The 573,846-nt window shown below is 46.9% G+C and overlaps 6 protein-coding genes and 1 long non-coding RNA gene across 15 annotated transcripts; 4 read left to right on the forward strand and 3 right to left on the reverse strand.

The window, feature by feature from the left end:
* Nucleotides 1–10,113: 10,113 nt before the first annotated feature.
* On the reverse strand, nucleotides 10,114–45,631 carry OLFML2B (olfactomedin like 2B). The gene is made up of 8 exons (XM_028104738.2): nucleotides 45,349–45,631; nucleotides 42,468–42,731; nucleotides 40,539–40,646; nucleotides 29,143–29,319; nucleotides 23,408–23,633; nucleotides 21,250–21,768; nucleotides 11,670–11,846; nucleotides 10,114–11,170 (listed from the first exon to the last, which is right to left on the reverse strand). Exons 1-8 carry the CDS (start codon nucleotides 45,523–45,525, stop codon nucleotides 10,569–10,571), a joined length of 2,250 nt encoding a protein of 749 aa, XP_027960539.1. The 5' UTR covers nucleotides 45,526–45,631; the 3' UTR covers nucleotides 10,114–10,568.
* Nucleotides 45,632–95,907: 50,276 nt separating this feature from the next.
* Nucleotides 95,908–370,166, forward strand: LOC114210452 (carboxyl-terminal PDZ ligand of neuronal nitric oxide synthase protein). 2 transcript variants are annotated; one of them, XM_088016860.1, is made up of 12 exons: nucleotides 95,908–96,012; nucleotides 167,855–167,926; nucleotides 285,157–285,249; nucleotides 299,310–299,383; nucleotides 327,849–327,957; nucleotides 337,014–337,155; nucleotides 345,229–345,395; nucleotides 346,741–346,926; nucleotides 353,877–354,042; nucleotides 355,436–355,588; nucleotides 368,514–368,823; nucleotides 369,594–370,166. In XM_088016860.1, the coding sequence occupies exons 1-12, from the start codon at nucleotides 95,908–95,910 to the stop codon at nucleotides 370,060–370,062; spliced, it is 2,046 nt and encodes a 681-aa protein (XP_087872986.1). In that variant the 3' UTR covers nucleotides 370,063–370,166. The 2 variants fall into 2 exon arrangements, with proteins under 2 accessions (XP_087872986.1, XP_027960525.2); XM_028104724.2 differs by lacking the exons at nucleotides 368,514–368,823; nucleotides 369,594–370,166 and having other exon boundaries at nucleotides 299,325–299,383; nucleotides 355,436–355,830.
* On the reverse strand, nucleotides 361,882–364,528 carry SPATA46 (spermatogenesis associated 46). 2 transcript variants are annotated; one of them, XM_028104713.2, is made up of 3 exons: nucleotides 364,332–364,528; nucleotides 362,979–363,092; nucleotides 361,882–362,408 (listed from the first exon to the last, which is right to left on the reverse strand). In XM_028104713.2, the coding sequence occupies exons 1-3, from the start codon at nucleotides 364,432–364,434 to the stop codon at nucleotides 361,882–361,884; spliced, it is 744 nt and encodes a 247-aa protein (XP_027960514.1). In that variant the 5' UTR covers nucleotides 364,435–364,528. The 2 variants fall into 2 exon arrangements, with proteins under 2 accessions (XP_027960514.1, XP_087873224.1); XM_088017098.1 differs by lacking the exon at nucleotides 364,332–364,528 and adding an exon at nucleotides 364,179–364,257.
* A 12,329-nt stretch (nucleotides 370,167–382,495) lies between the features above and the next one.
* Nucleotides 382,496–403,402, reverse strand: SH2D1B (SH2 domain containing 1B). The gene is made up of 4 exons (XM_028104686.2): nucleotides 403,117–403,402; nucleotides 389,826–389,889; nucleotides 388,119–388,284; nucleotides 382,496–385,994 (listed from the first exon to the last, which is right to left on the reverse strand). The coding sequence occupies exons 1-4, from the start codon at nucleotides 403,278–403,280 to the stop codon at nucleotides 385,957–385,959; spliced, it is 432 nt and encodes a 143-aa protein (XP_027960487.1). The 5' UTR covers nucleotides 403,281–403,402; the 3' UTR covers nucleotides 382,496–385,956.
* Nucleotides 403,403–408,625: 5,223 nt separating this feature from the next.
* Nucleotides 408,626–423,855, forward strand: LOC148162767 (uncharacterized). 5 transcript variants are annotated; one of them, XR_015766470.1, is made up of 6 exons: nucleotides 408,626–410,271; nucleotides 416,514–416,684; nucleotides 417,497–417,683; nucleotides 417,813–418,023; nucleotides 421,185–421,775; nucleotides 423,577–423,855. It is a non-coding gene; the product is annotated as an uncharacterized LOC148162767 (long non-coding RNA). The 5 variants fall into 5 exon arrangements; XR_015766469.1 differs by lacking the exon at nucleotides 423,577–423,855 and having other exon boundaries at nucleotides 421,185–421,319; nucleotides 421,421–422,057; XR_015766468.1 differs by lacking the exon at nucleotides 423,577–423,855 and having other exon boundaries at nucleotides 421,185–422,057.
* A 2,302-nt stretch (nucleotides 423,856–426,157) lies between these two features.
* Nucleotides 426,158–451,932, forward strand: UHMK1 (U2AF homology motif kinase 1). Of its 2 annotated transcripts, none has more exons than XM_028104675.2 (8): nucleotides 426,158–426,593; nucleotides 427,910–428,202; nucleotides 428,692–428,883; nucleotides 430,934–431,028; nucleotides 436,954–437,030; nucleotides 437,161–437,259; nucleotides 441,048–441,136; nucleotides 445,021–451,932. In XM_028104675.2, the coding sequence occupies exons 1-8, from the start codon at nucleotides 426,326–426,328 to the stop codon at nucleotides 445,165–445,167; spliced, it is 1,260 nt and encodes a 419-aa protein (XP_027960476.1). In that variant the 5' UTR covers nucleotides 426,158–426,325; the 3' UTR covers nucleotides 445,168–451,932. The 2 variants fall into 2 exon arrangements, with proteins under 2 accessions (XP_027960476.1, XP_027960477.1); XM_028104676.2 differs by having other exon boundaries at nucleotides 442,165–445,114.
* Nucleotides 451,933–478,370: 26,438 nt separating this feature from the next.
* On the forward strand, nucleotides 478,371–513,919 carry UAP1 (UDP-N-acetylglucosamine pyrophosphorylase 1). Of its 2 annotated transcripts, XM_028104761.2 has the most exons (10): nucleotides 478,499–478,581; nucleotides 486,025–486,361; nucleotides 494,838–495,042; nucleotides 497,319–497,494; nucleotides 499,115–499,287; nucleotides 504,841–505,034; nucleotides 506,106–506,246; nucleotides 507,037–507,225; nucleotides 512,188–512,254; nucleotides 513,335–513,919. In XM_028104761.2, exons 2-10 carry the CDS (start codon nucleotides 486,082–486,084, stop codon nucleotides 513,425–513,427), a joined length of 1,518 nt encoding a protein of 505 aa, XP_027960562.1. In that variant the 5' UTR covers nucleotides 478,499–478,581; nucleotides 486,025–486,081; the 3' UTR covers nucleotides 513,428–513,919. The 2 variants fall into 2 exon arrangements, with proteins under 2 accessions (XP_087873063.1, XP_027960562.1); XM_088016937.1 differs by lacking the exon at nucleotides 486,025–486,361 and having other exon boundaries at nucleotides 478,371–478,581.
* The last annotated feature ends 59,927 nt before the right edge of the window (nucleotides 513,920–573,846 follow it).

Raw genomic sequence — 573,846 nt, forward strand, 5'->3', positions numbered from 1 at the left:
CCGGGGTCCCAGGATCAAGCCCCACATTGGGCTCCCTACTCAGTGGGGAGTCTGCTTCTCCCTCTGCCCTTCACCCAGCTTGTGCTCTCGCTCGCTCGCTCTCTCAAATAAATATTAAAAAAGAAAGATGCCCACTGGTCCCCACTAGCCAGTTCTCCTCCTCCCTGGGTGCCAGCCCTGCTTGCCGGCTCTCTTGGAGGTGCCCTGGGATCCCACAGTCACCTCTGAGCCCCTCAGAGCTTCCAGTTGGCGGTTTCCTGTGGGAGCGCGGCCAGGGCCTCTGCTCTCCACTTTCTGGAAGACTTCCCTCTCCCCGCTCTGCCTCCCATCCACCCTGACCACCAGCCTGGCCACAGAGGAGCAAGAAGCGGACTGGCTTCGGGCGGGGGGTGTGGGGGGGGCAGGAAGCCGGGGAGGAGCCCACCCCTGGCCCTGTGTTTCAGGGGAGAGGAGAGAAGGGGAGCCTCCTGGGGCCCCGGGGTCAGGAGCCCAGCCCCTGCAGAGCCGCCGTGGGTAGGACAGTCTTGCAGGAATGTCATGACCCCAACGGTGCCCCTGTGAAGGCTGTCTTTTCTAGAAATGCAACACGGAGGGCAATGGCCCCTCCATAACAGAAGACCTGTTGTGAGACAAAGAAGTCAGAATGGGGCGAAGGTCTTTAGGGAGGGGAAAATTCCAGTGCTGACAGAGCAGAGCGGGCTGGAAGGGTCAGGGTGACCGAAGGGCAACTGCAGCCTGAGCTCAGGTCAAAGGTCCTTCTGTGTGACCAGAAGGGGGCTCTCTGGTGGGAGCCTACGCGTCAGCACGTCCGTCCACCCCTGTGAGCCAGGCCCCGGCCCAGCCCCGACAGGGACAAAGAGCCGTCCTCCAGCAGCAGCCAGGCTTGGGGGGGGGGAACCACACATAGGCCTGAGCCATGTGGGGTGCGCTAGGACACAGGGGAAGAGGGAGGGGAGGATGGGCGTTGCCCCGGGTGCGCCAGGGAGGCCTTCCTGAGGGAGGTGGCTTTGGGGTAAGGCCTTCATGGGGGGGGGGAATTCCCACAGGTAGTGACTGGGGAGGGTCACCCATCAGGGCCTTGCAGGGGGAGGGAACAGCCTGAGCGGAAGCAGGGAAGGTGAGCTCCAGCCTGTGTAGCCTCTTGTGTGGGAGGCCTTCTGTGCCCAGGGGGAGAAAACCCGGCTGGTAGATAACTTTCTGCATCTTGGAGCACCACGTGATGCTGAGAGTGGTTTTGAATAACTCCAAATTGTTCCTTGAACTTGGATGGCCCTATCTCAGGAAAGTCATACTCTGAGGAGTTTCCTAGAAAGAAAGACAGACGGGTCAACCTGCCAAAAGTGAGTGCATGTTTCACCGGAAGAGTGTTGCCGTTCTCCAACAACTGGACACGCCACATGGTCCTCGGAGTCACTGGGCCCAGTGGCCCACGGATTCCTTCCACAGCACTTTCGAAAAGAGCCCTTCTGGACTCTGAAGGTCTTGAGCAGCCTCTCAGGGGCTCTTTGGCAAAGTTAACCTTGACTGAGCCCTACCCCGAGACCTTCTTCCCAGCCATGGCTAGCGGACAAGGGGTGAACGTGCTCAACCCCATGCTCAGGATGAACAGATGAGCTGAGAGCTTGAACAAGACGGTGCTGACAGGGAACAATGAGTCCTCAAGCTCAGGGGCCTCACTGAGGCTGCTGCCATGTGGGGCCACGGGCAAGATGAGTGAGCAGAGGGAAGCAGGAGTTCGGGCCCCTCAGGGAGGAGAGGATGGACGCTTCCCAAATTCTCTGTCACAGTCCTGAGAAGATTGTGGTACCTCCCCGAATATCTGCGGGACACCTGCCGTGTCCTTACCACCAGCTGCCCTCCATCTGAGCCAGCCTGGGGGGTGCCCAGAGAGCGCCTAAAACCCAGAGATCCCTGGTGAGAACACCTTCCCCCCCGGGTCTCCGGGCTCAGGCAGGACAAGCCAGCTTCTCGTGGCGGGTGGAGCCGGGGTTCTTCTGAGGGCAGCAGGCGGACTTCCCGACTTTCTCTCCAGCCCTGGCTTTGCCTCTCCAACCCCGAAGTGAGGCTGCTATGTGACTCTGGGGAGTTCACCGGAGTTTTCCAGCCCATTCCTGGCACCTGCTGCTGTTGGCTGCACTTTAACGCCCCCAGGCAATGCCAAATTTTCCTTGGTGCTCAGAGAGAGCTCAGCTGAGGTCACATGGAAAATAACCCCAGAGCAGAGCCCCGCTCCGAGCTGTTTCAGCTGACTTCCCTTTGTTCTCTGTCTCTGTCTCTGTCTCTCTCTCTCTCTCTCTCTCTCACACACACACACACACACACACAGAGGAAACTGGCCTGCGCCCCCACAGGTCACACTGCACACCCCTAAACATGGAGTGCCGTGCAGTAAACGTCTGAGACAACTTGTTTGCATCTAAGGACCCTGGGAACGCTTTAAAAGTAGAGAACTCCGGGGACACCGTGCCACGAGGTCTCTGTAACCACTGGCTTCCAGACTACAAGCCCTTCCAGGGGGAAAGCTCTCAGGACAGATGAACCTTGCTTTACACCATAACACATTCCTGAAGAGTCACAGATAATCTACTCGTTTCTACTCTGCCTTATTCCAGGAAAACGAAACACAAAAGCACGGCAAACGTGAAGATGGCAAATTAGAAAAAGGAACTTTAAAAATATAAAATACAAAAAGATGCTCAACATCACTTGGCAGCAGGGAAATGCAAACCAAAACACCGATGAGATACCACCTCACACCTGCCAGAACGGCTAAAATCAACAACACAAGAATCAACAGATGTGGGTGGGGATGCGGAGAAAGGGGAGCCCTCCTACACTGTTGGTGGGAATGCAAGCTGGTGCAACCACTCTGGAAAACAGCATGGAGGTTCCTCAAACAGTTGAAAACAGAGCTGCCCTACGACCCAGCAATGGCACTAGTGGGTGTTTACCCAAAGAATACAAAATTACTAATTCAGAGGGATACAGGCACCCTGATGTTTATAGCAGCATTATCTACAGTAGCCAAATTATGGAAACAGCCCGTGTCCATCGACTGACAAATGGATAAAGTTGTGGTGTATATATACAATGGAATATTACTCAGACATCAAAAAGAATGAAATCTTGTCATTTGCAACGACATGGATGGAGCTAAAGAGGATAATGCTAAGTGAAATAGATCAGTCAGAGAAACGCCATATGATTTCATATGTGGAATTCAAGGAACAAAACAAAGGAACAGATCTCGCCTAGAGAGAACAAGCTGATGGTGGGGGAAAGGGACAAAGGGCATTAAGGGCATACTTATCACGATGAGCACTGGGCGATGTATGGAAGTGTTGAGTCACCATGTTGTGCACCTGAAACTAACATAACGCTGTATGCTAACTCTACTGGAATTACAATTAAAAATTTAATGAAAAAAATATAAAACAGAACCAGGAAAGAAGCAAAGTCAGCATGGACACCGTAAAACTCAAGCTCGCAATGGGTAAGACACAATGTTCCATAAACTCCCTAGCAGCTGCACGAACAGAGAAATTTGACTGGTTACCCAAAGCATCATGTATACACTGAGCTTTGGGAAATTGAATCACATTTCAAATACATTAGTGGCATTGCTATTAAAGAAAACCTTTGTAGCAGACTTCTAGTTTGGTTTTTTTGTTTTTGTTTTTTGTCTGCTCAGCAGCCCTTTTTCTCAGGAAGTGGTCCTTCCTCGCTTGGTGTGATCAGGATGGGCTATCACTCACAGAACCCCAGGCTCGTTAGGGAGGCAGGCTTTGGAGCCAAGCTTACACATTCGACCCTCTCCTGGAAATCTGCATCCTGAGTGGAAACACCTGGGGGCTGCAGGTGGTTAAAGCGGAGTCTGCTCTGAAGGTACCCTCAGAAGACAACTCACGATGACGTCCGGCTGTCTGGAGCCCCAGGCCTGACCTAGTTCTGTCCTTGCCATGTCTTGATTTTCCAGGTTCTCCTCGAGTCTACGAACTTCCCAGAGTCTTTCCAACAAAATCTTTTTAGCCTAAGCTAACAAAAGTCTATTTCTGTTGCTAACAACCAAGAACTCCTAAAATATGGAGGCTAATAAATTCATGTGGCATAGGAGAACGCTCTGAAAAAGCAAATACTGGAGTTGTCTTCTTGGAAAGTCACAATCCAAGATGTTTTATTTGCCACGGATGGCGCTCAGGGCTATGGCTGCTCTGGCTGGGGAACTGGACAAGACTGCCCTTGGGCTGGACCTTGAAGACAGTCTGAGTGTGGAGAAGAGGGTGAGGGTGGGGAAGGCTTTCTAGGAGGACAGAACCTCCAGGTGTTACAGGAAGTGGGAGGGAGTGGGAGTTTTCAGCCACAGCCCCAGGAGAGACTACACCTCACATTCCCAAGGAGGGGCCAGACCTCGTGCTGTATTCACCAGGGAGATGTCCGGAACTGGGTAGAGAACTTTAAACTCTTCACCCACATTAAAAGTGCAAGTAAAAATTGAGTTGGATTTTGTTTAAAGAGGATGTTTGAATAGGATTCCTTTGGAGAGAGATTTTCAGAGCGAGCCCTCCTCTTCCCCTGGGGTCGGGGCATGCCTGCTGGTCACCTCAAGGCTAAATGGGGAGAGCTTTAAATGGACCCAGTGGGACACTTACCCCATGCTCCCTGTAGTTTGGGGCTCACAGGAGATGAGTGACTGACTCCCACTGGGAGACCAAAGAAGAGAAGGTAGGCTGGGTTCTACTTTTCAGCAAAGATTACATACTGGGGACCAACCACTTCCAGGCTAGGTCGGGATAAACATGTGGGCATTGTCTATGGGCCAGACATGGGGTCTTTTAGGTCCGATCCAAGTGGACAGTTCAGAGGAACAGAGAATTCAGCAGGATGCTGCTGGAGGTCTCACTAAATTCCTAGAGGCAGGGGAAGGGGTGGGCCACCAGGCAGCATGGAGAGCTTTAGTTCGTGTAAGAGCAAAAAACGTTGCTAATGAGGACAGCTCTGGAGGTCCTCCTGGTCAACCCGACAGTTTCAGGGACATCATCAAAGCTAGGTCCATCTGTCAGCAGTGGGCTCTACAGCTTGGTGGAGGGGACCCAGGAGGCAGGTGGAACCAGGTACAGGTGTTTGCGAAATGCTGTCCTAGGCTGGAGAAGGTCGAAAGCAATAGCTGGGCGAGTATGGAAAATCCCGAGCACCAACCGCACAGCATCACCACGAAGCCTTTTTGCCAAAAACACTGAACCTGGATCTCATCAAACCTTTACCTCTAACTTCCAGTTTCAAGGAAAAACAGGGGAGAGAGGAGCAAAAGAAATGGTAGTTGAAGGAAGCAATCAGATAAAGCCTCTTGCGTGTGATATTCTGCCAAAAAACCAACGTAGCTTCTTCAGCAAATCAACGACATGAAAGAAGAGGGGCAGAGCAGGATGGAACTATTATAGACTAAGAGACATGGGGTAGTCAATAGTCATGTACCAATGTTGGTTTCTTAGTTTAGACAAATACGTGATTATATAAGATGTTAATGTTAGTGCGTAAAAGTGTGCAGGAATTCTCTGTACTAAATTTGCAACTTTTCTGTAAATCTAAAAGTATCCCAAAATGAAAGCTTGTGGCTTAAGGACCCAAATGGACAAGACACCTTTGAGACAACTGGGGAACTCGAGGGTGGGTGTCACTGATCTTAAGGAATCGCTAATCCTGTTACGTTGAAGTTATGTAGAAATAGGTCCTTCTCTTAAGAGATGCTTACTTAACTGGGTTAAATGTCAAGATGTCCTTAATCTAAAATATCTCAGCAAATTTCTTGAAAAGGCAATGAAACAAATATAATTCAATATTGAGGATTATTATATCTTGGTGATAGGGGTTTAGTATAATTTCCTAATTTCTTATGATTCCAAGTTTGCACAATAAAAACTGAGTGCCTATGATTTAACTTACGCTTTAGATGTTATTTCATTCAGCCTCCAAACGTCCGTATAAGACAGATCCATTACTGAGGGCTCGAAGTTCAGTGTTTTGTGCAAGATCGCACAGCCAAAACAGGGCAGACCTGGGGTGTGTGCACGAGCACCCACCGCCTCCCATTATGCCTTGTGCAGAAGGATAGTATCTCAGCGGGGAGTAAAAAAGAAAGGGGTGCTCCAGCTATATCCCAGGGGACCAGGCGACCATCAAGGGAAGTCCAAAAGAGGAGCTGGCCAGAGGAGTCAAGATAAGGACTTCGGCTTTGGATGGCAATAACAGCCGGTATTGCTCACGTTTCCTTGCATTGCCTTACTTGAATCTCCCATGAATCTACTCCTCTTGTAGGCAGAGTGTGCTCCTTTTTTAAGATTTATTTTATTTTTCAGAGAGAGAGACACAGAGCACGGTGGGGAGGGGCAGAGGGAGAGAGAGAGAATCTCAAGCAGACTCCACACCGCACAGAGCCCGCTGCGGGGCTCGATCTCACGACCCTGAAATCACGACCTGGGCTGAAACCAAGAGTCGGACGCTTAACCTACTGAGCCACCCAGGTGCCCCAGAGCGTGCTCCTTTTTACAGATGACAGCCAGGTGCAGAGAGGCTGATCCAAGGTCCCACGAATGCCAAGTGGGGAAGCCAGGACTCGTTCCAGGCCCTGGAGATAGTTTCCTCCAGCAGACACCTGGCCTCCCTGGGTGGTAGTGGGTGGGAAGAAGGCGCACACGCATCACCCAGTTGTGCTAAGGTGCTCGTTGGTGTAAGAGGTGGTGGCAGCGTAGAGCGCCCCGCCCGCAGTGCTGGGCAGATTACAGGTGCTTCTGCCAGCCTCCCTGAGTGCCCGGGGGGCCTGGGCTGGCTCAGGCAGGCAGGGCCACCTCAGTTCCTGCCCCCTGCGGTCAGCCTCTGGAGGTCTGCAGGCTGAGCCCCTCGCTGTCTTCTACTTCGGCCCAAATGTGCCCTCATCACATAGACTTTCTCCGAGCTGCCTACACAAAAGGCCACTCCCTCTCTTTCTCCCATTTTTCTCTACACCCTTTCCGTGCTTGATATTATTGCCGCCCATCACATTATACATAAATGCATTTCTTTCCCTCTCCTGCTCTAGAATCTAAGCCCCATGAGGTCAGGACTTATCCCTGGTCACTCAGTATCCCCAGGGGAGACTCCACGAATATTTGTTCAATGAATAAATATATACATGAATAAATTAATGTAAAAAGAAGAATGGTAGTCGTTTTTTCTCTACTTCTGAAAATTATGCTGCTGGGAAATACTATAGTAGGGGAAAAAGTACACTTGACCCTTGAACAATGCGGGTTTGAACTGAGCAGGTCCACTTGGCGTGTACTGTTTTTCGGATAGATACAGTGCAGTTAATGTATTTTCCTTACTATTTTCTTACTTTTCTCTAGCATACTTCATAAGAAAATAGTATATAACACATATAACATACCAAATATGTGTGAAGTGTTTATGTGATCAGTAAGGTTTCCGGTCAACGGAAGGCTATTAATAGCTAAGTTTTGGGGGGAGTCAAAAGTTATACGTGGATTCTCAGGCGCCTGGGTGGCTCAGTCCGTTAGGCGTCTGCCTTTGGTTCAGGTCGTGATCTCAGGGCCCTGCGACTGAGCCCCACATGGAGTCGGGCTCCCTGCTCCGCGGGAAGTCAGGTTCCCCTCTCACTCTGCCACACACACCCCCCACCCCCCCCAGCCCCGCTTGTGCTCTCTCGCTTGCTTTCTCGGTCTTTCAAATGAACAACAAAAAAAAGTGATACGTGGATTCTCAACTGCACAGGGGGTGGCGCCCCTGAGCCCCGCGTTGTTCAAGGGCCAACTGTAGGTCAGACAAGCCTGAAAGTGGGAAGATCCCCGCTGTTTACAGGTAAGGGGAAGCCCCAGGAAGGCCCGAACTTACCTGGCAGTTGCTCTGCCTCTGCAACCATCTGAGAAGCTCCTTCTCGGATTCTTCCGTGTTTTCACAGCTGAATCCCCTGATGGGGAAGCGGCCCGGAGGCGGCCTGCCTGTGCTCAGGGACGCCTCGGCTTGCCACCCGGCTTCAGGCCTCCGGTCACTCTCCTCGCCCGCCCGCCCCCCCTTCCTCCTCTTCCTCCTTCCGGCCCTTGGGAGCCACGTGGGGAGCTGCTCCTCACGTGGCCGTGGCCCGAGGGGGCAGTTCCCTCACACACCAGCTGCAGCTGGCGGCCCCTCACTGGAGGGAGGGCAGGTGAGGGCGCCCTACAGAGGGGCCAGGAGAGGGCTCTGAAAACCAACGGCGGGAGAACGGACACCCAGGTGCGTGGCCAGGTGAGTTTCCAGGTGGGAGCCTGATCCCAGAGTCAGCGAGGGGGTGAGGAGCTGCCCTTCCTACAGCTGAGCGCCTGCGTCCGGGGCCCGCAGCTCCTGACACGGCCCGTCGGGGCGGCTGCTCCCTCGGCTTCGGCGGAAGGACCGCCTGGCCCCTGTCTTGAGGCTTCTCAGGCCGGCTCCCGGCTTTCCAGGGCAGACGGCCTGTGTCCTGGGATCCTTGCAAGCGGGGCCTCTCAGAGTTAGTCATCTTGCATCACAGCTGGGCCCTGACTGCGTGCTCCGGGCCCATCCCCGACGGCCGCCCTGTCCCGGGAGCCTGAAGTCTGAAGCCTTTCTGGACGCTGCAGGGCAGGCAGAGACCCGAGGAGTAAGCAGTTTGGGAGGCCCTGGCACAGGCGGTAGGGGGCAGACAGCTGGCCCTGGCCTCCGGGCCCCCCAGCAGCGAGGTCGCCAGGTGGTGGGACAAGTCCTGGTCCGGGAGGCTGGCAACTGTAAACGTATCACTTTCCACAGACAGAGGGAGATCCGTGAACATCTCCGGAAGACCTAAGTTCCCACCAGCGACTCCCCCGGGGGCTCACCCCGGTCCCTCAGGGCAGCCCTCCCTGGGGGGGCTTGAGTCTCGGCTCTGGTTTCCCACCCAGGGCCTGACAAGAACAGTCGTTCCCTCCTCCGGCCGAGTGCGGCCTCTGGACACGGGCATCGTCCGCCATCTTTCTGAACACTGGACACAACCCCCTCTCTCCCACCAACCCTCCGGCTGCCCCAAAACCTGATGGGCACTTGCACTTACTGGGGAAAATTTGACCCAAACAGCCCCAGGGCGGAGTGAAGTCCTTTGAATATTTGTGATCTGAGACGGTGTAAGTGGGGGACACGGAGAGCTGGGTGGGGCTGGAAGCTCTCAGCACAGGGATGGATGCGTGGTGTGTGCATGTGTGGAGGCGGCTCCTGAGCTCTGTGCAGAAGGACTCGCCCGGCAGCTGCTCCTTAAACAGTGCGGGGGGGGGGGACGGTGGGGGGACAGCGCGGTGACATGATGCGCCGGCCTTCCCACTTCATCCTGGGGGCCGGCCCTCCTCCCAGCAACTCAGGAGTCCCTTGTTGAGCTTTTCCCGATTTTCTGTGTCCTGTTCTGTGTTCTGTGGTCAGGAAAGGGCAGGCCCGTGGGCTCAGCCGGGCTTGGGGAGGGGCGCAGGCCTCCCCCCACGCTGCACACACCTCCCTGGCCCCTCTCCTGGAGGGGAAGGTGGGCAGGGAAGTTCATGACGAGGATGAGGAGGGAAAGACGGACTGACTGACCGCGAGCTGCTTCAGCAATGCAGAGACTGGGTCACCCTCACTCAGCCTCCTTTTCTGCTTTGTTTTTAAAGATTTTATTTGAGAGAGAGAGCACCAGAGAATGAGAGCACGAGTAGGGAAGAGGGGCAGAGGGAGAAGCAGACTCCCCGCTGAGCACGGAGCCTCCAAGGACCCGGGAATCATGACCTGAGCCGAAGGCAGATGTCTAACCGACTGAGCCACCCCGGTGCCCCAAGCCTCCTGCTTTTAATAGTGTCCACCACACCCCATGTAAGGACTAAGGAATGAACAGCTTCCCACCTCTTAGGCAAAATGACCAAAAAAAAGCAGAACAGAGCAAGGAAGCTGGTGTGCGGGGGGAAGAGGAGTGCTTCGTGCCATGGAAGCACACGCAGAGTCGGGGAGGTGTGCAGGGCCCCCCAGACAGCCCCCTCAGCAGGGGAGGGGGCTCCGCGCCGACTGAGGCTCCTGGGGGGACAGGATCGGCCGTGCCCGGCACAACCGTGCTAAACAAAAACACATTCCAGGCTGGGCTGGTTTTACATTTTTTCTTTATTAAAAAAAAAAAAAGCATTTTTCTGGGTTTTTAAAACTTCTCCAATACATAAAAATTTTCCCGCCCCTTAACACTTCTTTCTTGCCTCCTTCACTCCCGCTCCTGGTGCCTCCAAGACCCAGATGGAGAACCCTTTTCGACAGCTAAGATCTGGGAGCTGGAGGGGTTGAGGGTTTGAAGGAAGGTGGTTCCTGGTCAAAAGGAGAAGTCCATTTGCACAAAAATATAAACCGTAGAGGATGAGACCAGCACATACGTGTATGGATTGATCTACAATCCACTTAAAAAAAATAGACCCAAACTGTCATTTTACAGTTGCAATATTATACAAAATAATATATATTTTTTAAACAACACATACACATCCACACACGCACGCACGCACACAAGGTGCCAGGAGCCCCTCTGCACTTCCGCACGTGGGGCCAGGGTGTCAGTAGGCGAAGATGACGTGGTAGGTGACCTGGTGACCATTGTCCCAGGCGTAGAGCAAGCGGTCCTTGGGGTTGTAGTCTATCTGGGTGGTGTAGGAGTACTCGTTCTCGAACAGTAGCCGGGGGACGATCTGCGTGTTGGTGTGGGTGTCGAAGGCGTAGGAGATGTTGGCGTTGCGCTGGTTGTAGCTGTCCACGGCGTACAGCACCCCGCAGATGACGAAGCAGTTGCCGTAGAAGTTGCGCCGCAGCCCCGTGCGCCACGTGGTCTCCTTCTGCGTGCTCAGGTCCACGGCATTGAGCTTGCTCAGCACGATCACCTCCTGGCTGAAGCCCTCGTCGTCCAGGGCCGGGTAGATGAGCCACAGGCCGTTCTCGTCCACAGCGAAGTCCACGTCCGAGTGGCCCTGCCACCGCCAGGGCGTGGCCTCCTCGTAGGCCACGTCGTGGAGCATGGCCCAGGCGGCCACGAAGCGCTGCTTCAGGTCGTACTTGATGATGTTGCGGGTGAAGGCGCGGTTATAGTAGAAGGCGCCGTTGTACACCACGTGGCCCGTGCCGATCCAGCTGTACGGGAGCTTGTAGGAGTTGCTCCAGCGACCTGCGCGCGAGGGCGGGGCTTCAGGACGGGGGGCGGGGCAGCCGCGGGGTCGCGGGGAGGGGGGGGGGTGCCGGATCAGCCGGCGGCCCCGAGTCCGCAGACCTGGGGCTGCGTCTCAGCTCCGCCACTTTCTAGTTTTGTGCAGCAAATGGCTTCACGCTGGTGAGCCTCCGCACGCTCAACCCTCACCCCGAGGAACAGTTCCCATTCCCAGGCGCTCCTCCCCGCCCAGGGGCCCGGCTCTAGGAAGGGGGTTAGCTCACTGCTACCCCTCCCCCACCCCCAACGCGGACCCCAGGAGCGGAGCGCACAGAATGTGGGGCATGCGGAAGAGGGACCTCCGCGACCAGGAAGGTCCTTTCACCACCGGAAGACCGAGTCCCCATTCTGGTCCGCGGGCACCTCCCAGACTGATCTGGCCGTGATGGGAACAGGGGGCGCGGGGACGGGAGGAATACCCCCCACCCCCCCACCCCCCGAGCGGGCCCACGGCGCGTACCTTGTTTGAAGTTCTCCAGGTTCCGGAACTCTACCAGGGTGTTGCCGTAGTAATAGTTGGTGACGTAGATCCGCTCATCCTTGGCCAGGGGGTCCTTCATCCAGGCCCCCTCGTTCCGCCCATAGGTGTTCTGGGTGGTCGGCCCCGTGATGGTGGACAGGGTGTCTTTGCACCTTCCTGACGGAGGAGAGGGGTTGGCGGGGTTGGGATGAAGGAAGACCTGAAGCCCCTGAAATCTGAGCCCCCCCCTCCAGTCTGTGGCCTCTGGGGGGCTTCCGACCTGAGCCTGGACACCTCAGCATCATCCGCTCACATCCCCCCCCATCAGTCCTACATTCCACTCCTACAAAGCCACCTGCTGCCACCGTCCTCTGATTTCTCAATCCTACAAACATCCCCCTCAAGGATTTAATCTCCAGTGTTCTCTTCTGACACCACATCCTCCTCTGAAAGACCATCCTGCTGCGACTGGATTCCATCTGTCCCCACAGTGCTGTGAATGAGCCTCTCACAGGATGTCCCCTTTCCTCTCAAGGATGCCCGTGCCTCCCCCTCTGCCCTCCATGACCGCCCCTACCCAAGCACAGAGGGAGCGGGGCTGGGGCTTTCCTCCTCGTTCTCAGTTCTCAAGATACAGCATCTGGACAAATACACAGCAGCAGGGGACGCATGAGCAGAGCTGAGGACTTTCTGCCACACGTGACCCAGGGACACGGAGCTCCACCAGCGGCTGAGCTGCCCCAAGAGGTTTGGCCCAGGGTATTTGGGGCCACGCCAGTGTAGACTGAACACTGGATGTTCGTGCCCCTGAGGCCCACCGGCTGGGTCCTAGAGAGCTGTCCTCAGCCTCTGCCCCTATGCTACTGTAGGCAAGATGCCAGGGTCCCCTTCTGGGGACCTGGAGGAAAGGGGAACAAGCTCCACGTAAGCAGCTTGTTCTGGCTTGCAGGAGCCCCTTCTAAGCCAAGTCTGCCTCAGGAGCAGGGGGTGACCGAGTGCCCAGGAGCTATACTCCTCAGGGGCTCTTTGGGGTGACCTAGTGCCCAGGAGGAGCCCTCAAAGGCCACCAGCACTCTGCTGAGTTCTAGACCAAGTAGAAAGCCTAGAATGCTTAATATGTAGTGTTTTTATTGAGCACGGCCCTCAGAGATACTGAAATTGTGTGTGACCACTGAGGACATGCGTTCTTTCTATCCCCGTGCTGGTGGGTTACGGAGGAGATGGGAAGGTGCCCCCGCCCTCACCCTGCCCCCAGCAGTGTGCTCTCACCAGCAGATCACCCCTCCACCTGCCATCAAACTGGCAGACAGATGGGTGACAGTGACAAGTGTTCACCTGAACAAAACACACAGGCCTCCAGTTTGGATTGAGGGCTCTCTCAATTCCAGGCCACCCTCATTTCTGAACTGTTCCAGTCCGTTCCCTCCACTCTGCTTCCCCATTCGTGGTCTGAGGAAGAAGCTCAAGCTGGCAGGACAGGGCAGGCACCGTGCCCTTGGCTTTGTGCCTGGGGCAGCAGGCGGCTGGAGGTGGGGTGCACACTATTTCCCAGGCAGGCCCCACAGCGGGATGCAATTGGCAGGGTTCAGGCAGCTCTGTGTGGGGTTCATTAGGTCCTGATCTGACGGAGTGGGGAGGGAGGGATTCAGTCTCCGCAAGACAAACAACAGAACCAAGCCGCCAAATCCTCATTCCCCCACAACTGAGCTCATCTGTTCAAGACAATAAAAGAGAAGGCTCTAGCTGAGCCCAGGCAGCAGTGGTCTGGCGGAAAATCGCTCATTCCCTGGCGCTGAGCAGGGCTTCGTGCTTCCTCTGCACTGAGGTAAGCCCTAGTGGGCCGTCCCCAGGGAGGAGCATTTCTATGTGCTGCCTTCTCCTGGCAAGGCCCAGCGAGAACATGGACTCCCTGTCTCAGAGGCAGGGCAGACCCTCACCCACGCCCCAGAGCCCCACAGATGGGGGGGTGAGGGGTTTCTGTCAGGGGGCTGTCATGGCTACGCCACCTCCCGGACCAGACTCAGAAACTGCCGATGAGCTCCCAGAAGCCAGGACTCATCTGAGTTTTGAAGTACTGGGATGCCCTGGGCAGCCCCTAAATCCCTACACGGTTCTGTCTCAGCCCTGAGGCTCTGCAGCAGCAGGGTCCTGGGGGGGGGGGGGGCTACAGAATCTGTCCCAGGTTTGGAGTCAGAGGCCTCGCCTTGGTCTTGGCCCTGCTACCAACTCCGAAGTCTGTACTGCCTCCAAAATGTCAGAGCTTTAGTTTCTTCTGCGGGAAAACAGGCATGCTATATGCCCCACCTACTTCACGAAAAGGCTTGGAGAATCCACTCTGAGGACGGCATGGCAGGCTGAGTCATGGCCCCAAAGATACCCATGTCCTAACCCCTGGGACCTGTGAGTGTGACCTAAGATGGCAAAAGGGACGGTGCTGATGTGATTTGAGTCTGAGATCTGGAAATGGGGGGATATCCTGGATTATCCGGTGAGTCCTCCATGCACTAGCAAGTATCTTTCTACCAGGGAGGCAGAGGGAGATGTGACAAGAGGAAGCAGGAGGGATGTGGCCGCAAGCCAAGGAATACCAGCAGCCGCCCAAAGCCAGGAAAGGCAGAATGAGGATTCTCCCTTGGAGCCTCGGGAGGAACTGGCCCTCTGACACCTTGATTTTAGCCCCTCTAAGACTCATTTCAGACGTCTCACCTCTAGACCCATCAGAGAATCCGTTTGTTACTTAAGCCACAAAGTTTGTGGTAATTTGTTACAGGAGGCCTAGGATGCTGGGACAGATGGAGTCAGCCCTGGAGTCAGGTGTCCTTGTTTCTCGGGTTGGGGGGCGGGGGGCAGTCCCCACTGGCGGGCACCCAAGACCCCGGGGCACATCTCTACAGGCCCTCAGACAGAGGGACGCAGGCCTGCACGCAGGCAGGAATGGCGGGCAGACACGTGTGGTTTCAGAGCCCTTGAAGACACGTTCAAGGTCAGTTACCATGAGGCCCGGACCCATCACCACAGTCTGATGATCGGGGACGTTCAGACACGCCTGCCCTTGGCAGCAGACGTCAGCCTTGGAGAGAAGACACCGCGTGGTAACGCTCTTCGAGGGGGAGAGGGTGGGGGGCAGTTCACAGAAGCCACAGAGGAGACAGCGCTACCTGTGACTCACCCTCGAAGGGTCCCCACACTCAGTGACGGTGACCGAGTACGAAGCACTTTCTAGGCATCAGCCCCTTTCATCACTGGTATTCCCGGGAGCCAGGGGCTCTCTACACAGGGTGCCAGGGTCTGAAAAGAAGCCCGGGGCCCTCTGCTGTCTCCTCCCGCCCCCACACCCACAGCTCGCTGTCGCCTCGCTCTCCCTGCCCTTCCCCTCCACCTCTGTGTCTCAGTTCAGACCTCACCGCCTCTTTCTGGGGTCACTCCAGCTGGCCCCTCTGGCTCATCTCCGCACCCCTCCGCCTATCCCGCTGCGCAGACAGAGCTGTGCTCTGCGTAAACCCTTCCTCGCCATCGCCAGCCACTGTGGGGCGCCCGGGCGTCCCGGTCCCGTCCACTCGCGCTCTGGCCATCCCCCCATTCAGAGTTCTCAAACTCAGATGGCTCGGGGGCCACGCAGGGACTGAACCGGGCGGAGCGGGGCGTGCGGGACAACAGGCAGCCACAGAGGCTGCGGAGGGAGGGTCGGGAGAGCGGCTGCCCTGAAGGCGAACTCCAGACTCAAACCACCTGGGATGAATGCAGCCCTGGGGCTGCCAGGCCAACCTCCCTGGCCCGCCCCTCACTACCGGTCTTCCCGGGCGTCTGTACCTCGTTCGGAAGGGGGAGCCCTGGGTGTGACGCCCCGCTGTCCCCATCCTGACATTCTTCATCATTCTGCCTGTGACCTTGTGTTCTTAGAAGCGAAGTCTAGACAGTGGAGCGTGTGAGCGTGTGCGCGCGTGTGCACAGGACTGTGCACCCTGTGTGTGTCTGCCTTCCTGTCACCCATTTGCACGCATTTGCTACGCCTGATGAACAGAGCTCCGGGCAGACTCACTGCACGTGGGAGTTCAGCCAGACTCGGGGGGAGTTGCCCCCACAACTGAGTAAGGGGGGGCCTGGCAGCCCCAGTGCCGCACCTGCCATCGGGCCAGAGCCGGCTCTGAGCGTAGAAGACGGTGGTGCTTTAAGAAACACGAAAACCCAAGTAAATATCCCTGTATTATTTCTTACTTGTGTTACTTGCTTGTATTAACCAACAACTTAGGCTAAAAATGACAAAGAAGACAGGAAGACTGGGTGACCCACAGTCTTTCTTTTCAGTCTTTCCTTACTCAGTGGGCTGGAGGGAGGGAGTGTTGCTAACATGTGCACATATCAAGAAGTAAAACAAAACGGCTGAGTTGGCTTCGTGCAGCATTTCCACTGTTCCGCTAAGAACAAAACACTTATGTATGAAGGAGCTGTGACACAGGAATTGTGTCGTTTTGGTGACTTCCACATCGGAATCAAGTGACCTTATATTTGCATTTAAAACTGACATTCACCGTGTAAAGATGAATGGTAAAACTCACGCTAATACTTTGAATTTTTAATATTGCTTCACTAGCAAAGAAAAAAAATGGACGAGAGAGAGAGAGAGAGAGAGAGAGAGCACAGAAGAAAGGGAAAAGCTTTCTATTCATGACCTTTAACATCACGGCCCCAGGTGCTCACTGGGGCCGGGGCTCCACAGGCCCCCAGCCGCCCCGAGCTTGCTGCTCCCACAGCCCTGCTCCTCCTCACTGTGGCACCACTTCCGTTCTCGGCCTGGCTAGCTCTTCCTCATCCTTCAAGACAGCCAGGTCAGCACCTCTTTCCAGAACAGAGTCCCTCAGACCCCAAGTGCCCGATGCAGCCCATCCCCACAGCTGGAAGGATGTTCTCGGGCCTGAAACACAAGCGAGGTCGCTGCCCCGCCTGCCTTCGAGGCGCCAACAGCTCGGGCACGGGCACCGACCTGCCTGAGACCCGCCGGCAGCCCTGACTGAGGACAGCTGCTGCCTCAAACCCTCTCTACCACGTTCAGAGTTAAGGCCGTGCTCCCCTTCGTCATCAGGCCCCTGGCTCCCTAGCCCAGAACCCTGTCCCCCAGCCTGTGCCCCCGCGCGGGGCTCCCTGCACTGCCCCCCCACCCCGTGCTCGGCCTGCGCCGGCGCCCTCTCCCCTGGGGGTGCGCATGCTGGCGACCACGCCGGGAGATGGGGGCCCGCCGTCAGAACCCACGTCGGCCCCAGCTGGACCAAGAGTGTCCCGTCTGCCAGGCTCATCCTCGCACCACGCCCGTCACCTGTCGCCCTCCACAAGTAGTCCCCTGGGAAGTGAGCCTTCTCACTCCCTTTCAAGGCGGCACAGTGGTGCTCAAGGAACCTTTTCCTGGCACAGGGGAAGACTTTATTCCTCACCCACCTATAAGCAAGGTCTCCACTTCCCGTTCTTGTTTCCAGGGCCAGAGCCCCTGGTTAGGACTGAAGTTCCCTGTGGCTGCAGGGGGCTGGTGAGGGGGCTGGGGACCGAGCAGCTGGAGCAGAGTGCCCGTGGAGTGGGGCTCGGGGACCGGTCTTGTCTGCGTCTGGTGTCTGGGCTGGCTGAGGCCTGGCCCCCAGGGCTCCTGCCCTCCTGCCCCTCCAGCACCACCTTTCTCAGGCAGCCCAGGCCAGCCCCCTGACACGTGGCAGGCAGGCCTGGCCACCTCCCCTCCCCTCCCCTCCCCCACCCACAGCTGGAGGGCCAGCGAACCTCAGGGACTGTTAAGGTCTCAGGCTAGTCCGGAAGCCTGGTCTTCCCAGATCAGGTTTCCTATAGGATTCAACAGGAGACAGGCTCTCACTGGTACTGTCATCATCCTGACAGTCCTCTTCCCTGCCCCTCCCCTCTCCCTCCCCACCCCCAAACCAGCCCCGTGGAAAAACTCGCATCAGGAGCTGCAGCCCTTGAAGTCTGGGGCTCTGCGGAGCCGCGGAGCCTGGCCCACGTAGCACAGCCTTTCCTTCCTCTGCGGGAACTGAGCAGCCCTCCCCAGGCCCCGGGATGGCGGCTGACCCCTCCCCAGGCCCCGGGATGGCGGCTGACCCCTCCCCAGGCCCCGGGATGGCGGCTGACCCCTCCCCAGGCCCCGGGATGGTGGCCGACCCCTCCCTTGGGAGAGCCAGCTGCCATCACTGACGGCATTTTTCCTTTCCCGGTCCTACAGTGACTACCCTTCAGCCAAATGCTTGTTTCCATAACCAAAAGTTAATTCTAATTTACTTGTTTTTGGAGTTTTTCTGAAAGGTTTACAGTTCTCCTGAGGATCATGGTTAGGCATTTCAGGACATCACAAAGTCAGATTTGGAAAGTGTGGAATAGGGTGTTCCTCTTAAAAACAGCCCCACTTAAGACCACATCTCAAATAGCCAGGCTCGTTAAACAGCAAACACCCTTCATGGGCAGCAAATGCATGGCCTGTGTCGGTTTCAGCCAATGGCTTTTATTTACCTGCAACTAGGACACCAAGCGCAACCTGGTCTCACTCACCAGGCACAGATAATCAGGGGTCTGCAGAGAAGGATCCAGAAAGGAAATCCCACCCACACGCACAGCAGCCCCAGGGAGGCAGCTGACAGCGATAAGCAATTAAAAATGATTCCCCAAGGGCGCCTGGGTGGTGCAGTTGGTAGAGCATCCGACTCTTGGTTTCAGTTCAGGTCATGATCTCAGGGTCGTGAGATTAAGCCCTGAGCTGGGCTCTGTGCTCAGCAGGGCAGGGGGGCATCTGCTTGAGACCCTATCTCCCTCTCCCTCTGCCCCTCCTGCTCATGCTCACGTGTGTTCTCTCTCAAATAAATAAATCTTAAAAAAAAAAACCAAGAGATTCCCAGAGCACCTGGGTGGCTCAGTTGGCTAAGCATCTCCCTTCGGCTTAGGTCATGATCCTGGAGTCCTGGGATCAAGTCCCACATCCATCGAGGTCCCTGCTCAGTGGGGAGTCTGCCTCTCCCTTTGCCCCTCCCCTCTGCTCATGTGCTCGCATGCGCACATGCCCTCTCTAACTCTCTCTCTTTCTGAAAAATAAATCAATAAATCTTAAAAAAAAAAAAAAAAGATTCCCCAAAACAAGCCAGTCAAGAGTCCACACGGCCCGGTCCCCTCTCTGAGCCACCCTGTCTTTTCACCCCTGTGTGTTTGAAGAAAACCCTGCATCCACATTCACGTCCCTGTGTTCTCTCGGTGGAGGACCCCAGAAGCAAAACCCTACAGGTCAGTCTGGAAGCAGAATCTTACACCCTGCACGCGCTGCTGTCATTCTGGTGAAACAGAATACTGAACAGCAAGAGGAAACGTTCTCCCCCCTCTGGCTCCCACCAGGTGACTGGCCGCCAAGACATGAGGTGTCTCCCTCTGGGATCAGCAACTCAGGCAGGCTCCTGGAGGAGGCGGGCTCCTGAGAGCCCCAGAAAGGTGCCTGTTGGCAGTTACGCTGCTGGCAGGCCCCAGGGGAGGCAGGCACAGCCGAGAACTCCACTCCTGGCAAGGAAGTCACCCCGGGAGGAGGCTCCGAGGCTGATCGACACCATCACCGAGTCACCGAGGGCACACAGGTGTGCAGGCCTACCTGTCTCCACTGTCCATGTCCGAGCCACCCGTGGAGGGGCGTGGCTACGTTTCTGGGGGAGCTGTCCCCCTCACGGGTGAAGCGGTGGCAGAGTGGGGGGGTACGGTGCAGGGCTCAGGGCCTGTGGTCCCAGGAGCACGGTCGAGGCTGCCCAGAGCCAGTGAGGAAGGGGGAACCTCAGGCTCAGGCCCCAGGGCATTCTGCGAAAATTGAGCAGGACCTACAGCTTCAGAATTCACTGTCCCTGCAGAGAAACTGCTTTCTATGCCATGGTCAGCTTGCTTCCACCATGGAAGGGAAAGAAAATGAAAAAAACCATCCTCTCCTGCTCCCACCCAACCTCTGTGGCCCACGCACTGCCTTCTTCTGGAGGTTCATGAGATTTTGCCCTGGGGACTATTTTTACTGGTTACTTCCCTGCTCCCACTGTCATTATTCTGGGATTTTCCCCCAATAAGAATCCCTTGCTGTACCATGGCCTGATAAACCCACTGCAAGAAACCGCAGGATTTCGTGGAAGAAACAGTCTTATAGCAAATATCTAATTTCATCGGAGACCCAAAGAAGGGCAGGGATCCGGCCAAGGTCACACAGCTGTTAGCGGCTGAGCCCAGGCTGTAACTCAGGTGTCTGCTCAGGGCAGGAGCTCCTTCCACCACCTTGTCTGACAGTAGCCAGCATCTTGTTCTGAGGAGGGAATGGGGACAAGGTGGCCAAGGGAGCGGGAAATGGGAAGAAGGAAAAGGTACAGGGCAAACCATGTCCTCTGTCAAAGCACGTACTTTTCTCAACAAGCACTTTGATGGACTATTAGTCAACAGTGTTATTTTTCAACTGGTCTCGGCGGTGCCTCAGTGGAAGTTTGGTTGCATTCTCTTTGGGAGAGACACCTGTAGCCACCTCCCATTTCCTTCTCTAGCTGTCTTTCCCCAGTGCATGTTCCATCCACAGTTCTCAGAGTCATCGTGTGGCTCTGGAGCTCCCAGAACAGGGCACAGAACAGGGCTGCCCTCTTCACGCTTCTGGAACATGCTTTGCTCTTTTAGACCTAAGTCAGAAAGCTTCCCTTCTCTGTTTAGAAAACTCCTGTTCATCCTTCAAAACCCAGCTCAAACGACACCTCCTTAGAACGGCCTCCCCAGCCTTCTTAGCATCCAGGCCACGCTGGGGCTCCCTCTCTTGCTCCACTCCTCTGCTGCTCTGGCATTTATCACGTGAGGCCACGGTGGCTCCCAGGCCCGCCAAGGCTGCTACTCGCAGGATCGGGCCCTGGGGCCCACTGTACCAGTAATTCTCCTCCCTCTTCTCTATTATTCCAGGACCACCTCTCACCCTGACCCCACGAGTAAGAGTCCCTTGGTCTTTCATGGCCTGGTAAACCTACTGCAGGAAACTTAGTCATTGCCAAATACCCAATCCCCATCACAAAGCCTAGGACACAGAAAGCACTCAACCAATGTTTACAAAACTGACCAGTGAGGTAGGGCCCTGTCTCCACTGACTTATATGTACTTAGAAAAGAGCTTCCCATTAGTGTCACTGGCACGCTTCAAATACATAAACCCTAGATGTTGGGGCGCCTGGGTGGCTCAGTCAGTCAAGCATCCGACTCTTGATTTTGGCTCAGGTCATGATCTCAGGGTCATAAGATCGAACGTCGTGTCAGGCTTCGTGCTCAGCAAGGAGTCTGCTTGAGATTCTCTCTCTCCCCCTCTGTCCCTCCCCCTCCCCTCACACATATGTGTGGGGCTGAGAGCACATGCTCTCTCTCTCTCTCTCTCTCTCTCTCTCTCAAAACACCCCTAGATGTTATTAACACTGATCGCTGGCCAAAGGCATAACTCCACTTGCTTTTCCTTCCAGAGAAGTCTGACCACCTGACTCCTCTCTGCTTTCGATCTAAACCCAGGCTGAGCCTGTTACCAGAGCTGAGCAGGACATGGAGTCCAGGCAGAAGGGACTCACCTATGACATTCCGGATGTCGTCCTCCTCTTCTGGGCTCAGGGTGGGGCTGGCAGGGGCTGTGCTCTGCCCCGTGGTAGCATCTCTCCCCAGCAAGTCTGTCCGGACCGTGGTGGGAGGCACCAGGCCCGTGTGCAGAGCCTCCGTAAATGCGTCCCCAGAGGTGCCTGGTGGGGAAGCGGAGGCCGGAGGTTGCTGGGTGGCTGTGTGGGCCACGGTGGTGGCTGGGACCTGAGTGGAAGGTTCCAGGCTCGCCTCCGTCTCCGTCGTGGGACCTGGAAACACCGAGGAGGTCTGGAGTGGTGCTGAGAACTGTTCCACTGAGGCAGACAGGATGGGGTCCGGCGTGCTGGGATCGGAGGGCGCGGCCAGAGCTGAGGTCTGCGTGTCACTCATCCCAGCGGTGCCCTGACGGGTGACCACTGGCCTCCGGGTGGCACTGCTCAGCAGGTCGTTGTGTCTCAGAAGCTGATCTTCAATCAGCAAATCCACTCCATTGTCACCACTGAAAAACTCGTCTTCTAGGAAACAAACACAAGGTTGTCTGTGACTCAAGGACAGCTCGTGGTACTTGGCAGATTAAGAAGAGGGTTCCTGGGGTGCCTAGGGGGCTCAGGCGGTGAAGCGTCCTGCCTCCGGCTCAGGTCATGATCTCAGGGTCCTGGGATCCAGTCCCACGTGAGGCTCCCTGCTCTGTGGAGGAGGCTGCTTCTCCCTCTCCTCCCCACTCGTGCTCTCCCTCACTATCTCTCTCTCAAATAAATAAAATCTTTAGAAAAAAAATACTAAGAGGGTTCCTTTCCTCAACGTGACACGGTGGTTCAGAGATGGGGCGCGGCTGGGATTTCAGAAGAGGAAGGTGAGAAGTCGCAGAGATGGGAGGGCACTGCCTCTCCTGGAGGGTCTCTGAATAGACTGCCTCTGAGCTCCACCCAGGCTCGGGGACACCAGGAAGACACACACCCACGGCCACAGAGCCTGGGGGAAGCCAGTCACCCCGTCCGTTCATCCAGCACATGTTTATGGCGCACGCTCAACAACCGCGGGCAAAACAAACATCTTGCCCTCGTGAAGCTTCTGTCTAGGGGCGCAGACACTAAATGATAAGTAGACAGCACGCTTGATGGTGCCGGGGGGAAAAGTCGAGTAGGGTGAGGCGTGTCCCGAGAGCTGGCAGGCGGAGGGGGAGGGCTTGCAGTGATGGATCAGGTGGTGAGGAGGGAGATGAGAGAGACCTGAAGGAGGGGAGGGAGCTGGCCAAGCAGCCATCCGGGGAAGAGAATTCCGGGGCGAAGAGCAGCAGTGCAAAGGCCCTGAGGCCAGAACGTGCCTGTGAAAGCCGAGGGGCAGCAGGGCAGCCAGTGTGGACGAGGCGGGGCGGGGGGGGGGGTGTGCGGGGAGAGTAACCGGTGATGGCAGGGAGGGCACAGGAGCCAGACCACGTGAGCTTTGGGCGCCGGGTTCGGACTTCAGTTCTTCTAAGTGAAGTGGGGGAGGGGCCAGGGTTTTGAGCAGAGAAGGAATATGAGGAAGCAAACTCTCTTAGGACACAAAGAGGTCTAACCACAAATGAAATACAGACTAAATTGCGTTTCATCTGTTTCTCAAAACCACCATTAAGGAACTGAATCTGCAAGCCACGGGCAGGGCAGAAATGTGTGCAGTACGTACCACTGACAAACGACTAGTTCCAGAATTAAAAAAAAAAAATCCCACAAATCAATAATTTAAAAAGACAACAAACAAGGTTAAAAGTGGGCAAACTGATTATGCCAACAGCTAGGAGAGCACAAACTGGGACGGGGGGGGGAAGCCCAGGTCCCCTGGAGGCAGGGAAACCAGGTGGGGCTCTGAGCACATCAGCCGCCCCCCCCGGCAAGCCTCAGTGTCCCCAAAACAGGACTGGAGGGCACCAAAGTCCCTTACAGCTGTGCTCTGTGATCTTCCGTAAGCCCAGAGACCTCAAGTGACCGGCCCGAGGTGGCTCAGCGAATCATAAGGAAATGCAGCAGGAACTCTGGATCACCTGTCACTGCGGGCGATTCCCCCCATGACCCCGCTGGCTCTGCGGGGCCACAGCAGTCATTAGACTGCAGAGGGGTCCAAATGGTGACCCCCTCCCCACCCTGCCTCCACGGTGGCCTGCTGACCCCAACTCACGCTGCTCTTCGATGTCATTCTCCTCCTCGGGGTCCTTGGCTTTGTAGTAGGTGATGCCCCGGATGACAGTGGGCTTGGAGGCTGGCCGGCCCCGCAAGTGCACCTGCCTCTGCAGGGGCCGCTGGGGCCTCACCACCTCGGGCGCAGCCAGGGGCCGTGTCTGCAGGAGCTCGATGGAGTTGATCTGCTGGGACACGGTTTCTTCCTGCAGAAACCGCTCCTCATACTGCTCCTCAGAGGGGACACAAGGGAAAGCCAGGTCACTGGTCAGACAGGCAGCGGTCAGGAGGAGGCCATGCTGCAAGCCAGGGCACTGTTCTGGGTGATTTACTTATGCCCACTAATGGAATCGCCCCACGAGTCCTCTGAGGCAGGAGCTCTTTATCATTCCCATTTACACCTTAGGAAACCGAGGCACAGAGAGGTTATGCACATTGCCCCAGGTCCCAGAGCAGGTAAGTGGCAGAGGTAGGATATGGACCCTGGCAGCCTGGCTCCAGCACGTGTCTCTAACCTCCACGCTGCGCTTCCCAGAGAGTGCAGTTCTCCTCTCAGCTCTGCCTGAGGGCTGCTGCCTGATTTCCATCTGGTATCAGGTGTTTCCAGTGAGGTCCCTGCGTGGGCGACAGTGCCCGGGCTGGGACATGAGGCCTGAGGCCCAAGATGCGCACCTCAGGAGGAAGATTTACTTCCACGATCAGAAGGAACGGCCCCACACCCGCCCTGATGCATCCAGAAGAAAGTCCAAGGTCCCTGGCCTGGCATTTACACCCCTCTTAAAAACGGACCTTGACCCAGCTCAGCATTCTTCTCTCTGGTTCCGCCCCCAGCCCCAACCCTTGGTATTTCAGTCACTTGGCTGACTCCTCACCCTCTTGGCTCTCCTGAGCTGCGGGGTCTTTGCTGGGACTGTTTTCTCTGTCGGGAAGTCCACGCCCTCCCCGCTCCCAGAGCTACTTACCATAATCTACCCATTTCTCAAGGCCTGGCTACCATCTCAGGTCCTCAAGAAAATACTCCCAGACCTTCTCATCCATAATTAATCTTTCTTTCCCAATCCTCACTTTGCATGTTGTGGCAGAGACTTCTGACTGACTGACGCAAATCCTAGCTCCTGTTCCTTTCTAATGGGAAACTGGCTTTGTGGGAGTGGCTGCAGGACAAAGTTCTGGCCAGTGGGGTAGAAGTAGAAGTTGGTGGAAAGAGCTTTTGGAAAAGTTCCTTAAAAGGGAGGCTGAGTCAGCTGGAAGGCATCTTTTGCACTCTTCCTAACTGGTTTGGCCTGAAATGTGGACCAGGTGGGCTGCAGCTGAGCAGCCATCTTGCGACCACAAGGCGATTCTGAGGACGGACATCGCTAACAGCTCCGTGCAGTTAATCACGCCCGCCGAGGCCGGCCTGCCTTCGGGTTCCTTCCACACGAAAGAACAGCAGCCCCTCTACTGTTTGGGGCTTCTCCTCAACGCTGAACACAACTTCCAATGGACGCAAGTCTATACCTCTGTCACAGCACCTCTCCCGGCCTGCCTTCTACGGGCATTATTTAAGGATTCTGTCTCTGTAGACTGTAAGGAACTGGAAGACTAGCAACCACCTCTTGCTCATCTTTGATTCCTTCACACTTGTTACATTGAATTTTTTTAAAGTAATCTCTACGCCCAAAGTGAGGTTCAAACTCACAATCCTGAAATCGGGAGTCACATGTTCTGCTGACTGAGCCAGCCAGGCGCCCCTGTTACACTGAGTTTGTCAATCATAACAAATCCCAAGGAATGGGCTACATTTATGCCTGGCACTGGGGTTTTGTCAAATGATGCTTTACAGTACGCTGCCGTGACCTGAGCATCTTGATGGCACCAGGACAACACCACTGGGAGTGTTCGGGTCAAACAGAAGGAGCCACCCAGTCCTCCTTGGAGCTGCTGCGCAGCCCAGGTTCGGCCCTCCTGTGTCCACAGTGTGGCAGGGTCTCTGATCCATCAGGTCATGGACCTGCCCCCAATCCAGGATCACAGTCACCCACCATGGAAAACAACAGACTCTGGGCACAGGTCCCGTGAGTTGTGTTCAAAGCAGGGCCGCCACAGAAGGGTCCAGCTCCCGGGGTGGTGGCTCCGTCAGGGAAGTGTGAAGGGACCTAAGAGCAGGCCCAGCCCTGCTCGCAGGAGGACTCCTGGGGCCGAATAATGAAGAGGCAGCTTCCTATTGCCACCTAAGCCGCAGAAGCCCCCTTCTCACCACGAGGAGGTGGATAAGCTCCCCTAAACCCCGTGACTCCCGGTGAAACCCACCCAGAGAGCAGAACCCACTTGGAAACAACACCTCTGTCCCCAGATGATGCCCCATGTCCTGAGAGGCAGAGCCGGACCTTCAGGGTCACAGAATATGAGCCGGCCAAAGCCCAGCCATAATGGCCAACTTTCTCACTCTGCCCCAGAAGAAGTGAATCAGGCTTTCGTTTTGACCTTACAAATCTGGCCTGGAGAAAACCCAGAGTCATTCCCGACCACGTCCCCACGCCCGTACTAGCTTTCCTGTGACAGAAGAGCTGACCCAGGTGACAGAGCAGATGCGGCAGTTCCTCTGTCTGTGGAGACCGGCTCCTGCAAGCCTGAGGCACACTTCTGCCAGTCTCCCCTGGGGGGGGGCGGCGGAGAGGCACCCAAGGAGGTGCAGGCATGCGCCCTGGGAGCCCCCACACCTGCCACCAGCCCCTCCTCGATTCCCATTTCCTGCTGGGGAGGTGATCCCGACGAGAGATGCAGGGATCCATGGCCTGCAGAGATGGAGTTTAGGGAGCACCCACTCTGACCAGACACAACCCTTCCTGGTATTTTTGGCCCTTACAACAACGGGGCAAGGTAGACAGCACAATCCACACTTTACAAGCAAGGAAAGAGGGGCTCAGGGTCATACAGCGAACGGGCTGCAGGTCAGTGGGTGAAGGGCGGAGGGGGGCACTTATGAAACAGGTCCAGGGCCACTGTCTTCAGAGCCTGCCCCCTTCCTGCCATGAAGCCACACTGCCCACAGCAGTGACCACGGGGACTAATTTGTCTGCCATCCCAAAACTCATCTACATCCCCAGGTCCACAGGGCCCTGGTCTGGCCGGTGCCCAGCAGACGTGGGGGATCCCTCATTTCCCACTGGGGAAGGAGGCTGGGAGGCTGACGAGGGCCCCAGCGCTTGACTCAGACGCTGTGGGCCGACTAATTGCTGGACCCTGGTCTCCCCGTGCATTGCAAAAGCAGGTTGTCATTTCTTCATGGTAAACCCCAGGAACCGTCTTTAATTCCAGGCTCTCCGGGACAGGCGGGAACTGCAGTTCCTTCTCCCAGCCAAGGAGATGGAGCAAGACCATGGCAGCCTCTGCCAGAGAACATATAATTTCCTTGGATTCACTGGCGACAGACTGAGCTGGGTGGCAGCTGCCCCCACCACGCCTTGCTTTCCCCTCTCTGCTACTCCGAGAGCCTGCTGAATGACTTCAGCTCCTGGCGTCCCTAAGTCCCAGCTGCCACCCTGCCCTCCCCGCTCCCGACCCAGCCCCCCGAGCCCCTTGCCAACCCTCCAGGCAAGGACCTTCTTGGAGAGCAGCCTCCAACAAATTGCCACTCACCACTCCGAGAAACCCCAGTATCATCTAAGAACCCTGAAAATAACCACCAAACCTAGCCCCCACTTGCCTCCTTTCTAGCAGGGGGTTTGCCAAACACACAGAAAGACGAAGAAGGGGAGGAAGATCCTAGCCTTGGGCCTCCTTCCCAGCTTCCCCTTTCCCGCCCCTCCCTGGCCCTGGCCCTGGCCCTACCCCCCGCCACCCTGGTTTGGGTGGATTGTGCTAACTTCAGCAGTGTGATGAATGGGGATTTCAGGAGGGGAAAGGGCTTTGCTGAGCAAAGAGAAAAGGAGTTTGGTGTGTTTGATTTGGTTTACTGTTTGCCCTCGGGAAATATGAGCTGGGTTGCTGAACACACCACATAATGTATCATCAAGACAACAGCCGCATTCTCCAGCTCAGCCGACCGGGAAGCTGGAAGCCAGAGAGGACAGGCAATGCCGGACTCCGCTGGGCACTGGGCCAGCAGGACATACCAGATGGGCTGAGATAGGAGCCGCTGGGCCCCAGGTGGGGGGAGAGGGTGCCTCCAAGGTCCCTCCCAGCCCGAATGTCCTCGGCTTTTTGGTTTATAAACTCGGATCTGTTCAAGGATGACCCACCAAGCAGACTAAACACAAGCTTAGTAGCTAGCCTGTTGGGAGACAACTAAAAATGAGAATAAAAATAATCGTTGAAGAAATATAACATCCAAAAAAGCATCAAAGTAGTCATCGTGGGCAAAGCCAGAAAATTATTGGCCTTCCTTATCCTTATTTTCTGGTTTGGAACTGGTTTTATTTTGAGTTACACATTGGGCAGGGTGCAAGCCCCATAGTGTCTTTGGGGCTTCTTGCCCCCAAAGTCCTAATCTGCCGGCCGTCCTACTTTGGGAACACATGTGCCCAACCCACAGCTGCGGCCCGCTTGGCACCACGTTGATGAGTTTCCATGAGTTCCAAGCGCAGGCTGACTTCCTCTCTTGCCCCAGTTCCTACTGACCCAGGCAAAAAAGTCCTATGTAGCAATGCTTAGCCCTTCTCCGTGCCCCGGTGCCCGGCAACAGCTCAGCAGCTCTGACTGTCCCAGAGCCTGCTCCCCCGCACCCCGCCTGCTGCCCCAGGCTGGTCCATCTGGAATCTAGGCTCTGCCCACCACCACCGACCCTCGGCCCGGTTAAAGCAAGCAAGGCTTCTCTTAACTGCTCTTGTCCCCTGGTTGCCAAGGACCCTTTTATGACACTTGGTCCAGATCCAGTGAGACTCACTACATCTCACATTCTTCAAGTCCTGCCACCAAATTTACCTGTTTCCTCTTCCACTCTTCGGGGTTAGCTCCCACATGGATACTATTTCTTGGGCATCAGCTTAGGACACAACCACCACATTAGATGGCAGTACTCGGAGCCACAGTAATACACATCAGCTAACTTAGTAACTGGGGCGAAAAGAAGCCGGCTTCGGGTGGGGGCATCTTGGACAAGCAGGTCCTGTGGGATCGCTCCAGACACCGTCAGACAGCGTCCCATTTCTCGCACGGGGGACCTCGTGCCGGGACGCCACCAGGTGGGAGGAAACAGAGGTTTGAGACCCCCTGCCACCGCTTCCTGCTGAGTAAGGCGTCCCACGAGCGTTCCTGGATGTGTCCCATCCGGAAAGTGTGGATCCTGATCCCCGCCCTGCCTGCCTGCCGGAGCCGTGAGGAAAACCACCCGGGACAGTGACGGAAGGCCGAGCGCACCACAAGTCCTGTATAAACAGGAAGGCCCCCCAACTTACTGTTTCTAAACTGGGGCGCTTTTGAGACTGAAAGAAGGTTCTGCCAATAATGATGCCAGGACGGCAGGAGGGAACCACGAGGGCCCAGACAAGGCAGCATGCACACTGCTCCTTACTCATCATTCAGGGGCGCTCACAGAGGCGAGGTGGGGCCTGGGGCTCCGGAGTCCTGGCCTCACCACTTCCTCGCTGAGCCCCTCTGGGCTTCACCATTAGGTACCACAGACTCAGTCCCCTGCCCCAACACATCTGCAGAAGGGCCATCTAGAAGAAATGAGACCATGGCCGTGTGCTTCCCGGGACTGTGCCCAACCCCCGCCCCCCCCCCCCCCCGGCTGCCTCGGAGCCAGGGCCGTACCTCTGGGTGGGCGTAGGCTGCGGCCGCGTCCCTCTGCAGAGCCGAGCGCACGTCGGGCATGCCGTCTAGGATGCTGCCGGAGCAGTTCTCTCTCCCTCGCTTGCTCATCTCCGTTCGAATTTCTTCCACGTCTTCTTTGATTTGCTCGTTTTCCTTGGTGAGGTTTTTAGAAACTTCCTGAGAAGAGAAAAGAGTGTCACACGAAGATCCACGAAAGTGCTCTGACGCTGAGCAGGAGGCAGCTGGTCCCTCTCTTGGGCTCAGAGCTCGACGCATAGAAACGGGCCAAAAATCGGCCAAGGAGTGACTGGGGTCCTAGAGAGCGCCCAGCCCTACGCTGAGGGCCAGGCCCCGGGCAGTCCTTCCAGGACAGCGTGGCTCCAGCATGCCCCGCTGCTGGAGATACCCCCAAACCCCATGGCTTTCCTAAACCTGACACTGCTGTGTCTCTGGGTCACCAGGACACCCGGCTTCTTCTCTCTCATTGGTACACAGTGCATGCACCCTTATCCAGTGATAATGAATATGACAAAAAAGTCCACTCACTTGGACCCCATACTGTGAACCAGGAGCTCGATTAATGAAAGAAGGGTTTTTTTAAAGCAATTTTAGAAGAGGTGGCCAAAGACATCTACTTAGTCTGCTTTTCTACTGAACACAAACTATTCCCCCAGCACATTAAAAGCATCGTTTACATAGAAAACCCATGGGCGGGTTTCACACTTTCCTATTTACTCATAAAAAGCTTCCCGAAATGAGCCCCGCTTGGCAAAGTACCTGTGTTCCAGATCTGGTTCATACTGGAAGGGACCAAAGGTATATTTCAGTCAACCAACACTGGTGAGCACCTCCTGTGTGTCTAAGGTACAGTGTGGTACAAAACAGGCTCATGATACCCCTGGGGTTCTTGCCCTGGGGTGCTGGGGAGATGCCAGCTATAACTGGGAAAAAAGGCCCACATAGCAGGAGGAAGATGACCAAGCACACTGGATTCTCCAAGTGGCAAGTGTGAACTTACGGATTTCAGAGGAGGGAGGGGCCAGGGGAGAGGCAGCGTCCTAGAGGAGTTGACGCTGCGCGGGATCTGAACCGGGGACAGTTATGGGCAGGCTCAGAGGTGCCTTTTCACCTCAGGTTACTTTGAGAGAAGTTTACTGCACTGAGATCCAACACTGTCCAACTCTGGCCAGCATTCTAAGGTTTCCATAAGCGTCTGAGTTTTTGTTGTATTTTTTACTGATTTATTTTTTTAAAAGATCATTTATTTATTCGAGAGAGAAAGGACGTGAGCAGGGGAGGGCAGACGGAGAGGGAGAAGCAGGCTTCCCACTGAGCAGGACCCTGAGATCATGACCAGAGCCAAGGGCAGACGCTTGACCAACTGAGCCACCCAGGCGCCCTGCATCTGAGTTTTTAGATGGGATTTTCTCCTTGAGCCCTGTTTATGGGGTGGGGGGGTGGGCAGAGGAAGCAAACATGTAAAACAGAGGATGCATTTGCTTTCCGTATTTAACAGACAGATACGGGGAGTGTAAACACTCAGACCCCTGCTACCTGGCAAGATAATGCTAAGTCCCAGAGGAAAGCCACGGTGGCTCAGACAGGGGTGTCTAAGCACCCAGGCAGACAGTAACCCCCAGACTGCGGCTCCAGTAGCTCCTAGAGGGGCTATCCCGAAGAATCCACTAGGTGCTTGTTAAAACTAACCAGACCCCAGAGCCACTGGCCGTACGGTTCTTCTGGCATTTCCTTTCATGGCCGATTTTGAGCCCTGGAAGGGCTTGCTGTGTTCTATGGGGCTCAGGCCTAGCTGGCCTCTCTAAATTGCACAGAGTTAACTGTGAGAGATAAAGCCCCCCCAAAAGAAGTCTTCTTTCCGGAATAGCCAGAAAGAGCAGCCTTACTCGGTGAACAGTCACTCCTGACAGGTGTTACCAGGGGCAGTCAAGGGCAAGGGTTAAGAGCACAGATTCTGGACGAAACAGGCTGGCTCACGCGTCAATGTTACTGCTACTTCCTTGATCTTGGGCTAATCAAAGTCTCCGTGCTTCAGTTTCCCCAGGGGTAAAATGGGGTAATACTAGGACTTCCCGATGAATTCCTAGGAGTAAATAAATTAATACATGTGGAAGTGCATGTGACACACAAAGCGGTTGTTATCTTTCATAGGATGTTACAGTTGGGGTTTCTAGGCCCCTGGAGGGTCCCAGAACTCAAGCATGTCTCAGATGGGGAAACCGAGGCCCAGAGGAATGATGTGATTTGCCCAGATGATAAAAACAAAAGTGGCAGAGCTGAGCCCAGCACCCAGACTCCTGGCCCTTATCTCTGAGGTTCACTCGTGGGACCACTAAGACCCTTGGGGGAGGGTCCTGGTCCTCAGCCAGCTCTGGAGCAGCGGGGAGCGCCCATCAGAGGGGCCCGTGAATATTGCAGTGTGGTCTCAGGGTCTCTGAGAGAATATGCACGTGCATATGCAGAGAAATCTGGATAGGGTGGACTCCTGTAAGTCCTTGTTATGCAAAGTGTGGTGACAGATGGGGGGGCACCCTCAGGAACTGTTAGGAATGCAGTCTGCCCCCACAAGACCTGCTGAATCAGAATCTGCATTTTAACAAGACCCCCAGGCAATTTGCAGACACATTCAAGTTTGAGAAGTGCTACCTTAAAGGTAGGAAGCTTGGGGTACACCTGCTGGAAGAGAGGGCCCAAATGCTTGGAAGACGATGACTTACAGGAGCCAGATTTTTCGGGGGCCAACAGGAAAGGTGCCAGGTGCCTTCGTGGGATTCACACACTTCTTTTTTGTTTTTAAAGATTTTATTTTTAAGCCATCTCTACACCCAACGTGGGGCTCTAACTCTCAACCCTGAGATCAAGAGTCGCCCGCTCCAGCCAGGTGGAGCCAGCCAGGTGCCCCAGGATTCACGCATTTCTGTACATCCCCAAGCCCCTACTGAAGGCAGGGTCCAGGCATCTCCCCCGTTAACACTCAACGTCCTGAGACATCCAACACAGCCCAGCAGGCTCAGGGGTTCCCTGTGTTACTTCTTCATTAATGCATTCGTGTGCTCAGTGTTGGGCCCTAAGGGGTCAAGTGTAAGCCACACCGAGGAGGATCCTGCTCTGATTAAGACCACCCTCCATGAGGGGATGAAAGCAATAACCAAGAAAGCACCAACCAACGAAAATCAAAGTCAGGGCAGGTGACAGTTGTCGCTCCTGAGGCGTCACCAAGGTCAATGACACAGTCTCTAAGGTGGGGGCCGCCATGTGGCCCTAGGACTCCCCTCTGGGTGAGCCCAATGGCTAGGCCTGCAGAGCCTTACTACGAAACAAGATCCTGAACACCTTGCTAGAGTCAGCACTGGCCTGTGCACCCGCTGCGAGGCCGACGGCAGCCCCACCGACTCAGCTTCTGCTCCCGAGATCTTGGGGTTTCGAGGTCCCTGGAGGACCCTTCTTCTCCCTGATTTATAAATCCCCAATACCCTTTCTGATTTGAGTGAGGAGCCGTTACTTGGGGTTTCCACAGAGGAGGGTCTGATACAGTCTGGCCTGGAGAACCCAGAGGAGCACTATCGTTTCTTCCCCTCACGGGAAGGGCAAAGCCGGCCAGCCGCCTGAATAAACACCCAGCAGGTGGTGGCATCACCCCACTGGCCTGCCAGGCTGAGCCAGTGGCAACCCCCAGGGCAGCGGCTGCACCCCTCGGCCACCCCCAGACTCAGCCACCTCCACCCCGGGGGTGCTGGCCTTGTGGGGCTCCCCACCGCCCCCTGAGATTCCTGCCTCCCTCACACCAAGACTTCTCAGGAAGCACGGGGGACGCGGGGGACTCTTGAATCTGCCCTGGCCGAACCGTGAACCCCGTGACCTCAGGCGTCAGGCTCTTCCCCTCGGGACAGCTGCAGCCGTGACGGTGATGGTGTGCGCAGCTTGGCCCATGGGCAGTGCTGGCCACGTGGTGAAGGAGGCAGGGACGGGGCCTACCTGGCCCCTGCCAAGGGTGCCGGTGTGATGAAGAGGAGGGCGGGAGGAAGAAGGAAGAGCCGGTAGACAGGGGACTGGCCCAGGAGGCCAGACACAGCCAGCCACGGCATTTAAAGATCCGAGCAGAGCCGGGGCCTGAGCAGTGTTTGCAGCGCACGTGCCACGTTGGGCACGGGGCCCGGGAGGATTCCCACCGGGAGCAAGCCCACACTGCCGAAGGGGACATGCGTCTCGCACTGATATAGCCAGAGGCACACACACCGGAGGGGAGGAAGTGTGCCAACCAGGTGGGGTCCCTGGGCACAGGGGACTGGGTGTTGGTGGAGCGGGGGCCGGCACGCGGGTGCTCAGGGCCATGGAGGGCGTGCAGACCGGTGGAATGGGAGTGGGGGCAGGGGTTGGGGGGAAGCTGTTCCACGGGTACAGAATGTGTCCTGACCTTGTCCAGCTGTTGGACAAGTGCGTGGCTGCCTGGGTGAGGCGGCGACAGCGTAAGCCAAAAGCGTTGGGACTTGAGGGGGAGCGACCATGGTGCAGAGCTCTGGAAGGCTTCTGTGCTCTTGTTCCCCCCAGAACCAGGGACGGGGGGCGTGGTGAGGAAGGGGCTGGCTCCGGGCACCAGTGCACCCCATCAGCACCACCACGAGGCAAGTGAAGGGACCCCTCCAGGCCCCAGCTGGAGGAAGAAGGAATAAGGATGCCCACCTCACCAGGCTCGGCCTGGAGAAGGAACGAGGGGCTGCACGTGCAGAGCCCGGCACAAAGCGGGACTTGATGCCCCCAGGCAGAGCAGGAGCACGGCTGGCCCTTGCCATCTCAGAGCAGATATGCAGGCGGGAAAGAGGAAGTGAGCTAAGGGTTGGCGGGTTGGGCAGGAAAGAAGGTGAGAACCGCCCCCTCCGCTCTCCGCCCCCCCCCCCAGAGGCTGCTGGGTTGTAAAAAGACGCACTGGACCCTGGTAGGAGGTGACAAAGCCAGACTGCAGCTGGGCCACGCGTGGGCCCCAAGTCCTGTAGCAAGCATGTGTCCCCACATCTGAGGAGGCCACCTGACCCCTATCGCTCGCTGGCTGGATGTGCCCAGGGCCCAGTGCAGATGCCAAGCCTGAGGACGGAGGGAAGAGCCTTCCTTGAGGGATGAAGTGAGTGTGGGGGTAACCGGATCCTGGGGTCTCCGAGCTCCCAGCAGCTCGCCTGCCCTTCCCCCTCTGAGCCCTCCAGGACACAGCTAGGACCAGGCGGCCTGAGATGGCCACCCCAGCTGACAGCTGTCTCCAGCCCCTGGTGAGAGTGCTGGAGGGGGAGAGCAGCTAGAAACAGCTGGTGCCCCAGCTGAGCGGACAGGCTGGACTTGGCACAATCCCGGACCACAGCTGACGGAGCTGGGCAGGCAGGCCTGGGTACAGGGGCCACCAGCTGCCCCTTCAATCACTCCCCCAACCAAACAGCTGCTGAACATCTAGTCCGCCTCGGGTGTGGGGCCAAGACGCTGAAACAAAGATGACTCAGGCTCAGGTCGCCCTCAAGAAGTTCGAGCCTGGAAGGACAGTCAGACAGGTAAAAAACAAGAAGTCCCAGGCCTCTGATGGTGAATTTCTGGGTCAGGGGTCACCTCACCCCTCCATACAGCCCTGCACCTCTTCACATCCTGACAGTTACAAGCTGTTCCTTGGGCAGCAGATGGAGGGCTGCCTCTCACACATTCAGTCTGCTTAGCCAAAAAGAAAACCTTTCACTCCACAGTGACAAATTGGATTTGAAGTATATACAACCCCAGGAGAGGGAAGATACTCACTTGAACTCACATTCAGATGTAACTGAATTAAATCACAGTAAAGCTGAAATATCTTAGAAATATTATCTCCAAGCCTTTCCCTTTCCAAGGTGACAGCACCGTGGTCAGACAGGGTGGGCGAGACTTTTCCCCAAGGCTGCGCTTGAGTAGGAGAGGCATGAAATGACTGACCGCAAAAGCAGATTTGCTCAGGAAGGAGAGTGAACACTTGGGGTGTCTTGATGGGCATGGAGGGCGGGCAGAGAGGGGAGGCCTGGAAGGAGATCCTTCCTTCCCCTAACTCACAGCCAGGCCTGCACAGACGCAAATGACATTTTCCTATTAGTTGGTGAAAAGATATATCCCCCCAGAGTCAGGAATGCTCCTTTGATCTTGCCTTTCAGACCAGAAATACAAAGGCCACCAAATCGTTAGGTTTGAAGGAGAAGCCTCAGCGATGTCTGTGCCAGCACATTTTGGGGAGCAGGCCAGTTCTGAGCCTGGTAAACACATCACAGATACGAAATCTTACTTGGACACAACCCTATCAGGGGACACACAAGTTTCCATGCTGACCACCTGTGCTCATGGACAAGTTTTGCAAAGCCCAGCAGATAAGGTTGAGAAAAAGAGAAGAGTCACACACATCAGAAGGGGCTGGGCTTCAGCAACAGAAACCATACTTTGGGGAGCCTGCAGACAGGCACCCATATTAAGAGCGTGGGATATGCACGCACACGTATACAAAGGCACGTGTGTATACAGCCTCTCCCAACGGTCAGCCTTAGTCCACCACATTAGAGGTTCTTGGCCTGGGGGCGCCTGGGTGGCTCCATTGGTTGGGCGTCTGCCTTCAGCTCAGGTCATAATCCAGGGGTCCTGGGATCGAGCCCCACATCGGGCTCCCTGCTCAGCAGGAAGTCTACTTCTCCCTCTTCCTCTGCGTGCCACTGCCCCCTGCTTGTGCTCTCTCTCTGTCAAATAAATAAGTAAATTCTTTAAAAAAAAAAAAAAAGTTTTTGGCCTGCTGACCACTTTGGGATGTCACTTCTACTGGGACCAGTTCTATAGAAATGCCCATGGGGTTTCAGGCCTCGACCAGGCGAATAGAAAAGATGTTTTGGGGGTTAGGTTTCTGGAATACAGTGACATGACCCTATTCTGCTACACTCTCCAAGCTGACAAAACCTAGAAAGTCTGACAATACCAAGTGTTGATGAGGATGTGTGTGGCACTTCCATTCCCCGCTGGAGGGCACGTAAACTCGTACCAGCACTTGGGAAAACAGCTCTGCAAGCTCCCCTACGACGGAAGGCAAGCCTAACTCACGTCCGAGTAGCCCTGCTCCTACTTAAATACCACAGAGAAGTGCCTGCAGGCCTGGGCCTGGGCCTGGGCCAGGGAGCACACACAGGGCTGTGCACGTACAGGGAAGCTCCCAGGGCTGTTATGAATTACAAAACTAAAAACATGCCCCATATCCCTCCTCGGTAGAACAGATGGATAAATTGTGCTATATTCACACAAGAGAATACTGCGCAGCGATAAAAATAAATGAACCACAGGATACAAAACAACATAGGTAACTATTAAAAACAAAATTGAAGAGGGGCACCTGGGTGGCTCGGTGGGGTGAGCATCTGCCTTCGGCTCAGGTCATGATCTCGAGGTCCTGGGATCGAGCCCCACGTTAAGCTCCCTGCTCCGCAGGAAGTCTGCTTCTCCCTCTCCCTCTGCCCTTACCCCCTCTCATGCTCTCTCTCTCTCTCTCAAATAATTAAATCTTTAGAAAGAAAAACAAAATTGAGGGGCACCTGGCTGGCTGAGTCAGTGGAGCATGCAACTCTTCATCTCAGTGTTGTGAGTTCAAGTCCCACAGTGGGTGGCGAGATTACTTAAAAAAAAATAAAAGCTTAAAAAAAAAAAAAAAAAAAACAAAACTGAAAAAAGCCCAACACACATACACAGGTACACACATATTCTGTAGGACTCTATATACTTAGAGTTCAAAAATAGACAAAACTATTATATTCAGGGATACACCCTTAGATAATGAGAATGTTTTTAAAAAACAAACAAGATGATTAACATAAAAGTCAGGGTAGAGGTTCCTTGGGGGGCGGTGAGGAGAGGGCACATGGGGGTCCTGAGGTTTCCTGAGCTGGGTGGTGGTCTGCTTCGTAATAATTAAGCTGTACATTTGTTGCTTATGTACTTTTCTACGCATGTGTTATTTTCCCTAAATTAAAACAAAAGCTTAACCAAAATCACCACACTAAGCAGAGCTCTGAGAGCTGATTTTACCAGAAGGTGAGACTCTAACAGTTTAGATTCTGTTTCTCGCTCCTTCCTTCCTCTTTCATCTACAAATGGAGTTTCCATTTCTACAGGGTGTGGGTGTTCGCACGTGTGCCCGCTTCTGTTGCCAAGCACTGATCCTATTCTGGGCAAAATGCCGCACCAATCTGACCCCTTTGTCTGGTCTGAACTCCAAAGCACTCCCCTTGGGATTCCGGAATATCCAAAGACCAAGAGCAGAATTTCACTTCCAATCCTCCTGCACAGCCCGGCTGGAGGACTGTTTTTTCCATTTACCCAACATTGGGCCTTTTCAGTGCCTGCAGACTGCAGACCGAGTCAGCCAGCCTGAGCCAGCAGACAGAGGCTGAATGTCACACTGGGAGACAATGCTCTGCTCTACGGGCCCGGGTCCCCAACCCATCTGTGCCATCGGCCACACCACTGCGCCCTGTAGCCTTGGACAGCGTGCTTGGGGGAACCTCTCACTCCACTTTAATCTTATTTAACAGGACTTATGGGATACAGCCACGGCTCTGCCTAGAAATTCCCTTGGAAGAGCTGTTGTTTGAAGCTCTGCTTAGGAAAAACTGATGCTTCTGGGGCAGACAGCAATGACTCAAAGCAACTTACAGGGTTGATTAGAAAGAGCCTTGGCCCAGGAACCAGAAGGCCTGAGCTCCTGCCTACACTTCCCTAGAACCTACTGCAGGTCTCATGTCCTGTCCAGCTCACGGGAACAGAAGTGCTCAATGTCTACGGGGTGGTTTAAAACCAAAAACTGCTACGTAAGCAGAGGGCATGGTTATTATTAATATACAGGGCCAGTTTTTGCTACTCAACATACCATAGTTTTGAAAAAGAGATCACTCTCATCAATAGAACTTAGATGGGCTTTGGCAAAAACCCAGTGACTGCGTGCCTACCCAGAGGACACCATCCTGCTGGGACAGCACCACCGCCCCAAATTTGCCCACTAAATGCATGCCTATCCTCTGCCAGCAGGAAGGGCCCGCTGCCTGACAAGGCTGGAAACAGACTACACCCCTTGAGCAGAGCCCTCGGAGGCTGAGCACCTGACCTTGGCCTCATGAGCACTGTGCTCTACCCTCAGAGCTATCTTTCCCGGTCTGTGTTCTTGAGACAGAATGAAAACCAAGTGGCCGCCAAGGTCAGGTGAAAGCAGCAGAGGTGGCTATCAGCCCTGTTCCTATTCAAACGCAAACCCTTTTTTAAAGGGGGCATCGCACATCTGCGCGGCTCTGGGGGCCAAGGGAAAAAGAACTTTCCAATTTCCAAGGTCGACTTGGATACTGGTTTAATTCCTTTTGAACCCACCTGAAAGAATCGGAAAGTAGTTTTAAATGGGAGAACGAATCCCAAGCCTGGATGAAGTCCGTTGGTGGTAGGATGGTGTTGACCATTCCCAACCTCTTCACAGCCGTCCGTGTTGGAGAAAGAGAGTGAAGATTAGGCCTAATCCTCTTGCGAAGCCCCCTCAGGAAGAATGGGCCGACGTGGTTCTGTTGGCCACCTCAAACTAGAGGTCTAGGAAGCTCAGGTTCCAGGGCCTTGACCCTTCTCACCAGCCCTGGTAATTGAAGTGATTGTGACTGTGGACCCACCCCTCCTCCCCCAGGAGCTGAGGGCCGTGTTCAGAAAACACTCATCACACCCCTGGGGGAGCCAGGCCTAGGGACGGACGGACGGACAAGCAAGCGGCGCTCACTTTCTGGGAACATTTTCTGGAGCGTAAGGAGGGTGCTGACACCAATCTCTGCAACGGCAATGTCTCGTCCTCCGTGTCCCAGCTCCCCCAGCAAAGCAACAGGGAGACGCTACCCCCTCCCACTCCTTGGTCACAACAAGAATGCCTTGTTTATTTAACGATTTCAAAGCATTTGTAAAGTGATTAGCCCACTTTTATCTCCTCGGCAATCATACTAAGCAGACAGGGTACCTCGCCCACTTTGCAGATGGAGAAGCTGGGGGGCAGTTGCTCAGCAACAGCAAACAGAGAGCGGGTCACTCTGTCCTGACTCCTCGTCCAGTGAGGGCTCTTTCTGCCACACTAAAGGGCCTTACCTTTGCCCCATCCTACAGCTTCTAACCGCCCACGAGGGAAGCCCTGCTCCTCCAGGAGAGACCCCCGATATTTTCATGAGGGATATTCGTAGAGCTAATCATTCTGCTATTAAACCCACCATTTACAGTCACAGTCTAAGAAGTAAATAGACCTAATTTTTTGAGTCACTGTTTCAAGTATCAGCTCAAGAACTGGGTGCCAGTCAATGACACACACCCGTACGCTCCCTACCAGTGAGGCTGAGTGGTCATCGTTCCCTTCAGGGTGACCAAGTGACTTATCTCTGTTTTAAAGGATGACAGCAACAAAATGGTGTCAACATTATTATCGTGTGCAACGACTCCTATCTCGCACCACCACCCCACACACCGCCCCCTTGAAAATCACGGTGCCAGTCGAGTGGCTCCCAGGAGCCCTGTCAGAACCGTGTGATGTCTGTCTGGGAAAATTACACTCCTGGTCCCTCCTTCCAGGGGGTGAGGAACTGGAATGCTTCCCAGTGGGGAATGTTATTTATTAGTAATCATTTTTATGTCTTCTTTCTCTAAAGTGGATTTAAGATTGATCACCACACAAACACACATACACATACAGAGACGGACGGCAGAACAGTTAAAATAACGAAACAGAACAAAACCAGAAGAAAAAATTAACAACCCTATTCCCCGAAGGGAGATGCCACCACCTTAAAATCAGAAGTAAGATGCTTATTGTACTTTTATATTTCATTTAGCTCTGAGTTCCGTGGAAGTCAAGGTAAAAATAGAAATACGTTGGTTATATGGTTCTCGTCTATGAAAGAAAGAAGGTATATATTTACATTTATATTTCACTGATTCTCTTTGTCATCGAAAATTTGGCATGATTTCGGATGAGTGTTTTACGTATATTTTGTCTTTCCAAAGAACAAAACAGGTTAAGTCTAGTCAGGTTACATGCTTTCTGGAAATATTGTGGGAAGTTTGATACATTTTTGGACGTGATCAAGAGAAAGATACAGAGGGGTGCCTGGGTGGCTCAGTCAGTTAAGCATCCAACTCTTGGTTTCAGCTCAGGTCATGATCTAAGGGTCCTGGGATCGAGCCCTGCATCCGGATCTGGGCTCAGCACGGAGTGTGCTTAAGGATTCTGTCTCTCCCTCTCCCTCTGCCCCTCCCCCCACTCACACGGGCGCTCTCTCTCTGAAATAAATAAATAAAACCTAAAAAAAAAAAAGAAGGATACAGAAACCCAGAATCTTCCTTACCTCCTCCAGTTTATCCAACCGCCCCACCAGTTTGGTAGTGACAGAATGCAGCTTCAGGAGATCCAGGCCATAGAAAGCTCCTTCCAGCATGTCTATGATGGTGGAAAGCTAGGAAACAGGAGTAGGGGGTTAGTCAAGGGCTGGGCTGCGACAGACCCAGGACGAGACGTTTCCTGTCAGACCCCCATGCTGGAGGCTCAACAGGGAGGTGGCCTTAAAAATTGGCATTTGTTGCGGGGGGGGCACATAAGCCAGCACAATGGTGGGAGGTAGTCTGCCCACCAGAATAGTCAGATGAGAAATGGAAGAATCCTGTAAGAACAAGTAAAACTGTTCTTCACCAAAATCATCAAACTGTTCAGAACTTTTATTCATCAGTTGAAAGTAGTGCCTCATCTTTGTTTCCCCAAGATTTCTAGCACAGCACCTGGCCCACAGCAGGTGATCTATACCTACGCAACGACGTGGCTTAGGAACTTCGATGCCTTGAGGATGTGCTTCTGAAACACTCACCTTCATTGTCTACTGAAGGCCTGGAACATACCAACGGCCTTCCCTCAGCACTACAAGTTAAACTGACCCCGGGGTAAAGGAGGCCCAGCGACCCATCTCTGAGGTGACGGAAGCTGTCATGGGGCCCCAGCCTTTCTGCCAGTTGCCTGGGAAGACGGTGGCCCCACCGAGTGCAGCACAGGGGCCGACAAGAGATGCTTGACCTGAGCCTCCCTGCCGAGGACCAGCCCCGAAGAGTCTGCTGGCCACACTAATCCCGCGGCCTTGCTACTGGATGAGGAAGTCCATGTATGAGCTACTCGTGTTTCAGAGACCCCCTGTCTCCCCACCAGAGGAAGGCACTGGACCGTGGGTGAGACCCACAGGACGGCATCTGGTTAGCATGCACTGTGAAGATTTTCTGACTCCCAATAGAAGGTTGTTCCAGAAGCCCCCCAGAACCCAGACAATCCCATTAACGGGGCGGCCCCGAAACTAGTTCCGCGGCAGGGCTGCAGCTCTGTGAGGCGGGCTGAATCCTGGGACAGGATGTTAAAGCGTTTTACTGCGGAACCCCACTCAACGACCACCAGCTACGGGGTGTGGCAGGCGCCAGGCCCCGCGGCAGCACTTTGTGTGGTCACCCATGAGCGAGACCAGTGGCTCCTGACCCCGACTGTCTGTCAGGCGTTGTGCTAAGCGCTCCCTAGCCGCCACCTCAGCTCCCCCACAGGTAGATGCTATACTCCCCACTTTCTATGCAAGGAGCCTGAGGTCAGGCAAGCTAGTTAGGTGCCTTGAGTCGGATCAGACAACAAGCGGCAGCAGATCTGAACCCAAGCTGGTCTGACTGCAAGACCAGGCCCAGGCCACTACCCCACGCTGCTGAGATCAGACGAAGCCCTCGGCCAAGCCAGGCAGTGGCCTCGGGCAGGCCTGAGCTTCCCCACCCTGTGGGACCGGGATCTCAGTTCGATACCGACCTACAACAGGCCCCGGGCCTCTGCTGCCCTGGGTCACCCCAGCCCTTGTGCTGAGGACTGCCAGGCTCGCTCCTGTGTCTCTTGTCTCTGGGGTGTGTGCTGGGCTGGCAGTAAATCGTGGCAATAACTCTTGCAGAGAAGAACACTGAGTTCTTTTGGCCCCTGGGCCCAGCAGCTGCTCCCAGGCCCAGCCTCCCTGGCTCCACAGGGAGAGAGGCAGGCACGCTCTGCTCTCAGCATCCCTTTCAGACAGGGGGACTGCAAATGACCAGCTTGCCACACGATCAGCCACGGACACGTGCTCAACACGCTAGGGGCCGGGGCCTCACCTTTACAGGCTAAGCCGGGTCCCAGTTACCCAAAGGCCTTACAATCCCTGCAACAGCTCTGCTGGGCCCCCAGGGCCCTCAGGCACCCCCCCCAACTTGTGGCATCACCCCACCCCAGGTCCTACCTTCAAGTCCCGGCTGTCCGCCGCCCGCAGCTTCTGGAGCCTGAAGTCTCCCTCACAGGGATTGAGGGCCGACGGGGGCGCCACACATGCACACTTGCAGGACGAGCCGGAGGTGATGGTTTCCACGGTGTAGAAGTCCTCCTTCCTGGAGGTGCCCTCATTGACCCTCTGGCAGGCATCTCGGCCCAGGGGTCTCACCACACACTTGCACTGACAGTCAGAGCCCTCAGACACAGCCTTGACCTTGTCATAGTCTCCCAGCAACTAGACACAGAGACAGAGAGAGACGGGGTTGGGGGTGCAAACACAGGTATCGGCCCGACTCCTAGAAAGGCTCTCCCTTCACCATGTCAGATGTCCTGCACTAGCCAGAGACCTCAGACCACTCTGAACAGCGGGGAGAAGAGGTCATCGGAACACAGTTTGCTGACTCTGAAATTTCCTTGAAGGTGCTCAGGAGTTTGGTTCTCTTCATTTGTCTTGGAAAGCTGTGTGTTTCTCAGGGGGCCTGAGGCTTTCATCATTTCAAGGGAAAAACAAATGAGCCCTTGCCTTCGCAAGGACCCAGGTTGAGATTTGAAAAGCAAAGGACAAGGGCTGAGGAGAGGATGGCAAAACTGAGATGCCAGTTTGAAGGCTGCCTGCTTCTAGCCTCATCCCCTCACGGACCACTCATGGGGTGCCCACTCGGGACGGTGCTAGGGGCTAAGGGAGGGAAGCAGACGGGCCAGAGAGCCCACTCGCAGGAGCGCACGGTACAGTACCCATACAGATCACAGCCATGCCAAGCAGACAGTGCCGAGTACCCCGACGTGATCTAGCGCAGTGGGGCTCAAAGTGGCCAGAGTGGCTCCACCCAAGAAGACTTCCTGGAGGACGCGGTCGTTGATCTGATCCTCGAAGGATGCTTTCTTTACTTTTTAAGATTTTATTTTATTTATCTGTCAGAGACAGAGAGAGACCAAGCACAAGCAGGGGGAGCTGCAGGCAGAGGGAGAAGCAGGCTCCCCGCGGAGCAGGGAGCCCGATGCAGAACTTGATCCCAGGACCCTGGGATCATGACCTGAGCTGAAGGCAGACACTTCACCGACTGAGCCACCCAGGCTCATCCCCAAAGGATGGTTTCGATTTGGAAAAAGGGAACTGGGAGAAAAGAGACAGACCCAGAGCTCAGTCAAGTTTCCTCAGCCTCAGGATTCCTTGGCTCCTAGAACGGCTTCTGAACCCAAACCCTAGGCCAAAGCCAGGAGAGCACACTGGCAGTACTTGGTGCTTCTACAGCGCTAAACATTTCCTTCTGAGCTCTTCCCCGGGCCAGCCTCCCCAGGTGGGAAAGCACGCAGTGACAGGCTTCCGGGAGCCACGGTGCTGGGCACTGGCTGGGGGAAAAGGCTCCTCCCCAGCTCCCCAGCCACACACCCTGCAGCCCCAGGGCCACAGGGCTCTTCCTTTCTAGGCATGGAGAAGGGTTCCCTTCCTTTGACTAATGACCCTGGCAGGCAGGCACAGGACATTCCCCGAGTGGGAATGTTCCTGGGATGCCGTCCGGGGGGAAGAAGGCTAGTAATGTTTTTCTTGCAAAGGTTGGGTTTCTTCTAACACTAATATTTGCTTTAGAGCTGTTGTCAACTACAGAATGGATCAGTGGACGCAGGAGTTACAGCACAAGGTGACCGAAGCGGCTGGTCTTTATGGGCTGACAGACAGTAAATCATGGCTGTCTGCTCGCTGAAACTCTGCCTAGATTCCTGCAAAGCTCGCAATGGGACCCTGGGTGGACTCCTTCCTTTCCGAGACTTGGGTTTCAGGAACACTTTCGTGCATGGCCCTCCAGAAACCCACTGTGAAGGATTTTTATGTCCTTTCGATTTAGGAGAGAGTGCGAGGTTTTAGGGCTATGCGGCATCTATCAGTGTAACTTCCAAAGGAAAAGGGTGAGGAGACTAATGTTTGATAAACGCCACAGTGAAACTGATTGTTCTTCCTCCAGGAGGGAGACAGGACCCAGTCCAAGGACTTAGTGAGATGCGGGCAGCACTGACAGGCACCCTCCCTCAGCCAGCCCTCATCCTTAGGCTGATGGCAACACCCACCACACATCATCAGGCCGGCTCCGGAGCGCATGCATGGAACACTCCAGAGAGCTGTCCCTTGTAGGCACCTGGGCTGCAGCAGTCAGCCGCCCTGGCCCTACCCACTCGGAGCACTCCCACCGTTCCAAGCCTTACTGTTCCACGGATCCTTTGCTAATAGAACGGGAACGAGGGTGTTTGAGGTTGAGTCAAGCAGAGTCCTTTGTAAAGGGACACTTCACAAAGCCCATCACCATCAGCTGTCCCTCATCCCCCCCCCCACCATCCGCCAGAGGTGAGCGGATCTGCATTTGCACCCTGCCTCCCCAGTACACGGGGGTCTTGTCCCGGTCCCCCTGGGCGGGGCCCCCTGGCAGGCATCGCACCTGCTGCTGTTCTGTCTTCACCCCGCTCCTCCCTGGTGTGCGTCTCACTCTGGACCATCAAGTGCCACCCCCGGGGAAGGCATCAGCCTCCTGTCCCACACGCCCGCCTGTTGTCACGTTCCAGTTCCCACGAACAGCCACACAGGCAAGAGACCACCAGGCTTTCACAATCCTGGGACTAGAGGTTTGGGTGATGATTTTTTTTTTTTTTTTAAACCCCTCTTTTCAGGGAGCTGTGTGGAGTCTTGCCTGCCTTCTCTCCTTTCTCCTGATTCGGTAACCTTGAAAGACCCCCTGACGCCGGGAGGAGGATCCGGTCCCTTCGCTGAAGAAACGCCTGGGGCGCAGCGGCCGCCGAGGCTCCAGCGAGGGCCACGTCCCGCTCCCGCCCGGGGCCGGGGGTGGCCGGGGCCCGCAGCCTACCTGCGACAACACGTTCTCCTGGTTGTCCGCCTCGTTCTGCAGCGTCTCGTCCTCCGTGGGCGCCACCGTCGGCGCGTCTGGGGGCTCGCTCGTCCCGGCGGGGGGCACGCTGGGCCCCCACTGGGCCCCGGCCACAACCAGAGCGCCGCAGACGACCAGCAGCAGCGGCTTGGCCATGAGGGACGCGGGCAGAGGGGCTGCGCCCGGGGCAGAGCTGCGGGCTGGGGCTGCGGGCTGGCACTGAGGCGCGAGGGCGGCGCGGCCCGGGAGTGGCCGCTCAGAGCGCCTGCTGACGCTGGGCGCGGCTGAGCGCGGCGGGAGGGTGCGCCCCCGAGCCCCGGTTCATGTCCTCCCCGGCGCGATCCGCCGCGACTGTGCGGCCCCGGCCGAGAGCTGGGCGCAGGGTTGGGGGGGAGGCGGCGGCACCGGGAGCGAGCGCGGCGTCGGCGCGAGGGCTCAGGTGGCAGGCGGGGGGCCCGGCGCGCGGGGCGCTGGGGGGCGGGGGCGGGGCGGTGCTGAGGGAGGGAGGGAGGGAGGGAGGGAGGGAGCGAGGAAGAGGGAGGGGAGGGGAGGGGAGGGGAGGGGAGGGGGCAGGGGCGGGGCCTCCATTGTGCGGGCGGCCGGAGTGCGGCTCAGAGGCGCTCGGCCCGGCCCGCCCCGCCCGGCCCCGCTCACCACCCGCTTCGGCCCCCGCGCGGCCTCCTCGAAGATTGGGGTCCCTGTGCCGTTCTGGCCAGGAGCCGCGCGCCCCCTGAGCTGGAGGCAGGCACCGGGCGCTCGCTCTGGGCCCGAGCCCCTCTCCTCGGCGTGCTTCTTTTATTGCACCCGGGGGAGAAGGAGCTTTGCTCTCGGCGCCTCTGTTCCCGGACTCGGCTCGCGGGCGAGAGCTCTGGCAGCTTTGAACTTAGCGCCACTGGTAGCTTGCCGGCCGGCCGCAGCTGCACAACCTGGCAATACCTCCACCCAGAGGATGGCTGTTGAACTGTGGCTGTGAATCTCCGACGCTCTGCCTGTCCCCGTGGGCGAAGCTACTGCCCGAGAATCCAGTGACTGTCCCAGGAACCAGCTCTTACTATCTTCCTGCTTTGGGACGGGTCTCAGAGTCTCTGTCGCTAGATAATCCCCAAGAGGGCGTCCACTTTGAACGGTGTGCGATTGTGTTACAGGGTCCCTTAATTAGTGTCCTTTTTATGAACCTACTGAAAAGATTAATAGTGTGTGAATCCAAGGAAAGACACTGTGCCTTCCGGGACAACTGTCACCCAGAAAATATTGAGCAGAGCCAGACCCCTTCAAAGATGGGAAAGGTGTTATTATGAATCTGGGGAGATACGAACATCTTGCCTCTCACACTAAGAGATGAGCGTTGTAATAATCAGTGATAAACTAGGCAGACTTCAGCTCATGTAAATGATGATCGTGGACACGCGTATAATGATAGTCTTTATTAATATGCTTTATTTTTTTTTAATCCAGTTCTTGAACAAAAATCCAAGGTTCTGGATGTCTGGGCTTGTGGAAATGTCTCTCACACAAACACACATGTACACACGCAAAGTACTCTATGGGAGTTATCAGATCGTTTCTGAAACTAGATGGGAGTAAACATCTATAAAATACCGTTTTTAAATTCAATTAAAATAAGTGTCGAATGTTGGCTAAGTGCAAGACAACAAGCTAGGTTGCTCGGTATTTAATGGGAAGATTAGCATATCCGAGTTTTCCAGGAGTGGGTGGGAGTGAGGAGCTAAGCAGAACCAGGGCTCAAATTTTAAGTCGGGGTGAGAGCATTTCCCAAGGGCATTAGAGGAGGTAGAGGTCCCTTCTCGTGGGAAGATCAGGACTTCATGGGATGACGGAAAGGCTTCAACAGAGCAGATGGTAGGTCAAGAGGAGGTAGGCAATAACGAGACGTCACTGTGGGCAGAGACAGCAGCCTGAGAGTGGATGTTCACGTCGCAGACCTGTGCACACTTCTCAGGGAAGCCTTTCCTGACTCCGGCACCAGGGCGAGTCCCCTGCAGTACGCTCTCATGGTACCTTGAACCCTTTCCTCACGGAATTACGGGAATTCCATCTTTCTTCTCCTTTCTGGGTGGCTTCAGCAAAGCCTGTCTTCTCCACTGGAATGTAACCTCTGTCCGCAAGGACAGGGCTTTTGTCTGGTTCTGTTAACCGTTACATTTCCAGAGGTTAACCAGTGCCTGGAACCAAGGAGACGCTCCGGCAAACTGCTGGGTGAGTGGGAGCCACAGGTAATCCCGCTGGAGATACCCCAATTACTTCCATAAAGACCGTCTTTGTATCCAGTAGTGTGTGTCTGACTGCAAGGAAGAGAAACTCAACAATGGCTTAATCAAATATGAATTTATTTTTCTCTCACTCTAAGAAGACTGGAAGTTGGCCATTTTAAATTTAGTTCAGCAGCTCAGTGATGTCATCAAGGACCCAAGCTCTTTGCATTTTCCCATCTATTATTCTTAGGGTATTGTCTTTTTTATTTCATCATAAGTGGTTGAAGCCAGTCCTAGCTTACCCCTTTGCCATTCTCTTCTACCAGACCTTCCAAGTCCCCAGTCTCTCTTGCAGCTAGGGGCAGCCACGTGATTCAGTTCTGGCCAAGAGAATAAAATAAATCTGCAGAGTCTGGAAAAGATATTTTGCCTCCTGATAAAGGAAACAAATAAGAGAGAGGAGCTTTCTGGTGCCCCCATTTCCTGTGTTTGATTGTGGTTATGGTGCCTGGAGCAGTGGCAGCCCTCTCGTGACCATGAGGCCTTTCTCCTATTGAACTGACATAGATCTCCGGGGTGCATGGGTGGCTCAGTCAGTTAAGCATCTGCCTTCGGCCCAGGTCATGATCCCAGGATCGAGCCCCAAGTTGGGCTCCCTGCTCAGCCAGTAACCTGCTTCTCCCTCTGCCTCTGCCCCTCCCCTGCTTGTGCTCTCTCTCTCTAATTGAATGAAATCTTTAAAAAAAAAAAAAAAGAAAAGAAAAAATAGAAAGAAATAGGTCTCCTTTTAAAGCTTTGTTTTAAAGTTCAGTCCTATGGTTCTACACAGAACGTGTCTAAGACCTTTCCAGAATGAGAGTTTTTCTTTCACTTGAAGATAGAAATCAAGTACCTTCTAAATCTCCTCTTTCTCGAGCTAACTACACCCACTGTCACCTTCTATCTCCATTTTATTCACCTGTTTCTCAGACCACATGGTCTTTCAGACCGACCATTATTCTGGTTATTTTTTCTCTGGAGAGGCCCTAGTTTTGAGTAGATGTTAGGGCATATTGAAACCATTTTTTCTCTTCTTCCAACCACTGTTATTTTATTAATGTAGCCCAAGACTGACTTTGCTTTTTTGGCAGTTACATTGCACCAATGATTCACATTAATTTATTTTTTTAATGTAGTTTTTTCCTTTTTTTTTTAACATGAATTTTATACTGGTTTCCTCCATCCTGTGCTTTCCAGCTATATTTTTTCTACTTTTTTTTTTTTAAATCCAAGTACAGGCCTTTACATTTTTTCCCCCACTGATTATTATGATGCTTTTGGCCCATCTTTTCATCCTGTTGAAATATTGCTGCTTTTGCCCTCGTCCAAGTTTTCCAAATTAAATAAGCATGGTTTCTGTCTTAATTCAAATCATTAATTTTAATAAGTCATATTCATTCGAATAGGGCCAGATTCTAGAGTGCTAGGCCCAGAATGGGAAAAGTATTTCCTTATTGCTATTAATCCTTGTGGTGTGTGCTTGTTCAAGTAGTCAGAGGTGTTGGCGTCTAGCCTTCATGTCTTCAGCATGTCTATAGGCATTTCTTGAGAGACTTCTATCACCTACCTTTCAGAAACCAAGATACACTGCCGGTGGCATCCTCCCACCTGCTGGTCTGATCGCCTGATTTGAAGATCCTACAGAGAGCTCGGTTTGGCTTTAGAACATCCAAGCTGACGTACTCTAAATTCCTTGCATCCTTTGCTCAGCACCTAGATTCTACTTCACTTGATCCTTAGCGTATTATTGCAAAATAGGTATTGCTCTCCCCATTTAACAGATGAAATCACTGAGGCATTGAGACAATGAGATGTATGATGGCTACTCTGTACAGAGTGTTTACCCTGCACCAGGCACGATTTGATGTTCATAATACCCCTTAGGCAGGTAGTGTCACCCCCTTCTGCAAATGAGAAAGCAGGCTCAAAAATGGGCATGCTTCTCGTGCAAATGTTCAGAGAACAGGGTCTTAGAAAGCCCCGAACATGCCACTTCAGCCACCTGAGACCCAGGGCCTTTACCAGCCAGCAGGTTGCCGGGCGCTGGGGATCCCTCAGCTGCTGCATCCACCAGGCCTCCCCAGCCAAGTTCACTTCTGGCAAGAGCATCTGTTTTCCGGTTTATCTGGGAGGCTCTTGGCTTTGCTCTGAAATGTCTGCCTGTAGAAAACCAAGGCTTCGTTTGCCAGGTGGGGCTGGGATGTGGCTATAAATGACCTACCACCTTAGTGGGTAATTTAGCAAATGCACCTGCCCCACAGCAGCAGCATCAAGGAGCAGGGCAAAATCCCATGAGCAACATCATTCTGCCATCCCCCTTCCCTGGCTCACTGCAGTGTGGGAGCCCTGCCAGGGAACTGCCATAAAATGCTGGAAAGAGATGATGGAAAGCCCGGCTGAAAATGAGGTCTTTTTCCCCTGTTCACCCTGCTTTGCTGCTTTCTTGGCTTCTGATTTGGTCTTTGATCTTCGCCGGTTTCTCTCTTCTTTAATTCCGTTTAACTCATTATGGCACACGTGTTATGAGTCAGGTGCTCTGTGTCCCGCGGACACACGAAGACGAAGAAGACAAGACCTCTGCCTTCGGGGGCTCCTAGTCTAAAGATTCTAAATGTGCAATCCTGAGGAAGCAAACAAAGGAGCTTTTTTCCCCCCTCAAGATATGTTAGTAAAGAAAAATGGTTTTCTTCACGGTGGGAGAGTTGGGAGCATGTCTTGTAGGCAGTGAGGAGTCACGAGAGGTTTCGGGCCGGGAGGAGAGTGCCGTAGTCAGCTGTGGAGATGAGATGTGAAGAGTAAAGGCAGAGAGGACGGCAGTAGGCACTGGTCTCTGTTTGCAGACCACCTGGCCTCCCAGGGCGGCCCGGCCTGACCCCGCGTCCTGTGCTGGATGGGTCACTGCTCTGACTCAGAGGGGAGCACCCCTGCCTTCTGTGACCTGTGGTGACCCAGGGAGAGGGATGGGTGACATGGGCCCTTTGCCTCCCCATGGGATTTCCCAGCGCTGTTCCATGGCCCAACTCCGGGGGGTACCACTCCCACCAGAGTCCCTGTGAATGGAACCCCGCCCCCGAGGATCATGCAGGCACACCCCCAAGCAGGACAAGTCAGGAACACTGCAGACAGCCAGCCCCTGGCTTCCTACCCACCATGATCCCCCTGCCTTCTCTCACTGCCCTGTCCTCCCCCTCTCTCCTCCTCCCTCCCTCTCCTCCCTGGTTCTGAGTCCTCCCGGCTCACAAAGAGAGCGGTTCTGACACAGATTATGTGCCGGGTGCCTTCTCCGAGCATTCACACGCCTCCCCTGCCTCTCACAGATGCCTAATGTCACTGAGATAGTTCTGCTTCGGGGCGCCTGAGGGCTCAGGCGGTTAACTGTCCGACTTCATGATCTCAGCTCAGGTCTGGATCTCAGGGTTGTGAGTTCAAGCCCTGCGTTGGTCTCCACACTGGGTATGGAGCCTACTTAATAATAAGAATAAGAATAAGAATAAGAATAATTCAGCTTCAGTGGGGAGCCTTTACAGGCAAATATTCCCCAGAGAGGTAACTCATTGCTTTAAGTCTATAATAGGAAATAAATAACTGGCAACAGATTTTGCTAGGGAAGTAACAGGGAAGACACTGGGAAGTTAAAAAGACTTGTTATGGGACAACCCTGGAGAGGGGGACATGGAGAAAGGGAAGGCCTGGTCCATGCCTTACCACCTGTTATACTAGAAATGAGGTCTAAGGCAAGATGAAATCAGAGAGGGAGACAAACCATAAGAGGCTCTTAATCATAAGAAACAAATTGAGGGGGGCGCCTGGGTGGCTCAGTCGGTTACGCAGCTGCCTTCAACTCAGGTCATGATCCTGGGGTCCTGGGATCGAGCCCCACGTCCGGCTCCCTGCTCAGCAGGGGAGCCTGCTTCTCCCTCTCCTTCTGCCTGCCACTCTGCCTACTTGTGCTCTCTATCTGTCGAATAAATAAATAAAATCTTTAAAAAAAAAAAGAAACAAGTTGAGGGTTGCTGGAGGGGGGTGGAGGGCTGGGGTAACTGGGGGATGGGCATTAAGGGGAGCACATGATGTAATGAGCACTGGGTGTTCTATAAAACTGTTGAATTACTGAACTCTACCTCTGAAACTAGTAATACACTAGATGTTAATTAATTGAGTTTAAATAAATTAAAAAAAAAAGAAATGAGGTTTAAGGACTCAAATTTGTTCCTGATCATTAGGAATGAATAGAAGCTGGTTCAACAGAGACCCAGAGAGGAGTATGCCAACTTGGGGAATGCAAGCAGAGCGGGGGCACGGGGGTCACGGGGAAGGAAGAGGAGAAGTATGAGACGGGGGACTAGAGGTGAGACCACAAGAGGCCACTATGCTCTGCTGGGAGTCTGGGTCCGAAGTCGAAGGCTGTGGGGAGACAGGGAGACACCAGGGCTGTCGAAAGCAAGGGAGCGGAATACTTGCCCTCGAGTTCCAGTGGGCGGTCAGAGCCGCCGCAGTGTTGAGAATGGACTGGAGGGTCTGACTGAAGTAGGGAAGCCCACTGGGGGGCTGATGTGGAAATACAGTGTGGGGTGGGAAGGCTCTGGTCCAGGTAGCGAAGCAGAGAGAAGGGGCGGGTGCGAGAACAGTGAGGCTTGGAGACTCTCTGGGTATGGGGGTGACCGAAGGAGGGGATATTAGTAAGAATCTTTAGTTGTAAGTAACACAGCAAAGGAAAGGGGTGGGGAAGGAGACTGATTACAAGGATCTAAGGGTATCTCACAGAACCCAAGGCTTCGGTGTCACTAGGGTCCATACAATAGACAGAAGGTGCCGAGGCCCCAGGTACTTGAAGAAAGTAAGGCTTTCTCCTTCTCGGGGCCAACTCCAAATGCCCAGGGAAGGGGATCCCCTCCAACATAGATCAGGTGCCCAATCCTGAACTAGTCACAGAAGGTGAGTGTGGAGGGGGGCAGGTCACTTTGTAGAAACTTACTTAACATAAATCCATCATCTTATAGAAAAGCAAAAATATCTCCTTATAAGAGACAATCCAAATTATCCTGCATAAAAGAAAGAGAGAGAGAGAGAGAGAGAAAATCCAAATTAGTATCTAGGAATATCATAGGCAACTCTTCTGTGTGTCCACATCCCTGGGAGATGGATATCTTTTCCAGCTTGGCATGAAACTAGTCCAGATGTGACTTCCCACCATCCGGGGCAACAGGTTAAATGGTAGCCTGTAGCTCTGAGCTTGTTGTAGATACTTCATGTGGTCGGATAGCCGCTGAAAATGTTCAATCCATACGTGTTCTCTACAGGATGCTCTTTTCCCTTCACTGGGGTGCATGGACAGCATTTAATTCTCATCAGGCAGCCTGGGGCCATAGGGAGCCTGGGCTTTGGGGTCAGACAGATGGGCTATGAAATCTGGCCTTTTCATACTTACTAGTGACCTAGGGCAAGTCACTTCCCATCTGTGAGCCTTGGTCTCCTCATTCTAACATGGGGATCATATAAATACCATCCTTTGCTTATTATGTGCTCAGCAATGTTCCTTTCTCTACCTTTACAGGAATGAACTCACCCCCAATTCCAAAGCTAAAAATAATGAGGAATATAAAGATCACAGTTGGCTTATTAAAGGTCTTCATTTTAGCATCAAGAGGAAACCCAGACACGGATCCAAAGGTGAAGGTTTACTTGGGAGCAGGAAAGGTGATTCTAGCCTGAGCTTTGTAGGGGCTTCAGAAGCACAGGTCTGGGTTAATACTAATTCTGCCACCTATCTGGTGGGTGATCCTGGGCAAGTTTTTCTCTTCGAAACCTTACTTTTCTAATATCACTAGGTTGTTGTGGAGATCAGAGATACATAGAAAGGGGCGCCTGGGTGGCTCTGTCGTTAAGCATCTGCCTTACGCTCAGGTCATGATCCCAGGGTCCTGGGATCGAGCCCCGCATCGGGCTCCCTGCTCGGTGGGAAGCCTGCTTCTCCCTCTCCCGCTCCCCCTGCTTGTGTTCCCTCTTTGGCTGTCTCTGTCTCTGTCAAATAAACAAAATCTTAAAAAAAAAAAAAAAAAAAAGGCCTGACCCATTGCTTGCCATGCTCACAAATAGGAGCAAATTAAATGTTGAATGACTGTTAACATGGTCATCATGTATTAAATGTTGGAATATTATTATTCCCGATTCTGATTCACCATGGGAATTTAGTAGAAACTCTGTGCCTCAATTTCCTTATCTGAGAAAGAAAACTATCATTTTTAAATCTCTGTTCCTTTTACCTGGCGATAGTGATTTAGGTAAGCAATTTTTCCCTTTTGGGGGGGTTTGCTTTGTTCCAGGGACTAACGTTTGAACAGGTAACTTTTCTAAAGCTTGAGCAACTCCTGCGGTGTCCTCAGACGCGGGGCTCTGGAGGCGGCTGCCAGCCCCCTTGCTGTTTTTGGCAGGACAGCCCAGGCTCAGCTGGAGGCTGCAGCTGCCCTCGAATAGGGCCGGGGGTGAGGGTGCAGACGGGTCAGGGAGGGCTTCTCGAGAAGGACTGACAGCGGAGCCCGGAGCTAGGCAGTGAGCAGAGCGAGGCTGCCACAGGCATCCCTGGCCTGATGCGGAGTCCCCGGGAAAACCCAGGAGACCCCTCCCTCCAGACAGGAGGAAACCCAGCTCTGTGCTCTGAGAGCCAACCGTCCCATCCAAGGAGAGAGACTCCTAAAATAGTAGCAACTCGACTGGGACAGAGCAGCATCGCCGCAGAGTTCCAACTCCCGTGACTTTCTCCCACTTCCTCTAAATAATTACTTTTTTCCATTTGAAAACCCAATTTGGGGCGCCTGGGTGGCTTAGTCGGTTACGCATATGACTCAATTTCGGCTCAGGCCATGATCTCAGGGTCATGGGGTCGAGCCCCGCGTTAGGCTCCATGCTGAGTGTGGAGCCTGCTTGAGATTCTCTCTCTCCTTCTCCCTCTGCCCCCACCACCCTCTCCCATCTCTTAAAAGAAGAAGAAGAAGGAGGAGGAGGAGGAGGAGGAGGAGGAGGAGAAAGAAAACCCAATTCAAGCTTGTTCCAACTAAGCCCGGAGCGCCCCACCCCTCCTCCATCCGTCGTCCTTGACCGTCCTTCGTCCATTGATAGCACCCAGCTTTCCTCCCATTCTTCTTCTTCTATGTTTTTTTTAAGATTTGTTTATTTATTTGCCAGAGAGAGAGAGAGAGAGCACAAGCAGGGGGAGTGGGAGAGGGAGAAGTAGACCCCCCGCGGAGCAGGGAGCCCGATGCGGGGCTCGATCCCCAGACCCCGGCATCATGACCTGAGCCGAAGGCCGGCACACAACCGACTGAGCCGCCCAGGCGCCCCACCTCCCATTCCTCTTGCAAAGGAGAAAGCCACTCAGAGCCGTTATCTGGGTGGTAAGTGTGGCTCCTGAACAACCATGCACTGTTCATGTTTTTCATTCCTTCACAGGAGATTTTTTTCAGCGTCTGAGCTTCACTTCCTTCTGACCTAGAGTTGTGTGTCCAGCGACAGGCTGCCTTTGCATAACTCCAGGGGGACCATACTGTGTAAATGTGTGTCCCCCTGGGGTTCAGGATGGTTTGAGCACCGACTATAGCCGGGTGCAAAAATCTCCTGTTGTCCTCACAACCATCCTGCACTGTAGGTGGTGTTAACCCTGGGCTGCAGGTGAGGAATTGGAGACAGGGAGATTGCCTGACCTGCCCAAGGACAAAAGTGCACCACTAGTAAGTAGCAAGGTACCTTTGATCTCATGTCTGTCTGACTCCAAGCTCGCGCTGTTCATCATAACCAACACACATCCTCCAACATTCAGCCTTTAAAACTCAACTTCAGCTTCTCACCCACAGGCAACCTCTCCTTCTGGAATTCCATACATAAGGCTCTCTGACCACGTGCAGGCCAAGTGGCACATCTATGGAAAAGCAATTGGCTGTGGCCGTGAGAAGTCCCATCGGGAGACGTGGCACCCAATCCCAACGCTGCCGCTCCTGAGGTGGGTGTGAACGCCAGAGGTCAATGGCCTCTCTAGGGAATCCTGGGCCTCAGTTTTGCCCATCTGCCAAGAGAAGTGGTTGGACTGAGTGGTTTCCAGGGTGGTCTCTTGCAGCCCAAACATTCTGGATTCCTCGGTCCAAGCAGCTTGATTTATTGATCCTTCTCTAGTGTGTTCTGAAACGCAGCTGGCTTGAATGTCACCGCCCAGAGAAAATTGTCATTTTGTGTGTCTCTGCAAGGCTGTGCGTCACTCTAGAAAGTGTTCAATATTTAGGAGGTGAACACGGTAGACATTTAGTGCATTGCATGGCACATTCCTCAACACCTGTGCATCCAGGGTTTCCTCAAATTATAACCTGGTGGTTGCATAACCATCACATGCACCCTGAAGGTAGGTGGGAGAGGGGGATGAGCCTCAGGGCCACCGCAGGGCTTGCTGGCTGTATCTGGGCAGCAGCGGGTCACTCCCTGTGAGCATGCATCCTGGCCCCGGGCAGCAGGTCCTGGCTCTAGATCTCCCACCATCTCACTCTGGGATGGGGACAAGCCAAGCAGGGAGGGGCAGTGTTCGCAGCAACACCACTTCTCGGGTGATTTAGATGTACTGTCACAAATTCTCAAGGCATCGCTGGGAGGCTGGTGTGGTTCTCTCTATTGTAGAGATGAGAACACAGAAACTCAGACAGTGGAAGTGACTAGAGCAAGGTCACAGAGTCTAGATTGGAACTTGGGGCTTATTGATTCAAAGCCAGGACTCTGAAACACCAAACTGCATTCAGGCTTTCTTAGGAAAGTCAAAAGGAAGGGTCTAAATAAAAAAGTGAATTAATTTAAGATCTATTTAAAGAAAAGGGTTAAGTCAGTCTAGGTGATATGGCAAAAACCATGAAGGTGGGGACCTTCACGAATGTCTGAGGTTTGGGGAGCCCTGAATCAGATAATATGCTCCCATGTTCACCGGTTCCACGTGGACAGAGCAGGACCATGCCTTCCTGGGCATCTGGCACTGTGTCTCCAACTCTTGGGCATTTGAAGCCCTTTGAATGGGGAAAAGAAACAAATTTTTTATACAGAAGCCTTATCTCCCATGCATCCAAGACTTTGCTGTTAGGTATCTGTCAACATACCCCTTGAGAGAAGGGCCTAAGTCATAGGTTGCAAGGTGATTGGCCAAAGATGTGTTTAGTTAGGCCTGCACAGTGATTGCTTGTTAATTTCTGAATTTGAATGTCGTTAGGGAGGGCACATAATCTAGTTTGCACAGACCTCACCTCTCCACCTGATATCATCCTTGGTAACTCCAAGGCATATGAGCCTGTGACCCCAGGTTTAAGGCCTTACCTTCCCCAATATCCAAATCCTCAGTGGTGGGTTTCAGGGTATAGAGCCCCCAGGAGCCACCAGCAGCTCGGTTGTCTGTAGCACCGTGTGAGTCTCTGATGCTTGCTGGGTTCTATACCAGCCCTGCAGGAGACAAAGTCAGTTCATGTTTTTCATTCCTTCACAGGAGATTTTTTCAGTGTCTGAAAAGGAGCCCAGGCCAGGGGGTGGCTACAGAAGGTCACAGCTTTTTATGGTCCTCTAGTAGCTCAGTGGCAGCTTTGTGATGTTCAGCCTGGGAGTAGAGTGACACCTGCTGTCTGGTGTCCCTCTTCAAACCTAGCAATTTCCAGTCTCCATCCCCAAACCAGCTCCTCCTCCCCGGGCTCCCCTGGGACCAGGCTGCAAACATCATGGCCATCGGTCACTGACAAGGTCATGGGTCCTCAACAATGCTTTCTTCTCTCTCTGCTCCCACAACCCATCTGTTGCCAAGGTCTATCAGTTTGACTTGGGCTAATTTTATGTATCTTGCCCCTTCTTCTCACTGCCTCTTTGGGGCTCATAAGTTCATCTGTTTTCTTAGATGGGAGACCCTCTGATGGCATGGATGATGTTATACTTGGTTGTTTTCCCTCAACAGGGACCTAGTACATTCTGTGTATTTTGGTTGCTCATTAAATGCTTGCTAATTTGTTGGTTAACTCTTTCTCTTAAAACGAGGCTATTTCCCCCCTTTATTTTCCCTTCTTTATTATTCTTTCCCCTCTTTCAATCTGTCTGTGACCCAGAATGTTTCTTTTTGCATTTTCTATTTTTTCCTCCCCACTTAAACTCTCAGGTGACTAAGGGTGGCCGTGAGTATTGCGTTTCAGGTCTAGGCTCTCTTGAGGCTAAGAGACTGTGCTATTCTAGAATATATGAAGATCATGTAACAAATGGAGATAGTAGTATCCCCTGAACATTCTCTGGGATATGTCACTGGACTTCTTATAGACATAGGGTAATCTTGACTAGAGTGAGTCCAAAGTGGATGAAAGAAAAATCTTTAATTACTACAGACAGAAAGGGTATTTAATTTAATAATGTTCCACAGGGGCCCATAGCAGCCATATTCCTCCTCAGTTCATTTTTTTCTAGGATTCTCTTTCTTTAGATGTTGTCCCCAAAATGCCACAGCCAGAGGACTAGGCTCACAGAATTCAGCAGTAAAAAAGGAATATACAAAGACATGAACTCCCCAGGTGGTAGACTGAAGATGTCCCTCCCCCTTTACATCTTCATCCCTGGAAACTGTAAGTGTTATCTTATTTGGAAAAGTGCTTTTGAGATGTTTTCAAGGATCTTGGGATAAGGAGATTATCCTGGATTATTCAAGTGGGCCCCGAACGCCATCTCAAATGTCCTTGTGGGAGAGAGGCAGAGGAAGAATTGATACACACAGAGGAGAAAAAGAGGTGAAGAAGAAGCAGAGAGAGATTTAAAGTTGCCGACTTTGAAAATCGGAGCAAGGCAAGGAATACCAGCATCCACTAAAAGTTGAAAGAGACAGGGAACAGATTCTCCCCTCAAGCCTCTGGAGGGAGTGCAGCCTTCTCAACACCTTGATGCGGGTCCAGTGAAACTGATTTCGGACATCTGGTCTCCAGAGCTGTGAGAGACTAAATTCCTGTTGTGCTGAGCCACAAAGTTTGGGGTGATCTGTTACAGAAGCCACAGGAAAGTAATACACCACACCAGTAAGAAGACAGACCATTCCATGATGACAGGTAACCACTGGGGGGCATTTGGCAGAAACCACTGGAAGAAAGAAAAATATCATTACTGTTTTGGTGGTTAACGACCCTGACATTCAAAGTAGAAATGAACAACTTTAGACAGAGGCTAAACGATTAGTTGTGCTTCTGGCAGGAAAGGCGCTAATAAAGAGGTGTCCAGCCCAGACTCACATAGATTAAGAACAGCATGGGACACTCAGAAGAGGATCAGCCAAGCTAGACAGTGCTGCTAAAAAAGGGAAATCAAGGGGCGCCCGGGTGGCTCAGTCGGTTAAGTGTCCGACTCTCGATTTCAGCTCAGGTCGTGATCTCAGGATTCTGAGATCAAGCCCCCTGTTAGGCTCAGCGCTGAGCTTAGACTGCTGAAGATTCTCTCTCTCTCCTTCTCTCTCTGCCCCTCCCACTGCTTGTGCTCGCTCTCTCGATCTCTCTCTCTCTCAAAAATAAACAAACAAACAAACAAACAAACAAATAAAAATAAACAAATAAGGGAAATTGAGATTGTTCCAGAATAGACCCAAGCTTCTTAGGCATGCTTGGCTAACGATTTTTCCACTTTCCTTATAAGGAAAATGTTGAAGTTAATATATAAAAAGGCAAATATTAAGCGATTGTTATTTTCTGCCTAACTAATTATAACAAATTGTTCTTCACTCTCATTTGCTGAGGTGAGTTCAGTTACTTGGAATTAGTCTTCATGCTGGTTTCGTAATCTCCTAAGGTAAAGCCCTCCTCCCAATATTGTTATGGCTAATGCTGGTCCCAGTGGTACCTGAGGATAGCGATTTAGGTCTGTCGCTGAGGTGGTTGTGCTCTGGTTGGACAGCCCAGAGGAACAGTTACCTCTTCCAGAATACTGGCTTCACAACACTCTCGTTTCAGGGTGGGCGGGCAATCCAGTCAGTAAAGCAAGAAGAGTGGGAGGCTGATGGTTTCCATCAAAGCAGAACTAAGGGAAGCTCCTTTTCTCTAAAAGGAAAACATGAAATCCAAAATGTAGGAATCTGCCCCACTTAAGTGGCAACAGGAGGATGGTTACCTCTCCTGGCAGGAACGGGGTAATGGACAGCAGACTTGCACTCCCAATGTAGAGAACCCCCAAAATTGGACGAAGTGTAAGAAGCAACTGCTGAGGTCATGGCGCACCAGGTATCATGGAACTGTGATCCCTGAGAGAAAGGAAGCAAGCAAGGTGAGTCCTACAATTATTAACACAGTTTCCTGCCTGGAGGCACTTTCTAGAACGTGGTGCAGAGGTGGGAAACCCAAGAAGATCCTCGCAGTCTCACTGAGCTGAGGAGACAGAGTTCAGGCAGGTGAAGGCGGTGCGGATATGCAAAGCAGAGTACCAGAGAGAAGGGAGATAAAAAGGGAATGATTCAGAAATCTTCGTAAGGTTTCCTCTTGAAACTGTGGCTGAACACTGAGCTGTACGTGCGTAGAATAAAACTCCACGGAGCCTATGCAAATAAAAATCTGAGAGAAGGAGCAGTGACTGGAAAGATACCATGAGCAATTCTCAGAGCTCCCATAGGATGGGCAGATGTTCAGTTTCTCACCATTCAGAGTGGAGGACCTCTTCCAATACCCATGCATTCAGTAGAGATCCCAAGATTGTTATGCTTTTGTTTTAGGGCTACATGGGACCAGAGTAAAGGCAGTGGCATGTTGGAGCTGGCTCATATCGTTTGTGAGAGCCAGTCATGCACATCTCTTCCCAATTACACCTTCAGGGACATCGTATGGGTGGTTGGACATCCGCCATTATGGAATATTTACATGAAGGAAATCAGCATACATGACATACACTACAAATCAGGCTTTTATTTTCCCCCAGAGCATTGGTAAACAGTTACCAGCATACCTGTGGTATCATAGAAAAATACTTGGTCTTTGTCCCTGGTTCCTAGCCCAGAGCTCCTAAAACCATTGGAATTTCCTGAGTGATAAGGGTAATAGAGCGCCTTTTGTTCTAATGAGGTGCCTATTGACAGGCCCCTAGACAGCTTCAGGATGAGGGCTGGTTGCCAGAAAGATCAAGCCTTGAGTGGAAGCTTAAGACTTTTAGTCCCACTGCCCAACCTCTGAGGAAGGGAGATGGACTGGAGATTAAGTAAGTCACCAATGACCAGTGATTTAATCAGCTGTGCCTACATAATGAATCTTCCACAAAAACCCCTAAACAATGGGGTTTCAAGAGCTTTGGGGTTGGTGAACATATCAATGTGCTGGGAGGGTGGTGTGCCTCCCTCCCCCACTGGGCCCCTGTACCTCTCCCTCTACATATCTACCATCTGGCTGTTCCTGACTTATATCTTTATAATAAACCGGTAATAGTGAGTAGGTTGCTTTCCCGAGTTTTGTGTCTATTCTAGCAAATTATGGAATCTGAAGGGGGGAGGATGTGGGAACCTCTGACTTTGGAGCCAAGTTGAACAGAAGGGTGGGTAACCTCAGGACCCAATACTTAATACTGGCATCAGGAGCAAGGACATTCTGGGGGGACTAAGCCCTGAAACCTGTGGAGTCTGACACCATCTCCAGCTAGTTAGTGACAGAATTGAATTGCACTGTAGGACATCAAGTTGATGTCAGAATTGGTTGGTGTCAGAGGAAAAAAACCTCTCAGTACCACTGAGTAAAACCTATTCAAAGTCTGCCCTAAAAAAGCTTAAAAACAATTCTCAAAAGACTCAAGGTAGTCTGAAAATAACTGCACCTGAACACAAAATTAAGCTTTCTTAAAAAAAAAGCGTGGGTCACCTGGCTGGCTCAGGTGGAAGAGCATGCCACTCTTGATCTCGGGATCATGAGTTTCAAGCCCACATTGGGTGTAGAGATTACTTAAAAATAAATCTTTAAAAAAATATATGTTCAGGGGCACCAGGGGGGCTCAGTTGGTTAAGCGTCTGCCTTTGGCTCAGGTCATGATCCCAGAGTCCTGGGATCAAGCCCCACATTGGGCTCCCTGCTGCTTCTCCTTCTCCCTCTGCAGTTCCCCCTGCTCGTCCTCTCTCTGTCAAATAAATAAATAAAATCTTTTAAAAAATACACATATATATGTTTAAGATTTAATGGAAAAATACATAGATTATCCCAAACAACAAACAAACAAATGAAGCAAGCCTTAAGAAGGTTTAATATGGGGGCGGAGCAAGATGGCGGAGGAGTAGGAGACCTGGATTTCGTCTGGTCTCAGGAATTCAGCTGCATAGGGATCAAACCATTCTGAACACCTACGACCTCAACAGGAGATCGAAGATAAGAAGAGTAACAACTCTCTGAACAGAAAAGCGACCACTTACTGGAAGGTAGGACGTGCGGAGAAGTGAATCTGAGGCGATATTCGGGAGGATAGACAGCGGGAGAAGGGGCCTCCGTCGGCCGCTTCTGACAAGTGCTAGAGCCGCGGAGCACAAAATCGGAACTGTTAGAAGTCGGCTCCGCAGAGGGACGTCGCACCAGTGGCTAAGCGGGGGGTGGAACCCTCGCGGGACAGTGTGGTCTCAGGACCCTCGGGGTCACAGAAAGACCGGGGGTGCCTGAGTGTGGCAGAGCTCCCAGGGATCGGAGTGGGGAAGCCGGCTGCAGAGACGGAGCGGAGGCGCGGACTCTCAGCTCGGGGTGGCCATAAACTGTGATCCGTGGCCCAGTCGGGCCACTGCTCCTCCAGCAGGGACCCAACAAGTGGCAGAGCCGGGGAGACTCCCCTTCCTCCCCCGGGAGGAGCGGCGCGGGAGCGCACCGCAGGGATCTGCTGGGTTTGGAGACTCCACACGGGGTCGGGTGCCAGAGATAGCAACGCTCGGTCACAGGCCGGGTGAGCACGGAGTGCGGCCGGAGACCGGGGACACGGGAGGGACTGACTGCTTTTCTCTGGGGTCGCACTGAGGAGCGGGGCCCCGAGTTCTCAGCTCCTCCGGGCGGAGATTGGGAGGCCACCATTCTCACCCTGGTCCTCCAAAGCTGTACCGAGAGCTTGCAGGGAACAAAAGCTCCTGAGAGCAAACCAGAGCAGCTTGCTTAGCCCGGACTCACAAGGGCGGGGCAATTCCGCCTCCGGCAAAGACATTTGGGAACCACGGCAACAGGCCCCTCCCCCAGAAGATCCGCAGAACAGCCAGCGAGCCAAGACCAAGTTTACCGATCAAGGAGAACGGGAGAACTCCAGCACTACGGGAATACTGCACATAGAATTCATGGCTTTTTTACCATAATTCATTAGTTTTTCAAAGCTAATTTTTTTAACTATTTTTTTTTTGAATTTTTCTTTTTCCCTTTTTCGAACAACATCTTATCAATCCCTTTTTTAAAAAAAACATTTTTTATTTTTCATTTTTAGAGTCATATTTTTATCCCTTCATAGTAGTTACCCTTATTTTTGGCATATATATATAAGTTGTTCTCTCTTTAAAATTTTGAGATACAATTTCTTCTAACAGATCAAAATATACCCTAAATCACTAGTGTATGGCTTTGTTCTAGTCTCCTGCCTGATCACATTCTCTCCCCTTTTTTTTCTTTTTTCTTTTTCTTTTTAAATCTTCTTCTTTCTTTTTAAAAACAATTTCTTATCTTATCAAGTCCTTTTATAAAATCTTTTATAATTTTCATTTTTACAGTCATCTGCCATCCCTTCATTGTATCAACCCTTATTTTGTACATATATAAGTCTTTCTTCCTTTAAAATTTTAGCGGGCACTTTCTTCTGACAGACCAAAATATGCCCAAAAGCTAGTGTGTGGCACTGATCTATGTACTAGCCTGATCATATTTGATCATATTCTGGTTTTTTTTGTTTTGTTCTGTTTTCGTTTGTTTTTATCTTTTACTTTTTCCTTTTTTTCTTCTCTTCTTTCTTTCCCTTTCTTGTCCCCTGGTTTCAGGTCTTTTCTGATTTGTATAGAGTATATTTGCTGGAGACGTTGTTAACCTGTTAGGATTCTGTTCTCTCATTCATCTGTTCTCCTCTGGAAAAAATGACGAGACGAAAAAATTCACCTCAGCAAAAAGAACAAGAGGTAGTACCGTCTGCCAGGGACCTACTCAATACTGACATTAATACAATGTCGGACCTAGAGTTCAGAATCATGACTTTAAAGATACTAGCTGGGCTTGAAAAAAGTGTGGAAGTTATTAGAGAAACGCTTTCTGGAGAAATAAAAGAACTAAAATCTAACCAAGTCGAAATCAAAAAGGCTATTAATGAGGTGCAATAAAAAATGGGAGCACTAACTGATAGGGTAAATGAGGCAGAAGAAAGAATCAGCGATATAGAAGACCAAATGATGGAAAATAAAGAGGCTGAGAAAAAGAGAGATAAACAACTACAGGATCAGGAGGGCAGAATTCGAGAGATAAGCGATACGATAAGACAAAACAACATTAGAATAATTGGGATCCCAGAAGAAGAAGAAAGAGAGAGAGGGCAGAAGGTATATTGGAGCAAATGATAGCAGAGAACTTCCCTAATGTGGGGAAGGAAAGAGGCATCAAAATCCAGGAGGCACAGAGAACCCCTCTCAAAATCAATAAAAATAGGTCAACACCCCGACATCTAATAGTAAAACTTACGAGTCTCAGAGACAAAGAGAAAATCCTGAAAGCAGCTCGGGAGAAGAGATATGTAACCTACAATGGTAGAAACATTAGATTGGCAACAGACCTATCCACAGAGACCTGGCAAGCCAGAAAGGACTGGCATGATATCTTCAGAGCACTAAACGAGAAAAATATGCAGCCAAGAATGCTATATCCAGCTAGGCTATCATTGAAAATAGAAGGAGAGATAAAAAGCTTCCAGGACAAACAAAAACTAAAGGAATTTGCAAACACAAAACCAGCCCTACAAGAAATATTGAAAGAGGTCCTCTAAGCAAAAAGAGAGCCTAAAAGCAGCATAGATCAGAAAGGAACACAGACAATATACAATAACAGTCACCTTACAGGCAATACAATGGCACTAAATTCATACCTTTCAATAGTTACCCTGAATGTAAATGGGCTCAATGCCCCAATCAAAAGACACAGGCTATCAGATTGGATTAAAAAACAAGACCCATCAATATGCTGTCTGCAAGAGACTCATTTTAGACCCAAAGACACCCCCACATTGAAAGTGAGGGGGTGGAAAACAATTTACCATGCTAATGCACACCAAAAGAAAGCTGGGGTGGCAATCCTTATATCAGACAAATTAGATTTTAAAACAAAGACTGTAATAAGAGTTGAGGAAGGACACTCTATCCTACTTAAAGGATCTATCCAACAAGAAGATCTAACAATTGTAAATATCTATGCCCCTAACGTGGGAGCAGCCAATTATATAAGGCAATTAATAACAAAAGCAAAGAAACACATTGACAACAATACAATAATAGTGGGGGACTTTAACACCCCCCTGACTGAAATGGACAGATCATCTAAGCACAAGATCACAAGGAAATAAAGACTTTAAATGAAACACTGGACCAAATGGACTTCACAGACATATTCAGAACATTCCATCCCAAAGCAACGGAATACACATTCTTCTCTAGTGCCCATGGAACATTCTCCAGAATTGATCACATCCTAGGTCACAAATCAGGTCTCAACCGCTACCAAAAGATTGGGATTATTCCCTGCATATTTTCAGACCACAATACTTTGAAACTAGAACTCAATCACAAGAGGAAAGTCAGAAAGAACTCAAATACATGGAGGCTAAAGAGCATCCTACTAAAGAATGAATGGGTCAACCAGGAAATTAAAGAATTAAAAAAAATTCATGGAAACCAATGAAAATGAAAACACAACTGTTCAAAATCTTTGGGATACAGCAAAGGCAGTCCTGAGAGGAAAGTCTATAGCAATACAAGCCTTTCTCAAGAAACAAGAAAGGTCTCAAATACACAACCTAACCCTACACCTAAAGGAGCTGGAGAAAAAACAGCAAATAAAGCCTAAACCCAGCAGGAGAAGAGAAATAATAAAGATCAGAGCAGAAATCAATAAAATAGAAACCAAAAGAACAGTAGAACAGATCAACGAAACTAGGAGCTGGTTCTTTGAAAGAATTAACAAGATTGATAAACCCCTGGCCAGACTTATCCAAAAGAAAAGAGAAATGACCCAAATCAACAAAATCATGAATGAAAGAGGAGAGATCACAACCAACACCAAAGAAATACAAACAATTATAAGAACATATTATGAGCAACTCTATGCCAGCAAATTAGATAACCTGGAAGAAATGGGTGCATTCCTAGAGATGTATCAACTACCAAAATTGAAGCAGGAAGAAATAGAAAGCCTGAACAGACCCATAACCACTAAGGAAATTGAAGCAGTCCTTAAAAATCTCCCAACAAACAAAAGTCCAGGGCCAGATGGCTTCCCAGGGGACTTCTACCAAACATTTAAAGAAGAATTAATACCTATTCTCCTGAAACTGTTCCAAAAAATAGAAATGGAAGGAAAACTTCCAAACTCATTTTATGAGGCCACCATTACCTTGATCCCAAAACCAGACAAAGACCCCATCAAAAAGGAGAATTACAGACCAATATCCTTGATGACCCTGGATGCAAAAATTCTCACCAAAATACTAGCCAATAGGATCCAACAGTACATTAAAGGGATTATTCACCATGACCAAGTGGGATTTATCCCTGGGCTGAAGGCTGGTTCAACATCTGCAAATCAATCAACGTGATACAATACATTAACAAAAGAAAGAACAAGAATCATATGATCCTCTCAATAGATGCAGAAAAAGCATTCGACAAAGTACAGCATCCTTTCTTGATCAAAACTCTTCAGAGTATAGGGATAGAGGGTACATACCTCAATATCATAAAAGCCATCTATGAAAAACCTACAGTGAATATCATTCTCAATGGGGAAAAGCTGAGAGCTTTCCCCCTAAGGTCAGGAACGCAGCAGGGATGTCCATTCTCACCACTGCTATTCAACATAGTATTAGAGGTCCTAGCCACAGCAATCAGACAACAAAAAGAAATCAAAGGCATCCAAATCGCAAAGAGGAAATCAAACTCTCACTCTTTGCGGATGATATGATACTGTATGTGGAAAACCCAAAAGACTCCACCCCAAAACTGCTAGAACTCATACAGGAATTCAGTAAAGTAGCAGGATATAAAATCAATGCACAGAAATCAGTGGCATTCCTATACACCAACAACAAGACAGAAGAGAGACAAATCAAGGAGTCGATCCCATTTACAATTGCACCCAAAACCATAAGATACCTAGGAATAAATCTAACCAAAGAGGCAAGGGATCTGTACTCAGAAAACTATAAAATACTCAGGAAAGAAATTGAAGAAGACACAAAGAAATGGAAAAACGTTCTATGCTCATGGATTGGAAGAACAAACATTGTGAAGATGTCAATGTTACCTAGAGCAATCTACACATTCAATGCAATCCCCATCAAAATAACATCCACTTTTTTCAAAGAAATGGAACAAATAATCCTAAAATTTGTATGGAACCAGAAGAGACCCCGAATAGCCAGAGGAATTTTGAAAAAGAAAAGCAAAGGTGGTGGCATCACAATTCCGGACTTCCAGCTCTATTACAAAGCTGTCATCATCAAGACAGTATGGTACTGGCACAAAAACAGACACATAGATCAATGGAACAGAATCGAGAGCCCAGAAATGGACCCTCAACTCTATGGTCAACTCATCTTTGACAAAGCAGGAAAGAATGTCCAATGGCAAAAAGACAGTCTCTTCAACAAATGGTGTTGGGAAAATTGGACAGCCACATGCAGAAGAATGAAACTGGACCATTTCCTCACACCACACACAAAAATAGACTCCAAATGGTTGAAAGACCTAAACGTGAGACAGGAGTCCATCAAAATCCTAAAGGAGAACACAGGCAGCAACCTCTTCGACCTCAGCCGCAGCAACTTCTTCCTAGAAACATCACCAAAGGCAAGGGAAGCAAGGGCAAAAATGAACTATTGGGATTTCATCAAGATATAAAGCTTTTGCACAGCAAAAGAAACAGTCCACAAAACCAAAAGACAACTGACAGAATGGGAGAAGATATTTGCAAATGACATATCAGATAAAGGACTAGTATCCAAAATCTATAAAGAACTTATCAAACTCAACAGCCAAAGAACAAATAATCCAATCAAGAAATGGGCAGAAGACATGAACAGACGTTTTTCCAAAGAAGACATCCAAATGGTCAACAGACACATGAAAAAGTGCTCAACATCGCTCGGCATCAGGGAAATCCAAATCAAAACCTCAATGAGATACCACCTCACACCAGTCAGAATGGCTAGAATTAGCAAGTCAGGAAACGACAGATGTTGGCGGGAATGTGGAGAAAGGGGAACCGTCCTACACTGTTGGTGGGAATGCAAGCTGGTGCAGCCCCTCTGGAAAACAGTATGGAGGTTCCTCAAACAGTTGAAAATAGAGCTACCATCCGATCCAGCAATTGCACTACTGAGTATTTACCCCAAAGATACAAATGTAAGGATCCGAAGGGGTACGTGCACCCCAATGTTTATAGCAGCAGTGTCCACAATAGCCAAACTGTGGAAAGAGCCAAGATGTCCCTCGACAGATGAATGGATAAAGAAGATGTGGTATATAGACACAATGGAATATTATGCAGCCATCAAAAGGAATGAGATCTTGCCATTTGCAATGACATGGATGGAACTGGAGGGTGTTATGCTGAGTGAAATAAGTCAATCAGAGAAAGACATGTATCATATGACCTCACTGAGATGAGGAATTCTTAATCTCAGGAAATAAACTGAGGGTTGCTGGAGTGGTGGGGGGTGGAAGGGATTGGGTGGCTGGGGGATAGACATTGGGGAGAGTATGTGCTATGGTGAGCACTGTGAATTGTACAAGACTGATGAATCACGGATCTGTACTTCTGAAACAAATAATGCAATATATGTTAAAAAAAAAAAAGAAGAAGAAGATAGCAGGAGGAGAAGAATGAAGGGGAGTAAGTTGGAGGGGGAGATGAACCATTAGAGACGATGGACTCTGAAAAACAAACTGAGGGTTCTAGAGGGGAGGGGGGTGGGGGGATGGGTTAGCCTGGTGATGGGTATTAAAGAGGGCACGTTCTGCATGGAGCACTGGGTGTTATGCACAAACAATGAATCATGGAACACTACATCAAAAACTAATGATGTAACGTATGGTGATTAACATAACAATAAAAAATTATTAAAAAAAAAAGAAGGTTTAATATGGGAGCACCTAGCTGTCTCAGTCTTAAAGCATGTGACTCTTGATTTGGGGGTTGTGAATTAGAGTCCCATGTTGGGTGTAGAGATTATTTAAAAGTAAAATCTTAAAAAAAAAAAGTTTAATGTAAAATACAAATATAAGAAGAAAAATGAAAGACATAAAAGAATCAAGCGGACTGTCTAGAGCTGAAAAATACATTCACTGAATGGACTTAGAATATTAGAAATTATAGAAAAAAAGATTTGTAAACTTGAAGACAGCAACAGGAATGATCTAAATTGAACCTCAGAGGGGGAAAAGCTGGGAAAAAACACAAGTAGCCACAGTGACCTGTGGGACAATTTCAAGTGGCCTAATATATGTGTAATTGGAGTCATCGGGTGGAGAAGAAAAATATTTAAAAATGCAGGAACTGAAAAACTTCCATTTTGATTAAAAACTACAAACCTAATTATCTAAGGAATTAATAAATCCCAAGTAAAATACACACACCCCACACACAAAAACCACACAAAGGAATGTAATCATTAAATTGCTGGAAACCAGTAGAAAGGAGAAAATCTTAGAAGCAACCAGAAGAAAAAAAAAGGCACACTATATATAGCAAGGCAAAAGTAAGAATTTCTTGATTCTTTATCCGAAACAATGCAAGGGAGGAGACAATGGAAAGCACTCTTTCAAGTGCTGAAATTTGTTTACTTATTTTTAAATATTTATTTATTTATTCCAGAGACACACACACACACAGAGAGAGCAGGGAGTGGGGGGAGGGAGAGGGAGAGAGAGAATCTCAAGCGCATCGCAGGGCTTGATCCCAGGACCCATGAGATCATGACTGGGGCAGAAAACAAGAGTCGAATGCTTAACCAGCTGAGCCACCCAGGCATGCCTCAAAGTGCTGAAACTTTAAAAAGAAGAGCCTATCAACCTAGAATTCTATATCTGGCAAAAATACTCTTCAAAGATGAAGGCAAAATCAAGATATCTTTAGAGAATCAGAAGCTGAGAAAAGTTGTCACCAGCAGACTTGCATTAGAATAAATGCTGAAGGAAGCTCTCCAGACTGAAGAAAAATAATACCAGATGGAAAGGCAGATATACAAAAAGGAAATAAGAAATCAGGAAACGATAAGTAAATAAATAAATAAGAGTTTTTCTAATTTAAAAATATGTTTAGGGGCACCTGGGTGGCTCAGTTGGTTAAGCATCTGCCTTTGGCTTGGGTAATGGTCTCAGGGTCCTAGGATTGAACCCCACGTTTGGCTCTCTGCTTGGTGGGGAGCCTGCTTCTCCCTCTCTGCTCAGCGGGGAGCCTGTTTCTCCCTCTCCTTGCCGCTCCCCCTGCTTGTACTCTCTCTGTCAAATAAATAAATAAATTCTTCAAAAAAAATATATGTTTAAATATAACTGTTTAAAGCAAAAACTTCTAAAAAACAGCGTATTCCGAGGCTTATAACATTAAGTAGAATAGCATAAAGGATGCATAAAGGATGGGAGGGGGAAATTTAAATATACTGTTGTTTCTTAAATTATACCTGAGATTGTATAATATTTGGAAGTAAACGGTGATGAATTAAAAATATTATAAACTCTAAGGGGTGCCTGGGTGGCTCAGTTGTTAAGCATCTGCCTTCAGCTCAGGTCCTGATCCCAGGGTCCTGGGATTGAGCCCCGCATTGGGCTCCCTGCTCCCCGGGGGGGCCTGCTTCTCCCTCTCCCACTCCCCCTGCTTGTGTTCCCTCTCTCGCTGTCTCTCTCTCTGTCAAATAAATGAATAAAATCTTAAAAAAATAATAAAATAAAAATATTATAAACTCTAAAGCAACCCCCTCAAAATAAGATTAAGCGGTATACAGCTAATGTTTTAGTTTCCTAGGGCTACCATAACAAACTATTACAAACTAAATGGCTTAAAACAGCCAAAATTATTCTCTCATACTTCTAAAGACTGGAGATCTGAATTCAAGGTGTCGGCCAGGCTAAGGTGACTGAAGGCTTTAGGTGAAAATCCTTTCTTGCCTCTTTCTAGCTTCTGGTGGTTGCGGGCACTTGTTGGCACTGTTGGTTTGTAGACATATCACTTCAATCCCTGCCTGCCTCATCTGGTGTTCTCCTGTGTCTGTGTGTCTTTGCTTTCTCTTCTTATAAGGACACCAGTCAATGGATTAAGACCCATCTTCACCCAGTAACACCTTATTTGAACTATAGCTGCAAAGACCCTATTTCCAAATAAGGTCGAATTCTGATGTTCCAGTGAACATGAATTTTGGGGGACACTATTCAAACCCAGTACAGCTAATAAACCCAAAGTAGAGATTAAATGGAATTATAAAAATAATCAATAAATTACTTGATTATTGGAAAGTAGACAACCTCCCCAGGTGTGAAAAATAATCCAGTTAAATCTCTAGAGAGCTAAACTGGCCAACTATTCTTTTCATGCCCAGTTCAGGCATTTTGGTGAATGGAAGACATGGTTTATTTGTTTATATATTTATGCCCATTTCCTTTCCTTTTTTCCTTCCCTTTTTTCCACAGTGATCCATCTCTTACCCAAGCGACTTGTCAGAAGGTAACCCTATCCTCTGCTCAGGGTTCAGTCTTGATTGGCTTAAGCCACTCAGATTAGTCCCATGTCCATTGCCAGTTACTTATTTGGGGGTGAGCATGTGGCACAGTTCCAGCCAATGAAATGTGGTGGGCACTACTAAGATTTTTCTGGGAAAAGTTATTCTCACTCTTATGGAGGACACACTAGGAGAGACAGTCCCTTTTCTATCTGTGAATGTTGCGTTTAAGTACCATGTTTAGAACTCTTGTGGCCATCTTACTACCAGGAAGTTTCTAGAGAGGAGGAGTTGGAGCTTGGTGAATCATACATGGAACTTCCCAACTTCTGAACACTTTATTATAGGGCAAAGTACAAGTCCTTTTTGCTAAAGCCAAAATGAATGAGGATGTTCTGTTCCTGATGCTAACTCAGAGAATGGGTCTGCACAAGGCTTTGTGAATAAGCCTAGAGCTTTATTAGTCACCACTGTATGAATGGGAGATGCTTCCCATTCTTGGGCTATAATCACGTATTATCTTTTAAGGGCCAAGAATGAATCAGCAAACTCCTACCAAAATAAAGAAGAAGATTGTCTACTTTTAACGGAAACTGTCTTGAAAATCTGATATCTAAATTGTGATTTTCTACACTAATTTTCTTTTTCTTGGTCACATAATTAGCCTACTTCTTCCCTCGGCTGGTGATTTTATCAACCACATATACTCATACATAAATGTCTTACCAAAACATCCTCTATATTGTGTAGATATAAGAGTAAGATAAGGGTAAATCTGGACATTATGATTGTCTGATGTCATAATAAGGAAAAACCTGATATTTATATCTTTCTGTCATAATTTTTTAATCTCACATTTTTATTTTGAAAGTATTTTATAAGTCAGACTTAAGGGTATTCTAGAACTGGGCTCATATCTACACCTGTGTTGATGATTGCATTGTCACCCAGCGATCCCCTCAGTGAGAGCATTGTTGCAATAAAGTCTGATGTGTTCTAACGTCCAAACAATAATTGACCCATGACTGTTGCTGCTACCATATTAAATTCTTCTAATAAATTTTTCTTAATCTGTATGCACCCAATATGGGGTCAAACTCATGACCCTGAGATCAAGAGTCGCTCACTCTACTGGCTGAGCCAGCCAGGCACCCCTGAATTCTTCTAATAGTTTAAGGGCAAAACTTTTCTTCTGCGGTGATAATTCATGCTGCAACATCATCTAGTCTTCCCTTGGTATGAAACATTAGTCATATTTTTAAAGAAGTAAAACTCCCAAAGCAGAGTGTTGATACCTAAAGTGTAGTTATTTTGAGTTCAGCATGCCTGTGCCCTGTGACTCAGTTCTTGCCCCATTTTTCTCTAGTTGAACTACTGTTCAAACAGTTTTAGTCACTGTAATTGCATTGGACTCCACTTGACACAAATGCAAATGCCAACACAGGTCTTGACGGATGTGACAGTATTTGGTTATATGATGATAATAATGATCTCCAAATACACTTTTTTTTTTTTTTGCATGTCTTCCTTTCAAAAATGAAACTGAAGCTCAGATGTTAAGTAACTTTTCGAGGTCAAATAACGGCTCAGGGGCAGAACCATGATTTGAATTTAGGTATTTCGGCTCCAGTTATAGTGCTTTTCCCACTATAAGAGTATTTCCCAAGTTGGTATGCATACCACTGTGTCTGATAATCTTAAGTGACAAATGGGAAGACATTCTTATTTTAACAGTTGTCTTAGTTAAATGTGTATTAGAAAATATAATTAATTATATTTCAAAACTCTGATGTCTCAGGCTTCTGCATAGGACAGGGTTAAAGTAGTTAGCGCCATGAAAATCTATCTTAGTCAGAATTCATAAAACACAGGATACGCTTGGGCAAGTATATGGATGTTTTCAAATTCCAGTAACCGAATCTTCTGTTATATAAAATCACTGATGTTAGAGATGACATAGATCACTTATATGGCTCCTCATATAATGAGTTCTTGTATTCTTTTCAGGAAAATACTGAAGTCTTTGGTCCATAAACTTTCAGTTATTTGCAAAATCAATAAGAAGACTTATTTCTCATATATAATCTATTGTAGCAATAAGAAAATTTACTTACTGATGTAAACATGGAGAAGTCTTTCCCACTGGAGAACTGCATGAAGATTTAACAAACCTGTTAAAAGTGTCAAGCACATTATAATGAATTATTGATTTTTTTCTCAGATAGGTGGTGACCATGAGCAACATTCATCTCATATGAAGTTCAGTAGCTTTCACAAGAAAAACCCTATCTTGTCTATTCAAGTTGCAAGAAGAACTTCAGGACTTCCAGAAGGAACCCATTCCTCTGTAAGGTTGTGGGTATGATTGGGACTAACCTTGCAGACTAGCTTATCTCACAGATATATTTGCTCATTTATTTATTTTTTTTTAAAGATTTTATTTATTTATTCATGAGAGACAGAGGGAGAGAGAGAGAGAGAGAAGCAGAGGGAGAAGCAGGCTCCCAAGGAGCAGGGAGCCCGATGCGGGACTCGATCCCAGGACCCTGGGATCATGACCTGAGCCGAAGGCAGATGCTTAACCATCTGAGCCACCCAGGCGCCCTATATTTGCTCATTTAAAAAACTTAAATTTTTCCTTTCAAGGCAAGCCTATGAAAATAGACCATGTGCAAAACCAAGTGCACACAATTCTCATGAAACTAGGGTATGGGATACATGCCATGACTGTCTAGTCTTAGGTTCTTTTTATCTAAATTGTCTGCTATTGCTTTGATTTCTGAGCTTCGCAGTATCATTTCCTTGTATGTTCTCCCTGTAGATTCACATTGTGTCATGTGGCTTGCCATGCCCATTTATTACTTCTAGTTTACTTTTTATAGATTCTTCAGGACTTTGTACATAAATGATCAAATTGAAAAATAAGGCAGCTTGTGTTTTCCTTTCCAATCCATATGCGTTTTATTTCTTTTTCTTGCCTTATTGCTAGGGCCTCCAGTCGGGCATTGAAGACATGAAAGTGGACTTGTTGCCATTGCTGGGGGTGTGACATTGTGACTTATAATAAACGTATATTTGGTCTTCATCCAGTTTCTGGTACAGAGCTCCTAAAACCCCTGGAATTTTCTAAGTAATGAGAGCAATAAAGGTGTCTTTTTTTGTGAGATGACTTTAGACCTCACCCAATGGCAGGGTCTGGTTGCCAGGAGGACCAACCATGTGATTAGAGGTTTGGAACTCTCAGTCCCACCTCCCTAACCATTGGGGATGAGGAGGGGCTAGAAGTTGAGTCAGTTGCCAAAGGCCAATGAGTTAATCAATCATGCCTATATAACGAAGCCTCCATAAAAACCCAGAGAGGTTTTTGGTTGTTGAACACGTAGAGATTTGGGGAGAGAGATGCACCTGGAAGGGGCATGGAAGCTCTGTGCATTTTCCCATACCTTGTAGTATGCATCTCTTCCACCTGGCTGTTCCAAAGTTATATCCTTAATAAACCCTCTAGGTAAATAAAATGCTTCTACAAGTTCTATGAGCCATTCCAGCAAATTAATCGAACCTAAGGAGGTGGGGGGGGGGGTCTTAGAAACCTCTGATTTATAGCCATTTGTTCTGAAGGGAGAGAAGGTGACAACCTGGACTTGAAATTGGCATGTGAAGTAGAGTGGGGGAAGTCTTATGGACCTGAACCCTTAGCCTGCAGAATCTAATACTATCTCCAGATAATGTCAGAATTGAGTTAAATTATAGGACACTAAGCTGGTGTCTGAGAATTGCTTGGTTTTTGGGATGGGGGTGGGTTGGGGGGGAAGCCCTACACATTGGAATTGGTGATTAGAACCCATTACGGAAGAAAGAAATCAGACTTTCACTGTAAGGATAATGTGAGATGGTTTTTCATAGATTTCCTTTTTTATATTATCTATTTAATTCTCCCATTAGGGGGCGCCTGGGTGGCTCAGTCGGTTAAGCATCTGCCTTGGTTTGGGTCATGATCTCAGGGTCCTGGCATGCAGCCCCAAGTCTGAGTCCGGCTCTCTGTTCAGCTGGGGGTCTGCTTCTTCCTCTCCCTCTGTGCTCTCCCTCTCTGTCTCAAAAATAAATAAATAAATAAAAATCTTTTATTTTTTTTTTAGTGTTTTATTTTTTATTTTTATTTTTTTAAAGATTTATTTATTAATTTATTTGACACAGAGAGAGCCAGAGAGCAAGAACAAGCAGGAGGACCAGCAGGCAGGGGAGAAGCAGGCTCCCAGCTCCAGCTTCTAGCTGGACGTGGGGCTAGATCCCAGGACCCTGGGATCATGACCTGAGCTGAAGGTAGCCGCTCAACCAACTGAGCCACCGAGGCGCCCCAATAAAAATCTTTTAAAAAATTAATTGGGATGCCTGGGTGGCTCAGCTGGTTGAGCGTCTGCCTTCGGCTCAGGTCATGATCCCCAGGTCCTGGGATCGAGTCCCTCATTGGGCTCCCTGCTCATCGGGGAATCTGCTTCTCCCTCTCCCTCTGCCTCTTTCTCTCTCTCAAATAAATAAATTAATTAATTTTTTAAAAATATAAAAATAAAAATAAAATAATTCTCCCATTAGGCTTAGTGTTTGGGTAAAATTATTCCCATTTACAGATGAGAATACTGAGACTCAAAGAAGTTATATAAATCGCTACAATCATGCAGCTAGCAAAAGGCAGTCAAGACTCCAATGCCAGGGCTGTTTCAACTGTCCCGATGATCCAATTTGTTGAGTGCCTGGTGCTTTATTTAATTTAAATTAGTTCATACAGTGTGCTTTAAATGTGCAGGGCACCGAACGAAAGTTATTTATTTGTATCAATCATTCTAAAATTAAGGTGATTACCTTTGTTATCTTTTAAGAAAGGTTTGCAAGGGGGCGCCTGGGTGGCTTCCCCTCTCACACTCCCCTTGCTTGTGTTCCCTCTCTCGCTGTCTCTCTCTCTGTCAAATAAATAAATAAATAAATAAATAAATAAATAAATAAATAAATAATAAAAAGAAAGGTTTGCAAGATGTTCTTACATGGATTACTTAGAAAGATAAAAGAAAGTCACTTTCCAGATGGAAATTCATGTTCAAGCGGGATGGTGCCTCCCATTAGGCATCAAAGAGATGCTGAGTTTTAGTTCTTAAGGCATGAGCCTGTGTGTCCAGAGACCATTTGTGATAACAGCTATGTATTTGATGGCTCTGTTTATCTGTAGTGAGGAACACAGTAATCCCACTTTGAATACAGGTTGTACTTAGGGAAGAGCACATTGGTTGGATGCTTGCCGTTGTCTTCTTGAAGCATTATATCAGAACATGCTCTTCCATTCCGATTTTATCAGGAGTTAATTTGTTTATTCACATTTTAAGCATTTTAGATGAGGAAATTTTCATTTTAGGTACAGGTTTTAAAAAAAATCGCGGTACATATGTATGTTCTAATCCATTCATTCTAAATCGAGGGATAATTTGCGAAGTAAAAATCAGTTCATCTTTCTTCTTCAGATTATGAATAAATATGAAGAGGAAGGTGAAGATAAGAAAAGAATCACAGAATGTCAGGGCTGAAAGAGACCGTGGTGGTCACCCTGTCATTGTACAGATGGGGAAACTGAAGACCAGAAAACATAAGCCACATGTCTAAGGTTATACAGCTACTGTCCAAATGGCAAAGCCAGGGGTTAAACGCAGGCCTTAACCTCCAAGGCCGGCATTATTCCCACAGGCTGCTGAATGCCAGAGTAGCAGCTGGGATAATTTACTTTAAAAAAAAAAAAAAGATTTTATTTATTTATTTGACACAGAGAGAGAACAGGCAGGGGTTGCTGCAGGCAGGGGGAGAAGCAGGCTCCCCGCTGAGCGGGGAGCCCAATGCGGGGCTCGATCCCAGGACCCTGGGACCATGACCTGAGCTGAAGGCAGATGCTTAACCAACGGAGCCACCCGGGCGCCCCCAGAATAGTTTACTTTTAAGGATCCTTTCAACTCAGAGTCCTTTATTATTTTTTCTATTATATGTAGAACTTTATTATTTCTACAAAAACTAACATTTGAAGCATTTCATGCTATTCTCTCTGAAAAAAGAAACATTTCAAATAAAAAACAATAATTGTGGGGCACCTGGCTGCCTCAGTCAGTGGAGCATGTGACTCTTGATCTTGGGGTTGTGAGTTTGAGCCCCACGTTGAGCACAAAGATGACATAAAATAAAATAAAATAAAAACAACAGGTTTTTTTTTTTAATCCATTATAGGGCACCTGGGTGGCTCAGTTGGTTAGGCGTCTACCTTCGGCTCAGGTCATGATCCTGGAGTCTCGGGATCGAGTCCCGCATCAGGCTCCCTGCTTGGCAGGGAGTCTGCTTCTCCCTCTGACTGCTCCCCTCATGCTTTCTCTCTCTCAAACAAAGTCTTTTAAAAAATTAAAAAATAAAAAATCCATTATAGGCCAGTTTAATTGAAATCACCACCACCTTTGAAGAAAAGCACTCAGAATCCGTGTGCATGTTTTAGTTAACAGAACACTTTGGTATAACTGCCTGTGTTTTGTAAGATCCCTGTTGTCCTTCTACCACCTGTTCCATAAAGGACCTATGATTCCCCTGCCACACTGGGGATATTTACCTGCAGTGACTCCACACATCTGTGCCTAAATAAGCAGCTCAACATTCCGATTTCTTGAGACACAAAATCCGCCTCAAAAATATAAAAAGTGTATCACTGCTTCAAAATGTAAAATGTGCACTGCCAAGAAATGAAATATACATATTCAACTTCTGAAAGCTCTATGATAAGATTATATCAAGCGACATGAATATTTTCCTTAAAAAAAAGATTTTAATTTTTCCTGGATGGTGATAGAAATCATTTCTATTTCTGTCAAATCCACCAAACTGTAGCCTCCTAGCCTGTTATCAGCTATGGCCAGCACCTTCTGGAGAATTACCTAGTCACGCTGATGAAAAATGCAGATTCCTGGTCCTATCCCAAAGCACTTTTCTAGCTGGGGCCCTGGGACTTTGCATTTTGGTACACTCTCCTCCCCACTCCCACTAAGTTTAGATCATCAGCCTGGAGAAGAGGTTTTTTTTTTTTTTTTTAAGTAATCTCTACACCCAGTGTGGGCTTGAAATTCATGATCCCGAGATCAAGAGTGGCACGCTCTACCACCTGAGCCAGCCAGGTGCCCCTTCATCAGCCTGAGGACAATTTAATCTTAGTTTAAACACCACTAACCACGCAGGGTACTTCGTACTGCATTCTCTGATGATGATCATGCAATGTCTACCAAGCTCCTGCGAGCAGCCCCTTATAGTCAGAGCTAGCCCAGCCCCTACTTACAGGCCAGTCCCCACCTAGGCTCTTGGAGCAGTCCTGTACACAGTCAGGGAGAATTTTAGAGTGCACAGGTCCATGGCCAGGGATTGGCATTGAGAATGATGATTCTTTAACTGCAGTATCTGTTCTGGCCCTTGTTCTCTGTGTTTGGTACGAAGTTCCAGGGAAGGGAGAGGGTGAATACTCTAGGAGCCCCCTTACTTCTAGGGGGCCCACCCTCACTAGTTAGTCGGTTCATTCCACAAAGCTTACCGTATAGCCCTTGCACTGAGCCTTCCCCTCCTCTTCTCCCCAGGTCCACACAAAGGGACTGGTCGGGCAGGGTCTTAGGCTTGGGCAATATTTATATCTATTCTTTAAACGATTCTATCTATCTATCTATCTATCTATCTATCTATCTATCTATCTATCTATCTATCTATCTAGAGAAGACAAGGAGGGGGAGGGGAAGAGAGAGGGAAAGGGAGTCCCAAGCAGACACCCTGCTGAGCATGGAGCCTGACGCAGGGCTCAATCTCATGAACCCGAGATCATGACCTGAGCCGAAATCAAGAGTCAGATGCTCAACCGACTGAGCCTCCCAGGCGCCCCAATATCTATTTTTTAATTGAAGAATGAAGCATTCATCATTATATTCAAAATAGACTGTTTCAGGTCTTTAAACAGATCTTAGAACCATCTCTCACATCGGGCTCCCTGCTCCGCGGGAAGCCTGCTTCTCCCTCTCCCACACCCCACCCCCGCTTATGTTCCCTCTCTCACTCTCTCTCTCTCTTTCTCTGTCAAATAAATAAATAAAATCTTAAAAAAAACCTGTCTCTACACTTTAATGACACTATTTTCAGTAGCCAAATTGCCACTCAATTTAAAATATATCATCAAGGGGCGCCTGGGTGGCTCAGTCAGTTAAGCATCTGCCTTCAGCTCAGGTCATGATCTCAGGGTCCTGGGGTCGAGCCCCAAGTTGGGCTCCCTCCTCAGCGGGCAGTCTGCTTCTCCCTCTACCCCTCCCCCCTGCTTGTGCGTGTGCTCTCTCTCTCTCTCTCTCAAATAAATAAAAATCTTTAAAAAAATAAATAAAATAAAATAAAATAAAATAAAATAAAATAGATCACCAAGTCATCACCTGTAGGTATGGCAAACCCACACCCTGGGTCAGAAACGCTTTGAGGTTTAGGTCTCATATTTTAAAGGAACAGGTGCAGACACCAGGGGCCTCAAATCCAGTTCTCTCTGAGCTGGTGAAGGCACCTGTGGGAGGCCAGGGCTTCCGTTCACCTGCCTTGATTCCTCAAACCACATCTTCCTTTAGTGCCAAATACAGTGTCTCATGCAGTCCTCTGCCTTTCTCAGCTCAGAATTTTTGGAACAGGGAGCACACTTTTATCTGTGACCTGTCTTTATGCAGAATAAACAATAAGTCAAAATCCTTTTTATTTCTCTGTGTCTCATAGCAGAACTTTAATGCCTGATTATTCCACAGTGCTGTTTGGGTGGGGATGACTAGCCTAAAACATCACACTCCCTTCCAAGATGCAGAGTTACTGCTAGCAAGCAGCTGTCCCGCCAGGGACCCCAGGTCTCAGCTTCCAGCACGTGTGCGAGGGACCATGTGGCTGGTTCTCACTGCAAAATCGGGGGCAGAAGTAATGTGTGAACCGCCTGGCTGAGCTGCGTAAGTTCCTGAAACATAGCCTTTCACCTCTCTGACTGACTGTCATCCAGCTGCGTTCAGAGGATCCCGTGGAGATGACAAGGCAGAGCCACAAGGTAGAAGGAGCCTGGACCCTGAGGCAAAACTGAGCTAACCGTTTTAGCAGACAGCTGTGCAGAAGAGCTGCTTGACCAGAAACATCCACTTCAAATTTGTGTGAGTGGGAAATACTTTTCGTGTGCTAAGTTACTGAGACTTGGGATTGCTTGTTACAGCAGCTGGAGTCAATGTTGGGATTGCTTGTTACAGCAGCTGGAGTCAATGTCTCTGACTCATACAAGTACCTTCCTGAGAGTGAGGTATGAGGATGAGAAAGACAAAGCAGGGGCGGAGGAGGGGCCGACCCCATGGGCCACGTATATAAGAACAACACACCGAATCAGAAACCCTAGGGCCTAGAATTCCACACTTTGCACGCGGAATCAGCATCTCTAATTGTCCTGCCTAAAACCACACTGCTCAAATCTAATACTTACCAAGCTGCACTGCGCTGGCCAAGCAGGTTGTCTAGAGACAAACGCGTTGGAGTCCCTTGAGTCTCTTGTGGCAGTACAGTGCCTGCCAAAGAGAAACACTCGATAAACGTTGAGTTGGCTCGTTTGAGGGTCTGATGTGAAATGAGTGATGACGTAAGTTAAGTGTCCAAACAGGGCAATGGAAACAGATAATAGAATAGCTAATTTTGCTTACATATAGTCTGTATCAGTGGTTAGTAAAGAAAGACCACCGTTTCTGGGTGGGTCTCCCAGAACAAAGACCTGGGGACTCCCAGGTCTCCCCAAATCTTGACTCTTCCTCTCGTGCTCTTTCCCATCCAAGTCACCCTTTGCGGATCCTCCTTCATCCTTCATCCGCAGCCCCCCGTCCCTGAAGCGTCCTCACAGCCTCCCTCCCCGACAGCACCTGGGCTTCTGGCTCCACAAGGATGTTCCCGATTTCCCTGCTTGATTGTCAGCGCCCACTGTCCACCAGTGCTCTAGGCCCTGAACACTCTGGTCTGTGGCTCCTGGGAGCCAGAGGGAGGAAACCAGCACCCCCTCCTCCAGCTGAGGCACCTCACACTTTCCCCTGCTGCACACACATTTCGAGCTCAGGCTCTGGGGAGGCTCTTCTGGGAGCAGGCATTTGGCGAGGCCCCGTGAGTCTACGGTCCTCCCCGGGGTCAGGCCTGGGTCTGGCCTATGCTTTTGAAAGCATTAGGGGCAGTTTATGTTTCAAACGTGTTTTGACACGCTTCAGCATGTTTCATGATCTTCAAAATGAAAAGGTGATTCCTAAGTATTCTGTAAAATTGAGACGGAGATGGGTCAGAGGGTTTACGTCTCAGGCTGCTTCCAGATTCGGTCTCCTGTGAGCAATTCTCCACTACTTGGTTCTGCCCCTTGAGGGCACCAGAGACTGCTTTACCGTACAGAGAACAGCCCCCAGAAGGAAAGCAGACAGGTTCTAGGGAACCAGGCGGCCATCCGCTGAGAACGGTCCGTGCTTGGCCGGCCAGGCAAGCCCTGCCGAGTTCTGCGTGCCGGGGAGATAAGAGCCAGGTTACTGGGATCACGGAAGGACCCAGAAACCCGAGTTCCAGCTCCAGCTATGCTATCAGTGAGCTGTGTGGCCTTTCAAAAGTCACTTAACTTCCTGGGCTTTAGTTTCCTCCTGTGTAAAAGGATGGGGTGGAAGGAGTTAACCCAAAAAGTGTCTTCCTCCAGTGTTTTAAATTGCTCTAAAAAGTAAGGGAAGGGGCGGGCGCCTGGGTGGCTCAGTTGGTTAAGCGACTGCCTTCGGCTCAGGTCATGATCCTGGAGTCCCGGGATCGAGTCCCACATCGGGCTCCCTGCTCAGCAGGGAGTCTGCTTCTCCCTCTGACCCTCTTCCCTCTCATGCTCTCTATCTCTCGTTCTCTCTCTCTCAAATAAATAAATAAAATCTTTAAAAAAAAAAAAGTAAGGGAAGGGGCACCTGGAGGGCTCAGTCGGTTCAGCGTCCGACTCATGATCTCAAGGTGGTGAGATAAAGCCCTGCACCGTTGGTCTCCTCACTCAGTGGGGAGTCTGCTTCTCTCTCTCTCTCTCTCTCTCTCCCTGTCTCTCTCTTCCTCAAATATATAAGTAAATCTTTAATAGTAAGGGGAAATGGGAAGTGATAGAATAGCATAGATTCTTATTTCCTTGAAACTTGGACTGTGTCCCCGCCCTGGGCACAGACCCCAGGGTGACCAGGAGCGAGTATGTCAAGAGGGCCGTGATCGGGGTGACGTGAAAGCTGTGAATGACAGCACAGGGAAATGAGGAGACAAACTGGGGGTGGAAATCTCACAAGGTCTCCCTGCTCCAGGATCGCAGCCAACGGTGGGAGTGGGATCTGGAGAAAGATTAAATAACCTTTGTGGTACCATCTCAAGCTGCCTGGTGGTGTGTGGAATAACAACTGTGAAGCACAGTATAACCCAAACCTGCTCAGGGGCGTTCCATCACTCGCTGGCCCCGTTGCAATGTGGGCGGCTGTCTCAATAGTATTCGGAGGCCCAGATCAGCTTTCCTTGACAATTCAGTTCCACTCCTGAGTTATGCATGATAGTTCGAATCATACCAACTCACTGGGGCGGGGAGACGAAATGCATGTATGTAGCATTGTTCCTGAATAAATGAATGAGTGAGTCAGTGAATGTGAGGGAGAGTGAGCGCTGCATGGGAGTCTTGGCTGTGAGGAGAGTTGAGGCAATTCTGAGTGAGGCATAGCCCTCTGGGGTGTTAGTCTCCAGCTTCTGAGCAGAGAGAGCATGGTGGCCGGTCAGTGGGGTGTAGTTCACTGCCCCCAGTGGTGCTTGTCTGTAGGTTAGACTCAGAGTCTGGGGTGTGGCAGGTGACTCTAAAAAGACTGTCTCTATGGGAAGACCATGTTACCACTCTGCTGGGGCAATATCAGGCATTTCACTCCTTGTTTTGTAAGGCTGTCAGTTGGGACATGGGTCAGGCAAGCAAGACAGAGGTCTGGGGAAGAAGATTGCGTACAAAGAGACATCAAGGCTGTGGGATCCTTTCTGAGAGGGCGTTGCCCTCTCAATGTTCAGAGTTCACCACTTTTCCTGAGGAGCCATGAGGAAGGCAAGGACCCTGTCTTTGGTCCTGACTTTGCAAATACGCCCATTTCCAGAAAGTCCCTCTCATCAACGGAGCCACAGGCAGATAGATTTAAAGCGGAGTGGGGTGTGGGGGTAAAGGACTAAATAGAAGGGATGTGGGACACCTGGGTGGTTCAGTCTGTTGAGCACCCAACTCTTGGTTTTGGCAATCTCTATTCTACTCTCTCTCTCTCTAAATTTGCCTACTCTAGGTATTGTTTGTAAGTAGAGTCATACAATATTTGTCCTTTTGTGACCAACTTATTTCACTTAGCATAATCCCTCAAGGTTCATCCATGTGGTAGCACGTGTCAAAAATTTCCTTCCTTTTTTGGGCGCCTGGGTGGCTCAGTTGGTGGGTGTCTGCCTTCAGCTCGGGTCATGATCCCAGGGTCCTGGGATGGAGTCCCACGTCGGGCTCCCTGCTCGGCAGGGAGTCTGCTTCTCCCTCTCCCACTCCCCCTGCTTGTGTTCCCTCTCTCACTGTCTCTCTCGCTCTCTCTCTGTCAAATAAATAAACAAAATCTTTTAAAAAGTTTTTTCCTTCCTTTTTAAGGCTGAATAATATTTCACGTGTGTATACACCACATTTTTTTTGTTCTTCTTCTTATTTTTTAGATAGCAAGAGAGCATGGGGGAAGGGGCAGAGGGAGAGGGAGAATCTGAAGCAGACTCCCCTCTGAGAGAGGAGCCGATGCAGGGCTTGATCTCACAACCCTGACACTTAATCAACTGAGCCACCCAGGCACCCCTATTTATCCATTCATCTATTACTGTACATTTGGGTTGTTTCTACCTTTTGGCTCTTGTGAATAATACTGCTTAAAACTTTCTTTTAATGGAAAATTCCAAACATATACAAAAGTAGACAAACAAATATGGTGAACTGCCTTGTACGCTTATCAACTCAACAACAATTATCAACTTACGGCCAATCCTGTTTCGTCTGTATCCCCACCTGATTCTCTCATCCCCTGTTATTTTGAGGTACATCATCACGCCATTACTATTCCCATTTCCAAAGATGGGAAAAACTAAGGCACAGAGAGGTTAATTATCTTATCAAGGTTACAGAGCTGAAGAGAGATGGGCCAAGATTTAAACTCAGGCAGTGGCGGGTGGGGGCTGGCTGGCTGAGTAGGTAGAGCATACAACTCTTGATCTTGGTAGTGGTGAGTTCAAGCCCCACACTGGGTGTTGAGCTTACTTAAAAAAAAAAGAAAAGAAATATAAAAAAAAATTAAACTCAGGCAGTGTGACAGCTGGGCTTGTCCTCAGAAGTCTTCGCCAGAATTCTGTGTGTGTACGTGTGTTCATGCATATACATACATGCATCAGGTCAACTTTGGGCAAAATTGTACATTTGGAAAAGTTTGCCTCTGGTGCCCCTTCCTATATCTTTCCCCACACTTGGATGCTGTGTGGAATTTGGAATAGACAGGCGTTGACTTTGAAGTCTTAGTTCTTAGTTCCACGAAGAGTCCCTGGTCTCCAGCCTCCAGAGTTGTGAGAATTTAATGAGATGAGGTCGGTGTCAGTGCTGGGCACCTTCCAGCATGTGACGGGAGATCATTCTGTGTACTTTGCCCTTCCCTTCTGGGTGGTGGTGGGGGGGCAGGCCCACCTTCCTTCCACAGAAGCAGACTTCAAGAAAACACACAGCCAGAGCGTGACTCTCAGAGCTCAACGTGTAATGGCTGCTGGGAGATATGTGTTGTGAAGTAAAGGATTCTATTCTTTTGCTTTGCAGTGCGGGGTATGGGTGAGTACAGAACAGAGGTGGTCCGATTCTTTCTTGCCCCTGAAATCATGGATGTGTGTGTTATGTGTGTGCACAAATGTGTAAGGCAGGCCTATTGACAAGCTCAAGCTTCATTCTCTGCTCCAGAGCATTACATTGTCTTTCTTTTCTGTAATTGTGACCTTTTTTTTTTTTTACATTTATTTATTTATTTGAGAGAGAGAGAGAGAGAGAGAGAGAGCATGGGGGCGGGGGAGTGGAGGAACAAAGGGAGAGGGAGAGAAAGTCTCAAGCAGACGCTGCACTGAGCGTGAAGCCTGATGCGGGGCTCGATCCCACGACCCTGAAGATCATGACCTGAGCTGAAACCAAGAGTCAGACGCTCAACTGACTGTGCTACCCAGGCGCCCCTGTAATTGTGACCTTTAAACAAGCAACCACTTTTTCTCTTTTTCCTCTTGGTGGCTACAACAGGAGGAAAAGCTCTTTGTTGGGATCCTATCATTTTCTGGCCAAATAATGCAAAGGCACAGGATGGAGGTCTGAGCTCAGACTGGTCTTGGCAAATCTTGCTCAGCTCCTTCTGCACCTCTGTGGCCAAGCCTCTTGAGTTAATTTGGGATGGGCAGCAAAGCTCAGTGGACAATTGAGCAGGGCTCACTGGCTGACGGCAGAGAAGTCTCAGGTAACCTCAAAATGCATCTGTGGAGGACGGGGTCGGGAGGGTCTACTGCCTCAAGTATACTGAGTGACAGTGAGAGTCTCACTGGCTGTTTCCTCTGCCTGGAATGCCCTTTTCTGACCTTGCCCATGAAAGTACTTCAGTCCTTTAATGCCAAGCTGAAATATTGCCTCTCCCACAAAGCTTTCCCTATGTCACCTCCCACGTCCCACCACCACGTACCCTTGGCTGCCATAGAAAGTGACTTCTCCCACTCTGAACCCTTCGAAGCACTTTCACAGCAATATTTTGGCACTATCTGAATACCAATCTTAACTCCGTGATAGGTCAAAATGAGTTCCTCGAGAATAGGAATCTTTATTATTATTATTTTTTAAGTAGGCTCCACACCCAACGTGGGGATGGACTCATGACCCTGAGACTATGAGTCACACACTCTACTGACTGAGCCAGCCAGGCGCCCCGAGAATAGGAATTGTTTGATCTATTTCTTTCTGCTGTTCAGAGTTGTTCATGGGACACACAGTCAGTGACTAATGTCTGTTGAATGAATGACATATGTCACAGCAAAGGCACATAGTAGGCACTCAATAAATGCATACGGAATGAAATAACAACCATCTCCAACAGCTGGGAAATGTAAGACTTTTCACCATACCCTTGAGGTTCAGATGGAAATCCGTTTTCTCTAACACCTCAAGCTCCGAAATCTGTCAAAACTCCCATGGAAATAACTGTAAGAACTGCCTTGAAGTAGCCCCTGAGATGGTCTGAAATGGGGTTTCAGGTATTCTTAGATCCCCAAGTGTCTTCTTATTTAACAGCTTTCTTGTTCAACATCCCGACTCGTCTCCAGAGGAACTTGAGATCTCACAGAGTATGTGTCCCGTGAGAACATCTGATTAACCAGAGCTTTTCTGCTCATCAGCAGAGCGATGATTGATACTCATAGTGGTGACCCTGCAGTTGTTCCACAAGAAACCCACATACTTTAAGGAAGTGTTACAATATCTCCAGAAACACGCTTTTTATTTTTTTAAGATTTTATTTATTTGACAGAGAGAGAGAGAGAGAGAGAGAGAGAGCGTGATCGAGTGAGCACGGACAGGGGGAGAAGCAGGCTCCCCACTGAGCAGGGAGGCCAATGCGGGGCTCGATCCCAGGACCCCAGGATCCTGACCTAAGCCTAAGGCAGACGCTTCACCAACTGAGCCACCCAGGTGCCCCCAGAAACATGCTTTTTTTTTTTTAAACCATTTAAGAATGTACAATTTAGGGGCACCTGGGTGGCTCAGTCATTAAGCGTCTGCCTTCGGCTCAGGTCCTGATCCCAGGGTCCTGGGATCTAGCCCCACATCGGGCTCCTGGCTAGGTGGGGAGCCTGCTTCTCCCTCTCCCTCTGCCTCTCCCCCTGCTCATGCTCTCTCTCTCTCTCTCTCTCCGTGTCTCAAATGAATAAATAAAATCTTTAAAAAAAACGTACAATTTAGGAGCACATGGGTGGTTCAGTCGGTGAAGTGTCTGCTGACTTCCGCTCAGGTCATGATCTTGGGGTCCGGGGATTGAGCCCTGCATGGGACTCCCTGCTCAGCAGGAAGCCTGCTTCTCCCTCTCCCTCTGCTCCTCCCCCTGCTTGTGCTCTCTCTCAAAATCTGAAAACAATAAAAATAAAATAAAATATACAATTCAGTGGCATTAAGCACATTCACTGTTGTACAACCACCAGCATTAGCCATCTCCAGAACTTCTTCATTATTCCAAACAGAAACTCCACGTACTCTACTATACCTCCTCCTTCCCTCCTCCCCTCAGCCCCAGATAACCTCTATTTTACTTCCTGTCTCTCCGAATATGTCTATTCTAAGGTACCGCCATGTAAATGGAATCATACATATTTGTCCTTCTGTGACTGGCTTATTTCACTTAGCATATTCCTCATCCACATTATAGCAGGTGTCTGAATTTCATTCCTCTTTTTTAAAAGATTTTATTTATTTATTTGACAGAGAGAGAGCACAAGTAGGCAGAGTGAGCGGCAGGCAGAGGGGGGAGGGAGAAGCAGGCTCCCCGCTGAGCAGAGAGCCCATGCAGGGCTCCACCCCAGGACCCTGGGATCGTGACCTGAGCCAAAGGCAGATGCTTAACCGACTGAGCCACCCAGGCGCCCCTGCATTTCGTACCTCTTAGGGCCGAATAATATCCATTGTATATATATATATACAGCACATTTTGTTTTTCCATTCATCTGTTGATGAACATTGGGGTTGCTTCTGACTTTTGGCTATTATGACTGATGCTATGAACACAGGTGTACAAATATCTGTTCCGATAAGTGCTTTGTATCACAGTCTTATTCTCCTTGGTAAATCCTATATCCATGGTAACGTCCCACTAACCAGAAAACTTGACTAATTAGAATAGTCCATTCCCTCGTTAGGCTCGGTGAGGACTTTTCTCGGAGCGCGTGTTGGGAGCACAGTAGACAGCGATGCGGAAGGATGCCCGGCTCACAAATGGACTCGGGCCACAGCGGGCAGGCCACTGGACCCCAAGAGCATATCAGTAGTGTGCCCAGCACCTAGTATGGACAACCAGACCTGTGTCCAGAAATCCCATCCTCCTGCTACCTTCTCCCGTACCCTGTCAGCGTTGTAGCTGTTAGACTGGCAACTTTTCCAAAAAGGTAAGAACTTGAGGAACATTTGTTCTGCATTAAGCTTGGCTGCAGTTACAGTGTTATCATGTACCTAACAGCTCAAATTACAGAGGCCGCCTACGGCCAGTGAATGGCACGGCGAGGCTGCTCAGAGAGGTGGAAAATTCTGAGGCCCCTCCAGCCCTGTTTCAGGAAAAACGCTCTGAGTGGTGTGGAGAGGAGCCAGCTCGTGATGTCAAGGGATTTATAAAGGAGATTTCAAGACCTTTTAAGGGAGTGAGGCAGTTGCTGATGACGGAAAACTGCCTAAGCTGGGTCTGGATAAGGCCTCCACACTTCATTTGCTAGTTGTCCTGAAATGCCTGTAATTTTCAAAAAACATATTGTGCCACTCCCTTTGCATGTAGTTCAAAAGGCAACATTAGGTTGTGGGGAGAGGAACCTGTTAAGGTGATCAGAGTCTGGGGTCACGGAAACTGAGCTCTCAGACTGTGCGAAGCCCAAAGTGGGTGATCTGGGAGCTGGGAGGGAAAATTAAATGCCCGAACACACCTGGGAGCATTGCACACCTGTATTTTTCTTTCTTTCTTGTTTTTGTTTTTGTTTTAAAGCACACAATTGGGGGGTCTGGAGGAAACTTTTATTTTTTAAGCAGCTACAAAGCTGCTTAGCAGCTTTGCACCTCCAAAGTGAGATCTGAAAATAAAATATTTACATTGCATTTCCAAGTGTTTCCATAGTCTTGTCAAAATGGTCAGCCCTCCCCCCCCCCCCCCCCCCGCCCCCATGGCTTCTTATCTTAAGAATGTGGGTTTTATAAAGAGGAACCAAGATCGATTACAACCACAGAGTAGATTGAGTGGAGCAGATAAGCTCCAACTCTTAACAGCTGGGGTTACTTTGTGTTTTAAATAGATAATGAAGGAAAACAGTCCCAGATTTAGGAACAGAGATCTAAGTTTGGAGGAATAAAAGTGAAGGTCCTAAAACCAACTTTGTGTGGAGCAGCTAAACTAAAGAAAATTCTCCTTGCCATCCCGGAGCACTAACACAAACAAATAAACCCCACAAAACCAAACGGAAGACCACACAAATAATACTCAAATTGTCACCCAATGGGAAGGCCCGAGGCTAAAGCGGAAGAATTAGAAGCAAGAATTAGGAAGCATCTGGAAGCAAGCGATGGGGAGGTACTTTGGGGCCTGCCATCCTGAGGGGAAACTGGTTGCTGCTCTGTTTTCATTATCCCTTATTTGTGGGTACGGGAGAACACGCTCTTGTGATAATGGAAAACCCAATCATCTGCTTTAGCGCCAATTTTTCAGTTGTAGCTGAAATAAAAGGGTCAAGGGACATATGTTATTTTCTTTTCCTTTTCTGAGGGGTGATCTTTCTGAATTAGCACCCCGGGCCACATCCCCGTTCAAACGTTTCCCACGGAGAAGGGCTGTCCTGGCAGCCCGGTGTTGACGGTGCATCTGCACACTGCTCCCAGATTCTGGGGCCAGCCTCACCTCCAAGGGCACTCGCTTGCAGGCCTCTCCCTCCAGGGAGCTGGTCCCCTCACCGTCTCCTGAAGACACTTCGTAGATGAATGTCTCTGCGGACCTGTCTCCACGTCTTCCTCGCTCCTCCTGCTGTGTTATTAAATCCTTTTCCTGTTTCAGATCGGACTCGAGCCTCACCTCCCTCTTGAAGCCTTCCCTTCCCTCCCAGGATTTTTTTTATGCTCAGATCACACATTACCTTCCACCTTTCAAAAAGTGTCTCCTTGCGGTGTATACCTCTCTGACACCCCCTGCTACCCCCCAAACGAAGAAAATATTGTTAGTTTTTGTCAAATATGATTGTATTGCCTTTGATCGAAAGGCTCTTTGGCGAAAAGCTATTGAATTAATAAAAATTTCTCACCTGAAATATTAAACAGGGCCAAAGAAACACAGCGGTTAGCTTGAAAAGGAAATCTGAATTCAAAAAGCAAGGAATAGTCACACCATCCGGGAGAGATTAGAAGAATCTCCATGAGAAAGGGAGCTCAGACCCTGCCTGGCACCCAACCTTCTGCCTTCAATTGAAAATTCTGCAGACCCCATCGCTTCTCGGCCTTTCGGCTAAGATCAAGTGCAAAATTCTGCAGCCAGCGCTCCTTTCTTAAGATCACATTCCACAAGTGTTCCAAGAGAAAACAACTGGGAGGCAGCGTGCAGACCCTCCCAGAATGTCCAAGACCTTCAATACTATTTGTTTTTTTGCCTCTCGGGTCCAGGGATGAGTGGGAAAGCGCTCCAGAAGGCCAGAGGGCGGGAGCTGCAGCCAGGCTCCCCACAGCTCCTGTCTTCCCGCCTTGTTCCCCTGCACTGGCCAGCTGTGCGGTCAAGCCTGGAGTACAAACCTCCGTGTGGAAGTCGATTTGAAGGAGTAATTTATAAAAACGTAACATGCATAATTTTGTCGACAGAGGCTCACATTTAAAACAAATAAATGGGAAATGTGGCCTGCCCTTGGCAGAGGGGCAAACAACACGGGAGTCAGTTTTAAGGGGAAAAAATGATGTAGGCCAGGATCAGAATGTGTGAGATCTTTAGGATCATCTTTCTTATGGGGCAAACATCCCAAATTACTGCTTATGTAATAAAACATCATAATAAACCATTGGATTGGGGCGCCTGGGTGGCTTAGTCGTTAAGCATCTGCCTTCGGTTCAGGTCATGATCCCAGGTTCCTGGGATGGAGTCCCCGCATCGGGCTCCCTGCTCGGCGGGAAGCCTGCTTCTCCCTCTCCCACTCCCCCTGCTTGTGTTCCCTCTCTCGCTGTGTCTCTCTCTGTCAAATAAATAAATAAAATCTTTAAAAAAACAAACAAAACCATTGGATTAGACACCATTAGTGATAGGATTCTTTGTTTTTTTTTTTGCACAGAAATCACTTAATATCTTTATTGCCACCTTTTAAAAAGGGCTAATGAGCAGGTGACAGCACAGTATGATGGAGAGAACACTGGACCGGGTTTTGTTTTGTTTTGTTTTTTTACAGCCAGGATTCTAGTCCTGCCTTTGCCACGAACTGAGATCTTAGGCAATCTAGGCTTTGGTTTCTCTGCTGTCAAATAAGAGACTTCAAGGATCTGTAATGGTTTTTCCAGTTCTAAAATCTTATGCCAATATTATTTTATCATGTATTTGTAGGCCCACCCTAGATATCTTTGCAAGTTCTTTATGGGAAACTTTCATTTATTATTTATCATGAATAAATTCACCGTTCTATAAAGTTAAAAAAAAGTTAAAAAAAACCCCAAAACCAGAGAAACCCAAACCCAAAACAAAAAACCCAACTCTTCAGTTCTTTGTTTCAGCAGAGTTGAGCTCAGATTGAGTTCTGAACCCTGAATTCTGAGTTCTCTCTCCTACTGCAATAGCTTTGAACAGTCTTCCTTGTCTACTGAGGAAAAAAAATGGGGCTAATGATTTCTAGCTCTCTATGCCCCAGGAGACGTCTTCAACTTAAAAACAATGCCATGAAAAAAGAATTTGAACTTTATGGAGCTAAATGTTATCTAGCAGGAGGAAATCATTATGTGTTCTTAATATTTGATATGATTTCTACAAAGATTTTGACTTCTACCCATGTGTGTATCTGAGCAGTACTGGGCAAGCTGACATCATCTTCATTCTTTGTTGGTTAAACTCACGGAAGGATTCCCGGGACCAATTGCTCTATGACCTACACAAATTACTTCCCTCTCTTAGTTTCCTCATCTGTAAAATGGGTATACTGATTGTACTTATCTCATATGGCCAAGTAAGACAGTGCACAGGAAGTACATTGCGAAGCAGGCGTTTTACAACCAAAGGCAAATGAATTTTCTCAGTTCCAAATATGTGTTAAAAATAAAGTTTGTTGTCAATTTACTTATAAGCCATCATTGTGTAAGGAAAAGATCACTGAGATAGGAGCTCTAGTTTATAGTGAGGTCTAGGCAAACTGCTTACTCTCCCCAGGTTTCTGTTTCTTTGAGGTGGATTAGGGGTGCCTGGGTGGCTCAGTTGGTTGGGCGGCTGACTTTGGCTCAGGTCATGATCTTGGGATCCTGGGATTGAGCCCTGTGTTGGGCTCCTAGCACAGCAGGGTGTCTGCTTCTCCTTCTGTTCCTCTCCCTGCTCATGCTCTCTCTCTCTCATAAATGGATAAAATCTTTAAAAAAAAGTCACTTGTTAAAAAAAAAAGGAGGGGAGCTGGATTAGAGAACCTCTGAGTAACTTCCAGTTCTAAAGGGACTTAGGAATTTTTTTCAATTCATTTTTAAACAAAGTTTTAATAAAATTTAACATAGCAAGTATTATATGCTTTAGCAATTTATATTTTAATTAAATGTACTTCAGATTAAAATTTTATTATGCAGTGTTTAAGTACAGAAGGATATGGAAAGTGATAAAACTTGATTCGTTGAAAAAATAGATTTGGAAATGCTGTGGGAAATTCAATTATATTTAAAGGTGCAAAAACAAGATTGAAATCACTGCTAAAAAATAAGGAAATTTACTTTGGATGTCCATTGTTTCTGGAAGAAGGGTGTTTTTATGCCTGTGTGGCTCTGATGTATTAGGTGGAGGCCAAAGCAGAGAACAGCCTCTCCTTTTTGGAACATTTCATCTAAGTGAAGTAGAAAGAATATAGCTTAGCAACAATACACATCTAAATAAAACACGGACCCTGAATTTGATAGGCATCTTGTTTGCAGTAAGAAGACTTTTGTGGCAATCCAGGCCATGATGGAAACACCTCGTGGCATAGAAGTGGATTCAAATTCTGGCTCCTCTCCTTTCTAAGTGTGTGACCTTGGGATAGTTCGTAACCCATCTGTGCCTCAGTTTCTTCAAAAATGTGACCACCCTTAGGAGTATTGTCAATATTAAATGAGATAATACATGTAAGGCTCTAAGAACAATGCCTGACACATAGAAAAAGCTCAGTGAACATTAGCTATTATTATCCGACTCCATAAATTACTACTGGATGTCTACTACGGAGTAGTCACTGAATTAGACCCTGAAATACCTTTGGGGTTTCAGCTTTTTGTGTCTGGTCTACCATGTGTTACAGAGTTAGATAGGAAATTCCAAAAATTCAGCAGTCCAATGGGACCCAAGGAAATCTAGAAAAAAAGGCCCTTTGGAGTCAAAAGACTTTAAATTCAGGAGGGAAAAGGAGATGTCAATGAGTAGTTGCTTGAGGTCTTGCCTTGAGGTTGTGGAGTTCTGCGCCAGGTTTTAGAGAGCACGTTAGGATGCATATATTAAAACTACGGTGACATTCAAATAGTCAGATATGCCTAATTAGACTTTCATGTTCTGTATTTATAAAAATGTTAGTGGTGCGTTTCCTCAGTGCAAATGATTTTTGGCTCTTACTAATATTTATGACTATAATAAACTCTATATAGCATAAAGTATGTGATGAATTTGTTCTAGTCATCAGCTTGCTTTTATTTAAGAGGATATCCCAGAAGATGCTACATCTTGACGAGTAATTTCAGCAGATAGGGAGTAAGCAAAATTTAGGCAAATACAATTGTACTTGAGCACTATGAGACAAAATGAGAAATAGAATTATAGCAGTAAGGCACTCCGTTATATAAATTTATCATGGAAATGGCATAGGAAGATATGCGTTTTGCAAGCAGTACCGGGTTGCTTTGTGGGGATTCCAAGCCTTGCCCCTGTAACAATCAACGACGTTTGGTTTGAGAGTTTCCTTGGGTGTATGTGTCCACAGGGCATCAAAAGCAGGTTGAAGATGATGAATTCAACCTTCGGGAGCTGACCATTTGGTCTCAGTGATCTCAGGTTGGACTGGCGTTGGCACCAGCTTGTTTGGTTGCTTTTTGGTGACTTCGGGGTAATGTGAAGGCACAGAAAATCATAGTTATCCTGTGCCACTACCTATGAGGTTTCAGCAGGTACCTATGGCAGATACTCCTCTGACCCTTTCATTTGTACATTCCACAAGGCAAAAGCTCTTGACGTAAAGGAGAAGAGCAAAAGGGTCTCTTCTTAACAATAGGCAAATTGGCTGAAGCATTTAGGAAGGGAGGAAGAACAGAACAGTCAGAAATAACTTGGAAGTTCATCTTGTCCATACCCAGTTACAGAAGGTTTAATTAAGAAAAATAAAAAGGCTGAGGATTCCCTTGTCCTTAGTATTCCTTTTTTTGGCCTACTCCGTTTCCACAGGCTGATGGCTTTTAAATATTAAAACCTTTCCAAAAGGCATTCCCCAGACCCCATTACACAAGCCACAAATCACCGCTCTGAAGAACAAAAAGCGCCCGCGATGGGCCCCCACTGGGTACAGCCTTGATTCTCCAGGGAAAGGGAACTCTCAGAATTAGTGATTTGGCTGTATTTGGGACAGGACTTGGGCCTTCCTGGAACATAAACACAATAAACACCACCCCTCCCCCCCAACAAAAACAAAATATTCAAGGCGCTGCGGCAGCGGCTGACCCGCGGCAGCTCGGCTCCGAACGTGACCGTAAAAAGAGAAGCGGGGCTGAGCCCGGGCTCAGGGCGCAGCTCGCGGGCCGGGCTGCAGGTTCGCGGGCCGGGCAGGGCGGGCACGGCGCTCCCGGGCACGTTCACCTGCTCGGCGGGCGGGCGGCGCGGGGCGGGCGCGGGGCGGGCGCGGGGCGGGCGCGGGGCGGGGCCTGGGCGCCCGCGGGAGGAGCCGGTCCGGGTCCCGCCCCGCAGGAGGAGCGGCTGGCCGGCGGCCGATCCGGCGTCTCCGTGACAGGCACCCCGCTCCGCCGCCGCCGCCGCCTTTTCTTCCTCGTCCGGGGCAGCCGCCGCGCCGGGTCCCGCTTCGGGCCGCGCGCCCACCGCTCCCCTCCCCCGGCCCGGCGCCGCCCGCTCCCGCAGCCGCCGCCCTCCTCGCCCGCAGGAATCGCGCGGCCACAGCGCCGCCCGCAGCCGCGCAGCCCGCTGCCGTCCGGCCCTCGGCGCCGCTCGGGTCCCGGCTCCCGCGGCCGCCGCGCGCCCCTCCCCTCCCCTCCCCTCCCCTCCTCACCCCTCCCGGGTCTGGCCAGTCCCTTCCCGCCGCCGCCTCTGGAAGAGCCGGTCCCCCGCGGGTCACCACCATGCCCAGCAAAACCAAGTACAACCTTGTGGACGATGGGCACGACCTGCGGATCCCCTTGCACAACGAGGACGCCTTCCAGCACGGCATCTGCTTCGAGGCCAAGGTGGGGGCCCCCCCGGGGGGGGGGCAATGCAGGGGAGGCGGCACGTCCGAGCGGACGCGGGGCTGAAGGGCCAGGCTGATGTGGGGGGCCTTTTTGGTAGGGAGGTGACTCCCCTTGTCGGGACTGAATTCCGCGGGCTCCTGCCCAGAACTGCTACAGAGCAGCTGCGAAGTTTGGGGTGTATTGCTTCGCCCCCTCCTCCCACCTGCAGACGCCCCCATCCTCACCTCTCGGGACTGCCTGACTTCCCGATCCCTCCTTCCGAGCTGGAGAAGCCAGCGGGGGAGCGCTGCCTGGACCCCTGGTTCTTTAGAATCGCTTTAGGGAAGCTCTGGTGTTATTTACCTGCTGGGATCTCATGGGAGAGGTGCTTTCAGGAAGGTTTTTTTTTTTTTTTTTTTAAAGGGGGAATGCCTACTTCCTGATTGAGGAAAATAATACAGGGGTGTTTTTGTTTTTGTTTTAGATTCCAGGTACCCGGGTCCAGGTGTCAGTCACTTCTTAATTGCCTTATTTGCCACGACTCCTTTGCAAGTGCCAGTCATTGAAGGGGGAGGGGTGAAAGCTGCCCATTTGCTCGTTTTGTGGCGTAATGTTAAGTTTCAGCAGCTAGTAGGGGACGGCTGTTGAAGAATTTAGCGGGGATGACTGGAATTTTCAGCGCCGAGGCCAGAGCCCCGGGTCCGTCCTTGGGGAGGGGGCGGGGCGCAAGCCTCGGGACTGGACTAGGAGGTGCGCGATAAGCCTGGTCCTCTGAGATGCACTTCCCGGAGGGAGGCGTTCTGGTTCCCACAATCACAGCTGGGGCTCCCGCTGCCCATCGCTTGCGGAAAGTGCTCTTCCTTCATGCCACCTGACCCCAAAGACCCAGAGTTTCTCAGCACCTGCAGTGTGCCTGTTGCTGATAAGTGACAGAAGGTATTGCCCCTCCGAGTAGGTTTTTTAGGTTCTTGCTGATTTTGAAAAGACAGTACTTTCGATGTGGAGACAGTTTTAAGTTTTACTCTTCGTTCCCTTTTTTCCCCTCATGACTTTGAAGACGCATGGTGTTATCTCAGGCAAGGATGATTCCATCAGGTGGCTATTTCCTTCAATTTGTGAAACATCTTTCAAGTGTTTATGTGACCAGTGCAATCAGTTATCTTTAGATTTTTTTTTTTTCCTTCTCGTGGGGATGTGTGAATTGGTGAATCTTAACTCCTCCCCCATAACCTTCCCCCTACCGAATTTGCTAGAGCTAGGACACCCCCTATCCCCGACCCCACTCAAACCCTGCAGTGGAATGCAGAGCCAAATTACTGGGTATGGCTGGGACCAGAGTGGGGTTGTAGCCAAGATCTTATCTTGCTTCTCTCAGAATAGATCTGGTTGGTCTAAGATGGGATGTTTGGGTTAATTTTTGTCCAGGCCTGTTGCTCTGGTGAGCAAGTTTTTCACTTTACAGCATGGCTTTTCATCATGATCATAATTCAGTTTTCTTGGATATCCATAAAGTGGGGAATTGGCTTTGTCTTGTTTGGTTCACCAGTGCTCTGTTTCACAAGAGTGAGGGCAAGGAGGGGGATCAAGAATTAAAGTGTTTTAAAACCTTTTAAATTCTTTTTCCACAGTTTCTGCCTTTGGTCCCAACTAGGTCTCAAAACCCGGTAGGCATAAGAATCCTATTGAAAAGTCTAATTCTTGCCACCCCCAATTCTAATTTGACACCTTTGGGGGGAGCCTGGGACTGGGTACCCTTAATGGGGATTGCGGGTGATTTAATGCAAGTGGCTGGGACCAGACTTTGAGAAACATTGGGCTTGAGGCTTGCCTCCACCTTGCTGGATCTTACCTTCACCTTCCCCACATGGAATTTCTTTTCTAAGCAAAAATCTGGGGGCTGCATGAGGTAGTTCCTATAGGAACTTCCCTGGGTTCACACACAGTGGTGCTTGATTAGAGGAAGGGGGAGCCACAGCTGGTCCAGGCTGTGTTCCCAGTGCAGATCTGAGACATAGGGGGACGAAGGGGTTCTGCTCTGAGAAAGGACAGGGCTGACCGAGGACTGGATCCTAACTCCCAGCCCTTTGGAATCGACGCTGGACACCAGTATGTTCAAACTCCGTCAGCCAAGACCTGAGTATAGGTGGAAGCAGAAACTTTTCTGTCCCAGGTGCATCCAGCAAGTGCCTCCTCTGCCTGGTTTCCACCTCCCACCAGAGCAGTGTCTGTGGACCTGCACGCTCACTGGGATTTCACCACATTTGTCCCTTGTTTTGGAAAAACACAGGCTGGAAAATGTAAACGTCTTCTTGCTGCCTCGTCAGACCCCCTTGGAAAATGAGCCCAGGTCTTTCTCTCCCAAGGGCTGGCAGTTTTTCAGAATCAACACCTGATGGAGTGACTGTTTGGATGGCTGCCACTCATTTTTAGGCTTCTGCAGAGATTGAAAGGTTACGGCTGGGGTTGAAGGGTGTCTGGGAGTCAGAGGGTCTGTGCACTTAAAAGCATCATGAGGGTGCCTGGGTGGCTCAGTCGGTTGAGTGTCTGACTCTTGATTTTGGCTCAGGTCATGATCTCGGTGGAGAGATCGAGCCCCGCCTTGGGCTTCATGCTGTGTGAGGAGCCTGCTTAAGATTCTCTCTCCCCTCTCCCCCCAGCTCTCTCTCTCTCTCAAAAAAAAAAAAAAAAAAAAATTGAAAAACAGCATCGTGCATTTAGTGATTAAGCAGAATTCTGGATGTTTTTTGCATGCAGTTTCACGTAATTCTCACTGCTTCCCTACAAGTGGGTCTCCTTATGTCTTATAAATGAGGATATAGGCTCAGGGAGGTTGTTGCTTGCTTTAGTGCACACAGCTGTGGATGGCAAAGCCAGTGTTTAAACCTGGGAGCTTTGACTTCAGACTCCCAGATCCAGTGCTTATTTAATCATTTTTATAGAGTGTTCAGTCTGCTGGGTGGTGGTCTGATTCACAGCTCACAGGTGGGGCATCCTCAGGTTGCTGGCCTTTTGGACTCTGATGTAGGAAATTTCTTAAACTTTTAATGCTGAGCTGTTTCCAGATATCCCCCTGGACTAGTAGCTGCTCCTAAGGGGTTACCTGCTCTCCCTCAGCGTGGGTGCCTAGCCCACTGATCATTGTTGGGGGGTGGGTGGTAAAATCTCACTCGGCCTGATGGCTGGTATGGCCCCTCTGTACCTGCCTCTCCCTCTTTCCCCATGTGTCTTCCTGGTAGCCAGTGCCATTGACCAACTGTCTGCCCTTGCTGGGTGAGGAGGAGACTGTGAATGGCTTTGGTACAAAGAATATAATACAAGTATTAGCATAGTTATGCATTTTGTAGGTGATTTTTTTTTTATTTGCTTGGGACTTTCCCATACAAAGCCTTTTCTTCAGGTAGAAACAGAAACATTAGTGTCCTCTCCGTTTCTCAGATGAAAAAAATTGGGGATCAGAGGGATTAACTCGTCTAGCATCACAGAACTGCTAAGATGATATGATTCTAGCTGATATTTAGTGAGGACTTTCTAGGAGCCATGGAGCTGCCATGCCCCAGTGCCGTTGTCTTCTGGTCCATGGCTCCTTCTCGTGATGCTCTGTATCCACAGCTCTCATCGCCTCGCCCGTTCCCGGAGACAGCGTGAATGGCGCAGATTGTCACAACTGGAAAGCACCTCAGCTTACCTGGTACACAAGCCCCTCCTTTTACCGATGAGGAAATTGCAGTGCAGGGGAAGTCGTTGACCCAGGGTCACCTTGCTAGATAAGAACAGAACCAGGACTCGTCCCTGGTTTCCTAACTTCAGGTCAGTTTCAGTAATCTCTTGCTGCTTGGCCAACCACCTGAAAACGAAGCGGCTTTACACAACATTTGTTTATTTCATGGGCCAGGAATTCAGGCGGGGCTTGGCTGGGCTGTTCTTCCGTTGCATGTGGTGTTGACGGGCTCAGTCATTTGGCTTCATTTAGCTGTGGCGGGGCTGGAAGGTCCTCGAAGGCATCACTCACATGGCCGGTCCTCCCTGTGCTGGTTCTCTCCGTGGGGTAGCTTGCATGTCCTCAGAGCATGGTGGCCCTTTTATTTGGCAGCTGGATTTCAAGAGGGAATGTTCCAAGCCGTGCAGGCAGAACCTCGAAGGCCTGGACTCCAAAGTTAACACAGGGTCATTTTTGTATTCTGTTGGTCAAATTAGACCATAGGCCGGCTCGGGTTCAAGGGGAGGAGAAGTGGACTTCATTCCTGAGGGGCGAGCGTTAGGGTCACATTGCACGGGTGCACATGGGGTGGGAGAGATTGCTGACGCTGTCTTTGGGTCACAGTCGGCTATGAAATTTTGTGTTCTTTCCCATCTGCATCCCATCACCTGCAGTGATGTTGAGTGTTCTTTGAGGACCTTGTCTTCTGCTTCTGCGTAGAACCCCTTGCCCCAGCATCAGGTGCATACATAGCCAGCAATAACAAATTATTTGTCAAGTGGAAGAAAAGTACCAATTGTAGAAAGTCTGAAAGCAGTAAGGATATTGTCGTATTGTAGAGTGATTTTGCAGCTGGGGATCTCTTGGTCAAATCTGAACTCAGTTGTCTGGCCATATTTCCCTCCTTGCTAAATGGTTTCACTGGCTGGTGTTTTCCATGAGGTGGATTTTAGAGATTCCAGAAACCCCGGACAGCAGGCTGCCTGTGGATGCCTCTTGAGCACGCTGTGGTGAGGACTTCCAGATTAGGACGTTACATTATTGGCTCACTGTAAATGGGGTGCTCTGACTCATACTTGAGCCTGAAGGATGGTAAAAAGCTCTCACCCCGACTCCACAATATCCTGGGTGTGTGAGCTCTGCCTCCAGGGTCTTGTCTTCTGTCTGGACCAGTGGGGGTTCAGATGGAGGGCCTGCTGTATATACTGATACCACCATTGAAGCAAAGGTTCATTTCACCTTCTTATGTATTTGTCCAGATGCTTTTAAACCCATTGTTATCTTTTTTTTTTTTTTAATTAAGTAAGGTCTGCCCCCAACGTGGGGCTCGAACTCCCGACCCCAAGATCAAGAGTCGTGTGCTGTACTGACGGAGCCAGCCAGGAGTCCCTCCCATTGTTACCTTCTGCCCAGACCACTTTTGGGGGGGCAGTAAGTTTCAAAGATACAGCGTTGATCTGAAATGATGCCTGTTTTTATTCGTCCAGGTGCCCCCATGTGCTCCTCCACAGCTAGAGTTTGGGGATCTGGTGGGCAAGTCTGTTTCTACCTAGCCATACATTTCGTGAATTGATGCCTTTCAGTCTTGTCTCCTTGGCCCAAAACGCCCCAGTCCTTTCAGTGGTGCAGATCATGCAGCCACATGTAATGTTGACCTTTGCCAGTCATTATGTCCAAGACCCTAATCAGACTCACCGTTTATTATCGCTTACTCATAATGCTGCTACTTCCAAGAACTCGAACTGTCAGAATGCTTTCTTTGACTATAATGATCTGCCTCCTCACGCCCTCATTGCCTCGAGGCTGCCTTTAGCTCCCCAGTGACCTCGCCATCCTTGTCTTGCTCCCCGGGGCTGCCTGGGGCCATGCCCGGGACCCTTTCTGCCCTTTCCACTTTCCCTGCCCGACATTGCAAACTTGGTCTCTGCCGCTTCCCTTCCTCCTTCCTCTTTTGGGAATATGAGCTTCCTTTCCCCCGCCTTTCTGAGAGTTTTATTGAGACCTAAGTCACATACCATACAATTCACTAACGTAAAATACACAATTAAGTGGTTTTTAGTATATTCACAGTACGTGCAACCATCACTGCAGTCAGTTTTGGAATATTTTCATCATCTCAAAAAGAAACCTCTATACCCTCTAGCCAGCATTCCCCTACCCTCCCATCCATCTCAGCCCTAAGCAACCATTCAACTACTTTCTGCCTCTAGATTTGCCTCTTCTGGACATTTCATATCCATGAAATCACATCATATTTTTTGTGTGTGTGCACATGTGCGTGTGACTGGCATCTTTTTTTTTTTTTTTTACTAAAGATTTTATTTATTTAACAGAGAGAGAGAGAGAGAGAGAGAACAGGCTTGGGGAGAGGCCAGCAGAGGGAGAGGAAGAAGCAGGCTTCCTGCTGAGCAAGGAGCCCAATGTGGGGCTCGATCCCAGGACCCTGGGATCATGACCTGAGCCAAAGGCAGACACTTAACCGACTGAGCCACCCAGGTGCCCCAGCATCTTTTTTTTTTTTTTTTAAGATTTATTTAATTGAGGGGTGCCTGGGTGGCTCAGTCGGTTAAGTGACTGCCTTTAGCTCAGGTCATGATCCTGGAGTCCCGGGATCGAGTCCCAGGTCTGGCTCCCTGCTCAGTGGGGAGCCTGCTTCTCCCTCTGACCCTAACCCTCTGGTGCTCTCTCTCCCTTGCTCACTTTCTCTCTCAAATAAATAAATAAAATCTTAAAAAAAAAGATTTATATAATTGAGAGAGTGTGCATGCACGTGGGTGTGGGAAGGAGCAGAGGGAGAGAATCTCTAAGCAGACGCCCTGCTGAGCGTGGAGCCTGACAAGGGGCTCAATCTCACCACCCTGAAATCATGACCAGAGCTGAAACCAGGAGTCGGACGCTTAACGGACTGAGCCAGCCAGGTGCCCCGCGGCCGGCATTATTAACTTAGCATGTTTTAAGTCCATACCGTAGCCGGTGTGAATGCTTCATTCCTTTTAATGGCCGAATCATACTCTATTGCATGGATATACCATGTTTTGTTTATCCATTCATCCATTGGTGGACATGGAGGTTTCTTCTTGAGCTCCTGTGAATACTGCTTCTGTAAGCACGGGTGTCCATGTTTCGGTGGGGTTGTCTGTTTTCATTTCTTGTGAAGAGATTGGGAATTGGTGAATTCCCAATTCACAAGATTGGGAATCTTGTGAAGAGATGGAATTGCTGGGTCTCCTAGTAACTAGGTTTATTTAACCCTTTATGGAACCGGCAGGGGCTGTTTCCAGTGTGGTTGCCCCATAGGCACCAGCGGGGTTTTGGTTTCCCACGTCCTCACTGACAGTACAGTCTGGCATTTTGAGTCTAGCCAGCCTAGTGGGTGTGAAGTGCTGTCTCATTGTGGTTTTGATTTGCATTTCCCTGATAAAAAATGATAGAGAACATCTTCTCATGTGTTTATTGGCCATTCATATGTCGTCTTCAGAGAAGCGTCTATTCAGATCCTTGACCCGTGTTTTGGATTGTCTTTTTAGAGAAGTTATGGAGTTCTTCTGTATTCAAGGCCTTTATATAGATGTGTGCATATTTTCACCTATGCTGTGGGTGGCCTTTTTGCGTTCGTGATACTTCCCTTTGAAACGTGGAAGCTTTTCATTGTGATGAAGTCCGGTGATATGTTTTTTTCTTTGTCACTCCTCCTCTTTGAGATTCATCTGCCCTCCTTCCTCTGTAGAGTCCGTGTTTAGCGTTCCCTTCACTGCCCACCCCCACTCTTCCCTGGCCCACCTTCGTCCCCACCGGTTCACTCCTCTCTGCCCAGGCATGCACTGTCGCCGTCCCTGTGTGAAGACTCACTTCTCTGCACCTCTTCCGTTCACAAGTGTCCCTCCCTTCCTTTCCCAGCTCAGTCCCGGGACCGGGAGAGAGCGGTCTACTCTCTGCAGTTTCTCGGTGTCCGTTCAGCTCCTGGCAGTGTGCTGACTTCTGTCCTGGCTGCCGTATAGAAACTGTGGTACGGTCCCCTGCTCTGTCCTCCTTCCTTTCTGATTTTTCTTGCTGTGCAGCCTGTCCTCCTTGGAATGCCTCAGTCTGCTCTCCGAGCAGGCTCTCGGGTGGCTATGCTCTGCCTGTCCCTCCGCCTTGCCCCCCTCCTTGCTGGCGGCCCTTTTCCCTTCCTTGGACCTCTCCTGTGAGGGCTTGTGTGCATCTCCTCCTCGCTGCGAGGCAGGTTGGCTCCTGGACCTCTAACTCCAGTCCGGCCTCCAGATCTGTGTTTGCTACTTCCTGCTGGCTGTCTCTGCCCCAAGGAACGTGTTGCTGACCCCTTCCCTCCACAAGCTGGATAGCAAATCTCTTTGACTTGGGACTCCCCTTAGGGACCCCACCAAGCTGTCGGGCACCCAGGCCTGACACTTTGGAGCACTGCCTGGACCCTTTGGTATAATAGCCGACTCATCGGCTGGTCACTGGATCCCCATTGTGGCCAGGCTCTTCTCTCCCCGAACCCTTACATCAAGTCAGTTGCTGCGTTCTTGAATCTTCTCAGTGACCTCCACCCATGCACCCTGCCCGTTCCATCCTTTCCCACCTCTGGCTGGTTCAGACGCTCACTGCCTCTCCCCAGACTGAAAAACTTTCTGGAGGCCTCCATTTGGTCCTATAAACTTTTGCTCTGGTGATTTTCCTCCAATATAATTATGTTGTCCTCCTACTCAAAAACACGAAGAGTCTCCAAGCCTACTGTATTAGATCCCCAAATTCTTAGCATGATATTCAGGGCTCTCTGTTTTTGAACAATTCCCCTTATCACCCTGCACTTGGACCCGATCAGAGTACACCCCATTCCCTAGGCCCCCTTGTCATGTTCCACTCAGACCTAGCCCAGTGTCACTTGCTGGGGTGGACGTGACCAGTCCCTCCTCTGTGTTGAGGAGACTGACCAGACCCCACCGTGCAGTTGAGCAGCTTGTCTCTGTCTGATTTTTTTCTCCCTGTGTCGTCATCAGGGGCCTTGTCACTCTGTCCCTTCCCCCTCCCCACTCCATGCCTTCTGCAGTGCTGAGTGCAGTGCCTCGCATTGAGAATGTTATTTGCAGTAAATGAACATAATTACTGAGATGCTCCCTACGAGGAGGGCCAGGAGGGCTCTGACGTGAGCCCAAGGACTGGACAGGCGTCAGATGGCTCCAGTCCCCTCCCGACCTGGTCTCTTGCTCTATGCCTATGACGTGCAGTCCCCTGGCCTCCCAGGATGCACCCCACCCCCACCTCACAGAGTGCCTCTTCCTTCCAGAGGAAGTGCCGAGTAAGCATTTTCCCTGAATTGAATGGAATTCCTGTGATGGATGTGCCATGGAATTAGAATCTTTGATTACAGAACATATGGCCAGTTTCAGGAGGAGATAATTGTCATTTATTAAAAAAAAAAACATTTTCAGCCTGTTGTGTTCTCATTAATGAACTGATACCTTTTTCCCCCTAATTCATTGTTTTGTTTCCTTTAACTTCCTAGTTTATAATCTTAGGGACATGGATTTGGTTGACTGTATAGCATAGCATGGATTCAGGAACCAGACTGTGCTTGGGTCCAAATCCCGGCCCTGTCCCTCTCTTGCTGTGTGACCTTCTGCGAGTTACTCAGCATCTGTCCCGCGGTACCCTGGTCTGTAAAAAGAGGGTACACGTATCACCTACCCCCTGGGGTAAATGAGTTACCCATGGAAACGCCTCGTGCAGAGCCTGGCACAGGGCGGGCTGCTATTAGTATTGTTATGATTTTGTCCTACAGATTACACCATAGGTTTCATCTGTGTGTGGTTGTAATCTGCAGCGTTAGTAGATTAATCCTTTGATAAGTCGGAGGCCTGGTAGCGCATTATCTTCACGCTGCACGCCTGCTTAAAGCTCTAGCTCCGGGACTGCTCTGATTCCCTAAGTTGAAACTCAGACAGTGTGACTACTCTGTGGGCTTAAAATAGCTGTCAGCCTCCTCGGGAGGGAATTAAAAAAAGGGTTAACTAGCTTCTGGTTCGTGCCCCCATCACAAGTGTGCCAGCCTTTAATCCTCGTTAGGATTAAAAAAAAAAAAAATCACAGAATCTCGTGGCGTGCGGTGTGCTGTCTGTCTTCACTGTCTTTCCCTGACTGTCTTGGATAAATATTTCCTTAAGCAGAGGTAATCGAAGCAGAAGGAATCTTGCATCATGGGATTAATTAATATCTTGTGATGCTTACATTTCCCTTTTCCATTTTTCGATTCAGCATCTTGTTTCCTTGTAAGCTCCGGAGCACCTGGCTTTAGAAGTTACTTACGGGGGCACTTCCAGCAAGTTTTGTGCCCAGAGCGTCCGAACACTGTGGACCCCCCTGCTCCGCTACCCTCTGCGTGTCAGCCCGTTGGTTTTCGGTGGCACTTGACTGAGGCTTGTGGGTCTTAACACCCTGATGGTTCATCTGTGCGAACGGAGGGCCGTGGCTTCTCCCCATTTATTCTCGAGGCTACGGTGCTTTCCAGGAGGACCGTAGAGCTGACCAGCCTTGAGCGCTGGATGAGACCTGGTGCAGCCTGTCCTCAGAACATTCCGAACCCGCGTCCCCCTGTGTGTGAGCACACGAGAGGGAGACGCATGCTTGCAGAATTGTCCCAGGTCCTGTGTTCTGTGCTGCTGTTCCCTGTGGGTTGCATGTGTGCATCTCTTGCTTCCTGCTCTAGGCCGTAAGCTCTTCTAGGGCCCAGGGGAAGCTCCAGAAGCCTGCCTCATGCCGTCCACATCGCAGAAAGCCAACATAGTAATCACGGCCATTTTAAAAGCACTTACTATGTTCCAGGCTCTGTTCACATTCTGTGAAATGATTCATCTTCCCAACAGCCGCGGGAATGAAGGTACCGTTACTACCCATCTCACAGATGGCGACGCTGAGGCACAGAGAGACAGAGTTTACTAATGGATGGGTCCAGGCGGTGGGGCTCAGGGCATCATCACTGCAGATCTTTCAAAATACCAAGAACTAATGTTTATCAAGTACCATATTCAACACTTGGTTCTCAGTGTTTATGTATGTTAACTAATGTTTACAGTGGCCCCATGAGGGTAGGGGCTATTGTTCCCATTTTGCAGATGAGGAAACCGAGGCACATTTCTTTAGGCTGGATCGAATGGGCAAATGGTCTATTAGAGGTGGTGGTCTTCACAGCTCCCATCCAGGTCCTGCCTGTGACCCAGGGACCGGTCTGCTGCTGTGTGCCGTTGGGCAACAGGCCACTTGCAAAGAGTCCTCTGGTGCGCCATGTTGCTGATCTCTAGGTATGGACATGAGGCATTAGTGGGACAGCGACTGGGCGGAGAGGAGCTTGGGAGGCCCTTCCTTCCTGGGGAGTGTTGTTATTTGCTGGGCTCTTGCTGTGCACTTCCTGTGTAGCCGTGGGCTCCACTCTGCCTCACCACATCTCTTCCTCCCGGCCTCTTGCACGCCCCCTTCCCGGCCTTTCCCCGGCTCCCTTTCTGAGGACCCTCTCTGCCCCGAGGCCCCTCCAGGAGAGCCTAAGTGCCGGCCAGCTTCAGCTGAGTGGCTGTTGTTCTTGGTTGGAAATCTCAGCCCACAGCGCACCGCAGAGAGGCGCCTCGGTTGTGTCCTTTTGTTCTATTTGGTTATAAACTCTTTCGTTTTTGTGTTGGTCTCTTTGGATGGGAAGAGGTGCTCATGTGGAAGCGTTTTCTTTTTCTGCCAAGAGGAAGATTAATGTCTCCCAGGGGCCAAGTGACAGGTAACATAACATCTCACTCCCACGCTCTTTCCACATACACACGCATGACCTGTACCTGGGCTGTAGTGACGTTGTCAGGCTGGCCCTCTGTGTGTGTGTGGATTTTCTTTTCTTAAATTTGGCAGCGCCGCTTAAACACGTTGTATCTGGGCACCCGTATCGGAAGTATGACTGAAACTTGACCTCTGGACTCAAGGTTCCTTAAATGCAACTCTTTCCTCCTTCAGGTCAAGAATTTCGCAGCGTCCTTCAGTGAGGAGAATCTCCTGCAGATGCCTTCGATTAGTGAAAGCAGCTGTTCTCAAACTTTGGGGTTTCTCAGAATCATCTGGAAACCAATAAAAATACAGAGACCCGGGCTTGTTGAAGTAGCATTGGGGCCTGATCTGCCCTGATCACGTCTTCCGGGCGATGCTGATAGACACCGTACTTTGAGAAGCTGGAGCTGGAGCACTGGTTCCCACACCTGGCTACTCTTCGGGGAGTTAACAAAACGGAACACATTCTGATGGCGGGGTGTTCTCGGCGATTCTAATTCAGTTAGTAGGGGGTGCCACCTGGGGGTTGCAGTTTTCATGTCTTCTGTTTCTTGGTGAGGCTGTTCCTCGCCCCCTCCCCCAAGCATATTACTTAAATGAAGCCTGCTTTAAAACTTTTTGTCAGATAATTCTGACATATCCGTCATCTTGGGATTGGCATCTGTTCATTGTCTTCTCATTCATGTTGAGATTTTCTTGGTTCCTGCAATGATGAATGATTTTTTTTAAAAAAGATTTTATTTATTTGACAGAGAGAGACACAGTGAGAGAGGGAACACAAGCAGGGGGAGTGGGAGCGGGAGAAGCAGGCTTCCTGCCGAGCAGGGAGCCCGATGCGGGGCTCGATCCCAGGACCCTGGGATCATGACATGAGCCGAAGGCAGACGCTTAACGACTGAGCCACCCAGGCGCCCGTGATGAATGATTTTTGATTGAAACCTGGACATTTGGGGTGTTAGATTCTGGATCTTAATTAAATCTTCTGTTTCAGCAAGACTACTCTGCCCGTGGCAGGGGGTGGGAGGAGCGCTGTCTCATTACTGTCAGGTGGAGATAGAAGTCTAGCGTCTTCACTGGCCTCGGTTGAGGCCTCGCCGGAGCCGGGCGGGAGTGCCTTACCGGCGTTGTTCGTGCGGCGTCCGCTGCTGCTCTGCCTTTTTAACCGCTGGGTGGTGGTGAAAGTTCTGGACTTTCTGCTAGGCTTCTTTGGCCCCCCAGCAGGGAGGGGTGGAGGCCGTGTTACCCTGGTAGCCCGGCTTCCCTTCACCTTCCCTGATAGCCCCCGGAAGAAGGTTAAGGGTGGAGCATCTCCTTCCAGCCTGATGAAGGCAGATGTCAGGTTTCTTTCTTTTCTTTCTTTTTTTTTTTTTAAGATTTTATTTATTTATTAGAGAGCACAAGCAGGGGGGTGGGAGAGAGATCAGAGGGAGATCCCGCTGAGCAGGGAGCCCGATGCTGGGCTTGATCCCAAGACCCTGGGATCATGACCTGAGCTTAATGCAGACGCTTCACCGACTGAGCCACCCTGGCGCCCCAGAAGTCAGGTTTCTTGACCGAGCTGGTGGGGGCATGGTTTTCTTCTGTGGCATTGGGCTGGAGTAGGGCTGTTAGTGTCTAAAACTTCTCTGTCGTGTGAGGCTGTTCCCGTCCTGGTCCTTTGGGTGGAGAAAGCAGGCTCTTCTTGGGACTTTTTAGAAATTTTTAATTAATTTTAATTTTTTCAGTAATCTCTACACCCAGCGTGAGGCTTGAAGTCATAACATGGAGATTAAGAGTTGCTCTTGATGCTCTTGAGCTCTTGCACCTGAGCCAGCCAGGCGTCCCGGGATTTTTTAAATTGTCCGTCTGTTGGTGTTTCTGGGTCTCTGGCTTCTCTGGTAACCAGTTTGGGATATGTGAGGCAGAAAGAAAACCCAGGGAACCCAACTGCCGCGTTGTGCCTTGGGTGCTGATGTCCCTGGCTGGTTGACCTTCTTTCCATCTTTGAGTCATTTTCTGCATGTTTTATATGTAATAGCTGGGGTTCTCGGTTGTTGTCAGGAGGAATAGAGGGTTGGATGAAATAGGTGATGGGGATTAAGAGGTGCAAACTTGCAGTTACAGAGGAAGTCAGAGATGAACAGTGCAGCTGGGGGAACATGGCCAACGATATTGTAATAACATCGCAGGGTTATGGGATGATGACACGAGTAACAGGTGGACTTTTTGAAGCAGTGGGTACACCTGAAACTAGAATCTTGTCAATTCTATGGCGGCAAGGCTTCCCCAGGTGATTGTAATCAAATCAGGTATCAGACAATCAACTCAGGGTCAGCACACTGTAGCCGGCCAAGGCAGTTTTGGTGGAAAGACCAGGAGGCCCTGGTCTCTTCCCCAAGTGCTGGTCTTCATGAATCCTTGTGTACTCCCTCCTAAGTCCTTAAGGCCCTTATATTCACTTTCCTTCCATAGATTTATTTCTTCCCTCCAGGTAGCCCGTTCTGAGTCTAACTTGTGTTCCTGGGATATACGTTCCGAATTGCAGGTGTAGAAATAGATCCAGTTCTATAGGAGGTATTTATTGTGCTTCTGTATTGGGGGCACAGTGCTTGGTGTTGGGGTCAGAGAGCCAGAAGACCAGACGGTGACCGGAAGGAAATCCTGCTAGCTGGGGAGATACAGGTGTGTGGAAAGACGGGCACAATGGTACCCGTGGTACCATGTGGTATTGAGCACATACTATGTGCTGGGCATTCTTCAAAGTGTCTTATACCCTTTCGCATTCAGTCCTTCTAAGTACACTGCATGATGGATGGTATTTTCTCTTGTGGTGGAGGAGGCTCTGTATTAAGTGACTTGTGCAAGGTCCCTCCATCCCCAAATCCGGGCAACATTGGACCACGAATTTGCTAAAACAAGGCCTTGCTTTTTCCAGTGGATGTTCCACTGAGCTTTCTTCATGAGCTGTGGGTACTGCTGTGCTGCGGGAGAGCTTATCTGTTTATAGTCTTCTGCAGACCCAGGACGGTGTTCAGCGGCTGCTATTAGTGGCTTGGTCTGTGACTTTGAAAAGGGTCTTGCAGGGGCATGAAATGATGATTCTTGAGTGTAAGAATGTTACTGTAGTAGTTGTGCGTTGTGTGTGTGTGTGTGTGTGTGTGTGTGTGTGTGTGTATGTTGGGTTTGTTACCGGTGAGAGCTGGTAGGGGCTGGAACCAGGGCCCACGTTCCCCTCTGGAAGTTGCCAAGAGGTACAAGGCATCCTTCAGTTTGGAAGGACCACATGTATGAATAACGAAGCGAGTGGGCAGCTTTTAGGGAAGTGAAGGAGCAGGGAAAGGTGGTCCTGTGGTAGGAGTGGGGGAGATGAGGGTTTATATGTAGGGTTTTAGTCCCCCCCCTTTTTTTCTTTTAAAGAGGATAAGAAAACCACAGATAATGAAGAAATGCATGAGGTAGGAGGACCCATACCCTGGTAGGCTTTCAATACCAGGCTTGAGAGATGTGACTTAATCTTGTAAACAGTGGGGAATAAAAACTCTTTGTAGGGGATGACCTACGTGCATGTGTGTATGAATGTGCGTGCGCACACACAGTGTCTTGTATTGGGACGAGGAAAGGGATAAGAGCTGTTTGTAAAAATAAAACAAACGGAGGACCAGTGCTAAACACCCAGGTGTAGGACCCGAACCAGGGTGACGAAGGGTGGGGGGCATGGAAATGAAGGGTTAGAGGTCAGAGGAATTACAAAGACTAGGGCCAGGCTGTACTGGGGAAGGAGAGTCAGAAAAGATGCAGAATTAAATAGTCTGTGCTTCCGAGGAACGCGTATTGGATCGTTGGAACTCTGTGACAAAGCTTTAAACAACCTCTATTTGGAGGATCCTCTAAGATCTGAACTGCATGAGCTTGCAAGGTGGTTTCACCTGCCTCCTCTCTCTGTCTGGCCTGAAACTGTTGGCCAGGGGTTGGGCCCTTAGCTGCGCCACGTCCTGATGTCCCATGTGGCATTCTCTACCTTCTTCAAGCAGTCCTGACGTCTCTCACTCCCTCAGAGTTGGGGAAGCACGTTTAGGCTGCTGACACGTGTCAGTTCAAGGTCCGTTCAGCCACACGATGAGCATGAGCCTGTGTCCGTGGGAGCCCCTCGTGAAATGGGGAAAAGGCTGTAAAAACACAGACCCTGGCTAGCTGACCTTCTCCGCGAGCTGGGATTGGGACGGCCCTTTCTCCCTCTCGGTTTCTTCTTGAAGTGGAAGTTGCTGAAACATGAGAACTTCAGGCAAGGGATTCTAGAAGTCCCTGGTGACAAATCCGTAATGGGTTCCTGAGGCTAATGAGGTTGTTAGAGGTATCAGACAGCAACTTCTGGTGTGTCCCTAAGCCTTCTGCTAATACTCCTTGCCTGGATCGCAACCACTTCTGTCTTGTACGGTCCCCACCCCCCGCTACCCACCTCGGTGGTACCGTCTGGCTTGTGAGATCCCAAAACGAGCACCACATCTGATCCATTATGGACGCATAACAGGTGTACTCTTGACCTTGAATGAATAAGCAGATGAGGCCGATGTGCCTGAGCGCGCACCACTTCGCTCTTCCCCGTTTCCCTGGGTGCCTTTGTCTAGAGTGGGATCCTTGGCATGACTTTTGCTGCCACAATTCTGCTTTTGCCCAGCCCACTTGTCCGTTGCGTCCTTTTGGATGTATTTCTCAAAATGGTTTTTGCAGAGAGCGCGTGGTGTTGAACTTCGCCCTCCCAGATGTTCCCTTGGCAAGATGGTGCAGACTTTTATGGTCGGAGGCTCCTTTTCCTTCTGCTGAAGGTGATCCAGCCTGTGGCCTGAAGCTGGCTTTGTTGTTGCCCACCTAGGATGGATACATGAGCTCCATACTCCTCTTATGGGGCTTACCTCCTCAAAGACTGTTTTCTCCACTCGTCTCCCAGCTTTGGGTGGTGGTCTTCCTCAAATTGCTGAGCACCGTTTGGTTGATAGTCTGTTATTTGTGTATGTAGCCTAGGCCCTATACAAGGTGGTTGAACTTTTGGGTTTTTGGCAGTCCTGGCAGAGGGCCTGACTTGTAGCTGCTCAGTAAACACACGGAGGTGTGAGTGGGATTCAGCAAGGATTTGGTGTGTCGGGATGAGGCTGCATCCCTCGGGTCCTTCAGATGTCCGGACAGTGATGCCTTCTCATGATGGTTTCCTTTTTCCAGGAGTAGCTTGTTTTTCATTAAGATGTCTGATGTACCTGGGTGAGGCCGCTGACTCCCCTCTTCTGTGGGAGATGGCTTGATGCCCTGGGTCTGCACGTGGGAGGGATGCACCTCCCTGTTCCCAGTTAGTCTTCTCTTCACCTGTGTTTCCTCTTTACCAGGGAGGCCAGGGTCGGGGAGACCAGGATGTGGCACAGAAGAGCCCTGGATGGCAGGAGAGCCAACCCTACCCTTCCTTGGATCAACAGCCTGGGCCTTGTCACTTTCATCTCTTTTGTACTTCAGGCCCCGCACCTGTCAAATACCAGAGCTGAACTCTCAGAACTGAAATCTCAGGTGATCCCCTGAGCTCCCCTCCAACTCCAACACTCTGATTCTGTTGAGTTCTTCCCATTCCTTCTGCAGACCATCCCCCTTTCCCGATAAAGTCACATACCAGTTACCTAACGTCCACATACTGGTCGACAGATCAATTAGAGCAAACAGCCAGAACACAGACTGCACGCGGTGCTCACCGTGTTCCCAGCCGCGGTGTGCCTGCTCTCGGAGGTGTGGGAGGTGGGATCTGGTCCTCCTGCCCCTAGCTGTTCGTCAGTGTGTTGCTCAAGTAACCACACACAAGAAGAATGTATTCACTACCTTGTCGTACGTTCTCAAATATTTACACCTTTTGCTCCTCTGTGGAAAAAAAACCTTTTAAGTCTCGGTTGTCCATTTTTCCCTATTGCAACCAAAAGAGAAGTTTTGAAAAGCAGTAGAACCCTACAGGGTCACGTTCTGCAGAAAGGCAAAGGAGGGAAACAAAGCCTGAGCTCAGTCTTGGATTTTGTAGAAATTCAGGCAGGGGGAGGCCTCCGTGTGCCTGCCAGCCCTGGGGGCCGGGGCCTTGCCGCCCGCTTCATAGTACCACAGTGCTTTGCAACTCAGCTGTACCTTTGGATCACACAAGAACTTGTAAAGTAGAGCTGCCTACGTCCCCTAGGGATTCTCTCTCCCTCTACCTGGGGTAGGGTCTTTCTATCCCTGTGATTTTTTTTTGTGTGTGTTTTTAAAAGCTCCCGGGTGTGCAGCCAGGAGAAGGGAGGTGTTATGTAGGTAGGCACATCTGTGAGCAGACCTAGGTTATTCAGATTGACAAGCTGATTGATTGGTTTTACACTGAGACCCATAACTGAATGAGAGACTGGGTATGCTTGCGGATGTGAACCCAGCACTTGCCTCCCCGCAGGGAAGAGCGTGGGGTTCCAGGCGCGTAGATCTCCGTCCGAAGGTGGGCTGGTAGGTTCGATAGCAGCTGGTCGGGAGGGTTTGAGGTGTTTGCCCACACGACGATGATGGTTTCCTCAGCAAAGCCAGAAGATCAGAGTCTGTAGGCTGAAGTATCTGGCTGGACACCTCCACCAGTTGCCTTTCTGTGTTGTGTGTGACCCGCCAGGGCTGATCCACGTCTCCTTCCCTGTCCTGTGATACCGTCTTTCTTTACCTTGATGAATACCTACCACCTGGTACTGGCCTCTCTTTTGGGCCTGGGAGATTTTTCTCTCCCCTCCCTACTCTCTTGCTGTTCTCCTTCCCCCTTCTCCGACTCCTGTTTTTTCTGCCTCAGACTGGAATCCGCCATTTCTTGTATCTTTTATTTATTTTTATTTTATTTTTTTTAAAGATTTTATTTGACAGACAGCGGGGGAGGGAACACAAGCAGGGGGAGTGGGAGAGGGAGAGGGAGAGGGAGAAGCAGGCTTCCTGCAGAGCAGGGAGCCCGATGTGGGGCTCGATCCCAGGATCCTGGCTGGGACTATGACCTGAGCCAAGGGCCGCTGCTTAACTGACTGAGCCACCAGGTGCCCCAGTGCTGACTTTTACTTCTAGATCGTTTTCAGTGGGCAAAGCTGGGAAAATACATACAGAGAGAGTACAAGAATGAATGTGACATATAAACATACTTGTGAGTTCATAGTCCTATTTCCAACTACAACTCAAGACTGAGGTTTCTTTTCTTTTTTTTCCTTTTCTTAAGATTTTGAGAGTGAGAGTGTGCGAGCAGGGGTGAGGAGCAGCAGAGGAAGAGGGGCAAGCAGACTCCACACGGAGCCTGACTTGGGGCTCAATCCCAGGACCCTGAGATGATGACTTGAGTCAAAATGGAGAATTGGATGTTTAACTGACTGAGGCCCCCCTCCCCGCCAGGTGCCCTTAGACTATGAGGTTTCTACTTAACCTATATTTCATCTTTTTTTTTAAAGATTTTATTTATTTGACAGAGAGAGAGACAGCGGGAGAGGGAACACAAGCAGGGGGAGTGGGAGAGGGAGAAGCTGGCTTCCTGCCGAGCAGGGAGTCCGATGTGGGGCTCCATCCCAGGACCCTGGGATCAGGACCTGAGCCAAAGGCAGACGCTTAACGACCGAGCCACCCAGGCACCCCAACCTATATTTCATCTGTTCTGTCACACTGAATTCTAGTTTTCAAATGCATAGGGAATGATAGAATTCAATATCCCGTAATTACTCATTTGCTCTATCCCATAATACTCAGGCTGCAGTCTCAGAACAGCAAATACTAATGCCAGCGTCAGTTATAATGCTGAAAACATTCAAAAACCTTGGTTGCATATGCCATCCCTATCCTCTGCCATTCAAAAGAATAGCTGTCCTAGCTCCTTAAGTATGCTGAGTAACATATGGCCCCTCATGGTGGCCACATCCTGATTGCTAGCACCTGTGGATGTTACTTTATATGGCAAAGATTGCATATGTGATGAAGGATCTTAATCGGGGAGGTGATCTGGGTGGGTTCTAAATTCCACCATACGTGTCCTTATAAGAATGAGGCAGATACCGATCACTCACAGAAAAGGAGAAGACAGGGTGATCCTGGAGGCAGAGATGGGGTGATGTGGCCACCAGAAGCTGGACGAAAAAGGAATGGATTATCCCCTAGAACCCTTGGAGAGGGGGCAGCCTGCCAGCCCCTTGATTTTGGTCAGGTGAAACGGATTTAGGACTTCTGGCCTCCAGAACTATAACAATAAAGTTCTGTTATTCTAAGTCACCAAATGTGTGATAATTTGTCATAGCAGCCGAAGGAGACTGATACAGTTGCATAGCCTTTACACATTTTAATCGCTCCCTTTTAATGCCCACTTAGCCTTATTCCTTAATAACTATATACTTCAAATTCTTCTATCCATGTTCTTGTCATTTTGGTTATCTGAAGTTCATTCTATAGGATGCTTAGAAAGGGCTCATGGAACAATATTCCTAGGTCTAGATATGCCTTAAAAGTTTTTTTTTTAAATATTTATTTGAGAGAGAGAATGAGATAGGGCATGAGAGGGGGGAGGGTCAGAGGGAGAAGCCGACTCCCTGCTCAGCAGGGAGCCCGATGCGGGACTCGATCCCGGGACTCCAGGATCATGACCTGAGCCGAAGGCAGTCGCCCAACCAACTGAGCCATCCAGGCGCCCCTTAAAAGTTTTCTTAGAGTATGTCTTTATTCTGAGTCCATGTTCTCAAGTATGTAATATGCTCTCTCTCAGGTTTAAAAAAAAAAAATATATATATATAGGGGTAGTTTGAGTTATTGTTCTTAGAATGCTGTTCCCTTGCTTTGATTTTGTTTTGCAAGAACCCCTCTTAATCCTATGTTGGTTCTTCTTTGTCTTCAATATTTGTCGCTTTCAAATCCCTTTGATCTGTATTTTTCATTTGAAAATGTTCTTGACTTTTCAGGAGTTTTGTTAGGTCTATTTTTTCCCTCTAGTTTAGTTTTTGTTCATAAAATGATTCTTTTTAAAATTTCGGATTCTTTCTTGAATTTAGTCTCTTCTGAATTTTCATAATTCTAATTTGTTTTCATGTCTTGCATAATTTACTTTTTAAAGTAATTTTAGCTCCTTTTGAAATGTTACATTTTTAACATTTTTTGAATGTCTTTCTGGCATGTTTTCATTGTCCCGTATCTCCAGAGATGTTTTGGTCCTTCTTCTTCTTCTAGAACTGCCTACAGAGTTGACCCTGATACTTCCTTTAATTTTTACGTGAACTTGTTTTCCTGAATTTTTAAAAGGATGCTGAGTTCAGGAGGATTTCCGACTTCATCGTTCCTCTTCTGTTTTCAGTTAGATTAGGACAACATTGTGGCGCTGTTCCCCGCTCCCACTTTTGTCTGAACCTTTTCTTTCCTATGTCCCTGTTGCCTGCCCCACTCGATTTTGATTGTGTTCTGGGTGGTCTCTTCTCCCTGTGGGATCCTGTCCCGGTGAGTCTGTCCAGAGGTCATGGGGGCTGGGGCTGCCCCCACCCTTTGGACCTCGTTGTGGGCTCTGCGCAACTAATGTGGTCCTCCACTTCTCCTGCTGTGGTCTTCAGTGAGTACCTGTTGACCCTTTTGGGGTTCTCCTCTCTCTGCATCCTCATGGGCCCATTGCTTCTCTTTGTTTGCCCCTACACAGGCGCTGACACCATGTCGGCCGCTGATCTGTCCCCACCCACGTGTACTGTGGGGATTATGGGGCTACCTTGTCACCGCATTTTTTTTCTTGGATGTTGTCCATGAGTTTTTAGTTTTGTTACTTAGCTGCTCTGTTTTTAGGGATTGCTGAGGATCCCCATTGCCACCATTTTCCCATAATTGGGGTACCATCTTTTCATTTCCCCTACAACTGGGCAAACTGCTGAGATTTTAAAAGTTGTTTTCTTCCCCATGGAACAGCAAAAGGTGTAAGTATTTGAGAACATAGGACAAGTAGTGAATAAATTCTGCTTACGTGTGGTTACACTTGAGCAACACATTGATGAACAGTTAAGGGAAGAAAGAACACCAGTTCCTTCCTCCCATGCCTCCGAGAACAGGCACCCCACAGCCGGGAATGTGATGAGCACCACGTGCGGTCTTGCAGTGTCCTGGCTGTTTGCTCTAATTGATCTGTCGACCAGTATGTGGACATTAGGTAATGGGGATGTGACTTCATCGGGAAAGGGGGATGGTCTGCAGAAGGAATGGGAAGAGTCCAACAGAATCAGAGTGTTGGAGTTGGAGGGGAGCTCGGCATCACCTGAGATTTCAGCTCTGGTATTTGACAGGTGCGGGGCCTGAAGTACGAAAGAGATGAAAGTGACAAGGCCCAGGCTGTTGATCCAAGGAAGGGTAGGGTTGGCTCTCCTGCCACCCAGGGCTCTTCTGTGCCACATCCTGGTCTCCCCCACCCTGGCCTCCCGCTGTGTAAAGGGTAAACAGACTATTGTCAAGTGAAGAGGGCTTTTGTAGAGTAAATTGAAGGGTATTCACTCTCTTGTTTTAAGTTCAGTGTTTCAGTTAGTGGGTTTTCTTAAAATAGAGGCACACATAATTGGGGGTTTGTGTGGAATAATTGAGGGGTGGAACAGAGGATTTCATCCATGGTATCTCTGCTCTCGCATGGCAGGATCAAGAGCAGAACCTGTAGGCCTGACCTCGTCCCACTGAACTTTTCACTCTAGCGGTGACAAATCTGGTGTTTGTTGACATTTCCAAGAAAAGGAAGTGTTTCTCTGAAAGCTCTATGCTATCCATTGCACAATAGTTTATGACTGATGATTTAATGGATTGACATTTATTCATCTCAACGTATTCTCTCCTTAACGGTTGTCTTGTTTCTTTGGCCACGGAGATGGTAATTCATATTTGTGGATCCAGAGCCTGGTACATGATTTGTGTTCCAATGTATTACATGCATTGAAGGAATCTGGAGAAATGAAACCAGTATGGGAAAAAGAATACTCGAATTCCGTGCATTATGGAGCACTGAATAATCCCCAGATCCTCAGAAGGTGCAGGATGCCATGCCTTCCTGGATGAAATGGTCGAGAGGATTTGAATACTAATTCCTCTTCTACACTCCCAGGCACAGGCCCTTACAACCACCTTCCCGTGATAGTGACGGTAAATAAGAGAAGACCACAGCAAAAGTGTATTTTGCCATCAGAGGGAAATGGTTCCTTGGAGAGGCAAGTGTTTGGCAGCTGCTTTTTCTTCTTTTCTCTTTCTTTTTTTTTTTTTAAAAACATTTTTAAATAATCTCTACACTCGGGGTAGGGCTCAAACCTACAACTTCAAGATTAAGAGTCCCATGCTCTGCAGACTGGGCCTGCTTTTCCACCTCCTTCCTCATGGAGCCTGCTTGCTCCTGCGGTTTCTCAGACGCTTGAATTACTGTGTTTGATATGCAGGTCCTTTGAGACTGTTACTTCTACCTACAGGTAGGAAAATTAGGTCCTAGCCTCCAAGTGTCCTTCACCCCTTGGCCAGTGAAAGGCTGTTTCCAGTGGAACAGGGACTCCAGAGCCCCTGCCATATTGAATGCTATCTCTCTGAGCTGGTTCTGAAAAAATGTTCCCCCCACCCCGGTCCCCCAGCAGAGGACAAGTGGGAACGTGCTAAGAGTGAAGGATCATGGAAGATAATTTTGTTGCAGTCGGTAAGTACTTTGAGTGCTATGGCAAGCCAGGTACAGCGGTAGGTTTTAGGGTAATAATATTTAAACATTTTTTAAAGGTTTTATTTTAGAGAGCAAGCGGGAGAGAGCATGCCCAGGGGAGGGGCAGGGGCAGAGGGAGAGAGAATCTGAAGCAGACTCCCCATTGAGCGTGGAGCCGGATGCAGGGCTCGACCCCATGACTCTGAGATCACGACCTGAGCTGAAATCAACAGTTGGATGCTTAACCTACTGAGCCACCCAGGGAAGATGGACTCTTAAGTTCCTTTTGGCATTCCAGTTTTTCTGTGACTAAGCACTCAGTAGATGTAAAGTGCTGGTCTATAGCCTTCCTCAAAGTCTGTTATATCCGTGCACATATCCTAAGAGGGGCTTGTGCTCATGGCAGTCTGTAGCTCAGCAATGAGCTGATGGGTGGGACTGAGTTGTTACCCCTCGGATAACAACGTTATCTTGCCTCGCTCTGAAAGTGGACTTGGCTCTCTGACAGGGTGGCCCTGATCCTTCCTCCCCGTGCACATGATTCCTTTGGCACTGATCTCCCATGGGGACAGTGGCTGGGTTGGTGGGGAGGGTTGTCTCTGCTTGTTTTGTAGACTTTGGGTCTCATTTACATGTTGGCGGTGTGTGCTGGGTTAAGTTTGGTCAACTCCTGCTTGATTGATTCTTCCCCTGGAGCCCACAAAACCCATAAAACAGAGTTCGAGAACCAGTCCCTAATCATGCTTGTTAGGGCTAACCGTAAACACAGTCCTGTTGATGGGTGGATGGTTTAATAAATATCCACCGAGCGTCTGGGTTGAGACTGCAGGCATGCCCTGGCCTGTTCAGAACCTGGCCAGAGGTGGCTATGGACATGTGGCAGATTCTTGGACATTTTGAAACCATCTCTGCCTTTCTTTTGACTTTATACTGGTTGAAGCTCAGGAGTGGCTGCGTTTGGTGATTTATCCAAGATCACACAGCTAACCACTTTACTAAATATTGTAAGATTGCTGGAGGGATGTAAATTGACAAGCTGTGTATACTCGTTGCTTTGCTTCACCCTTGCTCATGCTTGGTTCTCTTAGCCATTTTTTTTTTTTTCCCCGAATATGCTGGATGTGAAATATCGTTCAGAATTTGCATTTCTCTCATTATTAGTGAGCATCAGTTCTTATCTTTTGTCATTCTTTTTTTTCCTCATGTGAATTGTTTGTTCATCTCTCTTGTCCATTTTTCAATGGAGTCTTTCGTGTTTGCCGTGTTGATTTGTCGAAGTTTTCTCTGAATGCTGAGCTTGGTTACGTGTATTGCAACTGTCCTTTTCCAGTCTGGCTTGTCTTTTCACTATCATTGTATCTTTTGAGGTATAAAAGATTTAGATTTTAGTATAAAATGCATTGGTCTTTTCATTTATGCTTTCTTTGCCTTTTAAAAACTTCTCCGTACTCTGAGATCATAACGGTGCTATTCTATATCTTGAGTTTTATAAGATTTGCCTTTCACATTTAGCTCTAGAATTTATTTTTACGCATGGCTAGAAATAGGAGTCTAATTTTATTTTTTCTTCTGTGTCGATAACCAGTTGTCCTGGCACCATTTTAGCCTGTCTATTCACTCCTTTTGCTGTGCCTCTGCTGTCCTATATCAAGTGTCTACAAAATGTGAAGGTTTGTTTCAAGGCTTACTGCTCTGTTCTCTTGGTGTCTTTGTCTCTCATTCCTTTAGAACATCTATTTTAATTATTATTGCTTTATTATAAGTCTTGTCATTCAGTAGGATGATTCCCAACCTTATGGTCGTCATTATCCATGGGACTTTGCTCTTTCATAAAAATTTTAGAATTAGTTTAGTGAGTTCTTCAAAAATCTCAAGCCAGAGAGACAAGCCAGGGGTGCCTGGCTGGCTCATTTAGTAGAGTGTGTGACTCTTGATCCCGGGGTTGTGAGTTCAGCCCCCCACTTTGGGTATAGAGCTTACTTAAAAAGACCAATCAGTACAGGAGAAACTGATATAAAGACCCTTATTTTAATCAGAATTAAATTGAACTTCTAGAATAATTTTGGTGATAACTGACATCCTTAATGATATTCAGTCTTCCAGTTAATGAATATGGCATATCTCTTTATTTAGATTTTCATGAATGTCTTTAAATAAAATTTTATAATTTCTTATCCACTTTTCATTGGATTTATAGTGCCTTATAGTTTTGGTTGCTACAATAACAGGTATCTTTTTAAAACTTTTCTAACTGGGGGCTGGTATTCCTTGCTTGTATTCTGTGGCACTTTTCACAAGTAGGCCATCCTACATGGTCCTCATCTTCCCTGTGGCAGAGGTCTCTGTTCTTAAGCTGGTCAACAATAGACCTTTGAACTTCTTATCAGAAATAGGAAGAATTTTTATCACAGATGGCTCATAACCATATGAAGGTATGCTCAACTTGATTCCTAAAAGTAATCAAGATTACACCGAGATGTCCTTACTTAAAAGATTGGTAAACTACAAAAGTTTGATCGCCTACTCTGTTGGCAAGTCTGCTGGGGACATGGACACTTGCTGGGGGAAATGCAGAATGGTGTCATATCTGTTTTTGTAGGGGAATGAGCAATACCTAGTACAATCACATATGCATATCTTCTTTGATCTAGCAAGCCTAAGCTTCTATTTCAAAGATTTACTGATTTTTTTTTTTTTTTTTTTTGCTAATCTCAGTGAGCACATATGTATGAGCTGGGGGCGGTGCAGGGAGAGGGAGAGAGAATCACCAGGCAGACTCCCCTCTGAGCTCGGAGCCTGAAATGGGGCTCGATCTCACGGCCCTGAGACCATGACCCAAGCTGAAATCAAGAGTCAGATGCTTAACCAACTGAGCCACCCAGGTGCCCCCTGACAGAAATATTTTTTAGAAGTATGCATTGTGCTGTTGAAGCACTATTTGTAATAACAGATGGCTGAACCTGACCCACATGTTCTTCCCTAGAGCATGGGGTGGATAAACTATGGTGTCTGAGGAAGGGAATGGAGGATGTATCTGTAATGCAGTAATCTTTTGGGTATATTAAGCAAAAGGGCAAGATACCGTTTATCTAAGGAGGAGAGAATAGGTATTTGTTTCCATTGAGAAAAATGGTGGGGCGCCTGGCTGCCTCCTTTGGTAGAGCGTGTGACTTTTGATCTCGGGGTTGAGTTCGAGCCCCGTGTTGGGTGTAGAGATTACTTAAAAATCTTAAATTAAAAAAAAAAAAGGTAATTAAAGTAATCTCTAGGAGAAGAAAAGAAATAGCCCGGAGGGAAAAGGAATAAAACTCTGTCTTTGAAGATTCCTTGTTTTGTTAGTGTGGACCTTGAGTCATGTAAATTTTTAACATAATTTTTAAATAAAAAGCAAGCAATCCCTGAGAAAACCAAGTGAATCTAACTGCACTGAGCCGGTTGGCATAACCCACAGAGAGAAACTGAGGAACTCTGCCAACTGGCTATAAACCACAGTGATTTGATTGTACATTCTTAGTGGCATACACCATAAAGATACCAGAAGTGCAGAAAACATTCCAGACTGTTTTTTAATATCACTGGTGATGGTGATGTTGGCACTGATATTCGGAGATCCTTTATTTGTTGTGGGATAGAATAAACTACTAATTACATTGGTAGGAAGGAGACACATGAGAACGAGGTTAAATAAAATCCCTGCTGACCTGAATTTGAATTGGATGTGCAGTATGAACTCGTGAAGCATTTCGTTATTAAAAAAATGTGCTCTAGCTTTGTCCACTGGCAAGGCCAATAAACAATGACAGTGAACATTCTTGGTGTCCAGATCATGATTGCCAAATGCCATTTCCCACTAAAAGGAATCTGGCCTCTTTGGAGAAAAAGGCTGCTTTCAGATCTGGGGCAGGAGATCCCCGGGATGTGTCTGGAGCATCTTATCCCACCAGAAATTAGGGAAGCTATGACGTTCTTCCAGGGTCCTATTGTAAAAAGACCCAGGAACCAACTTAAAGAGGCTCCCACGGGCCAAAGAGGTGACCTTTTGAGCATCATTAAGTATAATACTGCAGTAGATAGAAATACATCACACAGGATTAAATACCTGAGTTTATAATGCTACTGAAGAAAATCTACCCACTTTTGTAGGATGCTTTGAAATTAACCCATTATTTTGAAAACTGGTAAAAGAAACATTTATAAATAGTACTTTAAGATGACCAAAGAACTGGTGTAGGGAAAAGGGAACCTTCTCTCCATAGAAATACAGCTAAGAAATGAAGAGGGAATGATAAAATCATTATCATTTTAAATACTTGCTAAACTCCTGGATCTAGGTAGTGATCAGCAATGCCGGACCGCGTGAAAGGGGCACAACCAGACATGATGTGCCTCCTGATGCAGCCGTGCCGAAAAAATGAACCCTAATCTGATGAAGCCTCCACATTTATTTATTTTTAAAGATTTTACTTATTTGACAGACAGTGAGAGAGGGAACACAAGCAGGGGGAGTGGGAGAGGGAGAAGCAGGCTTCCTGCTGAGCAGGGAGCCCGATGCGGGGCTCCATCCCAGGACCCTGGGATCACGACCCGAGCCAAAGGCAGACGCTTAACGACTGAGCCACCCAGGTGCCCCAAGCCTCCAGATTTAACAGATGTTTTTAAATGCTGTCTAAGGGGCAGAGGAATCTATTAAACAGTGCCGTGGGAATGCCATCAGCGAAATTCAGACTGTAGGAACTCCACAGGAAAATAACCCGAGTTTTTAAAGAATGACCAATAATTTATGAAAAAAGATGGCAGGTAAACCTGTAGCTTAGAATAGATCCATTAACCCATTGAGGTGTTTGGATTTTAATTAGAACAGTTTAAAAAAATTGGAACACTGGCTATTTGAAGGAAATTTTAATGTTAGGTGGGACAATGGTGTTGCAGATGTGTTTTTCTTTTCAGATATGTTTAAAGAAAGGTCTTTTTTTTTTTAAAGATTTAATTTGTTTTATTTTTTTAAAGACTTTTTTATTTGAGAGAGAGCGCAAGCACCAGAGGCAGAAGGAGAAGCAGATTCCTTGCTGAGCAGGGAGCCTGATGTGAGACTCAAGCCCAGGACCCTGAGATCATGACCAGAACCGAAGGCAGCTGCTTAACCGACTGAGCCACCCAGGCGCCCCAGATTTTGAGAGAGAGAGAGAGAGAGCGAGCGAGCGAGCGAGAGCACACACACACACACACACACACACACACACGCGCACGTGCGCATGCACGAGCGGGATGAGGGGCAGAGGGAGAAGCAGACACTCTGATGAGCAGGGAGCCCGATGTGGGGCTCTATCCCAGGGACCCTGGGATCATGACCTGAGCCCAAGGCAGACCCTCAACTGATTGAGCCACCCAGGTGCCCCAAGAAAGGTCCTTTAAAAAATGCATACGGAGTCATTTTCTCTTGAAATAAGATGTCAGCTGGGATTCGTTTTAAAATGAAGGGCTGATGAGGAAGTGAGTGAGTTTGGATGAGACCAGAGTGGCCACAAGCTGGGGGTGACTGAAACTGATGATGAGTTCGTGAGAGTTCATTCATTGGAACTCATGCTCTACTTTTGTGTATGTTTCAGGTTTTCAGTGGTAAAGCCTTAAATGAAAGTAGAATTCTTAGCATAAGTACGGCTCAGGAGAATTTCTGAAAAGTTTTGTCAGATGAGAATTCTGTACAAAACCTCATTTTCATATCTTCTCTGTACGTTAGAGAGAGAGAGTCCTGGAGGGAAACAGAACACATGCTGGGTCTGGAATTAGTTCTGGTTTTGGTTCAGTGATTTAGCCACTCACCAAGACCCTGAGGCTCATGATTGCTGAGGGGGGGTGCCCCAAGTTTCCTCCCTTGGAAGACCATTCATAAGACAGCTTCTTGATGTGGATGACGCTTCTCTTATTATCTGGCTCTGTCTTTTCTCCTCGCCATCTGTAGCCAACTGCAGACTTGTAGTGTCTCTGTGGATGAAAAAGAACCTGTTTCTCTATCCCCAAGTGTTGCGGGGCCTTTGAAAAGCCAGCCACCTCGGGGTTGTCTGTGACCTCCCAAAGTCCCTTGGCCAGTTGGTGGGATGTCTGGGATTTGAACCCCAGTCTCTGGACCTCCACTGCCCTGTACTTGATGCTTTCTTCTTTGAGAAGTTAAGTTCTACCTGGTTGTTAACCCTGTGTGATGAGGGGTGACAGTACTCTTTTTTGAGCCTGCAGTGTGCTGTTTCGAGTGAGTCTTTGCCCCGAATAATTCATACACCACCGTGCCTGTCCGGGTACACGTTCACTAGCCAAATAATTTTTTAGGTGCCCAAGGAAATGAGCACTGCTTCCATTGTCTGAGGAATATTAGACCCGGAACAAGAACATTTTTAATATTGATAATACTCATAAATATAGTGCCTTAGAGTTTAGAAATTGTTTCACATAAATCTACTGTCTCATTTGTTCTTCTTCACACCTGCTGTTACCAGTGATGGACTGGCTTGTCAAGTCGGGGTCTCCTGACTCCAAGCTCCGTGCTAGCTCCCCTTTGTCACACTGCTTTAGCGGAAGTCGAGAATGGTAACGGATGATCTCTTTAAATGCCAACGGCCTGTTGTCATTATGGCCTAGGCTGTCACCGTCACCACCATCTTTATCAAATGAGTAAAGATTACTACTGATGTCAACTTAGGACTTGGTGTCTGCTAGGCATGGTGGGAAGCTGGAGTCCTAAGATCTTAAAAAACCTGATTCTCCTACAAACCCCATGGCACACATACTGAAACCTTATTAGCTGTGTGATCTTGGATAAGATTAGTTTCTCAAGGTCACAGCACTAATGAAGAGCGGAGGCAGCATTTCAACCCAGGTGTGTCTGATGCCAGGGCCTGCCCTGTAACTGTGAAATCCATTCATTCATTCAATTAACAGATTGTTACTGAGCATCTACTCTATGCCGAGTACTTTCCAGGCATTGGGGATGTAGTTGTGAACAAGACAGACCCACTCTCTTGTCCTTAAACAACTGACCACTCATGGGGTGAGACCGAGTAGAGTAAGCAAAATATTTTTAGGCAATGATGAGTGGTTTGAAGGAAATGAAACCGGGTAATGTGACACAGAATGTCTCGCGCATATGACTGGGGTGCTGCTTTTTGCTGGTCAGGGGGCTTCTTGGAGGTCAGGTAGGACTTGAGTGTTTTAGACAAAAGAGCAAGTGACCGCTAAAAGTTGTGCAGCGGGAGCTTGCGTGGTGTGTTTGGGGAGCAGAAAGTGTACAGGAGAGAATGTGGAAGCCGTTGGAGAGGGAGGGTTGCTTGTAGTCATTGCTCATTGTTGTGAGTCTAGATTTGCAGTGAACTGCCCACATTTCCTGTCCTAGGCCCCTGGGGACCCAGGCATGGCTGGGGCGAGGACTATTGCCTTTGACCGTGGAGTAGAGCACATTCGCCTGTGACGGGTCTCCTTTCTGCGAAACAAAATCCATCCCAGAGAAGTGGTGTGTTTCTTCAAGACTCTTGGCTCTCTAGTCTCAACACCGGTAGGACAGGTCTCAGCTGTAGAGACCTAAAATGTGTGAAAACAATTCCAGGGACTTAAATGTCATCAGGAGGAAGTGACGTCAGCAGTGTGACTTGGTTGCCAACAAAGTGGCTGCAGTCGGTGGCTTTCCTGATGGATGATGGAAGGAGAGGTAGATGTCTGCCACATAGAAGGAGGACGTTCCTGGCCCCAAATGGAAGAGGTTTCTTTGGAAGCCAACGCATGCCCCTGGTTGGGGAGAAGCTCCTCTGCCCCTTGTGAGGAGTGGATCTGATGATTCGAGCGTGGCTGCGGGTGGGGGAGGAGCTGAACGTGGGTCATCTCTGCGGGCCTTCCAGCCTGCAGTCCGGATTGCCTCCTTGCCAGGGCGGCAGTCGATGGTGATGGTGGTTAGTAGCAACTTGGGTGAGATAAAGGACCCCCACTTTTGTTCCTGTCTGCCTCACTCTCGAGGCTCGGGCTCCCTCACGTTGCAGCACCGTGTACGGTCCCTGACTTTCTCTGGGGTCCCTATTATTTTTAGTGGTGTCTTATTTAATGCAGTTCTAGATTTTCCAGCTCACTGGCACCATCTGTCTGTAATCACACTTCTCAGAGCTGCCTCCTTGTCACCAGCCTGCCTGCCTTGCTGATGGGCTGGGAGCTGGTTCTGTTCTCTGTACTTGCTGTACTTTGAAATTTTCACTTGGCATGGTCAACCAAGGGCTCTGGGAGCATCTGTGGAAGCCTCGGAACAGAGGGCTTGCGTTGTCCTCTTGCGGTGAGCGCGTCCCAGCCTCTAGCGCAGGGTGCTCGCCAGGCGGCTCTGGGTTCCAGTTCCTTCATCACTGGGTTTTGTCTGTGTAGCCTTGGCCGCCTCTCTCCACACCTTTGGACCCTGATTCTTTGATCTCTACACAAGTTGACAGGATCAGACCCGTGGCTCTCTGGAGGGCCCGTCCAGCTCTTGGATCATTCAGAAGTGTTCTTTGCTTGTGTTCTGTACCCTCAGGAACGTCATTGGACTCTCCAGTGCTGACTTCTCAGGGCTTGCCATGGGAGGCCGTCTGACGTATGTGTACATTTGAGAGACTGATCGGACAGTTTTGTCAGGGGTATGAGGAAGCTGTCACTTCTGAAAAAAGGATGTGTGTGTTTTCCTTGTGTTTTCACTACTTAGGTTAAATCGTTTGCCCCAAGAACTCCCCCGAGTATAAGCCTGCATATGCCACACGCTGACTACATTTGCACGGTGAGCATGTCCAGGACATAATAGCGCCTTCTCACACGTAGCATTTATGTTCTTCATCGCAGCAGTGCTACACTCTCCAGTGAAAAGACGCTCGAGTTCAGAAAGGAAGTGGCCTTCCGAAGATGATGTGGCTCTTCCGTGGTGTCTCGCTTCAGTGCCGGTGCCGCTCCTGTCTGGGCTGCATCTCAGAAGGGGGCTGTCAGCTTGGCAGGTGTCTTGGGTAGAGGGTGGGGGGGGGTAGGTAGGGGTCACTGAAGAAGGCAAATTGAGATAGGATCAAAGGCAAGCATTCCTGGTGCCTAGAAATGGGGCGGGGGGGGAGCTCTTGCCTCCCCTCTCCGTGGCCTTGCAGGGAGAGGTGGGACTGGAGGCTGGCAGCAGCTGGGTTGTGAGCGAGCTTGGTCCTGGGGTAAGCACAGCTGTGCAGTCCAGGTGTGCCTTAGCTGGTGTGATGTCTATGCATCAAGCCTATGAAAGTATGTCAGGTGGCCCAGTGGAGTTCTGCCAGCCCCACGGTGGAATGTGGTGTGGGGCTCAGGCTACCGAGGAGGGTGCCACCTCTCTCCTGTCCATCCCTCACCTCCCAGAGAGGGCAGCCATGGGAGAGCATCTGCCTCTAATTTGCTCTTGAATGCCCTTCCAAGGTGGAAGAGTTAAAAATGTATAATATTCTGAAGGCAGTGTCCTTACAGACAGTTTGACAACCTAGAACTTACACAGGAGAACCATAAGGCAGTGGGAGAAGATCGCAAGTGGGGGGGAATACGGCTTCCTTTCCTCCTCTGTAATTTGAGTGCATGTGCCAAACATGGAGCCACTTTATTTTTTTTTTTTAAAGATTTTATTTGAGAGAGAGAGAAAGAGAGCACAAGCCGGGGCAGAAACAGAGGGAGAAGCAGGCTCCCTGTTGAGCAAGGAGCCCGATGTGGGGCTTGATCCCAGGACCCCGGGGTCATGACCTGAGCTGAAGGCAGACGCTTAACTGACTGAGCCACCCAGGCGCCCAACATGGAGGCACTTTAAACAAATACTTAATGGAAAGAACTATGGTGCCTTCCGTCATGAGCCCCGCCTGCCCCCCCCAAGTGTTGGATGAGGCTGTGTTGCTCTCCTGCAGGGCAAGATCACCCAGCTTTGCAGTAGTATTAGCCAGGGGTCAACCCAAGAAATGGGCCAGTTGGAAAGACAGGCGTGAAGAGCTTTATTGTGAGCTGCTGGTGCAGGCGATCGGGGGTAAATGCGAGGGCCGATTGCCAGGCTGGAAGTCATGGGCACGGACTGAAGCTGCTGTCCTCAGGAGTCCTCAGCTCTACTCTTGAGGCCTTTCGGCTCCTTGAAACAGGCTCGTCCAGATGATCTAGAATCACCTCCTTTACTTAAGGAGGATTGTGGACCTTAATCATGTGCAAAATACCTTCACAACAGCACGTGATTTAGTGTCTGATAGGCTGGCTGGGGACTGTATCTTGGCCAAGAAGACATTAAAAAGCCAATCATTTGGTAAAGTATCCTGTTTGAAAATTAATCTGGAAAATTGGGTGCATCCTCTGCCTTGCTAGCCTGACCTCTCCTCCCAAAGCCCTCCCTGACTGAAGAGGTCTAAAGTGAATCCCGGGGCACCTGGGTGGCTCAGTCGTTAGGCGTCTGCCTTCGGCTCAGGTCATGATCCCAGGGTCCTGGGATCGAGCCCCGCATCGGGCTCTCTGCTCAGCGGGGAGTCTGCTTCTCCCTCTCCCTCTGCCTGCCGCTCTGCCTACCTGTGCTCTCTCTCTCTCTCTGTCAAATAAATAAATAAAATCTTTAAAAAAAAAAATTGAATCCCGCTGGTTTCCCCTGACCGTCTCCACCCAGAACATGATGTTCTCTTTGGTCTTGGTTATATTTGTTTGTACTCTTTCTGAAGTATGCTTAAGTCTTGTGTATCTGTGACCTTTGCCTGTGACTCAGTTGGGAGTTCTTGCTGGGACGGGGTGCTAGCTTCTGTTGCATCCGTCTGTCTGTCTCTGGTCTGCATCCACGCAGCAGTGCCCTCCGAGGCTTCTCTGTGACGGACGCTGTGAGAGATCCGCAGTGCCCTCTGAGGCTTCTCTGTGAGGACTTCTCCCAGGTCCCAGAATGGCCAAGGTCCTTGTTCTGTCTCCTTTGGGAAGAAAAAGCCATTTGTTTTGTTTGCTTTTGTTCATGCAACAGATGTTTTCAGGTGTCCCCCCATGAGCTGGGGATTTATCTCTGTACCAAAGATCTAGCAGTGAGCAAGACAAACAGGATCCCTGCTCCTTCAGAGCCTTACAGACGGGCCTGGGTGTTGGGGAGGTGGGCAGAGGAAAGAGAATAACAAAGAGCCTTATAAATGAAACAGGCTGAGTTCAGATAGTGCTAAGGGTATTGAGGAAATAGAGCAGGATGCTGTGACTAAATCTGGTCCCTTCCTGAGTTCAGATAATGACTTACGAGTTGTGTGATGTTGAGCGAGTTCCTGTACCTTGGTGAGCCTCCGTTCTGTCCAGGGTAAGAATCGCAGATATTTGGAGCGGGGGTGCCACCGCTCCAAAAAATGGTTTTGGGACCATTACAGGTTTTTGGGGAAGAGGCCCAAGGAGGCTGAATTGTCCAGAAATCCTTTGGGATGGTTGGAGTTTTGCTCCTCAGAGTGTGGCTTATGGTCCAGCATCAATGTCGCTGGAGATCTTGTTAGAAATACTCTCAGGCTCTGTCCTAGACCCACTGAGTTAAGTCTGCCTTTTACCAAGATCCCCGGGTGACTTGTCTGTCAACTACAGTTTGAGAGACACAAGGCAGAGGCTGAGGACAGCTCAGAGGCTGATAGAGGAACTCGTGTAAAACCTTGGATTCAGGAGGGAAATGGGGACAAAAGCATTCAGAAGGTCCGTTCTACCAGTTTTATCCTGAGTGAGGTCAGTCTGTGAAGAAGGGACTGCTAAGAAACCAGCTTATTCCCCAGATTACCAGTTTATTATGACATCATCACGGGAGGTCAGTCCCAAGCCTGTGCCCTGGTGTCTCGGTGTCAGATGCACAAAGTAGAAGGCGGTGTGAGGAGGAAAGGATCGAGAAACTGGAATTGGCTTTTACCAAAAGGTTATTCGGGCTGCCGCGGCCGGATGGACCCTCCTCCTCCGCTTCAGGAATGTTCCTCTTGGAGGTCTAGGTGCACGCCAAGCCCTGGCCTCCAGTGTGTGGCCTGCTGACACGGCCACCGTCCCCTTCTCCAGAGGCCGGCAGAGGGCTCCCCTCCGTGTGCCAGCCACGGTGTTCCCATCTCCCTCTGTAGTTGTGACTCTTAGGACTGTGGGGTGCTGCTCCCCTTGTATTCTTGATGCCTTGTGGGAGGTGACTCGATCCTCTGTCTGTGTTTCCGGAACAGGCTGCTGCCTGGTGAATTTTCGGGAACAGCGAACCCGATCCGTGGGAGGCCTGTTCGTGTGCGCTTTGTCCCCAGGAGGGCAAACCTTTCTCCCTTGGGGCATTGCTGAGTCCTGTGTTTACTCCAACTACAGCTTAGAAAATTCTCAGGTGAGCTGGTGGCTTAATAGGCTAGCTTCCTAGTATGGTAGCTTGGAATCCGTTCTCGTTGGGCAGGACTGTGGAAGCTGTGGGGCTTTCTTTCAGAAAAATTTGTGTCCCAGAGATGACGCGTGGGAAAACGACAACTGGGCAGGCAGAGGAGCGGCATAGTTGGTGACTGAACACGTTAGCATCCTGATTTGTTGACTTGGGTGCTGATCCAGGACGGGTGGGGGTCTTAGAAGTTGCCCCGCGTGGTGTGAGGACAGCTTCGCTCCCTCACGCCCTCCCGCCCCGCTAGCGTGCTCTGTGACAAGCACAGTTTCCTCCGACACTTGCCCCCTGTGTGTTTTGAGGTTCCCACATAGACCTGTGGTTTCTTTGGGGGGTAAGCCTGTCTTTCATCGTGTCTGAATCACAATTAAACCCACTTCATTTTCAGAGTTCCTCGAGCTCTCCTGCAGCTTCTTGCAGATCTACACGCTGCCGCGCCAGGGAGGAAGACAGGAGTTAAAAGTGCCTCCGTGGACAGCATTGATCTGTGTCTGGGGCCTTATCTAATCAGAAAATGCTGGCTTCGGTTTCCTGGGGATGGGAGCTCATTTTGTGCATCTTGTTCTGTTTGCGTTGGCGGTCCCTCCAGATGCTGCAGGCTTCCATGTGTCCGGACCGTCTTTATCAGATTTGTGTCGGGCCGTGGCAACTAGATGTGTGCGTGGATTTCCTTGCTGTGCTGAAACGGATCGCAGTCTGGGTCTGACCCTTGAGAGCCGACTTCTTGGGAGCGATTTTGTTTGTTCGTTTAAACTGATAAATTCTTGCCAGGTAATTTATCATGAATTTTTCCTTCTGCAGACAGGGAGGTATGAACTCATGTGCCCTAGTGTTTGTCCTTCCTTGTTTGAGGGGAAGGGAGGGGAGCGTGGGGAAGCCCACGGACCCTGGCAGCTCAGAACCTTGAACTCCTTGGACCCCCAGCCACCCCTCAGATGGGCCTGCTGACCTCCTTCCTCCGGGCCTTTGAGACGGGTCGCGGAGCCCTCTGGTGAACAAATGGGCCATTGTGCTCGGAATAAAAAGAGGGGCTGGTGCCCTGAGTGCACCTTGTCAGGCTGCTGCTAAGAGACCCTTAGGTTCTCCCTTGCACTGAGGGCCTTCCTGGGAGCAGTTGCTGGGGCCGTACCCCTCCTGCCCTTGGGAAGGTTCTGTGCAGATGAAGCTGCCTGGCCTGGCACGTGTGTGTGTGTCACATGGGTATGTGCGCTTGTACGTGTGAACACAGAAGGGGCTCTCACTGCCCCCTGGGAGCCTTCGAGACCCATTGGGGTTCTTGCCATCTGAGGGTGGACAAGTCCATGTACCCTTTGTCGGCCTCTACTTTCTTATCACACAGGAGTCCGTGAACCTTATTCTCTCCTCCAGGTCCTGGCACGTCCTCGGGTCCTTCTTCACAGTGGTGTTAGGAGAAGATAGAATGAATTATTCCATCAACACCGGATGTTTAGCAGGTGCTTTGCCTTGCTGATACTCGAGTTTACTCTTCATTTAAAAACAAAAACAACAACAAAAAGAAACTGCTCTTGGTCTCCTGTTTTTCCTGCAAGATGGATCCGTATTTGTAGAACCCTTATGTCTCCCCACCGGTTTACGAACAGTCACTTGGCAGTTTTGAATTTGCTCCTCATGTACGGAACACCCACTGTGTGTCCAGGGCTATGCACGAGGTTGGGGGTTGAGGTGGGGGTGGTGAGTGTGTGTTCGCTGGCGATGAGTCCGAGCTCTGCTCAGTCCTTTTGAGTCATGGGCCCCGTGGAAATCTAACGAGAGCTCTGGTCTCTCTTCTCCAAAAACTGCTCATAAACCGAACCTAGCATCTCCTTTCAGGGGATCCCTGGGGCTTGTGAGAACGTTCACGGTGATTCCTAGGACCTCAACATAGGAGCCACTTGTCTTGATGATGGCACAAGTCACTTAGCTGCCTGGTAATCTGTTGTCATCTGCATTTTGGGGAAGTAGGGGTACTAATCTGTAGGCCCTCACAGCATGTTGTTCTTAAGAAAAATCTATAAACTAGACCATTTCACTGTCCAAATAACCAGAAGCGGGTCCGCTTGGAGTCCAAGAAGGGGGAGAATCTCTGTCAGTAGCCCGTGAGGGAAGGCAGGGAGAGGTTCGGAGGAGGTCTATCCAGACATTCCAGAGAGGTCTTTGCCTTCCTCCAGTTTGTGCCTGACACGGGCGATGTGCCGTCTGCTTCACAGGGAAGGATTTGCCCTGTGACCACCAGTGTGCAGACAGTGAGCCTGCGTGCCTGCAGGTCCCCGAGGACTGAATGGGGATGTCCCTGCTTTCAGTTTCTGTTTACATGGAGCTGACGTCGCTGGGTTGACTCCACATTCTACAAAAGCCAAAAACCAAAACAAAACACCAAATGGCAAAAAATAAGCAAAGGACTTGGATTGCTGCTGTTCATTTTTTAATTTAAAAGTTGCCAGCATGGGGAAGCCTGGGGGGCTCAGTCGGGGAAGCGTCCGCCTTCGGCTCAGGTCATGATCCCGGGGTCCTGGTCCTGGGATCGAGTGCCGCATCGGGCTCCCTGCTTAGCGGGAAGCTTGCTTCTCCTTCTCCCACTCCCCCTGCTTGTGTTCCTTCTCTCACTGTCTCTCTCTCTCTGTCAAATAAATAAAATCTTAAAAAAAATTATGTGAAAGCAGTGATGGGAATGAAGAGGACACTCGCGACAAGCACGGAGTGACGTATAGTTGTTGAACCACTGTAGTGTAGGCTTGGAACGAATACAGCACGGTATGCTAACTGTCCTGGAATTAAAATTAAAAATTTAATGGTACACCCACACACACAGAATCACGTGAGTCTCCCTGCTCCGTTCTGCAGAGGGAGCTTTTTCTCGTGGGTTCTGGAGCACTTAGCAGCCAGGGCTAAGGAATTTCCATCTTTGCGAGTGTGGGAGGGTGGAGAAGGTATTCTTGTTGGTGAGGGGTTTGCGGAGGCATTTGGGATTGTCTAGAATTGCCCTCCGAAGACGTGGAGAGGGAAACATACCAGGGGTCCTTGGCCTGTTGGGCAGGAAACGGTGTAGGGGAGGCAGTGGGGATGCTAATAGCCGGTGTATGGCCAGAGGGACCAGTGTGAACCTATTCCATGAGTAATAGGATGTCTCCTCTGCTGCTGGTGGGAGCATAAATTAGTACAACCTGAAGAAAGCAATTTGATTTTTGGGGCTCCTGGGTGGCTCAGTCACTTAAGTGTCCAGCTCTTGGTTTCAGCTTGGGTCATGATCTCAGGGTGGTGAGATTGAGCCCTGCATTGGGCTCACTGCGGAGTCTGCTTGGGTTTCTCCCTTCCCTCTACCCCTCCCCCCTGCATGCTCTCTGTCTCTAAAATCTTTAAGAATGAAATTTGATTTTTTATGTGTACACCTATGTGTGTATGTGGACATATATGTAGATACTTGAACATTTTTCTACCCTTTCACCAAATAATTCCTGCTTCTGGGGATCTATCCTAAAGAAATAGAAGGAATTTTGTGCATGATTTTTTCAGCTCAGTTTTCTAATAGTGAAAGGTGGAAGGACAGCTTAAGGACTCATAACTGAGGAATATGTTCTGCAAGTGACAGTTCATTCAGACGATGGACATTTGTGCAGTTGTTAAGCTTGTTGATGAATGGGAAAACAAGGAAAGAATCGGGGATCTGGTGCGGGAGATGAGGAAAGAATCCTTTCAGGTCCTGCCGCTGCATTCTCCCCCCGCCCCCCCCCCGACACCCATACCTTTTAACAGGCGCTTCTCCACATTCTCCATGTAGACCCACGTGCCTTTGTGCCTTGATCTGCCTGCTGCATTCCTCAGCAGTCTGCCTGTCACTCCAGACTCTGGCAGAAATGTTGGTGCCTGTGCTCTCTGATCCCCATGTTCCTCTCTTGGATACGGGTTTCCCACTGACCCGCAGCTCCAGGGCAGAACTCCCCCTGAGGAGCTATGCCAAAGGATCGGTGCAGAGCCCCATCGGGATTGGGGCATAGTGAGAGGCCTTTCTGCTAAAGGACTTGGGACTTCAGGATTTTTTCCATTTGAAAGACTGCCTTTGAAAGGAGTAGACTGATCTGTTCAGAGTTTGGGGGAGTCCTTAGTCCAGCTTCCTCATATTGCCGCTGGGGAAACTGAGGCCAAGTGACTCGCTCCGAATCTCACAGCTGGTAGTGACAAGTGCGCCTCCTCCCTTTGACAGAGGAGGACTCTGGAGGACACTGGCTTAGCCCTTTATGAGCCGTGTGACCCGGTGAAAAATCTGAGCGTCTCAGTGGGTGCGTTTGTAAACTGGAGGTTATGAGGTGTTTAGCACTGTGTCTGCCATATATTAAGTGTATCTACTATAAACAATGAAAATAACAGTGAAAGTAATTTTTATTCTTAAGGAGTCTTCTACCATTGTCTGGACCTTCTGGGGATGTAGAACCCTCTCCTGTTTAGGGATGTGGGGTAGTTGTTCAGATAATGTCCCCACGTGAGAGACATAAAGCAATAATTCAGTGTTTGTAGTTACGGTGGAGTAACCCATTTCTAAACAGGACCGTTTGAAACACTTTATAATGTAGGTGAACCTCTATTTTAAGATAAGCTTGTATTTGAAAGCTGGAATCTTATCAACAGATAAATTAGTGATTACCATAATTACCAATGACTTTGTCACTTTGCAAAGCAATTTCAAAGTATGTTTTTTTTAAAGTATATTTAAGTCTGATTGAATATTATAAAATTATTCACTGTTGGTTTTCCCTTGTATAATAATTAGGAAAACGAAGACGATATAAAGCAGGACATTAATCTGTTAAGTTAAAATTGTTTTCTGATGATGGAATAAATGTCCAGGAAGCATGCTTTCAGTTATCAGTGTTTAGAAATCCTAATGCTAGAAAATATAAACTATCTGGTGGACCTATAAGAAAATGAGAATTAGGGCGCCTGGGTGGCTCAGTTGGTTAAGCGACTGCCTTCAGCTCAGGTCATGATCCCGGAGTCCTGGGATCGAGTCCCGCATCAGGCTCCCTGCTTGGCAGGGAGTCTGCTTCTCCCTCTCACCCTACCCCCTCTTGTGCTCTCTCTCTCCCTCTCTCTCTGTTTCAAATAAAAAAAAAATAAAAAGAGAATTAACTGTTTTAATTTTTATTCCATACAGATTGTCCATAAATCTTGAATTATTGGGGAGAATAGTGAGCCCTCCAGAATCCAAGGTCCTATTGTGCTGTGTATGCAGTAGTAGGTCTTTGGGAAGTCTCTTTTAAGAAATTTTATTACAAAAAAATTATACACAGAACTAGAGTGGGTAATGTAATGAACCTTTGAATACTCATCTCCTAGATTGAATTGTCTTTAAGGTTTTGCCACATTTGCTTTATCTATAACATGTTCCCTTATTTTGTTGAAGTATTTTAATGTAAGTCATGAGATCCTGTTTCCCCACTATATCCTAGAATATGAATCTCCATAAAAAGGGGGACTGTCCTTACACACCTTTGAAAATTAGCAACAAAATCCTTGTACATAGTCCTTTAAATTTCCCTAGTTATCTTCAGATGTCTTTTTATACTTAGTTTGTTGGGATAAGGATCCAAATACAGTACATGCATTGCACAGGGTGGTTAAGACTCTGGGCTATTATCTAGAGTGGACGGCCCCCCCCCCCCCCCCCGCCTCCTTTCTTTAACCTCCTGTGACTTTGAAGAAACTGGTTCAGTTGTCTGGTAGAATGTCCCACACTCTGGAATTTTTGGAGAATCATGAACACCTCGATAATGATCTATTCCATGTGCTTCAGTAGTTTTGCAGTCATTATTCATTTCGATGCTCCTGTTGTCTCCTATTTTGATAGTGATGACTCTTTAGGTTGGCTCTTGGTCCTTTTGACATGACCCCATTCGCTTGAAAAAATATTGTTTCCCATTAGTTTTTATGGCCTCCCTGCTTTGTGATACGCTGAGAACTCCTGGGCTGATCTGTGCATTTCCTGACCCAGTTCTAGAAGCAGCGTCCCCCTCAAGGAGACCGGTTTTCATAGATGCGGGGCCCGATCCCAGGACCCTGGGATCATGACCTGAGCCGAAGGCAGACACTTAACGACTGAGCCACCCAGGTGCCCTCAAGCATGGATTTTTGCTAATCTTGTAGGTGAGAAATAGTATCACTGTATAGCTTTAACTTGAATTTATTTATTTTTTTTAAGATTTATTTATTTGAGAACAAGAGCGGGGGGGAGGGGCAGAGGGAAGAGGGAGAGAGAATCCTCAAGCAGACTCCCTGCTGAGTACAGAGCCTGTGGGGCCCTATCCCAAGACCCTGAGATCATGACTTGAGCTGAAATCAGGAGCCAGATGCTTAACTGATTGAGCCACCCAGGTGCTCCTAACTTGCATTTATTTTGAGTGAGATTGAACATCCTTTAATTTATGTAAGGGCCACTGGCATTTATTTGCAGTAAGCTGTTCATATCTTCTGCCATTTTTTCCATCAGTTTTGGTCTTTTTCCTAAAATTTAGAAGCTCATTGCCTCTTAGGGACACGAGTCCTTTGTGATCTGTTGCAAATATTTCTTCTACTTTGTCATTTGTCTTTTGACTCTGTTGATGGTGTTCCATGCCTCTCACCTCCACCCAATCACATCAAGCTTTGTGTGTTTCAAAAATTAAAAAGTTGAAAGAACAGTACAATGAACTTCTAAACTCTACCTAGGTTCACCAATTTTTAATAATTTTGTCATATTTATTATGTCTTATATACACAGTTCTGTTCCATTTGAAAGTCAGTTGTAGAAATTATAACACTTTCTCACTAAATACTTAGATAAATGTTCTAAGAAGAAGGACAAGCCTCTATGTAACTATAATAATACAGTGAAAAAAATTAATGGTTACCTACAGAACTTTTTTGTTTCTGCCATGCTTTCATGTAGTTCATATGCTTTTATATAGTTAAATTTATCTTTTATTTTAATGCTCCTGGATTTTGAAGCACAGTAAGATTTTTCTCATGTGTCAGATGTAAAGAAATTCACCCATGTTTTCTTGTAGTACTTGGATGGTTTTTTATTTTTTTCTTAAAATTTAATTTAGATCTCTCATTTGTTGTCCTAGTATACAGGATGAAGTATAGATCTGATTTTATGTTTTTCTAAATGCATTTGGTAGTCCCAGAACTATTTTTTTTTAATTAATTATTTATTTATTTGACACAGATAGAGACACAGTGAGAGAGGGAACACAAGCAGGGGGAGTGGGAGAGGGAGAAGCAGGCTTCCCGCTGAGCAGGGAGCCGGATGCAGGGCTTGATTCCAGGACCCTGGGATCATGACCTGAGCCAAAGGCAGATGCTTAATGACTGAGCCACCCAGGTGCCCGCCAGCACTATTAAGTAAATCTCCCCCTACCACGGAATGGTAATATTGTCTCTATACTTCATTTCCATATACACCTGCGGTTTTTAGGTACTTGTATTTTGCATTGTCTTTTGGGCGCATATTCAGTTGAATTGTTTGATTTTAGTTCAGTCAACAATCTATTATCCTGTGGTTCCATTCTGATCACGGAGTATTCATTCCTTGTGCTTAGTTACAAAAAGTTCATCATATTAGAATGAAATATTCAGTGGTATTTTATTTTTTTATTTAAAGATTTTTATTTGAGAGAGAGAGAGAGAGTACAAGCAGGGGGGAAGGGCAGAGGGAGAGGGAGAAGCAGACTACCCCATGAGCAGGGAGCCTGATGTGGGACTCTATCCCAGGCCCCTGGGATCAGGACCTGAGCCAAAGGCAGACGCTTAACTGACTGAGCCACCCAGGCGCCCCTATTCAGTGGTATTTTAAATACTGATCATTTTCTTCAACATGATCCAATATTCCTGAATGAAGAGTCCTCAAAAAAAATTTGTATTCCGAACTGAAGTTTATCTGTAATCTTTCTTTAAAAGTGGTAGATTTTCCTGTTTTATCTTTTTCTTTCATTTCCAAAGAGATAGGAGTATATGCTATTTACAGTGTAACTTCCCTGATACGATGTAGCATACGAATTGTACTAATAGGGAAAAATTTGTTCCACATTCAACCTGTTTCCTTTTATTATTCGAGATTCTTGAGCCACCAGGGATCAGCTGCTGGTTGGTGAGGTCAGCCTGGGACTTCCCGGTCAGCTGATTACTTTGGCGGGATGGCTGTTGAGTCACCTAGGGATGGGTCCTGACGAAGCCATTGATTCTTGCCCCAGAAGAGTCTCCTTTGGCTCCGATAACCCCAACCCCTGGCTCAATTTTTTTAGGCTTTAATCTGCACACAGGGATGCACGAGGACTTGAAGGTGCTAAACGTTCTGGTATTTGTGGATGTTCCCACAGCTCATGGCCAGGTGTTTTGGGTCTCCATCTAAGCTTTTCAACCCTTTGTGTTTGTGGTTGTCTGTGTGTGCATACCAGCTCGCAGCTCCCGTTTAGGGAGGCTCGGCATGGAATCGGACCATTCTAGCCTCTGTGCTTGGTCTCTTAGAATTCCACGCTCCCCTTTGGCCCACAGCACATCTGCCATGGGTCATTCTATAACTTTCTCTGGGTCTCCTCCCTCTAATTGAATAAGCTGGGCTCTTTGTCATCTGACTTCATTTTTGTTCTTTTCAGTCGGCTATTACCACTCACTTGCCCGCTCAGTGTCCTGTCATTGCCACAAACATACCATTATGCTTTCCTACCTCTGTCTCCTGCTTTCCCTGCCTGAAATGTCCTCCTTTACCACTTTTGGTTATCCAGTTGTCCTCCTAGGGCTCAGCTCAAAGGCTCCATCCCCGGAAGCTGCCCCTGATCTCGGCTTCGTGAGCAGCTCGTACAGTCCTTGGAGAACTCTTCCCGATGTGAATGCCCGTCTTCATGAGGCTGTGAGCGCCTTGAGGCGGGTGATCCCATGTCATTAAACTGTTCTATCTCTTGGAAGCCTGTGCTGGGCCCACAGCAGGCACTCCCGGGGTGTTGCAAAATGAATAAATCCAAATCTTCTTTAGCCACCAGAGCCCTGCTGAGTCTTGCTCCGTTTCTCTTGCCCTGACGGAGGTGTTGTGTTCAGCTGCATCACAAACTCTCTAAACCATGTCATGCACGTACAGTCTCTGGTTTGTTTTGTGTGTATTAACTTTTCCCATCTGAATTGAGTCCCTTGAGGTTAGGAACCTCTCCCGCCATCAGGAATACACTTGTCAGCTGAGTTGTGGCATATAAGCCTTTCAGTAGCGGAGATGCTGTGCTAAACTTCCTACATCTTAGCACCGGATTTAGTCTGGCAGTGTAGACCGTTGATTGAGCTGTTCTAGGAGCCTGCAGCTATTTCTGATATTGGCAATAAAAATAACCCTAGAAGGAAGGTGGCATTTTCTCCACTTTGTAGATCAGAAAAACAAAAGTGCAGAGGTTGAGTGACTGGTCCAGGTTCTCTTAGCCTGTAAGAGGCAGAGCTGGGATTTAAACCCAGGTTTTCCTAACTTTTGAGGCCACAATGCTCAGTAACACCGAGGTATTGCACGAGTTTTTATTTCTCCTACGGAATTGACTGTGGTGCTTTACATCTAGTAGATACTTTCTGTTACCATTGGAGAGCTGTTTATCAGCTTTGGGTTACAGGTGGTGAGTGTTCACCTGCTCTCCTCTATTTCTCAGGCAATATCCACATGGCCCTTGCTAAAAGCCCTGTTTTTGTCACCTCCCAAGAATAGGAGGAACAGAATCGAGTGCATTAGGCCATCTCTGCTGTGGTTTACATCAGGGTACAACATCCAAGGCAGGGAACAGACCTTTCCAGAGGCTCGCTCTCTATTGAGCAGAATGGGACCTTGCAGGGATAGTCTAGTCCCAAATCTTAAAACTGGGCTCTGTAAGTTGGCTTCACAGGCAGGTGCCACGTTGGTTTTATTAAAGTAAAACCAGCACCTTGTATAGCGCCTACTATGTGCCTTGATAGCTATTGGTTGAGGCTGAGCATCAGAATCACATGGGGAATTACAAAACAATAGAGATTCTCAGATCTGACCCAAGGCCTAGCAGATTAAAATTTTTTTCACTGGGCTCAAGTAGGTCTGATAGACCAGGTTTTTAGCATCTACAAATGTAGTCCTTCTCCATCTTTCTACAGGAAAGAGAAAACTGAGACTTAGGGGAATGGATTTGGAAAAAGACTTGGTTGTGAGTGAAGCAGAAAGAGGAGTTTCCCTTAGATTTCTATGGGTGTGGGTCAGTGAATGTAGTGGGAAGGGTGTCCCTTCAGGACTTAGGGAACATTTTGTATTTGAACACTTGGATGTCTGTTCATACTAGCTGCTAGGTGTGGGGATTCATGAGGGCTTTGGTCTTGGGATCTCTCGATTCAGTGGGGAGCAGCTATATAAGCAAAGGATTTCATTAGAGCTGATTCCATGACAAGTGACAGGACAGACGGGGGAACACAGAGCTCTAAGTGTCTTCATTATATTAGCGGTTGAGATAGATGGGTCAGGAACAGTTAAGTTTGCGATTACCCGTGGAAAGAGTCTTCTCATTTAGATTGGTAAACAGGCAGACCCAAAGTACAATGTCCTTGCAGGGACATTTCCCTGGGAGGTTGGAAAATGTTCAGAGGTGATTTGATTTAGTTGCTGTCCAAGCTCAGCAGAAACAGCCTTTTTTATAGGCCCCTTGGAGTATTCTCTGGGCTCCAGGGTTATCCGGTGGCATCTTTTTTTTTTTTTTGTCTTGATTGTGATTTAGAGGCAGAAAGAGCACCAGACGGGGGGTCAGCAGCTCTGCCTTTCTGTCCCTGCACCTGCTATGAAACTTTGGGCAGGGGTCTGTGTTTCTCCAGGCTTCTCCCCTGTGGAATAGAGCTAACAACACTGTCTGCTTGTGCTAAGGGATTATTAGCAGGATCCAATAAAATCATGTGTGAAAGTACTTTGAGAACTGTAAGCCACATAATGTAGTCCTTTGTGGTTATCGAGAAATTTAGTTTGGTGGCAGTTGGCATGTGTGTGTCCTAGACCCACTGACCACAGGATGTGCATGAAAAGGTGTGCCAAAACCTTCTCATGGTGGAGGGTGGTGGGAAATGTCAAGACCGAGTCCCTGGGAGGGGAGGAGGTCATGGGCTACCTGACTCAGCCAAGTACTGGGTGTATTACATCAAACAGTACTCCTTCAAGCAGAAAGTGAGGGCGTCCTCAGACTTTGGGAGGTGAAGCATTTGGAGAGGGTGCAAGTCACATATGCCTCCCTCAACAAGGGGGTCCATGGGAACTCATGATAGGAGATTTATATCTGTATCTGGGGAGATTCGGTACATGGATGCAAAGCAGTGCTACCCTGTACGATCATTTTCTCTCCAACTTGGTCAGATCAAAGGAGAAATGGCTTTGGTGTAGAGAGGAGTAGTCAGTCAAGGAAAAACCCTAGATTCCTGCCTGAGCTTCAGATGTGGTGGAACATGGAGCATTACCTTCGGACAGAATTACCTGATGATGTGAGATCATGGGAATAATGGGATGACTGTGATTTAATAATAGCACTTAATAAATGTTCACTGCAATCTCAGCTCATTAAATAATATGGAAAGTGGTGGTAAATGTGTTCTGAAACTGACATTAATGTAAAATATGCTGATGAAGACCTAATTCCCGTGTCTCCGTATTGGTTCCCTCAGCCCTGTGGGCTGTAAGCGGCCTCTCCTGGGCTCCAGGCCCCTTCAGTTTACCCCACTTACCCTCCGTATACCCAGTACTCTGAGTGCCATGATGGGGCAGAGATCTGTCTTCTGAAACCAGAGATCTTTGTGCCCGGGTTTCCTTGTTTGCTCGGTGTTTTGTCTTGTCCTTTGTGATCTCTTGGCACCCAACTGAAACTTTGGTGTCTGCGAGATCCAGCAATAGTACTGATGGAATGTCATGATGTCACACATTGCCTGGGATTTCTGGGTTCATTGCTTTGGTTCTATCTGTGTTCACTTTCTGGCAGCCAGTTGCCTAAAATACTCTCCAGGTGTGGGCTTGTTATGTGAGTCCACTGAATTTGTCTATGTTCTCGGTGTTTAAGCTTAGACATTTTGAATTAAACTCTTTAACAGCAAAGGCAAGTCATCGTTTTATTAGACACTTAGCATTTGGTTATACTTCCCGAACTCGCCACAGGAGACTTTTCAATCCCATCAAATAGTTGATCCCTTACCTGTCTTAATCCATTCTCGATAGAACCAACTCTAGTAGATTTCATACACTTCTTGGTTACCATTGTGTCTGAACCCAGAGACTATTTATAGTTTTCCCTAAAATCTATAAATGAGGTCATGCTATCTTGTTCGATTGTTCTAAAAGTGATATGTGAATGAGATTTTAGAACAATCTCTCCTTTTTATAATCTGACAGCAGTATAAATTATTTATGTTTATTATTCTCTTATGTGATAGATTAATCTGTTCAGTGTTAGCCGTCGGGTGACTCATATGTTGTTAGCATTCTGCTGTGGCATTGGGTGGTCTTTCACATTTTATTGGACTATTATATAGAACTCCACCAAAGAAATATGTTGGAACTGGAATTTATTGCCTTAATCTCATTGTCTGCATTGAGAAGTTGCTAACTAAATGTTTTCTCCAGCCTTTCCTTAATTGCAGTGTGGTTAATTCCTCTTAACTGCGGGAAGCCAAGGTATTTATAGATTGTTGTTATTATTTCTGAGGTTGGTAGAAGTAACCAGCATTCACCGAGTGCCAAGAACCTACTTGGCATGAAGTAGAACATAGAAGCCGATCTAGTTCCTGCCCCCACAAACTGTATGCAAAGTGAGCCGGGCAGGGAGGAAGGAAGAGAAGACATTGTCACAAAACTGAAATGTATTCTGAAAGGGAGAGAAAATGAATTCCGCTCCAAAGGACACCGTAGGAATTAAACGGGATAAAATGCTGCTGACACCGCCATCAATACTACATTTGTGCTCAATTACACAAATCTGAGTGAGTTCGAGCGAGCGCAGGTATAATGGATAATGTATCTCAAAACAAAGCTGTAGTGGCGTGAGGGGAGGGCGTGGGGAGAGGGTCAACGGTGAAGATGCATTCGATTAGAGGGATCCTGAAAATCCTCCTGGATCGGCCGCCCTCCTGCCCTCCCTCCCTAATGGCCACATCTGAGTTTCCCAGACCTGTCCCTGCTGCCTCTCGGGTACCCCCTCATCCTGCCCTGATTCTCTTGCTGGTCTGCTCTCTTGCCCCGCTCCGGTCCATCCTCCACGAAGCTGCTATGTAAATCTGAGCAAAGTTGGTGCCAATCCCTCTGTCTTGGGGTTCAAGGGCATGCAGAGCCCCTGGGCCATGCAGACTGTGTGTGTGCGTGCTGGTGCCCCTGTCAGGAACGGCTTTGCACTGTTTCCATGGGACAAGCACTATTCATCCTTCAAGCTGTGATTCTGCAGTGCAGACGTCTGACCCGACCCGCTTGACTTAGGTTTTGGCCTTTTGCGCTGCTACTGCGTTTCGTACACAGAACCTCATCGCGGCAGTGACCTTAGCACTTTGTCTTGCTGAAGCACATGGCTGTCCTTTATGCATCCTCTTGGTGCTTCGGAGATTGGTGTGGCATCTTCGCGTTTTTCTGTCCTGCGTGGTCACGGCAGCTGGCTAGGGGATGGAGGAAGGACTGGTTGGATCATGTCGGGCTGCAGGCTCCTCAAGGACAGTGTGCATGCTGAGTATCTGCAAAGCCTTTTAACTTTTATAGATTGCAAGGGGGCGGGGGGAGACAGGCTCTTGGAATCGTGGGAAGATGAATTTCTTTCTCATTCTGGAAGATGTCCAGTACTGGAGGACAGGAACAGTTGGTACAAATGTCCTGAATTTGTGGATGTGATCTTGAGAGGGGGACACCTGTTCTAGCTGCAGAACTGGCATTTACTTCGGACTCCGAGAAGCGGAAGCCTTTGATATCTCCCAGGGGGACAGCCAGGTCTGCGCAGGGAGGGGGCAGACCCAAGTTTGCTTTGTAACTTGGCAATTACTGTTACCATCTGGGGATCTGCCTTAAAGCATGAGGATGGCTGGGACACTTCTGACCTTTGTGGAGACTCAGGGAAGGGTAACTGAATTTCAAGAGCAGCAGTGACGAACAGACCTGCTTTCTAGAACACCAAAGGCCTCGTCCTAAATGAACTTGGTGCATGTGGTGGACGGCATGTCCTTTGATTCGTCCGTGTCACTTAAATTGGTCCAGGCAATGGAATATTGTGAATTGACTTTTGGGTGAAGTGGGAACTCCAGACACTTTTTAAATTCAAAACCTTCTATATTCGCCTCCCTGTGTATATGTGATCAAGTGTTGTAGGGGGTATGATTTAGGTACATAATGCAATCTAGGATCCTAAGATTTTGGGGAATCTAGTGAAAACTGTTATATGAGCAAGGGAAAACGTTAAAACAACCCAGGTTAGTCCTATCCAGATCGGTCCCAACAAATGCTCCAGATATTCAGAGGTGGACATTCTGCTGTGGGCTGGAGGGGTTGGAGAATGTTGTGTAGGGAAGAAAATGAGATTGCCCTGCATCTTGAAGATGGTGGAATTTGAAGAGATTTAATGGAGAAGAAGGGATTTCGGGGCTGGAAAATAGCACGTGCAAAGCCAACCAGATGGGGATCCTTCACTTAATATTTTAAAAAATTATGGTTTTGATTCAGCCAAGTATTTAATTATAGAAATCTGGGCTCATGATCCCTCTGTCCTCACCCCCTTACTCCTTTGTCTAACCTCTTCTAATTCTGGGCTGGATACAAAAAGAAACGCAAGATCGTGTCCTTCTCCTTATGGAGCTTCAGTCTTGTAAGTTACTATATCCTATCGCAAAGCAGAATCAACAGCAGATTTTGAAAAGAAAATGTCAAACTAGAACCTCAGATTCTGTTTTCCTGGTATGACACGCTGGGCTTGCGTGCTTATTTTCCCACTGCCTTCTGGATACATTTCCTCCCCCCTCCCATGCTGCAGAGGTGGGTAAATGACTTATCTTTTCCTGGTAGGAAATGTGATGTCAGGTGGCTTGCCAAACTTCAGGAGACCAGTTGGTGGAAGAACCAGAGTAAGAGGGTTGTGTTTCGTGTCTTTATCTTTAACTGCTTCTCAGCTGGCGTGAAGGGAGCCGCCTTTGAGGAGACAGAGAAGTGCCTCTTGGCCTTTCTGGCATGATGACACGCTTTGGGACTTTTGGAAGAGGCGATTGCATCAGGCCAACCAGGGTGCGGGCCACAGGGCAGCAGCTCTGAGCTTCTGTGGGGGAATGGGTGACTCATGGGAAAGTGTACAAGGATTCTGAGATTCTGGTCATCTTGGGAGTTGGCCTCTGAGTCTCTGTCCTATTCTGAGTCCTCAGGGACCTTGGTTCTGGTGATACAGGTGGGAGCTGAAAGTTGGAGCACCGTCTTCCTTCGTTTCTCTGACTTTGTCCTGTATGGATGCTCCCCCCACCTGCCTGCGCCCGATTAGGAGGCACAGCACGGTTTGCACTTGTAAGAGCCTCCTGTGGCGGGGCCACCTCCCCACATTTTCTATCCTTCTCTCTCCTCTTGGTCAATTTCAGCCTCTCAGCCCCGCTGATCTGTACATTCAAATTCTGGGCCACTCCTGCTACCCCCGCAGAGCCATTTGTCTGTCCCTCTGCATTTCTGCAATGCTATTGATTTGCTATTTGCATGCAGTTTAACTGGATTTGGGTTGGCATGTGTTTCTGGATGCTCTTGTAGCTATTGATCTGATTTAATGGTACCCATCACCACCGTCTCTAGGAGTGCTGTCTGGAAGCAACATGGTGTGTTGCTGTTTTTTGCTTTAAAGCTGAGGTGGTCCAGGGACTCGGGGGCACTAGAGGTAAATCTCAGAGCTCTGTTTTCTTGAAGTCGGTGTGTGTGGACCTTTTCCTGCTCTTTCTGTGCTTGATTTCTAAACCCATTCTTCCCCCTACTCCATTGCCTGCCTCCCATTCTGCTGTCCCATTAATCAACAACCTGATGCCTTTTCTCTACCGTGATTGCTCGGCATCTCTCCTGTGCCTTAACATACACACATATGTGTGCATACACACGTAATTCTGTTTTGCTATGGTGTTAGAGACATACACTGGGCATTTCGCTGGGGTTGCTCAGGCTCCTCCCTATCCATGAATCCACAGACAGAATACCCTCCTTAACTGAAAGAAAGTTATAGTAGCTGTGGGTTGGCTTGGAGTGTATATGTAAGCATCTCTATATCCGTGAGAGAGAGAATGTGTAAGAGGGGGTGCCCACTATCCCTCATGTTAAACGTTACCTATAACCCAAAGGAATAGTAGAATGCATCGGACAGCTCCTTTGGATACAAAATGTATTGACTTGGTAAAGAACTTAAGCTAAAACAACAAATATATTGTGTATTAGTTGCCAGTCACCTCAAAATTTAGAGCCCTAAAACAACCGTAATCATTTATTACATCACATAGTTTCTGTGGGTCAAGTTTCCAGGAGCAGCTTAGCTGGGGGGCGGGGGGGGGGGCTCTTGCTCCAAGTCTCTTAGGAGATTGCAGTCCTCTGAAGACTTGACTGGAGAATCCCAAGATGGCGTACTTGCATGGCTAGCAAATTGGAGCTGACTGTTGCCTCACAGACCTGCCCGTAGAGCTGCGTGGGTATCTTCATGATGTGGCAGTTAGTTTCCCCAGAGCGAGTGAATTGAGAGAGAGAGAGAGAGAGAGAGAGAGAGAGGTAATGTCTTAATGTAATATCTTAAAAACCCAGCTCCAGAATTCATACTCTGTCATTTCTGTCACCTCTTACTTGTTACTCAGATCAGCCTATTCACACTCGGAGGGAGCTACACAGGGGTGTGAATACCAGGAGGTGAGTCATTTAGAGCTGTCTTGGAGGCTGGCTACCACCCACCAAAATCTCAGTGGTTTCTATCAGTCAGTATTTCTCACTTCTCACTGCACAGTCCTTAGTTCCATGCGGACCCAGACTCTTTCCACCTTGTTTACCCTTCTTGAATGGGAAAGACAGCAAGGATGTCCTGTGGGAGGCTTTTCTTAATAACCAGGTTTGGTGGGGGTGCACGTCACTTCTATTCACATTTAATTGGCCAGAACTCACAAGATCTTCTTACGGGGGTTGGATAATGCCATCAAGCTGTGTGTTTTCAGTAAGGCAAGAAAACGGGTATTGATTGGTCTTGTGGTTTTTGCCACATTTCACCAAGTCCCATAAACCTGTGGTAAAGGCTCTGTGTCCTTCCAGAAGGAAAATTAACAACTGAATAGACTAGTGGGCCTTCGCAGCCCATTAGCGAATCCTCCTACAGTCCCTGAGGGTGTTCTGCGTGCCCAGCACTTCTGGGCTGCTCATGCTGGGGCAGCAGGGCAGTGAGCCCAAGGAGGGACGGGAATCCATGGTGTCTTGAGCGTTTCCTTTGCCATCAGAGCTCTTCATGGAAGACTTTCCATGTGACGGGGTGCTCTCTGCGCTGTACCTAGGTCATTTAATTTTCATATTCGAGCCTTCAATTAGGTATTCTCTCCATTGTCAGATGAGGAAATCGAGGCTCACTCCGTGAGGGTGAGTAACTCTCCTGAGACCCCACAGTCTGTATATGATGATGTTTAGATGTAGACCCTTTCCACTCTACCACGCTGCCTCTGAGTTCTCCCAAAGTGGAAACCAATAGTGCTAATAGTCTGGAGATGCTTTATGGTTGCAATCCTGGGCCATGGCATCTTAAGAATTGCCTCTGTCTCTCCCTTTCTGGGAGAGAGATGGTGTCTGAAGGCGGTCCCCCAATGAGAGCACATTGCTCTGCATCCTGGGAGCAGGTAGGGCTGTAGAAAGGTAGAGTCTGTGGCCCCCAGCCCAGAAAGTCTGATGCTTTGGTTTGGCTCTACCCTACCTTCTCCCTCTGATTTTACCTCCTGCTCCCCATCCTAGCAGGCGGGGACCTGGTGCCACACTTCCACCGTATTATAACAGTACCACCTCTTGCTCTTGTAGGGCTTTCTGCTTTTCAAAATCTGTTCATATCGATCACTCCATTGAGCCTCACACACACTCTGTTCCTACTGAGAGTGGGAAGAACACGTATTCTTACTCCTGTTTAGGGAGGCTGAAGCCCAGAGAGGTTAGTGGGATAGTGGTGATGATGGAACCGTGGTTTTCCTTTGGTTTGGTTTTGTATATGTGGGAAAAGTGGCCCAACAGGATAAGACTGTGGTAATGGGTGAAGGGTTTACAGTTCTTGGAATTTGTACAGAAATACACACATTGATATTAATGTGGTTATTAACTGCCATGTTCTTTTTGTTTAAATTTTTTTTTAAAGATTTTATTTATTTATTAGAGAGCATATGGTGGGGAGGGGCAGAGGGAGAGGGAGACAAGCAGACTCCATACTGAGCAGGGAGCCTGGTGCGGGGCTCCATCCCAGGACCGTGAGATCATGACCTGAGCCACCCAGGTGCCCCTAATTGCTATGTCCTTGAATAGCATTTTACTTTGTTCATTTGCCCCCCCCCCCCATCGGGGGCAGATGACAGAGGAAGAAGCTGGTGTGGCTGAGTGCCACTTTTCAGGGGGCATCCCGGTAACTGGCAAGATGGTGCCTGCAAGACATCTCAAGGGGCTGGTCTTGCTCGCTCCTATTTCTTCTTTTCTTTACCTTTCCCCAGGAGCTGAGGTATTAAGAAGGCCCTCCTATAGGAGAGGTGGTGTGCTTGGCTGGTAAGGCTGCTGGTACCTACAGTACTCCCATCTTGCTAGGCAGACCAGGGTAGGGGACAGTTGCACCTGGGGTGACCAACCAGGACAGGGACAGGGTTTGCCCAGCACTGGGGATTCCTCTGATGTGGAATTTTCAGTGCTAAAACCAGGACCGCTCTAGGCAAACTGAGATGGCCGGTCATCTGGTTGGCCTTCACCCCCACTGCCCTTGCCCCTGCTGTTCATGCTCCAGGAACCTTGTGGCTCATGACCGGTGAGCCTCTGGTGGAAGACTCCTTTGTGGATGAGGGTCCTGGCTCAGCACCTGTTGCAGCATTTCCCTCTGCCCCAGTGGCTGCCTTCTGGCCCATGCTGGCTGGCTTTTGGCCTCATCTCCTCCCTAGTGTTCTCTTCTCTGAACCTCCCGGAACTCCAAGGGTGAGGTAGACCACTAACAAGGACATCTAAATGGGTTTGTTTAACTCTGTGATATATAAGGCGAATCTTTTCCACCTCTCCACAAAAATCTTTACTTAAAATAACAGTTTATCCCTAAGTCTTTCATCAGACAAATCCAAACACTTGCTGTGCTTTGTTGGCATCTCAGACTGGGAGGCAAACGGTGTTATTTATGAAGTTCAGGTTTTAGGCCAGGTTCGGCAGAGTCTGTCTTTTGTTTTCTAAAGCATTTCTCTGTGTCCCAGAGAGACCTTTGCCTGCAACCGCTTCTGTCCCTGTCCTGGACCATTTCCTTTTCTGTAACCCGATTCCTCTTGTATTTGCTCAAGGTCCTCTGGACAATCCTTAACAAACCTAGTTCTTTGTTAGGACGGAGCTTGGTCATTCCTTATTATTATCCCCCACCATTACAATCTCTTCTTGCCTCCCTGATCTTTGGCAGATAAAAAGTGCTCTTTATCTTATATTTTTTTCAAAAATTTATCTATTTATTTTAGGAGGGGAGGGGCCGAGCAAGAGGGAGAGAGAGTCTAAAGCAGACTCAGGGCTCGATCTTATCACCCTGAGATCACGACCTGAGCTGAAGTCACGAGTCGGACGCTTAATCGACTGAGCCACCCAGGCGCCCTGTGCTCTGTAACTTTTGAATAAAGAACCAGAGCCCAGATGAGCTACAACATGTTCTTCTCACAGTCTCATGTAATCCCCTTGATAACCCCGCAAGGTTCCATTTCCCATGAAGAGGAGGCGGCGCAGGGAGGTTGATCAGTTGGCTCCTCTTGGTAGACTAGTTTAAAAGAGGCAGAGCTGGGGTTTGAGACTGCCCAGTCTTTTCATTTGATTCTGTCCTGTGATTTTTAGAGCATTGGCTTGGAGGCCAGGACACCTGGGTCATAGTCTCACCTTGGGTCTGTAACTAACTGGGTGACCTCGTTCAAAACACTTGATCATTGGACATCAGTGTCTTGCCTTGTTGGAGTAAAACAGGAGGTGGGGGCGAAAGCCTTTGGAGATGCTCTCCTAATGTGTTCCTGCTTCTCTTCCATCATTTCTTCTCTCTGGGAAACTGTCTTCACAGTCCATGTTCCCCCTCATTTCTGCCTGTCTCACTGGCTACCCTTGTGGACTCTTCGATTGGACTTCTTGATTATCTTTGTGGCTTATCATTTTTCTCTTCCTTTTGGTGAGAGGAATTGTTACTGTGACTCTTAATTCCTTAGGCTTCCTGCTTTCTCTAGATTACCTGGATTACCCTATCTGATACATCACTGCAAAAGTATTTGCTGTATGATGGCTGCTGGTGGTGATTAATGCCTCTGCTATGAGGACTGTTGGGTGATCACCATGGGACGTTGGGTCATTAGATGCAAGCTTAACAGACTGGGATTGCCTAAAGGTAGTAAAAGAACAGTATCTTAAAGGTTTTTGCTTAATAGGAAAAACTACCGTGGGCTCATTTGTTTGAGGGGCCAGGCTTTGTGCTGTGTATGGATACAGCAGCCCCTAGTCATGGCAGTCTAGTTAGGGAAGACACAGTTAATCTAAGAAACAAATAAAAACTCACAACTGATGAATGAACCAAGTATAACAGGGAGAACTAACCTACAGGGAGCTGAAAATGTGTAAGAACCAAGCACTTTATGTGCATTATCTCCTTGAATCTTTACGGTGGCTCTGCAAGGAGGGGAGACTTTATCCTATTTTATAGAAGAAGCTGAAGCCCAGATAGTTATCCAGATCGGACTCCAAAGCCCGGGTACTTTCTGCTATCCCTGGCTTACCTCCCTTACGAGTCCATAATCCCAGCCTCTAATTCTCTGTGGAGAGCCACCACCTGCCCTTGGGCAGAAAAGACGGAAGCTTCCATGTTGTGATTTGAAGGCTTTAGTTAAAAGACCTCTCTGTCCCCAAATACCCACTCTGTTGATCTGGATACTCTGGCCGGTGACTAGCACGTGAGAATATTCGGTTTCCATGAGAGGCCGTGAAGGTACACACATCACCGGGCTGGGCTAGTTAATTAGGCCCCTTACTGCCAGTATCGTCCTACCAGGGGTTAGTTTATGTAACTAGTTAGCTGCGTGTAGAGCAGGGGGAGGGACTCGGAACACCAAACAGGGCGTTTTGGTGGGGATGAGGGAAGAGGGGAAAGAAATCTTGGGAGCGGATCACTGCTGCCCCGGGAGGAGGGCTGGATGCAGGGTACCTGGGAGGATGAGGGAAAGGATCAAAAGCGAGAAGGGAAAGATCTCCAGAGACGAACTTTCCCTCCCTTGTTCTTAGTAATAACTGGTCTGTCTCTGCATTATTGCTCCTTTCAGAGAGAAAGTATGCAATACCTCCATTTTCTCAACTCTTGTGTGAGAAAAAGGAACTGCTATCCATGGTCTCCGTTGTACACAGATTAAAGACCAGGGCAGCCTAGTGGCTTAGCCACACTCGGAGGGACTCCGGTGTCTGGAGATCCCGCGCCCCCTGCTGCCCAGGGTTTGGTTGGCATCAGGGTGGAAGCACAGCTTGTTGGGGCAACTGACCCTCTTGGGCGCCTCTGGTTTCCCTCCTTGGCTCCTTCTCATGTACTTTGCTACTCCTCCCTTTATCCTCGTTTCGGCTGCTCCCGGAGGGCACTCATGGTCTAGTGCTCCGGAGAGCTGCTAGCATCCGAGACACCTTTTTGAGGAGAGTAGTGGAGCCTTACCCATGATGCCCTTTGAACTCTAAAGATCAGAAGAGCTATGATGTGCGGAACAGAAGGCCTGTGGCTGCCGGGGTGATGAGAAATATCTTTACATGTTTGAGGACAGAGTAGATTCTGAATCTCTATGGAGACCAATTTTTGCTTACTATAAAAGGGAGAATTTTCTAACAGAGCTGTTGCCTGAGGTAGTGATCTCTTCATCAGGGGTGGTATTTAAGCATGGCAAGCATTTACAGAAGAGATTAAAATTCCAGGTGTAACCAGTCAGAATGGCTAAAATTAACAAGTCAGGAAACGACAGATGTGGGCGGGGATGCGGAGAAAGGGGAACCCTCCTACACTGTTGGTGGGAATGCAAGCTGGTGCAGCCACTCTGGAAAACAGTATGGAGGTTCCTCAAAAAGTTAAAAATAGAGCTGCCCTACGACCCAGCAATTGCACTACTGGGTATTTACCCCAAAGATACAAATGTAGGGATCCAAAGGGGCTTCTGCACCCAACGTTTATAGCAGCAATGTCCACAGTAGCCAAACTGTGGAAAGAGCCCAGATGTCCATTAACAGATGAATGGATAAAGAAGATGTGGTATATATACACAATGGAATATTATGCAGCCACCAAAAGGAATGAGATCTTGCCATTTGCAACGACGTGGATGGAACTACAGTGTATTATGCTAAGCAAAATAAGTCAGAGAAAGACTAATATCATGATTTCACTCACGTGGAATTTAAGAAACAGCATAGGGGAAGGGAATGAGAAATAAAAAGATGAAATCAGAGAGGGAGACAAACCATGAGAGACTCTTAAGCATAGGAAACTGAGGGCTGCTGGAGGGGACGGAGGTGGGGGGAAGGGGTAACTGGGTGATGGACCTTAAGGAGGGCATGCGATGGAATGAGCACTGGGTGTTATATAAGACTGATGAATCACTGACCTCTACCTCTGAAACTAATAATATGCTATGTTAACCAATTGAATTTAAATAAATTAAAAATAATTCCAGGTGTGTGTGTGTTTGGGGCGGGGGGAGTTGTCAGGCAACATGATCTATGTTTACTATCCTTTCCAACCCAGAAATCTACTTCCTTTTCTTAATCTCATCATGGCCTGACGTTCCCCCCCCCCCGCCCCCACTTTCAGTCATGGTCTTGAATATTGGAATTTCTGAGTTGCAACATGTATAATACATTATTTTATCTTTTTTTCTTGCTGTGTCTTTAAAAATCCATTCCTGCCTAGAAGATTAGTGCTGTTTGTGTTTCGCGATCACCCTAGTGAGCCTGGTTCACCCAGGCAGTCCCAGAAATGTCATGGTGGTGGGACTCTTTGCTTGAGAAGGTTCAGCATGAGACAGAAATAATCTGTTTTGTGAGCTGCTTTTTCGTTTTATTGCATTGGAGAGTAGGAATATGAAATGAGATTGCTATACTGTTACAATGTGGGAAAAAAATGCATATTCTTTGGGGGTGGGAAATATATCTTCTCGAATGAGAACTAAAATTCAGGACAGTTATAGCTCATTTCTTTCCCTGGGAATGCTTTCTCTGATGAATTTAAGCATCTAGTTGACAGCCAGCAATGCAGAATGGCCCAGAAGAGCGTTTGAGAGGCCAGAGTGGTTGGGGAGGGTCATAGCCTTGCCTTAAAGAGAGCACTTCGGAGGCTCACTCAGAACCCAGTTTGGTTGTAATTCTCCTTTCCTGTCCGCAGCAAATCAAAAGGAGGACGGTTATTTCTCGTGGGTAGGTTTTTAAGATCACAGCTTTATTGAGATAAATTTACATACCATACAATTCACTGTGTTAAGTGTGTAGGACTCCATGGTTTCTAGTATGTTCATTCTGTTGTGCAACCACCACTGCTGTGGAATTGCAGGCTGTTTCCATCCTCCCCCTAGGAAAACTACCGTTACTGATCTCCCAGTTCCTGGCAGCTGCTGATCTACTTTCTGTCGCTATGGATTTGCTTATGGTGGACATTTCCTATAATGTGGAGTCTTCTGTGACTCACCTCTTTCACTTGGCGTAATGGTGAAGTTTATCCATGCTGTAGCATGTATCAGCATTCCATTTCTTTTTATATATATAATAATAATAATATATGGATATATACCCCATTTTCTTTACACAGTCATCCATTGATGGACATGCGGTTTTTTTCATTTTGGGGGCTGTTTTGCATAATCCAGCTCTAAGCATTCACGGACAAGTTTTTGTGTGGCCTTATGTCTTCACTTTTTGGGGGGTGCATACCTAGCGGTAGAATTGTTGATTCCTGTGTTAACTCTGTTTTGCTTTTTGAGGAACTGCCAAACTGTTTTCCAAAGTGGCTGCACTATAGTTTTTTTTTTACAGCAACGTATGAGGATTCCAATTTCTCCATATCCTCATTAACACTTGTTATTTTGGGGCTTATTTTAGCCATCCTGGTGGGTGTGAAGTGTATCTCATTGTAGTGTTGATTTGCAGTTCCCTAATGACTCATGATTCAGCATTTTTTTCATGTGCTTATTAGCCATTTATCTTTTTGGGGAGAAATGTCTATTCATATCCTTTGTCCATTCTTTATGTGAGTTGTTTCTTTTATTGTTGAATTGTAAGAGTTACATTCTGGATGAAAGTCCCTTCTCAGATATGACTTATAAATATTTTCTCCCATTACATGAGTTGTCCTTTGACTTTCTTGATGGTGTCCTTTGAAGCACAAGTGGTCTTAACTTTGATTAAGTCCAGTTTATTTTTCTTCCTGGTGTGCATTTGGTGTCCTAAGAAACCATTGCCTGATCTAAGGTCCTGAAGATTGACTCATGGTTTCCTCTAAGAATTTTGTAGTTTTAACGCTTAGATGTGTGATAGATCTTGAGTTAATTTTGCATAATAGTGTGTGGTAGGAGTCCAGCATCATTCTTTTGTGTGTGGATATTTAGTTGTCCCAGCACCATTGTTGAAAAGACCGTTTTTTTTCCTCCAGTGAATTGCCTTGACGCTCTTGTCAAAAATCAGTTGGTCATAAATTTAGGGATTTATTTCTGGACTCTCAATTTTATTCCATTGATTGATATGTCCAGCTTTATATTAGTACCACACTGTATTGATTACTGTAGTTATGTAGTGATTTCTGAAATAGCGAAGTCCGAGTCCTACAACTTTGTTCTTTTCCAAGATTGTTTTGGCTTTTCTGGATCCCTTGGATTTCCACATGAATTTTAGGATTGGCTTGTTAATTTCTGCAAGAAAGACCAATTGGATTTTGTGATACTGTAATGCAATCAATATATACTTGGTCTCTGCTTCCTGACCCAGAGCTCCTAAAAGCACTTGGAATTTCCTAAATGCTAAGTGGGAGAAGAACATCTTTCACTGTTCATAAGAAGCCTCTTTCAACCTTACCTTGAGTTGATGTTAATGAAGTGACTCTTAGTGGGCCCCTAGAAGCTTCAGCATGGGGACTGCTTGGGAGAGAGGCACCAACCATGTAATTAATTGGAAGGTTGGAATTTTGAGCCCCACTTCCTGACCTTTGGGGAAGGGAGAGGGGCTGGAGATTGAATTCAGTCTCAGTGGCCAGTGACTTAATCATGCCTATTAGTGGAACCTCCATAAAACTCCTAAACAATGGGTTTGGAGAGCTCCTAAGGTGGCTAACACATTGAGGTGTTGGAAGGGTGGCCTGCCCAGAGTGGCTTCCTAGAGCTCTGTGCCCCTTCCCACATACCTGTGTCCCTCTTTATCTGGCTGTTCACTTGTATCCTTTATAGTAATTTGGTAATAGTAACTAAAGTGTTTCCCTGAGTTCTGTGAGCTGTTAAAACATATTATTGGACCTGTGAAGGGATCATGGGAATCCCTGACTTACAGATGGTTGGTCAGAAGTATGGGAGGCTCAGAACTTCCGACCAGTATCTCGAATGGGGTTTTGTGGGCTGAACTCCTAACCTGTGGGCATGTGCTAACTCTGGGTACTGAGTGTCAGAATTGAAATTGTAGGACACACAGTTGGTGTTCGCAGAGAATTGGAGAATTAGTTGGTGTGGAAAACCCACACGTTTGATGTTAGAAGTGCTAGTTTATAAACAGGTTATAGATTTTAATGGAGTGATTGCATTGAATTTGTAGATCAATTGGGGAGTGTTTCCATCTTAAGTCTTCTAATCCATGAACATGGAAAGTCTTCCTGCTGATTTAGGTCTTGAATTTTGCAGAGGTGTTTTGTAAGCTTCAGTGTATAGGTCGTACACTTGTTAAGTTTATTCCTAAGTATTTTATTTCTTTGGGTGCTATTGTAAATGGAATTGTTTTCTTCATTTCATTTTTTAAAAAGATTTTATTTATTTTTATGCCAGAGAGAGAGAGCACAAGCAGGGGGAGCAGCAGGCTCCATCCCAGGACCCTGGGATCATGACCTGAGCAGAAGGCAGACGCCCAACCGACTGAGCCACCTAGTCGTCCCTCTTAATTTCCTTTTTAACTCCTTCACTGAATCTGATTTTGTGTATGTGTGTGTGTATTCCTTAGGATTTTTTATGTACAAGATCATGTCGTCTATGGATAGTATGGCTACTTCTTTTCCAATCTGGATGCCTTTTATTTCTTTTCTTGCCTGATTGGCTGGCTAGAACTCCCAGATCATGTTGAATAGAAGTGATAAGGGCAGACCTCCTTGACATGGTCCTGATCTTAGGGGAAAAACATTCAGTCTTTCACCATTAAGCATGAGGATAGCTGTGGGTTCATTTGTTGGTTTACTACCCTTTATTAGATGGAGGAAGTTTCCTACCATTCATAGTTTATTGAGTATTTTCATCATGAAAGGGTATTGGAAAAAAAAAAGGGGTATTGGATTTTTATCAAATACTTCTTGTCTGTTGGGTTGATTGAATGGCCTTTGGTCTTTATTTTATTAAGTGGTATATTAACTGTCCTATGTTCGGCCGACCTTACATTCTAGGGATAAATCACACTTGGCCACTGTGTATAATCCTTTTTATAGGTTGGTGGATTTGTCTTGCTAGTACTTTTTTGAGGATTTGGGACAGTTATTGTTAAAGGCAGAAGCATATATAGCCTGTTGTTACCATTCTTGCTGCTAACAGTGTAGGAAGCATTCAATTCTAAAATCAGCCTCAAGGACTCCGAAGGCATAATAGTAACCTGGAGCCTGTTGTCATTGCCATAGGATTTATACAGTAAATGATGTATTTAATTGGTTATTCTGAATCCTGAGGAAATGTGTTCAGTTCTAGCTTATAGAATCTCAGTTTTGGGGGCAGAGTATACTATGTTTTAGGAAGATTCTACTCAAGACTGTTCAAAATAAAGAAAAGTTGGGTATTTCAATGGGGTACCTGCCAGTTATCTGGAAATTTTACTCAATTTTGGGGTTTCATTCTGTGATGCTGATAAATGATGAGCGGATTAGAGATCTTGCATCCCCGCCTCTGGGAAGGTCACGGCTCAGTCAGTCGGGAGGGAAATGCGGCAAAGTGTTTACCTCAAACCACATCCACCACCTGAGGCTCTGTGAGCTGTGTGATGGCCATTCCTGGTGCAGGGGTGGGGGTGTTTGTCAGCTGTCCATGTGGCCTGGTCACACTCTCTGTTCCTAGTGTTCACCCCTCCCGTGCTCACTCCTGTTTGAGCCTGCGGGACCGAATTCTTGGTTCCATGTTCCATTGACTCCATGGCATTTTGGATCACCTTTTGCTTTGTCCAGTCATTAGTCTGTGAGAACCCAAGAGGCGATTTTTGTAAAGCTACAAAATCTGTATCTTCAACGCCTTGTTGGCCCATAAAGCAAGAACGTAATGATACAAAGAATATCCTGTCTTTATGGCTATGTGGTATGTGTTTATAAAGGATTTTGAGAGAAAGCAAAAGCGAGAGAGATCACAGAGGGAGAGGGAGAAGCAGACTTGCCACTGAGCAGAGTCTGACATAGGGCTTGATCCCAGGACCCCAAGATCATGACCTGAGCCAAAGGCAGACGCTTCGCCAACTGAGTCACTCAGGCGCGCTCGTTATGTGGTATTTTAGAAACTATGGAACTTTCATCTATGTTGACTCATTTTGATTCTTAGGACAACCCGGACGTTGAGGCAGTATAAATACTGGCTATGTTCCAAAGAGGAAACCAAGGCTTGGAGAGGTTAAATACTTAAGAGTTCAGCTGGTACAGAATGTTGGTGCTGCCCTGAGGTGAATGCCTTTGCTCTTTATGTGGAGAATTAGAGGATCTCTTTCCAGCATCATCTCCAGGGTCTTCTCCTCTATTTCCACAGTTCCATTCCCAAAGTCCTTGGATGAATGTCCTTCTAGCCTTGCCCTGCGGTGGTTCATTGGTTTGTGTTTTGGCTCCTGACCATTCGGGTGTGTGTGTACAGGCCTCCTCATCCAGCTCCACCTGAGTTCAATGTTGTGGACCAGGCCTTGGTGGGGCACTGACTGTGTCACCCTGCTGCTCTATCTGGGCGGGGGGGGGGGGGGTTGTACGATAGCGAGATGCACATTGGTTCTGATCCTGCCACTCAGAGCTGTGATTCGGTTCCCTCTGAGCCCCAGTTTTGCCTTCTGTAAAATGAAGGTTTGGCTCAAATGGCCCTTGGTGGCCACTTCAGCTCTGTCCCTGGAGGTCTGACTTTTCCTCTGATCTCGTGGTAGTCTTTGCTTATCTTCCCATTCCTGGTTCACCTGGTTGTTTCACAGCTGGTGACTTAATTATCACAGCCTGGGTCAACGTTTTGCTTTGCTGTCACCCTGTCACCCCCTTGTGCTTTTTTATCACCCCAGAGGAGGAGTAACCCACGGGCCAAGTAAGCCCCTCAGATGGGGCAGGGCAGAACGTGCTTCTTGGCTTCTGCTGCTCGAGCCAGATTTTCATGTGGAGCTGAGGCTTTCATTCGGGAGCTGCTGGTTGAAAGACCAGAACACTTTTTTCTGTCTTACTGCTTTTTCTCTCCCCTTTGCCCAGATCCCTCAGATCCTCATAATAAAGAGAAATAATCAGGCCAACCCATCTAAGCTTTTGCTAATGGACTAAAAGAACTCAAAGAGCCTCTCCATGGGCTTGCTGGATGGTTCAGTCCGACCCTCTGTCCCTTGTAGAGAGGCGCATGGCATTAGCATAAAGACAAGTCACCACAATGATTTTGCACCCAGCCCCTTCATGTGAGGAGCAGGAAGGATTCTGCTGTGATCTCCGGCACATTCATCGGCCCCCGCTGAGCCCCTGATCAATAGTGACACAGTCACATCAGATGGCTCTCAAATAGTACTTCCTTTTTTGGATGGGCTGGGAGAGAGAGGAAGAAATATAAATGCCTCTTTCCTTTTAGACTACAAATAAATAAAGACGTGGTGTGCAGCTGCATTTCAAGCATTTTGGAAGCTTTTCTGGTGTGTGTGTGTGTGTGTGTGTGTGTGTGTGTGTGTGTGTGTGTGTGTGTGTGTAAGGAGAGGAGGGGTGGGGGAAACCTGCCCCGAGGCTTCTGCCTTGTTGCCGTCAGGGGTAAGGACACTGGTAAATGTCCATATGGGTACTTCGAAGTCCCTGTGCCCCCTCCTGCACACCTCCACACCTGGAGAACAGAGAGCAGGCCTCAGAAGTGGGGAGGGGGATACCCCGAGGCGACGTTTTTCCTCCCCTCCCCCAGAGCAGTTAGCAGAAGGTCATTGGCTGAGTGTGTGCCCTGGAATCTGGGGCCGCCACAGCCTGCTGTTAATGCTGCTTTGTTCCATGCTAAATGAGGCGAGAACTTTCACCCAGGTCACATTCATAATCCCGCTCAGCAGGATGCTCAGCTGGGCACCAAGAGCCGTTTCTGAGGCGGGGGAGAACTTTCCCGTTGGAGCAGGGGTGCCAGCCTGGAGCGGGGCGAGTGGGCTGCTGGGCCCCAATTCTGTGACTTGGGCAGGTCCCCGAACGGGTGCAGGCCGCGTTTGCCCCCTCCTTCACTCGGCAGATACTTGCGTCTTACTCTGCCAGGCCCTGGTCTGAGTGCTGGGGAGACGGGGATGGAGAGGGCAGGGGCCTGGCTGGCCCACCAGGAGCTCCCATTCTCCTGGGGAAGGCCGATGATGACCGTGTGGATGAGGCACGCCCCGTAACCACAGACCATGTGAAATGCTGGGAAGGAAAGCAAAGGGCAAATGAGAAAAAGAGCAGCTTGTGTGGCTCATAATGGCGGACGTTTAGGAAGGACTGGCAGGATTTGAAGTCCTCTGCTTCTATGATTCTAAGTTTTTATTTAAAAAAAATTTTTTTTAAAGATTTTATTTATTTGAGAGAGAGCACGAGCAAGGGAGGGAGTAGAGGGAGAGGGAGAAGCAGACTCTCCCAGGAGCAGGGAGCCCGATGTGGGGCTCCATCCCAGGACCCTGGGATCATGACCTGAGCCGAAGGCAGACAAGGCAGATGCTTAACCGACTGAGCCACCCAGGTGCCCCCGATTCTAAGTTTTTAGAAGGTATCAGGACAGGATTTGTTAAGCACCTAGTTCAGATGGGTCCTCCACTGGTGGTTTCTAGATTCCAGCAGGGTATCAGACTAGTTGGTCATGTTTTTGAGAAGAGGACACGGTGTGGCCAGGAAACCGGGGGGATATGACAAGGTTGGCAGGGTGACAGAACAGAAGCCAGGCTGGATTTGGACCCGCAAGGAGAGTGTTGGCTCAGATGCAGGCACGGAGGTCAGGAGCTGGGGAGATCTAGCCCTCCCTCTGCGTTCTGCTGTCTGCTTTGGGCCTCTTTGTCTGTCTCTGACAGGAGGGGCATCCTCCTGAATCTCACGTGGTGTCCGCTGTGGGCTGGAGCTGTCTGACAGGGGCTGAGTGGTTTTCAGAAGGTCACAGCTGGGAAGGCAGAATCTGGGAACCTTTACATTGCACCGGGGGCCCTTTTGCCCCCCGGAAAACGTGGCCTGGTGGCCTTGCCCGTGCTGGCCAGTCAGTAGGGCTTTTAATAGCCCTTTGCCTCAAGATTCTGCTATTCTCCTCTGAAGAGTGTTCGTTTTTGTTTTCCTCAATGGTTAATGGGGCTGGTCTTAAATCCCGAATCTGCCACTCCTGGGTGGGCAGCTGCCACCTTCTGGGCTCCTTGGAATCTCCCATGCAAATGTGTAGTTTGGAGGTCACCCATGGAGCCGGCTGGGGTTGACATTTGGGGATCACCCTCTAGGACCCCCTTCTGTTGGGGATTTCTGCCCCCCATTTGCCACTTCCTCTGGCTGTCCCATCCCTGGTGTCCACACCCCCAGGCTGCCTGTCTGGGCTTCTGGGCCCGAGCTCCAGCCAGCTGGTGCCGTGCAAACGACACAAACCGAGCCTCGTGTAGGGTAGTCGCCTCCTTTCAGGGAGGATTCCCTGCCAAGCCCTGCCTGTTCTCGGTCTCTCTCCAGGGCCTTCAAGCTTATTCTTAGGACTTCAAGTAACAGACTTCATGTTTTAGGGTTACAGAAAAATTGGGTGTATACCCCATATACCCCTTACTGCCTCTGCACCCCCACCCCCCCAAACACACGGTTTCCCCTCTTAGCATCTTGTATTAGGGCGGTGCGTTTGTTACAATTGAGTCAATAATGATACGTTATTATTAACTAACATCCGAGCTGGTTTTTCAGTTCACTCCTTGTCCATTCTCTGCAAAGTTATTTTTTTTTAATAATCTTGTCCAGACTTCATATTCATTGCTTGTCGGAGGCCTAGTCCGGTGATACAGTTCCTCCAACATTATCAGAGGCAGGATCATCTGATACATTTATTTTTGACTCCTGTATCAGTTTTGTGTGTGTGATTTTTTTTTTTTTTTTTTTTTTTTTTTTTTTTTTTGGTTTCTGGAAACAGTTGACAAAAACCTTGTAAACTAAAGGGAGTTCCTGAAGAAGGTGATGGCAGAACGTCTAACAAGTCCATGGGTGGCTGTTAAGTCTTGCTGCCTTTTAGTGTTGTGATTCACACACCAGGGGACCCTACATACAGTGCAGTTTATCAGTGTCTCTAGGAGTTAATCTCCAGAAAGTGGAAGCAAGAAAATGAACGTAATTTCAGGAGGTATTAATCTAGCACCAAGGCTGAGGTTGTCCTGAAACTCACAAAAAATATCCGAAGTCCTTTGGCTTAACCTTGTTTGCAGCTACCTCCTGCTTATCTGGAAGATGAAGCCGCTGATAAAATGAACACAGGTGATCTCGTATCTTGATTACCCACTACAAATTGCATCCTCCTAGTTTTTTCCTTTTTTTTTTTTTTCCTTCTTCTTCTTTCTGGATGCTCATGAAAAAGAAGTAGGCCTGGATATTTTAAAACTCCTTTATTCTCCCCTTAAGCTCTGTGGTAGATGTTCTGAATAGCAGCCCTATGAGATGCCCCACAGCAGGGATACCTACAGAATCCTACAGAAGTCTTACGGAAGGCCAGGTGGCTAAGAATCTGCCAGCAGAAAGGTCTGAGGTACTTCATCTCCTGGTCAGCCAGGCACTGGGTGTGCTGCCGTAAGAGCATCTGGCTTGGGTCCAGCTCAGGCGCCGGCACGAATGTCAGGGGGAGTCTGTAGAGTCACAGTGCGGGGCACCACACAGGCTGGGGCGGCTGATGGGAGGAAGCTGGCCGGGGAGGCAGAGTCCGGGGCTCAGGCCTCTCCTGCCCCTCCTCGGAGCACGGCGGGTGGATGGTTCCTTGTCGGAGGATGCCAGACAGGCAGGCGCGGGTCACCGGTGACGAGGAGGTCGTGTACTCGGCCATGTGTTGAGGACCGTGGATGATGGGGGAATGGAGAGAGAGAGAGAGAGCAGAAGAGGAGCGTTCTGCGTGCAGGCAAGGGCCCGGGTGGCGAGGCCCTGCCCAACACCAGAGGGGCCGACGGTGTGCGAGGAAGCTGCGCTGTGCGGGCCACGTGGGCAGGGGGAGCCACGCTGAGGGCTCTGAGGGGCCTCTTCAGAGCAGTTGGTGCGAGTGTGCAGGGGTCTTCGGGGGGTGTTGCGAGCGGGTCTGCATTGGAGAGTGCTCACTCTGAGAGCCTGGTGGGGAGTGGTTTGGAGGGGCCCCGGGAACAGTGGGGAAAGCCACGAGGGGACGCTGTGTGGATGACGTCAGAAGGAAGGGTTTTGTGGGATGAGGTGGGGGTAGAGGGGAAGCTCGTTCAGGCTTGACCGACCAACCGGTGGATGTTCTGGGGGCTGTTGATCACGATGAAGAAGCCTAAGTGAGGAGCATGGCGTGAGGGGCGGGGAGGAGAAAGAACATGAGTTTCCCTCCTGGAAACGATTTCTTTGATTCCCAGGCACGGAGCCGGCCTGCCTCTGTTGTCACGGGAGCCCTCGGCACCCAGTGTGCTGCAGGAGAGGCACATAAAGGGGATGCCGTTTCTGAGCGAGCACCCGTCACTGGGCGTCAGCCTTAGACTGACGGCAGGCTTTTGCCTGGTTGTTAGCTCGGCAGGTAGACGAGGTTCAGGCCTGGGAGCCAACTTTCCAAAGTAGCGTGGGAGGGCCCTGTCCCGCTCACCCTAGAAATGATGGTGAGCTTGGCCACGGGAGCTGAGCGGTTGTAAGGACCAGCCTCGGGCAGGTGGGTCTGGGCTTGGACTCGTCCTGCACTCGCTCTGTCTCAAGATCGAGACTCCGATGGACTGTCGTCTGTTGTGGAGGTGGTCGTGCTTCGTGCTTGCCCCAGGTGCTTGTGAGGTCACGCTTGCACATGCAGCAGCGTTGACTTTCCGGTCTTGTTTTGCACCGAGGAGTGGGCTTTCCGACTTCTCCCCTGCTCCCCTGCTCCCCTGGCACTGTGGTTCTGCATTGTGACTCATGTCATTGGTGTGACTAGCTTTTGATTAGATGTGGACCTGAACCATACCTTGGGTTTCCTTTTAATCTGTTTGACCCTAAGGTGCGTCTAGTGTGGGTTACCTGCTCTGGATGGATTCTCAGAAAGGTGATTGGGAAGGAAGGCAGACCAGTGCGTGCGTGCGTGGTGTGAATGGACGGTAAGCTATTAGTGTGTGTGCTGACCATGTGGGTGTGAGAGGAGTGTGTTTGTGGGCCATGTGTGCATGTGTGGTGTGGGCACATGTGCCTTGCACGCGTGTGAAGGTGTATAGTGTGTGCGTGCACACGACCAGCATGGGGAGTGGCGGATGGCTTGGAGGAGGCACTAGCAGGTAGAGATGATGGGTGTCCTCGTGTAAGCTTCTTTTAAGAAACCTGTCCAAGCCAGAAAGCTACCTCTCCTTTCTTTCGTCCTCCCTGCACCCCATGTTTCCTGACTGCTTCGGGGTTCTCCGCCCAGCAGTCTCCCTTCTGGAGGGGGAGAGATGGGCTGGGTGGAGGTAGCGGTGGGGATGGGTCCCCTCTGGGCACTTGTGTTCCGGCTCAGGTGTGGATCTCACTGGAGCAGGCCCTCCTGGTGTGTGGCAGGGGTCAGTGTTGGGGGGACAGTTTAGGCTCACCTGTAATGAGTGACCTTGCTAGGTCTTGAGGTCCTGGCTCTCACGTGATGGCTGAGGGAACGCGAGCCCCTGAAGATCTGAGTGCTTGGAGTTCAGGGCAGGAGCCTTCAGGCATGCAGGGCCCGGGACCATGAGTATGGAAACCGCTGGAGCTCCTGTGACGTTGAGCAGTCACAAACCCAGGCCTTGTGTCGTTCCGGAATGTGTCGGTCACGGACATGTTGAGTGACGCCATAGGGCCCCAGCAGAGCTCAGAAGGGAGAGACCCCAACCATGTTTAAATCCGATCACACTCTTCGATCCAGGGGGCTTCATGTACCTGAGCGCGTTGCCAGGGGCTTTGTTGACACGTACACTGCTCCTGCACGCTGTGGTGGGGCCGTCCGCCTTGGGCCCAGGCGGCTGCCAGGATCGTGCCTCAGGGTATGAGCGCACACACGCTGGATCAGTCCTGGGGGAAGTCCTTTGCAGTATTCAGCTTTTGGAATCTTCCTTACTGGGGCTAGCCTGAGCTCCAAATTTCAGAAAGAAGCTTCTCTTCCTGTGACCACAGGAAATACGGGATGACTATCCTCTTATTTTCTATTCATGCAGTCTTTGCTTAGGTAGACTTTTATTTTGGGGCTGTTAATTCCTAGGACATCCCCCAGGCTATTTTATATCATTTGAATGTAAAAAGGAAAGGCAGACCCCATAGGTCAGTATGGAGAGGGATGGCGTGTATGAAGAACTGATATCACACGTGCTTAAAAAACGTCCCGCGCTCTTTTCTAGTTTCATCCTACTAAGGAATGATCTCTAGATACTTGTGTGCTTTTGACAGAGCAATCCTACTTGTTTGAAGTCCAACCTCAGAGCTCCTTGGCTGAGCTCTGAGCTCTGTAGGGGAGGGGGTCGTGTCGTTACCGGTGTTGTTTCCGCGCCATTACCGGTGTTTCCGTGTCGTTACCGCTGTTGTTTCCGCGCCATTATTGGTGGTGTTTCCGTGTCATTACCAGTGTTGTTTCCGCGCCATGACTGGTGGTGTTTCCGTGTCGTTACCGGTGTTGTTTCCGCGCCATGACTGGTGTTGTTTCCATGTCGTTACCGGTGTTGTTGCCGTGTCATTCCTAGTGACAGGGTAGGCGTCTGTCAGTAGGGGACCCATTGCAGGTAACGTGCCGACTTGTGTGCATTGGCAGAGAAAAATGCCCAAGTTGTATTTAGAGCAACAAACAAACAAAAACGAAAAAACCCAACATGCAGAACAAATGTGAAGAGTGAACCTTGTTTACATAAAATAAATTCCTCTGTGTCTGTGAATGTATCTGTCCATCAGCACACAAAAGTTGTATGTCAAACTCTCAGTGGTGGTGGTGGGGGACTTTATTCTTTTGCTCTGTGTGTATTTCTGCTTTATTTGAATAGTGTACTGGGAGGAAGTATCCATATATTAAACATTAACCTGGATGTCATTTGGTTTTAAAAATAAGTTGTAGGAGATTACAATTTTTTTAGAAGATTAAATTTTTAAATAAAATATAATTAGGGTGTTCCTTTCCTCCAATTGGGAGCTTAGTCAAGTGTGTGGGGTCTCTATAACATCCAGGGCTAACTCAGTGAAGTGCCATTAATTGAGAAAAAGCATATATTCCCTTTTTTAGGGTGGGGAATGCTTTAATATAAACAAAGCATATTTGTGTAAGAGATTTATACCTTCTCTCAGTTTGATCTTTCCCAAAATCCCATTTTACCGATGAGACAAAGGCAAAGTACCTCGCCCCAAAGACAGTGGTGGGAGATTGATCACAGCCAAGTCTTTCTGGTTCAGGAGGCTGCTCAGTGGAACATTGGACTCTGATGCATTTCTGATCAAGAGCAGGATGGGAGAGGAAGCAGTGGTTTGTGTTTTAGTTGCTTTTTATAAGGTTAGAAGTTGTCCCCGAACAAGACACCCCTTTGGCTCTCTCCTCCTCTGCAAAATAGGGAGCTTAACTGGATGTCCTTCTTCTGCTAACATTCTGTGACCAGGGACCCTTGCTGTTCTCCTCTCACTGAGTGCTTGCTTCTTCCCTGCAGTACGTCGGAAGCCTGGATGTGCCGAGGCCCAACAGCAGAGTGGAGATTGTGGCTGCCATGCGCCGGATCCGGGTGAGTGGCTGGAGAGGGTGCTGTGTGGAGTCAGAACCCAGCATCTTCACTGTCGGCCCTTTAGATGGTGCTGGGGGTTCCAGAGTGGATGGCTGTACCCATGGCAAACCCCAGACCCCTTTCCCTGTACTCTCCAGGGAAGCCGTTCAGAGCTGGGTGGTTGATCTTGATTAAAGGCCAAGGTTAAGATGGATGTGATGGTGGTGGGGGGGAAACTCTTCTTCCCCCTTCTCCTGGCCTGTTGCTTCTGGAATGGAGATGCTGTACCTTGAGGATGTGTGGGGTCTGCCAGGGAGTAAACACGAATGGTGAAGGATCTTTGTTTATTCAGATTTTAGGGAAAATGTTTGATAATTAGTTGTCAGCTGGCTCAAAACATTAAAAAAGTAGAGCAATTTATTGTGGTATATAAGAAGATTGACTTGAATTTTTAAGGACAAATTGTGGGATTTCAGCAAAATTTCCCTGGTCAGTTGCTTTAGGCTCTGAAAGTGTGTACGTTCTTTTCTGGCATTTTGGGGATCTTCTAGCAGAGTCTGGTAAACATTCCAACCTGTTGCTTTCTGACTCTGGTACACAGAGCAGAGATTGAACAAGAATTAAGTTGTCTTCTGATCACAGTGAAGGACTTTGTCCATGTGCTCTGTATTGAAATAGAAGCTACTTTAAAGTTGTACATTTCGGAGGTAGGTTTGGGATTGGTCGAGTGGATTTGCAGGACTTTTTGGAGAAAATGGGTGTTGGAGGTGGCTGGATCGGTCATCCTGGATAAAGCCTGGTTTGGGCTCTTTGTCTCCAGAAGAATCTACTACCTAAATAGAAAACCTATAGCAGATGTTGGGAGCTTCAGTTGGCTTTTTGCCAGTTTTACGTCCAGCCAATTCATCCCATCCACAGAAATCTCAGTTCAATGACAACAGTTTAGGAAGAAAATTAATATTGTTCCTCTTTCTCTGAGCAGCTCGTTAGCTTATGAAGTAACTTATAACATGACTTTTTTGGGGCGCCTGGGTGGCTCAGTTGGTTAGGCGTCTGACTCTTGATCTCAGCTCAGTTCTTGATCTCAGGGTCGTGAGTTCAGGCCCCGTGTTGGGCTCCATGCTGGGAGTGGAGCCCACTTAAGAAGAAAAACAAACAAACAAACAAACAAACAGAAAAAAACAAACAAAAAACGTTTTCACTGCCTTGATCCTTCCAGTCCTTCGGCATTTTTTTTTTTTATTAAGTTGAATTTGTCAAAACTATTAAAAACAACAATGCCGTTTTTCATGGAGGTGGGAGTTGCTTTAAAGCCCTTTCACATGGGTTCATTCAATGGTCACAGCAAGCTGGGGAGTGTGGGTCTTGTTACCCTCATTTTTGAGATTAAACTGAAGCTCGGAGGGGTCGTGAGGAGTCCCAGGGTCTAGGAAGTGGCGGGCATGTGGCCCGAGTGCAGTTCCCCACTTGGTGTCAAGAGACCACATGAGATCCTTTGTCCCTGTGGCTTCGGGCTTGCCATTCAGTATATTCCCAGGTCTCTCCTCTTTTCTTCCCTCCTCTTTCTGCTCAGAGAGCACAGCGGCCTTGGGTAAGGGGTGTCGGGTGGGGCTCCCTCGTGCTCGGACGGCCTGCTCTCACTGAGGTTGGCACCGTTGCAGCTGTTAGGCCTGGACCTGGGGCTGTCCGGTCCTTGGGGTTTCACCAGAAATGTCCCTCTTTTCTTCATATTTGACTAAGACACAGGAAATACGTTGTCATGAATACCCTTATCTTAATTAGAGTCGTAGCTCTGTTAATATTAGCTGTCAGGAGTAATAATGCATGTCGGGTGCTTTAGTTGGCCTTTTAGTGTAGAAATAATTTATTATCTATTATTTGCAACTACTCGAGATGAGGATATTATCACATTTTGTAGGTGAGGGAACAGAGTTTTGGGGAGGCTCAGTAAGTGGTCCTAGGTCAAGTTGCTGTCAGGAGGTGGAGCTGGGACTCACACCCAGCATGGGGCTGCGCCTCTGTGACCAGCTCTTTGGTGCGGGTTTGGGTGATGCGTGCCCCGTTGAACCAAAGGGTTGGGATGTGGGACTTCCCTAGTCAGGGAGTCCACAGCAGAAACACCCCTTTGTAGACGGAATAGAGCAGACCTGTGCAGAAAACATCTCCTCAAAGCTGGGGTGTCCGGTAGGACTGGTCATGCCCTGGGAGCTGGGGGCCTGCAGGGCTGGAGAGGCCCCGTCACCTCTGCCCTCGCCACCTGTTAGCCCGCGTGACCCTGCCCCCAGGAGCTCCTGAGCCTGTGACCTGCTTCCAGTGCTTAATGAGCGAGCCGCTCATTCAGTTAGAGGGAGAAATACATTGGCCAGAAAGCTGCTTGGTCTGGCTGGCCGGGCCCTTGTGTAGACGGGCCGCCCTAACAGCAAGCACTCTGGGTGTGTGTTTTACCCCAATTCACTGCTCAGTCCAGGCTGCTGTTTTCTCTGGTTCTCTCCCTTCAAAAGAGCTGTTTTGGCTGTAATTACAGTTGTCGAGACCCAGGGCCTGGGATTTCTGTGTAAAGGACTGTTCCTGACTTTCTTTTATGTGGAATGGTGCCAGGCCAATGTTGGGCAGGACATTTTGGGGTTTGCGTGGCTGGATGCTCTTGCAGATCCAAAGACGCAGGCCTCCCAGTGTGGCCAGTGCAGAGGGCTGGTCCTCCGAGAAGCCACTGTGATAAGGATCACGGTGTCTTACATCTGGGGGCTTGCCAAGCCCTTTACGTACGTGCCAGTCTCCACGATCTCTCCGGTGCTCTGCGCGGGACGGGGGATGGGGCAGTGTAGACGGAGGGAAGCCCACAGAAGGAGAAGCGACTGGCCTGCGGGGGGCCGCGTTCATCCTCGGGGCTGGGGCCGCAGCAGGTATATGGGCCCCTCTTCCTTCCTCAGTTCCCCACTGTGGGGTCGACTCTGCACTGAATATGTGGACTTCATTGATTTGACCGTGTTCTTCATCTTCTCCCCCCTCTGCCTCCCATTTCTCATTTGTTCTCTGGCTGTATAGATTTTCTTTTAAAATTTATGTTACCTGTTTTGGGCATCTTTTTTTTTTTTTTCTTTTTCCTTTTATAATGTGCTTTCAAGATTTTTAAAATAATGTTTAAAAAACACAACATTGGGGCGCCTGGGTGGCTCAGTTGGTTAAGCGTCTGCCTTCAGCTCATGTCATGGTCCCAGGGTCCTGGGATCGAGCCCCGCATCGGGCTCCCTGCTCAGCGGGAAGTCTCCTTCTCCCTCTTCCTCTGCCTGCCACTCCCCCCTGCTTGTGCTCTCTCTCTGTCAAATAAATAAATAAAATCTTAAAAAAAAACCCACAACATTAAACGTGACCATTTTTAAAAGCAGAGTTCAGTAGTGTCGCTCACATCGTGCCACAGATCTTTCTAAAACTTCTTCCTCTTGCAAAACAAACTCTGTATGAAACACCAGTTCCCTTTCCTTCTTCTCCCGGCCCTTGGCAACCACCTTTATACTCTGGTTTCTATGATTTTTGGCTGCTTAGATACCTCATAAATGGAATCCTACTGTATTTGTCATTTTGTGACTGGCTTAATTCATTTCGCGTAATATCCTGGAGGTTCGTCTGTGCTGTGGCACGTGACAGGATCTCCTTCCTTTATGAGACTGTGTAGTAGTCAATTGTGTGTATGCAGTTAACACACTTTCTTTACTCATTCATCTGTTGACGGACACTTGGGTCCCTTCCTTTTCGCTGTTGTGAATAATGCCGCAATGAACATGGATGTGCAAATATCTCTTTGAGATCCTGCTTTGAATTCTTTTGGATCTATACCCAGATGTGGGATGGCTGAATTATGTGGCAATTCTATTTTTAATGTTTCATATTGTCTTCTATAATGGTTGTATCATTTAAAATTTTCACCCATCGTACACAAGGGTTTCAAGATTTTTTATTTTTTATTTATTGTTTTAGTAACATGTGCCTTCTTGGGGCTTGGATATTTGAATAGATGGGCTTTCATTTTTGGGAAAGGATCTGTTGGGGTGGGAATCACAAAGCGGGGGGGGTGGAGGGGGTGTCAGGAAGCAGAGCATACTGCCTTCACAGAGACTTCCTGGCTGAACTGCCCCATGCCAGGGCATGGAGGTTCCTTGTACTTCTGAGGATGGGGCTTGGGGTTGTGAATGGCTGTAACTTCAGTGTTCTGCCGTCCTTCATACGAGGTGGCACCCACGTGGATGACTCATCAGAACTTCTTAGAAAACCTCTGAATGTAGCCCCCCGAGTAGAGCCCCTTCCGGCCTGCCCTGGTCCTCTTGTGTCCCTCTGCCTGGGCATACAGCCCTAGGTCAGGCTCCTGGGGGCCAGAGTCGGCCTGCTCCTGGGGCTGGGTGTTTAATGAGAGCCTGAGAGCTGGCAGGTGGCGGAGGAAGAAGCGAGGAGCAGAAGAGCCAGCCCCACCTGGGAAAGGGTGTTCAGTGCTTCCTTTTGCTCTATCACTTGTGTGTTATTTAGAACTCCACCATTTACAACTTAAATCTGCTTTTGCATCTGTTTGATCACCCTGTGTGTTCCTGGTTGCTCTCCTGTGTGAGAGGAAGGAGGACGGGGACCCCTGGCTCATGGTGCCCTGGCATGACATACGTGCATTGGCTCCTTCCTCCATTCTGCAGATGTTTCTTGAGCACTGTAGGCTTCGCTGGCATCCGAAGATTCTGTTGGGTGCTGGTATTTGGCCACGGACAAGACAAGCCCACGAATAACTGTTTAAGTTATTAGGCGAGGGGCAAGAAGTTAGGAAGTGTGTAGCTGGAGATCTAGCCCAGTTTGGGGAGACAGGGAGGCCTTGTGGGCTCCTGAGATGGCGCCCATGATTAGCAGATGCTACAGCCGAGTGACCCCCCCCCCCCCCAGCTGAGGATGTCGTGGCTCAGGGGACATGGCCCCTCACAGCTACCTCTGGGCCCCAAGTGCTTCACTTCCTGCCTGGCCATCTCTGCAGACTCTGGGAATTTTTACTGAGTGACTTAAGTGGTTTTCCCAGTTGAATAGGGTGGTTGCACACTTCAGGCGCATGGGATCCTAGCACGCACTTCATTGTTTGCAGGGACCGTGATTGCAGGTCCTCCATTTGCCCGCTGGCTTTTTCTGAGGGGACAGTGATGCCCGAGGCCACACAGGAGGGGGGCCTGGATCTTCGGAGGCCCAGCACCTTCCACTGCTGCAGAGTGAGGCCCCGGGGAGGCCTTTTTGATTTCTTCAGACCGATTCTGGGAATTTCCATGATGGGGAGTGAGGATGAATGCTGAGGTGCTCTGGTGGTCCTTCCAAGTTAGAAGGAACTGCAGTCACGGTAGCCCTGGTTGTGGGGGTCTCTCACTGCCCTCTTTGTTTGCTCATTCAGGATGTGCCCCTTTCCCCAAGGCCAAGGGGACCCTCGTCTGTTCCCTCCTTGGTCTGTCTTACTTAAGCTTCAGTTTCCCTCCTATTCTGTCTTTGCTGTTGCTGCTGTGACAAATCACCAGACTTGTTTAAAACCACACAGAGTCATTAGCTTACGGTCCTGGAGGTCAGAAGTTTGAAATTCGTCTTACGGGGCTACAATGAGCAGTCTCACCGGGTTCTGTTACTTCTGGAGGCTCTAGGAGAGACTCTGTTCCTCGCCTTTTCCGGCTGCCAGAGGCTGCCCACGAGAGGCTGCTCGTCTTGTGTTCTCATCCTTGACCTCTGCTCCATCCTCACACCCCTCCTCTGACTCCGACCCTCAAGCCTCCCTCTTACAAGGGCCCCTGTGATGACACTGGGCCCCCCTGCGCGGTCCAGGATAATCTTCCCATCTCGTGATTCTTACATCTGCAACATCCTTTTTGCCACGTACGGGAACAGTCGCAGGTTCCAGGAGTTAGCCCATGGACACCTTTGGGGGCCTGTTCTACCAACCCCAAGCGGGGGAGCTCATACCAAACCCAGCAGGCCTTCTGATTCTGGCCCTGATCCTTTCCCCACCCTGTCAGCGGCCTGGTGTGGGGATTCCCATGTTATCCTCTGATCCCTGGAGCAGCCCAGGCAAGAGGGAAGTTTATACTCCCCAGAAGCAAGCAAGCCCTGGATGATTGTCCTGCTTGTCGTCTACCAGAGATCCTGCTGTCTGAGCAGGTACCAGCCGGAAGAAGGAGAGAGGAAAGGATACGGGATACGGACCACCCTCCCCCAGCTGTGCAGCTTAAGAGCCCTCGACAAAGTTGAGGGAAGTTCTGTGTGAGCCCAGGGTTGGTTTGGTTCGAACTGGGGCTGCTTGCTTTGGGGTTTCTGGTGGAAGGGGGAGGGGGGCTCCAGCCCGCTGGCTTTGCACTGCCCTGCCGGCTGTGTGCAGAGGGGAACGCAGCCTGCAAATATTTGTTATGATTTGCATGTCTTTTGTTCCCAACGTGATTGCCAGTCCCTGTCCCTGCACTTTTCAGCTTCCCTGGGAAAGCAGCCCTGTGCAGTTAGAGCTCTCAACAAGGACGAATGAGAGTCGGGCTCTGCGTCTTCTTGATGGAAGGTGTAACCGTTAATCTCCACTTCCTTGTTTATAAAAAGGAGAGGATGATGCTTCTTGTGTCTCTCTGGTGCTGTTGTCAGATCTGGCATAATGCATGAAAAGATACTTTGTAAGCCATAAAGGGCTATTTATATTCATCTGTATCATTTTTATACCTTTTTTGGGGTTTCAAAGCATTTTGTAAATGCAGATAAATACCCCAAGAGACAGCACGCTGCTTCATGTAAGTCCTTGTAATGGCCAGTGTCGTCTTATAGATTTCAGTGCAAAGCTCCCTTCCTTGGGGAGGCCTCCCCACCCCCAGCAGGTCATTTTGTCCCTTCCTGCGTTCTTGGGCATCTCACCCCTCTCTTTGCGGCACTTGAGTGACTTTGCAGTCTGTCAGCATGACAGCCTGCACTTTTGTTGGGTGACTGAGGAAATGAATCTTCGATGATAACCACGTGAGCATCAAGCAGTGAAACCCAGGGAGGTTTTGCCGAGGGGCGGCCAGGAAGGAGGAATGCTGGGGGCTCCGGCGTGCGGAGAACCAGGCTGGGCTCGAGCGTGGCACCTGCTGTTCTGTTACTTCCTCACCTGTGGAGCCTCTTGTAGCTTCTAGAAGGGGAGCCTCAGGTGAGGAAGGGGAGAGGCATCTTGCTGGGCCTTTGGTGCTGGAAAGGGGACAGACTGTCCTTGTGGCCAAACACCGGATTTCTGGCTGTGAAAAGACCAGGGGATGGATCCCTGCTGTAGAAACGTGACGCAGCCTCACGGAAGCTAGTGCCGCCTGGACCTGAAGCCGTGTGTGTGCTTGCATCCAGATGCGCTCAAAGATGGTTCGTCTCCCGTTGCTGCTCCTCCAGCTGTGGGCTGGATGAACGCTCGGCCACGCTGCAGACAGCTTTCACAGGGGCCCAGTATGGGATCAGAGATTTCTGTCCAGTGGTGACTTGGTTTCTCAAATGTGGCTGCTCAGGAGTGGGTGTGGTCTGTGGCCTTGAACAGAGTGGACTGGTGACCAGGAAGTGGTCCCTTCTGGTATTGCTTGACTCTTCCAGAACCTTTTCTCAAGGGAAAACAACCCCAACGTGAAATGGCCCTGGGTGCTTCTTGGGAGAACATCCTGGTCCTGGGTGGGCTGGTGGGCTGTATGGGGCAGCGTCAGTGCTTGCGAGGGCCCCCTGGCTCTGCTGGCCTTCCTCCCCCACTGCGGGTAAGCCACGGCATCCCAGCCCCCCGTATGTAACCCTCTCCCTACGCGGTTTCCCGAATCACGTGCTCCTTTGTCGGTACTGCTTCTCCTTCTCAAGTTCAGGCCTGGTGCGTCTGCCTCGGAACAGTGTCGGTGGCGACGCAGACCCCTCTCTCGTTACCTTAGCACAGCCTTGTTATTCCCTGTGGCTCCCGTAACAAATGACTACAAATGTAGGGGCTGAACACAACTCAGGGTTATTGTCTTAAAGATCTAGCGGTCAAAAATTTTGAAATGGGGCTTAAATCAAGGAGTTGGCAGGGCTGCTTTCCTTCTTGAGGCCCTAGGAGAGAATCTGTGCCCTTGCTTTTCCAGCTTCTAGAGGCTGCCTGAATTCCTGGGCCCTGGACCCCCTTCCATCTCCCGAGCCAGCAGTCCCGGCCCTGGGACCTCTGCTCTGATCCTCCTGTCTTCCCCTTTCCGTCATCGGGACCCTTGTCAGTACACAGGCCTCTCCTTGCTGCACTTCCCTGATGATCCAGCTTAGTCTCCCCGTCTCGGAGCCTGTAACTGAATGACAGGGCAGAGCCCCCGTTGCCGTGTAAGGGTGACACATTCAAAGGGTTTGGAGATCAGGTCAGGGACCTCATGGGGAGGGGGTGTCCCCATTCTGCCTCCCACTGTGGGATCAGAGTGTTCGGCTTGTAGCAAGGATTGGGAAGAGTCTACCCTTTCATTAAGGTGCTCTAGTCGGGGGCCAGGACACCGTCTGCTCAAATCCTGTCCCCTGTTTGCTGCCTGAATGATGGGACAAGTTTCTTACCCCATGGGCCTTTGTTAATCATCAATAAGACTGGGATGTTGTCTTGGCAGATGTCTCTTACACCCACACGTGTGCCTGCAAAGCACTGAGCAAAGCCTGTCGCACGGGGATTGTGCTCCGTAAATAATAGATCCTTCCCCTCTTTTTTTTTTTTGAAAAAGATTTTAGAGAGGTGGGGGAGGGGCAGCGGGAGAGGGAGAGAGAGAATCTCAAGCCGACTGCCTGCCTGACGTGGGACTCGATCCCACGACCCCCTGAGGTCACGACCTGAGCCGAGGTCAAAAGTCAGATGCTCAACGGACTGCGCCACCCAGGCGCCCCCTTCCCCTCCTTCCTCACTAGTGTGTATCAGGCAAAGGACAGTGGGGAGTTGACACCCGGTCAAGGTACGCTGCTAAAGACCTCCTCAGCTTTGTGCGCCAGTTAGTTTTTTCCTTCTTCTGTAGATGAGGGCTTCTCAGAAGGGGTTCCGTGGCACTCTTGGAATCTGTAAGTGTGTTCTCCAGGGCCCGAGAATCCTCTGGGAGACTTTTAAAATTCGGTGTTTCCATTTGATCCTAGTCAAGTCTCCCAAGCCTGTTCTGGCCTGTCGGAGGGCCACCGTCTGCCCCTGTGCCGTGAACGGATTCACCGTCCGCAGTAGTGTTTGCTGGAATTGGCACCAAGCACTTCGTCTGTGATTGTCTTGCACCAGAGAGAAAGAAAAGTTCATCCTGCGTCTATAAGGAATTCCCGTGAGAGGAGGGACGGATGACTGGAGGACTGGGCAGCAGTTTGGACAGAGGGAAGTGGCAGAAAGTGCGTTTGGTGGGTGGAGCGTGGGGCCGAGGGCAGGGTTCTGCGCAGCCATGCTCCCCGGGGGCGCAGGTAGAGCTGTTCGTGGCTGCTGGAACCGGGGCCCGTTCTGGTTAATTCCAGCAGCTCTTCTGACGTGTTGGCAGCTGGGCCATCCTGGTTGTCACACTTTGGAGTATCACCCCAAGGCTGCGTGCGCCAGGTTTAAGAGACCTGGGGCAAGGTGGTCAGTGATAGGGTTTCAGTGAAATAACAAAAATCTTCTCTGACGTGAACAGCGTTACTTTGAATTGATTGGGTATATAATTTGTGTTTAATTTAGAAATTTGCATCAGACCTGGATGCATGAGTATGTGCTATCTAGTTTTAGGCCATACGCGTGCAATGATGTGACAAACCTGATTTGTCGGGGCTCGATTCAGTAGCGACTGTATGGACACTTAACTCACAGACCCTACAGTTCACCTGTTTCAGGGACATAATTCATTGGTGTTTAGCCTGTTCCTAGCATTGTGCAGCCATTACCGCAGTCGAGTTTAGAGCATTTTCATCATCCCAAAAAGAAATCACACTCTTTAGCCAGCACTTCTCAGTCTTTCCCCTGAGGCCCCCAACCCTAGGCAACCACTAATCTTTCTGTCTTTATGGATTTGTCTGTTCTGGACATTTCCTAGAAATGGCATCCTACGACACATGGCCCTATATGTCTGGCTTCTTTGATTTCGCATCATTGGATTTTTAAATATCCATATTACTTATCATTTTAACCATTTGTAAGTGTTGACGAGCTTCATTAATGTTGACTCATGACATGTATCAGCATTTCATTTCTTTTTATTCCCAAATAATATTCCATAGTATGGATATAGCACATATCACCCATTCAAACAATGGGTGTTTGCAAAAACATTTTTTGTTTTCTTTGAAAGGGGGCCAGACTTTGTTGAACTTCAGAAAACACTTGATGTGGCTTGAGCAGCGTGTGATGGGGAGGTCACAGCTGTCTTCTCAGCCGAAGGAAAAACAGATCATCGCTTTCTTAGGGGAACTGGGGCGAGGCATTCTCATCAGTATGAAGAGTGGTGTGCCGAGAGCAGAACCTAATTTTTTTCCTGTACTCATTTAAAAAAAAAAAAAAAAAAACGTATTCACTCCTTTTATGAGCCAGTAGCATTTTAGGCTCTGGAGATACAGCAGTCTACAAAACAAAGTCCTTGTCTGCCTGGAGCTTCTATTCTGGTGGTTGGGATTGGAGGTAGGGGAGGAGACCATTAACCTACTGTATCACATGTGAATTCTCTGCAGGAAGAGCAGAAAATAGGATAGATAGTGTCGGGAGGTAGGAGGTGGGTGCTATTTTATATGGATTATTGGAAAAGGCTTCTGCATTATGGTGACCTCTGAATCTCTAGAGATGTGACTATGGAAGGGAGGGAGGACCATGTAAATATCTGGAGGAAGATACCCAGACAGAGAAGACAGTAAGTGCAAAGGCCCTGGGGCAGGAATGGGCTTTGTGGACTCAAGAAACAGCAAGGTCAGTGTGTCTGGAGACTCAAGAGTCCCAGGTAGGGATGGTAGATCACACTTCATGAGAATCTAGTTCACTTAGTACCTACTGAATGCCTGATCACACATGAAAAAATGCATTTATCTTTCCCCCGAACCTATACCGGACTGAAAAGTCACCCTGCACAAGAAGCTTTTGTTCTGCTCCTAGGGTGAGCAATTCGGGAATGAGTTTAAAACTGGGGCAGAACTGCTAAATTCATTATCCATCAGCGGAGGAGTTAGTAAGAATCAGTTATTATCAAAGCCAAACACCCTTTTGCTTTTTAAGAAGCTGTCTTGATTACAGCCATTTATGCTCAAGAGTAAGAAATAATGTAATTGTGTTTCCACGGGAGCATTTGAATATTGCCCAGCCCAGTCCACAGATTCTTGAACAACCTGCTTAATGCCTGAAATGGCAGTGTTTCTCCATCACACCAGGAGGATAGGAAAAACCCTACTTCGTTGCTGCTACACCAGCCAGGCTTTGGGGACCCATTTGTTCATGTTTCTGCCGTTAGTAACTGAGTAGCCACTCCTTGTACTTCTGTGGGTTTTTAAATATCCATATTCCTTATCATTTTAGCCATTTGTAAGTGTACAACTCGGTGGCACTAAATATGTTCACAATTCTCAGGGTGCCTGGGTGGCTCAGTCGGTTAAGCGTCTGCCTTTGGTTCAGGTCATGATCCTGGGGTCCTAGGATCGAGCCCCGCGTCGGGCACCCTGCTCGGTGGGGAGCCTGCTTCTCCCTCTGCCCACTGCTTATGCTCTCTCTCGGACAAATAAATAAAACCTTAAATATGGTTACAATTTTGTGTCCTTCAGCACTCTCTATATTCGAAACCTTCTCACTGTCCCCAACATGAGCTCTGTACCCACTAAACAATAATTGCCTCTTTTCGCTCCGGCCCTGGTAATCTCGATTCTGCTTGCTGTCTCTAGGATTTTGCCTTTTCCAGAATCCTCCTGTAAGTGGAGTCTCCTGCAATATTTGTCTTTCTCTGACGTATTTCACTAAGTACAGTGTTTTCAGGGACCATCCTTATAGTAACATGTCAGATTTCCTTCCTTTTAATTGAGTGGCACGCTATTCTGTGATGTCTTTGCACTCAGCACGTCACACAGGCTTTTAGTGTGTAGCTGTTTCCTCTTTGGATCCCGAGCCGCACACTCAAGGACAGGGACGCTCCGCTCAGCTCATTGAGGACCTGAGCTGCTTGGGGGGAGACCTCTCGGGCCCCTGCTGAATGGCCCAATCCGTTCCTTAGGAGTACTTCGTAGTTAAGTCCATGTGCATTGTCCTGTAATTTTAGTCTCCAGGAACCCCATAAAAAGCGAGTCTTATCCCTGCTTTACAGATAAGGTCCTCGGAACACCATAAAAAGCGAGTCTTATCCCTGCTTTACAGATAAGGTCCTCAGTGGGAAATGACCCACTCAACTAATGATCTTGCTGTTGTCCTTATCGGTAATGACCAAATCTGAATAGAGATTGTGCTGTGTCACGGTGTTGGGCTCTGGCAAAGAGCTTCACAAGTGTCCCGTGACTTGATTCTCTCCGCAACTCTGTGTGGCATAGGCATGGTCTTTGTCCCATTTTACAGATGAGGAAACGGAGGCCCAGGAGAGGCTAACTCACTCGTCCTGGGTCACACAGCTGGGAGGGGGGAATTCTGGGATTCCGTCCAGAGCTTGAACGTGGGATGGTTGTGGTGTCAGAAGCAGCACAAGACTGCAGCCCGCTCACTCCTGGCTCAGACGTCCTCTGCGAACATGCTGCTGGGCCCCGCGTTACCGAACGTCAGTCCGGGCAGCGTCCTCTGTGTCCCTGCCGGTGCCTTTCTCCGGTCTGGGAACCCTGCCAGACTGTACAGCACTGGATATAAATAAGGCCATCATTTGATTTTTATACACTTCTCTTTAGAGTTTGAGACCCATACATCCGGTGTGACACCCCCATTTGGGAAGTCCCAAAGGCGCCTTCACTTCGATATGTCAAAAGCGGAATTCATCACTTCCGCAGTCTCTTCTCTTTGCTGTGAACCCTCTCCCCTGAGTCTTTTTTTCTCCTCATGTTTGCTTATCTCATCGCAGGCACCTTATCCATACAGGAATGGAAGCCAGAAACCTCAGGGTCACCCTACTGCGCCCACAGTTACCCTTACTGATGGGGCCTCTCAAATATGGCTCCAACGTGTGTCTCCTGCGAACCCCTGCCTGGAGAGGAGGACCACGTCCTGTTGTTACTGCACAGACTGTTGCGGTAGCCCTCCACACCGAGGCTGCGCCCCAGGCTTGACCACACCCTCCCTGTCCGCTGCACGGCTGCCCGGCTCCTCTGTCTAAAGGCAAATCTGCAGGAATTGTCCTGCTCAAAACCATTTGGTGATGGTTCATCGCCTACGGGCTAGAGTCTGAAGTCTGTGCAAGACTCACGGGGTTCTGCTGGGAACCTCAGGCCATGATGGTGGTCCTGTTGGGGCTGCCTCTGCTACTGCTCTTCCGCCCTGCTGGAAGGCACCCCCTTCTCAACGGGGCCGGAGTCTGTCTCATCAGGCCTCAGCTGAACTTCTGCTTATCTCCCGCAAGACAGTTGGCGCGTTCATCCCTTCTGTGAGCTCAACTTCTGTAGAGACCTCGGTCTCTGCACTTACCGCCATGTATTTGTCTCCCTGAGGGCACGGACTGTGGTCATCCTCCTGAGAGCCAAGGGGCAAATTCCTCAACAGCTCCTCCTCCTCCTTTCCCAAAAAGCAGGAGCGGAGTCGCCCCTGCAGGAATGGAAGGGAACGGAAGGCAGGGACGGGCGTCTGGCCCGTCACACCGCCTGGCCTGTGACGGATGATACAGTAGTTGTGGGAGTCTCCTTTCCATCCCCGCTGTGGGTGCGACTGGACAGAGGCCCTCCCCACGCGCTGTCATCTGTTGGAATGTTTCCTTCTGAGCTGTTCTGGACTTGGAGGCAGGAGCCTTCAGTGGGCTTTCCACTTCACTGCTGGGACTTTGGGCAAGTGAATTTCTCTGAACCTCGGGCTCCCCCTTGTGAAGCGAGGGGCATCTTTGTGAGGTCGCCTTGTAGCTGTCTCTTGCAGGTTACGGGACACATCACGTGGAAGGCCTTTTTTTTTTTTTTAAGATTTTATTTATTTCACAGAGAGACACAGCGAGAGAGGGAACACAAGCAGGGGGAGTGGGAGAGGGAGAAGCAGGCATCCCATGGAGCAGGGAGCCCGATGCGGGGCTCGATCCCAGGACCCCGGGATCATGACCTGAGCCGAAGGCAGACGCTTAACGACTGAGCCCCCCGGGCGCCCCACGCGGAAGGCTTTGTAAGCTGTCAGGTGCACTCGCAGATCGGCGGCACGGGCCCCTGGCTGGTACAATCTCCCGGCCAGTGTGGCCGCCCTTGGTGCAATCTGAGCTTCCATCGCCAGGTCCGGGTGGAAAACCTGCCGTGTCTGCCTATTCCGTATGGCACCGAGTCCACTGGCTTTTCGGCGGTGCGAAGAATAGCGGGCCCGCTCGCAGCTCTGTCCCTCTGCCCCCCTACCCTGTCCTCCATCCCTGGGGAGAGGCGTCTCACTGCGGGGCGGCCAGCTGTGGCAATGACTAGTCCCTTCCCCACAGTGAGCTCATCCTCTTAACCCGTAGGAATCATCCTTGTTAGTGTGATAACAGCAACTCCTCAAGCGCTGACCCTCTGGAGGAGACCTGGCTTTCTGTTAACTGTCTCCTCACCACGGAGCTTGTTCGGTCGGTGGAGTGCGCGTCCGGGCTTTCTTCAGCAGAGCGGATCTTTGTTGACCCTGGCCCAAGAGGAGCTGGAAGAGAAGGCAGTTTGAGTAGTTCTGGGGGTCTGTTCGTTGTTAATATTTTAAAACTTGATTTGGTGCCGCCTCAATTCTTTTTCCTTTCTTTAAGATTGATTGATTTCAGAGAGAGCGTATGCACACATGAGCGGGGCCGGGGCAGAGGGAGAAGGAGAGAGAGAATCTCAAGCACACACTGCGCTGAGCACGGAGCCTGACGCAGGGTTCGATCTCATGGCCCTGAGACGATGATCTGAGCCGAAATCAAGAGTCGATGCTTAGCCAACGGAGCCACCCAGGCGCTCCCTTAATTCTTTAGAGGTATGAACCGAAAGCCGCTTCGTGGAAAAACCAGGAAAGAACAGGGAGTGAATGGTTTCATTTCTTCTAGGTACATGGGGACCCCCAGCATCAGACACGTAAGCAGCAAGAGTCTAGGTCAAATATACCAATGACAGCAAGTGGATCCTTGCACTCATCAGTTGTTAGGTAGTAGGTGCTGTTCTAAATACTTGGCCTGTGGTGCCTCTCGATGAAGAGGAGCTTCAGTCACTTGGCCAAGGTCACACAGTCAGTCAGTGGCCAGGAATCTGGCTCCGGAACCTGGGCTCCTCACGGCTACCCTGCTGCTCTAAGGCAAACCGACATGCCCCCTCGGTACTCCATTCTGGATCATCTGTAGCTGGACATCATGTGTCAGCACGGAGTGTGGCCTTGACCTCCCCGCCAGGCCTCTCCCCAGGCAGAGCTGGCAGTAGTCTGCCTTCACTCCATCCTGTTGCCACTGGACCCATCCCGTCTCTGCTTCCCTGGAGCTGCTGGTTGAGCCAGTTTGCTCAGGTAGGGCTTCCAAACCAACCTGTTCTTCCCTGGTCCTTGGCCTCGCTCAGGTGGCACAGCTGCGGAAACAGCTGATAAACAGGGTCAGGCCGCTTGGAGGGAGAGTGGGGCAGTAGGGTCCCTGTGGAGGCTGCCTGCTTGCTTGGAAGAGCAAAGGCCTGGAGATGCATGTGCAGTTGATGGGGGAGCTGTTGTCATGCTGAGGCTTGTGGGCACACGGGTTGGTTTGTCTCTCCTTCCCTCCTTCCTTCCCTTCCTTCGTTCACCGAAACACCAAGATGAGGTCCTGGTAAAGAGATTGGAAGAGAGGCTCTGAGCCTCCAAAAGCTTGTCTTCTCTGGATGGTGTAGAAAGCTGCCATTCCTTATTGAACAAGGGGGTGGGGTCGTGAGGGATTGGAATCCAGTTTGGCTCGGTTCGGGCGTGAGTGACGAAACCAGGCCTGCTGTGGGTCAGGCTGTCTGCCTGGTGGGAGGCTCAGACCCCAAGGTTCTGTCCTGCCTGGGGAGCCGGGCTGGGCAGTCTTCTCAGCCTTGGACTTTGAGGTCACAATAAAAAGTGCTTCTCCTGACTGGGATTTCTGAAAGAGCACGGGATGCTGACCAGCAGGATGCCACACGCCGCTAACAGATGAGGCCCTCCGTGGATGGGTGCTTGGCAGGCCTCCGCCTTTCCTCAGCGCCGACCCTACTGATCAGGAGCCCTGGCTGGACTCTTCTCCACGTGCAGTCTTCCACCCCAGCCCACCCCTTCCCGCCCCTTCCCGCCCCTCCCTCTGCACCTTTTTTCAATCCTGATTAGATGTCGTTGTTGGCTTGCTTATGTGGTCTTCATTTAGCAGGGATGACACTTAATTTAAGTAAGAGTTTGGCTGCCTTTAAACTGAACAACTATCCCCCGCCAAGGACCAGTGGGGAGTCAGTAGCCAGACTGTTTTAGTGAAAGACATGGTATTGATTTACGATTTTCATTTTAATCCATTCCCAGACACCCCTGCACGGAATTGCATGGCTGGGCACCCAGGCTGCTCCTTTGAGAATCCGGTGTGCTGTCTCCAGGAAGAAGGGAGTTTCTCCTGAGTGTGCCTGTGGCAGTTGTGCGTCCGGCCTCACGGAGGAGGCTGTGTTGGCAGAGCTGGTGGGCTCTTCCTCCCCCTCCTCCCCCTCCTCCCCCTCCTCCCCCTCCTCCCCCTCCCCTCCCCCTCCTCCTCCCCCTCCTCCCCCTCCTCCTCCCCCTCCTCCTCCCCCTCCTCCCCCTCCTCCTCCCCCTCCTCCCCCTCCTCCTCCCCCTCCCCCTCCCCCTCCTCCCCCTCCTCCTCCCCCTCCCCCTCCCCCTCTTCCCCCTCCTCCCCCTCCTCCCCCTCCTCCTCCAGCACACAGCTCTGGACCTCCTCCCCCTCCTCCTCCAGCACACAGCTCTGGACCAGCATGGGGTCTGTCATGCCTCTGCTCCAGTGCTATCAGTGGCTCCCTATTGCCGTTGAACGGAACGCGGGGCTCTCAGCTGGCGGGCAGGGGCCTCCCAGACCGGCTCCACCGGGCCCGTCGGAATTCTTTTCCATCGTTGTCCAGGTCTGTGGCCACACTAACTCCCTGACTTGTCCTCGAACATGCGGCATCTAGTTTGTCCTGCCCACCCTCCTCTTCCCTTTCCCTGGCGTTTTCTCCCTTTGCCGCCTGCCTGCTGTCGAGGCTTCAAGGCCCACTTCAAGAGGAGATCTTTGCTAGGGAATTCTGATTTCTCTGCCCTGGCGTTCGACTCCGCTGCGGTGTCTTGTCTCTCTTCAGGTGTATTTTAGCCTGCTTTGAATTACGATTGCTGTTCTTAGTAAACCAGGGACTCTGTGAGAGTTGTGACGCTGTCGGTCACGTGTGTCCCCGGCAGCACGGGGCTCCAAGCCTGGGGAGTAACCCTGGGCCCTTGCCTGGGCGTTCCCCCTGTGCCCGTCGGAGGCACCGCATGTATTCAGCCCGGTCGTCCTCATGGGAGCTTTCAGAGATCAGAGCCGTGTTTAGTCCTGTTCTCTCACCTCAGGCCTAGCGCCTGGGTCGTGAGCCGTCGGAGTAACCTTGCTGGGGTGGAGACTGAAGCTGGTGGTCTGATGATGCTCAGGCAGCGAACGGCCTCACCTGCTACTGGGGACCCTTTGTTCTCTAAACATACTGTGAGTTTACCCCTGCTCAGGGGTAGTCTCCTTTTTTTTTAATTTGTTTAAGCTTTTTAGAAAAATGTTACTACGTTTACAGAATTATTGCAAAGAAAGTACAGGGAGTTCCTGTATCCCCTACCCCCACTTCCCCCAGTTTCCCCAATGATTGGTACGTATGGCACATTGGTAACATGAATGAACCAACAGCGATCCATTATTATGAACTGAAGTCCCTACTTCATGGAGATTCCTTAGCTTTTCCTAATGTCCCTTTTCCAGGATCCAGTCTGAGATGTCCCGTTAAGTCATCATGTCTCCTGAGGCTCCTCTTGGCTGTGACAGTTCTCAGCCTTCCCTTGTATTGAATGACCTTCACAGCTTTGAGGATTACTTGCCGGGCATGTTTTTTAGAATGCCCCTCAGTTGGGATTTGTCTGGTGTTTTGTCATGAGTGGAGGAATGTGTTTGGGGAAGAAGAGCAGAGAGGCGAAGTGCCAGTCCCACCGCCTTCTGTCCGTGTGGCTTACCCCTGTTGATGTTAACCCTGATCACAGGACTCGAGGTAGTGTGTGTGAAGTTACTCTTTTTCTTTCTCACTGTATATTTTGTCTTCTCTGGAGGAAAGTCACTGTGTCACCCACAGAGTGGGGACTTACATTCCATGTCCTGAAGGGCAGAATATCTACATGAGTTATATGGGATTCTGCATTGAGATTTGTCTCTTCTCCCCCACTTACTTCCAGCATTTATTTATGTCAATGTGGACTCGCTAATACTCACTTTATACTTCGGCCTATAATTGCTATTTTGTTGCTCACATTGTTCCTGCTTTGGCCATTGAGAGCTCATTCACGGGGCTCCTACATCCCTTTGATATAGCCCCATCAGTATGGAGGCTTTTTTGAGCACTTTTTTTTTTTTTTTTTAATTTTCTGGCACTACAAGATGCTCCAGGCTCATGGTGTAGATTTCCTGACGTGGTTCTGGAATCCGCCATTTCTGTAGGTTGCCCTAGTTGCTTTCATTGGAGAATGGTGTCAGGAATCCAAGATGGGGGCGCTAGGTGTGCACGTGTTTCTGGGGGAGGCTTTGCTCCTTGGCCCCCTCAGCTGTTAGAGCAAGGAAAGGTGGGTATACAAGAGTTCCTGTGCGCACGCGCTCTCTCTCTCTCTCTCTCTCTCTCTCTCTCTCTCTCTCTCTCTCGTCCATCACTGTTTCTGTATGTAACCACCTGTATCTGTGGTAAGCTCAACCTTAATCCCTGCTGTGGTCTCCAGATCTAATCCATTACCACCTGACTCATTCGAGCCTCCTGCCTTGGCTTCTCTGTAGCTTCCTTTGCCAACGGTGAGAAAGCTGGCTCTCACCGTGCATTCATTTCATCGGTCAATTCCAATGCCGTGGTTTAAGAGATGTTAACCCGGATGCCTGTGGGAAAGCACTTAGTCAGCTCTCACACATACACGCATACTTCCTTCTGCCTTGACTTTTATAGACTCCACACTTGGACTCCCACCTCCACAGGTAAGGCTGTTTCTTATGTCTGTAATGTGTTTAGATTCTTCTGTCAGTTTGCCCTTCCATCCTGGGATTTCCCCTCACCTTCCCTGCCCGCCCCCCCCCCCAATGCTATTTGTCTTAATTGCATACATTAAGGGTTACTCTGGTGCTGTAGAGTTTTCTGCGTTTTTGACAAACGCTTAGATGTCTTGTATTTACCATTACAGCATCGTACTGATGGATTTCGCCATCCTAAGTCATCCCCCATGCTTTACCTGTTCAACCTCCCACTTTGCAAATCCTCGGCAACCACTGTGGACGTGCTCCAGCTTCGCCTTTTCCAGAATGTCCTGTGACCAGAATCACAGTGTGTAGCTTTGTCCTACTGGCTTCTTTCTGTCACTTAGCCATGTGTGTTTCAGGGTCATCCGTGTCTTTTTGTGGCTTGACAGCTCATTGCTTTTCACTGCTGAATCGTATTCCACGGTACCCGTGAACCTGCTGCCATTCACAGATTCAGCGCTCTTCACTGAAGGATGCCTTTGCTGCTTCCAGAGTTTGGTGATGACGAATGAAGCTGCTGTAAACATTCCTGTGCAGATTTTTATGTGGACCTAAGTTTTCAAATCAATTGGATAAACATCTGGAGGCATCTGCCTCCCCTTCATTTCACCTGGACAATGTCAGCACACTGAAATGGACTAGTTCTGGTGCTGACCTGCCCATATACTGACCTGCTTTTCTCTCTCTCTCTTTTTTTTTCTTCTGTTTGAGTGTTAAGCATGGCCACCTGTGTTGCTGGGAATTTTTTTTTTTTTAATTCTGGGAAGTAATAATGGGAAAGTAGGGTGATGATGTGATTTGGAGCAGCCCTGGAGAAGTCGGGCCTTAGCTGAGTCTTGAGGATCCCTCCATTGTGTTGAATAGGAGCTAAACATCATCCCTGAAGCTGTTTTCACCTTGGGTGTGGCAGGAGGGCCAGCAGCCCTGGGGAGTTTCCTGCAGCTGAGCCGTTCACCCTGTTGTGACTCAGAGGAGGGCCTGGCTCACCTGTGGCCCTTTCAGGTCTTCGGGTCACATTGGGGTGGCAAGTCTGTTCTATAGGCAGGTGGGCTGTGCGCTCTGGTTACCAAGTCACTGGCATGAAGAGACCCAGCCCCAGGCTCAGTGTGGTCTACCTTCCCTCCTGGTTTACCCATCCCCTATTTACAGGGGCAGGTCGCTGGTCTGTCCAGGTGTTAGGCTTAGACATCCTCAGTTTACCTGCTTTTGTTTTATTTTTAAAACGTGTACTGACTACCTGCCACATAGCCAACAGTATGCTTCTTTTTCATCTATTTAATCCTTGTAGTGATCTTAGGAGGTGGGGTTTTCCATTTTATAGATGAGCCAAGTGAGGCTTAGAAGGTTAAATAGTGACAGACTTAGCGTTAAATTCAACCCAGCGCTCTTGATGTCCGTGCTTCTCAGTCCGCCACACCACACCATCGCTGGAGGGAAGCATGACGTGGACGTGCGCGAGGCTGGAGGGGCTGGAGTGGTGTGTCCTGGGCTCCCCGGGGACAGACGGCCCCATGGGAACCAGGGCAGGTAGGGGGTGCTTCCTTGGCATGTGAGAGGCAGAGCCTTGCCCAGGCACTTTGACCCTTCCTGGATGCTAGGCTGGGGCTGGCTGATTCAGGCTTCAGTTGTTGGCATTACAGAAATTGTCGAACTTGTAAAAGCCGACAAATAGATTTGCTTGTCTGCCCGTCACTCAGGTGCTGGCATCATCAGGATTTTGCAGTTTCTGCTTTCATAGTTTATTTTTTATTTATGCCTTTTCTTTTTTGGCTAGAGTATTTCAGAACAACATCGATGAGGACGGTTTAACTGTTGGCTTATCTCCCCGATCTGTGTGCCGTCTCTCCTTTGTTCGGATGAATTTCTCGCTGCTGCGTGTCACGTGGTTGTGGCATATTGGTTTTCTTCTTCAATATTTGTATTGTCCCAATCCTATCCATACCTCTTCCCAGGTCCTTCACAAATATTAACTTGCTCATTCCTCATAGTGAGCTTATAAATAGGTATTATCTTTTTAATTTTAATTTAAAGAAATTTTGGAATTAAGGTTTCTTTTCTTTTCTTTTTTTGATAGAGATTTTTCACTGGGAAATGATGAAACCAAAGTACAGAGAGGTTGAGTAACCTGCCCTGAGTCATGCTGTTAGTAAGTGGTGTAGCCGGCCTTCAAACCCAGGCTGTGTGATTTCATAACCCAGGCTCTTAATTGCTACGTGCTAGAAATAGGGCAATTCAAATGTCACTACTATGGCCTGTTCCTCAGTACTGCTGAGATACAGGAAGGAAAAAACGAGCTCTTGGCCTCCAGATGCCCCCAGTATGGCTGGGCGAAGAACCTAGAAACCAGTAGCTCTAGCCCAGGGGGCTAAAGGCTACGCAGCAGTTGTGTGAGATGGGAAAGATCATGCAGGACCACCTGGGGGAGTCAGGCTTGGCCTCCCAGGGCCCGGGACCCTGGAGCTCAGGTTAGAAGGATGGACGAAGGGGAGGGAAATCCAGGCCGGGGTGACACCCTGGGTCTCGAGGGGAGAGCACAGGGCGGGCTGGGGAGAGAGGTATGTGGGACTGGACTTCTCCGGCAGTAAGACCACGAAGGCACAGCCGTGCCTGCGAAAAAGCTTTGACTTGATCCTGCTGCTACTGGGGAGCTATGAATGATTGTAAGTAACCGAGAACACGGTCAGGTGTGCGCGTTACGGAGCCCCCTCCAGGGGCGGAGTAGAGGTTGGATAGAGAGGGGAGCAAGACCCAACACCGTATCCTTCGTGCTGGCAGGAAGTGCTGGGCCCCAGCAGAGCCTCGGTGGGTGGGCTGAAGAGAATGGATCTGAGGGTGGGGACCCAGGGGGTCTTTACTGTGCATGGGTTTGTTATCTGCCGTTGTGAATTATGGGGTTGCCTAGGAAAGCAATAGCGACGTCTGAATCTTCACTAATGAGCTGATCACTTAGAAAATGGTCCTGGGGCACCTGGGTGGCACAGTCGGTGGAGCATCCAACTCTTGGTTTCTGCTCGGGTTGTGATCTCAGGGTTGTGAGATCGAGCCCCACGTGGGGCTCTGCACTCAGTGTGGAGTCTCTCTCTCTCTCTCCGCCCCTCCACTGGGTTCTCTTTCTCTAAAATAATTAAATCTTTATAAATAAATAAATGAATAAGAATGGTCCTAACAACCGATGTGCCCTCACCGAAGGTGACCCCCAGTTCATCATGCCCTTGCATCACCCCCCCACCAAGATTATGTCCCGTTATGAAAGACTGTTTGGAGCGAGAGCTTCTGAAGGCTTTGAAGAATTGCCGTGTCTGAGGGGTCATGTGGAAAGGAACTGTGGACAGCGTGGAGGAGCTGAGTGACCCCTAGCTGACAGCCAGAAAGAGAACGGGGGGGGCCTCAGTCCTTTAGCTGCAGGGAACCGAATTTGGTCAACAACAGGGAGCTTGGAAGAGGACCAGAGTCCAGAGTGGAACACAGCCTGGGCCACACTGTGATAGCAGCCTTTGGGACCCTGGGCAGAGGACTCAACTGGGTCCATGGATACAGGGAGAAAATAAGCATGGTTTGTTGTGAACCCCGAAGTTTATGCTAATTTGTCATGAAGCAATAGAAAGCGAAAACTGTCCCCATTCAGTTTCCTCCCCTCCACACTGGCCCCTCTTCTTGTCCATCCTCAAGGTCTGTCAGCCCCCTGCGGGGGGGGCTTCTTTCAGATGCTCTTTCAGATGCGGCAGTGCGATGCAAATTCCATGCAAATGCATTTCAAAGTGAAATTGCAAATCTTGCAAAAGATGTCAGTTGCCAGATAGTCAATAAAAGGGTTGCCTGAGAACTGTTCAAACCACTCTCCAGACAAATGAGGACTGGGCAGGGTTAGATCCGCTCATAATTGGCGAGGAAAACAACCAGCATGCTGACAAGAAACTGGCTTCAAAAGAGGATTTGAATATCTTTGAATATTAAGAAACACGTTTGAGAAAATGTAAGCCCTTAAATAATTTTTGCAACGATTTTCCTCATTCAGTAGTGTGTGTGCAAGTCAGAGGTGAAGGATGTCATCCTACTGTGTAGTCCTGTCAGAACAAAGGAAAAAGTACAATAAATCAATACTCCACTCTTACTCCAGTTTAAGAATTCAGAATTCAGCGTAACCTAAAGGTTTCACGTTTCAGTGTCTTTTTTGAAAGATTTTATTTATTTATTTGAGAGAGAGAATGAGAGAGAGAGCACATGAGAGGAGGGAGGGTCAGAGGGAGAAGCAGTGTCTTATATTTTAAATAAGCTCATCTATATAACTTTTACTTTTTAAAAGACTGTCTTGGTCATCTCTTTTATTTATTTATTTTTTTCACTATTTGCTGTGCAGATTTGGTTCTTGTTTTCGGGGGCCTGGAATAGTACCAGCTGACCTGGATGACCGTCACGGAGGGCCTTCCGTATTGGGGGACTGTGTTATTCTGAGCCCCTCACAATAGCCAGGTTATCCGAGGATGGATTTCTGGGAAGGAACCCGGAACATCCAGTTTACTCCACTCATGGCTTGTGAGCCATCACCAGCTCTGACGCACCACGATTTATGTTTAGTACCTTCCTCAAGTGCACGCAGCGTGTTTTTTGGTGATGGCCTGACACGGGCGGCCCTCATGAAGGACTCTGGAGAATGCCTGGATAGAAACGAAAAAGTCCTGCTTCCCATCGATGTTGGGCTTGTGTTTTTCATGTTGTTTCCATAACCGTTTGGATTTTCAGCCTCAGAGCTGTGGAGCGAGATGGGTTGGGAGCCACCAGCCTTTCTTATTGGCTAGCCGAGGAAGCCAGGGCCCAGGGAGACTAGAAGTCAGTGCCATGTTGGTGACAACCAGGTCCAGAATGAGATCGCTTATTAGCAGTAATCGCCACAGCTAGCTACAGAGCCGTCTGCTCTCGGACTGGATGTTTGGGTGCTGATGCGCACGCGGCATTCGGTCTTTCCAGTTGGACACGGTGCTGTCAGGTCAGAAGAGCCTGAGGGTCGGATGGGTCCCTTGCTTCAGGTGAGTGGAGCTGGGATTCGAACCCCACTTTTCCTGACTCCAACACCTCTTTCCACATTGTGGGGTGTTCCAGCGAGCATCCTTTCTGCTCCCCAGCACCGCGTCCAGTAGGGTAGGTAAGGTCCGCGTAGGACGCCTGCAGAGAGCCTGGCCGCCCTGTTTCCCTGCGGCCCCCCTGAGCCTGCCTGAGGTGAGCAGCGGGGCTGACAGAAAGCTGCAGTCTCGTTCGTCGTGCAGCCGTGGGCCACAAGATCCCGGCTCGTGAACGGTCCAGATAGTCTCTCTCATTTTCTATTGCTGCCCTAACAAATTACCACAGATTTTATGACTCAGTGTGACCTTACGATTCTACACTTGTCTGTCAGGAGTCAGACATGGGTCTCCCTGGGCTAACATCAGGGTGTCTGCGGGGTCGTATCCTTTCTGGAGTGGAATCCATTTCCTTGCCTTTTCCAGCTTCCAGAGGCTCTGCTGGTATTTGTCTGCTCAGGGCCCCTTTCTGTCTGTATGTTCGAACTCCGCCCTGTCACATTTCAGACCATTCTTCCATAGAAACTCCTCTTTTGCCTCCCTCTGTCACCTTTAAGGACCTTTGTGATTATGTTGGGCTGCAAGATAATCCAGGGTAATCTCTCCATAGAAGGAATCTTTTTTTCTTCTTTTTTAAAGATTCATTTATTTTAGAGAGCATGCATGCTCACGTGAGTGGGGTGGTGGGCAGAGGGAGAGGATCTTCAGGCCAACTCCCTGCTGAGCGCAGAGCCACAGGGCACCGACTCCCTGAGATCATAACCCTCAGCCAAACCGAGAGTCAGACGCTCAACTGACTGAGCCACCCAGGCTCCCCTGAAGGGCTCTTGACTTAATCACCTCTCCCAAGAACCTGGGCTGGGTAAAGTAACATATTCAACATGTCCTGGAGATCAGGATGTGGACATCCTTGTGGGGGTGGGGGCATTACCCTGCCTCTCCCAGTCTCTCGGTGACACTAGTTGGCAGCTTGTGTTCATTTTCTGCTAAACTGATTCCATCCTACTTTCCAGAACCTGTTGCTTTCATGAATTGCTCTTGTCTTCTGGTCGATGACTTGGTGACTTGAAGAGCTGTAGAGTCTTGATGGGGGTGATCGTGACAGCCACAGAGGTGAGGGGCTGGCCTGCTTCCTCAGTCTGGGCTCTGATGTACCCTGCTGTGCATACCGGGACATCTTGTCCCAACTGCACAGACTTCTGCCTCTGATTCTCCAGACGGCTGAGCATTCTCCCCTCTCTCCCAGTGCTGCTAGAATCACCAAGAAGATTATAATGTAATTTCTAGTAACAATTTTGCACCTAGACACAGTATAAAACCCAAAATAATAATGAGGTATGTCATAGGACTTGTGACGAAGGACCTATAAAAGCTTACGCACACAGCTTCTAGAAAGAATGCACGTGCACCACCTCCCTTCTCTAGAATCCGATTTCACTTCTGAACCTTTGGCTGACACAGCTTATCTCCTCTTCCAGGAGACAGTGAAGCTCTGAGGTTGTTCCCAAAATTTGCTAGGAGTACGTCCCGAAAGGGGGCTGAGCTTGCTGATAAGCTCTGCCTGGGACCAGAAAAGCAAGTTCTTTCCTTCTCCTTTCATAGTTGCTTTTCTTAACTTTGTGTGTGTGTGTGTATATGTAATATATATATATACACACACACACGTATAATTTGCAAATGTTAAGATAACACTTGTAATTATGGCATCAAGATAGGGCCTTCCTGGTGTGATGGGTCTATATCTGGCACCACTTGTTCCAGACCTTGGGAAACACACAGGGAAATGGCGTTCTGGCTGACACCATGGTATAATGTGTGTCTTTGGGCAGAAATCTTAATGTTGCTGTGCTTGCTTCCAAGATGTTGTGATTGTCACCCACAGATGAGAGTTTAAACCCTGTGAGATGTTTCTACAGTGCATTGAATTATTTTAAAATAATAGCCCCTATTCTCTTTGATGTGAAGCCTGTTTCACATTTATTGTATCAAAGTGTTTTAAAAGATGCGGGGTGGGGAGGGGAGGAAAACAGAACTTGCCAGTGATCCCACTGGCCAGAAATAGCCACTGTAAAGCTTTTTGGCATATATCTTACAGGATATAATTTTAACAAAAAGAATATTTTTAACAAAAAGATCTCATGTAGAAGGTTTTACAACCTTTTTTTCACTTATTATTTCATAAAATTGCTTCATGGCATTAATCCTTTAACAGCATTGTGGGTTTTTTTTTGTTTTTTTTTTTTTAGGATTTTATTTATTTGTCAGAGAGAGAGTGTGCACAAGCAGGGGGAACCACAGAGGGAGAGGGAGAAGCAGGCTCTCTGCTGAGCAGGGAGACCACCGTGGGGCTCGATCCCAGGACCCTGGTGATCATGACCGGAGCTGAAGGCAGACGCTTAACCAACTGAGCCACCCAGGCGCCCCTACAGCATTGTATTTTTTTTTTTTTTAAGATTTTATTTATTTATTTGAGAGAGAGAGAGTACATGAGGGGGGGAGGGTCAGAGGGAGAAGCAGACTCCCTGCTGAGCAGGGAGCCCGATGCGGGACTCCATCCTGGGACTCCAGGATCATGACCTGAGCCGAAGGCAGTCGCCCAACCGAGCCACCCAGGCGCCCAACGGCATTGTTTTTAATGGCGAATATATTTACATTCTAGTAAATGGATATAGCATAATTATTTAACCAGGACCGTGTTGTTTGACATTTAGCTTGTTTCTAGTTTCTCATAGCTCCCTGTCAATATCCTTGCAGTTCTCTCATCGAATACATTCAGAATTATTTTTTTAGAAGAAATTACTAAATGGAATTGTTGCATTCAAGGGTATGTAAAATTTTCGGGCTTTTGATACATATGTTGCCAAATTGTCACTCCCTCCCCAATCATACTCTTTAAACGTGAGAATGTGCTGGGTTCCCTGTCACTCTGTCCAGCTACAGATCTGTGAAGCTAGTTGACGAGAGGACATGGGATGGTTCACGGAAACATGGGTCCCAGATGGTGAGCTGGAATCTGATTCAGAGTGGTCTTGCTGTGGCAGCAGGAGTCCAGAGCCCATGACCACTTGTCTGCTGTCAGATTGAGAATTTCCCACTGACTGAGATGCCACGTGATGTGCTGGACGGAAAACCGGCTGTGTGTGCCCGTGCTTGATTCAGCTGCACTCCTGCAGCTGTGTAGAGATCAGAGCTACGGAGAACATTTGGAGGAGTTTCCAGGGCCACGGAAATATGGTGGTATACCATCTTGTTGTCCTCAACCCCGGCTTGCCATTCTTACTTTGAGGAGGCCTCTTGCAGCAGGGAGAACTCTTAGCAGCCCAGAGTCAACCAGTCTAATTGCCCATGGATGGCTTTCCCACCTGCCTGGCGGAGAAAGCGGCTGGACTCTTGAAAACTGGGACTGATTCTCACTCCTACTTAGGATCTCAACAGGAACAGCCTCTGGTCAAACGGCATCCTGGAGTTTTCAGATACAAGATGCTATTTTGCAGAAGCAAATGATGCCCTTTGCAGTCATTTTGCAAATTATCTGTGGCCCTTTAGGAAGCCTGATCGGTATTCTGTTCCACAAACTTCTGCTCCATGAGAATTCTTCCTTGATTTCTGTTGCTGGAGTTGGGCCCATACACAGTCTCTTTATAGACCATTTTCGTGATGCTTGATTAATGCTCTACTGTTAATGTCCCTTATAAGACCTGGACCACTGGGTTTATTGAAATGGGCTTTTTCGAGTGCAGGCACACCACTCATGTTTGTCACGTGGCCTAAGACTCAACTCTGGCAAACACTGAGAATAGCTGGAGTGTGTCAGCTTCAGCACAAGAGCACGATCTGGCTGGTACTGTCGAATCTTTGGGAGAGATGACAGAGGTGGGTTGGAGATAGACTGCATTGTAGTCATATCCTGTGTCATCCCTGAAGTGTAGTAGGTTTTGTTGAACAATACCAGTGAGATAACTGTTTTCATTTTTTCTTCAAAATTTGAACCACTGGGGCCCCTGGGTGGCTCAGTCGTTAAGCGTCTGTCTTCGGCTCAGGTCATGATCCCAGGGTCCTGGGATCGAGCCCCGCATCGGGCTCCCTGCTCGGCGGGAAGCCTGCTTCTCCCTCTCCCACTCCCCCTGCTTGTGTTCCCTCTCCCGCTGTCTCTGTCAAATAAATAAAATCTTAAAAAAAAAAAAAATTTGAACCATTGGCTAATACTAAGATTATTTCGGTATGTTCCAGAAATACACAAATCTAGATTTGTATCCCAGTCTATGTGTTGTGATATTTATATCCTGTCATTTTGCCTTACGATAGAAGGTCTGAGTGATCTATCACATATTGGATGTGTTAGGTATTAATAACCACCCAGACCCAGAATTATCACTTGAAGCTGCCATTATAAAAAGCAGAAATATCTAGGCAGACTTTATTCAAAACATGGAAAAAGTTTAAGGTGCTCATTTACTTCTGCTAACAAGTTATTATGGAGAAACTGGCGTATTTTTGTCAGTGGACTGCTAATTCTTAAGCAGCTAGTTTACTATAATTCAGATAACAAAGAACACACTTTTGTATACGGAGCCAGACTTCCCCTACTTAGAGAAAAGGACTGTGCCCGTAGTTTCAACAAATACTCATTTCATCAATGAATGTTTGAGTGATCTGGCTCAGATCTGAACGCTATCTGATAGCGTTCTAGGCCCTGGGAAACCGATGGGTGAGGTCTCCAGTCTTCACGGAACTGATGTTAAAGTGGGGAAGACCGGTTACGGTACAGATATGTAACGAACAAGGTAATGTCAGGTAGTGGTTTAAGTCCTGTGGGGAAAATAAAATGATGTGACCAAGGGTGATGTGGGGGAGGGTGGAATGTCCTGCTTTGCAGCTGTCCGGGAAGACCTTTTGAGGAAGCCTGGATGTTGACCATGTTTGTTCATGGCTGAGGGATCAGCGCATACAAGATTGGGAGGCAGGCATGAGCTTGGCCTCTTCCAGCAGCGGGAGGAACATTCATGTTGAGTGTGAGGTTGGAGAGAAGGGCCGGCCCAGATTGTGCAGGAACGTCGAGGCCCCGGCCAGTAAGGAGTCACCCACCATTTTATAAGCTGGGCCTGCATACTGGCACCAGATGAGATTTTGTGGTGCTTTACTTTTTGTAGTTATTACAGAAATAATGTGACTTTTGTAGTACCTGTGCCCCATTTTCAGCCCTTCCCTGGCCAGGTGTGCACCGAACAGGATTCATCTCTCTCCTGTGGTAGCAGCCTCCCTGATCTCCAGGCTGGAAACTGGTTTGATGAGCCAGCCTTTCCGGCTTGGTTGGACATGTCAACCCCAGGGTTTCTCTCCTCTCTGAACACACGTCAGGAATTGGTAAAATTCTGGTGGTTGTGAGCGTGGCAGTGGAAAGAGGGCCGTGATGCTAGGCTGAGCCTAGTTAAGCTTTTTGAAAATAGTGTCTATTTCCAGAAGCAAGGGAGACTCTCTGTTGCGTTGCCTTTCTGGAGTCCTGAACGAGGAGGGGCCCTGGCAGAGGTGTTCCCCCCCCCCCCAAGACCCTCTACCACCCCGTAGCCGAACTTGTCCACATTCACGCCGTTTAATAAAGCAGCTCTTCTCTTGGCCTCAGTTTGATTATTCTTGAGCATTTCAGTATGCGCACACACCGATCCCGTTCACACAACAACATGCAGATTGGAGGGGACCCCTGAGTCTGAGAGACCAGTGCTGCTCCGAGGATCCTTCTGCCCCTTGCCCTGGCCCCTCGGCTTCAGCCTGCTAACCTCCTCCCCTGGGCAATGTTGTGACGAGTCTTTCCTGCTTGAACTGCGTCCCAGCGCCCTGCAGTGCAGAAGTCTGGTAGGACAGCCCCTCAGCCTGCTTCTTTCTGTTTCCACAAACCCTCCATCAGCCACTTCGAGGTTCTGCCCCCAGCTGCCGGCTGCAGGCTCCAGCGTGGAGGTACCGTGGGAGGAGATTCCTGAGGCCTCCCAGGACTCTTAGTTTGTATACTTTGATTTACTGAGTTGCTTAAGGATCTGTGTTTGGGCTGGCAGAGGAAGATAAGAGATTCCAGAAATTCTTGCTTTCTCCCAGATAGCTGGCTAAATTCCCTTGCTTTCCCTCCTCCATGAAAGAGGCCTGGGGCCAGAGAGACTTGAGCTCAGATTGATCCTGTAATTGACCTCTTGGTGTTGGTCACTGACTCTTGGTCCAAGATGATTTATTGGCCCGTTAATTTTAATAATTATTGTGTTATTGTTACTGTGATGCTAGGCTGAGCCTAGTTAAGCTTTTTGAAAATAGTGTCTATTTCCAGAAGCAAGGGAGAATCTCTGTTGCGTTGCCTTTCTGGAGTCCTGAACGAGGAGGGGCCCTGACAGAGGTGTTCCCCCACCAAGACCCTCTACCACCCCTAGCCGAACTTGTCCACATTCACGCCGTTTAATAAAGCAGCTCTTCTCTTGGCCTCAAAAAGCTTAACTAGGCTCAGCCTAGGCATCACAGTAACAATAACACAATAACAATAATTATTAAAATTAACGGGCCAATAAATCATCTTGGTCAGAAGGACCAAGAGTCAGGCCTTTGTAACAACAAAATGTTATGCCACTTCATCCGGCTGAGGCCTTACTCTGTCGATGGAGAATTGGATAATGTAGGCCCACGTGCTCGGCTACATACCGGCATGTGGTTGGTGCTCAACTACTGGGTTCACTTCTGCTCAGGGAGGAAGTGATGGTCCATTGCAGGTAAGGGAATTGTTTGGGGTTTTCAGTCAATGACCATCTCTTTGGCTTCCCAGCTCTGTTTCCTGGATCACTTCAATGGTCTAGGCCGGTGAGTCCCAAAGTGTGGTCCCTGGACTGGCAGCATTGGGCTCACTTGGGAATGCAGTAGAAATGCAGAGTCTCAGGCCCCACCCAAGAACTACCGAACCAGAAACTCTGGGGTTAAGGCCAATAATCGGCTTTCACAAGCCCTCCAGGTGATTCTGAAGCAGTGCTGGTCTGGACCATCAGGCGAACGTTCTCAGGGATTTTTCAGGATATCTCTCTGACTCCAGTGTGAAACTTGGTGCTCTTGCGGTGGTTCTGTTGAACTGGAAAAGGTCTCAGGAGTGGTTTGTGGTTTGGTTATGTGATTAAACCAAGAACGTGTGGTTTGGTTTTGGTGATTCCCTGGTTGGAAGGAAGGCCTTTTGAGCATAGCGCAAGACCTGGTGGGGCAGGCTTGGGATTGAAGTGGAATGATGAGCAAAGGGGCAATTACGGATTGTAAATTCAGAGCAAGAGGTACAAGTAACACTTGTGTTAGGGAACCAGGCTGAGAGCCTTGATGGCTGCCTTCACTCCCATGGAAGGGATGTCCCCCTCATGTGGCTTTGGACCAAGACTTCTCTGGTCTGTGCCTCGATGGGCAATGCACATTTGCATATAGGATTCTGCTTCTCTGTGCTTCCACTGATGGCCAGTCCCCTTCTGATGTGGGTAGGAGCAAATATAGATACAGATTTTACAATAATCTAAGCTGGTTATGGTCTGTTGTACCAGTCTGTATACCTTTCTCTGTATTTGTTAGGTGATTTTGCATCTTTCTGCGTGAATCTGACATGTGTTTGAATTTTAAGTTAAATGTTCAGCCGGAGACCTGACCTGCTTGTTGCCACCTTCTTGTGGGACAGAAGGTATTTGCACCTCCTTTACATACATACCGCCCATGGAAGAGACAAGCCGGTGTTGAGCCCAGTCTCCTGATTGCAGCCAGACCCTGGGACGTCCCTCTCTGACCCCCTGGGTAAATGGCTAGGATGTGCCCATGTGCAAGGAACCCACAGCCTTTGCTGAGAAATCCCTGTGTGAGAGAGAGTACCACTGTTGGAGAACACTCAGTATGTTGAAGGGAAGTTTTGACAGTTAAGGGTTTTTCTTAACTGTTACTGAAAGATAACTCTCAGGCTATCGGGGATACCCAGATGCCTTCAGAAGCAGTGCTCTTGTGGCTGGAAAGTGGCTGAAGTTGGGAGCCTGGGCTGTCCTGTAAGAAGAGGCAGCTATAGACCCCTTATTTTAGATTATTTTTTAAAAGATTTTATTTATTTGAGAAAGAGACAGCACATGTGAGTGGGGTGGGGGAGGGGCAGAAGGAGAGGGAGAAGCAGACTCCCAGCTGAACAGGGAGCCTGACGCCGGGCTAGGGCCCAGGACCCCGGGATCACGACCTGGGCTGAGGGCAGATGGGCTCAACCGACTGAGCCACCCAGGTGCCCCTAGACCCCTTGTTTTTAATTCTGCTTAACAACAACAGGTTGTCCCTTTTGGGAATCTCTTAAGGCCACCTTTAGGGCTCTCCCAGCCTGAAGTGGAGATATGCTGAGGTGAAGGGAGATAAGATTCTGGGCATTCAGGACCAGAGTATGTCCCAGTGCCCTGGCTTATAGGGAGGAACCCAGGGCGCTCGGAGCTGACGGGAACGTGGGTGGCTGAAAAGCCGCTAGGAGGGAGAAAGCGGGAACGGCCCGAGGGCTTAGCAAGGGAACTGAATCAGCAATCAAGCCTGAGCAGAGGAAGGAGAGGTGTTCAAGAATTTGTGTTGTTGGATAATTATGTGTGCTTCCTTTTTCTCTTTGCCGTTTACTACGTGTTCGTCTATTTTGCTGAAGAGCGGCCAAAAGGCTCTGAATTTTCTTGGCTGCTGTTGGAATTTAGTTGGGTTGTCTGTTCCCTTCCCTGACCATTCCCTAAAGACTCTCTCCTGATTTCCGAGGGGGCCAGGGAAAGGGGGCACTTCTGAGAAATCGAGCCAGATCTTTTCTATTTTTTCCCAGACTCTTCTCCTAAAGCCTGGATCCCTCCTTCCTCACTAGTGCGCCCCCCCACCCCAACTGTTAGATTCTGCTGCTCTGTTTTCCATTTCTAGATGGATGTTTCTTTCCTTTCTTTTTAATTAAGAGATTACCTTTCCATCTGAGCCACTGGCAAGTATTTGCCAGAAGATCTAAGGACTCACCGGAGCGTGACACAGCTGCTGGGACTGCCCGTCACCTGGGCTCCGTGGAGATGCGAGGCTGTCACTTCAACAAGCGTCAGAGAGACATACTCTGCGTGCAGAGCTCCCCATGCATGGCCCTAAATAGATATCCCTGACGGATCTGCCCCGTTTCCCCTCTCTGACTCCTTTTTTTGAAACATGATTTCCCAACTTTGCTATCACTCCCTCCCTAGACTCCTGTAGGTTCCCTTTCTTCTGTCCCTCTCTCCAGCAAAATAAAGAACCAGAGCGCCCTAGGGTCGAGCAGGGAGTATATTCCCGTGGCCAAGAGCAGTTTGCAGGCGCACTCTGCCCAGCCTGGCGGACGACGGAGAGCCTGGTTGGTCCGTCCATGTAGGTTGTGCGGTCTGGGTCCGTTTGGGGGCCCATCCCCGGCTAAGGAGAGTCCTCTCCATATTGAACTAATCTTCAGTGCCGGCTGTGCCGGTGTTTTGTTTTGAGATCTTTGCTCAAAGGGCACTGTGGTTTCTGCTTCCCTGTTGGAAGTTCTGTGTCTGTGGAAAGTTCCCTACAACCTTTCAGGGTTTGTACTCTGTTCCAAAGCGGCTCTTGGAAAGGGAAATGGTCTTTTTTTCTGAAAATGATCTCACAGATGATCAAAAGGAGCACATGAAAACCGGGGTGTGGAGCTGGTGAGGTTGCCAGTGTTCTCTTTACCTTGGGTCTGGGCTCCTAGGTTTGAGACAGTGTCTCGCCAATAGTCCTTGGCCGTCCTTGGGGATTGGGGCTGGAGAGATACAGGAGGGGAGGGAGGAGGGGGATATTAATGCTGTGAGGAAGTCTAACTTCTGTTTTATCCTAGGAGAGGCATGAGAAATTGGGTCGAGATACTCAGTCTTGAAAAAGCTTGTGAAACGAGGGCTCGCGGTAGTGCATTCTCTTGTAGGGTTTGGCCAGCACTGTCTTGGGTGCATGGCCTGGCTGATGGAGAGGAAGCCCATCTGCATTGGAATTGCTCCTGCCTAGTAGCAGGGGAAATGCCGGAGAGGGCATTCTCTGAACATTAGGCTGACACTTAGTAGCTCTGTGATCTTTGTAAAATGTGCCTTTTTGGATGAAATGGGGTAGGGGTGGTGACTGGAGGGCTCTCTGAGGGTTACATGAATACTTAGTCTAGGGCCTGGCTTGCAGTAGGTGTTCAGTAAATGGAAGCTGTCATTAAGAATAACAGCATTGGGGCACCCAGCTGGCTCAGTCAGAGGAGCATGTGACTCTTGTTCTCGGGGTTGTGAGTTCGAGCCCCATGGTGGGGGTAGAGTGAACTTACCAAAAAAACCCACAAAAAACCAAAAAATCCCACCCCAAACCACTATTGATGATAGTAAAAAGGGGGTGCCTGGGTGGCTCAGTTGGTTAAGCGTCTGCCTCCGGCTCAGGTCATAATCTCAGGGTCCTGGGTTCGAGTCCTGCATCGGGCTCCCTGCTCAGTGGGGCGTCTGCTTTTCCTTCTCCCTCTGCTGCTCCCCTTGCTTGTGCTCACTCTGTCAAAAAAAAAAAAAAAAAATTATCAGGAAGAGAAAGTGAAGAGCCAGCACTGAGGATGACAATGGGACCCTGCGCCTAAGAGGTGACTAAGGCACCCTCGGCACTGCCGCATCATGATTCCTTGGACAGGACATGGCCACCGCAGGGCCAGATTCCATTTCATTCCAGCTGGCCTAAGTAACCCCAGGGCTCTGGAACTCTCAGAGGCCCAGCCAGGAGAAGAGCTGACCGGGAGATGCAAGACCAGGAACTGGGAAGAGAATGTATAGAAAACCCACATCTCAACAAACATTTTGACTCCAGCACCTGCCCCTAACCCCCCAGGCACATGACCGACCCCAAAACCTATGTTCCGTCAGCAACGACGTTCTTGTCTCATATGCCTCTTTATCCAACAGTCAAATTCATTTAGTTTTTCTGACAATGACTTACTTTTTCTTTTAAAACCAATTACATACCTGGCCCTGGCCCGTGACCAAGGGTGAACGGACATAATACGTGGCATATGGTTGCTCTCAGGACTCTGACAGTCTGGTTGGAAAACTACAACTATCCCGCAAAGATTCGATCCCAGAACAGGGGCCTCCGGGCTATAAAATGCAATAAGCCTGCGTGAACGGGATTCTCATGGCCCGAGGGGCTGGGGAGGAACACAGGAGGGGAGAAAGCGATGCTGAATGGTAACAGAAAAGATGAATGGCATTTTAAAACAAGAGCCAGAGCATGAATAAAGGAAACGATGGGACAAATAACATGGTAACCGGGGAGGCAGGAAGACGGTCCCAACAGGTACCCAGCCTGAATGCAGGACAAGATGCGCGCACCATAGGGTGGAACGGGAAGTCTGAGAACAAATGTTAGAAGTCAGTTAGCAGAGTTTGTTCATTTATTTATTCAGTGCCTAGATACTGAGACTGTCCTACGTGCCAGGCATTGTGCTGGGCGCTGGGATGCAATTTAAAAGGTCAGGGGTTTCAGGGACCTCACAGTACGGCCTCGCGGAGTCCACAAACACACTGGCAATTAGCGGACAGAGTGATACTGAGCACGAAGGCCTGTGGGGCCGTGAAGAAGGGGCACCGACTTCATGCTGTTAAGGAAAACAGGAATATGGGTATCTATTATCAATACTGTGGTTTTTTTATTTTTATTTTAAGCATTTTATTAGAGAGAGAGCCAGAGCATGAGCAGAGGGGGAGAGGGAGAAGCAGACCCCCCGCTGAGAAGGGAGCCTGATGTGGGACTTGATCCCAGGACCCTGAGCCACCCAGGTGCCCCACCTCCTGAGAGTTTTTCCACTGTTCAAAGAGTTCACATTTCTTCAACGTGGTGAAGGAAAATGTGGGAAAATGAAAATCCATCCACTGGCTCTGGGTGGGGGGCAACGTGTTTGGCAGTGGAAAAGGAAACACGTATGGCTCACGGTACCAGGGGGGCTTACCAGTTGTGTTGTGGGTTTTATTCATGCACACTCTGTTTATGTCTAAATCAGGTTGGTTGATTCCAAGCTGTTTCTGTATTCTGTGTGATTGATACAGAGTGATCGATCGATTCACTCAACCTGTTGTTTGGGGCCAGAGGGACAGCAGAGAACTCTGTGCCGCTGGGATCTCAGGGGTGCAGGGGGGAGCCCACAGACGCCGCTTTGCTGATGCTGCACAGGGAGGGAGGGGTACAAATGGGCAGCCGGCCCGGAGGACCTGGCAGCCTGGTCTGGGGCTGGCGAAGCCGGGGATGGAGGGAACCGCTGGGAAACGGCGGGAAGGAGGTGCTGGAGGCGCGTCCCCTGACCGCCTGGGCTATGCACGACACCCTCTGACAGAAATAAAACAGAAAAAATAGTATCCCATCATAATAAACATTGAAATCCTTGTAAAGCGGCTGTCTGGAGGGAGCCGACTGCCAGGCATTTAGTAGATGGTCCGTCCACACTGGTGGAGTGAATGAATCCGGGGCAGAGCGGGCTGGAGGCCCTGGGGGTTTTGTCCCTCTTGTTTTCCACACCCAGCCCTTTGGCTGGTCCACGCAGCACCTTTTCTTTGCCTGCTGTAACTTACGAGAGACTTTGAAGAGCAGCGAAATAGTTTAGGGGTGGTGTTCCTTTTATTTCCCCGTTTCATTGTGAGTTAAGGCCATGGACTACGTGGGCGTTTATTGGCAAGTGCAATAAAACACACCTTTTTGAGGCCAGAGTCCATTTCTTTGAGTAATAATTAACTGACCCGCCATTGACATGGTCTTGGGCGCTGTATGGTAAATAATCAAGAAAAGCTCAGTCTTTCTTCAGGGAGCATTTTCAGGCCAGTGCAAAGACCACCCACAGTCAAACCTGAAGGGTGGTGTTTTGCCCGCATGCGGGCAGAAACAAAGGGAAGAGGTCCTGCTGGCTGTGTGTTGCCATGTTGAATTGCATGATGCTGTGGGCCCCCCCTGGATTTCCTCATGCCGGGGGAGGGGGCTGCCTGGTGAGGAGCCTGGGGTGGGGGCCCCCTCAGCAGCCTGGACGTCCCCGCTGCTGGCTTTTTGGGGTCTTCCCTGCGAGTTTTCAGGTCTGAGTGTTTGGGAAATGGAACAAGTGGATTGAGCCTGGTCTGTCCTTAAAGTAAGTCTCAAGAACTAAGTGAAGTGCTTTTCAGTTGGAAGCCGGTGGGGGAGGAGCCTGGGACGCAGACTTGAAAGTAAGGCAATTTTGGGTCTGGTTTCCCCGCCTCTCTCTTTTTTTTTTTTTTTAAACTTTTTATTTATTTATTCATGAGATACAGAGAGAGAGAGAGAGAGAGGCAGAGGGAGAAGCAGGCTCCCAAGGAGCAGGGAGCCCGATGCGGGACTCGATCCCAGGACCCTGGGATCATGACCTGAGCCGAAGGCAGACGCTTAACCATCTGAGCCACCCAGGCGCCCTCCCCACCTCTCTTTAGGCTTAGGCGAGAGGAAATGACGTGCTCTGGGTGCCTCAGGGCCAGACCTAGAGCCTGGGTTGCCTTCCCCGAGCTTCTTCCCGCCACCAGGCACCAGCTGTCTGATGAGCGTCCAGCCCTCCTGGCCCCTGCCCTGCCTGGGGTCACACTGCGCTCAGGCTAACTTGTGTCCCTGAGGCTGGTCTTCAGGGCTCGGATGGAGAGAGCTTCACAGCAGCGTGCCCTAAGGGACGCCTACTCGGCCTGCTCCCATTCCCCCCTCCCCTAACCCCCAGCCCCAGCTGCAGGCTCTGACCTGGGAGGCTTTCTAAGAAGATGCAGAAGGAGGGATGAGCCAAGGGGTGTAGGAAGAGAGTGGGCTGTCCTGATACTCATTTAGGGGCTGGGGGCGGGGGCAGAGAGAGAATGACATTTTAATTGCCGACTGGGGTGTCAGGCCTGTAATCTTCCCTGATGGTCCTCCGTATTTGCCCGTCTTCGGAGTCATCTGCATGTGAATCCGAGGCGCTGAGGCTTGAAGTTTCTGATCTTGTAATAGCCTGTCAGTCCTGCCTTTTGTGATCTTGCCCTTGGTGAACAGAGGGTAGGACCTGGCTGTTTCCAGATCTGCTTCTAAGAAACTCGAGGCCAAAGTCAACCCGGAAAGAAACCTGAAGACATGCTCGGTTTCTGGGTGGTTCTTGCTGACCTCGCTGAGGGATGGGCCTCGGGAGGACCTGGGAACTGGCTCCCATTTCTCCCCAGGGTTTCAGAAGTGGGCCACACCAGCGTGGGCTTTGTTGGTGTCTGGGTAATGCCCATCAGCAAATCATTGCGTTGTCTCAGAATTCCATTTAATTTACTCCTCCTTCTGCTGATTTATGGATTGACTGATATTTTTTGAGAGCCTTCTCTATGCTAGCACTGGAGGTAAATTGGCAAACCAGATGCACTCAGTGCCTGTCTCGGGACCTTAACGGACAGAGTCCCCCATTTAGATGTGGCCCCTGAGGTCAGAGAGGGGAGGAGTCTAATCAGTCTCAGGGTTAGGGGCCTCAGCTTCCCAGGTAGATAGCAAGCAGCTGGAGGGCGGGAACAGGGTTTGTCCTGTATTTTGTTCTGCAAGCCATAGCCACGTAGCAAACACGGTTGGATTGATTAAATATGGCGGAGATACTCCTTACAGCTTCTCGCCTCCAGAGAGGTTCCAGTCCCCTGCCTCCCAGGCGGTCGGCATGGGGATGTGCCCCTGCAGCTCTAGGTTACATTTGATCGTCAAATCTCCCAGAGTCCGCTTCTAGAATTACGCGGAGCCTGAGGTAGGAGGAGACAGAATGGAGATTTTACTGTCGGAAGGGAGTCTTGCAAAGACGTTCCTTAAAGAGTGGGAGAAGGGAACAGCATCATTTATGGGTTTTCTGCTATGCTGGGTGTGCTGTTTGCTTCCTCAAACTGCATTTGTTTTATTTAATCTTTTAAACCTTTGTAAGGATCAGGGCGCCTGCGTGGCTCTGTTGGTTGCGTGCCTGACTCTTGATTTTGGCGCAGGTCATGATCTCAGGGTTGTGAGATCGAACCCCACATTGGGCTCCCTTCTCAGCATGGAACCTGCTTCTCCCTCTCCCTCTACTACTCTGTCTCTAATAAATAAATGAAATCTTAAAAAAAAAATTGCCCCTGCCCCCTTCTCAAAAGAAAAAAATCCCAAACCTTTGTAAGATGGTATGATCTCCATTTTGCAGAGGATATACAGAAAATCACTCGCAGAACTGGCTGAAGCCTTGTGTCCCTGTGTCTTCTACTATTTTTCCTGGCCCTTCTGGGGAGTATACAGGGGTAGAGGAGCTCCGAGTGATTTTTGTGCTTTCTCTTACCCAGAAGTATCTGGGAGACTGGAACTCCTAGGAATTCCCTTGATGATCCGTGGAGAGCAGAGCGTGGGTTTCCTGTGTTGTGTCTGTACGAATTCTTGTAAATTCTCCCGTCCCCAGAGTGAGTGCCGACAAACCACCAACCTTAGGAGCCAGCCCTCAGGTGCTCCTAGGCTGGGGTACAATAGAACGCGCTGGTTTTAACATGTAAGTAATTTGTGACTAAAACACTTAATTCTGGGTTTGAGGACAATTGTAGAAGACCGGCCTAATTGATTTCCCCGCTCGAAATTAAGAACTGTGAATTCTGTATGCAAATGCAAATTAAGCAGGATACAAAGGACCTCGGTGGTCCCAGAGCCCAGAGGGCCGGTGATGCCGCCGGCTTTGTGGGAGGGGGCGGGAGCTGAGCTGGTGGCGGATGCTGTTTGGTACTGGCGGTGGCTCACTGTGGAGAGATTTTAGTAAACCCGTCTCACTTCCTCAGCTTCAGTTCTCCCATCTGTGAATTGGGAGAAAAAGTGGCCGGCTGTTTTCCTTCGCTTTCTTGGTGCTGCCGTATCCAGAAGTCATGCTTCCCTGGGGGAAGGATCCGCCGGCCGCCCAGACTGGGGAAAAGCCAGAGTGTGAGTGTATGGTCCCTGCGGGTCCATGTTGGGTGGTTTGCACCCTCGTGGCCTTTGAGTCATTGCATCAGGCCCAGAATTTGGCTTTTTAAAGCTTCCCCTGACCTTCCCTCAAGACCTCTTTGTTGACACAGGAAGAATCCTGAAACCTCCCATTTCACCTCCTAAAAGGCTACGTGTTTTCTGAGACGGTGAGCAGGGCTCTCTGACTCCCTGGGGTGTAGGCCACCCAGCCTTGCTGGGCCCATGAAAACTGGTTGGACAGAAACCTGACTCAAGTGCCCCCGTGTATTTTGTGAGACCCTGGGGCCTGGCCTTGGAAGCAGGGGATTACCTCCAGAGAGCTTTGCAGCTCAGGGCTTCTGCTGTGTCTCCCCTGGGACCCCTCCCCTGGGCTTTAGAAAGTTCTGGACTTGGTTCAGAGTGAAGTTGAGTGTGACCTCACCCCTGAGGAATTCTTTGTGGGGAGGGGGTGGGGCTGGTGGGAGGATGACTTTTGGAGAACCAGGAGCTCTCAGTAGACAGAGGAAGCTTATATTTTTGTGGTGAATTCCATCTCTGTCTAAGGAACCAGAGCTGCTCTCTTCACTTCTGCTCTGAGCTGGAAGGAAATGGGAACTTAGGCCGCATTAATAGAGGTGCTATATCTAGAAGAAGGGAGGTGAGAATCCCATTCTCTTGGTGTAAGTTATTAGACCATACCTGGAGCACTGTGATGAATTTAGAACACCTTTTTGAAGAGCTGCAGACGCACTGGAGCATGTTCAGAGAAGAGTGGAAGAAGCCACGCTGGTCTGTGGGGACGGCTGGGAAAATGGATTTGAAGCTGGAGAGGGCAAAACTGAGGTTGTGGCAGGGTCTTAAATATTGAAAGGTTGTCCTGGTGATCCATGTGGAAGGATCCCGCAGGTTCTTATATTGGAATCACAGAATTCTTGTATCAGGCTTTAAGGAAAGAGATTTTAACAGGAGGAAGAATGACTTTCATTTGGCCCAGAGGGGTAGTTTTACTGTGTTTTCCTTGACCATCAAAGTGTTGTATTCATTGTAGAGCATTTGAAGAGGAAGGAATTAAAAAAAAAAAAAACTGTGATATACCCCTATTCAGAAGCAGCTACTCCTAACATTTGGCCCACTCTCTTCTATTTTTGTGTATTTTACTTCTCTTCACAAAGTTAAAATCATAGTGCCTAAAAAATTTCAAATCTTAATTTTTAAGTAAGGGAAAACATTTAACCTTACATTTAATAATTTGGGGTCAAGGTACTCTTTCAATCGTTTCATAATATTCTATCCTTAAAGATAAAATGTGATTTTACCTAACATTTCGTCCAGCGTGGGCCCTTCCATTTCTTTCCTGGTTTGTGCTTCTACAACAAACATCATTATGTATAAATCTCTGTGTATGTTTTGGGTTATTGCTTGGTTTAAGTTCCTGGAAGTGAATTTGCCAGGTCAAAGTGAAGGAACAATTTTGAACTCTTGTTACATATTGCTATATGGTTTACCAGAAGTGTTATCCCAATTTACGTTTGGTATCCGTTTAAGATGCATTTTTCCAAATGATCAGAAAACTTAATCTCAACTGCCTTGAATAAGAACGGAAGGTATTGGCTTATAGAACTGGGGAGAAAGATGTAGGGCAGAGCTCCGCCTCAGGTGTGGCTGGACACAGGGGCTCAACTCAGGTCTCTAGGACTTGGCTCCCCCCTTCCCTATCACAAAGGGTTTGTTGGCTACTAAGGGCCACCGTGGGTGGTTGGTGGCCTTTATGGGTGTGTGCATTTGGGGGTGGTGGCTATGGTTGAGGGGTAGTGTCTTCAAGATTGGTCTCAACACTGAGAGGCTGTCACAGGATCCTGCTTATTTCTTTGGTCCTGTTTGATCTACCTTTGTTGACATGAAGATGTTTTCCTGTGAAATGTTTTATTATTTTTTAAATTTTATTTATTTGCGGTAGCGAGAGAGAGAGAGAGAGAGAGAGAGAGAGAGAGAGAGAGCGCGCGCGAGCGCACGAGTGGGGGAGAGAGGCGGAGGGGGAGGGAGAAGCAGACTCCCCACTGATCAACAGTGGGGTGGGGGCTCCATCCCAGGACCCTGGGATCATGACCTGAGCTGAAGGCAGGTGCTTCAGTGACTGAGCCACCCAGGTGCCCTCCTGTGAAATGTTTCGTTAGATGAAGGAGGTAGATGTAGAGCCCTTAAGGGCTTGTCCATTGGTCCCTCTCGCCCTTAAGGGCTTGTCCATTGGTCCATCTCTCCATTTCTGTGCTCATCTATTTGTCTCTTTGTTCATCCGGGTGATGTAGTGGACTGAGCCTTGAGCTAGGGGTAAAGGATGTGGGTCCCCCTCTGAGTTCCAGCACTGTCCCCCTAAAGCAGTGTGGCCTAAGGGCAATGACCAAAGTGTAGCTGGGGTGGGGAGCAGGGGAACTGTTTCTCCCCCTGGGGCACATCCTCCAAAGCATTTACGTTTTCAGCAAATTTTAAGGGCCACATTATGATGAAAAGGCATCAGAGTGAAGGAGCGTGGAAGCCAGGCTTGGAGCCCCCCGGGGAAGAGCATCAACGAGGACAGTCTTTTTTTCTAACCGATTTTCCCACTCCACCCCAGGGCCGCTCACCGTGACTTCAGGACCTGACTCTGGATCTGCTTTCTGAATACCCCCTCACTACTTCAGGGGGGCTAATTCCAGTTCTGTGCTCCCAGAGGCTTGTGTGGGGCGGGGAGCACTGCATGCGTGTAAGATGATGCTTTAAGTGCTGAGCACCTAGGACATGAAAGCTAGCTCGCCTTGCTTCTGACAGGAGCTCTTCTAGCCTACCCAACAGGCCCCAGGGCAACTGGCCTTTTTCCTCTTAGCTAGAGAAGCCCAGAAAGAAGATTGGTGGGATATTCAAGAACCACTGAGGGTCAGCACATGAAGATCTGTGCGTCCAGAAAAGCACACAGTAAATGCAGATTCTTGTCCACGTCACTGCCGCCACGGGCCCCTGTGGCTTGGTGGACGTTCCCACAGCAGTTTGGCCTTGCTGCCCTTGACCGTGTCCTCCGGAAGCCACGTGCCCTGCCCCGGCCTTGCTCTTGGGATGATGCAAACTCTCTCATTGTAGCTGGAAAGGGCCCATGAGAACGATCGGGCTCCAGCTGGTTTCTCCACCTGCTTTTCCTCTTTCTGCTGCTTTGCAGGATGGTGGGACTTCCTTCAGCTGTACCATGCTCTCCCTTGCTTCCAGACCTTCCACGTGTAGTGTGTGGCTCCTCACCCCCCACGCCCCCCAGAGCTCTTAGTCCTCTTTCAGATTTCAGCTTACATGTTGCTTCCTTCGATTTTTGTCCATCTTGGGATCCGGAGACTGAAGGACTCTCACTGGGGGTGGGGAGACTAAAAATGGCTTATGTGTTTGCTTCCTCTGGGTGGCCGGTGACTGGGCACGAAACCCAAGTGCCACAGGTGGCCGGGGGGCGGGTCTCGGAGCGGGGCAGTCGCTCTGAGCACAGTTCGCAGCGGGAGCTGGGAGGAAGGTAGCCCACAGCCTCCTGTCCCTTTGGCATTGTGCCCGTCTCCTTTGGGCACATTCTAGGTTAGCGCGTCTTGCTCCGTGGCGTGGCGTCCCAGCTGTTGGAGTGGTTTTTGGAAGTGAGTAGGATGGAAGAATTTCTGAGATATGAAGCTCCAGCTTGCCTTAATTCTTAGAAATGATGATGATTCTGAATCACCCGGTTGGTGTTGCTGCAATTTTCTGGGGATTATATGTGCACACGTGTGGCTGTGGGTGCTTGTGTGGGATGTGAATGGGTGGTGATTTATTTACAGGGTAGGAACAGGGAACTTGGAGAAGCAGCTACTAAAATTTACCCTAGATTTTTGCAGAAGGGGCTAGGAAGAAAACTGGGCTCCCTGTACAGCAGAGCCTTCGTGAGACTGAACGGCACAAGGCATCGAAGGGTTTTGTAAAACCTTATGTAGCATAAATGTGTTGCCAGAAATCCTAGTGCTCCTCAGTTGGTCCTGGAGATGAAACCGAACTGATGCCTCGCTTCTTAAGGGGTGAGAACATGAACCGCAGACAGGAAGATGTTTCCTGGTGATTATTTATACGTTTATTGAGCAAACATCTGTTGATGATCGTGTTGGGCTTGCTTGTGCCTGCGTACACATTACCTCATTTCTTCTCACAATTCCAGGATTGGTTCGAGTTTTATTTTGGGAGTTTTTAAGAAGTAGCTTTGAATTTGTTTGAGGAGATGTGGACGTTTATCTAACGGGGAGCGGTGTTGACTTGTGCCATCTGATTGCAGGGCAAAGCATTAAAAGCAAGCTTGGATCGCTCTGTCTCTACCTGCCACGCCCTCTTTTTTTTTTTTTTCCTTTTTCTCCCCCCTCCTTTGGCAGAGTAACCGTGAAGTGAATGGGGACCGGAGAAAGCAAAACTTGTTAAACCAGATGCCTCTTGGAAATGGGACTCCGTGTTACAGGGTTTTCCTTGCGTCTGTCCCAACACGACGTAATATTGCGGGACTGATGCTTCCATCTGTGAGTTCCATCCAGAACAACCTAACAGCTTCTCTGGGGATGTATGCTGGTGTCATCACTGTTAGATCTTTTTATTAGGGAAGACTGTGGAGATGTGCGGAAGGCGTGCTCAGCCCAGAATTGCAGGTTTGGGAGTTGCAGCTGCCTTGCCGTAGGTCGGCTCACACAGTTCTGAACACTGCGACGACCTTGTGTGTGCCACGAGCAAGTGGTGCTTTGGGAGCCTGTCAGTGGCTCTTTATTTCTCGTCTTCAGCCGCCTCCTCAAACTATTTCTGAAGGTTTGTTCCTCCCACACTTTAAGAGGATTGTTTCCGGTGATGGGACCTGTGCTTGCTTCCCTAACATGCTGACCAGGAGTCTGCGTGCACCGGAGATCCTAGTTCTTCATCTGTTGGGCCACTTTATCTCGGTGGGGCCACCTGTTTGTACTGCTCAAGTGAAGATCACTTTTTTTTTTTTTAAGATTTTATTTATTTATTTGACAGAGACAGAGATAGTGCGAGCAGGAGCACAAGCAGGGGGAGTGGGAGACGGAGAGCCGGCTTCCCGCTGAGCGGGGAGCCCGACGCGGGGCTCGATCCCAGGACCCCGGGACCACGACCCGAGCCGAAGGCAGACGCTCAACGACTGAGCCACCCAGGCGCCCCTGTGAAGACCACTTTCGAAGCAAACTGGGCGTCCTCTCTTTACCTTTTGAAAGGGAAAACAGTGACACACAACCTTTCAGGGAATGTTAACATAAGTAACTGGAAAACTCAGAGAAATGGGGGAAAAAGGAAAATGAGGGAAGAAAACCAAGGCAGTGTTGAGCCAAGTCTTTGGATTAGGACAAAGGGACCTTTAATTCGGGGAGCTCTGGAAAGGGAAGTGGACTGAGGCATTTAAACCTATTTCCACTAAAAAGTATTTTTTCTGAGGCCCTGATTTATAGATCTTGACTCTGGTGGGTTGATCAGATTTGTAGGACGATGGTGTTTTCGGCTGCTTAGGCTGCAGACGAATTCACCACAACAGAAAACTCCAAACAACAGAAATTTATTTTCTTACAGTTCTCAAGATCTAGCTCCTGGCAGGGTTAGTTTCTGGCAAGGCCTCTTTTCCTGGCCCGTGGGCAGCCTCCTGCTCCGTGGGCAGCCTCCTGCTCGCTCTGTCCTCACCTGGTTTTTTCTCTGTGTGTACACACTCTGGGTGTCCCTTCCTCTTCTTCTAAGGACACCAGCCCTATTGGATTAAGCTCCACCCTTATGACCTCATTTAAGTTGAAATCACCTCCCTGAAGGTTCTGTCTCCAAATACAGTCACTTTGGAGGTTAGGGCTTCAACCTATGAATTTTGGGGAGACCCAGTTCAGTCCATAACTGAGAGGAAGCTCCTACAATTTAAGGGTCAGCAAACTAGTCCTGTCACCGGCTTTTGTAAAATTGATTGGAACACAGCCGCTCCCATTCACGTGTAAATATTCTGCGGCGGCTTTTGCGCTCTAAGGGCAGAGTCGAGTGGCTGTGATAGTCTGTCCTGCAAAATCCTCAGCTATTTGCTGTCTGGCCTTGTACAGAAAAAGCTTGCCAACCCCTGAATTGGCTGAGCCTCCTTCTAATAAGAGAAGGGATTATCGGGTTTTGTATCCGGGAATTCTCTTTATTGACATACCAGTAGGCATTGTTTGTCATTTACAAATTAAATAGGATGGGAAGGAGGAATGAAGAATTGCCCTGTGACCGGTAGGTCATGCCAAGTGGCTGATCCACATCAGGGTGACTGGAAAAGGTAGCTGTGGTTGGAAGACATTGCTGTGTGACCGTGGGAAATCCACTTTTCATCTCCGAGTGAGCCTTGGTTTCTCCCACTGTAAAATGGAAAATAGGGGGGACCTGTCTCATCCTTGCTTGGATCCCGTGAAATAGAGCCACAAGAACATCTTCTAAATGGTAGGAGGACTGCATAAATAGAAAGGACGAACCAGTACCCATTCCTGCTGTCGTAGCTGCTGTAGATACGTGCCTTGTAAAACTACCCTATCATTTAGAGACTGAGAAATTTTGGATGGTGGTAATGTGCTGCTCTGGGAAAAGCGGTCGCCAGTAGGATTTTATCACATAATTAGAGGCTGTGTTAAATGTGCTGGTGAAAAGAAGCTGCTGTGAGCTGCTGTCTGGGTTAACGTAGAGCAGGGAATCCTGAACCTTTCCCCTGAGGATGACTTGGAACAGCGTTCCTGCTTCGGTCCCTTATGTGGTGCCGGCTCTGGCCAGCAGAAACTCTGGGAGGTCCTAGGCACGGTGCCAGCACCACAACAGCCCTGGGGACCCTTGTAAAATTACCAGCTACCCACTGGATACCCCTCCTTTGCACAGCTAGGTGCTGGTCAGCTGCCTCGACCTCGAGTGGGCGTGCCCTGATGCTGGGGTGGGGGTGGGGTGGCAGGCTGGAAAGCTGGGGAACGGTCAGAATAAGGAAGATCCCAGGTTAGGAGGAAGGACCAACAGAGCTGTTGAAGGTGTTTCTTTGTTGACTTCTTTGTTGATCTGCCTGTTCCTTCCATCACTCGGTTATCCCCCTTTTAAGCGCAGTAATTCTGTGTACTTTACAGGGTTGGGGTGAGGATTGAGTGAGAATCAGCAGACTCTGGCCTGGAGCAAACGCTCATTAAATGGTAGCTCTTATTTTTATGGTCATTTCCTAATTATTTCCTATTCATTAGGTCCATATCCTGTTCTAGGTACTGCGGGATGGGGGGGGGGGGCAGATAAAGACGTGTAGGTTCGTGCCTTCTGTAGCTGGTGATGACGTAGGAGAGCCAGAAGTCAGTGGGCTTCGTGTGTGGTCCCCGGGCACGCATTTCTCAAACAGTGGGGCCAGCGAGGCTACTGTTGCCCCTTGGCTCAGCCCATTCACCTGTCGGAGCCTCGCCGGCCTGCCCGTCCCAGACTCCGCTACCCGCCATGACCAAGCTGGGGACCCGTGATCTTCCTGATGAACGCCGGCCTACAGTTGTCATTTTCTTAGGATCCTGAAGCGCTTACACACCCTATTTAACTTGGGTTTAAGAGTTGTTTTACGTAGCCTTGAGAGAAGAGGCTTGTCTTACTCCTCTCTAATTCCTGAGTGCTTCTTCACCTAGCACACGCACACCCTCAACAGATGTTGAATTGGATGGATCCTGTTGTGCGTCTACTTCAGGGTTTCTTAACCTCATCACCACTGTCATTTTGGACCAGATAGTTCTTTGTTGTGGGGGCTGTCTTGTGCCCAGTGCGGTGTTTAGCAGTACCCTTTACCTTTATCCCCTGTGGACCAGTAGCATTCTCTAGCTGTGACAACCCAGAACATCTCCAGACACCGTAAAATGTCCCCCGAAGGGCAAAATCACTCCTCGTTGAGAACTACTGATCTACCATGTTCTAGACATGGCAGGGATCTCGTCCCTCAGTCGGGTTATAAATGCCTTGGGGGAGAATTTTCATTATCTCTACGATGCCTGTATATGGATGATAGCATAGATGTCTCATAAATCTTTTTACTCAGTCTGCCTAGCTCATCTGCCTGGTTGTACCACCTCCAGCCGAGGCCGGGGAGACTGGAAAATCTGAGGCCATGTTCATCATTGTCAGTTAGCATGTATCAAATAAATACTTACAATTTCCTGGTTTTCATTGTGCTTTCCCTGTTGACTCCCCCGTCTGGAGTGCCTTACCTTCAGAATGTCAGCCCTGCAAGGGAGTGAACACATCCCACATCCCTGGTTCAGATTTACTTTGAAGAAAAAACAAAAAACAGACAAACCAAAAAAACCCACAAACCAAAACTGATCAATAGAATAGGCTTATAGAATCCTCTGGGTTCTTGGTTATGGCCCTTACAACTCCCTGGGGCCTATGTGTTTGCTATTTTTGTACAAGATGGTCCTAAATTTGCTTGGGAATGGTTTGCAGAAGGATTTGCTGCGCCCCTCCAAGTATGGGCACCAATAGGGGGCCCAGGCGTCCCAGGGGCTCAGTTTTACGTGTAAGTTTGTACCAGGATAACCAAAGGCCGAAGGTCTAAGCTTGTAAGCTGGGAGCAGTGCTGAACTGAAGTGTGTGTGTGTGTGTGTGTGTGTGTGCGTGCGCGCGTGCGTGCATGCGTGTGTGTGTGTCTGTGTATGTCAGTCGTGAAGACGGACCACAGTTCTGTTGGGAAAATGAGGAGTGTATTCTAGGAGAACTCAGTATGAGTAGATCCAGAAGGGAGAGGGAGCTCACATCTCACCTGGCTGTGAGGACTAGGCCAGGCAGGTTCTCCTCTCCGGGCCTGGGTTCACCCTTGAAGGGAGAGGTAGTTAAATGATCTTTACCATCCCTTCCACTTCTGACCATCGTGTGACTTAAACTTTATCCTGAAACCCACTTCTTTCATGCTCATGGAAGAGAAACTGATTAGAGGGTTGGGCCAGGGTCTTCCCAACCCTTTGTGAAGACCACGCTCTTGCTAGCCATCTTCAGCTTCTGGAAAGACTGTCACAAAACTGGGAGCAGAACCAGGTATGGTAGGAAGAGCAGATTTGGCTCAGAAGAATTTTCTAGCTGTCAGAGTTGGTGGAATGTGAAATAACCACAAGGGGAAAAGCACTCTCCTCACTGGTGGTATTGTTGCCGAGGCTGATCCTGGCTTGGCAGAGATTGAGTCAGCAGATTCGTGACCAGACTGGGTGACTGGACGTCCTGTCTGACCCTGTGCATTTTTAAAAAATCAGATATTGTTAATTTTCCTTGTATCTTGAAATCCTTGGAAGGGGAAGAGAGATGAGCAGAGCTAGTGGCTGAAGACTGATTTCTTGGTGGGGATGGGTATTCAAATGAGGGTGCTGCTGGGCCGAGAACCTTGCTGTCATTACATTTTTTGGGTGGGGAGTGGGCTGAGAGGTGGGGGCTCAGAGAGGCCTGGGTAAATCTGAGGTTTTACTGGCTGTGGGGTCCTGGCTTGTCCTTCTGGGGCCAGTGACTGCCGCCACGCTGGACCCCCTGCTGTACTCGCCTCTCGCTGTGAGCCGTCCTGCTGTACTGAGCAGCAAGCGAAGGCCATGTGGTCTCCCCTGCAGCCTGCTGTCTGTCCGCACGACTCTGAATCTGCTGTCAAGGAGTTGGCTGTGACTGAGAACCAAAATGAACCCAGCTTCTCTGGAAATTGTTTGTTTCGGGCCCATGACTGTCCCATCACTGGGCTCTCCGAGGCCAGCATCTCTCTGTGAAATCCTCACTTTCCGTGAGAGCGTTTTTGTGGGGCTCTCGGGAGCGCCGTTCCACACTGTCATCCGCTGGACGTGACGTATTTATGCCACGTGTAATGACCTCGAGGTCGTTGGCTGCTGATGCCACAGCAGGGGCTCCTCCCTGGTGCCCTGTCCTGGCAATTCTAACAGTGCTCCCAGCCTGTGCAGTGGGAGACCAGTTTTCTCTGGGATGGCAGGAAGGTGGTGATGTACCCACGTTGTTCCATGACATTGGCCTTCTGCTTTCCACTGACTGCCTTTGCTTCTTCTTCTTTTTTTAAAGGTTTTATTTATTTGAGAGAGCAGAGAGAGAGAGAAAGAGAGAGAGCATGAGCAGGGGTGAGAGGGGAGACAGAGGGAGAGGCAGAAGCAGACTCCTCTCTGAGCCGGGAGCCCGACTCAGGGCTTGATCCCAGGAGCCCGGGATCATGGCCTGATCCAAAGGCAGACACTTCACCGACTGAGCCACCCAGGCGTCCCTAGAACTTCATTCTTGATTCAGGTGGCATGTCGTAACTATTTAGCACTGTGCTGGATGCTGGGATTGAACGGTGAGCAAAGCAGGCTTGCCCTGCCCTCACGGAACAGAGTCTAGTCTCTGCCTTCTTCCTTCCGGGTCCTCACTGACACATACACGCTGGGAACCTCTCAGGGACTGGGGCTTGGGGTGGGGAATGTGTAAGTGCTGACCACCCTGCCACCCCAGCCTGGTAATGGGTGTATATTTGGTGGTTGTGGAGGAGGAGGAGGAAGGGGAGGACTGGTGTTGAGGGATGTAGGGTCAAGCGGGTGTGTAAGAGCTGGAGGACGCTAGTGAAACTGTGCCCTTGCCTGAGGCAGGAACAGGTTAGGGGATCCACCTGTGGATGAAGGCCTAGGAGAGGACGGGTGGGTGGGATGGAGAATAGTTTATGGGATGCATATGGAGACTGTCCTATTGGATGTCCCTTTGCCCTTGGCTGCTCCCTGGAACTTTGCTGCTTCCTTACAAGCTGCTTTTTTTTTTTTTTTTAACCAAATGAAAATTTTAAATAAAAGTTGTATCTATTTAAGGTGTATGAGCTTGGATATATACCGTGAAATGATGACTAGAGTTGAGCCCGTGAATATGTCCTCTCCTCACATCGTTAGCTTTTTTTGGTGTGATGAGAGCACTTGAAATCTACTTTCAGCAAATTTCCAGAATTCTGTACAGAATGATGAACTCTACTTCTCATTCTGTGCATTAGAGCAGTCCTTGGGTGAGAGTATATTACTGCAGCTCCGTGCTTCTCTCCCAGCGTCTCCCCATTGCCTCCACCTCTCCGCCTGCCCCCCAACCCCGCCCCGTAACCATAGCACTCTCTGCTTCCATGTATTAGACTATTTAAGATTCTACACAGACGTGAGATCATGCAGGGTTGTGTTTTTGGTCTGGTTTATTTCACTTAGCATAATGTTCTTTGCGTTCATCCATGTTGTTGCAAATAGCAGAATCCCCTTTCTTAAAGCTGAGTGGTAGTTCATGGTGTATGTATGTGTGTGAATGTATATGTGTATATAATATATATACACACACCACTCTTTCTTTATCCCTTCATTGGTGACACGTCATTTCCATGTATTGTGAATAATGTTGCAGCGAAGATGGAAGCACAGATATCTCTTGGAGGTACTTAATTTCATTTCTTCTGGGTATATAGCCAGAAGTGGAATTGCCGGATCGTACCGTAGCTCTATTTTTAACTTTTTGAGGAACCTCCATACTGTTTCCCAAAGTGGCTGCACCGGCTTGCATTCCCACCAAGTGTAAGCGGGTTCCGCTTTCTCCACATCCTCGCCAACACTAAACTTCTGTTTTTGTTGATAATAATCATCCTAGCAGGTGTGAAATGATATCTTCTTATGGTTTTGAGTTTTATTTTTTATTTTTAATTTTTTAAGAGAGCACACGTGTGGGGTTGAGGGAGAGGCAGAGGGAGAGAGAGAGAGAAGCTTAAGCAGGCTCCGCACCCAGTCAGGAGCCCAGTGTGGGGCTCAGTCTCACTACCCTGAGATCATGACAGCCGAAATCAAGAGTCAGATGATTGACTGAGCCACCCAGTCGCCCCTTGAATTTTATTTGATGACTAGTGATGCTGAGCACCTTTTCCTGTACCTGTTAGCCATTTGTGGTCGTCTTTGGAGAAATGTCTATTCAGGCCCTTTGTCCTTTTTTTTTTTTTTTTTTTTGCTTTTGAGTTATAGGAGTTCCTCAGATATTTTAGACATTAACCCCTTATCATCTATGTAGTTTGCAAATATTTTCTCCCAACCCATAAGTTGCCTTTTCCATTTTATTGATGGTTTCCTTTGCTCTGCAGAAGCTTTTGATTTGTTGTAGTTCCATTCCTTTATTTTTGCGTTTGGTGCCTAAGCTTTTGGTGTCCTATCCAAAAAAAATTGTTGTCAATACCAATGTCAAATATTTTTTCCTCTCATGTTTTCTTCTTAGAGTTTTATGGTTTGGGTCTTATTTTAAGTCTCCCATCCATTTTCTGTTGACTTTTATGGGTTAAGAGATGGGTCCCATTTTATTTTTTTTGGAGGTGCATATTCATTTTTCCTAAAACCATTTATTGAAGAGACCACCGTTTCCCCATTGTATATTCTTGGTACCCTTGTTGAAAATTAGCTGACCATATAGGCATGGTTTATTTCTGGGCTAGAGGCTTCCATTGGTCTGTGTTTCTCTTTATGCCGTACCATACTGTTTTGGTTACTGTAACTTTGTGATACAGTTTTAAATCAGGTAGAGTGATGCCTCCAGCTTTGTTCTTCTTTCTCAAGATTGCTTTGACTACTTGTGGTTTTGTATGAATTTTAGAATTGTTTTTCCTGTATCTGTGAGTGTCTAGTTCCTGAACTCCCCAGGGAGTGCTCGGCAATACAATGGGTAGTGTTGACAAGCCCAGCTATATGGGGCAGTACCAGTTACCAGACGAGCCTGGAGACTGTCCCTTGAAAGTCTGTTCCGTGACTACTTTGATCTGAAGGGACAAGCTGCTGATTCTTGCTCAGCGAAACCATTTCTGACGCTCCTGAATAGTATGGGTGGAGTGGGAAGTTGTATCGAGGCAGGGCAGGTGTAGAGGGTGCATGGGGGGCGGGGATCAGGGCGGGGCTGGCTGCCTATGCCTGCTTCCCCAACTGGGAGGAACCTAGGTGCAGTTAGGGTGTACTGAGTTACCTGAAAACCCTGGTGTGTTTCCTTGGGAAGGACATGGACTTGTGACCACGGCCCCTTGTGCTTTGTTCCGCACACATTTAAGTACCCCGGCAACCCTCCTACTTAGCGCGGGCTCTAATAACCTACTGCATTTCCTGTCTCAGAGCCTTTCCTTATCTAATAATTAGCACCTTTGTCCTGCCCTTTAATCCAGTGGTAGTTACACAGGGAGCTGCCTGCCTAGGAATTTTTGCATTAAGGGAGGAGACTCTCCCACTGATCGGTGCAGGCATTTCTGCTGACAGGTTGATAGGGCGGGAGCCCTCGAATCCAAGAAATGGCGACCTTTCACCTTCACCTGGGTCATGTGCTCTGGGGAAAGAGGGACGGGCCTGTCCCCTCCTTCCTGCCCTGACTGTTGACTTCAGTTGACACACAATTGCCCAATCTGTAGTCAGACTCGAATAATTGGATTGTTTTTAAATTCTCCTTTGGATGAATTATGAGCTTTCTTGACTTAAGTTAGGCTGCCTGGAGTCTATCCCAGCCCTGGGCAGGTGCCGTGCCAACTTCGCTGGCATGTGCCTCTGCCAGGGTACTTTACTATTGACCCTGAGCTCTCCCGTGGAAACACCGAGCCTGGAGCTGTGCGGAAGGCCCTGCCACTCCTGTAGGTCTCAAAGGACGCCTTTGTCCTGCAGAATGCCTGTTGCAATGAAGCCTGAAAAATAGCCAGCTCGTTTCTCCTGTAAATGGAAATGAAAGAACCTTGCCCACTAGAAGTAACTTTCCTTGTCTCTTCTCATCTTCTTTATTCAAGCCTATTTAATGAATAACTCTTTAAGACCCCAAATCCTGCTCTGTGCCAGGCGCTGGGAAGGAGGACGTCAGAGTTTGTCGTCCTTGCTCTCTCTCGGACCTCAGGCTTCTTGGTGGACACAGAGCCTGTGCGTGGGAGACCAGTAAGGAGTAAATAAAATGGAATTCCAGGCAAGGCCACGTGTATGAGTCGCCTTCTCTGGTGACCTTAGGGACCAGAGCTTTTTTCCCCTGTGTCTTCCAGAGATGGGCTTTTATTTCAGTTCCCTTAACACTTCTTCGTTCATTCGGGAAGCACCCATTTGAGGCTTCCTCTCTGCCGGGCGCTGGGAGTCAGGTCTGTAGGACACAGCCCGCGGGTAGCTCAAGGCCCACGTGAAGGAGTGGGTGGAAGAGCTGGCTCGCTTGGAGGTTGGATTCTTACCTTGCTCATTTGTCTTCTGATCAAAAGTAATTCTCGGCGTTTCTCCCATCCTCCCGCCATTCACATGGCTGATTAACCTCTCCTGCCAAGCTGTACATCTTTCCGATGCTTTGAAATATCCTTTTCTTTATTAGCTACTTTGTATTCCTTTGCCTTTAGTCTTGTATATTTATCACTCTTGCAAGCACCTCATAGAGCTATAGAGCTGCTGTTTTGCTTAATTTTCTGTCTGAAATTACCCACTCTTTTGTTAACGCAAACAATGGCTGACACCGTGTGGGAGTTCCATCTGTGTGCTTAAATTTGTTTATTAGTCTATTCCTCTATTTCTCTTGCCCCTTAGAGTTGCTTTCAATTACTAACTCACCAGTGTTATTTTTGAATTTTGGAAAAAAAAACAACAACCCTTTTTTCCCCTCCAGGCCACATCAGTGAGTGGAGCATCAAAAATAGAACAACTTTGGGGCGCCTGGCTGGCTCAGTCAGTGGAGCATGCGACTCTCGATCTCAGGGTCATGAGTTCAAGCCCCACTTTGGGCGTGGAGCCTACTTAAATAATAAGGAAATTTTAAAAAATGGAAGAATAAAACAACTTTAATATAAAAAACATTCCTCTGGCTCTGCCCCAAGCACCACAGTGAGACTCGGGTGCTGCTTTCTCCGGAAGCTTCTCCAAGTGTTTCTGAGCACCCCTGGAAGGTGCCTCATGGGCCCTACGGCCACTTTCCTCCCGTGTCCATTATGTCCCTACTACTGTTCTGAGCCCCGACCCCAGCCCGGGGGCCCAGCAAGTCCCAGGCGGTGTCCTGCTGGGGCCATGGGACCAGGGTCTGGCCACATAGCACCCTGCTGCCGTCATGCCCCTGTGCTGCATGACACTGCCTGGCCAGGCTACACTGGCCACGCTGGGCCATGCTGGCCACACGCCAGCTCCTTCCAGGCGGCAGCACTGCTGTGCCCTCCGCTGAACAGCGGAGACCTTCACTTGCTGCTCGGACAGCCCCGGGGCCATGGTTTTGTTACTCCCTGGCATCCTGCTGTTTGTGGTCTTTTCCTAAGATGCCAACATGAGTCTGGGGATGCCCAGCCACAGGATGGAGCAACGGGCACTGTGTTAGGCTTAGAATTGCCCTACACCCTGGCCTGGACCCCTCTACCAGCTCAGGTATTTCTATGCACTGCTGGGCGGTGCCTCGTGGGTCCCGAAGAGGACTCGCCCTCCTCAAGATACACCACTTCCCGCAAGACCTTCTTCCATCATCCAGATGGTCTTCTGGCAGAATGGCCCCAAGGTCCCTTACTCGGGCCCACATAGGCCTGAATCCCCAAGTGCACTGTAGGCTCAAGCAGCGCCCTTCACGATAATGATAAAATAATATAACCTCCTTACGTAAAATTTGGGAAACAGGAAAAACAGCTCATGAGCTCACCAGCCTTGTGTTGTTAGCCATCAGATCTTTCTCATGCATGCACTCGTCACACGATTGTACTTGGGTGTTCTTTGACCACCCTGGGTCTGTGTCCGGGTCTGTATCTGGCCTCCAAGGGTTTGCCCCTCTGGGGGGTGGTGCACAGAGGCTGCTGCAGAGACCCTTCCACACGCATCCGTGCCCTGCAGTGAGCTCCTGCTGTCACTTGTTTATGTTCCTTTTCCTTCCCTGCCCTCATGCCCTGATGCGCATCCCCTCTCTGCTCACCCCCTGCTTTCTTTGTGCCGGCTCCCTGCCCTGAGCCACCTGGGTTCCGTTCCTGTTCTTGTCTCTGCTGGTGACCTCACTGGGTTGGTGCGTGGTAGGTCATTGCAAGGGAAGCTCGGCGCCTGCCTAACTGCCCTGACCAACGTGGGGAAGTACCGCCGATGGGGGCATGTTAATGACACCTGCGGGCATCCTACTGTTGGTACCTGGGCAACTGCTGGGCTCTTCACTTCTAGACTTTGACTCGTGGTGCCCTGCATTTTAATCTCAGCCCTGGCACGAATTCCTGCCATATACTTGAGGCAGGTTGCGTAACCTCCGTGCTTTGGTTCGTTCGTTCATCTTCTAAATGAGAATATTAAAATTTGACCTGTTAACCTCACAAGTATGTTTGCAGAGAACATGGGAAGCCTGTTGTAATTCTAAGAGTACTGTGAAATGTAAACAAAAATTATATTTAGAAAGAGAAGTAGAAGAATTGTAAGACTATTATAGGAACATTGGCCCTGGAACCAAGCAGCCAGGGTTCAAATCTTGACACTGCTGTTATTAGCCGTGTGACCTTGGGCAAGTTTCTTAGCTTCTCGGTGCCTTGGTTTCCTCTACTGTAAAATGTTAAGGCAGGGTAACGATACTTTATAAGCTTGTGTTTATGGTGGGATTAAATGAGTGAAAATTATGTACCAGGTCTAAAGGAGGGCTTGGCACCTGGTCAGGTATTACTGTGGGTTCTACTATCATTTATACAGACCCTCTGTCATCAAATCTTCCCCCACCGGTTAGGGAAGGGGCCCCAAAGAGGTGACTTGGAGGGAGGGAAGGAAGAGTGTTTATCTGGTGGATATTGTGTGATGGGTGTGTAGCTGATACTACTACATGCCCTCTCCTTTATTTTTTTTTTTTTTAAAGATTTTATTTATTTTAGAGAGAGAGAGCGAGACATGCATGCTTGTGCAACTGGGGGGAGGGGAAGGGACAAGCAGACTCCCACTACGCGCGGAGCCTGACAACGGGGCTCCGTCTCACCCTGAGAACCACCCCCGCCAAGATCATGACCTGAGCCTAAACCAAGAGTTGGAAGCTCAATCGACTGAGCCACCTGGCCGCACCCCAGGTCCTCTTCTTGAGAGGAAACCTAGCTCAGGGAGAAACCTAGCAAGATTCAGACCCTTTGGTCTGACCCCAAATTGGTGTTCTTTTTCGTCGTACCGGACCACTCCCCATTTGGGTCCTGACACATTTGTTGTTGGCTCCTGGGTCCCCTACCACCGGCGTGTTCAAATGACTATAGAGTCCTAATTACTGTCGGTGCCAATGAGGCGGAGTGCGCGTCTGTGGCTGACTCACGGATGCCAGGGCAAAGGGCGTGAACTCTGCATTAACCCTGTGGAGGTAATTAAACCTGCGTGTATACCTTTCTCTTTTCCCCTTTTCTGTACATTTCTCTAATTGGGTCAGCATCCGTTTTTAAATGACCTTTTCGCTGTTCTGCTTGGTTTATGACCGACTGGTGATGGCATTGTGCCCGCCATCGGGCCACGGCCGCTTCCACCCATGGGTGCGGCGGTGGCAGCAATGACCATGCCCTCACTGGTCGGGCATCTGGGAACTCCTGTAGTCTCATTGATGTCTCACAAAGAACCCTGAGGGAGGCAGTATTATCCCTTTTGTTAGGGATGGAGAAACAGTTGTGGTATCACAACCTCATGGTCTGTAAGTGGACGACTTGGTATCAGAACTGGGGTCTCTGGGTTCCTCCGTGCCCATCAGAGCAGTTCTACTTTCTTTCTTTCTTTTTTTTAAAGATTTTATTTATTTGACAGACACAGCGAGAGAGGGAACACAAGCAGGGGGAGTGGGAGAGGGAGAAGCAGGCTTCCCGCAGAGCAGGGAGCCTGATGCGAGGCTCCATCCCGGGACCCTGGGATCATGACCTGAGCCGAAGGCAGACGCTTAACGACTGAGCCACCCAGGCGCCCCAGAGCAGTTCTAAAATGTGAGCTTCCAGAGAAGATTCTACTTGAAGCAGTTCTGAGACTTTAGATTTTGAAAATCACTGGGACCTGAGGTCTCACTCGGGGTTGAACTGAAGTCACTTGAGGTGAAGTCATTTCTCCCGAATCTGTGCAAATGGGCAACGTTATTGACCCCCGGACATCAGGTGAATGAATGAGCTGCGACCATGACAGGGCCCTGAGTTCTCTGACCCGTCTCAAACCAAGCCTCTCTGGGTGTGCCCTGAGCCATCACTGGAAGGTTCCATGATGATGACAGGTGTGGCTGTTACTGCCCCCACTCCCACCACCACCCTGGGCCAGGTCCTACAGGTATCCTTGTCCTGCATCTTGAGCGGGGGTCTTCAAGGATTTGTCTGGACAGATGAGGGGCTTGCTGGTCTCCGGGTGGCGATGATCAGTGTAGTATGCTCATAGAATTAGAACGTATCCAACACCAGTTTGCCTCATTGAATGGCCCCGACTCCATCCTCCCACTGTTCTTGGAGCCCAGCCAGTCGGGCAAGAGGCAGGTTGTCTGGAGTGTCCGGGGCAGCCTGTGCCTTCCAGCAGCCCGCCCATGTGGGGTCACTTTCAGGTGCTTCCTCGGCTGGAGGACAGATACAGCTCTGGGCATGGCGGGCTCCATGCTGCTTCTGCGGCCAGTTTGAAATGTCTCTTCTCTGCCCTGCTAGGCTTGATGTCACCAAAACATTTGCTGATGGCTTGGCCTAAACCAGTCTTTCACTTAGTTTTCAGATCATCTTAGGATATACCCCAAGGGCCCAGGGGAGAGCCTCTGGGGCAACAGCAGCTTCGTGTGCAAGCACAGTGTTATGTGGTGCTTAACTGGGGGTGGAATTCAGTTACACCTGCGGATGGGGTGTGACTGTCACTTCCCAGCTATCTCACTGAGCATGCTCCTGGACCTTCCAGCCCTGCCTCTGCTTGTAGAATGGGAATGAGAACATTAGCCTCCTGGAGTCCCTGTGACAAATGACTAAGTGTGTCCGGAGCCTCCACCAGTGCCTGGCCCATGTAGGTGCTCGGTTAATAGTAGCTTTTAGGTGAGGCTGTCCCCGGGGATGTGGGCAGTCAGACTTAAGCCCCAGAATTATTTGTTTAGGTCTCGGGTGTAGGTTCCTGTTTGCATCTTCCTTCCATCTCATGGGCTCCAGGGATCTGGTCCTTCTGCCTGTCTTTCAAAATAGCCGCTCTCCACAGCCTGGTCTTTACCCCCATGCTGTGGATCAGGGTCCTGGCTCTGCCTTCATCCTTGAGCCTCTTTCCTTCCTCTCCCACCCAAACCAGACGAATTCTTTTCCTTTCTTAAAGGATTACAAATAAGAACTGCCAGAGACTGCATCTACCTTCAGAGTGGCTCGTTGCCCCTGGTGGGCAGCACTGCGTTCCAGGAGAGCGGCCCTGGAAACAGCCAGCCTTCTAGGAAGACGCTTTCTCCCGTATGAATAATGGCATCAGGTTTTCAGCTTTCTTCTAGGATTCACTGGGCTTGCTGTAATGACATCGCTGCTGGAGGGAAAGACAGATGGCCAGGAAAACCTGTTGCCTGTGGCTTTACCTTTTAGGAAGCAGTTTTATCTGCTGTGTGCCTGGGAAGGAGAAAGCGTCGCCCCGCGGACTGATGTCTCAGCTGCTTTTCACACGTGCACGTGAGCGGGGGACGGGGATGCTGTAGGAACTGGGAGGTTTCTTCCTTCTTCGTAACTGCCTCCCTCGCTCATGTCCAGCTGGATTTGGGGGTCTGCTGTGTGGCCTGCGTGGGGCGAGGTGGTGGTTGCCATGGACAGCAGGTATCTTAACGGGGGCGGCAGGTGGATGGACGGCGTACATAGAGCACACAGGGTCCAGAGTGCATGTCGAACCTATGCGCCTGGCCAAACTGACGCAAGTGCATTTGCCACGAGTTAATTTTCTCACTTAGAAAATGGAGACATTGCGATCTGGACTTGGGAGGCTGCTGTGACTTTTCTAGGGCTGGGGTTTGATTCCTGGGTTTCGAAAGGACAGAAGCTTACATGACGACCTCCTGTGTTGCCCTGCTCATTGTTTTCCTTCTGGCTCCAAATTCTCCCACTTTGGTAACCTCATCAGGCAAAACCTATCCTTCCCCTGTGGCCTCGTGCCAAGGGCCCACTGCCATGATACACGTGGATATTTATGTATGTATGTATCGCAGATGCTTGGAATCTTTGGGCCAAATGAGGGGGGAGTTGATATGATTCACCACTTCAATATGTGTATCAGGTAATGAGTCTTATTATCCAGAATATGTTGACTACTGCTCAGTGCTCTATTCCAGGAAAAACCAAACCAAACCCTTTAAATGCTGTGTTTGAGGTGATGGTTGGCTGACTGCATGGTGTTAACCTATTCAGGAATTCGCATTGGAGGTCTGCTGGATTTTCTGTCTGTCTGTCTTTTTCAACTTACAACTAGAATTTCTTGATGGGGCAAATAAATTCTTATTGTTGAGAAGAGAATGAAATCCTATTTTCTATTTTTTTAAATTTATTTATTTGAGAGAGAGAGCATGAGTGGGGGAGAGGGGCAGAGGGAGAAGCAGGCTCCCTGCTGAGCAGGGAGCCTGATGTGGGACTCGATCCCAGGACCCTGGGATCATAAACTGAGCCCAAGGCAGATGCTTAACCGACTGAGGCACCCAGGCGTCCCTAAAAATCATACTTTCCTGCTCCCTCTCTAGAGAGCTTATCACCATTAACACCTCTGGTAATCTTGCATTTCTTTCTTTCTTTCTTTTTTTTTTTTTTAATGCACATAACACACATCAGTGCCTGACCCACAGCTCACTGGATTTTTGACCTCGGGCAAATCTTTACAACAAGAGCCTGACTTTCCTCGGTTTTCAAATGGAGAATATTAAGTAAGTCCTGGGTCTGTTAGTGATGTTAAATTTAAAAACCCATGTCAATATTTAACAAAACCCTGGAGCATGAGCACTCAGATGCCAGCTACTGATTTTTAACAGGAAAATGGGGTCGTATAGTACATACTTCTACAGCTTTCCTTTTTACTCTATGGCAAATTACAGAATCCTTTCATGTCCGTATATACAGATAGTCCATATTCCTGGGTAATAGCCTCACAGTGTTCTCTTGTATTAAATTATAATGATAAATTATAATGATTATATAATCATTCCCCTGTGAATTAAAAAAACTCTTTGCTATGATAAAGAAATGTTGCGACGAATACACTTGTGGGTCTCTCCATCTACTCTTTGCATTTCGGCAGGCCTAATTGCTGTGTGTGGGATAGCCGAGTCAGAGGCTGTGCCCGTGTTTTGGGGACTGTCATGTTGCTTAAGTGCCTGCCATTAATGTTCATCCTCAGCTGGATTACTGAGCAGTATTATTGCGAGATACAAGGAACAACATCTAATAGTGGCCAGTATCCTACATTTCTTCCTTGAGCATGAGTGGACATTTGAGAGCCCTTTTTATCTGTCTGGTGTTAATTAAAGGGCTTATTAAGGACTGGGTGCTCCCTGCATTATGTGGGTTCTCTAAAGTATGAGGATGGCCTAGTGGTATTGATACCACTGAGGGGATCTGTGTTCTATTGATGGGCCAAAGATGCACACTGATGCTTCTTTCATCAAGCTGGATTTTTTTTTTTTAATAATTTTTAGTGAAAATCACTTGATGCTACATCAGCCTCCACTGTGATTTTTATTAATCAAGGTCATAAGCCTGACAGGCACGTGGCCAAACACGGGTGGCCCGTGGCAGTGGCTTTTGCTGGTTGGCAATGAGGTTGTACTGTGTTTGACCTCTCCAGGGACTCCTGATGCTTCCTGGTGATCATGACCGGCACATTATGCATCGTTCTGAAAAGGCATAAAGCCCCTGAGAATAAAACGAGAAAAGAAAAGTAACTTCCATTTGTCCGTGTGGACATTTGCCTTCCTTGTGGGAGCAAGGGTAAGGCCCTGTGTGACGGGTGAGGTCAGGAGAGGATGGAAGACCGCGCGTGTACTGGTGTGAGGGGGCGGTGCACACAGGTCCCACCGTTCCTCATTTTGTCGTTCCAGAGCCACGGGGAGACTCTTAGCACTCCCTACCCCAGCTCATTTATTGGTTGTAAAACCACCTGAGCGGCACCCGGCTGGTTCAGTAGGTGGAGCGTCCGACTCTTGGTTTCGGCTCACGTTGTGGTCTCAGGGTTGTGAGATCGAGCCCCACATTGGGCTCTGAGCTCAGGGCAGTCTGCTTGGGGCTCCCTCTCCCTCTGCCCCTCCTACTTGTGCGTGTGTGCACACGCTCCCTCTCATAAATAAATTAAAAAAATATATACCACCTGAGCACTCCATTCACAGACTCTTTAACACTTTATTCAGGATGTTGAGTATAAGATGTGGAATCTTTAAGAAAATGTTCAGGAATTCTATGCAAGACTATTGCGATTATTCCTGTCACATGTAAGAGTTGAGTGAACACATACCTCGTTTAGAATCTAGTTATGAGGTTTTCTGCTTTTAGCTCAGAGGGGCAGTTTGTAGACCTACCTCCCTAACTTCACACCCTCCCCCAGCTGCCCTTTTTGTTTGTTTGTTTTGGTCTTGTACTGAGAAAGCAGAGAAACTCTGTAAAGGGCAGGAAAACAGCCAAGACCAGTCCTGTGATTATTTGAAAGCAGCCACAGGGTAGGTTCTTCCTTGCCCCAGAGTGGACGGGGGTCGGCGAGGGGCTGAAGCCCTATGAGGGTTGAGGAAAGGCAGGCGGAGAGGCTTCTGGGTTTGAGCGGAGCTTAATGTTTGGAGGGAGGTCCGAAAGGGGTTGGTGTTCCAAAGTCAAAGCATAGAAACAATTTAAATAAAAATCTGAAGTTGAGATGAGGGTTCAATTAAACTATGATTAAGAGATTTCTGAGAAAAATTCCTAATGGTGCCTGTAATTGTTTCCATAAATACTTTCTTTATGAATCATCTAAGTCCAGCTGTTTTAATAGTCCTCATTCAGTGGCGTATAGGAAATTATTAAAATTTCGGAGCTTTGCAATTCCGAGTACCTGCTGCCCCTGTTGGCGCATAAGCCAATTTGCAGGAGGAAACCTGAAGGGAGTCGAGGTAAACATTTCAATACATGGTTTTATAACACATATCAAATTTATTTCTGAACCCCAAAGGTACCTTTCACTTGTGCCTGGGTGCCCTGGAGGGTCCTTTTTTTCCCCCTTAAACCAGAGAGTTACCCTATGAAAGAGAGTCTCCAGTTCACTTTTAGAAAGTTTATGTAAATAATGATTATACTTTGTACTCACTGGCGCTTTGCATTTGCAGGTTTAAAGAATGTATAATCATTACCTTGTAATGAAGAAAGTGTGCATTGCTAACACCTCTCGTTCAAGATCTCGGAGTGTTTCTGGTGGAGAGAGAAGGGTGGGGGGGAAAAGGCAGACCTTTCTCAGTCCACGGTAGGCAGGTTTGAGGCTTGGGATGTGTGCAGCTCAGGAACGCACTCAGGAAGTAAGGTGAGGGTTGATTCTTGAGACTGTTTGTTCATTCATGTATTTATTGTCTCCCTCTATGTTCAAGGCACTGCTGTTTGTTTTAGCATTGACTGTGTTTCTGGCAGTTTCTTCCTGCTTCTGACATCTACAAATTCTTTTCTCCTCTGGTGGAGACTTAGCTTTGTAAGAACAATGAACTTTGTTAGTAGAGGAAACACGCCAGTGGCAACTTAAGGCGGTATTTGGTTTTCAGGGCGGTCGAGCTTTTTAGGTACAGGGTCTTAGAACTGGAACCCTGGGAACCCAGAGAAAGATCAGAGAAATACGTGTTGTGTTGGAGGCAGGTAGCTGTGATGCTAAGAGGGGTAATTCTTCAGATAGAAAACTTTGCTTTAACAAAAACTAAAACAAAATAAAATATGAAGAGTGTTATTGAATAAGAAGACAAAAGCAATGCTATGGACCCATCCCCTGAGCCTGACTTTATCCAGAGAAACTTTGGCAGGTGAGAGAAAGAGAAGTTAGGGAGGGCATCTGTCTTTGTTGCCCCAGGAATCGGTTGGCATCCTCTCCATCGTTTTGGCTAAGACCAGTGGTCTTTACAGGACGGAACCACACAGGTCCAGAGTGACCTCCTCAGAGGGAGGCCAGGGGCTCAGGGGTCCTGAGTAAAACGGGGGCCCTGGGGAGATGTAAGTGGGGAGAAATGAGTGTCCAAAAAGGAAGCATCTCAGTAAAAATAAGGTTCTAAGCAGTTTTCCCCTTGGAAATGACTCTCTTCCCAATGATAGACCCGAGACCCACAAGCCAGGAGCAGGATGGCTGTCACCCCTCCAGCAGCCCACATGCTTCTCACTGAAGCCAGACCATTCATTCTGGTCCCTCCGGAGCCTGCAGTCATAGAGATCAGCACAAGCTTCATTGTTTTCTGAACCCTGGGGTAGGGTTAGGGGTCACTCCCCTTTCCCGAAGGTCTGCACTGTTGTCACAACACAAAGCACAACTGGTCATGGGCAAAGTGTCCCTTCCGGTCCGTCCCTCCTCTTCCCTCACCCTGTTCCATGCTCCATAGACAGAGTGCCCCCGCCCACCACCCCACAGCAGGTGCTCCGGCCCAGCATTTCCTCTGAACACATCTGGCCTTCCCCAGCCTGTGAACTGGGTGTAGTAGCACCTGCAGGACCTCCCTGTTAAGTGAGGTTGTGTGAAGGAATCTGTGTGTGGGGGAGCGTTTTGTATACATTATGATGCCTGCCCTTTTCTAAAGAGGATTAGAGGTGCCTCAAATAGATTGTCCCACATTCCATTTCCTTAAAGTTTTAGTTCTCCAACTAATCCAGGTTAAGGTCATCACTTTGCCGACCTGAGCTGTCTTGTCGGCCTGAAAGGGGTGAGGATTGTGACGTCCTCGTGTTCTCTGCCTTCCACCGGCACAATCCTGAGATCACCGGGGTGCTCCTAGGGATAGAAGCCCAGGAGTCACCCCTGCTTGAGCCAGAGACGACTAACAGCTCAAGTCATTTTTTTCCCCCATAAAATGAAACTAAGCGGGGTGCCTGGGTGGCTCAGTCATTAAGCGTCTGCCTTCGGCTCGGGTCATGATCCCAGGGTCCTGGGATCGAGCCCCGCATCCGGCTCCCTGCTCCGCGGGGAGCCTGCTTCTCCCTCTGCCACTCCCCCTGCTTGTGTTCCCTCTCTCGCTGTCTCTCTCTCTCTGTCAAATAAATAAATAAATTCTTTAAAAAAAGTAAAATGAAACTAAGCAAATAAAGTTGATTTGTTTAGAAACCAGGAATGTTATAAGAATATTTTTGCTTGTGTGCTACATTCACTTAAGAGAAGTTTACTGGGCCCTGGGGCTTCAGCAGGGAAGGGAGCAGACCCAGTCCTTGGGCTCCTGGGCCAGGATCTAAACACACACCCAGCATTGTTGCAGTGGGGTGCACTCGTGAATGGTGACGGGGGCGCCGAAGAAATAGTAACAGCAGAGCACCCTGATGTTAGTTTGGGGGCATCGGGAGGGCTTTTCTGTGGAAGTTCGGTGGAAGCCATTCCTAATTTTGAATTGTTAGCTTTCGTAGATACTTACTTTCTCCTATAGGCTGATTCAGCTTCCTGTCCCTCCTTCAGGCTGTATGTCTTCCTGGGCTCTGTGCGAGTTAGGGAGCAAGTGATAAATACGCCCGTCAGCACTCTGTGTCTTTCTAAGCTGGTGCTGTCCTCGGGGAGCCCTTAAACCCTCCCCTGTTCGGTAGCCTTCCATGGCGGGCCTGGATTCTGCTCTACTGTTTCTCCAGGAGGCCCCTAGCTTGTCCTCCGCAAAGGGCCAATCTGTCTGGGGGGCGTGGGTGAGGGAGAACAAATAGGTCTCATTGTATCATTCATTTTCCTTTGGGTTGTGAGCTTAGGAAAAGCATCCTGGACAATATATTAATGATGGCAGAAAATGTGTTTAAAATAAGCTAAAAATAAAATTCTCACTCTGAATTACAACCTTGAGTTATCATTTAACATCGACTATATGCTCGCAGTCTCCCCCCGCCCATGCATTTGTCATTGAATTATCTATTTCTATATATTAAAGAATTTATAACTTTTTTTTTAAAAGAATACAAGCTTTTTAATAGTTAAGAGGGCCATATTAACATTTCTTTGTGGACTTGTTGTGACTGTAGTAAACACATTCAAAATCGTCTCTCCTCTGTTCCAAACACGAACTCCTCTGTTCTCTCCTCTAGGAATGTTTTTTTTAACAAAATTGGGGGCACTTGAGTGGCTCAGTCAGTTAAGCGTCTGCCTTCAGCTCAGGTCATGATCTCAGGGTCCTGGGATCAAGCCCCACGTCGGGCTCCCCGCTCAGTGGGGAGTCTGCTTCTCCCTCTCCCTCTCTGCCCCTCTCTCTTCTGCTCATGCATTCTCTCTCTCAAACAAATAAAATCTTAAAAAAAAAAAAAATTGAGTTTAAGACCAAAAGGAACAGTTTTTGGACCAGGAATGGAAGGTGCAGGGAGTGCTGTCTCAGACTTCAAAACTTGCCCCAGCAAATGGTGTCCGTGCACCTTGCACATGGCGGGAGAGCAGGACCAAACGCCATGATCAGTGTGCTGGAGGCGGTCATTCACGGCAGCCCTCAGTGATGGGACCCACGGCTGGACAGCACCACAGATCTGATTGATACCCTGCGCTTCCTTGTCCATAAAGGAGAAGATCCTAAAAGCCTGCCTTCCAGCCTTGTTCAGAGTTGCATATCCTACAGGGCGCGGCCCAACCATGGTGTCAGCTGTCCGGGAGGGGCAAAAAAGGAGGAAACATTCCTATGCAAGATGAGTTTGCAAACAAAATCTCAGAGCCTGCTAGGAAAGCCGTGTCCACGAGAGGCAGGAAGCAGATGAGCAGCCCCCCTCATGTGAGCAGACCTGAGGAGAGGAGCACTCTGGAAAGGTCTTAAAGAATGTGTGTATACAGAACTGCAGAGAACTACAGGAGGAGCACCAGTCAGATGAAAATAGTTTATTGCACAAGAATATTAAGATTCAAGCGGAAATCTCTGCAATGAAAACACAGGGTTTATGGTCGGGGTGGGGCACTAAGACACGGTGTCCACTGCAGACTGGGTATAGCTGAGAAGCATGGTTTTGCAACTGGAAGTGAGGCAGCAGAGAGGTCTGAAGGGTTGGAACGTCTGAAAGGGGCAAAGCAGAGAGGTTGGGCTGGGAAGCTGACAAACAGTGAGCGGTTTCTTTCTCAGACTTCTCCTGGTCTTGTCAGAGTAGTTTGTACCCCACCCATCCTTCCACGGGGGGCACTAGAAAAGCATATACCTGCCTATCGTGTGTGTGAATATAAATGACATAAGGTCTGTCTGGAGGCTGCTAAGGGGGTGAGTCCTGGGGAGAAGGGAAGGATGGAGAGGCGAGCCTGACATCAGGTGTCATGTTCCCCTCACTTTTTTTTTGTGGACTTGTAAGTGGCAGCAAAGAGGCTAAATAGGTGCGCAGAGCTTTCAGTGATCTTGCAGAACTGAGGAGACAAATTGCGGTTCTAGGGCTCACCCCAGAGGGGAGGGGTCCTGGTAACCCCCGCCCCCCCCCCCACTATCAGCGTGGAGTCCTGACAGGTTCTATGTTGGGAGAGAGGGCAAAGGGGGAATAGACCAGCCCTCCCAAGGCCGACACTTAGCTTCTGATTGGCCGGGCTGAATCAAGGCCACTTCTCCATCCACTTGCCTGTGAAAGGCACAGAATTCCTCTCTGGAGGAAGGTGATTTTTCATATACAATGTATTACAGTCAGTGACACATGACCAGGATGTTTGAGAGTCAAATCAAATGAAACACAAGATGAAAAACAAAAGGAATAGACCTGCGCAGGAGTTCCGTGCATGTAGTTACCACACGGGGGCTTTGAAACAGCAGTGATTAGTTAAGTTTAAGGGATGAGAGAAGATGGAGAACTTTGCAGAGGACTGGAATCTATTAAAATGAATCCTAGGAATTCGAGAACTAAGATTTCCACGGGAGCAGGTAATATCTTAATCCTTTATTCAAAAGATTTATTTTGGAGAGCGGGGCGGGGGGGCAGAGGAAGAGGGAGAGAGAATCCCAAACTGACTCTGCACAGAGCATAGAGCCTGACGCGGGGCTTGATCTCTCGCCCCTGAGATCATGACCTGAGCCGAAATCAAGAGTCGGACGCTTAACTGACTGCACCACCCAGGCGTCCCTTTCTTAATCTGTTATTAAAGATAGGAGCTGGGTTGAAGTTGGGGTGTGGGGCTGATGCTGACGGCTCCGAATGTCCCCAGGAGTGTCCCTGGGATGTGTAGCTTGCCTGTGGCTTTGCGGGGAGGGGAGGCAGAGGTCAATGTGAGATAGGAGCCAGGCCTGTGCAGACGGCTGATGGGGAGCAGAACCGTCGGTTAGTAAGAGGCTGGCTGGCTGGGTGCCTGAGGTGAGGAGAGACGCGGGTCCAAAAAGTTCTCTTGGTTTTCTTTATATATTTTCCTGTGGCCAGTTAGGGCACTCAAAATGGATTAGTGGCTGCTTTTATTTTTGTAATTTTTACTTTTTTCTTGTTTTAGAATAAAGTAACCTGTGGCATCCGTTATTTTTATTGGCTAGGCTGGTAGGTGCTGGAAGCCAGTGTGTGTGTCGTCTGCCTGTTTCTCTTCTCTGTGTGTCCCCTCTCCCTCTGTCCCACCGTCACCCTCCACCCAGCAGCGGCACGGTACCATCCTATCACAGCAGCTAAGTGAATATTTCTCGAATGAATAGAAGGCCTAGCTCTCGACTGACTTACTAATTTGCGCTCATAAGGGGCTCCCCACGCGATGATGGCAGGGTGGTAGTCGTGTAGTGGAAAACATTTCTGCCTTTCGGGAATGGACCATGCGGAGGAGGGGAGACTGTACTGGAGAAAACGACCAGAGGGGAATGGAGGATGTGAACGGGGCAGGTGCTCAAAGCCTCGCTGACGCTCCGTCTGTGACTTGTGTATCCGTAGGGTCCGGGCAGGAGGCAGAAACCAGACCAGTCATTTGACCAGGGAAAATGGAATATAAAGAATTATTAACTAGTAAATGAGAACTAACTGCAAGAGGGGCAAAGAGAATTTTAGAGAATACAAGTGCGACTTCTAGCTCTAGGACCGAGGGAGGATAAAGTAGGAAAGAGAGTCTCCCAACGTTGAGATTTCGATCTCTTGGGAGAGAGAGAGAGTCTGGGGCCCACTGGAGGGTGGAGAAGTCACTGGGGCCCCAGCAAGACTCAGTGAGGGGAGGATGTATGCCACGGAGTCTCCCCTGGGGAGTCTCCCACATTCCAGGGGCCGGGAAGTCTGCTCGGCCATGGAAGCAAGAACAAAAGCACCGGAACCTCGAAGGGAAACCCTTCTAACCACAGTGTCCTTCCAGCACCCTCTACTGACAAGACCTCATGTGCCATCTCGCAACGGAGAAGTGTTTGCAACAGCTCAGTCCAACAGAGATAGAATGCAAGTCACACATGTGCTTTCAAACTTTCTAGTAGCCACATGAGAGAAGCAGAAAGAACCAGGTTATGTTCATTTTGAGAATGTGTTCTACTTAACTTGATATATCTAAAATGTTATTTCGGTATATAATCAAATCATGGAGATATTTTATGCCTGTTGGGCTAAGTCTTCGAAGTCTGGTGTATTGTATTATACCTAGAGCAGATCTCTGTTCACACTGGCCGCATTTCAAATGCTTAACTGTGTGATTAGCGGCTACCATGCTGGATAGCACAGTTGGCTCAGAAAGCTGGTCCTAGCGTCATGGATGTGCGGCTGAGATGCTATAAATTGATAACTGGCTCATAATTATAATAATTATGTGGCCACATAATGGAATATTGATGTTCTAAAAAGTTACAAGAATTTGGGGGGGGGAAGCTTTTATTATGCAAAGTCAAATAGCATGTAGAATTGTGTATAAATAAAATGTCAATTTTCTAACAACAAAACTCCAAACAGAAACCTATGTATTAAAAAAAAGATAGGGAAATACACTCAAATATTAACAATGGTTATCTTTGGGAAGTGGTACCGGGCTGTTTGGTTTCTTCTTCCTACATTTATATATTTTCAGCTTTTCTTTATTTTCTTTATTTTAAATTCAATTAGCCAACATTCAGTACATCATTAGTTTCAGATCAGATTCTCTTTAATGAGCACACAACTCACTTAAGATACTTGTGGCCCAGAGACTTATGGGGGCCCAGGCCCTTGGGCCTCAGTTGGTCACAGTTGAAATGGGGTTGACTCCAACGAGTGTGTGAACACAGCTTTGTAAGGTGCAACACTTACGCTGTTCTGAGTTTGAAAAGTCATGACCAGGAGTCCCGAAGATGGCAGAAACCCCGGTTTCCGAATTTCTGGATAAGAGAAGGTGGTTTATGCTGTTTCTGTTTAAAGCTGCTTGGTAATGGCCGTCATTGGAATGCTTGTCATTGTTCATTTCCTTTCTTCCTCTTGGGGATCAGGGAATTAAAAGGCCGTTATTGGAACTGATTTATTTTGCCTCTTCTGTATAAGCATTTTATCCCCTCTGCTCTGTCATAAAAAGTAGAGGTTCTTTTTTTGTCTCCTCAGGGAAGCTGAAGATGGGAAATGTTGTGATCTTTTGTGCTGTGTGTGTGGGGTCTATGGACACAGCTGCAAGACTGTTTTTGGGACTTGCTCATTTTGTGGGGCTCTCCTGTGTCTTTCTTCTGTTAGCCTGCCTCAGCTTTATGCTGGTACGGCCTAGAAAGGCCGAAGGTCCACGAGACCAACTCGAAATCTGACTGTGTAAGTTTTAAAGAAGCAAATGCTTTTTGACTTTATTGTGGACCAGATACTTTTTTTTTTTTTTAAGATTTTATTTATTTATTTGACAGGGAGAGACAGAGCGAGAGAGGGAACACAAGCAGGGGGAGTGGGAGAGGGAGAAGCAGGCTTCCCGCCGGGCAGGGAGCCCGATGCGGGGCTCGATCCCAGGACTCTGGGATCATGACTTGAGCTGGAGGCAGACGCTTAACGACTGAGCCACCAGGCGCCCCCCCAGATACAGTTGTTAAATATTCGTCATGAATACACCCCTCTAATCCTTGTGATAACCCTATGATGTGTAGGTACGGCTGCTTCTCCCATTTTCTACGAGGGAAATAAATGCTTAGAGGTTAGGGAACCTGCTCTAGGTCACATAAGTAGTAAGAAGAGACAGCAGAATTCATAATTACACAGTCTAGCTTCAGAGTCTGGGCACTGACGAATTAAGCCAGTGTAGTGGTTCTCCAACTTGTGCTTTGGAGTCTGCTTGTGTGAGGTGAGCGTGTCCCTGGAACGGGGTGGGTTTCATGAAGTGAGGATGGGAAGCTACATTGGGCTTATATTGCAGGAGGCATTGAGTGCTGCTATCTTATTCCATAGATGGTGGAAGGTCCGTGGTTTTTGGACAGTTGGAGCTATACTCTAGGATTGTCTTCTAGTAGACCTTTTTCTCTTATGAAGGCGGCTGCATCATTTTGGCATCTGTCCTCCCCAAGCTTCCAGGGACCCCAGCTTCTAAACCCGTCCCAAGCAGGGCCTGTCTGTCTGCCCCTCTCTGTGTTCCCTGTACCATGTTATGTCCCCGTCCTTCCCAGCCTATGCCCTCCTGTGAGATGATGCTGCCCCGCTCTCCGCGATCCTAGTCTGACTGGGATGATCTGCATCATGGCAGGAGTGGCTACTGCTAGAACTCTTTTTTTTAAAAAATTATTTATTTATTTATTAGAGAGAGAGAGCACATGAGAGGAGGGAGGGTCAGAGGGAGAAGCAGACTCCCTGCTGAGCAGGGAGCCCGATGCGGGACTCGATCCTGGGACTCCAGGATCATGACCTGAGCTGAAGGCATTCGCTTAACCAACTGAGCCACCCAGGCGCCCTACTGCTAGAACTCTTGAGCACATTCCAGAAGGTGCGTGTGTTCACTGCGTTCTGTAAGAGGAGCCCTGACCCCCACCCCACAACACACACCGCCCTTTGTTCTTGGCCAGATGGAGTGGTGCATCTGGATGCAGGAGAAGAGGCCATTCCTTCTGGGGTCTCCCAACTGTACCCCGACTCTAGCCCCTTTTGCTGCTTCCATGTGCTGTTCTGGTAGTCTGCTTGTAACAGACTCAGCCTACCTGTTCCTGTAGATCTGGGGCTGCGACTTCTTATTTTAAATCTGAGAATTCCTTCAGCGAGTCCTTCATACATGGGGAAAGAGGTGCAATACAGGGGAAAGTTTTTCTTTCACACATCTTAAAACTCTTTTTAAACCTGTCAACTGTTGTGAGGTTAGGCTTGATTCCAAGACCTTTCCCTTCATGGAGAGGTTCCCGCAGCTCACCTGAATTTGCTCTGACTCTTAGCTGTCTCCCTGCAACAGAGCATTTTTCTCCCCATCTTGGTTGGATTGCGTATGCAGCCACCAGCCTGGGCCTTACCGTGCCTTTGCTCAGGAGCTTCCCTAAACCAGAGAAACCTGCCTCGGTGCTCATGTTTTCCCAGCATACCTCTCGCCACCTTTCGCTGCCTCACTCTGCTCCACCCCTGCCCCTCGGTGGCCCTCACCCTTGGGCACACCTGTGAGGGGGCCGCCGGGAGCCTCGTCAAGGCTGAACTGTCAAAGGCTTTCGCTGGCTTGTGTTTCAGACTCCTGAAGCACGGTCAACAGTGCAGAAGCGTGCCCCATGCGGAGATCAAAGCTTTGGTGGCTGGATGGACGCAGACACTGCTTAATTAAAACCAGGCCTGCGTGCATGGCAGTGCCATTGAAGGCAGTGGGGCATCACACAAAGGTGACAGTGGTTAATCCCTGGCATTCCTTCTCTTGGTCCATGTGGGGCTGGCGTGAGAGGAAGGCTAGCCTGCCTCACCCATTCCCAAGACACCCCACGCTGACACAAAGGCATACGTGTGGGCTCGTCCTTGGCCGATACCTCTCTCTCATCAGTTGAATGAATCCTAGAAATAATCTGAGCGCTGGAAGGGACAGCAAGTAATTTGGGCCCATCCGGTGGAGATGAGAAACCGAGGCCGGAAGGATCCTCAGGGTGGGTTGGGAATAGAGCCTATATAGTTCATGTCCCTTCTCCTGGTCCCGGCGTAATGTCATGAGGCAAATGCCGTGCTGTGTAAGTTCTCATTCCAAAGATGTTTATCCATCACCTGCTGTGGGCCAAGGTCTTTTTTTATTTCGGATTTCATTCCTGACCTGTTCATCTGGCTCCTTTCCATCTTAAGTGCTCCAGGACCGTTCAACCTCATGATCCCTCTGAGGGTAGCTCTCCAACTTTAATGCCAACCAACAGGTTTGAATGCCTACCCTATTAGGCATTGTGCTAACGTTTCCTCAGTTACTAAGCCCAAAGGCGACCATTATATTGTGCCCTGGTAAATGCCCGAATCTGTGTCCGATGCTTCTCAGGGCTATCTCACGTAATCCTCAGGGAAGTATCTTTAGGTGACTCATCCCTCACAACAGGCCATTCGTGTTGTGCAGCTGAGGGGCTGCAAGCTCGAGTAGTGTGCCCAAGGATACCCCAGCAGAAGCTACTGGACCTCCTTAACTTTACTCTTTCCACCTCCCTGGCATTAAAGCACATGCTTCCCTCCCGTCCCCACGGGTGGCCCTGCTAAGCTCTGAGGAGGTGGGGCAAGTCTGCCCTGGTCCTCTGCCTCCTGTCTCCCTCCTCCGTCTTCTAGAAAAGAGTATCCAACTTTTTTTTTTTTTCTTCTGGTGGGGTGTGGGGTGCGTAGGAGTCTTATTTCTCTATTCTTTACTTTCTGTTCTCATTGTTTAGAGATGGAGTCTCTCAGTGGAAACCCACAGCCCCCAGGCTGGCCCACCAGCTGCAGTGAGGCTGGCAGGTTCAAGGCCGCCCTTCACAGCTTGCTCTGATGCAGATCCTGAGGCTCCCTGACCCGTCCTCCTCCCCACAGCCATGGGGGCAGCCTCCTGCAGCTAAATCAATAGTTATTTGGTAACGAATTGGTGTCATCTGGATGGTAACATGTTCATCGGGGCCTTGGCTTACCCCTGACCCTCAAGGAAGCACAATAATCCGTGTACGGGCTATTGGGTTCATCTTGGTGTCCGGTGAGAGGGTGGTGATTTAAACCAGTTTATTTCCCATTTAGTGCTGAGGCCAGCTCACCTTTGCTAGAGAGGATTCTTGACTCTTCCTTTGTGGTAGGAACTCCTGAGTCGGTCTTTTCAGGAATTTTGGCCTGAAAGCTGCATGCAGTCCCTCAGGGGTAAGACCTATGTCCTTTTTTGGGTAAATTATTCGAGACAGAGGGCTGCAGATCGTGCTGGTGGAATCCGTTTTCTAACATTGACTTCAGCCTAGTAAAGCCCTTGTTAAGCCACTTAACTCTAACACTGGAACCTGGGAAAGCCGTGCAGCTGCTCAGACAAGAGGTTGGGAGATTGGCATTTGATTTCCAGCATCCCGCTAATCCTGTCCTCACCCAAGGCCTTCGGCCAGCCACTTTCTGTGCCTGTTCCCCTATTTTGCATCGGGATTTACATGAGCATTAAGGTCCACTGGGGAGCAATCCCTTTTTCAGTGTGGTGCCTGGTTTTGTGAAGATGCTGGTCAGTTTCGATTTCAAGGCACATAGGATTTTGGATTACCTCTGCCTGAAATTCAGCAGGCAATCGACAGCTGACTCATAAAAATGAAAATGAGATCCAAAGAATTAAAGCATAACCAAATCCTTTATTAAAAGAATGCTCAACTCAAGTGGACACAGAGCACCCGTTCTAACATGCCATTGGCCAGCCCGCTTAAAGGGGAGACTTTGCAGGGAAAGGTTTAGCTTTGTATTTTGCATGATGTAAGTGGACTCTGCAAATAAAAACTGATTGTTGCTGTTACTTGTGCCATCAGTTGGCCTCGGAGGGCAAAAGGAGAGGCCCGTGAAGCATTCGGTGCATGGCCAGGCACGCGGCTAGGCTCAGTGCAGCCCCCCAGTTGGAGTGAGCCAGGCCTGAAAGACTTAATCCCATTTCCTGTGCAAGCATTTCTTTATTGGACTGTGCTGTTTTTAATGAAGGCATCATGTACAGTATGCTGCCCTACATTAATAGTCCCGCCTAACTGTTTACTGGGCGTGAATGAGGAGAGCACAGGGCATAAGGCGAGACTGGGGGAGGAGGAGGGAGAATGGATGTGTGAGTTAGGGGAAGCGCCTCTTCCTTTCCGGTGCATGCAGCCCCATGCGGGGAATGTCTGGCTTGGAGAAGGGAGCATGGATGGGTGTAACCCTCACGTAACCCCTCCAGCTGGGTGTGGTTTTACACATGGGCTGTGGTTGGCGATGGCGTCCACGGTGGGAGGAGGGTAAGGGATTGGAAGGACTTCATCAGAGAAGCCACTCTCTTAAGTGATCTCCACTGAACTTACTGGCTAGTCTCCATTCCTTTTGCAGAACACCTTAATGGCTACCATTACTCTATGCCCACATTACTTTTGTGTGCACAGTAATTCTCCCTCCACTAAGGCTGAGTGCATAGCAAGAGCCCATTGTGCAAGTTCCCGTACCTGTCTGCGCCAGTGAAATTTGCTATTGTAACTGAATAACTTGATCATGACATAAATGGAATGAGTGGGAGATAGATAGCTAACATGCATTGAGCACCACTGTGTGCTAGGCAATCTCCCAAGAGTTTAACATCAAATCTCCTGTAATTGCCTGTTTATAAAACTAAGTTGAGCATTTCCAACAAAATTGGTAAAAGTGAGTTGCTACAAAAGAAGTTGCCAGTGAACTAGGTACGAAGACGATGGTAACAGTTAAAAGGTCGAAGGGAAAGAAGCAAGCCCCTGTGCAGGGGGTCTGCCTCCAGGAGTCTTTGTGTCTACTGCGCAGTGTCTTCAAGTTCTTCATCCACTTGGAAGAAAGCAAACTAGAAATCAGGGTCAGTGTGTTATTTAGCCAAGGAAGACTTTGGGAAATTAATCTGTGGACCCATACCTAGAGGACAGATCACCAATATGCATCAAAAATGTCCGTAAGCCTACATTTATATACTTAAGTTAAAATGCTCAAGGTATGCCCATTTCGGGTTTTTTTGGTGAGTCATTGCTTTAACATCTGTTTTAACTAATGGACCATGATAGTCTTGGTAAGAAGTCTTTTGCTATAAAAGTAACTGAGGCCAAATCAGATATGAGCCCCAGATGGCTCCGGTCCATTTGCAGGTGCCTGCAGGTGGGCTGCTAAGGTTCCTCTTTGGAATGAAGTAACTGTTGTGGTCTACGGATCATGTTCTCTTACTGCAAGTTCCTTTTTCCCCCTCAGTTAGTGGGTTGGGTTGGATTTTAACCTGTCAACCAGTTCTACAACTTGGTGGACTGCGTCAGCCAAGGTTTTGGAGCTCTGTTTTGAGGATAATGAAATTTGGCATAAGAGAACACTGCCCTTTGGTTCTTTTCGCTGAAGGGGTTGGTTTGCTGTTCCAGTGGTCAGCTCCTCTGCGGATGAGAAGGATAAACATGTGTGCATCTGCATGTGTGTACACACAGGCTTGGATTCAGCGAGCCCACGTGCCAGGTGCTGGGCTCTGAGCTTTAAGGACTCAAGAAAATACCTGATGTGACCATTGCCCTCAAGAAGCCAGGATATGTATCTAGAGGAGTCACACATGACTGCCTGAGACAGATGGACTATTAGGAGCCATTGTGAAGGACGAAGACGGAAGGAGGGGGTCCCAGGAGGGAGAGCACCATAGCAGCAGGGCGATGACACAGAGGAATGAGACAACCCAACGAACGACAAAAGTTTATGGAATTAGCCGCTTTCAAATTGCTTTTATGCGGGGCACCTGGGTGGCTCAGTCGGTGAAGCGTCTGCCTTCGGCTCAGATCATGATCCCAGAGTCCTGGGATCGAGCCCCACGTTGGGCTCCCCGCTCTGTGGGAAGCCTGCTTCTCCCTCCCCCACTCCCCCTGCTTGTGTTCCCTCTCTTGCTGTCTCTCTCTCTCTGTCAAATAAATAAATAAAATCTTAAAAAAAAGATTAAAAATATTGCTTTTATGCTTATCTGGCGTTATTCTCAGGATAATTGCAGGGAGTAGAAAGACCCCTCTACTGCTCACTGACACTTGGGGACACATGCAGAGGGAAGGCACCTTGTCTCAGGAACGTGGAGCTAGAACTCCGACCCGGCGTCCTGGTGTGTACATTGGTTCTGCTTCTACCCCCAGGCTTCGCATCTTCTACCACACTCCCTCCCCTCCCTGTCCCCTTAGAGACACACTGAAACCAGCACCTTAACTGCCCAGGTTGGTCTGTCTTATGCCTTACTGTCTCTCCTTTTTAAGAAGCTACCGCTATTGCCAACTTACTAAAGGCAGGGCCCCACTGACTTCTGGGACTGAATGGGGTGCGTGTGTGTGTGTGTGTGTGTTCCGCCTGCTCACCTGGCATGTGGCTCGGGATTCCTGTCTTCTGGGTCTGTGGGCAGCAGCTGGGGCAGTACCCTTACCCGGCGCTTTCTGAACTGTTCAGGGAAATCTCAGGTAGCACATTCTGTCCACTCTTGGGCAGACTCAGCTGGACCCTTGATAGCTCTTTGCTGTTTAATAGGATAGCATTTGCAGAGGTCCATAAGCCACCTGGATGGCAGCCCCTTACAGCAGAGTGCTCTTTCCAGCTGGAGCCTGAACTCCACTGTGTGATCGAAGGATCTGGAAGCTTCCCTCCCTGTTCCTTATACCCAGAACAGACCCCACAAACATGTGGGTGATAAGTCAGCATGTGTTATTGAGGGCTTTGTGTTTACACCAGGGCCCTGGAAGACGTAAACTAACACGGGGGAAGAATACAAGGCCGTGGTCTGTCCTTCATGGTCCATTCATTCATTCAACAAAGATTTCCTGAGCAGCTATTAAGTGCAGAGTGGTATATTAGGTATTGGAGATTTCATTTGGAGCAGCTGTGGCCATGGCCTTGTGGAGTCCTCCGTCTGGAGGGACAAGGGCTGATCGCACTGGGGTGTGATGGATGCAGTGGGTGCTCACCGGAAGCAGGGCAGCTGTGCGTGGTTTTGTAGGGTGGGGCTACTCACTGGCTCTTGGCTGAAGGGGTGAGTAGAGGCTGAAATCCAGTCCTTCCCCCTCTCAAGACACATGCTGCCTTGGGGAAGGGGAGCCTTTTTGTAAGCTACAGAAGGACGCACAGGAACCAGCAGGGACCTTGGTTGGAAAGACACCTGACCTGGGTTTGGGGGGAGAGGGTAAGCTTGGAAGGAAACATCTGAACTAAGACTGGAAAGATGACTAGGAATTAGCCAAAGAGGGGAGCAGAGGAGAGGTGGGAAAGAACGTTTCAGGCAGAGCCCTAATTGCCAACACTGGGGTAGTACTTAGCATGAGCCCGTCACCGGTCTGAGGGCTTTAAGTTACTCCTCGTAGGAGGAAGTTGCATGTGGAATAGCACAGAAGTGAAAGAAAACGTGGCATGTTTTGGACTCTGAAGGGTGTTCATTATGGGTAGAGCATGGAGTTCGGAGGGAAAGGGGACCCATGAAGGCGGGGCGGATGCCTGTAGCTAATTACACTTGTGCCATACTTGCTGTCACCTGAACACGCAGCGCACAGTGGCGCGTTTCACCCTCAACACAACTGTGTGGGGCTGGTCTTATCTTATCCTCCTCGTGCAGATGCAGCCCAGACCAAGGAGGATGGAGCAGCCTGCCCCAGGCCAGCCTGCAGAAAGGGAGAGACAGATATGCCGTAAGGCACCAGCTTCTGATCCCCGCGCTGCTCATGCAGAAGGAGCGGGAGATGGAGACAGGCTGCCAAGGGCTGACCAGGCAGCAGGGAGGAAGGAGAGACAGCCAAACAGGGTGACCTATCTCAGTGTGGGCAGGAGGGCAAGCCGTGCAGCTCTGTGGACAGGGCTGGCCACGTGGTGCCATCTCGAGTCTTTCCCAACAACTAAGGGAAAAGGAAAATCCGTCCTCATGAATGATTGCGTTTATTCCTAACCACCATCCCATGAAAGTTGGATATAGTACCCACACTGTGGCAGTGTGGAGGAGGAAGAGGAGTCTCCAGGGAAGTAACTTGACTTCAAAAAAAAAAAAAAAAAATCCTTACTCTGGAAGCTCATTTGCTCTTTTTGTTCATTCACTCAGCTTCTAGTTACGGAGCATCTCCTAAAAGCCAGGTGCCCTGCGAGGCATGATAGATGGTATGTGAGGCCTAGTCCCTGACCCCAAGCGGTCAGGGACTTTAAAAATTAAACAGGTCAGTGCGGGGATTTAAAAACCTGTCTGCAAAATCTTTGACACTCCTGTCATGGAGAGAGATGGGGTCTGTGACTACGCACTCCTGGATTCTGGGCTGACCTTAGGGACTCTCTGGTTGCCCATAGAACACCGTGGAAGTACTAGACTTCTGAGGCTAGCTCCAAAACAAGACCAGACAGCTGTCCCTCACTCTGAGGGGACCCAGCTGCCAAGGAGTCCAGCTAGCCTGCTCCAGCCAGGCTGGCAAGGCCGCGTGCGGGCATTCTGGTCAACAGCTCCAGCCGGGCTCCCGGTCAGTAACCAGTGTCATCCGCCAGCCTTGTGAGAGAGCCATCTTGCACGCCTGGCCCAGGTTGACCTTTAGATGAGTGCAGCTTGAGCCAACATCCTATGGCAACGGCACGAGAACCCCAGACAGGAACTGTCAGCCCAGCGTCTCCCACATTCCCAACCCGCAAAGGCGTGGGCCAAATAAAAAGGTGATTACGATATTAGAGATGTTGTGAGTCATCGTTTAGAAAGTTGCTGGAACGGGCGCCTGGGTGGCTCAGTTGGTTAATCGTCTGCCTTCAGCTCAGGTCATGATCCCAGGGTCCTGGGATTGAGCCCCACATCGGGCTCCCTGCTCAGCGGGAAGTCTACTTCTCTCTCTTCCCACTCCCCCTGCTTGTGTTCCCTCTCTCGCTGTGTCTCTCTCTGTCAAATAAATAAAATCTTAAAAAGAAAAAAGAAGTCGCTGGAAGAGTCAACCTCCAGGAGCCAAGGGGCACAGCACCCCAGGGCACCCAGTGGACGTAAGGCTCAAATCCTGTGGGAGAACCCTGACTCGACAGTGAATGTCAAAATTCCTACTTTAATTGCTAATTGGTCTCGGGGAAGGAGGGGGAAGGCAGAAGTAGAGGAGAAAAAGTGAAAGGAGCAATGTAATGGAGGGGACTTGATTTTACTCGCTGCTCTGGGTTTGAGCTGACATGCGCAACCCCACGCCCCCACGCCCCCAGCAGGCGGTGCCGGGGCCTGATTAACTACAAGTTACAGGTGTCACTAGCGGAGCCTACCGTTCTCCCTGTTCAAGCTGGTAATGAATGGTGCCCTCGGCTTTATTTAGGTCTGACAGCCTGCTTAAACAGTTTGCAGAAGCGTCTGCAGGGGCTTTTCCCTGGGCTCGGCCGTGGAGAAGTGGCCGCCGACAGGGGACTAAGGAGTAAAAGCGTGCTGCGCAGAGTCCCCCACGTGCTGGGGTAGTTGGAAGCACACGAGGTGGGCGAAGGTGGGGGGCGACGGGTACGGGCCACAGCCCGAGACTGTTTCCTATCAGAGGCCAAGGCATTCACTTCCTACATTCTGGGTCTCACTTTTGCTCCCTGCTTTCCCGTGGTTAGGTGTCCTTAGGGATACCTTCCTTTCTCTCCACAGAAGACACAGGTGGAGAGGTGGCGGCGGTGAATAATGCGTCCCGACTGTTGCCTCATCCTGTTGGAAAGGAGCAAGGAGTGCACAGTTTCCTTATTGTTGCAGGAAGAGCAAAATTCTCTTCCCCACTGGGGCTGGCCTTGTTTCCCCTCTTTCTCCATCCATTATGGCAGAGGTCATGATGCTTTCACCAGAAATATCTACAGGCCGCTCTGGGGATTACTTCTGAGAGACAGGGTGCTCCTGGTGAGCCTCCTCTCTTAATTAATGTTTCTAATTTTTAGTTGGTTTGAAATGAAAGAACTTTACCCCTGGGCTGTCTGAGATGTTCGCTGTCTGTGCATTCTTGCTGAGACCCATAGGAGCAATTTTCCAATCTCATTTAACCTGCACAACAGCTGTTGTAAGAATTGGTGCAGGATCTTCGCCCCACAGGGCATGAGTGACAGAAACTTGATCCAGGTTCAGTGTTTGAACTGCCCGGCCCCACAGGGAAGCCTCTTGTTTTCCTGAGGTGAGTCCCGGGGTCCTTCAGGAGCTGACTTTTCCTCCTGTCAGAGCCCTGTCTGGATTTTTAAAGACACTGTGTCATTGATACCATCTCCCTTCTGAGCTGGGGAGTGGCTCTGCTCGGCACGTGGGCCCTGGAAGGTTCTCACCTGCTCTGCGGTGAGAGTCAGACTTGCGCTTAGTGGAACTCATGTTTCTCATTGAAGCTGAGCCGGTGGGTGGAATGGAGGGCAGACGAGGGCCCAGGTTCTCTTCAGGGAGCATCTGTTGGGAAGGTCCCCGCAGCCTGGGTCATCTGCCCCCCTCTCTGTTGAGGCAAGGTCCCTGCTGAGGTCAGTAGTCGAGCCCCATCTTTTTTTTTTTTTTTTTAAGTATAGTTGACACACAATGTTACGTGAGTTTCGGGCGTATAGTGTGATTTGACAACTGTAGGTCCCGCTGTGCTCACACGTGTGGCAGCTGTCTGTCACTGTACAGCGATATTGCAGGACAGTTGGCTGTGGTCCCACTGCTGTGCCTTTGACCTCTTCATCCCATGACTGGAAACCTGTACCTCCCTCTCCCCTTCTCCCATTTTGCCCATGGCAACCACCCGTTGGTCCCCAGCCTCCTCTGTCAGACACATTCTCAGAGACTGTTCCCTCTATCCAACCTTCGTCCCCATATTGTTGACCTGGAAGTATTAAAAACCTAAGGACCATTTCATGGCAGCTCCAAGTTCTGTGTGGTTCTGAATAAAGAGTCTTAGGATTGTATTTCTTTGCAACTGGAGGAGAACTTAAAGGTAATTTAGGTTAGCCCTTGCATTTTACAGATGAGGAATTTGGGACTTTGAGAGGTTCGTTGCTTTGCCTGAGGATACACAACCAGTTAGTGACAGAGCTAAGAGAGTCCCCTCAGGTTTCCTGCTCTTACGTCAGTATTTCATTTGCACTGTATTGCTTGATCTAAAAACAGTATCTGCAAGTGGTTTTGAGGCAGGGTTTCCACATAATTCTTTGTTGTGGGGGCTGACCTGTGCTTCGTGGATGTTTAGCAGCATCTCTGGGCTCTACTTACCAGGGCTCAGGAACAACTCTTTCCCCACCCAGTTGGGTGAGGCAAAAATGTCTCTAGACTTTGCCAAAAGTTCTGTGGGGGGCTGAGATGTTCCCCGCCGAGAAGGGCTTAAAGTTAGTGTGGGTGGGGAGAGGGAGAGCAAGAATCCCAAGCAGGCTCCATGCTCATCGCAGAGCCTGATGCGGGGCCTGATCCCATGACCCTGAGATCATGACCTGAGCGGAAATCCAGAGGCAGACACTTAACCAACTGAGCCACCCAGGCATCCCAAGGTTTAGCGTATCTTTAAAGAAACATACTTAGGTTCGCTCTTCCTCAGAGTGTGTGAGTACAAAGCAGGCTGGAGCAACAGTCCGGGATTAGAGAAGACATGCTACTTCCCGATTAACTGTGATTAGACAGGATCCTGGGGGCTTAGAAGACAGTGCTGCCTGTTCCCTAGCTTAAATGTTTAGATTGTGATGTTACCAGAGCAGGGGAGGAGAGTCTGGTGGGGTGAGGGAACGGTTAGAGGAAATCAATAGGATAATTGGTCTATAAGGGAAGCACTTGCTATAGATATTCTTGTATAAGGACCTTGTATCCAAAACACGTAAAGGACTTAAAATTCACTAGTAACCAAACAAACGACCCATTTTAAAAGGCGGGCAAAAAATATGAACAGACACTAAGCCAAAGAAGGTCTACAGATGACAAGACCATGAGAAGATGCTCAGCATCGTTAGTACTTCGGAAAATGCAGGTTAAAACAAAATGAGATGCTACCACTTCACTGTAAGGGCAGCTAAAATCGGAAAGGGTGATGCTGTCAAGTGTTGGTGAGGATGTGGAAGTTCTGGAACCATCACCTGCTGCTGGCGGGAATGGAAAAAGGTACAGCCACTTTGGAAAATGGTTGGACAGTTCCTTAAAATGTTAAGCATACACCTACCATGTGGACAAGCCTTTCTACCTTTAGGTATTTCCCCAGGAGAATTGCAAGTGCATGTTCATGCATGTTCATGGCAGCTTTAACTGTAGTGGCCCAAACTGGAAACAACCCAGATGTCCATCAGCCATTGCTTTTTAGACCTTACTTTGTGAGTGAGACATTTTCACATCCTGCCAACGAATCAAGAGAAATGGGTCAGACTGAGAGCATCTGTTTGGGTCCAGATACTGACTTGCTTTTCGAGTGTGTCATAGTGTCATTAGAGTAAGTCAAGTGACACTTCTGTTCTTTCTGGCAGTGGAGTTTGGCAGTGGAATCGGTGATCTTTCTTCTGTAGGTCCCAGATGGGCTATTTTAATGGGCTGCTAGGTGATGATGGGTTCTTTAACTATCAAGGTTTAAAAGATCACACCTAGCTTCACAAACTAGCTCATTAAAGCATTTTATTTATACAACATTAAAACATTTCGGGGGTAAAGATGTTCTTGGTCACTATGATGTCTTAAAGATGGCAGGCCAGATGCCCTTGTGGCTAGAATTCTTCCCAAAGGGTCAAGAGTTGGGAGCCAAGAAAAGAGATTATTTTAGGGGAGGGTAGAGTGATAATTCCTGTGCCCCAGAAATAGCCAAGACTTCTGTGATGTGTATGGGTGGGTTGAGCCTTGCTTTAGAATCCTTTTTTTTTTTAATTTAAAAATTTTTTGAGTTCCTGATAGGTGTTGGGCATTGAGATCCACACAGGAAGTAAGACATGGTCCAGCCTTGTCTTTAAAGATGGTACAGTCCAGTCAAGAGAAAGATAAATCAATGCACAAGGTCAGTCCGGAATGATGAATGTCATGGTGGAGATGGGCATTTGGTGCTGCTAGCAGAGCACACCCAGATCATTAAGAAAAGAGTGAAGTGGGAGTTGATCAGGAGATGCTTCAGCATTCCTCCTAGATACCTTAGCTCGGTTCTGGGTGTTCCAGCATGAGGGCCAAAAATTACTAGGAAAAGATACAGTTCTTGCTGTCAGAGATTTTAGTCTAACTGAGATAAAGTTAGTATGCTTAGGAGGATTAAGGTGGCCGTGTGTTGATAACAGTATAATGTGTTGGAAGCAGTCCTGCAATGAGTGGCAAGAGAATTTAATTCTGGCCCGGGATCTGCTCCTATGTGGCTCTTGACCTCAGGATAAGTCACTCACTGGCTCTCTTGGCCTCAGTCTTTTTAACTCTAAAAGCAGAAGCCAGGATAACAGTGTGTGATATGTCAGGTACATTCCAGCTCTCTCCATGCTGTGTAGTGTGTCAAAGGGAGATCTGGTGGAGAGCTTGACCAGTTTGTTCTTGTTGGAGAAATCTGCCTTGGTGAAGCTGTTGTTGAGGAGAAATGCCATCCATTATTAGGTTGGGCAAACTGTGGGCATCAGGGATTTTTAAAGCTCCAGAAGCCATTTTGTGGGAGTCCTATTTAAAACTAAAGCAAAGGGCGAGTCTCACCTCCTGGAACCAAGGGCATTAGTCCCTTTAGCCTCTGTCCTTCAATGACCCCTTTTTGGTTATGTGGTCTTGGCTTGGTGCTGTGTTCCCGATCGTTATCAAGAGGGACCTACACCCAAGATCTAGAACACCTAGCATGTTCTCTCTTGTGGTGCCTTCCCTCCTGGCATGTAGGGTTAGCCAATGCCACCCATCCATGATTGGAAGGGCATTTGCTCCTCTTCCCTCTTTCTCTTAGTCCCTCCTGTCCAATGATACATCAAGACATGTGTTCCTGATCTAAGAGTATCCCCACAATGCACAGCAGTGTTATTTGAAAGAAAAACATAAGGAACTTGTACAGAATTGGCGGAACTGAATTGCATATTTTTTTCTCTGTCTTATCCGGTGCACCTGAATGCCTCCTTTGACTTGTGGCGCTCACTTCCTGGAGCAAATTTGGAGGACTTCAGGTCCACCTGGCAGCTTGGCGAGTGCTTGTTGGATGGATTTCACACTTGGCGTTGGCTTTCTAAAGGGTGTGGAAGACATGAAGACTTTTCTAGATGGGGGTAACAGCACTGAATTGTTACTACTCTCATTCTATTTCTGGACCTGGATCTTTCCCAACTCCCATTCACTACCCTAAATTCAATGTATGGTGTTCGACAATGTACCTGCCAGACTGATGCCTTATTTTCCCCCAAAACAGGATCTAGGGATCATCCCTGCTCTTCCAGAGAGTTCTTCCTCTAACTTCAACAGCTTATTCTCAGTTGAAATTTGACTTCCCAAGACTACTTTGGGGGAAAAGAGAGGCCTAATTATCAGATTTGATGCCTGCATATGATCTGACTAGAAAATAATCAGAAGGCTAGATAAGAAAATCATCAGAAAGCGTTGCGGGGACTTACTCCATTTTGTCACCTGTAATTTTAATGTCAGAGTAATTGGCTAGGTACCAGTTATTTTCTAAACAAAAAGTTGGATAACACAAAAAGAGTTATAACAGTCCTGTCTGGAGTAATTGAAGTTAAAAGCCTTTTGCTAGTATGGGTGTGACCAACACCATGGTACTTGACACACAAGAGGACAATTCCTTGATGAGGCTTTATACCATATGAAGTAGACTGGCAATTATTATCCCCGTGGGATAAAATAGGTAATTGAGACTCAGCAGGCAAAGTGCCCAAGGTCATGCATATAATAAGGGATGAGACCTTCAGATTCTGATCTTTCAGTCTCGATGCCAAATCCAATATGTCTTCCATGACCCTTATGCATTTCTATGTGTTTATTGTTAATGGAACTTGTCTAATTTACCCATAAGCTGCTCTCATTAGATTAAACAGAAATTAACACTTTATTGGTGGTAAGATTATGACATAGTAGCAAAACTCTGAGGGACTTCTAATATGTCCCCCTTTTACCTGAAAAAAACACTTCAGCAGGAAAGAGGGGAAAGGATAGGCAGCTTCCGTTTCCTTACGGTCCTACATCTTCATGGATCATGGCCTGGGCCGTGCTGATGACCCTTATACCCAAGTGTTTTCTGTGGAGAGCCTTGATGACAGGACCCAACAGATGGGTGGAGGTCATTTTCATGTGCCATGGTACTCACTCTGACCCCAGCACAAATAACATCACACCACAAACACTCATGTCCCAGATTCATTTCTTTGGGACACTGGAGGTTTTGTTACTTATACGTATCGTAGAGGTCTTTATGGGGACCCATCTCAATATGTGTTTTCATCTTGACTTAAATCCAACTCTTCTTGTTTCCTTCTCCATCAAACCACAGCCCCCTTGCCTTTCGGTCAAGGGGTGATGGACAATAGATGGTAGCAACAGTTTCTATGGTAACAGCATCTGAGTCATCTCCTTGGAAACCTGCATAAAGGCCTTCCATCTCCAGACCAGCTCAGTGCAACTTGGAAGGCCTTTGTTTCCATGAATGTATCAGCATGGGGCAGCAAGCTCTCCCGGGCTCTGGCCACTGCAGTTTCCTTTGGCTCCTGATGCCCATGGCAGTTTGGGTATAGGGTTGGATTCAACCAAACGTGGGGGTTGGTGGGCCCTGGGGTGCTTTTCTCAGCCTAGCCCATGTCCAGAATGCATTGTCTTTGGTCCAATACCAGATGCCCAGCAGATTTAGCCGGTAGACCTCTTGCTTTTTAAAATGCCCAGATGACTCAACCAAGTCTCCCACAGTGACCAGCAATGGATCAGAATAAAGCAGTACTGCTTCTGAACGCAGATGAGCTGGGTATTTTGGCATGGTCATGAAGAGAATCCTGAAATGGGGCACCATGGGATAGCTTGTAAGAGCCCCTCTCCTTATGGTGTCCTTCAAATGCAGCAATTTTGTTCCTTAAATGAAAGCAGAATGGTTTCCAGCAGCTAAGAGGATTAATTCTCTTGTCATCATCCACACCAAGTAATAATCACAAACGCTTCCATTGTGCTGCTTATTTTATAGATCATTTTCACATTCAGGAGCTCAATTAATCATTTATTCAGTCATCAACACATGTTAATTTGAAACTTACTACGTGTTGCATATTGTGGTGGGAGTTTGGGGCAGAACTGTGAGAAAAAAAATGCACAGTCCCTGCTCTAATGAAGTTTACAGACTCAAGGGCTAATCAGATAATCACACATGTGTGAACATCCAGCCAAGCTCCACTAAAGGAGCAGGTCCATGCTATGATTAGTGTGCAGAATTGAGGGATTTGACCCTTTGGAGACCTCTTCCTTGAAGAAGCGATGGTCATGCTGACACCTGATCAGCAGGGCCCTTTGCAGATGACGAAGTGAAGACTTGCAGGGTGAAGTGACTTCCCCATGGTCACACCCTCTGCTGACTGGCAGTCCAGGGTTCCAATCCCAGGCTCTGTCTGTCCCTTCCTGCTGACTCTCAAAGCAGAGCCCAGGGTCATTCTTAGGCCAGATAGCCAAGGAAATGTTCTCCCATTTTCACTCAGGTTCTGCCCCGCTTCCAGGCCTGAGCCTGTTGCCTATTTGCCCAGGTGGACAATTCTAGGAATTTTCACTTTCCACGGATGTTGTCCTCCAAGGTATTAACTGATGCAGCTTGCCTAGCTCTGTTGTCCCTTAAACACAGGACTTAGGCTAAAAGTTAGTCTCCTCCCAGCACCCCACCCCAGAAAAAGGTTAGAGGTAGTTTGAGAGAGAATATCCACTGGTGGAATGTGGGCCTTAAGACAGAGTTTCTGCCAACATTTAGGAGCAAAGGAGCTGTGCTGGGCAGCTCCATTCCTCTGTCGATGGACATCTTGGGTTTTTCCAGAGTTTGGCTATTGTGGACATTGCTGCTATAAACACTGGGGTGCAGGTGCCCCTTGGGATCACTACATTTGTATCTTTGGGGTAGATACCCAATAGTGCAATTGTTGGGTCATAGGGTAGCTCTAAGTTTAACTTTTTGAGGAACCTCCATACTATTTTCTAGGGTGGTTGCACCAGCTTGCATTCCTACCAACAGTGTAGGAGGGTTCCCCTTTCTCCACATTCTCGCCAACATCTGTCTTTTCCTGACTTGTTAATTTTAGCCCTTCTGACTGGTGTGAGGTGGTATCTCATTGTGGTTTTGATTTGTATTTCCCCGATGTTGAGTGATGTTGAGCAGTTTTTCATGTGTCTGTTGGCCATTTGTATGTCTTCTTTGGAGAAATGTCTGTTCATGTCTTCTGCCCATTTCTTGACTGGATTATTTGTTTGGGTATTGAGTTTGATAAATTATAGATTTGGGGTACTAGCGCTTTTTCAGAACAATTTAAAAACAAGTGACAGCTTAGGCATGTCCCTTAATCCTGGATTCCCTAGCTAAAACAGTGTTATCCTTCTCTTTTTTGATACTGAGATCTGAGCAAATGTCACCATCTTTGTGGATGACATCTGTGAGAAAGTTCCGTTTTTCTACCACAGACAAACTGATCTTACTTTCTTAAAAAATATGTTGATTTTTGTTTTCCAAGCCAAGTTTTTAATAAATGTTTTTGCTGACAGATAAGTAGTTAAAGATTTATCTTTTCTAAATGCATGAATCTGGAAAATAAGCAGGCATCTCCTGTACCAAGGAGACCATTCCTATCTTAGGGAGACCAGGTCCAATCCTACTGAGGCTCCTTCGAGGTTGAGGAGGGAAAGGGGAAGGTAAGATTGGAGCTGTGTGATTTGCAGCAACTTGGCTCTCCCATCTATAAAGTGTATATTAAGAACCATTTTCTTCTAAAATGAAGCATGAAAGGTACCACGCCCCTCCCCACCACACACCGCGCTGACCCTAACAAGGGTTTATAATTTTGAAAATCATCTGACTGTTTAAGCTGATGGAGTCCTTTCATTAACATTTCATAGTGTAGAGAAACCACCCTGGGCCTCCTTGCTGTTTTTCCGACCTTGAAAGAGGAAGTATGCAGCTTGTTACTGAGATTCACAGATGAGAATACAGTTGAAGGTGCTCAGAACCCCGACAGAGGCTGATGGCTTTGAAGTAGGCTCTGGGGAAGTGAGTGGACGCGAGCAAGGGCCAAGCAGGGAGCCTGGTAGGTGACTTGGAGCGCAAGAAGCTTCCACCTGAGAGGCTCCGTCCCCACCTTGCTGGCTAGGATGAGGCAACCGTGTTGGTCATTTTACAGTCTGGAATGTGAGGCCCAGAGAACCTATATAAATGTGTTTTCTGCAGTGGTTGGCATGTCCTGAGAGGCTGGGATTGGTGGGTGGTTACAAAAGATGGAAGGTTCTAAATTACAAACAACTACAGTACTTTCTAGCATACCACAGTGCACAGCGCACTACAAATTATAACTAGAGCCCACTGTCGACTGGGAATAGGGTGGGGCATTTTGCCAGCGTAATCTGTGGTGCGGGTGGTGGTAATCTCCTTTGTCTAGGTAGAGAAACTGAGGTAGTCTCCAGCTCACTCACAGAGCTGGTCGATGCTCGATCTGGGATTTGGATCCAGATCTTTCTCCAAGCCCATATTCTTTCCACTATTGCTGCTTCCTCTCCAAAGAGGTTCTTTTGTGGTCCATTTACGTTAGGACAGTCCCTGATGCTGTCAGGATGCTTTTCTTCAGAAGGCCCTTTAAAAAGCTGTTTGAGCTCCAGGAATCGTACAGCTTGAAAGTGCTCTTCAGTTAAACACATTTAGATCTCCCTTGGGGCTGTGGAATCAGGAGGGTTAATTAGCATCTGTCAGGCTGTTCTTAAGTAACTGGGAAGGGCTCAAGATGACCTTGAAGAGCATTTTAGTTTTTGAGGTGGCTTCCACAGTTTACATTATAGATTGGTCACTTTTCCCCTCCGCCTCTCCGGGAGCTTTTAATTACAGTGGCTCATCGTCGGGAAGCTGTGATCTGCATCTTTTCTGTGCTTGCCTGTTCCAGCTGGCCTTGGCCCAGACTGAAGTCAGCACCCCGGACCCTTCCCCCAAACTGTTCTCTCTTCTCCCTCAGCTCCTTTTCCTGTTTTGTGTGAGAAACCCTGGTGGCTGGCCTAGGAGAGGGGTTTCAGGTGTGAGTCGTTCACTGATGAAGATTTTTTTTTTTTACAGGATAGATAATGAGTTGCTCTGAGCTATCCACATTTTCCAATTTCCTCTTTCCATGACCTTCCATTGCTGTGTGGAAGGGGCTGATCAGGATAGCCGTTTAGCCAAGGTGAGAGCTGTAATCATGGCTGTAGGATGAACAGGTCAGATGGATCCTTTGGGGAATGACTCCTGCGGCATCGTAAACTCGATGCATGACTGTTGTGTCACATGCAAGAGAAACATTGAAATACAACCTGTGCGGGTTGATTGTTTTCTGTGTGAGCAAGCTAGCCTTTACTCTCATGGTAGGGACGAAGTAAATAAGAATTGATTAAGTTGGAAGAGAGAGGAGACTGGGGAAGTGGCATCCACCGTACATGTAGTCCCGCCCTGAGCCTGCGTCTGGCAGCGTCGGGGTGCGGGTGTGGTTCCTCTGTCTTCTGATGTGTCGGCAATAGCCCTGCAGCTTTTCTCTCGACTTTGGCTTCTGGGCTGAACTTAATCTTCCAGTGGATTTTGCTCCCCTTCCAAAAGGTATGTATGTATGTATTTGTTTATTTAGAGGGAGAGAGAGAACCTCAAGCAGGCTCCACACCCATCGTCGAGCCCGAAATGGGGCTCGATCTCACAACCCTGAGATCTTGACCTGAGCCAAAATCAAGAGTTGGGCGATTTACTGACTGTGCCATCCAGGCGCCCCAGTCTTTATTATATTCTAACTCGTGTGAGTCCTTGGGATTTTCGGTTGTTGGCCACACAGCTACACTAATGTGAACACTGTTGAACGTCGTGTTTCCTTTCTGACCTGACTGTGTAAGCGTCTCTGCGCAACAGCTTTGCTCATCTTACTGTGCCACACTTTCTCCTTTGCCTCTTGGCTTTCTTTCCTCCTCTTACATGCCACACACACACACACACACACACACACGCGCGCGCACGCGGCTTGTCATATGGAGTAACAGTGTCTCTTGTCTCTTAAAAGTACAGTGATCGGGGCGCGTGGGTGGCTCAGGCAGTTAAGCATCTGCCTTCGGCTCAGGTCATGATCCCAGGGTCCTGGGCTCAAGCCCCTGCATCAGGCTACTTGCTCAGTGGGGAGCCTGCTGCTTCCCCTGCATGTGCTCTCTGTCTTGCTCTCTCTCTCTCTGTCAAATAAATAAATAAATTCTTAAAGAACAGAGTGGTTGATGATGCAAAAGTCATTTCTCATGGAGTCTTAGGGTCCTGCATGCATTGGGTCTGAGTTGGGGATTTCGGCTATTTGACCACAACAGCTGGGGCCAAATACCTACAGCTCCTCATGAATTCAGGAAACCATTTGTTTTAGATGATCTCTTAATAATTCCAGGCCTGTCATGATTTAGCACTTCCCCAGCACCTTCTACTCCTAGGGTGTTCTCCTCTTGCTTCAGGTTATTCTAGGCGAAATTGACTTTTGTTCAGGCCTTTCCCAGGGGTTGGTCAGAAAGCTTGGGTGTTAGAGGGGAACGGGCCACCCTGGGCAGGAGGTGGAGGCACAGAAGGGGGTAGGGTGGGGCATCGAAGATGATAAACACTTTAGCTTGTTGCATCCCACATTCAGGCCTTGAACCTATGACAGATGCCACAGAACCTTCTGGTTGGAGGAGTATTTAAAAAGGGAGCTCTGGGCGGAACTTGCCAAAAGCCAGGGTGATGACCCATTGGGAGGCCAGGGGAGGCCAGCTGGTCTCTGTTCACATGGGTATGGGATTGTTCGAGTAAGTACCACCAGAGAGGTAGCACCAGATTCAAATCTGGCACACATGTAAACTCAAAGGCAGTGTCGCCTGCAGTGAAAGTGGGGTGGGGGCAGCAGCAGAGGGGAGGTGGCTATCAGCTTGTAAAGGATCTGAAGCCTTAGATGGCCATCTTGGTGCCGTGGATCATGGTGATGGTAGCCCCATGGCTGCTGGGCCTCATTTACCTCTTCAGATTTTCTCTACTGGCCGCAGATGTTTCTTTTAATCCAAATTTCAGAGAGGACATTTCTCCCTTGAAGCACCTCCATTAATCAAATGTACTAGATTTATTGCTTTGTTTGGGTTATTTTTTATTTATTTATTTTTTTAGTAAGCTCCACACCCCAGCGTAGGGCTTGAACTCACGGCCCCGAAGTTAAGAATCGCATACTCTACTGGAGCCTGGCTTTGTTTTGGTTATTTACAAAATGGACTGTCCCCTGGCCCAGTGGTGAGCCTTATTTCTAACCACGCCCCTGGGCTCGCTTCCTCCAAATGCATGGGACCGTTTGCATTTCCTGAACACCGAGAGTTGGTATCTGGAGGCTACCGTGCATGTTCTTGCCGCCCAGTCTCCCCGAACCCTCCTCTTCCCTCGTACTTTGTCTCCCTGGCACACCCCTTGTCACCCTTCCACTTGATCCCACAACATTTGTAACCCAGAATTAGAATTAACCAGACACCTAGCTTTTCTCATCTGTGAGCCTGTGAGAGCAGAGCCAGGTCTTAGTAAGGTTTTGTCTGTCTTGCTTGTGGAACCGTCACTCCTTACCCCCGTATCTGCTACCGGACTCTGTGTGGGAGATGGTGATGGGGGTGAGGTGGGTGGGGGCACCTGATACAAGAACAGCCTACCTGGGTGGGAGCGTAGGTGCATCTCTCACCCGCATCTTACCCGTGAGCTTTTTCTCCCGCTGAATCTACCCCCGTGTCCCTCACTTCTCTCCTACCTGGATTTATTTCTCAGCTTGACCCCGAGTGGCCTTCTGCAGTTCCTTGTGTCTTATATCCCATCTGGGGCTCAGCTCTTGGCTCTGGATGTCTGTGTGTCCACCTAGGCCAAGCCCTTAAGGTCTACGATGGAAATCTTGGCAATTATGCCTGTCTGACCCCCCGCAGGATTGGGTGATGTTCTGACAGGTGGTGCTGGTGGCTCTGTGCTGTTGGTATTTTTTTTATGCCACTTCCTGCATGTGAGTTTCAGGGAGGTAGAGGGTGGCCCCAAATGAGCCCACGGCTAGGATAAGTAAATGAGTCTGTGTAGGGTTTATCACCATTACAGAGTGTGGTTTACATGCTTAATAAACCTAGCGGGTTTGACGTAGGTCAGTAACGAAGGAATGGCTGTGGGTTGGCAGGGGTTGTGGTGGGGTTCATGGCAGCGTGCAAAGGATGATGCTTGGTTGAGTCTATTTAGACCCTTCCCCTCACCTTGGAAACTGGTTATGTACTTGCCACTGCTCAGCCATCACCATCTTTCACTGCTCAGGGAGATGAGAGACAACCTGTGACCTCTGGTAGGGTTGTTTGGTTATGCTTGTCATTTAGTATCTGGGGTAGAGAGTGCCTGTATTTGCACACAAGTGGTCTCTCTCCGAGAATATGCCCTGTGCACTTTTCATCTCTTCTGAGTTAGATTGCTTTTGGGCGACTGATTTGGGCAACATTTTCAGTCTTTGAAAAGACTGTCCCACATCCAGAAAGGCATTCCTAAGATGTTTCTGGAGTTGTAAATCAGACTATTAATTATAGACCCTTGAAAGAATGCTGGTTTCTCTCCCTAAGCACTGTGGGCTCTTTCTAGCAATACCGAGGAAATCTCTTATGTTTATATAAAGAATCAGAGGATGGTACTCGTGCCTGATTTTCTTCATGAATTTTTCATTTTTGTGATTGCTTTTGAAAAGGTTCTGTTCAAATTTTATGTGGTGGTTTGACTTTGCCTTTCTTTGTGTCCGATTTCATACAGTTCCATTGTTCATGGAAGCCACATGATTGTGGCTTGGTTCTTTATATATATATTATATATTTTATATATATATATTTTTTGTGGAATTTGACTGCAGGTGAATTATTTTTCTTAGTTGAACTGCCAAAAAAATCATTAAAATTTACTTTCAATTATATTAACTCAGGATACCACATTAAGTCAAAAAGCACGAAAAAACTTTAAAATGTTTTTAAAAGCATTCAAGCATTAACATGTCTGCATTATAGGGTTGCAGGGCTTATTTTAAGAAAAGTTAAATTTCTTAAGTCTAACTTGGACAAAGTAAAGTGGATTATATTTCCAAAAGAAATTTAGCAGTTTTATATTCTAGTTGCATTTCTTCTCCATTTATTTGTAACTTTTAAAATCTGTACTTTGTGATTGTGTGTGTGTGTGTGTGTGTGTGTGTGTGTGTGTGTGTGTGTTCAGAGAAATTAAGACACCCTTTAAAAAGCATGCTAGCTAATAGCTCGCATATTCCAATTGCATTGTTTGGGTTTTGTCGTCTTTCAGAATCCCGTGTAGTTTTCCCCCCCTTTGAAAATGTAGTGATGTTGTTTCTATGGAAACAATGATGTCATGAGTATGAATGGGGCCGAGTGACCACCAAGAGTGCCATATATCAAGGCCAGTGATAGAGCCCAGCTTTACCTATGAAGTTGCTAATGGGGCTCTGTTGTCAGCAACTTGAAAAATATATTGCTGGGAGGAAAGTACATTTGTGTAGCCATTCTGGACAGCCCATATGGAGTGAGTGTGTGTTTGTGAAGCCATGTGTATTTGATTGTGAAATAAATCCTTCACAGTTGGACTGTAGATCATCTGGATTCCCAGGTCTGTAGGGTGGGAACTTGAAACCTGTGAAATCAAGTCCCCACCGTCCAGGGAAGGAAAGAGGGGAAAAATATACGTCTCCAGGGTTTGGTATCCAGATACAAAAGACTTGCAATGTCAGCATTAATACAAATAGGAGGTTGTAATGCATATGATATATAGGCATTAATATAGAGTAGACATACAGTTTCACTTGCATGCATTTAAGTGTTCTTTCAGTGTGACAGGTGGTGAGTAATAGAGGCAAGTTGTGACTAATTGATCAGAGCCAGAGTCCTATTAAGCAGCTAGCCATACCATAACTTACACATCCAAAGAGTGTGGTCCTGTTCAAAGAGGTGGTCTGGAAAGGTTAAACTCTTAATTTAGTGATAACCCCCACTTTTATTTACTTATTTATTTTGGCTTTCGTATTTTAGAGCTGTATCCAGATCTTGTGGCTCATTCTTTTGACTATTATCGGGATATATGATATTTGATTTTTTTAATGTCCAGAAGTCATGTGGAGGCAAGTCTCATGGTCACCTATCTTGATAACTCACCTTATTGCTAATTCCAGTTAAAAAGTGAGGTAGCAAAATGATGAGGTTGATAATGATGTGGTTTATATATTGGTTCTTTTTTTTAAGATTTTATTTACTTATATGAGAGAGAGAGAGAGAGAAGAGAGCACAAGGAGGGGAAGCGGCAGAGGGAGAGGGAGAAGCAGACTCCCCGCCGAGCAGGGAGCCTGATGCGGGGCTCGATCCCAGGACCCTGGGATCATGACCTGAGCCGAAGGCAGATGCTTAACCGACTGAGCCATCCAGGCGCCCTGGTTTGTATATTGGTTCTAAAGTAACTTCTTAAAGGGAGATTTCCTCAAAGTTTCAGGCAGGAATTATTTATTAAAATTTACTGTGTTCCCAGGGCGACCGCTTGGAGAGTTAGCACTTATTTGGTTATGTAAGTTCAGTTATGCTGGACAGAAATACAGGTCCCTGGTAACCATTGTCTAAGTCCATTTGGGCTGCTGTAATGCCATCAGAAATCTCCTTCCCACAGTTGTGGGTGCCGGGAGTCTATGATCAGGGCGCTACGTGGCCAGGTTTGACGAAAGCCCTTGCCCAGGTTGCAAAGAGCCATTTTCTCATTGTTTACTTTCCCGGCAGGGAGGGCGGGGGCACTCTCTGGGGTCTTTTTTTAAAAAATAAGGACACTGATTCTGTTCTTGAGGATACCACCCTTATGTCCTAATCATCTCCCCAAAGCCTCACATGCTGCTACCATCCCGAGAACAGGTGAGATTTCAACACAGGGATTTTGGAGGGACCCAAACGTAAGGTCTGTAACATAAATCCCATTTGGCATCAGAGAATAAGATTTTCCGTATAAGTAAAATTTTCAGGGAACTCAAGCTTCCCCCTCTGAGTTTTACCTTTCAAAATATTAATGATCATTTAAATGAAATAATTTCATGATCCCTCATGCTTTTTCTTAAAACAAACTTTACAGAATGAAATGAACTTTTTTTTTTCATGACTCAAAGTCATTATTTTTGAATTGTTGGTAGTATTGGATCCCGAGACAAAAAAGGCCCCCGCCCCCCGCCCCGGTCAAGAGATCCTCGAGGTGGTGCCGTGCTAATTTATTCCTGCTTTAGAAGACAGAGGTTGCTCCATTTTTTGTGGAGTTTTTCTTGACTTTCCACCTTTTTCTGTTTTGTCCCTTGGTTTTAGGTTGCTGGCGCCTGCTTTTTGCAGCTGGCTGTGTGCTACTATGCTCCGGTGAATAACAGCCCCTCAAACATCCCCTGTCCAGGTGCCACCTCATACAGCAAAAGGAATTTTGCAGATGGGATTAGTTAGGGATCTCCAGATGGGAGCTTCTCCTGCATTGTCAGGTGGGCCCACGATCATCAGAGGGGTCCTTATGAGTGAGAGAGGGGCAGGAGGGTCAGAGGTTTCAAAGTGCTGGCTTATGAGGAAGAGGCCACCAGCCAAGGAATGCAGGCAGCCTCCAGAAGCCGAAAAAGTGGAGAAACCTGATTTTGCCAGAAGGAATGCAGCTTTAAAAACTCATTTTAGACTTCTGGTATCCAGAATTGTAAGGCATTAAATTTGTGGCATTTTTATTTTATTTATTTTTTCTTTTTAAGATTTTATTTATTTATTTGACAGAGACGCAGTGAGAGAGGGAACACAAGCAGGGGTTGTGGGAGAGGGAGAAGCAGGCTTCCTGCAGAGCGGGGAGCCCGATGTGGGGCTCGATCCCAGGACCCTGGGATCATGACCTGAGCCGAAGGCAGACGCTTAACGACTGAGCCACCCAGGCGCCCCAATTTGTGGCATTTTTAAACTGCTAAATTTGTGATAATTTGTTCCAGCAGCCACAGGAGAAGAAAAAAAAAAAGCTACCACCCCTGACTTGTTTTCCTTCTAATTTGATGCATTAAATCAGGTTAGAAAAATACCATCCATCCAACAACCATTTGTTATCAGTTATGTGTCAGGTGTTCAGAATGAAGACAAGTGTGTCCCAGATCTCAGCTTTGTTGGGCACATTGTCCCGTTCGAAATAGAGCTGGGGAAAGACCACTAAACACAGAACTGCAACCTGATGTATTAGATGCTGAAATTGAATTATGGACAAAGAGTGCCAGGAATTCAGAGGAAGGGGCAACTCTTATTTGGGGGGACCCAGAATAGTTGGGCCTTATAGAATGAATGTGTGTGTGTTTGGCAGAGAGAAGTTGTGTGGAAGAGGAGGCCTGCCTAATAGAGAAAGCTGTAGCTGGGCAAAGACCATTCCAGGTCCTGCAGAAAGTGTAAATCACCCTGGGGTTGCCCTAGAGGGAAGTATATAAAGACCCCTGTAGGAGCCCACACCTGCTTTGGTTTCCTGAGGTTCTCTTTACCTTTCACTCTGCATGGTGGCTAGATTTGGGGTCCTTCAAGCTGCAAAATTGTACCTGTGGTTAGGAGAAGCACTGATTTCTATGAATATAAACCAAAGGAATACCAACCTGTGGCTGGTGTATTTTCTGGAATATTCCAGAAGCTCTCGTTCTTTCATTGACCACAGCAAAGAGCAGCTCCTGATTCCAAGATCAGCTTTGTTTTCAGATGCTGGAGGCGCTCAGTTGTATCATTAAATCTCACAACAGTGAATTGTGTCACAAAATATAACCAGTATCCCTTTTAGGTTACATTTCCTCTGTGTGTGTGTGTGTGTGTGTGTGTGTGTGTGTGTAGGGGAGTAGTTTCATCATGGTAGTAATCTAGTGATATTCTAATAGAAGATTTTGTTAATTCGTAGAATGAAGGAATGAAGAATACAGAATCCTATTTAGATTAGCTTATATTTTTACGAAGGGAAAGTAGGGCATCTGGTTCACCAAGAATTTATAGCTACTTTTAATCGCAAATTATGTAGAATAGAATGATTTAGCATCCCTTTGTTCCTGCTTAACAGTGATCACATCCAAAATATTTATTGAGTACCAGCTAAGTACAAAGCTTTATTTAAAGTGCCGTGGGAGGCTTGGAGCGACCAGTAATCTTACTAGTCGCATTAAAAAAAACAACACTTAATCACTTAACCCATTTATCAGGTCCTTTAAATGAGCCAGGCACCCTTCTAATCTCTTTAGATATATTATCTTGTTTGATCTTGAGAAGAATGGCTCACTTGCTGCCCATACCCCGAAGTTCTCAGCACGCTCTCTTCTTGAGCTGACTTCCAGCCCCGGTCTTTCTGCCAGAGTAAGTCTTGTTGAAGGAACTAGTGATCACTCTCTCCAAGTGTGTTGGATGTTTTCAGTCATCCTCCCAAATTTCTCAGGAACATCGTTGCCACTGACCATCGTCTCTTAAATTTTTTGGTTTACACAATACATCATCCTCTCCTGATTTTACCCTCTCTGGCCATTCTTTCTATTGGATTGGACCATGTAGAAATTGCTGGTAGTCCACCATTTTGGTCTACAAAATGGCGTTTTCCTACGGTTTCGTAGAGAAGTGGACCCTCCTATTCTAGTCCGTAAAGACTGGAGTTATTTCACTCTTTACTTTCTCCTTGGGTAATCTCCTTATGTTCACAGCTATACACAGGCAAGCCAGAATTTATATTTCGGGCTGAGACCTCTTTTCCCCACTGCCTACTTGACCTCTCCTCTTGTATTTCTCCAAGGCCCCTCGGAATTGTCCCGTCCAGAATCCAGCCCTCCCTCCGTAAGCCCTTTTCTACTGCAGTTGTCCTGATCCAGGGCCTGGCACCACTGTGTATACAGTTGTGCAAATATTAGAGAAACCTCCCTCTCGGTTCCCGGCTCGTTCTTCTGGTCGATAGCCAGCCCAGCTTGTAGGCCTTGTCGCTTTTATTGCTAAACTAGGTCTTGAGTCCAACCACTTCTCCACTTTTATTCAGGAAGCAAAATATCAAACAAGTAAAGAGTTCACCGTGAAAGAGAAACGCCAGTAATAGAATGTCAGCAAGACGGTGGGATGGGTACGGAAATGCCAGACGAGTTCTGGTGCTTCCCAGGAAGGTACCATAACCATGAATTGCCTGCTAAGAAAATTACTCCCTTTTAAATTCCCTTCCAGTCTTTCTGCTGATACTGACACCTGATGGTAATTGACCTTTACTAGCGCTTCTCACATGGCTATGGGAAGATGACGTTTTAATCTCTTTGTCTTCTGGTTCTTGGCCTTTCCTCACTCCTGAGTCTCAAACATGGTTCCTTTTGTTGTTGAACTCCTCGACCGGAGGGCTGTATGTCTTCATATTCTGGAATAATTCTGCATTGCCTTCTGTTGAGTGCTGGGTTTCTAACTAGTCCTGATAGAAGAATGTATTAATTGTTGACACATTTCACCAGATTCTGATCTTTTGTCCCTTTCTTCCTTGAGGACACACATTTCAGCAGTGGGCCATGGAATGTTAGGCCACAATGTCACGACGGCTCTTCCGTAGTCAAGTTGGTGGTGATGTGGCTTCTTAGGAAGGCACGTGGAAGACTCAAACCCTTCTTATAGTTTCTGAAGGGGATGATGTCATTACATTAGGATACCGGGTCCTGTGCATGAGATCTGCTTTCTCCTGTAGCACAGTGTGGTGGGGGTGGTCCGTCTGGTTCTTGTCTGCCTCTTGTGGCAGGGATCAGACAAATACAGACAGATCATAATGACACACAGTGAGTAATTACAGGGATTTTTGACACAGCCAAATAAAGAGAACTATGTGTGGTAAGCCTGCAGTAAGTGGAAAAACTAGCAGATGGGTCAAAGAGCTTCTATCTGTGCTGTTAATATAATGGTACTTCCAGACTAATATTTCAAGAGAAAAGAGGCTGCTTCTGTTAGTTTTAACACCACTAAAATTGGTTCAGAGAATCCTATAGAATTTTCTCACACTTAGGGAATGGTCATGAAACCTGGTGGATTAGCTGTATGTATTCACCTCCCCTCTCTTCTGAAGCCTCACTGAAATAACCGTTAAGACAAAGAACAGGAGAGGAAAGAGTCAACAAAAAGATTTCAATGACTTCTTAAAAGATGGAATTTGTGGATGTGTTGATGGCTTTAATCGAACAGAGGCAACTTCAGGTGACAGGTCAGCTGACTGATGTGGGAAAACTCTGCACAGACTCAAGACATAGAGGTACCAGTTGTTGCAAAAGCAGGGTAAGGTACCACAGTTTTAAAAAGTTCATAAGTAGGGGTGCCTGGGTAGCTCAGGGGGTGGAGTGTCTGACTCGATTTTTGGCTCAGGTCATGATCTCAGGGTCCTGAGATCGAGAGCGCCGCCCAACCCCCCTGTCAGGCTCTGAGCTTAGCAGGGAGTCTGCTTGAGATTCTCTCTTCCTCTCCCCCTCTATCACGTGCATGCACGTGCTCTCTCTCAAAAAATAAAAATTAAAAAAAGTTTGTAAGTAGAAGTCTTCTTATTTAACTGGTGGAACTCTAGAGCTCCCTGTCCTGTACCTGGAATATTGATGGTAAGCTTTTTCTCTGGAGAAACTGAATGGTCCCAGAGAAAAGATCTTTAGGCCTTGACACTTGGTTTCTGCAACTAGAAGGTCACTCTGCGTCCTCATCAGTCCTCAGCGAAGCTCCCTGGTCAGTGAGGCCTTCCTGGCGACCAGCCCCACCCCCGCACAGAGCACTTCCAGTCAGCTTTTGACTTCCTCCTTCTGAAATAGGGGCAGGCTGCCCCAAATCATGAGACATTTGAGGAAACTGTCCAATATAATAGAGACCAAAATAAAGGGAAGGAGGAAGCTGAGGAAAACAGAGCAGAGATGAGAAAGGAACCTGAAAAAACAACCCCAACAACCCCTAGAAAATTAAGACACTATGTCCTAAAATAAGAACAGGATGCTATGAAAAAGAAATAATCAGAGAACGCTCCAAAATTAAAAATGACAAACTAAAAGTAGAAAGGTTGAAAAATTTCAGGAAAAAAAGCAGCCAAAAGTTAGAACAGATAGAGAGAAAAGACTGATTCCTGGATTTGACCTTCCTACTCTAGGAAGGTCAACATCTGATGAGTTCTGAAGCAGAGACAATAAATTGGAAATTGTCAAAGAAGCAACACAAGAAAAATTTCCAAATTGATTTAAGTTTCCACATTGAAAGGACCCATTGAGTACCCCAGGCAGACCCAGGAGAACCAAGGCACCTCTGGGATCAAGTCCGAGTCCAAATGCAGCTGCTCATAAGGCTGCCCCCTCCCCCTTAGAAGCGGCCACTGTCTGTCACCAAGGGAGGACTCCTGCTCTGTCATTTAAGCCCGTTGAATTCGGGAACAGCCAGTCATCTTGCAGCCAGTTTCTCATGGTAAAATACCCCTTTCCCAGACCCTTGGTTATCTTAATTATTCAGTATCAAATATAATGTCCCTGTTTTAAAATTGGATTTCCTTTTATCTTCGCAGTGGCTGGAGGGGGAGTGGAAATATACAGAGATATGAAATGAGGGACCTTTTGTACACCTTTTTGAGAATAATTTGAAACATTTTAAGAAAGAGATCATGACTGATATTTTGGGAACTGGAATGGATAAACACATTCAAGTCTGAAAAAAAAATCAGTGTTCATTTTTGAGCGGTGGTCTGAATGTAATTGGTTATAACTGAGTATTATCCTGATCAGAAAAGGGATGGGAAGAAATAAAAGGAACTCAGCTCATTTTAGCCTGGAGAAAAATAGTTCTCTTTTTTGGCACAATTATTCCAAACCAATAAATTGTTGTTAAGATGACATATTATTTTGGAACTTAGTCATAGAAGAGCCTTTGATTTGGACTCACAGTGTGGTGATTGCTACGAACAAGGTGACCGAGATAATTTTCTAAGGGGCTCCATCCGTAGGTACTGTTCTTTCTCCTTTTTCAATTTTCCTTTGAAAAAGTAGGAAAGTGTGCAATTTACCTGTGGTCCCGTCATTAGCCTGATTTCCTAAAAGTTGTTAAGCTCTTAGGAACAGAGAAATAGGTCAAACAGGCAGAGTCTGTGTGTGTTTCCTGAACTCAAGTAACTTTTCAAAGTGTCGAGCTCGGAGTCTGAGGGGCATGAACCTACGTTCTCAGATTTGATGGTGCTGTGACCCTCCTTTCGATAGCCGTTAGAATAACCAAATATTTAAAAAGGAAAAATAAATGGAGGGAGAATTTGGCTGTATTGAGAAGATTGTCTTTCTCCAGAATTAAATGGCGGCTAGCCAAGAGCCTGTCCCCCTGGCAGTATTCCTCCTGCGTGGGATCTGTCTGCCTGTAGGTGTGGGTGGTGTGGGACAGTTGGTCTCCTTGGAGTGTTCCTTGCTTCCTCCCCAGCCTCTCAGTGCTGCGGCCAGAGTGCGCTTCCTACGTTGTCAGATCAAGTCCTTCTATTTGGCTGAAAATCCTATAATAGATGCTGCATTGGATATAAAGCTGAACCTACATAGCACCTGCCTTCAAAGAACTTAGTCTGGTTGAGAAGATGAGAAAGGACATATTCCGAGTTAAGAGTGTTAGATGCATTTTATATATAGCATTGTTATAAAACCGGTCCCCTGAGTGCTAATTGCCATAGCAGTATGGAAGAAATTCCTTCAGCTTACAGGAGTCAGGGCGGGTGTTTAGGAAGTGCTATTTGAAGGAGAACTTAGGAGAATACTTTGGATTGTTAAAGGGACTGAGGGAGTTTTAACGTAGTAATTACGTAAGTAACGGTGCAGACCCCCCCCCCCAAAATCCCAGGTATCTTCAGAATAGACAGTGAATAAACCACAGTGCATTTAAACGGTTGCAACATAGTACTTCATGTAGGTCAATGACTTTCAAATTTTTATTTTTTTTAATTTGGGAGAGCGTGTGAGCGGGAGGGAGGGGCAAAGGGGGAGAGAGAAGCAGACTCCTCGCTTAGCAGGGAGCCTGATGTGGGGCTCGATCCCAGGACCCCAAGATCATGACCTGAACTGAAGACAGATGCTTAACTGATTAAGCTACCCAGGTGCCCCAAGGTCGTAACTTTTTAAAAGAAAAATTTGAGGTGTCATGATCCCAAGGTTCTGGGATGGAGCCCCTCATCAGGCTCCCTGCTCAGTGGGAAGTCTGTTTCTCCCTCTCCCTCCCCCCCTCCACCCCTGGCTAATGTGCTCTCGCTCGCTCTATAATAAATAAAATCTTTAAAAAGTTAAGAACTCATTTGTCAAACAGAATATTATGTGGAATCCCAACATATTAAACATGAGAGCTGTAGGCTGCAGGTGGGGGGGGGGGCTACACATTTCTGCCTGTGTGGTTTCTCAGCCCTGAGGAGGGGTCTTTGAGGCTCTGTCCCAAGCCCAGGGCTCTGAAGAATCAAGCTTAGACATCACATGTGTCAAGGAGTAGTTTGGTAGAAGGGAAATTGGCCGCTTCGGGTCAGTTGGCAGAAAATGTTGAATATTGGGTTTTGAGTTTCTTGTTTAGGCAGTGCATTTTTACATAAAGTTGTTGGTCAGAACCTATTATATATAGTGTTTCAAGAAGATTTGGATTGTGGTGGGGTGCAGTTGGAGTGTTGGAGTTTGGCCCTGAGCGCCAGGGCTTGTAGAGAGGTGTGTGTGGGGGCCTCCTGAAGAGGAGTTTGTCGGAGGCATCCCCCCATCCTGATGTTTCATCCAGCATTTTGGTTTTCATTTTATTTGTTAAATTAACTTAAAATTTAAATTTAAAATTTGAACTATTTTCAAAAATTTTAAGTTTCATTAATTTTTTAAAATTGACAGGGTAAAATAGATTTTATGGTATAGTTTTATGAATTTTAGCCTATAGACTCTTGTAGCCATGACCACAGTCAGGGTGCAGAACTGTCTCCGTCACCCCCTCCTCTTCATGGCGCTGTCCCTTCATGGCCATACCCTCTCCCCAGCCCTAACCCCTGGCAACTACCCATCTGTTCTCCGTCACCAGTTTTACCTTTTTTGAGACTGTCCTATAACTGGACTCGTACATGATATAACCTTTGAGACTGGCTTTTTCATTCAAAGCATAATGTCTTTTTTTTAATTAACATATAATGTATTATTTGTTTCAGTGGTACAGATCTGTGATTCAACAGTCTTATACAATTCACAGCGCTCACCATAGCACATACCCTCCCCAATGTTCATCACCCAGTCACCCCATCCTTCCCACCCCCCTCCACGCCAGCAACCCCCAGTTTGTTTCCTGAGATTGAGTCTCTTATGGTTTGTCTCCCTCTCTGGTTTGTCTTGTTTCATTTTCCCCTCCCTTCCCTGATGATCCTTGGTCTTGTTTCTCAAATTCCTCATATCAGTGAGATCACATGATACTTATCTTTCTCTGATTGACTTATTTCGCTCAGCATAATACCGTCTAGTTCCATCCATGTCGTTGCAAATGGCAAGATTTCAAATTTTTGATGGCTGCATAATATTCCATTGTATGTATGTACACACACACACACACACACACAGACACACACACACACACACACACCGCCCCCCCCCCCCATCTTTATCCATTCATCTGTTGTTGGACATCTAGGCTCTTTCCATAGTTTGGCTATTGTGGACATTGCAAAAGCATAATGTCTTTGAGGTGCTTCCAGATTTTGTGGGAGTCAGTAGTTCATTTTCATATGTTGTTTTTAAATTCCAGTTAGTAAACACACAGTGTAGTCTTAGGTGCACCATATAGTGCTCCAGCACTCCCGTGCATCACCTGGTGCTCATCACAAGAGCCGTCCTTAATCCCCATCACCCGTTCTCCCCATCGCCCCCCACTTCCCCTCTGGTGACCAGCAGTGTATTCTCTAGAGTTAAGAGCCTGTTTCTTGGTTTGTGTCTCTTTTTTTTTTTCCTCCTTTGCTCATTTGCTTTGTTTCTTGAATTCCACAAATGAGTGAAATCATGTGGTATTTGTCTCTCTCACTGATTTATTTCAGTTAGCATGCTACCCTTTAGCTCCATCCATGTCATTGCACATGGCAAGATTTCGTTCTTTTTGATGGCTGTGTGTAATACTCCATTGTATATATGTACCACATTTTCTTTATCCATTCATCAGACGAGGGACACTTGGGCTGTTTCCATGATTTGGCTACTGTAGATGCTGCTACTGTAAGTATCAGGGGTGCATGTATCCTTTGGATTAATATTTTTGTATTCTTTGGGTACGGGCCTAGTAGTGCAATTGCTGGGTCGTAGGGCAGCTCTATTTTTAACTCTTTGAGGAACCTCCATGTTGTTTTCCAGAGTGGCTGCACCAGTTTGTGTTCCCACCTGTGGTTTTTTTTTTTTTTTTTAGTAACAACGATACACATCACACTTGAACTATATATTTTCCTTATGACTTTTGACTAGTATTCCATTAATAGATGTACCACAGTTTATTTACCTGTTGGAAGGATATTTGGGTTGTTTCTAATTTTGGTGATTATAAATAGAGCTGCTAGTGTTTCATGTACAAGTTTTTGTGGAAACCTAAGTTTTTATTTCTCGAGGGTAAATACCTAGCTGAGGTATTGCTGGCCATATGGTTAAGTGTATGTTTAACTTTACGAGAAACTGCACAGCAGTCTTCCAGAATGGGTGTGTTAGTTGACATTTTCCAAGAGCGGCGTACAAGAGGCCCCGTTGTGTTCCATCCTCGCTAGTGCTTGGTGGTGGTAGCGTTTTCTTTTCTTTTCTTTTCTTTTTACTTTAGCTATTCTAATTACTACGGAGCGGGATCTCATTGTGGTCTCATTTGCATTTCCCTAATGGCTAATGATGTTGAGCATCTTATCATGGGGAAAACATTATTCCTGCCTTGGGGGACTATGCTGTTGTTTTAGGGAGCTGTGATGAGGTCTGGACACATCTCACTAGACCCTGACACTCAAGATGTAGACTTCAGAAGTTCCAATGGACAAAAATAATTTTGAACCCTCCTTTCCTAAGCAAGAGTCACTATGGTTATGGTTCCTCCTGTCACACAGCAACTCTGACCCAACCTCCAAACCTTGTTGGCTTCTTTTCATGTGCTTCTTTGCCTTCCTATGTCCTCTGATGAAGTTCTGTTTGTCTCTCGCCCAGGTTTTACTTGGAATTTTTTTTAATGAGTTTTGAGCGTTCCTTAGATATTCTGCATGTGTAACTTGCGAATACATCTCCTGGTCCGTAGCTTGTCTTTTTATTCACTTCAAACTGGCTTCCACAGAACAAAAGTTTTTTCAAAAATTTTGATGAAGTCCAATTTATCAAAATGTTTTCTTTGCTGGATGTTTTTGGTGTCATGCCTAGGAATTCTGTATAACAACCTGTAACCTGTTGGTAATGGGCTGGAAGGGACGATGAAATGGGGTGGAGATTATGTGATGTGTCTGATGATGGGATGGCCAGCATTTACTCTTACCCCTCTTTGCCTCTTGGTTCCTCTGGGTCAGCTACATCTTACTCTGGTACCTTAGAATCACCTAGGGAGCTTTTGAAAATCACAGTGTCCAGGCTGCACACCAAGCCAATGAAATCAGAATTTCTGGCGGTGGGATCCAGATACTAGTATTTTGTGAGCATCCCAAGTGGTCCTGTTGCACAGCCAAGGTGGAGAACCTTTGCTGCACTTGGCAATCCCTTGGACCTGGAGGAAATATTGCCACCTGCTGACAGTAGGAAATTATTATGCTTGGAAACAAGTCAATAACTCTTCAGATTGCCCTCCCTTCTGGGAACTTGTGCTCTGGATACTGTTTTTTGTAATCATTTTTATCATATTAGAGTTTGATTTTTGGCCATCAAAGGTGGCTGTTTATGAGGAACACTCTGTCTCAGTTTTTATGTAATCAGGATATTGACATTACAATTGGTAGGAATCATAGAATATTAGCATTAAAAAAAAAAAACCTTTAGAGATCATTAGTTCAGACAGTTAAGGTTTCCAAATACCTTTTGGATGTATGCACTCTGGTTCTAGAGCCTTGCTACTCACAAAGTGTGGTCCGTGGACCGGTAGCGTCAGCACCACCTGGAACCTTGTTAGAAATGCATCCATGCCCCACCCCCACTTCCCCAGCCTGTGACTTAGTAAGATCCCCGGGTGAGTCACATGGACCTTAAGGTTTGAGAAGCACCACTTTAGAGAATCGTAAGTGGAAGCTTCTGAGAGTAGATTTCAGATTCATTGTGCGAAACTGCTTTTCAAAACACAGCTGCTGCTATCCTCTCAAAGACTGAATGATCACTTGATGGAGACAACACCATTACTCCAAGTGCCCTCCCAATTCTCCTTCTCAAGTAGTGTCTTCAGGTCTCCCAAGAGTGACCCTTTTCTTCCTGTCTTTTGTTATACCCCGAACATTCATGGCAGTCACCTGTTCTGCCCACTGTTTCCCCCCATCAACCTGAGAACGTCTGACCCTCATGGGCGAGCGCAAACAGTTTTCTCAAATCTCTCCTCGCCTCTGCACTGTGCTGGTGGGTCCAAGCTTAGGAGGGAGAGTCCTGGAACAAAGACTTCGGAGAGGCGAGGAACGGGGGAGCCCCATGAATGGCTACATGACCTCCAAATTCCCTTCTAGCTCCTGTGCCCTGGTTCTGCCTGGCTCTCTGGTACGAGGTAGGCTTCTCCATCTGCAGCATCCTGTGTGCTCACCTGCACTGTCCTTGTTGAAAGCTGGGGATTGAGAGACCACTTATTTATCCTGCTTCTCCGTCTCTACAGGAATTTTATCTGCACATTTTCTTCATTCTTACAGCCCAGTGCTAGATCTATGCTCCTGGTGTTTCTTGGGGCTCCCATTTCTACTCTTGGCCTTTTGGAACCTTCAGTGCTGGTGCCAGGACGAGGTTCAGCCTCTGCCCCCTCTGCTTTTCACTTTTGTCAAAACCCTAAAGAATGTAACAACCCCCCCACCCCAGCTTTCTGTGCAAAACCCTATAATTTGTTCTCCAGTTGAGAACCCTCCCCTGTCCGTGGCATGCTTTCTCCCTTCCATCGTCTTCCCTTGCTTCTGGGTTGGGCGTGGGTCCATCCCCCTACGCTTGCTGCAAGGGCTCTGAAGGCTGGATTGCATGGAGTCACACTGAGAACTGGGAAGGGTCTCAGACGTAATCCAGCCCAGTACCCTCATTTCACAGCAGGGAAGGATGGTTCCCAGAGAGGTTAAGTGTTCTGCCCCAGGTCACAGAGCTAAGAGTACAAGCGTGCCTTCTTCAGGGGACCTCAGAACCCTTGACGTGAAAGGTTTCATTTAACTTTGCAAGGTGGGTGTGGGATGCACATGGCGCATGATGAGGTTGCCCGGGGTGGTCACAACGCATGATTGATGGCCTTCTTTTAAAGATACTATCCTTAGAGAGAGAGAAGGATTCATTATTGTCTCATACCCCATTTTGGTCTGAGGAAGAAAACCCTAAATCCTCGATTCACGGCTCTCCTAAATACTAGGGGACTTCTACTGCTGGTTGCGCGCGCGCGCGCGCGTGTGTGTGTGTGTGTGTACGAGTTACACTGTTGAAGCATTTTTCTTTCTTCCTCTGAAGGGCTGCTTTAATGTTCCTGTATTCCTGATTCTGAGCCACAGTCTTCTAGAGGAGCGTCTGGGTTGGATACTGCAGGGGAAGACAGAATGGGTCCTAGTGGTCATAGTCAGGGCTGCTGCTTTATTTGTGGCTCTTCACCCACCTCTGCCTTGGTCTGTGCTACAAAGATTCTAACAGGTATTTTTAATGGGCTGTTAGAGCCGGCAGAGGGGAAAGCAACCTGAAAACACTGGCTTACTCAGTGCTGGTACCTATCCTGCTCCATGAATCACCCCTTAATCATTTGGGTTGTTGTCCAGCCCCCCGTGACCTGTCTACATGCTCCCGGCCGGAAACCGTGATGGCTGTGGCCCAGGGCCTGTCTCCTCCTCTCTCCCCGGGACCAGCCGCACTCACAGGCTCCTCTGAGTACGCACGCAGCCCCCAGATGGCCCGCACTCGAGGCTCTGCTGCCGTCTGCCGTCCGGGTGCCTGTAGGCTTCACCCGCAGCCAGCTTGCCGGTCTCCCGATGCTGCAGATGCCTCCCTCTCCCGGAACGCCTGTGTCGGGATCGACCTCTCGCCCCTTCCTCGATGTTCCAAACGGCAGGAACTTGGGTATCTCCTGCCCCAAAGCCCCGCCTATGTTCAGAGATCCCCTTTGCCGTGTGTTCGTGACCTCATTGGCATTCTGCGCTCTTCCCGGGTTGCTGACCTGTGTCCCTGGATGTGGAACAGGGTAGGAAGCAACAGGAAATGAGAGCAGCCAGCGCGAGTGGTGTGGGAAAGAATTGGGTGGTGGGGGTGGGGGTGGGGGGAGGCATTGCAGGCTTCCCACTGAGCAGCCTGAGAATGTTCCAGATTCTGTGAAGTCAATTTCTAATTCTTCCTCCTTTTCTTTCTGTTGTAAGATGGGTTGCCTGCATACCAGAGAACTCATTACATGTATGTTGAATGCGTGGTGGAATGGAGGAATCACTTCATTTGCTAGAGCCTGTGAAAAGAACAGATGTTGGGCAACACCAAGAGGACAGGGCAGGGTTCAGAAGATGTGGCTTCCAGACTCAGGTTTTCTGCTCATGAACCTGAGGAACTTTTCTGGCGGCCATCTTTGGGCAGTGGCCTTCTTCGTTCCTAAGATGCGATGTTTGGTCAGTGGTTGTGGTCCCGAACATTTCAAGCACAAGCATTCCCCTAAAATTTTGTTAGTGAAATATTTCGGAGCTACAAAAATGCATAAAATGCAATGTAGGAGCCACACAGCAGAATTCTCTCCCTACATAATAGTTGTAATTTTAGCTGCCTTTGATTTAGGAAATGGATGACAGCAAAGAGCAGTGGTGCCTTTATAAGAATCTGTATTTTAATTATTAAGAGTAGTATCCATACTTTTAAAATATAGTACCTGTATGAACAAGACACACTGATTTCGTCTAAGGCGATTCTAGATGCCAATGAAAATATGACCGAGTTCTTACAATACGCTTCTGGGACCTAGAGCGTGTTTCTCAACAGTTTGATCTATATTCCGCCAGTATCCCCCCCAAAATGCCAACTTCTGGCCCAACCCCAGATCTGCTGAATGAGCATCTCTGAGGGCTGGATCTGGAATTTTGCTTTTTTAAAAAATCAGGTATGCCAAGTGGAATTTAAAACTTGAGTTTTTGATCTCCTGTTCTACAGAGCTGGGTAATGGCAATGAATATTCCTTCCTTTAAAAAAAAAAAGCTCCTCTGGTTCCTTTTAAGTATTTTGCAGCTTATAGAGATTTTATTTACACCCAACTTTCACTTATAGGTCTGTTGCTAAAATGAGTTATGCTGGACTTGAGGTTGATAGCTAGGAACTAAATGTCTCCACCTAGTGTTCACATGAAACTTCATAGGTATTCCAGAATTTGGATTTAGTACCAACTGTGGTCTTTATCTTGCTCACATTTTTTTCTTTATGATTTGTACACTTTTTAAAATTTAAATTCAGTTAATTAACATAGTGAATTATTAGTTTCAGATGTAGAGTTCAGTGTTTCATCAGTCTTATTTAATACCCAGTGCTCATTATATCATGTGCCCTCCTTAATGCCCATCACCCAGTTACCCCATCCCCCATCACCCTCCCCCAGCAACCCTCAGTTTGTTTCCTATGATTAACACTCTCCTAAGGTTTGTCTCCCTCTCTGATTTCTTGTTTTATTTTTCTCTCCCTTTCATTATGATCCTGTTTTGTTTCTTAAATTCCACTTATGAGTGAGATCATATGATAATTGTCTTTCTCTGATTGACTTATTTCGCTCAGCATAATCCCCTCTGGTTCTATCCACGTCGTTGCGAATGGCAAGATTTCAATGTTTTTGATGTCTGAGTAGTATTCCATTGTATATATATAAATACACCACATCTTCTTTATCCATTCATCTGTCGGTGGACATCTAGGCTCTTTCCATAGTTTGGCTGTTGTGGACATTGCTGCTATAAACATTGGGGTGCAGGTGCCCCTTTGGATCCCTACATTTGTATCTTTGGGGTAGATACCTAGTAGCGCAGTTGCTGGGCTGTAGGGTAGCTCTATTTTTGACATCTTGAGGAACCTCCATGCTGTTTTCCAGAGTGGCTGCACCAGCTTGCATTCCCACCAACAGTGTAAGAGGGTTCCCCTTTCTCTGTATCTTCACCAACGTCTGTTGTTAATTTTAGCCATTCTGACTGTTGTGAGGTGGTATCTCATTGTCGTTTTGACCTGTATTTCCCTGATGCCAAGTGATGTTGTGTCTTGCTCACATTTCTATAGCTTCATATGAATGAACAATGCGAGTCACTGAGCTACCCAGCAGGGTCAAGGACTGCCGTGGTTCCTGAGCACCTTGGCCCTCAGATTTTGGCTCTGTAGGCACAGGAGCCAGAACTTAGGGAGGCAGGGCAGCCCAGAGAACAGAGGTTCCTCTGCAGGATCATTCCCCCATGCCTTACCTCCGACGGTGCCATCAGATGATTGGGAACAGCCTTGACCAATAATGGAGGCTGAATTATTTTATTAAATGAGGTATGGATCAAGCAAAAATTAAGATGCTTAGCAGTGTGCTATGGAATGAGGAAGAATTCAGGAAGTCAGATCTTCTCAAAGTCCTTATGCCCATAGGATGGAATCTAGGTTTTAATAACTTCAGTTGTCGTTCATTAATTAACTTCTGGAATATTTATTTTACCCCTGTGGACAGTGTCACGTTTCCTTCAGGGTCTGTGAATAACCACTGTCAACTGCATGAATTTATTTGACGTTCATTTATCACCCTCTTGTGTCCTGGTGCTATTTTCTTGGGTACAGATAGGTTGTATTTCTTGTTCTCGAAGGGGTGGGCCTGGCCTAGTGGGGAAGTAAACAACCAGTTGGTGGCGAATGATTGTAGAGGCTTGCGGATGGCTGTCATATCCACGCTGATGGCCCAGCCCCATGGGAGGAAGCAGGAAGCGGACCTGTGAAGCTTCGCTGTGCAGACGGCTCCCGGGATAATTCCAGGAGAGAAACAGGAGCTCACCGAGTAGATGGTGGGGGGAGTGCATCCCAGGGACAGGAAATGCAACCGGAAGAATGGAAGAGGGTGGCATGTTTCACGTGCACACGGGAGAGCATGGGAGAGGGACAGAAACGGGCAAGCAGAGCTAACGTGGACCCGCCATGATGAGGGATGTATTTTTGTACTGTGTTTACAGATTTTCATCTTTTTATTGTGGTAAGGTATACATAACATTTAACGCTTCCACCGTTCTTTAAAAACAGCTCTGTGGCGTTTGCTTATGGCATTCACATTGCCCCGCAGCCATCACCACGATCCCTTTGCCAACCTTCTTGGCTTCCAGAAAGGAAACCCTGCCCATACCCGTGAAACACGAACTCCTCCTCCCTACCCCTCCCTTCCCCCAGGCCCTGACAGCCACTGTCCTTCTTTCTGTCTCTCTGCAGTTGGCTACTCTTAGGCACTTGGGTTGCCTCCACCTTTTGGCTCTTGTCAGGGATGCCGCTTTGGCCATGGGCATCCTCAGGTTCTTACTACCTCCGTAGGTAAGACCGCGCCTTCGGTTGAGATGCTTACGGTTTGGTTGTAGAGATGGGTTCGCACTCGTGAAACCGAGACTACCGGCAGAACGTGATTAAAATGCCCGATGGCACGACCAGAGCTTGCCCTTCAGTTCCCTGCCATCACTCCCAGGAAGCAGGGCAGGCCCGTTCTAGGACAGTGAACACAGCCGAATGTAAGCCGAGGACTCGCCCGGCAAGAGCATCCCTATCCGCTTTTGCAAACTGAATCTCCTCTCCTGCTGAAGTCGTGTCTGGGCATCTTGACTCATAACTGTAGGCACGGGGAGGGGGGGAGGCAGTGGGGAGAAGTGGGGCAGAATGGATATCCCAGTGAGTGTGCGGGGCCAGCTTTGGATGTTGCGGGTCAGACAGCACATCCCCAGACAAATTGTTAGTAGACAAGGTGACTGAGGAACAAGGGACCCTGTACAAAATCCAGGAGTTCTTCGGGGAGCTCGACATTGTCATGGAAGTAGACTGTTGTGTGTGGGGTGGTGGTGGGGGTATAGCCCCGACCCTTCCTGACTCCTGAGAAAGTCCTGTTACTTCTGTGTCTGTGGTACAGCCTCAAGCCCAGGCGGGGCTTGTCCCTTCATTAAATACACTCAGTTGGTGCAGACCCCTGCTGCCCCTTTGCAGACGCCCAGTGTGGGGGACGGAGACACACGGGGTCAGGAGGCGGTTCCAGGAGCTGGGGGGTGGGGCGTGGCTGGGGGACAGGGCAGCGCCAGGGACTCAGGGTATGCTCTGTTCTCAGGCGCCCTCAGCCTTCCAGCCGGTGTTATCTCCTGTGGCTTGCTGAGGTTTCCTCCTGGCTCCCGTTGCCCCCGAGCGCCTCCCCCTCCCCAGCACCCCCTTCGCCGGCCCCGCTGGTTGGCACACACGGCGTTCCAACACAGGGTCCCCAGGCTCTGTTTCCAGGTTGCTGGCACGTTACCGCGGTCTTTCTCGTCAGCGGCTCGTGGTCCAGGACACGCATTGTTCCGTTCCCTAAAAGGTCAGCTCCTGGAGGGCTTAATCTGGCCTTGTGGTGGGGCCCCGGCTGGCAGAGCAAACACATCAGGTCAGCCTGGCCGTGCAGAGGGGGAGAGCCGGGCTTGTTGGCGTGGCCTCCAGAGCTGGCCTGGGCTCTGCGGGAGGTGGGAGGCTGGTGGCTCCGACGGGCCTGTTTGTTCCTCGCCCACTGGCAAAGCCTGAGCAGACTCGATGTCTATCCTGCGGGACACAGATGCTTCCTCCTGAGCCTGCCTGCCCCCCACAGAGCAGCACAGCCTGGGAAAAAGGAGGGCTCGTCCCTGTGAGCCCCTGCCCTCTGTTCTCCTGGTCACTTCCCAGGATCTCTCCTGCCTCCAGATCCATCTTGTCTCCCCCAGTGAGCACAATAACCTGGTTGTCCAAGTCACGCGCAGCTGGCATATAAATCAACAGTTTCAGGATAATATTTACCCACGTTCAGATACTCGATTTCCTTTGATTTCTGTAGTTTCCAACAGACCTGCAATTGGAGTACTTCCTCTTGGGCTGGAAAGGGCCAGAGACACCTGCGCACCGGGCAGGGGGAAGGGGGACCGAACGCATCCAGCCCACGAGCTCTTCTAAATGGCCCTTGGGCGGTACTGGCAGCCATAACGGGGCCTGTTTCATGCCTGTCTTGCCCCTCTTTGTGTGGAAGCACTCTGGAGCATTCCACCAGCTGTTGTCAGGAGGGACACCTGCATTGTCACCGCCACCGAGGTTCTGGGGCAGCCATTTGGTCATGCCTTTACGGGTTGGGCCCTGTGCCCACAGAGCCTGGAAGAGCCATCTGGGAGGCTGTGCACAGAGATCGGATGAGAGGCAGTGTTCCAGTTCCAAAGAGGACGTTGAGTTGCATCTTCACTTCTTAAGACTGGGATATTAAAAGCCATGGCTTGTCAAGACACGAACTCTAGAAATAATGTTTCAGATACGCAGGCCAGGTGCTGGCCGGGTGCCTCTTGCCAGCCTTGCCTGGGGGTTGGGGGGGATCCTGATTCTTAAAAATGTCCCAGAGACCGTGCAACCAATAGGAAGGTGGACCAACAAGAAAGACGTGATCAGCTACCAGATTCTTCTGGAAATAGAGGACCTCTAAGACGGTTTAGCAGGCAGTGTGCTCTCTAAAACGGGCTGGGGGAGGGACGTCGTGCCTTCTAGACGTGGACACCTAATACTTAATGTTATTGCTGGAAAAGCAGAAGGAAGAAGTACATGGGGCTTGTGACTGAACTTCTGGAAGGAACCAAAGATAAGTCATGGAGGACTGACCGGTATAGGGCTGGTTTCATCCATATCTGGCATTTCTGGGACGCGTAGGCTCTTACCTCCCACCCAAGTTCTTTGACATGCACCGCTCTGCACACCTTTGGCTGGCAGGAACAGCCCTGATTTTAGTGACTTGTGGCCACGGGAGGCACCGCGGGGGTTGTGTTGACCGAAAGCCCCAGTGAGCAGAGGTAAACGCAGGTGTGGTCAGATGTAGCCGGTTCACCCGTCCCGGTGGGCATGGAGCCAAAGTGGGCTGACCTGTGGATTCCTCTACTGGCTCTCCCACCCGAGGTAGTTCTATTTGTTGAGCACTGTACCTGAGTAGTAGGCACAGTCTGATGACCTGCTGCGGATCACAGCCAGGTCCTGAAGTGCACGCCAGACACGCCGTAGCCTTCACCAGCTGACAGCCACCGCCCTAGAGAGGGGTCTGATGCACGGCTGAGGTCCGGTCCTGAGCCACACTCCGGTCCAGCACGCTTCTCCCATGCTGTCAGACACACTTGCTCCGAAGCAAAGTCTGAACTTGATGTTTTCTTTCTCCTGCATGTCTGCTGCTCTGGTTTGCTTTTCTTTCAAGCTCCCCTTGGTAAAAAAGACAGCTGTTGACAGGGTAGGAAGAGTGACCACCAGAGTGGGCAGTAATGTATGTATGTTGCTGTCACTGGAAACTCACATCAGCTGTAGGCCAGAACCTGCCCTGACAATATAAAGAAAAATATCTTGCTTCAGTTGGGTTGTGTCCTTGTCTCCAAGAGGCAGCCAGCCAGGGGGCATCAGCACAGACGGTACAGCAGAGTAAGATCGGCTCAGATTTCAGGGGAAGGGAGAGAATGCAGACAGGTTTGGAAGCTGTGAGTCGAATCCTTAAAATCAGAGTATTGGCCAATAGAAGGTTCTGGATTTCTGGTGACATTGTCAAAGCAGGTTATATTTTCATCTTGTTAGGATGGATTGGGTTCATTTCTATCTACACAACTAGTTAGAAATAGTTAGGTACTAGATGTGCAGGTGAGGAGCCGCTTGGCTGGTGGTGTGGTGGGAGAGAATGTTGGGTATAAAAAGTCCCAGAGAAGAGGAGCTGCGGGTTGGAGTAGAGATCTTGGCTCTGGGTCTTGCATAATCATTGTTTAACCTGTAGCCCAGATGTTTCATTAGCTTGGCAGGGAAATTTGCGAGGTGCTGCTCCCAAGATGGGGACCAGATGAAAATGACTTTAATAAATTGGACAAGGGCTCAGAATGAAGTTCAGTGAGGAAAATGTAGAATTACACCAGCCATTACAGATGTCTGCACAGGCATAAGAAATGGCTAGAAATGAGCAAATGGAATGGAAAAAAGTCTGGGGATGAGGATGAGGCCATTTCCCACCAGTAGGTAGGGCTGTGGTTGAATCAGCAAGAGGGGTTGTGAGGCAGTGCCCTCCCTTGTAACTATCATTAAATCCTTTCTAGAATATTCTCTAGACTATTTCAGGCTAATAGGGCTGTGGGTAAACTTGGAAACTGACCTACAGATAAAGGAATTTGGGACTTGAACTTACGGAGAATAACTTAGAATTCATAATTTTTTAATATGTAAAAAAAAAAAACAAAACCAAAAAAACAACCACCCTGATTTGAAGACTGGTACCAGCTCTTCTTAATCTTCAGTGAAGATGGAATTGAGTTTCCACAGCATTTGCACAGACACAGGAAAAACCTGTTAGTGGAGGTCGTTACACATCAGAATGAATTTTTGAGGGAAGGTTCTGGGTTTCTGATGAGGTTTTGAAGGCGGGCTCGGTCTTCATCTCGTTAGGATGGATTACCCCATTCCACAGTCGTCCCTGATGGCTGGGCGCTGACCCCGAGACACCCACCTGCCTTTACATCCCGCGAGAACCTGTCTGTGGCCCTCTTACCAGGCCAGGAGCTAGCCAGGGCCATGTAGGTGCGCTGATCTAACTGGACTGTGCTTCTTTCTCTCCCCCCCCTGCAGTATGAGTTTAAAGCCAAGAACATCAAGAAGAAGAAGGTGAGCATTATGGTTTCAGTGGATGGAGTGAAAGTGATTCTGAAGAAGAAGAAGAAGGTAAGGGGCTCTGACCCAGAAGCTGGTGAGGAGGGGGGCAGGGAGGTAGGCATGGGATGCCTCGTCCTGCTAGGCTGCTCCCTGGACAGAACCCTTCCTTGTCTGGGGAGTGGTGCGCCCGGAGCAGCAACAGTGTCGGGAGGCCACAGTTGGGGCAGACAGATGAGGTGTGGAGGCTAGTGGCCTCGTCAGCCCCATGGCTCCACATCCTGGCGTCCCGTGGGCAACAGGGCTCTATCTCCTGCCATCCTTGCATTTTGTTACCTGGACCTTTGAGTCTTGAGCTTAGGAAATACTTTAAATTCAAAGTGATGATGAGCACGAGGGTTTGGCAGGAGGGTGGATGAGGAGGCTTTCTTAGCAGCTGTGCCCTTCTGTCGCGGGAACGACCCTCAGTCCCACCCAACCCCACCGTGTGTCCTGTAGATGCTGCTTCAGCCTGTCTCTTGGAATAGTCCCTCGAGACCCATCTGCCCCTGCTCTTCTGTGTGCAGGAAGCCTGGGCTGTGGTCAAGGTTGGGGGCAGGTGGGGAGGGACCGAGCCACTTGGGGGGCATTCCTCTGACCTGGGGTGACGCAGGAGAGTGAGCGTACGCTGCTTAAACGCGTGGCTGTTTTTGTGTTACTTGTACGTGTTGTGGGAGGAATGATGTTAACCCCTGGGAAGAGCTAGGTGTGCACATTGGCAGAGGGGAGAGTGTGTGTTTCCAGAAAGAAATGGAAAGGGGCTTTGGAGGATCGAGGATATGGGAGGAGTCGTCTTGTTTCTCTGTTTCTTGACTCTGCTGGTACCTTTTTTGTTTACAATAGCTTGGTTTGATGCGTGTTGGTGGTAGCACCCGCACAGACTAACGTTACATAGACCTCTCAAGTTGCTTTTGGTTCTGAACCTGAGATGCTGTCACTCCAGATGGGCACCAAGGCAGACCTTGAGTGTGGGGGTTAGGGAAGGTAAAGACAAGTACATAGCCATAGGGGACATACACTTGGAGAACCAGGTGGTTGAGAGAGATGTTGAAGGATAGTCGTCTTGCCAATCCAAGGATTTAAATCTGCTCTGTGTCCTCCTCACAAAAACATTAGCCAGTGTATGATTGGGCACTACGCAGTGGTGGGGGTTTCACTGCTTCCTCAGGTAGCCCATTTTTTTTCTCTGAACAAATGGACATTTACAGAGGTCTTCCATGTATTTTTTTTTAAAGATTTTATTTATTTAGTTGACAGAGACACGGCGAGAGAGGGAACACAAGCAGGGGGAGTGGGAGAGGGAGAAGCAGGCTTCCCGCGGAGCAGGGAGCCTGATGCGGGGCTCGATCCCAGGACCCTGGGATCATGACCTGAGCCACAGGCAGACGCTTAACGACTGAGCCACCCAGGCGTCCCGAGGTCTCCCATGTATTAAAGCAAAACTTGTTCTCTTATGCTCCCTAAATATCTTCAGGGGTGGTTCTAGAAAGTGTTATGGCTATGAGGTTGAAATTATACAGGAAAAAAAATAGAATATGATGATACCGTTGGTAAAATTCACAAGCAGTAGGGAATTTGTAATCACTTCTTAAATGTTTTTGACTTTATAAACCTCTACAGTGGGACCAGAGTCCCCATCTGGTTCTTGCTCCAGGGCGTGAAGGGGGAGGGTGTCTCTTCTGCCCCTCCCCCGCTGCATGTGCTAGCACACAGTGGTTAACCGTGGGGCAGTCTGTGGAATATCATCCCCTTAAAAGTCCCTGAGCAGGAGAGTTCCTGAAGCCAGTTAAATAAATCACGGATGATGACAGTGTGAATTTAAAAGTGAGAGTTACCCTCAGAAAAAAAACAGGCCAGTGCAACCCCAGCTCATGACTCAGGCAGCCTGAGTCCCAGCCTGGCTTTGGTCACCCTGTGTCGGGTAACTTGACTCAGCCCTTCGCGTGACAGCCCTTCGTGTGGCTTAGGGCCCTTATGTCCCGTCTGATGAAGTAGGGGTTGTGATGTGGGGGCACTTTCCGGATTACAAGATGCCTCCATGCCCATTGCATGCATCCCTGCCTCAGACCTCCTGGGAAGGGCTCGGGGACACGGGGTCAGCTTTCATGGCACCCAGTCCCCTCGGGAAATCAGCCACTCAAGTGTCCTCACTCCGCTGCTCCCCGGCCAGGTGCTGAGCAATCAGCATTCCAGAGTCCAAGACTCACACCGACAGAGCTCAGAAGAGCCTCATTCCTTTATTTACTTTGAGACATGGAACAGTTTCCCAGGCCAGATAACTCACATTAGCCTGACAAACCTGAAAAGCATGTTTTCTCTCTCCAAGACAGGTGACGTGGGAAGGGAGACGGTTAGAGGTGGTTCGGTGAGCATGAAATGGAGTAATGGAGTAAGTCCACTAACCATGTGGCAAGAATGTTTCCTGGTCTCTGGCTCCACGATAATTGGGTCCCTTGGATGTTCGTAGGGGCCTTGTTGGTCCCATGCTGTCCTGGGGTCGGTTCGACAGACTCTGCCAGGGTTTGACTTCATCACTGACTTCTGTAGTTTTCTGGCTGACCATCCCTGCACCTCCCCACAAGCCCCATGCACGCACACTTCCAACTGACATCATCTTTCGGGTGGGTTCCGTTTCACGATCTGCTGTCCTGGGGCTTATTCTGTCCCTCTGACTTGGTCCACGATGATGGGACTTTGTGGTTTTGCCCTTAGAGGGCAGTCTTGCTCCCCATCTCCCTGTGTCCCCAGGTATCATGTACCATACGCAGCAGCATCAGCCCCGTTCTTTTTCTTTTCTTTTTTTTTAATTTTTTCTATTAACATATAATGTATTATTTGTTTCAGGGGTACAGGTCTGTGATTCATCAGTCTTACACAATTCACAGCGCTCACCATAATACATACCCTCCCCAATGTCCATCACCCAGCCACCCCATCCCTCCCACCCCCTCCACTCCAGCAACCCTCAGTTTGTTTCCTGAGATTAAGAGTCTCTTATGGTTTGTCTCCCTCTCTGGTTTCGTCTTGTTTCATTTTTCCCTCCCTTCCCCGATGATCCTCTGTCTTGTTTCTCAAAATCCTCATATCCGTGAGATCATGTTACTTATCTTTCTCTGATTGACTTATTTTGCTTAGCATAATACCCTCTAGTTCCAAGCATGTCATTGCAAATGGCAAGAGTTCAAATTTTTTGATGGCTGCATAATATTCCACTGTGTGTGTGTGTGTGTGTGTGTGTGTGTGTGTGTGGTGTGTGTGTGTGTGTGTGTGTGTATACACCACACCTTCTTTATCCATTCATCTGTTGATGGACATCTAGGCTCTTTCCATAGTTTGGCTATTGTGGACATTGCTGCTATAAACATTGGGGTGCATGTTCCCCCTCGGATCCCTACATTTGTATCTTTGGGGTAAACACCCAGTAGTGCAATTGCTGGGTCATAGGGTAGCTCTATTTTCAACTTTTTGAGGAACCTCCATACTGTTTTCCAGAGTGGCTGCACCAGCTTGCATTCCCACCAACCGTGTAGGACGGTTCCCCTTTCTCCACATCCCCGCCAACATCTGTCGTTTCCTGACTTGTTAATTTTTGCCATTCTGACGGGTGTGAGGTGGTATCTCATTGTGGTTTTGATTTGTATCTCCCTGATGCCGAGCGATGTTGAGCACTTTTTCATGTATCTGTTGGCCATTTGGATGTCTTCTTTGCAGAAATGTCTGCTCGTGTCTTCTTCCCATTTCTTGATTGGATTATTTGGTTTTTGGGTGTTGAGTTTGATAAGTTCTTTATAGATTTTGGATACTAGCCCTTTATCTGATAGGTCATTTGCAAATATTTTCTCCCATTCTGTCGGTTGTCTTTTGGTTTTGTGGACTGTTTCCTTTGCTGTGTAAAAACTTTTTATCTTGATGAAGTCCCAATAGCTCATTTTTGCCCTTGTTTCCCTTGCCTTTGGCGATAATTCTAGGAAGAAGTTGCTGCGGCTGAAGTCGAAGAGGTTGCTGCCTGTGTTTTCCTCAAGGATTTTGATGGATTCCTGTCTCACGTTTAGGTCTTTCATCCATTTTGAGTCTATTTTTGTGTGTGGTGTAAGGAAATGGTCCAGTTTCATTCTTCTGCATGTGGCTGTCCAATTTTCCCAACACCATTTGCTGAAGAGACTTTTTCCATTGGACCTTCTTTCCTGCTTTGTGGAAGATTAGTTGACCATAGAGTTGAGGGTCCATTTCTGGGCTCTCTGTTCTGTTCCGTTGATCTATGTGTCTGTTTTTGTGCCAGTACCATACTGTCTTGATGATGACAGCTTTGTAATAGAGCTGGAAGTCCGGCATTGTGATGCCGCCAGCTTTGCTTTTCTTTTTCAACATTCCTCTGGCTATTCGGGGTCTCTTCTGGTTCCATACAAATTTTAGGATTATTTGTTCCATTTCTTTGAGAAAAGTTGATGGTATTTTGATAGGGATTGCATTAAATGTGTCTAGGTAGCATAGACGTTTTCACAATATTTGTTCTTCTAATCCATGAGCATAGAACGTTTTTCCATTTCTTTGTGTCTTCCTCAATTTCTTTTTTCTGAGAACAGATTCTTTGCCTCTTTGGTTAGATTTATTCCTAGGTATCTTATGGTTTTGGGTGCCGTTGTAAATGGGATCGACTCCTTAATTTCTCTTTCTTCTGTCTTGTTGTTGGTGTATAGGAATGCCACTGATTGCTGTGCATTGATTTTATATCCTGCCACTTTACTGAATTCCTGTATGAGTTCTAGCAGTTTTGGGGTGCAGTCTTTTGGGTTTTCCACATAAAGTATCATATCATCTGCAAAGAGTGAGAGTTTGACTTCTTTGCTGATTAGGATGCTTTTTATTTCTTTTTGTTGTCTGATTGCTGTGGCTAGGACTTCTAATACTATGTTGAATAGCAGTGGTGAGAGTGGACATCCCTGCCGTGTTCCTGACCTTAGGGGAAAAGCTCTCTCAGTTTTTCCCCATTGAGTATGATATTTGCTGTGTGTTTTTCATAGATGGCTTTTATGATATTGAGGTATGTACCCTCTATCCCTACACTGTGAAGAGTTTTAATCAAGAAAGGATGCTGTACTTTGTCAAATGCTTTTTCTGCATCTATTGAGAGGATCATATGGTTCTTGTTCTTTTTTTTTAAATTAATGTATTGTATCACATTGATTGATTTGTGGATGTTGAACCAACCTTGCAGCCCAGGAATAAATCCCACTTGGTTGTGGTGAATAATCCTTTTAATGTACTGTTGGAGCCTGTCGCTAGCATTTTGGTGAGAATTTTTGCATCAGTGTTCATCAGGGATATTGGTCTGTAGTTCTCAATTTTGATGGGATCTTTGTCTGGTTTGGGGATCAAGGTAATGGTGGCCTCATAAAACGACTTTGGAAGTTTTCCTTCCATTTCTATTTTTTTGGAACAGTTTCAGAAGAATAGGTATTAATTCTTCTTTAAATGTTTGGTAGAATTCCCCTGGGAAGCCGTCTGGCCCTGGGCTCTTGTTTGTTGGGAGATTTTTGATGACTGCTTCAATTTCCTTAGTGGTTATAGGTCTGTTCAGGTTTTCTATTTCTTCCTGGTTCAGTTTTGGTAGTTGATACATCTCTAGGAATGCATCCATTTCGTCCAGGTTGTCTAATTTGCTGGCATAGAGTTGCTCATAATATGTTCTTATAATTGTTTGTATTTCTTTGGTGTTGGTTGTGATCTCTCCTCTTTCATTCATGATTTTATTTATTTGGGTCCTTTCTCTTTTCTTTTTGATAAGTATAGCTAGGGATTTATCAATCTTATTAATTCTTTCAAAGAACCAGCTCCTGGTTTCACTGATCTGTTCTACTGTTCTTTTGGTTTCTATTTCATTGATATCTGCTCTGATCTTTATTATTACTCTTCTCCTGCTGGGTTTAGGCTTTATTTAGCATCGACCCCATTCTGCATATGAAAAAACTGATGTTGAAAAACCTTAAATATTTTTGCCCAAGATCATACCCTACATAAGGACACCTGTGTGCTGAGGTGTCACCTGGCAGAGAAGCCAGTCTCCTTCCACTGAGTAATGAGAGCTAGAGAAGCATCTTCCCCAGGGAGCCCTTGGGACCTTGTGACTCATTTTGAAACTCCATCCCTGGTAATTGCTCGCATGGGTTCCCCTCCAGCTGGCCTAGAAAAGAGGTGATCTAACAGGTCTTTCCTCAGTCTGATTCTTCTGACGCCAGGCTTGGGAAAGGGAGGCTTCCCATCTTGTTTTCTCTACCCCTGCCTGGTGTCTGTTTCAGGCATGCTTTTGATTCAGATAATCACAGCGTTCATTTATATCGCCTCGGACAGATGTGTGCACATTCACAGCAGTCAGCCTCTGTGTCATTTGGTTCCTGCATGGCCGGCCCCTGGTATCTGAGTGTGCTCACACCACCTCACTCTCTGCGTGTTTCTCCCTGTGTATAGAACTAAGAGGGGCCAAGTGCAGATGTGCCACACTTGTCTCCAAGGAAATGGAACAGTCTGCAGATTTGGGTGATGGCCATCCTCATCAAGGTTAAGAACTGGAGCTCTTGCCCAGTAGCTGAGGGTGTAGAAAAAGTCATGGCTGATATTAAGTCGTGGGCACAGGTAGAGGTCCAGCCTGACATCCTCAACTCATTCGTCAGTGTCTGTGCTGCCCTCCGTGGTCAGAATATTGACTTGTCCCCTCTGCCTGCAAACACATTGCCTTGCCCTGGGTTAGTGTGCATGCTGGCAGGAGCCCTTGGCCGAGAAGAGAAGACCTGGGTCCTCGTCCTGACTCTTCCCTTCCTGGCTGTGGGGTCATGGGCAGGTTATTTTGCCCCTCTGAGCTTCAGCTGTCAAGAGTTGGATCAGGTGATCACCTTCACTTCACCCTCTGGAATGCTCTGCACCAGCTCTGGAACCATGCATGCTCTTCACTGATCGTGCATGTGGGTCACCTGTCCTTACTCAGGTCCTTGAGAGCCTCCTGGGTTAGAGATGAAGCAGACCCTAAAGGCCAGGTGGGTTTATGCGTTGTTGCCTCCTGAGCCTCTCGGGCGGGATGGGACCCCCTGCCTCTCTATGCCTGGTGAATGGTGGGATGCTTCCTGGCCAGGGGAGAGAAGCATGTTTACAGGGATTCCCTGCTCTCCCAAGAACTTTTTAAGGGCAGGGGCCATTGCTGTAAGGCCAGCACTTCCTCGGGCACCTGGCCCGTGTGGTGTGTTTTCAGTTATTGTGGTTGTTGGTTCGCTGGATGAGTGAACGTGATTTGTGATGATGTCCTCAAATCAGGAAGAACTAAATACTTAGCAGTTGGATCAAATGAAGTCTCATTTGTTACTTTTGGCTATCACATTTCCTCCCTCTTTCTCTTCTTGGCAACTTGCCTGTTTGAAGACGCAAGGAGAGCCTTTCCTGAGCTTCGAAAGGCCCCAGTGGGAGTCACTCACTTTGGTGGTATTCTCAGTCGGACTTGCTCAGTGACTTCGGTCTGTAGGGCCTTGATTCCAGGGTAGGCCATAGCCAAATGTTTTGCTATCATCTCTCACTGAGATGTAAAAAATATCTTTTTGGTTTTATTAACAAGCATCTAAAAATGCTGTCCTCTTGAACTGAAGCCAGCAGATAATGAATCTCAGATTCCTAGGACTCTTGGTTGATATTTGTGGTGTGAACCCCACTATTAAGTGGCTTTGTCATCTCCCAATCGTTACATTTTCTTCAACTCCCAGCCAGGCCCATGTAATGGGCTTTGCTGTGTACATAATAATGATCAATTATTATAATCCTGGAATCCCACTACAGCGCTATTTGCTAGGGAGTAGACTTCCGAATAAGAAAGATTAGTCCTGAACTTCATCCAAAGGGTTTTTCTATGAAAGGATCTGAAAGGCCTCAGTTTCATGTGATTTCTCTTGTACACCAGTAACTTAGTTGGGATCTCCTAAGGATCTCCTAACATATTCTAGAAAGTTCCATCGTTCTCATTAATAACTTTTCATTGTGTGTCTGCTGTGTTCAAGGAACTGAGTGGGATCTATAAGGGTATTAGACATGGACCCTTTCCAGCAAAATTACTTTTAATGGCATTATCTGCATATGTAGGTCTATTATAGCTCCAGAATTGCATTACAGTTATTTATCTCATTCCCCCATGGGCTGAGCCTTCAGGGGCAGGGACCATGTCTTTTCTCTAATCCTATTTCATCTGTTTGGGAAGGTAGAAGACCAGAGGGACCAAACTCATGAAAGGAATTACACGCTAAGATGGTAATGAGAATAGCTAACTATAGTAACTAACGCTGATATTGAGCACCTGCCATTTGCCGGGCCTGTTTGATGCTCCGTATACTTATTAAATGGTCATAACCATCCTGTGAGGTAGGTACCATTCTTATGCTTGTTTTGCGAAAAAAGATTGAGCAACCTGCCCAAGACCTCGCATCCCATCAGAGGTGATGTCAAGGTCTGAATCGGGTCTGTCCCGCTCAAATAAGTAGGTTCTTCCACCACTGTGTTGCCGTGTGTATACTCATCTCTTCAGGCTGCTCGGAGAAAAGCTACTGTACAGGAAATGCCTAATTAGTTACTCTGAGGTCTTTAACTTCTAGCCTGTACTCTGTCGCCGGGATATCACCTGGCAGGAGAACTAGTTTCCTGCCCAGAGAGTGGCATTAGTTTTTCGGGAAACACAGACCTCAAATCTAATTGGGTAAGAAAAGGAGGCAGTTAGGATTGTAGAACCAGAATTTAGGAGAAGGAACTTCAGAAATGATCTAGTCTGCTCCCGTGGATGGTTAGATTTTGGTACCAGAGGACAAGAGAGGGCCAGTGACTGTCCCAGGGTCACCCCCACAGTTACTGACGGAGCCAGGACGAAACTTTGTCCAGTCTTCCTTCCCCCGTGTCACGTTTTTAGGCCCTCTTTATTTTCTGCTCATTTTAAAACATGCACATTAGGAATTGTGTACACTGTGTGAGGATTTATGAGCACTTCAGTTTTGAAATGTGCTCTCTGTATCCATAGGTGATGCCTGAGGATGAGTGATAGCTGTATTTTCAGACGAACCTTGTTCTGTCTGGAAGCATGGAGAACTTGTCAAACTGAGTTAAGAAGGCCTTTGCAAGGTTGTGTTGTGTTGTGTTTTCTGAGAAGTCCCCATTGCTGCCAGGAGCATGAATAATGGTAAAGCTTACAGACTCTGTGATGTGTCTAGGAAGTCAGTGCCAGTACAAATTCTTCTCCACTTTGGCTTCCTGAGGAAAAGCTTCAAAGATGCCCTATCCATTTCTGGGCTCTAAGGACGGCTGGGATAATTATCCCAATTCTTTCTTCTGATTTTGGCACTGTTCCAGGCAGACCTACCTCTGACGTCATTCCCACATCACATTCCCTGCCGGCAGATTTTGGAATGTCAGAATGGCTGTAACTTTCCATGGAACACTGGACATTTGCACTCATTAGGTAAAGGACATGCTTACCCCATTCTTTGGTCTTCTAAGAGCATACCGTGTAAGCCCTTGACCATTTGCAGGCGGTGGAGACTGACATTCTCTGATTATATCACTTGGAGTGGCAAGGAGACCGTAGGGCACAGAGGTACACGAGTTGGGTTTCATTACCACCGGGCTAGGTGAACTTGGTGGGGGAAGTAAGTGAACGTCTCTGAGCCTTAGTGTATTTGTCTTTTAAGGTTGCGATCAATTTTGATAACGTGAAGGAAGCATTATAGAAATGTTATCAAATGAAGGGAAGACTGGAGAATTTTTTGTGAAGATAGAAAAGGAAGCAGCTAAAAATGACTTGCCTGTATCTTTTCTTTCTCACCCTGTGTTATTCTAAGTCCTCCAAAAAGCACATGCCAAGATGGGATCCAGTGCCTGCGAGAGAAGGTGGGGAGGCCCTGGGCAAGGCTGGGGTAGCTGTCACATTTCCGTGTGGGTCTGACTGCGAGGGAAGGAGGGGAGGGCGGGAGACCGTCTCTTAGATGGCAGTGTGCTCTGAGGAAGGTGTGGCAAGGCTGTCAGGGAGTCCTGAAGCCAAAGCCATGTGTGGGGGGCCTCCTGTGTCTCCCAAGGATGGGCCTGCCCCAGCATCCCTGCACACTCTTCAGCCCAGAGCAGGACCCTTGCTACACTGATGGTGGGTTCCAGAATGCCACAGGTGGGACCCTTGGTTGAACTCCCTGTAATTGGAGGTCTTGGGGCACCTTCTGTGACGACAGCGTCCTCTCTCCAGAAAGTTTTGACTAGCCAATAATGTGACGCAGAGCCTTCCTTCAAGTTAAGCTGCTCTATGGTGTTGACTCTTTAAATTACCTTGGAGTAAGGAATTCATAAGAAGAGAGGGGGAGGGGAGACTGGTGAGGGAAGGAAAGGCATAGAGAGAGACAGGTTAGTCAACTCTAGTTCAGAGGCCTCCTGAAAGGCTCAGCCATGCTGTGAGTGTCCTTGGCAGGTGCAGAGGGGACACTAAGGAAGGAGTTACGGATGTACATGTACAGGATGGGAGTCTGGCAGAAGGCCCGACAGTCACCCCTAGGGCACTCCCTGTCCACTCGCATTCCTTTCTGTCTGCGGAGCTGGTGAGGGGGTAGGTCTCCATCTCCCTGGGCCTCGCTGATGGGCCTCACTGCTGTCACCGCTTGGGCTCTCCGTGGTGCCAGTGAGGCCCCGCCTGAGCCTGGACCTCAGGTTGAAGGAGGCTGAAGACCAGCTCGTTCCATCCTGCTGGTCATCCTGGGCTGTTGGCGGTAAACGTGGCCGTGAAGCGCTCTCTGCCTCAGAGAGGTGCTGACAGCTTCAGGGATGCACCCCTCTCCTTCCCTCTTCTCTGCCCCTTGCTTCTCCTCTCCCCTCCCATCTGGACTTGAAATGTCTTCATTTTCGGGTGTATCTTGGAGACTACAGCCCATTCAGGACAGTGGGTGGCAAAACTGAAAATTTCTTCATGTAGCTTCCAAGACTCCCAAGCCCCGCATTTCTAAGCATTTAAGCAAACAGTGGTTTCAGGGATAAGTGGGAGCTGTGGGAGCTTCTGAAGGTCATGAAACTAAGTTTCGCTGTAGGTATTGTTCTTTAATAACATTGCTATCCCATGGGTCAAAGCCAACTTTGATTTATAACCCCGTGAAGATGGTAGGTCATTAGTTTTTCTTCCTGTTTTCCTTCTCTTGTTAAGAACATTTTTTTTTTCCTAAAATTTTTTCCTTCGAAGAATATTTATTTCCATGTAGAAAAGTGAGGAGGGGGTGATTTGTGTGTGTGGCTTTTGTTTTGGGTTTTTTTCCTCTAGAACATTTGAAAAAGAGGAGGTATGTGAAATGATTTCAGAGCAAGAGAGAAGAATCAAATTGCTCTTAAGATCCGCCAAGCTTCCCTGCGAGTTAACACTGTTCATGGTACTTCATTGATGCTCAGTTGTACCAGAAAACACACACTGGTCTATAAATCAGAACTGGGTTCTCATCTTCACCAGACTGTAAACTAGGGGGACACCTTGCTGGGGTCTCTGCACTGCTCAGGGTCTTATTTGAAAGATGGTGGCATAGAAAGGATAGAGAGTCCACTCTACCCCAGACCCTTTGACTTACCTTGGTCCCTATTTTCTGATCCCTTCATCAGTTTTATGGATGCATCCAAGGATTCCTGCAAAATTTTCAAAGGGAGAGGACTAGATTTTAATGCAATTTTCAGAAAAGGAAAATAAGTAGGTGGAAAGTTGTTTATTTTTTGGTCAGGATATTCTCTAGGGGTGCAGGGTATCTCTTAAAAGTATTTTCTGAAATGTTGAGGTTTCAATTGAAAATCACTTGCTATAGCAAAAATGAGGAAAATCTCAGATGGATAAAAGAGAGTCAAGAGATGGCAATACCGAGATGACAGATGTTGGAATTATCTGACAAGGATGTTAAGGGCCCCATCATTAAGATCCTTCCATGAGCAATTACACTCTTGACACAGAAGAAGTAGAAAAGCTCAGCAAAGAAATAGAAGAAAGAAGAGCCACATGGAAGTAATAGCACTAAAACCTACAACTGCTGAAATAAAATCTACATGAATGGGCTCAACAGCAGAGGGGAGGTGCTTTCCCCAAACATTGCTAACTGAACTGAATTAAGACTTCGGTCAGGATACATGGTCATAAATATAGATGTGGTTTAATATAATATTTAATTATTTAGTATTTATATTAAAAGTTGCCCCCAAATCACACCATCTTTGAAACATCCTCTTTTGCTGTTTAAAGAATTCCCATGGTGGGCGCCTGGGTGGCTCAGATGGTTAAGTGTCTGCCTTCGGCTCAGGTCATGATCCCAGGGTCCTGGGATCGAGTCCCGCATCGGGCTCCCTTCTAGGCGGGGAGCCTGCTTCTCCCTCTGCTTCTGCCTCTCTCTCTCTCACTCTCATGAATAAATAAATAAAACATTGAAAAAACAAAAGAATTCTCATGGTGAACACTTATACTCTGTATTTAAGATAGGCATCCAAGTGATGAGTTACTTTGCCTCTGAAAAATCTCAGTGTGTCTGTTGGAAGCTGGCCTGATGTGTGCCGGGAAGGTGGTTATAAGGCAGCTGAAAAAAACGACCAACCAGTCCTTGCTGGGCTAAGAGTATCACCACTGGAATGCGGAAACGAACGAGTCTCTGCCAATCCCACCACCTGTGAGTCAGTAAGGGATTCAGGCCAGAGGACCGGGCTTCAAGGGGGACACTGGCAAATGGCGTGGGTACAGACAAGTCAGCTAGTGTAGTGAGAAGTCCAGAAGACTGGTCTGGTGAGGAAAGAGTGCAAAGCCTGGGATTATTTAGTATAAAGAAGAGGGCCTGGATTGGCTGTATTTCTACATCTGGAGGGTTCTCATTTAGAAAAAAGATGTAGTCTCCTTGTGTCTGTGTTTGCTCCAAATGGGCCATTCGTACATTAAAAATCTCACAGGGCAGTGCATTCTAGGAAGGCCGCTTTTGAAAAACTAGTTCTTAAAACAGAGTTTTCTTGTCTGTAAAATAGCATCTGGTGTTAAATGCTTGTAAACCAGTCGAAAATGCACTTCTGTGGGCTGGATTGGGATTGACTCAGACTTTGGGGATGAAATGGCCTGCGTGGGTGGTGCTGTCTGCCAGGTGCGTGTGGGGTTCTGTGTGAGTGAGGCTGATGGACACATGCTGCCTAACGTCTCCAAAGGGCCTGAACAGAGTCTCCCCTGGCCCTTGGTGGAGGCTTGTCTTCCCACCCCGGTGCTTTGGGAGCCTCCACTCTGAGCTCTCTGAGAAACCCACAGAGCGGTAGGCGCTCATGAAACGGTAATTAATCCGACGCACGCTCTCTTGCCTTCACTGTGCTTGATCATCTGTCCTGGAGAGAGGAGTGTGTTCTTCCCCAGTCGTCCTGGACAGCCCTGCCTCTGTGGCAAAGGCCAGTGGAGGGGGCAGGGGTCCCTGTTCCTGCACCTGGCGGGGGGGGGGGCTGGGGGGGACCTGGGAGGGTGGGGGCAGCTGCTGTCCTGGTGCTTCCTGAACGCATGGGGGTGCTGCTCACCTCATCAAGCCCTTGGGGTCTCCGGGACTGCCCCTGAACCCTCTGTCCCTGTCCTCATCCCCAAAGGTCTCCTTTGGCATTCACAGTTGGGTTCACAGCCAGCAGGGCTATCCTCTTGGGTAACTACAAATGTACTAGTAACCTCTCCAGGCTTGGGTCTCACCGTCTCCCCTTTAAGGAAAAGAGGGTGGGAGCTGCATTTCCTGTGCTTCTGACAGTTCACAGCTTTGCCTCCTTCTTCCTTGTGGTCTTCCTGCTTCTCCCACTTCTCTGGAGTGATGTGTAGTCTGCTTGAGGTCCTCGGGGGTGGCCTTGGCTCCCCCCTGTCCTCTGCGGCCCGGAGAGATGCTCTTCTTAAAGGTCTTGAAGGAAGCTGCTCAGACCAGACAGGACGTTTCCCACTTGTCCTTTGGAGCACTGAGCTCCAGGCCTCTTAGAAGAAGTCAGGCCAGGAGCTGATGCGTGTGTTTGCATAAGTATTAGTAGCGCACCGTGTGCCCTGGTTCTGTAGCGGAGGACAAGCCTAACTTATTCATTTACAGCTTCTTTTATTGCAGAAAAAGGAGTGGACGTGGGATGAGAGCAAGATGCTGGTGATGCAGGACCCTATCTACAGGTAAGAGTCCTGCCCCCCGCCTGTTGGCCCCTGGAGGTGTCAGGCTGGTGGGGCCAGATAAATTCAGATAAATTTCTACGGCTTTTCCCTTCTGCGACCCATTGTTTCTATACATGTAAGTACAAGAAGCATGTCTACCTTATCTTTAAGCTCGAGAGGAAAATTCTTCTTAGGCTCAATTGCACTATCTAGAAACGACGAAGGATTTCTGCTTGGTGTTTGGTCCGAATCTTTTGGTCGTAATTTGAAACTCTTCCAAGTTGTGCTAGTTTTATCTTCACTGAAATTTTATAGTTGCATATCTCTTCTACCTCTCTGCCCCTTCAGAAACTGAGCGCAGATAAAGGGTTTGTGATCTTCTGGGAAAGCAGAAAGTCACACATATAATCCCTAGAAATTGCTTTCACAACGAGATTGGTAGGATTCCTCTAGAGATTAAACGTGTACTACCTGGGCAGAGGAATACCTGGGAGTCACAATACAGAGCACCAGGGTGCTCCTTGGACCCACCGTGGGACCTCAGTTCACCAATGTTCCTCTGGTGTCGTGGACTCCGCCGACCAAGCCTCACCCACCCCACCCCTACCTCCTTCCTGTTTTTTTCACCGACAGAATGGGTATTAACTCTTCCTTTGGTATTTGGGGGAACCTAGAGCCAAATGACTTGCTTCGGTCGACAAAACGGATAAAGGTTGAGACTCCACTGCCAAGTTGGCAACATGGTGGCCCTGCCTTCTAGTCAAAGAGTGGATGCCTGTGAAATGGAATTTCCATTCATTCAAGGAAATATACGAATGTGAAAACACTCAGGTCAGGTGCTGTGCTGGATGCTATGCATCCAGCTTAGTCAGTGGGTGACTGAAGTGAGTCAGTCACGGTCCCTCATTCTCGGGCAATGTTAGTCTGGAGGGAAGCACATCACTGGGGCACAGGACCTTGTGTCTGACAACATGAGTTTCTTTCTCTGGGTTCCTGTTGTACTTTTAGATGTTTGTGGAAACAAGTGTTCAAGTGTGTTACTGTCACTTAAAGTCTTTTGCTGGTAGACGATGAGGCTCTTGTGGGGGAAGGACTATGCCCACCTCACTTTCGTATTTCTAGCATCAAGCCAGTGTCTGGCCTGGATGCATCATTTAATAATGTGTGATGGGTGGATGGAAAAATGCACTCGACTAATATCTGAAAATTAACTTGAGTGTTATGGTGATTCACAGGAGGGAATAATCACTTTCTACTTGAGTGATAAGGAAAGGCTTCAGGAAACAGATCGCATCAGAACTGGGCTTGCAGGATGTGAATGGATGAGCCCCTCATTTGCCTTTTGTAAAGGGAAGAATTTCTTGGAGTGTTTTTGTTCTTTTTTTTTTTTTTCCATAATGATACCGTACACATGCAAAGCCTGTGCTCCTTGTGGATGCTGCTCATGGACTTGAATCAACCTTTCCTGGGTTGAAAGAAAAGGACTTTCCCCAAAGTTTTAACAACATAGCCCAAACAAGCTATCAGTTTTAGTTTTTATAATAACTTTATTTTGAGGTGTAGTTGACCTACAAGAATTGAGCATATTTAACGTGATTACTTTGGTAAATTTTGACCTATGTGTACACTTCTAAAGCCATCACCTCCGTCAAGATGACGAGCATATGTCACCCCCGAGAGTTCCCTTGTGTGCGCACCTGTAACCTTTCCCTCCCGCTCCTTCCCCACCCCCCCCCACCCCCGTCTTGGCCCATCTCCCTCCTTCCTGCCCTCCACATCCCCAGGCAACTACTGATCTCCTTTCTGTTTTTCCACATGAATTTGTGTTTTTTTAAATTTTGTATAGAGTCGTACACTGTATCCTTTTTCTGGGTCTGGCTTCTATCCTTAAGCATAATTATTCTAAGAATCACCTGTCATTGTATGCATCAGTAGCTTATCCCTTTTTATTCCTAAATGGTATTCCACTGTACGAGCCATTCGTACGTTGGTGGACATTTTGGTGGTTTCCAGTTTGGGGCTATCAGAACAAAAGCTTACGTGACTGTTCAGTACAAGCGTCTATATGGACATACACTTTCATTTTTCTTGGGTGAACACACAGGAGCAGAATGACTGATTATATGATAGGTTTTTTTTTTTTTTTGGTTGGTTTTTGTTTTTGTTTTAAAATATTTTATTAGAGAGAGTACAAGCAGGGGGAGGGGCAGAGGAAAAGGGAGAAGCAGGCTCCCCACTGAGCAAGAAGCCTGATGTGGGGCTCGATCCCAGGACCCCGAGACCATGACCTGAGCCAAAGGCAGATGCTTAACTGACTGAGCCAGCCACGCACCCCTATTTTTCTTTTTTTCATGAAAGTGCCAAACTTTTCCCAAGTGGTAGAACCGCTAGTGGAGTTTGAGACCTCCAGTTCTTCGTGTCTTTGCCAGCGTCTGGTATTGTTAGGTTGTTTTTTTTTTTTTTTAGCTCTTCAAATACATGCATATTAATATCTCACTGGGGGTTTAATTTGCATTTCCTATTGACTAATGACCTTGGCATCTTTTCATCTTATGTGCCATTCCTGTATCTTTTTGTGAAGCATCTGTTCAAATCCTTAGCCCATTTTTCATTGGGTGGTTTTGTTTTCTTACTGAATTTTGAGAGTTCTTTATAAATTTTGAATGTATATCCTTCATCAGGTGTTTGGTTTGCAAATATTTTCTCCAGGTCTGGCTGGGCTTTTCTCTCTCTCTTTAAAGATTTTATTTATTTGAGAGAGAGAGAGAAAGCATGTGTGAGAGAGAGAGAGAGCACAAAAGGGGAGCAGCAGAGGGAGAAGCAGACTCCTGCTGAGCAGGGAGCCCGATGTGGGACTCGATCCTGGGACCCTGGGATTATGACCCAAGCCAAAGGCAGACGCTTCCTCGACTGAGCCACCCAGGCATCCCTCAATTCATTTCTTTAATATGATACGAGGGATGTATCAAAGTTTTTGTTTTTCCTCCTGCAAACAGGTATCTCGTTGCTCTGGACTCATTTGTTGAAAAGACTGTTCTTTCCCTGCTGAAGGACCTCTGTTGAAAATCTATTATCGCTCTCTGTGTTGTTCATTTCGAACTCTTTATTCTGTTCAATCCATCCAGTTGTCTGTCTTGATGCCAGAACCACAGTGTCTTGTTAACTGTGGCTTAACAAAGATTCTTAGAATTGGGCAGTCTATCTTCTAGCTTTTCTTCTTTCTTGAAGATTGCTTTCAATTAGTACTAGTATGATGTAGCTTTTTCCTTCCCTTCACTTATAAGAAGAAACATGCTTTTTGATGGCGGGTGAAAAACATCAAGGGAAATATTACATTTTAAAGTGAATTTAAAAAAAAATTTTTTTTTTAAATTTTAAGGTAGGCTCCATGCCCAACCTGGGGCTTGAACTCACAACTCTGAGATCTATTTGACAACCCTTCTCCCCACCCCCTTGAAAAACAAAACAAAACAAACAAACAAAAAAAAACCTCATCCAGCAGACTTTCTGGTTGTAGGTGTCTCGTGGATATCTTGCTAATCTGTCAGAATTCAGCAGCAGCCTGCATTTACCAACAAAGGTACGAAGTTTTGCCAGTGCTGTCCCAGGCTTCTAGATGCTTCCCCTGCATGTATTAAATTGGGGTGTTTTTGGTCTCTGTACATGGAAATTTGTATGTCTGTGTATTATGAGTCAATGAAAGAAGACTGTATTCTAAACTGTATGTCTCGGGGCGCCTGGGTGGCTCAGTTGGTTAAGCGACTGCCTTCGGCTCGGGTCATGATCCTGGAGTCCCGGGATCGAGTCCCACATCGGGCTCCCTGCTCAGCAGGGAGTCTGCTTCTCCCTCTGACCCTCTTCCCTCTTGTGCTCTCTCTCTCTCTCATTCTCTCTCTCTCTCAAATAAATAAATAAAATATTAAAAAAAATAAACCGTATGTCTCATTAAATCGTCAATAAGAACATTTATCATCATGATAATATGGTAACACTCACAAATGAGCTTTTCTTGGGGCCCGTTCTGCCCTTCCGGAAGCCGTCTGGCATTGCCGCAGAATACATAATTGCCAATAGATTTTATGAAACATGATTACTCTGGCATTCGCTTCCAGAAAACTCCTTTGTGGTGCGGTACGTTCTTCCGCTCCAAAAGAAATGCCTTTACCACATCAGTAACGGGATCCTCTTTTATTAGCTCAAATTTTAAATTTAAAGTGTTTGCATCTCTCCCATTGAATAATAGAATCATGGTTGTTTTTTTTTTATTGTGGTGAAATATAAAATTTGCCATTTTAATCATTTTAAGCGTACAAATTAGTGGCACCAATCACACTCACGGTGGTGTGCAGCCGACAACACCTTCCAAAACCTGTTCATTGTTCTAAATAGGAGCTTTGTGCCCATCAGCGAGGACCCCTGTTTCCCTCTCTCCAAACCCCAGGCGACCTCTAAAGTCATGGGATCTTACGAGGTTGAAAGCACTGTGGTGGACATGTGGCCCAGCGCCCCCCCATCGCAGGAGGCTTCTGTCCCCTGTGCTGATTTGCTGGGGCCATGCTCCTCACTGTGTTTATGAGACTTTTGTCCATTGATCCTGGCTCTCTTCTCTGGAGCCACAAATATGTAGATCTTATTTCTCTAAAGCTCCCAAAGCCATTCTTCATTATGTTTTTCCCTAGACTTCCTAATTTCAGAACCCATTATTTCCTGTTAAGATGTATTAGAATTTAATATGGTATCCCAGATGCTGTCTTATCAGCGTCAGATGTAGAGACCTAATTTTACCCTCATGATAGGGAGTTTTGCATTTATTTTTAAAGAATGAGATCATACTATATTTTGCTTATTTTTTTAAAAGATTTTATTTATTTATTTGACACAGAGAGAGAGCACAAGCAAGGGGCAGCAGCAGAGGCAGAGGGAGAAGCGGACTCCCCACTGAGCAGGGAGCCCAACGTGGGGCTCGGTTCCAGGGCCCCAGGATCATGACCTGAGCTGAAGGCAGACGCTTAACCGACGGAGCCACCCAGGCGCCCTATATTTTGCTTATTTAACAAACTATGTTAGGTCCTACCTAGGTCATGGTGGATTTATTGTCCAGAATACTTAGGATTATATAATAGCCTTTAAGGCAGATTGTGTGTGTGTGTGTGTGTGTGTGTGTGTGTGTGTGTGTAAAATTGGACTCTTAAACTAATTTTTGGTCACAGATGGACTTAAAGTATTTTGAAAGCAATGAGAACTTTTATCATATATTCACTGTGCTAGGATGTTCAGACTCACACATTTTTAAGAAACAGAATAATCCAGGGGCACCTGGGTGGCTCAGTTGTTAAGCGCCTGCCTTCGGCTCAGGTCACGACCCCAGGGTCCTGCTCCGCGGGAAGCCTGCTTCTCCCTCTCCCACTCCCCCTGCATGTGTTCCTGCTCTTACTATCTGTCTGTCTGTCAAATAAATAAAGAAACAGAATAATCCAGATTTTTTACTCATTCTTCACTTCTGCAGTTTTCGCTATTTTATTTTTCAGCCTACATACAAGAATTTACATAGGTCTTTGTTACATTAGATAGAATTCATTTGAACCCACTGTTCAGAGTGTTTTGAGTTTTTGTGACTCAGGGTTCAGCAGGGAAGCAGGTAACTGTGAGTGTTGAGGCCTAAGGAGATAATCAGACTTGGACCCACACCATGGCCGCAGGAGCTGGGTAGCAGATGATCCAGACAAGACCCGAGCAGAGTCCCTCACCAGCCCTGGTGTGGCTGCTACGCTGGAGGTCACAGGATGCCAGGAGTGTCCGTGCGCCAGAGCAGAATCGCAGACAGGGCAGGTGCAGACAGCCATGGAAGGCTGTCGACTCTTCCAGGATGCTGCCTCCTAGTTGGCCGAGAAGCTTCTGATCGGGAGCCCGGGTTTGAGGTTGTTCAGCAGGCCTGGCAGTTACGAAGGGCAGCCGGATACGGAGCGCACCGGTACCCTGATATCCGCTTCTTCCTGCTCTGGCCAGGGGTGGCCCTTCAGGGCGTGGTCCCTCCTGCTCTATCCCCCATCTCCCAAATCCCACACCGGTTTCTCTCGTGAGCAGTCCTACCCTGCAGCTCTGCAGGGAAGGGAATGCGGAGTTTTAGCTTAGCACAGTGGACCTGGGTAAAGCCATCACACCGGGCTGTGACACCTTAACTGTCCCGCTGAGCTTTCGGTTAAGCGTAACTGTAATAAGAACATTTTTATCCAAGTCCCTGACATGCTAAGGCTGTTGAACAGAACAGGACGAGGCCTGAAAAGTGAAAGCTTCATGTTTAATTTCTCCTTATTTCAGATTTCACTTCCTTGGTTAACATGCTTGTCTTACCCTTTCTGGTTTAATGGGCATGTTTGTTGTTTTTTTTTTCTCTCCTTAGGTTAAAAAATAACACTGGAGTAGTTGTACCATTATAGAAGTCACGGTGCTTTTGAAATTCAGTTCCCCCGCCTTGGTTTCTTCTCCGTCTGACTGGGCACTGAAAGAATTATCAGTCCCCCCAATATTTCTGATTCTAGGGGCCAGACAAGCAAATGAAGATCCTTCTTTTTTTTTTTTAAGATTTTATTTATTTATTTGACAGAGAGAGAGAGACAGCGAGAGAGGGAACACAAGCAGGGGGGAGTGGGAGAGGGAGAAGCAGGCTTCCTGCCGAGCAGGGAGCCCGATGCGGGGCTCGATCCCAGGACCCTGGGTTCATGACCTGAGCCGAAGGCAGACGCTTAACGACTGAGCCACCCAGGTGCCCCTGAAAATCCTTCTTTTTAACTAAAGTCAGTGGGTTAATTGACTTGAAGCCCTCAGGAGCCAGGCTGGAAGTTGCTCGCTGGTTTTGAGTGTAAGTGAGCAAACCAGGGAGGGTCCCCATAGGGCGTCCAGCCAGTCCTCAGAAATGTCATTAAATAAAGTGCAAGCAGTTGGTGAGATCAGACATTAGAAGTGCGTTCTGGTTTGGGGCCCTCCACGTTGGGCCATGCTTTGATTTTGAGCAAGTCAGAGATCAATTATTCAGGGCTCGCTGGGGAGGGGAGGCAAGGATGTGTGGAGAACTCTGGTGTGTGTTGTTCGCTGTGCTGGGCTCAGAGGAAAACAGTGGTTAATCAGTCTGGGTCCAGTTGGAAGACAGAACTCACAAGGTGATTTAAACAGAAGAATTATAGAGGCTCCTGGGTGGCTCAGTCGGTTAAGCGACTTCCTTCGGCTCAGGTCATGATCCCGGAGTCCCAGAATCGAGTCCCGCATCGGGCTCCCTGCTCAGCGGGGAGCCTGCTTCTCCTTCTGCCTGCCTGTCTGCCTACTTGTGATCTCTCTGTCAAATAAATAAATAAAATCTTAAAAAAAAAGAATTATAAAGAATCATTTAGCTGTAACAAAACAGTATCTTTAAAATGTAAAGAGCACTCTTGGGGCGCCTGGGTGGTTCAGTCAGTTAAGCATCTTGACTCTTGATTTTGGCTCAGGTCATGATCTCAGGGTCGTGAAATTGAGCCCCACATCGGGCTCTGCACTCAGTGGGGAGTCCGCTTGAGATTCTCTCTCTCTCTTTGCCCCCCCCCATGCATGCTTTCTTTGAAATAGATAGATCTTTTTAAAAAGGTAAAATAAGATTCTCTTTCTCTCTCTGCTCCCCCAACTCTCTCTCTCTCTCTCTCTCTCAAAAAAAAAAAAAAAAATCTTAACGGCCCTCTAGGGCTGAAAGAGCGCAAGGACAAACCCAGAGGGAGGACCCCTCCCCCAGGCTGGGGTTCATTTTCATTATGGAAGGTGTGTTGCAGCCACTGGACGGCAGAGACCCTCGCTGAGTTGCCAGGAGACTAGGAAGCAACCCTTGGGGGGCCGAGTCCAGAACCACAGCTGGTGGCTGGGTGCACAGAGGGTATTGGGGCATCACTGTGGACAGGGGTTCTGGAACAACCAGTCTTTTCCGGGAGGGCTGTGAGAAGGTGATCACCAGGGATGCAAGGTTACTGAGGGACTGTGGCTGGGACAGAACGTCGCCGGATGTCCTTAAACCGTCACTGTTGAATGGCTCTGTAGCACCTGCAACGAGCAAGAGAAGCCTCTCCGCCTGCAAGTCCTTCACTTGCTCAGAGCAGTATGAGCAGCCTGCCCGCTATAAATCACCTGCTTGCAGGAATTCTGTCCCTTGTCACAGAGCATTATTGAAAGAGCAGGGAATTGGTAATCCGTCCGTGGTTGAGCAAAACCTAGTCTCTACCCTAAAAGCCATCTACAGTCAGATGAGACCTGATCTATGTGACGTCCATCCTAACAGCAACCCCAAGTGGTAGAACTGGTGATTCCCATTCTTAGGATGAACTTGAGCTTCAGACAGATGAGGTAAGTTTCCCATGATCACAAAACTAGTTAATAGTTGGGAGAACTCTTTGACCCCGAGCTTCCGTCTCTTCTGTTTTCTTGCTCTGCTCAGTGGCATCCATCTTTTAAGACAAACCCATGCGTTTATTTGCCTTCATATTTAATTTTTATCCCTTCAAAATGATATATCAAAATGCAAAACATTTTGCAGGACACAAACTAGTTTTGAAGGTGAAGGAACAGTTTTCTCTCCTGAGGCTTGATAAACCTGCGATATTTGGGAGTTCCTTGGAAAATCAGGGAGTCTTGGAGCATGTTTCCCTTAGTTAACGGCCAAGAGTTGAAATGATCTAACGAGACAAAATGGAGGAGACATAAGTACCCCCAGATTCAGGAAGCACATTAAATGACAAGCAAAGTCAATTTTAAAAAGATGGATACTTAAACTCGAGGTTCCCAGTAACGAAACCACAGAATGTGGAAGACACAGATTGTAGAACGGTCTGGAGCGGAAAAATACATTGCTTACAGAGGAACACAGGCTGACAGCAAAACTGGAAGACAGAAGACAGTGGATTATCTTTAAGAATATGGGGAGTCGAGGGGCGCCTGGGTGGCTGAGTTGGTTAAGCATCTGACTCTTGATTTCAGCTCAGGTCAGGATCTCAGGGTCATCAGATTGGGCCCCTCCTCAGACTCTCCACTCAGTGGGGAGTCTGCTTGAAGATTCTGTCTGCACCTCCCCCCACTCGTACTCTTTCAAAGTACATAAATCTTAAAAAAAAGGGGGGGTGGGGGAGTTAAGTGCCAAAGCTTAGAAAATATCCCCTCATACTTTTTATGAAAGTGGGGTAGAAAAAACCCCTAGGCAGCACTTCTAAAGACTTGCAAATAAATGAAAAGAGCACCCACCCTAAAAGAGAGTAAAGGCTGAAGGAAGGCAGGCTTGCAGGCGGTGGGATATATAGTGAGCCCTCCAGGAGCCCTTTCATCAGAGGAGGGGCCGGAGTCTGCCAGTCTCTTGGTAGGGAAAGGGAACCACGGTGCCAGGAATTGGAAATGGGCAGTGGAAATCAACTTTACATTTTTAAAAGAGAGAATGCCCCTACCAAGGCAGAAGGACGAGGTCCCATGGGGATTAAAATAGAAGGTTTTAAGACTATAATTTTTAAACATTATTTTTTAATGGAATCAGATACTACCCTAACCTGTAATACACAGGCAGAATCCCATAATTAGGAGAGAAGATAGAATATGTAGTAATTACTTATACTGTCGTTTTATGGAGCCAAAAAAGCTCTCTGGATTCTTAAAGGTGCCTCTCTCCAACATGCGGCTGTCCCTGCAAAATCAGGTCAAGACCTCCCTGATTGGGACGATTCTACTCTCTAACCTCCCTCCCCTCAAACCTCTGCACGCCCAAGTCCCCACCTCAAACCCCGGCACGAGTTCCCTTTGCTCCATCATCCCTGGAGCATGGCAGGGGGCCCAGGTACCGGAGTCCTAAAGGTTAGAGGAGGAGCAGACCTGGATGCTCATGCACCTGGGTCTCATTTGCCCTCCGTGACGTACAAGGTCATGGTGACTGCGTCTTCCGTATGTTTGTAGGATTGAGCCTCCTCCAGCCTCCCAGCATGTGAGGTTCTTGAGGGGCCTCTGCTGGACTCGGAACCAGAGATTGGGGGCAGCCCGGCTTATAGATCTCTCCCCATCTTCTCCTGTCTTTTCTGAGCCAGCCTGTCTGAGGGATGGGAGTGTCCATCACTGCAGCGAGTCATGTTTCATGTAGAGATTATGCTTTTATTCCCTCCAGTGCCAGAACCTTCCAGGGACAGTGCCTCTTCATACATAACGCATGAGTAGGAATTACTCAATTTTACGCATGGAGAAACTTATGAACTAAGAGGGGAAAGAGCGTATCATTCATGCATGCTATCTGGCTTCAGTTTGTTCCGCAGGGCCGCTCTGCAATCCCTCATTTGTCCCTGGTATTAATTCCACTCCATGACAATCCTTCTCACCTACTTCTGCCTGTGGGCTCTGCCCACCCTCCCTCTCCCTAGTTGGCCCCCATCTTCTGCGTCATGGCTCACCATGGCTCTGTGCCCTGCCCTCCTGGGTTCTGGACGTGGCTGCACTTGTGTCTTCACCGTGGGCCGTGGCCAATCCTTCCCCAGCCTCCCCGTCTCTCCCTGTCAATATGTTCTCCCTCCTATCCTGAAATAACCTCCCTCAACCCTGCTGCCCCATGCAAGAGCACGTCTGTCAACCCTTGGCTCCCTCCCGAGGCCCAGTGCCCATCACCCTGCAGTTCCTTGAGGTCTGACTTTGATTTCCAGCGCTTGGCAGAGACCGTGCTGTGTGTGTGCTGGCGCTCGCCCTGCCTCTCCAGACCCTGAGCTTCCTGCTGCCTCCAGGGCCACCCCTCCCCCGCCTTTCCTTTCTCCTCTTATTTCCGAGTCTCTGCCTACCTCTCCTTTGCTTTTAATCTTACATAGTCCTGTGCCTTCTTTATCTGTTCCCATCCTTTATCTTTCCTTGGAAGCAGGTTCTGCACAATCTGCATACCTCCTCGTGGGCTTGATAAAGTCCCTGGAGCTTGGGAAGTCTCAGTATTCACATAGGACATGGGGCGCCTGGGTGGCTCAGTCGGTGAAGCGTCTGCCTTTGGCTCAGGTCGTGATCCCAGGGTCCTGGGACCCCCATCGGGCATCCTCAGGGTCCCTGCTCGGTGGGGGAGCCTGCCTCTCTCTCTCTCCCTCTGCCCCTCTCTCCACTGTGCACTCTCTCTCTCAAATAAAAATAAAATCTTTAAAAAAACACCACCACCACATAGGATGCACCGTGAGTCTCCCTGAGGGACTGCTGACCCATCATTCATGCATGGCCTCGGTGCTCTGTGTCGCAAGCACATGTCCAAGACCCACCTTTTCCTCTGTCCTTCCTCCTCTCCCATCTCTTCCACTCAGAGGTCATGGCGTGCCCCGTGAGGATGCAGAGACAGGTAAGGTATAGCTGGTCTCTGCAGGGTCCCCACAGTGACTGCTGCTTCTTGTGATGGTTTTCAGGAAGTGTTCAGACGGGTATGGGTGAGGCATACGTGTGAAAAGGACCAAATAATACATGCTTGTCACTAAAAATAAAAAAAGTGAAGAAGCTTTAGAAAGGAAAAAGTCAAATGTTCTTCCTTCAACCCCTGTTTCCTCTAGTACTATTCCATATGCAGCTACACAAGCACTCTGATGTCTTTCCAAAATCCGGTTTTATTCTGCAGGTAGTTCTACAGTGAGCCTGTTTTTCTCGCAGTCCTGTATCAAGGACTTCCTGCGACACCCACGCTTATGGTCCTCCCATGAGGGCTCTGACTCCGAGTTCCAGAGTGATGCTTGACAGTAGGGCTCTAGAGAAACACCCCCCCACGCAGGGAGACTTGGGGAGGTGGACAGGGGAGAGATCACCCAGTGATCAGGATAAAGGGCAGACTGGACGACAGGCCTGACAGCAGTTGGAAGCATAGACGGGGCTCAGTCTCTGAGCTGTGTTAGGTCTGGACCACTCAGACCAGTGACAGTCTGAATACAGCATAAATAGGGGAGAATCGTCTTATTTGAGGAGGTAGTGGGAGAGGCCCCTCCAGTGACCTTGATTTGCATCTTTGGTGATTTTACATCTGCCTTTTCCAAGGGCTGTCTGCCTCTGGTGGATCCCACTTGATAGATGATTAAACTCAATCATGGTGAGACACCTGGGTGGCTCAGTCCGTTAAGCTTCTGCCTTTGGCTCAGACCATGATCCCAGGGTCCTGAGATTGAGTCCTGCATTGGGCTCCCTGCTCAGCGGGGAGCCTGCTTCTCCCTCTGCCTGCAGCTACCCCTGCTTGTGCTCTCTCTGACAAATAAATAAAACCTTTAAAAATAAATTCAGTCGTGGCAAAAGAGTGGAAAGTTGCATCGTGGTAACTCTAACTGTGAAGGCAGGAACCACACATTTTGTGCACAGCTGCATCCCTGGTGCCTGGAAGGGTCCTTCCTACATAGTAGGTGCTCCGTAAATGCTACGTGACAAAGCTAGGGCAGGCTGGATCCACTCGTTTGTACTAAAATGTTCATTTCAGATGGCCATTAAGCTTCCTTATTTTCTTGGTGGCCTTAGCCTCTGCCCTTCTTGGTGGCCTGAATCGCAAAGCTGGTAGGTAGTGAATAACAGAAACCCGAAGAGCCACCGGCACTATTGAAGTTGGACCTCTGGCTCGGTGTCTCTGTGCCAGGCCTTCGGGGACGTCTTTTACATGAATGATGGAAAAGCCAATTAGGCCAACTTTAGAAAACTTCACATAATTAAACCCTGTCTATCGGGGAGGGACTCGCCCTGTGGAGGAAGAACCAGGGGAGCAGAGAAACCAGGCCTGGTCCCAGTTCTACTTCTAAGCGACTGCTTACTTTGAAATTCCATTCCTGTTTCATTTTCTCCTCCTCACATGCATAAAGGGAATCCAGAAAGGGAATTTGCAGAGCACTGAAGAGGCTCAGATGGGAGAGTGTGGGCAAAGTAAAGCCAGCACTCCTGCCCTTGACTCCTTTCACAGCTACCAGGTAGACACTGGCCTGGGCATCCATGGGATGGTCTTGACCTTTTACATGACACACATATTTCTGGGAATCTGATGAAACTGGATCTTCTCCCTAGAACAGTACATTCACGTACATACTTGCAGAAAAATTTTGAATTTGTGGACACTTCATGCACCGCAGAGTCCTGTGGTTGATCATTTCCAAGGTAAGACCCGCTGGTGCCAATAACTGTTGTAGGTTATCTTTGAATATTTTGCTTCTCAAGCCGGGAAGATTTATTATTGGATGTCCTTCTGTAGGAGGAGAGGGGAAAAAATCTACCTTGCTTAATAATTTAGTGTTTGAATGATTAATGGAGTTTATTTTGTCAGCCCAAGGGGCATTTGCATCTTGTTTAGAGGGGCTGCCATCTTCACAACCAACCAGTCTTATATTGGTGGGTTGCAGATCATGTAAAGGGAGAGGATTTACGTACGACAAGCCTTAATGGTACCCTACGTGTTTTGGGATTCACATGGATGTGGGAGAGTTGGTGTGGGGTCTTTGACCCTGGGATGGAAGGGTCATTGCGTGACCACCCTTCGCCCCAAAGGCAAGTAAAGATTGCTCTTGGTCTGGAGCTGTAGCCCTTGTCTGATGAGCCCTAGTGGTCTCTAGGATTGTAGCTGGACACTGTCCCAGCTCATCCCACAGTGATCACTTGGGCATTCTACACTACACACCAGTCTAGATGCTGTGTGTTGGGCCCTGTCCCTCAATCCTGGCTGGGAAGCCCTCTGGGCTCCCTCTTGCATCTTGGCATGGCTAGGAGGAAGGTGACACCCAACTGCTAAGAAGGGTACGGCCAGTTGTGAGCCTGGGCTGCTTTTCTGCTAGCACAGACCTCAAACCGTGGAGATGAGGGGGGATGGGAGGTCCAGAGGGCTATGCGTAGAGTTCAGGAAATATGGAATGGGAAAAACTAGGTTGTCTGCGAATCCCCACAGTCTACTGGGAGACCCGGAGAAGCAGCTGTGGGAGAGCTGCAGCCTTCCCACTGTCCGGTGGCAGTCATGATCACACCAGGATTGGTCAGGTCTTCTGGGTTTGGTAACTTGTCTGTCAAGTTCTTGAATAAGAATTCCAAGGTCCAACATCCACCAGGAATCCTTTTCTGCTTTCAACCCCACTCCGAGAGTGGGGATCTGATTTCTGTTTCTTCTTTGGACCGCAAGGCTAGATAGTCCTTAAGTTCATCCTAGTATTGTAGTTATTTCTGTGTCTTCTGGTTTGTAGTAGGAGCTACATCTTACTCATCTTTATGTCCCCTCGACCGCCATCTTGCGCATAATTGTGCTCAATACATATTTATTAAATTGAATTGATTTCTTGTTAAATCTTTGCAAAATTCCCAGGACGTGGGTACATTTATTCTTTGGACTTTTATCTAGGATTGATGGGGTGGGATGGATGGATGAATGGACGAATGAATGAACCAACCAAACTGCAGACGTTTCTTGAGCTCTGAATGCCACCCGTATGTGAAGGTATTTGGGGAAGGGGATAAAAAATGTGAACCTGAACATCAAGAGCATATGTTCTAGTAGAAGATAGTAACCGGCACACAGATGACTGTTCAAAAGGCAGCCTTACAGTTGGGAACACCGAGGAACCAGAAGTCACGTGACCTTGCTCAGCTCCACTCAGGGAGCAAGCCAAACGGGCTGTGGGATTCACCACAAAGCCAAGGCCGCCTTTGAAAATAGACTCTCTCCTTCCTCAAGTTGGCCAGAGATGCCAGCCCTGCCCTCTGTTACTGCTGCACACTTAGCTCTTTGCTGGAGGGGCTGGTCATCTTTTTCTGTGCATTATCTCAGTCTTTGACTTTAGGTCTTGTCCAGTTTGTTGCTGTTTTTACTGATAATTCATAACCATCCGAGGGTGGATGGGAGGAATGAAACCATAAAAAGCAGTGGATGTGTTCATCTTAGTTTGAATCATGGCCTTAATAAAGGGGTTTTTGGAGGAGAAGAGTAAGAAGAGCCTCAGAAGGTAACCCCTGATGGGTGTCATCTGCACATGAGTTCATGGCTGCCCATTGTCTTCCAGTAGTGCTTAATTCATTGTTAGGGGGTCCTGACTGCCGGAGGTGGGGTAGATTGGGTGCATTTCCTTCCTGGAGGAGCCGTCCAGACAGCGGGCAGCCCTGCCGATCCTTACACCCAAACACGGATGAAAATAGATACGTGCGTGCACACACATGTGGGAATGCCTGTTTGTAAGAAGTTTGGTTTTGGGTTTTTTTTTTTAAATTTTTTTAATATCGAAAGAGCTAAACCCAAATCCCTCCCCATTGCCTTTGTTCACTGATGGGAAGGACAAAGCCCTCGGGGAAACAATTAAGCCTGTCAGATGCCTTAGCTGACACAGAGGCATTTGACAAGCTCTGTGCGAGAGAAGAACTGCAAATGTTTATAAACCAGGTCCCAGAAAAACCTGTTGCGTCCCTGGCATGGCCTCCCGCCCTTGCCGCCCCTCCCCCCCGTGAATTTCCGGGGCCCCTCCCGCCCCACGGGCCGTCCCCACCAGCATGAATTAGTGCCCATCTCGGCTCCAAGGAGACTGCCGCGGACTTTTTCTGGCCGCACGTGCTTTCCTTTGGATCTATGTCACATCTGTGGGAGGTGTCCTCACCCTGCGGAAAGGGAAGGAATTAACCGGCAGGTAAAGTGCAGGTGGGAGCTGTTAAAACAGCCTGTGCTTTAACCAGGACGCTTGACTAAAAAACTCTTCCTGAGCTCTTGCCTCAGCCAGAGCCGACTCCTACGCACAAGATCAGGACGGCCGCCAGGATGCCCTGCCACAGAAGGAGAGGGCAACAAGCCGGGACAGGCCCAGCCCACCTCCGGCTGCTTCGGAGTTAGTGCCCTCGTGACTCTGTCCCCAGGCCAGCTCTGCACCCAGACCCCGTCCCCGGCCGTCTTGGTTGTATCTTCAGACCTCAATTTCCCTCTCCTTGCCCCTGGATCTTGAGGCTATTTCTGTTTTGTTTCTTCTTTTTTTAGCTTATAAATAGGCCCAGGTTTTGCCATCCAAAAGAGAAAAGGCGCTCCCAGAACGTACCTTCTTATCTCGTCCCTTCCCTGCCAGACTCTTCAGGGTAATTGCTCTTGTGGTGTGTATTTCCAAAACCCCTGCTCATTGCTCAGCTCATTATATTTGGGCTCTGCACCAAGCCTGCCCTCCCTGTGGTCGCCGGGGATGTCTGAGTTGCTAATCCCTGGCTCGCTCTGCAGCCTCATCCCCTTCGATCTCTCTGGAGCACTGAAGGCCGTGCACCTTCCCTCCTTCTGGAGACTCTCCTCCCGCACTTCCGTGGTGGTTTCTTGTGTTCCTTCTCTTATCTCCTGGTCTTTTCCTTTTTTTTTTTGGATGACTCCAAAAAAGTTCTGCCCTTTGTTTCAATCAACTATTAACAGGGTTCTCAGTGAGCCCTCTTCCTTCTCTACTTGCTACTTGGGGGGATCTTCTGTTTCCCATGGCTGGAGTTGCCCTCTGCATCCTGGTGGCTCCTCAGTCTGGGCCTCTCTCGCAATCCCTTCTTTCTACTTGTCTCACATGCAGGGCCATCTGAGTACTTTGGTCACCCCTCAGCGTTGACATGTGCAGAACCCACACCGCTTCCCTGTGCCCTCAGCTTCTGTGTCCCATGATCTGGTTAGTGTTTAGTCCACCCAACTCAGGATGCTCTCCCTCCCCCTCTCGTCCTCACGTCCAGAGAAATGGCTCTGGAATCCATGTCCTGCTACGCGTCATCACTGCTGCTGCCTTAGACCTTCAGCTTTCCTTGCCTGGACTTCGGGCCCACCGGGCTGGTTGCACAGACCGTGCACTGCCCAGGTCCAGGCTGTGTCAATCCCCCTGCCCTGTGCTTGGCACCTGACTCACCCAGTCTAGCTCTCGTGACTGTTTGTATGTCTGTGGATGAGAAAACGAAAACTTGACCATTAGAAGACTCACCCAGTGCCTCACAATTGGAAGCAGCAAGACTGAGATTGGAGTCCAGCTCTCTTGCCAGGCAAGCCCCCAATCCAGATTCTTCCTCTTCCCCCACAGCTTCCATATTGTAGTAGCCTCTCTTTGGCTTCCCTTCTTCTGCTCATGTCTCCGGCAGTCCATCCGGCTACCACCATGACTACCAACTATGTCACTCCCCTGCGTAGGTCCCCGTCAGTGCCATGAGCACACAAAGGGACAGCTGGGCTGTGTGCAGCAGGCCCTGTCCTCCCTCTGCTCTCGTCTCCTGCTGGTCCCTTGCATGTGCTGGGTTCCTGGTGCCAGAGCACACTGGGTTATTTCATGACTGTGCCCCCATTTTTTTTTTTAAGAGAGCATGTGTATGAGTTGGGGGAGGGGGCAGAGGGTGAAGAAAAGGGAGAATCCCAAGCAGGCTCCACGCTCAGTGCAGAGCCCGACGCGGGGTTCAGTCACGACCTGAGCCGAAACAAGAGTCGGATGCTTAACTGACTGAGCCACCAGGGTGCCCCCCCTTTTCCTTTGACTCCATGACTTTCTCTATGCAGTTTCCCTTACAAGGAATGTTCTCCCTTCCTCCGTATGACGGCTAGCTTTCCTTTGCTCGTCCAGATCTGCTCCCCACCAGGCTAAGTGCCTGCAGGCTGGCCGCTGGGTTCCATCAGTGGGCTGCCTCCCCGTCATGAGGGCCCCTGCCAGGTGGCACACGGTTCTCTCTCTGGGTTCTGGCAGCCACAGGCCTTGGGGGCTCCCTTGCTGTTCTCTGCTCTCCCTGCACTCTGCCCTCACCTTTGTAAATAGTCCCCTAGTAAACTCACCTTGGATGACCTCCATTATCTGTTTCATGCCAGGCCCCAGCCTGAAGCATTCCCCTCCGTAATCCCTGTTACCTCCCACCTACTCAAGATGCTGCTCGGACAGCAGCTCCCCCATGCGCCTTTCCCAAGAGCAAGCGGCCTCTGCCTCCCACACGTCCTCGGGGCCCTGCTCCATGGCCTGTGCTCGCCCCACTACGGAGCACTGTGAGCTTCTCAAGGACAGGCTCTGGACCGGGCTCTGTGCTGCCTCCGGAGACCATCTGCTGTGGGGCCAGGGAGGGAGCAGGTAGAGTAAGACATGCATTTCTTAGAATAAAGTTATGCCGAACCACCCCCAGGGCACGATACTCCCTCAGCAGCTGCTCTTGGGTAGTGGGGGACAGCCGAGAAGAGAGAGCTTGTGGCATTATGGCAGGAAGAAAAGAATTCTCAAGCCAGGACAGTCTTTCTTCACAACCTTCTCCCATCCCCCCACCCCGGTACCTGGCTTCCTCAAGCCTTCCAACCCACCCCTTCCCCAGACTTCCAAAGTGAAAACAGAAGAACATTGAAAAGTGACTGGGAATTGAAATGAGGATGTGTCTGTTCCCCCCCCCCCATTTTGTTCTAAGATCTGTTTGTGGCTTGGAAGTAAAGATACATGGTTCTGTATAATTAAAAAAAAGGGGGGGGGGCACCTGGGTGGCTCAGCCGTTAAGCGTCTGCCTTCGGCTCAGGTCATGATCCCGGGGTCCTGGGATCGAGCCCCGCATCGGGCTCCCTGCTCGGCGGGAAGCCTGCTTCTCCCTCCCCCACGCCCCCTGCTTGTGTTCCCTCTCTCGCTGTGTCTCTCTCTGTCAAATAAATAAAATCTTAAAAAAAAAAAGAAAAAAAACCCCAAACCATGAGATCCTGATTGAGAGGGAGCTGTCCCAGGACAGATAGTCCTGCGGTGTGTGTGAGGGGTAGGGGTGTTGACCCCGGCCCCGGCACCACCTTCTTCTGTCCTCGAGTCCTGAGAGGAAGTGCCTTCAAGTGAGCTGTGATTCAGACCTTCTCTGATGCAGGATCGGGAAGCGGGTCAGAGCAATCAGAGAAAGAAAAGTACCTGGTCATGCCAGCCAGGCACTCTGAGCCCTGGGAAGGGGAGTGGGTGCCCTCTCCTCAATTCCTGTCGGGCCCACGGGGATTCCCATGTGCTGAGCACGTGATGGGGGAGGTGGATTAAAGCAGAGGACGGAGTGTGTCATGGGATGAATCCCAGGAAGCTCCAGGTGGGTCATTTGAGGACTGAATGCCTTTGGAAAAACTAGGGTGAGCATTTATGGTATTCCTGGGTTGGTCTATTTGGAGAAACTTGGGTGGAAGGTGGGCAGTCGGGGATAGCAAAGAAACCAAGAACCTCTCCCCCAAGTGTCCACTGAAAATCTTACCCATGTGAGGATGAATTTATAGGCAACCAGAGAGAACCCATGTAGGCATCAAGGGCTTGAGAAAATAACTGGAGTAAGGAAATTCGGAGTTTCTAGGTGGCTTCAGTGCACCATACCGCCGCCTTCTAGCTGGGTAGAAAGAGAATGATAATAACAGTCTAACATTGAGCTGATATTTGATGGTTCCCAATCAGCTCTGTGGGCAAGCAGGTCACGTAGACGTGAGGAGCCTAGCTAAGATGGCTGGGGTCCAGATTCTGGCTCGGAGACCGTCGTGGGTCGAATTGTGTCCCCTCAGAAAGAGAAGTCCGGGTCGTCACCCTTGATACCCGTGACCGTGCCCTTGTTTGGCAGGAGGGACTTGGCAGATGTGATTGAGTTAAGGTGAGGTTGTCGTGGGTGGACTAGGGCACCAAGTCTACTGACCGGTGTCCTTGTAAGAAGAGGGGGATTTGGAGAAAGACACGGGACGCACAAAGAAGGTGGCCACATGTGAAGCTTAGAGGCAGCAGATGGGGAACCCCAGATAGAAAGCCAGGGAGCACCCAGGATCCCTGGCAGCTGCCGGAAGCTGAGGGGGGGGGGCATGGAAGGGACCCTTTCTCGGAGCTTCTAGAAGGAACTACCTCGGCCAACACCTTGATTTCTGATCCCTGGCCACCCAAACTATGAGAGATTAAATTTTAGTTTTTCAAGCCATCCATGTGCTAATTTATTACGGCAGCCCCAGGAAACAAATACAGGTGCCTACTAGCTGGCTGTGTGACCTTGAGAAAGTTGGGCAAGCCTTCTGTTCCCTCCTCTCTAAAAGGGGGGTAGTAATAGATGTTGTGGAGGGTTCAGTGACTTTTTACATACCAAGTGATTAGAGCACTGCCTGGCACATGGGGGGCACACAGCGGATTAGCAAATACTCTGATCAATTTAGTCAAGATTTTTGAGCCAGGCATTGTGCATAAAGCCTTTCATTTGATTCGCGTGACGATCTTGTGAGCCTCTTCTTGTGCCATTTCACAATTGAGGGAACTATGAGCTGGAGTCTTTTTTATATTTTTTAAAGATTTTTTATGTTTTCATTTGAGAGAGAGAGAGCACAAGCAGGGGGAGAGGCAGAGGCAGAAGCAGGCTCCCTGCTGACCTGGGAGCCTGATGTGAACGAGGCTCAATCATGACCTGAGCAGACGGCAGACACCCAGCCATCTGAGTAACGCAGGCTCCCCTGTTGAGTTGGGGTCTCAAGTGGCTTTGAGTAGCCTCCACTGAGGCTTTGTGGCTCTGTTCTGTCAGTCTTGTTGTTCCAGGAAGATCACGGGGACCTCAAGGTGCACAGGGACATGGGGGAAGGAAGGGTGTGAACTTCTGATTATGATCTGTTTTGCATTGCGAAGACCTTCGCCTAACCCATCTACACATGCTGCTTGGAGAAGAGGAGTGTTCCCTGTCTCAAAAGCAAGAGGATCAGCTGTTCGTGGGGAAGGAGAGGAAGACAGCTTTGTACGTGAGGCTCCCCCAACACACCCCAGGTGAAGGAGCTCCCCCGTTCACTCTGCTCTCTGGCTCTGGAAGGAGAGTGGTGTCTCTGAGCAGGAGTCTTCGGGAAGCCCAAACGTCCTCAGAGGTGTGGGAAGGATGAGCTGACCCTCAAAAGACACAAACATTGGAAGGCGTAAGCCCAGCTAACAGACTCAGGAACAGAGGAGCAAGAATGGGCAGCCCGTGTAAAGCTTGGTGTTTGAACACCGAAAGCAGGTGGTAGCTGTTTGGGAGAAGTCACCAGCGTTGGAGAGAAGTTAGCCTTGAAGCCTAGGAAGGGATTTTTGCCGAGGGACGCTGGCCTGTTTTTTGCCTGCCTGTCAAGTACCGGACAAGAGGAAATGAGCTTATCACAGCGCTCGGTGTTTGGAAAGTGCTATTGGACGGTTTGTGGTTGACTCAAGTAAAGCAGGGGAGACTCGAGGGGGACATCAGAAAGAGCTTCACAGGACAGCTGTGAAATGGGCAGATTCATTAACTGCTGCTTGGGCCTTGGGGCTGCCTTCACTCGACTTTCAGAAGAGAAATGTGGCTTTGCCTGACTCGCGCTAGATTTCAGAACTCAGCTAATGGCTCATCTCTTACCCTAGGTACGCTGTAGAGTAATAATTTGGACATTTGTATACCTTTCTACCTTGAAGAAACCTTCAAAATGGCTGCAGGGTTTGCGTTTCTCTGCCTGTAGTTGAGCAGTTGGGCTCCCCCAGAGCCTCTGGCGTCCCCCCAGAGCCCACTGTTGGGGTGCAGGTCTGCGAAGACACACGGAGCGCGATGGGTCCCAGCACCGGGGATGGCTGTTCAGTAGGCAGACCAGTTCCACGAGCGACTGTGGGACCAGCTCATGAGCTCATCACCATCCCCTCATGCCAGAGAGCAGGCTGAGGACGCATCGGAGGGAAGCAGGCCTCACGTCAAGAACGGCTAAAATGAGGGACTGAGAAGACAGAAATGGAAGGCACTTGTAATAGAAGAAAACCAGCCGAAGTGATAAAGAGCCCTGGGAATACAGCGGGAGGAAAAGATAATCAGACCAAAGCAGTAATAAGAGAGAAAAATGATCACCGTGAAGGTCAGTTTTATCTAAAGATTCAATTAAAACTAAGAGGCATGGAAAAAGTGTGACGAGCAGGGACAGGAGTGTGGGCGCGTGTGCACGCGGCAGGGCTGGCGGGCAGAGAAAGACACACCAGTCCTCGGGCGACACACGGGGGCGGGAGCAGGGCGCCCCAGGACCCGTGTGCTTTCTTAAGGAGCGCTTGAAAGGGCGAGGACTGCTGTATACTCGTGTGCTTCTGTGAGCAAAGCACTGGGGGCTCCCTCCAAAGACCGCCTCTCCTGAAACTGCCCCCAGGCCCTCGGAGGCTGACACATTCATTTGGGGGTGGGTGGCTGGGCTGCCTGGGGGCGTCCTTGCTCCCGCGGGTGGGCGGGAGTCACGCAGGATTTTCCCAGGACCTTCCCAGGACTGTGCTGTCCTTGGCTGGTCTGACACAGCAGGGCGGTTCTGGTGTCTGTCTCCTGCACTTTTCACCTGTGCTTTGTTCTTTCCCAGAGGTTTGGCCTTGAGAAGACCCCACTGGGGGCACCTGGCTGGCTCAGTCGGTGGAGCATGCAACTCTTGATCCTGGGGTTGTAGGTTCGAGCCCCACGTTCGGTGTGGAGATGACTCAAAAATAAAATCTTAAAAAAAAAAAATCCCATTGGGTTTTGTCTCTGCCATCTGCAAGTTACTCGGTAGCTTGTCTTTCCAGTCACAGCCCGTTCCTCTCTGTCCTTGTGGGTGTCTTTTGGGTTAGGAATGCCCACACCTCTGAGACCTCGAGAGGAAAATCTCTGCTGCCTTCCAGCTGGAGGCCCCTGCCCCACCCACGGTGATGTCAGGGGACCAGTGATGATTTCTCTTTGTTCTTTCACTTGCAGGCTCACAGTTTAAAAGTATTTCTACAGCACTTCATGGGTTACAGAGTATTTGCCCGTCCACGGTCTCGCCCACTCTCAATCTCTGCCCCTCCCAGAACTTTACAACCACTCTGAGAGAGATTTTTATTCTCATTTCAAGGAGGAGAGGAGGAAAAAACGGCCCGAGGCCCCATGCGGGCTCTAGACCCCCTACCCTGGGGTTCCCTGCTTTGGGCTGTGGCGGGCCCCAGGCCGGCTAGTGAGACCCTCCTGGCAGGCGATTCCAAAGTCCCCACAGAGATGAGGGCGGGGGGGCGGAGCACTCACACTGGGGGGCGTGGCCATGCTGGTGTAGACGGCGTCCTATCAGAGAGAAGGATGGTGACAATAACCAGGAGCCTGAGAGGCAGGAAGGGATGAGCACTTGAGGACAGACGTGCAACCTTAGTGATTCCAGTTGGTCCCAAAAAGGCGAGCCTGTGGAGAAAAATCATGGTGGCTACCCAGATTTTATACAGTGCTCCTTAAAAGAACACAGAATGGCAGGCAGAGCTTAAAAGCAAACGTGAGCGCAAAGGAGCAGGAGTGATGGACTGAGTTTCTGGGTGCAGTGGGCTCTCGGAAAAGGCTGAGGATGAGAGAAATAGCACAGCGTAGGGCGGCATGGGACCAGAAGCTCCCAAGCCTCTCTACATCCACGCGTTCCATTTTTCTACCTCTCTCTTTTTTCCTTCAGTGGAGAACTATCTGATCTTCAAACCAGAGACCCTAGAATATAGGTGACTTACAAAGCAATGTTTAAGAACCGTGAGGAGAAAAGGTGCCCCTCCTTTAAGTGTGTCTGGGCCTCGGGTACTTGGGTCCTGGGGTCCTAACGAATGAGATGCGAGAAAATGGCCAGGATAAGACATTCCATGCCACTTTGTAGGAAGGAGGAAACTCTAGTGAACTCATCGAAGAGATCATTAAGCGGACGGTCTATGAGAGCTCGGAAAAGGAAGTAGCGATTATCAGGCACCAGCCCTAAAAACCGGTGACCCAGGTATGCTTAGGGAGCCCGCCCTTGAGTGCGGTCATACAAGTCGGCTTCGAGCCTGAGTTGACCACAGTGTGAAGCAGCGAGATGCTCTCACTCAATGAAAAACCACACTCAGAGATGTCCAGAACATGATTCCGTTCTGTGTCCTTGGCAAGAGTCCCTGGAGAGTTGGGGTATGTACAGAAAAGGAGCGTTCACAAGGAAGAGGGAACTCCTGTTTACTGAGCAAGCAACTTGCCGCGTGCTGGGCGTTGTGCTAAGTGTGGGCTCTATGTGTGTTTTAATACTTCATACCGTGCAGGGATTGCTAATATACCGATTTAAGTGAGGAAGGATAGGGTTATGTCAGCGGAGTGGTTGGGCTGAGGTCAGTAGCTGGGGAGTGGAAAAGCTATGACTTGAACAGAGATGTTTCTCACCCACCATCCTCTGCGCAAGCCTGGCGGAGCGGTAAAGTGATGGACATGGGCCCGCACAAGGACTCTTGAAAGAGGAGGTAGTGAAGTCATTTTAACAACAAGGGGAAGAAACAGAAACATGGCGGTGGCTTCCAAATATTCAGAAGGTTGCCCTTTGGAAGGAGGGTTAGCCTTGTTCTCCAAAGCCCCCGATGGGTGGAAGTAAGGCGGTGGTGTGGAGGTAGTAAGACCACTTACCGTTCGCTAACCACTTGCTGCTAGAAGCTCCCCTTGCTGTGTGCATTCCTCCTCCAAACCCCGGGGGGTGAGGTGCAGCCCTCTGATCATCTCCATCGCGCTGGCAAAGAACCGCAGGGAGATAATGACCAGGATCTCCCACTAGTCAGTGGCTGAGCCCGGGCCTGAGATCCGGGTCTGGCCCACACCAGCATTTTCAGCCATTTCCCTTTGCTGCATTCCTGTTGGTAGATTTCTAATCAGCATAAGGGAAAATGCCCAAGTAACGAGAAGTTCCCAAAAAGGGAGCCCTCTATCAGGGAGCCGCCCTTCACCGTGACAAATCCTGAGGGGCAGGGACGCTGGGTTGGATCCAGGCCTGATGACCATGCAAGGTGTCTTTGTGAAATTCTATTTTTATCCTGTGCTCTTGAGATGTAACAAGTTTACTTTAGATTAATAGTCGAGGAAAGGGGGTGTTGGTGGGTCTGGTGGTTCTTTATCGCTCTGCCAACCTGAATTCTGCAATAAGCTCCAAATCCAGTTTCTCTGAGATACCGTTTCTAGTTCAGTCATTTATGATAAGTTCATGGATAGAACAATCCGTAGGATAGTTTACTGCTATAGCTTTGAAGAGTAACAGTTCCATTGGCAGGTGAAAATCATTATTCTATGCATATTTGAAAATAAAAACAAGAAATTTGAAGGGGGAACAGAACCTTACAAAACCCTGTAATCATTATTACAGTATAATGAACTATTCTGGTATCTCACCTCTGACAATTATACTGAAAGTTGAGAAAATTGAGATACTTTTTGGAAGCAGGATCAAAACCATACCAGACTTCAGGATAAAGAAGGGGGAGAAAATCTTTTCCTTAATCTCTGGAGCACTCGTGTTGGTCTCCTCCCTGCCCTCATTCCCAGCACACACAATCACAGTTCTTAAGACAACCAGGGTATGAAGAAATAAGGGTTCTTGGAATATGTTTCTAGATCTGGAGTTTTGGACCTGCGGCCTTAATTTGTTGGTTTATTCATTTGTTGGTGAATGAGGTCATATGGAAAAACTTTGCGGCTTGACTGTGTTGGTGGATACTCTTCTAAGCTCTGACTAGCTGACATTTTAGCTAGGTTAGCTAGAGGTTCTTTTTCTTTGTTTCTTTTTTTTTTTTTTTTTTGGTTATTTATCTTTAATAATGACACGTTACGTTTCTGAACTCAGACCTAGCAGCACCGTCTCCAGAGAGCCCCAGTCCCCAGGGACTGTATCCACACACGGCTGTCCTCATGTTTGCTGGAAGGCTGCTTTGTCCATCAGGGGAAGGTTAACTTCCCCTGCTGCCGTTCCTGGCCGCCTTCCTGGTCTCCGTGTCCTGTTGGCATGCTGCTCTGCCTTCATTTCTGCCCTATCAGTTTTCATTCTAGTTCTCAGTCCTTAGGGCATTGCGTAGTACTTAAAAACTCAAAAGTGGAGGGAGTTTTATGTATGATTCAACTGAACTAACTGACCTTACTTCCTTGGTCCGGGGCGGGGGCGGGGGGGCGGGAGAAATGAAAAACCAGATGGACCACATCATGGGTCGGGTGCTCACTAATGACAGCACGATGCCTCGCTCCCCCTCAGCTGGTATTAGGAACCTTCTTTGTGCCCATTACCATGTTGGCACTGAAGACACCAGGATGTGGTCCTTTTTCCTTCAAGGAGCTCTAGCATAAACACTGTACTTATAAGGCAGGTGCTGTGGGAACGGGGAACCCCAGGGGGTTGGGGCAGGAAAGCATCTCTGACCCGAGTCTTCAAGGACACAGGCTGTCACGGCGGTGGCAACGGCAGGTAGACGTGTGTGACTAGTTCTGAAGGACTCTGTAGGTCAGGACTCTGGGAAGAGACGAAAGCAGGAAGGTAGCCATGCTGAGGAGTTTGGACTGGATTTCGAGGGCAGTAGGAAGCCTTTGAGAGGTTTTTAGAGGGAAATAACGAGATGTAGTTTGTGTTTTTAAAAATACCACTTTGCTAGCGAGGTAGAGAATGGGTTGGCCATAGGGGAGCTAGGAAGCAGAGAGAGATGCTAGACAGGTTGCAGAAATCCAGGTGAAAAAAGAAGGATCTGTGAACTAGGGCAGTACCATGGAGAAGAAGCAAATACATTTCCAAGCCATGTTGAGGAGATGGGCTGCAAAGAACGGGGTCGTGAGCAACCGATGGAAAACAAGGGAGGAAGTCATGGATGTGGCTCAGGCTTCTGGCTTGAGCGGGTCCAGGGCCCCTTGTTCAGATGGGGCTTGGGAGAAGGAAGGTCTCGTTTGCTTGGAGAATTACAAGGATGCTGATTAATTCAATGGGGGGGGGCACGATAAATTTGAGAAGCTTCAGAGACGTTCAGCGGAGGACATCTAGAAAGATTGCCGTGGGGGAGGGCTGGGCCTCAGGCAGGGGGTGCCGAGGTACAGCAGTCCCTTCCATGTCCCTTCCCTCTCTCAGAAGCCGCATTAAACAAACCCACCTCTCATCTGCGTCACTCACAGTTGGTGGACACGTGAGACGTACTGATGTGACTTCGACCCCAGTGAGCAGAGGAATGGGGTCCCCGAGGTGACCTTGGATTTCTTGCCAGGATTGTTCTTCTCTGTGTCGACCTTCCTTCCGAATGTCCCTCCCAGGCTCCTTGGGGTCCTTGGCGAGAATCTCAGTAACAAGGCTATTGAGAGAGCGTACTGGTAAGAAGTACAAAGGCACTTTACTCATTATTGCATCTTTCCGATAACCTGGCCGGGTGTTGCTATTAATCGTCTCGTTTGACAGGTGTCGCAGTCAGTGGCAAAGTTAAGGATTTGACTCTAATTCCCATTCTCTTTCTGCAAAGTACATGGCACTGACTAACAGGAAAACAGATCGGCCCGTTAAATCCTCGGACGCAAGTCACCGGGGTTTATTACTGAGGAAGAGATGTTTTAGGGCAGTGATGTGGCCCAGAGGTGTTTCTCCGGAGCCACCCTCTCCTTGGCTCGCCCCAAACCGGCCCCACGGATGCGCCCCCAGTTCTTCCCTCCTTTGCCCCATGCTGACCACACTCGGGCCTGGCCGACCCCGGGGCACCCCCATCCTAGGCCCCCCTTCAGACTCTGCCACTGGGGCCCTGCTTACAACATTCCCCCTTTCCACAGCCTTCCCTCCGCCTCCTCTCTTGCCCCCAGCAGCCAGAAAAGAGCAGCAGGAAGTGAGTCCTCTGCTCAGAAGCCTCCAGTGGTTTTTCTTCTCACCTGGAGTCCACACCCTGACCTTCCAGGGCCCCCGTGTGCTGGCCTCTGGCCGCTTCCGTGACCCTGTCACCGAGCACACGCCCTCCACTTAAGCCACCCTGACCTCAGGCCGTTCCTTGGACGCTTCCTGCACCTTCTGAATGCCACAGGGCTTTCACGGAGCGGTTCCCACTTCCTGCCGTGGTGTCGCCCAGGTGGTTCTGTGGGAGGTTCCCTCTCGCTCAGGCCTCTGCCTCTCCGTGGGACCTTCCCTCTGGCCACGCTGGCCAAAGCAGCCGCCACCGCCACGCTCTGCCCCTCGTTCGGCCTCTGTCCTCAGAGTCCTCGTACTGTTTGTTTATGGGGATCACCTGCATGTGAGCTCTGTGGGTTTCGGGCCTTTATCTGTCCTGCTGCTGCTGGGATAGCGCCCGGCCCACAGCGTGCTTGCGGGGGACTGGGGGAGCCACGGAATGAGCACCTGGAGGCCGTGGGCCTGCCGGAGAGGGACAGGAAGCGAAGTCACTACGGCGGAGGGACTCATAATGGAACAGAGTATCTTCATCTCCCCCAGCGTGGCCGGCATTGCTGGCTCCCTGACTCTCCTCATTTGGAGAGAACCATGAACAGGTATCCGGAAACTTGCCCACATTTCCACGAGTAGGATGCGGATTTATTGCCCTGATAAGGATGGCAACGGTTTGTTTTTTTTTTGTTTGTTTGTTTTTTTCCCCTTCTAACACACAAGTTACCAGCACAGATTTGCTGCCTAGTAATAGCGTGGGGTCCATGTCCTACCCATGCCCCCACTTCTGAATCTGGAGCTCACTCCGGGGAGTGTCTGGAGCCTGTTGAAAGTGCCACCTGCTTTCACAGGAAGAAGCGAGCTCTCTCTTCAGCGTGCCCTTAAACGGAGGTTTCCTTGTTGGAGATTTGAACCTAATGCCCTCTTCGGTGCATTTTTCTGTTGCTCTTCCTATAGGATCTTCTACGTCTCTCATGATTCCCAAGACCTGAAGATCTTCAGCTATATCGCCCGAGATGGTGCCAGCAATATCTTCAGGTGTAACGTCTTTAAATCCAAGAAGAAGGTAAATGGGCAGTCTTCGGTCATTTTTTATTTTCCTCTGACAGACCCAGAGTAACTCCCCTCCCCAACGTTGACCCATCCCCTGTTGTTGGAGAGGCAAGATTCGAGGTGGTTCTCTGCGTGCACGACATGGGGGAGCCTTCCGATTAGTCTGTCAGTGCCCCTGTGTAATGAAGTTCCCCTTCAGTTCCATCCCCACTTTGTACTCTGTGACACGTGGACAACTGGAGAGATCTCGACCATCGGATGAGGGCTCTGGAACGGGACAGGTGGATCACACCAGGAGTGATGCCCACCTTGGTGTGTGGTAGGTGAGAAGCACGGCCGTTGACTTAAGTGACCTTTCATCATAATTTTGTATATCGATCAGGGGTCTACAAATCATGACACGTGGAGTCTAGTGTGTAGACTCTGTGTGCGAGGCGGGTTGTCCTGGGTGGTTATTTTGGGGTCGTAACCTTGATGCTTGAGTAAATGCAATGTTGGCAGTTTGGTAGATGCTTTTTCTATCATTTCTCCAGGAATTTAACACAAAACTGAGGTTAGAAACCTGGGGTCTAGCCCCCGCCCCACTAGAGCCCTGAGAAATATTATGTGGGTCACTATCCCCAGTGGGTCTCAGCTTCCTTGTCTATAAAACAAAGAGGAGAGTCAAAAGCAGAGTTTCCTAAAATGGCTCCTGGAAAATATTTACCATCCAAAATGTTCCGTGTTAAAACTCTCCTCCTTGAATTTGCCAGGAAAGTCCTGAAGTGCGAGAAACCCCTTTAGCTCTGTTTAACCCAGCATTCCGCAAAACTGTTTCAGCCACGGGATCATGTTTTTGCCTTGTAATCTGTGTAATATCCTAGGAACTATTTTTCTGCAGAAGAGATTTCGGGAAACACTTTATTTATGCCTTTGAGATTCCTTACGCATCTGCTGTTCTGTCCATAAACCGCCGAGCATGGCTTTCTGTGAGGACGACTTCCAGATCCCTTCCTGTGGACCCCTGCTTTGACGCCGTATGACATCGTATACTGTAGAGCATCTTTAATAGATTTGTAGGGACCTTGTCACGTGGGCCTAATAAGAATAATACATGACAGGGTCATAATCAGTGAATCTTATGTATCCAGTCCCCCCACCGTGGCCCCACAACGAGAATTCTGCTTTGCTGATTTAGCTTCTTCCTCTGAGGAGATTGGTGCCCTTGGCCACCTTTTCCCAGGCTTTTTAACGCAAATCATGGAATTTGGATGGAAGGAGCTGGAACCGGAAAGGTGGAAGGAAAATGCACAAGTTGGCAGACTTCTAGATGGTAATACAGTTGGAGCGAAATGTGTAAGTGGGGCTAGGTCGAGCCGCATACTGAAGACCTGATAGGAAGAGGAGGAGGGAGGGGGAGAGAGATAAGCCAGAGGGGCAGTGGATGAGCACAGGGGGCTTGGGAGGGTGAAAGGCTCTTCTATAGCTTTGAGGTACAGGGGATCTGGGAAATGCAAAGCGTTCCTGACAATTAAGAATCGGATCATCTGTAATGTGCTTTGACAGGTGCGACTAAAGACTCCAATCCCCTTTTAATTCATTTTGAGTGCCCAGCTGTCCACCTGACTTCAGTTTTGTCCAGAGACTGGACCACGTGGGCCTTGGGATTTATTAGAGCTACACATGGCACATTATAATTTACCAAGTACTTTAATATTTAATCTTGCTTGATCATTTTAAAACCCCTGTGAAGAAGTTAAGACAGGTAATTTTCACCCCCGATTTCTCAGATGACTAAATTGAAGCTCAGAGAGATGAAATGACTTGCTCACAGTCCCATGAAGAGGCACTGGCCAGAGTCAGGGAGCCGGGCAGAATTTTGAGCAGGAAAACCTAGGTAAAGGGTATCATTCATTCTATTTGCTTTGCCGTCAGATCTAGCAGATTCAAACACAGTGGGGCCGTCCCATCCTTCTGCCAAAACCTGAGTCGGAGAGCAATGCCCACTGGGACTTGGACCTTAAAGCAAAGCACAGAATTGAGTTCTTATTACCCAGTAACAAAGGAGTGGTCGCCCGGCTCCCTCCCAGTTCGGCTTTTCCCATGTCTCCTAGCTCTCGGGGCTCATTCGGATCTCTGGCTCTTCTATTTTCTGTGTCCCTTTTCCCCTCACCTCCTGAGGCTGTAACTCTCGGCGGAGTGGGTTCTCAGGCCCTTTGCTGGCCTGCAGCCAGGCAGCTGAAAGAATGGTGTCCAGACAGCCTGGGAGGCCTGCTGCTGCTGAACTGTGGGTGGAAGGGCCAGTGAGGAGAAGTGAGTGTGCAGGAAAGCCCGCAGATGGGGTGGGGGTGGGGGGCTGCCTGCTAAGTTTTGCATGCTTATCCCGGTGAGCCTCTGGGGATGGTGACTTACTGTTGTGTAAGCCACTTCTGGTCTGGGGAGGTAAGAGTTAGCTTGGGAAAGAGTTTTAATTAGCCAGTCATAGGAATACCTATGAAGTGGGGGGGGGGAGGGAAGAAGGGGTGTGGGGAGGGACTCCATGCACTGAGATGTGTCTTGCAGGGATGTTTTTGGAGCATTGGAGGTCAGTCGATCGGGAGATCTCCTGACTGGCAGCCAGCAGACCTGGCTGTTCTCCAGAGCCTTCGTGTTGATCATAGTGTGGAAAGACTTCCTATGAGCTCCTTGCCGTGTCAGGGCTTTGGGGTATTGCTGTTCAGACCACACCGTGGCCCGTGTGGGCACCCAGGGCCTGTTTCCCATGACGGGCTCCTTATGTTGCTGTCGCCCTTCCCTTCCCGTTCACCCTGGGGAGCAGAGCTGTCTCTTCTGTCGGTTGAGAATAGGGGTCAGGCGTCTCTGCTGTCCTGGTGGAGGGCCCCCGTCCTTGCTCTGGCACAACCGTGATTCTGGATCTGTGGATCCCCACGCAGGTCGCTCACGCATATAGCCAGCGTGGTTCTCCTCTTGGGCTCTTGTCAGGAGCTAGATAGCAAAAGATCATGGGAAGCTAACCTAGCACCTGCTAGTCATCTAGGACTCTGGGTTACTCAAGTTCTGGCTTCGTAGGAAGTCATCTGTTTTGGTTACCTGCTGTGTGCCTGCCAGTCTTCTAAACTCTGCATGTGAGTTATCTTATTTCTTTTGTGAGATAGGTACTCTTAACGCTCTTCATTTTCCAGATGGGAAAACAGAAGCTTGAGGGACATAAGTCATAATAAGTGGAACTTAACCCAAGGAGTCTGACTCTTAACCACTCCATTTTACTGTTTTCCACCAGGAAGTTGCATACAAGGAGTTGCCTTGTTCTCCCAAGACCTATTTGCGATGGGGTTCTCCTGCCCTTGTCATTTGGGGATGGAGAGCTCCTTAACTCTGTATGACCCAAGTCACTCTGACACAGATTTTCCTTCTGTTCCTCTCACTGTCTTTGTAGGATCTGTACTGACTCCGTTATATAGTTGGGGAAGGAAAGGGCCCAGGGAAGTAGGGTGCCATTGGTCACACCATGAGTCAACAGTGCTACTGATACTGGAACCGGGCCTCCTGCCGCCTCGTCCCAAGCTGTGGCCACTAACCTCTGTTGCATGAAACTCCTGGAAGGAACGTGAGCCTCTAGACTTGAGCTACTCCAGCCACCAAGTGCAATGAAAGGCATCTCAGGAATGCGGGTGGTTGTGTGAAAGGATCCGATCGTCAGGAATGAGTTCCGTGTGACTGGGAAGGCCTGCCCAGGACTGTTGGTGGGCGTGTGTCTGCGGAGGGGGTGTTCGTCCCCGCGTCGTTCAGACTTCTGTGAGAAAGGAAGGCTGGGAGTGGGTCTTTTCCTCGCCCAGGGCATCCGGTGGAGACGTTTCCTAATGACCACGGCATTCTGCTTCCCCTCCTCAGGCGGGATAGTGATAGTATTCATGTGCAAGGCCTCCGGCCTCTTGCGTGGTCCCTTGACCTCTCCTGTGGAGTGGATGTCGCCCTCCTGTCTTGTCCTCCCAGCCCCGGGAGAATGAGGCTGTCGGCCCTGATTAAGTGCGACTGTACTAAATAGCGCAGCAGTGCATGAAGTGTTGGTGATTAACAAGAGCCGCAGGAATCTCCCTGGTCTCTTCACGGGCAGCTCCTTGAAACCATTTTGCCTGCAATCACAGCTCAGTTGGTTTGGGTTAGGAGAAATTTCTTCCTCCTGTAATGCTGTCACCATCAGATGAGGGGCCACAGCTGAGAAGTCTCATGGTCCGTCCTTGAGTGCTTGCAATGGATTTTGAGCGATGATGACAGTCGTGGGCTAAACAATAAGTCACTTGCCCGGCCAAGTTTACAATGAAGGAGAGGGAGGTCTTACACTCAGGACAAGAGCCTGTTTTTTATGTCTTAAATGTTGGGGTGGTGGGATGGGGTTGGGAAGTCAAAATAGAGAAACCACAGGTCTCCGAACTCATCTGGTCCAAACCTCTCTGTTTATGGATGAGGAAATCGGCTCCTGGAAAGGTGAGTTAGCTTGCTCACAGTCACGTGGGTGGGTACTGCCAGTACCGAGGTTATAACCCAGCCTTCTTTCCTCTGTGGTCCTGTGGTTCGTGGACTAGCAGAGTACGAGGAAGAACCCAGCAGTCTACTGGAAATTTTAAGATCCCCTATGTCCTGTCGATGTTGAAAGTCCTGCTCACTTTGAAACTAAACTTTCCCTATAGTGAGCAATATTCTGGTGTCCCAGGCATTGCCTCAATCAAATTATAGATCAAGACCATTCCATAACCTGTTGGACAGAATCCCCACCCATCTCCCGTTTCAGAGCCTTCATACCTCGGATCTTCCTCTGTGTAGAATTCCAAATATATTCTCTTGCCTCAGCATTGTGAATTCTATACACTGCAGTCATTTGATAGATACAAGCTTAAATCTTTTACAACGGTTTAAAAAGGGAACAAAGCACATTAAAGAAACATGACCTTCAGTTCTATTTTTTTGTTGCTGAGACTGGTAGCTCAGGTCAAGGTAAGGGCACTGGACTTTATTGCTGTGATAGATGAGAAGAATTATAAACCCAGGAGCTGTACTGGAACGGACTTATTGGACTTCAAGTCCCCTGGAATTCAGAAGTACTCAGCAGACAGGTCTCCAGTGCGGGGTGCGGAGGCAGTAGATGAGAGTGGAGAAGACAGGGCTGTGGACTAAGGGGGAGGGTGCACCACGTTTCCCTCTTCTTCCTGTTGCCTTTGCCATCTTCATCTTCATGATGAACACCTGCTCATCCCTTTCCTTACTTACCTGAAGACTCCTTACGTCATCTCCAGGAATTGTGAAATACAGCTTTTTCCAGGACAGTGAAATGCGGAGCAGTGCCCAGGGTCATTCATTCCTTAAGTCAGCTGTGGAATCAGACGAATAGCTACCATTCTTCACGTGTATGTTGCATTCGGAAGATTCTCCATGTCTACAGGGCCAACTGACAATGGGGTCCCCTAACATGGGAACAGAAGATAAAATCATGACCGACTGTAGTTTTTCCCTGGATCAGCGAAGTACAGGCGCATCAACCTTTTGATTACTGTCTTCCTGAAGCTACCACTGCAGGCTCTTGTGTGCTTTTGAGCGGCCGCCCACTCTCACGGAGAACATGGCCTTAGTTCATGGTGGCCGCTGCAGTTCACCGGATACTGACACCCGTTAGGCGTTCGTTGGCACCTACAAGAGGACAGCAGTTGGTTGTGTCTTGACCCCTGTGCTGGACGGAGGGACGGCCTTGTGGGGGGGCGGGCCGTGAGAGGGAGGGAGGCTTTGTCAGCATGAATAAGTAGAATGGTCTAAAGAAGCATTTCTGTGTGTCGTGATGGTAAGTGGTACAAAGTTGTAAGACCACTTCCTTTCCAGGCCTGTTTCACAAAATTGCCTGTAATCGGCACTCTCCTGAGCTGCCGTGCTCCCCATCTGTGGCTGAGAGCCACTCCGAGAGGTTAGATATTCCTTCCCAGCTTTGAAAAACATCAAAGCGACCACAGCCAGCCTAATCTCGACAACTCAAAGCCCACAGATGCTTTGGGGCTGCTGATGGAAAGTGGCTTTTGGACAGGAAGATTTGATCCATGTGGCCGAGGACTTTCAGGGGGCTTTTGTGAGACTAAACTGGATTTGTCCAGAAACAGTGCAGTATAGGGATGCTTTGTAAAAATCTAGCAAATTCCAGAGAACGGCCAGGTTCTGGAACTGGAGAAGGCCGCCTTCCCAGCATGCCGCTTGTGTGTTCTGCTCTGTGCCTGGCTGCCTTGACATCTTTTCATCTCCCCTTTGATTTCCAAAGGCCCGTTTGTGATCATGAGGTGTGAGCAGCTCCTTGTGACCCATGGGGACCTATGGAAAGGGTTCTTTTGGGAAAGCTGCTTTTAGTGAGAGTCCTCCCTCGTGGACTTAGACATGGTATATGAACTATTAAGTCTTAGCACATGTGAGCCCTGCATTCCCCGGGCGGCAGGCAGAACCGGTTTTCTTGCTTGGAAGGCCAGAAGGCCTGGTCCCTGGGCGGCGCGGGCGCAGCCAGCAGGAACCAGCATGGCTGTGCAGATGGCACCAGTGGGGGGAGGGATAGGCCCTGCCTGGTGCGGGTTGGCCTTATATGGGAATCCGAGCCATCTTCAAGTCATTTCCCCCATCAGGGTCCTTACATGGAAGTCCACTAAAAGTAGACTTCCCACTGGTGAGGGGAGGCAAGCCTGAAAGGTCAGAGGGCACCTGAACTCACACAGCCATTTCTGAGAATTGGGAGCCATCTGGCGTCTTCCAGCTTCTAGAGTGCTGAGAAGAGAGGCCACGTGTTTCCAGTCCTCCTATAAAGCAGGTAGCAGGGTAGCTTGATTCCGTGTTCAAGTTCAGAGGGCTCCTCATGGAACATGCCTCTGTGCCCTTTTACTGCGAGTGGAAATACAACCTCCATTCAAGGGGAGTAAAGCACAAATTGAAAGGAAGCCACTTAGCAGCCAATGTGCAAATCTAGAACTCTAATCCGATAGTCTCCTCGTGGTGGCAACCATCACACAGGCACAGACCAAACATCATCGGGCCGGCAGCTTCTCCTGTGTTGCGCGCTGTGGGGAGAGAGGGTGGTTTAGCCTTTTATTTTTGATGCTCACATACGTAGTCAGAGGCAACTTTCTTAATATCTTTCTGTTGTTGATAAAGTAAGCCCAGCCATTCCTGTTTATTTTCTGTCTTCGTTGCCTTTTGGCACCAAAACCTGTCGGTGAGCACTCGGGGTATGCCGAGCACCGTGGGAGGCGCTCTCTCGCATGTTAGTCCTACAGGTACCCCTCCGGGTGGTGGAGGAGAGGTCACAGACCTCACTGAGTCGCCCCTTCAGGTGGCATCACAGGCAGGCATAGAATAGCTGTCAGGAAGGACAGGTAGGAAGGGGGGGCCCTGAGGCGAGGAGGTGGGGTGCCATTTCCAACACAGGGAAGGCGGGACCAGTGAACCTAATAAAGTCCGCATTTCCTGCCTCTTCAGGGAATCCGAGGTGAGGGTCAGCTGCTTATGAGAGTGAGTGTGCTAACGTGTGAACGTGAAGCGTGGAGAAGACTAAGCATCAAAACCAGGCCACTTCCTTCTGACCATTTTGGGCCTGTAAATAGTTGGTTGCAACTGGTGGGTATGTTCCGTACGCTTGTCCTTGATAAAGGTGGCAGAGATGTGAGCCACAGTCTGGGTTCTTCAGAGGTCGCTCCTGAGGGTGTTCCATGGCCCAGCTTGGGATGCAGGAGAAATGCAGGTCCTCTGAGAAGTCATTTCCTCCTGGATTGAAATCTGAGCGCTCCCTTTCAAAGAGAAGATGAGAAATCCCGTCCCTACCCCTGTCTAATCCTATAGACTCGGGGGCACGTGTGTGGGGACCTTTCGACTTCTGACATCATCCTCAAAGCTAGTTCAGTGAAGTACCTGTGGCTTCCAGGGACGGTGGAATTTGCCACCTGTCCTCCTTGGGGGAACCTGAGATTCTATAGCCACAGACGCTATAGTGAATGTGGAGCTTGGCTAGGTAGATACAGCTGACCTGGAGTCAGATCATCCAAAATGCGACTAATCTCAGACGCAGGCGTAGGGGGACAGCCACGGTTAAATAAACTGCTGTCAGTGGTGGTGGGGTGTTTGGGGACCTCAGGGGACAAGGAGCAGTGAGCTGAGCTCACCCAGCCTGTAGCTTGCCCTTGACTCAGTCTTTGGAAGACAGTGAAAGTGGGCTGAGGATGCAGTCGGTCGGCTGTCCACTCTGGAGGCCAGGCCCTGGGGACCGTGGTTGTGGTTCTTCCTCAGAGCCTGTGTGGGTCCCTTAAGACTGTAGGGGACGCGGCTTCTTTGTCCTGCGTCCTCTCCAAGTTAAGGACAGCTAGAGTCAGGCTCTGGTCTTGGGCTGTTAAAAGAAGCAGTTAAATAGCTCCTCAGCCGCCCACCTCCACGCCAATAAAGAAAGAAGGGAGGAAGAACGGCAAAGAGAAATAGCCACGGAACAGATCCAAGGGAGCAATGTCTTTAGAGCGAGAAGGCTGTCCTTAGTTAAGCTTGCTGCCAGTGGTGTTCTAGCAGACTTGGATTCTGGGCTTCGCTGGCTCTGCTGTTTAGACGGCGGCTTCTCGGCCCCTCCTCCCCACCACCCCTGGCCTGCTGGAGACTCACCATTTCCAGCAGGAAAGAAGTGAGGGCTGGGTTGCTCTTCTTATGGCGAGCCCGTTGAACATTTGATTGTGGTTGGAAAGGAGTCAGAAGGATCTCGACCACTTCTGTTAAACCTGGGAGAATGAACTGGGCTAAGTCCAGAATTGGGGTATTTGCCGTCTGTCCTTCCAGTTGGTTTATTGTTACAGAACCGTGGTGAGTGTCTGTTTTCTGGGCCATTTCAAGAAGAAAACTATCTCTGCACTCCTCTTGGTGAGCGTGTGGACGTCAGAGCCACATTAGATGTTTCCACCTCTTTCCTTTGCCGGCTTCATGGGTTTCTGTCCGCAAGACCCCAGCACGTCCTCTTCTGCCCCTGGCCCTTCGTGTGTCTTTGCACAGGGTCCCCGTGCCCCACGCCCTTCACTTGCTCTTTTCCTTTCTCCTTCCCAGAGCCAAGCTATGCGAATTGTGCGGACGGTCGGGCAGGCCTTCGAGGTCTGCCATAAGCTGAGCCTCCAGCACACGCAGCAGAATGCAGACGGGCAGGAGGATGGAGAGAGCGAGAAGAACAGCAGCTGCTCAGGGGACCCAGGTAGGCACCTGGCAGGTGCGTGCAGTGGGCGTGGACGGACAGGAGGTGGTGTTGGCGGCGGAGGGTGGGGGGCACCCAGCATGGGCCCGCGCCTCCCTCCACCAAGCCCCAGGCAACCAGTCCACTTAAAAAACATTTTAGTGTTTCTTTTTCTCTCTGGATTCCAAATTTTCTTTAAGGAACACGTGTGGCTTTCCTAATAGAAAATTAAAGATGTTTGTCGAACAAGGAAGCGTTTGAGTGGCTGATGCTACCGAATCTGACCCCCAAGAAAACTTCAGTACAAAATCACCTTCATAAAACAAATTAGAAAGAAGATAAAGTTTATAATTACCTTAATAGCTTTTTTCCTGTTTTCTAAATTCTGTAGTCCTGTGAACCTTCCATGTGGACATTTTTCCAATACCTCTCATTTTGAAGTATCAGGAAGCCTGAACATCTTTTATAAAAATGCGAATTCTCCCATTCATCTCTCACTTTAACAGAACAATACAAATTCCTGATGGCAAAAGGGTCACAATGGAAAGCTATCATATTCAGAACCTGGGGGACACAGATAAAGCAGTGTGCAGAGGAAAATCCAAAGGTTCGACTGTTCATGTTAACAGATAAGCAATCGTGAAGATCAAATTAGTGAAGCATCCAACTCAGGAAGTCAGAAGACAACAAAGTAAAATCTCACGCTGCAAAGGTCTGGAGAACGCAGACGGTTGGTTTTCCTTCTGGCAGCACCAGTCCCTGGCTGTGTGATCTGGGGCAAGTTAATAACCTCTCTGGGCCTTAGTGTCCTCTTTGGAAGAAAACAGGAATAAAGTCCACCTCGTTGGATTATTGTGACCACAGATGAGCAGATACATGTGAAACGCCTGGTACATAGTAAACACCAGATACATGTTAGCTGTTATTATTGTAACAGAAAATAAGGAAAAATAAGAATAGAAGAATTTCTGGAAAAGATGAGTGATGACAGATGAGTGGCTTCGTAGACATAAAAACATAAAGCTATACTAGGTAAAACTGTACCATCACATGAACGCGTCCCTGGGTAGATCAGAATAGAAAGCTTAGACGTAGACCCAGACACGTACAACATGTGATGTTATTCTAGATGTTGCTGGGAAGGTATTTTTCAGATGAGATTAACATTTATTTATTTTTTTAAGATTTTATTTATTTGCGAGAGAGGGAGGGAGGGAGGGAGGGAGAGCACCGAGGGAGAGGGAGAAGCAGACTCCCTCAGCCCCCGCTGAGCAGGGAGACCGACGTGGGGCTCAGTCCCAGGACCCTGAGATCATGACCTGAGCTGAAGGTAGACATTTCACCGACTGAGCCACCCAGGCACCGCAAGACTCACATATAAATCAGAGGCTTTGGATAAAGCAGAACACCCTCCATAATGTAGGTGGGCCTCAACCAGTCAGTTGAAGGCCTTATTAGAACAAAGGGGGATTCTGCCAGTAGATCACCTTTGGACTTGGACTACAACTCTTCCGTGGGTCCCTAGCCTGCCCTACAGATTTTGGACTTGTCACACCTCCACAATCACATGAGCCAGTTCCTTAAAGTCAATGTGTCTACGTGTAGTTCCCTGATGCAGTTTCCATCGCTCTGCAGGGCTGTAGCCTCGTTTACACAAGGAGGAGAGAGGCTCTGCTTGGGATGCCAGTAGGTTATGTAGACAGCACATCTGATCCGTGGACCTCCTTAAGATATACTCTCAGGTCTTTGACGTCTTAAACTTTGAAGAAACTATACCAGACTGATGTTTCTTTCTTTTTTTTTTTTTTTAAGATTTTTTTAAATTTACTTAGAGCAAGAGAGCACAAGCAGGGGGAGTGGCAGGCAGAGGGAGAAGCAGGCTCCCTGCTGAGCAGGGAGCCCAATGCAGGACTCGATCCCAGGACCCTGAGATCATGACCTGAGCTGAAGACAGACGCTTCACCAGCTGAGCCACCCAGGCGCCCCTAGACCAATGTTTCCACATGTAGAACATCATTTGTGTTACATCTTGGGGAGCAGGTATGCAGAAGAAGCCAAGTAGCTGAGGTCTCGTGTATATTAATGTTGTTTGAGAAAACGATCACTGAGAAGGTAATAAGGAGAGAGGTGACGTGGCTGGCGGGCCTGTTATTTCCATGCTGACCGTCCGCTACAGCTGGAGGGCCATAGCCACTGTCACCATCGCCGTCACCAGCTCTCTGCTCAGCCCGTCGGTCTTGCCCCGAGACCCCACTCCCGTGATTCCACCTGCTGCCTGCCCCAACGGCCATCATTCTGAATAACATTTCCTTTTCCTCCAGCTTTCTTGTTCTAGGAATATGGTGTATTACCTGTAACCTACAAAATATGATGTGTTGATCAACTGTTATTGATATGGCTATTAACAACAGTAGGCTATTAGTTACGTTTTGGGGGCATCAGAAGTTACGTGTGGATTTTCAACCGCGTGGGGTTGTCGGTGCCCTAATCCCCGTGTTGCTCAAGGGCCAACGGTGTGGTACTCTAAATACATATCACATAGTAGCTAGTTCTGTGGCTCTGTGTCGGAAATGCATGACCTACCCGATCTAGGCAGTGCGGGAAGGAGACAGGAGGGTCTCTCGAGTCCCATGGTCTTAGGGCGGGTCTGAATTCAGTGATGAATTAGGGTGCCCTCGGATCGCAGCGTTTACCCTGAAGGCAAGCCTACTTAGATACTTAGAGTACTAGCGTTTGGGATGCCACAGATCTGGGATGGGAAACCTTTCTCCCTCAAGGAAAGCCGCTTACTGCCCGGCCCCATTGTCCCTTGCTCTTTATGGCCCCACCTGCTTGCTTACGGGCTGTAAACCACTGGGAACACGTCTCTTCTGTCCATAAGTGCCTCCCCCAGAAGCATTTACTGACTGCAGTGGGGTTTTCGTCTGTAACGGGGGACCTCGAAGCACCAGAGTAGAACTGCTGGTTGTGTGTGTGCGTGCGTGTTTTGTTACGAGCATCATCTCGCATCCATGCTCGGGAGCTTTCCGTTTAATGCCGTGGGTACCTTTGCCCCGGCGCCGCCCCACGTGACGTGGCAGCAGGCCCGTGACAGCACAGGGGAGACCGGTTTACTCTGCCGACTTGGACTGCGCACGCGCTGTCTTTGATGTCTTGTCCGCCCTTTGCTTTCTGGGTTCCAGCAGTGCTTTTAAGATGGCTTTCACCTTCATCGTCCCCTCCTTGCCTGCCTCTTTCTTGCCTCATTCTTTCCACCGGGGCCCTACCCTCGGGGAGATTTATCTTTGGTATCTTTTGGCAGCCACCGCCTTGGGTGCGTCCCTGGGGCTCAGAGCCAGGTGGGGCCAGGGCTCCTGCTCGGCCTGCCCTGCTCTGCCTTGTGTGGTTTCTTTGACTCCTGGAGAGGGTTTCCTGGGCGAGATCCCGCTCCCTTGGAGGCCTCCTCCTCCTCCCACGGCAGCCATCCAATGTGGGGAAGGGCTTGGAACGCTTGGGAGGAATAGAGCTTCTTGAAAAGAAAACTCTGGCCATCTAGACGGTTGGGAATATTTATTCTGCGTACCTGTTGCATGTGCTGCTCACTCCAAACGGCGAGCAGGCTGCTGACCCGTCCCGTCTGCACCCCCACCTCCCCCTTCTCCTCCAGCGCCGGCGACCGCCGCCCCATCTGTCTCTCCTTGGTTTTAGCGCCCTCCTTCATTCAACAGATGTTCGTCTCGCCCCCCTCCCCCCCCCAACGTGCCAGGCTCAATTCTGGGTGAACTGAACAACGGGACAGGTCCCCGATGGCAAGGAGCTGGCTTTCAAAGTTGGGGGTGGGGGTACGAACCCGTGACAAATACACCAGATCACCTGGGAGTGTGTAAGTGAAGACAGTGAGGGCGGGGGCGTGGGGGGACTGCAGGTGGAAGTAGCCAGCCTGTGGGGAAGGCAGGATGATACCACCGTGGTTCAGAGCACCAGGCCTGGAGCCCCGGCACCCACCTTCCCAGCTCTGTGCCTCAGTTTATCTGTCAGTGCCTGGACTGCCTGGAGGGTGGTTCTGAGGATAAACGATTTTTACAGGTAAAACCCTTAAATTAATGCCTGGGAGGTAGTAAGTGCTATTTAAATTTAAGCTGTTACCAGTGCAGTTTTGAGGCCAAAAAGTGGCCATGTCCAGCACTTCGTGACTGAGCTAATAAACTCGTCTTCTTTTTTGAAACCATTTTATTACCATATCCTTGACATGTGACAGGTTCTGCATTGACCCAGCAACGCCTCTCCGTTGAGCCCCCGATGCTGGCCCGTCCCCGGGAAACCAGCCTTCCACAGGTCCACCCCTTATGTTCCCCCAGGGCCACCCTGCTGCTTGTCTCCAGCTTCTGCCCCACGGTCAGTGTCATCATCCCCCTGCCCCCCCCCCGCCCCCGCCCGGCCAGGATTACCCTTCACCTGCTTCTCCCTGAGCACCAGGCCACCAGTGCTGTCTCTCCCGAGTGGTCACCTGAGTCTTCTGCAGCTGCTGGCTTCTTCCCCACGGCGGACAGATAAGGTCAAGCCTCTCTCATCGTCAAAACAAAACCAAATCCAGCCTTCCTTGCCCCTGCGTCTCCCCCAGCCTTATCTTTCCCTCATCGTTCAGCTTCTTGCCAGATTTATCTGCACTCATATAGCTTTTTCCTTTCCCCCCCCCCATCCTGGCTGTTATCCCTCCAGCCTCCGGCGATGTGTTGTCTGCTGCCTGCCAGCCCTTCTGGAGACCACCAGTCAAGGTCACTGAGGCCCCTAGCCAACAACCTGAACCAGCCTCTGTGTGCCCAGTTCACCACGGGGCAGGAAGCGCTTGCCCCACCCCCACCCCGCCCCAGCTTCTGGGGCACCACCCCATATGCACGCACAACCTTTTTTTGTTGATCTGCTACTTGCTTTCCAACATCCTTTGCGTTTCTCCTGGGCTCGGTCCCTGGTGCTCTTCCCTGACTTGCCCGTGGTCTCGACTGATGTTTATTTCCTGACCAGACCTTTCTCCTGAACTCTCCGACAGCTGATGGGTATCTCCACTTGGTTGTTACAGACCCTGTGATTCCAGCAGGTTTAAAACTCCATCTTACCCACAACCCTGCGCCTCCCGAAATTTCCCTAAAGGGCACCAGTCCCTACCTACCAGGTCACCTAAATCAGAACTTTCAAAACTCATTTTACGCATATTCCTCCCTCCCTCCCTCCCACTCCCACGGCTCTCCCGTCCCCCACCACCGGTATTCTGTCACCCTGCCCTGCGATTTCCACGCCCTGCAAACCTCTCATATCTGTTCTCTGCTACTGTGGCCCTCTTAGCGTAAGCCCTCCTGTTTCTCACCCGGAGCGTTGCTTTCTATCTTGTCCCTTCTAGATCTGTCCCCCGCATCATTTCTAGGGTGAAATTTGAAAGGATGAAAACCCTTTGGTATTACTCACCTGCTTTCAGTCCTTCAAGATAAAATCCTGACTCTTCCTGGTTGGGTCCCTCCATACAGGGTCGTTGGCAGTGAATACCTCTGTGTCTTTGCCCCCACCTAGAACGCCTTCCCAGCCCTCCCTTCCCCAGGACCGCTTCCTCACCTGTCTTAGCTGGTGCTCCTTCTCCAGGTCTTCTCCCCTCTGCACGGGTTACCCCCTGCATCCAGGATAGCTCCCTCTGTTGGGACACAGCCTCCTGCTGCATCCATGGTCTCTGTCTGGTTCCTCCATCAGGCTGGGGAAGCCTGGAAAAAAAACACAGCCCAATCTCCTAAGTTTCCTGGTTTTGCTAGAAGGTTTTTCATATCGTTTCTGGTCCTTTAAGCTTCTTGATGCCAGGAAAGTTGCAAATACGAGATATTCCCCCCTTGTCTGTCGGGACCTGAGGAAGACCATTAGCTGTGGGCCCGCCCTCTAAATCTTGCCTTATCCGATATGCTAACAGGCACGGCATCCGGAGCATTCCGTCTACCCCAGCTTTACCCTCCTTGTTCTAACAGGTCTGTTACCATCCTGACTTTCACCCATTAGCCATTGTCCAAGCTCAGGACTTCAGAGGTGATCATCAGAGAGCCCATGGGGTGGCAGGAAGTCCCTCAGAAAGCAGGTCCTGTGGTTTGTGACTCCCCTTCCTCAGCCTTGGTTTGGGGACTCCACTAGTACCAACGGAATGGCCGAGAAGTCTGTGACTCCCTCAGAAACAGAGCAAGAACCCGAGAGAATTTCTGATCCCTCCAGGCTTCTGGCCTGGGCATCTCCAAACGCTTTGTGTCCTCGGTATTAGGGACTCCAGGAATGGAGAGCCGGGGGGCCCCCAGCAGCCTTCTTCTGTAGCCCACTCCCCTGTTTCGCCGACCTATCGTGACACTCTTTCCTTTGTTAGTGTTTACTGAATACCTTCTCCGTGCCAGAGCCCTGGGAAACACGAATGAGACCCAGCCCTGGCCTCAAGACTGAGGGAGGTTGGGGGCGGGGGGGTTGGAATAGAAGGCCAGGCACGCCCAATCCCAGGTGCCAAGTACACCAACAAATGGATGCATGGTGCTGCGGGACTGAGCCTCTCCTGGGGACTGGGGGAAATCATTTCTGCTGAAAACACATGCATTTCACCCTGTTCATCTCCACACTGGCCCAGAGAACCGATGCTTACAGTCCAGCCCATCCACCTGTGGAGAAGTAGGCACGAGTTCTCCGTCCACCCTCTGTCTCACAGGCTAGCCCTCCCGACCATCAGGAAGGTCACTTCTGGACGCAGGGGTGTGGTGGGAAGCAGCCTGCTCTGTGTCCCCGCCTGCTGGCTCACAGAGGAGCAGAGCCACTCCGCCAGGCTCTGTCCCAGGGCCGTGTCCCAAGTCCTGGAGCAGCTGGGAGGAAAACCAAGCACGCTGGTTGGCTTTCTGAAAACCAGGCTTGCTTCCCCAGTTGACTCACATGGTTTGCAGAGGAAGACCTGTTAGAACTATTTGTTCTAGGGGTACCTGCCTGGCTCAGTTGGTAGAGCACACAACTTTTGATCTTGGGGTGGTGTTCAAGCCCCACATTGGGTATAGAGATTACTTAAATAAATAAATATTTAAAAAAAAAAACCAAAAAAACAAAAAACTATTTGTTCTCCGAGGCAGGCCCTCAGATGACTGAGGCCTGGCTGCTCGGGGAGGGGGTTGGCTCTCTGTATTTCCTGCTGACGTGAACCTCCTCCATTTTACATGTGGTGCTTGGTCTCCGAAATCTTTTAAGAGACCTTATTTGAGTACAGTAGCAATGAGCCTAATTCCAGATGTAGAGAAAGAAAAGTACTTCCCAGGAAATGCCCAGGAATGGCCAGGTTTTCATAGAGTCAAGAAATAGGAACAGGGAATGAAGGAAAATAAGAAATAGCAGGACTTCCACACACACACACACGCTGAGTGCAGCCGCTGTCTTCAGTGGGGAGGTGAAAAGTGGAGTGTGGACGGACTGGAGAAGACTTGAAACCCAGTCACCCTTCTGTCCCCCCGCTGCTGCCTCCTGCAGTCCCCTTTCCTGACTTCTGTGCTTGGTGACTAGGTCAGAGTCCGGCTCGCCTCACAGGGGTGGGGGGCTGCCCCCGTCTTAGACGGGGCCTCAGGTCTCCTCAACCTCATTCTTCTGTCACGTACCCTTCCTTGTCCATCTAACTCGGCGTCTGATTTTGCCGTTGGAGCTGGGGCCCCAGGAGTGGGGCCACTTACCCCTGGTCTGACAGCCCGCCAGGGGCATGGCTGGGGAGCCCCCATATGTCTGGACTCCCAGTTCAGGGCACTCTCCCTGGGTGGATTCCACTCCTGAGCTCAGAGGAGGTCGAGGTGACAGTCACCCCCGTCCCTTCTTGAGCCCCTGCACCCCGTCAATATCGACCTCATGCCAGCCTGGCAAAGCAGTGGCGTCCAGCCTCAAGGAAACCTCGTTGTTGTTTCTGGACTCTGAAGAGAGATTAAATAGGAACATCTCACCGGTTTAGGAATGAAGGGCGGGTGGAGAGATCAGGAAGCCAGTGGTACTCTCTGGGCCTGACGTAGCCGAACGTGAAGTGCCAGGAAGGGAGGAGGACCTTGTTCTTGGCAGCGCCCTGCCCTTCCCTCTGTCGCCCTGCAGGCCGCCAGCTCCCTGGAGCCGAGAGGGCCTCCACGGCCACCGCGGAGGAGACGGACATCGATGCAGTGGAGGTCCCGCTCGCGGGGAATGACGTCTTGGAATTCAGCCGAGGTGTGACAGACCTTGACGCTGTCAGGAAGGAAGGAGGCTCCCACCCGGACCCCAAGGTAGGCGGGAGGCGGCGCATCGCCCGGTCTGCGTGCACACGGCCTCCCAGAGCAACACGGGCTGTGGCCTCAGCCACTGTCAGAGTCACGTCCTCGCCCATGCGGGGTCAGCGTGGGTGACAGAGCAGGTTTCCTCTCCTCTGAGAGGGGCCAAGTGCCGATGCCGCTGGCTTACGCCTGACGAGCGTCGCCCTCCAGGGGCCCCGCGGCGCTTCCTGGCCGTGCTCCCTGGTGGTCCTGCCCCCCCCCGTGGCTCCACATCCCAGCCTGGTGCCTGTGCAAAGCTAAACCTCACGCGCCACGACTGATCCCCAGAGTGGAGTTCGCTCGGGCGCCCTCCGCCTGCAGGTAGCGACTGCTGGGGCGCTCCCACACGCTGGTGCCGCTGAGGCTGGCGCTTGGCCCCTTGGGGGTTAGAACCTCGGGCATCATCAACTCCAGCCTCACGTCTTACAGCTGAGATGACGGGGCTCCCAAGGAGTTCCTGGTAGAAGCCAGACTGGGACGCTAAGAACTGGGGAGCGCATTCCAACCTGAAGACACAAGGGAAAAGCCGGGAGGAGGAGGCTGAGAGGCAGGACTCCCCGCGTCCTGGCCACCTCGCCTTCCTGTCAGGCCTTGGCCCTTTCTGGTGCAGGTTGACGGGCGGCTCATTGGGAGAAGCCCGTCTCCAGTGTGGAGGGTGGTGCGGGCCCATCGTCTGCCTGACCTTGTCCTGGCGTCATGTGCCCGCCGCAAACCGCCAGAGCCGTCAGTCAGTGGCTGCCTCCCTCCCTCCTGTCTGAGGAAGGGCCAGCAGCAGAACTCCCAGACACAAGACGTCTCTCCCTGAACTTGCTTTATGGGTCACAGAAGCCGTCTTCGTGATGGTTCCCACCTGCCAGGAGGGAAGCCGAGGGGGACGGCACAGGAACCACGTTCGGCCTGCAGAGAGGGTCTGTCCAGACCAGCGGCTCTCCCTGCGAGGCAGGGCCGACTGGAGCAGCCCCTCTCATGCAGCCCTGGAGGAGGGAGCCCCGGGGACCCAGCAGAGTGAAGGTGGCAGCGTCCCTCTTCCCGGTCTCGTAACGGGGTGGTGGATGCTAGGCTCCCCAGAGATCAGCCCCCCGAAGTCCAGGTGTGGTTATTGTTGGACGCGGTATGAGAGGCCGGTACGCACCGTCTGCCTCCATCACGTTGGGTCAGTTACCGAGGGTTCCGGCAGCACTGCCTGCCTCGTGGCCCCGGCCCCGGGTCCTGTCCACACCTCCACTAGGAGCGCAGCGTTTCACGCCGGCCGTGTCTGTGCCACGTGTCGGAGAGCGGCCACGGCCTGGGGTCACGCCCGTCTTGTCTTCTCCTCCAGGTCTCACCCCGCCCCCAGGAACCCATGCTGGCAGCCTCGCCCTCGCCCAGGATGCTCCTCCCCTCTTGCTCCTCGAAGCCCCCAGGCTGGGGCCCAGGGACGCCGCTGTCCAGCCAGCACCAGATGCAGCTTCTGCAGCAGCTCCTCCAGCAGCAGCAGACGCAGACGCAAGTGGCTGTGGCCCAGGTTCTCCTCCACCTCCTCCCTCCCTCTCAGGCTCCACTCTCATGGGCTTGACACGCCTTTCCTAGCAAGGGGCAAGGGGCAGGTGTAAAACCCAGGGAGCCATAAGGGATCGCTCACGCTGTTGGACCATTGCTTGTTGGAGCGGGGGGGATGCAGTCGGACTGGAAGGAAATGTTCTGGTTTCCCATGTATCCCCTGCTCTGAGCTGGGCTTGGCTGGCTTGGCTGGACATTGTTGGATTAAGGACTTGAACTCACCAAGGAACGAGATGCACCCAATTCTACCCTCCCCTTCCTGCCTCATTTTCCTGGCGTTTGGGGTGGGAAGGGATGCCTCTGGAGTCAGGACAGGTGTGACTTTGTGAAACTGATCTTGAAAGAGCTTGAAATACGACTTTGTGCAGAGACCACTGTGGCATCCTGCCTACCTTGTCCACACGGGTTCCCAGCCTCCATCAGCGCTCTGCTTCTTCCAGGCGGGATGTGACAGCATCCTGGCCTCGGAATTTGCTATAACAGGATCCAACTTATAGGACCTTACGGGCCATATTTGAGCCACGTGAGGATTGGCTTCGATCTCAGGAGGAAAGTGCTGTATGAGTCCCAAAAGCTTGTCAGGCTGCTGCCTTGTAGAGGAGGGGGAAGCCGGTTCCCCTTGCTGATTCTGGCAGGGATTCCTTCTGCTTGCTTTCCACGGAGGGCATTATTGTCCACATCTTCCTTGGGACTCGTGCATCTGAACTTCATCTTCGCCGTAGCCGATCAGGGAGCAGTGAGGACGGGATCGCGCGCGAACCATTCATAGGCTGAATTCTGAGCCTGAGGGACGGGGTCAGGACCTGGGGGAGGGGAGGGGAGGAAAGAGCGAGGAGGGTGGGGGCTTCCAGGGCCGGAGGCTGGTGAGCCATCTAGAAAGGCAGCTCCATGTACTGGCCTTCTGGATTTGTGGGACCGTTTTCTGCATTCTAGAATGGCAGGGAGCAGACTTCTCTGGGGAGCGCTTATTGATCCCTGTTCTTTCCCTGCTTACTCTTCTCATGACCCTTGGGTGGAGCGATCGCCCGGACAGAGCTGTCCTTTCCTGTATGTGCACCCTGAGAAAGCGCCGGCAGCCTGCCTGGAGCAGGATCTGCTGTGCCTTAGTTCTTGCGAAGACCTTCTAACATGGTCTCACACGGACGGGGCCTGAGGCGCCAGGCTCACAGAGGCCTTTTGCAGCCAGGTTGGAGAGCGTAGAATCGGTGAGGCACGGCTCCTAAATGACTTGAGCCTTTTAAGAAATTCTGACCATGAAACAAAAGGACGTGGTGTGCTAATGCTAGGCGTGTTCGCAGGTGTTTCCAGAACAGCAACAAAAAAGAAAGAATGCCGTTAATGGCATCTTACACGTTGCGGGGGGAAATCACTGCTCTTTGTCAAATAGCAGAATTCATCTCGTCTCCTTAATGGCCATGTGGCAGTCCCGAGAGTACCCTCCTCCCTGGGGTGCCGGCTGACAGGAGCACAAAGCCTGAGTGCCCCAGCGCAGGGCCATTCCACGACTCACATCATTTCCGAAAGTTTCCCCTTGAATACAAATCCATTCCCCAGCCGTAATACTTTTCTCTTTTGGCATATCAATTGCCAAGTAATTATTATTTATCTAAGAAAGGGCTTGATGCATATTCATGATGGATATTATCAGAGTCATTTGAATTTGAAGTCACTGCTAAATACTGAAGAGAGACGGTGCGCAGGTCTATAATCTGCACAAGAAGATTGTCGTGGCCGTCTTTGGAAGTGTTCGGTCCGCAAAGCCGCAAGACCCAGAATTTGTCACAGCTTTGCCACCGTCAGCATGAAACCCTAAGAGGGGTTCTCTGGAACAGAATCAGGCCTCTGTCTCAGTAGGATAGCCCTGCTCTGTCTTGATTGTCTCTCTCCTCGAGCACAGTGAGTCTCAGGGAGTCGGGTGGGGGGGGGAAGGAAGAACACGGTGCTTGCGGTTCACTTCATGAACCCTTCTCCGTCCCAGCCTCTTCCACGGGCTGGGAGACTTGAGCCTCCGACTCTCGATCTGTGGACGGTGGTTGGTGGCGCCCTGGTTGGTGCTCGGTTCAGGCAGGGGCGTGACTGGGAGGCCAGCGTAGCGCATCAGTCCTGGGGCGATGATGGATAGGGTCGGGGACTTGCAGGATCGTCAGTCGGACAGGACCTCGAGGGCAGAGATCGCTTCTGGAACACACGCCTCTCCTGCTTTCTGCCATCCCCAGGAGCAGCTATGGGCAGACCCACAGGTGGCATCTCTCTCTGCTGTCCGGCTTTCGGCTCCTGTGTCCTCTGGCACACTCAGCCCTAAGCCCTTCTCCTGTTCCAGGTTTCTCTGTATGCTCCTCCTTCTCCCATTCTCTTTGTCGCACTTGATCCAAGGTCTTTTTATTAGTGTTCGTGTCTTTGGGTAACAACAATCATACAGGAGACAGAGGTGGATTAATAGGTCTTCTTGACATCTTCCGTGCATTTAAAATAGATCAGCTCTGGCATACTTGGTTTCTCCGTGTGGTGGGATTGATCTCAGTGTCCGGCATGAGGCCAGCTTTCAGTCATCTTGTCAAACTCTATTGCCACCAAACTGCAAGATTTCTTCATCCCCATTAAACTGAATTCCAGTGGGCAGTGCTATGAGCTCAACACTGCAGGAGGGAATGCATTTTCCTTTCCTCTGGGAGCATCCAAGTCCTCCTGGGTAGAGCGAAGGTAGAGCTAAGGATACAGAGTGTCTTGCAAACAGGTGCACTCTTGGGGTCCCTTGTTGCATTATTTATGTACCCCTCCCCGCCCCCATTTACTGTCATAGGCTATTCCCATTCTGCTGTTATCCTGGACCTGGGCTTAGATCTCTCTCCTTCTCAGCGTTCTACTTTGGTCTAAGACCTTGAGATCTCTCCCAGCCTCTCCCTAAATTGGTTCAGAGCTGGTCTAGAGGAGCCTGCCCTGGCCTTAGGGGTATAGGGGGCAAAGGTGTTGCTCAACCACTCTTAAACATTTCTAGTTCTAGCTCAGACTTTAATGTGTCAACAGTGAATACCCAAGCCCCCTCTGACCACTTCCCCGACCCAGCATGAGGCTTGCCTGGCTGCCCCGGCTTCCTGTGTTGAGTTGGGCCAGAAGTTCAAGGGTGTGAATGACCGTATAGCCAAGCCTTGAGCCAGAGCTGAGTGGTCGCTGGCACCTGCATGGCCTTACGCTGGGCCCGTCAAGCTCCAGAATTGGCCTGGGCACCGCGGCTGACTGGCAGGAGTGAAGGAGACCGGATTCCTTCACGGCTTGCCAACTGCGGGCTCAGCCTGTGAGTGCACCACTGCTGTGTAGAGATCTCTCTTCTCCCTGCTGCTCCTTGCGCTTATCCTGAAACCAGTGATGGGTTACTTACGCTTTGCGATCGTGTGCGCTGTAGTTAGACGAACAGCCCTGAACACACTTCCGCACCCCACCTCCAGGCCCGAGACTTAGCTCTTGTCCCCCTGGCTTCTCCCAGTCGCCAGCACCCCGGGGGCCCTGCCTTATGCATGCTGAGACAGCGCCGCCTGCCTCCGCTTCTGTGTCTAGTTGGGGGGGGGGGCAAATTGCTCTGGTTCTCTCCACGCCATTTCCATGTGCCTGCTCCCTAACTTCAGCCTGGCCCTGCCCCCACTTCTCACGGAGGAGCTGGAGTCCAGGCAAGTAGGCTGGAGAACGAGCGGGCAGTGGTCTGGTGCCACTGGGTGGGCTGAGGGTGGGCGTCAGAGCCGGAGGCTGCAGGGTTGAGCTCCTCCACTCCGGCCGTGGCCTTGCCTCTGACCTCATCTGTGAGCGGGATGGTCCTTGCCGAAGCCCCCATAGCTCTGGAAAGCAGAAGCTAACTCGTACCTTCTCGGAAGTTAGTACGGCCTACTTTTGCAAAAGGGGTTTCGTTCTTTGAAAGAATGGCATGCCGAATCCAGTCACTGTCCCCTCTGGTAGGACAGGAGGGGGTGGTGTCTGCTCTTGTTTTAGGATTGAGGGAAGCAAGCACACAGAGGTAGAGCAGCCTGCCCAAGCCAAGGCTGAAAATAACGCGCTGCCTCATTTCCGTGCTTCCAAGGGCCAGACCTACATGTGCAAAACCCAGGGACTGTTACATTGCCCCCAATTTAAAACAGTCCAGGCCATTTTATCTCAGCCTGGCCTGGTGTGGGTTCTGCAGGGGCGCACACTGCCACAGAGAGTGGCTTGAGCCTCTTGCCTGCTGCCACTTTGGACGGCCGTAGAGGCAGAGGGGCTCGTTAGCCTGGCTTTAGGCAGCAGTGTGTGCTTTTGCCTTCCCGGGGTTCGAAAACACCTGAAATGTTATAACTCTGCATTTGCAAAGCTGAAATTCTGATTGATTCTGCAAAAGGAGCACTCAGACTCAGGAGCGTTTTCTCATGGCGCTTAGTGCCAGATAGAAACATTCGACTCAAGGGCCGACTTTTTTGTATTAATGGTAGTCTACCGTGGGGAACTTGATTACCTGCAAATGAAGCTCCCAATATCCCCCCCCCCACCCCGGCTGCTGCAGGAGGGGACTCCTCTTGTGTCCCCAGTCCTAATTCTCTGATGTCAGAGTGGGAATCTAGGGATTTTCTTCCGTGAGCCTTTGACGAATGGCCCCTCGTGCTGGAATCCTACATTGCCTGAGCCTCTAGGCAGGCCCCTCAGTTGAGAGCTGGAGAAAGGGAGGTCCAGGTGGAAGGGAATGACCTACAGTTGCAGAGGGAGTCACCAACAGACTGGAACATTCCAGCTCCTGGTCTGGTGCTCTCAACTGGCCTATTCTATTGGGGTGTCCACATGCAAGATGCAAGGATCCGAGTCCATGGTGTGTGTGTCGGGAGCCCTCTGTAGATGCCAGTTAGCAGGAGATAGACTTCTCTGCTTTTTCTGCTTATAGGCATTGAAAATTTTGTTCCAAATTTCTTGCTAATGTTTCTGTTTCATTCCAAAGAAAATGGAAAATGGATAATTTACAATTCTGCCTGCTCAGTAGATTCCTTTCAATGATAGTCGTGATTGGAATCAGTTACATTACTCACAGATGGAAGGTGAAGGTTGGCCCCTCCCCGGGGGGCGGGGGGGGACCCCATTTCTGGGGGCTTCCCACGGCAATTGTCCTGTTTCTCAGAACCAGCAAGATGGGGGGTGGGGGCGCATCTCAGGTGAAATAGCTCCATGTCTCAGTTTCCAAAGAAGATAAAGGCTTAACAGCCACCCATCATCAGATACCCAGATTAAAATATTGTTGTGGCTTCTTTCCCTCTTCTCAGCGCTCTCTAGATCTTTCCTTAGTTGATATGAGGCAGTAAATGAGGCTGATTTCTAAACCAAAATGTCAGTCGTGCCCTGAGCAGCACCTCATGGAGGACAGATTTACTTTAGATTCCTTAGGCATCCTCCCCCAGGGGCAAGAAAGGCCCAATCTCAGGAACCACTAATGGAAAGTGGCAACTAATCTCATTAGTGGCTCCCACTTAGAAGCAGAGCCAACTGCAAGGTCAGGTCCTCAAATCTGCCAGGAGGGAAGCAGCGGCCGCATCCGAGATTGTGGTTCTCCAAGTGCTGGCGGCTGCAAGGGGCAGACGCTGGGCTTGGCAGGTCCCTGGGCCCACCTTGGCCAGACTACAGGGTGGATACCATCTTTTACTCCCCGGTAAAATGTGCATCTCTTCGGAGCAAACGGCTCTTCAGAAATCCAGAGCATTTGTTGTCTGAACCAGAGAGTCAGCTAGGTCTTTGGCCCCTCTCCTTCCTTCCTCCTCTCCCAGCCTCCAGCTGACTCACCCCAGTCAGCCTGCCTCTGCCTTTGTCCACACCGTATTTTTCGTCCAAGGAAGCCTCTTTCCCGCAGGCTGCCTTGGTCCAGGCCAAATTCATTAGCTCCCTTTCTTCAGGGACCTTCCGAAACCCTCCACGGAGACCCCCGTTTATCCACCACTTAGTGCAGGAATCGCATGGGCGTGAACATGATTGTTGCCTTGTGACTCAGTTTCCTCAAGCCAGGCTCCTGATACAATCACCCCCCCACCTCCTGCTGTGTTTTTTTCTCTCTACCCGATTACGCAGCAAGAACAGACCTCCCCCCCGCACGGCCCCGAGCACGTTGGGTGCCATGTTGCCAGCTGCGCGCCTCCCCCCCCCCCGCCGTGAGAGACAGTTAATGAGGGTCCCCCTCCTCCCACAGGGGGTGGCTCTGTAAACTGTGTGCTGCCACCCTTCCCGGCCTGTGGGAGGAGGCCCTGCTATGAAGCAGTCAGCAAACGTTTGGCCCCTAGCACGTGTAAAGCAGCGTCGTAGGTGCCACGGGAAACGAACGAAAAGGGGATGGACGGTCAGGCACGCCCAGAGGCGACAGGACAGACTTTACTATGAACCCCTCGAGAGTGAAGGGCCTCTGGGGGGCTTCCCGCTTCCCTTTACATGCGGGCACGAGGAAGGGGAGAGGAAAGGCCACGTCGGGGGTTGCCGTGACACTCTTCTAGGTAATGGGTCCGTATATCCGTTTCTGTTTTTCTCTTTTAAAAGATACGATGAGAAAAAGGTTCCTCCCTCCACATGGCGGGAACACATTAGCTGTCAAGGAGCTCTCCTGACGGGGCTGGGGCGGAGGGGCTGAGGCTCGGCTCTTTTGTACCTCTCACTCTGGGTGCTGGGCCCTGAGTGGTCGGTGAGCGACACACTGTGGCCCTCACTCAGGACATAGAGAGACACGCCCAGGGCCAAGCGACCCAGCTTCTTGTGGCTACTCCGAATTCCAAGCCCAGGTGCCCATTTTGCCCCAGAAGGGCTTCTTTATCTTGAGTTGAACATGGCAGGTGTCTCCGGTCCCAGCCGAACCCTGGTGACTCTTGGTGTATTCATGTCCCTCTCTCCTCTCTGTCCTGCCTTCTCCCTGTCTTCTCCACCTCGTCTCTGTAGGTTCACTTGCTGAAGGACCAGCTGGCTGCCGAAGCGGCTGCGCGGCTGGAGGCCCAGGCCCGCGTGCACCAGCTCCTGCTGCAGAACAAGGACATGCTCCAACATATCTCTCTGCTGGTCAAGCAGGTGCAGGAGCTGGAGCTGAAGCTGTCAGGACAGAATGCTAGTAAGTGGGGGCCCTGCCCAGCCTCGCCTCCCTCCGTGGAGGCTCTGGAAAACACCCGTTCTTTTCCCCGAAGCTTTTGGTGGGGTTTTCTTAGACCCCTGCCCTGCCCTGGTGTTCTAGCAGAAAACAGAGGCGGCTCTGTTTGTCCCGTCCGTACGCTTCATGGAATTATGAAATGGCAGAGTCAGAGAGGATCTTGGCTCCTTCTAGTCCAGTGTCCAGACTTGACCTTGAATGTCCCTGGGAGTCACTGCCACGTGTTTATCCAGGCTCCTCTCGAAAGGGGCTCAGACACTCCACGTCCTAAGGCAGTCTATTTCTTTCTTTGTGGGCTTTTCCATTTGAAACATACTGAGCACCTGTTGTGTGGCACGTTGTCTGGGAGCTCGGTGGGAGTCTTCACACTGTACCGGAGTTTACCCTCCCCCGCGCCGTAGCATAGAACTCTGTAGCGTAGAACATGCTGGTAGCAGGTGTCTACTCTGCGGATAAGGCAGGAAAGAACTGGCCAGATAGCGCTGCTGATGCATGGCACAGGTTGCCTGGCGCCCGGCCTGAGATGCCCAGCTGACTCTGGGCTGGCCTTGGAGGTACTAGAAGACAGCACATCTCCAGGCCTTCCTCGTGCTGATTCGTGGCCTGGAAGTGTGCTCTATATGCATGCCGGTCACATAGCCACTGGCCATCGACCATGCCAGAAACCGTGATAGAATTTTACAGATATGATGTCGTCTAATCTCTACAGCCATAGATGTTGTTATGCCCATTTTGTACACGAGACAGACTCCGATAGGTGAAGTCACTGGCTCAAGGTTACAGGACCAGCAAGGTGTGGAGCCAAGATTCCCGGGTCTGATTGCAAAACGAATGTATTTCCTAGGAGACCAGTAGTTCCCTCAGACTATCCCCTATAGCTTTTTTTAAAAAAATGAATATTCGGGGCACCTGGGTGGCTCAGTCGTTGGATGTCTGCCTTCGGCTCGTGTCGTGATCCCAGGGTCCTGGGCTCGAGCCCCGTGTCAGGCTCCCTGCTCAGTGGAGGGCCTGCTTCTCCCTCTCCCTCTCACACTCCCCCTGCTTGTGTTCCCTCTTTCGCTGTGTCTCTCTCTGTCAAATAAATAAAATCTTAAAAAAAAAGAAATGAATATTCCCAAGTCCAGCCTACAGAGGTCATGATCAGTAGGTCTGGGCAGGGCTGGGGCTCTTGCTAAAGTAGCACAAAGGTATAGGTTGGGAACAGCCACTGCATTTCAGCACTGGAAGCCTCTCTGGGCTTCTGTCTCTGTTGACGGAGACGCCGCTCTGGCCCTCTCGGTTTGGACCCAGGTTTGGACCCAGCTCGTGTCCCCCTGCCTCGCTGACCTGGCCTCCTCTGCTCTTGTCCCCCTTCCAGTGGGCTCCCAGGACAGCTTGCTGGAGATCACCTTCCGCTCCGGAGGTCTGCCGGTGCTCTGCGACCCCACCACCCCGCAGCCGGAGGACCTGCCCTCGCCGCCCCCGGGTGCGGGCCTGGCCGAGCTGGCCCACCCGGCCGGCAGCCCCCTAGGTAGGCGCGACTGCCTGGTGAAGCTGGAGTGCTTCCGTTTCCTGCCGCCGCCCGCGGGCCCGCTACTGAGCGGCCTGGAGCTCCTCAAGTTCCGCGAGTCGGGCATCGCCTCGGAGTACGAGTCCAACACGGACGAGAGCGAGGAGCGCGACTCGTGGTCCCAGGAGGAGCTGCCACGCCTGCTGAACGTCCTGCCGAGGCAGGAGCTGGGCGACAGCCTGGACGATGAGATCGCCGTGTAGGGTGGGCCTGGCGTGGGGGCCGGAGGGACGCGGGGGGCCGGGGGCGGGGCCGGGCGCACCGCCGAGGATGCCCGCGCGGCGGAGGGCGGTGAGCACCCGGAGGACGAGCGACGTTGGCTCCAGCCAGGGGCCCCGGAGAGCCTGCGGTTTCAGGAGGGGATTAGGACTTTGCTTCGGAGGGTGCCAAGGGGGAGCCCTGGGACTCCCAGCGGTGAATGGGCCCTTCTCTCCCACTTGAGACTTGGGAGGGGAGGGCAGGGCCCTCCAGAGGCCCTCGCTTTGCGAGAGGGTCCTTCGTGGGGCCCACCAGGCTACCCGAGGACCTGCTGTGTGCGGGCTGTTTCGTCAGGCTCCTCTGTCCCGGCCCGGGACGCCCCGGTCGCCCACTCCCGCCCCATCTTGTGGTCCCCAGGGCAAAGGAAAACCATCAGGTACCCGCTGAGGTCCTGTGTGTCTGGATATCCAGGATGCTACCAGTTGCCTAACCCTCCCCTGACCTTACGGAAGGAATTCCTTCTCTAGGCAGCTGTGGAGATGATAGATGCTGAATGCTCCGGGCGGTGAGGGACCGGCCGGTGCTTTCAGTAGGAGCATGGAATTGGGATGTCACATCGGCTGAGCTTTCGGATGACTTGAATCTGGCCATTTTCTCCGGCTTCGGAGGGAGACTGGGATTTGAACGTTGGTCGGGGCCATGCAGTGAAAGGGGCCACAGATGACATAGGTTGGATTCCTCAGGGTGGGAGCCTTGCCCGCCTTCCTGCCTGCAAGCCCAGCCCCTCCGCCTGGAGGCTGGGAAGCTGCCCGCTTCTCTCCTCTGTGTCCTGCCTCAGGGGCCGTGCTGGCCAAGGCTTGTGTAGCACCCTCCCCTCTGAGAAAGCCCCTGAGCCCCCAGCCTTACCTCTCAACCCGTCCCCTCCACTGGGGTATTGGTCAGTTTTTACTGCAGAAAAAAACAAACGAGCGGGTAGCTGAGACTATTTCTTTCCACTCTTCGGAATCACTGCCACTTCAGTCAGGGACCACAGCCCTGTCCCTCCTTGACCCATCTGTGTGGGTGCGTGCCTCGAGCACATCTCCCATCTTTGACCATCCAGGCCTTGTCTAGAGATTCCCACCTGGTCCGGCGGGCTGACCGTGGCAGGGAGCCCACGCTCCCTTTGCCACAGGCCGTGAGTGGCTGTTAGCAGATTTAGAAATGCCTTGAGAGAGAGCTGAGCCATTGCTAGGGTCCTGTGTTTGGGGAAATAAGTCTTTATCCGGGACAACAAGCGACAGACCCAGACTGCAGTATTCTTTGAGGATTTGTTGGTAAGGATGGGGTTACCCAAAAAACAGAGTTCTTCAACCCCGACTTTGCTTTAAAATTTATATAAATGAGAGCGTAGCCCTTTTCTTAAAACAGCTGGGTTTCTTCTAGACTAGAAAGTCCAAATGAAAGGAAATACACGTAGCTTTATGGTGTAGCCTTTGTTGGCGCACCAGGGTATCGGCAGAAATGGGATGGGGTGGTGAACGGATGTGTGCGCGTGCATGTGTACGTACAGGCTTGTATACCCGTGTGAGGGAAGGTGAGTACGTGTGGGGGGGGGGGGCTTGCGAGAAGTGACGAGAGACAAGAGAATGTGAATCTTCAGGGCGTTTGAACGACAGCAGAGTTGTGTTGTTTCCCTAACGTGTATTTAGTTGGAGAGGGGTGGTTCTGTTTATTTTGCTGTCTTTTCTGATCAACCATTGGATGGAAGTAGGTTCAGATACACCAGGAAGAACCAGGAAGCTGAGAGCCCCAAACACAGGGAGGGATGTCAGGAATCCGGTGTGGCGGAGCCTAGCCGGCTTCCCAGACCCTCACCTGGGTGTGGCCTCTCAGAGTGGTAGGATCTTCTTGAGTGTTCGGGGGGAGCGGAAGGTCTGGCTTCTCGAGGCCCGCTGCTTGTAAGCAGGAGCTGAGGGTGAAGCCAGGGGCCAGTGGATTGGGTTTGTGGCATGTGGCAGGAGAGGGAGGGCTGGGGCGGGGAATAGTTTCTGAAGGGTCTAGAGAAGCTTGCAGAGGGAACGAAGGGAGTTTAGGAGAGATTAAGGAATTTGAAGAGGCTAGTTGTCTGTACCCCTGACTCCGGACCCATCCAGGACCCTTGCCCTCGGATGCTCCACAGTGGTTTCCAGCTGCCCCAGCCCCAGCCTCCCCCAGAGGGGGCCTTCCCTGGAGCGCTGGTTTGCGTGTCGGCATCACCCCCGGTGTGACCCAGAGCAACGCACACCGGGGTGTGGAAATGGGGGACAAGATCGAAGGGCCTTGACGGGTCACCAGCCCCTGGGCAGGAAAGAGAACACCGCAGACCTGATTTCCCAGCGACGTCACCCTCCCGCTCCTCCCTCCTTGCTTCTTGCTGTGCTCACTCAGCTCCTGCCTCCCTCCTCTTTCCATCCTTCTGCTCTGCCCTGTCTAGAGGACAAGTGGACACCAGGGGGGCGCCTGCCTTATTGGTGCCTGCCTCAGCCTCCCCCCACACGCGGGCAGACTCCTGGGCACGTGAGGCTCTCCCAGGTGCAGAGCCAGCAAAGAATTTCTCTGCACAGAACGGACTGCGTGTTGGGGTGCAAATGATATCCCTTATATTCCTGCTTGTGTCAGCACTCTCTGTGAAGCCCCCTCCTAGCTTCCCTTCTCCCCGTGGCTTCTGTTCATGACTCGGGTTCCTCTGATTTCCTCTTTGCCTGACCGCCGCCTCTTACCGCACCGACCCCGAGCCTCTTCATCTGAAACTGTTGTGTCATTAACTCTGTTGGTTCAACTCTCTGGGACAAGAATCTGTTCATGTAAAGTGCACTTACTCCCTGGATGTCGTCACCAGTCTAGTGGCTTTTGCTAAATAAACCTTTCTTATTTCTAAAAGCTTTTCCTTGGTCTTTTCTTGCTGCTTCTCTTCCTCCTGCTCCCTGACTTGCCCTCACTTCCACCCCCCTTCCCAAGCCAGCGGCCATCAGCTCTGCGACGCACAGTTCTCAAGGGTTGTGGTGTTCGGAAAACAGAAGGCAGGGAGGTGGTGCCTTCAGGGGCGGTTTATCCAGACCAGCCTTGCTGATCAGATGGCTCAGCCGTGGTTCTCATCCGGGGATGATGTTGCTTCCGTGCGGGACATTGGGCAGTGCCTGGAGACGGTTTTGGTTTGTCCCAGCTGGGTGAAGGATGCTTTTGATACTTAGTGGGTAGAAGCCAGGGATGTTGCTAAACATCCTACAGTGCACAGGAGAGCGACCCCCCCTCCCCCGCCACAATAGAGAATCATTCTTCCCCAAATGTCAGAAGTCCTGAAGTTGAAAGGCCCCAGGCTGGTGCCCACTGTTCTAGACCCTCCCAGGCCCGGGTCATTTCACACTGCAGACATCACTGGCATATAAGCAAGTTTTGAGTGCCTGAAAAGGTACGACATCATAGATGTTTCCAGCTATAACTAAAATCATCTAGATCATAAAATTTCACTGACTCCCTTGACTAAATGTCTGAAACATGCAATGAGTAGGATTCCGAACAACTCTGTTCCTAAAATGTCTACCGCAGAATCAAAACAGGCCGGTCCCCACACCTGCCCGCAGGCATCATGGTGCCCTTGCCGCTCGGCTCAGCGGAGCGGCCCTGGCTCCAGGGCACTTGGCTTTCCTGCCAGGAGGCAACATGAAAGGGAAGAGGAAGGCTAGCGAAGGAAGAGCGTCAGAGAAACAAGCTGCAGGATCCCGGAAAGCCAACATCATGGAAACCAGACTAGTTTGGCCAGAATGTTTAGCCCTCTCGAAGGCAGAGGGCTTGCCGGGCCTGGTGCTTTGTCAGGCCCAGCCAGGTCTGCGGGCAGGTTGAGAGGGTCCGATCAACCAGCTTCACATGCCCTTTGCCCTTTTCTGAGTGATAGAACTGGGCCCCGTTTTTCTCATCTGTAAAATGGGGATAAAATAGACCAGATAAAGCGATAATGAAGAGTAAATGAGCTTGCATTTTACAAGCACCCAGCAGAGCGCCTGGCAGGGGCTCAGGGCACCATGGAGCTTACCTTCCACTTGATTTGGGGCGGGGGGATGTGCTCACGTGGTCCGTGCAGTTGTGGGCCGGGTGCGTTTTCTGTGTGCTGAAACTCTCCTCAGAACTCTGCACTGAGAAAGGTCCTGGGGGTCCCAATGATGCTATTAAATGTGTGAAAGGCGGAGAGCACCCGTCCTCACACAAAACTCAAGCCCCTGCCAAGGCAGCAGTCGGCACGTGCTGTGGCCCTTCTGCCCAGACCCCGGCTGTGGGATGGCTTTCTGTCTTTTTTAAAATGTTCTGTGCCTGCGACACGGACGCCCTGGAGGAGGGAGTGTGGGTTGGGCAAAGGGTGTGAGGCCAGACAAGAGCTGATTCCTCCTGATTCTCCCACAGACCGAGGTAAGGCCACGAGGCCCCCACGTGAGCCCCTCCTTGTACCCCCTCCTCAAGGGCCCCACCGAGGGGACGCACGTGCACAGTGACACGCATAGGGGCAGGTCTTCAAGGGGGTAGGTGGCTTTTCCTTTTTGGGAAACAGGAAATCAGAATGAGGACACGTCTGCCTCCCCCCCCCGGGGGGGGGTCCAGGGAGTGACGTCAGAGCTGCCTAGAGAGACCACCCACCCCCGAGCGGACAGGCTGGGATCCTCAGTTTAAGTACATTCTTGGACTCTGGCTGCGTTGGCAGAGGGTGGGGAGAGAGCGAGTGGGGAAGGCTCTCTCGGCGTGGGACATGACAGGAGTTGAGGCCAGCCTTTCACGAAAGAACCACAGACGATGATTTGGCAGGACAGGGGTAAGCAGAAGCAGCTGTGCTAAACCGGAAAGCAGAGACCTTACTATAGGACCACTCGAAGGGCAAGGGGGAGTCTTCCCTTCCAGCCTGTTGGCCAACCGGCGGGGAGGCAGAGGTGAAGGGAGGGTTGAGGCTGGGCCCACCCCCCCCCCCAGAGGAGATGCCCCATGGCAGTGAGAGGGTCCCTGGGGCATTAGGGAGACGAAATGAGAGGTAAATAAGGCCTAAAAATAAGACCATTAAGCATTCAGCTCTTTTTTTTTTTTTTTTTAAACCACATAATGGGTAAAACAGATGTCTTCCCTGCATCCCTGATGTTCAGCCATGTTTCTGGGCCGGAGTTGGTCGTGAGGCTTGCTCAGAAATGGGATGAACGTCGGGGTTGCCTGCTGGTGCATTACTTGGTAATGGGAAGCCGTGTTTTCACGTGTGTACCTGCCTACTTTGACATGACTCAACACAGCCAGGTAGAGCTGCCCCTGGGTCAGAAGCAAGGCTGGTGTGCTTCAGCAAGTGTGCCCCTTCCAAGTGAAGGGCTGTGGTGCACGGTGTGGGGGGTGGGCCCGGCCCTGTGCGCCTCTTTCCTGCCTTATGCGTGGGGGCATGCAGTCCTCCCTGTTCTACCCCTCAGGAGATCTAACACCCGAGAAGCTTCTCGACGATGCGGGAAACGTCCCTGTGCCTGTGGGAAAGGATGTTCTTTCTCCTGCCCTCTGGGCGAGCCCTCCCCTCTGAGCGGGGTGTGGCAGGGACCGGTCACAGGGGGGACAACCAGGAAGCCAGCATCTTAAGAGCAGCGTTCTCATGCTTGCGCTGCCCCAGAATCACCCAGAAGGCTGCTGAGAACCCGGACTGCCGAGCTACCTGCCGAGTCTCTGATTCAGTGAACCTGAGATAGCATTTCTAGCCAATTCCCAGGGGATGCTGGCACGGCTGATCTGGGCACCTCACCTTGAAAAGCACCACCATAGAGGCTATTCTCAAACTTGACAAGGAGAGGGGAAGGGAAGGTGGGAGGGGCAGCAAGGGGGGACCTGCTGTTGCTAGGTAACCGTTCGCCAAAGGGGCACGGGATGGGGACCAGGAAGGACCGCGGGTGGATCAGGGTGACCTCGCACTTGACAGAAGGCTGTGGCTAACTTCGGTTTATTGACATCTCTCCGTAGACACAACTAGGCTTCAACCCCTCTTTCCCTGAGATGTCGGCTAACAGGACAGCTGCGGCCCTCCAGCTGGGCTACTTGAAGGCCTGGCAGCCGCCCGAGGAGAGCCTGTCTCCCGGCCGGGCCTTCTGCTCCTTGCCCCAGAGCGTTTTGAGCTTGCAGTAGTACACCTTGCAGCTGAAGCCCTCCCTGAAGCCCCCCTTGATGTGGCTCTTGAGGGAGTGCAGAGTGGGGTACATGCGGCAGCAGGCTGCACACTTGTAGCCGCTCTGCAGGGCCGGGTGCCACCTGGAGGCCGTGAGAATGTCCTGGGACGTGATGTAGTCCGTGGAGTCCAGGCCGGGCCGGGACTGCTTGGTAGCCTCTCGGGGGCAGGTGTTCTCCGGGGAGGAAGACGGTGAGCAGAGGCTCTCGGCCAAGTCCTCCGGAAGGCAGCTGTCCCCCCTGCCCTCGTCCCGCTGCACCGCTGGGAGGCTATAGGCCTCCAGGTGGCTCTCCTGGTCTGTGCACACAAAGTAGCTGTAAGGGGAGAACCAGGGCCGGTAGATGGTGCAGTTCCTCCTCAGCTGCTTCCCGTTCTGAGGGTCCCCCAAAATGCAGTCTGCGGAGGAAAGGGTGGGCTCTGAGCATGGAGAAGCAGAAAGGCAAGAGGTCAGGAGTCAGGCGTGGCCTCGGGGTCCCTCCCCGCCCCCCCCTTGACTGCGGGACTGAGAGCAGGGGGGGAGTTGGGGTGGGGAGAGCCGCCTGAGGCCTGCCTTCCGGCTGCTCCCAAAAAGGGCAGTTTGATCTCAGGGGTGGAGACTCCACCGACATTCACTAAGCCTCAGCGTCTGTCACGGGCCGCGCTCCCTGCAGACACCTGGCCTCCGCCTCCTCTAAGGGTAGGTAGGTGGCTCCGCGAGCAGCCCGCCCTCTGGCTTCCCAGCGCCCCTTTTCCACCACCAATGGTAGTGGCCGCTTTTCCAGCCTCCCTGTCTGCCCACAACAACCCACGGGGGCGGAAGCTGCCGTTTCACCCCAGCTCAGGAGACCGGCCGGTGGGGGTCTCCTGAAGGAAGGACCAGGAAGGAGAGGGTGGGGGGTGGAAATGTTTTGCACCCTTCCCATCGGGGAGCAGCCTGTGCCCCTCTAGCTTCTCACAGGTGCCCGCCCAAGGCAGAGAAGGCCTCACCTGGAGAGAACCCCGTGTTCCGTACCCCAAGCCGGAAGGCGCTCCTGTGGTACTGGGCTGGCAGGGCCTGAGCTGGGCTGGCCCCCTCGGTGGGTAATGCAGTCTTTGCCATGTCTGGGTTATGGAAGAAACGCGCTGGTGAGCTGCGCAAAGTTGGGGGTCCTCTTGTTGACCACCGCCCCCCAACATACCTAGAGACTCTACCTTGGGACTTTATGACATTGCAAAGCTGAAGAAAAACAGTGCCCTCTTTTGCACCCAGATAAGCGGAACTATTCTGGGTGGCATCCTGGGGAATTCCAAAGGGGCATTTTCGTTGAGATCTGGGAAAGATTCTCTCCAAGGGAGAATTTTAGATGCAGACCAGATGAGAGCTTTCTGCCTGGCCCATCCTTCTCGTGTGTGTGTGTGTGTGTGTGTGTGTGTGTGTGTGTGTGTGTGCGCGCGCGCGCGCGCGCTCATGCTGCATTCCAGCCTCTGGGCTTGCTCTGGGATCCAGGGGAGGGAGGGAGTCTAGTCACGAACCACGTTGCTATCTTACATGGCCCCTTTGGGGATGAGAAGTCAGTTTCTCCAATTGAAACGTCTCCTGTCCACAGCCGGGGAGCGTTGAGGTGGACCCTAGCTGTGTGAACACTCTGATGACTGCTAACTCTCGGTTAAAAAAAAAAAAAAAAGCCTGCCTCAAATCCCAGAGCGGGACCAGAGCTCAGTTTGGGAAACCACCGTATGAGGTGGTTTCCTACAGACACGTGGATATTTCGGAGAGCTAGCTCCTGCGTAGAGGAGCCTTCTCAAGCTTTAATGTGCACACTTCTCCAGGAACCACCTGGAGGCCTTGTTACCCACACAGGTTCTGATTCAGCAGGTCTGGGGGTAGCCTAGCCTGAGAGCCTGCATTGCTAACAAGCTCCCAGGTGAGGCCGATGTAGAGGCCCACAGACCACACTTGGAATAGCGAGTCCTCGGAGCATCTGCCTTGATTCCCTGCTATGCTCCTCAGGGACCCTGCCTCCTAGGTTCCTACTGAGGGGTTGGTGAGCCTGCCTCTTCTCCATCTTGTCCAACCAGGGCTAAAACTAGCCCCTCTTCTACATAGACAGTCACCTGAGATTCTAGAGGAAAAAAAACAACTGGGTAACAAGTGTTTTCCCCCATCTTTCCCTTGCCAGAAATGAATAAACAGCAGGAACTACTTACCATGAATGCAGCATTTTGAAAAATTATTTTCTCCCCATGTATAATTTGACATTCTCACTAAATCGTAGTCCTGTAACATGATCTGGTAGAGTGCTCAATTAAAAGCTTCAAAAAAACCCACATTTTTGTGGCCCTAGTGGCACCAGAGTTTACCTGGCAAGCTGGTGGCACGTGAGGACATAATGTCGGGAAAAGTGCTCAGGGCTGAGGAAGAGATTCGAGGTCCAGAAATGCTGAGGAGTGAGAAGTTCTCCATATTCTGACTACCGTAGGGTATGGAGATCACACATCTGCTCCCAAGAGGCTGGTTGGGTTGTCCAGACGATGAACATTCTGAGTACAGTTGACATCACAAGAAGGCCCCATGATTCCACTAGCTGGCCAGGCTGTCCCTTTCAAAGACTGATGGAGTCTCTTAAATTTTGGAAAGCTTTTTTGGGGCTTGTCATTCCTCATTGGCCTGCCTCGATTGAGAATGCCCAGGGGGAAGGAAGCCTATAAGCAGAGATGTGACCATGATGTAATCTGTTGACCCCGCTTTGGTGTCCTTTCTATGTCCTTGCTGACACACACACACACACACACACACACACACACACACACACACACGCACGCACACACACACACACACACACACACACACACACACACACACACACACACCCCGGGGGACTTCTGACCTCTCTGAGTAAGCTTCTTGCTTGGCTTCTCCTTCATCTGCCTCGCCTCTGCCATCAGATGTTTTTGTTCTCTCTGCTTTGAAGTTTGGGGTATAATTTTTACGTTTTCTTTGGAAATCGTTTCAAAGTGACAAAAAGTTGCAAAACTAAAATCAGTTTCCGTGTATTCTGTATCCAGGTTTTCCTGTTGTTAACATTTTACCCCTTTCGCTTTGTCAATTCGCCTTCCTCTGCCCCATACTTGGTTTGCAGAGCTATTCCAAGGTAAGTTACAAGCATCATGTCCCTTTGTGCCTAAATACTTCAGTGTGCACTGCCTAAGAATAGGGACCAGATAATGTTTTAAATGGTTAGTGCTGTGTATTTTTAGCGAATGACTAAAACACAAAGGGCGGCTTACTCAACACCATTGTGCTCCTTCTAAGCAGTTTGCTGGGGAGACTTCGCTTCTGTCCTGTCCCAGCCTAGCCTGCTGGAGGGCTGTGGAGTAAGGGTGAAAGGTGATCGTGCCACTTTGAAGATAAGCCCCATTCTAGAGCATCACAACAGGGGCACACTAGGTACATAGAGTGCATTTGATCTAATTGCGCATCTGCTTGGGCTGCGTGGAAAGATGTGGCCCAGCTGCGGAGCACGTGCAGGTGCGAGTGAGCTTCTGGGTGTGGGAGCCTGGAGTCGTCGTCCTGTTGGGATCCGCCTGCGGGACTTCAGCGTTGCAGGACAGGGTGGAGAACCTCACTGCCTCCCCAGAGCCTGGCTTAGAAGCTTAGAAGGCGTTGGAATTTAATGGACACCATGGGCTTTGGCAGCTTTGAGGGTATTGGCGATTTGATTTGGCCCCTGCAGTGCAGAGGAAGATCCTGGGGCCCGGGGAGTTGGCGTGCGTGAGTTCTTACCCCCCTCTGCCGTTAGCGACCTGTGCAGCGTTAGGCAAACCTCCCTGCCACCATGTCCACCTATTTTGTTCATTTAACGGTTGGAATGGGTGAACATCTCCCTGGTCTATAATCGGGTGATTTGTGTGCAGAAATGGGAGAGTAATGAGCGTGTGCACACAGAATCCAGAAGATTTTGAATTTCATCCTGCGGGCGTGGGGGGCAGTCATTGAATTCTTCCCGCTGCCAGCTTGGGAACTTCAGATAGACTGCCTGTAGAGGGGGCTCAAAATATTGGGGAACACATGGGAAGCTGCGTCAGAGCCTGTTTGTAGAGTTTTTAAAAACAAGACACTTTCAGTCTAGGTATTGAAGAGTTCATGGGAACCTGGTTGTCCAGGGTTGGTCATATTCCTGGCAGCAGGCCTGCTGTCTTGCATGTTACACTCTCCCGGTATGTTGTTGCTGGTGGCCCGGGCAGGAGGTGACACTCCCAAAGTGGTCGGCCACTACATAAAATGTGTCTCTCTCTTGTTTGCTTCCCACCTGCTTTCCGAGCCCCTTTCTCGGACAGGTAAGAGACCATCTTCCTTATGGACGACTTATGTCACAGATGCTTGGCTCTGCTCGGATGTGTGCATGTGGGGGGTGCTGCGGGGCGGGCCACCAGGTCGGGGTCTCATGGTTTTTCTTTCCATCATTGCCATTACGTTCCAAACCACCCTGCATCTAGTCCAAAGGGAGGGATGGAGCGTGGGGGGTCATTAGTGCCACCAGCAGGAAAGGGGCTCCTGGCACATCCTTCTGGTGTGGAAATGAAGGAAGCCCCCCCCCCCCGCCAGAGTCCCACTTCTGAGACAAGAGCAGTTGCTCTCGGGCTGACCTCAAGAGAGTAGGTTATGACTGGCTTTCATAAATGGAAAAAGGCTCAGGAAGAGTTCTCTACACTGTCCGCCCATAATGTGGTCAGGTTTTAAGTATTCCTATAAAAAGCCAATTCAATTAAGCCAAACTTACTAAATGCCGACTCTTGCGCCAGGCCCTATGCTGAGCACTCCAGAAAGTAAAAAAAAAAAAAAAAAAAAAAAAAAAAATCACTGCAGATGCTGCATCCCCTCAAGGAGCTCACCATTTCATTATCGAGCCAAGGTGTGTTTGCCAGAAAGACTTAGGGAATTGCAAAGAACACACAGGATAGGTTATCTTTAAATTACTTAAGAATTCAGCATAGACGTTCGCAAGGGCAGTTTTTCAAATAAGAGGAGCTCACAATTCACAAGTCACTTAGGGTTTTGTTGTTGTTGCTTACACTTTCAGAAATGAGCACGTCTACACTGCAGATTTCACTTGAGACCAATAAGGAGACCACCCCGGATGTATCTGAGCCAGGAAGTTGGGGGGATCTGCCTTCCCCAGCGAACCTCTTTTGGACATTTGCCCTGGTTTCGCAGTGGCGCGAATATACTTGCTGGTTCGGGGGGGGAATAGTTAAATGCTTTCATTGCAAAGGGCTTCTCTGCAGATTTTATGATTAAAGAAAAACTGGAGGGTTACGAGACGCGATAGGGAAAGTATGCCGAAGTGGATGGTGATGTGGCAAGATAGAGCTCTTGGCAGAGTCAGAGGAACTGATAACCCCGCTGGGGGCCGGGCTGGAAGTCCTGCTAGCATGGCATGGCCTCGCCCGGAGCCCAGGCTGCCTCAGCCCGTCAGCTCTGTGCCCCAGACCCCGGGCCTCTTCAAACCCAGTTCCCTAGCACGGCCCCCGCCATGGTGCCTTCCCTGTGTGTGTGACAGACGTGCAGACCTGGGGGTGGGGTTCATCCGCTCCTCTCCCCAGAGCTTCCTGCTGCCGCCCAAAGACCTTTACAATAGGGCTTCTCTAGCTAGTTGGTGCAGGGGGGATATGTCTGTTGAAACCACAGTTAAGGGAGATGCATCTGCTCCGGCTGGGGGCTCTGCAGGGCAGGGCAGAGGGAGCTGCTTTATGCCAAGTTCAGCAGAAGCAGCAGCACACCCCCACCTCACGTACTCTTGGGAAGGCTCAGTGGGAATGGGCACTTAGAGGTGTAGATCCCCGAGATCAACAGAACATCTGGAGTAGTTGGTAAGGACAGAAACCTCACGTGTGCTTCCAAGGCCCCAGGATGCATCTGGCTCCTTGGAGGACTGAGCTTGACTTCCAGGTGGGGGAGGACACCCTGGTACAAGCGTGTGGACGTGGACGGTGTGGCCTAAAGCCCTGAGCACCGGTCGTTCCGGGGACAAAACACTGGAGCTATGATTTTGGCCTCTACAATTCTCCCATCTGCAGAATGGGCCTGGCAGTTTGAGAGATTTATTGAGCACCTACTGTATACCAGACCAGGCTAGCCATTAAAGCTTCGGCCCCAGTGCTGACGTCTGCTCAGCTTGTGTTCACGGCGAGAGAAAAATACCATAGCTCATGACTTCATCAGTTTTTCTTCAGAGGGCTCAGTGACCCCAAGGTGAGGGGTCAAGCCAGGAGTCGAGGAGGCAGGTTTAAAGGGATAAGTTCGGTTGAAGTGACGGGTTTGTGGCTCGAGCTTGTCCCTGATGAACCAGGCGGGGCAGAACTGGAATTGCTGATCCCACATCCCATCAGGAAAACGCGACCGGGAGGGTCAGGAGTACCTCTGCTGGTTCTCTCCTGAATGTTACCAAAGCCTCGGGAAATGACAGTGGTGGGTGCGCTGTCAGGGCGAGAGGCAGGGGGACCCGCCCCGCTCACCGTGTCTGTCTTCCCCTCTGTTTGCAGTGGACCACGGCGTGTTTGAGAACTTGAACGCGGCCCACGCTCCGAAGCTGCAGCCCAGCTGCTCCTTCCCCCACTTGTCCAGGCTGGTGGCCCCCAGCTCTGCCGCCCCGGGGCCGGTGGAGCCCGGCGGGCCGGGACTCTGGGTGGGCAGCAGTCAGCACCTCAAGAACCTGGGCAGAGCCGTGGGGGCCAAAGTCAACGACTTCCTGCGGAGGAAAGAGCCCTCGAGCCTGGACGGTGCGGGCGCCATGGAGATCAACAGGACCGCGGGGGCCCGGCTGGCCGGCGGAGTTGCTGGCGAGGAGGAGAGGTGAGTGTGGGGGGGGCGGGCCCGCCGAGCTCCCGGGTGAACCCGGGATGAACCCAGAGAGCAGCCCTGAGCCGGGGACGTGAGCTCCTCCTGCAGAGAACAGGGCTGGGCCGTGTCCTTGGTTGCTGGCTGTCACCCGGTCACCACGACCGAGGTTTACTGGGTGCCTGTCCGGGGTCTGCAAACGCTGGGCCACACGCCCCCCCTCCCGCCCCCCCCCCCCCCCAGCCCTTGCAGCGGCCCTGAGATGGATCAGGTGGTTCCTGTCTTGCACAGAACCAAGTTCAGAGGGGTAAGGTGAGGAGCTTCGGGTTACGAAGTTAGGAGTGGGTGGAGCTGGAGTCGAGCCCCAGCATCGCCCAAAGCTCCCTGGGTGGATTCTAATACCCAGCCTCACCTTCGAGCCACTGCCCGGCTCGTGGTAGTGGAGGAACGTGGGCGCCCGTGGGACCCACAGGGGCAGGGGAGGGAGAAGCCCGCTGGGGCCACCAGGTCCCTTCCAGGCCTTGTTTTCACCACCCGCTGTGCTCCTCAGCTGGCACAGTCCCCCATAGCTCACCAGTGGTCCCAGCGGCGACAGCAGCCCCGCCGGGGGGGTGGTGCAGGGCAAAAGCCGGCGGTGCTCCAGCTTCCACAGCCCACACAGCACACCGAGGATGAGGCCCAAGCAGGAAAGCGCTTGCTGGGTGGGGGAGCTAGACAAGCAAGGACCAGGGCTCTGGGTCTCGCCATCCTTAGAGCACACGTGCCTGTTGTCATCAACCCCACAGGTCAGCCCTGCAAGAAGCATTCCCTCGACTGGACCCCCCGCCCCCCATCACCAGGAAGCGAACGCCTCGGGCCCTGAAGACCACACAGGACATGCTGATTTCGTCACAGCCCGTCCTAAGCAGCCTGGAGTATGGGACCGAGCTGTCTCCTGGGCAGCCCCAGGACACCCTTCCCCCTGCCCAGCCGGAGGCCCCTGTGGAAATGGCAGATAGGGGCGAGGCTCTGCCCAATGGAGAAGTTTCCCCGTCTGTGCCTGACCTGATTCACCAGGACAGCCAGGACGAGCCCAAGCTGAAGATGACTGAGTGCCGAAGGGCCTCCTCCCCTGGCCTCCTTGAGAGGAATGGCCTCAGACTCAGCCCCGTCCACCTGGCCGAGCCACTGGAGGCCAGCAGCCCCCCTCCTCGGGCACGGACCTCCAGCCTTGACAATGAGGGCCGGCACCCAGACCTGCTCTCCTTTGAGTAGGGCCTCTTCTCCCTGCCAAGCACCCCCCTTCCCCTCGGCCATCTCCTTCCCTCGTACCCCTTGCCCCCCAGCTCTTTGTGCCCTTTGCCCCCTTGTGCAGAGATCAGCGGAGAGCCGGTCCCCCCGTGTGGGCTGTGCAGGGCCAAGAGTCCCTCAGTCGTCCTCGTTAAAGGCTCGTGTTCCGTAAGCTCCTCTGGGTGCCGGCCGCAGCCCTGGGATGTTGGAGCCCCTCTACTCCCAAGCTGCCCTGACTTCCCACTGGACCCCAGGGCCACCAGCCTGGGATGAAGGCTCCTGCCGGCCTCCCACACGCTGTCTGTGCCCCCGCCCCCTCCCTCCCTGCCCTGGTTCGTTTCTCCTGCCTCGGGGGCGGGGGGGGGGGGGATCTAGCTGGTGGGGAATGATGGGTTTGGCGGATGATGGGCTCGGACCTGGAACGCTGCATACCCTGAGTGCCGCCCAGCCACTGCTCTCCCAAGACCACGGAGACCCCAGGTGGTTGCCTTGCCTCTGCCCTCTGGGTGTGGGCCAGAGGGGACACCAGGCCTGAGACCTGGAGGCAGCCTGGTCGCCGGGGGCTCTCGGGGTGTTTCCTGTCTGGCCAGTTGGGGAACGCGCCAAGCCCCCCGGGACAGGGCACAGAGCCAGCCACTGAGGAGGCACTGGGGGAAAGGGGTACGACCCGCCACGTGTGGGCTTCCTGCGCAGAAGGGGAGGCCGGGCCACCCCTGCTGTGTGAAGACTGGGCTGCGCAGGCCCCAGCAGAAGCAGCACAGCAGATCACCATCTCGCTTGGGGACAGGGCCCATGACTTGGTGTCTAGGCAGCTGACCTTGAGAACCTGGAGCCGAAGTCGTGGAGAAGACAGGCTGAGGACAGAGCAGCCACCGTGGAGGCGTGGCGGGGGGGGGGGGGGGGCGGCGGCGGGCAGAGCAGCTTTTCAGGGACCAGCCCAAGGCCTGAAATGAGGCAGATGTAGGGTCTGGGTGTGGTAAGTGCCAGAGCCGGGGTGACGGATGTGAGACGGCGGTGTGGGAGGAGCCGTGGCGCGAACCACCTCTCACCAGGCAGAAGGGGCTTTGCTCTCGTGCCGGAATGGCCTGTGTCTCCCACGAGGGGCCTCTGCCCTGCCTTCCCCCTGCCTGGATGCTGCACGGTCCTCTCTGCGTCCCGGCCTTCGGGATCCATGTCGGGGGACCGACTCAGTGCATCCAACCCCAACTGGTTCCGACCCTCCTGGGTTAACGCACTTTTATGTTCCTCTCTCCCACCAGGGCTCCTGTCATGCTGTCTTCCTGTGGCCAGGAGACCCTGTCAGGGGGCGATCCCAACCCTGGGGGCCTTTGCAGCAAGAAGAGAACCTCCCTTTTGTTGAACAGGGTGGCCGGCTCCCCGGGAGAAGGCTGGCGTGGCATATCCAGCTGTGGCAGGCCGGTGGGCAGTCTTCCTCCTGGGACTCCTGCGGCCACCCCTTTTCTGTCCATTCAGCTCCCCGTGCCCCCCAATACTGCTCACTTCCCACTTCACACCGTCACCCCGTTCCTGCTCCCCCCTCCAACCTCTGCCGCATGAAACATCCAAGCAAACTCCTCTGGACCCAGAGCCTGATGGGGGGTAGGCTCGCCAGGGTGCCAGCTGCCCTTCCTGCATTCTGGCTTCTGCAGCCTTCCCGCCCCGTCTCGAGCCCCATCTCCCATTGCTCCGGAAGGCCAGGCTGCACCACGTGTTCCCTGCAAAGCCTCGGCTCCCTTCCCCGAGGGGCTGCGCAGGCCGGGCACCCTGCTGGCCGGGGTGCAGTGAGCAGCGCAGCTACTGACGGTCTAGATCCTGCTGCTTTCCTCCAAGGACATCACGACGGTATGATCTCTGACCCCGAGACCCAGAAGTTTTCGGGACTAGCATTTGGAAGACTGTGAGTTCTCCCAGAACAACTTGGAGTTCTGCACCCAACACAGCGCTGGGGATGGGGGCAGAGAACCTAAAGATGGGTGCTGGGAGCTTCCACGCCAGAAGCTCCGTTCGCCTCTCTGGCGGGAAACTTAGCAGAGCCTTGGCGCCCTGGGGCTCCTGCCTCAGAGATCAGGGTAGCCCCGGCCAGGTGACGTGGTGGCTGGTCGTGCGGAGAGCTGGCAGGCCTGGGGTTAGGCTGAAGCACCCTGCTCGCCATGCCATACCCAGCCGCTGCTGAGATCCTGGCCCTCGGACTCAGGGTTAGCCCAGGGATCCCAGGTCGTCCCAGGACCATCGCCAGGATGACGCTGGAGTTCCTCAGACTAGTGTCTGATGCTGAACAAGGGCCCGCGTGGGACCCTGCTCCAATCTTTGGCCTCTCTATGATCTCCACCCCAGCCGTCATCCTCCCTCGGCTGGGGGGATGCTGCCACCTGGGGGAGAGGGGCTCGAGCCTGAAGTCTCGTCCTGGATGCAGCAGATACTGCCTGGTGCTAGGGGCTGAGTGCTGCCCCCAGGCGGCAGCGATGGCAACTTCTAGTCCCGCTGAGGGCCTGGGCTCTGCCCGGCTTCCTGTGTCTGTCTCAACAGCCTGACCTCCCTGTGATCACAGCCTGGCAGCCACTGCCGCCCCCCCCCCAACACCTCATAGTCCAGCTTCTCTAGGAGCTTGGCCCTTGGGTGGCCTTGTCGACACAAGGGCAGGATCATGAGGAGCAAAGGACCCAATTTCTGGGTCTGCATAAGGAAGTTGGGGGCACAGAGTCTCTTCCCTCCCTGTTAGCCCACGACCCTACTGTATCCCTCTAGTCAGCACATAGCCTTCCCCGGATAAATCACAGGTGAGCTTCCAGAACCTGGCAAGAGGGTGGCGCATTCCCCTGCACAGAGCATAACTTACCTGTGTGATGTACGTGCACAGTATGAAGACAAACATGCTTATGGTCCATCAGCTTTGAAAGAACAAAGAGTTTGGTCCCAGTCTGGGAGAGGAAGATGACAGATCTATTCTGAGTATGAGTATTTTCTAGAGATTTTATATTTATATTTTTAGTAGTGTTCTGGTAAAAGGAAACTGCAGAATAAAACGATCTGGTTTGGTTTTGCCGGTTTGGTTTTGGTTTCTCCAGACTGGTGGGAAGTGGTCGATTTTCTTGAGGCTGGCTTGTTGGGTGGAGAGCATTGGCATTTTGGGTTAGGAGCCTGGACTGGCGAGACAGAGGTCGAAACCCGAGGCAGGTGGGCACTGCCTGCTGACCCCCCACCTGAGGCCCTTGGGGGAAGTGATCTCAGGTTGTCCCCCTAACTGGCTGGCCGCTAAGTGTCCCTCTTCCAACCTGAGTGTCATGAGGCTGTTTCAGGGGTGACATGACGGACGCAGGTAAGCCCCTCCTCCTCAGGAGGACATGCAAGCGGACCCCCGGATTGGCCTCTAGACGGTGACTTACCCTGGGGTGCAGCCCTCTTCCACCGAGGGGACGGGGCTGTGCTTGTGTGCACAGACCTTCTTCAGAGGGACTGGAGCTGCGGACAGAGGCCCTGGGGCAACTCGAGGCTCGGTGCTCGCTTATTGGGAGACTGTGGCTTGGAGCAGTGCGGCCGGAAGCCTTGCTGGCCCCAGGCCGGTGTCGGACCCAGGGACCCAGAGGACTCACACAGCTGAGAATCGGCCAGGCATCTAACCACCTGAAAAGAGAGGAAGTGGAGAATCGGAGGGGTGGGGGGGTGCAGAAAAAGAGGTCGTCGTTATGTTCACAGAAGCCATACACATTTTTAAAGGGGGAAGGATGATGCCTTTCTGTCCAGCTCTCTGTCCTTTGCTGCTGGGGTGGGGGTGGATTCTACAGTTCAGCACGCGGGGTCCCAGGCTGCACATCCGAAATGCCTCGGGCAGGAGGCCCCAGCCTTTTCCACATCGAACTCCACTCTTAGTTTCTCAGAGGAAGTGCAAGAAGACAATGGTGCCTGAAGGTCACCGACTTGCTCCGCAGTGGGGCACAGTACATTGTTCTGGAAAGGCAGGAGAAATGCAGACACCAATCCAACACATTCCATGGATGGGGGGAAAGCATTGAAATTACTTACAATAGCAACCTTTTCTTTAAGTCTAAGCTCCGGCGACTATTCTTCAGGTAACTTTTCCCATTGGTTGGCTCCTGGATGGGCTTCTGCCGGCATTCAGGTGTGAAATGTGCCTTTCACATGCCTTTCTTTTCCACTGTGATGCAAAGTAGTGATTTGGGGCAAAGATCAAATATAGAAAATTGCAGCATAAAAATATTTTTTTTGAGGAAACTCATAAGTGTAAAAACGGATGTGCATATGTCACTCTTAATGCGGTGCTCTACGTCTAGAAAGCAAGGTACAAAGATGCATTTACTCAGACGACGAATCCGAGCCCCTCCAGGAGCCAAGTGCGCAGTGGTAATCTGGTGGGAAAGGGCTACCCGGTTCTCTCCCCATGTCAGCAAGGGGTGAGGACACCGCGGAGCCCCCGCGGTCCTGTGACAAACAGGCTATGTTAGCAGGATATCAAAATATAGCAGAAGCGCCAAAGGGGGTGTGATGAATTTCAACTGGTTGTGTTTTCCCTCAGAGCTTAATCTTACAGTAACTGCAGAAGAAAAGCAACAAAGCAGAGGTCATCAAGAAAGCCACTTCGTTCCTGAAGTCTGTGCATGGGCTGGCGGGAACCCCAGTTAGTATTCAGAATTACTGGAATCTGCTAATCCAGGAGGGCACCTCAGATGCTGCTCCAAACTCCGAGAATGCCTTTCAGGTTCAATTTGCTCTCGGGCTTTGGAATTCCCTTCAGGTCAGCGAATCCTGGGAGTGTTCTAGAATGCTCTGTGCTTTGACTCCGTGTCCTGTCCACCCCCATCTCTACCACCAGCTTTGCAGTCCAGCTGGCAGCCGCGGATGACTCGGCAATGGTTTATCTTCGAGATGGGGGCCCTCAGGGTCCCTCGGCAAGCAGCCTGTGGGGTGCCCCGTGCGGAGCTCCCGCCATGCTCCCCTGGAAGCAGGAACAAGTAATTAAGTCTGCACAAAGAAATTCAGCCCCGGTAGATGACTCCCTGCCTCCCCCCCGGACAGTGTCCTGCATGCAGATGGCATCTGGTGTCTTTCATCTCTCCCACGGAGCTGCCCTCGGGAAAGTTTCATTTATGTTGTTCAGGGGAAGCATCTCAGAGCGCTTTGCCCCTCCAGCGTGCCCCCCTCCCCACTGCCCTTCACACGGGGACACGCCGCCGTGAGAGCCCAGAGCCCCCAGCACCGACTAATGAGAAAATGCCTCCGCGCTGGGTATCTAGGGCTCGTCTCTCCGCAGACACAAATCCTCTTTGTGTCCAGCTTATCTCCAGCTGCTGCCACGATAAATAGTCCAACTTGAGGGAGCCCGGGCTAGCCCTATCCCACGGAACGAATCCCTTGGTCATTGCCCACACAGCCAGGGGAGCAAGCTTGAGGGAATGTTGAAAGACCACCTCGGGCGCACCGGGCTGCTTTCTCTCTCGTGGGAGGTGCCTGAGGGATGTGCCCGTTGCAAGACTAGGAAACAGGGCCAGCATTTTCTCCTTGGAAATGGCCAGAGAGGGGAAAAAAAAAAAAAGCAACCCCCCCCAGCCCCCCAAGAAACTGCAACTGATTTTGTTTTGTTTTTACTATTTAAACAGCTGTTTTCAGGGCCATTTGCTACCTTCTGTCTTAAAGCACCGTCCATGTTTCCCACCTTAGCTTTTCTGGGTTCCTGTGTGTTCGCTAACTCCTGTCGGTCTGGTGGTTAAGCTCAGAGGAGTGTTTGGCTCCCTTCGAGGGCTACCTCACAGCCACTTGTAAGATGTTCCCTGTGGTTACGTGGGTCCAGGCCACCAGGAGGCCTGTAGAGGAGCAGCCTGGCCTTCTGAGGTGGAGGGAAGTGAGCCCCATGGGCGCTGTGACAGGCTTGCAGCTCCAGCCTGAGCCCCCTCTGCATCCTGAGCCCTGGAGGACAGACCCAGCTGCTGGAGAGGAGAGCTCGGAGCCCGTCTGGATTACCCATCTTTGTACTACCTTCCCGACCTTCTCCAGGTATCTGCTAAATTCTGTTTCTATCCACCGTCCTTGCTCAGTTTGAGTCCTGGGTCCTCTCTGCCAAGAACTGTCAAGTCTTTGCGGCAGACCTGGAGAATTTTCGTTAGACCGGGCCAAGGGAGGACATTTTCGAGGAGCTGGGTCTTCCGGACAGCGGGTGGAGGCCGTCTGGGAAGTGTAATAAAGCTGAAGGATGCGGTGGGGTCGGCGGCCCCACCCTTGCCTCGCCCCAAGACCTTGCTCATCACCCAGCAGAGATGTGGGTGGTATGCTGTGAGGAGCAGCCCCCCCAGCCCACCTCTCCAGCTTCCTCTCCTACTACCACCTCTGTACCTCAGGACCCCAGCCCCCGACATGCTCAGAATTGCTTCTGTGACTTTGTTCAAGGCCGTCCATCTGCCTCGTCCCTCTCTGCCCACCTTTCTCTCTCCTCTGACTTGGCCTGGCTCTCTTAATGAATCCTTCACATTTTAGCTCAGACATCCCTTCCTCCAGGAGTCCTTCCCAGATGCCACCCTCGGCCGTGCGGTCTTCCTCCTGGCACTTGTCGCATGATGTGGGAAGCAGCTGCCTCCTGGTCTGTCCCCCAGACCCCCGAGCCCAAGTTCGAGGGCTGTGCCCTGTTCATCTCTAAGGCCTCAGCCAGCAGCACCAGGCCTGGCACATCTCAGGAGCTCAGTAAAGATGTGCTGTGAACTGAAGTCAAGGAACTTATTTATTTTGGGAGACTTTATAAATATGTCCCATACACAGAATCAGGTGCTAAATGGTGTGGAACAGACTAGACAGGGCTTTCACTGAGGTCTGGCGCAGACCAGCCCCTTCCTCAGGGCCTCTGTCCTCACGTAGTCTCTGCACCTGATCACGGACTTCAGACGATTGAGGGAGGTCACTGCAGAGTGGAAAGTGATTAATGGGCCAGTGTGTAGGTCATTTATCTCCAGCCGGAGCCTCCATTAATTCAGTTCCCTGGACGGGTGCCACCTCGCCCCGGAGCCATCAGAAGCCGGCACTCATGTCCAGCCTCTTGTAGGAAGGGTCACACTTGAGCACCAGGCACCTGCCCACCTTCAGGTGCTGCTTCTCCAGCACTGCATTCCGATGCTTAACATTCGCACTCTACCACTTTGGGCTTTGCTATTAATTGGTGCTTTATTATTATTTTTAAAGATTTTATTTATTTATTAGCACAAGCAGGGGGAGTGGCAGAGGGAGAGGGAGAAGCAGGCTTCCCGCCGAGCAGGGAGCCCGATGCGGGGCTCGATCCCAGGGCCCTGGGATCATGACCTGAGCCGAAGGCACCTGCTTAACCGTTGACTGAGCCACCCAGGCGCCCAGTTGGTGCTTTATTATTACAATACTAAAGCTCCTATGTATTGCAGGAATTTGCGCTAATCAATTTGCATTCATTATCTCATTTGTTTTTCTCAATAAGCCTGTAAAGGAAGTCTCGTGGAGCCCATTTTTCAGATACAGTCTTCTTACTGAGTTCCAAGAGATTCGCATGCATGATCTCATTAATCCTCACATCTCGTGACATAGTTATTTCAGATGGGTACATCTTATAGATGGGTACAGTGGGTTTTATATTTTTATATATAGATGGGTACAGTGAGGTTGAGGGTACAGTGACAAAGCAGAGCCTGGGTCTTAAAGACACATAAAGGGCAGGGCAGGACCTGGAGGCCTGGGTCTCCGGACCTGAGGAGCAGGTGTTTTCTCTCCACATGACTCTTCTCCGTTTCCATCACACCAGTCTGATAAAAATCCTCAGGAAATGGTCATTGGACCTTCTCCAGGGGTGAAGGCAATTTCATTAAACACTGAAGGTTCGTGAAGGATAGGAATTGAGAGACCCATTCACCGAACCCCCTCGTTTTACGGAAGAGCAAAGAGCAAAGACTGCATTTTTTCCAAGTTCTCCTGTGCCGGCATGGTCTCTGACTCCCCACAATACCCTAGGCGGTGAGAACTATCACCCCGTTTTCCAGGGGAGGCAGACCAGGGGCTAAGCGAGTTTCAGCAACTTACCCAAAGTCACTCTACCAGTAAGGGGCAGAGCTGACACTAGGGCCCCTTGAAAACTTTCGTGCACAAGGGTTTGGGGTAGAGATCTGCCCTAGGATTTGCAAGAATTTCAGCCCTAAGCAGGAATGGCTGTCCAACTTCAACTCCACTTCTAATTGCAAACCGGGGGTGGGGGGAGGGGAGACTGGTTTACACACTAATCCTGTTACCGACACTGGAGATTAAACAGTCAAATGAGAGGTATTATTCCGAGGAATGGTTCAAGTGTTAATAGCTATGAGGGTTCCTCACCATGCTTGCTTTTTTGTTTTTTTAACACACACACACACTCTCTCTCTCTCTCTCTCTCTCTCTCTCTCTCTCTCACACACACAATTTATTTTCTTGGTTTTTGTCTGACCTCTTGTGGCTTACTTTAGGCATTGCAGTTTCTGGTAATTAATTTTTGCAAAAGCCCCTTTGTCGTGTTTCTAAGATCATTTCCTAAGATCAACAAATAGTTTGTCGGGGGAAAAAGAAAAGAGATGACCCTTCCTAACTAAGAATTTCAGTAGGAGACAGAAAACAGAGGGGGAGAATATCTTTGGAGAAAAAAATGGAAATTTCCAGAAGTCCAGAAAGGTTAAAACTTAAAGAGAAAATGGCATATAACCTTTAAAATGGGATAGAGAAGGAAAAACTCACACTCAGACACATTACCGTGAAATTTAAGACCATAAAGACAGACCATCTTTAAAGTTCCCAGAAGGAAAAAAAATGAAGTTCCCAGAAGGGGCGCCTGGCTGCCTCAATAGGTGGAGTGCATGACTCGATCTCAGGGGTTGTGAGTTTGAGCCCCATATTGGGTGTGGAGATTACTGAAAAATAAAATGCTTTAAAAAAAAGATCTTATTTATTCGAGAGAGAGCGAGAGAGAACCGAAGCAGGGGGAAGGGGAGGGGCAGAGGGAGAAGCAGACTCCTTGCAGTCCCCTGAAAAATAAAATGTTAATAATAAAATTTTCAGGAAAAAAAATCAGCTAATAAAGAGAATCAGATTGACATTAGACATCTCAGTAAAAATACCAGATTCAAAATAATAATGGCTTAAGATTTTTGTATTGTAGAAGGTATATGAGTAGATAATAATTCAAATTTTAGATAACATCAGAAAGCAAGGGGGGCGGTGCGCCTGGGTGGCTCATTTAGGTTAAGTGTCTGCCTTTGGTTCAGGTCATGATCCCAGGGTCCTGGGATCGAGCACCGCGTTGGGCTCCCTGTTCAGCGGGGAGTCTGCTTCTCCCTCTGCCCCTCCCCCTGCTCGTGTTCTCTCTCTCTCACTCTAATAAATAAATAAAATCTTTAAGAAAAAAAAGAAAGCAAGGTGGGATTGATGATGGTAACAGTATGCTTAATAACAATTGATATATTTTAAATATTGTAGAGAAAAACAAAAATACAGGTCTTAGTAAGGTGTGGGTGACCACCAAAAATGTCTTTTATAAAAAAAATAGAGCCTTCAAATTAGCATAGGTGAACTTGATCTATTCGCTGGAAAGCAGAAAAAGGGGGGGGAGGGAAGGAGACAAAATGTATGGTAAATGGAAAGACTGGAGTAAGATTTTTATCTTAGCTCGTGCTACTGTAACAAAACACCATGGATCAGGTGGCTTAAACAACAAACATTTTATGAGACTTTATTTCTCACGGCTCCAGAGCATGGGAAGTCCAAGATCAGGTGCCAGCAGGTTGGGTGTCTGGTGAGGGCCACGTCCAGCGTCCAGTGGCGCAAACAGCCGCCTTCCTACTGTGCCCGCCCAAAGGCTTTCTTGGTGCTTACATGTGGAGAGAGCCCTCTCTTAAGGGTCTTAATCGCATCATGAGAGCACCACCCTCATGGCTTTTCTGTAAACCTAATTACTTCCCGGAGGCCCCACCTCTAAACACCATTGCATTGGGGGTCAGAGCTTCAACATACGGTGGGGGGAGAGGGACACAAACATTCAGCTCATAACAACGGCGGACATAAATTCCAAAAGAACAAATTATAATACATGTAAACGTATTGAATTCACCAAACAGAAGGCGAGAATCTTAACTTAGATCCAACAATATTTTGTCTATGGAAGACAGGGTTAACACAAAAGATATGAGATAACTTGAAAACAAAGGGATGGGAAATTACATACTAGGAAAGTATGAATGAAAAGAAAGCCAGGATAGCAATTTAACTATGAAGAAAAATATAATTAAAGGCAAAAAAGAAAGAGAAGCACTTCATATAAAAGAAATAGATTAAGATGATTATAATTATAAAAAGATAAACACCTAAAAGTATAACATTAAAATCATTAAAACAGGGATGACAGAATGATAGGGGCAAATCTGTACACAAACTATTGTAATTAGAAAGCGAAACTCTATTATACATTGAGTTAAAATGAGAGACTTTTTCTGTTTGATAGGTCAAATAGGTGAAAAATCTATAAAAATATTTGTTTTGCATGAGTTGTAATCTTAAATACATGGGGTGGGTCTTGAGAATGAACTTTAAAATGAATAGAACAATTCTCAAATGAAATATTCACAGAGTGTCCACCAACGAAGCCTCAGAAGTTAAGTCAAACCACGTTATCTAACTATAACGCTTTACAGTTTGGAATCGACATAAAAATAAAAGCTGAAATATATGTTTAAAAACAAATATGAACTACTGAATTGTTCTTGGATTGAAGAGGACATTTTTATACAAATTAAAAACACTTAGACCTGAACAGCAATAAAAATTTGCGGGATACCATTAAAATAGTACCATGAGGTAAAGTCATGGCTTTTATATATGTATACTTATTAGGAAATGTGAAAATAAGCCAGATAAACTAAAAAAAAAAAAAAAAACAAGTATAAAAAATCACTGAAATCAAGTATAGCGATCTAAAAACAAGATTAACAAAACTAAAAGCTGGCTCTGACAGGACTAGTAAGATAGATAAAATTGATCTTAAAAAAGAAGGCAGAAGAGTGAAGAAGGAGGTATGACTACAGTCACAACAGATTTTTAAAAATAATATTATGAACTATATGTCAATAATTGCAAAAGTTTATATAAAATTGATAAATTCCTGGGAGAACAAAGAATGTCAACACTGGCAAAAATAATTGAGTAAACCACTAAGCATTGAAGATACTTAAATAGTAATGAAAGATTCCCTCCCCTCTTCACCAGAGCTTCAAACTCACTTTTGTATAAGAGTACTAATAAATTTTGAAGCATCAGATCATCCTTACCTCACAGAGTTGTAGCAGAAAAGAGAAAAAGGAAAGCCTGCTTCATTTACTTCATATGATTAGTATACCCATGATTCAGTAAATTACAGTTCTGTTTGGCTTATGAGTTTTAACGCAAAAGTCTTAAATGAAGTGTTAACTTACTAAATCCATCAGTTTATTGAAAATAATACAGCATGATCAAGTGAAGCAATGGAAGGGTGGTATAATATCAGCAATTTTATTAATCTAATTCACCTCTATAATGGAATGAAGATAAAAGGAATGTGACTATTTCAGTAGATGCAGAAACAAACCACTTAATAAATTTCAAGGCATTTTAAGATTCCATTTAAGTTTATTTACATAATCTCTACACCCAATGTGGGGCTCAAACTCATGGCCCCAAGATCATGAGTCACAGGCTGTTCTGACTAAATCAGCCAGGTGTCCCAAAACATTTCTGATAAAAACTTAAATAGCTGGGGCACCTGGGTGGCTAAGTCGTTAAGCGTCTGCCTTTGGCTCAGGTCATGATCCCAGGGTCCTGGGATCGAGCCCTACATTGGGCTCCCTGCTCCGCGGGAAGCCTCTTTCTCCCTCGTCCTCTCCCCCTGCTTATGATCCTGCTCTCACTGTGTCTCTCTCTGTCAAATAAATAGGTAAAATCTTAAAAAAAAAAAAACAACTAAAATAGTTATCTTAAAGGCTACGACAAACATGGTGCTGCAATGGAGAAGGTTTCTATACATTCCATGCAATACTGGGACCCATACAAGAATGCTCACTTTTATCACTACTGTTTAATGTATACTAGAGGTCCTAGCAATCAAGTAAACATGGTAAATAGATGCATAAGTGTTGAAAAAGAACAAAGTGGTATTATTTACAGCTGACAAATCATTTACATAGAATTTACAGTTCCATTTACAATAGGATCAATAGGTAAACCAGTAGATCTAATGAGAAAGGAAGAATTTTGCCACTGCCAGAGAATGCTAGAAATGTAATAAAATATAAAACAGAATTTATAACAACTAAAAATAGGAATTAATCCAAGAGAATATACCAGACTTCCATGGTAAAAATTTGTGACTCCATTAAAGAACAAAAAAGATGACCTGAATAAACTGATGTAGCATTTTTTTAAAGATTTTATTTAATTTATTTGACAGAGGAAGAGGCAGAGAGAGAGGGAACACAAGCAGGGGGAGTGGGAGAGGGAGAAGCAGGCCTCCCGCGGAGCAGGGAGCCTGATGACATGCGGGCCTCCATCCCAGGACCCTGGGATCAATGACCTGAGCCGAAGGCAGATGCTTAATGACTGAGCCACCCAGGTGCCCCCTGATGTAGCATTGTTATGCACGGGAGAACATCACAAGAATGTCTGTTTTCCCTAATTGCAAATTCACTCAAAATCCCATCAAAATGTTTGGAGCAATGTAATGTATTTATACTAAAATGTATATGGAGGAACCAATGTCCACAAATAACTCAGTTGGTTTGAAAAATAATAGAGGTTACCTGTCCTCCAAGACAGTAAGATGCTGCAAAGCCAGAGGATTAGAACCGTTGTGATATAAAGGAGGAACCGTAAACCGGAGGGGGAGATGATTTATGAAGCAGGGTGAAGTGGGAAAGCAGGGACTTTAATATATATGGAGAAATACAAAGTTGGAAATACCTCTTATCATATACGAAGGTTAACCCTGGATTCATCCTTCATTCAAGAAATATTTATTGAACAGCAACTATGTGTGAAGCTTTTCCAGATACTGGGAATGTGTCCGTGAAAAATGCAAAAATCCTTGCCGTCACTGGAACCTTAACTGCAGGGAGTAAATGTACAAAAACCAGGAAGAGAAAATGTAGGAGACTTTTTTTCATGATCTTGGAGTGGGGAAGGGCTTATTAAACAAGAGTCAAAAAGCACTTGATGGGTTTGACTGTCATCATTAAACATGAACATACTTTATGACCCTATGGCTCAGAGAAATTGTCTTACATTTCCATAGAGAGATTCATTCAAATTTGCCCTTCGTAGTGTTGTTTCTGGAACCAACCTAGATGTCTATCTCTTTAGGAAAGGATAAGCAAACTGTGGTGGAAGGACACTACGGAATACTGTGCATCATTAAGATACTGAATTACATTCAACAATATAGATTAGAACCAAACTGGGTATTGAGCGAAAAAAGTAATAACATAATTGGAAGAATAGAATATTGTGTACGTAAATATAAAAGATAATATATTCACAACCAATGCTGTACATTCTACAAGGGTGCATACATGTCAAGGGCATATACCAAATACTATTGAGCTGCTTCCTATGGGGGAGGATGTGAACATTGGAATGAGAATTAGGGACAAGGGGAATAAAGATGAAATAAAACCGAAGAAGGTCTTGTATGGATTGATGGTGATAATGAGTTAAGAACTAAGGAATAATCTCAACTCTCCATACTTAAGTCCAAAAGAAAGAGAGTGGGAGAGATTCCCACTGGAATTGTGAAAAGATGGCGGTAGGATCCAATGGTCCCTAAATTGGAAGGTACCTTAGCAGGCAGGCAGTCTGATTTCTGCATCTCTCCCATATCACCCTCCACTTAAACTACAACACAGGGCAAGCTGTTCGTGTAAAGATCGCTCTCGTGGGTTCAGAGTTCTTCCTGATGTATGGCTAAAACTTCCTATAAACACCCAGCCACTGGTGTGAGTTCTGCGGTCTGGCATTGTACCCTCCCTCCATCACAGAAGAGCACCCCAGATACTTGATACACCTGCTGTTGTAGTTTGTTACATCTTCCCTCTTCCAGTCCCACATGCCCAGATCTTTTAGCTGTTCTTCCCATGACCTGTTCAGAGTCTTCTAAAAAACTTCAGTGATTCATAGCATGACATCAACATCAGCTATTAAATGTGGCTTGCTCGTTTTGAGAAGTGTTGCTGAAATCCCACTGGGGACCAAGCATCGTGTAAGGGGCTATGCATGGGTGCTCAGAAAAAGGAAGTCACTTTTATCAGAGTTACGATTGAAAGGTCTTGAACTCATAGTCTTGTTCTACTGGATTTTGAAATGTCTAAAGCTCAAATAAATCTCTGCTATCTGGAATGAGAGACTACATTTTATATATTGATTTATCCAGTCATCTGTCCAAGAAATAAATATATTTTCACTGGCACTGAATATATTTCCTGTACCAAAGGTTGCTGTGGACTCTGGAAACTGGACCATGCTTCTTTGTACCATGGGTATAGAAGCAAAGACCGGGGACCCAACCCCAGGGAGCAGGCTTGCTTCCGGTCTCCCTTACTGAACCAACCAGAAGGCTTTAGCTCCCTCAGCTCTCTGAATCTGGTGGCTGCATTTCACTTCTTACCGACTTGGTAGTAGTGACCCAAGAACTCAAAATGGCTCACACTGTGGGACTCCAACCACAACGTCTGTTCATGTTGTCTGGAAATCTAGAGTTCCTCTCTTTAATAACTTTGGAAGATAAGTCCAGGAGGGTAAAATGAATCACTATGGTTTGAAGATAGGTAAAAGAATGGGCATAGAATTTGGTACATTCCACACTAATCAGGTCTTAATTAAAATGTTTAACTAGCAGAAAAATGCAAAGGACTTAGAACAAATTCAACAAATCCTTCGGGAATGTGTTTCCAGTCAAAATCCTGTGAATGGGCACAGCTCTGTGCAGCACACGTTTCCACACCGGGGGATATGAGGGAACCCAACCATGCTTCGGTGGCACTTAATATCTAGATGGGAAAAGGAACCACACAAAGGAGAATATCTTTAAGATGCCCACAGATATCACTGCGGTACAGAACTATATCCATGCTGCTGAAGTGGTTGGTGCATATATGAAATTGGGCAAAACCAGTGAGCAAGTGTCTCCGTGGATGTGTCTGGCAGGAAAATCAAGATTAGTAAGAAGGAGAAGAGCTAGAATGCTGGGGAGAAGGACAGGTGGGAGGTCAGGGCCCTGCCATGACCAAGACCAGGACAGGCAGGTGCAGAGACCATGTTGGCTGTTTGGGAGGCTAGGACTCAGATCTCTTGCCACTCCCATGTACATCCCCATGACCCCAGGACTCCTCCACTCCACCCGACACATCCCGGCTCAGCAGAGAGGCAGGAACATGTGTTTGTTTTCCAGATGAAGAAGTGGAGACCCCATACAGGGCAAGAGGTTTCTCCAAAGTCACATAGCCACAGGACGGGAACTCGGGCTCCTAACTCATGGCCAAGTGTGCTCTCTTCTGTATGAAGCTGTGCCTCCGATCGCTGGTCTGCAGGAGGGCGTCAACCATGGAGAATAGGTTCAGGCTGTCCTATTCCAAGCAAGAAGAGTGAGAGGGGGCAAAGGAGTTTCAAAGCTGTTCATGGTGTATGCATGGGAGGCAGGGATTTGGGGAACAATTTCTCTGAGGCTGGTGGACAGAATGTCTTCAGTCACCCAGACCAGGAGAGTCGGAATTGTCCCCTAGAGCTCAGTCTTCCAGAACCACACCTGCAGGAGAAGCAGTGTTGCCAGTGAGAGCTGCCACCCCATCTCTTCTCTAATCGCTTTGTTCAGTCTCCTTGTCTTCAAGGCAAGACCTCCACATAGTCGCTGTTACTGTTCTCTGGGGGGAAAAAAGCAGAAGACTAGCCATGAGGCTCAACATCCGGGAGTCACACGGACCAACCTCACTCAAGGGAAAGAGGACCCCTTCCCCAGGCAAGGAGGACCTCAATGCTACATCATAGTGACATCTTCAGGGGCGGGTGTATCACAGGGAGCTCCCCAGGCAAAATAGGGGGTCTCTTTATAAGTTTAGGCATCCGAGTTTCCCGCTCCAGCAGAAAACCTGTGTCTCCCTCAGAGTGAGAACATCTGAGGCTTATTCTTTTTTTTTTTAAGATTGTATTTATTTATTTGAGAGAGAGAGAATGAGAGACAGAGAGCATGAGAGGGAAGAGGGTCAGAGGGAGAAGCAGACTCCCTGCTGAGCAGGGAGCCCAATGTGGGACTCGATCTGGGGACTCCAGGATCATGACCTGAGCCGAAGGCAGTCACTTAACCAACTGAGCCACCCAGGCGCCCCATCTGAAGGGGAGGAAGCCAGTGAGCTGAGGAGAAGATGTGTCCCCTTTGGCAGCTGAAGACTTGGGGTTACCTACCAGGGCTAATCAAGCATGGGCAACTGGGGTGGTAAGACTCCCGCCCAGTTCTTGGGAAAGATCTTGAAAGGACCCTCCCCTTGGCATTTGTGATTATTTTATCATTGCTGGACAGATAATGGCCACCGCCCCCACCACCCTTTGCAACTCATCTGGGTTTTCCTAAGGACTGCAGTGCACAATGTTCCTGGGTTTCTAGCTCTGCCCCTTTTTGTGCTTTTGTTCCTGTAAGTTTCGGTGGAATGTGGCCATGGGATTACACCTTTAGCTAAATCTATAGGAAGTGACTTTGTGTGTACATGGGTGCACAGACCTTGGCAGGGGGCAGGGGGCAGGGGGCAGGGGGCAGGGGAGGGGTTGTTATTCTCATCATTAAAAACCCATGCTTAAACAAATAACGCAACATATTTTAAGAAAAAAGAAAAAGAAGAAGATAACAGGAGAGGAAGAAAAGGGGAGTATGTCAGAGGGGGAGACGAACCATGAGAGATGATGGACTCTGAAAAACAAACTGAGGGTTCTAGAGGGGAGGGGGGTAGGGGGATGGGTTAGCCTGGTGATGGGTATTGAGGAGGGCACGTTCTGCATGGAGCACTGGGTGTTATGAACAAACAATGAATCATGGAACACTGCATCAAAAACTAATGATGTAATATATGGTGATTAACATAACAATAAAAAAATTAAAAAAAAAAAAACCCATGCTTAGTTTTGCTGGGAGGTGAGAAGCTTGCCCTGGCGGCCCGGAGGGTGACTTAAGTAGACAGTAGAATGTGGGGTGATTGCAGCCTCCCTGGAACTCTGCCCTCTGCCCTCTGCCCTTCTCCCTAGCTAGCGTGTCTCCCCCCAGTGCCCTCCACCCGGCCACTGATAACTGAAATCCCTCTGCTTGGGAATGTGACCCTACGTGCCACCATGGGAAAACAGGAGTAAACCGTAAATGTCTCAGGAAATCCGTGTTCAATTCAAACTATGTTGTAACTGACAAATACTAGAGGGATGATTTTCTGAGGGCAGATTTCAAGGGGAGTGGGTAAGCAATTGTGGCTGCTAGTGATACGATTTGAGAAGGCGTCAGCGTGGATTCTCTGCACTCAAATTTGGCACTGGCCATCTCTCATTTTCCACCATGGCTTAATTCTGTTCAGGATATATCTGGAATAATTTGTCCCCTAACACTAAATAAATGAATGTTCAGCAAATATTGAGCAAAATGTACCAGTATGGGCCTTGGGGAAGGCATCGAAGCAATTTTCTCATTTGAAAATTTTGCCTGCTTGTCCGTCTATTCCCAAACCTGTGGTTCGCACAAGGTCACAGGATGAGTGTGAGGTCAGCTCTCCCAGAATGCCCCAGGGACCACTCCTGCTCTCCTTACTAGCCAGGCAGAGCGCTCCGTGCGTTGGCCACCTTCCAGGGCTCAAAGACACTGCTTCCCAACAAGACTGATGTTGCTTTTTTGTAGGCGAAGTCTTTTAGAGATAACACGACAGAACAGGGTGTGTATCTGTATAAATTCTACAAAGTCGGCCAGTGGAAGAAATGGGACTAAGGTTCCTTTCTGACCCCCACGTAAGAGTTTTTACCATAAACACCATCCAGCTTTATCTGTGATCGTCTCCATCTCGGGCAGAAGCTGGCTTGCTTTATCGGATGTACAAGGTGAACCACCAGCCCTTGATTTGGTTTCTCAAATGTGGAGATCAATTCCTTTAGGTTTGAGAAGATCTGTTTGGGAGCACCTTCTACAGTCTGCCAAAATACAAGGTACTCATCACCATCCACTGTATGTGCAATGTGACACCTCAAAGCAGTGGTTTGAGCCCTCAGAGCAAGGCTGTCTCTCCCTCTGCGTGTCGCTTCCCCTGTATTAAGGAATTATCACAATCTCCCAAAGCATGCATGACAAAGGAAAGAGTTCATATAAGTTGCTTTTTAGAAAATATTTTATGTTGAAATAATTTCAGACTTGAAGAAAAGTTGAAAAAATACTTTAAAAATTTTTATATATATCCTTCACCCATAACCCAAATGTTTTTTTATTCTTTTTTTAAAATTTTATTTATTTATTTGGCAGAGAGAGAGAGAGAGAGAGAGAGAGAGAGCCCAAGCAGGGGAAGCGGCCTGCAGAGGGAGAGGGAGAAGCCCAACACAGGGCTCAGTCCCAGGACCCTGAGATCATAACCTGAGCCGAAGGCAGACGCTTAACCAACTGAGCCACCCAGGCACCTCTCACACCCCAAATGTTAACATTTATATTGTACATATTTGCTTTTCATTTTCTTTTTCTAAATGTACATATATATACATGTACGATTATAGGGATACACATACATATTCTTTTTAAAAAATATTTTGAGATTAAGTGTGGACATGAGAGCTCTTTAACCGTAAATAATACATCAATATTTCCCAAAAAGCAAGAACATTATAGATCCACACTGCAGTGATTAAAATGAGGAAATTAATCTTGATGTAGTACTACTTACTAATCTACAGAGCTTATTCAAATTTTGTCAGTTTGTCCTTTGTAATGTCCTTTACAAGAAAAGAAAAATTACACACACACACACACACACACACACAGAGGTATACTTAAACACATATGTGTGTGATGTGTGTGTATGTGTGTGTGTGCTTGGGGATCACGGTATGTTCTAATTTCTTTTAGATATTCACAATGAACATTAGCATATTGAAGATTCTGAGAAATCTGGCAGTGAAAAATCTGCTTAACCTTGTCTGCAAGTGTTTCAAAAAGATTATTTCAGGATTCTTTGCTAGTAAAGATTCAGTTAATATTATACTCTACTTCCTAAGCCAGAGAAATTATTTCAAAACAAGAAGCGTTTTCTGCTTAATGCTCAGTAAACCAGAAAAATTAAAGAAACCCTTAAGACTGCCCACTGACTGATGCTTCCCTTTATATTTTCATACAATCGTGGAGCTCACTTGTCTTCCCATGCGTTCGGACTGCTCCCCACCTTCCCGTTCCATCCCGCCCTGGTCACTGTGTGTCTTCTAATTGGATGGTGACCTCGCCTGGAGTCCAGCCTGGTGCATTTGACCATTGGGGGAACCAGGGTCTCCACGTCTGAATAACAGCCTTGAATATTCAAAAACTCTCCCTATTTCCCTCAGAGAAAGACACGGTTTACTATGGATCTGACTCTAACTCTGCATGTTGCTTCCCTTTTTAAAATGCCTCTCTGCGGCCACATCTCAGCTTCAAGAGATGATCTCAGGTTCTTCTCCCCCAGTCTTTTGTTACAGGAGTTCTTGTACGTTCTTACCTGTATATTGTAAAACCCGTGTCTCTCTTTGAAGATTCGGTATGTGTAGACGAAATTTTTAAACCTGTGGAAAGATGACTGTGTGAATTGTAATGTTCTCATATGCAAAACCAGGTCTCTTCTACCCACCACTCTATTTTCTGCACAATGCCTTTGGCAATCTTGGGTCCCCAAAAGAAACTGATCATTTTCAGGCATTCTCATCTGTGGGAATTTGCAAGAGACAAAGGCTTGGAAACCGGAACACTTATGATGCTGGAAGTCTGGGCTTGTAGCAAAGAGGATAAGGAGAGAGAATTTACTATTTCCATGGTCTTGGCACTTCTCTCTAGTTTTTTCACTTAGTTCTAAGTTGATATAACATAAAAAAGCACCATTGAGCCATTCCTGTATTGTTTACTAAATGATGTGTCATTGAACTTAATTAGAGATAGTTAGTGTTAATGAAAGAAGAGAACGTTGGGAATTTCGCCCAAGGAAATGATGTATTGTGCTCTTGTTCTTCATTGGAACTGGCTCCACTGGCTAAGTAATCTAACCAGAATCTAGATAATAGACCCACTCTAGCAATTTCCAAAGCAAGACATAACATTAATACGTTACTGTATCTCTCCAATTCCAAGATGCCATTAATTGTAAGGCATCAATTTAACAATAGCTTCCCCAGGAGGAAAATGCATACATTAAATGTCTCTATCAACTGTTTAACATGTTCTGATTCCCCAGAAATATTAAAGTGTAAAAAAAGAGAGAATGAAAGACATTGACATGAGGCTCAGATTACCTAATGATCCCTCCCACCCTGGGGCTTGCACCTATGCCAAAGAATCATTTGACTGAACCGGGAATTTGGAAAGCAACTTAGACCTTTAAGGTACAGAAGATTTGATCACTGATTGTCAGGAGGCTTTGGCAATTGACTTCAAATCCCAATCCTTTTTGTGGGGGTTCCTGAGGCCAGAATGAGCCAGTGGGTGTCCCCAAATCACATCGCAAGCAACAAAATATTTCACATGAGTTTTTGTCCACATGTGACAAAGTATCCCATATCTGGGAAGAGGTCTCAAATATTTCTTTTCAGGGGCGCCTTGGTGGCTCTGTCGTTAAGCCTCTGCCTTCTGCTCAGGTCATGATCCCAGGGTCCTGGGATCAAGCCCCGCATAGGGCTCTCTGCTCAGCAGGAAGCCCGCTTCTCCCTCTCCCACTCCCCCTGCTTGTGCTCTCTCTCTGTCAAATAAATAAATAAAATCTTTATAAAAAAATTTCTTTCACAGAGGTATCATTCAAATCGGGATCCAAACGAGGTCCATGCATTGCATTTGTCTGATCATATAGTTCTTTGAAACCCAACGATCATATGTTAAATTCTTAAATGACTTCATTTTTAGTTATGTTGTATTATCAGCGAAGAAAATCTCCACCAGAGGAGTATGAAAGATTAAAACAAATGGAGCTTCTATGTTAACTAGTCTAAAAGCCGTATACTTCAAGTTCTAAAGACAGACATTGCTCAAATATGATCTTTTTCTTTTTTTAAAAAAGATTTCATTTATTTATTTGAGAATGAGAGATTTAGGCTTATAACTTTGAACTTGTGGTTGCCCGTAACTGCAACCCTTTCATGCTATGAATTTCACACATCCCACTCCCAGATCCTTTCCTCTATTCGCTGACCCCATCAGTCCCTTGACCACAGAGCCTCCAGTGCTCTGGCCTTACCACTTTCCACTGTTCCCATTCACCTGTCTTCGTTCCCTTGGGGTGCCAACTGGTCTCACTTCCAACTGATGACCACAGAGCTCCAGTGGGCTCTTGGTGCTCCAGGCAATCAGTGACTTCCCCGTTCCCTCAATAGTGATTGTACACTGTCGCCTTTCTTCAGACGCCCCAAACACTTCACCTCACTGATAACTTCACAGAGAATCAAGCAGTCAGAAGAGAATTCCCAGGCTCTGAGCTGCCACAGCTCTTCGCCTGTGGGCTCCCATCCTCAGCTTTGTAACCATGCACCAACTTTGCACGCCACTCTCTGGGACAAATCCCTCTTCCACTGGGGGCCACCCATTGTCATCTATTCAAGGACATAGTTCTAGCAATTTTTTCCTCTCTCTCTCTCTCTGCGGTCATAGATTATTATTCTTTACACGACAGCCAGGGTGGCCCTTATTTAAAAATGAGAAACAGATATTTTTTTGACTTAGAGAGGTTTATTAACTTTTCCCACTTGTTCAAAAGATTTCCCCTACAGATAAATAGCATAAATATTTGTAATCTACTTGCAATCAATACGCTTTTGATTTCAGCCTAATGTATTTTGTCACTGATTCTCATTTCTTCTAATATTTAATAAATGGCTTTAAGTTGTGTGCCCCCAAAAATGTGAATCAGGTCATGTCCCTCCTCTGCACAAAAATATGCTCAATTTTTTTTTTTTAAGTTTTACTTGTAAGTAACCTCTACACCCAACACAGGACTCAAACTCATAACCCCGAGATCAAGAGTTGCATGTTCTTCCAATTGAGCCAGCCCAAGCACCCCTAAATCTGGTCAATTTCGAATAAGAAAAATAAGATTGGGGTGTGTGTGTGGCAGATGGCGGGGGGTGTTTCTGTATTAACAGGTCTCAAATCTTCTTATAAAGCTATAAATAAGACAGTGAGAACCGGTTCTAGGGTAGAAAAGATATTAATGTGATAAAATAGAGAGCCTAGAAACAGACCCATACGTGTCTGAAAACTTGGTATATGACAGAGCTAGCACAGCAGATCAGTGAGGAGGGATGGACTATTTGTTAAATAATAATGGTAATGTCTTAATGTGGAAATATATAAAATCGGATCCCTACTTCACATTCTAATTGAAGACCTGACCGTGAATCAACAAAACAGTGAGCTTAGGGAAAAGTAAGTCTAAGTGAACAACTTCATGACCTTGAGTTAAGGAAGGAGCTCTTACATCACAAAAAGTACAAGCCCTAAGAAAAGATTAATAAACTCACTATATTAAAATTAAAACTTCCAATTGTCAAAATACATTATTAACAGAGTGAGAAAGTCCACAGACGGGGAGAAGATCACCGTAGCATTACTGTATGACAAGAACACTAATGTACCATTAAAAAAAGGCTAATGAAATGTCCACTAAGCATTTGAAGAGATGTTTTACTTCACTGTCAATCAGGGAAATACAAATTAAACCACAATTAAATGTCATTTCATACCAGATTGGCAAAGACATGAGAGTTTACTTATGGAAAATATTGGCCAGGATGTAAAGCTATAGGAAGTTCTACCTACAACTAGTGGGGATGTAATTAGATACTAATGTCTTGGAGAACAATTTGGCAAAGCTCACTAACACTGAAATGCATACAATCTGTAAACCCAAATGTGCACTTTTTAAGATTGGCAATACTGGCACAAAACTGACAATGCCAATATTATATTATTTATTAAAAAAGCAAAGATCACAGAAACTAAATATTTGATACATTTAAACACACTTACAATCTAAAAAATCATCACTATATTATAAAATATTAAGTAAAAGTATAAATTAAGGAAAATACATAAGAGAAATACATATTTTCTAATATACACTATCATCAGATTAGATTAATTGGGGCACCTGGGTGGCTCAGTCAGTTCAGCATCCGACTCTCGGTTTCGGCTCAGGTAGTGATCTCAGAGTCCTGGGATTAGAGCCCCACGTCAGGCTCTGAGCCCAGCACAGAGTCTGCTTAAGATTCTATTCTCTCTTCCTCTCCCGCTGCCCCTCCCCCTCCCTCTCTTTCCCTCAAATAAATAAATAATAAATAAAATTAATTAACTGACATACAGTATTCAAAACCCAAATGCTCCAAATCTTATTAAATTTTCGTTAATAATGAAAAATTTAAAGTAAAATAGGTCTTTTTAGTACATTTTCGGCGTGAAAAAAGGGAGGGAGAGAGGTAGAGATGAAGGGAGGGGGAGGGAAGAAGGCAGGGAGGGAAGGTGAATCAGTAGGGTCATCACTGAGTTCTGAGGATTTTTTATGCAAACGTTTCCATCCACTGGAAAAGCGTTATCTGTTGACACGGTTGGGGAATGCTAAGGACATAAAATTTAAGTTAATTCTGAATAGTTGTCTTCGATTTGTTCGCCTTCAAACAATCTCATCCCTTGTTCTGCAACTTTAAAAAAATCTGTTTTGGGCGCCTGGGTGGCTCAGTTGGTTAGGCGACTGCCTTCGGCTCAGGTCATGATCCTGGAGTCCCAGCATTGAGTCCCGCATCGGGCTCCCTGCTCAGGGGGGAGTCTGCTTCTCCCTCTGACCCTCCCCCCTCTCATGTGCTCTCTCTCTCTCAAATAAACAAATAGAATCTTTAAAAAAAATTAAAAAATCTGTTTTGAACCTTTTGGATCTTTATAGGAGTTGATTGATTTCTTTACTGAACGTAGAATTTGCCACTTAAGCCGTTACTAATGTCAGTGGTTACGTTTCTAAGATTCTACATGCTCACTGACCGCTCTGAAATGGTCTTTATCCGAACACAAAAACAAACGGTTGAAAGGGCTCAGTTTTAATTCCAGTGTAGTTGACATACAGTGTTGTATTAGGTTCAGGTGCACCATATAGTGCTCCAGCACTCCCGTGCATCACCTGGTGCTCGTCACAAGAGCCCTCCTTAATCCCCATCACCTGTTCTCCCCATCGCCCCCCACTTCCCCTCTGGTGACCAGCAGTGTATTCTCTAGAGTTAAGAGCCCGTTTCTTGGTTTGTCTCTTTTTTCCCTTGTTTTGTTTCCTAAACTCCGCATATGAATGAATTGAAATCATTTGCCCACAAGACTGGTCGCAGATATTCATGCCAATTTCAACTATAATCGATCTGGCTGAGTAAACAGATTGTAATGTCTCCCTGGAACGGAATACTGCTCAGCAATGAAAGGACTGAACTCTGGTGCACGGAACTATACGGATGAATCTCAGTGTAATTATTCTGGACGAAAGAAGTCAGACAAAAAGGGCTACTACTTTCTGATTTGATTTACATTCAATTCTGGGAAATACATAGACATCTATAGTGCCAGAAAGCAGGCGATGGTGTACTGGGGCCTGGGTGGGAGGTGTGGGGAGGGGAGATCACAAACGGGCACAAGGGGAGTTTGGGAGGTGATGGAAGTGTTCATTATTTGGGCTGTGGTGATGGTGGCATGAGTGCATGCGAATGTCAAAATTCACCCAATTGTACACTTTTTATTTTATATCAATGATACCTCAATAAAGCTATAAAGATCAGGACATAAAAAGGTATATGAATAGAATTTATATTTGCTCTAATATAGAAACCAAATTTAAGTTCATTTTACATATATGATTCTTACTCTTTTCAGGGTTAGTCTTGGCATTAGAGAGAAGAAAAATATTTCCTATATTTGCTGCTAGGTCCTTAGTCAATATGTGGTGGCTTGACCTCCAGCATGAGAGTGACCCACAGTGGAGGACCACTCTGGACATGACAACAAGGAAGGAGATCCAGACAGGCACTCAATCACTTCGAAGGTTTATAATACTTCAGTGTATTGAAATGCCTACTTTCTTGGCTATCCCGTGGAAGTCTTCGACCCCACTGAAGATGTGAGAAATACACAGGGCTGGCTTATAAAGACCATTTTTAAATCTTTGGCATTACCTTTCAGTTGAGATGAAAATTTTCAGTTGGAAAAGATCAGAATAGGGGCGCCTGGGTGGCTCAGTCAGTTAAGCATCTGCCTTCAGCTCAGGTCACGGTCCCAGGGCCCTGGAATCAAGTCCTGCATTGGGCTCCCTGCTCAGCGGTGAGCCTGCTTCTCCCTCTCACTCTGCCCCTCCCCCCTGCTTGTTCACTCTCTCTTTCAAATAAATAAATAAAATCTTTTAAAAAAGAAAGAAAAGATCAAAATGCAGGTTATCTGAGTTTCGGCCTATCTGAATTGTTTCACTCTTTCCAATGGGGTTTAGCCTTATAAATGGCCATCGTGTGAGGTGCTGTGCGTGGGTCTCTGTGTCCTCTCTTCACGACAAGTCCACAATGAGCAGTCGGTCTCACACCGTGACCAGTGTGGCAGGGAAACTTCTTCACGTTCGAGTTTGTAGTTTTATTTTAAACGAAACTTTAAAAGGTCAGTTGAAGGAAGTGGAATTGACTGCTCTATGTCAACTAGGTATTCTGCATTTCTCCAGGCCTTGACACAAGTGTGAAACACACGTCAATAAAGAGTGTTTTAAGACTTTTGACCTCTCACTTGTCTTGATTGGACTGTGCCTTGGTACAACCTTTTGTGGCACCAAATTGTCAGTGTGTGTTAAAATGTTAAAAATTCTAGGATTTTATCCTAGGGAGAGAGTTGGGCAAACTTTCAAAGATGTAGGCACAAAAATGTTAATCGTCTCAAGTTACACTGGGTCCATTGGACCAAAGTGGAAATAACCGAAATGCATGATTATGTACCAATTATGATAGAGCCAATCAATAAAAGAGTAAGCGATCATGACAAGATGATGTGTATTGGCTTTCTTTGATGTGGCAAGATACCAACAATGCATTGACAAAAAACAGTTGGCAAACCATCACGTGTAATGAGCCATTTGTGTACCCATTTATATTTCCTTAGACAAGCACGGGTATAGAGCAGTCTGGAGGCATGTGTACTGAAATACTAGAAATGGTAATCTCCATGTGGTGAAATTGAGAACATTTCTGCTCTCTTTTGTAGACCTTTCTCTACAATGGATTTTTCTAAAATGATAAAGATGCTTGAAATATCTTTTTCTCTGCGAGCTCTAGAGTCTTTCCAAAGGTCTCAGAATCTGAGAGAACCATCTCCCCCTCCCCCCCCAGGTGTCTCCCACTCCTCCTTCCTATTGCTGTGTCCTCGTCAGTGAGGGCCCAGATTCTTCTCACCTGTGGCCTTCTGCTGGCTACAGAGAATCCCTCCTGTGCCCTCAGGCCTACAGCTGTGGCCCTTGAATCTCCCCACCTCTACTCCATTTTGACTCTACTGATTCTAAAGGCAGACCCAGTTTCGGCTTCCCACACAAAGTCACACTGCAGAGAGAGTGGTTTGGCGCTTTGGCGTTTTCTATCAGGCTCTGCGATCAAGTCACATTTCCCGTCCACACTTACCACGGACATTTCTGCTCAATACTGTCTGACGCTGGGCCAACTCACCACGTGACTTTCTTTATTTCTAAACTTCCCCATAATGTTTTTGTTTAGGTCTGTGAAAACACAGAAGTTGGGATGTTGCCATTCTAAGGCAGCAAAGAGGAAGGGGCCATCCAGGTTGGGTGTTTCGAAAGCAGAAGGGCGGGACCCCACAGATCGGGGTCTGCTGCCAAGCCCTCGAGTCCCCTGCTTGGGCACTTCATTCCACTGTTCCAAGGTCACTACCTTGAACATATTTTAGTGGCACTCGGACATGGGTAAGAGGGGCCATAAGGACATGTTGACAAGTCAGGCTTGGACAAGTTACGTAATGAGAAGTTCCCGTTTCTTTACCCACAAATTAGGGATAACGTCACCTCCTAGAAACGGCTTCGCAAAGGGTAGATGAGATAAGGAATGTGACATGCCGACCACAATGTTTGCCTCAGAGAAAGCCCCTTCACGGTGGCTCTGAATGCGTAGATGCAGGAAAACATGCAAATTCTGGTGTTGTACATCATTGTGGCTTTGTTCATACAAGGTTGTGTATCAAAGCACGAATTGCTTTGTGTGATCTCCTCAGAGGAACCCTTCCCTGCCCATCTTGAAGTAGCCTCTCTATCCCTGCCTGTACTCTGACCCTGCTTGGTTTTCATCGTATTGTCTCCTCTTGCTGGAATGTACGTTCGTGAGGGCAAGACCGATGCCTGTAGTATTCATCACTATTTCACTCATGCCTAGAACCGCATCTGGAACATAAGAGGTGCTCAGTATATGCTTGTTGAATGAATACGTAAAGGTTCTACTATTCATCCTCCAAGTCCCAGTTCCTCCGAGGCTCTCCACACCTCGATGAATGGGTCCCTCCCTACTCTCAGTTCCCATACGCCCCAATGTGAGTGTACTCATCAGCACACACTCCAAGGTACTTTTTTCTTTTCCCCATTTATTTCTTTATTTTCCCCACTAGGCTTTGAGCTGTGTTGAAGGCACCAATTGAGTGCCCAGCATAGTGCCTGGCATATAAGAGATTTTCAATACTCGTTGAACAACTAGAATTGAATGGTCTGTACTGATCTGTGTGATAATAAAATTTCACAAGGATCATGATAACGCCCATTTCCATGGGGGCCATTTGACCTGAGCCTTAAGCCTGAGGGTACCTGAAATGTGTCTGCCTTTCAGGGATGTGGGCAGGGAAGAGGGTGAGGCCTGATTATGGGCAGTTGCCCCACAAATATGCATTCTTCCCTCTTCATTGGATTTTATTATTATGTTTCACGTTCCTTAGTGACTTTCACTTTAGAAGAACGCACAAGCTGGGTTGATACTCCACAAAACAGTTGAAAATAAATGTTGATTTTTAAAGAGAATCCCAGTAGAGACTACCTACACTGAGGTCTGGATCAAGGTCTCCTGTCTCTATGACATCCCTTGCACCTTCTTTTCCCGTTCACACTACTTGCTCCCCCGTCGCTCTCACCATCTCCCATCTGGAGACACAATGGTCTCAATCGCCATCATCCGACAGCTTTGGTGCATCCCCCATATATCAGATTGGAGTTCCTAAAACTCCAGTTGGGAGTGTGGAGGGTTCCAGTCTTGTCACTTGCCTGCTTGGAAACCATCTACATCTCCCTGCTATGGACTCATTCTTCTCAGACCCCATAATATTATCCCAAACCTACTTTTTCAAAAGCTAATTTCCAAGCTACCTTTCAGGAACCCTGTATGATTCATGTGTGCTTTAAAACATCCTGCCTCTAGACCTCTGTTCCTGCCCCCTTCCCTCCCTAACATACCTCCCAGTGTTGAATGAATACATAAAGGTTCTATTATTCATTTCCATTTCCGTGTAATCAAATCTTACCTCTCTTCCAGGTCCCAGCTCAAATACCATCTCCTCTAAGAAGACTTTCCCGCTCATATTTTTGGCCCTTCCGTTTGCATAAAATTGTCTCTTCTTAAATTTATACTTCACCTTTTTCTAATTTATTTATATGCTTTGGGTCTCCTTGAAAAAAAAATTGCAGGTTCCCTATTGGAAGCCCCCTGGGCCTAGCACAGTGTTTGAATAGACAGCAGGGATTCACTACTTTTTTATACACTTTTTTTCATTACAAAAGTCATACATGCACATATAAAACATTTAAACAGTGCAAAGTTATCAAATGAATAAATTTCCCCAAGTCACTCTTTCTCAATTTCCCAGCTATTACAAGGTTCTTACTTATATACCTCCTAGAACTGTATAGGAATATACAAAGACCCAGGCATACTTTTTTTTTTAAACAAATGGGATCATGCTTTGCATCTTGCCTTTTCCTTACCATAGATATTGGAGGTTTTTTCATACGATATATGGATTTACCCATTCTTATTGATCAATTTGCACATGCTCATGCTGTCATAAGTAAGATAAGGTAGGCTATTATTAGGTCATATAAGATAGGTGTTTTAAAAAAAGATCTTTTTAAAGTAATCTCTACACTTGGGGCGCCTGGATGGTTCAGTCGGTTAAGTGTCTGCCTTCGGCTCAGGTCATGATCCCAAAGTCCCATGTTGGGCTCCCTGCTCAGCACGGAGTCTGCTTCTACCCTCTCCCTCTGCCACTTCCCCTGCTTGTGCTCTCTCTCTCTCTGTGTCAAATAAATAAATAAAATCTTAAAAAAAAAAACCCACTAATCTCTATACCCAATGGGGGCTCGAACTCACAACCCCAAGGTCAAGAGTCACACACTCTACCAACTTAGCCAGCCAAGGTAGGTTTATTTATTCACTAATAAGTGAATTTGGGGTCAAAGTTTACATCCATGCATTTTATGTTTGGGCCACATTACCATGTGAAGAGACTGTGTTCACCTGTATGAGGGTGTCTGCTTCCTGGCACCCTAACTTCGTCTGAGTATTTTCATAGTTTTAATTCTTGCCTATTGAACAGGTAAAAATGGTATCTCGTTATTCTTCCAGTTTCTATTTCTTTAGTTATGAGTGAGATCTAGCATTTTTCCTTCTTTCTTTTTCACATTTCTGTTTCCAAGAATCTCCTTCTCTTTCCCTTTACCTAGTTTTGTATTGATTTTTAAAATCACCTATCTGTTTATGAGGTTCACTCATCCTGTCAGTTTGCTGATAGTCTTTTAAGTTGTTTTTACCAGCAGTTTTTTTTTTTAGTAGTGGTCAGATTCATCAGACTTTTCTTTTTTGGCTTCTGGGCTTTACATCCTGCTTAGAAAGGCCCTTCTCATCCCCAGGTGTATATTTTAAAAGTTCATCATTTCTTCTTAGTACATGTGGTTTCATGTTTAAAAAAAATAACTTATGCATTAGAACCACTTTGAATTACTTTTACTTCAAGAAGAAAGGAATTCAGGTGTATTTTTTTCAGAAGGATCAGTCAAGCACCCCAACACCATTCATGGTTGTTCATTATCATTGATGTGAAATATGATTTTAATCATATGCTAAATTCCAAGGTATTTCGCCTTATTTCTACCAGACTCTGTATTGTATTCCATTGATCTGTCAGCACCAAACTCTTTTTTTTTTAAGTTTTCTTTTAAGATTTTATTTATTTATTTGACAAAGAGAGACAGAACACAAGCAAGGGGAAGAGCAGAGGGAGAGGGAGAGGCAGACTACCCCGCTGGGCAGGGACCCCCGATGCAGGGCTCGATCCCAGGACCTGGCGATCATGACCTGAGCTGAAGGCAGATGCTTAACCGACTGACCCACCCGGGTGTCCCTAAGATTTTATTTTTAAGTAATTTCCCCACGTCTTATGGGGCTCCAACCTACAAGGGCCCAGATCAAGAGTCACACGCTCTACCGATTGAGCCAGCTAGGCGCCCTTAGTCCCCTTTTTTTAAATAAAAAATATTTTTGGCTATTCTAGCAGGTTCCTTGTGCTCCCCGTCCCACCTGAATAAACTTTATGATCCTTGAAGAAAACTTAAAAAATTCTGTTATTTTTTTTACTGGAAACATACCAAATTTATAGATTAATTGTGGTAAACCGATATGCTTCCAAATTGAGTCTCTAATTTCATGTACCTCTTCTAGTGAGTTCCCCAGTAGGTACTAAAGTTTTCTTCATACAAACCTTACACCTTTCATATCACATTTATTTCTGAGTATTATTATTTTTTTGCTAATGTAAATGACCTGTTTTATTATATTTTCTTACTGGTTACTGTTTTTTTTTTAATGAAAAAGCTATTGATTTTAATTTCAGTTTTATAAGTAGATACTGTTAATCGAATTTTCTTAAATTTACTTTTTAGGTTTTTTTCAATTAAATTTTAGATTTCACAGACATAAAATCATGTCAGCTGCAAATAATAATAATTTTACATCTTCCTTTTCAATTTTTACCTTTATTTCCTTTGGCTAATTACACTTGCTCATATCTCCTGGAAAATGCTCCCTAGTAGTGCTGGTAATGGGCATCATTGGCTCATTCATGATTTTAGCAGCGATTCTCCTATGCTCCACCTGGCCTTTGGTTAAGAAAGTATCTATCTAGCTTTGTATGGCTAAGAGTGTGTAAGGGCATGCATGTGTGTGTATGTGTGTGTATTTAATTGAGGGATGGACGTTGAATTTTATCTAACACCCTTTAAGCAAATTTGAGCGAGTTACACAGTTCGTCAACTTTGACCTACTAATATGTAATTAAACTACTAATTTACCCAACTTGGAACCATCCTTGACTTCTTGGAATGGACCGAACTTGAGAATGGTATATTTTCTCCTTTAATGTTACTGGCTTCTGTTTTGTTAGGAGTTTCTTGAAAATGGATATTAATTGAAATTGAAATTGTTCTATAGTTTTCTTTTGGGCATGTGTCCTTTTTGGAAAAAGAAATGTTTTACCTTCATACATAGAAACTGGGGGGGGGGGGAAGGGAACAGAAGACAAACAACTCAAGCTAAAATGGGTAAAGAATGTGACTGTGCAACTCTCAAAAGAAGAATTACCAACGGCTAAAATTATATGACCTGCCCACCCCCCGCCCCGTCATCACTGGTAACGTGAAAGTTCCAACTGCTAACCCTTTCAGGCTATCTTTCTTTTACCTGCATCCCTGGTATCATACAACGAAGCAAAGAGATCTCTGCCTGCTCTGTTAGTCACGACGGTCCTTTTTGTCCTCACTCTCGGAAGCACTGAAGCATATCCATAAACACTTGGGTTTTAATTCCTCTAGCAGGTAGAAGAAAAACTTCAGTGATCTCTCCAAACAGAGCATTTAAAGATAGTGGGTTCTCACTGATACCTGTTCAGGATTGTTTTCCTTCTTTTTTTTTTAAGATTTTATTTATTTATTTATTTGAGGGGGGGCGCATGAGTGGGGGAAGGAGCAGAGGGAGAGGGAGAAGCAGACTCTTCGCTGAGCAGGGAGCTGGACGCCGGATGCTGGTGGATCCCAGGACCCCGGGATCATGACCTGAGCTGAAGGCAGACGCTTAACCGACTGAGCCCCCCAGGCACCCCCCGGGATTGTTTTCTAACCGGGTCTAAACAAGCTCCTTCAGCAGAGTTGCTGCTAGAACTTCATACTGAACTCTCTGGAAATGCCAGATGCATTTTAACACAAGCAAGGCATTCGAGAAATCCGGGTCTCTGTTTCTTCATCTAGAAAATGCTTATGCCGGCCTTGATAGGCTCTAAAGAGGATGAAAGGAAATGATGCATGTTGAAGCTCTTTACGAACCTAAAAGAATTTGAAATCATACTTTAAGTAGTCCGGCGGAATATATGTGAACACTTAGTCTCTCGGATTACAATTTCATGAAGGACATCTAGCCTCTTCCATAGCAACTAAGCCAACCTGTCCAGGAAAGGGCCTTTCTCCCAGGCACCTCCATGCTTCCTGCAGCCCTTCCCTTTGCTGTCACCCACCCCCACCCCCGCCTGCTTCTGCAGAGGGTCCTGCTGGGGCGAGCAGGTGGTGCTGGGACAGACCCACTCCTTGCACATCCGTCAAGCCCTGCCTCGCTGTATCTCATTCGGCTCATTGGGGCTGCAAGGCCAGAGTGAAATACTTCTTTTGCATTGCGCTATCAGGACCACACTCAGGGTAAGTGTCCGGATGTATGGCAGGTGAGACTACTCACGAGACACAGAGGCACAGAACTCCAGGCATGGACTCGCTGTCCCTTATCAGGAAGTTGCCATCTATCCCGTCCTCCAGCAGCAGGGTCTCACAGTCTCTCTTGGACAGAGGGCCGTGGTAATAGGGCAGATCCACGGGGAGCATGCTGGGAGTTCTGTAATCCATTTCCAAGTCCAGGGCCGGCTCCGAGGAGGGGACTGGAGGAAGGGGCCAACGGGAGCCTGTGGGAGTTCCTCTTCCACCAACTGGTGGGAGTGAGACTGAGGCCGTTCTGCGGGATTCAGGCAGCCTTGCAAGATTCAGGAAATGAGAAGGGTGGGGTGATGAAGTGACCACACATGGCAGCCTGTAAATGCCCTAGTATGATTCACAGAAGTATGTGAGAGCAGTGTGAGCACACAGTAACCTCAGTGAAGCTCATGCCTGGGGCTGCAGGGCTGACGCTGGGCTCCCCGGACCTGGCTTGCAGCCCTGTATATCACCCTAAATCCTCCATTTTTCACCTTCTCTGGCTATTGGTGTTCCTTTCAAGAGCACACCACTGCCTTTTGCTGTGATGGATGCCCACGGCCTGCTGAAGCTACCTCTGATTATGCTATGCTAAGTTCATAACAGGTACCCAAACAGTGCGCAGATGCTGAATGAATCCAGGTGTGTCCCAGTGTAATGGAACAATTGAAAAGGTAGGACTTCCACGGGTCAAATGGCATGAAAAATGGAAGATGTTCTCTTCCCCAAAATGGGAATAGAAAGCATTTGAACACAAGGGGTGTTGGGGGGGTGGACAGCCTGTCCCTGGTTGAGGCTCCTAGCCACTGATGAACAAAGCCTGCTGTTAACATCTTTCAGCATTATGCTTTTTGGGGAAGGAGCCGGTGCAGGTGGGAGGGATATCTGAGCATGCAAAATTAGTTCAGGGATGTATCTCTAGGTGGAAGAAAAGAATACAGTAGCTTTGGTTTGAATATCCTCGGGTCCTCTGAAGTTCCCATTTTGGAGGACAGCAGTGATGTGTCCCCATGAAGAAAGACCAAGAAGAGTCTATCCCGCCAGAGATGCTGAGCCCTCTTTAGACAAGCTGGTATTGATGAAAAAATCCTTTCACCCCCTTTCTTTTTTTCTTTCCTTCTTTCTTCCTTCCTTCCTTCCTTCCTGAGCCTTTTCTACCAAGATAGATATCTACCAGCTGATATTCTTGGGAAAGGGGGCTTCTGTCACCTGAGGGTCAGAGTTTGCCTTAAGAGTAATTTCTCTTTAAGATTTATTTATTTATTTTAGAGAGAGAGAGAGCATGAGCGAGAGGGGCAAAGGGAGAGGGAGAGAGAATCTCAAGCAGACTCCGTGCTGAATGAGGAGCCAACGTGGGGCTCCATCTCATGACCCTGAGATCATGACCTGAGCTGAACCAAGAGTCAGATGCTTAACCAACTGTGCCACCCAAGCGCCCCATTCCTAAGAGTAATTTCTAAGGCCTCCTCCCTCTTAGCTTTATTGAGACATAATTGACAGATAACATTGTGTACGTTTAGGGTGTACATGTGTTGATTGGATATATTTATACATTGCAAAATGATTACCACCATACCATGAGCTAACACCTCCATCTTGTCTCCTAATTACCATTTCTTTTTTGTGATGAGAACATTTAAGATCCACTCTCTTAGCAACTTTCAAGTATGTAATACAGTATTATTAACTATAATCACCATGCTGTACATTAGATTTCCCAGAACTTATTCATCTTACAACTGTAAGTTTGTACCCTTTGAACACCAACTCCCTGTTTCCTCCAAGGCCTTTTTTTTTTTTAAATTAACATATAATGTATTATTTGTTTCGGGGGTACAGGTCTGTGATTCATCAGTCTTACACAACAACCAGTGCTCACCACAACACATATCCTCCCTAATGTCCATCACCCAGCCACCCTATCCCTCCACCCCTCCCCCCCAGCAACGCTTAGTTTGTTTCCTAAGATTAAGAGTCTCTGATGGGATGCCTGGGTGGCTCAGTCGGTTAAGCATCTGCTTTTGGCTCAGGTCATGATCCCAGGGTCCTGAGATCGAGTCCCACGTTGGACTCCTTGCCCGGCAGGCAGCCTGCTTCTCCTTCTGCCTGCTGTTCCCCCTGCTTGTGCTCTCTCTCTCTCTCTCTCTCTCTATGACAAATAAGTAAAATCTTAAAAAAAAAAAGTTAACCTTTAAAAAAAAAAAGTCTCTTTTGTCTCCCTCTCTGGTTTCATCTTGTTTCATTTTTTCCTCTCTTCCCCTATGATCCTCTGCCTGATTTCTTAAATTCCGCATATCAGTGAGATCATATGATAATTGTCTTTCCCTGATTTGACTTATTTTGCTTAGCATAATACCCTCTAGTTCCATCCATGTCATTGCAAATGGCAAGATTTTTTTGATGGCTGCGTAACATTCCATTGTGTATATATATATATATATATATATATATATATATATATATATATACCACATCTTCTTTATCCATTCATCTGTTGATGGACATCTAGGCTCTTTCCACAGTTTGGCTATTGTGGACATTGTTGCTATAAACACTGGAGTGCAGGTGCCCCTTCAGATCACTACATTTGTATCTTTGGAGTAAATACCCAGTAGTGCAATTGCTGGGTCATAGGGTAGCTCTATTTTCAACTTTTTGAGAAACCTCCATACTGTTTTCCAGAGTGGTTGCACCAGCTTGTGTTCCCACCAACAGTGTAGGAGGGTTCTGCTTTCTCCACATCCTCACCAACATCTGTCATTTCCTGACTTGTTAATTTTGGCCATTCTGACTGGTGTGAGGTGGTATCCCATTGTGGTTTTGATTTGTATTTCCCCGATGCTGAGTGATGTTGAACACTTTTTCTTGTGCTCCAAGGCCTTTTTGAGCAATCAAACTATCTACATATTGTTAATTAATTTCAGACAGAATAAGCCATGTGAACACATCTGTAATCCAATTGGATCACATTTACTTAACTCCCACAATCACCACTGTACAATGGCAATTGGTGTAAACTATATGTGAATTTCTCTCTGTATGCAGCTGCATTATTCAAATATCTATAGGACTTGCTACATATCTCAAGTATGTATTTATAAAAATAAGAACTATGTGCTCATGATTCATCCTTACTCCTCTTAATGCTTAAGGAGAAGATTATTCAGTCTTGCTGCTTTGCCTAAGCTGTCCACCTACTTATGGGAATCTGTTTTACATTGAACTTCCTGGTAGCAGATTTTTGTTCTTTGGAAATCCCACTGCTCTGCTGTTGGGGTAATGGAGTGACATTTATCAAGAAACTTGTTACCAGAGAGCTATGCTTTCAAATCCTAATTTATCTTGTGTGGCCTAGGGCCATGTGCTATTGAATTTCCTAGGAATTACGACAGGGGAGGAAAGAATTTTTACTGGTAAAAGAGGAAACTGGGAACCAAGCTTGGTGTGAGGATATTTTTTGACCAAAGTGAGGAAATAAGTTGGTGCATGCTCAAAATCTTTATCATCACTGGGGCCTTCTTGCCGTTTTTTTTTTTTTTTCGTTTTCAAAACCCAGTCCCCTCATCCTCACTCATCATAGGAGAAATGCCAATTAAATCCACCCTGAGATAACATTTCTCACCTATCATATCAGTGAAGATCAGAACTTTGAAAACATACTGGGTTGGTCATACTGGAGTGAAATATAATAATATTATCTTGTACATTGTTGGTTGGAATGCAAGATGGTACACCTCCAGTGGAGGAGAATCTGGCAATACCGAGGAAAGGTACAGAGGGACTGGCTCCCCCTCCCCCATAGAATCATCTCACTTCCATTTTGTTGTACCTAATGAAATAATTCAGGCAAAAGTAGTCAATGGGTGAAAATTTTAGGCAAATGTTTGATAATGACTCTTACAAGGAAGAAATTAAGCTGTTACTACCTGAACCCACTGATCAATCAGCATAACTAAGAGTGGGACAACTAGACATTGACTGATCATGAACTTGAAGCAGCAGGAAACACACAGCCTCACTATGAAGTGTACTTTCAACACATGTTGACCTTGAAATAAATCAAGGCTTTTTAACGAAATTCTATTTATGAGATCATAATGAGGAAGCAGACAGACAAAATCCAGTATGTGGGACATTCAGTAAGTACAGCAAACATGGTTTCTTCATAGGTCGATGTCATGAAAACTGAGTCAGAGAGTGGGAGGAGGGAGACGGCTCTATGTGAAAAGAGATTTATGAGGCATAAAACCAATGTAACATGAGTTTCTTGTTTAGATCCTGGTTTGAAAAAAACAAATACAAAAAGGTTTCCTGCCATTGGGGAAATTTAAATATTGACAGGATAGTAGATGACACCAAGAAAATATTGATTTTGTTAGGCATAGTAATAGCATTGTGCTTATATGAGTAAATATCCATAGCTGGGTGATGGTGAGGTTCATTATATTAATGGCTCTGTTTTCACATGTGTTGAAAGCTTTTTCATGATAAAGAGTCTTTCATTCTCATGTTATTTTGATCCATGTCACCTCTGAAAATAGCTGTACAGTACACAGCAACATCTTTAATTTCCTACATGGATTCCCCTTTCTTTCATCCACGGTAATCAAAGCCTAGAGTCTTGTTTGTAGAACGTGACTCTATCCCACTAGCCATAGTTGATTGGACCAAGGGTAGGCTGCTGACCCAAGATGGACTAGTCAGAGATCTGAACCAAGGAATGTGGAGGAAATGAAGAAAAGAAGAGAGAGGCACAGGGGATGGAGAGTAGGAATAAGAATGCAGATGAGTTCTCTAGGAATGGCTATATAATGGGCACATTTTTTTGCTGTGGACGTAGCAGACAGGAGAAGAGAGAGAACTGGTCCACAAAATGAAGAATGAAGTAGACTCATGGAGAGAAGCAGAGTCAAGAGATAGTCCTACTAAAGCAACTTACTGAAGGGGAAAAAATATTTGCACATCATGTATCTAATAAGGGGCTAAAGTCTGAATTTATAAAGAATTCATACAACTCAGCAAAAAACCAACTAGTTCAATTTCAAAATGGGAAAGGGACCTGAATAGACATTCTTCCAAAGAATATATCCAAATGGCCAACAGGTACATGAAAAGGTGCTCAACATCACTAACCATCAGGGAAATGTCAATCAGAACCTCAACAAGCTATCAACTCACATCCATTAAAAGGGCCATCACCAAAAAACAAGAGATAACAAATGCTGGTGAGCATGTGGAGAAAAGGGAATCCTTGTGCAGTATTGGTGGGAATGTAAATGGGTACAACCACTATGGAAAGCAGTATGGAGGTTCCCCAGAAATCCAAAAATAGAACTACCATATGATTCAGCAATTCTACTTCTAGGTACATATCTGAAGCAGATCAGTATGTTGAAGAAACATCTGCACCCCTATGTTCATTGCAGCCTTATCTACAGTAGCAAAGACGTGAAAAGAGTGTAAGTGTCCATCAACAGATGAATGGATGTAGAGGATGTGGTATATATATATGTGTATATATACACATACACAATGGAATATTATTCGGCCATGAAAAGAAGGAAATCTTAACATTTGCAACGACATGGATGGAACTTGAGAGCATTATGCTGAGTGAAATGAATCAGGCAGAGAAAGATAAATATGGTATGATCTCACCTATATATGGCATCTAAGAAAAAAAAATCTCACAGAAAAAGAGATCAGATTTCTGTTTACCAAAAGTAAGGGATGGGGGAATCAGATGAAGGTGGTCAAAAGGTACAAACTTCCAATTACAAGATAAGTGAACACTGGGGATATGATGCATAACACGGTGACCATAGCTAACACTGTTGTACGGTATCTAGGAAAGTTATTAAGAGAGTAGATCCTAAAAGTTCTCAAGGAAAAAAACTTTCTTTTCTTTTCTTTTTTTTGTATCTATGAGATGATGGATATTAACTAGACTTATGACGACAACCATCTTCCAATATATGTAAGTTAAGTCATTATGCTGTACCCTTAAACTTACACAGTGCTGCACGTCAATTAGATCTCAATAAAGCTGGAAGAAAACGGAGAGAGACAGTCCTACTTAGGTTCCCCAGGGAATTTTCATTTCCTGGATCCAGTGATTTCTTAGGTCTGCCTACACTCTTGCTTTTGGGCTTTTTGTCATTTTTTTTAAAAAAATTTTTATTTGAATTCCAGCTAGTTAACATACAGTGTAATATTAGTTTCAGGTGTACAATATAGTGATTCAAAACTTCCATAAACACCTGGTGCTCATCACAACAAGTGCGCTCCTTAATCCCCATCACCTGTTTCACCCATCCCCCCACCCACCTCCCCTCTGGTGACCATCAGTGTGTTCTCTAGAGTTAAGAGTCTGTTTCTTGGTTTGCCTTCCCCTCTCTCGAGCTTTTTGTCATTTTAGTACATTCTCCTTTTGTCATAAGCTAACTGGCATTTGTTTTTATTTTTTACTAAGGATGTCAGATAAATCCAGCCTTATCGGCAAATTTCTGATGTCAAGTCCAAGGGAGCATAAGGCTAAAATATGAGTGACATAGTTACATGAATAAGTAGCCATATAGAAACTGGACAGTGGGTGTCAACACCAGAATATCCAGGTCATCACTGACCACAGCAGCATGGTGGGTGCTTGTGTTATGCTTATTACAAGATGTCTTGCTTGGGCAGACAGTGTAGGGCCTTCCAGTTAGTTCCTGGTGTCGTATTTTAGAACCTAGCACTCTGTCTCCTCCAATAGCTAACCCATCATACCAGCATTATTCACTTGAACAAGGTCTAAGGGGGAATCCTAGTATTTCTGAACCATCCCAGACTTTAAAGGCAGAACCAGCTATGTGAATGGTGTAGTAGGGTTGTTGATGGCATTAAATGAAGATATACACATAATGTGCCTGGTACATAATTAGGGCTCAGTTGGCTATTATTGTTTGCATATAAGAAATTCTAAGCAAGACTGTCCATTCTTTTGTCTGGTGTGTGTCTGGATGGGATGCCTGGACTTCAGCAATCATCCTGGGAGGCAGGCTGCCTGCTGAGAATAGCGGAGTGGAGAAAGAGAGAATCTGGGTCCTTGACAATTGCACTGAGCTGCTTTACCTCCTGCTTCACCCTCTTATGGACTTTCAGTCAGGTAAGAGAATGAGTTTCCTTCCCATTTAAGTATTTGAATTGGGGCTCCTTGTTGCAGCAAAAGGGATTCTAATAGATATAGAGACATATGGCCTTGGATTTTTTAATTAGTTTGAATATGATATCTGTTGATTTGGCGATTATAATTAATTATTCATCCATAATTGTAACTAATTACTCATTGGGATGTAAATTACTCCATCTACTAATAGTGTGTCAATGTTTCCACAACAATGTTGAACTTCCACTGCTTTTTGATTTCCTCAAACCTTGGCTTATCAGCTTTCCTTCAGTCTCTCTACCACAGATTACTCCCCCAACCCTCCTCCCGCCAATCTTTAAATAAGTTTTTAAGAGCTATGTCGTAACTATTGATTATTGAAAATAATGGCTTGGCGTTAAATTAGTATGAGCATACCTATGACACACAGGTAAACCTCTGAGCTATTTAATAGGTGAATACAGGTGGTACAGCTGACCCCACACAACATGGGTTTGAACTGTGCTGGTCCACATATATACGCGATTTTTTGGTTAAAACAGTACAGTACTATAAATGTATTTTCTCTTTCTTATGGTTTCCTTAATGACATTTTTTTCCCCTAGCTTACTTTATTGTAAGGATATCATACATAATACATACAACATACACAATATGTGTTAATTGGCTATTTGTGTTATAGATAAGACTTCTGGTCAATAGTAGGCTATTAGTAATCACGTTTTGGGGGAGCCAAAAGTTATGTGCAGATTTTGACTGCATGGGGGGAGTGTCAGTACCCCTAACCCTGGTGTTGTTCAAGGGTCAACTGTATATTCATTTCACTGCTTTGACTCTTTTATATGTTGGAAAATCATTTTTATATGCATCGCTTTATTTTAAAATTGCAATATTCAGGAGTAAACAAAGTGAAAAAGAAATCCCTAAAGAGTGCAAACAAAAATCTCAAAAGGGGCTAAGAGACTCCAATCAAATAAATATAAAAGGTAAACCTGGTGAGTACAAATTTTAGGAGACGATATGATTAGGAGGTTTGCTCATTAGGCAAGTAGACATTAGGTAGCTTTTTTTTCCCCCCATGCAGTTTTCTTTAAGTGAACAGGCTTGGGTTTTGTTGGAACAACATGAAAGAAACTGAGGCTGAAAAACTTTTCCAGCAACAAGGCTTTGTTGCTGGGCTAGTTAGCAGTAAAGAGGATCATACTCTGCAATGTAAAGGGAGGTGAGTGGAGAGAGAAAAGTTTAGGTTATCTACTTCATCATCCACAGGAGAAACTTGGTTTTACTTCCTGAGGGAACCAGATTGGTTAGGTGTATTAGTTTCTTATTGCTGCTATAATAAATTGCCACCATCTTAGTGCCTTAAAACAACACAAATTCATCATCTCAGTCTTCTTAGGTCAGAAGACTGGCAGGTTTGACTGGGTCTCTGCTTAGCTTTTCATAAGGCCCAAATCAATATATCAGCCTGTGTTCCTTCTTGGAGGCTCTGGGAGGGAAGTCCATATTCTTGCTCATTCAGATTGTTGTGGAGTTCCATTTCATGCAGTTGTAGGACTTGCAACCCACTTTCTTGTTGGCTGTCAGTTGAGGGCTATTCCCAGATTCTAGAGTCTTTTTACATGTCCTGGCTTGTGACCTCTTTCGTCCATCCTCAAAATCAGCAATGGCAAGTCAAATCTCTCCCACACTTCAAACACTTCCTCTGTCTCCCTTCTCTGATCTCTAACCACCAACTGTGTTCTACTTTTATGAACACTTGAGATTCCAATGGACCCATCCAACAATCCATATAACCTCCTTACTTAAAGGTCAACTGATTAGCAGTCAGTGTTCATTCCATCTGCCAAGTTCCTTTTGTCAAGTAACTTAACATATGTACAGGATCCAGGGCTTAGGAGGGTCGTTATTCAGTTATCACATTAGGGACATGATCAAAGGAAGAGCTAGAATTGAAAGTTACCAAGGCAAATGTCAGCAACCATCAGAAAAAAAAAAAAAAAAAAAAAAACTATGGTGGTTAAGTGGTCAGCTTGAGGAAACGGCAGATGTCTGTCTTGCTGCCCAGGTGTGTGACAGGGCCTTGTCTTCTCTGTCACCTTCTGAGCTGTGTTTCCTGGCCCTTGGTGGAAGCCCAGACCCTGAGATGGGGAGCAGTGATATGTCCCCTGAGAGATCTCAGCAGGAAGGCAATTATAATTATTGGCCATTTCCAGCTCCAGCCACAGCCCAACTGGGAATACTAGTTTCTGCCCGACATTTTTTTTTCCTTTTAATAAACAGCTAATTCTATTTTTTTAAAGATTTTATTTATATGAGAGAGAGAGTGCACAAGCGGGGCGGGAAGGGCAGAAGGAGAGGGAGAATCAGACTCTCCACTGAGGAGGGAGCCCAATGCGGGGCTCCATCCCAGGACCCTGAGATCATGACCTGAGCCGAAGGCAGACGCTTAATCGACTGAGCCACCAGGCGCCCTCTGCCTGACATTACTCAGGGCTCCCATGTGTGTGTGGAAGCAAGAGATGGGCTTGTAGAAGTTTATCTTCTGTGCTTACAGGAAACGTAATTTCACCGACTGAATCCCTCCTGCCATGAACAGGAGCCTGGAGGCGCTGGTATCTTTTCCCCAAAGCCTCCTGCAGGAGAGTCCGTTAATAGCATCAACTAATTTCTTGAGTGTCTATCTCTTGTTCTCATCAGACCAAAAGAAGAAAAGTAGAAAACATCAGCCCGAGTGATACTGAAAGAGTGCAGACCGCCCCCCCCAAATTCTGCTCCGTCCAGCACAACATTCCAATTGTGTTAAAGGGCCCACATCACTTTAAAGGCCTCTAGAACATTCTCGCATTTCAGTCTGTGGGGCTTCACTACGTGGGGACATAAGGAACATCACTGATGACAAGTTTGGGAAGGTCTCCTCAAGGCCTTGGGGACTGGATGACTCTTATTAAAAGTGGCCAGTGGGGCCAGAATGCTTCCTAAGTAGACTTCTCGTTTCCTCCCTGTATTCATTTCTTAGGGCTACCACAAGAAAGTACTAAAAATTGGGTGGCTGACAGCAGCAGAAATTTATTTTCTCACGGAAGCTAGAAGTCTGAAACCGAGGTCTTGTCAGGACCATGCACCCTCTGAAACCCATAAGAAGAATCCTTCCATGTTCCTTCTAGCTTCTGGTGTTTGCCAGAAATCCTCATCGTGCCTTGGCTTGTGGACACCTCACTCCAAGCTCTGCTCCTGTCATCCATGAGGTTCCCCCTCTGTGTTTTCCCGTGGCGTTCTGCTTCCTGTGTCTCTTCTCGTCTTCCTGTAGGGACTCTGGTCATATTGGCTTAATGACGCATCCCACGCCACTCTGACTTCACGTTAACGACATGTGCCATGACCTTATTTCTATATAAGGTCACATTCTGCAGTTCCAGGCCAGATATGAATTTATTTCCCTCCTCCCCAATCCTTTCACCTCCTTCTTCCTCTTCTAAACCTCTGGCTGGGAGCTCCATCTAAAGAAAAACTACAGAAGTGAATCCCAAGGCCCTTAGGAAAACTCCAAAGCAGAGAAGGGACTCATCTCAGCGACCAAAACTCACCTATCGGTGGATCCTGGCTGATGGTTGAGTGGCCTCAAATGACCTATTTCTTTTTCCATTTAGTTTTTCAGGGGCTGGGATTAGAAGAGTCTTCAGAACTGTCTGGAATCCTTGCTGTTTTCTTTTCCCTTCATTTCTATTTCCTCTTCTTGTGGGACGGCCTAGAGAGGCCCTTGTTTGTTCTTATTTCCTCTCTGTATTAATTTCTTAGGGCTACCACAAGAAAGTACTAAAAATTGGGTGGCTGACAGCAGCAGAAATTTATTTTCTCACGGAAGCTAGAAGTCTGAAACCGAGGTCTTGTCAGGACCATGCCCCCTCTGAAACCCATAAGAAGAATCCTTCCATGTTCCTTCTAGCTTCTGGTGTTTGCCAGAAATCCTATCGTGCCTTGGCTTGTGGACACCTCACTCTAAGCTCTGCTCCTGTCATCCATGAGGTTCTCCCTCTGTGTTTTCCCGTGGCGTTCTGCTTCCAACGGGATGGCTAATAGAACCTCCAGTTAGATTGGAATCCACTGTCTTTGGGAACAAGGCCTTAACGCTATCCTAGAGGCTCCTTGAAGGGAGGAGGAGAGATCAGACACACAGGTGGACACCAATAGGACTAGGGAGTGGGGGTGGTCTGTGTCCCGGGATGGGTCTGTCCTCAGGGATTCCTCAGCTCCGCAGCCTGTACCAGGCCTACATCCGCACAGCCTTAAACCTTAAGATATCTCTCACCATCCCTGCCTAGAAGTCTTGTGCAGGCGACTGCCCTTTCTAGCATCTCTGGGACCCTTGAGAAATGCTCTGAGAAGGCATGGAGAGTGCTGAGAAAGGGGGACACACACACTGCGTGAGTGCTCTGACCTCAGTCCCAGCACACGCACACACACGCGCGCGCACACACGTACATGCACACACCCTCCACACAAGTGCTCTGCCCTCTGTCTCCTTTTTTTCAGGTTTCAAGGCAGGTGCAGGTACTTACTGCCCAATGATGTGGATTCTCCTGGGAAAAGTGCTTTTATTCCTTATGATCCTGGGTAGCTTAGGAATTTGGCACATTTAAGCGTGGTGCTGTTTTAAAATATAGTGTTATTAATAAGAAAGTGAGATTTAATAAGGCTCACAGATTGGGAGATGATTGCTGTTGAAAGAAGTTTATTACTCACAGTTCCCGAGGGGAGGGGCCATGCCATTCCATGGGAGACAGAGAAGGGTGATGCGTGGAAAATAACTTGTAGGTCACAGGGGCGGGAGAAAGGGAGGAAGCCCAGGCCAAAGCCTTCATCCTGGTTTCCCTGGGAAGGGACAGGCAAGGCAGGACAGCAGGTTTGGGACTGGCTAGTTTGAATGATATCAGCGGCTCTGAGGCAGAGGGGTTGTGGCTAGTTGCCTGACACCTGGCCCTGGGGTCAACAGGGCTGAGGTGAGATCAAGGAGCGGGTCGGGGGTGTGGGTTCTGGATTGGTTGGTTTGCGTTTGAAAAGCACAGCAAGCTGTTTATTACCACTAGGAATTGGCTAGTCCTGGGAGAGGCAGTCCCTCCAGGGTCAGCAAGGCCCCCAGTGTCAAAATACCAGAATACAGAAAATGGAAAGACATGCTTGATACAAGTGTTCTCCAAATCTGTTTGATTTACCGGGGCAACGAGTGGTCAACATGGTGAGTTCTAAGAAGTTTTCTGGATATGAGGCCATTGCCTAAGTTAATTAGTTACTCAATCTACCCAAATGTACTAATAATAGTAGGAGCCTAAGGGGTTTCTCCCAAGTGTAAAATGCTGTTTTACTGGGGACTTCGGGGACATTGCAGCTGCCTGACTGGCTGAGGTAGGAGTAAATGGAGTGCAGTGGAATCTAACAGCTTCCGCTGGGCCCCTCCCCAGCACCTGAAATTCAGGTAGAATTACCTCAATTCCCTGAGTCCATGCCCTGAGGAAACTTCTGCAATGTTTCTGAAAATTCCTAGGGACTTACTTTCTCATAATCCCCTTGGCCTCTAAGCTCCTGGGCCCCCCATTCTCCCCCAGCCCTGCCCCATGTGGCCCCAGAAAGCAATACTGCAACGCTTTTGCCAATGCCCTTCCCTGCCAAAATCAAAACTCACTCGTAAGAAAGGATCAGTGAACAAGGTTGAATTTACTGAAGATTCGGCAGAGAAGGTGAAGGAGGAGAGGTTTGCCTCACACTCTCCACAACAAGTAACAGAAACCCATTTAGATGTTCTGATTCCCCAGAGTCCTTCTCATCCAGCCCAACCCTCAGGCACTCCCTGACCCCCCTCTTCCTAATCCCCAGGGATATGCAAATCAATCAATCAAGCAAACAAACAAGCAAACAAAAACAGGAGGGAAAGGAGACAAGAAAACTCAGAAAAGATGACATTGTTGAGTTGTACATGAACTGTGGTGAGGGTACATTTAATAATATTTGAGTAGTACCTACATGACGACATACTCTCTAAAACTCTAAAACTCCAATCAGTGCAAATCCCCCTAACTTGGAAAGATTCATCAAGAGGCAGATAATTACAACACTGGTGAATATGAATTATAAGCCATGTTTATACTGGCGCCATGTCGTGGCGTTCCATTGGCTAGTTTGTTAAACTCTCAGCCATCACTTGCCGGTAGCCGTACTTTGACATCCTCCTGTCTTGGTTCCTTAAGGCTGCTATGACAAAAATGCCATGGACTGGGTGGCTTAAACAACTTACTTCTCACAGATCTGGAGGCTGGAAGTCTAAGATCAAGGTGCTGGCACATTCAGTGTCCTGTGAAAGTCCGCTTCCTGATTCACAGACAGCAGTCTTCTCGACGTGTCCTGCCAAGGCAGAAGGGGTGAGAGCTCTCTGGGGTCTCTTTTATAAGGGCAGTAATCACACTCCTCGCCCCCTCATGACCTAACCAACCTCCCAAAGGCCCCAACTCCTGATACCATCACCTGAGGGATTAGGATTTCTACATGTGAATTTGGGAGGGGGGGACACAAACATTCAGCCCACAACAATACTATCACGTGTGCTAGTTTGTTTGCAAGATAGCCACTATATTTTCCTTCCCCTCTTGTAGGAGAAAGCCATTCCCCCACTGCGAGGAGGAATCTATTCCCCTGTTGTTTCTAATATGAGCCGGAATGTGACTGCTTTGACAACAAAATACAGTAGAAGTAACATGGGGTGACTTCTGAAGCTAGGTCATAAGAAGCCTTGCAGCTCCCAACTAGATTTCTTGGAATATTTGTTCAGGAGGTAACTAGTCCCTGGAAATAGTTTGGCTGTCCTGAGACTGTCAGGGAGGGAGGGAGCCCATCTGAGTCACTGGGAGAAAGATGCTCTTAGCCCCAGCTGTTCCCAACATCTGAGGTGTCAGACAGAAGAGAGAAGACTTCAGATGATACCATCCTCACCTGCCATCTTATTGCAACCATATGAGGGACCCAAAGGAAGAACTGCCCCGCAACCCTCAGAACCATCAGAAGAAATAGTACCTTGTTGTTTTAAGCCCCTAACTCTTAGAGTGTTTGGTTATGAAGCAAGCAATAATTGAAACATGATGGTAATTACGTGACATCTAGCCCATTTTCATGGATGTTGCATACACTCTTCATTGCCTAATGCAATAACTCTTCTCCCCCTCTTCCTTCCTAACAGAAACTTGATTTTTCTTTTTAAAAAAACGATTTTGTTTATTTTATTTGAGAGAGAGCACACTCCTCTCGAGGAGCCAGACATGGGGATTGATCTCACGACCCTGAGGTCATGACCTGAGCCAAAATCAGAAGTCGGATGCTTAACCCACTGAGCCACCCAGGCGCCCCAGAAACTTGATTTTATTCAGGTAAGCATTAGGCAGGTCCCAGGGGATGAATCATACCTGGTCTAAATCAAGTTCAGTAATATTACCTGTTTTTGGTTCTTAAGTTATTTTCGGCCAATTAGATAAAAATATTTTATTCCTTCATAAAAGGAGAGTTTTGAAAGAGTAGTCACTGACTGCCCTGGCCACATCCCTCCTGCCTGCTTCTGAATGCTCTCACGGAAGATGTGCCTGGAGATTAGCACACATTTGCACCTGAGATGCAACAAGCCCAAGGGCAAAAATTAATCCACTGAAAACGCCCAGGGGGATGTGGAAAGAGCCCAGGACCTTGCTACTATCTTTGAGCAACTGAATCAAGGTCAGCGGCCACCTTTATTTATAATAAATACCATAAATTTTTTTTCTTCCGTGATCCATAGTCTTCAGATGTCTTGTTTCTCGATCTGACATCATTCTTTATGATGCATTCTTATTCCTATGATTTTACTTTAGCATATACTATTGCATAGTTTAAACTATTTTTAAGATCTTCTAACACCTATATCTTTGTTCAATAATTTGCACTAAACTGACCCTGAAAAACTAGTCACTATGGGGAAGAAATTAGTAGAGGTGAAATATTATGGACATGGCCAATCAGTGTGATAAAAATATTGTTAACTTGGTTGGGGGCACCTGGGTGGTTCAGTTAGTTAAGCGTCTGCCTTTGGCTCAGGTCATGATCCTGGGGCCCTGTGTCGGGCTCCCTGCTCAGCGGGGAGTCTGCTTGTCCCTCTCCCTCTGTCTCTCTGCCCTGCTAGTGCACCTGCTCTCTCTCTCTCTCTCTCAAATAAATAAATAAAATCTTTAAAAAAAAATACTGTTAACTTGGAAGAAAGGACTCCACTAAATTCTGCAGATAATGACTACAAAAGACAAAGCAACCTTAAAGCAAAACCACATTGTAGGAGTTGTGGATTTATGTTCTCTAGATACGTATAATCCCACTTTCCTTTTATTTCTGTGGGAAAACGAGTCTCAAAAATAATGTGACTTTTAAATTATGCAAGTCTTATCACCATAAATCTGTTGCATATATATATATAATAAATTCAAAATTAAGATTAGCTAAAATATGCTTTAAATGCTCAGAGACTATAAAGAGCACTTAAAATATGTAAAAATATTCAGAAAGGAATAATCTGTTCTATGGCTATGAAATAGGCCAAATTTTGTGCTATTCATTAGAAACATTAAATCTAGATTCAAGAGGCAAAAAGAAGAAAAACATTATTACACTTATGTCAGTAGGGAAAAAAGCAAATCAAAGGGTCTTATGTTTCAAGTAATAAGGGAAGTCAGGCTGTATATAGTAACTGTTGCTGCTATTCCTCATTAGGATTCGCAGGTGGGGTGGGTGGAATGCAAACCTGCCATTTTCCACTGCACACCAGTCAGGTTTCTTTGCCTAAATCCCATCAATACTTTATTCTATTTTTTTATTTAAAGATTTATTTATTTATTTGACAGAGAGAGTGAGCAAAAACAGGAGGAGCGGGAGAGGGAGAAGCAGGCTCCCCTCTGAGCAGGGAGCCTGATGCGGGGCTCCATCCCAGGACCCCGAGACCATGATCCAAGCCGAAGGCAGACACTTAACCGACTGAGCCACCCAGGTGCCCCAACATCAATACTTTATATTATAACATGGCTCCAGCATAACCCAAACAAACATATCCTAGAGATTAACCACTAATCTCTCCCTGTGTCCGTCCCTCGCCAAAAGAATTAAGACAATATTAAAATCTATTAAGAGATATAGTACTAAAATACATGGTACTCATGGGACGCCTGGCTGGCTCATTCAGTTAAGAGTCTGACTCTTGATCTTGGCTCATGTCCTGGTCTCAGGGTCGTGGGATCGAGCCCCACGTTGGGCTGCCGGCTCAGCGGGGAGTCTGCTTGAGATTCTCTCTCTCCCTTTCCCTCTACCCCTCACCCCACTAGTGCTCATGCACTCTCTCTCTCTCCCTTATAAATAAATCTTAAAAAAATAAAATATATGGTACTCAAATAATATTAGGACATGATAATAGAGTAAGGATCAGTACCTTAACATTGTACATGTCCCCATGAAGCAGAAAGGATTTAATGGAAACTTGCTCAGGCTGTAAGAGCCAGAACAATAATTCATAAGTAGAATCTTAAATGTTCAGGGGAAAAGCTGTTTGAAATAATAATAACAATGCAGCTCTTAGTGCAAGCTACTAATTAAGGCAGTTAGTTTATGACACCAAGTAAAACAGTGACAAATGCTGACTTAAAATAATCAGAGTTTAGGTATCTCTTTTGTGAACTTTCACTATTCTAAGATCAAGAATAAAAACACAACACTTGTGAATCTAGAGACAATTCTTGATTATATATATTGATAGTGCAGTTTCTGGACTATCAAGGGTGACCTCAGGGATTTGGAGTTGAGCATCTGAAGGACCAAGTTTCCATTAACTGAGCTGGAGAAGGCAGTGGAGAAAGCAAGCCGGGAAGAGGGATCAGGAGCATAGTTTAATATATATTGAGTTTGAGATACTAACAAAATGCTGGCATTGACACGCCCCAGTCAGAATTTCCAGGACGAATAGTTCCTGGGGCCAGTTGACAAGCAGGGTGCCGACACATACCCCCCTCCCCTAGTCTCTCCCCAACCATGTGTCTAGTGCTGAACTGCCGATGCAGGTTATCAAAGAGCCCACCACAAATCCAGCTAAGAGACAGACAGAGGCTGTTCAATTTAATCCCACCCTCCTCCCCAGCGTGCTTCTCAGTGAATTTATTCTCTCTTCCAACCCCTACCTCTCCCCACCTTCTATGATGATGTCCTGACACCTTAATGGAAAAGCCTGGGGTCATGGGCACTTTTCAGTTCATCAGCTCACTTCCCCAGAGTCACCATCTTGTGACTCTCTTCAATCTCACATGATGAGCTTTCCCTTGTGTTCTAAGCCAAGTCCTTCACCTCGCAGAGGGGTCTGTCTCCCCCACCAGACTATGAGTTCTTTGCTCGGGAAAAGCTAATGGTTCTTTTTTTTTTTTTAAGATTTTTTTTTTTACTTATCTGAGAAAGAGTGAGTGAGAGCATCTCTGTAGGAACATGATACTAATAACACACTGTGGCTTTCAAACTCTATGCACACATACTACCTTTTTTTTATTCCTGGCAGAAGCGAGGATTGGAAAAGGCATAGGTAACCACAGGCATATCTGTGATGCTGCCCCTTCCTTTCCACCCCTTTTTGATTTATTCCCCGGGCTTTCAATCCCAAAGCAGTTCGAAGAGAAGGCGTTCAGTTTTGTCACGCTTCTTTGGGGAAGATGGCCACAGAGGGCGCTATAGGGCTGTAGATAGGAAACAATACTTTTGTACAGTTTCTATAAAGAGCTATTGTTCTTCAAAGGGCCATCACCAGGTAACAGCTCACAGTAAGTGCTCTGTCAACTTAGTTCCCATATTTTCTCACCACAGTGTTTTCCTTTTGGTCCCAGATTTGTCTCTCTCTCCCCAAGTCCCTGTACCCCTCCCTGGGCTCCAATGCTGCAGCCCCAACGTCAATGGACATGCCCAGCTCTCTTGTGCAAACTTTTGGCCAAGGACAGTGATCCCGGGATTAGACCCAGTGGGTAAGCCGCCCCCGTTACAGCCTGGTGAAGAAAAGCCTCCCTCTCCCCATTGTACCCTGAGTGTGGGAGCCTCTTTCTGCTGTGCTTTGACTTGCCTCTAGGCTGCAATGTCTCGAGGCAACAACAGAGGGAACCAGTGCACTCTCTAAACGAGAAACTCCGACCTCCTCACGGATCTCGAGTCGCCAGCTATTGCGATGTCAGATTCAGCCTTCTGGAGGTGATGGAATTCTCTGTTGTGGCGGGCCCATGCTGACTTTCTAGATGCTTTTCCTGCACCACGTGTTATCTCCTCCTTCCGAAGGGCAGTAAACTTGCACAGGGAAAGGAAATATGATTCAGGCCCCTTAGATACCACAAGGGGACAGAATACCTGGAGGAAATATTTAAAAGTACTGGCAAGGGACACAATTAGTCATCTGTGGCATCTCTGCAGTCCCCTGAGGAGGAGCCAAGGTAAGGTTCTTTTTGTTCTGACGGGCTAAGTCCAAGCCTGGAATTATAGAAATAAGTGAGAGGCACCTGAGTGGCTCAGTCGGTTAAGCGTCTGCCTTGGGCACAGGTCATGATCTCAGGGTCCTGGGATCAAGCCCTACATTAGGCTTCCCTACTCGGCGGGAGTCTGTTCCTCCCTCTCCCTCTGACCCTCCCCCCTGCTCATGCACCTGTGCATTCTCTCTCAAATGAATAAATAAAAAATCTTTAAAAATTTTTTAAAAAAGAAATAAGTGAAAGAGACGCCCTCGTCCAGAAGGCTAGTCAAGGACAAAGCACAAGCTGACACCCCTGCAACACCTCCCCCCCCCACTCCTGGATGAGATCTGGGTGACATTCCTCCAGGAAACTTCCAACTATCTTAATGTTAATGCTTTGCTGGAGGGAAAAACAACCTTACCTTGATAATAGCGAGGCCTCCGGTACCCTGAGGGTCTTCCTTAGCATACGAAAGTCCTTTTGGACACCTCCCTTTTTCCTTACCTCCCCCAACCCCATAGTATATAATCAGTCACCCCTCACAACCCTTGTGCAGTTCTTTTGCCCAAGGGTCCCGAGGTCTCAAGAATTCTATCTTGGCCTTGGGCTCCGGACCTCACCTAGGTTCAAAACTACATCAAAGGGAACAAATCTGAGAACCCACTCTGTGTCATGAGATAATCTACACTTGTTGTTTTACTTCATTATAACAAAACAGATATTCCATCCATCTTAAAGCCAAAGCAACTAGGACCAAGAGAGTTTGGTTCATTTACTTGGGTTGCATAGACATCAGCGGGAGATTGAAATTAGGTTTGACTCTGCAGCTAGGGCTTGCTCTCCAGACCTATAGGGAAAGCACCAAAAAACCTGGTTCCACTTCTTCCTGAAGCTGCTTCTGACATGAAAGGGGATGTAGAAACTGCAAAGATGGGAAATGTTTTGACAGACCACCAAATTGACTCACCTACCTGAAGGTGTCGAGGAAGGGAATAAGAACAAAGTCTCTTAAAACAGGTATTTACAATGCCAGGAAGAACGGATTCTCTATAGGAATCCTCAGTAGCCAGAGTTTATGTCAACCATTGCACCTTAGTTCAAGCTGCCATAGCAAATTACCATAGACTGGGTGGCTGAAACATTTATTTCTCATGATCTTGGGGGCTGTGTTCTGAGATCACAGTGCCAGGACAGTCAGGTTCTTCATGAAGATTCTCTTCTTGTTTCCAGATAGCCCTTTTCTCATGTCTTCAATGATGGGGAACAGAGGGAGGAAACAAGCTCTCTGGTATCTCTCTCTCTTCTTTTTAGAGAGAGAGGGTGTGCACACGCGAGGGGGGGGGTGGGAAGGGAGAGGGAAAAGGAGAGAGAATCTCAAGCAGACTTCTTGCTGAGCACAGAACCCCTTGTGGGGCTTGATCTCACGACCCTGAGATTACGACCTGAGGCAAAACCAAGAGTCAGACAGACACTCGACCGACTGTGGCACCCAGGTGCCCCTCTCTCTGGTATCTCTTTTTAAAAAGAGACTATTCCCAGCATGAGAGTTCCACTCTAATGGCCTAATTACCTCCCCAACCCGCACTTCCAATTATTATCATATGAGGGATTAGGTTTCCAACATATTAATTCTTTTGGAAGGGGTCACACAAATAATCAGTCCATAGCACATTGCAAAGAGATACTGTTCAGGAGAGAAGAAAGAATGGGTTGGAGAGGGGCAGTGGATTCCTTACAGTTAAAAAGTGGAATTCCAAGTGATTCCCTGTTATTTCCTGGCCAGGTGGAAAGAAGAGGATATAAGCAGAAAGACAAGAGGAGTGAGGGAAACTAAAGGGAAAAAGGAAATCTACCAGGTGATCTTGCAAGAACATTTACAGGAGAGAAAATAAAAATATCTAATAAAAGTATAAAAAAGGTATACTCTAATAACAAAAACTCTCAAAATATCATTTTTTGCTTATAAAATTAAAAAGACAAAATTTTAATAACAATGTTTTATACTGATATGGGTGTTGTAAGTCATGTACTCTGACTGCTAATTACAGCATAAATGTATGCAACTGGTCTACAAAGCAATTTTGTAATAATGTTAAATTTTGCAGACATGAATTAAATACTTATTCCTTTCTAGTTCAGTTTTTTATTGCTACATTTAAAAGTTACTTCAAAACTTAGCAATTTAATAAATATTTATTGTCACACATAATTTCTGCAGAATTGAATTCAGAATGGCTTAGATGGGAGGTTCTAGCTTAGAGGTCTCTCATGAGTTTGCAGTCAAGTTTTCAGCCAGAGCTACAGTCATCTGAAGGCTTCGCTGGGACTGGAAAAGCCACTTCCAAGATGGCACACTCACATGGTTGTTGGCAGGAGGCTTCAGTTCCTTCGTTTCTCCTATGGAGAAGTCTAGAGGGTCTCCAAGACAAGGCTGCTAGCTTCCCCCAAAACAAGGGATCAGATAGCAAGGTAGAAGCTGCAATGTCTTTTATGACCCAGGAAGTCACACCCCATCATTTCCACAATATCCTGTTGTTATATAGGTCAGCCCTTTTCAAGGTGAAAGGTGCTATAAGAGATCATGAACACCAGGAGACAAAGATCACTGGGGGCCATTTTGGAGACTGGAACCACAGAGTCGTTACTTTCATGCTTGAAGGATTTGGATCTTCAAGAGCTCATCAATTAAAATATGGGCCAGCCCTTCTGTTTAAAGGGATTCCAAGGCATATCTGTTTTGGGTTATTCTTGGTACCACTTTTGAATGTGGCTCAATTATACAATTTAGTTCCTTTACCTTGTCAGCCACGGAGCAAAGGGAAGACATCACAGCGTAAGAGAGGTTGGAAAAGCAAAAGAAAGAAAGCTTTACGGGAAATTGGCTTCAAACTGGTAACTTCTGCTTGTAGCATTGAGAACGGCTTATATGTAACCAAGATATGGATTATAACAATGGTTATTTTTCACAAGGAGGACCTAGTCACCTTCTACAAGTTCAGCATTTACTCTCTCTCTGATTTACAATATGCTCTTTCAACAAGATAGACTGGATACACAATGTTTAATTGAATCTCTCCACCCAAGTTACTTGAAATCCAAGTTCATTTCCCTTTTTTTTTTAAAGATTTTATTTGACAGAGAGAGAGAGAGAGAGAGAGCACAAGCAGGGGGAGTGGCAGGCAGAGGCAGAGGGAGAAGCAGGCTCCCCGCAGAGCAGGGGGAGCCCGACGCGGGACTCGATCCCAGGACTCTGGGCCTGAGCCGAGGGCGGTCGCCTAACCAACTGAGCCACCCGGGCGCCCAAGTTCATTTCCATTTTGCCTCTTTTCTCTATTCAGGACCTAAGTGCTCTCCCCACTCTGCCTTCCCTTTATGCAAGCAGGTAGACGCCTGTGCTCATTGCCTTCGAAGAGCCTGTTAGTTTTATTTGATTTTTATATTCCCAAATCCCAAGCTCTTGAGAGATTAGTATTGACTTCAGATAGAGAAAAACGTTTGTTAGAAATAGCAGGAAAATGCACAGAGCTGTCTCTACTCCAGACCCCGAAAGGGCCTTGTAGACAGAAATAAGGCACATCTCAGCAGCAACCAGACAAGTTGATGACCCAGGATACCGAAGAGCAGATAGCTCCTTAGCTTCTCCATTTTGCACCACGTGTTACCCCACCTGCCTGGGAAGTTAGACAAAAGCCGAGGAAAAGCGGATGGGGGCAAATTGAGACTAAATTTCTGCCACCCCACCTTAATGGAGCTTGAAGTAGGTAAAGTTGAATTACAAAAAAATAAGAAAGGCTACATTTATTGCACACCCTCGTTTGTGGATCGGGATTCTTGTTTGCTACATCTGCTACCCAGTGAACGTTTGTAAATGAGCAAAAGAATTGAATGAATACATGAAACATACAAATTTGTAAAAGGTCCACGTTCGCCCAGGGCGCATGCATTTTGATAAGGTGAAGTGGACTAAGGAGCACAGAGGCTGGGCTTCCAGAGTTATGGCTGCTAGCGACCGGGTGAGGGGGTGGGGGTGGTGGCGAACCCGATCCTGCAGTTAACTGGGCTATTTCCCTTGGGATACCGTCTAGGAGAAATGTAGGCTGGGCTTCATTCTCCTAGGTTCCCAGTGGTGAGGGACAGGCCTCAACAAGAAAAAGGACCAGTCTTAGTCTCTGGTAACGTTTGAGAAAGCACCTAGCGTTGGCCTCAAACAGGAAGCTTTCACCGGAGTTCAACAACTCACGCTCTGGGCTTTTCTCCAAAACCCAATTCCTCTGGTCAGCTCTAGACCCGCCCCTTCTGGGCCCGCCTCCTCGGGCCTGCAGGATTGGCTCTTCCTCTACTTCCGGCTTCTGGACCCGGGTGCACTCGGTTTCCGGTGTCATGGCGGCCTGAGGTCCCGGCAGTCGGAGAGGCGGCTGCAGGCCCCTCCCTGCGGAGCCGCTGGTCCGGCAGGCGGGGATGTGACCGCGGGCCCTGCCGGCCTGCCCCGGGCGTCGCCTCAGCTGCCGTGCCAGTGCCCTCCGGCCACACCGATGGCGGGATCCGGCTGCGCGTGGGGCGCGGAGCCGCCGCGGTTTCTGGAAGCCTTCGGGCGGCTGTGGCAGGTACAGAGCCGCCTGGGGAGCGGCTCCTCGGCCTCGGTGTACCGGGTGCGCTGCTGCGGCACCCCCGGCTCGCCCCCCGGCGCCCTCAAGCAGTTCTTACCGCCGGGAACCACAGGCGCTGCGGCCTCGGCCGCCGAGTATGGTTTCCGCAAAGAGAGGGCGGCGCTGGAGCAGTTGCAGGGTCACAGGAACATCGGTAATTGCCGCTGCCTCCCTTCCCTCCTTGCCCAGGTCCCGGCCCAGCCGTACACCCCCTCTCAGCCTGGCGTTCCGTCGCCTGTCCTTAAGGCGGGAGACGTGGGTCTGGCCCTCTCTTCGTCACCCGATCCAGGCCCCTTTCCCATCCCCCTTCACTCTGCAGTAGGGTGGAGTTGGTGGTCTGCTTTGCCCAGTGTCACGTAATAGATGCTCAATTAAGTTCTGTTTTGCATCGGAGAATGCAGCACCTATTGGCGTAGAGGTATCTTTTCTAGTGAAAGGAGACATGTCTTTGCTAGATTTGTCATTTCTTGTATGGAAATTTTGAATCTTTGCATTATCAGTGAAAAACGAGAAATCCATCTAGGGCTTGTGATAATGCTAATAACTCGTACAGATATTACCTGATACATATTTAGTATGGATTTGGGCGAAATGACCCCAGTATTCACATGGGAGTCCTCTGGAAGTGTGAAAATTAGGAACACTTTATACTTGTACCCTGGTAAGACTATGTTACATGATTCAGATGTTCAAAATATAAGATACATGATGGTTACTGATGATTGATCTATGAAAAGTCTTCACTGTCATGACCCTGAGTTTATAGTTAGTTATAGCTTTGGCTAATAAAGAAATGTCTTACTTCCTGGCAAGCGTAATCTATGTGTAATTTGAAGAGTTGCTTTTTTTATATTACCACTTTGGAGAAGAATTTCTTAACCACTAGTGTTGCCTTTTTTTTTTTTTTAAGTGCTCGCTAAAGGATGTGTATAACACCCTGGTATTTAAGAGTGAAATTTTTTTTGCAGTTTTTGCAAGCTTGAGGACTTGTTGAATCGCTGCAAGATTAAGTTAAATTGTCATCTTGAAAGACTTAGTCTTGTAATATTTATTTATTTTCCTCCTCCTTTTAATATCAGATTATAGAATGCTATTTTGGATCAAGAACCAATTTTCAACCAATTTTGTTTTTGCGGGTTGTGATATTCATCTTAAGAGTCCATAAGGTTTGGATTTTATTTTTAATCATTTTTGCTTGGTGCTTAGTGAAATACAATTTGATTATTGTGCCATATTTAATATCTTTGACTAGTAAGGAGCTGTGGGAGGTTTTCTCATCTTGTTTCATTAAAATAACCCAGTTGCCAAAAAAATCTTACTTTTGGGAGAAATAAATTACAGTGGGAGTGTGACGCTCATCTGAGTAATCCTTGCCTAGAGTATCCCAGATTGGCACTGCAGTTGTCTGTGTTAGCTGTAACTTATTCTGAGTCTGATTTTTAAAGCATTATAACTTACTTCTTTTTCTAGTGACTTTGTATGGAGTCTTTACAATCCACTTCTCTCCAAATGTGCCATCACGCTGTCTGTTGCTTGAACTCCTGGATGTCAGTGTTTCGGAATTGCTTTTATATTCCAGTCATCAGGGCTGTTCCATGTGGATGATACAGCATTGTGCCAGGGATGTTCTGGAGGCCCTTGCTTTTCTTCATCATGAGGGTTATGTCCATGCAGACCTCAAACCACGTAACATATTGTGGAGTGCAGAGAATGAATGTTTTAAACTCATTGACTTTGGACTTAGCTTCAAAGAAGGCAATCAGGTAAGAAATAGTTTAATAACAGGGTGGCTTTGGTCGACACTTAAGAGATATTTCTATCTAAAATACTGAAATGCTTGGGGGTGAAGCAAATAAAAAGGATTTCATTGCCACCATGTAAAAAAAGGGTGGATGTTTGGGTTAGGTAGGGTAATTAACAGGTAATTACTATTACTGCTGCCTTCAGTGTTGGTGCTCTGTCTTGTGGCAGACCGCACGTAACAGTTCTGGCGGTTTGTCACCTCTTTGCAGAGTGTCCTTATTTATCAACAGTGCCTAACAGACAAGAGACTAAAGAAAAGAGCTGCTGTGTTGCCTGTGAGAAGTGCCCAGTTAATGAACCAAATAATTAGGGTAGCCAAGAACTAAAAGTTTTTTTGGCATTCAGTTTGGCAGTGGTTTATTATACTTTAAGAGAAGTAAATACGCTGTGGTGATGGAAGGAAAGTGAACAGTTTTTTATTGGTTGTAATATTTACTCATCTTCTTTAGGATGTGAAGTATATTCAGACAGATGGGTATCGGGCTCCAGAAGCAGAACTGCAAAATTGCTTGGCCCAGGCTGGCCTGCAGAGTGATACAGAATGTACCTCAGCTGTTGATCTTTGGAGCCTAGGAATCATTTTACTGGAAATGTTCTCAGGAATGAAACTGAAACATACCGTCAGATCTCAGGAATGGAAGGTAAACTGTACCAGTGCTTTCCTTTGGAGTCCTTAATTCTGATTTAAGAGTACTCAGTTTATAACGATTCTCACTGGGGACGCTGTTTACTTCATCTCTGACATACTCCTCTTCCTGCATTTTTGGTACCTTAAGTGCTATTGTTTATTTTCATAGCTACAGATGTGCTAGTGAGTACTGCGTACTGACTGATCTTAGCCTGGGGCCCGGTGTGTAATAAGTGCTCGATAAAACGAATAAATGCATATTTCCAAAAAAAGCAGAAGTGATTTAGTTATACTACATCCTACAATATTACAAGTATAAATTTCATGATAATCTTTACATAAAGCTTTACAGTTAATACTTTATAAAGTATTTTAATGCACAACCTCATTGAATTCCCTAACAATTCTGTGAGGATCATTAGAGAGTGTATTGGTTATTCTACAAACGAAGAACTGGAGGCACAGATATGTAAGGCACTTGCTCCAGATCTTACCACCGGATGTCCAGACCTGGGCTCCATATTCTGTTCTTCCTATTCAGAGTTTAGCATTCTGGCCAAGTTCCACCGTGCTTTATATTAATTTATAGTCCATATATGAGCTATTCTGGTAAAGTGAGTACTGTTTATAACATTGTTTCTGTGGGAACATGAGTTCTAAATTCCAAATCTCTGACATAACAACAAACTTTTTGTATGATCATAACTTAGGAATTAACTATATTATGTTTTCAAACGTATTCTGGGGCCTAAATGCTTTGATGGTATCAGTATCCTTTAGGCTAGAGGTTTGATAAATAATACAGTGTTTAGGAATCATCATTGGTTTTGATATTAAGCAACAAGTATTTTTTGAGCGTCTAGTAATATATAATTTGTGTATGGCTATTGTGCCATGTAGAGTTTTATTTCTTTTCAGCCCTTAGTCATCTGTTTCTAGAAGTGTTCCTGGAAGGAATGCTTTAATTGTCTTGTGGGTGTACCTAATGCTTGCTTTTGGCAAAAAATGCTACCATGCAAGTAAAACTAGTATCGTTATTCTGCATTGGTACTTTCACACAATCAAGAGGCCAAGTATTCTTTCTTCAGCACTAATCCAAATACAGATCAATTACTTGGCATTAGTTTTGACTGTCTTTGAGACCTTTGGACTGTATCTGCTTGGCCCTGAGCTTATCAGAACTAAGTCACATTCAGGCATTTTGTATGTAATTTGGAGTATGGTGTGTATGAAATCCTCAGTATTCACCCCTCTAAATAAAAACAGTATTTTATATTTTAATAATCTTCTGTGGAGACAAAATTGCCAAGCGAGTATGAGTTTGGGCTCTGAGGTCAAACTACTAGGGTTCATATCTTGCCTTCACCTCTTAAACTAAGTTATTTAGCGTTACTGAACCATGGTTTACTTTCTGTAAAATGAGCATAATAGCATTTTTCTCACAGAAATATTGAGGTTAAAAAATAAATGCTACCTAGTTCTTAGCATAGCATGTGGCCTATAGTAACAGTAAGTATTCAGAAAATTTTAGTATTAAGGATGGTATTGGTCTTTTTACTTGTGTATACACTTCCACATTCTGAGAAAGCATAGTACTCAGAAAAGTTATGTTCCATAGGATTTAGAGTATGATGAATAATGTGATGGATGCAATTTTTAAATACTGCATTACTTTCTCTCTGATAGTTTACTTGTATCTGAAAACAGTTAAAAGACTCCTCATCAAGACACCCAGTACTCTACTGGCACACATTCATTTTCTCACTTTGTATTAAACTACATTTTGATATGGTTGCTTTGGCATTTGTTCTTACTCATTCATCTAGTAAATATTCATATAGAGTGCCAGGTACTGTGCTAGGTGCTGAGAATAGAGAAAAAAGTTCTTCCTCTAGAAGCTTACAGTTATGCACATAATCTCCTCCAATAAGATTATAAGCTCTCAGAAGAGAGTGTTTTCTGTTGCATTTTACCTACCAAACAGTACAGTGCTATGTGGCTAGTACTCACTAAATACAGAATGAATTGAATAACCAAAGGAAGACTTTTCTCCCTTTTTTTAGGCAAACAGTTCTGCTATTATTGATCACATATTTGCCAGTAAAGCAGTGGTGAATGCCGCAATTCCAGCCTATCACCTAAGAGACCTTATCAAAAGGTACATCATGTGTACTTTCAAGTTCCTATGTGTACATTTATTATATAAAGCTTATTTTTGTTGTGTTTTTGTTTGGATTTTACTGAATGGATTTATATTATTTCTGGTGATCACCTAGAGGCTCTTCCTGGCAGCTGTATCTTTGATAGGCCTCTTGTAGCTCTGGCAGCCCTATATACTTGGTGGAAATTAGGTTTTTGGTTTTTTTGTTTGTTTTAGGGTTTTTTTGAAAGTAGGTTTTTAAAGAGCGTCTTTATTAACTAAAGACTGAGTTTGCTTTTGGACTACCAAAAAAAAGTTTAAAATAAGGTAGCTATGTATTATACTTTAAATAATTAAGTGCTGGAAACTCTGGGGACAGATATAATGTTTCTGATTTCTGAGTAGGTCCAAACACATTAGATATTTTAAAATAAGACATAATGTGTATTATCACATAGTTGGCCTTTCACATTTCTAGCATTATGGGCCAGAAATGAATAACAAAATAATTATGTTGCAAAAGGATTGATCTCTCGATCAAGTCAGAATATTATTTTTTCTTTGGAATAATGACCTTATAAACCTTCCAACTAGGTTTTTTGGGGGGTTGTTTTTTTTAGAGCTTTTTATTTCGAAATAATTACAGATTCACAGGAAGTTGCAAAAATGTTACAGAGAGGTCTGTGTACCCTTCACCCAGTTTCCCCCAGTGGTAACATCTTACATAACTGTAGTACGATATCAAAACCAGGAAATGGACATTACAGTCTGCAGAATTTACTCAGATAAGACCTTAAAAATTTTATTCGCACTTATTTGTGTATGTGTGTTTTACAAATTAGTTTTCAATAGCTGTTACTATCTGATTCGTATTAGATTTACAAGTGACATTTTACATGGAAAAGATGGCATTGTGAAATTATGTAATGGGTTCTAACTTGGAAGTCAAATCATGTAAGTTCTAGTATTGACTTTGTTTTGGTTCAAAAAGGTGATTTTATTAAAGCATGGGGACGGACCCGTGGGCAGAAAGAGCTGCTAGTATTGACTTTGTTATTTGGGATCTTTTCCCTCTTGATTGTGCAACTAACACTAAATTTGGAAGCTACAGAGAATTGTGATCAGCAAAATAAAAATTATAAACCTACTCTCTAGTGTTAGCACTTTGGTGTATTTCTTTTCAGTATTTTTTCTATGTATTTTACTGTGTGTGTGTGCCAATCATTTGAACCTTTTTTTATTGTAGAATAAAACACGGATACTGAAAACAAATGTTAACTTCATGAATCCTTAAGAATATTCTTGTATTTACCATTCAGGTCAAGAAATAAAACTTTGCCAGCTACCCCAGAAATTCTCTGTGTCCCCATCTTAATTTTCAGACCTTCTTCCTCCCTAAAAGTAGCCACTGCCCTGACTTTTATGGTAATTACTTCCTTGTTTTCATTGTAGCATACATCCTTAAACACTATGGTTTAGTGTTCCTTTTCTAAACAAAAATCCCTTTTAAGTTTCTTTTATTTATTTGTTTATTTTTTTAAGATTTTATTTATTTATTTGACAGAGAGAGAGAGAGAGAGAGCACAAGCAGGGGGAGTGGCAGGCAGGCATAGGGAGAGGGAGAAGCAGGCTCTCCGCTGAGCAGGGAGCCTGACGTGGGGCTCGATCCCAGGATGCTGGGATCACGACCTGAGCCGAAGGCAGCCACTTAACCGACTGAGCCACCCAGGCGCCCCCCTTTTAAGTGTCCTTTAATCTGAAAGGTCCTTTTCCATCTTTTACCCCGCTTTTTCCTTGTTTTTTTTGGTTGGACAACCTGGGTGTTGGCTCAATATAGCTGTCTGCAATCTGAATTTTGCTGGTTCTGTTAATCCTGGTATAGCTTAATATATTTCTTTGTTTTTCCTGTATATTGGTAGTTGTATCTAGAGGGGTGCAGTTTGCAGAGGGGGACATGACTGTAGATGGTATTGTGTTCTTTTATAAAGAGGCACATAATGTAACCATCTCTATTTTATGTGTTAGTAACTGTTAACATTCAGTGCCTGGATCCATTACTTTGTTAGGGACTGCAGAATGGGATGTTCTCATTCTGTCATTCTGCTTCATTTGGTTAACCAAAGACAAAGTAAATGCTTGACTTCTCTCTCTCTTTTTATTTCCTAGTTTTCATAATGAGTTGATTCCCTGTCATCCTCCATAGGGGCCACCATTTCCTTTTGAAAGTTCAGTGTGTTTTGATTTGGTAACTGCAACTCATTGCAGTTCTTATCCTAATTGAAGCTAAAATGGCCCCATCTTTGATGAATGTGAGCCGTTTAAGTTGGTTGTGGTGGGCCTTATTACCTTTTACAGCTTCTTTGCTCTCTGATGTGACAGGATGTTCCCAATTCATCTTATACATTTCCTGCCCCAGACCTGGAAGTAGCCAGATTTCTTTCTTCGAGAAGCCTGATTTCTTTTAGTAGGAAATAGTATTTTAAAAACACAGTCTGGATTTTAGGAATACTCTTTGCTACTGGGACGGTCATTGTTTCTAGGCCTTATTTTAAGTGGACGGAGTTCATACTGGTATTTCCAATTCACATTCAAGACCACAGAGGTTTTATTTAACTTCTGTTTCACATCTCTCTCTTTCTCCTTCTATGTCAAGAAATCTGATTTTCTTGGACATCGAAGAAGAAATCTGGTTCTTAAGGACAAGGGGAATGCTAGAATTAGAATATTTTATAATTACTCATTTGCTTTATTCCAGCTTACATGAAAACAGTCTCAGAATCAGTCTCAGAATCATAATACTCTAGGAAGATTATTGAAAATGATTATTTTTGCATATGCTTTTCCCATTCTTCCTCCATTTGAAAAATAGTTGTATCTTCATCATCAGATTATATAACCATTACATGCCATACACTCTGTTTTAACACTCGAATTTATTCTCAGTTCCACATGTAACTGTACGTTACTGTTCACCCCTGGTCCTTGTGGGCTGTCTCTCTCATCGTTTTAGTTTCTGAAGCTTGATCTCTAGAGGCCATAGGATTAACGTTCTCTGAGTTCTTGTGGGCCAGTGGTCAGTTGTGCTTCTTATACTGGAGAGTCTGTTCATCTGGATTTGAAAATGAGTGGCATACTTTTTTTCCTTGAGTGTCTTAAACATATTACTCCCATTTTATTCTGGCTTGTAGTGTTGCTGTTGAAAAGGCTAAAGACACTTCTAATTGTCTTTATATTAAAAAATCACTTGGTCTTTTTTGTCTAGATGGCCAGACAATTTCATCTCCTTCAAAGTTAATTGATTTTACTGGAATATATCTTGATTTTGATTGTTCTGGGTTGATATTCTCAGGAAAATAGATAGTTTCAGATCTTTTTGCTCGTTTGTTTTAGGAAGGTGTGCTTAAATTACTGTTTTTATTTATTTATTTATTTTTTATTAAAGATTTTATTTTTTTGATAGAGACAGTGAGAGAGGGAACACAAGCAGGGGGGAGTGGGAGAGGGGGAAGCAGGCTTCCTGCTTCGATGCGGGGCTCGATCCCAGGACCCTGGGATCATGACCTGAGCCGAAGGCAGACGCTTAACGACTGAACCATCCAGGCGCCCCTTAAATTACTGTTTTTAGTATTCATTCTCTTGCTTTGGTTTTTTCCTTCAGGCACTCCTATTCTACATATATTGGATTTTCTTTGACAGTACTCATTTTCATTACTTTCTCTTGAATTTTTTTTATCTCTTGTATTCTTTTTGATTTTTTTTTAAGATTTTATGTATTTGTCAGAGAGGGAGAGAGCGAGCGAGCACAAGCGGGGGAGCGGCAGGCAGGAGAAGCAGGCTCCCTGCTGAACAAGGAGCCCAGTGCGGGACTTGATCCCAGGACCCGAGCTGAAGGCAGATGCTTAACTGACTGAGCCACCCAGGTGTCCCTATTTCTTTTTGGATTTTTAAAAATGTTCTTTTCTGCCTTCTGTTTATCTTTAAGATACTATCTCTTGTGTTTGTTCATCCTTATAAGTTCTTCTAGCTTTATTTTATGAAATGATTTTTTTGTTCTATTTCTAATTCTTTCTTGAGTTCTATTACCTAATTATTGAGATTTTCTAATTTAAATTTATGTTGCTCTTTCATATCTTTTATCATTTTAAAAAACATCTTTTGCTCATTTTGAAACAGTAGGTTATAGTGTCAATCTGTGTTCTGATCATGTCTTTCTGGCATGCATTCATTGCCTCGGGGCTATCATTTTGCAGTTCTTGTCTTTTGTGTAATAATTTTGTTAGCAGTGCTTTTTATGTGGTTCATTTTTATATGAAATTCATTTCCTAAACTTATAGAAGAAGGTGTAGTTGGGATAGCTTTTCTAATTGTGTAGGGCTCCTTCTCTTGTTTTTGTGTAATGTTAAAAAGGGGGGGGTGTTTTTATTCTGAAATCTCCTGGCTCTTCCCCTCCACTCCTTTTTTCCTGGTGTCTCTCTCTCTGTCAATTTTTATTTACCCTCTCCTACTCAATTTGGATTCCATTTTTAAGATTTCTGTTCTCAGTAGGACTTTGCCCTGGGAGGGAGCTTCAGCTAGTTAGTTTTGAGAAGTCATAATGTCTAGATTATTCCAACCCCTTCAGATTTTACAGAGGACTCCTTGCATTCACTTCACTTGGAATTAGAATGTATAACCCCTTGTAGTTACAGTTGCTTTTCTCCATTTGGCTTACTGAGCTTTGCAGTGAGGACCTGTTGGATATTTTGGGTTATTTTCTCTGCTTCATCAGATCATCTGTTGCTTTTCTCTTCTTCCTTCCACACAGATGTTGATCTGGTGCAAGGCTTACTACTATTGATGGTTTGTCCCTAGCCTCTTGTATTTTAGCATTTATTGGGATTACTTAGTTTTGTTGTAAATGTCATCCATGGGTTTTTGATTTTGTTACCAAGCTGTGCTGTTATTAGTGGGATTTGATAGAATTCAGAAATCATGTCACCACTGTCATCTTTTTTTTTTAATTTAGATTACCCTAAATTTACGTCTAGCTTTTTTTTTTTTTTCACTTAATGTTATATAGTATGGATCACTTTCCTATGTTGCATTTATTAATCAAAAACATCATTTTAAATTAAAATATAATATTGTGCCATAAGTTTGTTTCATGAGTTACTGAACCATTTACTCAGAAATAGCTTTGGGGGGGCGCCTGGGTGGCTCAGTTGGTTAAGCGACTGCCTTCGGCTCAGGTCATGATCCTGGAGTCCCTGGATCGAGTCCCGTGTCGGGCTCCCTGCTCAGCAGGGAGTCTGCGTCTCCCTCCGACCCTCCCCCCTCTCGTGTGCTCTCTCTCTCTCTCTCATTCTCTCTCTCTCAAATAAATTTAAAAAATCTTAAAAAAAAAAAAAAGAAATAGCTTTGGGGTGCCTGGGTGACTCAGTCGGTTAAGTGTGTCTGCCTTCGGCTTAGGTCATGATCCCGGGTTCTGGGATTGAGTCCTGTGTCGGGCTTCCTGCTCACTGGGAGTCTGCTTCTCCCTCTCCCTCTGCCCCTCTCCTGCTTGTGCTCTCTCTCTCTCTCAGATAAATAAATAAAATCTTAAAAAAGAAAAAAAGAAATAGCTTTTATATTTTTTGTAGGTGAATGGCTCAGTAAGCCATGCTAATATAATTAATGTTGTGATGAACATTTAGACATTTTAATTTTCTTTAATGGTTTCATTTTCAAAAGATTTTTTAAAAGATTTTATTTATTTCTGTGAGAGAGAGAGAGAGAGCACAAGCAGGGGAGTGGCAGGCAGAGGGTGAGGGAGAAGCAGACTCCACGCTGAGCAGGGAGCCTGATGCGGGACTCAATCCCAGGCCTGAGCCCAAGGCAGACGCTTAACCGACTGAGCCACCCAGGTGCCCCTCATTTTCAAAAGATTTGACCATAATGATAAAGATACATGTTTTTGTGTTTTAGCATGCTTCATGATGATCCACTCAGAAGAATTCCTGCTGAAATGGCATTGTGCAGCCCTTTCTTTAGCATTCCTTTCGGTAAGTTGTATATGTCTTTTATTTTTTCTTGGTCATTTGACAATCAGATAAGACATCAGAGCTTTGCCTCGTGTTCATCCATTTATTTTGGTGAGTTTACATTTAACCGTGTTAAAATGAACCTTAACAGCCCCTCATATTGAAGATCTGGTGATGCTTCCTACTCCAGTGCTAAGACTACTGAATGTGCTGGATGATGATTATCTTGAGAATGAAGAGGAATACGAAGGTAACTGCTTCCTAAATTGTATTTTAATGTCTTTTGTAACTAACTCTAGAGTAGACGTATTGAATTGAGGATATTGAACTACATGATTTCTAAAATACCTCACTTTTTGATTTCTGCTATAGATTGGATATGTCCCTCCCCCCCCAAAATCATGTGGCAAAGCCCCAGTCCCCAGTGTGATAGTATTTTGAGTTGGAGCCTTTCGGATTTAATAGGATTAGGTTATGTCCTAAGGGTGGGGCCCTCATGTCCGAATTAACAACCTCTTTTTTTTTTTTTAAGATTTTATTTATTTATTCGACAGAGAGAGAGAGAGCACAGCAGGGGGGGAGCGGGAGAAGGAGAAACAGACTCCCTGCTGAGCAGGGAGCCTGATGTGGGACTCATCCCAGGACCCTGGGATCATGACCTGAGCTGAAGGCAGACGCTTAACCAACTGAGCCACCCAGGTGCCCCCAAATTAACGACCTTTTAAAAAAGAGGAAGAAACAGGAGAGCTCTCTTCACTATGTGAGGATATGGCAGGAAGGCAGCCGGCTACACCAGACCCTGAATCTGCTTACACCTTGCTGTAGGAATTCCAGCCCTCAGTCCTGGAGAAATAAATGTGTGTCGTGGAAGCCACCCAGTCCGTGGCATCTTGTTATAGCAGCCTGTGTAGGCTAAGATGATTCCTTGGGCCTTTTGGACTCCTTTACATTTCATAAGCCTTTACTGAATTAATAAAGATTAATTTTCCCAGCGTGTTCCTTCCATCTGTTCTTTCTAGTCCTGCCTTGTGCTTCCATTTCTCTGTCTTAGCTCTTGGTTTTGCTTTTAACAACTCATTCCTTCGAGATGTGTTTACTGAGGACTGGCTCTGTACTTGCCACTATAGGATTATTCCTTGTCTTTAGTGTAAGAGAGACAGTTATAGCAACAAATGGTTAGAGTTTTGATAAATCTGAAAGTAGGGTAATACACAGAGGCAGAGAGGAAAGGGACTTAACTCATGCTGAGTGACCCATGAGGATGTGTCTATGGGGGTGATATCTGAGCTCTGTTAGTAGGTGGAATTGCTTGGGTAAAAGTTGAGGGGTTGGTGAGGAAATGGCACAAAGAGAGATGAGAGAAAGTGTGGCATGTTCTGAGAATAGTGAACTGGAGTGTGGCTCTAAGGATATTTATTGGGGAGCAATCAGTTGAAGTTAAATAGCCAAGAATACAGATACGTAACAGATTCGTTTGCTATGTTAAAGAATTTGGATTTTATCTGAGAGATGATAACATTGCAATATGACACAAAAGAACTTTATACCAGGGGTAGAATCTAAGTCCCTGGCTTATAAGTACCCAATAAATATTTGTTCTTTGTTGAATGCAATAAAGAACCATTAAAAAGTTAAAATAGGAGAGAGCTATAGTCAGACTGAGGTTTTCTTAAGAGCAATCTGAAAGCAGAGTGGTGAATGGACTAAAACAACAAAATTTAAAAGTATCAGTTACTTCGTATTAAACATTTTCTTTGTGGAAAATTAAACCATTACAGATAAAGCTGACTTGACCCCACTATCTCTTGTAAGGGGAAATTATTTTGTATTCCTGAGCTTTATTTATCTGACAAATGAAAGAAACATAATTTCTTTGAATCTGTAGTAGTTGTAAGAATCTGCAACCTCAACTTTTCAGGGTGCTTATTTATGTGAAAGAATAGTCTTGCCCTCAACATTGTTTTAATCAGGTCATTGTGGTATCGGGGATTCTAAAGATACTACTTAATGTCCTTGAAGTCAATATACCTACTGTCTTCATCACCGAATTCTATTAATAATTTTTATCTCTATAAAACTCAAGCTTGGGCATACTGTACCTACTCTTTTCTTTGTATCTTGTATAACGCTTTTTTTTTCTCCTGCTTATAAATACATTGAGTGTTTAAATGTTGCTGTTAAATCTTAGTGTTTAAGAATCTTACATGAGGGGCGCCTGGGTGGCTCATTCAGTTAGGTGTCTGCCTTCGGCTCAGGTAATGATCTTGGGGTTGAGCCCCGTGTTGGGCCGTCTGCTCAGCGGGGAGTTTGCTTCTCCCTCTCACTTCTCCCCCTCAAATAAATAAATAAAATCTTAAAAAAAGAAATCTTACATGAACTGGAGTTCCTGGGTGGTTCAGTTGATTGAGCCTCCGACTCTTGGTTTTGGCTCATGTCCTGATCTCATGATCTCATGATCAAGCCCCATGTCTCGTGCTCAGCAGGGAGTTTGCTTCTCTCCTTCCCCTCCCCGGCTCTTGCGCACGCACTCTCTCCCTCTCTTTCTCAAATAAATACGTCTTTAAAAAGAGAGAGACTCTAAAAACTAAAGTGCAACAGACAATATAGTAGCATTCAATACCTTTGTTCTGATTAGCAAGATCGTCATCAGATAATGCTTACTGGTGGTAGGGGAACTTGCTTACCTAGAAATCATACATGTTGGGATGGCTGTCTTGTAATCTTGGTGCTGGTTGGGCAGGAAGTTGGATTCAAACCTTCCAGTTTAGACCAAAATAGATTGTAAATCAAGATTAAGATCAAGATTCCAAATCAAGAAAATAAAGGGAAAAATTACTTAACTTCATAGCTCTTAACACAGACAAACACAGAGCCCTTATATGTCAACCGGATAAATAGTGGGTAAAGGATATCAGTAGACAGTTTATAGAAGAGGATGTGCACCTCTGTCTCCTCTATTTCATTCTCATTTATCAAAATGCTCATTAAAACCGTACAGTGAGATCTTTGTCACCTAACATATTGACGGTGAAAATATTCGATAACCCTCTTATGGGTAGAATATAAAAAAAAATTTTCAAAATACACTTCACATCATTGGAGAGAGTTTAAATTGCTAAACTTTATGAAAGGCAGATTGGTAATTCTAAAACAAAATTACAAATTCATATTCATTTTGTCCTCACAGTTCCACTTCTAGAGTCAACTTGGAAATATATAAGTGAAATGAGATATATACAGGTTTATCTATTACAGTATTTATAAGGGCAAAACATTTGGAAATAGTTTATTTAGTAGTAGGGGACACAGTGGAGAATTTATTGATCACTCATAAGCTGAAAGAACTACACAGCCATAAAAACAAATGAGAAAATTTCACACAGTGATATTAAAGAATCTTAAAGATGCAATGTGTAAGTAAAGGAAAAGCAAGATTGGAATTTTTTTAGAAAACATATATGATCATGTTTGCTTGTATAAGCTTGTACTATTTATGGAAGGATGCAGAAGAAACTGATGTTGCCTTCAGGGAGAGGAAGAGAGGCAGTTGGAAAAGTGGGAAGAAGACTTGTTTTGTTTTTATTTATTTATTTATTTATTTATTTATTTTTAAATTTTATTTATTTATTTGACAGAGAGGGAGAGACAATGAGAGAGGGAACACAAGCAGGGGAAGTATGAGAAGTATGAGAAGCAGGCTTCCTTCCGAGCAGGGAGCCTGATGCGGGGCTCGATCCCAGGACTCTGGGATCATGACCTGAGCTGAAGGCAGATGCTTAACGACTGAGCCACCCAGGCGCCCCTGTTTTGTTTTTAAAATCATTTTAATATTAACTATTCAAAATGTTAAATTTAACATATAAAAAGAATTATTAAGTGCATTGAATTTATGTTATTCTTAAGCTTAGTTTTAGATGTAGAAAATGACCTCTTTACTTAGATATGGATTTCTGAATTCTTTGATGCTTTAAAATTTTTAAATAATGAATGCTTGGTAATTACAGCAAAGTGGTTACTGTTCTGTGTTTTCATAATCAGATGTTGTAGAGGATGTAAAAGAGGAATGTCAAAAATATGGACCAGTGGTATCTCTGCTTGTTCCAAAGGAAAATCCTGGCAGAGGACAAGTAAGTGAATGTTTCTATAGTTTCAGAATTATTCAGAGGTTACTAAAATTCTGAGCAAATGTTTTAGTTCTATAGAAAGATGTACATACACAAAAATGTTGCTAGAAATGATGAATTTTGCATCATGGATGTTTTTATTTTCTTGTACTTTTCACTTTTTTCCCAAGGTTCTGTGATATGCACGTGGTTTTTTTATGGGTTAGAATTTTTTTCTTAAAAAATGTTCTCTACTTTTGAGCCATTGTGAACAGTGACACCAACTGTATCACATGCTAATTTAGGTCATGTCAGCTACAGAAATATTATGGCCTACTTTTGTTCTAATTAAGTAGAGTTAGAAAACCATTTAGGTTAGGTTCTCATTGTAATAGAATCATCCTTGCTAATTTAAAGAAGGCAAGTGCACTGACTGAGAATCCTGAAATCTGTGCTCTGGTCTCAGCGTGACTGGCTTTGTGATGATAATCCTTAGTTTTTCATCTATAAAATATATAGGCTGAAACTATGATTCTAAATTTTTTGGCAAAGAATATTAGAGAAATCTTTTGAAAGCTCTTTTGAAGATCTTTTATCTGTAGTATTATTTTTCTGGGAACAGAATATTGTTTTATTCAGGGTTTCTCAACCTTGACACTTGACATTTGAGCTAATTCTATTCTTTGTTGTGGGAGCGGTCATGTGCATTCTAGGTATTTAGCAGCATCCCTGCCCTCTGCCCTGTAGATGCCCTCCTGCCCACTCCCCGTTCTCAGTTGTGGCAATCAAAAGTATCTCTAAACACTGCCAAATGCCCTCTGGTGGGTGAAATCACCTCTTGTTGTAGATTATTATTTTATCCTTTGGTTCAGTATTATGAAAATGCTTGGCAACTAAAGAAAGAAATGAAAGAAATTTCCCTCTACGCTTAGTGAAAAGGTATTGCCAATGTAGAAATAATATTTACCTCATTTAGTGTCAGCAATATACTATAGACATCATTGCTGTTTATTTAGTCAACTGGTATTTATTGAGCATCTCTTATGTTCTAGGCCCTGATAAAACAGTGCACGGAAGTGCCCGGAAAGCAAACACTAATAGGACACGTTCCATGCGAACTCGCCCATTCTCGCTTGTCCGACTGTTCATAATTTGGGGAAATTTTCCTTCGTGATCACATCGGGTCTAGTGATATAGTGATAAGTGCTGTGGGGGAAAAGGTCTAAGGAGAAGAGGCTTAAGGAGTGCTGTGGTGGGGGGGATTGCAGTCGCGTGGCAGTGGTCGGGAGGCCATACTGACGTTGCGTGTGAGTTGAAACATGAAGGAGGTAAGGAAAAGAGTTCCAGGCTTGGGAACAGCAGGTTCAGAGGCCCCGAGTTTGCCTGGCAGGTGTGAGAGGTTAGTGTGACTCTGGCAGAGTGAGAAAGAGGGGGATATGATGGATTTGCTCGCAGAGGTGAGGGGCTGTAGGGGCAGATGAGGTAGGGTGAGCTTTGTGGCCCTCGAACTGACACTGGCTTTTACTCTAAACGAGAGGGGAAGGTCTTTGAAGACTTTGAATGAAGGACTAGCGTGGTCTGACCCGATATTAACCTCAGCCATCAGTATGAAATGGAAGACACGGAATAGAAAAACAGGAGGAATATTTTCGGGGAAGAAGTATCAAGCTTTCAAATGATACAAGAAAATAAATATTCAACAGCTAGAGGAAATTTGCTACGTTACGAAGCTTTTGTTGACATTTAGAGGAGAATGAAAACAACTGATGAACTCGTGGAATCACAGGTTTAACTTCGCCAGGTTATTTGAAATGTCTCTTACCTAGTTGGCAAAGTCAGTCTTCATTTGAATTTTCCATTCAAATTAACAATGCTGTGGATTTTTTTTGAAGGACTATTTTAAAAATCACTAAAAACATAAGTTAGGGAACGGATCTTATAATTACAAAAGTAATCAAGATTAAAGTGATATAATTATTTAATCCCATTATAATTTATAAAAATGTTTTTCCTCTTTAGTTTGGAATGATGATGTATAAAATTGTAGGTTATCTGTGAAGCGAGGAGCGTGCTAGAGAGCATGGTATTCCTTCCGTAAGTGCATGTCTACTCATTGAACTTTGGTGTATGGATTTGGAAGTCATTGAGAATCAGGTTAAAAAAAAATCGGAAAGAGCTTCATTCTTCCTGGACATCATCTTCTAACTTTTCTTTTGTATTCAGTGAGAAAGCATATGCCGTGAGAACTAACTGGTCCTACAGCCAGCATATACTTTTATTTTCTGTAAAAAAAAAAAAAAAGGGGGGATATAAAATATTAAGTATTTCTAAAATGAGTAAAACTATCATTGACAGATTAGAGTATGTGTTTTATGATATAATTGGATAATATAGGTCTCACCTACATTATTACGTGAAGTACACATACTCTGGAAGAAGTCATTATTAAATCATCAGAATTTTATCAACATTATCCCCATGTAGTTAGAGTTAAGGTAAATAGCCTTGACTGACTGTACTGAGTGGGCCGATTGGAAGTGTTTTTATCTCCAGCTAATAGCACAGTTAAGGATGGCTTTTAGGAATAGCTGAAAATCCCCACTTAGCTTTATATATATGAAAATCAGGGCAATTTTTAGCACTGGATGATCTCTACTTTGTCTTTATGAGGAATATGTAGCTTGAAAATAGTCATGGCATGGAAGTGGAAAAGTGTGTTTTACCTCTCCATTTTACAATATACACGGATTCAGAAAATCCCATCACAGGCCAGAATATCTGAGGTCTGATGTCATGCATCATCCTTAATACATCCTTAATACATCCGAAATACTCACATAAGACAGGGAGTGAGCAATTGGTCATAGGCTGGGCATAGTGTTTTGTTTACCAACGAAGGAAAATTCATTTAAAAAGTACTATATTTGGAATTGTCTTTTTTTTTTTCCCCATGCCCTGGAGGTTTTTAATACATTTTGGAAATAACTTCGTCAAGTGGGAGAAGGGCCCTTAGGAAAGGGGAAATGAAAAAGGAGAATCTGCCTCGAACTTCTAGGTAGATCCGATTTTAAGAGAAGGTACAGGTGAAAGCTAAGAATCTGGAAATTGATTTCCCTCAAGCAATCTATTTTTGCTTCCCTTTGAAAGAGTGTCTAGGATGCTCGCATCCCAGTTTGAAGCCTGTTGACATCACGAATGAGCAAGTAACAAGAAGATGAGGCCGTTCTTTTTCTGGTTCAAAAATTTATGGATAAATGAAGACAAGTCATTTAAAATGATTTCCCCTCCCAGGAACTTTGGCTTTAGATCAACAAAAAGAGCATAAATTATTACGCTGTATCCTCTATCTGTCTCAGGTTGGAATGCAGATACTCTTTAAAAGGAAAATACCTGGTTTAAACTTAACTCCTCACTGTAGTTATGGCTTTTACAAATCTTTAATAGGTATAAAATCCAGTGACTTTGACCAGTAGTTTTTCCTCCTTCTGCTTTTAAAGGTGTGGATTATCTTTGGGGCACTGTGAAGTGCATTTGCTCTCTGGGCTGTTTGGCCCTTCCTCTGGCAAGTGTCCAGTGCTGTTCACCACTCCTGCAAGAACATGGCCAATGGATGTACATTTTTCACTCAGCTTGTCTTCCATGGGTTTTTCAGAACTGAACAGAGTTAAGGAAGTATTCTAAACCTTGCTGCCCAAAAATGTGGTCCACGGAACAGCCTCATTGGCATCACCTGGGAGTTGATTTAGAAATGCAGAGACTCAGGCCCACCTTAGACCTCCTGAAAACAAGTCTGCATTGTAACAAGGCCCCCAAAAGATACGTGTGTGTACGCTAAAGTTTGAGAATCCCTGTTCTAGAACAGTCTTGATGGAAATGAAGCCGACTTTGTTTTCTCTGCCCTCTTACAGGTTTTTGTTGAGTATGCAAATGCTGGTGATTCCAAAGCTGCTCAGAAATTACTGACTGGAAGGATGTTTGATGGCAAGTTTGTTGTGGCTACATTCTACCCGCTGAGTGCCTACAAGAGGGGATATCTGTATCAAACTTTGCTTTAATCAGTAACCTAAGGACTCTTTCCTGTTTCTCCTCCTCCATTTCCTGGGTTATTGTATTCTATATCTGAATGCAGAAGTACCCCCTTACCGTTTTAAGGGAATACTTTGTACATTTATTTAATCCTACTCATGTGCAGCCATTGCTCAAGCAGTGGCTGCATTGCAGACGTTTGGCACTGAGTAGGACAAGACCTCTCAGCTATACATTGAGGGGTTTTAGAGCATCCATATGGGCAACCTTTTTTTGTGCAGTAGGGCGAGTGCTGCTCTTCAGTATGTAACCTAAAAAGATTAATTATTTCATGTGATCATGAAGCAAGGATGAATAATATCATGTCATAGTGAATATTAACAAATTTGTCAAGAGTTGGTGACATCCCTTACAGATTGTTCCTTTATGTGACGTCAGATGGTTCTTCCTTATCACTGATACTCATAGCTGGCCCTGGATGCTCCCAGTCATTGTTAAGTAACCGTCAAGCAGCAATTACCTACTGTGTTCTTAACACTGAGTTACGAATTTTTTTAAAGGAGTACGGTAGTACTGAATATTCCTTTAAAGAAACTGCAGTGAGCCTATCTACTTCTTTTTTTTTTTAATTAAGGCTTTTCAAATAGAAAGCTGATGCTTGATCTTGCACAATTTTTATTCTAGTGTGTGTGCTTGAGTGGGTGTGCAGGTATGAAGGATTAGGGAAGATTTGAGTCAGTGTGCTTTATAGTGTGAGTCTCGTGAGCTAGTATGGTCTATGCCTGTCTCTCCCCAGCTGTTTCCTATCTGTCAGATTTAGGATCTATGTTTTTTGAGAGTTGGTCTCTCTGATAGAATGTAAGTGAGAAAATCGTTCATTCCTGAGAGGTTCAGAACAAATGAGTCTAGACTGAGTTACACTGAAACTCTCTTAAAGTGATTGGAACAAAGCAAAAGATCGCCCTATCCTCAAATCTCCTTGAGACCCTGTATTAGCTCATCTTTTTTGTACTGAATCTCCTGTGATCATTGTACGATTTCTCAAGATACAGTTCTGCCTGCAATGATGGAAACTGAAGTGGGTCAAAAAGAAAGATGTTCAGTGAAGGGAAAAGAAAAAATAGGCAAAGAGAAAGTGAATAATCCAGGATTCTTTTTTTTCCTTCTTTCCTCTCTCCATCATCCCCTTCCCTCCCCTGTGTCTCCCTTCACCCGTTCCCTGCCTGTCTCTGTAGCTGAAGAGAAGCTAGAGGAACAGCATCCCAGATGGTCTGGCTTTTGACTGCAGGGAAGTTAAGAAAGGTGTAGCTCTCATAGGATGGACGTAGAAAGGAAGAAACTCTTGTAAAGATTTCTTAGAAGGATTCACGGCAATCTAATGTGTCCCTGGGCGCAGGATGCTGGTATGCATGAGTTTGTGAACATGGATTGATGATGTGGTTTTAGGAATTGTAATTATGGATTCCTCCCACTTTATGGTAGATTGACTTCAAAGGTTTAAAACTTAGGAAACCTTTATAAAGCACTGATTATACAAAAAAAAGTTGTATACAGGTTATGAATTTTCTTCTTATTTCCTTATCTAAATGAAAATTTTTAATTTTTTTTCCTAAGGAAAAAGCCTTTTATAACTTGCCCTGCTGGAAGCCTCCTCATAGAGTCTTCCCTTGTGTGTTCCCCGCAGGTTATTGAGAGCCCAACTAGGAATTTACATTTCAGAGGATGAATTATCTTCCCTATTCATATCACAATTACTATCTGACATTTGAGTTGTTTACAGTTGTATTATTCAGAACTCACCCTTAATATTTATTATGAAGCCAAATATGGTGTGAGGAGGCTGATTTATGAATTGCCAAAAGGCCTTGTGGCGTGGTCCCCAAGGGAAAATTGTAAGTGTCTAGTATGTGCCCTTAGGAGGAACTGTTATTTCTCATTTTGGCCCTCTCAGAAATGGATGACTGGTTTGTTTTCAAATAAAAGTTTGAGAGTATAACCGGTACTCTGGAGACCTAAGCTTTCCTAAAACATAAATGTTTGTAGGGGTAGCAGCTTCGGTGACTAGAAACACTGGGTTCTTCCATGTATACCGATGAACACAGAATACCAATGAGTTCTTCTTAAGGGCAGGTATTCTAGGCTAGCGCATGTCCCTTTCTCCCCCCACCGCCACCCCCACAAAGAAAAAACCCTGACAAATAAACTGCAGGTAGGCTTCCGAGCTTGGGGATGTGGTATGCTGCTAGCGTCCTGATGCTGAATTTCACGGCATTCCTGGATTGTCTTATTGCTGTTGTATTCACACCGATGTGTAGTGTTCGACACTGTGGAATTGTATTACAGAAGACGCTAACTAGATTTTAAGGGAGCTAAGGGACTAATTGATGAGCCTAAGTAACCATGCATTGAATTAAATATTTTATGTTAAAGCCACAGAATTGAAAAAAGATGCCTCCTGTGACTTAAATGGTGATTTTATAGCTTTTAGCCCATTAACTACCAAAGATGACATTTGCAGATCCTCCCTCCCTCCTCTGATACTACAAGAAGTTTAATATTACTGTCTTTCTCAAACCTGAACCAAATATTACCAAAAGATGCAATTTTTATGATTCTTTTAGGGTGAAATATATACACGGAGATTTTGATTTTCTTGAAGTTACTAAAAACCTAGGAATTTTCTTTTTGAGAGGCAGGGTAAAGAGGCGAGGGTTTTTGTCACTTAAACATTACTCTTTTGGACAAATTTGATCTCAGGTAGTCTTTCTTTCCCTAAGTTAACGTCTGTGCTTCCCTCCCTCTTGCCTTTCCAATTTCTTCTTCTTCCATGGTTTCGTCATGGTACATTTTTGGCCCAGAAAAGACGTATAAATTGATTATTCTATAGGAAATCTTTGGTTCTTGGGAAACATTCAGAGGAGGTCGCTAGCTAGCCACTTTCAAAACTCCAATGCTCGATTTCGAGGAGAGCAAGTGGAGTCTGACACCTCAGTAAAAGATAGCACTAACTCCAACTATTGGCTGCATTTTAAAGGAATAATAAAACAATTATCCTCTTGCGGTAAGAGATTGCACTTGCTACCACTGGATGTCTTCCTTTGGTTTGTGGTCATCAGTATAGCAACTCTTCGGGGTAATTCCCTCTCTGCTATGCCTTGAGCCAAAACTGGCTGCTCTTAGAACAAAACCATAAATACAGTTTTACCTGTCCCTTCCTTTGTTTTCATTGAGACAAGGATTGCCTTCTTTTTGGTACTCCAGCTGCTAAAAGCATGCTGAGATATGTTAAGTTAACCTTTAAAAAAAAAAAAAAGATCCTTGAATTCTTATTTAAATTGCCTTCTAGATTATATTTCAATCTCTGAGCACATTTGTGATCAGGAATGCTGCCAGAAACAGTGCTGCCATGTAGAGGAAGTTGAAGAGAAACTCTGGGCATAAGGTGTGTTTCTATATGAATACACTGGGCTTTCACCCTGCTAAGGGCATCGGTTACCCTTTTGGAATAAATGCACATCCACGGTTGAGCGCTCACATGCTGTTTCCCGGCTCCTTTGTGTTTGCTCATGAGATGCAGGTAACACTTTGTCATCATTTTCTTCTTAGGTCTTACGTTCTGACTTGATCGTTTCTGCCATTAGTTTGACTCGGCAGCGTGACATTGTAGTTTTTGTAATTTAATGAAAATCAGCACTGTAGTAACTGATGGGTGATTACAATATCCTAGTTACTGGGTGAGGCTCTGGAGGAGACACTCAGTAACTACGTGTTTTACCTAGAGTTTTATGCAAGGGTACATGCTAAGTGGCGTCCTTCAGATTAGGGTACAGATGGCATCGCATCATGGCGAACTTTTAGTCTGGTGGATGTGGAGACAGTCAAAGATTTAAGCAAGTGCCTTGTGTTTCCTGAAAAATATTAAAACTCATTTGGGTGAAAGCTCCCAGATGATGATAATTTATTGCACCTCTGCCTTTTCCTTGGAATAACTTTTGGATTGAGTCACATAGTATAAAAATCCAAAATTTCCTTTGTTTACCTTTATTTTGTAAGTGTGAAACTACTCATATTTGATTTTCCCCCCCAATATTACATATGATGGAAAGCCAGAGTGACCTGGCAGAATCTAATTCTTCCTGGGATCTAGTTCCATTTTTAATACCAGGTTCCTTCTTCAAATCTTACTACTCTGGCTCTCTGATAGAATTTATTTCTTGGCAAATGTGGTCACGTACAGACCAGCTTTTGGTCATCATTAGCTGAGAATTTCCATTTCTTAAGGTGCTCAGTAAATCACCTTTACTTGAGATGGTAGTCCTTCCAAATTAGGATTACTAGTAAGCTTTCTCCCTGGATATAAAGATGTGGACTCTCTATCATGTGGAACTCCTCAGAACCTCTTGGATTTGGATTTGGATAAGTTACATTTTCTTAGTTACAGAGGGACATGCATATTTTAGTTTTTAAAGTACCCAGAAATTTAACGAATTTGTTTCATTTTGTTTAAGGTTAGCTGTTTCTCTGCCTGATACTGCAGGATGTCATGCTTGGTTATCTTAGCCGCCTCTCCAACCTCGCTGTTTGTCAGGTTTTTTTTTTTTTTAATTGTGTGATGACCAGTAGGTAGACACAGTGGCACGTAATCGACAAGGACTGTGGATATTTAAGAAGGAGGTAAACAATTTTAACTATTTTTGCTGCAATTTTATAGGAGAAATGGGCTATAAAAGAAATATCTATAAACCAGAGAGCATTTAGGAGATTGTATATTTTATAGGTGGTAGTTAAGGTGATCTTCAGGATATAAGATATAAAGTCTATACAGCCTTTTGTTTTCCTGATAAAAAGTTTTTATTCATCTTCCTACAGCTCAGCACTTTGTTGTTCTTTACATTGCTTATGAGGATTAATGTTTTTAGATTCGCTGTTTGTGCTTTTCAGACAGTTGTCATAATCATGGGGTTATGTTTATCTCACCATAAATGCTGGCATTCATGGGAAGCTTATCAGATGATTGCCTGAGTGTTATTTCCCATTAAACAGAGTAGCTTCCAAAGTATCCTAAAGGAAACTGTACATAAGTTCATAGAGGCAAAGAGAAGCATTCTGTCTTACTTGCCTTAACCGACCATTAATCCTTGTTGTGCAGAAAAGAGCTTATTTTGTTAGACTCTTGATTGTCAGCAAGAGAATTATATGTAGTTACTCCCCTGCTCCCCGTGCCCCTCCCCCCCATTGCAACTGCCTTCCCCTTCTAGGCTCACCTCTTACTGGTATTCATGATGTCAGGAGTGTGTGAGAGCAGACGTGGTGACGTGTTCTAAATCATGCATACAGACACAGAATCGCTTCGGTTATTGGAATTGTGGACGGCTGTATTACTTTGTTAGCATGGGTTGTCAGAAATCTGCCAAATTTAAGAGTAAAGAAGAAAAAGGAAAGTCATAAAAATAGAAAGGGGAGGGGAGGAAAACAGCTTCCTTACTGGTATTCATAATCTTCCATCTAGTTTATGATCAAAAAGTGATCATTTCTTTGTAAAAATCCAGATGTGGTACCTGTAGCATAGAACATTGCCTTTCCTACACATTCCTCATCATCGTTTCCCCAGAAAATCATTTTTAGAGCTTATAAAACCAGATTAGGTATCCATATTCAGTTTGACCTAATTTTTAAAAATAAATATTTAAACTCCAGTTTTTGTGTGTTTGGTGTGCATCAATACTCATGCATATCCAGGATCAGAAAGAAACGGGATTAGCCATCTCCGAATTTCCCTTTGCACATTGGGTACAGTGGGTATCAGTATGCACTTGCCTCAGAGTTCTAGCACCTTATGGTAGTGTTTATTATAATTAAAAAAAAAAGTTAAAGCTGCATCTCTGTAGAATATTTACTTTGCAGAATGTAAAGCTGTTAATATCTTTTCCGGCAGGATTTACTCTTTCATTCTTAATTCTTTGTTGAGAAAATCTTAAATGATTTAACATTCCTTTATATCCTCTTAACAGTGTCAAATCTGGGGTAGAAGGGATATTTTTTTCCCAAAAAGGGCTCCATCTTTGTTACCTTTTTGATCACTCTTAGAAATCCTCTTATGATCAGTAGATGGTAGCAGCTCATGGCTTCCTATATCAGCACTGGAGAGGTTGGTTATGAGGATTAAAATCTACTCCTCTTTTCCCTCAGTAACATGTAATTGCTATGTTTTTAATAAGAAGGTGTGGTTAGAAAAAATGTGAAAGATCACTCAAAACCAAAGCCAGTTATAAGGAGTATTCTCTCCTGTTGGTTTACCTTCACCTCAGAACTACAAGAATATTATAGTACACAGTGAATAGTCTGTAACATTTCTACCAGTTGTTTCAGTAGCCTATTGGTCTTGGCATTTCTTGGCACTATGGTTCTCTGTTCTTGGTGATGTCTTATTGTTTGTGAGTTTTTGTTGTTTTTTTTTTCAAAGTAAATGGGACTATAAATGTAGATGTGTATCAGTACCAAGAAGTTCTTTTCTGAAATCCCTAAATCCCTGATTCCTATTCAAGTCTTTTAGACTTGTTTTTTCTTGCTAAGTAGCAAAGAACTTTTATTTTTCACTTTCGTATATACCTAAAAAGTACGGACACTGCGTTTCAATGGACTGTATTGCGTGTAGTTTTTTGCTGAAAACTTTTTCTGTAAACACAATTGCCTTGTTCAGTTTTGTTGTAAACTGACTTACCATAAGATGCACTGTTGATACGCTTTCTGATGTGTGTTTCATAAGGGTGATAAAATAAAGCTTAAAAATAAAAGAGTTGTTTTTTTCATTTCAACTATTCCTGCAGTTAGTGTAAATATTAAAGTTTAGATAACAGGTAAGTATACTTATTTTATGATTTAATTTTTTTTTTAAAGATTTTTATTTATTTATTTATTTGAGACAGAATGAGAGAGAGAGAGCACATGAGATGGGGGAGGGTCAGAGGGAGAAGCAGACTCTCCGCCAAGCAGGGAGCCCGATGCGGGACTCCATCCAGGGACTCCTGGATCATGACCTGAGCCAAAGGCAGCCGCCCAACCAACTGAGCCACCCAGGCGCCCTTATGATTTAATTTTTACTGAAAGCTACCACTGAAAAATTTCCACGTGGCCTCAACCATCCATTTCTAAAGAATACGGTCTTCGTGGATGTGGATGGAAGAAGTACATCACACTGACAGTACTGAAATGTAACTTTTTATTTTGGAATGAATGTTCTTGATACTGTAGAAACAGACTTACCTAATAAAAGAACCAGAATTCATAGTTGGGAGATTTGTGTTCTAATCTTGGTTCTTTTATCAGTTTGGATGGCTTTCATCAAGCGTCAAGTGATTTAATTTGACAGTGGTAGTATTTCTGTACTATCATTTTTATAGTAGAATCAAATCAGATAGTGGGTTCAGTAACCATTGAACAGTCCTCAATTACGGACCGTCTCCTAGGTGACAGTACTGATTTAGGTAGTTTACAGATGGAGCTTCAGGCCCAGGTAGGGAACATAAACTTGCCCAGTTTTTCTTAAGACTCAGAGGTGGTTAGTCCTACACCAGCGTGTCTGGGAGCAGCGTGTTTTCAGGAAGCCTCTGGACTGGACTGGTCTGGGCGAGAGTTCAAGTGAAAGGTGGTGTTGCGAGGCACACCCTCAGACCAGAGAAAACAAATGTTTAAATCTGCAATTCCTTAATGCATATAACCGGGAGGGCTTGTTAGATCACAAATTGCTGGACCCCAGCCCTAGTTTATGACTGTAGTTCTGTGGCGGGGGGGGGGGGGGGGGCTGTGAGTTTGCACTTCTGACCAGTTCGCAGGTGACGCTGCTGCTGGTGGTGGCGTGGAGACCACCGTTGGAGAAGCACTGGGCTAAGATGGAACTCAGAAGTCGGCCAGATTCAAGAGCTGCCTGGGAGTCCTTCTCAGCCCCGCCTTCTCCCCCGAAGGCTGCAGTAATCCTAGTAGCTAACTGAGCACGCACTTTGTGCCAGACTCTGTACTAAATACTTCTTGTGTGTTACCTTGCCCCGCCCTCCCCACACGCTTTGTCCTCACAGGCTTGCTGAGGGGGGTACCTAGTGTTCACTCCATTGTCTGGTTGGGCAAATGGACGTCTTACTTCCTAGGGTTGGGAGGAACATGCCCTGCTAGATCACCTTCCAGTCAACCTGGCAACTCCTCTCAGATCCCTCTTCCTTTTTCCTTCCCTTCCCTTCCCTTCCCTTCCCTTCCCTTCCCCCTTCCCTTCCCCCTTCCCTTCCCCCTTCCCTTCCCCCTTCCCTTTCCTTCCCCTTCCCCCTTCCCCCTTTTTCCTCTCCCCTCCTTTTTCCTCTCTCCTCTCTCCTCTTCTCCCCTCCCCTCCCACGTAGTCTAGTCCGTCTGCCCCTCTGTGCTGTAGCTTCTTATGGGCTCCCCATGTCTGGTCTCCTGTGCACCAGTCTCCTTCACAGAGCTGACTGTCTGCATGATGAACAGTGAGCGCGATCCTGCTGCTCACTGCTCCCTGCTCCCATTTGCCTTCAAAATAATATCTAATCCCCTTAGGTTGGCACCTAAAACTTCAAAGTCTGGCTCCACCTATAAATCCTACTTCATCTGTCTGTCTGTATTCATACTGTATGCTTCTATGGATACCGAACTACCCATTCCACAGATTCCATGCTTTTTGCTTGTGTATCAAGCCTCTTAACTGAAAGGCCATTCAGTTCTCTGTCCCCGCATCTTATCTGGGTGATGAAATCCTGTTAATCTTTTCAAACAGCTCAATTGTCACCTTTTAGATTTCCTTCTGCATGAAATTGCATATCTGAACAAAGTCCTGGGGTCCCTTCTTAATATGAATTTGCTAAGCAAATTTCCAGTTTACGAATACAGGATGTTTTTATTGTACTTCTCCACTATTCTGCAATTTTTTTTTTAAGATTTTATTTATTTGACAGAGACACAGTGAGAGCAGGAACACAAGCAGGGAGAGTGGGAGAGGGAGAAGCAGGCTTCCCGCCGAGGAGGGAGCCCGATGTGGGGCTCGATTCCAGGACCCTGGGATCATGACCCGAGCCGAAGGCAGGCGCTTAACGACTGAGCCACCCAGATGCCCTATTCTGCAATTTTTAATAAGAATTCTTGACTTATAAGGTAGACTATGAGGGAGTTTGCAACACATAATCATTAAACCATTTTCAAAGGTCCATTTTCCATTTATTGTACCTATTATGGGAATTAATAAATTATATTTGTGTGTTTTATAAATTACATATAATGTCTGTATTATGCTTCAGTATATTTACGTATGAAATAAAAATGCTCAGGTCAATTCAATTCAAAGGAAAGTAAGTGATGACGGCTGCATATTTAAATACTAGCTAAATTTCCCAGGTTAATGAAGATCTGGCAAGATGCTCTGGGACAAGGACCTCTGAACAAACCTGTTCATTTGAGATTGTAAGGCAGTGAGGCATATGACTGATGTTTCTGTCGGAAAATATTCAGCAGACCAGAAGCAAAAAATGACTGCTTTATAATTAGAACATCTACATTTTTAAGAGCACAATCCTTGAAAGAGAGACCAGTGATAGATTAAGGAAAATAAAGTTGAGATTTTTTAATAACCTTTTGAAGATGAAGCTCAAAACTGCGTTTTTGGGGTGCCTGGGTGGCTCAGTTGGTTAAGCGTCTGCCTTCAGCTCTGGTCATGATCCAGGGTTCCTGGGATTGAGTCCCAGTGGTGGGCTCCCTGCTCAGCGGGGAGTCTGCTTCTCCCTCTCCCTCTGACCCTCCCCCTGCTTGTGCTCTCTCTCAAATAAATAAAAATTTTTTTAATAAATCTTAAAAACTGCGTTTTAGGTAAAAATGGGCAATTTACAAAGCTCACGAACACATTTGGTCACCTGAGTGGACAGATGCGGCCGTAGAGAGCTTCTTGGGAGCCTAATAATATGCCATTATACTTTCTTTTTTTTTTTCCCTTAAAAAGGTAAGCCATGTTTAAGTGCATTTAAAAACATGTTTAAGTGTCATGAGAGCAAGGATCGAGGCTGTGAAGACTCATCTTTAAGAATGAAAGCCAAAAGATCAGTTAAGCAGGAACTGAACAAGCCAACATCAGAGGAGGGCTCCCTGCTGTTCAGTTCAGCATAGTATCTCCTTGGAGCACCGGCATGCGGTATGGTATCAGGAGCAGCTTCGGAGGGCGGGGGGTAGGATATAACCCGAGGCTGAATAAGTTGCAGGTACTGCATGCTTTCCCCCAGGTTCCTCAGAGCAGCCTTACACAGAAGCCTATTTAAACAAGAGTTGGAAGTTGTCTCAACATACCCTTCACCTAGACTCACCTGTTGTTAACGTTTGGCCATTTGTTTTACCCCTTGCTCTTCCCCATTTATAGCAATAGGTAAACATAACCTTTTTTCTGAACTATTTGAAAGTTGTGGGTATCATGACATTCAACCCCTAAGAACTCCAGAATGCTTCTCCTACGAATAGACATTTCCCTCTGTAACTGTGATACCTGATCACACTCTCAGAATTTGGTGTTGATGCAGAAGTCCCCAACGTACAGCCCATATTCAGTTTTTCTCCATTGTCTCAGTGTCTTTCATAACCTTATCCCCCCACTACCCAGGACCCAGTCAAGACTCTTTGGTATTTAATGTCTATTTTTAAAAAGATTTTATTTACTTATTTGAGAGAGAAAGCACACAGACGGGGTAGGAGGAACAGGCGGAGAGGGACAAGCATACTCCGGGATGAATGCAGAACCCACTGTGGGGCTTGATCTCACGACCCTGAGATCACAACCTGAGCCGAAATCAAGTGTTGGATGCTCAGCCGACTGAGCCACCAGGCGTCCCTTTAATGTCTATTTAAAATCTGTGGGATGTTCATGTCCTGCAGAACAGTTTGGGGAAAACTGGTTTGGATTGTATAACCAAAGCTGTCCCTAGTCTTGCAATTTAATAAATGCTAACACTTCTTTAAAAGTGTGTTTTCTTAGGGGAAACAATGTTGACTGGACTGTATGTGTTGTCATTTGCATCCCTCAGTTATATGATTGATGAAGAAAGCAGAATTATAATTACTAAGTACCTGAACATGCCTGACAGAATAATAAATATACAAAACATTAACCAACGAGATCTCTCCAAGACTATTCCTCAAAAATTTAATGTTAATTGCTAACAATGTACAGACCCATGATAAATTTTTTAAGATTCTGTTTTGAATTATATTTTTTCTTATAAATTCCATGCTCAAGGAAAATTTGGAAAAAACAGAGTATGTTTCCTTCCTGTCTTTTTTTTTTTTTTAAAGATTTTATTTACTTATTTGACAGAGAGAGACAGCGGGAGAGGGAACACACGTGGGGCGGGGGGCATGGGAGAGGGAGAAGCAGGCTTCCCACCGAGCAGGGAGCCCGATGTGGGGCTCGATCCCAGGACCCTGGGACCATGACCTGAGCCGAAGGCAGACGCCTAACGACAGAGCCACCCAGGCGCCCCCTTCTTGTCTTTTTTTAAGATTTTTTTTTTAATTTTTAAGTAATCTCTACACCTAATGTGGGGCTCGAACTCACAACTCAAACATCAAGAGCTGCTTGCTCCCCCCGTTGAGCCAGCCAGGCACCCCCTTCCTGTCTTTTTACTGTGTCACTAAATATGGATTTGAGGGCAGAGGAGTGGCATGCTGAAAATGGTTGTGTTTTAGGGCCCAAACTTCCAAAAAATATTTTAATTGGAATGTGTGACTTTAAGAGGAAAAGGAAGGAGCAGTAGGATCCAAAGAACCATCATAATTGACAAATGTCCTAGTGATCATTTAACAAAAAAATAAACTTTTTATTGCACAAAATTCCATGACAAGTAATGCTTAACACATGTTTGAAAATCATCCCAGACAAAATCCCAGGGCCACTGCTGATTTATGAGGTGCGGTAAAGTTTTTGACTCACTGAGGCGTTCTGATCCCCATTTGTAGTTAAACTAAGAAATCTTTCCCAGTTTCTTTAGCAAAGTCAGTTGTGTTACATCCTGAATTTCTGCTTTCTGGGAAGTGGGTGATGGGGTCATCAAAGTTGTCCACTAGTAGTTGATTTTTCCTGAATGGAAATGGAAGGCATGAGCAGGGGTATTCTTGCTCATCTGGGATAATACTATTCTGTGAAATTCAGTGTGGAGGTCTCTCTCTAATAAGGTCTGTCATTACTCATTACTTCTAGTGTTATTAGATTAATTATAATGTTTATAGACCTTAATCATACTTAATATGATTATTCATAATTCTAAGAGTTATGGAAAAATTTTTTATTTTTTTTAATATTTTATTTACTTATTTATTTATTTGAGAGAGAGAATGAGATAGAGAGAGCACATGAGAGGGGGGATGGTCAGAGGGAGAAGCAGACCCCCTGCTCAGCAGGGAGCCCGATGCGGGACTCGATCCCGGGACTCCAGGATCATGACCTGAGCCGAAGGCAGTCGCGTAACCAACTGAGCCACCCAGGCGCCCTGGAAAATTCTGTTTTTAGCCATAACACCCAAAGGACCATTTCTCTCCCTCAGAAATAGAAGTCATTAACTTTCCTCTACAATCATTTAGTGTCTAGGTAGTTTATATATATATTTTTTATTTTATTTTTAATTTATTATTATTTTTTAAGATTTTATTTATTTACTTGACAGAGCAAGACACAGCGAGAGAAGGAACACAAGCAGGGGGAGTGGGAGAGGGAGAAGCAGGCTTCCCGCGGAGCAGGGAGCCTGTTGTGGGGCTCGATCCCAGGACCCTGGGATCATGACCTGAGCCAAAGGCAGACACTTCACCCACTGAGCCACCCAGGTGTGCTAGATAGCTTATATTTTTTTACCTCTTTCCTCATGATCTATCTAGGTGACCACAGCCATTCTCATTCAGCCTCAACTTTTATGCCAAACACAGGCAAATATCTATTTCATCCCAACCATTCACCCTTTTTTGTGTGTGTGTGCACCAGACTGACATGTCAAACATCTTACTAGATGACTCCATTTGAATGTCCTGTGGATACCTAAAATCTCCCTATGTCCCCAACCCAATATGCTGTCTTTATGCCTGTATTGCAAATAGCAAAGTAGCACTAGCTGAGTTGAATAGACCAAAACCCAAAAGCATTTATCTAAGGCCACAGTCGAGTTGACGGAGTACAAGAGTAACAGCGCAGCCCGGTCTCACACGGGTAGGACCCAGAAACTGGGAAGGTGCCAGTCCAGTGCTTTCTCTGATTCGTTTCTTCCTCTCCGCTACTTTGAGGGTGTGCCTGCTTTATTCTCCTCTCGTCCTCCTCTTCCTGCTAGTACTATTACTACGATGTCTTCTCTCTGCTTCTCAATCCACTGATGGGATATGACTGCCCATAGTCAGTTAAAACTCCAGCCGCATTGAAAAACTCTGGCTTTCGGTAAGCCCAGTCACAAAAGACCAGAAGACAGTGTGTGTAACCAGCACAGGGTTTTTAAGTGTCCATTCTAGATCAATAACATATGATCAGATATCGAACTACACTCTACAAAGACTATTGTGGACTCTTCCTTTGGAGAAGGGACAGTGCTTACAGAAGGGCCAATTGCTCATGAGCTGAGGAGATATCTAACCGTATTCTGTCTCCTGGGAATAGCTCATCCACCCAGCGACCTGCATCAGAAACACCAGAGACCTCTAGGTCTTCTCCTTCACTGTCAACATGCAGTCAGTTAAGTCCTGCCCCTCTACCACCTTAAGTATCTCTTACATTTTGTCATTGAACTTCATACCCATTGTCAGCTGCATATTTGGGACCCTCGTAGTCTCTTGTTGAAACGATTATAGAGATCTTCCTGCCTTCAAGTTCCATCATCCTAACGGAGTTAAAAATTCTGTTCTGATCTGATTCCTCCAACTCTTGAAGGCCTTCAATGGCTCCCCAAATTTAGGCAGTGATTCCTAAACTTTCTTGATCCAAAAACTACCTGTCGTACTGATTAAAAATACACATCCTCAGGTAACTCCTTCTGGGTCAGTGCATTTGTGGTAGAGCCCGATCATCAGTGTGTTTTACAAGCATTCCAGTTGCTTCCCATGTTTACCAAACTCCTCTCTGCCTGCCCAGCTCTACCCCGGGGGGTTAGGGCCAGTGTTACAGTGTCTGCCGGGAGTCCTCCCTCCGTTTCTGTGCCTCACTGCTTGGCCAACAACTGCTCAGCCTTCCACCATCAGCTCATGTACCCCCATCTTTGTCAACATGTGGTTGCTGGACTGAGTCAGTCACTCCTCCCTTCATGCCCAGTGACTCTTGTGCTCCACCTCTATTTACGTTTCTTCACACTAAATAACGTTCCTCTGTTTCTTCCCATTCCCACTGGGAGACCTCTAAGAGCGGTGACTGTGTCTTATAGCTGAAAGGACATGTTATCAGAGGAATATTATGATTATTTCTGCCAAGGCATGAGGGAGCTTAAGAAGAAACCAGCCCTCTCTTCCGAGCCAAGTCCTGAGCTTAACGATATGAAGTCATCAAGCCCCGGAGCCCCTGTCAGCCACTGTTGGCTGACAGCTGGAGAATGTAGTTTCAGTGCTTGGCTCCAACAAGCTTCCTAATGTTGCACCAGACACCTGGACAGACTTGACACGCAGTGGCAGCCTCCGCCTGCAGGTGTTGAAGCTTACCAAATGGCTGACATCTGCAGAAGGAAGAACTACGCATGCCCCATTCCTATGCCCAGATTTACCTGTCAGTAGTTCACTCCTGTTCCTCTGGAAATGAGTAAGGGGAGAGAGCAACGGCAAGATGAGATTAAGGGAGCTCCTTCCACATCGACCCTCAGGAGCAGGGACGAAGCCTTCCTCCTCAACACTTGGAATCAGATGGCTCCCAGCTTGTAGAACACTCTCTTATCATTGCTGCATACCCCTCAAGCACCTTAGCACCCAACTTTCAGATTATAGCCAAGAAAGAGAACTCGGAGGTTGGTGCTTTGGTGCTAGGTAACTTTTTTCTTTTTTCTTTTTTGAGAGAGAGCAAGAGAGTGCGCACACACTTGAGAGGTGGGGGGCAGAGGGAGAGAGAGAATCTTAAGCAGGCTCCACACCTAGCCCAAAGCCCAACTCGGGGCTCAGTCCCTCAGATCATGACCTGAGCCGAAATCAAGAGTCAGACACTCAATCCACTGAGCTGCCCAGGTGCCCCATTGTTTTTATTCTTTTCATTAAGTTCTCAAGCCTGTCAAAGAATGATTAAATATAAATTATATAAATATTTTAAAATTTTATTTATTTGAGGGCGGCGGGCAGGGGGAGGGGCAGAGGGAGAGAATCCCAAGCAGAGTCCCCACTGAACACAGAGCCTGATGCAGGGCTTGATCTCACAACCCTGAGATCATGATCAGAGCTGAAATCAAGAGTCAGCCGCTCAACTGACTGAGCCGCCCAGGCGCCCCTAAATTATATAGTGTTACTCTTTGATGTTGCGGACAAAAATAAATATTGCAGCCATCAAATTTTTATTTCATATAAAAATTACTATATATTAAAGCTAACCTCATCAATACAATTACACTGTCAGGTTTAAGTGTGGATGTGGGCAAGAGTTTGGTTTGGGATTTTAATAATACCTTTTCCTTCCAAGATAATGAGCCCTTCATTTTGCTTCTAACTTATAGCTGTGTGAATAGGTGAAAGGGAATTATTACTTTAGGATGAGAAACTCGATAAGTTGGTAGATGATTAATTTATGAAGAGTATTTCACTGTTGATGCAGGTGTAGGCCTGTGGGGGCCAGTTGTTTCTTAAGCTGGTTAATATGTCAAGAGTGAAATGCTCTGGCCTCATTCAGTCTATCCCCAGTGTGGCCAGAATTTCAAGCCCTAAGTCTCTCTTTAATTATACTTTTCACAATTGGCTTTAATGAAACTGAGTAATTTCCTGTATGTACCCCACGTCCACATGCTCTATGTAGAAAGATGACATTTCTTGGGTAAAATTCACACTTCTTCATTACTCATGATATTTCTTTGAGTTCCAGGAACATGATCTGGGACCTTAATTTTTCAGCTTTCAAGGGAAAACAAGAGGTGAGTAATGACGGACATGAATTGGATCCAACTGTGATGCGTCTCAAACTTCTGGTTGTCTGGGTTCCCAGGCCTCTCATTATTCCCACAACCCTCCGTGCTCAGCCCTCCCAAAGTTCCTTAGCAACTTGAAACCACAGAAAAGTAAAGTTCTCTGTAAAGGGTAAGCCCAGTGACTGTTAGCTCTGTGAGAGCAACCTGACGAGAGCTCAAAGCCCATCTGTAGAAGAGGGCAGGTTTTCCTGGCCACGCGGAGTTAGCAGCCTGGCCCCAAGTCCAGCCTGAGCCCACAGGATAGCACAAGCCTCCGCTTTCTAGTCCAGGGAACGTGTATTCTATATGGAAGTTACATTTCCTGTTTGGATATTTTCCTATTTGGATATTTCCTATCTAAAGACATTGTCATAAAATTGCCATCGAATTTATTATTATTTAAAATTTTATTTATTTGAAAGAGAGCACGAGAGAGAGAATGAGAGAAAGAGAGAGAGAGCACAGCAGGGGGAGCAGCAGAGGGAGAAGCAGGCTCCTCGCTGAGCGAGGAGCCTGATGCAGGACTTGATCCCAGGACCCCAGGATCATTGCCATCGAATTTAAAAGGTATATATTCTAGACGGGATCATTAAGATCCTAGGTATAAGCCCTGAACAAGAAACCAGGGAACCTCAAATAATTGTGAAAGAGCTTTTCAGTGACCATCACAGGTTGTAAAAGTGTTAACGGTTTTATAAGCAGCACTTTATAGCTCTTGTTAGGATTCATCCTTTCTTTGGGGAAGCAATTTAATGGGCCTTTGGGCTATGTAGAGATACTGATGAGTGTGTGGAGTAAGGAGCCGACCGGCCCTGTAGACTGAAGAACATGTTCCTTAGGTAGAGAGCGCCAGGTGGTCACCTGGTTTTCTGCCTTTGGGCTGATTTTATTGGGATAATAAAAATATGTTGATTTCTGGAGGTTAAAAAGCCTCAGTACATTGGGGCACATCTTGGGTCCCTCTGATACAGTTTTCAACTCTGGTGTAGTATCCACATGCCTCTTAGACTGATCCCCTCCCTAGGATGGAGTCCGGAGCAGAACCTCCCCAGGGTCCGCACACTGACGGATCTAGGTCTTCATAAACACCGTCTTCCCTCTTCCCTCAGTTACTGTTCTCTTAGAGCCTCGCCTTCAGAGTCTCTCAGCTGAGTGTCCCCCAGGCTCCTGTTCTCTGGGGAAATTCTGTCCCATCTACTGGGGAAGGAACTTTTTCTTCTCAGTCCTGTCCTCAGCATTTAAGGGGAGCACCCCAGGCTTTGGCTAGATGCAAATGATGGCTCTCTCCCACTCAGTCAGTGTCTGTTCCTGGGGGAAGAACCAACCCCCCCCTTCTGGAGTGTGGTGTTGGAGAGGCAGGGATGCTCCAGTTTTTATTCAGCTTCCCGCCCTGGTGAGAGCAGCCAACGCTTCCCTGCTGACCTCACCTAAAGGATGAGCTCCATGCTAACGAACCAAGAGCAGCCTCCCTCCGTGGCTTGGGAACCTCACATCTAAAGTGAAAAAGCAAAACGCAAACCTCCAAGATTGCTGATCTGGCTGCTTCTTTTTTTTTTTAAGATTTTATTTATTTGACAGAGAGAGAGAGACAGCGAGGGGGAACACAAGCAGGGAGAGTGGGAGAGGGAGAGGCAGGCCTCCCGCGGAGCAGGGAGCCCGATGCGGGGCTCGATTCCAGGACCATAGGATTATGACCTGAGCCGAAGGCAGACGCTTAACCGTCTGAGCCACCCAGGCGCCCCCTGGCTGCTTCTTCTGAATAACCTACCTTGGTTCTTGAAGCATTTGCTTTTTCCTGGGCCTGGCTGTAAATTACTTTTTGTTTCCTAAAAAGAAGGAGAAGCACCAGCTCAGATTAAAATTCTTTGTTCCTCTGGTCCACGCTTTCTCCTGATGGAGTCAACAATAATTTTTAAGAGCAAAGCAGCTCAATCCATATTTACATTAAAAAAATTTCTTAGAGGATAAAATATGTATCCACAATGACGATAAACTTTATATATGGAGAACATTATAATTTGTTGGAGCTAAACGTCTGGTTTGTCCTAAAAGAGCAAAATCTTTGCTTTTTCTTTGTGTCACCAAAATGTATGTTGTAGTGATCGAGCTCAAGGATGGTGTGGCTTTCTCTTCTACCCCCAGCAGCTGGGTAAGAACAAAGATTTTTACAAGCCTCAGAAGCTTGGAAGAGGTCAACGATCTTTTTATTTTTTTAATTTTTATTTTAATTCCAGTTACCATACAGTGTAATATTAGTTGCAGGTGTACAATATAGTGATTCAACACTTTCACACAACACCTGGTGCTCATCACAACAAGTGCATGCCTTCATCCCCATCACCTGTTTCACCCCTCCCCCCACCCACCTCCCCTCTGTTCTCTATAGGTAAGAGTTTGTTTCTTGGTTTGTGTCTTTTTTCCCTTTGCTTGTCTGTTTGGTTTCTTAAATTCCACATATGAGTGAAATCATGTGGTATTTGTCTTTCTCTTACATACTTCGCTTAGCATGATACTCTCTAGCTCCATCCATGTCATTGCAAATAGCAAATTTCATTGTTTTTGATGGCTGAGTAATATTCCATTGTATACATATACCACATCTTCTTTATTCATTCATCAGCTGAGGGACACTTGGACTGCTTCCATATCTTGGCTATTGTAAATAATGCTGCTAAAAACCTTGGGGTGTATGTATGTATCCCTTTGAATCAGTGCTCTTACATTCTTTGGGTAAATACCCAGTAGTGCAATTGTTGGATCTTAGAGTAGTTTTATTTTTTAACTTTTTGAGGAACCTCCACACTGTTTTCCAGAGTGCCTGCACCAGTTTGCGTTCCCACCAACAGTGTAGGAGGGTTCCCCTCATCCTTGCCAACACTTGTCGTTTCTTGTGTTTTTGATTTTAGCCATTCTGACTTGTGTGTGGTTATATCTCGTAGTTTTGATTTATATTTCCCTGATGCTGAGTGATGTTGAGTATTTTTTCATGTGTCTGTTGGCCATTTGTATGTCTTTGAAGCAATGTCTGTTCATGTCTTCTGCCCATTTTTAATTAGATTATGTGTTTTTTGGGTGTTGAGTTTTATAAGTTCCTTATATATTTTGGTTGCTAACCCTTTATTGGATATGCCATTTGCCAATATCTTCTCCCATTCAGTAGGTTATCTTTTAGTTTTGTTGATTGTTTCCTTTCCATTTACAATTGCATGAAAAATAATAAGATACCTAGGAATAAACCTAACCAAAGAGGTGAAAGACCTGTACTCTGAAAACTATAGAACACTGATGAAAGAAATTAAAGAGGACACAAAGAAATGGAAAGACATTCCATGCTTTTGGACTGGAAGAACAAACATTGTTAAAATGTCTGTAGTACCCAAAGCAATCTACACATTTAATATGTACCAAAATCCCAATAGTATTTTTCACAGAGCTTGAACAAACAGTTGTAATATTTGTAGGGAACCACAAAAGACCCCGAATAGCCAAAGCAATCTTGAAAAAGAAAAGCAAAGCTGGAGACATCACAATTCCGGACTTCCTGTTATATTACAAAGCTGTAGAAACCAAAACATCAGGGTACTGGCATAAAAAATAGATACATAGATCAGTGGGACAGAAAAGAGAGCCCAGAAATAAACCCATGATTATATGGTCAATTACTCTTCGACAAAGGAGGCAAGTATATGCAATGGGAAAAAGGCCTCTCTTCAACAAATGGTGTTGGGAAAACTGGACAGCCACATGCAGAAGAATGAAACTGGACCATTTTTGTACACCACACCCCAAAATAAACTCAAAATGGATGAAAGACCTAACTGTGACACCCGAAACCCTAAAAATCCTAGGAGAGAACACAGACTGTAACCTGTTTGACATTGGCCCTGGCAACTCTTTTCTAGATATGTCTCCTGAGGAGAGGGCAATGATCTCACAAGGAGAGCAGCGGGAGATTTATTTCTCACCTTCTACAGCTAATATCACAACAGGTACACAGACACACACACACAGAGGGAGGGGAGGGGCAGGGGAAATAGACTGGCGTGTTAAGTATGTCTTTCTCTAGGTGGCATTATAAAATATTTCTGGAGAGGGGAATCTTTTCTGTATTTGTCAAACTTTCAAAAACAAGTACATGTTGCATTTATCATTATAAAGAGCCTAAAATCATTCTTTTAAAGAGAAATCATACATATGAGAGTGTATCAGGCCAATAACCTGGCATATGCTCAGTAAATGTATGTCCCCTATTATCTCTGATAAAAAAGGAACTGGCTATATACTTCTAGCAGGAAAAATTAAGTAACAATGAGACCGTCTAAAGCAATAAGCTTCTTTGATAGGATAGGACCATCACCACTGCTGCCCCAAGCTGCCAAAATTATAAATCAAGGGCTGTTCTGAGATTCAACCCTTTGAGAATCTATTTTGTATGAATCTGAGAGCAGCCTTTCTGGCAGCAAATCCTCTCCCTTAAAAAAACAAGTATAAAGCTGGGCAAAAATGTTGAAAAACAATGATTTCAGGGCTCTGGTAAAAGAGCACAGACAGCAAATTAAGGAGCCTGTATTTATGAGACTCTGCTGACCTTGAACTTCTGCACACACAGTGAGCAACCGCAGTGTTCTTGCGTGGGGATGCTTCTCCCAGCCCCGCCGGCTTGGCAGTGCCATGGAGGTGCGGCTGGCTGGGAGCACCAGCAGCCTCAAGTTGTATTGATCTGGGTGGAAAGCAAGAAACCCACATCCAATGGCATTGTCTGTAGAATCAGCAAATTTGCTCAGAAATAAATGGGTGGCCTTCATATGCGGGAGAACTAGGCCTCCAAAAATGAAGGCACATTAAAAATATCCCCAGATTAAGAAAGTCTTAGAGGAGTCGTTGCTAACAGGCCTGCTCTGGGAAATCGTAAGGGGCATATACCACAGGCTAAAAGGAGGGGACACCAGACAGGAGAAACCACAGGAAAAATGAAGAGCACTTTGCAAAAGTCACTTGATATTTCCAAGATCTAAGAAATAACGGAAACTTATCTATAATTTAGTTTGTAAATTACTAAAGGATTTGCATACATTATTTAAGCAAATTTTGGGTGAAATTTGTCCAAAATGTACTTTGCTGTGCATATCAAATGTTGTCAATATATTTAATATTGAAATTTTGGAAATCTGCCAATCTTGGAACAATAAATCATGTCTAGGACATAGTTGGTAGGCACTTTTATTGGATTAATTGTGAAGAGAATGGGTGATGGAAAAAATGGACAGAATGATTACTAGAAAGTGTTCTTAATTTTTGTGGTCAGAAGACATCCAAGCACATAATTGGAAATACTTCACACTGTTTGTTAATTTGATGCTTGCTTTCTTCATCCTAAAAATAAACCAAACCAGCTATAATCAGGTGAATCACCAACTGCCATTTGCAAAGTTCCATTTATATTTTCATATTTCTAAATTACTTTTCAGCAAATTACTATTTCTGTGTACTAAATTGTGACCTACAACTGTTGTCTTTTGTGGCTAATAACAAATAATAATCTTTAAACAGTTATTTAAAAAGATATGACTTCTAAGCAAAATATCATAGCTTTAAAAAATAGAGGTAATAGAACCTAATAAAACCTAATATCAACAGGATAGCATACTCAGCACCAAATATGTAAATAAAAGAACACAACAATATTTATTTATTTATTTATTTATTTATTTATATTTATTTATTTATTTACGGGGGGAGGGGCAGAAGGGGAGGAAGAGAGACTCTCACGCCTACTCCATGCTGAATGTGGAGCCAGCTGATTCCACAAGCCTGAGATCAGGACCTGAGCGGAAACCAAGAGTCAGGCACTCAACCGACTGTGCCACCCAGCTGCCCCCACACCGATCTTTAAAAAGCTCAAAGGGATATCAGTGGAATTGAATCATCATGTAATTTAATCAGGGATTCTTATGAGTGGAAGAGTTTGTATGTTCACTTCAATCAAAAGGATTTATTCTTTTTTTTTTTAATTTAAGTTTACATTTTTAAGTAATCTCTACATCCAACGTGGGGCTTGAACTCACAACCCTGAGATCAAGAGTTGCATGCTCCCCCGACTGAGCCAGCCAGGCGCCCAGACAGGATTTATTCTATTCTTGGGTGTCCCGTGCATGTTTTATCCCTTACTCATTATAACTGCTGAAAACACGGCACAACTGAATTTGTTCTTTTCTCATCAAGAGAAGAACCAGAATCTTTTTTAATAGCAGCCTCATGGCCAAGACAAGTCTAGTCAGAAGTTAGTCGCCTGAGATGCCAAGAGAAGTCGTGGGTTCATAAGCAGACTCCAGGATGTCTGTTCTAAAACGTGGGTGAGAAGTGAGCTCAGCTGGCGCAGGGTGTGATGAGCTACACGAAATTATTTCTGAGAAGGTGCTGCTTCGCCCAGTCCCCTGGGCAGGGTCTGGGTGGTGGTAGTTTAAAAAAAGTACTTAGCGGGCGCCCGGGGGGGCTCAGTCGTTAAGCGTCTGCCTTGGCTCAGGTCGTGATCCCGGGGTGCTGGGATCGAGCCCCGCGTCGGGCTCCCGGCTCCGCGGGAAGCCGGCTCTCCCTCCCCCACTCCCCCTGCTTGTGCTCCCTCCCTCGCTGTCGAATAAATAAATAAAATCTTTAAAAAAATAAAATAAAATGAAAAAGTACTTAGAAACCGTAACTGTGAATAGGAACTGTTTTATATGGCAGGCCCTTGGGTGATTTTCTTTCCCTTTTGTCTCTACCTTTTTCTTTCCTCCTTCCTTCGTCTCTCCCTCTCCCCTCCCTCCTTCCTTCCTCCCTCCCCCATTCCCTCTCTTCTTTCCTTCTCTCTTTTGTTCATTCTCAATTTTAATGTTTGTAATACTTGTATGATAAAATTAAGAAGAGCTTCTAAAAATGCTAAAAATTTCTGGTATTTGAATTTTCTGCTTTTAATCTTTTTTTTTTTCACCACAAAAAAGGAAAATAAGGAAGGAGTCCCAAGCAATACCGGCTATGCAAAGGGGACTTTTGTGCTCTTGCTGGAGGCAGCAAGGCTCTTCACAACAACTTTATGCTATAAGAGACTGATGCCCATGGGGTGCACAGGCTGTAACATCTTCCACCTTTGGTCCCGCATTATAGGCAGAGAAGACAGAAGCATGGCTTACAGAGCTCATCAGAAGCTTCCCACTGCTCTCAGGACCGAGTCTAAGCTCCGGGGTGGCTGGAGTCTGGGGAAGCAGGGCAGGACATGGAGAACAGAAAGGGGGAAGTTAGGGGGAGACGTGTGTGTGTGTGGGTGACCCTGTTGGACCTTGAGGGTCGTTTGACGATTTTGCATTTTCCTCCAACCGGGATGAGAAGCCATTAGAGGGTTTTGAGCAGAGGAGTGAGGTACCTCCGGCGATCATTCCGGCGGCTCCCTTGAGAGTGGCCTGCAGAGAGGTGAGGGTAGAAGCAAGGAGGCCTGCCGGGGGGACTCCTGTCCCGGTCCAGGGAAGCGGCGATGGCCAGACTCTGGTGAGAGAAAGTGCTGGTGAGAACTGGTAGGATTCTGCACACATGCCGAAGACAGAGCCTGTGGGATACGTGCAGATTGGCTCTGGGGTGTGAGGAGGTGCCAAGGGTGAACCTAAGGTTTTTGGCCTGAGCCACCAGGAGCATGGAGTAAAGATAGAAGTAAGGAAGACTGAAAGAAGTGAGATGGGGTGGGATAATAGAATCAGATTCGGTTAGACGTGTTAATTTTGAGGTACCTTTTAGCAAGCCAAGTACTGGAGTGATACCTTTGCGTGGGCAGGAGGAGACGGGCCGTAGCTCACAGGTAGAGGGATCGGACCATGGCTGTTTATTCCAAATACTTGGAGATAAAATAAAAACATGGGTACAGATAGAGGGAGATGAATGGATGGGGTGGCAGGAGCTTGGACAAGTTCTCAGTTTCCTCAACGACGAGACGCAAGGATATCTGCTGAGAGCGAGTGTGGAGCGGGGGTTATCACGGAGTTCTGAGGGAGAAAATGTATGAAACGGTCACCTAGAAGAAAGGCAACGAGAGTGGACTAGGGAAGTAGAGTATATAGTATTTGCATAGTGGTTATGAATTTAAAGTGAGACCCGTCAGAATGGTTGTGTGTTTTTCTTCAATCTCTTCAGCTTCTGGTTCAGGATGTCTCATAAGGCTGCAATCAATATACAGGCCAGGGCTGAGCTGGCTTTTCTGTTTCTGCGTCTCACTGGACTGCAGTCAAAGTGCCGGCTAGGCTGCATGCTCATCTGGAGGCTGGATTGGAATGGAATTTATTTCCTTGTGCTGTAAGACTGCAAACTTCGTGCGATTTGTTTGTTTGCTTCTATTTTTGCTGGCTCCAGGCCCCTGTCAGCTCCTAGAAGATGCATGAAGTTCCCTGCAGGTGGCCCTCTCTGTAGGCAGTTCGCTGCATGGCACTTTGTTTCTTTAAGGCCCCGCCAAAGAGTGAACGTGAGCCCTCTAGCAAGAAGTCTTAATGTAACCCAATTATGGGACCCGTTACTTTTGTCACACAGCATAGCATATTCACGGGAGTGACATCCATCATCTTCTCCTTATTCTGTTAGTTAGAAGCAAGCCACATGTCCTTCCCATGCACAAGGGGGAAAGAATTATACAATCCAAGAGGCAGGAATCATGGGTGTCCCCTTAGAGTCTGTCTGCCACATCATTCAATTCCCAATACCTGATACCCAGGAAATCAGACTTAGGAAAGAGTATTTTTTTTAAACAAAAACTTATAGAGCTTTTATTCTGAGTCAGAAACTGTTCTAAACCCTTTAAAAATATTGAGCCCCACAGCAACACTAGGGGTGGGTCCCACTATGATCATTTTACTGTTAGGAAGAGACGGGACAGAGACATCAGTGAACTCATCTAGGGCATTCAGCTAAGTAACTGCAGAGCTGGGACCCAAACTCACACTCTCTGGCTCCCGAGTCCATACTCTTATACTCTATATACTCATAATAGTATGCTAAGCTGTCAAAAACAAAGTCAATGCATCAATGAATGCTGTTAAGGGACACAGGAAATAATTACCCAGCAGCTAGGAGGGACCCAAGTAAGTTTGGAGACCATATTTTTGTAACTCAATTTGGAGGCCAAGCCATTTGGCACTGTCAGAGACTTTCATTGAGATATTGGGGTTTTCTATTAACATTAACACAGGCCAAATGGAGTCATGGAGCCTGGAACAAAAAAATGTGGAGGAATTTTTTGTTGTGCCTGAGATTTCTTGGAGGCGACGTCCCCTTGTTACCTTTTCCTTATTTACCTAGATTTCATCTGTGGTAGATTCCTAAAGAAGGAATGGGTGAGAGGAGGTATCTCTGACACTAATAACTTGTGGTCGACTTCGTGTGTGTCCTGCATGTAGAGTTGAGAAGCAGAAGAGCTAAAACGCATAGTCAATCCAAAGCTTCTGCCCTTAGCAGTAGGCCTGAGAAACCACATTATGAAAAATCATTCACATCTGAGAAACCATGGTATGCAAGCTCATCCAGACATAGGTGAGGCAGGTTGGGGGTGAAGTATGCTACAGTTCTGGTTTCAGTGTAGGTCAGATGCCACTGGGGGCTGTTTCTGAGGAATTTCCCCTGCGGACAGCACGACTATGCAAGAGAAAGATCCAGCCAAATGGGCTCCTAAGAGAAGACATTAAATATCTGACCCAGGGCCCTCAATGGCAGTGAGGTGTTTATATTGTTATATAGCAATATATAACAATATATGACTTCTCTGGCTTTTGCTTCTTGCTTACCTATTTATTCTGTCCTTAGGTAAACCACTTCACTTTGGGAGCTTTGGTTACCTTATCTGTGAATTAAGGGAGCTGGATCAGATAACCTCTAGCCCACAGCCCCGTGATGGCATTTAAAGTCCACTCTCCCACATCATACAGACCTGCTCAATGTGGAGTCCTGAGGCTGTGCACCTCTCTAATCATTGCTCACCAACACTCTCTTGTTTATTTTCTCCCCGGCTCATTCCACTTTTTTCTTTTTGTACTTCCTACGTGGCCGTTGGTTTTTGAGGGGCTATACTTTCAGAAAAAAAAAAAATGTAATTGAACAGGATGTATTCGTTATTTCACAGTGTTTTGAAACACACCCTGAGCTACAGGAAATTTAGGGCATGGGAGGAGTGATGAGCTAAGTCGGGATGATCTCCTGAGAGAAAAAGTACTCATGTCCTAGGAAGCCAAAGCCCCAGTCCCTCCACCACCCATCTGTTTGTCTCTTGGAAACTGTGATCTCATGAAGGCTCAGGCCTGCCTTATGGAACCTCTTGCTGAGCCAGACTCTCCTGGTGATCGGATGTACTTCTGGGAAGGAACCTGGGTCCTTTTAGAAGTTCAGTGACCTGCCTGAGGCCCTGGCATTCAGGAGAATGAAAGGAGGATTCCTTTGGTGGAGCCCCACTCACATGAGTCTGCTGTTCGAAAAATCTGGGTGGGTCATTACTGGTTGTACTGCCTCGGAAAGTGTGGACAGACTTGGTCATTCATGACCCACACCAACTGCAGGAAAAACAAGCAGGTTCTTTGAGTTGTTAAGTAGCATACCTCCTTTTCTGAAATTAAAAGAAATATATGCTCTTCTAATTATCAAGTAATTTTCACTTTAGAAATTTAGAAAAAAAAACTTAGAGGAAATTTAGGAAAAATTTTAGAAAAAAAGGCACCCAAAAGAATATAAAAATGCCTATAATCCCATTGTCCCTAAAAGACCAAAGCATAAGACCTCTGCTGTATGCCCTTCTGAATTTTTGAATTTGTGTGCCCATTTAAAACATCTCTCTTGGAATCTCAACATGATTCTGTGTTTTTAATAGAGGACTATTCCATTTTCCTTCTTGAATAGCTATTGTGTGGTAGGCCCCTTCTCTTTCAATTCTCTTTCCAACTCTGTAAGACATATTGTATGATCTCAGTTTTGTTGATGAGAAAACTGAAGTTCAGGGAGTTATGGTGACTTTTCCAAATCACACAGCTCCTATCTATCTATCTATCTATCTATCTATCTATCTATCTATCTATCAAATGAAAGTATTATCTACTTTTTTAAACCAAGCGGGGACCATACTTACTAGTAAACTACTAAAAATATTTACCCTTTGGTAGATTACTCCTTTTACTTCCTTTTTGGTGATTCAAATTTCACAGTTTATTTAATATCAACCCTTAGGTATCTCACTTCTAAGTTCTTTACCTGACTACAAATTCCTTGGTTTCTTTCATTAAGGAGACAAGAGGATTTAGAGAAGGGGATGGTGTTGCCAGTGGGAAAACAAATAACCAGCTAGCAGATGCCCCATTATCAAGGCTGAGGACCAAGCCTCCTTCAATGAGTGAGACTGTCCCTTACCTCCCAACGCTTTCTCAAACTCTCTTGGCCTATCCTTTATGAAAATTTCTTCATTCCTTTATTCCCTCCCTCTTCCGAGCTCTGAAATCCTTTAATTGTGCATTCATTGTGGCCCCCTAACTTGAAAAAGGAACATCTTCCCTGGCTTTATTTTTGTACTCCAAATTTTCCTCGAGGACACAGAACCTTAGCTTTTGATTCCCCTGGTACCTATCACAAGGACTGGCACAGAATAATAACCATATTTTAAACAAACATCTATTTGTTCTTGATTGAATGATGACCACATGCCAGTTTGTTCTTTAAGGAGTAGTTAGACCTCAGGGACATCCATATAAACATCAACAGGTTCTGAAACATTCCCACTCTGCACAAGTTCCTGTACTGCTCAGCTAAGCTCACTGTTTTCAGCGGGAAGGTGGGCAATCAGAGAAACACTGCCCATCATTATTCCTGCCCCAAGGACTCACAGCTGCCCCCATAAACAGCATGGCCTGTGGCATTTATAGCTTCCCAGGTGATGTGGCATACTGCCTGGCTGCTAGAGGGCGTGTGACACCGGACAGGCAAACTACTTAGTGACTGTCACACCCTGGATCCTTTCCTTCAGAGCTGTGTGCTCCGTGGCTTAAGGATTTTCTTCTGTGTTTGCACTGACAATGAAGAACTCTACCGTTAGTTTCATTTTCATTTATGGGACTTTTAAATTTATACATAATTTCAACCTTATAGAGAAATTGTGAAGCAGTATAAAGTAGTTCTATATGCCCTGTACTCAAATTCAGTAATTGCTATCATTTCCCCCAAATACACATTTCTATTATGTATACACACAATCTATAACTGTCTATTTATGTTAATAACCATGGGTTTATACTTATAACTTCGATTGCAATTTGCCACTAAAGAGGTAATTCTAGTCTCCCATTCCATATTTGTAATTTCCTTCTCTAATCTAATAATTTAATTTAATCATTCTCTTCGATTTATTTAGTCATTTGCTCATCTCCACTATGTGCAAAATAGTGTCAGAATTGCTAACCCAGACCACTGTGAAAAGCCAAACTGCTAATAGAGTTTAGTATTTGTTTACAGTTCTCTCTGTCTTTAGATTGAGGGCATATACTTAAAATACTCTGTTCACAGATATATTCGTATGTCAAAAATCATCATATTGTACACTTTAAATATCTGTAGTTTAAGTCAACGTCAATAAAGCCGTACAAAATTACTGTGTTCAAAAGTCTCTAAGGTTCATTCCCCAGGGAAACTTTTCAGAGAAGTTATGTTACTTAAGATACAGTGAGGTTCATTTGCTTCTGTTTGTTTTCTATTTCAGGGTTCAACTTCCCTCTTTGTTAATTTCATTTCATTTTTTTTGAATATGTAAAGCATTAACATGGTTCCAAAAGTCAAAACTATCTGGAAAGTTATATGTGCAGAAGTGCCTGATTCCAACCCGTTCTCTGTAGGTAGCCGATCTTACTGGTTTCTGGTTTATCCAAGTTACAAAATAAGTAAGTTTATCCGAGGAAAATTTGGAGTACAAAAATAAAGCCAGGGAAGATGTTCCTTTATCCTTCCTGTGTTTTTTTTTTTTAATATATAAATAGGTGAAGCGGATTAAGAGGCACATTCTTCCAGTTACAAAATAAGTAAGTCACAGGGATGTAAAGCACAGCATAGGAATACAGTCAATAAGACTGCCATAATTTATAAGGTGACAGTAAGTGACTACACTTATGGTGGTGAGCATTTTGCAATGTATACAGATGTGGAAACTATGTTGTGCACCTGAAACTAACATAATATTGTGTGTCAACTATACTTCAGCTAAAAAGAAATTTGGAAAAACTCTTTAAGCAAAATGAATTACAATGTGTTGTGGAATGTATAACATCTGTGAAAGCAAAACGTATGACAACAGCACAAATGCTGGGAGTGGAGCTGAGCAAATACATTATTGCAAAAAAAAAACCACACAGATGTATGTACATTTTTCTTATTTCTCCTCCTTTCGTCTGTATATACTCATGTAGCACACTTTGCTTTTTTTTTTTCACGTAACAGTATATCCTTAAAGTTATCCCATATTAAGTTCATATCACTCTTTTTTTCTCCTTTTTTGGGGGCAGCTATATAGTATCCCGTGCCTTCCTGTAGGACTTGTATGGTTTCATGCTTTACATTTAGATTTCTCATGTATCTGTGCTTTATTCTTGTGATGAGATAAAGTATGGATCTCATTTTATCTTTTTCCAGGTGGCTACTCAGTTGTCTTATTTACTGAAACGTTAATTTTTTTGCTCCACGGGTGTGAGCTGTGCTGCTACATCTGTGATGCATCCTGGGGGCCCATTCTGGACTAGCTAGTCTGTTCTACTTGTCAGTATATCCATGTGCCACAACCTCATTGTTTTACTCATGGGAGAGAATAGTTTTATATGGGAGATGGGCTTCTTATTGTAACTTTTCTTTTTCTGTGTTTCTAGCTCTTCTTTCATGTTTCTTTTTCCATGAGAACTCAAGCTGAACTTTTGTATCAACTTGTCTAATTTATAAATTTATAATTTAACTGGGGTGCTTTCCCATTTGATCAAGTGAACCTTGATGATCAAGAGATCATCTCTTGTGGCTTTTGTGTAGGAGTGTTTTCCAGTTTCCCTCCTACAGGTTTTGCACATTTTGTGTTAGATTTATACCTAATTAAATGATTTTCTTTGTTACTATTAAAATGGCATTCTCTCTGCGATCATGTCTTCTGTCTGGTTATTGTTTGTGTATATTAAAAACCATTGACTTCTGTCTGTTCGTTTTACAGCCGGCTACCTTGCTGAAATATTTTATGATTTAGCCTAATCCAATAGTTTGAGTTAGTCTTGCCATTGATTCTCTAGGGTTGTCCAGGTATACCCTCATCTCAAGGTAGTTGTACTTATTTTCTAACTTTTTTTTTCTCTTTTTAAATTCTGAAGCCTCATTGCATTAGCTCATATTTTCAGTGTAATGTTAAATAATCACGGATAGAGTGGGCATCCTTGCTTTGCTCTCTGCCACTGTCTCTTGAATGACTATATACAGTTGAACCTTGAACAACACAGGTCTGAACTGCATAGGTCTGCTTATACACGTGTTTTTTTCAATAAATCCAGTACAGAAGTATAAGTGTATTTTCCCTTACTTATGATTTTTTTTAAGATTTTATTTATTTATTTGAGAGAGTAAGAGAGAGAGCACCAGAGGGGGGAGTGTCAGAAGGAGAAGCAGATTCCCTGCTGAGTGGGGAGCCCCTTGTGGGACTCGATTCGAGGACTCTGGGACCATGACCTAAGCCAAAGGCAGACGCTTAACTCACTGAGCCACCAGGCGCTCCACTTATGATTTTCTTAGTAACATTTTCTTTAGCTTTATTATAAGAATACAGTCTATAATACATATAACATACAAAATATGTGTTAATTGACTGTTTATGTTATCAGTAAAGCTTCAGCTCAGCAGTGGCCTACTAGTTAAGTTTCTGGGGAGTCAAAAGTTATATGTGGATTTTTGACTGTGTCCGATGTTGGTGCTCCTAACCACCTCGATGTTCAAGGGTCAACTGTGTATGAAAAATGCCTTAAAGGCCAGAAATAGCTCTTCAGTGTAAGAAGCTTCTGGATATTTATCTGGCAAGATGAGATTAAGGCCCTTCTTATGCTTAGTAACTAGAAAAAAAATTTAGCAAATGGTGAAAGTAAAAATTTGATTTTATAATAGTTCATTGAAAACACTTGTGCTGGGCCCCAGTGTTACCTTTTATATTTAAAGACCTCTTTGATTGTATTTTGCTCTTCATTCACTCATCTGTCTAAGATTTACAGGATGCCTCTAATACTCCAGACACTCTCTTAGATTCTTTCTTATTTAATTTGTACTGTACCCATGTGAAGTTGATATTATTCTCATTTTATATAGAGAAAATTGAGGTTAAGAATTAAGTGGACACACAGCCTCTAAGGTTGAATTCTGATTTTGAATCTGCATCTTCTGGTTGGACTCTAAACTCTCATATATTTCTTTGTCAGGGAGTGGAAACACAGAAGAGTAACAATCAGTATATTTTTAGAAAGCAACAGTCTTAAATTCTCTTTCTTTCATTAAAGGTCACAATGCTATATCCAGTCATATCATTGTAGGCAGGCTTCTTTAAGTAGAACCTGAGCCTATTAATGGGAGTGTATTTGTTCTTCTCAGTTAGGAAGGACTTCAGAGAAATGTTCCTTACGGTATCAGGGATCCAAACGACAAGCTTTCCAGATGGTGATAAGTATATCAAAGTATTCAGGACCTAGAAAAGCACCTGACATAGGGAAAACACTCAAATAACAATAATTACAAGTTTATTAGTGTTCATTCTGTTCTACATTCTTGTATTAACTGGTTTCATCGTCACAACAACCCTAAGGGCATTTCTATTATTGCTTGTATTTTATAGATGAGAAAACTGATGCATGTTTTAATTAATTTGCCAAAGATCATATTCAATAAAAAAGCTGGAATTCAGTCTTCAGATCCCCTGCTCTTAACCACTACACTATAAATCTTTCAAATAAATGAAGTTCTGCGATCATGAAAACAGGAGAGTATTCTACCTCCTGACTATGAATCTACCAGCATTACTTACCAAGTACATTTTTCTGTTACTTAATGTGGTGGGTGATTTTGCAATCGATTAAGTAAATGAAAAGGCTCTTGTACTTAAGGTAGAGGAAAGGCACCTGAATGCCTCAAATTCTTTATGTGAGGTGCTATGTTAAATCTAAGTGTGTTCTGATGTTTCAACATATCGGACTTCTTGCAAAACTGCAAAGCCCAACGCAGGTCAAAATGTAAACCCAGCTTCTACGGGACCCCGTACTGAGCATGTAACCTGCATGTGCACACCCACACAAGGTCTGTAACAGGACTGACAGTATACAACAGGCAATTATAAACAGTGGGCCGTGCAAGGGCCATGGAGGTCATCCAGTCCAACCACCAGTTTCGTGTCGAATACTGAGGAAGTAACAGTCACACAGAACGGACATCTGGGCTCTCTCTCACTGGCGCGCTTTTCATTACCTAATACCTTTGCTTGCCTTTCCTCTTTTCCTGCCCGTTTTGTGCAAAAGTAAACGGGCCTGGCTTCCCGCACTTGGGACCAAAAACCCATAAGGCAGAAAGGCAGTCGGAGCCCTTGCAGGGATCCGGCTAACCCGAGAGGCAAGAGCCAGCCCAAGGTCAGAGTGCGCCCCAGGTCCGCCCTCCAGGGTCGGTGCGCAGACACGGCCACATTTCGCAGCCCTCCGCGCCGCCTGTCGGAAATCCACCAGCCGAATGACACCGCTCCCCGCCCAACTCCGCGGTCCGTTTCTGTTAACGGGGCGCGGCCGAGGCGCTGGGCCAGCGGACGACTGGGAGCCGTGGGCTGGCAGCTAGCAGGGCCGGCTGTGACGCCAGGGCCCCCACGGGGCGGCCAACGCGACCACCGCACGGCGGCGGCCTCACCCCTCCCAGCTGACGCAGCGCACACCTCTCCGCGTCCGCTGCGCGCCGGAGGGGCGGGGCCACAGTAGACCGGACTCCCAGCGCCGTCCTCATTGGGCCAGGGAATGAGTGACGCGCCAGGTCCCGCCCCCTCGGCGCCCGCCTCGCCGCCAGCGCTCGCGGCGCTGACGTGGCCGGGCGGGCGGTGGCGGCTCCTCCCGGCGCGGGTAGCCACTCGTAGCTGCGAGAGAGGGGCGGGGTGGCCGGGGCCGCGCTCCCCGGGCCAGCTCGCGGCCCGCCCCGCCGCCCCGGCCCCCCGCATGAGGGTATATATTCGGAGCGGGCGCGGGACGCCGAGGAGTGGCTGCGCGCTGGGAGCCGGAGCCGGGCGGAGTCGCTGTCGCGCCGAGGGAGGTGAGGGGCTCCCCGCCCAGTCGTGTGTCCTTCCCCCGTCACCCGCCAGCCCGGAGGGGACGCCGGGGCCCGGTCCCGCCACGCGCACGCTCCCACGGCCACGTCGGTGCTTGGCGCCCGAGCCTGGCCCTGGCCGAGGAACCGCCCCGCGCGCCCCGCAGGCGCTTGCCATGCCCGGGGACCCCCGCTGGGGAGTGCGCCGCAGCCGGCCGGGGGCTTTGGGGAGGACCCGGACCGGGCAGTGGAATGGGGATTTGTCGAACGGCTGGGGGTGGGCCTCACCTGGATGGGGGGGGCGGCAGGGGCCTTGAGGTTCTCGGGCCGGGGCCTTGCGGACAGTTTGGGCAAGCTCGGGGGCCTCCGGTGGGGACAAGTGGTCGTTTGAAGTGTCCGCTGGGAACGGTTGGGCCGTCTGGCACAGAAGAGGGAGAGAATGCTGAGGGCGTCGGCAGGGAAGAGTGGATATACCTGCGGGGGACGTGAGAGGGGGACAAAGTCCGCCTGCCCCTTTTTGTTCCTTTGGTTGGTTTTAACACTGGGAGAGGCTTGAGATTGCGGGGTTTCCCCAGCCTTGGCCACGCAGGAGGACGGGATCGGAGGGCTGAGAGAGCACACATGTGCTGAACATATGGCTTCCTGAAGATTGTATTAAGTTTGGCCTGGTGCTGTTCTGTGTTTATTTGTGCACGGTTTATGAATTCTGAAATGAGGTAGTAGTGATTATGATAATGTGAAGATATCATTATGTAGTGCTTTTAGTTTAAGGACTTTTAAGGTGAAATTCTTTAGGTGTGGACCGAAGGGTTTACAGGAAGCTGAAGGCAGTTTCTATTCCCTCATTATTAGTGAGTTGGCTCCTTTTAGCTGGGATTAAGAAAGACTTCATAGTCTGTGCTGCCAAGCATTTATAGGATTCAGTGGTTATGGCTCAACTCCAAGACTATTTTATAAAAGTTCTAAGAAGTTTACTTATCAGTTTTGGGGGCATAATATAGCAGCAGAGATAGGGGCAGGAGGGAGACCAGGAAAGGAGGGGAAATCCTGGATTTCTTTAATACTGGCATTTAAATTCTAATAAAGGTATATTTGATCATGGTGGATTTTTACCAAATTTGTCATTGTTTTTGATGCAGATGTATTAGGCTATGGGCGTATACCAAATTCTGTCATCATTTTTAGAGCAGATCCTTGACTTTTTCAGACTTTGCTTGTCAAAGTAAAAATCCTACTCTAACTTTTGTATTCACTATTGCCTACCATTACACATACATCCAGACCTCTTACCAGAATTAATTTAGCACATGTGACCTTGTCAGCCCTTGCAGACCACCAGTGGTCTAAGGCCAGGTATCAAAGTTTAACCTATGTGGGGAAAAGTTTAACCTATATGGGGAAAAATTTAACCTATGAGTTGGCTTATTTGCATGGATCCATTTTCCCAAGCATCTGAAGGTGAATGGGTATTTAATGACTTCTTAGGAAAAGATTGATTTATATCTTAAAATGTTATAATACTGTGTTTGCATATGTTTTAGTAGGCAGGGACTCTCCACTCTTTTTTTTTAAGATTTTATTTATTTATTCATGAGAGAGAGAGAGAGAGAGAGAGAGAGGCAGAGGGAGAAGCAGGCTCCCAAGGAGCAGGGAGCCCGACACGGGACTCGATCCCAGGACCCTGGGATCATGACCTGAGCTGAAGGCAGTTGCTTAACCATCTGAGCCAGGGACTCTCCACTCTTGACTCTCATTTGGGGGTGTGTGAGGAAGACTGGTTTTATTGTCTTTATGAGGAAATGTGTACACAGGGAGGTGGAATGATTTGCATAGGGTCAGTTGTTAGGGAGGGACCAAGAATGAGGACTTCCAATTCTTCAGTTACCTGGTTGCCAGATGATCTTCCTGCTGTAGTATGCTTCCTTAAATCTGGGCAAAAACAGTAGTATAGATGAGACCTTAGGAAAGACCCAATTCCTTGGACAATAGTTTAATAGAAAACTGTCTCACTCAACTGTTTTTTTTTATATGATGTATTTTTTTAATTAAAAAATAATGATATCATATCTCTTGAAATCTATATAAATCAATAGAAATGCTTCTTAATATCCTAATGCATGTCCAGGGCTCAGTCTTCTAACTTCTTTCCTTTTCATCCATCTACACTTGCCAGGGGATCTCATTAAGTTCATAACTTAATATCATGTATGCTTGAAAGTTTTATCTTTAGCTCCAGTATCACCTTCGAACTTTAGACTACCACATTCTGCCGTCTCATCAGCATTTGTTTGTGTGTCTAATAGGCACCTCCAACTTAACATGTCCGTGCATATTTCTAAATCTGCTCCTGTCTTAATGTTTCCCCACCTCAGTAAATGGCATCACCACTTGGAGTCCTCTTTGCTTGATTCCTATTTTTCTCTCTGTCTCCACATTCCACCCATTACCTAATCCTGTAGGATTAGGACCCACATCCACCACCGCTCTAAGCCAGCATCATCTCATGGAGACTACTGCAGTACTTCCCTGACTGCCGTCTGCTGGCTTCCACTTTTCCCTTCATTACAGAATATTTTTCCACACAACAACGAATGATTCTTCTGAAATCGAAATCAGACCGTGAAGCTCCCCTGCTCCAGATTCTCCAGTGGCTTCCCAAACCCCAGAGTTCTTACTTTGACCAAAAGGCCCTACTTGATCTGCTCAGTGTCCACCTCAGTTAGAGTCCCTCAGGCTCAGTCACTCTGCTCCAGCTGCGTTGACCTTGCACATTCCTGTGTCAGAACTGCTGCACTTGCAGCATCCTGTCCCTAGAATGTTCCTCTCTAAGATACTGACTTGCTGTCTCTTCATTCGGATGGATTGTCAAATGTCTCAGAGGCTCCACCTAACCACCCCATTTAAAATATCCACTGTCTCCCTCTCGTTGCACTTTCACCGCTTAGCCCACCTTCTACTTGACATTTTACATGTTTGCCTGTCTCTTGCACTGGAATGTGGGCATGCGCATTGTCGCTTTGTGTATCGCTGTGTCTGTGTCCCCTACATCAGCGCCTGGCAGACGGTAAGTGCTCATTAAATATTGAATGAATTAACGGCACATGAAAGTTAAATAATGTTCCTTCATAAATTGTCTGTTGACGTGCCTCTGCATGTGAAAAGGAAACTTTGAGCAGGAACCTATTGGCATGAGTGAGGTTGTGGGCTCACCATCTGTCTTTGAACAGGAGTAGCAGCACTGAAACACATTCAGCCTTATCTATGGCCACTTGCCGCCCATCTTCCAGCGCTACGCCTTATTCCTTGAGTATATTTCTTTACCTGAACCACTTTTCATGCCGTTCCCACAGACTGTGTTTTCTTTTACTTCTTGTACCTTTCTCAAACTTCTTTTCATCCTCCACTGCCTAACTCAGCTAGTAGCTCTCCTCATGTTCTGGAGGCTGTGACTCAGTGGTCTGAAGCACGAGTTTCATTTTTATAATAGTAGCTGATAACCTTTATAGAGGGCTTTTTTATGTGTCCGGTACTGTTTTAAATGCTTTTCATTTGAATTCAGTAATTCTCTCAACTTTAGAGATGAGTACTGTTTTTATCCTCATTTTACAGAAGAGAAAAATTGAGGCACAGAAAGGTTAAGTAACTTGTTCAAGGTCACAGAATTAGGAAATAGTGCCACTGGGGTCTGAGTCCAGCCAGGCTGGCTCTGGAGCCCGATGCTGACTTCCACCAGCTCTCCTGCCTCTTAAATGAGATGTTGGGTTGAATTCTTAGTATTTGCTCTGCTTATGAGGGTTATTGTCTGATGCAAAGATCATAGGTATTAGAGTCAGGTTTATCTGGGTTAAAATTCCTGTTTTTCTGTCTACTAGGTACGTAGCCTTGGGCAAATTACTGAACCTCTTTGAGCCTTGTTTTCTCATTGGTTGTTATTTCACTTATGCCTCTGAACCTGGTGAATAAAATTTATTGTTCCCATTTTTCAGATGAAATTAACAGAGTTGAAGGTATCTATGACTTGGTCCAAGGAATAGAGCCAGGAATAAAAGTCACTTCTGTTTGATTCCCAGACCAATAGAGATTCACTTGAAGCTAGAAGTGTGTGAGGCAGGCCTTTAAGGGTGAATGGGATTTCAGTAATAGGAGGGGCTAAAAGAAGAGCTTGGAGGAAAGGACAGGGGTCTTAGGCGACAGCAAGGTAGAGCTGATGATAAGGTTTCATTTTTGTTTCATGTGGAAGCCTTAATTTCGTTAGGAATCATTGGTAACTCATAAAGTGGATTTCATAACTAGTACCATTCGTTTCACACTTGAAGCATTATATCCCAGAAATAAATCTAAATAACAAACCAAAAATAGAAGTTGGGAATATAGCACACTGAATCTTATGTGCTCATCTAATCTGAAGTTGATTTTATAAGAAGAATCCTGAAGCCAGTCCATCACTTCAGTTTTAGAGGGCATCTTATTTAAAGAAAAATACAGAAGCTATGTGCCTTTCTCTATTGTCTGATAATACATTTCCTGAATTTATTTTTGAGTGGACATTAGTTAAAATTATTTCTGAGCAATTTCTGATTTGGATCACCGTACCCATTACTGAATAAAAAGTAATAATACATTTTAAAATGAAGTATTTACTCATCCTGTGAAGTTCTGCACCTGCCTGTGCTGTGCATTTTCTTTCTTTCTCCATTCTGTTGGCTTGTGAACTGATTTCTGCAAAGTGAGTCAGATGTAAGAACATCGGTTGTGTCTATATTTCTGAATAAAGCATAAATCATGTACTCTCTCTCGCTGCTCCTTTCTTTTACACACCCACACCCACTCACACACCCACTCACACACAGTCTTTTCTCCTGAGAGGTGGAAGAGTGTGACTTTAAGAGTCAGGTTGTTAGGGTTTGAATCCAGGCTCTATCACTTTACTAGTTTGGGACTTGGGGCAAGTTATCTCTGTGGTGCAGTATCTTCCTCTGTAAAGTAATCCCAGCAATAGTACCTTAGCATTGTTTTAAGGATTACATGAACAAGTATCTGTAAAGCAATTAGAATTGTACGGTCATCCACGAGTGATATGTAAGCGATAGGTGTTATTATTGCTACCTCAGGGAACAGATGTAGGTTCTCTTAACCTGAGTTTGTAAATGGTGTTTGATGTTTAGTAGTCCTGATGAGATAGATGCTGTTATTAGTTCCACTTTACAGGTGAGGCATAGAGAACTCCAGAACACTGCTCCGAACTACCATGTCTATTACCTACCACTGTTCTTATGGTAGGAGATAGCAGGCTGTTTCTTTGGGCACTTTTTTCCCTGTCCTTCATGTCTAAGCAGTTATAACTTGGTGATGATTCTTTACAGTGACCCTCAAATTTCTCCCTTTCACACTTATTTCCTTTGCAACTAATCTGGTTCAGAACTTTGGCTTTTCAACCTGCAGTTTTCTTTGAACTTGTTTTCCTGCTTCCAGTGGTCCCTCCTTACCATCTACTTTATGCCATTGTGCTGTCATCTCTCTAAAGCATGCTGACATGGCCCTGTTGCGCAATCTGCTGTGGGCTTCTCGTTACTCTGTTAGGTCTAAATTCCTTGGCTTGGTTTTCAGCGCGCTTCATGGTCGAGTCCTACCCTGCATCTCTTCCCATCCTGCTACGTAGAACTTCAGCTTTCTTACTGCTCTTGTCACACGGGCCTGCTCTGTTTGTTTTCTGATCGTATCTGTGTAATACGCTCAACCCTTGAGGCACACACAGCTCCATCATGCTTCCTTTGTGAACTCTCCTAGACAACGCCTACCCTCTGTTGCATTTATCTATAGTAGACAAGTAGATTCAGTATTTCCTCTTTCTCTTATTTTTGAATAGTATGCAGTTTAACGTTTTGCTGTATTACATTGTCTTATCTGTTGATTGTTACGTGTGAATTGCTTGTCCCTTTAGGGTTTAATTCTTAGTAAAGGGAATAGATATGTTTTTATTGCTTCTCTGTAGAAGTTGCTATTGAAATAAAATGCATTTTTCATGATTATAGGTGTTCCTATCCTCTTGGATTTTGTTTTATTCTGAATACAGCAGAATCATTTCCCTCATTAGCGCTAAAAGGAGAATAGTTGTTACTTAGAAGTCAAGTGCTCACGGCCAGAGGAGTACTACAAAGGCAGCAGTGGGGTGGTCAGGTTGTGAGCTCTGGAATTGGACCGCCTGGTGGGCTCACAAACCAACTCCACCAGTTGGCCTGGTTGTGTTGCCTCTCTGTGCCTCAGTCTCCTCAGTGGTAAAGTAAGGAAAATAATAGCACCTATGTTGTAGAGTTGGTGAAAATTAAATGAGACCTTGTAGGTAAAGTTTTTAGTGCAGTGCCTGCTATATAATGCTAATTAGCATTACAGTTAGTAACACTACTTGTCTTACAAGTTTATTTTTAAATTTTTATTTTTATTTTAAATTTTAATTCTGGTATATTTAACTTATGGTGTTTTATTAGTTTCAGGTATACAATGTAGTGATTCAACAATTCTATACATTACTCAGTGCTCATTGGGGTAAGAGTCCTCTTTAGTCCCCATCACCTATTTCACTCATTTCCCCCCCCCACCTCCCCTCTGGTAACCATCAGTTTGTTCTCTGCAGTTAAGAAAAAGTCTGTTTCTTGGTTTGTCTCTCTCTTTTTTTTCTTTTGCTATTTGTTTTGTTTCTTAATTTCCACATATGAGAAATCATATATTTGCCTTCCTCTGATTGACTCAGCATAGTACTCTCTAGCTCTATCCATGTTGTTGGAAATGGCAAGATTTCATTCTTTTTTATGGCTGAATAATATTTCATTGCGTACACACCCCCTCATCTTTATTCATTCCTCAGTGGATGGACACTTGGGCTGCTTCCATAATTTGGATATTGTAAATAATGTTGCAGTAAGCATAAGGGTGTATGTATCCCTTTGAGTTAGTGTTTTGTTTTGTTTTTGTTTTTTTTTTTGGTGAATTCCCAGTAGTACAATTATTGGATCATAGGGTAGTTCTATTTTTAACTTTTGAGGAACCTCCACACGGTCTTCCACAGTGGCTACACCAGCTTGCGTTCCCACCAACAGTGCACGAGGCTTCCCCTCATCCTCGCCAACGTTTGTTTCTTGTGTTTTTTATTTTAGTCATTCTGACAGGTATGAGATGATAGCTCATGGTAATTTTGATTTGCTTTTTCCTGGTGATGAGTGATGTTGAGCATCTTTTCACATGTCTCTTGGCTATCTGGATGTCTTCTTTAGAGAAATGTCTGTTTATGTCTTTACGAGTTGGATCTCTTACAACTCTTGTGAGGGGAAGGCAGAAGTTAATTTCCTTAACAGCAATTTTTTTAAAAAAAATGTACTTATTTGTAGTAGGAAGAGCTCAGGTTTTGAGGTTGGACTTTGACCCGCTGTTGATTCTTTTTTTTTTTTTTTTAAGGTTTACAGGTGCAGAGATTACACCTCTATTTTCACAAAGCTTGGCTACCAGAGCATTATGAATGTTAACGATCTCAAACTCAGGTTGTCCAAAGCTGGACAGGAACACCTGCTACAGTTCTGGAATGAGCTGGATGAAGCCCAACAGGTAGAACTTTATGGAGAGCTCCAGGCCATGAACTTTGAGGAGCTGAACTTCTTTTTCCAGAAGGCAATTGAAGATTTTAACCAATCCTCTCAGCAAGAGAAGATGGATGCACGAATGGAGCCTGTCCCTCGAGAGGTGTTGGGCAGTGCCACCAGGGACCAAGATCGGCTGCAAGCCTGGGAAAGTGAAGGTACTGAGCATGGAATGTTCATTTTAAAGTTTGTAATGAGATATACCAGAGGTATTAAAGTAGCCGGATCATGTAATGATTATTTGGATTCTCCTTCTACCTTAGACCAGGTGACTGATCAGAAAGTGACAGATTATGTTGCCAAAACTTCTCCCTCGTCTCCCCTTTCAGTCCCTACATGCTCTTTTCATTTCTGTTCCCCGTTCAGGGTTTTTCTCATTCAAGTCTTAATGTGCCTCTAGTCTCTTTCCTTGCTCATTTCCATGGTTCTACTCGATTTCCCACCCTGACGCACAAGTTAAATGTTTCAGTTTATGCTGGCTTCATCAAAAAACCTTCCCTCGCCTGTATTTCCAATCTGGTCTCTTCTGTTTCCCTCTGCTCCTACTGTCCCATACATTTTAGCTGGACCAAATAATTCACCTTTCTCTGAACATTATGTCTTTCCTGCCATTGCTCATGGTTATCCTTGGCTTGGACTGGCCTTTGCCCCTTCTCTGTCTAGCTGGGTCACCTTGGAAGGCAGTCTCCTGGAGTTGTGCTGTGCAGTGCAGTGGGGCATGTCGGGCACATACACTCATTTCTTAAGGTTCTTTGATCGTGACCTTTTCTTCAGTGTCCCAAGTTGGAGTTATTTGTCCATGCTTGGCTTCCAGTCTTTCTTAAACTAAGAGTTGTTTGTGTCTGTCTTCATCATGACGTTGTGGACTCCTGAAGAGCAGCCCATATCCTGCTTGTCTGTGGGTGTCACAGGGCATTTAGAACAGGGTTTTGCAGTTAGAAGTTGGTTGATCAATGTGTGTTGAATTGCCCCCATATTTTTTCTTCTAAAGTGTATCATAAAATCTGTCCCCATGACCAGTTCTAATTAGAGAACGGCTTTGAGAATGGCAAAATAGCTCAAATGTACCTTTTCTGGTGGAGTTCAGAGCTGTGGTTTTTATAACCCACTACTTCTCTGTAAGTAATAGTGACTAAATACTGCAGCTCAGGCCCTTGAGTTGTTTGTACATGGTCCTTGTCAGATCTGGACCTCATGTCCTCAAGCGTAGGACGAATAGATCTGATTAATACTTTTCTTTCCTTTGTAAAAAATGGTACTTATTGCAAAAATATAAAAATAACAGAAACACTACAGAGAAGTTGCCCTTAACTGAATGAAATGTTTTTATTTGCTCACATTGCCACCTATTACTTGATTATATGTATATTTACTTTTATAGATGTGCAATAATGTTACAGATAAAATCTTACAGTCTATATTTGTACCACACTATTGCCATTTTTATTTTGTCTTTCATTCTTTGGCTTTCCCTGTCCCCACAGAAAGGACAGATAATTGCCATTATCAGCCTTCAGTATACATCTCCTTGTCTTTCTCTGGGCATACGGATTTAATAATTTTCAAACTGTGTTCCAAGGAACCCTAGGGGTTCCACTGCCGGGGAGACTGTCCCGTGTAAGCAGGGGAAATGGATACTAAACATCTTTGTCTCTAACTCCATCTTCCCACTACAAGAGCAGTGCTAGTTTGACATGTTTTATATATTTGATCTTTACGTCAGGTTTTAGGGCTTGGGGATTAAAAAATATTGAAAATAATTGGATGATCTCTAGGAAGTGCCCTTTTAGATCTCAAGGGCTTGGGAGAGGCTAACCCAGCTTCTCATAATAGAGCTCTGCCACTAAGCTGTCAGAGAGTAACTTCCAGATGGATCCTTCTGAGCAGAGAGCTGTGGTAATACTCTGACCCTTACTAACTTTGGATTCATGAATCCTCCCGTCCATCCCTGGGTTTCAAAAGGCTACAACAGAGCGAAAGTCACACAGGGCTCTTCATACCCTCAGGTGTCCCTGCTGCCTGTATTTCTCCTTGTAATTTTAGGCGGATGAAGTCTTCCAGTGAACTCTTATGGAAAGCCAAAGCTTTGACCTTGTATAACGGGGACCATGAGCAACGGTCAAAACGTCCTATAATTTGAGTCTTCTTGATAACCTTTCTGTTGGAATCCGTGGAACTAGTCTACCTTTATGACTTTTCATTTAAACTGAAATCTGGAACTATTTCAACCAAGTATACTGCAAGAAAGTATGAAACAAACTTCCTTTGGCTTATTGTCAAGGGGGCGATATTTATTTGTGGCTTAAACAGTAGGGATGAAGAAGGAGACTTTGTAACTTTTTTTTTTTCAAGATTTTATTTATTTATTTGACAGAGACACAGCGAGAGAGGGAACACAAGCAGGGGGAGTGGGGGAGGGAGAAGCAGGCTTCCTGCTGAGCAGGGAGCCCGATGTGGGGCCCGATCCCAGGACCCCGGGATCATGACCCGAGCCGAAGGCAGACGCTTACTTAACGACTGAGCCACCCAGGCACCCTGACTTTGTAAGTTTTCATTCACTTAGCCAGAAACTTCCATGTGTGTGCAAGTTCATAACAAAATGAAGTTTTTGCAGTAAGTTATCAAGGGGAGGAGATTGCCATTGTGAAGATTCTAATTGTTGTATTTCAGGTAGGAGGAAGGTCCTGGCAGTTGTATCAGACCGTGCCCCCTGCGTCCCCCTCCTCAGGATGAAGAGAATAGAAGCATTGTACAGTATTTTTAGAATGTCTGGTGGCTGTTGACACTAAAATGGACATTTTCACATTTTCATGCCTAGGGTGGAAAATTATTTCTGAAGGATAAATACATAAGTGGCCACTGTGCTTCTTGTTGAAGAGAGATCTTATTTTCTTTCTTTCCCTCTTTTTTTTAAAGATTTTATTTTTAAGTAATCTCTATACCCAAAGTGAGGCTCAGACTTACAACCCTGAGATCAAGAGTTGTATGCTCTACCGACTGAGCCAGGCAGGCGCCCCTTAGTGCATGCACCTGCAGGGGGCGTGGGGGGGCAGAGAGAAGGAGAGAGAATCTCAAGCGGACTCTGCCCCCAGCATGGAGTGTGTTGCTGGGCTCTATCCCACAACCCTGAGATCATGACCTGAGCCAAAATCAGGAGTCTGATGCTCAACCAACTGAGCCACCTAGGCGTCCCTAATTTAATTCTTAATGTGTTCTGGCCAGTTGTAGAAAATGGAACATAGAGGAGCAACTGAAAAATTTCTGTCTTACAAAGCTGAGATCTAGAGAGAGAAGTAATTAGAGGCTTCTATGAGAATGTCATTTTAGTAAAGATACATTGGGAAAATGTATTTGTTTAATAAAAAAAAATCTTTATCAAAGAAATGCATGCTTATACTGAGCATAAAATAGTCTTCCAATTTTACAGTAACATATTAATATCCACTATTAGGTTCTTTTGTCTATGAGACATTTATAGAATTAATCTGAATGGTGCTTCTCTTCCATATAGCACTGTGGTAGAAAAGTAAGTGGATTGCTTAGAAAAAATGTATTCATAATATTATCTCCTGTACATTTTCTGGAATCTAGTACAGTGATATTTTTAATAGATTTGTTTTATAAGTAACACATACTTATTTTAGAAAAATTGGAAAAATAAAAACTACAAAGGAAAAAATAAAAATCTCTGCCATCCCATGTTTCAGAGATAAATACTCACTAGTAGTATTTTCTAGTATTTTCTTAGATTCACACACTGGGATTATGGCTTGTGCATAATTTTGTAGCCTACTTACAAATTTGTTACGAAAAATTTCAAGCATATTTTGAAACAAATATTTAGAGATAAAAACAGTATAATGAATCCCACATATGTATCACCTTGTTAAATATCAAAATTTTGCTACTTTTGCTTCACCTGTCCCTCTTCTTTTTTTTACTGTAGTACTTTAAGACAAATCTCAAACGTGATGTTATTTTTACCCTTATTGAGTTCAGTATTCATCTCTACATATATGGATATTTTCTTACTACTCACAATGCTATTATTATACCTCATGAAATTCACAATAATCCTCCAGTACCTAAAACTGGTTTAAATAGTGATTTCCTCTATAGTATGCTTTTTGTACTTGACATTTTTGGGAAATAGTCTGTAAAATAAGAGTTTTACCTGTACAGTAGGGTTAAAAGTTAAAGACTTAAAATGTCTTTTCTGACTAATTTTCTTAGGTAGTCTTCCTTTATCTCCACTAGTTTAATAGCCGGTTTACCTGACTCAGTGTCCTGGGATTGCTGGCAGTTTAAATGGAAAGTTCTGGCTGTGCTGTGCTTCACATGCACCTGTGCCATCCTCCTCATTTCAGGCACCCGCCCAGGTCAGAGTATGAGGCACTAGTCAAAGCAGGAGGTGTTTGACCTATTTCAGGCCACTGTAAACTCTTCCCTTTGTTTCTTATAAATATTATCAGACGCTGTTGGGTGTATGACACGTGACTCTCCAAGGAGAGAGGTGTGCTCCAGCCCTGGAAACTGCTCACTCTGGCTTGATTTTTTTTTTTTTTAAACCTCTGCTTTGGTCTCTCTTTGGCCCCTCTATAGGAAAGCTATGAACTGTCCTCCAGTGGAAGGATGGAAAGGGTGATGATAGTGCCGTACTTCCCTGGTTTGGTGTTTTTTTTCCCCCCCCTATATTTCTGCAGAAGAAGTTTTGGGATAGGAGAAACTCATAATTTCCTAATTGTCACGTAGGTTAAGTACATTTATAATTAGTTAACATTTTTCAGATAGGTGCGGTGCTGCCCATATAAAATTTGTTATGACAAATAACAGTTTAAAATCAGGTCTTATTGCCATATAACTAAACAGTTTACTGAATTTTATTGGCCCCCTTAATTTCAAGGAGTATTTTATCTGTCATTATAAGAGAGATACTAATTTATGTGTTACACACTTTTTAAACATCCAGTTTTATTGCAGTGACACAGATGAGGTGGATGAGTGCTCCAGCCAGTGAACGCACAATCTGATACTGTTAACATCTGTAGCTGCATTGAATTCTTGAAATTCAGCTGGCCTTGATACTCTAGGGACCGCTTTCTTTCCTCATGTTTTTCTCTGTGTGTGTGTAAATGAGATGCGTAAGCAGGAAGAGGTCAATGCAGAAACCTTTTTATTGTAAATACATGTGGATTGTGATAGTTGTGATTCGAGGGAGGTGAGGTGTAAATATAGATCTGCCTGGAATTGGACACCTGGTAGGTGTAATCTCCATGCTTCTCGTAAGACGTAGTGATTGGATGGGTCATCTGGTCCATAGATGGGAAAAGGATTGAAGAAAGTATGGCAGACAGGGGCTTAGGAAACATTTATTTGCATACAGGCCAAGGCCACCATGAACTGCTGGTTAGAGAGCGGTAAAAACTGGAAAATTCGGAAAACTGGAATGAAGCTGTGGTTGAGGGAACTGATCCAAGGAAGAGAAAAGTTTGTACATTGGTATTGTGATAACTGGTTAGAACCTCTGGAAAGCACTGGTTGGTGCTGGGTGGCCTTCAGGTGACCTGGAGCTGGGACACGGAGCTGGCCCTGGGAGCAGGCTCTTCCCTTTCCTGGGGAGGTGGCTATGGGAAATCATTGACTTTTGGACTGAAGGTAAAAGAAGGATGTCAGAAAGGATAACTAGAGCCACATTAACAGTGAAACAACTTGGGGCGCCTGGGTGGCTTGGTTGGTTAAGCGTCTGCCTTCGGCTCAGGTCATGATCTCAGGGTCCTGGAATCGAGTCCCACATCGGGCTCCCTGCTCAGCGGGAAGCCTGCGTCTCCCTCTGCCTGCAGCTCCCCCTGCTTGTGCTCTCTCTTCTCTCTTTCTCTCTCAGAAAGATCTTTTAAAAAAAACCAACAACAATGAAACAACTTAAAACACATGTGCTCGATGAAGAAAATAAATAGTACAAAGAAAAAAGGCCTCTGTGTCCAGAATATTTATCTGGGACTTTTTTGAAGATGTTTAGAAATATTTCTGATTCTAACACCTCTGGTATGTGAGGGTTCAGACACCAGGCTTATTTATCTGCAGTTTTGAAGCAATGCAAAGCCCGTTTTGCAGCAAAACTGAACTTGGACAGACACAAGACTATTGGTGAACTTTATCCCACTTAGTGGTATTACAGGGTACTGTCTCAGATTTGCTGGAGATAATGTATAACGTATGTGTACTATATTCATTTTCTAAATTTTGAAGAGTTCTGCCTCCTGAAACAACTGATCCATGGGGTTAGGTAAGGGGTTATGGACCTGTATTTTATTAAAGTAATGCTTTTTGGGTCGATGGCAGCAGAATTAAGCTCATTCCCTAGAAACCATAGTTTTCTGTGATAACTCAGGGAATGACCAGATGTAAAACAGTTTTCAAAACTGCCTTCTGTCATTCTCTGCTCCCTTCAAAATGCTTCATTTCGTCTCACTTTGTTACATGGTGGTTATGGTGCTTGCTGAAGGGGGATGCAGATCCGGAATGCTGTTAGAAATTTCAGTGGTTGGCAAGTTTTGGAGAATGTGGACTGAACCCAGCTTTCCCTTGTAGGGTGGTAGTAGGAGAGGTTAAAAAAAAAGGTAGCACAACCTCTCCCGAATTCAGTGGAAAAGAGAAGAAAGGGCAGGAAAGATATAGGAAGGAAAGTTTATACCGCTGAAACCTCCGGTGCTGTAATGGATCTGGTCAGTGTTTGGGTGTTAAGAGAGGCTGCTGGAGGCAGTACAGTGCATGGCACATGGGCCTGGAGTGAGTTTCCGACCCTCGTTCACATTTACTAGTGCTGTGACCTTGGGCAGGACCCGCAACGTCTCTGAGCCCGTTATCTCTCAAATGGGAGAAATTATACCTACCTCTTAGAGTTACTAGTTTGGAGGTCTGTTTTCACACTCTGATAAGGTACAGTGAAATGCTATGGAGAAATCACAAAGACAGTTCCGGTTCTAGGCAGGAAGAAAGAGAAAATTATGTCTCAGGGAGATAGCTAAGCTTTGCTTCATATCAAAGGCGAAAATAATGGAAATATCTAATGTGCTTTTAAATTTTTTGATAACTGGATGGTTGCTGGATCATGTCCTTGGGCTGCACTTACTGACTCCCGAAGATAGATTGTAGACTTAGGACTGGAGAAGGTTCTGAGTTTAAAATGGGTTTAGAGTATTTCTTTAAGGGCTTGATGTACTAGCACATTAGCTTTAGGAGACCCTAACCCATCAAAAACATAAGGCACAAAGTTGGTAAATTAGACAAACCCCCATTACCTCAGGATATAAAAAATAATAACAATGGATACTGGCCACCCCTTCTCCCTCTGGGCTAGCGTTCAGTTCTAGACAGTGGCCAGGTTCCTTCCCAGGGTGTCTGAGGATTTCAGAAAACAAGAACAATCCTGTCAACCATTGCCTGATTCATCTGGCATTTTCCAGCTTTTCTAACTTCCCAGAGACCCGGTTCCATGTTGCCTCTCCCCACAAGCTACTCTGCCTTGTGATGCTGAGCTGGTCCAGCATTGCATGATGAGGTGGCTCTCAGAAACGGTTTATGGCAAAAATTGTTTGTGTGTGTTTTTTTTTTTTGAAATCCAAACTGAGAGCCTCTGTTGTTAATAATATTTACAGTTTGATTTGTTTGCATTTGGATCTTAAATCCATCTTGAATTATTTTGATTCAGAGAATAATATTTTGATTAAGCATTATATTTGGTTATTATTAGTGAGTATTCAACTGATGAAGACGGGCTTCCTGGCAATGGAAATAAATCATCGACAAAAAGACTCTGAGTTTCACATCCTTGTGAGCTGGGATGGATGGCCCGTTGGCAAAAAAACCAAAAAAACCCCCCAAAACCCCTGCATTTTAATCCATTCTATTGACGTGTAATTACACGTAAGAAAATGCACTAGTTTTATGACTGTTTGCCATATTTATACATTCATGTAACTACTACCCCAGTAGGGCATTTCCATCACCCCACAAAGCCCCCTCATACCCTGCCCTTTTGCTGGCAGATCCCTGAAGCCTTTTCAGCTGAGTTGGCTTTCACACCCAGGTGTCCTGACATCAGAGCCTGGCTTCTTGACCTCTGTACTGCATTGCTTTCCTGAGGGTTTCACCTCTCTGCATTCACTGGATGGTAGCTTGTCTAGTCTGTTTGCATGCTCGTTGACTGATTGTGTGTTACTGATGGATTTACAGGCCGGAGGTAATTTAGTAGCATATCATCATTTATCCTGAAGCCCTGGTGCCTTCTTTTATCCTGTCTTTCTCTTGATGTGCCGCATTTAGTAAGTAGTCAGGTACTTGTAAAACGTTTATAACATCTTGTTGGGCTTTGCCTTCTAACATTTTCAGGAAAAGAATTATTAATTCATTAAAGCATATTATTCACAGCTTGGTGTTTGGTTGGGTTTATATAAATTTAATTTTTTAATAGTAAAAATGTTTTTATTAACAAGGTAGTTATCTGTGATTACATGTGGATTTCTTGTTCTTCATGCCTTATGCAGATAGGGTGACTCATTGCCGCTACTTTTTGTATGTGTAATTCTAAAATGTTGAATTGCAGAGGTTTTGTGATACAGGTGTTCTCTCTTCTAGGACTTTTCCAGATTGCTCAGAACAAAGTGGCAGTTCTTCTTCTAGCTGGCGGGCAGGGGACGAGACTCGGTGTTGCATATCCCAAGGGAATGTATGATGTTGGCTTGCCATCTCATAAGACCCTTTTTCAGATTCAGGCAGAGCGTATCCTGAAGCTTCAACAGTTAGCTGAAAAATACCATGGCAACAAATGCATCATTCCATGGTAAGATATGCCTCATTGTGGGAGAGTGTCTAACATATGTCGGGCTATACTATTCAAAATGCATGTATACTTTATTCATAAGCAGACATATTTCCTGTTACTAATGATTTCCCCAGGAGCTGCATTTTACTATATATGTTAAAAGTAATCTGTATTATAGCTAGATAAATGATCATGATAGTCAATGCACAATATAAATTCACCTCAGGCTCTTACATCCCTACCTGAGTACTTTTGGGGACTCATTGGGTTTTCTCAGTGTAGAAACTTTATATTGATTGGTAGTTTGTGTATAAACTTCCGAGTGAAAGTCCGTTTCTGTCTGAAAGTTGAAGGCATCGTTCTGTTGTTTCTAGCATTATTGAGTGGTCCATTGCTTTTCTGATTCCCAGTCTCTCTCTCCCTCTCTCCCTTTCTTCCTTTCTCTCTCTCCCGCCCTTCTCCCCCTCCCCCCAAAAGCATCTAAGGTCTCTTCTTATCATTGGCGTCTGAAATTTGATGACAAGGTGATAGGAGTCTGTTTTCAGTCGCTGCTGTCACCTCAGGGAGTCCTCACGGCCTAGAGACTCAGTACCCTCAAGGACCAGGTTATATAGCTCTCCCTATACCCCACCCTTCCCATACACAGCAACTGAAAGCCCCACTGATTTCTCTGCTGTGAGCCACACTCCGATCCCAGGCTCTGGCAGAGTGCTGTGTTCTTGGGGCCTACCTTGGCAAGTGTTGGTGTCCCGAGTACCAAGAGCTTATGGGAAATTCTGCTTTGTGTTTTAAAAGTTTTTGATTTAGCTCTTAAATCTCTTTGCCAGAGCAGCTTTGGAAATTATGGTTTGAGGGGGAAACCAGCTGTGTTTGCGATCCCTCAAGTCCCTAATCCTGTTGTTTTAGCCCCACGTGACCCACAAAAGCTCTGCTGGTTTCTCTGTCCTTCTGCCTGGTCCAAGCCCAGAGTCCCTACCACTAGCTTAGATCCCACATCAGCAGATACCCCCAGGAAGAGGCAGCTGCAAATCCTTAGCTCCTCTTTGAAAGATTCCCACCGTCTTGAATTTTAGTTCCAATCCATGTTGCTTCTGTAGCTCTCTGATGCCTTTAAAAATAGGCTTTTTGTAAATTTCCCAGCTTCACTAGCTCTTCAACATGGGTATTGGCAGGCAAGAAACCATTTTTTTTTATCTTGATTCCTTTGGGGATGTTTGAGGGACATCTGTGTTCAAAGCAGCCAATATTCTCCTTACAGCCCTGGCTCCCACTATCACATTGAATTTTCTTCTCTTTTCCTCACAACTTAGAATCTCTGTGCTCTTGTTATGCAGAGCAGTCTAGCCACCTCTTTGTACCCAAAGTTCAAAATACCCAGGATAACTTTTTTTTTTTAAAGATTTTATTTATTTATTTGAGAGAGAGAGAATGAGAGACAGAGAGCACGAGAGGGAAGAGGGTCAGAGGGAGAAGCAGACTCCCTGCTGAGCTGGGAGCCCGACGCGGGACTCGATCCCGGGACTCCAGGATCATGACCTGAGCCGAAGGCAGTCGTTTAATCAACTGAGCCACCCAGGCGCAGGATAACTTTTGGTGGGAAATTATACCATTTTCTTTCTTTATTCATTCAACATATATTGAATGCCTGCTTCTAGGTACGGGGGATGTATCAGCAACCAAAATGGACAAAAATCCCTACTTATATGTGGCATAAATTCTAGTAAGGGCAAAAACTACTGCAGTCACTAGTTTGCTTTTAAATAGAGTTTTTTACTCCTTTGCCACACTAGCATGGTTTGGATTTTTGTGAGAACAGATAATATAATTACACTTTTGAGATTTTAAATGGAGGGTGAGCAGAGCCCAGATTACATTTCAAAACTTTAGTAAAAAGAACCATAAGATATATATATATATATATGATATAATATATTCATTAGAATATATTACGTTTACCCTTTTCTCCCTATTTATTTATAATGGGAGTTTTAAATTTAGAATACAGTTTTCACAGAGTTCTACAGTGTTTGTTTAAGCCAGTTATAGGCTTTCTCTTGCAGGAGGTATGTTTAATATTGTTACATAGATTTATTTTATATGTAGGACTGATGAAGTTACTGGAAGAAAGGCACTTGGGTGGCAGCTAATGCTAACTTATCCAGGAAGAGCATGAAGGAAGTCAGAACAAAGAGGCAGTGTGCTCGATTTTTTTTTGCTTAGAAAATAGACAAGATTGAATCTTGCCCTAATTTCCAGAGCATTGTTGCTTAGAAGATCTACTTTTCTCTTGCAAGGTATATAATGACCAGTGGCAGAACAATGGAATCTACAAAGGAATTCTTCACAAAGCACAAGTACTTTGGTTTAAAGAAAGAGAATGTAATCTTTTTTCAGCAGGGAATGCTGCCTGCTATGAGTTTTGATGGGAAAATTATTTTGGAAGAGAAGAACAAGGTTTCTATGGCTCCAGGTTTGTAACCATGCTTATTTAAGGGTGACTAGAAATGGGAGTAACATAAATCATTATATTTTCATTTTTTTCTAATATGGTGATTTGGATGTTAAAAAATTAATATTTAAGATTTTATTGCAATTTGGCAAGGACTTAAAAAAGGAAAATGCCCATGGGTGAAATGGATACACTTTTATATTTTTTGTGGATGTCTGCCCTTGAGAACAACCTGAGCGGCACACAGAGTATTCATTCTCTTTACCCGGTATTTTATATCAGCAGTGTTCATGGCTGCATTACTTCTTGCAGCGAAAGATAGGAAACCATTTGCTCTTTAATAAACAAGAGGTTAAATTATAGTTTATCTGTAGTATTCTCAAACTGTAATAAAACTGTAATTGATTGGAGATACTAAATGACAAAGAGAAGTAGTGTCAGTAGTGACAGAATGGGAAGCGTGAAGCTGCGTGCCTGGTGTGGTGAGGGCCACCGCCCTGTATGGTTGCGGGTGGTGCATGCACAGTGTGTGACCACATGCAGCCACCTTGCATATGATCCCAACTATAAAAATAAATGTGTCGACAGGTTCATATCTACGTGAATATTTGGAGGAAAGGCTGACAGGAAATAAATAAAAGTGTTAACAGTGGTAGCCTCCAGATACAGGCTTTTGTTTCATCTTAAGTCTTTTTTTCTACTTAATTCTTTTTCATTAGTGGAAGACTACTATTTTTAGGTCGATTTGTGAAGTCCAGTTTTTTAAGCTGTGGCTGAGGGTGTTGGACGAAGTACATTAAAGCAGCACTAAAAACAGATGGGAAAAGAAGAGGCTTTTTTTTTCCTTTAAATTTTTTATTGTTATGTTAATCACCATACATTACATCATTAGTTTTTGATGCAGTGTTCCATGATTCATTGTTTGTGTATAACACCCAGTGCTCCATGCGGAACGTGCCCTCTTTAATACCCATCACCAGGCTAACCCATCCTCCCACCCCCCTCACCTCTAGAACCCTCAGTTTGTTTTTCAGAGTCCATCGTCTCTCATGGTTTGTCTCCCCCTCCAGTTTCCCCCCCCTTCATTCTTCCCCTCCTGCTATCTTCAAGAAGAGGCTTTTATGTATACTTATTTTAAATCTGATCTTCATATTAATCTGGTTTCCTAACAAGTTATTTGGTATAAAAAACTTGTGCATTTTTATTTTTGAGAAGGGTGACATTGTCAGTGTTGGGGCTGTAAGTACAGAGCTAACTTGAATAATAAAAATATTAATAAAACTTGAAATGTTATGAAATAATCATTGCTTGAGAAAGAACTTTATATTTCACAATGTACTACAGGCTAAATTGTTAAAAAGTCTGAGTTAAAAAGAAAAATATGGTCTTTGGGTTGCCTGGTCCTATATTAATAATGTTATTCTCTCGATACTTATGTTAAATTACTTTTGAAGTCATGTACTATAATTTTTTGACACCTGAGTTCTTCCTTATGGGTATTTATTTTTCTTGGCCCTGTGATGTAAAACTGCTTTTCAGAGATCTTCGCCCCACTTTGGAAACATTAACCCCAGTAAAGAAGTTTGGGATTACCCTCATAATGGGTTTGGTGTACTACTAATGGGCTGTTTTATTTCCCAGATGGGAATGGTGGTCTTTATCGGGCTCTTGCAGCCCAGAATATTGTGGAGGACATGGAGCAGAGAGGCATTTGGAGCATTCATGTCTATTGTGTTGACAACATCCTAGTAAAAGTGGCAGACCCACGGTTCATTGGATTTTGCATTCAGAAAGGAGCGGACTGCGGTGCGAAGGTAATGCCTTTCTCAACTTAGTGAGGCCATCAGTGAGCTTGCTCTGTCAGTGCATACGTTCCAGGACACGAACTAGAATCACCAGGGTGATTTAAATATGTTAGAACCATTTTCTCTCTAAAGTAACTACCCCCTGCCTACTCTTTTCTCTTAAATTGGCAGCATTTGATTTTGGAAATAATGTTGTATGCTTGTTCATTACAAGTAAGAGTTTAAAAATATGTGCGGATGGGGCGCCTGGGTGGTTCCGTCAGTTGAGTGTCCGTCCGATTCTTGATTTTGGCTCAGGTCATGAGCTCAGGGTCGTGAGATCAAGCCCCACGTGAGGCTCTGTGCTCAGCATGAAGCCTGACTGAGATTCTCTCTCTCCCTCTCCCTTTGCCCCTTCCCCAGTTTGCTTGCGCCTGCGCACACACGCGCTCTGTCTCTCTCACTCGAATAAGTAAAATCTTAAAAAAAAAAAAAATATGTGTGGATGATTTGTAAGTACCTGGGAGAGTGGATGATTATCACTAGGCCTGGGATGGATTCATTAATATCAAGTTGTTGAGGTTAGTCCACTTTCTTCCTATGACAGAGTTGCTGGAGTAGGAGGTAAGGGGAATATGGAGGGAACAGCAGATCGAGACTTCAGCAAGGCGTTTGACAAATCACCTCATGATAGTCTTATGATTAAGATGGAAATGTGCAGTCAGGGACAGTGAAGGAGATTGATAACTTTGACCACAAATGTACTGATAGGAAGATAGAGGGAGGTGATTCTTTTTAACATTTTTTTTAGTTGCATAGATGATGATGTAGGAGACTTGCCTTTATCGTAGCTAACGAAATATGTCCTGTATCTAGGAATAAAAGAGAACATGAAAACACTTTGGAAGATTTACTAATATAAATACTGCTTTTCTGGAAATCTGTAAAACTATCAATTCTCACCAAATTAAAGTATAACACAATTTTGGTCAAAGCCCCAGTGAGACTGTTTTGGGGACACTTAACAAAATGATTGTAAAGTTTAGAAATAACATGTGAAGGTGGCCAGGACAATGCTGAGAAGAGGTGATAAAGAAGGAAGAGGGTTGGAGACAGTCTACCAGGTACTAAACTGGGTTGTAAATAAAAAATAATTCGGAGTGTAGTACAGAAACCAGGATAGAATGACAGATTAATGGAATGTAATAGATCTTGCAGAAATAAGTCCATGTATATATAAGAATGCACTGTATAAAAACATGGCATTTCAAATCGGTGGGGGAAATGAATGAGATAACTGACTAAAAATAAAGTCTCTCCCTCAAAGCTCATAGAAAAATCAATTTCAAATGGATTACAAAGTTAAATATATAAAAAAAAGCCCATAAAGATGTTAAGGAGAAAATTGAGAATAATTTTACAATATTGACATGAAGGGAAGACCTTTCTGCCAGCAGCAAAAACCATACAATACAGTTTTCTGACAAAAACAAATTAGATATAAATTTTAAATATTTGGATTTAAAAAGGAGAACTGCCGTAAAAGACATACCATAGCCTTGGTTGGAAATTTTCTATTTTAAAGATGTCATTTTTCTTAAAATTACCTATAAATCTATGGCAAAGTCATAAAAGCTGGAGTTATAAATTTACCAGTGCAGGTTTTGCGAGATTAAGCTGGTGGACCTAATAAGACTCTTTTGGACTCTGAAAATAAAAAAAGTTGGTTTGGTTATTTAAGACCTCTCTCTGGTCTTAAATATACTATATTTATACTGTATATGCTGTAAATAGCTATTCAGTTGTAATAGAAACAGTACATTGTTAAGTAGCTACTAAGCTTTAAAAAAAAAAAAAACAAACTAGACTGTATTTCTGACTTTGCTCCGCTTGGTGTCACTCTTTATTCTAAATCAGAAACTTAAATTTTATTGCTCTGAGCTTCAAGTCCATTCAAATTCCATCTGGTCAACCCCTTCAGTCTCAGAAATGAGCACCCTGAGTTCTGGTCCTAAGTGAGTTCCAGGCTCAAGGTCCTTCATCACATTAACAGAAGCAGGATTAGAATTCATGTTTCCCAACTCTTAGCTTTAGGATCATATTACATTATAAAACCAAGCTCTTTAGATTGATTATGCTTTTGCTGATGGCTTAAAAACTTTAAATTAGGGCGCCTGGGTGGCTCAGTTGGTTAAGCCACTGCCTTCGGCTCAGGTCATGATCCTGGAGTCCCCGGATCGAGTCCTGCATCGGGCTCCCTGCTTGGCAGGGAGTCTGCTTCTCCCTCTGACCCTATCCCCTCTGATGTGCTCTCTCTCTCTCATTCTCTCTCTCTCAAATAAATAAATAAAATCTTTAAAAAAAAAAAACAACTTTAAATTAGTGTGCTAACTTTTGTGAGTTTACTGGTTACACGGGAGATACAGGTGTAACCAGTCACCCTTCACCACCTGTGGGTTCTCCAGGAGTCTCGGGCTTCCTCCTCAGCTCTATCTGGCATATAGGGTAGAAGTCACTCGATGAGCGACTACATAGTCAGATGGAACCGAAATATGGCAAGACTGGTATATGTTAACTTTCAGAAATGTTAGAAACCGTTTATGTAATCTGTCCTCCCACCCTTTTAATTTTAATTGCAAAATCAAGATATCAAAATTATTTTTAAGAACACCTAAATTAGGGAGTTATTCGTAGTGTGGTAGTAGAATAATTTGTCTTACTTCTTTCAAAGGCTCTGGTCTTTGTGAATTAAGGAATTAAGTATTTTCTATGGAGCAAGAGCCTTGAGAAAAGGCAGAGAGCCCAGGGGTTTGCAGAAGTACAAAGCTAAAAGGGTAGGAACCACTGTTAATTAAAGGTCACTTTGTAAAGCAGTTACAGTAACTGTGACATTAAAGTGTTACTTTGAACTCAGCTTTTCAGTTAGAGAAAGTTAGAGAAAATCAAACAAAATTTTATACTGTATAACTTTTTGTGTAGTATAAACTTGACTTCCAGCTTATGCAGTTTACAAATGCATTCTTTTGTAATCTAGAGTTTTATGATATTTGGAGGCTCCTAGTTGTCATAGAAGTAAATCTTTCAGGGGCGCCTGGGTGGCTCAGCTGGTTAAGCGTCTGAGTCTTGATTTTGGCTCAGGTCATGATCTCAGGGTCGTGAGATCGAGTCCTGCATTGGGCTTAGTACGGGGTGTGGAGCCTGCTTGGGATTCTCTCTCCCTCTGCAGGGAAGAGGAGTAAAAAAAGAAGTAAATCTTTCACTGACAGATTAACACTTGGGCAGTGTAAAGTGTGAATATGCTTAGTTTTGTTATCTATGGCTGGTCAGGAGTAGAGGCCTATGGAAGTGACTGGAAAATAAACCGTGTGTGTGTGTGTGTGTGTGTGTGTGTGTGTGTGTGTGTAAGTGGGAATGAGAGGAATCTATTCCAAATTCCATAGTGAGACCCCACTAGGAGTAGAGGCCTATGGAAGTGACTGGAAAATAAACCGTGTGTGTGTGTGTGTGTGTGTGTGTGTGTGTGTGTGTGTGTGTGTGTGTAAGTGGGAATGAGAGGAATCTATTCCAAATTCCATAGTGAGACCCCACTATGGAATATGTAAAGTGAGGGGTGGTGAGGAGTTGATCATTGCAAACAGGTCTGTGATTGATTTAAATCATTTTGTTGTAGGTTTCCCCCCAGTTTAATTCACTTCCTTGGGAGAAAGTTTCTCTTTATAGAATACTGCGCTCCTTTCAGGATGGCAAACCGTGAAGCTACACAGCAGCCTTGCGCACCCCCTGTAGCTCTAACTGCTGTGTAGGTGAAGTCGGCGTTAGTGGCTTTATCGTCTGGAGGCGGCTGCCGCCCGCTGTATTTATTTTAAGAAATCAGTTGCTGAAGGAAAAGTTTTAGCTTTATTGATGTAATTTCTTAGGATAGACTTTTCAAATTGGGGACAGATTTTTCAGACTACTCTGAAGCATGCTGAATTGCTCACTGAACAGGGCAAACAAAGCAGTATCTTTAAATACTTGCTGTCGTTTGATTGTTCAGTTGGATATTCATCTCATCTGAAACTTGATTTTATATTAGTGTATCACATACAGTTCTTCGGTAATTTTCTTCTGAACAGTTTAGGCCAGTGCTGTGTTGGATTAGGGTGGTGGGGTATCAGTCACTTGTGAGGGTTTTTTTTTTTTTTTAAAGATTTTATTTATTTATTTGAGAGAGAGAGAGAATGAGAGATAGAAAGCACGAGAGGGAAGAGGGTCAGAGGGAGAAGCAGACTCCCCGCTGAGCAGGAAGCCCGATGCGGGACTCGATCCCGGGACTCCAGGATCATGACCTGAGCCGAAGGCAGTCGCTCAACCAACTGAGCCACCCAGGTGCCCTTGTGAGGGTTTTTTTAATTGCATACTCTATATTTCCCTGTGATTTCTTGTTTAAAGATTTATTTATTTATTTTGGGGGGGCGTGGAGACCATGAACTGGGGAAGGGGGAGAGGGAGAGGCAGAGAATCTCAAGCAGACTCCACACTGAGTGTGGAGCCCGACGTGGGACTCGATCTCATAACCCATGAGATCATGACCTGAGCCAAAATCAAGAGCCAGCGTCTTGACCGACTGAGCCACCCAGGTGCCCCTATTTTTCCCTGTGATTTTGATATACACCTTTCTCTCAGCTTCCCCACCAGCTTAGAGCCATTGTTAGATTATCAAATCACTGGTTTTCAGACTTTTTTTAAAAGCATAGAATGTCTTACTTCAAACAAAGTCTAGCCTGCAAAACAGCTAAATATGGGTGGGCTTTTCTGATTGAAGTTGGAGCCAGATTGAAGTGACTTGCCTGGTCTAATGCCCCCTACCTCCTGGCCGTCTCCCTGAAAAACAAGGAAAATGGTGTATTCATGAAGGAAAACGAAAGAAACACCATTTTCTTTTTTTTTTTTAAGATTTTATTTATTTATTTGATAGAGAGAGAGAGCACAAGTAGGCAGAGCAGCAGTCAGAGGGAGAGGGGGAAGCAGGCTCCCCACTGAGCAGGGAGCCCGATGTGGGGCTCGACCCAGGACCCTGAGATCATGACCGAAGCCGAAGGCAGACGCTTAACTGACTGAGCCAATCAGGCACCTGAAACACCATTTTCAAATGAAATAATGATTTGGACAGTACCAAATGAGAGGCAAAATGCCTTACCTTTGTCTTGTGAATCCCAGAGAAATTTCATTTCATTTATTCTCAAAGCAGTTGAGTGTAGTTAAGGATAAATTAATTAAAATAAAACATATTTGGGGGGGAGGTAGACTCCTCATTTAATTATTCCCAGTCCAGTGTGATTTCCTCTGGGCTCTGTGTGTATGATGAAATTTCTATTCCATAGTTTCATTAGGTGATAAATAGGAAGGAGGTAATTTACTTCATTTCCAGTTGGACAGTAGTCTGTCAAAGAATAGAAAGATGGACAGGTGGTTGTCCACAGTTAAAGGTTCCTTTGCCTTAAAGACAATATAAGCAAAACTGCAGATGCAGCCTTTGGAAATGGCAAATGTCCCGTGTAGCATTTGATTATATTTCTTCTCCTGCTGTCTTTCTTTGGGCAGGTGGTAGAGAAAACGAACCCTACGGAGCCAGTGGGGGTGGTTTGCCGCGTGGATGGAGTCTACCAGGTGGTGGAGTACAGTGAGATTTCCCTGGCGACGGCTCAGAAACGAAGCTCGGATGGACGCCTGCTATTCAATGCAGGGAACATAGCCAACCATTTCTTCACCGTACCATTTCTGAGAGATGTTGTCAAGTATGAGCAAGATGGGGGCTTTTATTAAAATTTTTCTTTTATCGTTAATCAGGAACTGAGTCACTAGAGAAGTAGAAGGACACCCCAAGTCCAAATTCTACAGAATTCATCTTTATCAAATGGAAATTTATCTCATATTGTAGTTGTTTTTAGGAAGATGCATTATAGGGTGCAGGTTTGTAGAAGTCCATCCTTCGCTGCATTGCCTGCAGTCCAAAGCACTTCTTCTTTTTCTTCTCTTCCTCTTTTCCCTCCAGCTATCTTAGGTTCTGGTGAAGCAAAGAGTAAGAAATGAAACACTCTCTACCAAGTGGTAAACTTTAAAAAATGTAGATATCTGCTTTGCACCTACTGAATCAGAATTTCTGGTGGTAGATGCATGTCATCTGTATTTTTGAAAATCTGCCCACACAATTTTAATCAGTTCCCAGACTAGCATTTAGGAGCTAGTGCATTAGAGGGTCGAGAAAAAAGTACTTGAGCCCTGGATGGAAATTAGCATGGTAGGATAAAAGAATAAAATAAGAGCTACTTTATTCTATCGGTTTGTTAAATGAAGGACATTCTCACTATCTGCTTCTTCATTTGATAGCTTTTAGACATTCACGATGACAATCTATTTTTAAAAAAGTTACTTAGCTTTGCTTTAGAATATTGACTCCAGTTCCAGAATATTTCCCATTCTACTCTGCGGTCTGTAACTGTGCTGCTATTAATTCATCCATAGTAACTTATTAATCCTCATCTTTCCATTCCACACTTCAAGGGCTCTCAGTTGGGAAAGCTGGGGCAAAGAGCAGAACATTTTATGGAAGACAGGAAAATTATGGGAGAGACATTGGTGTGAGCTGTGTGGTGTATATTCTTTAATGTGGAGATCATTATTGGATTTTTTAAAAATTTAAGGAAGTAAATAGGGAAATCTCTTTGTCTAATATTTAAATATGAATTGAAACTTAGCAGATGTGCTTCACTTTGAAAGTCTTAGTATTGGTTGTCGATGCATTTGTTCCTGGGTGTGATTATCAGATTTTCTGGCATTTTAATTTTTTTTTTTTTTCCCCTACTTAGTATTTATGAACCTCAGTTGCAGCACCATGTGGCTCAAAAGAAGATTCCATATGTGGATTCCCAGGGGCAATTAATTAAGCCAGACAAACCAAATGGAATAAAGATGGAAAAATTTGTCTTTGACATCTTCCAGTTTGCAAAGTATGTTTTGAGTAGCAAGAGTAAGGTTAGGTACGGGTCTTGAAATGTTGCTTTTTACTCTGTGAGGCAGGACGCTGTTTTTAGGAGACACTGGGTAGCATATAGTCAGGTATGGTGTTCTGATTGTGAGTGTACTGTCTAGACTCCTTATCATTCTCTAGTATGGGAGTATGGTGTGAGTTGCCTGTGAGTATGTTTTATGTCGGTTAGTCCGTTATCTGACTGACTCTCCTGCAAAACTGTGAAATTTTGTTAAAATTGTCACTTCTTTGGGCTAAGAGACTAAAAAGGTTGAGATAGAGAACTTGTCCACGTTGTGTGTAGGATGCCTGACCTGTGAGTAAATGTTTCAGGGAACATGGTTTTAAATTATATAGTTCTCCGTCAAAGATCACATTTGGTGTTGAGGTTTGTGTTTCAGAATTTTGCCAGTATGAAAATGCAGAAGACAAATTAGCTGTGTAAGATTAATCTTCCCATGTGCATTTCTAAATCATCCTTTTTTTTCCCCCCCAGAACAGATTCTCATGTAATTTGCATTAAGATTTCTGACCTTTCTGACTTGAGATGAAGTGTTTTATAGTCGGGGATGAAAATAATTTGTTATTTTGCATTGGAGAAGGGAATTCCAACTTCCTTTAGTCCAGGAACGAGATTTATTTCTTTTGGCACTCAGCTGAGAGAGAGCCTGTAAGATTGGGGACCGGAGGCTTAGCCCTGTAGAGAGGGTTGGAGTCGTGTTTGCAGTTTTACTTCACACTAGAGTGGTGTCTTTGTGGTTCCACTCTAGGAAGTTTGTGGTGTATGAAGTGCTGCGAGAAGATGAGTTTTCCCCACTAAAGAATGCGGACAGTCAGAACGGGAAGGACAATCCTACTACTGCGAGGCACGCCTTGCTGTCCCTTCATCACTGCTGGGTCCTCAACGCAGGGGGCCACTTCATCGACGAAAATGGCTCTCGCCTCCCAGCCATTCCCCGGTAAGTCAGTCTCTTCTCCTGTGTGACAATGCTCCCTGGACTTTTCCTCTTGGACCTGTCTCCCCTCTCTCTGATATATTCCCACATCTTTTTAAAAAAAGCAGAAGACTGATGTGGGCAGTTCCTGCTATGAAATAATCTGGACGCCTGGCCCATTACAGAGAGAATGATCGCTTTACTTGCCCGTATCGAGGAATCCCTTGTTTTGGACACATGTCCTCCTGGGCAGCGTATGAGTCCCGCTGAGGGGTGCTCGGGAGGCCATCCCGTTGGTGCGTCGTGGGGTAAAGGCCGTCAGGCGCGCAGGCCCCGAGAGGGAGAGGACTGGGCGCGGCTCCGCTCTGCGTGCGTGGTTCCCCACCCCGCCCAGCCTCACACCTGCTGCCCGCAGGCCGCCTGGAGACGGGAGACAGGCCCTCGCCCTTCTTTCTGTGACGCTTTCACCGTCGCGGGGGGAGATGCCGGCAAGGGGAGAGGGGATGGCTCTTACATTCCCAGGTACTCAGACTTCACATATGTTTTGGCATTTTTAGAACTTAAAAAAAGAAGGTCCTTCTAGCTCTTTAAATCTGAGATAAAGCACTTTTAAGCTCAGGCTTCTCTTTTGTGAGCACCGAGAATTACCCCCTTGTAAATCCTGTGGTATTTATGTACTTAGGTCAGAAACGTTCTGCCAATCATTTCTGTGTTGAGGACGAAACGGCTGGCTGCATGCACAGGGGCGCTCGCATGCCTCGGTGCACCTTAGGGCCCTGGGCCTTGGAGCTCCCTGGCCATGCCTGTGTTTTCCCGGGAAGGAGCTGCGGTAAGCGGCCTCCATCCAGAGCCACTCTCAGGCTCTGACTCGCCCGCAGGCCTGCTCCTTTGCACATCACATTATCCTCACGCTTCATCGTTGGCCATTGAGTTCGTTTTGGCCCCTTCAGATTTCCTTTGCCAAGTTTATAATTTACCATAAATACATGCCTTTCGGTCAAGTATATTTTGCAATTCCACTTCATTGTTATTGTTTGATTTGTTTTCCATTCCCATTAATGCTTATTTATTCCTACATAGCAGTGCTACAAATGGAAAGTCAGAGACCATCACAGCTGATGTCAATCTCAAGTAAATATCCCAGCCTGCCTGCAGTGCATGGTGCCGGGGCTGTGCTTCCCTCCCTACTAACTGGCATCGTAGTTTAGCGCTCTGCCTCTTGGTGGTCTGGGGGGGCGGGGTGGATGGCCGCAGCTTTGGTGGGGGCGGACTGTGCTTCCTTGGTGGCAGGTATCTGTCTGGATACCACTAACTCAGAGTCTCGGTGCATGCTGGAAATGGGGAACATGCTTTACTAAAGAACCTGACGTGGATGTTCGAGCCTGCAGGGACAACTTGACGAGTGATAGGTAGGGTGTCGGGCAGGTTCCAGGCCAGGGAGAACAAATTCTGATTGCAGCAGAAGCTAGAGGAACCTCACCTTTGGAAGCTGTGTCTTACTGGATTGGATAGATGTTCTCAGTAGGAAGGCTGACTGCCTCTAACATATCTGATGGCTCCTTGTGCGGAGAAAATGATTCTCTTAATGTTTTCTCATCCTGACAGCTCCCTTCTCGGTGTTAATTTTAGTCCATTACTGTCTTGCTCCCAAGGAAGGAAGCTTTTTGTCTGAATGGCAGATAATTTTTAGCTGGAAGTAGCACGTATCCTGTCTCACCTGGGTACTGACAGAGTTTGAAAAAGCCATTATCCTTACAGCTAAAGAGACAGCTTGAGGTCCTTGCTACATTTGAAGAGTTACTAGTTTAGTTGGAATTTTAAGTTTTGAAGATAATTTGGGAAATGTGTATAAGGCAAAGGATCTGGAGCTATCTCGGGAGTAGCAGGGATGTCATTTTCATCCCTGTAATTCCCCACCCCACCTGTGCCACTCACTTTTGCCCCATGGAGACAAGTGCCTGTGGGTGGCAGTGTTTCCCATGTGTGGGCTTGTCTTGTAGACAAGTGGACTCACAGATCCAGTAGTTTCTTAGAGGAGCCCTAGGTGACTGTGGGCCCTCGTGCCGTGAGGACCTGGACACAGACCACTTTGTTATTTTCTGTCCCATCCATCATTTTTAATATATGGAGGCAAGTTGTTTTTAGAATTTGAGAAATGGATTTTTGACCCCAAATTTCTTTCTCACTGAGCCATGCTTTTAACCTCAAAAGTGAAATGGTTTCTTAATTATACAAGTGAAATCAACAGCCAGCTGTCTTAGCAAAGATACAAAATGTTTTAAACATTAGTTCTTGTTTGCATTCTCTTACTTAGTACTTTCCCCCCCATTTACTTCATTTTAGCCATTTGCAGAATAATTAAACTGAAATCAAAATTTGGCCCCAGATGAGATTGCAGACTTAAGAATTTAAGCAGGGACTATTTCTATCTCTAAAGGATGCCCTCGAGAGTAGAAAAAGATTACTGAAAAGTGAGAGATGACAAGAAAGTACTTTGTATAAAAGGGGGAGGAAACAGGCTGGGAGATAATTCTCAAAGAATGGAAGCAAGCTTGCTGAGTTTTGACCAAGTGACATGATTTTTATTTTTTATCTTAGCATTTCTGGAACAGTTAGTTACTGAAAGTATGCTTGGCTAAAGAATTGGGGGATAATATGTTATTGGTTTAAGTTGCCTGTCTCCTGAGATTTTGCATTTGGTGATGGTAACTTCTGTCTTTCCTCCTTCTGGGCATCCAACCTTGTTTATTAAGAGTGACTTTCTTAGTTTCTTGCAGTATCTTTTTGGGACTCTAAAAGAAGTTGTATTTTGGTCCGCCATGTGTTCCTTGGGTTCAAAGCCACCTTCTGATCCTGGCACACCAAATCCCTCAGGGGTTCTGGTGGGACTGGGCTGTCTAGATCTTCTCAGTGGAATGGGCCCTTATTTTTCCCATTTGGTTTAATATGAGTCCAAGCTGCCCCAGAGGGTCTGGACCAGATTTCTTGAGCTCTGTTGATAGGATCTGACACATACCTGGACAGAAGTGTGCCCCATCTTTAATTCGTCTTTTCTCCAAGTTAGTCTGTCATCCGCCTACCCCCCATAGTTCATTTATTTATTCAGCCAACAAACATTTGTAGGCCTGCTCACAGACCTACAGGTACTGCTAGTGTCCGGGTGCTGGAGTAGCTTACACAAGAGGAAGGAGTCACTTCTTACAGCCTGCTGGGAGGGCAAGGTGCATAAAAGTGACATCATCAGACAGTGTGTGTTTATGTGTTAAATATATGATACAAATAATAATTTACTATGATTTAGGAGGCAGTGACTTAGCAGATGTCTATTAAATTTTTTTTATAGAAATAAATGGGAGTTATCACTATGAAATGCAGTGGTCAAGGAAAGGGGGGGCTTGGCTACGTCTCGGAGGATGGCTATGACCCGGGTAGCCCAGGTGTTTATTGGACCGTGGTTGAGGTATAACCCGGGTAGCCCAGGTGTTTATTGGACCATAGTTGAGGATGACTTGGGGTACTCCAGAGCGCGGGCAGCCGGCCTGGTTCGAGTGGAAAGTAGTGGGACAAGTGAGTGGGAGCAGGTAGAGAGCACCCTGGATTCAAACTAATGGTTCTCTTTAGAGGAAGTTTGGGCATCGCTAAACTCAGAAGCCCTGTGATTTTGTTGATTCCACCAAAGCTTCAGATACATGGTTGGTAAAACAAAGGACAGCTACAGGTTGAGGCTGTAAGAGACTAGTTTTTTGTTAGTTTGTTTTAAGAGCGAGGGCGTGAGCAGGAGGGGTGGGGCGGAGGGAGAGGGAGAATCGTAAGCGGGACTCACGCCCAGCCAGCTCGGAGCCCTGGGCTCGATCCTGTGACCCCGAGATCATGACCTGAGCTGACATCAAGAGTTGGATGCTCAGCTGACCAAGCTGCCCAGGCGCCCGGAGACTAGTTTTTGTGTGCTCTGTATCCTACTGGTGGAAAAACCTACAGATCTAATGCCTTAAACATATGAAGAACACTATTTATTGGCTTTTATATTAAAAACTTAGAATCAAAAACTAATGATGTAATGTATGGTGATTAACATAACAATAAAAACTTAGAAACTTTTAGAAACTCAGGATTGAGTGGCTATATGTGTTAGAATGTGACCTGGAGGAAGGGTCCTGGGATCGAGCCCCACATCGGGCTCCCTGCTCGGCGGGAAGCCTGCCTCTCCTCTCCCACTCCCCCTGCTTGTGTTCCCTCTCTCGCTGTGTCTCTCTGTCAAATAAATGAGTAACATCTTAAAAAAAAAAAAAAGGGCAGTACTGTCCAATAGAACTTCCCGTAGGGAAGGAAATACTCTAAAGCTGTGTTGTCCGATTTGGCAGCTACTGAGCACTTGAAATGTGGTTTTTATGACTGAGGAACTGAATTTTAAAATTTTAGTTCATTTTAAAAATTTTAATAAAGTTTAGGTAACCACATGTGGCTAGTGGCCAGTGTATTTTGGATAGTGCAGCTTTAGAATGTTTGTCCATAGTAGTATCTAAACTCTCAAGGTTGTGGCAAGGATTGAAGGGAAATATGGATTCAAAGTAGCTAGCAGTGGGCCAGAGCCATAGTTTATATTCCATAAATAGTCCCTTCCTTATCACATTAAAAGTTGGAAATGATAAAAAATGAGATGTACATTAGCAGATAAGTATATCAGTATAGGTGCTTTGAAAACCCACTGGTAATTACTGGCACTTGCCCAAAACAGTGTCTTCTGCACTTGATCTTAGCCAAAAGGCCGAGAAGCGATCCAAATAGTGTCTCCTGGACCATGACAAATTCATGTTTAGTTGATGCTCAGGGAATTTGGTGACCATCAGGATAGAGTCTGTTCTGTTTGTCTAACTGGGAGAATTTGATTATCTGCAAGCTTCTCAGAGGAAAGTGATGGTCTGTACTTTCACTCTGGCAATAATGTGAGAAGCAAAACCTTTAACATGTTTTTTTTTTTTTTCTTAGCTTGAAGGATGCCAATGATGTACCAATTCAGTGTGAAATCTCTCCTCTTATCTCCTATGCTGGAGAAGTAAGTTTGATTTGTTTTTTCCCTGTTCTTTTAAAGGTAGAATCCGGAGACTGTTTCATATTTAAGTAGAGTTGCCCATTTCCCAGTGCCCTGCCCTGCTGATCCTGGGAATGAACAAAGAAGTTGCATTTGTTCTGAATTTTTTTTCTTTGAGAATTCCTGTTACAGCTTTGCATCTGTCCCACAAGTGGCTTAGTTGCCATGAACAGAATGTTTAATATTTTATCCATTTCATTGACATACCGAAATGCAGTGGTCTTTCAAAAAAAAATCAGCCTTGTGTTTTAGATAAATCATCTAGTTTTTTTTTTTTTTAATTGGAATATAGTTGACCCACAATGTTAATTTCAGGTGTGCAGCATAGTGATTCACCAAGTCTACACATTCTGTGTTCACCAGTGTAGCTACCACCTGGCACCACACAACGCGATTACGGTATCACTGACTGTACATATTCTCTAGGCTGTGCCTTCCATCCCTGTAACTTATTCATTCCGTAACCAGAAGTCTCTGCCTACCACTTTCCTTCACCCATTTTGCCGACCCCTTATCCCCTCCCCTCTGGCCACCATCAGATTGTTCTCTGTATTTATGGGTTGTCTGGCTTTTTAAAACTTAGTGTAATTTTTCCTCTCAAAGGGTTATTTTGTTCATACACTTGGTACTCTCACTTTTAAGACTGGAAGATACAGGCGTTCCTATTCTTCTAATAATGTAATATTTTTTCTGGAGATCCTTGTCAGGTTGCTTAATTTCAGCATCAGAGACAGCCACACTGCTTAGAAAATTAACTCTGTTGGGTAATGGTGATAGGAAGAATGACTAACATCTTACTAACTTTAGAAATTATAATCAGTAATTTTCCTTTCTTTGTTGTTTGTTTTATGCGTCTATAAATTGGTCATTAAGCTCAGTTTAAAAAGTATACGAAATAGGTTTTTTATTTGCTTTTAAATTCTACCTCTCATCCAACTTTTTGGCATCTGTGCTTTAAATCTTTATTATAGTCACTAAGTCCAGTCTTGTATGACTAGTGCCCACTAATTTTCTAACTATGTTTCATTTTAACCCTTTTTTCAGGGGATAGAAAGTTATGTGGCAGATAAAGAATTCCATGCACCGTTAATCATTGATGAGAATGGAGTCCACGAGCTGGTGAAGAATGGTATATGAACCAGAAACCAAGTTCACCACAGTAAGAATAGCTTTTATTTTTGATAGACCAACTGTGAACCTCAGGACCTCTCCTGGAATACTCACGTTTGAATATCTACAGGGTTTCACCTTGCTTGTTGAACTCTTACAACTACTCCATGTTCCCCAAGATCCAGATGACCGAGCTTCAGAAAGCATTTTTATGATTTTCAGCTCATTGAAGGTCTTATTTATATTTTTTAACTGTGTGATTTTTTTTTTTTTCCAAGCCAAGGAAAACATTGGCCATCCAGGAAATTTCCTACAGCTTGGGTATAGTCAGGGTATTCAACATCACCGTACTTGGAGCTGGAAACATTTGTTTTCAAAGTTATACATAGTAATTAATATGTCCTTATATGTATCGAAAGGTTTCTATGGTACTAAAAGTTTGTTTTATTTTATCAAAAATTAAATTTTTTTAAGAAAATAATTGGACAGTAAAATAAACATTTCTTCTTGTCTCTGGAATGTCATTTGTACCTTGAGGAAGTTATTCCACTAGGAAATAGGAAACTTGGGAGGCACTTTGAGATAGTACAAGAAACCAGATTGGCACTCCAGGGATGTGGCCCCACAGGTCTCAAAGGAATCCCTCTCTTTGGGTGGTACCCTCCTGTCACTTCATAACTAACAGTGGCTCTGAACCAGAGATGACATGCCTCCTGCAAGGGGCATTGGGCAATGTTGCAGCTGAGATGGTGGGATGGTGGTTCTGACGTGTAACGAGAGAGAGGCCAGGGATGATCCTAGACGTCCTGCAGTGCAGGGGCAGGGGGCAGACTCCCGCAGCAAAGAATTATCTGGCCCACACTGTCAGTACTGTTGAGGTTGAGGAACCTTGTTTCATATCATTGGTTTATTCTCTTACCCAAATGTTTGGTGGCACTTAGGAATTCAGAAGAACACGGTTCTGGCCTTTCCCCAGGCGAGTTAATCCCTCCCACTTCAGATTTTCTTTGTTCATCTAGAGGATGAAAAAATGGCCGGGGGGGTGGGGGGAGGGTAGGTGGGGAGGGTTCCTTAAAATATGGGCCATAGATCATTGGTCATTAATAAGGGTTAAAAATGTAGTTTGCATGAAAATATTGAGCTTTATAAATGCATTTTTATGTAGCATTTAAGTGTTGACCAAAGCATAAAATTTAACTTCTGGATAAATGAAAAATTCTAAAAATTATGTCTAGAGAAGAAAGTAGTCAATTTTATCTTTCACTGACCAGTTGTCACTAGATGGAATGTAATAGGTGGGTCTTTTCTCTCTGAAAGTATAGATTTTAAGGATCATTTTTTAAAAAAGAGTATATGATATTTTTATCTAAATTTATTTTTTGTGCTAAGGCGTAGGTAGTGTGTCTAGCATATTTTCTCTTTTATTTCAATAACAGCCCAGTTTTGCTGTTGTTGTCCATTCCATTTCTCAAAAAGACTTGTGAGGTTTGGGTTCTCCCATCAGAACAAACTCCGAGTGGATCGTGAGGGCAGAACCACAGGACGGTAGCACCCGAACGGTACGCTTCATTTCCCTTTTTCTGACCTTCATCTGCGGTCTCCCCTCTCCCCATCTTTAAGCTTGTACCAACACCAGGAAGGGGAGGGTGGGCGGCCTGGGATGGGGGTCATGGCTTTGCTGGAGAGGAGTGGCGGCCCAGGGGCACCGGGTCCAGTGAGCGTGGAGAGTCTGGTAGCCTCGGGGCTGGGGAATACAAGGTGGCAGCATGATGCACCTTCAGGAGTCCTTGTCGAATAGTCATTCTAATTCAGAAAATACAGAATTGAGTAAAATGGTTATAAAAATATGAATTAGAATCATTTGGCAGCAGTGTGGTAGAATTTACATGCGAGTTAATAATCTCTTTGAGTCTGGTTGAAATCACCCTTGCAAATGTGTCGGGAACTTTACTGATAGTCACAAATGAACATATATTTGATTTTTGTTCCTCAGTTTCCCTTTTGCTTCTTGAAATTGATCCAGTTTTGACAGCTATAAAGGAATTACTAGGGACAGTTACAGGAAGATGAACAAAAAGAATTTTATTTTCCAATTTCTAGCCCTTCTCTCCCCTCAAATTTGGGCTGTTATTGGCAACAGTGTGGGTTCATTGCTAACCCCAGCTTACTGTCTGCAGTGTTTCCTCTTGATGATTCGTCATGGTACGGTCAGATCTCAGTTATCCAGGTAAAATGAGGCAAGGAAAAAATGCATAATCCAAGAGAGTGACTAAAACACAATCATTCTGTTGGCTTGGAAGTCTGTTTTCCTCCTGGCTGAGACTGATGCTTTTGCGCTTCATGGCCCTCTTGAGAGCCCCGGTATAGGAAAGGCATGTTGGGAAGTGATGGGGGGGTAAGTCAGCCAGTGAGGGCTGAGTGCAGATCACATGCCCAGCACTCTGGGCACACAGAGCCCTCTCCTTCCACAGCCTGCATTCTGGTTCAGGGGATAAAACGAACCCACTTAAACAAGGCAAAGATAATTTAGTACTAAAATATAAGGAATCAACTTCAGTGGAAGTTAAACAAAGGTCATCATTATGAACTGGAGTTTGGTAAAGCAGAACTTCTCAACAAAGAACGCTCTCATTTTGAGAGTAGAGCTACTATGCCTTTCTCAAATTAGGGTCAGAGGTTTATGTTCTAACAGAAAAATCTACCTTAATAATTCTGACATGTATTATGAAAAACCAGTGAGGTTTTTACTAATCAGAACCATGTTTTGCTCATGGTAAGCTCTCAAATAATTTAACTCTGATCTCTTAGATTTAGTTGCCTTAAAATCAAATGTGTATTGTGATTCAGATATGGATTATTAAAGGGAGTTTGGTTATTGTAGGGAGAAGGGGTTACTTAGCTGCATCAAAGTTGCCAGGTGATGCCCAGGTTGTAGGGTTAGTGAGCAGATCTGTAACAGTGATTTTCTGAGTGTGTTCCCTGACTGGGTACATCAGTGTCACCTGGAAACTTGTTAGAAACGTACATTTGCAGAATCCCTGCATCGCACGTTTGTAGGTGAGGCCTAGAAACTTGTGTTCACATGAACCCTCCAGCTGATTCTGATGTACACCAAAGTTTGGGAACCACTGCTCTAAGAAGGCCAACCAAAAGGTCAGGAATGTTACAAAAAAGAGAACATACACTAGGGGAAAACAGAGAGGCCAGTGTTCCTGAAGCCAGGAGTAGGGTAAGCTGGAAACCAAATAGGTAATGTCTTATGTGAGCTTTACTCTTTGAAATACTGAGGGAATGGTACTGATGGTAGTAAGAGTGAAGGTGGCGCTAGCAAGACCTGACCAGGACTGTTGGAATTGCTAGGACACTGGTTTCTAAACACTTCAGATTCTCTGAATCACTTGGAGAGATTAAAACAAACAAACACTCTAGTTCTAGAGATGGTGATTCTCAGTCTGGTGAGAGCCTGAGTAGCTAATTTTATAAAAAGCACTAGATGTTTCCAGAGTGCAGCTAGGAGTGAGAATCACGACTTGATTTAGAAATCAGCAGTCAAGGACGTTTGGATGTGTTCTGGCTTTGAAAAATCAGACAAAGGAGGCGAAGAAGAGTGAAGAACATTTCACTTGAGAAGAACAGCACAAACAGGAAAGGCAGCTGGGGCCCAGGAACACATATTCTGGGGATGATTCCATTTTGCAAAGACCTCGGACTGCGGAAAGAACCACCCTAATTGGGCTCTTTCTAAATTGTATCCCCTCCGATTCATAGCATTTCCTAAAGCTAGAGTGAGTGTGATGTAGGGGAAAAGAGAAAGTTACTGAATAATTTGGTTTAAAAATAGGAGTTTCAGGCTGAATGAGAAATAAAAAGGAAAATGATGTGGTAAGGTGATGGCATGGTGGGTGGGTTTTTCCTCTGTATTTCATGAATCTTTGGATGATGCATTCTTTGGAATTTTATGATAAAAAGTTGTATCTTTTGTAAAGGCTCAAAGTATAAATAAACCAAGGGTAGTCACATTAACCAGTTAGGTGCAGCCGCAAGAGAACTTGGGGGTAAAATTGGCTGTGGTGAGGTGGGGTGGGAGGGGAATATAGATGTACCTTCAGATAACGGAATGTGGACAGGGCACCGTTGGAGTGGGAGGCAACTCGGTCTTAGATGCTGTTACCTCTGACCTTGGCTCTTACTTGGAGTGTCCTCAGTTGTGACTTATAATGTTTTAATTTGGAGGGACGTACAAAGCAAATATAAATGTATGAATTCAAGGTAATGTGCTTTGGGAGAAAGCCTTTCTGCAGGAGGCTTAACAGGAGTTCTCTGGCGGAATATATGAATTCAGGATTACGTTACGCTTTCTTAAAGATGAGAGGCCTAAGAGGCCTGCCAAAAGCTCAGTGAGTCAGTGGTGACACCAAATATGTTTACTTGGCTCTTACTTGGAGTGTTTTTTAAAACAGTGTTTTAAAAGTTCTGAACCAAGTTAGAAGGACAGCGTAAGAACAGAAAGTCTATTCTTACAGTTTCATGACTCACTGTTTCCACATGCACTCTCATTTCTATCTCAGTGATTCTACTTCTCAGGAAGTGTTCTTTCTCCGATTTTATTCTAGTAGGCAAAGTTTTGTTTTGTTTTACACAATGATGTGTAGAACTCATAATGTACATATTTTACACAGCAAAATCTAGAATAATATAGGTGATGTGTGGGAGATTGAACTGAAACTTGATAGATTTCCTTTTAAAGTTTAAAATTTCTCCTAATTTATATACTTCTAAAAGGATTGAAATTTGACAGAGATTAAATCTCATGAACGTAACATAGTGAGTATCAAGTAGAGATAACTGTGGCCGATACCTTAGGGCCCTTAACTGTGTGCCAGGCCCTGCTTGAAGCACTTTATCTACATCGCCTCATTTAATCTTTATTACTTTCCTATGAGGTGTGAACTTTTCTTGTCTAGTCCATAAACTAGTAAGAAGCCGAGCTGGAAATTGAACCCAAAGTCTGAATTCAGAGACCTATTCTTTTTCACTTTTTTCCTTAAAAATTTGAAGTATACACAGTAGTAGAGAATAAAATAATGACCTATTAGTTCTAACAGTTGACATGGACCAATCCTGTTTCATTTAATTCTCACCTTCAATGCCCCCATGGAATTATTTTATAATCAATTCTGTGTGTTGGATGTAATACTGCAGTATACATCTAAGGTAGCATCATGTTTGTGTGTATATATACACACACACACCTTAAAAACCTTAATAGGTTTAACATCATCTGCCAAGCACTGAATGTTTGTATCCCCCCACCCTCCACCCCATTCATATGTTGAACACTAACCCTTCACGGGATATTAGGAGGTGGGGTATTTGGGAGGTCATGGAGGTGGAGTTCTTATAAATGCAATCAGTGTCCTTCTAAAAGAGCACCCAGGGAGCTCCCTTACTGCTTCCACCATTTGAGGACACAATGAGATGATGACCATCCAGCTGTGAACCAGGAAGTGGACACTCACCAGACACCAAATGTGCCGGTGCCGTGATCTTGGACTTCCCAGCCTCCAGGACCGGGAGAAATAAAGTTCTGTTTAGAAGTCACTCAGTCTGTGGTGTTTTTGTTACAGCAACCTGAATGGACTAAGACGTCATCAAATAAGATCCAGCAGGTGTTGAAATGTCCCTGAGTTGACATAAATTTCTTTCTAATATTGATTCATTTGAATCAGGTTTTAAAGTCCACTTACTGTCTTGACTGTTATGTCTCTTAAATGTTTTTTAACCTGTGCAGGTCCTCCCCCCCCCTTTTTTTTAATGTATGTATTTATTTCTTTGGCAAAAACTGGTAATTCTTCCAGTCTTGTTTTGTAGATTTTGGATTTCATTTGCATGTTAACAGCTTCCTCTGTCTTCCATATTTTGTGAAAACTAGTTGTATCTGAGGCTTGATCGGTTTCAGGTTCATTTTTTTCCCCCCATAAAAACACTTTATAGATGGTTCTGTGTATTTTCTGTTGAATCTGACTGGAAGGCACGTAAGTGTCTTTGTGACATGAAGATTGGTGTTTTTTTAAAGTTTTTATTTATCTGAAGGAGCACGAGTAGGGGGATTGTCGAGGGAGAAGCAGGCTCCCTGCTCAGCAGGGAGCCCAACGGGGCTCGGGCCCAGGACCCTGAGATCATTACCCGAACCGAAGGCAGATGCTTAACTGACTGAGCCACCCAGGCACTCCGATTGCCATTCTTAACGTAGGCCTGATCCAGCCATCATAAAGTCCCCACCAACCTTTTGTATTTATTAGCAAGAATTCTTTATAAAGAAACACTTCCATCAATTGATTACCTAATATGGCAGAAGCAGGATAAATGCTTGAATGTTTCCTTTTACCAGTTTCCAGAATAAAGCGCTCTGCCCCAGCACTCTTCAAAGGTGGCCAGTGAAGTCCTGCCTAATCCTGAATATTATTATAAACTCAGTGATTTTTAAAAATATGTTTGATGTGTTTCCATCCATTACAGACATTATTAGTTTTGGCCAGTGAACCCCTCCGATTTGGCTCCTGTGTCCTTCTCACATAACTCTAGTATTCCTTTGTAGCTTCTTTGCCTTCTGGTGTGGTAAGATGTCTCAGGATCAACTTGAACATTTCCAGACCTACCTTAGACAGATTTTTTTTTTTTGAATACCAGTTTAGATACTTTATGAAATATATTAACTCATTTATTGTGACACATTTACTTTTTTGTCTTTAGGGGAAATCCTTGCAATGAAAATTTAGATTTATAAATCCAAATTTGTGTAATTAAGCCTGCACTCCTGGACCACAGGGCTGAGACCACATTCTAGAAAGATCCAGTCCTCTTTGCAATGAGAGTATAAATAATGACTGTAGTCAGGGGATGTGCCAGGAGTCAGTTTCTAGGAACCATGGTACCCACACTCTTCTCTCCATGTTCCCAGAGTCTGTGACTCAACCTAGTGCAAGTTGAATGTGGATAATTCCTACAAACTTCAAATGAGACTGTAAGCCCTTTCAAGAGAGAGGTGAAAAGTGGTGGTGCCCAGCACTGGAAAGGAGTCCAACTTGCCAAAGGAAGCCATTTCTCCAAAAAACTTTGGTTCCTTATAATAGGGTATGGTATTTAGATGCTATAATCTGGGCACTAGGAATATTGCTAGAGGTTTTAGGCCTTTTTAGAGGACTGAGCTAGAAAATACATCTTGTTTTGAAAAAAAAAATATACGAGTTTATACTGATTAATTCCAATTTTTAAAAATAATGTACTTCTTTGATTTTATGTTTATATCTCTTTTTATCTTAAGATGAAAATCTTGGTTCCTAACAATGTAATTATTTTTTAAGATTTTATTTATTTGGGGGGGAGGGGCAGAGGGAGAAGCAGACTCCCCGCTGAGCGGGGAGCCTGATGTGGGGCTCAATCCCAGGACCCTGAGATCATGACCTGAACCAAAGGCAGAGGCTTAACCAACTGAGCCACCCAGGCATCCCTGTGATTATTTATTTTCAAAATATTACTGTGATGGTTAATTTTGTGTGTCAACTTGGCTGGGCCATGGTGCCCAGATATTTGGCCAAACATTATTCTAGATGTTTCTGTGGCGGTCTTTTGGGTAACTTTAACATTTAAGTTGTTGGGTTTTGAGTAAAGCAGATTGGCCTTCACTATGTAGGTGGGCCTTGTTCAATCAGTTGAAGACCTTAGTAAAACAAAGACTGACTTCTGGACAAGAAGGATTTCTGTTAGCAGATGGCCTTTGAACTTGAATTGGCAACATTGGCTCTTCCCTGGGTCTCCAGCCTGCTGGACTAACCTGCAGATTTTGGACCTAACCAGTCTTCACAATTACAGGAGTTGATTCCTTAAAATAAATTTCTATATACCCACATCCTTTTGGTTCTGTTTCTCTGGAGCTTAAGGGAAACGTATTGGAACTTCCATTTCTAATGAAGAGAGAATAAGCAGAAACTAGATTTGCCCCTCCCATCTGAAACTGATAAGCCAGATAAAATAAATGAAACAATGGTACTGAAGACATTGGACATCAGGCAATAAAAGTCTGCGATTCCTGGAAGACGGCACAGATGAAGTAAGCCCTATGGTTGTCCCAAGTTGCTGCCTGTAGAGAATTTTCAGGCCATACCACAGCATGGAGGAACCAGGAAATACCTGGCCATCTCCCTGAGTCGAGAGGATGGATCTCAGGGAAGCCAAGGTGGCTAGAGTTCATAGGGTAGCGTACTACAGAAGAGAGAGGTGCGTGAAGAAAACGCTAGAGGTCTGCAAAAGCACCCCTTGGAATATTCAGTTGAGTATGATCTGCATACACGTGTGTAAAGAAGCTATTTGTTTCCACATGTAAGTGAAATTGTAACATTTGTCTTTTTCTTTCTGAATTGTTGAATCACGAAATTGTGCACCTAAAAATGGGATATTGTATGTCAACTGTACTTCAGTATAAAAATAAATGGTGAAAAACAAAACACTTGAGGCTGAGGAAAGAACTGTCTGAAAAGATTGAACAGTGTCTGCAGTGGAAAACCTCGTAAATCACAGGGTGTTGGGTAGAGTACAAAGAAGGGACCTGCCTAGACCAAATGCAGTTCCTGTCCAACCTAACACAAGCTTAAAAGCAAGACCTGAAAGGATCAAACTGTTTCTGTGCAATTTAATGGTGCCTGTATTATTATTTTTTTATTGCTGCATACTACAGATTTTCTTAATAGTTTCTAGGGATTAGTAATCCATGGAATGGCTTAGCTGGATGGTTCTGGCTCAGGTCCTCCCGAGGTTGCAACTAGATAGCCAGGATGGCAATCATCTGTAGGTTTGACTAGAGCTGGAGAATCTGATGCTAATCTCACTCATATGGCGATTGGCAAAGGCCTTAGTGTATTCACCATGTAGGCCTCTGCACAGGGCAGCTCATGACATGGAAGCTGGCTTTTCTCAGCATGAGTGATCCAAGCAAGAGAGAGAGAGCAAGCAAGATGGAAGCCACGGTGTTTTTTATAAGCTAATGTGTCAGAAGTGACATAGCACCTCTTCTACAATATTGTATTGGTTAACTCAAGGGAGGCAGAGATCATTAGGCTGATCATCTTAGAGGCTGTCTACCACAAAGAGATGTGAAATTCTTTAAAAAGTTTTAGTAAATCAAATCTAGTGATCTATAAAATGAATGATGTTTTATAATAAAGTGAAGTTTAACCTAGAAATGCATGGTTGGCTTAACATTTGAAAATCAATGTAATTCATCATACTAATAGAATAAAAAAGACAAATTACAGATTCAGAAAATGCATTTCACAAAATCCAACATTCTTGATCAAAAGTTCACTGTACTAGGGATAGAGGGATAAATGTTATAAACAAATATCATGTATGTAGAACCTACAGCTTAATATCACACTTAATGGTGAAAGACTATACTTTACCCCCGAAATCAGGAACAGGACAGTATGTTTGTCCTTGCTACTTGTATTCAATGTTGCATGGAAGTTTTAGCCAGTGCAATAAGGCAAGAAAAAGATACAAGGCATCCAGATTGGAAAGGAAGAAGTAAACCTATCTTTATTTGCAGATGACATGATCATCTACCTAGAAAATTCTATGGGATGTACACAAAAGTTATTAAAACTAAGTTGGTTTAGCAAGGTTGTAGGATACAATATCAATATACAATAATTAATTGTATTTCCATATCCTAGCAACAGACATTGACATGTAAAAAATCAATATGTATAATGTCAGAATACATGAGATACTTATGGATAAATCTGACCACTATGTGAAGGACCTGTATACTAAAAACTACAAACATTGCTGAAATGAAATGACAGAAACAAGTCAGAAATTCAGTGTTGTTAAGATGTAAATTCTCCCCAAACGGATTCATAGATTCAACTTAATCCCAATTACTGTCCATGCCAGCAGCCTTTTTTTTTCTTTTTGCAGAAATTAACAAGATTCTAAAGTGTATATGGAAATGTAAAGCCTCAACTTTTTTTTTTTTTAAAGATTTTTTGTTTATTTATTAGAGAGAGAGAGCAAGAGCAGGAACACAAGCAGGGGGAGTGGGAGAGGGAGAAGCAGGCTTCCCGCGGAGCAGGGGGCGCTCCACCCGGGTGCCCCTAGCCTCAACAACTTTGAAGAGGAAGGACAAAGGTGGAGGACTTATGACTGACTCTAAGACTTCTTGGAAAGCTACAGTAATCAAGATAGGATGGTAATGATAAGGCAGACAGATAGTCAACAGGACAGAGTAGAGTCTAGAAGTAGACTTCATATACCATCAAGTGATTTTCAACGAAGTGCTGAGGCATTTCAGTGGAGAAAGAGCAGTCTTTTTAACAAATGATCTGGAACAATTAGATACCCATATGTAAAAAGGTGAACTTTTATCTACTCTTTGTCCTATACGCAAAGACTAACTCAAAAATGGATCATAGACCTAAATGTAACACCCAAAACTATGAAACTTCTAGAAGAAAACAGAAGAAAATCTTGTGATCTGTGGTTAAACCAAAATTTCTTAGCTAGAGCACCAAAAGCATAATCCAGAGAAGAAAAAAATAATTTATTAAAACTAAGAACTTCTGTCCTTTGATAGGCACTGTTAAGAGAATGAAAACACCATAGATTGTTAGAGGTTTGCAAATCACACATCTAGTAAAGAACTTGTTTCCAGAATACATAAAGAACTCTCAAAACTCAATAATAAAAAAGCAATCTGGGCACCTGGGTGGCTCGGTCATTAAGCATCTGCCTTCGGTTCAGGTCATGATCCCCGGGTCCTGGGATTGAGCCCCGCCTCGGGCTCCCTGTTCTGCGGGAAGCCTGCTTCTCCCTCTCTCACTCCCCCTGCTTGTGTTCCCTCTCTCGCTGTGTCTCTCTCTGTCAAATAAATAAATCTTTAAAAAAAGAAAAGAAAACCGAATTTTAAAAGTGGATAAAAAACTTGAACAGATACTACAACTAAGGCAGATATATTTATTGATAGCAAATAAGCACATGAAAAGGTGCTGAGTATCATTAGTTATTAGGCCAGTGGAAATGAAAACCATAATGGGGTACCATGACATCTATTAGAATGAAAAGAACTGACCATACCAACAGTTGGCAAGGATGTGGAACTCTTACACGTTGCTGGTGCCAATATAAAATGGTGCTGCCATGTTGGAAAATAGTTTGGCAGGTTCTCAAAAAGTTACACATAAATTAAGCCTATTGCCTAGGAATAATGCTGGAAGAAAGACACAAAAGAGTACATACTATACTGTTCCATTTATATACATTGATCAAGAATTAGCAAAATGAGTCTGATGAAAAAGGTCAGAATAGTATTACCTACGGAAGGGATATCTACTGACTTAAGAGTATAAGGGAGCCTACTGAGTGCTGGAAATGCTCTATATTTTGACAAGTGGTGGTTACAGATGGGCATATATTTGTAAGAATTCAAGCTGAACCCTTAAGATTTGTTCATTTCACTCTTTGAAGTTATACATCAAGAAGAAAAATAAGTATTTTACTCTCCCATGTATTTTGAAGTTTTAAAATACATTTAAAAATAATCCATTGGTCAAAGAGAAAGTTTAAATAGCTTACCTATGATTCCATAATTTAGTAGATGGCACAGTAGGGATTAAAACCCCAAGTCAGTCTGACTCTAAAATCTGTGCTTTTACTTACTATGCTCTGCTTCCTGGCCCTCCTCCTGACCCCAACAACATTCTGAAAAATGCTGTATCCACCACCTATAGCTTTTGAATGAGAAAAGGAATGAGATAGTTGTGTGCTGCAAGTCTTACGCTATCAAGATGGAGGAGGAATGGAAACAGCTAGTAACAAGGGAGAGCAGTTGCTTTCAGTGAACTTCACAATGAGCAATTCAAGTGAAAGGCAACTTGGTAAGAGATTGGTTTGGCCTGCAGGCCTGAAAGCGGAAGGGTCATAAGCACCGCAAGAGAGAGACCAGATGATGATCAGGACCAGATGGCTGTCACCAGGGTCATGCTTGTTAGTGTGAAATAAGGGGAATCACGACACGATTATGCAACACCAGCCTCAAGTCAGTTTGTGTTCTTGAGCCTACGCTACATTTCCTCTTTATTTATAGGAAAGTGTGTGTGTGTGTGTGTGTGTGTGTGTGTGCGCGCGCGCGCGCGCGTGCGTGTGTGTATAGTTGCAGGGAATACCAAAGAGCAGTTCTGGGAATAACTAATCAGCAGTCGAATTGGACTATATTTAGATAAGCATAATTGTTTCAGGGGAAAACTTTTTCTCATACTTTTCTCCCTCCCTGTATTGTATTCTCAGCACACATCTGTCCACTGTTGGTAAAAGACATACCAAGGCGCAGTGCATTTGGCAGGCTGCATTTGGCACTGGTCAGTCTCGGCAGAGAAAAGGGCCCCGAGGACACTAAATTCCATTCAATCCCATTTATTGAGCTTGATGGGAAGTGAGATGGGAATCTCGATAACTCGATTCTGGGAATTGAAAAGAAAAAGACACAACCGACAATTTGTGCCTTGGGTTGCAGGTGGGAGTTGAAAACTCTGCCCCTGCAGAGAATAAAGTTGTTAAGACCAACTGCTTTGCTTAGTGGTCTATTCTCAGAGAGATGAGAATATCCAAATGGCGATCAAGTGAAAGACCCACAGTCCTCACTTGACTAGCTTCTACTAGGAAAGAGCTATTTTTGCCTCGCGCTTCCATCCTTGTATCCACACAATGGCACTCCAGGGGACTTGTTTCTGGAGCTGTCTGGAGTCCTTTGGAACCTGGCAGCTGCCCTTGGCACCCCCGCGAGGGTCCTACCTGAATTTGCCCTGCTGTCAGGGGGGCTGGAGTAAGCAAGACTTGACAGCAGGGATGAAGCCCTGGGGCCGAATGTATTTTCTTAAGCAGATTTTTATGGCTTGATTTCTCACTTAGTTTCTGAGCGCCGTCTAGCTAGTTCCTGTGAGTCAGCGGCGCCCTGGGGGGCTTGTCCTGGCTGACTAGTTGCGGGAGGCCTTTGTAGCCTTCCTGGTAGGGTTCTTTCTGTGCAGCAGAGGGCAGCAATTTCAAATGCTCAGGCATTCAGACAAAACCGGGAGCTGGACGTTCTAGAATGTTGGGGTATGTATGTTTATCCCAGAATGCCAGCTAGAAGTCTCCGTGATCAACATTTCCGGAGTGGTCCTGCCCCAGCCTGGCCCACACAAACGTGTCTCTGTTGTCACCACCTCCCCTGTGCAGAAGGCCGAAGCAATCACTTTGTCCAAGCACTTCCTTTTACAGATGAGGCAGCCAAGGGCCAGAGAGGAGAGGTGACTGCCTCAAAGTCACAGTGCTAGTTAGTGACGAAGTTCAGGCTAGATTCTAGGTCTGAGCTGGAGTTAGAATTCAGGGGTCATTGATTTATTGAGAATAATTAAAGGTCTAGTGTGGATAAAATGGTAGAGATAAGTAAGATAAGGGTGGGCGGCGTTGGACAGGGCCCAGGACCAAGTCCTAGAAATAGCGCCAACAGTATGGATTATAGAAATTAGTGAAACTTTCTTTATTCTCTTCAGATTTCATGCCAACAAAAGCCTTTTTGAAAACAGTGTCTGATAAATTCACTAATACTAAAATGTTACTTGACAGATTTAATTTTTACGCTTCTTGATGTGTTTAGAAAATTAAATGATACCCAGAGGATTATTTAAAAAATACCAGTCCTCTGCCCCACCTATACTCAACCTCCTCCCAGTCCGGTTCCCTAGAAGTAACCACTTCATTTTTATTTATTTATCTGAGAGAGAGAGAGAGAGAGAGAGAATGTGCTCGTGCACGCTGGGGTGGGCGTGGTGGTACAGGGGGAGAGAGGGAGAGAGAATCCCAGACGGGCTCCAGGCTCAGAGCAGAGCCTGTCATGGGGCTCCATCTCACGACCCTGAGATAATGACCTGAGCCAAAATCAAGAGTTGGATGCTTAACTGACTGGGCCATCCAGGCACCCCTGGAAGTAACCACTTTAAATTCTTATTCTTGTAGGTTTTTAAGTGTCTGCCTTCGGCTCAGATCTGGGATCGAGTCCCGCATAGGTCTCCTTGTTCAGCGGGAGCCTGCTCCTCCCTCTCACTCTGCCGCTCCCCCTGCTTGTGCTCTCTCATTCTCTCTCTCTCTCACAAATAAATAAATAAAATCTTTAAATTCTTGTATTTGGTATTTATTTCCATATTTTCATACATATGTATTTCTCTATATATAGTCTTCGATTTATTAAATTGTCAGTTTTAGGCATTGTTAACTTTCTGTATGGTGGGTAAGGGGCTTAGCTTTCTAATACCTTCCCTTACTGTCTCCTTTTGCCCTTCTAATAACCTCTCAGTATGATTATAGCACAATAGTTCATCAAATCAATATTAGCATTTGCAGTGTTATGGTATATAAATACACCCCCCAATTGCTTCAGACAGTGTACTATGATTATGATTTCTTTCATATACAACTTTTTGGTTTAACTTAATTTCCTAATTTTTTCCACTTGCTTAGCTTTCTATTTACCTCCTGCTATTTTATGCAAATGCCCCAAACGATCTGTCAAGTGCAAAGCAATTGTGTTTTCAAGATGTTCAAACACATCAGACATCCCTTCCACCTCCCTCTATTCTCCCACATGGACTGGGTGTTCTCTAAGCCTGCTTCATGGCTTTTGTTTAGGTTTTGTCTTAGATGGCTTTACTATGTTGGATTCTCTGCATGTCTTCTTTGCTGGCTTACTCCCTTGCAGTGATGGAGAACATACTCCAGTACTTTTGGAAATAAGGGTGCAGGACATAAATTTGTTGAACCCTTGCATACTTTAAAATATTTTTATTTACTGCTACACTTGATAGATAGTTTGGTTGGGTACAATCTTCTAGGTTGAAAAAGATTTTCCTGCAGATTTGGAAGGCATTGATTTATAGTCTTCCAACTTCCAGTATAGCTGTTGAGAAATCTGATGCAAGATGGATCTCTGTGTGTATTGTTTTCCCTCTATAAGCTTTGAGGTTCTTTTATCTATATTGTTCTGATTTCATGATAAAATTCCTTAAAATGAGACAATTCTCAACTGTTTTGGATTCTGGGGGATGCTTTCAGACTTGGGATTCATGTCTTTCAACTCTGGGAAATCCTTTATATTATTTATTTGATAAATTCCTCCCCTTCATTCTTCTTCCTCTTTTTTTTTTTTTTTAACTTTGGTGAGATATTGGGCCTGCAGAATTTATCCTCTAATATCTTTTTTTAAAAGATTATTATTTTTTTTTTTCCAGAGAGAGAGAGAGAGGGCACAAGCAGGGGGAGTAGCAGGCAGAGGGAGAAGCAGGCTCTCCACTGAGCAGGGAGCCCGATGCCGGACTCCATCCCAGGACCCTGGGATCGTGACCTGAACGGAAGGCAGCCGCTTAACCCACTGAGCCACCCAGGTGTCCCTTATCCTCCAATGTCTCATGTTTCCCAATTTCTTTTTCTTTTGGTTCTCTTTGCTGGAGGATTTCCTTATATTTCATTTGTAACCCGCTTTTCCTAAATTTTTTTTTTTTATCTTATCTATCACATTTGTAGGAACTCTTCCCTGACTGATTATGTTTCTTTTTAAAACATAACATCCAGTTCTGGTTTTATGTATAGTGTCACTCTTCAGCTTTCTTCCACAACAGCGAAATTTATCTTGAGCGTTTTGTGTGTGGTGGAGGAGCCCTTTGTCTCATCCCTGCCTGCTTGGCTCTGTGGGGCTTGTCAGTCCTACTTCTGAAGGGTCCCATGGGGACAATGTGGCCCCCTTCTCATCCATCTCTCCCTGTGCAGGCACTTCAGTTTTAATGAAACTTTTGCTCTACTAAATGAGCTAACAATCCTCAATCTAACTTAACTTGCTAAAGTTTGTTGAAATTCTTGTTCACTGTGCTTCCTTCCCCATGTGGTCAATCCACCACATTTAATTAGGAAGCATTGTGTTATATTTTAGCAGTAGATGGAACTTTAAGTCAAAGAAAGAATTCTTAATCATGCATTTTCAGAAATAATAAGAGATTTGTGTGTGGGTTGGTGGGTGTGGGGAGTCTGTAAAGAAATCTTTATTGAAAACACAACAAGACAAAATAAAACCTTTTTGTTTTCTGCCTCTTGGTAGTTTAGAAGGAAAAAGAGCATCTTTTCAGAGAAACCAGATGAGTGAGTGAGGGCAGTTTGACTCAGAGAGGAATTAGGAGTGAATTATATATGAAGAATGTCATATGCCACCTTTCTAAGAACAAAAACTTTAAGTACAAACAAAATTCCTTTGTAGAGAAATATTAAGGGGTAGCATGCTAGTCATAATGTTTGAGAAGAAAAGTTAATATTTATACTCATGGGAAAATAGAAAGGTATTAAAAAATACCTTTTCAGTAGCAACTGCGAAGAGATTGGGGTTGCTGTAAGATCTTGAGTGGTCCCAGAATTGAGACAAAGATTAGAGTCTTTTTAAAGCTATAAAGAAAGCAAAAATGCAGATACATTAAACTTACAAAAGTACAGTAGACCCAGTAGCAATAAGCACACCAGTACCCAGACCTTGGTTTCCAAATACCACTCCCTGGGGTTCTTTAGAGAATCAGCTGGTGCTGTGGCTGGGGCAAGGAAAACACAAATGAGCCTGGAGCATCTTGTGGTACCAGAAAGTAAGGAAGTGCACAAACAACCAAAAGGAGGAGGCATATCAAAGGAACACAAGAGTCAACTTGGAATAATCTGAGTACCTAAATACTGCAGTATTGTATTATAACCTCAAATGTGAAATAGCGATACATGAGTTCATACTGATATAAATAAATGCGTAAATAAGTATATAAGTAAGTAAATTAAAAAATGGGGAGAAGAGACAATCTTTCTTGGAGAAGAATTTCAAGTAAAATATGTGGATACCCCTTCCTCCAGGAGGTGGAGCTTAATTACCACCCACCGCCTCTTGAATTCCTTGCTCTGTCTTTCTGGACCACCTTTTAGTTAGATGTTTTCCCTTTGGGACTTTGACTTAAGTATTTACTTATTTTCTGTCTCTTTGCCTTTTGGCTCTGTGTTCACAGTTTCCTTAACTTTAGTATCTACAGAGTTCTCCTACTGAAATATATTTTTAATTTATAAAAGCTTTCTTCCCATCCCCTTGCCCACTCCTTTCTGTTATATTATCTATACAAAGTATATCATTATAGATTATAAGTCCCTCAGCACATTTTTATAATTCTTACTTTATGCAGTTGTCTGAATCAGGAAAAGAAAAGTGTTAAAAACAGAAATACATTTATACTGTTTTCATAGATACTTGTGTAGTTACTTTTACCAGTACTTTTGATTTCTTCACATGGATTCGAGTTTCTATCTAGAGTCCTTTCATCTGAGCCGAAGGACTCCCATCAGTATTTTTGGCAGAGAACTGCTGCTAGCAATGAATTTTTTGTTTTAAAAAAATCTGGCCGTGTCTTAATTTTTTCCTTCATTTTTTGGAGGATAGTTTTGCAGGACATAAAATTCTTGGTTGCATTCTCTTTGTTTCTGCACATTAAATATGTTATCCCACAGCCTTCTGATACCCATGGTATCTGATGAGGAGTCAACATTTAATCTTAATTTAGATCTGTTTTTATGGTGGGTCATTATTCTCTTGATGCTTTCAAGATTCTGTTTTAAAAGTCTTGGGCATTCAATAGTTTGACTGTAATGGATCCAGGTGTAGAAATTTTACATTTATTCTCCTTGGAGTTCTTGTTTGTCATCAAATTTGGCATGTTCTTGGGCATTATTTGTGCGTTTTTCTTTTTGCTCTTTTCTCCCTCCTTTTCTTCCAGGACTGCCATAATGCATATGCTAGTTCACTTGATAGTATCCCACAGGTCTGAAGCTTGGTTGCTTTTTCTTTATGTTTCTCAAACTGGGTTATCACAGCTGATCTATTTTCATTAGATTTTTACTTCACTGATTTTTACTTCTGCCAGCTCAAATCTTCTGTTTAGCCCTCCTAGTGAATTTTTGATTTTAGTTATCATACTTTTTTAACTCCAGAATTTCTACTTAGTTCCTTTTTTTATAACTTCTACCTCTTTATTTATATTATCTGTTTGGTAAGACATTGGTTTCATATTTTTAATTCTTTGGGTATGGTTTTCTTTAGTTATTAGAAAATATAATAGCTGATTTAAGGTCTTTGACTAGTAAGTTCAACACATGGTTTTTCTCAGGGATAGTTTTTATTGACTGCTTTTTTTTCCTTGTGTGAGCTGTACTTTCCTGGTTGTACACATGTGTCTTTTTATTTTTTAAACTGGATGACTTGTACAATGTGGCAATCTAGAAATCAGGGTTCCCTCTCTTCCAAGGGCTTGTTGTTCCTTGCTGTTTCTTTGTTTAGTGACTTTTCTTGACTAATTCTACAGTCTGTATTCTTCATATGTATGGCCACTGGAGTCTCTGCTGTATTAACTTAGTGGTCTGTTAATGGTCAGAGAGAGATTTTTTAAAAGTGCTTTGCCAAAAAGTCTCCCACATTTGTGGCAGGACTTTGTCTTGGGGCCCACGTTCAATGCATTGGCCAGTAGTTTACAAGTCTTCCTAATCTTCCCTTCCTACTTGCTCAGAACTTCAAGTTAAGGTTGGCCAGAAGTGAGAGCTTAAATCTTTCTCAGATCTTCCCTGAGCATGCTGACAGATATACATGTGTGGCCTTCTCCATCCCTGGAAATACAGTGGGGCTTTTCAAAGTCCCCTGTGGGCATAGCATACCCAGATTTTCCTTTTAAGTTTTTTGGCCAGCCTCTTTTTGGCCCCAGCTGATATTACTGATTTATATCACTGCAACTTTAAACCATTGCCATTGATTGTTTTTGGCAATTTTCTTAGAGATAGGGTTTTTTTCTGAGTGAGATCTGAGAAAAAGGCCTGCGAATCGATCTTCTTCAGAGAGTTATACACAGGTAAAATAGCAACAATTTTCTGGGGATGTGGCTTGTTGGGGAGCTCTAAACCCCTCTGTCTCTTCTAGTGGCTCAACAAGTGGTTGCTTGTTGGGGAGCTCTAAACCCCTCTGTCTTATATCTGGTTTTGAGGCTGCTCATTTTATTATTATTTTTTTTAAAGTTTATTTAAGTAATCTCTACACCCAGCGTGGGGCTTAAACTCACGACGCTGAGATCAAGAGTCAGATGCTCCTTCAACAAAGCCATCCAGGCACCCTGAGGCTATTCCTATTAAAGGCTACGGTAGAGCTGGGCAGAAGGGGATAAGACTAGAGAAAGTAAAAACTCCACAAAGCTCACCTAGTTTCTTACCTAGTTTCAGCTATTTTTCTTCAATAAACTCTCCTCAGATGGTTATAAGCCTTTGGTTAATTTTCAGAGTTTTGAGAAAGTTGGTTTTGACCATTTTCCCAGTGTTCTTTTGATTTTCTGAAGGAGCAGATTTTTGGAGGTGCTAATGCTTACTCCACCATTCTGAAAGAGTTTCTCCTTTTGCTAACATTTGGATCCAAACTCAGGTGGAAAAAGATAGAAATGCCTGTAAATATGTCATCTTGAAATGGCTAAATTGGTTTTTAAAATATTGGATCTCCACATTGCTATTCCTCCTGGCCATAACACATCACAACACATCTCACATAGGCAAATTATTTTATAGTCATGTCTCAAGGTTTATGAACATAACCTCAAAACCTGGAGTTTTAGCATTAAAAAGAACACATCTTATGACTGATCCAGAGACTTTGATTTTTGGAGAGAATACAAACTAGTGGATGGCGATGCATCCATATAGCTTATTTTTAAAGGATACCATTTAGAAGATACAAATATATTTCTGCCTTGACAGTTTCCTTAAACATATACAGGCACTGTCCTTACAGGGTTCTATTTTTATTGGTAAAACTGAAGTATCAAATTTCATGGTTCAGATCAGAATAATTTATAAACAATAGTTACCTAAGGACCATGATTCTTTAAGCCTTTGTTCATCTTACTTGATTTAGGTGAATGAACCAAAAAAAGATGTAATGAGTGGTGAAGTTGGATGCAGAACTTTGCTTCACCCATTAGGAATGCAAGAGATGAGACCCAGAGGCCCCAATCTCTGCTGTCATTTAAAAATTTCCCAATATATTCTTTTTCTTACTTCCCATACTCTCCAGAAGATTCTCTGTAGGAAAAAACTGTTTAAATCATGGAGCAAACCTCTACCTTGTATTTACAAATCGACCTTTGACTGAAAGCATAATGAAAATATCAATTTTCAGTTGGCAGGCCAAATAAGAGTTCTATTTTAGACATTATTTCCTTATTTTTTTTTCAAATGTGCAACTGAAATGATGATAGTTTCACATTTCTATAATCCCTTTCTTTTCTTATATTGGGCTGTTTAGGTCCCCAAACCCACAACACCAATTTTATTTTGATTTGATTTTTCTTTTCTCTGAAAACTACAAATTAAGTCCCTTTATATTATTCTAAAAACAGGCTTCCTTTCTTTTTTCCATCCCTGGTTTCTCAAATAATTGCTCCTTTGTGAAGAACCGAACAATAGCAAACCACTGGTAATCTGTTGCTGGTTTAAGTCCTATATTTAACCAGCAAGTTGTTTAATCAGAAACATAATCTGACCTATTGGGTTACCAAATTTTGTTTAATATATCTGAGAATGATTTATCTCAATCTCTGACTGAGACATTCTCATCTAGCTTTCCATAGGCAACAGACCTTAGTACAAAATAGGACACACTGAGATTATATAATTTGATGAAATTTGAAAGTGGAAAATTAAAAGCTTAACTAATATTTTATTTTTATTTTTATAATTCCACAGTAAGTTTTTTGTGTGGCTTCTTTTTTAACTTTTTTTCATTTTCTTTGAAACATTATTTCCAAATGTACATTTTAGGATATGATTATGATTATATAATATTGTGTTTCAGATTTGGGTACTTTGTCGGTGGTTTCTAGAGACAATGTCTTTAATCCAATTTAAACGTAGAAATGAAAATGCTGGAGAATTGAGATAGAGAGTTAGTCCAGTTCAGTGCAATTGGTCCTCAATAAGCTTCACCCCTTAACTTCTCTGGGTCTCCCTCTTATTCTTTTGATAAATCACATCAGATTGATCAAATGGTTGGGTCACCTTAACAGTGTTTTTTATGAGATTTTCCTGAGATGTCTCATGAGATATGAAACAGTTTCCTTCCAGTGGATTTGGAATCAAGATGCCTGGGTCCTCATCTTGTCTTATTATTGACCAGAGTAACCTGGGGCCAGATTACTTATTCCTTCTGAGCCTCAAGTTTCCTCCTCTATAGACTGGAACAGAGTGTGTCTGTGGGGGGGGGAAGATGTTGGGCTCAATGAACTTCAGGTATATTTTTGTATGACTCAAAAGAGAAATATTTGTGGTTTTGCAGTATAAGCCTTAATTGTGTAGTGCTTTTGGCTTTTCCTAATTTTCTTGATAGTCAATCTTTTTCTATATACAGGTTTCCTCTACCTGAGAGCATTCCTCTGAAACCTTCTGTAAATTGGAGTGGCGTAAAGTGAAGAAACAATCACCATCAACTTACATGGAAAATTTTTTGAGTATTCCCAGATGCAAAAAATAACCTCTCTTTGGCTTTTCTGATACTTTAGGACACATCTTGCTAATGGATGCACAAAATAAACTGACATAAAGCACAGATGCTCTCACACACATTTCCAAGCTATGGCGGCTTGATGCTGAGATGCTGAGATGCTGAGAGTAATTCCTGGGGAAGGGGCTTGGCCCTTCTGCTCTCGTTGCTCAGGGCGTGCACTTCCTCTCTAATGGCTTCCTGCAAGACAAATGCTGATCGCTGTTTTCACTTTTTGCCTTTTTTTTTTCTGTAAAAGCAAGAATCCTCTTTGGATTTCTTTCAGTTAGCAAAAATTGGTACTAATTTAGGTCTTTCTTAAAAGCAAAATGGTGTAATGCAAACTTTTGAAAAGCAGAGGGTACCTGTATTTCCATATATATACATGGAATGGAATATATATGGACATATATATATATTATACTCATATGCATATGTTCAGTCTTCTATATTCTAGCTAGTTAACATTTATTGAGTAGTTAGTATGAGGCAGATACTGTTGTAACTGCTTTACATTTCTTAGCTCATTTATTCCTCACCACAACCATCTACCCCACATATCAGGGAAAGGGGGCACAGAGAGGTTTAATAAGTTTTTCAAGATCACTCTGATAGCAAGTAGCTGAAGTAAGATTTAAACTCTAGCAGCCAGATACCAGAATCAGACACTGCACTAAACCACTTTCTGTGTAAAAATTCTATATTTCAACCTAACAAAGCCTTGAGCTACTATTATTTTATTCTTTGCCTTTCACTGTAAAATTGTATAAAACATTCTTTATTCACCTTTTTCCTTTTTTCTGCATACTTATTCCTCAACACCTTGCAAGCTGACTCTTCATTCCCATCTTTAGAATTGTAGCACCTATGGGTGCCTGGGTGGCTCAGTCAGTTAAGCATCTGCCTTCCGCTCAGGTCATGAGCCCAGGGTCCTGGGATGGGGTCCCCTCTCAGGCTCCTTGCTCAGGCTCCCTGCTCAGGGGTGGGTCTGCTTCTCTCTCTTCCTCTCCCTCTGTGATCTCTCTCACTTTTGCTCTCTCTCAAATAAATAAATAAAATCTTTAAAAAAAGGAGAGAGAGAGGGGGAACTGTAGCACCTAGCTCAACATCTCTTTCTTCTTCCTTCTGCTGTTATCTTCTCTGATCACAGGGAGATCTCTAGTTCTTACTTTTGCTCTACCTTACCAACTATAATTGCCTCTCTCTCTGTTCTATTTCAGATGCACACAGGTACCAACATTTGAGACCCTGTCCCTTTTTTTCCCCCTCTAGGATGAGGTTTTCACTTTCTGGCCTTGATACCTTTGCTGGCTTGGTTCTAACTTCCTAGAATTCCAAATTGTATTAGTTCCCCAAGACCTTGAAAAATGCTATTTTCTCCATGGAGCCTTTGTGATCCATCCAACAGGAAGTCCTCTCTTCCCCTAAAATATTATAACATTTGTTCTAGACCTCACTGATGGCACTTATTTTCTACCATGTATTATAATTTTGCTGTCATGTATTTAATTCTGCTGGCATATATGGGACATTCTATCCAACAGCAGCGAATATAGATTCTTCTCAAGCCACACAGATCATTCTCTGTGAATGATCTCTCATTCTCTGAGTTAAAGATATTGGGGATACAAAGATGGGTAGGGAATAATACCAACTTTCAAGAAGTTTTGAGGCTGATGGAGGAGACACTCATCTGAATATTCAGTGTGGAGAGGTGGGAGGAAGCTAGAAGGACCTATGTTAGTCAGAGGCACTAGAACAAGCTTCACTGCAAATGTACCTCTGTGGGAGGGTTTCCCAGAGAGACTGGTGGATTCCAGTTAGTCATCATGCTCTGTAACTGTATGGAAGACCTCTCTTTCCTTTCTTGGGAAATTTTCTGGGGGAGGTACTTGAGACTTATTGGAATTATTTAGGAAAGTAAGTGTTAATAGTTTCCAGGTGGGAGCAGTTAACACTTGAGAGAGAATTAAGACACTCTGATGAACTTAGATATGTGTAGGATTGAAATAAATGGTAGAGGGGAGGCTGGAGCAAGCAGACAGACCATTAAGGGAATTGGTTAAGCTTGCATTCAAGAATAGTAATTATAAAGGTAACATATAATGGTATAATTATAGTAATAATAATAATGGTAATGCTGAGGAACACCAGCACCATTATAAACTCTTGAAGTGTACCGACTCATATATTCTTATTAATGTTTCCACAGTATAGATACTATTAACATTTCCATTTTACAGACGAGAACACTGAGGCACCAAAAATCTAGGTCATTGGTGGAATGGCTTCTTCTTAAGTTATGTTGCATGGGATCCTAGAATGGAAACTCGCCTTGCTCATTGTGAGAATTTTGGTAAAAGTCTTGCCCAAATGTAATGGAGTTAATATGTGACAGAGTGGGGAGGAGGAAATAGGTCAAGGGGAATAAAGTTATGTAATAAAATTATGTAAGATGTGAGTTCTGGAAATCTAATGTATAGCAATGTGGATATAGTTGACAATACTGTATTGTATACTTCAGATCTGCTAAAGGGTATATCCTAAGTGTCTCACCACATACACACACAGAAGTAACTATGTGAGGTGATGGATATGTTAATTAGCTTGATTGTGGTATTTTCTGATGTGTATATATATCAAAACATAAGTCATATATCTTAAATATATACATTTTTTTAAATTTGTCAATTATACCTCAATAAAGATTGGGGGGAAATGGCAGAGACTGGATTTAAACTCTGTAATTCTCAAAGACCAGCCCAGCTATCTGATGGGAGCATGCATAGGGACCGGTGGAGCCATGCCCAACTTCACATCTGGTAAAAGACCTGCCAACTGCAGACTTGACTGCAGACCACAGACCTGGCTCCAACTCTGCCTGCCTACGATTCTGGAGGCAGTCTCATCAGTCCAGGGATCCAGCAGAAAAAGACCTGCCAAAACTAGTCTGTAAAGACTGGAAGAGGTGTCTGCTCTTTTAGAGACATAGGCATCCGTGCAAGACCTCATAGTTCATTAAGAATTAGGCAAACATGATACCACCAAAGGAAACTAATAAAGCTCCAGTAACCAACCTTAAAGAAATGGAGAGCCATAAACATCTAACAAAAGAATTCATAATAATCATCATAACAAAGAAGCTCAGTGAGCTACAAGAGAATACAGACAACTAAATGAAATCAGTAAATCAATACATGAACAAAATGAGAAGTTTAACAAAGAAATGGAAGCCATAAAATAGAACCAAACAGAAATTCTGGAGGTGAAGAATGCAGTGACTTCAACAGACTTAATCATACAGTAGAAAGAATCAGCAAACTTGAAGGCAAGTTATTTGAAATTATCCAATTAGAGGAACAAAAAGAAAAAAAGAATGGAAAAGAGAAGAAAGCCTACATGACTTATGGGACACCAGCAAAAGAACTAACTTATGCATTATGGGAATCCCAGAAGGAGCAGAGAATGAGAAAGGGACAGAAAGCTTATTTAAAGAAATAATATCAGAGAAATAACAAGTGTTGGCAAGGATGTGGAGAAAAAAGAACCATGGTGCACTCTTGTTGGGGATATAAATTGGTGCAGCCACTGTGGAAAACAGAATGGAGTTTCCTCAAAAAATTGAAAACAGCAATACCATATGATCTAGTAATTCCACTACTGGCTATTTACCCAAAGAAAATAAAAACACTAATTTGAAAATATATATGCACCCCTATGTTTATTGCAACATTATTTTGAATAACCAAGGTATGGAAACAATCCTAGTGTCCATTGATGAATGGATAACGAAGATGTGGAATATATATTTGATGGAATATTACTCGGCCTTAAAAAACAATGAGATTGTGTCATTTGTGACAACATCGTTGGACCTAGAGGGTATTATGCTAAGTGAAATAAATCAGAGAAAGACAAATACTATACGATTTCACTTATTTGTGGAATTTAAAAAACAAAACAAACAAACAAAAAAAGTAGAAACAGATCCATAAATACAGAGAACAAACTGATGGTTGCCAGAGGGGAGGCAGTGAGGGGATGGGCAAAGTGGGTAAAAGGTGTAGGAGGTACAGGCTTCCAGTTATGAAATGAATAATTCACAGGTATGAAAGGTACAGCATAGGGAATATAGTCAATGGTATTGTCATAGCATTGTGTGGTGACATGGTAGCTACATTTGTGGTGAGCAGAGCATAATGTACAGACATGTTGAATAACTACGTACTCCTGAAACTAATGTAACATTGTGTGTCAACTATACTTCAATGAAAGAAAAGAAAGAAAGAAAGAGAGAGAGAGAAAGAAAAAAGAAAAAGAAAGAAAGAAAGCGAGCTTCCCACATCTGCAGAGGGAAATGAACATTCAGGTTCATGATGCTAAAAGAACCCAAAATAGACTGGACATCAAGAAGTCTTCATTGAGATATTTTATAATTAAATTGTCAAAAGTCAAAGACAAAGAGAATATTGAAAGCAGCAAGAGAAAAACAACTTATCACATAGAAGGGAACCCCCAAAGACTATCAGCGGATTTCTCATAAGAAATTTTGCAAGCTTGGAGAGAGTAGGATGATAGGGTCAAAGTGCTGAAAGTAAAAAAAAAAAAAAAAAAAAAAAAAAGTCCACCGAGAATACTATACCTAGCAAGGTTGTCTTTCAGAAATGAAAGAGAGATAAAGAGTTTCCCAGTCAAGCAGAAGTGGAGGAAGTTCATTACCTCTAGACCTGGTAGGAATAAAAGTAGGAGTAAAAAGACCCTAATTAGCAACATGAATACATATGAAAGTATAAAACTCACTGGTAAAAGAAAGTATATAGTTAAATTCAGAATACTGTCATATTGTAATTGTGGTGTGTAAATCACTTTTATCCCTAGTCTAAAGGTTAAAAGACAAAAGCATTAAAATAATTATAGCTACAATCTTATTAATGGATACACAATATAAAAGGTGTAAATTGTGACATCAGTTATGTAAAAATATGGAAGGGAGAGAAGTAAAATATAGAGTTTTTGTATGCTTATATTAAAACTAAGTTGCTACCAACTTAAAATAGACTGTTATAAAAGGATGTTTCATGTAAGCCTCATATGGTAATCACAAAGAAAAAAATCTGTAGTAGATACACAAGAGAAAGATAAAGGAATCAAAGAAAACTACAAAATTATCAAATCACAAAGGAAGACAAGCAAGAAAGGAACAGAGGAATTACAAAACAGTCAGAAAATGGTTAACAAAATGATGACAGTAACTCCTTAACTGTCAATAATGAGTTTAAATGTAAATGTATTAAATTCTCAAATCAAAAGATAGAGTGGCTGGTGGGTAAATAAACAAGACTCAACTATATGTTGCCTACAAGAGACTCACATAGCGGAAAGTGAAGGGATGGAAAAAGGTATTTTATGCAAATGGTAACCAAAAAAGAGCCTGGGTGGCCGTATTTATATCGGACAAAGTAGACTTTAAGTCAAAACTGTCAGAAGAGACAAATAAGGTTCAAAGGATGATGAAAGGGTCATAAAATTCATAAATATAAATGCATCCAACATCCGAGCATCTAAATATACTAAATAAATATTAACAGGACAGAAATGAGAAATCAATAGAATTACAATAACAGTAGAAGACTGTAATACCCCACTTTCAACAATGGATAGATCTTCCAGACAGAAAATCAGTATGGAAACAGCAGACTTGAACAGCATCATGGACTAATTGGACCTATCAGGCATTCTTCTTAGACTCATACAGATCATTCTCTAGCATAGGTCATATGTTGGGCTACAAAACAAGTCTTAACAAATAAAAGAAGATTAAAGTTGTGTCAAGTATCTTCCCTGACTGAAATAAATGAAACTAGTAATCAATAACAGGAGGAAAATTGGAAAATGCACAAACGTGGAAATTAATATATTCTTGAACAATGAATAATGGCTCAAAGAAAAAATCAAGGAAAGAAGTATCCTGAGACAAACAGAAATGGAAATATAACATACCAAAATTTATAGGATACAGCAAAAGCAGTTCTAAGAGGGAAGTTTATAGCAATAAATACCTTCATGAAGAAAAAAGAAAGATCTCAAGCAACCAAACTTTGCACTTCAAAGACCAGAAAAAAAAGAAAAAAGGAACAAACTAAACCCAAAGTTAGCAGGAGGAATGAGATAACAAAAACGAGAGCAGAAATTAAGTGAAATAATGAATAGGAAAGCAATTAAAAAGTTCAACGAAACTAAGAGTTGGTTTTTTGAAAAGTTAAACAAAATTGACAAACCTTTAGCTAGACTAAGAGGCAAAGAAAATTGTAAATGAAAGTGAAGACATTCCAACTGATACTACAGAAATAGAAAGACAGAAATAAGAGACTACTATGAATAATTATATGCCAACAAATTGGATGACCTGGAAGAAATGGATAAATTCCCAGAAATATACAATGTACCAAGAGTGAATAATGAAGATATAGAAAGTTTGAACAAATCAATAACAAGAAAGGACATGGAATCAGTAACCAAGACCTCCCAACAAAGAAAAGCCTGGGACCAGATAGCTTCATTGGTGAATTCTCCCAAACATTTAAAGAAGAATTAATGCCAATCCTTCACAAACTCTTGCAAAAAATAGAAGAGGAGAGAACACTTCCAAACTCATTTTATGAGGGCAGCATTACTCTGATACCAAGGCCAGATAGGGACCCTGCAAGGAAAGAAAATTACAGGACTAGAAACACCTTGTGGAGAGGAACTGGCACCTGGTCCACTGTGCCAGGTATGGCAATGGAAAGAAAGTTTAGATGGCACAGCAAAGACTGGCATCTAAGGAAGAAGGACACACATGGGTGGCAATCTAGACAAAAGTTGGTAATGGGTGAAGAGAGTGTGTCCAGCCAGTGGGTAGGAATAGTCATGGTGATGTGTCTATCGTCTGTCAGCTCTAATCCATTCTTCTGCCCTTCTCTGTGATGTTGGAGTTGAATCTCTGCAAACATAGTTACAGATTCCTTGTTTTATTCCCCTAGCCTTCAGGTGGCAGCTGCTTTTCTACAGTTATTCTTTCATCTTTCTTTCTTTCTTTTTTTTTTTAATTTAAATTCAATTTAGTTAAATTCAATTTAGTTGCAACCTCTTGCTCCAATTTCAAATACATATAGTGTATTATTAGTTTCAGAGGTAGAATTTAGTGATTCATCAGTTGCATATAACACCCAGTGCTTATCACATCACATGCCCTCCTTAATGCCCATCACCCAGTTACCCCATCTCCCCTTCCCCCTCCCTCCCCTCCTGCAACCCTCAGTTTATTTCCTAGAGTTAAGTGTGTCTTATGGTTTGTCTCCCTCTCTGTTTTCATCTTATTTTTCCTTTCCTTCCCCTATGTTCATCTGTTTTGTTACTTAAATTCCAATTCTTAAATGAGTGAAATCATACGATATTTGTCTTTCTCTGACTGACTTATTTCACTTAGCATGATACCGCCTAGTTCCATCCACACCATTGCAGATGGCAAGGTTTCATTCTTTTTGATGGCTGAGTAGTATTCCTTTGTATACATATACTACATCTTTATCCATTCATCTGCCGGTGGACATCTGGCTCTTTCCATAGTTTGGCTATTGTGGACGTTGTGCCATTATTATTTCTGATTAGTCAGCCCTCCACCACCTGTGGGACCAGTTCCTTTGATTAAATCTCTCCGTTGAAATACCTAGCGTGGGTTCTGTTTTCCTGACTGGATCCTAGATGGACGTAAAAGTAGACCTCAGCACAAGAACTTGAGAGGGAGGTATTACTCGGGGATCCAGGCAAGGAAGTCTTTCGTCCATAGATAGCCACAGTTACTGGGCATGCCTCTGTGAGTCTCTGAGCTGGTCTCCTTTTTTTTTTTTTTTTTAAGAGATGCTTTTTAAAAAAATTTTTTTTAATGTTTTATTTATTTATTCATGAGAGTCAGAGAGAGAGAGAGAGAGAAAGAGAGAGAGAGGCAGAGGCAGTGGGAGAGGGAGAAGCAGGCTCCCCGCAGAGCGGGGAGCCTGATGCGGGACTCGATCCCAGGACTCTGGGATCATGACCTGAGCCGAAGGCAGATGCTTAACCATCTGAGCCACCCAGGCGCCCTGAGCTGGTCTCCTTGACTGTTGTAATTGGAATAAGGATAACAACCTTCTGTTAATTTACTAGAAGAGGTGCCTGTACAGAAACCTGAAAGGAGTGTGCTTTCAAGTTACAGAAGCCCACCTGACATAGTTTAAAGAGAACATGGGAATGCATTAGAAGGATGCAGAGTGTCTTATGGGATCCAAGAATAAGAAGAGCATACTGACCTTGGGAAGACCTTAGGACTGGGAACTAGAAAACGGTCAGGATTCTCACTTGCTTTTGCATTTTGTGCATGTCACGTTGACTTCATTCTTTTCTTCCACAGACCAGCATTCCTTGCCTTGATGGTCCATGTCATGCAGAGAAATTACCACTTACTGTTTTAGAATCAATTTCTCCTCTTCCCACGAAACTAGCCTAGACTGGACTTGCAACCCCTTGCTCCAGTTTCAAGTGTTATGAAACAATTTCTTGCATTCTATGAAATATAATTCAAAAACCAGCTTGAATCAGCTGTCTAATCCTGGTCCCTTCAATTGTGGCCATGGAAGTGGAGGTTATGTAATATAAACACAGATTCTGGTAGTCCACCCCTATAAGGGAGGGGCCGTGCCGAGGTCACCGTGGATTGAGCCGATCCATAAGTATTTACTATTCTGGGCCTCGGGAACGTTGATAGAACTTGGAATCGGGGCCACGACCAGATGTAAGTCTTTAATCCCAGACAGACTAGCTGGATCCTCCCACCTCCAGCTGGGATTGATTCTAACAAGGTGGGGTAAGGGAATGAGACTGAGTCTGCAGGTGAGGATCCAGGGGCCTCCACTCTAGGGGGTGGAGAGGAGGAAGACTCAGGATCCATTTCTCCGTTATTCTCGGCCAGATGGCTCTCAAGTATATTCCAGCTTTCTTGTGGGGAAAAAAAATTCTACGTCTAACCTTCATTCTGTTGAATGGGCTTCCCACAGGCTAAGCAAAGAATGAGCGATTGGAAGGACTTGATCTGCCTTCTCAGAGCCTGTTGACATCCCATGGGGTGATCTTCTGGACACTCCATTCCCATCTGGCCACTCCCCAAACCCTCCATTGGCCTGGGGATGCTTTGCCTATTTTTTCCTGTTTATTTTGTTGGCCTCAAATCTCTTAAATGTTTACAATAAAAAGCATTTTGTGCAACTGCATGATGTTTGGGGAAGACTAATGGATGGGGGCTCAAGAGAGATGGGTTTGATGCTGTGCTTTCCCTTCCTGTATCGTGTGACCTCAGACAAGTCACTTAACTGTGCTGAGACTCAGCAATAAGACAAGGGGGCTGGGCTGGCCGACCTTCAAGGCTCCTTGCAGCTTACGATGCACCTGAGGTCAGGGTAGAAGGACTTGTCCTTGTTTTATGTCGCATGGGTCCCAGAACTGAATCTTGTCTCACTGGCTGTGAGAAGTCTGGCAAGAGGCCACTGCGGAATTCTGCTGGAGCCTGGCTTGGTAGTAGTGGTTTCTCTCGGGTGCGTGAAGGGCCCTGGAGAATGCAGATTCCATCCAGAAGACTAGCATCTGAGCCTTCCCAGAAGCACACGAGGATTACATTGAATCAGGATCTGGTCTTTATCTTGAAAGGCAATTTGAGCACTGCTAGACGTTCCAAACTGGAATTGTACATGGAAAAATAACATTGGTGCTATAAATTCCTTTCTGCTTTGAAATATGTTGTGTATTAGAAACAGAGAGGTGGTGTTTATGGTGTAACTCAGGGCAATGGGATAGGGGAGTTATGCATTGAGAGCTGAATGATAGGACATGAAGCAAATGAAGTCTCTAAAGTAAGATGTTTTAGAAGATAAAATAATATTTAGTAATCATATAGAGGCTCCTTCCCAGGAGGAGCTCACAGATATTAACCTCTCAGACTTCCCGATGCCCTCGAGACACATGAGGGAGGATTAACCCCTAAAAGCAAGACTCACATAACTAAAAATCCTTTGATTTTCCAAGTTTCTTAGACCCCTAATAGGACAGTCAGTGGGGATTATGTTGTTTCTCTCCCAGATGCCGGAAAAGCCCCAGCCTGGAAGTGAGGCAGCTGAGGGTCTTCAGATTTCATGAGGCAGGTTATCATTATGTATAAGATGATTGCTCCAAACTGGGTCTGAGCATGAAAAAAATCACAGCGCTGCTCCAAGTCCACTCTGTCTGAAATACGTGCACGTTCGTGTATGAGGAGCTGAGGGTATTTTCACATGCACCGCGGGCAGGGGTATGGTACCAGCGGCAGCAAGCGAGATTCAGGGCAGATACAAAGCAGAACTTCTGACACTGGGCATTGATAAACACTCAGGCTGTCGAGAGATCCTGTTCCCTGGGGGCACTTAAAAGTAGGTTGCTTTCTTATCTGACAAGGACAGTTTAGGTTTCCAGACCGTAGCCTGGAGAAGCGTTAAGTTCCAAGGAGGAGGATGTGAATGTTGTTGTTGTTGTTTTAATGTCGTTGTTTTAAAAGCTTCTTCTGGTAGCCCTCACTGTCCTTCGGGAATTGAAGCTGGGCTATGCTTCTGAGTTTCCCTGCACGGTTTTTATACCAGGCATCTCAGAATTTCTGCGGAGGTGAGGATTTGTTGTTCTGGCTCCACGGTGAAAAAGGAACTGGAAGAACAGCCAGGCAGGCAGGGAAACCAGATGACCTAGTTCACTAGAGTTGGGGTCCGTCGAGTCCAGAGGCTCTGAGAAGGTTTGTGGCTGATGCCAAATGGGCAGAAAGAGCAGTGAGACTCGGCAGCTGTGGATTCAAACTCAGGTTCTGCCGTTCACCAGCAAAAAACCCTCAAGGAAGTTACTCCTTCCCTGCGCTTCATTTTCCTTATTTGTAAAATGAGGATATTAATATCTGCACTGAGTACATACTGGGGCTGTCTGAGGGTCAGATGAAGTCATGTCTGTGGAAGCATTGCTCCAACCGTGAACTATTATATGTGGCATTGTTAACAACACAGGCAAGTAAGAACCTTACTTTGGCCATGAACCTCAACCTCCTCTTCACTTGACATTTCAACTCATCCATGCAAGAGTCACAGGCAGAATGATTTTATTTTTTAAAAATTTCTCATTTCTTTCTCTAGTGGATGTACTAAAAAAACAGTGACACAAAGGCGGGCTTCAGGGGGGAAAAGGAGGGGAAGGAAAATGGTGTAAATGATCCCCCATATGGATAATAAGACTTCCATCCCTGAAAAACTGAGAATTGACTTTTTTTTTTTTTTTTTTTTAGAGAGAGAGCATGAGCAGGGATGGGGTGGGGTAGGGCAGAGGGAGAGGGAGAGAGAATCTTAAGCAGGCTCCATGCTCAGCACAGAGTCTGACATGCAGCTCGATCTCACCACCCAGAGATCATGACCTGAGCTGACATCAAGAGTCAGACACTCAACCTGTTGAGCCACCCAGGCACCCCGAACGAATGGACGCTTTCCTACCCTCCCTACGTCTTTCCTCCTCAGCACATAAACACACACACTTTACTGTCAACAAAGCACATATAATGCACACACATATTCTAGCTCCACCAGCTATGACCTTGGGCACATTAACTTTTTCAGGCATCATCAGTTTCCTTGAACGGAAATCATAGTACCCCCCATTCCCCCTGCTTCATAAAGTTCTTGTGAGAAATGAAATAAGTTGAAAGTTCTTAGAAGAGTGCCAGGCATGTAGTAAAAACGCAATAAATTATTCTCCCCTGTTTTCATTTTCTCCTCACAACCCTGTGAGTTGTCAGTTGGTATTATCCCTCATCTTACAGATGAAAAAGTTAGTGACTTGTCCAAGGTGGCTCTGCTTACTAGGAGTTTGAATTCGGATCATTGTTTACTAATGTCTGTCACAGAAGAGAAGCATCGGGTAGCCTTGGGGTTAGAACCCAGCCCAGAAAGGGAAAAATTTCTTAGAGTTAAGATGATCTTTGAAAGACCTTCAAATTACTCACCAAGGCAGTATTCATGCTTCTATGGACATAGCTTTATAGGATAATTCTTTTTTATTTTTTAATTTTATTTATTTATATTTGACAGAGAGAGACACAGCGAGAGAGGGAACACAAGCAGGGGGAGTGGGAGAGGGAGAAGCAGGCTTCCCGCCGAGCAGGGAGCCCGATGTGGGGCTCGATCTCAGGACCCTGGGTTCATGACCTGAGCCGAAGGCAGACGCGTAACGACTGAACCACCCAGGCGCCCCTATAGGATAATTCTTAAACACACTAAGATTCTCAAGTGATGAGCTAAACTCAGGAAAAATACCAAAGGAAAGTCTATATGCAGCTGTCTGGATATTTAGACCATTCTGCTTTAAAGAAAACCAAAGTATTTCTATTGCCTACAAGATTTCCTCCATATCGATTTAAAAAAACTAAGCTTTTATACTTAATATATGGCAATGGATTTGTCTATTGTGGACAGATTAACCAATAACAAGGCATCTTATTTTAAGGATTGGGTTCTAAAATTGGTACTTAAATACCATATGACTCCATTGTGTACAGCGTTCTCTGATTTTGGTTGGTGAGGTATAATTTCTTTAAAATCCAGGGATTGTCAGGCTTTGTTAATTATCAGTGCAGCAGATAATTTGACCTGTTTTCTAACGTCTGACACCGTTTTTCTGAGAACTGACCCCCTTGTGAGCGGAATGGAGTGGTATTCCTATGTCATGACCCATGGCCTTCCATGATCCATGACCAGGATGAGTACATGAAACACACCTGACTAATCAAATTCTTCCTCTCAGGGTTCTGGAACTGGTCTTCAATAATACTAGTCATTCTCTCCTATTCATTTAAAATAAAGGGCTATACGGATGCCTGGGTGGCTCAGTCGGTTAAGCCACTACCTTTGGCTCAGGTCATGATCCCAGGGTCCTCGGATGGAGTCCTGAGTCAGGCTCCTTGCTCAGCGGGGAGCCTGCTTCTCCCTCTGCCCTTCCCCCCGCCCCCTGCCCCCTGCTTGTGCTCTCTCTCTCTCAAATAAATAAATAAAGTCTTAAAAAAATAAAGTAAGGGGCGCCTGGGTGGCTCAGTTGGTTAAGCGACTGCCTTCAGCTCAGGTCATGATCCTGGAGTCCCGGGATCGAGTCCCGCATCGGGCTCCTTGCTCAGCAGGGAGTCTGCTTCTCCCTCTGACCCTCTTCCCTCTCGTGCTCTCTGTCTCTCATTCTCTCTCTCTCAAATAAATAAATAAAATCTTTAATTAAAAAAAATAAAGTAAGGAGCTATACATTTGAGAGCTAAGGCATCATTTTAGGGTAACCATCTTCAATAACACATGAAAGAATCAGAAAACCCTGATCTGTTGAAAAAAATAGGTTAAAGCAAGATGTATAGGGATAAGCAGGAGAGAGAGAGAGAGAGAGAGAGAGAAAGAGAGGCGAGGAGAGAAAGCAGTTAAATAGGAGCAGGTTACGGGGGGCTAACTTGTACTTTTAATTCCTTGTGAAGTTTAAATATACCAATTGGGTTTGGTTTCTGTGACTACTCCTATAGTCTTTTAAGATGTGCATGTGTGTGTGTGTGTCTTAAGCTAAATTAGTGACACCCTTTACTTCCATCTTCTATTTTATTTCCTAAAGCATCACAAAGGTGTCCAACCCTTGGCCATTTGGAGACAGGAATACCATAGTTATTTCAATTTTTAACACTTGTATTTACTTGAACTTTGGCTTGTAGACTAGAAAAGATCTTGAAAAGTCATCTTGCACGTTTCCTTACTTCTAATTAATACTGCATCTTGCCCATTCCAGATAGATCCCTCCTATTTTTAGTAAAGTCCAGGTAGTGGAATTCTATACTGTTTGGTAGTAATTCATTTTTAATGTAGAACAGCCCTTGTAACTAGGATGTATTACCTCCCGTGCAACACAAGTAATTCTGATTGCAATGACTCATGTTTCCCCAGCCAAACCAGGGGGCAAAATCTGTTCACACAAGAGTAACAAAATGGTATTTCTTCACATCTGTTCCCACAATTTTAGGAATTTCAGCCTTACTTAAAACTCTATCAAATAGTTCTGAGAGTCTCCAAGAAATTTTTTCTGTGTATTCCACGAATTACTCCTCTCAGCTTTGAAGTGACATTTGCCTTTTCTTTCCTTCCAGCCGTGCTTCCTGTAGCAATGGCTGTCGCCAGGCCTGAGGAAACATACCCTTCTCCCCCAACCTGAACTGTCTTCCAGAAAAGGAGGCTTCAATCTGATAATTCCTTTTAATGCTTTAAATGTCCCCCAAATATTTTGGTAAAACATCGTTTTCAGCTTTTCCTTTTATTTTTTTTGGTAGCAACTTCTTAGAGTTCAAGGTTAGACCCCAGATTTGGCCGAGAACAACCTGAGTGATAGACATGGTATTTTCCTTAGAGCTCCTCCTCACTTTTGACACAGCTTTGTTGCACTTGGGACTGTCTTTCATCCCTTGGTACTCACTTCACTCAGCAAATTAATTCTTCCCAGGAGTCTGCTTTGTCCACATGCCAGTGGACACTTGAGAGAGCTGCCCGTCCTTCCTCAACACACACCGCCGTGTCTGGGTTCTGGAATCACCGTCACTGGCTCAAGCTGGAATCCTAGTTATACACACATGTGGACAAAAAATCCTGCCAATGGAGCAGAACCACCTTAGATACTGGTGATTGGGGATACATCCTTATAGGTAGCTCTTCTTTATTAGGTTCCCGATTTATGAAATTATTACCCTGTTTTCCACATTTGACCTGTGGTCTCACCACATCTGTGAAATTATAGGTCATCCTATGGGTGCGTTCTTTATGGTAATGCCAAAGAGGGAAACTACTATAGACAGAGATATTTGCGGAGGATTCTAGGACCCTTTCTATAACCAGATGTGTGGAAGTTGTCTTAAGCAAGCACACAGCCAAGTGCCCCCAAGTGCTCAATGTACATTTACTGAGTTAAGCCAAGCGTCCTGGCCTGAGTCACCCTTAGACTTGACCTCAGAATTTCAAAGTTAATTGAAGAAGAGCCTCCTTACGAGGTTGATCTTGCCTCTTTGTAAAATAGCCCCAGTTCTAGTTTTTTCTCTTAGGTCTTGTTTTCTGCCCGTGGTCCTCTCTGTGGCTGCCCTCGGAGCCACCTCCAGCTTCTCTGTGTCCTCTTCTGTGTGAGGCACAGCCACGAGCGGCCACCTTCTGACTGAGCGTAAGGGCCTTGTGAGGACTTACCATGGACAGCATGGCTCTTCCCGGCCATCCCGGGGGGGTCTCCTCCCTCCCCATCCCTCTTAGGAAGTATCTTCTGCTCCACACTTACTGGGAGAATGTCCTTCCATGGTCCCCTTTCCCTCTCCTTTTCCTGTGTGCCTCTTTTCTCGCTCCTCTCGGGGGCTATGCAGTCCCAGAGTGGCTGCGCGTGCACCAGCAGAGAAGAGATGGTGATAGCTCGAGAGCCCAGGGGAAGGAAGTCTCCCTGGGAGGGGCCCGCCTCCCAAGGGTGGGTTAAGTCTTCATCAACTCTCTGTTGCCATCTACCCTCCTCCACAGATCCCTTGACCTTGCGTCTCCACTTGCCCTGCCTTCCTGTGCTCACAGACAACCAGGAGCTCCAGGGTAGCCCAAGCCTGGGTTTGGTGGGAAGTGATCCGGGCTTGGAAGGGTTAAGGACAGGAGCCTTGATGGATGGAGAAGATTATTAGGTATCTTTGAGGTTGCCGAGGAAGGGCTTTTCACTGTCGTCCAACACTCCCCTTTCACATGATTTCTGGCCATGGCCACGGATAGGAGCAGGGGGGCGGGGGGGAAGAGGAGAAAGGAAAAAAAAAGATTTTTCAAAATAATTTTGAAAGTCCTTGTACACGCTTGTGTTTCCATCTGGCAGCACGAATCTAGGACAGCAATAGACCCTTAGAGGCAACAACCAACTGGGAATTGAGTGGAAAAAAAATAGGAATCCTAGACCCGCAAACTGTCCAGTTTTTTTGGTAGGAGAGGGAGTGGGGGGAGGGATTAAGTCAAATCTTTTTGGGGGAGGGCTCAGCTCTGGGCTTTCAGGGATAAAACACTAAAGATTAACTCCATGTGTGTGACCCAACTGTCCTGGAAATTTCAACTGGAAGAGAATCCAAACCTTAAGTTGTGCTTATAACTTCAGCCCAAGTAAGAAAAATGAGGTTGGAGGGGCACAGGGTGGGGACCAAGTCTTAGGTGGTGGGGGAGGGCTTGGGGATGGATGCGGTGGGGACAAGGCGGAAGAGAGCTATGTCTTTAATTCTGTCCTATGGTTATACATATTTTTTCTTCTATGAATGGGTTTTGCTGTAAATTATAGCTTTGCCCGTGGTCCCTTGGGTCAAAAGAAATAAGTCTCTAAACAGAAAACAGCTCTGATTGGTGACTTTCCTTCTTCCCTCCCCAACCCCCTTCCTAATTGAAACCAAATGTGCAATATATTGGATGCTGGGATCCCTGGCGCTCTCCCAGGAATCCTCAGAATGTGAGGTTTCTCTCAAAGCATCTTGCATCAGCCTGTGGATGTATGCCTACCGCCAGGCTCCTTCACCGGCAAAGTAGAAAAAGGAGCGCTTCACAACAAATTCTTTTTTTTGGGGGGCTGGGGGAACGTAGTGGATTATAACTCTGTTTTCTTCTTTCCAAATCTGTGTACTCCTGGATGAACGTAAGTTATGTGTTTTTGTTTCTCTTTCCTTTTTTTTTTTTTTGTTTCTTTTCTAAAAACAAAAGCTCTGACTATGCTTCTGATGTCTCAGGAAAAGTTTCAAAAAGGAGGCAGAAGGGGGTTTCAAGCCAGGCGAGGAAGGGAAGGGAATGGGGCACCATAGACTCGAGAAATCTAAGATCTCACATTTTTTGTCGGGGGTGGGGTGGTCCTGGATTTATATTTACAGAGGGAAGAATAAAGAACACTAAACCAAAGAAGACGGGAGCAAAACAGACGAATCCACAGAGCTGCAAGGTCCAATAAACAGCCTTAGCAGGGTTGAAACTGTTGGCAGGCAGGACAGGCCGATTGCAGAGCTGGTTTCCTTCGGCGTGGACAAAGCGGAGCGGGGGAGCAAGGTTTTTAGGCGTTTAGTAGTGGTGTTTGAGGGTCCCGAGTTTTGGAGAGGACAACTTTTTGTTCTTTCGTTTTCTCAGCGGTGTCGCTGACTTCCTTGTGCGAGGGGCAGCTTGGGACGAGGGGTGCCTTCACCGTGAGGTTTGGGGTGGCTTGGAGGGGGCCTGCGTGGAGGGGGTGCTTTCCACCCCGCCTGGCTGGCCCAGGGTGCCTTTCCCTTTGTTATCCAGCGACTTGGGACAGTTTGCAGTTGGGACCTCTGCGTCCTGGCTGAGGTTCCAGAGTCCCATCCAGGGAGAAAGAGAGTTTTTCCAAGTGGGCTGAAAAACTCTCTGGCCAGCTGGCGGTTTGAGGCGGGAGCTCACACCGTTCAAGCCAGTGGGGGGTCAGCACCATTTTGCCGACTGCTTTCTGCGTCCTCTCCCTAGAGGAACACGGAGTTAGAGCCCCGGGAAGAGCCTGAGAGACCCATCTGGCCCCTCATTCTGCAGATGTCGGAAATGGTAGCAAGGAACTGACATGATCAGGGACGCACAGCGCGGTGGTGGGGCTCCAGTATTGGGGCTGGAAATGAAATTGGGGCTTTCTTTGCTGCCAGTCTAGTGCTCCTTCCACTACCTGCCTCTACTTTCTTGTTCCTTTCGTGGCTGAGATAATGGAGGCACTTTAATGAACAAGTCCCCTCAAGGACCTTAGTTACCTGACGGGAGGATGCTAATGGTGGTTCATCAGCTCATGGCATCTATGGTCATACAGTTGACCCTTGAACAACAGGGGTTCAGGGCGCCGACCCCTGCACCATCAAAAATTCACATGTAACTTTTGACTCCCCCCAAACTTAACTATGAATAGCCTACTTTTTTTTTTTTAAAGATTTTATTTATTTATTTGACAGAGAGAGACACAGCGAGAAGAGGGAACACAAGCAGGGGGAGCGGGAGAGGGAGAAGCAGGCTTCCTGCGGGACAGAGAGCCAGATGTGGGGCTCAATCCCAGGACCCTGGGATCATGACCTGAGCCGAAGGCAGGCACTTAACGACTGAGCCACCCAGGCGGCCCTGAATAGCCTACTGTTGACCAGAAGCCTTGCCGATAACAAATAGTTGGTGAACACGTAGATTGTATGCTACATGCCTGCATATGTGTGTACATTATATGCTGTATTTATATAGTAGTGGAAGCTAGAGAAAAGAAAATATTATCAAGAAAATCATAAGGAAGAGAAAAAAACATTAGCAGTACTGTACTGTATTTATTGAAAAAAATCTGGATTAACAGACCCATGCAGTTCAAACCCGTGTTTGTCGAGGGTGAACTCTATTTGGTTGTGTGTGTGTAGAAAATAAAGAAGCTAACATCTGAGTACTTACTATCGCCAGGCTTCACATTCAGAACTTTCTTTATATGTTTGATGGGTTTTTACAGTTCTGTAAGACAATTCCTCTTTTATAAGTAAGGATATTAAGGCTTAGCAAAGTGGAGAGAGTTGCTCAAGGTAATGCAGCTAATCAGCTTGAAATTCATGTATGCCTGACTCTAAGACCTGTGCCCCCTTTTTTTTTTTAAAAATCCTTTGCATTTTACTTTTTTAAATTGAGACATAGGACATAATGACTGGATATTTGTATACATTGCAAAGTGATCAGCTCACTCAGTTCAGTCACCCTCTGGATCCTCACATTGTTACACAAGACCTTGCAGTGAGAGCTAAAATCTGGGCCTCGCGTCTCGTGGCGATAGTGGCCCCCTCACTCCTCCACACACACATTTGGTTACTTCCCCAGTCGAATTCCACATTTCCCTCCATGACCAGGAGGTGAAGGTGTCAGGCGAGGGGGGCAGCGTGGATTGTCTCATGGAGATTGCGCCTCTGCGCACGTGGCTGAGTATTTATCTGGGTGCCAGAAGGGGGCTGCAGGTGGGCATCTCTGTGCGCTTGGAAAATACTTAACTCTGTTATGCAAGGAGCCTAGGATTTAGAGTCAGAAAACCTAAGTTCAGGTTCTGGCTCTATTTTTTACTCCTGGCAGGGTTGCTTTCCTTTCCTGCACCTTGGCCTCTGTATTTATTACGTGGGAATAAGGGCAATATTTTTCAGTATTATTGTTTGAAGAGATATTGGACACGAATGTGTTCTGGAGCCTGGGAAGGGCTTAATCATACCCGTTCTGATAATGATGATCATTCTAAATCCTGGCACGCAGTGTGGGACGGCCTCTGCCATGCTGGTTGTGGCAGCCAGGGCTGGTGTTGGCGGGAGGGCGGCTGTATCTGGCTGTGCATACAACTCTGAAATGGGAGGCCCCGGTCCCCGCGTCCACCTCCTTTGGGTGGAGGCCATCCCTCTTCCTGGGGAATATTTCCAGGGTTTCTATCTGAAACTCCCCTCTGGTGGCCTGGTTTGGCCATCCCTCTTCCCCCAAGGAAAGCGGCGGGGGTGCAGGGGGACACCATGTTGTTCGGGCATCCCCTGCTTCGGTCCGCACCCCGTCTAACCAAAAGGGGAGTGTAGTCAGGAGCCATCCCTTGGTTTCTCCTCAAAGGAGATCGGCTTTTGAGGAGTTTTGTGTCTAGCTGAGGGTAGATCCTTGACCCAAGACTTTCTTGTCCCGGGCAGGTGCATCTCACCCGGTCTTTTACCTCATGTTCCCCCTTCTGTGCCTGTAGTCAGAAGGAATGCAGCTGCTCCTGGGGGTGGGGCAGGCGGGCCAGCGAGCAGTGGGGAGGGCCCTGCCCCTGCTTCGGGTCCAGATCTGCTTGCTTTATAAACGCCAAAGGTAAGGAAAGTGGGGGAAGGCATTTTCAGAATCTTTTACTAAGAATCCTCAAATTGAAACTTCCAACAACATCTATATCTGTGAGATAATAGAATATGCGTATTGGTCTCTGCCCCCGGCTCTTGGCACAGGGCTCCCAAAGTCCTCCTCGTTTTCTAAGAGCATGATAAGAGCACTGGGGGCATTTTGGTTCCAGGCTTTGGTCTCTGACTCTGGTTCCTGACACAGAGCTCCTAAATCCCTCAGAATTTCCTGGGTGCTAGGAATGTCCTTTGTTCTAGTGAGGTGACTCTGGGGGCGCTCCTGGATAGGGTCTGGTCACCAGAAAGACTGAACCCTGATTAGAAGCCTGGAATTTTCAGCTCCACCTGCTGTCCTCTGGGAAGAGGCGAGAGGCTGGAGGGTGAGTTAATGATCCATCATGCCTATGTGATGAAGCTTCCATGAGAACCCCCAAAGTATGCGGTTTGGGGAGCTTCTGGGTCGGTGAACACGTCACGTCTATATACTGGGAGGGTGGCACGCCCCGACCCCACAGGGACAGAGGCTCCCATTCTCAGGACCCTCCCAGACCTCACCTGTGTATCTCTTCTTCTGGCTCTTCATCTGTCTCTCTCATCATACCCTTCTTTATATAATAAACTGGTAAATGTAAGTCAGGGTTTCCCTGAGTTCTGTGAGCCGCTCTAGCAAATGATCAAATCCAAGGAGGGGGTGGTGGGAACCTCTGATTTGTAGCCAATTCAGACAGAAGTTGTAGACCTACTGTTTGCATTTGATGTCTGCACCAGAGGGGGAGAGTCTTGTGGGACTGAGCCCTTCACCTGAGGGGTCTGCACCAACTCCAGGCAGTTTGTGTCAGAGTTTCTGGATGCAGAAAACCCACACAGCTGGTGTCGGAAGTATTGTGAGTGCATGAGTGGAGGAAACTGAGTTTTTCCTAGATGGTGTCTGAGCACAGAGTGGGAGCATCATCCAAAGGAGCCCCATCAGCCCCCGTTATCCTCCAGCCTCTCTGTGAACTGTCTTTCTCTCTTCTTCTACCCTGGACTTTAAGTCAGATGAATTATCCATCACACATAAAGAATATAGTTCAGACTTTTCCATATGATTGCATTTCTAATAGACATGCTAAAAAACAAAAGTGGTTGCCGCCCCCCCCCCCTTTGGTTAACATCACACCATTCTAAATTAGTATTCATTCTCAGACATGTTCCTCTAGCTCCTTTATGAGATCCACTTTCAGGAATTTTACATCACCCACACCTCAGACACGCAACCCAAACACATGTCTCACGGGCATCCAGAAGGCTCACCCCCATTTAAAAACGGACCTCCACAGCCATGCTGAAGTCTCGTGCCAGCTCACCTAAATGGTGACCATCCGAGCGCAGACACACTGGGTTCTTTATGCCCCTTGCCCTGTTGGAGGCCATGCACCATATGAATCGCCTCTCTCCCAGCGATGATGACTCAGTCCAGAAATGTGCCCAACATCCCCCAGGCATCCAAGAACGTCTCTGAATTCAGCAACCATCCACAGCAAGGGCTGCTACCCAGTAAATTAGAAACCTCGGTGGAACTTAAAGATCTCCAGACCCATTACGTCAGAGTATCTCCATTTGGGGGTTGGGAACCAGTACTTTGAAGTGTTCCCAAAGTGGTTCTACTGTGAACCTCTCCTGGTAAATATCCACGTCTGTCACCTCAGCCACTCCTTGGCATGGATGAAGGGCAGGCTGCGGGGAGAAACCAGCCCGGACTACATCCCCCTTGGCCATCATCCTATAAAGAATTTAACTCTTAGTGCCTCCCTTCTCTCGTTGGCATACCTCCCTCCTCTAGTTGCCTTCTGTGAGCTTCCTGCAGACCTCCTCATGATGTATACAACCTTGCTTTTCCGCTTAAGTGGAAGCTTGTCAAGGACTCACACTCTTTTCAGTGTGAAGTCAGACAGACCTGACTTCCAATCCCAGTCTGAGCTCACCCACTCTGGGACCCTGGGTGACCTGCTCAAACCCCTTAAGTCTCAGTCTCCCACTCTGTGAAATCAGGATTATAATTCCCATTTAATGGGCATTACAAATGCCACTTGTGAGCACTCGGCATGATGTTGTGCCTGTAACTAGATGAGGTCCAGGTGGATAATTTATATTCAGTTCAGTGCTGCTGCTTGGTTCTCCTTGTTTTCCCATGGCCCATTCCTCGGTGAAGAACATTCACCTGCCCAAGTCCACTTCTGCCAGCAACACCACCCAAAGTGCTCTCTCAGCGCAAAAGACGTGGGTTCAAGTTCTGGCTTGGCCACCACTTATTAGCCATATGACCTGGGACAAGACACCCAATCTCCTTGGATCTTTTTTTCATATCACAGATTTGTTAGGAGAAACAGGTGCCGTTAGCTATTCAGGGAGGCCAGCGCAAAACCTCACACACGGCACACGCTCCGAAAAAGTGAATGCTCAGTAAATGGTGCCTCTCCTGTTCTGAGATGATCATCAGTTCCTCATGGGCTACAGGCCCACGGTGCGTGACCCTTGGGGACCGATATCTTGGATTGATTCCTTTCATTTGAACACCTTGGTTAGGTCACGGATGTGATTCGTTCGAAATTGGCCCTTTTGGATTTGAAATGACAGCCGTCATGTCATCCCTCACCCCCAACCCTCCTTCCCCCACCGCACCTTTACCTTTACCCAACCTTCCCCCTAATACTGGAGACACACCTGTGCCCAATACCATCTTGTCACTGGGAACTGATCACAGAGTGGATTACTTGGCCTGGGGTCCACAGGACACCAGAAGAAAAAGAGAGTTGGCAGTTTTGGCAGGTAGGGAAGGGGTACTAGATGCAGTCCGATGGGCAAGTTAATCCCGTTACAATGAAAAGGTTTAGAAGCCATTACCATGCAAAGAGAATCCTATTACAATGAGAAGTATGAGTCACAGTGACGAAAGCTGTTGTAACTGAACGCAAAATGCATTCAGGAAAGGGAGAGATGAGCTAACAAAAGAGAAATTCACATTTTGTGCTTCTGTAGGAGTTCTCCAATAACGGACTGGTCCCACTAAGGGTTCCAAGCTGGAGGGACCATGGGGGGCAAACTGGCCTTGACTTGTTCGTGTTCACCTGTTCCCCCCCCCTTCTCCTCACACCCAAGTCTCTACCTCCCTTCCCCATCCAGCTACACTTCTCAGAAATTTCATACCTGTTTCTCTCTGGTTGTTCTGGGGTCCCTCGGCAATTCTATTTTATTTTATTTGGTTTTATTCTATTCTGTGAGCATTTATTCATTGCCTATTAGTGTAAGACACTCTGTTTAACATTTTTAAATAGCCATAGCTTAATAAGGGAACTAAGATGTCCAGATGCCTGTCCAGGGACATTCACCAGAATACCCATCACCTAATGGCTAAAGTGATGGTCTCTTTCAACTTTCTCTGTCTCTTTTCATTCAGTGTGCATGCCTTTGGATTTGTTATGATTGAGCCTGTGTTATTCAGACATGACTTGGTTGAAAATAATTCTCTTCTTATTTTGATTTCCTTTCTTATTTTTGCTTTCTAACCTTTCTGTTTTGTGTGGAACTATTTGATGTTTCCAAGTTTCTGTAATTCTCCGAGCAATGGAGAATCCCAGCATTTGGCTGGGTATATACTTTTTTTTTTTTATTTTAAAGATTTTTATTTATTTATTTGACAGAGAGAAAGACAGCGAGAGAGGGAACACAAGCAGGGGGAGTGGGAGAGGGAGAAGCAGGCTTCCCGCGGAGCAGGGAGCCCGATGCGGGGCTCGAACCCAGGACCCCAGGATCATGACCTGAGCTGAAGGCAGACGCTTAACGACTGAGCCACCCAGGCGCCCCTGGCAGGGTATATACTTTTTAGCTGGAATCTCACCTTGGCCTCCCAGCACTGAGAAAGTTCAGGTCCTACCCAGCCCAAGTGTCCCTGAGGCTTGGAGGAGCAATGAAAAGGCAAAGAAGTTCTAAAATGGGCTTAGACTCACTCCGAAGCCCCTGGGTTCAGCTGGGCTTCTCCTGGACACACTGGGCAGGGTCTGCAGTGGATCACTCATTCACCAGTCTTGTGGATTGTATTTTGTGCCTAGAAAGACACCAAAGAAATGTCGGCAGAGTCCCTTGGAGCTATTGCTCAGAGGTTAATGCTACCTGCACTGTGGTGTGTGGGTCGAAGGGGAGGGCATGTGAAGAATAGAGCCTTGCGTGCAAAATGTAGTGAGGGAGAAGAATATGTCATAAGGTTTTGGTCCCAGCACCATCATTTTCTGGATTTTCTAGAAGTCTTTTAACCTCATTGGGCCTCAGTGTCCTCATCTGTCTCCCTCATGAGTTTTTAATCCCCTCCTTTTTAGGTTTAGATAAGATAATGTATAAGAAGCTTTGTATACTGGAAAATGCCGTGCCTGTGAAGATGGTAGGTGGCATGCCCTTCGGGACGCATTTCATAGGTAGCTAATCCAGCAAAATTTACTGGATGCAAGATTGTCTTTAGGGTCTTCATGGCTTAGGCAACTGAAAGTAAATTGAGATGGGAGATGGATTAAAAAGAAGGACAAAGAGTATGTGAAAGAGAGATAATGTCTACAATTTGAAAGTCTAGGAGTAGTAAAGGGGAGTTGCTGTTTTTCTAAATAAATCTATGAGTATATATAGCTTTGATTAAAAAATGTTCCAAATACAAACTAATTCCTTTGCCATATATGTATATGTGTGTAAATTTAAAGTTTATTGTTTGTATCTTAATTATAAATTTTTATGTATTCATAAAAAAGATGGACAAATAATCTAGTTTTTTTTATTTCTTCTTTTAAAATTTTGAACATTGTATGAATTCAGAAGAATCAAACAATTAAAATCTTGGCGAGCTCTCTTATCGAAGAGAAGCAGTTTCTCACTGATATAATGTTTTTACTCCAATGGAGCTGATTTAAAAAAAAAATCAGATTTTTTTATCCATTATGAATTTTATAGCATTCTGGGAAGCTCTGTCGTCACTCTTTTTTGCTCAATTCATTTATTTATTTCTTAGCAAACAGTTATTATGTGCTTACGCTCTGCTAGGAGCTATTCTAGGTTTCAGTGGTCAAGAAGACCAGTAAGATTTTAGATGTTTATGATCGTTCATTACCTTAGACAATCACTCCTTTACATTCTGCAGAGCAATAGTACGAATTCGGGCAAAATTCAGTTTGGAAAATCGGTATCCAGGATTAGGTTAATAAGATTTTGCTGTTTAAATTTTCACTGTAATTCAAAAATAGTTCTTGTATAGTGAGTATCAGCAGAGCCAGATGTTATACAAAAAATAAGATACAAAGTTTAATATTTTATTTTTCATAACTTCTTTTTTTAAATTAGTAGACTTTATATTTTAGAGCAGTTTTAGCTTTACAGAAAAATTGAGAAGAAAGCACAGAGTTCTTGCACACTCCCTTTCCCTTTGCACACAGCTTCCCTGTTAACATCTTGTATTAGTATTGCATTTCATTTTTCAATCAATTACTCAATATGTATTTATTAAATATCCACTTTATGTTCTACACTAGTTATGATGGAGGTAGAAAAGAGTAAATCATATTTACGCCCCTCAAATGGTTTATAATGTAGTATGTCTACAGGTTGGAGTCCCTCATTCATTAAAATTTTTTTGTTGTGCACTTAGTGCCTGCCTGATTCAGACTAAGATTTAGTACAATGCCTGGACATAGTGGACATTCAATAATTATCTGTTGAATATATGAAAAATGAGAATGAAGGATCTAGAAGTAGAAGACATCATCTCTGTCCTTAGGAGCTTGGGGAACAACTGACACCTATGACAGGGACTAGAGAAAATTTCAGAAATAGATAAAATAGTATTGGATCTCAGTAAAGGTGACACTGATGTAGGCAAATAAGGCATAAAGAAATCGGCAACAGTCCCAGCTTCTTTACTGGGATTATCTTCCTTACCAGAGGCATACAAAGCTTAAGAGGAGGGGTGAAGGTTACAAGGCTGCTGGACTTGTCCTTGAGGACATACCCTCTTGAGATTGTGGGGAACAAGCGGATCTGAAGAAGAGAGCAGTGGCAGTTAAATACACTCAAGAGCAGATAATTGTTCGTAAGACAGACATAGTTCTACTTTTAGGATGTTTACATTGTGTAGAGTTTGTTAGGGAGAGAATGTTAAAATAACATCACAGAAAATTTGAAATCGAAATCCTAGTCCTAGTAAATCCCAGCAAGTTATTTTTTGGATATTGACAAACTGATTCTAAAGTTTATTTGGAGAGGCCGGAGACCCACAACAGCCAACTCAATATTGAAGGAGAAGAACGAAGACAACCGACAGCTGATTTTGAGGCTTACTCTGAAGTCGCAGACGATATGGTATAATCAAAGCCCTGTGGTGTGGGTGAAAGAATCGACAAATAGACCAATGGAACAGGATAGAGAGCCCAGATAAATACAGTCAACAGAGCTTTGACAAAGGAACAAAGGCAATGCAATGGAGAAAAGACAGTCTTCAGTAAATGGTGCTGGAACAACTGGATGCCTATGTGCAGAAAGAAAATGAATAAATTGAGACATAGATCTTTCAGAAGAATCATGGACCTAAATGTAAGATACAAAACTAAAAAAACTCTAGAAGATAATACAGAAGAAAGTCTAGGTGACCTTGGGTATGGCAATGACTTTTTAGACACAACACTAGAGATGTGATTCTTTCTTTTTTTTTTTTAAATTTTAATTCCAGTTAGTTAACATATGGTATCATACTAGTTTCAGGGGTGCAATATAGTGATTCGACACTTTCATACATCACCCCGTGCTCATCACGACAAGTGCGCTCCTTTATCCCCATCACCTATGAAAGATGCGATTCTTGAAAGAATTGATAAGCTGGACCTCATTAAAATAAGAAACTTCTGCTCTGTGAAAGACAATGTCAAGACAATGAGAATACAAAACACAGACTGGCAGCAAATATGCCAAAAACACATCCGATAGGGGATGGTTATCCAAAATATGCAAGGAATGCTTAAAATTCGGTGATAAGAAAAGGAATAATCTGATTAAGAAATTGGCAAAAGACATGAACAGACATTTCACGAAAGAAGAACACATATAACAAGTAAGCATATGAGAAGATGTTCAATATGATATGTCATTAGAAAATTTCAAATTAAAACAACGAGTTACCACTACATACCCCTTAGAATGGCCAAAATCCGAACACTGACAACACCAAGTGCTGGTGTGGATGGAACCACAAGATCTCTCCGTCATTGCTGGTGGGAATGCAAAATGGTATGGCTACTTTGGAAGACAGTTTGGCAGTTTTTTTTTTTTAAATAACACTAAACATACTCTTACCATCTGATTAAAAAGTCATGCTCCTTGGTATTTCCCCAAATGAATTGAAAGCGTATGTCCACACAGAAACCTGCCTCAGATATTCGTGATGTTTATAGCAGCTTTATCTGTAGTTGCCAAATGGATAAACTGAATGGGTAAACTGTGGTCCATTCAGACAATGGAATATTATTCTGCAGTGGAAAGAAATTAGCCATCAAGCCATGAAAAAAACAAGGAAGAACATTCAATGCATATGACTAAGTGAAAGAAGCCAATCTGAAAAGGCCAATCTGCATTCTGTGTAATTCCCACTCTGCGACATTCTGGAAAAGGCAAAACTATGGACAGTAACAAGATGAGTGGTTGCTGGGCATTAGTGGGGAGGGAGAGATGAATATGCAGAGCACAGAGGATTTTTAGGGCAGTGAAACTGTTCCATATGATACTAAATGGTAAATACATGTCATTATAACACTGGCCAAACCCATAGAATGTACAACACCAAGAGTGAACCCTAATGTCAACTATGAACTTTGGGTGATAATGATGTGTCAGTGTAAGCTCACTGAGTGTTAGGAATGTACCACTGTTGGGGCTCCTGGGTGGCTTGGTTGGTTGGGCATCCAACTCTTGATCTCAGCTCAGGTCTTGATCTCAGGGTTGTGAGTTCAAGCCGCACAGTGTACCACGGTGGTGCAGGATACTGATGTGGGGAGGTTGTGTGTATGTGTTGGGGGGGTGGGGGTAAGGGGTATATGAGAACACCCTAGTTTCTGCTGAGCTTTGCTGTGAACTGAAAACTGCTCTGAAGGATGAAGTCCCAAATCCCAAATTTCTAGCACTTTGATTTCATCTTGGCTACCTTTTTATTTGAAGGCAGACCTTGTATTATAGTTATAATGATGAGCATTTATTTTGTTTTTAAGATTTTATTTATTTATTTGACAGAGAGAGAGAGAGCACACAAGCAGGGGGAGTGGCGGGCAGAGGGAGAGGGAGAAGCAGGCTCCCCGCTGAGCACAGAGGCCAACGCAGGGCTCAGTCCCAGGACCCTGAGATCATGACCGGAGCCAAAGGCAGACACTTAATCGACTGAGCCACCCAGGCACCCCATGATAAGCATTTCTATTTAAAAACTATTTTTCTTTTTCAGATAACTATTGCTATTGTACCCTAACTTTAGTCATATCTTATTTATTAAAGGTAACAGAGGCAAAACCCTTGCTATCAATGGTTAAAATGATTAATAAAGACTAATTTAACAAGTTGATAGCAGATATTTGGGAAATCTATTTGTCACAGCATTCAAATTATAATAACTATCACCTGGAAGGATAATAATTTGTTTAACTAATGTAACATGCAAATATTCTCACTTAAAATCATGGTGTGGTAGAAAGAGTGGGATAGGCCAGGTTAAAAGAGTAAGCTTTTTTTTTCAAAGATTTTATTTATTTATTTGATAGAGAGAGATACAGCGAGAGAGGGAACACAAGCAGGGGGAGTGGGAGAGGGAGAAGCAGGCTTCCCGCGGAGCAGCGAGCCTGATGCGGGGCGCGATCCTACGACCCTGGGATCATGACCTGAACCGAAGGCAGACGCTTAACGACTGAGCCACCCAGGCGCTCCAGCTTTTTTTTTTTTTTAAGATTTTATTTATTTATTTGAGAGAGAGCGAGCGCGAGAGAGAGCACACGAGCGGGGGGAGGGAAGGGGCAGAGGGAAAAGCAGACTCTCCGATGAGCCGGGAGCCCGATGTGGGTCTTGATCCTAGGACCCCGGGATCATGACCTGAGCCGAAGGCAGATGTTTAACCGACTGAGCCACCCAGGTGCCCCAAGAGCAAGCCTTTTTTTTTTTTTTTCTTTTTAAAGTCTTTATTTTAAATTCCAGTTAACATACTGTGTAATATTAGTTTCAAGTGTACAATAGAGTGATTCAACTCTTCCATATATCACCTGGTGCTCATCAGAGCCCAGGCTCTCCTTAATCTCCATCACCTGTTCACCCATCCCTCCCAACCCCTGACCGCTCTGGTGACCAGCAGTGTGTTCTCTAGAGTTAAGAGTCTATTTCTTGGTTTGTCTTTCTCTCTCCTTCTCTTTTTCCCCCCTTTGCTTATTTGTTTTGTTTCTTAAATTCCACGTATGAGTGAAATCATATGTATTTGTCTTTCTCTGACTGACTTATTTCACTTAGCATTATACTTTCTAGCTCCATCCATGTCATTGTAGATGGCAAGGTTTCATTCTTTTTCATAGCTAAGAAATATTCCATTGTATCCATATACCACCTCTTCTTTATTCATTCACCAATTGATGGACATTTGGGCTGTTTCAATAGTTTGGCTATTGTAGATAGTGCTGCTATAAACATCGGGGTGCATGTATCCCTTTGAATTAGTGTTTTTGTATTCTTTGGGTAAATACCTAGTAGTGTAATTGCTGGGATGTAGGGGTAGTTCTATTTTTAACTTTTTGGGGAATTTCCATATTATTTTCCAGAGTGATTGCATCAGTTAGCATTCACACCAACAGTGCACAAGGGTTTCCTTTTCCCCACCCTTGCCAACACTTGTTTCTTGTGTTGTTGATTTTAGCCATTCTGACAGGCATGAGGTGATACCTCATTGTGGTTTTGATTTGTATTTCCCTGATGATGGGTGATGTTGAGCATCTTTTCCTGTGTCTGTTGGCCATCTGCATGTCTTCTTTGGAAAAAGGTCTATTCATGTCTTCTGCCCATTTTTAAATTGGATTATTCATTTTTTGGGTGTTGAATTTTTAATTTTAACTGCCACCTATTAGCAGTTGGACTTTGTGCAAGTATATTTTGAACCTATCTGCATTTCAGTTTTCTCCTCTATAAAGAGCAATATGAAGTTTCCCTATCTTCTAGTTCAGTTATGTTAATCACTATCCATACCAGCACCCACTCCCCCATTTTTCACTTTTATAGCTGAGTCTTCAATCACTACAGTCTCCCTACAGTTCTCACCCAATCCCATGTACTCTGAATATCCTCCTCTGTCCTCTCACATTCACTCAGTGCTGCCCTTCTCTAAAGGCCAAGCTTAGTTTCAGATCCTCTGCCCCACTCAGATCTTACTTCTTGGAATCCCTAGTTCTTTTGGTCACAATCACATTGTCTAGCAAGGAACATGTCTTAGGTGATCTCTATAACTCACCTTGTAGCATAATCCGTAGGTATTTGCTGAACTCTCAATATATATTCTATTAAGATCTTATTATTTGCCTATCACAGCGTTATTTGTTGCTGGGAAAATTCTTAGAGGGCTGTAATTGAAGCCTCATGTACTGTAGTCTTTGAGGATGTAAAGGAGCTCAATAGATTTCTGTTACTTGGTTATTCGGTAAGATCAGTATGTCCAGAGAGCCAGGTTATGGAGAAATGGTGTAAGCACTGGGCTTTCTATCAGAAGTACTGGGATAAGTTCCTGCTTCTCATGAGCTGTGAAAATTGAAGAAAGGAACTAATTAATGTCTTCGTGAGTACAAATGAGGAGGAATAAACTCACATGTGAACACTTGGTACCTTGGGTATATAATGCACACAGGGCTGATTTTTTAAAAAGCAATAAGTAGAGAATGGTTATTCCCAGAGACTCAATTCACGTTCCAGGATACAGCACCAGATTTGGCTTCTCCTGGCTTGACGATGGGCAGAGCTAGGGTCTTTCTTCTGATCATGCTTCTTCTTTCATGGGTTTGCTCAGACCTTTGGGAATAGAAGTGCTTACCTTTCACCTTCCCCTCCCACACTAGTGTTCAGTCTTCTCTGAAACCCCTTTCATTTAAAAAAATTATTATTATATATTTTTTTAAAGATTTAATTTATTTATTTGACACAGAGGGAGACACAGCGAGAGAGGGAACGCAAGCAGGGGGAGTGGGAGAGGGAGAAGCAGGCTTCCCGCGGAGCAGGGAGCCCGATGCGGGGCTCGATCCCAGGACCCTGGGATCATGACCTGAGCCGAAGGCAGACGCTTAACGACTGAGCCACCCAGGAGCCCCTCATTTAAAAAAATTATTTAAAAATTCTCATTTGAACATTTAGTGTCTTGTAAAAAGCAAATTAACTGTTCCTTATTATCATGTTTGGAGGTGAAAAAAGTTTTAAACCTTTTGTTCAGCCATTCATTACCAAAGGGACATCGAGCTAAGATATACATTCTAGACTTACGTGGGTCCCTCAAAGGAGTGTGAAAAGTTACTTTCTAATCTTTTCGCTGTGCTTTTGGTGATAAACTTTGTTTTTGCAGGATAGAAGGTGATCGATGGTCTTCCTAGTATCTCTTCACAACTTTCTGATGTTTACTTGCCTCCCTAATTTTCATGACGTAAGGTGCTAACTTCGGCCCCTCTAACCAGGTCCACAGGCACCCCACTTTCTCCAGAAAAAAGTGAGGCCTCTGCTGTACTATATGCTTAGCTGTAGGAAGTTCCAGCTCTAGGATACCAGGTCTCCTGACTTTCATTTTCTAATTGATCATGTAGTTGCCAACACTTATGATAGATACTCAAAGACACTCCGTGTCTGAAGTTATCCTGTGAATCACACGCAAACTTGTGATGACTGTGCACTTCCAGGTGATTCTGTCCCTGGGAGCTTTGGGCCTTGGGCAGATAATCTGGGAGATAACGGGAGCACTGAAATAGGCGGACGGTCTCATTTCCAGGCCCAGCTTCCCAAGTAGTATGATCTTGAAAGGGATTTCAGGGTTTAAGGTCTAAGTCCTCATTTGAGTTGGTCAGGGCAAGGAAGAGTCTGGTGAAGTCCTTAGGCAGGTAAATAGAAAAAAAGAGTTTGACGCTTTACAAATGGCCCCGCATTGGTTACCTGCAGACTGTGTGTAACACACGAGTCCTGGTTTTGAGGGAGATGCTGCATGTGAACAGTCTAGATACACTCACGATATTGCTTTGCACAAAGGTGATTAAGGCACGAGCCGGGGTACCTCCCAATTTCTTTTGAGAATAAGCTGATATTAGGTTTTCCAATCAAGTATTGAAAAAGTCGTAATGAAAAAAATAGAAACTTTAATGAATGTTCTTATACTTCATGCTATATTTTAGTAGTGTTTTTTTATAACAAAGTACTTGGCGGGGCGGGAGTGGGGAAGGTGCTATAAGACTTCAGTGCTCGGAGCCTCTAAAGGTTCTTGATCCAGTCCTTTGTAGGGGCATCAGCCATAACTGTCATCCCTGATTCGTTCCCAAATTTACTCAACCACAGGTCCTCAGAGCCATTGGGGAAGTACTATGATGCTCTTCAAAAATACATTCAGGGGCACCTGGGTGGCTCAGTTGGTTAAGCGGCTGCCTTCGGCTCAGGTCGTGATCTTGGGGTCCTGATACCAAATCCTGCATCAGGCTCCTTGCTCAGCGGGGAGTCTGCTTCTCCCTCTCCCTCTGCCGATCCCCCTGCTTGTGCGTTCTCTCTCTCTCTCAAATGAATTAAATAAATAAATAAATAAATAACTTTACAAACAACAACAAAACCCCAAAATACATTCAAATCCATCCCTATGATGAGGTTATTGTAGTTCCTACTGAGTGATCGGGCAACAAGCATTAGGGAAGAGCATCCACCCCACTGATCATGGGGTCTTAAAACACTTTCTTCTGAATAAATGAAGGTTAAATGACAGTGGTGACAAAGCATGGCGATGCCTAGGTCCACATCCTTTGCTTTGATCAGAGCTCAGCAATTCCCAGCCCTGCCGCTAGCCACGACTCTTAGGACCAGGCAAGTGGCTTCAAGTGTGAGGTGATTAGTGTTCCATATTCAAAAAAGATACTCTCTTGGCCAGCCCCCGACCCCCTGGGTTAGTAGCTTTGCTGATGCTGATATAGGGTGCTTTGGGAAGTTAATGAAATGGTACAGAAGGCTGTATGGAACAGACATTCTGCAGGGGTGGCTTTGGTCATGGGTTTCTGAAGGAGCGGAGTCTCTGTTGCTTACCCTTGGTGAAAACGCAGGAGCAGGCTTTTCATGGGAGGCAGGTGCTGATGGGATAGACTCAGCTCTCTAAACAACTTCCCTTGCAATTATCCAATTTGATGTTACTCAAAACTGAACAATATATAGACGTATTTGATAGGAAATTTTTTTTCAGCTCCTCAGAGTAATTGATTACTTAGATGTTGTTAAAATATGTATAAGCATAAAACAAACATAACTTTAAACTCGATAAAATAAATTAAAAACATTATTTTACTGTGTCAAATGATGTGGTCAGTTGAAACTAGCCACTAGTGTGGAGAGTAAAGATAGAGTGGAACTGTGTGGCCTCAGGGCCTAGTCTATGTTTAATCTGGGTTGTTATTTAAAGGTAATTAATATGCATGCAAAAAATGCCCGTTGGTGTAAGTATGTCAAGCAAATTGTTAATAATAGCCTCAAGGGTTTGTAAGTTCAGGAAAATCAAATCTCATATTTAACCAAACTCTGCAAGTAGGAAATGGTCAAATGGCAGTTTTTATTTATTTATTTATTAGAGAGAGAGAGAGAGAGAGAGAGTGCGTGCAAGGGTGCGGGGCGGAGCAGAGAGAGAGGAACAAGCAGACTCCACGCTGAGTGCAGAGCTTGATGTGGGGCTCCATCTAACAACCCTGAGATCATGACCTGAGCCGAAATCAAGAGTTGACACTCTACTGACTGAGCCAACCAGGTGCCCCCAAATATCAGTTTTAATGAGGTATCATTTGATAATTTGTTAAATTGTCTATTCACTTGAAAAGGTAAGATCAGCCTGATGGTGATATTGAAATTGCTACAGAAGAGGATCTCACACAATTACTAATAGAATTAGAGACAGAACAATTCTGCTTTGTGTATTTATGCCTTGGGTTTCTGCTTATAAACTGGTAGGTGTTGGTATGTAAGAAGTCAGAGTCCACATCACGCATCTGCTCGCAGCACGAACTGATGTCTGTGGCGAGCCGATGGAACTGCCCCGTGCCATCGATGACTCAGCTCTCCCATCGTGTCCTGTTTGTAGATTGGCTCTTGACTTGATCTGGCTCTCATTTGGCCTTTGTACAGTTGTGAACACGAGTGGAAAGGCAGGCACTGAAATTGCACAACTGTACTTGGTTCCCACCCATATTAAGAGTTTCAAACTATAGAATCGTAGATATAAAATTTTAAAAATTCTAGAAAGTTTATGGGCGGCAAGAACACAATTACACTTGGGGACACTGCTTTTAAACTAAATTCAGACTCCATTGTTTCTCGGGAAAGACTTTCTGCTCTCCCCACTCTCTTTTAAGTGTTTTCTTAATTAAAAATAACAATCATGGGGCGCCTGGTGGCTCAGTCGGTTAAGCGTCTGCCTTCAGCTCAGGTCATGACCCCAGGGTCCTGGGATCGAGCCCTTCATTGGGCTCCCTGCTCGGCGGGGAGCCTGCTTCTCCCTCTCCCACTCCCCCTGCTTGTGTTCCCTCTCTCCCTGTGTCTCTCTCTGTCAAATAAATAAATAAATAAAATCTTAAAAAAAATTAAGATATTCATTAAAAAAATAAAAATAACAATCATGATGAATTCAGAGTGATGTGTTTATTGTGTACCAAGATTTGGGTGAAGCCCTTTCTATACATCATCTCACTGAAGGCTTGTGAGAGTTGCGTGAGGTGGGTGTTTTTCTTATTTTATGTAGGCGGACACGTGGTGCGAATCACACAGCGGTTTGCATGCAGATCTCCCTTATCATCACACCCGACTTTTCCCCACTGCTTAGTTGCTTTCCGTAGGTGAACTTCCATTCCGTATCGGGAACTTCCCTTACCCTGGAAGTAGACACCACTGTTTTATAACAATCTCCTTACAAGCCTGTCTTTTTCACTGGCCAGTGGGTCTCTAACCTGAGTATACGTCAGAATCACCTGGAGGGATTTTTAAAAATGCAGATCCCAGGCTCCACTACAGGCTTAACTGAATTAAGACATTTTCTGTGCAGCGTTCGGGGACCCTGCATTTGTCTTCTAAACATCCTTCCCCAGGTGATTTTTATGGCCGGTGTTCCTCTGATGCCCTTTGAGTAAAATCGTGTCTGACTGCAGCTGCCTCTCGTGGTTGTCTTCTAACCACCTCTGCATCCCCAGGACTTGCTTGCTAAATGTTTGTTGAATAATTCAGAGAATGAATGAAGAAACAATTATCAATAGAGAATATGTTCTTGAGAAGAGCACTCTTTGGGCCAGACCTTTGGGAAAATGTAGAGATACATGTTTAAATATCATGTAATATACTCAGGCTAGACTCTACCCCGGGGCCCACACGTGGCAAGAAGCCTTCGAGAAGGTGGCAGAAAGCACAGCTCTGTCTTCCGGAAAAAGAACAAAACCTTGCCGGGTCCATTAGCATGGGGTAGAATCTGTCTTCCTCCCTTTTAAAAAAACCAAGATCAACTGAACTAGAAAAATTTGGATGCCTGGGAGGCCCAGGAAGAGGTCAGTTTCCCTAGTGTTTGATAGAGGAGAAGTTTTCTGCTTAACGTATAGTTCTGAGGTCAATGTGGATTAATTCCATTATTCAGCAAGAGGGTTTCTGAATGCTTACTAAGTGCCTTGAATGTAATAAGGCATGGTCTTTTTTCTTCCTGAATTTATGACCCCTCAGACAATTCAGGAAACAGTAAAGCCACACGAGTGCGTGCGGGGCTAGGGGCTCAGTGTCTTCAAGTGCAAGAGCTCACGGAAGTGCTGGTACAGCCGGGGCCCCTGGAGCTGGGAGTTGCATGAGACTGGCTAGAATCCAATAGGCAGAAGCAAAGAGCAGGCAGAGGGAGCCTTGGCAGTCAGACTGCTTATGGCTCGTTCAGTTAACAGGATGTGCGCCTGGGGCAGTAGAAGTTTGTACCGGGGAGCACAGAGAAGTACCATCGCCTAGATGTGTTTTCTTACATTAAGGGCAGCTTCGGATGTTGTGGAGTTTGGAACATTCTTTTTTTTATCTTGAAGCAGGTAAAGTATTGTTTTAAGAAAATTAATGTGACTGTAGCCTGTAAGGTATGTGGCAGGGGAGAAGGGATTGAGTCAGGAGACTCATTAGAAGGCTGCTCTCAGTCATCCAGATGTGGTTGGGTTTGGACCAGGCTGGTAGAGTGAGCAAGGAAAAGCCCAAGCAGCTGTGGGTCCCTGGACGCTGCGCAGAAAATGTCTTAATTCAGTTAAGCCTACTCAAAGGACACGAGGAGAGAGCATTGCTGGAAATGGTGCTGAAGCCCAGGGAAGCTCGCAGGCTGGCGATGTGCACCCAAAGACCCCATTTCCCCACAAGAACTCTTTGTTGGAAACCAGCGTCTTAAGCTCCTGACCAGGACCCCAAGTCAGAATTTCTCACATAGCTGTTTCACCCTTTGTTGTTGGCAGAACGGATGGCTCAGAAGATTCTGGGATGGCCTGCCATTTCTCTCTCCTTCTCTGCCTGCTGTCTCTTCCCCGCCTGGTTCCCACACTGAGGACCTCTCAGTCCTGACACTTCTGCGTGGGACCTACCGGGGGAAATCTTGCTAATTAGACAAAGGTGGTGTCTCCCAAAGTACAATCCTCGGCAACCTGTGGGTTTTTAAATAGACAACAGCAGGGGCAGGGGCAAGGGCCAGAGTTCTGTGGTCAAACAAGTTTGGGAAATATTCTTAGAAGAATGACCCACGTTTCTTCCCTGCAGGACTTGCCAAGGTCTTTAATATGGTAATAAGCATTTTGGCTGTCCAAGAGAGACGTAGCTTATAGCACTCCACAAATGTTTTGGACCATGGAGTTCTTTTTTTCGAGAAGCGTCTTAAGGGGAGAGGGCTTCATAGCATACATTTGGAGAAATTAGAGACTATAGAGAGTTTGTCTTAAGAATAAGTCTCTTGCGGGGCGCCTTGCAGGTGGCTCCGTTGGTTAAGCATCAGACTCTTGATTTTGGCTCAGGCCATGATCTCAGGGTCCTGGGTTTGGGCTCCGTGCTCAGCCCAGAGTCCGCTTAAGATTCTCTCTCTCTCTCCCTCCGCCCCTCCCCCCACTCACGTTCCCTCTCTCTCTCTCTTCCTCAAATGAACAAATAAATCTTTAAGAATAAGTCTCTTGCACTAAAGGTTGGTGGTGAAATGGAGAGAAACAGGAGACTGGAATTTTGGTCTGAGTTCTACTACTAACTGGTTATCTGGTCACTGGGCTGCCCTGGGTCTGTTTCCCCAGAGGTTACACTAATACTAGATGAAGCCTTAAGTTCTTTCAGCTCCAGAAGTCTATGATCATGTGCACATTCAGAAGAAGAACATCGTCTGTGATTTTTCTACTCTGTAATAACACTGGGGGCAGAGACAACGGTGGGGAAAGTTGAGGGCAGAGGGGCAGGGACAACAAGATGAGTAAGATGTGGTTTGAACCCTGAGCTGATGATGTGGTTGGGCACAGTTCCAGGGCTGGGCTGATGTAGCAGAGATAAAAAGAAGTTTCCAGTTTGTTCTCAGGCCTCTCTGAGTCCAGCTGTGTTATCTGGTGCACGCGCAAGGCCGAGTTAGTGCGATTTCCCAGTGGTCACTTAACCATCTGGCTACAGATTTGCAGATGCGAGCCCTTAGATAAATCAGTTAGCCATCTGGGCCTGGGATTTCTTCATCTGCGAAGTAAGAGAGTCGGGTTAGATCAGAGGCTTCTGATGTTTTCTGAGGAGAAACTATTTTTGAGTTGTTCTGGTTCTTACCTGGAGATGTTCGTCCTCTTCCACCCACTCAAGGCAGATGGGCCCCAAGGTTTTGTCTTCATTTTTCTTCTCTTATTGTCAGATCATCTTATCTGCCTCAGACTTCACTTACTGCTTTTATGTGTTTGATGTTCAAATATGTGTCTCTAAAACTGAACCCTCTCTTGAATGTCAGACCCTAATTTCTACCTCTGTGCTCCACGTGTTTACCTGTTTCCATCTTAATAAAACCAATTCTTTTTTTTTTTAAGAGGGGGGAGGGGTGTAGAGAGAAAGAGACAGAATCCCAAGCAGACCCCATGCCCAGCACAGAGCCCGACGTGGGGCTCGATCTCACAACCTTGAGATCATGACCTGGGCCGAAATCAAGAGTTGGACGCTGAACAGACTGAACCACCCATGCGCCCCTTAAGGAACCCAATTCTTTATGTTCAAAACCAAACTCACCCATCTTCCCTTGCGTACCAGTTCCTCTTCTGGTTTTCCCAGGTTTTGTTAATAATGACATGCTCCTGGTCACATGCAGGTTGGAAACCCACACTTCTTTGATTCCTTCTTTCTTCCCTGCTATAGCGAGTCACTGGTCAACCCTCAATTCTCTCTGCATTACCATTTCTTTCTTTTCCCTTCCTGATGTCATTGTTCTAGGTCAGGATCTGGTCGGCTCCTCTGCCCCTTGTCTCTCCTCTAAAGCATCCCCCGTGCCAGATTGAGCCCGTTGCCTCTCTGAACCTGCCAGCTCTCTCATCCCTCTCTTCCAAGGCTGAC

The sequence above is a fragment of the Eumetopias jubatus genome, unplaced genomic scaffold, assembly GCF_037043125.1.
Source record: "Eumetopias jubatus isolate StellerSeaLion01/CBP00866 unplaced genomic scaffold, mEumJub1_p1.0 scaffold_12, whole genome shotgun sequence".
Taxonomy (NCBI): domain Eukaryota; kingdom Metazoa; phylum Chordata; class Mammalia; order Carnivora; family Otariidae; genus Eumetopias; species Eumetopias jubatus.

Excerpts from the sequence above, each read along its gene's own strand:
- SPATA46 (XM_028104713.2), bottom strand. The coding sequence starts at position 364,434 with ATGGAGAACTTCTCACTCCTCAGCATTTCTGGACCTCGAATCTCTTCC. Across the intron at positions 363,093-364,331 it reads ACGTGCCACCAGCTTGCCAG|ACATGGCAAAGACTGCATTA; the intron begins GTAAACTCTGGT and ends TCCATAACCCAG. Across the intron at positions 362,409-362,978 it reads GAACACGGGGTTCTCTCCAG|ACTGCATTTTGGGGGACCCT; the intron begins GTGAGGCCTTCT and ends TTTCCTCCGCAG.
- SH2D1B (XM_028104686.2), bottom strand. The coding sequence starts at position 403,280 with ATGGATTACAGAACTCCCAGCATGCTCCCCGTGGATCTGCCCTATTAC. Across the intron at positions 388,285-389,825 it reads ACGGGTTTTACAATATACAG|ACTGTAGAAGGTGCTCCCAA; the intron begins GTAAGAACGTAC and ends GTATTTTGGCAG. Across the intron at positions 385,995-388,118 it reads AAAGCTGGATGGTGTTTATG|AGAACAGTAACAGCGACTAT; the intron begins GTAAAAACTCTT and ends TTTTCCCCCCAG.
- UAP1 (XM_028104761.2), top strand. The coding sequence starts at position 486,082 with ATGAATGTTAACGATCTCAAACTCAGGTTGTCCAAAGCTGGACAGGAA. Across the intron at positions 486,362-494,837 it reads GCAAGCCTGGGAAAGTGAAG|GACTTTTCCAGATTGCTCAG; the intron begins GTACTGAGCATG and ends TCTCTCTTCTAG. Across the intron at positions 505,035-506,105 it reads TTTCTGAGAGATGTTGTCAA|TATTTATGAACCTCAGTTGC; the intron begins GTATGAGCAAGA and ends TCCCCTACTTAG.
- OLFML2B (XM_028104738.2), bottom strand. The coding sequence starts at position 45,525 with ATGGCCAAGCCGCTGCTGCTGGTCGTCTGCGGCGCTCTGGTTGTGGCC. Across the intron at positions 42,732-45,348 it reads AGGAGAACGTGTTGTCGCAG|TTGCTGGGAGACTATGACAA; the intron begins GTAGGCTGCGGG and ends CTCTGTGTCTAG. Across the intron at positions 11,171-11,669 it reads CCTGGAGAACTTCAAACAAG|GTCGCTGGAGCAACTCCTAC; the intron begins GTACGCGCCGTG and ends CCTCGCGCGCAG.
- LOC114210452 (XM_088016860.1), top strand. The coding sequence starts at position 95,908 with ATGCCCAGCAAAACCAAGTACAACCTTGTGGACGATGGGCACGACCTG. Across the intron at positions 167,927-285,156 it reads CTGCCATGCGCCGGATCCGG|TATGAGTTTAAAGCCAAGAA; the intron begins GTGAGTGGCTGG and ends CCCCCCCTGCAG. Across the intron at positions 337,156-345,228 it reads CAGCTGCTCAGGGGACCCAG|GCCGCCAGCTCCCTGGAGCC; the intron begins GTAGGCACCTGG and ends GTCGCCCTGCAG.
- UHMK1 (XM_028104675.2), top strand. The coding sequence starts at position 426,326 with ATGGCGGGATCCGGCTGCGCGTGGGGCGCGGAGCCGCCGCGGTTTCTG. Across the intron at positions 437,260-441,047 it reads GAATGAAGAGGAATACGAAG|ATGTTGTAGAGGATGTAAAA; the intron begins GTAACTGCTTCC and ends TTTCATAATCAG. Across the intron at positions 441,137-445,020 it reads AAAATCCTGGCAGAGGACAA|GTTTTTGTTGAGTATGCAAA; the intron begins GTAAGTGAATGT and ends GCCCTCTTACAG.